Source organism: Megascapheus bottae, chromosome 21 (assembly GCF_031878675.1).
Source record: "Megascapheus bottae isolate mThoBot1 chromosome 21, mThoBot2.hap1, whole genome shotgun sequence".
In the NCBI taxonomy this organism is placed as follows: Eukaryota; Metazoa; Chordata; class Mammalia; order Rodentia; family Geomyidae; genus Megascapheus; species Megascapheus bottae.
This window is the reverse complement of record NC_143529.1, coordinates 17,001,281-17,488,867: the sequence shown is the minus strand read 5'-3', so window position 1 is coordinate 17,488,867 and position 487,587 is coordinate 17,001,281. Positions and strand designations below refer to the sequence as shown.

The window sequence follows — 487,587 nt, the reverse complement described above, 5'->3', positions numbered from 1 at the left end:
ACAGGCCAACGATACACGACCCTATCAACATCGCTGAGGACCACGCTGCTGGGAACCTGAACAACCGTGGCCACCCTCCTGAACTGGATGTCAAGGATCCTCAAGAGCTAATTTTGTGGCTCAGTCATCTTTTATCAAAATCCAACTGAGGACTGGAATTGTTATGCTTAATCAACGAGTTGATTCATCGCAAGAACAATTGAATATTCTGGAGCAGGCAATGAGCACCTCTTGTGTAGCTGCCTATTGCAGAGTTTGAACTTGTACATAACATGGAATGCTTAGGTTGATATCTTGACGGCCTCTCTACGTACACAAATAATTGGACACATATTGATATTCCAACCTTGGGTGATTGGTCATGTTTATTTGAGACTGTTTTGGGATTTGGTCAAAGGCGGGCAGGATTGATTGGCTTGGGTTTGTTTTTTATGTGTTATAATTGTAATATGTCTATATCGCTTGTGTAAAATAATGCAAAGTCAACGTAGACAGTGAATGCTGATTACGACAGGTGTTTGCTGCCATGGAAACAGGTGCCTTCCCTCAGGTCTAGCTTGCTTAAATGGACGGCTGGTAGTCAGAGACGGGTAAGTCCCAGCTGTTAGCCTATCAACCTAAGACAGGAGCCAAGTAAAGAATACTTGGTGATCCCATGACAGGTAAGAAGACTAACAAGCTTGGAGACACCTAAGACAGGCACAGTCAATCTGATATGATGGTAGCTCCTCATATCCTAGGTCTTCAACTTTTTTTCCTTTCTTTCTTTTCTTTTCTTTTCTAAAATAAAAAAGGGGGAGATGTTGGAGACCATTGCTTTCAGCCTCCTGAGGAAGTAAGATTATAAGATGGCACCTGGCAGCTCGCTAATGAGTCAGTACTTGCTGACCAGGAAGTTTCTTTGCATTTGTTTATTTGTTTCTTCCGTGCTTGTGGATAGAGTGGATCGCTAGATTTCTTCCAGGTTTGTTGCTGCTTTGCAGATGACCTTTACTGTGACTGGCTGCTTAAGGATATAAATAGTGTGGGGTTTCTGGGGAACGAGGAAGAAGGAAGAAAAGATGGAAAAGGGAGAGGAAAGAGGCAGAGAAGAGAGGAGAGAGAAATAAACGACCTCTGAGTCTGTGATTATTCCCGCCTCCGAAGTGACATGTCATTGCCGCGGGCAGCGACATGTACCTGGCAAGCAGAAGTTCTCCAAAAGAGCTAAGAGTGATCCCACAAGCTCAGAATCCTCCATTTCCATGTTAGAACCAAAAGAAAGCCTTCCCAGTTACCAAGAAATAGCAGACTCGCTTAATTTTCAAATGGGCATGTCAGAGAAACATAGCACATTTAGAGATTGCTTTCTTACATGCATACGTGAACGTAAGAATCAGATTTGAAGAGAAAATAATTTAAAGGCAATTATGTACAAATGATTGCAGTTTTATAGTGCATTCAAGTCTATCAAGAGAAGAAATCACAATAAATTATGTAACCAAAATTAATTTGCTGTGTCTTCCCAGATGAGCCCTAAGGCTGAGCATTTGAAATCCATCAACTCATCATCCACAACCCCCATAATGTATGAATGAGAAAACTCAATAATTTTCATCTGAGGATTATAAATCACTGCAAATTTAATTTACTAAAATACAAGACATAAACAAGAGTTACAATCATCTTTCTTTTTATGGCAAAAGGATTAGCTTAATGTCTTACTGTAGAATCAACAAAAAATAACAATAAAACAGATTTTAACTACTTTAACTCCTGACACTCCATTGAACAGAAGTTGCTCAATGTACTTTACCAAGCCCTGTTCATCTTTTTGAAAAATTGTATTTGTGTCTGTCAGTATATAAGCAAATAGAGATACACATAAATCTAATAGTGGCACAGTTAGCAAGCACGTGCTATCAAGATAAAAATGCAAATGGTTGTGAACAAATGAATATGGAAGCTCAATTTCAAAAATAGCAATTAGAAGGAAAGGGTGAGCCAGTGAAACAGAGGGACATACCTTTTTGCTTTTGACAGCGTTAGCAAATATTGTGTGTCCTGAATGAGAAGAGGAAAACATCTGCATTCAGAGTTCTCCAAGCTACAAAGATGGAAATGCATTTCAAGTTGCCCTTTCAGAGTTGTTAGAAACATATTTGCAAATGAGTCAGTTATGTAATTTGCCTGAAGTCATTCATAAGGGAAATGAAATACAGCCCAACTAATCCTGTCCTGTCTTCAGAATCCACAGTGGCTTTGCAAGGTCACTGCAAGTCCTAGTCCAAGACTCAGCAGCTACCTATTTCTTACACAGGAAGGACTTACCACTGTGGGACATTTACTCCTGGGACTTCTGTGGCATTTTCTCTAAGAATCATCCCTCCAATTGCTGAAGCTTAGTTTATTTCTACTTGGCCCTTAAATATGAGAATTACTTCATTACCTTTAGGATATTCTTCTATGTATGTGAGTGTGTGCTGGTCCTGGGGAATGAACTCAGAGCCTGGCACTGTCCCTGAGTTTTTATGTTCAAGTCTTGCTCCCTACTACTTGAACCATACTTCTGCTGCTGGCTTTTTGGTGGTTAAATGGAGATGAGTGTCACAGATTTTCCTACTTGAGCTTGATTTGAACTATGTCTTTCAGATCTGAGCCTCCTGAATAGCTAGAATTACAGACATGAGTCATCATTTCTTAACACCCATTTAACACTATGATCATCTATGCTATAGAAAGCTTCAAATTTCCATTTTAGATCATGAGCCTTGTTGAAGAAATGAGAAGTAATTTTAGATGTTATGACACCACAGCAATGCATAATTTGGATGCTGGACATTTTTGGTTTAAAGAAGCAGAAGGAGCCATACCAAACTCATTTTATGAAGCTAATATTACACTCATCCCCAAACCAGGGAAAGACCCAACAAAAAAATAAAACTCCTCAATAAAATACTAGCCAACAGAATCCAGAAACAAATTAAAAAATTATACACTATGATCAAGTAGGCTTCATCCCACAGATGCAAGGCTGGTTTAACATTTGCAAATCAATTAATGTAAAACATCATATCAATAGAGCTAAGGAGAAGAATCATATGAAAATATCTCTGGACGTGGAGAAGGCATTTGACAAAATACAACATCCATTCATGTTGAAGCACTAGAAAAAATAGGAATAAGAGGTACATTCCTTAAAATAATTAAAGCCATATACAACAAACCTACAGCCAGTATTATACTAAATGGTGAAAGACTGGAACCAATTACCTTAAAATCAGGAACTAGACAGGGATGCCCACTCTCTTCACTTCTCTTCAATATAGTGCTGGAAACCTTAGGCAGAGCAATAAGGCAAGAGAAGGACATCAAAGGGATCCACATAGGGAAAGAAGAAATTAAACTATCCCTATTCGCAGATGACATGATCCTCTACCTGAGTGACCCAATATGCTCCACTCCCAAACTCCTAGAATTAATAAACCACTTCAGCAAAGTGGCAGGATGCAAAATTAAAACGCAAAAGCCAGTAGTTTTCTTGTACACCAACAATACACAAACAGAAGGCGAAATCAAGAAAATGATCCCATTTGCAATAGCCTCCAAAAGAATAAAATACTTAGGAATTAACTTAACCAAAGATGTAAAGGAATTATTTAATGAAAACTATAAAAGCCTAAAAAAAGAAATTAAAGAGGACAGCCAGAAATGGAAAGACATCCCATGCTCATGGGTAGGGAGAACCAGCATAGTGAAAATGGCCATATTGCCAAAGTTGATATACAAATTCAGGGAAATTCCCATCAAAATCCCAAAGACATTCTTTACTGAAATAGAAGGTGTAACCTGCAAAGGTTCATATGGAACAAGAAAAGACCTAGAATAGCCCAAACAATTCTAGGGAAAAAGAGCAATGCAGGTGGTATTACAATACCAGACTTCAAACTCTACTATAGAGCCATAATAACAAAAACAGTATGGTACTGGCACAAAAATAGACCAGAAGATCAATGGAACAGAATAGAAGATCCAGAAATAAAACCACATACCTATAGTCAACTTGTATTTGGCAAAGGAGCCAAAGATATACAGTGGAACAAACACAGCCTATTCAATTGTTGGTGCTGGCAAAACTGGGCAGCCACATGCAGAAGTTAACCGAAAGAATGCTATTCCTAAATGACCAGGTGTTTCAACTCTAAACAAAATAAATGAAATAAAAAAATCTTGTGTATAATGACTAAATATTGTATTAATAAGAAAACAATTAATAATACCTTTCCAACTTCAGATATAACAATATTGGGGCTATAATTCAAATTCAGAGCTTACATTAAAGATGATGCAAGAGGAGTTTTATATAAAATAATGGTGCCAATGTGAGGAAGAATTGTTGCTACCTTAAAACTAAACCTCGGTTACCTGAACAGGAAATTCATGTGACCACCAACATTTCATTCATTATCATTTAGGCTTATTCTTCAGGATAATACTGGAACACAGAGAATATATAAATTGAAATCCAGGAAATGAAGAACTCAAAAGTTTGATTCAACTGAAAACTTAGCAAATAGAGCAGAACAAGTTGAAAATAGGAAATCAGATTTAAGACAAAAGTAGAGGAATTAGCTCAAGTACTCAAAAGCATTAAAAACACTATGAAAATGTGAATGAAATTAGAAGCCATCAAGCTCCATGGAAAATCAATGTGTAAATCATGGACATAGAAGAGACATAAACTAAAGACATTGATTTAATATTCACTACAAAAATGTCACAAAAATTACCCTTAGAAAACCCTTTTCCAAACTTCATAAGCAGGAGGCTTAAAAACAGGCAATTTTAGGGGAAAAACATCTTTAAACACACTATTGATAAAACACTATATATGCACAATAATGGATAGTGAAAGCTACAAAGGAGAAGAGAGAAGTAAGAGCCGATGGCAAGATCAGAAGTGGATCTGGGGTTTAAGTGCTAGCCTTGAGCAACAAAGCTCTATAGCACACAGGCCCTGAGTTCAAGCTCCACAACCAGTGTGCGCGCGCACGTGCACACACACACACACACACACACACACATACTAGCAGATTTCTCATCACAAACTCTAAAAACAAGGAAGCTCTAGAAGTACATATATAATTCAAACCCTGAAATAATGATTGCTACCCTATATATACATAACTAATGAAGTTCTCCATAATTTATAGCAAAACGGAATTTTTCCAAAATAAAGAAAAACCTGAAGGAATTAATGATTACTAAACTGTCTCAGCACTGCAAAAGATACTTAAAGGAATCAAACTCATAGGATCAGCTAAAAAAAAGATAGAAAAATTCAGGAAAAAATAAATCCTACTAGTCTAATAGACTAGTAAAGCAGGAACAGGAAAGAAGCAAGGATAATAAAAACAACAAAAATCAAAGCAAAATGAAAACCATTTGGATTAAAAAGAAAGGCCAAACAAGAAACTCACCTTGCAAGAGATTCATCAAATCAGAAAAGATAAATACAAGCTTGGAAATAAAGGATGGTAAAAGATCTTTCAAAGCAAATAGACTTCAAAAGCAGCCTGGAATCATTTTACTGAAATCTGATAAAAGATTTTAACCTAAAATAAGTCAGAAAAGATGGAAGAAGTTCACTGCCCATTAGTAAAAGAAATGATCTACCAGAGCAAATTTCAGTTGATAATGTATATGCACCAAATAGTGCTGTGTCCAGATTCTTTAAGCCATTGCTTCTGGGCTTATTAAGCACTTCTAGACGCCATCACAATAGAGGTATATTTCAATAATCTGCTCTCACCAATAAAAGGTCATTCAAACAAACAAATGAACAAAAACCCAAGGAAAAAGTCTTCAAAAGCAAATGATACCGAAGACTTAACTGTCTTAACAGACATCTATAGTCCACAGAAGCACAATACACATTCTTCTCAGCACACCATGGAACTTTCTACAAGGTAGAATGTATTCTAGGACATAAATAAAGTCTTAGAAAATACAAAAAGTTGAAACAATCTTTTATATTGTATCATATAATGAAATGAAACTAGACCTCAACAGCAAAAAACACTACAGAAAAATATTCAAGCATACGGAAACAGATCATTGATATAAAAGAATCATTGAAGACATGAAGGTAGAAATCAATGAATTCTTGCAATCTAACGAAAATTAAAACACAACCTACCAGAACTTTTGGAATGCCTCTAAGACACTGTAGAAAGAAAGGAAAATTTATAGATCTGTGTACTTATGTGAGAAATACAGAAAATTCACAAAAATGAAAGAGCACTTCTCCCTTCTCCATGTGTGATTTACAATGGAAGCAGCAGGAAGGACTTGTTTCCGTTAGGTAAAGGTGGTAGGAGATGGAAAGAGGATTACTTTGGATAGTGATGCTGTGCTGTCTGTGGGTCATTTTTTCCTTTTATGGGAGTGATGGAGGTATTACTTCTCACTCTTTACTAAATTCTTTTAGAGCATTGACATTCTTCCTATGCCACTGAGAGACCCTGAATTTTTCCAACAAGCTGGAAAACTCTAATTACCACAAGAAAGCTGACTGTTCTATGTTTTGAGCATGAGGTGTGCTATATTCCTAGTGTTCCAGTAACCCAGTGGAAGGAGTTGTTTGGCTAAGTCACACACAGAGGCAACTGATTTCCCAGGGCGGGGGAGGGGAGGGTGGTGGGAGAAGGGGAGAGCTGCAGAGAGATGTTTCAGTGATTGTTGAACAGGCCTGACTGAGAGAGAACCCTCAGCAGAAGAAAGTGGGCTATGCCCATAGGTTGTTGGTATGCCCATGCTTACCCAATGCCTAATCCCCAATCAATAAAACTTTCTGAATGACTCAGGTTTTTATCCCTGGAGAGAGTGCAAACCCATTATCTGTCAGAATAAAAGGAAAGAATGGGAAAAAAAAATAAAGGAAAGTGAGTCCACAGAGAATATAGGAGACAATGCAGGTGTTCACATCCATAGTAAAGATTTTATTTAATCAGATTTAGAGTTTGATTATTCCATGAGGAGGAAATTTCAATTTCTAAATTGTGACTTTTTGTAGGTATTTTATAACCAGGCGAATTTTATTATCTGAGATTTATTTAAAAGTCATGTGTCTGCTCAAGTCTTTAGCTTAAGGCAGAGAGAATTTCTTCCACTGAATGGTGTTTAAAGGTCTGGGACAAAAATAAATTTGTGTTCATGAGTCATGCTTATTCCCTATACTAGTTCCACAGGAAAAGACAAAATATTCATACAGCGGTGTCCATAATGAGTGCTTTCTTCCTTTTTCTATAAATGACTAGAAACCCTGTGCCTTAGTTTTTCTGAAGCTAATGAAAAATCAGCATTTTTTTCAATTCTCATACTCAAAATCAAACAATATCTAAAGTGAATTATCATTTTCATATTCGTTATTGTGAACTGTAGGTCTTTGTTTTTGTTCTAGTGTCATGCCATTCTTGAAATAGGCTGAGATCTGAGGATGGAGGTTCAAAAGCCAAGCCAGGCATGAAAGTCCATGAGACTCTCCAGTTAACCACCAGAAAACCAGAAGCAGAACTGTGGCTCAAGTAGCCTTGAGCTGAAGAGCTCAGGGACAGTCCCCAGACCCAGAGTTCAAGTCTCATGACCGACAAAAAAAAAAAAAAAACAAAAGAAAAAAGGAAAAAATGAAAGCCAGAAGCAAGGATGATTTGAGCTATTTAGCAATTGGTATACTATCATACTATTTTTATAAGTACATAAGAACTTTTTTTTCCAGTCCTGGGCTTGAGCTCAGTCTGAGCACTGTCCTTGGACTTTCTCAAGGCTAGCACTCTACCACTTGAGCCTCAGCACCACTTCTGGCTTTTTTCTATGTATGTGGTACCAAGGAATTGAACCTGGGTCTTTGTGCATGCTAGGCAAGCACTCTACGACTAGGCCAAACTCCCGGCCCCCATACATAAGAAAATTTTATTCACTAAACTCTATTACTTGTCAAGTGTGATGTAGTACCAATAGTTCACTAAATTTTTCTAATAATTTCCAAATAAGCTGATGAGTTTTAGATAGTATTAATTTTTGTTTTACAAGTTATCACTTCTTAAGTCATACCCATATGAGCTTGATTTGATAGGAAACAATATAAAAGTTATTTAGTTAATTGCCATTAGATGTTTGCCACTTGTTTTTTTAAAATGGATTTCTGTTTATACATATTTTTTTGTAATTTCATAGTCCTGTTTTATCATTTGCTGAATTAACAACAAATATATGAATATTTTTCTAGACTTTGTAATCCTGACAAGTTAATACAGTAACTAATGGATTAAGGGTGACATTTTATGCAATAATAAGTTGATACCTTTATTATTTCTTCTCATAAAATTATTTATTAGAATATTTAATTAGGTCAAACCTATTACTTAGGTAAAATTCTATCCTATTCTGGTCTATCCAAATTCTAGCCGTGCTATGAAATTAAAACAACAACCTCTTATCCCCCCCAAAAATCCAAAGAAACTTGTGTTATAGAAGTTTAGAGGTTTTAGTGGTTCCTTGTCTTTTGGGGGTGCTGATAATTGAAGTACTATTAACATATTGTAGAACAATTTTTGGTATAGACAATCACTAATTAAGAATAAAATTAATTCAGTGCCAGTAAAGGTTAATATCTGGATGGGGTTTAAGAATATAATGAATCTTGGGCCGGGAGTTTGGCCTAGTGGTAGAGTGCTTGCCTAGCATGCACGAAGACCTGGGTTCGATTCCTCGGTACCACATAAGTAGCAAAAAGCCAGAAGTGGTGCTGTGGCTCAAGTGGTAGAGCCCTAGCCTTGAGAAAAAACCAGGGACAGTGCTCAGGACCTGAGCCCAAGCCCCGGACTGGCAAAAAAAAATCAAAAAGAGAATATAGTGAATCTCAATAGGGACCATGAAAAGGTTCTACCTTCTGCATTTATTACTCCCAAATTGTCCCATGGGTCTCTTCTGTTGTTGGTCCCAGGACCTTCTCATGTCTCCTCCTTGCCTATCTCCTGTCTCTTCCACACCAGTAAGCTCCAGCTGTGTGGGTAACATAGTTTCCATCAGATGCAAGCATATGAGGAAGATTCCAGGAGCAATAGAAAAGTTATGAATTTATGAGCACCACCTGTGTACCTGTCAGGCCGTGACCAAAAGACCTGTCTCCCCTCTTCAGTCTTTTGACTGGGAAAATTGGAGGTGGCCAAGACAGGGAAAGACATATATAGGCAGAGTAAATACAATAGCATAAACGTGACCAAAGTGGATGAGAGGGACAAAAGGCACAAGTGGGTCACCTGAGTGCAGTGAACAAATGGAAATTGATTTTTAGGCCAAAATGAAATTCAAAGAACAAAAGTGGGAGAAGCTATGTTGTCTGTGTTGTATTTGAATTTGAAAGACAAGGGAGACAAAGATGGGCCTTTCATGAAGTATTCTGCTGATACTTTTTTCAGTATAAATATCGGTTAAGTATGTAATGCTTTCGAACTTTAGGCTGTGGGCCTATATAGATTTGACAGTGTTCTAGCCCTGGGTCACTGAATTATCTGGGTTACTGTTCTCAAAGTGGCACTTCCAAAATGAGAAGAGGAATATGTTATTTCCTGTAAGCTGCATGGAATGCTAGCCTGTCGTTCTACATTATATCTGTCCCTTCTCAAGGCAAGTGAAATTGTCCTTGCCTTGTGACTTAATAAAAATCAACCAAGAATCTTATTTTGGTCGATGTTACTGGACAAATTAATATATTAATCCATTGTCATTTTTTAAAAAGTGTTGAAGGACAATGTAAACACTTTCTGCTTCTCAGTACCCAGGAGACTGGGTACAAATATTTCTGCTTCTCAGTACCCAGGAGACTGAGGCAGGAGAATCTCTAGTTAACTGTCAATTAGGAGACAGAGTAAGAAGATCTCAAAAGGTCAAGGGCTAGGGATATAGGTCAATGGTAGAGCAGTTAGCCAGAATGTGTGAGGCTGTAGGCTCTATCTCTGGTATTGTAAAACAAAAAATAATTCAAAAATAATTCTATCTATCTATCTATCTATCTATCTATCTATCTATCTATCTATCTATCTATCTGCCTGCCTAACAATCCCCACATCTATGTATCTATATATCTATGTATCTATGTATCTATCCATCCATCTATACATGCATCCAACCATCCAACCATCCGTCAGTGTATCTATATGATCAGTTCTCTAAAGATATACTGTAATGGTTTGGGGTTGTACCAAATTGTACAATTCTGATTGTACCAAATCCGAGTTAGTAACAAAAGAAGACAGAATGGGAAGCAATGAGGCCACTGATAAGTAGGCTAGTTTAGGATATTTGAGGAGTAGAAAACAACTGATGCAATGTTATAACTTCTTGCCCCTTGGTATCTAAATGGCCCATCAGAGGTGGTGATATTATCTCACGGGATCTTAGAGGAATACAATGGAGTGCATTTTCTTAAGGCACATTGGCCAGGATTGGATAAACTGAGTACAACCCTTCCTTTACCCCTCCCTGTGCATTTCTCTCCCCTCCCCTCCACTCCACTCCCTTCCTCCCTCCCTTCTTTCTTCTTTTCCCTCTTTGCATCCTCTCCCTTTCCTCCTTTCTTGCCTGCACTGGAGTTTGAATTTAGGCACTCTACCACTTGAGCCATGTCCTAATTCTTTTCACATTAGTCAATTTTTGAAAAGAGTCTTGGTTTTTGCCCGGGCCTGCATGGATTGTGATCCTCCTAATTAGTCTAGTGTAGGGGGGTGATAGCTGTGACCACTGCCCAGGGCTTTCTTATTGGTTAATACCGGGGTCTCACAAGCTTTTTACTGTGGGCTATCTTCAGATTGTCCTAATGTCTCCCAAGAAGCTAGGATTACAAACAGGAGCCACCTCACCCAGTTACTTCTTATATCCTAATGTGAAAATATGTAGGGAAATGTTATCATTTAGTCTCGGATGGGACCTGAGAATGTGCATTTCTAGTAAGAGAGTCTGCGAGTCAGGTGGACACTTGTTTCTATGCCTTACACAATTCAATTCTTGCCTCCTGGCGGTAACAACCTGAATTCACTTTGGTGGAAGCCTAGCTCCTCCATTAGCTCATGTCACTTCATGTGTGGGAGGAGGAGATGACAGGTAGAAAATCTAAACAATTTTAAAGAAAATCTTTCCTTTTTCCCAAGAATAGCCACTCTAATGACTACATGTCCTGATAACAACTCAAAACTTTAACCGCCCATAGGCAGCTGCTCCTCGGGCTTATCCACTCTCCTGCAGGTTTCATTTTGCTTTTGCCTTGCTTTACATTAATAAATCTGCTCCAAGTACCTGTTCTCTGTCCTTGAATTCTCTCTCCAAGAAGACAATTCAGATGTAGTGACAGATGTGGTCGAATCTTCGCTGCATCTCCTCTATCCACCCCCTGGGATAGAGTCAGTGATGTGACACAAGCTTGGTCTACCAGTATCATTGATCCAAAAAGTTTTGTGTTGTTTGCCTAGTGCTATCCTTCATTGGAAAGTCTGGAGTTTTTGTGCCAATCGTGGTGTTTGAGGCAGATATGCCCATGCCATTCAGCATCCTGCCAATTTGGTTGTGATAAAAGAAAATTCCATTGGGGATTTTCTGCAGCTCAGTAGAAGAGTGGTTGCCTAGCACACACAGGCCCTGAATTAGATTCCCTGCACTCTGAAACCAACAAAAAAATTCCCTTTATCAGTTAGATGCATATAATATGATCTACTCTAGTGTGTGATACATAGGAATTGAGGAGATTATATAGCCTTCTTTCCACAAGCTGTCTTTGACTGAACCATATTTGTGTGTGTACATAACTCACACATAAACACAATTATACACACATACTTTCTTCCTTGCAAAAAAGTAAAGAAAGACCAAGTAGAAACAAACTCTAAAAGTAACAGATAGGTGACAAGCAATTTTATTTTGCAAAACAATCACTATACAGCAACAAATACATTTGCAAATTTGATTGAAAAACATGAGCTAACTACAACCAGTCATTGAATAAATGCCTTCCTATGGTAACAGGCTCTAGAATTATCAGAAGAAAGAACCTCCCCTCCCCCACAGATTTGTAGTGGTGTATTGGAACCTTGGAATCCCAGCATACAGAGTATACTTTGTTTGTTGATTTTTCTTTTCTTGTTGCTAAAGTTGAAGTGGACTTCTATGACTGACGCTATTTTCAGTTAGAAAATAATCTTTTTCTTGCCAAGGGATTTGATCTCAACTTACATTCCCAGACTAAAATTTCTAGGTGTAAAAACAAAAATAAAAACAAAAACAAAAACAGTATTGTTCTTTCAGCACATCTATCTTTGAAGGAATGTCTGGAATTTGCCTTCGCAAACCATAAATCTGTCTTTGCTACTTCTACCGTGAATAGTTTATTTCCTTTCCTGTAACATGAAAAACAGGAGAAAAATGCATAATTGCAGCTCTGTCAACAATCCACTCTGTTATTTTCTTTAACAGTACTGACATGAATGTTCCACTTTGGTGGATGATGCAAATCTTGCTCTGCTATTTATGAGTGTGTATGAAGAAGGCCAACTAGGATCACTAGATTCTTCTATTGACTGAAACTCCTGTGTCACATCTAGCTGGCATCACACAGACATTTGTCTTGCTTATGGGTGGGACTTAGGCCCAGCACACTGCTGGAATTCAGCAGGTGAATCCAGAGAGAGTTAGTTCCTAAATGAACGTGGCCTTTGAAACTCGTCAGGAACTCGGATCTTCCCTGCATTGTTTTAAGGTATCCAATTTCCAGTTGCAGGGGACCCAGAGAGACTGAGTTCACTAGAAAAGTTGGCCTTTTAACTCTTCCCAGCTCTGGATTAATTACGTATTCTTAAACAGGTTCTCAAAGGCCAAAGCCAGAGAGAAACTGGCATTAGTAGATCCAGAGGTGGAACTATGGAAATTCCACACCTGGATCAGCGTATGTGTCCCCACAAAAGTGGTGTCCAAAAGCTTAATTTGAGTCGTTACCTTAAGAGAAGGCCCAGATGGGCTGTGTCCCAGACCCCCATAAGAAGACATCTGTAGCTGTGTATTCCATACTTTTTGATAATTTTATAAACAACTGCATTCTCATCCAAAACAAGTGCACAGAATTCTTTTTATAATTTTGTTAGTGGAAATGAATGTTCGTTTTAATACCAAAGCTTTCATGCTTTACATAATTTGTCTTTGGGGCTCTGTGTTTGTAAGAAATTGAAATTTAATATCTAAAGTGTGTTTACTTAGTCTTGATTATAACAAAAATTAAAATAGGTTTTAAAAAATCTTCCACAGATTAAATTGGTTCTAATCAGCTATTTCTGCCTTTCCTCCCTAAGAATTTAAACTACTGTCTAAGACTGTCAAAACCTATGAGAATACCTTAAGTCTGCACACAGAATTCCTTATTCTACTTCCTAGTGCATTTCAAAAGAAAGTGATGGATATACTGCCAAACCAATCAAACACAATCTCATAGCAGTTACTAAGTAGGTAACAGATACGTCTACAACCCTCTCCGCAGTTTGTTTTTGTTATTTTTTTCAGAAATGACTGACACATAGGCCTGTGCAAATTTCCTTGCTAAGAAAGAGGGGTGTGATTTGTTCTTTTTATTTCCCTTGGGGCAGATCACATTGGTTGAGATAATCTGGGTATTCATCAAGAGTGGCACCCGTGTCTCTTTTTATTCCATGGCTTTTTGTCTTACATACTCCTGTCTTTCCTTGCTATTCCAGGTCACATTCATCACCTTACTTTTTAAATCAGGAGTTAATTGGGCTCACGAATATCAGAAACCTAGCAGACTCTTTGTCTTTCACTTTGTCCAGCCTACAATCCCTGAGCAAGAAAAAGAACAAATGAGGGACTAAAAAGTGTCCATTTACTCTGTGTAACTCTGCCCTGTTCAGGCCATTGGCTATGTCATTGCTTATTTACAACTAGAAGAGGAAAGATGTGTAGTGGAATTAGGTGATTGACTTGTGATTTCTAGATAGTATGGATGTAAAGTCAGAACTAATAAGTAATGCAAAGTCACGCCATGTTTCTCTGCAAAGTGTAGTGTTAGAGTTCTGGAAAAAGCTGGTTTAGATATCTGTGTCTCAAATATTTTAGAGCAACAGCTTCTCTACATGTCCCCTTCCCCCTCCCTGTCTTCTATTCCATGGATCTTTACTTGGGTTAAAGAAGCCAATCATTTATTAGAGAATTTCATAAACTGATTTTTTGGAAGTATTAGAAAATGCATCTCAAATTACCATTCTTAGTTTCAACTTTAGCAAATGAAAAAAAAACCAGAGAAAGACAATAAATCTTAAGATTTACTTAGGACTAAAACCCAAACTAATCTGTGATGACAAATAAGATTAAATTCATGATCTTAAACCAACAATCTGTAAACCCTTTATAACTGGACTGGCTCCACAAACTTCCATATTGGTGAAAGCAAAGGAAAAATAATATTTTTCTCGCATCACAGGAAAGACTTGTATCTGGCACTAAAACAGTTATAGCGCTGAGTTGTTACAGAAAGTAACTTCATGCTAAAACATTTTTGTCTTTTTTAACATATTTTTTTTAAAATAGGGAGAGAACCCTGCTAACATCTACTTTCACATACCTAAAATTGCAACACCGAAGGGTGCAGAAGACACAGATACTGTGAATAAAGAAGTGTAATATTCAAGTATATGAGGAAGTATCACAAATGGCCACAGAGAAATATATATATATTTATATCTATAATACTGTATCAAACAAATGGAAAAAAGGGTATGGACACAAATCTAGCCAATCAACTGACATTCTAATCAGACATAAGTCCATCCTAATGAAAGTGCATCACTCCTAACAGATGCACTTATGTACTTCCTCAACCACAGCTCAAATGGTTTGTAACTATTTTCTTTTTAGTTAGTTAAATAATTTATTGGATTGACATACTCTGATACAATTATCCAGGTCCCAAATGTTAATAACTTAGTTGTATCTTTCTTCCCATTTATACAAAATAACACTTTAAAAAACTTATTTCTTACATGCTCTTCCCTTCCTGCAATCAGACTGTGTGATTTAATTAAAACTGTAATAAGTTACAATGGGCAGTTTTCATCTTTTCACCCAGAAACAGAATTGTGAAATGAGCAGCTTGGATTTTAACAAGGCCTTTCAGAATGTAGTAGATAGCCTTCAGGCACATGAAAAGGTAAAAATGCAATTAAAAAAATAATAATAATACTCCATGCAAAACAGAGCAGAGCTAAAATAACTGTCCAATTGTACCCAATGGAAAGCCAGTGTGTTCTTGTTGCAAATGGAAATCAGGTCAATTTCTGCATAATACTATTCATTTTTTAAATATAAAATTGTAACAATTACTACAGTTGGGGGGGGATGAGATTATCTTATGGTTTGTAAAGAATGACTATAATACCTGCTCAGAGCCCACTCTTGCCAGGAGCTCATGCCTAAATACTATTATTATTCCAGTGCTAAAGGAGAAGTATTCATAAGCCCTGCTTAGCAAGTGCAGCCGTGACGTCCTCAGCCAAAGTGGCGAGCTGAGGAGATTCGAGCAGGTTGATGCTTCCCGATGAAGAGACATTGCTGAGTCGTCGGGGTGATGCCACACTGGACCTCCCTGGGGAGTGTGTGATGATTTCCGCCCCATGATCCACGCGGGCCTTTGCATGCTCTCGGAAGTTCAACTTCTGGCTGTCAATCTGTGTAAGACGAGAATTAGGGCTTGTTAATGCCAGCACCTGAACTAGGCCCTAACTCTCTCCCTGAATATGCAATCTGGGGCTTGTTCTGCTTGACAGTCCTTTCAGAACTGTATTTAAAATGGTTCAACACCTTTGTGTCTTACCTTGACATTACCACCTCCAGGTACATGGTGAGCATTGTCAAGTGAACCGACTTTTGCTTGGGCCTTTTCTTTGAAATCCAGCTTTACACTCTCAATTTTCACACGTCCACCACCTATGAGAGGAGAAAGGCTTTTTAATTGCTTGGTTGTGTTTTAATGACTCCCACACACTTACTAGCTCTATCCCTCTGACAAAAATCTTCCAGAATCTGCAGTCCATACTATTTCCCACAACCTTCCTATTGCATTGTATGGATTGCTTCGTGATACTAATTCCATTCTTTTGGCCCATGTCTACCTTAGAAATAAGAGATTTCTTTTTTCTAATTGGGATAACAAGTTCTAAAAATAACACAATGTAGTATCCCTTTTCATTCTTTCTAAAATATCAAACATTTAGTTTCTTTCTTTCTAATGGAGCATATTAAAGTGGAACTAAAAATTCATCTTTATTTTTCTTTACAGCAACTAGTCATTTATCCATGGAAATTCTAGACTGGAATGGCACACCAACAGGAAGCATGTAGTAGACTTTTTGGAGCTGTAGATTATGAATCCTTGGATTGAATATATTTGGGGAAAAATTTACATCTGTACTCAGAATGTACAAACTTTTAAAAATCATTATTCCTAGAGCAATATGGCGTAACAAATATTTAGTTAGCATTTAATTTACTTTTTGGGGGGGGTCAGTGGTGGGACTTGAGCTCTGGGTCTGGGTGCTGTCCCTGAGCTCTTCGGCTCAAGGTAACCCCTCTGCCCCTTGAGCCACAGTGCCACTTCTGGTTTTCTGATGGTTAATTGGAGATAAAGAGTCTCAGGGAGATTTTAGTGCCTGGGCTGGCTTTGAACTTTCATCCTCAGATCTCAGCCTCCTGAGTAGCTAGGATTACAGCCATGAGCCACTGTGCCCAGCAGCATTTACTTTTTATTATGTATTATAAGAAATGTTTGGGTAGTTTAAAATACATGAGAGGATGTTTCTAAGTTACATGCAAATACCAGATCATATTATCTATGAGATGTGGGCATCCTTGGATCATCCTTATATTTGGTTCATGCTGTGACTTGGCAAGAAGGGGGGGACACACTCCTCCATATCTGTACGCCAAAGAGACTTGCTTCAATGTCATCAGGAATCTGCTTTCGGTATACATGTTCTTCTGAAGGTTGCTAGGTCTACTAGCACTGCACTTCACTGGAGAATTTGATAATCCAAGAATCCCTTTGAGGGAAATCCATGAAACAAGATCTTTCAGTTTTGAAATTTTTGTGCTTATGTAGCTATGTGGCTCCCAACAGAGAAATTTGTAGCTAAGTCTTCACAGGACCCTTAAACCTTGTGATGTTTACTTCATGTAACAGCTACATACTTATGCTAATACCTAATTTCTTTATGGGGGGATTGATATTAGAAGATGTGAATTGGCTTTCATTTTGGAGAACAGCTATTTATTCTTGTGAAGAACTCACGTTTAGGGAAGACATGCAGTTAACCCTTCCCTCAATGATACCTTCCCTTATCGAGTGTTCTTCTTATGTTTTATTTGGCCTGTAGTTCTCATTACGTTGATTGTAATGAGATTTGCATGACTCAGGATGATTTATAAATGTGTAATCAACTCAGAGGCAAGATGATGTTGAGGTTTCTAGTAGATGCCTAGCTGTAATCTTATTTTCTTCTTTTTTGGCAGCCTCTGATAGAAGAAAACCTCACCTTTCTTTTCTAACTTTGTATTGTTTCAAGATAATTTTGCTGAGGGTCCACTGAACTATCTTTTGAGAAGACAAAACAAGGAATGTAATATTGACCTCGCAAATATTCAAAAAGGAAGTAGATTATTGTTGCTGATTTCCCATAAGAAATTCTTACATAATTGTTGGAGAAGCCCATTTGAATTCAGAGATCTTTGGTTTTGAGGAGCTCTGGCACCCTACAGGAACAATAATTGTGAAGGACTGTAATCTTTATCTAGTTTCAAATTGAAGTGTTGAATTTCAATTTGTGCTTCCAAGTATTGAAATTTTAATTTTAATTTTTTTCATTTCTCCTTTTGTACTGTACATTCTAAATAACTCTCTGAGGAGCTTGCTTTTATTAAGGATCACCATGCTGACATTTCTTTTTGACATTAGCCATGTGATTCAGTTTAATAGATAAAAGAACTAGAATTAGAAATAGACTGGAGTTTCTGACAATAGCCTTTTATGTCAGCAAATAATACACAGGAGATTTCTAGGTCTATTTGAAATTTTGATTTGTATTCAAACCTCTGGTGAGTATGAATAACTAGCCTAATTGCCTAGAAACTGTAGCTTTTTCTTTTCTGTTCTTCAAGAAAATAGGCAGCATGTCCATTCTTGCATCATGTGGCTGACAGAACAGAACAAATTCAATTTGCTATCTGTAGACTTCATTTTTAGATAGGAGAATCATGAAGCTATGTAGCCTGTGGCAAGTCCCTGTTGGCCTAAGAATTACAGAGAAGCTGGTTCTGTGATAACAGTTCTGAACCTAGTAATAGATCCTTCACTTTTGTAACTTACAACTCCTTAGTTTGCTTCATAAACTGTGACAAAATGAAACCAGACTTCCAAACATTTCCAATATACTTGCCTATTTGAAGGTATAAAGTACTTACCTTTGTTTTCAACCAGTAAATGTTTAATAATTTTCCTCTGGTTTTAGTTTTAATTTACTGAAATAATTTTATACTTTATTTCTGACAACACTTGAGACACTTTAATAGAAATAATATATTAGTTGATTTATTGGTTAAGATACCAAGAATAGATGGTTAAAACCAAATGGTTTTGCCATTGTATATTTCAAAGAAATATATAAATTGTATGAAAATACTTGCAACATATAATTACATATATAAAATTATATAGTTAGCTATGTAATCTATTACATATTTATGAGAATGAAATTATAGAGATATAGATGTATACATACAAATGACTCTATAGTTATATAGAGAGATGTAGTGAGATATACTTATCTTAGCTAGATATGAAAAAATGAATTGCGGGAGTATTCCTCTCTGCTGAGGATTTTCAGTGCTTACTGACAAACTGATATTGATAAACTGAATGAAGAATCTGAGAAATTTATAAGATGAAGTACTGAACTGTGTAAAATGCAATTCTTCATTCATTGATGTCTTTGTTTTTGCTTGTTTGTTTCCAAAATCTTGGGGCTTGACCTCAGGACCTGGATGCTACCTCTGAGCTTTGTTGCTGAAGGCTAGTGTTCTACTTGAACCATAGCCCTGCTTTCAGCTTTTCTTGTAGTTAATTGGAGATGAGTCCTATGGACTTTTATGCCCAGGCTTATTTCAAACAACAATCCTCAGATCTCAGTCTCCTGAGCAGCTAGGATTACAGGTGTGAGCCACTGAAGCCAAGCTAGCAGTTCTAATTTTAAATAATGTATAAAAGTAATTTCATGAAAATATTTTAAAATAGTGCTTTCAGTAAATGTTAAGATATGGATGCATGACCAAACAAACATATGTTACAGGAAAAAACTCCACTAAGTATGATGAGGAATAGAAACACTTGCATTTTGGATACTTTTTAATTATTAACCTGTCCTATAGAAATTGCATTTTCTTGTCTGAAATGAAGATATTTTGACATTTGTTTCCATTTATGAAAAGGCGAAATATCAAGACTTTGAAACATCTATCCAGTTAAGATAACAAAACAACAAAATCTTGTCAATTTCCTGAATCCAATGAAATATTGCCATCAAAAAAGTATTCATTAAATATTGCTACAAAAAAGTATTGATTTACCTGGCCTGTGACGGATATTCTTCAGAGAACCACATTTGGATGTCACATGGCTTAAATCTATCTTCTTGGTAACAATTTGTACCTGTGCAAACCATATAAAAACATTTAAAATGTTTTAGACAAGGAAAGCTCTCGGATCACACCAAAATCTAGAAACACATTCACACGTATGACACACAATAATATACTCAGAAGACAAAGTGAAGCGCTAATTGTACATGTGTGTACGCACATACACACACATACAAAGATACACACACACACAAACACACACATACACACACACACACACACACACACACACACATGTATGAAAGCCTAATTGCCCAAATGCTCTTCCTATTGTTCCAGAAAGAACCAAGGCAAATGAAAAATCCTGGAATAGAAGATTTTATTAGTAGAAAGCAAGTCATGCCACAAGAGCAGAAGAATATTTATATTAATAAGGCAGGCTTCTACTCAGAGAACCAAGGCACATCATGTTAAATCTTTCTATAAGCAAAGAGCCAAGCGAAGGAGTGGATTATCCTTTATAAAGTGATTTTTTTTTACATAGAAATGACCAACACTGCTCTTACTACAAGAAGATCAACATTGCTTTCAGAGAGAAAACAGTTCTAAATATGCTTTCCCAAAAAATTAAGTTGTCCCATCTTGGCTAAATGGAATTTTTTTTCTTGCATACCAACATAAAGTGATAGCACTTCACTTCATTTTTACATTTTCTCCCAATAATTGAAGCAGTACTTTCACAACGTGGTCCACCTCCCTTCTGTATTTGGTGGATGTGCAAACTTCTCAGACCCAGCTGAGAGGCCCCAGCTGACGTCTCTGTGTATTTAAACAAGCAAGTTTTTATTAGAAGAAAGTTGAAAACTATTGTTTCCAAGGTTGGAAGTGCCCTATTGACTTCAAGACACTTTTTAATCCCAACTTGGCCTCTGCACTGTGTGTGTGTTGATCAGGAGCATCTGTGGCACAGGTTAGCACGATCCACCCTCTGATACCTGTGAGGGCATCACCTGGGCGGGGGCTGCCTCTGTGGGTGCTCTTATAAGTGAGGGCACCTGGAGAGTAGCATCCACGTGAGTGAGGCTTAGCCCAGAATCCCTGAAGGAGCGCTCTTAAACACTGTGATGGCTTTCTAGCCACAAAGACATTTTTATGCTCAGTGAAGCTGCTTGATCTTCTGACAGCCCCTTGCTTATCTCTTTCTCCTCAGGGATTAATTTCCACCTGAGGAGCAAATAGCCAAGACACGTTGAACTATGGGTGGCTCTGTAAGTTAAAGGGTAAGAAGACATGTAAGTTACTTGAAGCACAGAGCATCAGAAGGTGAACTTTCGATGAAATGGTCTGTGGAAATAAGCCACATGTTTCATCTTCACCTTTAAAGAATCATTTTATGAAGAGGCATGCTTTCTTCAGCATGAGTGTATTTACTACTTTAGCTTTTCCTGCAGCCCGCTGGAGACAGGAGATATATGGATTCACCATTCACATCCTTGTAGAGGATATTATTTCCACTACATAGAAGACACAGGAACAAGCCAATCATGACTAAATGTAAACCAGGACTTTAAACATTTTATTTTAAATTATAGATGAACTATGCTTTGCTCGTTTTGTATTATTCTAAATGACAGCCCCACTTTCATGAATAATGAACCACTGAAGACTGGCATTACACACTTTGTACATTTTCAAATATAGGATCCTTTTCCTCCAGGGTAATTTACAGGGAGCTAGAAAAGTAAGTCCAGTGAACTACAGGAAGGAAATAGCAAAAAGGCCAGCAAACAAAGTTGGCAAGAAAAATAGGTTCACTATCCTTTGGAAAGGACTGATGCATTCTAACAAGGTTTCCTTTCCCACATGAAAGTGAGAACTTGGCTGATAACCTCAGAGGAAGGATGGGAAGCCCATCACCTAAACACCAAGAGACACGGGAACAGCAGTGAGAGGCAGGAGTGTGTTGAGAGGAGGCAGAAGAGGAGGCAAGGCGCTGGCTATGCAGGTGGCTCCAACACAATCAGGACAGAAGCTGTCTACTTACATTGCCGCCCCCAGCAGAATGTTTGATGTTATCCTTGGAACCACATCTTGACTGAACTTTACTAAAATCGATCTTCTTGTTTAAAATCCTAACCTAAAAGGAATTGGAGGTCACTTCACTGTGCATTTTTATTTCAAGATAGTGGGTATAGGAACCAGAATTGGTAGCGCCAAAGAGGCCTCCTTCCTCATTGCATATTCATTTATGAAATAGGATTAATGCTAGAACTGAAACACATTTATATTAGGTAAATATAAGTCTCTATTTCCCTGTCAAGGGCCAGATGCTCAAGACATTAAGTATCCCAGGTAAATGCTAGGAGGAATAGAAAAATAAAATGGGGACCGTCTGTGATATAGATGCTGGCAACACTGAGACTGGGTCTACTTTGGGAACACTTAATAGAATGGTTTGGTTTAGTGTGTGGTTCACTCCTTCTAGCCACACAGCATCATCTACCATGGTGACCAACTTGACTGCTCTGTTAGTCCATATTGCACAAGTGAGGCTCACTCGGAAGGTGAAGGATGGTTAGCTGGTTTATACCAGATCATGCAGATACAGTCCAGGTCTTGGTTGAGTCTAGCTGATTTAAAGTTTGGTTCAATTTCTGTTTTAAAGACAACAGCAAACTCAGATTTGGAAAAATACAGTTCTCTGGGGTAATGTACTGCACAAAGTCATAACTCTTCCGTGATTTCTTTTATGTGTCTTATGAAGTTGGTATGTACTGGAGGAAAAATAATGTAAGCATAGAAAAAGACTCAATTTTGCTGCTATTATTTGTTTTGCTTTACAGTAGCGATTCCTCCTCTACTTCATAGCTAAAAGAAATCACAATGTCATTGCTTTAGGGGACAACTTGTCCTTTTATGTAAAAAAAAAAGTTTAAATAAATTTACCCTAGCCTTCCCGAGAATGTTAACACATCTCTTGGTATTTGTCTGAAAGATTTTAAGATTTACAAGGACATTGAATTTTAAGTATTTTTAACTAACTAAAGCTTAAATCACAGTGCCTTTCTAACATGGACAAGACAGCTTGTCCCCAACAGAGAAATATCATTGACAGCTCTCTGCAGAAGCCCAAGGGGATGGCCTCTTGTCAAAATTAGAATTCAGAGACATAATGACTAGGCCACGCTCTAGGACAGAGCAAAAATTCCAACTTAAAATGATTTAGGTACATTACAATAAGCATTATTGTGCAGTAAGAATTTAATATAAGTTGTGGAAGCAGGTAAATTTTTAAATATACTTTTTATTGTAATTAATAGAAGGGCTCCATTATATTCACAAGATAGGTGCATTACTTCACAAACATTGATACCCTTTCTCATGTTTTGGTCCCCATTTCCCTCCCCCCATCCCCTGCAGGTAAGTTTTTAAACCACATAGAAAAAATAAAATTTCATGAATTATTTTCAGAAAGAAAATAATTCTGATTTATTATGTCCGGTAACAATAAGATTACTTTTTGTAGTATATAATTATTTTTGCCAATGAATGGAATTTATGTGAGACATTTTATTAATCCTTAGGGAACAAAAGTATTTGGCTTATGAACTTAGGAATTTCAATGTAGACATCATTACAGTACCTACTAGGTGACTTACTACCAAGTGATCAAAAGTCAAACTTTAAGCCTAATTCATTTATTGAAACAAATGGAAATTTAAGTTTTGTAAGTCTGTTTGATCTTAATAGTTAATCAATTGTCTCATAATTTTTATGTTTTCTAAAACAAATGCCTCAACTCCAAAGGGTCATGCCTCTACTATTGCTTAGAGATGATCTAGAATTTTAAACATACTAAAAGCTAAATTCAGTGGATTTGTCCTTGATTTTCTGAGGAGTTGTTCACCTTCCAGTGAAACTATTAGCTGGCCTTTTTGACATTGACTTTCTCAACCTTTGTTTTAACCTTGATGTGTGTATTCCTTATACTCTCATTGCATAATAGTTTCATACTATCTTCTTTATATTGCAATAAGGCAAAGTATGATAAAAATAAATGTCAATAGTTCTCTAGACTTCCATTCTGCATTTTCTTAGAGGCTGAGTGGAGAGAAACAAAACCACTTCGATAGAGGATACGGATACCTGTCAAACATTATACTCAAGCTGAACCACTTACTCTTGAACACCTGCTAATCAGTCCTGGTGACTCAAGTTTGTGTCTTAACAAAATTACACACTGCTTCATGTCCAAGGTCTTTACAGCCATTTATACATAGTATCTTAAAAAGATTTAATTAAATCAGTACCAGCTGTCCTCAAAATCATTACTCAACATTGAAGACTCAATGATTGCCTAAGAAAGACAGAACTATTTTCCAATTTGTCCCTTTAAAATGAAAGGTTTGAACTTTAACTAGAGCTTATGACTAGGGCTAACTTGCTTGAGAAGGAATTTTAAGTCCAAAGATAAATTCTGCATTCCTAAAAGGTAAGTTAAAGAAAACATTTAAAAAATTCTACATTTTTAGACCATAGACTGTAGAAAAAAGGGTTAAAACTTCATGTTTGCTTAATTGATTTTTGGTATTCATAGTATGTAGTGTATAGGGAAAATTTGAATATTCATCATTCAAGTTTATCTTTAAGGCATACTTTATTTCAATTTATTTAACCAATATGCCAACAAAATTAGTAATAAAGTGAGGTGACTTGGAAAAGTATGATAATTTTTTCTTTTGTGTACTTCACAGAGTGAAAAAATATTATTTCAATCAACCAGATCATCTTTGTAAAGTTCTTCCTAACTCAAAATTCCTCCAAATTCACATCAAAACTTGTGAGCGAGGTAAACAGAATTCAGCAAATGATTTTTGACACTTCTCTTTGGTTACTTTTGCTATAACTTTAAATTTTGTTTATATCACAATCCTTCATTTAAGAGTCTTGTTTATATAACTTTAGAGAATTCTAGCAAGAAAAAGATTCTGGTCTCATGGGTTTTATTCAAAACTTACATAAACAGAGAATTTTTTTTTCACATAGAGTCACGTAATGTGATGATTAGTATAAAGATACGTTAATATAATCAAAAAATTCAAATTTCAATTTCTTACAAAGTCTGGTCTATTCTTCCTCCACAGTAGAGAAGAATATTGTGGTAACATTTTGCATATTTCTTGTGTGATTCTTGTGGGATTATATTGTGATAATTTAGTTCAAGTTTATATTCTTTCTCCATAGGTTTACATGTTTCTTAACAGAAAGTAGCAATTTTTTTCTTCCCTAAAATTGAGTCACTCTAGGATAAGATATTAAAACAAAAAAATACAGGCTATGTAAGTAAGAACAAATATCCCTTACTAGTAAGAAATATGAAATATGTATTGAAATAGGAAAGGGAAGGGGGAAAAAAAGATGATTGGGAGGAGGTCATGGGAGGGAAATGAAGACAAAAACATGAGAAGGATTTCAATGTGTGAGAAGTAATGCACCTACTATCTGGTGAATGTGACTGTAACCCTTCCATACATTATCCTAACAATAAAATTAAAATAAAAAAGAAATATGAAATATGTAAAAATACATGCCTAAAGTAAACATTTTTGTAAAACAATAATAGGCCAGAAGCATTTCAGTCAACTTGAATTTCTTGTGCAGTGGGATTGATATTTTTAAAAACTGACACTCACTAAGGCTGCTATTTTCTTGAAAGGCTCACATGTCAGTTCAAGGTGGACAGTTGCACAAGGTTGTCTTAGAAAGTGAAAACATAGTGGACTTTCCCTCAGCCAGAAGACTTTAGGTCTTTGATTACAAAAATGCTTTTTTCTCACTCAAAAGTACTCATATTCCTCAATGCTTAATCTAATGAAAATGATTTATCTATCCTCTGTGATATTACAATCCATCATATACCAAAACAAAAGCACAACCACATTAAAAACTCCTGAAGACTAACGTCCTTTGTCAGGGATGGTATTCTTCAAATATCCCTCAGTTACATTCTGGTTAAAATCTATTTGGATGTACAACCACTATTCTTCATTCAGAATTAATTAATCCTGTCTCTACTGAGCAATAATCTCTTCAAAATTACTTATAAACTATAAATGTATTTCAATTTTTATGTAAGCTTATGCCCCAAAGAACAATTCTGTAAATACGTTAGAGGGACCCATTTTTTCATGGGCACTGTATAACACAGGCCCAAAAAAGTAGTTTTCTGCTGAAAAACCTTGGAGTAGATACTGCTGAAAATTCTGGAAAGAATGAGTGGGTGGAAGAGGCATTACTAAGGCTTATTACTAGACTCAATGTGAAATACTTTTAAGTAGTGTTTCCATGGGAACTGCAGGAGCTATTACAAATGAAACAGCCATTGCAGTTCGAGAAAATGAACATATAAAGGCTTTCCAAATTCATGCCTGTACTCACTTGATAGACTTTGCTTCTACTTAAACTTCTAGAAAATTCTAAGGAATAGTGTCCATTTTGGTAAAAAAGAGAATAGCTCTTAACCAATTTGTTCAGTTACTAGAAGAAAACCTGAGCTGTGTCTCCATGCTCTTCTTTGGCTTATGAATGAGTAGCAATCATAAAGACTCCACAAGTCTCAACTTGATCAGCTCAACATAGTAATTTTCTCAGTTTTTAATTACTATTTACAAACCATAACTCCTCAATTTTTCATTAATCTACCAAAGACATTTGAATTATAGTTGCAGCATTTCTTATTTCAATAAAGACTGGGTGCCTGATCTTAAGGGTCTCTTATATGGAGATAATGATGACTTTGATACAAAAATATATAAATAAAAATTAAAAGAAATCTTTTCAACATAGAATAAAACATTTCAGTGAATAGGCTTTTTTTTTTTTAAAGTTGGGTTGACTGGGAGTATTTTTTTTTGCCAGTCCTGTGCTTGAAATCAGGGCCTGAGCACTGTCCTTAGACTTTCTCAAGGCCAAAGTTCTACCACTTGAGCCTCAGTACCACTTCTGGCTTTTTCTATGTATGTGGTACTGAGGAATTTAACCTGGGTCTTCATGGATGCTAGGCAAGTACTCTACCACTAGACCAAACTCCCGGACCAACTGGCAGTATTTTTAATTTTATGAGCATTTTATTACTTCCTCTAATTTAGCAACTATTTTCAAAATTAAAATGAAGGGAAAACTGTGTGTGAGCTGTGAGAAAAGGAAAAAACAGAAGATGGAAAACAAAATTAATGAACCCCTGAGATCATACTTCATTGTTCCTTGCCTGTTTTGTCATGAAGTATTCAGTGGTCTTAATAAGTAAATATAAACAAATACATGAGTGAAAAAATGATCTCATTCAGACTTTCTTTCTTTGTGTTCTGTATGTGCTTTCAACTTAATACACTTAGTAAAACAAAAGTTTTCCAACTTATCTTTCTTTCTTTCGTTTTTTTTTGCCAGTTCTGGGGCTGGGGGGCCTAGCATTGTCCTTGAACACTTTTTGCTCAAGGCTAGTGCTCTAAGAAAGATTTTTTTTCTACTCAAAGTGATTTATTAAGAATGAATCTATTAAAAAGTAAGGTGAGGACACCAAGTATATGGAATGAACCATCAAGGCACTCAACTTTAATTCTGAGGAAGACATACAGATATTACTTGAAAGAAATTTTGCTAAGGAGTTAAAAGAATGAATCTTACTATCTACAATGAATCCACTATTACATATATTCTGTACACTAGAAGGAATTTATGTTTTGGCTAAAAAGATTAACTTTATTGTTTTCTGTAAAACTTGTCATATCTTCAACAAGCTTATTTTTTCCATCAGGCAATGATCTGCTTCAGTGAACTGAACCACTGAGCTGAGCTTCTCTCGCAATAGAAAATTAAACATTAACACAAGAGATAGGGATAGAAATTTTAAATCCAGAGACCAAAAAATGTTCAAATTAGGGGAAAATAATAAAGTTTCCTAACTTAAGAAGTTATTTAGCTCCCCATTACACAATGTGGCTTCTGCGTAAAGTTCATTGTGTATTCTAGGAAAATCAATACATAATTGAGAGCAACATGCCAGTGTCTTTTAAAGATGCTCAGTCCTATTTTAAATATCATCACTGGGTGATGGTGGCTTACGCTACTCAGGAGGCTGAGAACTCACAATCAATACTGGAAGTCAGCTAAGGTGGGAAAGTCTATGAGACTCTTACCTTCAGTTAGCCACAAAAAGCCAGAAGTGAAGTTGTGGATCAAGTACTAGGGACACAACTCTGAGTGAGAAAAGCTAAGGAACAATATCCAGGCCTTGACTTCAAGTACCAAGACCAGCACACATAAAAATTATGTATATATATATATATATATACATATATATGCATGTATGTATCTTTAACTTCTCATGCTGGTAATTTCCATTAGTTCTTAATGTACTTTTTCAACCATTCAAAAAAGTAGGAACTATAAAAGTGTAGTTCAGTCCTTTAGTAGTTCAACATGTACAGAACTAAAACCCTCCTCACACCCTGCATTTGGGAAGATCATACACCGTAAGGAGGCTTTCAAGGAGCTTGTGGAAAAGTGTAAAGATGTATATTTATTTCTACAAAGGTAGTTCAGTTGCAATGAGTATCCATTTTCCAATTCATTTCCCATATTATTCAAATGCCTTTGAATAATACAAAATAGGGGGTAAATATCTTTCATCTATTTCTTATCTTACAAAGGAAATACTTCTTGTTTATATAAAAGTCATTTTATAACTTCACCGCTGTAGATGTTTCCCAAATTATTGACACAAAGATAATGCTAATGCAACTTAACATTTGCTAGATGGAAAGAAGAGATTTTCTTTACATGCTCGTTATTCTATTTTTTTTTTTTTTTGCCAGTCCTGGGCTTGAGCTCAGGGCCTGAGCACTGTCCTTGGACTTTCTCAAGGCTAGAGCTCTACCACTTGAGCCTCAGCACCACTTCTGGCTTTTTTCTATGTATGTGGTACCGAGGAATCGAACCTGGGTCTTTGTGCATGCTAGGCAAGCACTTTAACCACTAGGCCAAACTCCCGGCCCTACATGCTCTTTATTCTTGCTTAAGTAATATGAGGGCAGTTCTAGTACAGATGAAAAGGAAAAGATTTTTACATCAGCTTCAGAACTGGCAAATATAGTGGAAATCAAGTAAAATTAGACATAAAAATGCAACCAGAACTGGTAAAAAGAAAACAGCTATCTTCAAATTTGGGGAGAATTGATTTAATCTTGGAGATTGCTGCAAAGCTTAGGCTAACATCACTCTTCTTCACTTAAGGACTCCTTTAAACAAAACAATGTATTTAAAACATTTTTATGTTAATTTTATTGTCTTTTCAGAACACTATCTTAGAAATTACTTAGATTTCTGTGCAATTCTTTTTTTTTTTTGCCAGTCCTGGGCTTGAGCTCAGGGTCTGAGCACAGTCCTTGGACTTTCTCAAGGCTAGAGCTCTACCCCTTGAGCCTCAGCACCACTTCTGGCTTTTTTCTATGTATGTGGTACCAAGGAATCGAACCCGGGTCTTCATGCGTGCTAGGCAAGCACTTTAACCACTAGGCCAAACTCCCGGCCCCATGATTTCTGTGCAATTCTAAGAAGACACGTCAATCTTTTCTAGGACAATTGAAAAAGGAAACAACCTATATGCACTTAAAGAAATACTAGAATAAAAGAACTGATTTTAAATCATGGTTATTTAGAAAGTAGTTATTTCATTTTATGATCTCGCTCATAAAAAGCTACAAAAAACTTTCCATTCAATATTAAACAGATTCCATTCAAATTGGTTCTCTATATTATTTGTCTAAATATAAAAACAATACATGTGGATAGTTCTTAAAGACCCAGAACATTTTCCTTTTTTAATGTGCAAAACTGATTAATGTAAGAATAATATCAATTTTATGTAACTTTAGGGTTAAATATGTTAGAATTTTTTCTTTTTATATTATCTTTATGACAATATACTTTACTATGACCACATTATTATAGAATGCTTTGAAAAAGGTATATTGATCTCATCCTTGTTTCCACATTAACCGATTTTTCTTAATTCTTTGGACTTTCATGAACAAGAAAATAGAGAGTAAGAAGATCTGTTGTTTAAAAGGAAATATGTCAAATTTGGGTTAGTAGAAATGCTTTAAAGTATGGCGAGGTCTTTCTTCTAAACCTGCCTGAAAATACATTTTCCTTGGCATGAAAGTAGGTGTATCAAGCCGGGAGTTTGGCCTAGTGGTAGAGTGCCTGACTAGCATGCATGAAGACCCAGGTTCGATTTCTTGGTACCACATACATAGATAAAAAGCTGGAAATGGTTCTATGGCTCAAGTGGTAGAGCTCTAGCCTTGAGAAAGTCCAAGGACAGTGGTCAGGCCCTGAGTTGAAGCCCCAGGACTGATCAAAAGAAAAAAAAGAAGAAGAAAGTAGGGGTATCAAAAGTCAGGGACAGAAATGTAAGAGAAAGAAAAAATAACAGAAAAAAATCCCAAAGTCCAAAAATCCAAAAATACTGGGTGGGAATTACAAGTTCATTCAGAAACAAATGCAGTCATTGCCTTTGCTCTCTCCAGGATAGGTGTTGTTATATTTTTAATCTTTCTTGAAGAAGAGTTGATGGATGCCATAGCTAGATCAATATCAAAAGATGATATTAAATACTTATATTTTTCTTTACAGGCTTTGTCCAAACATAATACAGAATAAGATTCAGTTAAGTGCAGAACTCATAGCCCCCTGCTTAGGAAAGATATTAATGTTTACTCTAGAGCTCTAGTTTGAAGTAAACTTTGCTAACAACTCTGCAATACATCTACTCTTAAATAAAATTTCCAAAGCTATAACTTCATTCAGAAGAATTATTTTGTGCTACTTGTTTACCATCAGTATAAATACTTGTCCTTTTGCAATATTCAGGTAGTGAGAGAAATAACTTGCTGAACCATGCTTTCATTTGGTTGTAAATAAGAAAATGACAGAAGATATTATAGGAAATCCTTGAGGAAACAGGAAGAAGATAAAGTTGGAATCATAAAAGGCAGTGACAGGAGTTCCCCGTCTAGATCTAAATGGAAAACAAGATTGCTCTCTCTTCAGCTGAAGTACACAAAGCCAGAGAGATTCCATTCAGAAATCAACTAAAATATTCTCTGTATGGTTTAACCAAATGTTTCCTAATAACAACCAAAGGAAAGAACATAAAATTTTACAAGATAACTTCCTCAGGTTTACCCAGACTCCACACAAAACTATGACCAGTAACTCTGGAACACCGGAATCCCCCTTGTATTTAAAGAACTGTTGGCTTATCACCCATGGAAGACTATATAATAATGAAGGAGGTTTTATTTTTGGCAGTCAAGAGAGGACTTCAGGATTCTTACCTGTCCCCCTTTGGGCTGGTATTTGATGTTGTCCGTCGATCCAATTTTGGACTTGACATTCTTCAGGTCTGGCAGTGGTTGGTTAATAAGCCGCAGCTGCTTGGGAGTTGCAGGAGACTTGGGAGGAGTGCGAATGATGGCTACTTTCTTCTCACCGGGCACCAAGATGGCAGATTTGGGGGTTCCGGGTGTCCTAGGGTAGCTGGGGGTTCCAGGAGTGCCTGGAGTGCGTGAAGAATAACTTGGTGGGGTGCCAGGAGTGATAGCGGTGGATCCAGGGGTTGTGGGGGTTGAGGTGCCACTTTTTCCTGCTCTGCGAATTGGCTCTGACCCTATGTTAACAAGCAAGTGGGACAAAAAGCAAACCACAGTATTGAAAAGTTCCCCAGAACCAAGGTATTTGTAAAGAAGTCCAAACCACCACAATGCTGGGAAAAAAAAAAGGTGAGAGCCTCCTATCTTTAGGTTGAGAAGTTGATCCCTTTCTTTTGACCATGTTTTTATTAACACAAAGATAAGGCTTGATTTTTTCTCTTTCTTGATTTGGTCTCCATAGTTCTCATCATGAATATCTCAAGACTCAAATTCTATCTGAATGACTGTGAAGGTACAGAGATTGCCCTTAGCCGAATCCACAGGCTATGCTTAATGTAGTATGTGGATCACTGTTCACAGACGATTCCTGAACAGCAGGCGATCACTCATTCCTCTCTGTAAGTACATTCATTGAGAGAAAGATATGGTGTACACCCAGCACGGAACTGTGTGTTCAGGTCACATGATTTTTATCTTATATAGAAACATTCTGATTGAACCTTGTTACTCCCCTGGGGTTACAGGAGTAGCTGTGTGACCTACAGGTGCATTAATTGAAAGTGATCAGGCAATGTTTTACTGTATCAATTATTCCTTTTGTAAAGAAACTTAGCTGAGGGATTCTGACTGACAAAGGTCGATCATTATAAAAATGATCTATTTCAAGAATGTAATCACAGCAATCCTTGTGGGTGACTGTGGGTTTTTTTCACCATTAGTAGACTAGTTTGGAATCAAATAAATAAAGTTCTCAAACCAGTAACTACATGGGATTTTTGGAATAAATATCTTTCTTCAACTCTAGCTCAGCCTCCGTTTTTTTACAATAAGAGTTTCTTCAAAACATTTTTTGAATATTTTCAATGCTACTTCAAATGTTTTTTTCTGAAGTAACAGTGATATAATGTAGAACATGTAGATCTTAAAGTTGTTTCAGCAATACTAAATAAATTGAAATAAAAATGCATAATGGATAGGACAGATCTTATTATTCTTACTTAAGAAATGAGAATATCAGGATACATTCATTTATCAGATAGTACCAAATCTAAAGCAGATATAATTATTAGCTTGTGAGAATTCTGATTTTTAAAAGAACTCAAATGTCATTTATTACAGATATTATGGCATGAATCTTATGTTTTACTGCTGAATATATATCTATATCTTTAATTACAAATAAAACCAATGGATCATGTAAAATTTTGTGAAGGACAAAGACATAAATTAATGCTAAAAATCACTGAAGTAGAAGGGATCTGAAACATCACTGGGTATGGCTGATAATTAGATGTAATCATAGAAAGTTCTTCCAGAATGGGGACATGTAGTTCTTATAGTCACTGCGGGATATCTTTTAAGAAATAAACTGAAGAGAGCTTTTAGACCATTGTGATCTGCAGACAGCACAAATCTACTCATTGGTCTAAGTTCTATTGTCCAAAGAAACATTCTTTTCACTTCCTCTTTCAGAGAACATTTTCCATCTATTAAGAGAAAGTTGTTTTGTGTCCTTTTAATATTTTTTTTTCTTTTGCCAGTCCTGGCTTGAACTCAGGGCCTGAGCACTGTCTGTGAGCTTTCTCAAGGCTAGAGCTCTACCACTTGAGCCACAGCACCACTACTGGCTTTTTTCTATGTATGTGCTACCGAGGAATGGAACCCGGGTTTTCGTGCATGCTAGGCAAGCACTCTACCACTCTACCAAAATCCTGACCCCCCCTTTTAATATTTTAATTGAAGGACATACATAGATTGTTTAGCTCAAAAATATGAAATAGGATATAAGACTATTAAAGTGAAAATCTGTGTGCATTCTACTTTTCTCTCACTCTTTCATAACCATGACATTTTAAAGCCAGTTTTTAACATAATCCTATCACAACATCCTTTTAACAAATCTCTCCAGAAATTTTATTTCTTTATCAGCTTTGAGTAGATGAGATATTCTACAGGAAAAGGATTTTCTCTCTATGTTTCAGTACTGGACCCAGAACATAGCAGGAAATCAAGATTTGTGTTTTAATGTATTGAATTGGATTCACATGCTGAAGTGCACGTAGCTGTCTTTATTATATGGAGGCAGGGCTATAGTAATATTCTGGGAGTAGATAAAAAATGTTTACTTCAGCGTATGTATTCTTTTTATGAAGTAAATTTGCTTTTATACTGGTAAAACATGATTTTAAGCATCATACAAAAGGAAATATTTTATATTAGGTCTTGAAAAATGAGGATAAATCACAAGTATTAAGACCTTCCCACTGTTCAGTACATGTGGACATTTTCGTTATAATAAATTATGCTCTACTAATCAAAATAACAAAGTTAAATGTTTTCTATTTGTCCTAAAAGTTAAGAACACATTTAAAGACATTAATATAATTTTGAAAATTTTCTCTACTTCTCACTAAATGAATAAATGAATGAACAAATGATTTCACTTGAACTCAGGGCTTTGGCACCTGTCCCTTAGCTATTTTTTCCGGGGATGGTATTCTACTGCTTTTGAGCCACACCAACACTTTTAGCTTTTAGTTTCTGTTTTTGGTTAACTGGAGATAAGAGTTTCATGCACTTTCCTGCTCAGACTGTTGGGAACCTCAATCTGATCATCAGATCTCAGCCTCCTAAGCAGCAAGGATTGCAGGTAAAAGCCACACGACCTGGCGAATTATTTTCTTACTTGTCAATTTCTGGATGGAAATGACTTTCTTGGACTAAAGGAGCTTTTTTGAATAGTTTTGTTTCCTTAAAATCTTTTAAACAGTTGCATAAAATGCCAGAACATTCCAGTGTGCAGTTAAGGAAATAATAGGACAATGGTAGTTATGTAATCCTAAAATAGGTCCAATGTCCCAAAGTCCTTAGATGATCATAGGGTCAGTTATCCTTTTTTTTTTTTAAACCAAATGACACAATATAATATGCTTGTGAACTCCAGTAAGGTAAAGAAGTTAGGAAACAAAAAAATTGGCTCAGAAAAATTAAAAACTAAGTTATATACAGATACATTTTAAAAGACAGAACATACTAGCTGAAGAACTGCCTTAATGTTGAAAATACCATTTGGTTTCCATAGCAATATACAGAAAGGAAGATTTAAAATGTTCCTTTGGGATAATTTGGATTATTTGCCTTATCCTATTATCATTGGGGTTATAGTTGATGCTCAATTACAACCTTAGCTATTTGGAGTTCATGTCTCTTCTTTCTGAGACTGCTAACTCTTAAATACTTTCCCTACTAGTGCAGTTTTATATTTTAGTCATGGTAAAAAGAATTTTGTAATATCAAAACATTCTCAGCACAAGCTTCAAAGATGGCTGTTTTTCAATGAAATTAATTGGTGTTGAGAAAATTATATATATATATATGTGTATATATATGTATATTATACATATATATGTATATTACACACACACACACACACACACACACACACACACACACACACACGGTCAAAACACTATTTAAATGCCAGACAAAATAATCCAATTTGAAGTAGGACAATTATTATTAAATATTTTTAAAAGTAATCGTAGAAACAACTAACACATGCTAGTGACTGCAATTTCCATCATTTTATGATTGTGTCTAAATGACACAGCTATAATTCTGCAAGTGATATTCTAGAGCATTTTTCCAATACTATTTTTTCCAAGTGACTATGGCGAAGTCATTAGGAAGGTGGGTTGTGAAGTTATCAGTGGGCTGAAAACCAAATCCAATCATTTCCCAGCTCTACAGCATCAAGCATGTTCTACCTTACTCCATGAGTCCTGGCACACATGAAAAATATTATGACAATTTGCTGGAATTGTTCCTTCAATAAATATAAGCCTTTGTTCATCTAAACATACATTGATTATATTTTAAAAAGACTAAAAGAAACTATATTTGAAGCCCAGTAATGGAAATTTTTCTTTTATTTGGATATTATAATATGAATTAATTTTTATCAAATACCTAACCATCATCACTGTTCATTCAACTGAGTAAAAGAATAATTAATAAATATAGACTTAGTACCTGTATAAATGTTCAAACTCCTATTGTTATTTTCTATATTAATTATTGCTTTAGATTTCTTTCTTGCCCTAAATTTCAAGGAAGAGAGAAAAAAATCCTCACAAAAATGACTATGTGAACCTTGTTCAGTAGATAATAAAGCAATTTGTTCCCATTTGCTCCCTCAATTGTGTTGGCTCAAGGAGCTATTGTCTGGATTTTCTGATTCTTAGGATAAAGATAATCAGTTCTTAGGGCTTATCTTATTGGAACACTGTAAAATACAGTAACTTCTGTAATGCGCTGTCTTCCAGTTCAGGTTATAAAGAATGACTCAAAAGAAAACCAAAACCAAACTGAAATAAACCTACTGGTGGTCCGTCTTGCTGAAGAGGCAATAGAACTGTTGAGGGAGAAGGAGTGCTCTTCTCTGTCTCCTGATACTCCCCGGCGAGGAGGGAGGATGGAGGAAGGCCTTGGGAGAGAAGAGCGTTTTTCTGGACTCTTGGTGACTCCATCCTGACAGAAGAGAATAAAAAGATAAGCAGTTCTTGTATATCACTGTTTTCATGATACAAGGGGATTATTCTCTTCTGCTTAATTTTCCTCCTGTAATAATACAAATATTTCTTTTAATTTGTATCACAAAATGCCATGTACTCACAAGCATTGCTACTCTGTAGCACAGAATTAATATTTTCTTAGATGTTTTATAAAAACAGAATACTATCCTGCAGCAAGTTCTGATAATTAGATATGAAACTCAAGCACTAAAGGACATTATGGATAAAATGAATTCACTCAAATTGTGAATTTTATGGGAAAACCTTCATTAGTCTGATAATTTATTAACCAGAAAGGACTAGCTGTAGGGAATTTCATGTATATTATTTACAGTGATCATGACAAAGTAGTGTGTACCTTTGTGCCACAACTTTAATTGTATCACATCTGTTCACCACAAAATATTGAGCACACTGTCTTGGCTTTCATACATTTCCTGATTTGTGTTGTAACAGCTTTTCCCAAGTTATATTCCTTTCTGAACTTTCATGGACCTTCTATTTTACCTTATTCCTTGATTCTGAGTTTGAAAAACAACTTGTGGTGCCCACTGAGGTGGGCCGTATTAAAAAACTGTCTGCACAAGTAGCATTTTTTCATTGTGCTAGGTAGGCTGAACTGTATCTTGGAGACTTTGTGCTTCCCTGTAAAGCAGGAATATTTGGCAAGGTAGAAATCTAGCCATAAAAGAAACAAATAAAAGGACAAAATAAACCAAACTTTGACGTAAAATATTTTTTTTAAAAAAGGACAACATAAAAGAAATTAAATTCATTCTTATAAGAACACATGATGAATGACAAGCAAAGATTGGTGAAATAAATGGGAATAAAGATTTTCATTGGATACCTCTTTATAGCTAGAAGTAACTTAGCAATACTTACATAAAATGTAGTTAAACATAAAAATAAACCCTAAGAGTAGATCCATAAAATCATGTGTTTCCTTTTTTTCTAAATACTGTGAATATTGTACTTTATATACAGAAGAGGCACTATGAATGACTCCTGGATTAAATGGTGGGTGGATGGATGAGTGGAAGGACAGAACCAAGAACGATATTGCTTAGACATGAGGGAATCGGCCTTGTGAAATTCTGGGACCAAAACAACATGTAAACTTTCCTGAAATGTAAGATTGTGCCTACCTAGAAAAACAGAAGATATAACTGAAAGTCAGAACACTATCATTATCCCCGTGAAAGAGCAGCAAGAGAGATTTATTTTTTGTAGGAGGAAGAAGGCTGGGGTTGAAATGAAAGCCCTAAGCCAGAGCTAGTTCTGAAGAAGAAAAACCCCAACAATAACAACAAAAACTATACACACACTTCTTTGGTACAGGTTTCTCTGGTTGTACAGAGGCTTAGGAAACAATCCGAAGTGGATAACCCCTGTCTTTGGAAACAAACTATTCAGGAAAGAACACAGCTTCAAGATGTCCTTGGCTCTAAAATAGACTTGGATTCTATGGAGGAGCAAGTTATGAACAAGTAGTGAAATAATTCCCACTCTGCATGTATGTCAATTACATTGTGCAAGTTACATGCATATTAGTAATATATACTTTTTCAGTGAATACTTTTAACAGTGAACATGATAGTTATTCTTTGGAGAGACTGGAGAAATATGTTACCCAAGTGGTTTCTTAATCTATTATTTTTTTTGGCATACCTCTGGAAGTGATAAACTGTTTGCTAGTAGTATTCATGTGAATGAAATCATTTCATTATCACAGATGCAGAAAGAATACGCCAAAGAATGAAGACCATTCTTCAAGCATGTATTGCCAATAACACTGTAAAAAGTCTTAAGGTAGAATGACTATTACAATAGAAATGAGGAAATCTTTATTTATGCTGGTTTAAGGATGGCACTAAGAGGCTACACTCTATACTACTTTATGACGTTATATATAGAATTTGCTCAATGAGAATACAAATTAAATATTCTTTTTGTTGTTGTTGTTGCTATTGTTGGTTATAGGGCTTGAACTCTGAGTCTGGGTGTCGTCCCTGAGCTCTTCAGCTCAAGGCTATCACTTTCCATTTTCTGGTGGTTAATTGGAAAGGAGAGTCTAATGGACTCTCATGTCCTGGTTGGCTTTGAACCTCGATCCTCAGATCTCAGCCTCCTGAGTAGCTAGGTTTACAAGCATGAGACACTAGCACCCAGGTCAAATAAAATATTCTTTATAAGTTTGTAATGAATGCATAAGTCCTACAATAGTAGCACATATGGAAATTATCATGACAATTTGCTGGAATTGTTCCTCTAATAAATATAACCTTGATTCACCTAATCCTATGTTTTTCAGGTTTTAAATGTTTGGACAAGCTATACTTGAAGTCTAGTATTGGATAATTTTATTTAAAAAATTTAGGAAATTTATTTTCAGACAATATAGACTTAGAAAACTTAAAGACTAATGAGTTCATTTTTTGAACAAAACATAAATAGGAACCAAGTCAACATACAGAACTAATTTTATGCGCAAATGACAGTCTGTAAAATGGGTTATAAATCCTCAAAAGGAAAGTCAGCACTGTGAAGAGCTTACCTATAAAAATCACAAGTCTTAATTTACAGGTGTGGATAACCCCTGAGGAGGTGTTTGCAAATGTAACTGGGTTAGACTTTTGAAGAAAGTCATACTGGCATGCCACATGTCTCCTGGGGTAGTGGGTTAAAAATACAGAAAAGATTGACAAATCCAAGGAGATTATTATCTTCAAATACTTAATTGGAGTTAGCTGTTACAAATATAGCAGATGAAACTGAGATTTTTCATCTCAAATTTTAACCTCCACAGTCGCCACTTCAACAGAGACATAAGCATGCACAGATTGCACAACTCCTTCCTTCCTTTTCAGATCCAGTAACTTGAGTGGGAAGTGTAATTGGGTCAGGACAAGTCATTCTTTTATGATTGATCCTACTCACAAAAGAGTGACTTTTAAAAATGTAATCTGGGAAATGAATTAATTGGATTGCTTTTGATCAAGAAAGACAACTACTAAAGCAAGGCAAACCACCACCTCCATGAGAAACCTAAGTGAGATAAAGGATTATAAGTAGTTCTGGTTCATTATAATGAGCAAATGAGCTCAATGCAAGATAATGTATGTTAGCATGTTTTTGGTTCTAGCACTGGAAAAAGAAAAAAACAAAAGAGCATTAAAAAGTATTAGAGAACTGTGCTGACTCTCAGAGAGAAACCATGCATGATTGACCTGAGGCTTTAGGAATTTTAAGAGAAATGGAATATTTGGAAGGAAAAGAAGATGGGATGTAAGAAGAAATAAGGGCGATGGCCAAACTTCTTCAGAAAGATAAGATGGATATTCACAAGAAAAGATTAGCTTTATGGCAAATAATATATACTCTGTGTTGCAAATGTAATATTAGATGTTAATTTTATTGAGTTTAATTGAAGACCACGAAACCTGAAAACTTCCTGAAGGTTTTTCTACACAATGTTCATTTAAATATATTTTCTTAAAGAAGAATAATTTCTCTAAACAGAGGACTCATTTTCCATATCTGCTTTTGAAAGTATCTGCATTTCAAATAACAAAAATAATGACTGACAATTATTATTGAATTGATTGCTATTTCCTAGGCATTTAACAGTGTGCTGGTTTATAAAATTTAATTTTCACAATTAAATGATATAGGAATTTTTATTATTCTTATTTTATAAAATTAAGACATAGGGAGCAAAAGATCATATATGAAATAAATATTAAAGATTTAGGAATAACAGCTTACTAGTTCTCCATAAGAAAGAAGAATATTACAAAGAGATATAAATATTGAAATCACATTCTGATTGAGAGAAAGCCTAATATTTACCAAAACCATAAACAGATTTTTAAATTTTATGCAAACATTCTTATAAAATCTCCCCAAATCAAGATGAAAGCCCTCAGTTTTAGATATCAGTTTGGATATTATTTAAAATGATACTGCTTTTAATTTTACAACAAGTAAAAATAGAGGTATAAATTGTGACCAGTGTTTAGAAATCTAAACAAAGTATGGCTTAAAAAATCACATGAATGTGGGCACACAAAATATTATAAGTTACAAACTAGAATTACCCAAATTATTTGCTATAATTTTAGGTTTTCATTAGAAGTTTTTAAATTTCTTCATTCCAATGATAAAAAAAAATATATGCTTCATAGTTGGGAGCCGAATGTAAGTGGTAAAATTCTTTCTTAGAAAGTATAGGCCCTGAATTCAAACTCCAGTACCATCAGTATATAAATGAAAATAAATACTATGTATAAACAAATAATAAATATGGATAACAAATGAATAATATGAATAATTTGAACAGCAAAATTAAAAAAGGAAAAGTAGAAAAATTATAAACACAAGAAAGACATATTTAATAAAACTCCACAAAAGGGATACTATGTCCATAATTTGGCAGATAAAGAGCTATGTAACTTTGGTAGCATGTAGAAAAAACTTTAAACTATATACAAACTTCTTAAAATAATAGTTTAATTAGTAGAAAACAACCCTAAGAAAATGCACTCATGAACTCAGCAAGAGATATCTCTCAGTGGCAATGTTGTAAAACTAGCAACAAAGTATTCTGAATGTCAAACAACATAAAATTCATTAGTTACATCATTGTGAATATGTTGAATGTGTTATATATTGTCAACAAAATGATTATAAGAATGCATTGATGAATTTTTACTGTCTAAAACAAGGCACAGCATTTTCATACCTTTTATTAAACCTCTAAATGTGTAAGAAAGAGTTCACATTAAGTATGGTAGTTACTTATCTCTAGATACAGGAATTATAATGGCTTGCATCCTTTTGTTCATATCATTATTTAATTTAGTCTTACTTTTAATAAAAACAATGAAACTATAAATTATATTTGCACTGATTAAAATAGTTAACTTGGATCCTATGAAAAGTAAAGGAAATTGATCTTCCTTGTTTTTGCTGTATCACTGGACTGCTTTATCTCTTTCTGTCTTACCAAATAAGGAGGCATTATGGCTTAGCTCTCACCAGTTATCTATCACCCATCATTCCAGATGTTAATACTGCCTGAGTGAGTGAACAGTTCAAAATGACATTTAACAGCATATATCGAATGTCAAAAGAAAATCTCAAGTTAATACAACTAGCATGGAAAGGAACTTGAAATGAAGAGCAAGGAAAAACTGAATTACTCACAGAGACTGTGTCCTTTGCCTGTTTAAATGCACTGGGAGTCTGAGTTGATTCACCACCTGGTGCTGTTGAAAAGAAAACACACAAAAGTCCCCAAACTTAGTAACTGAGTGGTGCTAAAACACACACATGCATGTTAGTACCTTTTGTTTTGGATACCACTATTTGAATAGACTAGTGAAAAGCAAAATGTTGTTGCTTTTGAGTTCCAAATACAGTAACTGGAGAAACCATAATAATAACAACAAAGGCTCCAACTCTTTGTGTGCCAGCTAGTACATCCTAGTGTCTACCAAAGCATGTATGCACACACCAAATTGTTTTCTGTGGGATAACAACATACCTGGGGATCTCTACTAGCTGCAGGTAGAGTCTTTAGAACAGAAGTCACAGAATAGCAATGTTGATGCTGTAGAATTTATACAAGCAGAAGCTGACTGATTTCTAGGATTGGCACGGTGTACTTAGAATTTAAAATCTTGCTCTGGAAAGCCACTGGCATCCCTACAGACGTCTCTGTATTTTATATCCCAAACTGTCATGATCAGTCAACTGTTCCTCTGCCTCTGTACCTCTTTCACAGTATAAATGACATTTGCTATGAAAATGTACAAGAAAGGAAAGAAATAGCTTGTCCAGGACAGAAAACATGACAGGAATCATAAGTTCAGTAAATACAGAATATGTTCTATTCATGCACTTCTTGTATGAAATCATTGCCACATCTGTTACTGTTGTTTCTCTTAGGCCATCTTTTTCCACCCCTGGTTTTGGCGTTGAATTCAACATCTCCAGCATATTCTGTGTCAATGACTTACCTGACTTAAGTACCTCACAATTTAAGGCAATTCTTTGTCTTGTAGAAAACCATAGTATTTGAAAGTTATTCTCAGAAAATAAGATACTCAAGGTTGGGCTTTTAATTTTCTCCTTAAAAATTATTTTTTGTGTTAAGAGTGAAAGTTTCAAGGGAGATAAAAAAATACATATCCTCATAACTCTCCAAATTAGTTCCATAAAGGTTTCTTATTTCCCTATGCAGCTCTCACATCAAAATCCTGTCTATAATACGTTTTTTGTTCTATAATGTTTTGTCAGTAACACTGCTTACAGATTCTAAAACCAAAATTTTAAAGACATCAGGAAACAAATGACCTCTGACTGCTTCCAAACCTACCTCAAATTCCTGTAGCATAGGCACGCAGTTTGCTTTAAACCAGTTGTACCCCATTTGCTATTTTTTTCTGTGAGTCTTTTAACATGGCAGCAATAAGGGAAAGTTCTAGTTAGTCCAAAGATCCTAAATTTCCTTTAAACATATTAACAAAAGCAACTGACTTCAGGTTGCTAAGGTGTGTAAACCAATGACATACACGTGACTAAGAATTTCATCCTGATGACATCTTCCATCTTTTCTGGCAGAATATGGAATTTCTTAATGCCCAAACAGGTTCTATATGCCCAAGTACTTGTCTAACTAGCATTTGTTGTGTTAATTCCTAGCTCCTTCTTTAGAGGCATTCCTTTCATACTGAATCTCTCTTTTTTTTTTTTTTTTTGGTATATACACCCTCCTTGCTCCATCCTGCTGTTGATAATTGTTCCTAAAGGAAAACATGTGGTGATGTGATTATGAAGACCACGAATACCAAGTAATGAAAATACTGGCTATGTGTGATAGTATGTGTCTGTAATCCCAATATTCTTAGAAGGCTGAAGTAGGAGGATGGTGAGTTCAGGCCCAGACTAAGCTATGTAGCAAGACCCTGCTCAGTCTCTGCTCAGTCCTGCCCACCCCTCCTCGTATGTCAAGTATTTTTTTTTGAGACAAAACATAGTGATCATAAAACTATCAGTTACTCTAATTTTCTTTTTCTTACGAAGACTCATGCTATACAATATTTAGAACTATCCAAGGGTTTATTTTTTTAAAAAGGCATTTATAATGTACAATGTAAAGGAAAAATATTCCTTCCTGATATAGCAGCATGGCTATTTTGTAGACTACAATCATATCAATGAAATGCTAAGTAAAATATATTCTAAATGAAGATTATGCTAACATAACTATATATATATATATATATAAAATAAATACTCTACTGAAATTGAGGAAAAAATTGCATCATCAGTAGGTTTTAATTGCAATTTCTAATGCTCTGTAAGATTTTTAAGCTTAGGGCCAGGAGTTGGCCTAGAGGTAGAGTGTTGCCTAGCACGCACAAAGACCTGGGTTCGATTCCTTGGTACTACATACACAGAAAAAGCTGGAAATAGTGCTATGGCTCAAGTGGTAGAGTGCTAGCCTTGAGAAAGGCCAAGGACAGAACCCAAGTCCTAAATTCAAAATCCAGGACTAGCAAAAAAAAGATTTTTAAGCTTAGTAAACAGTACACATGGAGAGAACAAAAAATAAGTAGATAGTACAATGGAAATACACCTTCTTATTTCTTTTTTCATTTTTTTTTTTTTGAGGCAGAGTCTTGCTTTGTAGTTCAGGCTGGCCTTCAACTCCTCCTACTTTCACCTTCAGAGCGGACTGGGATTACAAAAAAATCTGTTTATTTCTAACTCACCTCCCACTGAAAGCAACAGCAGTTTTATAAAGTAATATTGGAAAACTATACAGTTTCGATCCACAGATTTAAAAAAAACTGATAAAATATGAACTGAGATGTAGAGAGATCGACAGGTTTGCTAATTTTGGATAAAAAAAAATCTGATGCGATTGCCAGGCAATTTCACTTCCTTTTTTGTTTTTCTCATCTACAACAAAATCATTTTATGGCAAAACCACAATTGTATCCCAGCTTGCTTTTCATTTTCAATGCATTCCTGGTGGTTTTCAGTAACTTGTAACATCAGTAACAGATTTGGCAGTAACAATGTAGAAAATAGGACAAATTATATACATGTTTTTCTTTTTTTTTTAAGCATGAGGGAGATAAAGAAGCAAAATAATGAGAATGCATACCACGGTTAAATTCATCGCCATCGTCTAACCAAACACACAGAATGAAAATAGGAATCCCCAGAATGTGACATTAGAGGACAATGCCAAGATACAATCACGCACTGTTATGTCTGAGCATGAAAAAGAAACAGATGGTCATGATCTCTTCTGCAGGGAGGGGAGAAAAAGAAAAGAATAATGATACAAGACAATTGCAAAACTGTTCATGACTGATACGATTCTTGGAGGAAAAACAAAATGAAGAAGCAGCTACAATAATGAGATTAAAAACAACAACAACAGCACATCTATGTTTGCCAGCCACATTGCAGAATTTGAGCAAATCACCTGTGGTTTTCCGCTTAACACAGGAGAGATGAGTTGGTCTAGTATATTTGATAGCAGGTTTTAAAATGAATTTCCTGGAGGGAGAGTGGGCCTGAACTTCTGTTTTTTTAGCAAGTTCAGCCTTCTTATAAACTGCTATGAATAAGAAAACACAGAAAGCATACCATCAGGGAAAAAAAAGAGGAAACATTTGGAATAATCCAGAACAAAAATTTCATCAAATAAGCAGTTACCAAAATTAGGTAAATTTTTTTCTTACAAAAGAGTAATTATAAATTAGTTCAAAAAAAGACCCGACACATTTTTAAAAGAAGCGATTGTTACATGAACCTTTTTTCCTTCTCACTTCATCCCTGGAGACTGTGCTAGGCTCCTTTTTAGCTATTTTTCTTTCAGGAGTGGAAATTCTGCCTCTCCCGGTTTTAAAAGGCTTTTCTTTTCTATGTTTCTCGAGAGATGGTCTCCGAACTTCCTTGTCAGCTTTCTCCTCTTTAGGAATAGTGTCTAACTGCTCTGTCATGATGCTTCTGTCATCATCTGCGGATCAAAGCAAATCATGACAACAAGAACAGCAAGAACATTAGTCACACATGGCCAGAATCCTTCTTATAGTCAACCCAACTCAAAAAAGAAAAAGAAAAACGACAACAAAAGGAGGGAAAGGGAATGTGTGTAGTTGAAAAACAAATCCCATTAGGTTATTGGGCTTGATTAAAAGGAAAGGGGGGGAGCGCACACCTTGCGTGTCCACCCAGAGGCTGTCAGCATCCAGGATGGAGTCGTCGATGGTGGTCTCGTCTTTGTAATCGTCGTAGGTCTCCGTCTTGTACTCGGAGTAGGCGACGACGATGTCTCCTGTCTCTGGGGAAGCCGGGGCCTCCGGGGAGCCGTCTCTGGGTTCTGCCTGGGCTTCGGCTGCCATGTCCCCGGGGAAGTCCTGGTCTTCCTGCGGAGACGGCCTCCTCTCCAGCTCGGGCTGCTCGAGCGCTGCGAAGCGCACACTGTGCGAGCCCGACTCGCCCTCCTCCGTGGTGGTCTGCACGACCGTGATGAAGTCGTCCTCGATGGTCACCACAGACTCGATGCCCCCTCGGTGCTCGCCTGGACAGGCCTCCACCGTCTCCTCGTGGCGGCCCGGGAGGCCCGGGAGGCCCAGGTCCGCCAGCTGCAGGGTGTCGGAGCGGAAGAGGAGTTTCTCGTACTCTCCCCGGGCCTCGACCTCGGCCTCCTCGCTGGCTTCGGCTTCCACTGGGGTCTGCGTCACATCGGAGGGGGTGACGGATATATCGGGGGTCTCCTGGCTCTCTTCCTTTGGCAACGCCATGGGCTCCATCTGGACCTCGGCTGTGTCATCCGCCGCTAAGTCCGCCTCTGAAACGGCTGGCGGGCAAGGGATTTCCACCGACAGCTTCACTGCAACTTCATCCTGAATTAGAGATGATTCCGGGGATGTTTCCTTCTTGCCCTCGTCAGGTTTCAAAGACTCCATGGTGAGGCTCTCGTGTTCGCCGCTGGATTCGTAAGATTCCTCTTTGTCCACAGCCTCCTGATGCACCAGATCAGGCTTGGCTACCTTCTCCTTGACTTCACTCTCACTAACCTTGGCACCTTCTTTCACGTGGCCGGCCTCCAAGCCCATGAATGCATCTACTGCCTGGGGTGCTTTGGCAGAGGGGGTCAGCTCCTGCCCAGCTTCCAGTTGAAGCTCTGTGGCCTTCCCAGCCTCTGCACTCAGCCCTGCAGCCATCTGTCCAAAATCACTGATTTTAACGTCTAACTGATCCTGGTCAGCTTGCTTTGCAGCCAAAGCCAATTCCTGGTCAGCCTTTCTGGCTGGCTCTACCTCAGCTACCTCTGGCACAGAGCCGAGATCTTTTCCTGCTTTCTCAGGTGATGCATGTGTTGCCACCGGTGGTTCTTTGGGGATGGGAACTTGCTCATAGGCCATTCCCAATCCAAGTATCTCTGCCTTGTCACCACCCTCTTCTGTTTCCTTGATGTGTTCTTCACTCTTTTCAATGACAGTATCCAGCTTGTCATTAGTTTTTCTGTCCTGGTCAAACTCCTTACCCAGTCCTGACATATCAGCAGAGGTAGATGGAGCTGCTTCTTTCTCAGCACTCAACTCATCTTTGACTCTTCCAGCAGCTGCCAGCTTTACTTCAATCAAGGAAAGGTCTGTGGCCAAATCTCTTCGAACTTTATCATCAGTCCCTTCATAAAAGGAACCACTCTCTCCTGATAAATTGTCACTGTCTTGAACAGGTGATGGCAGAGGGACAGTGTATTTGTTGAACACACAGTATCCCAGGTCTTCCGGCTGACTGTCTGTTTTCACAATGACATGGTTTTCATCCATTACAGGTGGTAAGCCAGGACTGCTTTCCTCAACTAAAGTCTCTGATGCGACTGATTTCCTCCTGGCAACCTCAGCATCTGCACTCACAGAAGCCAACCTGGATCGTGTGCCTGCCAGATCGAGCATTTCAGGTAGGTCAGGGGCCATGACAGTTCCATTTTTGTAGTAATCTTTGGCTACAAACGGTGACTCACTGGGTGTCTCAGCTTGAGTATTTCTCTGATCAGTAGAAGCTTTCTCCTCCTCGATCTTTTCCTCCTCCTCCTCCTCTTTGCTTTCTATTGGGAAGCAAGGCGCTTTCTCCACTGCAGGTGTAGTAGCAGGGAGGTAGTCATCTCCTTCGTCCATACTTCCACTAGTGTTGGTTAGAATATCAGAAGCTAAAGGAGAAAGATCATGGCCCCTGCCAAAATTAAATCCAAGGGCGATGGAATCCAGGCAAGACATGGGCAAATTGATTGACATGCTTCTTTGTTCTATGGCAGACCTACCACCAAGTCCTAAGCTTCTGCTGAGTGTCAGGTCATCCTTATTCTTGCTGTGGAGATCCCTTTTCTCCCCATATACTTTCGGATCGATGGTGAACATTCTCTCTTGAGGAGAACTGGGTTCTTCAGGTAACTCAGAGGGATAACTCTGTGCAAGAGTGCTGTACCCTGCTTCGTGGGCTGGAGTGCTGGACTGGGATTCTTTGCCCTCTTGATTCATGGGAGATACGCTAGCAGTGGACTCTTGGGCACTTTCTCTTGTATCGCTTAGTTCATAGTAATCACTCCCTAGCTGAATGCTCTTTGTGGCTTCTTCTTTCAAGGCAGATGTTTCAAAGTACTTCGACATTCCTGACTTATCTTCATAAAATGGCATGCCAACCTCAGCTGATGTTGCAGCCCCAACCTCTTCCACTTTATCTCTGACAGAAACTTTCTCCTCAGAAAATTCCTGGGCTGCACTCTTTTCACTTAAAGTAGCCGGCTCAGTTGTGTCTTTTTCCAAGGTCTTAGAGGCCATGACTGAATCTGTAAATGGTGACTCCAAACCTGCAGTGAAGGAGTCCTGTTTAAATATGTCTGTGTCCTGTGCTTGGCTTGCCTGTCCTTCTGTTGAGAAGGAAAGCTCTATGGAGCTCTGAGTGACACCTGTTTCTTCATCTCTCTGCTTTGGGGGCTCCTTCTCTTTTTGTGTAACTTCTTTATCAGAAAAGATTACTTGTTCTTCAGGTTTGGGCTGTGGTTCCTCTCCACTGGGGATGGAAGTTTCTTTTTTCTCTTGATCTTTGCCTTCCTTTTCTTCTCCTAAACTTTTCTCCACAACATATCCTTCCATAACTAGACCATAAGCATCCTTGGGTAAGATAATCGCTTCTGTGGCTGGAATTTCTGTTACTTTCTCAGTCTTATCCTTCTGCTGCTCCTCTACTTTAGCACTATCTTTGGCAGTAGCTGGGTCAATGGTTTCCTGCTGAGACTTTTTGTCTTCTGGTTGTAAGAGGACAGGGGCAAAGGGTGAAGATCCTGTTGCAATTTCATTCTTCATGACATCTAAAGGGAGAGTGAAGCCACCTTGAAAAGGACTGGGCATGGGAGAATCAAACTGCTTCCCTTCCCATCTTGGGATATCCTCGAGTACGTCTTTCTCTCTCATGGGTGTCAGGGGACCAGGAGAAACTGGAGCGGCTAAACCCCACTCATCTTTCTTTGTTTCAACTGGAATTTCAATGAACCAGTCTTTCTGCTCTTTGGGAGCTGGAGGCTCTGCAGAGAAGCCAATGCCAGGTATTACTACACTTGTTTCTGTCTTCTGTTTCATGTCTTCCAGGCGGTCATCAAGAGCATGCCCAAACAGAGCCAGAGGAGCTCTTTCTCCTTCTGTACCTTGGATTTCCTTTTCATCAGGGGAGGTTTCAGTTGTCTCTGGCTGAGGAACTAAGGCAGCATGTTTAAGGTCTTCACCAGGCTTATATATGATCTCGGATTCTTTTTCCTTCGTATCTAAGGGCTCTGCCGATGAGGGAGTCGTTGATTCCCGCTGGTCATGAAACTCCATCTTCGAGGCTGTAAGTAAATCTGAAGTAATCGGGTTGATTTTTAAACAAATAGTAAGAAAGGGCTTTCAGGCAGTAAGCTTAAAAATCATACTTAGAGATGGTAAATGAAGAGAGGAAGTTTAAAGGAAAAAGCATGGACCATGCAAACATGCTTGCCATTTAGAAACCAATATGCAAATGATAGTACTGATGTATATGTATGCTATTACTAGAATGGAATGTTAGAAATTAATGGAATGTTAGAAATTACTTTCAGAAAAATTTTCTTTGGGCCACTTATTTATCCTTCTTTTGGCTTTCTTTGTTAAGTTTCCCCTAAACCTTATGTGATGTGCATTAGAGTAAAAAAGCAAATGTATGTGCTTTCCATAGAAAATGATAAATTAATACATACTGAATGATAGCTGATGTTACAGTACAAAAGGATTGGCAGCTCCTGAATTTGTTTAAAGGTTTTCTCATTGAAAATAAATTGGTGGACCATGGGCAGAAGGTCAGGTAATTCATAATGATAAAATATTAATACATTTTGATAAGTTGCTTAACAAATATCCATATCAATTCTAGAAGAATTGAAAAGTAATATTGATATGAATTTTTTTTAAGTCATCTGAGATTTAATTCTAGGAATATAAGTAAGCACTATTAATTTCTATGATATGACCTAACATATCACTGACCACCTTTTACCTCTTCAAAACTCTTAATATCTGATAATCATTACTGATTTTGCAAGGTGTAGCTGTAAGTTATAGGGCTAACAAAAATCTTTAAAAGAATTTACCATTAAAGTACTTTTCTTCTTATGGTCCTGGCCTGGTTATGTATCCCTAGGACATAATCAGTGATTGAAGCATTGATCAATATTGGCTTTACAGATGATTCTCAAGAGAGAATTTTTATCTGTATGTCAATCCAAAAGGCTGCAGAGTCCTACTTGTATTTTAAGAGCTAAATGTAATTATCTGGAAAGGATTTGAGGAAAAAAAATAATAAAAAATAATAAAATACGATCATCTCCCAAAAGAGCAAGTGTATGGATCATTGTCGCCTTATGCTCTTATGTGTCCTGTTGCAACAGTAGAAAAGAGAGTCTTAATGAATTTGTAATTAAGGTTAGATGAGTGAAAAACTCAAGAGGTACAGGGGTGACCATGGGGATTAGCTGCCATGGAGAGAAAATGACATGAGAAGCATCAACAAGATTTCTGAAGGGAATGAAACCAGGATTTGCTGAAGCAAAAATATAAAAATAAAAATAAGCAAACACAGCATGTCGCAGTTGCAAACAAAAGCATTTCTATCATTTAAGCTTCTATGTGCCAAACTCCAACTCTAGGATTTGAAAGAAAAGCATATGAAATTGCTGTCCCCAAAATAAAAACAAAAATATACAATGTATTAGCAATGTGACTGGCAAACATTTGAGATGAGGAGGGAGGGGAAACCAAAAGCTCACACAGCAACATCAGCCTACTGCAAAAAGCGTATTGTATCATGGCAAAGGACAACCAGGGATCAGCTGCAGGAGGGGACAACCAAACTGCCACACAGCATCTGCGCAAGCCACACTCTGCTTATGAATTGTAAAATGGTGGTCTTGTGATCATGAGAGGACCCAGCGATGAAGCAGCATTGGAAAGGCACCAGGTTGGTAAGCCACTGGAGTGATAGCTTGCAACAATACATGCAAATCCTGAGAAAGACACACCTTCCTTGGCAGAGGAAGGGGGTTTTACTTCTGGAGACACCTCTTTGACCTCTTTTACACCTTTCTCATCGAGGTCCCCTGTCCAGGCACTCTCTTCCGGAACTATTTGGGCCACTGTACTAGACTCCGCTTGGCCCCCACTGAGGGCCTGGGATGGATCTGAGGACTTAGTGGCCCCACACTTTTCCCCAGGAATAGCAGCAGGTATCTTTTCCTCAGCCATCGCACCCTCTAGCGTTTCTTCTTCTTAGGGATGAAAAAGATGTTGACATCATGACCACAGAACAACACACACAAGGACAGAAATAGTCTTCAAGGAACACTTTCAGCTCCACTGGAATGAGCCCATCAGGACCTTAGGTATGTTTTGTGTTAACACTAGATGAGTAAATTGATAGTGGAATGCAATGTACATTATGTACTATAGCTTGAAAATTTATGATGTATAATACACAAATAGTGACCTTTATAAAGTCTCATGCCAAATGCTATTTAGTTTAAAATCTGAGAGCTGAAAGGGTTTTACTGATTACCCTTAGTGGAAATGGCAGTAAGCTATAAGCATGTAAAGAGTTTTCTAGAAACAGGAGATAGAGTTGGATGGATAATGGTTGGGATAAGGAACATGAATTAATGCACTGAAGTGAAAGCCTTTAAATTTGTTAGACATGCTGTTTTCTCCAATGCAGGAAGCCCCTACCTAAGAATTCCTGAATCCTTCATTTAAAAGCTGGAAAGAACTCTAGATGTAAATAAAGGCCTTCCTACAAAATAATTCCCAGCCAAATGCCTTAACAGCTTAACCACAAGTCCATTAGCACTACTCATACTTATTTAGTACTTGCCAAAGAAGAACTACCTGCATCCATTTATGTTATTTTCATGGAATTATATGATGCCCAAGAAAGGAAACTAAAATGTAAAACTTATTATTTACACGCTTGTTATTTGCAAAAGTCTGACTCCAGAGCACAATTATTGTAAGAAGAGTTAATCAGCAATATAGTTCATGTTTAAGTTCTTTTTACACTTGTATTAGCAATAAAACCTTGTTGTTTAATTGAAGACAAAAATCTCCAAGAAAAGATAATTGAGTGGCAAACTGCCAAGATGGCCTCACCCCATGAATATCACATGGGAAAGAAGCAGCATTATTGAACCACTGATTTTTTTCCCTTTATACTTTAAGTGACAGTAAACACAAATGAATCCCAGTTTATCCCTTAATAAATTAAGGAGAAATACGTACAATATTCTATAGCTCTGCAGATGGAAGAAGATTTTTATGAAATTTCTGAGAAACAATTATACCTTATCTAACTGGCCCTGAAGGGAAACCTATCAGATGGAAAGAAAAGAAATTTTCTTTTATAAGAAATATTAACATCTCAAAGGGAGAGAGTAGAGTGGAGATAATTATTTCATGTTTGTTTTTTCATATTTAGCACTCAGGGACTCCCACTTTTATGACTTAATTTTGTAAGTAGCATGTTTTTAAAGGAAAATATTCCAAGTTTAATGGATTATTAAGAGAATGTGTGTAATGCATAGGTCTTGATGGCAGTTAAAAGAATTTTAATATGGCCAACATCACTCATGCCACTTCATTGAATAAAGTCTAATTGAGTACATTTATAACTTCAAATTCATGTCATCTTTTAACTTCCCATTTTTAGAACATGTGTACTTTCAGTGTTTATGATATGTGTACTACCACTACACATATTTCTTAATTAAAAATTTCCATATATTTGGTTATTGTAAGTTCCCAGTGTGAAAAGAACACGGGTGCATTCAGTGAAGGTATGTTTTGTTATCTGTGCACCTGCACCAGGGGAACTCTTTGTTTTCAACGGGATCCTGAGGAAGCATCTTCTCAGGAATATAATTAGCTATGAGCTTATCCCTTATTGTTGTAAAACTATCTGCACTTAACATTAAATACAGTCTCCTAAGAAAATAAACCCTTCTGCTACTAAATGAGTTATCTGGTTCATTTGAAAATAACCTCTTTACCTAACAAAAATATTTTTAGCTGGACTTCTTTTTGCTTCACAAAACTACTAGTTAGAATGAGGCACTCTCATTCTATCCTGACCATAGCCAATTACATACTAGTTCTTGAAGGTCATGAGACTGGAAGGAAAAAGACTTTGAATCATTTTAGCCCAGGTCTGTAAGCAAGCTTCATTTACCTGGCAAAGCCTCCACTGTTTCTACAGATGATTAAGTGAAATACAGAAATTCATTCCTAACATTTATTTCTGCTCTAAATATCTCATCCAGTCTTTCTCTTTTGAGGAGTGAGCACATCAACATAACACTATAAAAAGCAAATCTCTTTTGTGTCCATGGAGAAACAAGAGCTCAGTAAGGATCTGTGGTCACATTTCTTTCTTTCTTTCTTTCTTTCTTTCTTTCTTTCTTTCTTTCTTTCTTTCTTTCTTTCTTCTTTCTTTCTTTTGTAAATAGAAGTCAGAGTCAGACTTTCATTGAATTTTAATGTTTGTTCCTGTCTCTGTCTCTCTATCTCTTAGTGCATTTTCTTTTTCTTTCCTTTTGCCAGTCCTGGGGCTTGAGCTCAGGGCCTGGACACTCTCCTTGGACTTTTTCAAGGCTAGTGCTCTACCACTTGAGCCACAGCACCATTTCTGTCTTTTTTTCTGTGTATGTGGTACCGAGGAATCAAAACCAGGGCCTTGTGCATGCTAGGCAATCACTTTATCACTAGGCCATGCTCCCGAGCCCTCTCAGTGCGCTTTCTTGGAAGCCAGGATACAAGGAGAGGAAGTGCTTACATGCTTGAAAGTAAGATTTCTGTTTATATTTGGAGGCAGCTGGTTGGGATATGTCTACAAAGGGACTTTACCTACAGGCGGACAAAACAGCCTCTAGCCCCGCCCACCCCCACATGAAGACACATTGAACAGGATGGGTGTGGCCAACGCTGCAGGCTGGGGAGGAGGAGCAAAAGGGCGCCATGCTTCGTTCGGTTCACCTTTCTCTTGGCCTAAGTGGGCCTCTGCACTCTGCGCTGTGGCACTGGGGAGCACAGTACAGGCAGTCCATTCTGAGCTGAACAAAGGGTGCTCATAGTACTCCTCATCAGAATTGTAAGGCGCATCATCAGGCACAGACACGGAGATGGAGGGGGCTAGGAGCCTACGCCTCTCCCCGCTGGTGGCAGGTAGAGGACCCACTTGATCCTCAGCCCCTTCATCTACAAACAGACACACAGGAAGAAACTGCAGGGAAAACTGGACGAGGCAGACACAAGATCAGACTGACGAGACAAACACCTGCATGAGGACACAAAGGCCTGAGAAGCTACGCAGCAGGATGGAGAATTAGCAAGACTCTGAAGATGGCAGATGGGAGACAGCGAATGCCTGCATGCTTCATTCAGTAGCCACTGAATTTAAACTCTCCTTTCACCATTTTGGTATCGATCTAAGTGAATGGAAAAAAGTGACACCCCCGTGATCATACAAATTATCTGTAAATTCTTCTCCAACATGTCAGAATAACTCAAGGAAACACTGGGATAGAAACAAGGCATTGCAAAACAAATAGATCCTTCGGAGAGACATTCCTTCAAGAAGGTTAGTTCTTATTCATATAACAATACACTTACAAATGTAAAAAGAAATTATGAGCACATTATGCCTGACTACAGAAAACAATTAAAATTATCCCTGCTTGAAATGCAACTTTAATTAAGTAGGATGCCCAAGTACTTAGCATTTTGGTTAATCCAATGTTTCTTAATGATATTAGTGAGGAAAATGATTTCAATTCTGTCAAAAGATAAAAGTATAAAACATTATTTCTCTTTCCTGCCTTGATATGGAGGAAGCAGTCAGGACAGCTCTTTTATTGGATGGTAAGGATAATATAACATACCAGGGGCATCATTTTAAACACTGTTCCACACCCAAGTGTTCTAAAGACTGAAGCCTGAAAGTTCATTTTCTTGAGGGAATTCCTACCATTATAAACTTAGTTTTCTTATGTTTTATACTGAAAGAAAGCTTAGTACAGATACAATTAGTTTGCAATGTTTAAAGTGGGCTTCAGGTTCATCTAGATTTCATTCTGGACAGCTTCATTTGTGCCACTGGCTCTCTGCTGTTTTTGTTTCCATTTTCTTATTGCATATTTTTCTTTTTACTGAAATACTAACATAACAGCTCCCATTCCTATCTTTTAACTGTGCCTTGGTTCAAAAATTTGCATTAATTAAATACATTTTCTTAAATTCACAACTGTAAATCAGCCTCCTTATTTGGATTTGGACTTTTGTATGCTGCAATGAAATTCAGGGGCCCTGAGAATTAACACTATTTGGCTCAAGTGAAGTGTAGATGTTACATCTCAGGTTGACATGGTAGGGTATCAAATTTTCTAATCAGTACTTACATATATCTAGAAATAATTTAAAAAATAAGGCTCTTATCAAACAATATAGATCAAACTCTAGTATCTATCTGTAAAATTTCCCTTGTATGTCTATCAGAATTTACGCGGGCAGAATTATAGAAGTCATTTGCAAATGCATTGTATTTTTAGGAAAGTAACTTATTTTCAGCCAAGTTCTGACAACTGGAAATAAGTCTAAAATCACAAGGATGCTAAAATAACACTCTTGAAAGATTATGTTTAAACTTTTGAGCATATCATTTACTGATTGTCCCAAGAAAATTGCTACTGGATAGGTGCGCAGAACTTTCTCAACTTTGATACTTACTATATCACAGGCTAGTAGAGCCTAAAATAGTTTTTGGTATTCTTAGTTTAACTCAGCACAAGTTTTCAGCTGAGGAGTAATTGGCCAAGATCTGGCCTACAACACCTACTACATTATTTAGTTTCAGTTTGTCACATAGCCCTGTCATTTATATTTTCTTCAGAAATACTTTTGTTATGTTCAGTTAATTTCATGGACAATCATAGGTGAAAGTGAAAATCTTATCTTTTATTTTCATTACTTTTCCTTCCTCCCTCCCTCCCTCCCTCCCTCCCTCCCTCCCTCCCTCCCTCCCTCCCTCCCTCCCTCCCTTCCTTCCTTCCTTCCTTCCTTCCTTCCTTCCTTCCTTCCTTCCTTCCTTCCTTCTTGTCTCTTTCCTTCCTTCTGTCTCTAGTTCTCTCTTTTCTATTCTTTTGGTTGAACTTAGGACCTGGGTGCTTGAGCTATTTCACTCAAGGCAAACTTTCTACCACTTGAGACACAGCTCCACTTCTGGCTTTTATTATTATTGTTATTTGGAAGGGAGTGTGGTGTTCATTGCCTTCCTGAATTGGTTTTGAGCTGTGATCCTCAGAACTCAGCCTCCTGAGTAACTAGAATTACAGTCATGAGCACCTGTGCCTGGCCTGTCTCCCTGCTTTTCAGCATTTATTTTCTGTGATGTTAGAGACAACACTCACTGAATGCTTTAATCTTCTGAAAACTTATTTTGTCTTCTTTCTTGCCATTTGTTGTTGGTAAAGTGCCAAAATGTAAAAATAGCTCAGAGTCTTGCTTCAGATTTACAACCTCTCAAAAGAACACTATTTTCTATTCTGCAAATGTTCGCTCTAAGCAGAGGATATCGGAAGCATCAATAGAAACTGTAAAAACTCCAGTGGAAAAGTGGCTTCTGTATATAGCTCTAAGCCAACCTAACTTCAAAAAGAGTGAGTGATTTGTTCCAGTCTGAATTTCTCTTGGTTCTGTGTGCTACACCCCCCCCCCAAATATCTGTCAGGGCTTGGGAATACAGGCCATGTTGATACAAGCTCCACAGACAAGCCATGGAAGCTGTGCTTAGGAGATGATGAAGTGTAAATAGTGCACTTGGTCCCAATGACAGTGACAGGAAACATTAGATTCTGATTTGTCACAGAGTTGCTCATCATGAGTGCTTTTAGATCACACTCAATCTGGGTGAGGCAAATAGTAATATCACATAAGTGATAAAGCAGAAAAGAACTTTAGTGTAGTAGACACACACACACACACACACACACAAAGTACTTCACTTTGAAGACAATTTACTTCAACTGGACAATAGACAGATGAAGGGAAGTTGGAGTTGTAAGATTTCAATTGCAATTTTGATTTTGAATCCAGACAAAAAACCATTATCACTCAGGGGGAAAAAACAAGGTGTCAATGAATACAAGAATGTGAAAATGCCTGTGTGAGGTTGTACTACATACAGGTTGGCTTCTGTGTCTTCAGAATACTTAGACAAGTGTTCAAGATCTGCTTTTTCCCTTTATTGGACACCAAGTTGGAGCATAGACATTTATTATGCAAAAACTGAATTGATTTCATATGTTTTGTTGTTGGGATGTATTACTAAGCTCACTAATCCCTTCTCCTTTTGGCACGCTTTTGAATGATAACTTCTCAGTTTTCTGCCTGTTTGTGCTGCCACCAAATAACATGGACCAAATGTGCTTTTACATTAGCATATGTCCAGGACACAGGAAAATACCAGCTCACAATTCCAGAGCAAACTTAACAGGGCAGAAAGACCCCTGATCTGTTTTCAGAGAACTACATTGCATTTGCACAGACTTCATAATTCTAACATCACAACCCAAATAACAACAACTCAGTTTATGCCAAAAAAAAAAAGAAAACCAAGGCTGAGTGCCAATGGTTCATGCCTATAATCCTAGCTAGTAAGTAGGCTGATATCTGAGGATTATAGTTCAAAGCCTTCCCAGCCAGGCAGTAAAATCTGTGAGACTCGTATCTCCAATTAAGTCACCAAAAAGGCAGAAGTGAAGCTGTGACCCAAGTGGTGGTGTACCAGCCTTGGATGAAAATGCAAAAAGATAGTGCCCAGGATCCCAAAATAACTCTGCCATGAAGAGAGGGGAAAGGAAGGGCAACTGTCAACATCACAGGCCTTCTTGGGGTAAAAGGATTCTCAGGCACTTGAGTGTAGTTAAATAGAAGCTCATAAACACTGTCAGTGACCCAAGAGAAGCACAACTCTCCAGTAGAACTTCCAAGTAGATCTGAAGTCAACTTTTAGGTATTTCATTTGTTGTAAAACCCCAGCAGGCTGCTGCTTACTGTCTTTCCTCATTTCTACAGTTTTCTCACTACCCACTAGACATCGAACCTCATCTAGAGCCTGGTGTTTTCTGTCCATCCAAGTTTCCTTGTGCATCTTGTTTCTTCCACTCTCTAAAGCACCCTTCTTCCATCTCTTCATGACCCCTACTTCCTCATGTTTCTAGGCTAACCATTACCTCCCCATCAGATAAGGCAAAATTCCCTTCTCTCTTCTATATTAGGGCTCCTCGTTCATTTCCTTCCTGGTGCTAATCCACTCTTAAATTATCTGTAAATTTTTGGATTTGATTTCTGTCTTCCACTAAATAATGTGTTCCTTAAAAACAGGGATTGTTTCTGTGTTGCTCATGAGCATACACTCCAAATTTGAAGAACTGCAATGTTGTAGGGTTTCAATAATTAAGTTCCAAAATAAAGCTCTCAAATCTATAAGTTAAAAAAATTAAATCCCACTTAAGGTACTAATAATCAGTGGATGTTATGCATTAATTATACTTCCCAAACTTCATTTCCCTCTTTAGAATAATTTTATTTTTATCTCAGATATTAAATTTGGAGGAAAAGGACATTGATTAAAGAGAGAATAGCCATGTTAAAAATGTTTAGGTGTACAAAATTGTGACAAAAATAATCAAGATAAGCGGGAGGAGGGTGGGAGGGAAATGGGGACCATGTCATGAGAAAGGATATCAATGTTTGTGAAGTTATGCACCTTCTATATGGTGAATATAATGTAACCCTTCTATTAATCACAATAAAAATTATTTAAAAAATGAAAAAATAAAGTATTTGAAGTTGGCAGTATAAAGTTCAATAATTTAGAGTTTGATATTAAGGAAATCAAACAATCTTTCAAATGAACCTCATTATGAATCATAAAAGGAAAAATCTATAACTACAAGTGTTACTCAGTGTTGACACAGTAAAATGATCTCTAAAGTTGCAGCAAAAGGAAAAAAATAAGAGGCAAAAGGTTTAAAAATCTGATTTTAGTATGTGGACACTGAAAACAAACCATTATTGTTTCTCTGGCTTAGATCAGTCAGCTTTTGTGCATAATTAAGAGACTTACAGGCAAAGGAGAGCCAATGCTCCACTGCTACTTCAACGTAATTTATTGCCTTTGATCTGAGACTCTGAATGGATGCTTTTCAAAGGCATACCTCTGTTTTATCAATGAAAGCTGAAGAGCTGAGATGGCATTCCACAGAAAGCCAGTGCAGAAATGTATTCATGGGCAGTAACAGCTCTCCACAAGAAAGAAACCATGGTCTCAGCTTTTACTTCATTGCTTTCACTCTGAGGTTTATTTATTAACTTCTTGATTTCCTAATATTTGTGGAGAGTAAGCCATTACCTAGCCCCTGGGAAAGATCTTGGTCATATAATTGTAAGCAAAACAGAGAAAAATTGTGATATTACTATTGACTTCATAGGTAAATATAATTCTTGCTATTATTTTTGATTAGTTCACAAAATAGGTATTTTCTTTCTCCAAACACTGTATATAAGATATTGATTCTCTGTAGTTAGTCTAGTTCTTTAAACACAAAGGTATCTTCCTTTCTTTATCCAGTATATTTTCCATATTCTTTTACTTCTGATTTTATATAAAGAATTACAAATTTATTTAAGGATTTTGTTTCCTCTTGACTATTTGAAACAGAACTCCAATGCTGTTGATGGTTATTTTTTACCCCTTCTGAAAAGACAAACCCTGCAAAATCAGGCCTTACCTTCCTCCACTGGAATGGTCTGTTCTGAGGCTGGTGATGGGGGTGGAGAAGGGGGCAGATTTGCTGTCTCTTCAGCTGCTAAGGATTTAGAAAAAGGAGAAAAGACATATGACAATTAATTGTATTTGTAAGTAATTCTGCCATTCAAAAAAACCCTCTGTGCAATTCAATAAAGGATTCAATTATAATATGTGACTTATCATTAGGCTTTGTTCCTGATTCACATATTTTTGACAACTTAAAGAGTAAGTATTCAATCTTCTTCAAAAGAACATTTTTGTCTTCCCCCCCAAAATGGATTAGACACAAATAGTAATATTGTATCATGAATCAGGTTAATTGTAGTCTGGGTGTTCAATTCATAATTTCATTTGGCCTTCATATATCATGAAAAATATGTACATAGTTTGGATAAGTTAGACCAAAAGAAGATATTTGACTGGAATGTTCAACTACTTTTTCTGGAAACAAACATTAAAAAAACGTCAGATATACTAGCTATATATAAAAATACTACCCCATTAATAAAACATTTCTTTCCACCTAGTTTAATGTTATCACTCGTCTCCTTTAAGTATTCTAAGAAAAATGAATTTGTCCTAGCTGGAAAAGCTCAGAGACAGATGCATGGGCTGGGTGCTGAGTTAGTTATCTTTTGGTCTTGCAGGAAGCTTCTAAAAGATGTAATACCCACAGTTTAGGGACATTTTTCTCGTCAGGTACCTTCCTTATGACACCTTCTATGAAGGTAAGGAATTTCAAAAGGAGGTATATCTTTAGGCCATGGCTAAATCTCTTGTAAAGATTATATGAATTTCAGTTGTACAAAGTAGTGACTGGAGGAAGCCTTGGAAGAAAGATGACTTTTTAGTTCCTTGACCCTGTGAGAGTCTTCATAACATAACTATCATATGATCCAGTAATTCCATTCTTGGGTATTTATTCAAAAGATTGCAAACTAGAATACCATAAAGCCATCTGAATAATCATAGTCATTGCAGCATTATTCAACATAGCCAAGGTATGGAATCAGCTTAGATGCCCTAGAGTGGATGAATAGATCAAGAAAATAAAATGTGATACAGATACACAATGGAATTTTACTAATCCACTGGAAATAATACTACATATTTTGCACAGGAATGTAAGGACCTGGGAAAAATTCATGTTAAGTAAGTAAAGTCCAGAGAGACAAAGGATGCATCTTTTCTTGCACATTTGCAAGTTAAAGTTAACTTATACATATATAAGTAAACACTATAGAGTGGTATGCAAATGTACACAAGTAGATTAACTGAAATATGGTAGATTCAGGGTAAAACTGAGGAAGGCTTACTCACAGTCCAACAAAATAAATGCCAGGAAACAGGAAATTAAAAAAAGGCAGTATCAAGGGAGGGTACGGTAGATGAATGAACAAGGGAAGCGGGGAGAATGCATCATAAAATTTGATGCATACCCTGCAAAATTAAGAACATTAAGGGAAGAGGTAGGGTTGGGAAGGATCGGAAGAATGATGAAAGGTGTTGATGATCAAGATATATTGTTTATTAATAAAGTGCTTAGTTGAATAGTAACCCCTTTGTACAATGACTTACAGAGAATAACATTTTAAAATATTTGAAATGCTAAAAATGAGTTTATCTCAAAGAATGGAAGAAAATAATAAATTGAAAGTTATGTTAGGTTAGATAACTTTTCTTCCCCTTTACGAGAAAAATAATTGTTGCTATTCAAAACAGTTTAAAGAATGATTACGCTAGCTGAGAAGCCTGTGGTTCATATTTGTAATCCTAGTTACTCAGGAGGCTGAGATCTGAGGATTATTATTCAGTCAGCCAAGTTAGGAATATCTATGGGACACTTATCTCCAATTAACTAGCAAAAAGCTGGAAGTAGAATAACGGCTCAAGTGGTAGAGCACAAGCTCTGAGTCAAAAAGCTAAGGGCCCAAGTTCAAACCCCAGTACCAGCACGAAAAACGGACACAACTCCTCAAAAAACAAAACAGAAAAAAATGAGTACACTGAAAATTATTTTGGGGGGAAACAAAAGATCTTTTTAACTTACTTTTTAATAAATACTTGAACACTAACTAAGAAATCAAATATTAAGGATACATAAGATTTTAAGATAGGAAAATGGATGTGGACTGCTTTTAGGAATTCAGAGTACCTTCACATACCTTGGATATGTGAACCCAACTAACTTATTAACAGTAGATGCTGCTGCATATACATGCATATATTCTATCAATCACTCTATTGGTTGATCAGTCTAACTATCTGACAAGGATGAGTGTTCTACTTGGCTATCTGGCACTGGAAAGAATGTCATTTATGATCAGAGGAGATAGACAGGCTACCTCTGTATCCACAGGACAAGTGGTCAGTATTTCTTGATGATTCTAGAAAGACTCTCACTATAGATTTTGTGTCGCCACTTTAGAAAGACTAGAATCAAGACTATAGTATAGATAGTTATTTACTCAACGTCATAAAGGGAATCACTTATCGTAATTGAAGTTTTGGTTCATTTTTCTTATATATAGAGGGCAGGGTTGTAAAGAAATCCTTTAAAGGTATACAAAATTAAAAGTTAAAGACCATCAGGAATATCTCACTGTAGGCTTATCACTCTGAAAACTATCAAGATACCCCAAATAAACCTGTTGAGTAAGGGAAAACAGGTGCCTTTGTTTCCCATTGGAGGTGATGGGTGAATGTGAACTGTAAGGATGACAGATAAAGATGGAAGCTCTACTTGGAACATGAAAACTTGACCTGTGAGAAGCAGAGCAGCCACTGATCTGAGGCTCTTGTCATTTACCTAATGGCAGAGCTGTGGGCTGGTCTTTGTGCTGCGCTTCTTTCTCTTGTTCACCTTTCAGGACTGCTACAGCTTCAGCAGTGACTACTTGAACTATCCTTGCAGATACCTCCTCTGAAAAGAAATAATGACAAATGGAAACAAAGAGAAATGAAAACCAGGTCACAAAGAGGAAAAGTCACCAGATAGTACTAGGAACTAGAATTTCAGTTTTGCTGTCTTCTCTTCACAAAGTGTAATGCAATTTCTTTCAATTGTATACAAAAAAAACCACAAGCATATATTTAGAGATGTATCACAGAGGATTAATGAAAGGACTTGGAATTCTAAAGACTATGCAAAATTGGACATGCAGCTAATGGAAAATAATTACTGAATTTAAAATTAACTTTCTTTTTTTTAATTTTTTTATTTTTTATTGTAATTAATAAAAGGGTTACATGATATTTGCCAGATAGAAGGTGCATTAATTCACATACATTGATACCCTTTCACATGTCTTGGTACCCATTACCCTCCCCCACTCCCCCATCTTGGTTTTCCCCCCTTCCCTATCAAATTTCAAATAACCAAATACGAATATATCCAATATATCAGATAACAAAGTGAGATACTGTAACAATATGATATAACCAAGGGACAGCAAAAGAGATGAGAGATAACATAGTACATTAAGGACAACAATCATTCATTATATGGCTTTTGTTTCAACATCCTGGAGGTCCTTTCAATTAACTTCATTCTATATGGCCTTATGTATCAAGGTTTTGCTCTATTGCAAATCTCTGCTAGTAGAGCCCAAGGTTTCTACTGATTATGACAAATGAGGGAAACCATTGAGCCTAAGTTCCTTTGAGTCTGGCTTATTTCACTTAATATGATTTTTTCTAAGTGTTTCCATTTCCTAACAAATGGGTTGATGTCGTTTTTTCTGACAGCAGCATAGAATTCCATTGTGTACAAATACCACAACTTGTTGATCCACTCATCAACTGAGGGACATCTAGGTTGGTTCCATATCTTTGCTATGGCGAATAATGCTGCAATGAACATTGTTGTGCTAGTGGATTTGAAGAAGAAACAAAAATGGCCTATAGACGCATGAAGAAATTCTCAACATCTCTGGTCATAAAAGAAATGCAAATCAAAACAACTCTAAGATTCCACCTCACTCCAGTTAGAATGGCCAAGATCAGGAAAACTAATAACAACAGATGCTGGAGGGGATGTGGCCAAGAGGGATCACTACTACACTCTTGGTGGGAGTGCAAACTCCTTCAACCACTATGGAAAGCAGTATGGCAGTGCCTCAAAAGGCTAAACATAGAGCTCCCCTATGACCCAGCAATTCCACTACTTGGCATTTACCCGACCATCCAAAATTAACTTTCTTAAAACTATTTTACACAAACTCAATTCTCTGTACCAAATACACATTCAACTAGACAAGAAAGAATTTATTTTTGGTTTCTGTATACTTCATGGTCTGTTTGTCTGTCTGTCTGTCTTTCTTTCTTTCTTTCTTTCTTTTTTTTGTGGGTCATGGGGCTTGAACTTGGCCTGAACACTGTCCCAAGCTCTTCAGCTCAAGGATACCACCCTATCCTTGCGCCAAGCCCCACTTTCCATTTTTTAAGGGTTAATTGGAGATAAGAGTTTCTCTCGGGTCCTTTTGTGCCCTACCGGGCTTTGAACTTTGATCCTCAGATCTCAGCCTCCCCAGTAGCTAGGATTATAGGCATGAGTCACAGTGCCCAGGGAGTTACTTCATGGTTTTCTTTTTCTTTTCTTTTTTATTGTCAGGGTAATGTATAGAGCAGTTATAGTTATAGTCTCCAGATAGTAGGTGCATTACTTCTCATACATTGATACCCCTTCTCATGTTTTTGTCCCCATTTCCCTCCCCCAGTCATGGTTTGCTTACTATTCAAATAACCTTGATCAAATAATCTTACTATTCAAGTAATCTTTTTTGTTCCTTTTCAGAAATATCTTTATTTAAAATATAAAGTGCCTCAAAATGTATATGTGTTTAAATGGACAGCGATAACAAGAAAAATTCTGTAAAACTGGAATAACATTTTTAGGAAATTCAGGGAAATGACATATCACATTCTTTCTAATGAAATGCTACTTTTCTAGGTATTTCATGTTTTCAAGATTGTTATGGAAACATATATATTCAACTTGTAAACATTAATGTGATAAAATTAATGTTTAAAATGTGCAAAAATTGATGTGATATCATGGAGGCTCACACCTGTAATCCTAGCTACTCAGGAGGCTGAGATCTGAGGGTCATAGTTCTAAGACAGCCAGGGCACTAAAATGACTGCGAGGCTCTTATCTCCAATTAACCACCAGAAAATTGAAAGTGACACTATGGCTCAAGGGGAGGGTGGTAGCCTTGAGCTGAAGAGATCAGGGACAATGCCTAGGCCCAGAGTTCAAGTTCCATGACCGATGAAAATTAATGTGATAACTTCTGTTCATCATATTTGCACAAATCAGAATTGGTAAATCTTTGTAATTTTATTTGCTAAGTAAAACCCCCAAATTGCTCATTTATTCTATTAATGTTAAAGAGTTTGATGTATTTTAGAAGAGTAGTACTTAAATGGGAGTTTTGGATTCTTGTATACTTAATAATGGTTTTTCTAGTGTATAAGTTATTTTATGTCCATCAGTTATTATTTTAATATTGGGAAGATAGTTAATCAAACAGTTCAGATGTCAATTCACTTTTATGAAAAGACTATAACTGGCAATTCTCCATTATTCTGTCTTTTCTGTTTGTGTTTTTACATAATATACAATTTTGATACCAATAAGGACTATTTTAAACGTTGAGGGATAATTAAAGCAAACAAGTAGTCTTAATCTAGAAAGGATTTAGTTCTACAAGGTTAGACCAGTGTAGGCTACTGTAGAAATGGGCATGCCACGTAGTCTAAATAGAAACAAGTAGGAGGAAAATAAAATTCCTCATTGAGACAGCAGTGACATGTCCAAACTAAACAAAATGTACCATGAGTGGTATTTGGTGTCAGAAAAACAGTTTTATTTATTTTAGATGGGGAATTGAAGAAATTTTGTTTGTATTAGTTTTTCTTTGAGAGAAAAATAAATTTGAACTGTGTTTAAGTTTTACAGTTGAATCAAAGCTAATTTTGTTTATGAACATATTTTAGAAAAATTGATTCTAAGGTAGATACTCTAAGAACTCATTTAAAGAGAGTTGTTGCCAGGTGTGTGCCTATAATTCTAGCTACTTAAGAAGGCTGAAATCTAAGGATCCCAGTTAAAAGTTAATGTAGGCAGAAATATCTGAGAGACTTTAATCTCTAGCTAACCAGCCAAATGCAGTGCCAGCCTTGAGTGAAAAAGACAATTGAAGCATGGGGCCATAAGCCAGGGCCAGTACCAACTCTCCTCTACCAAGAAAAATGTCTTTCATCCAATCTTGAAAGCAAGTTGTCTTTGCTGACATTAGTTTTATGCATTTTCTAGCTAGAAATATTGACAAAATAATGGATAAAAGCAACCTATTTCCCCTTAAAAACATAGACGCATGGTATCCTTAATATGTGGCTATTAAATCCAAACAGTACAAGAGCAAGGACTCAATATTTGCATACTCAATGCTATGGACATGGTATTAGAAATATAAACACAATTACATATACATAAAAATTTATGACTCTATAGACATAATAATTTATTACAGGTTAATATGTATCTATGACATACAAACCCTCAGCCCAATTTTAATTATGTTCTAAAATCTAAGTGCCAGTGATTGTATGTAGAGATTCCCTTCTTGAATACTTGTTTGTTAAACATGTCATTTGAAATATGATGTAAAAATCAATGTTAATAAATTCTTTAAATAAAAATATGCTGTAACTCTTTTAACTAAGAGTAGGTTAGAGTGTCAGAAAATCTGGGATCAAATTCTGCCTCCAACTCTAAGAAGCTATTATGATGAAAGGATATTCATTCCTCTAAACTTTAGATATCACAATGGTAAAGTGGGAATATAAATTTTATTCATCTTTATTCATCTTTACATAAAATAATATATTAAGTGTTGATATATTTATGTGTCTGAATCAATGCAGCTAAGATACATTGAGATGATTCTGTAACTTTTCCCAATAAATATGTGACTATTGCCTAGCAGGCAATGAATTTGCTCCTACCATGTATTATTCAGTCAAGTGTTTATCATGTCTTTTTTTTTTTTCGGTGGGAACTGAAAATCTAGGGTTTTGCACTTGTTCTCTATCACTGAGTCATATACCAAACCAATTGTCAATTTTTTAAAGACAGGCTCAGTTTCAACTATATATTTTGTATATATATTTGTATATATTGTACAAGTATATATTTTCAGTTTGCTTATCTTGTCCTATTGAAATATCAATATATTACTTGGTTGGTTCACACCAAATTAAATGAAGTTGAAACTCTTCCTATAGCCCTGAAAATTATAACAGGCTTGAGTGATATATGACATTGTTGGATAGACTTGGAAATTTGTTTTTAAATGTGCACCCTTTGGGTTTTCATCAGGACCAGCTGTAATTACTTAAACATGCAAAGGTTCACCAATTAGGCTGTGAACACAAACTCCATGCAAGTTGGCATATGCCTCAGAACATATTTTAGTTGAGTTTCTTTCAGGTAGTTAAAAGTGAAATAAGATACATTTACAGTAAATTTAAGCAGATGCATCTAAAAATAAGTTAATGTTTTTGCTTTTAAGACTCATGGGCATAATAATCCTATGTTAAAAGAAATGACAAATAAGAGTACCGTACAATTGTCGAAAAAGAAACAAAACAATTTAAAACAGAATGCTCCTGTCAAGAAAAGGCTCTTCTCAGTAGAGCGCAGAACGGTTACCTGGGCAACCAATTCTAATTGCTGCTGCTGATGGAAACTAGTCAACAAGGCATGCACTATGTGGTTGGAAGTGCTTTGTTAAACAATTATCCTAGATATATTCATAAAAATAGGAACAAAAAAGTTCCTTGCTTCTATTCCTTTCTTAATTTGGAGAGTAAATGCCTACTTTAAAATTATTTCCGGCAAAGAATTGGAGATGAAATAAAAAGAGCAGACTGCTGGGGCTTTGGGGAAGGGGTTTGCTTGTTTCCTTGGTTATCTTTGTATTAACAAATGAGGCCAGTCTTGGAATATTGCACCCTTGTCAGACTCCTTATGGTCTTATAGAGTCACACCTGTTCACATTGCAGCTACAGATCTTTGTCTACCAGACTTTCTTTCAGAATAGTTCTTCAAAAAGTTTAGCCATTATTTGGCAAGTAAAATAAGGGCCCAGTCAGCTTATGGAGAAAAATGCACAGCCCCTCTTCCAATTTTCTATAGAATAATTGGAGATAAAAGTCTCAAGGTCTTTCGTGCCTGGGCTGGCTTTGATCCTCAGATCTCAGCCTCCTGAGTAGCTAAGGCCACACTATGCCCGGCCTGATTTTTAAAGTTTAATCTGAATTTGCATACTTTGAAGGAATTGGACACCACAAGTGAAGAAAATTTCTCATGAAAAAGTTACCATTTCTCAAGCATAAAAGCCCAGAAATATACAAGATAGATGATATTATGGAAAAATGCAAGATCATTCTAGATTACCCAAAAAGGCAATTTACATGAACTTTTGAAATGTAAAGTCTCTTCATTCCAGCAACAGTACTCACCAGTTACTTCTATAAAGTCAAACCTTTCCTTTAGAAGATATTATTTGTTACAATGGTATAAACAAAACAAAACAATAAAAATTATCTTAGCTAACATGTCCTTGCTCCTTCTGTCTTCTTTCCATTCCCAATATAATCAAGGTTTTTGTGGAACTTAAGAACTATGAGATGGAAAAATTACCTATATCATGAGTATGTCATGGAGTGAGCCCATGGAGAAACCAGCACAGCTTCTGCATAATTAGAGTTTGATGATACCTTCAGTCCCAGGACTTAGTTGAGTAACACATGGCAGCAGCATCATCATCATTATTAGAAGGCTTTCTTAGCAAGCATTTTATGCAACATGAATGTTTTAAATAGGCAACTGTCCATCAGAAAATGCATACTTTGGTTTGACCACTGAAACTCTGTAAATATTGTCCATGATGATTTTCCTTGTACCAGCATCCTAAAGGATTTTCTGGTCTTTAATTTAGTGATAGCATAGTAATTCTTTATAGTTTTCAAGTTATAAATGTATACAGATAACATAGACATTAATATTATTAGAATGATTAATTAGATATATTTACATATATGAGACAGAACTAAGAAAAGAAAAAGAAAAAATGAGAAAAGATATATTTGAGCCACCCTTCTATCATTAATAATGTAGTTGAAATAAAAGCTCAGATCCATATAAGGTAACTAACTGGGCACCTTCATTACAAAAATTCCAAAGTAATATTAATAGTTAACTGTAATCCCTCTATACATTACCCCAACAATTAAAAAAAATCATACTAGTGTGAGAAAGGAATAAAATACCCCCCAAAACCCATATAATTCTGGTGATCCTGTTGCTGTGTATTGGTATATTCTCGTATATTTGCACACGGATATCTTCTTAGTGGAAGGTGACAGTACAAGAATATTTTGTAGCATTATTACAAGTGGAATGCAATCTTCAAAAGACAGAGGATTGTAATATTTTTGCCAAGTCAGAAAATCTTAACTATTAAAAAATTAAGAGTTAAAATGTTCTGTAAGTATCTATGAGAAGCAAAACAAGAAGACCTTGAAAGATCTTTTGTGGGCAATGTAAAATTGATATTTTTGTACTTGGATTCTATTGAGATAGGAATAGCAAAGACACAGGACACCAGTGGCTCATGCATAGAATGTTAGCTACATAAGCGGCTGAGATTTGAGGATTGTAGTTCTGTCAGCCCAGGCAGGAAGATCCATTCGACTCTCATCTCTAGTAAACAACTGAGAAAAGGCTGGAAGTGGCTCTGCAGCTCAAATGGTAGAATGCTAGCCAGAAGCAAAAAAAAAAAGAAAAAAAACCCAGCACCCAGGCACTGAGTTTAAACCACAGGATCAGCACACACAAAAAAGTAAAGTCTCTGATAGATTTTAGAACATTTTTCATGTAAAAATATTCTAGATAAAGATGACATTCTGGGGTCTGCACTGAGTAATACCATCTCATAGAAAATGCTATTAACAGAATTTCTCTTGAACTACAAAATAGAATCGATCAATTATGTAAGAAAAACAAAAAACAGATAATAGAGCGACTACTTAAAAAGTTATCTTTATAGATTTACAAATAACATATAAATCCAACTTTGAAGCCTGTGAGAGATGTGTTGAAATGAAATTTTACACAGGAGTTTGCTCCAATGCTTCATACTTATTTCTATAACCATGACTGCATGTTTCCTCTTTGGAAGAACCCAGAAGAAAGACACACTCAGATGCATTTTGATGGTGTGGTAAAACTGAACATGCAAGAGCAGGATGCTCTTTTGAAAAAGCATGCTGTAGGGAAGGTGACTGTGTTTGCCAATGGAGTTGAGGGTGGGATATGAGGCATATGAACATGTGATTACTGACAACTTGAAGAAAATAAAGAAATGCTGTTGAAGAAGCAGATGGAAGAATGCTCAAGGCATGTTTTATTTACTTCATATTTTTTTTCAGGGCTGGTCCCAGATGTTACTGTAGTCACACACTATATTCTGCTTACTGACACAGACAATGCTTCAGTTCCTTTGTCATAAGAAGTACAATCCTTATGGCCATAAGGATATAGAAATCTTTCGAAGGCTCCAATATTGTCATAGAAAAATGTCAATAGTAATATATGAAAAAGCATATTGTTCTCTTAATCTATACTTATACTTGTTTTTCAAAGTCAAATTATAGTTTTAATATTTCCTGTGATCAGTCTTAAATTTCCTTTAGCAAAATGAAGTACTTCAACATTTTCACCAGAGAGTTTCCAAAGTAATTCAGCATGTTTTGTAACTGAAATATTCCAACTGTCCTGGTGAGGAAAGATACTATAAGTTTATGTGGATTTTCTACCTTTACTTCTATTAGAAAACACAAGAGAGCATTGGAACTTGTCACTATTCAAGCCCTATAAGATCTCAGCATTATTGTTAGAAGTGAAGACATGCTTAATGATAGTTCTAAATTTACAAAAACAAAACATGAGAATCCTTTGGGAGAATGTTTGTCTTTTCATTAACAAAATTGAATTAAAATGTAAGATGCCACTTACCTAGATTCACTGTTTTTGAGAGAAGGTCTCTTTATGTAGCTCCAATTGGCCTCAAACTCCTGATCTCCTGCCTCTGCCTTCCCACTTCCCAACTATCGCTACTTTATCTAGCATGGTTCACTTAGAAACAATGAAATCCAACTAGATTTCTATGCTTATGTTACCAAATCAGCCAAGTGCTTGAGCAGTGCTTTTAAAGGGTTTGTATATGATGTGAAAGCTAATTTGATACACAGAGCATTTCAAGTGACCACTACTTTATCCATTAAATAACTTCCTTTCCTATAGCATCATTTATGTAGTGGTAACTATATATGATTCAAACTTAATATTTGTTTCCTTTCATATTGCAACAGGAACTTCAAAGAATAAGGTGAGAAACAGCCTGCAGAAAATATGCTTTGTCATGTCATTAGTAAAAGTTTTAAATTTTATTTATAGTTATATTTCTTGTTTTAGTTTCTTTTTTCTTAGAAAAAAGATTACTTTTGCATAGCATGGTAGTACATGTCTATAATCCTATCTAATCAGGAGGATGACTTCAGACTAAGAGTTCTAGGTCAATCTGGGCAGCAAGAAGACTGTTTAGTGTAAAATTACTCTTTCTATGTCAGTATGCATGTGTTGTACTTCAGAAAATTTCAAAGGATACCAAAAAATGAGGGTACTCATTTTATTCAGGCTGATATTCAAATATAATGTACATAACATCTCCACCACACAATGTTTCTATAGTCATTTAAAGTATAATTAAATCCATCACATGCACTATCCAATTATCCCTAAGGTTCAGATTATCCATTTGTGGGAAATGAGATTTACTGAATTGTTGTCTGGAGCAGGAAAGCAGAGCAATCCTTACCTTCTAGCTCAGAGACCTAAAAGAGCATGCTATTCAGAGATCCATTTTTAAGTATTTGTTTAGCATTTCCAATCCAGGCAAATGTACAGTAGACTCAATTTCACAGTAATAATAATGAAAAATTATTCAATGTCCATGTGTTTCTTAATTTCATGTTATTCAGAAGGGTCATTTTGACTTTTCATATTCTTTCCAACTCAGTAATTTTCATCATCAAGAATATGTGTCCTGTTAGATATCTAATTGCTATCTTCAGTCAGTGAGTGATATGCTCCCATTTGTTCCTTTCAGACCATCTGAAGTCTTTGACCATCCTGTACTATAGAATTCCAGAGCTCCTACTTAATTCATTTCTGTTCCCTCAGATAGCTCTGCCTTGTAGAGTGAATCTAGCCTTTTTTCATCATTTCTCAATTTACCTCTTCATTTCTAACATTTCTTTCCAGCCTAGAAAAATGTTGATCACATCAAGACCTAATCTTGTAGCATCATTTTGTCCACATGCTTTTGACAATCAGCATTGGTTTTAAGTTTTTCTCTATAGGTAATTCAAAAACTATTTATTAGCACCAATTACAGAAAATAATGCATTATATACCAAAAGACAGAAAAAGATGAATACATCCCAGCTTCTAATAACTCAAAACATTGACTATCTTGGAGTCAACATGAAGGGAACACAGTAAAATGTTTCCTGGATCAATGCTGTCAGCAAGATAGAAACTCACTACTTGCTCCTGGTCAGAAAAAAAGAAGAGTCATAGATAGCAGCTGTGTATCTGTGATGGAAGACTTCTCACAACATTTCCTTTCCAAAATGTTTCTCCATCACTTGTTGCACAAAGCTGTGAAAGAAACCCACAGATAGGTTGGACAAAATGTATTTTTTTTTTGCAAAAGAGATATTTAGTTCAATCAGAGAGTCAGATCATGCTGGAGAAGCTCAGGCAGAAATGAAAGGTGTTTATCTGCCTCGACCTGTGTTTCCTGGATAGAGAAACTTGAATCTAATAATTGTACAAATGTCTTTAATTTGATTCAGTTTCAGTGAGCAATGCCTGCTGATCAGTGTAACCCTTTCTATTATTGTTCCCATCTATACAACACCACTAATTTCCTCACTTTGATATTATATTTAATATTAAATACTTGAATAATACAAAAAAAGAAAAACTTGAGTCTAATTTCATAATTTCGTGCCTACTATACATAATTTTTCCTGTAATCTTGACTCTTTCTTTCCCAATTTACCTTATACAGTTCCGAGTATCCCTGAAATTGCATTTTGTATGTATTTTTGTGTTCTAATAATCACTTAGCATTTGCGTATATGTTTATAAGTTGCCTGACTACCTTGAACCATATGCTTTCCTTTCTTTGCTCAGCAACTTGGCCGGACTTGAATTGTATTTTTTTTTTTTGTCAGTCCTGGGCTTGAGCTCAGGGCCTGAGCATTGCCCTTGGACTTTCTCAAGGCTAGAGCTGTACCACTTGAGCCTCAGCACCACTTCCGGCTTTTTTTTCTATGTATGTGGTACCAAGGAATCGAACCCGGGTCTTCCTGCATGCTAGGCAAGCACTTTAATCACTAGGCCAAACTCCCGGCCCTTGAATTGTATTTTTTATGAGTGTCGTTGGACAGTGATTCATTCTGTGAGGAGAGCTGCACCATGAGCCAGCAGCATGTGGTTCAGTACCTTTCCCCAAGAACTCATACCTGCTCAAAGAGGCTGAAACTACCAGCTCTGCAAGGCAGCGCCAGTTGTTCTGCTTCTGGTATGAATTTCCAGACTCCCCTGACAGCCAAGTGCACATGCTTAATGGACTATAGTAAGGAGCAATGAAGTGTGAGGCATGAGAGAAAGAGAAAAAGGCTCCGCATGCTGAAATGGAAACAGTGCCTGTCAGTGGTTTAAGATATTTCTTATTCACATAAGACCCTCATCATAGCAAAAAAAAAAGCCATAATCAAATCCAAGTCCAGATATCAAGATGATGCTTGACACACAGTGGAAAAATTTTTTTCCAGACATAAACTAGCAATATAGCAAAGTGTGTGTTCCCCATATATGTATCTATACATGCAAATACATGTATTGGGATACATACCTTTCAAAAAATGCTTTGGTACCGGAAGATTATACATAATTCACAGGGTATTTGAGCAATTTATTTCTTCAAAGTTACAACTGTAATTTTTCTCTTCTCCTTTTCTATTTTATAAGGAAAAATATATAGAAATATGACAAGGGATGGATAAAGGCCCTGCACAGTCATCACCAAAACAAAGGCTGAGCCAGACTAGAAATGAATCCTGGAAGATTTCTTTCCATTACTGATTATTTTTACCTGTTTACAACAAATGAAAAAGATTTAATGAATTTATGGGAAGTTTTCCTTTAAATATTTTAGTTTTTTTAAGACTAACATATCAAAAGAAAACAAACCATGATGACAAAAAATAACAACAATTAGAAAGAAAAAAAACCATGATAAGGGAGTAGAAAATACAGTCTGCAGGAAGGTTCAGTAAGACATATGATGGTTAGTGAAAAATATTTACAACCCATACGGAGTAATATTTACAAACAGGCCTGAATTCTTAGCACAATTCTGTTGCTTTTATAAAAACTCAACTGCAACAAAACAATTTTTCAAAGTGTCAATGGCCAGAGTCTATTGAATGTTTTCTTAAAGCTCTTGTAATGTGATCATATTATTTAGCACAAAGCCAGATAAAAAAGGAGACAAAAGCAGTTTCTTTAAGAACATACATAGGAGTAAATGTATATACAAATTAGCCTTAGCTTGACAATACATAGAGTTTGATGGAGCCTTATTCTTTATAACTTGAAGAGTCTGCAGGCAAATACTAGTCCAAAGAATAAAATCATACTTCAATGAGTTGAGTCATTTGCCTTAATAGAATCAAATCCTGAAACACCAAGTTTTCCTCCTATGTTGATTCTGAACAAATGGCTTACAGCAATGCCATCCAATATTGACTCTGATTAAAGAGCAAAATTTGATTTCTATGGGATAAACTACCATGTAATGACATATTTAAGCCCAACAACTATTCTATGTCTAACCTTCCCTCTAATTCATCAAACATTGAGAAGCCCCAGCTAACAACAACTGCAAGACACAGGTTTACACCTTCACACAAACGAGACATACCATTCTTTTCAATTATGTCCATGTAAGCTCTCCCTTATTTTGACACTTTCTGTTCATTACCATGACCAACCACATATTAAGACAAAAGCTAACACCCCACAATCCTCTTCATCTGGCAGACACCACAGGAGACAAAGCAAACGTGACGAGTACAAACCTCATGAAACTGCCATTCTTTAAAAAAAAAAAAAATCGTTCTTTGTCTTTTTCATTGGGGTTAGCCCAAATGCCTAACCTTCAGAAGGAAAGCACTGAAAAGATCCCCATTTTCTGTCCTCATCCATCGGTGCTTCCAGGCCCAGACGCTTCGCAGTGAGGCTGTGTGGTGTTCTGCAAATCCACCCTTGAATGCTAAATAATGCTGCTCTGCACCCGCCTCTCTCTGCGGAGCTCTGGGAAATGGCAGCCAGAACGATGAGTGGTTGGCATGGCAACAAGAAGGAGAAAATCTGCAACCTCTTGCATTGTTAGGCCAGCTTGTTTATTTGCCTGAGGGGGTAGTTCTGATGGCTTTAGTCATTTTGCAGGAGAAATTGCTCTATACTGTTCTGCTCTGCATAAATTAATATAGTATGGTACACAATAGGTCAGATTTAAATAAGACATGAATCTCAAGTCTAGACATGGAGAGTAGGGGAGGAATAGACCAGTAAGGAAGGGTAGATTTGAGTTTTCTAAGACTGCAGAAGGGGATCAGATAGAAGCTTACAGCATTCTCTACTTTTAGTTTATGAGATATGATAAACTTTTTCCCCATCATTGACGTTTCAAGGGTTCAATTATTGTTGCAACCAGAGTATCTTTACAGATCTGAGTCTATCCATCATAGGGCAGCTTAAATTGTGTGACTGTGAAAGTTCAGGTCAAAACTGAAGAAGATCTATCTCCTATAAGCTGTGAACAGTTGTTAGCTTTCTCCTTCTTGAGAAGAAAAGCGGGCTTGGAAAACAAATGCTGGATACCAGTGGCTCATAACTCAAATCCTAGGTATTTTGGAGGCTGAGAATCAAGGTTCAAAGTCAGCTCAGGCAGGAAAATCCATATTATATATGAATTATATCCCATTAACCACTGAAAAGCATGGAGCTGTGGCACAAGTGGTACAGCACAGTGATGGTACACCCAATCCGGGGGATTTCTGTGAGTGAGGTAAAGCCATGATTTTTGTATTTATTCGCAGAGGTAGCTGACATTGGCTTTTTCATGGTCATAGCGCTTTAGCCCATTTCTTACTAGTATTCAAGGTATTGCTCCTAAGGACTGTCATAATCATCAAAGCCCAACATTAAACATCTGGATACAGACATACTTGTGAACATCTTAGAAGGACCTCCTTTCTTTTTCTACTCAAGCTGCACACTGAGAATTGAGTGATGATGTTATGTAAAGGTCCAAGGCCCATAAACGTTAAGAGTTCTGCATCAGAATTGTCCTCTCTGTCTGCAGTGGGCTACTGCAAGTGACTGTATGCTCTTCCAAATCTGGCAGAGGGAGCAATGGAAGGAACACTGGAATACAAACAAGAGACCAGGCTCCTGGTGCTTGTCATGTGGCCACACCTGTAAAGAGGACTGTAAAAAGGCATTGTAGGGGACCTTCCCAGCTTTCTGTCATGTTGTCCATGGCTCTTATAGATACAGCAGATTCCATGACTGTTTTCTAATAAAAAGTAAGTTCTATTATTGACAAGATTCATTCTGACAACTGTAACCCCCTACCCCCCATCTCTCAGTTAAAAAAAAATCTTGAAAATATTGACAACCAACAGCATGATTCTAAAGCTGGGTGAATCATCAACTATAAGAAAAATCTCACAGTATTGCTTAGGGATAGTTCAGAAGGAAGAAGATGTGCTGGATTCCGAAGCACTGTGCTCATAATTCAGCAATCTTATTTCCTTTCTTGCAATTCTGGGCATAACTATGCTGCCATTTTGGGTCTTCAACTTCTTACTTGTAAATGAAGACATTAAGAACAGGAATGTCATGGAACCAAATAGAAAGCAATAGAAGATAGATTGTGCTTTGCAAATTGAAGAGCCCTGTGGAGGTGAGCTAAGTAATTAAATTTCCAATCTATAGATTTCGATGTAGAGTTGTCCTTCTATAGCCTTAGTGTGATGAGTGTAGGATTAGATCATTGCAATACCCAAATCTGTACCTCTTCAAGTCCAATATGTAAAAGGACATGGAATTTACATATAGCGTATTGGCATCTTCTTATATACTTTCACCCTTCTTTGTTTTTAATGCTATAGAAATGTTATACTGTATTGGTTAGCTAATAATAGTAAGAAAAAAAATCCTGTGTATGAATGCTCAGTGCAGATGCAATCTGTGTGTGTGTGTGTGTGTGTGTGTGTGTGTGTGTGTGTGTGTGTATGTGTTTGAACTTAGGGCCAGTGTACACTATCTCTGAGTAATTTTCCCTTGTAGGCTGCTGCTCTACCTCTTTTGTTTTTTTGGTCAGGGGACTTGAACTCTGGGCCTGGGCATTGTCCCTGAGCTCTTCAGCTCAAGGCCACTGCCCTAACCCTTGAGCCACAGTGCCACTTTCCATTTTCTGGTAGTTAATTAGAGATCAGAGTCTCACGGACTTTTAGTGCCCAGGCTATCTTTGAACATTGATCCTTAGATCTCAGCCTCCTGAGTAGATAGGATTACAGGTGTGAGCCACCACACCCGGCTAAAATTCTTTTTTTTTTTCTTTTGGCAGTCCTGGGGCTTAAACTCAGGGCCCTAGCACCATTCTTAGAGTTCAAGTCTAGAGCTCTATCACTTGATCCACAGCACCACTTCCAGCTTTTTCTATGTAAGTAGTACCAAGGAATCGAACCAGGGTCTTTGTGCGTGCTAGGCAAAGCACTGTGCCAGTGGGCCAAACTCCCAATTAGTGATCTAGCTCTTGTGCCACAGCGCTACTTCTAACTTTTTTTTTGTAGTTAACTGTAGATTAGAGTCTCATGGGCTTTCCTATACATTTTGGCTTTGAACGCAGATCTCAGTCTCCTCAGTAGCTCACCTATCTCTTTTCAACTACTTTTGATTCATGATTGCTTTTATCTATGGATGTGGAATCCAAATACATGGAAACCCAATTGCATTTCCATAGTAATTCTTCTCACTATCTTTGAGGGACCAGTTAGAATAGAAAATCTTTTTCTTTCTATAGGCTGAGAGTGAATGACAGTAAAATGATGGTGCTTTTCAGAGCAAGGAGGTAAAAATCCATTATTCTGTTTCCAGAGTCTGGTTTTTCTTTTTTCCTAACTGGAAATAGTATTTCCAAAATGATTTCAAAATCAGACACTGCAGGAGAGGAGTCTTCTGAATTCTACACCAAATGAAATGAACACCATTTTCATTGGGAAATCACATACCCATTAACCACAGAAACTAATTTCAATTCCATGTTCTCCAATATAATTTTCAAAATTACTTTTAATTTTTATCCCATTGGTGGTACTATAATTGGAACTGAGGTCTTTTGCTTTCTCAGTGTGGCTGTAGCTTTGCTTCTGGCTGGTTGTTTTGGAGATAAAGTCTTGCAGACGTTATTGTCCAGGATGGCCTTGAACCATGATTCTCTAGATCACAGCCTTTTGAGTCACACCTGGCTTAAAAACTGCATATTTCATTTTTGATTTTTCTACAAAGATTTTCTGGTTAAAAATTTGTATTTCACAAGTCAGCCCTTCTTGTGCTTTACAAGCAATCATAGTATTCTCATGTAAACTTTTGGCAATATTGGAAAATAAATTTACTTACCACCTGATAGACAGACATTTGAGCCACAAATGAAATCTCTGCTTTTAATTCAGTTGTATGTGTGAGTGTGTTTGTGCATGTACACACACAGGCACACATGCACGGGCACAGACACCTGTGCACGCACAACACATGTGCTTGGTGCCAGTACTTGGGCTTGAAATTCACTTTCATTTTTTCCCTCAAGACTGCTGTTACCACTTGAGCCACTTCTTGTTGGTTCATTGGAAATAGGAGTGTCATAGCCTTTGATGCCTGGGCTGGTTTGAATCTTGATCCCTAGACCTCAGCCTCCTAAAGAACTAGGATTGCAGGTGTTAACTATGAATGCCTGGCTTTAGTTTGCTTTTTTTTTTTTTTTGCCCGTTCTGAGGCTTGAACTCAGGGGGCTTGAGCACTGTTCTTGGACCTTGGACACTTTTTACTCAAGGGTAGTGCTCTGCCACTTAAGCCTCAGCACCATTTCTGGCTTTTTCTATGTACGTAGTACATAGAATCGAACCCGGATCTCCTTGCATGCTAGGCAAGCACTCTACCCTTAGGCTATGCTCCAGGGCCCTTTAGTTTGCTTTTTGTGTTCTCAGCCTTGGATTGTGATCCTTCTACTTCTACTTCCCAAATTGTTGAGATTACAGGTATGAACCACCACTCCTGGCTTGACATGAATGGTAATATGAGCTTGGATTTGCTTCCAGGCAGAAAACTTAAAGATAATGCGCATCACTGTCATGTAGAGTTGGGACTTAAGGGACAAAGTGGAAAAGAGAAGAAAGGACTATGACAAGCTATTACTCATACATTTCATGTTTTGGAAAATGATGCAAAAATGAAGCTCGTTCCTAATATAATGAGAGCTTTCCTACATGCTTAGATGTTCAGTAGTTTAATCTTTCTTCTTTCTTGCTTTTGTGACACGACTTCTAAAATGGACACTTCTGTGACAAGAGAAACATTTTAAGAAGCCGAAAATTACAATGAGAAACAAATCATAGTTTCCTTTCTTTGGACTAGCTATAAATTGCATAGAAAAAAGACAAAAATCTAGACAAGTTTTAAAGCAATATGATTTGAAGTATTATTTTCTGTTAGTATTCGCTGATTCTGCAACCATGCTGTGAATACATAAGATCAAATATACATGGATGATTCACTTGCATTCTAAACATTATTGTGGTTGGATTGGAGGCATGGGTAAAGTGGTAGAGCATTAGCCCTGAGATCAAATTCCAGCACTGCTTCCCTCTAGCCCCCCAATATTTCTATAGTCCATAAATGAAGACAAACACTGAAAATGCTGGGTGAGAGAGAATAAGGTAAGACTCTTTCTTTGATGTAGTCTCAGTCTCATGAAGGAAAGAAAGAAGGGAGAAATACTTGTAAGCCATTGATCATATAATCTTATTTATAGAGACATATATGAAGAAATAAATGAGTTATTTCTTAAAATGAACAGATGAAGGAAAATAAAGAAAAAACTTTTGGATTTAATCAGTAATACCTTGGATACCACAACATATAACAGGATAAGCCACTGGAAAGAAAAAACTTCCTGTTGGGAGAGCTTTGAAGATTTTTAAAGGAGAAAAAGCAATGCAAAGACATGCTGTACAGAATGTACAAAGAATGGTACAGAATGACCTGCTGCTACATTGCTCCTCCATTCTTCAATATGATGCCAGCTCAGACCCAGTGGTCTCCATCACAAAAGAATGGCATTTTTATGGACATATTTGAGATTTCAGAGTATTTCCTCTCCTGGGGATAATTTTTATTACATGTACTTTTTTTGGTCAGATGTGGGACTTGAACTGTGGGCATGTATGCTGAGTTCTTCCGCTCAAGGATAGCACTCTATCAATTGAGCCAGAGCACCACCTCCAATGTTTATTACATAATTTAAGAATTTGTTTTCTATAAACCATTAATAAGTCATTGTCTTATCAATTTCTGAAGAAAAATTGATTTGACTGTGTATGAATTTATCACTAGAATATTCTTCATAAGTATGAGGAAACAAAACTTTGCATTTTATTTTTCCTATAGTTTCTGCACATATGCATATTTTGTGACTTCAATGCTGGGCCTGTTATTTTTAGAATGAAGTTCGTTTAAAAATCACATCATAGTTTCAATCTGAAAATATTACTATGGCAACCCACAGGTGATTATTTACCAGCTCTGTCGCCAAGAACATACCTATGAAAGCTCAGCAATTTATCTTTCAGACATAATAGAAGATTCATCTGATATATATTGAACTGACGAGAGTAATTTTTGGATGTTTCTGAAACCATCACTTCAAAGAAATACCCATTAGTCTCTTCTTTTAATTTATATTATTTCCTCAGAGAAGTTGGCAAGGACATACCGACCTAGCAAATTGATTCTTTTCTGAGGCTGTTAAATACACCATTAAGTCCACTAAACAAATAAAACAGTACGTGATTCTTGTTCCCTGCTTGGCCAAGCATACCCTGTAATATGATTGTTTTTTCTTGAGTGTATGGTAAACCTCCAAAGGGAGTGGTGGTCAACTGGTGAGAATGGAAAAGACAAATCTAGACTTTTGACATTTTCTCAATCATTTAATTTTGCATTTTTTATGCATTTAATTATCAAGGCAGAACACTGGCTGAGTAGTGCAGGTACGAAATCAGATGCTATAGGATCCTACCCTTTATGCGATCATATTCTCTTATTCTTCCACATCTTAATCTTTTTGAAGTATAATAAGCATATCTGATGCCCATTATCATCAAATTATGCTACAGAAAAATAGTTCCTGATCAAGGGTTTTGTTAGGACCGGGCATGATGGTACCTGCCTATGATCCCAGCTAGACTCATACATATTTCCTGAGTCTAGTTTCAGCAAAAGTTAGTGAGACTCTATTTCAAAAAAAAAATTTGAAAAAGCTATATAATGAGTGATTGTTGTCCTTAATGTACTATGTTATCTCTCATCTCTTTTGTTGTCCCTTGGTTATCTCATATGGTTACAGTATTTCACCTTGTTATTTGATATATGGGATATATGCGTATTTGGTTATTTGAAATCGGGTAAGGAAGGGGGGGAAACAAGATGAGGGGTGGGAGTGGGGAGAGGGAAATGAGGACCAAGACATGAGAAATGGTATCAGTGCTTGTGAAGTAATGCACCTTTTATCTGGTGAATATAATATAACCCTTCTATTGATCACAATAAAAAGTATATGAAAAAAATTGAGCATGGTGCTAGGTATACGTAATTACAGCTATACTGGTGACAGATCTAGAAATGACTGCAGTACAAGACCAGTGTAAGGTAAAAAGTAAAAGACATGACCTGAGGAATAAAGCATAAAGATGTGAGAGTTTGGCTCCAATGGTTCACTGCTTAGGTGTGAAGCACTGGGTTCAAATCCCAGTACCACACTGTTCATTCTCATTGCCCCATACCATTGCACCAATACTGGTGGTGGATAATTAATAACTACTAATTTAGGGCCACTCATTGTATACATTTTACACCTCATTGAAGCCATGGGAAATATTTTATTTCATTCTCCCCACAATTTCCTATTTACAGAATTATGTGCCTATGATCACTGTACAGCTAGCTTCTCTATTCCTTGAATTGGACTGGACCCTGTGTCCTCTTTGCATTTTCCAACTTGCACTGCTATAAGGCAGGAACTTGCTTGTTACCGAAGCAGCTGCTGAAGACTCCACTTTGAGAAGATATGCCATGCATTGGGAGTCATCTTGAGTTAATAGTTCATGCAGTGATTGACAGAGCTTTGGTATCATTGTGTTTTCTGTTAGTGATATCACATACTTTGCTGTGTGGATTTGGTGCCCAAACACACATCTGTGTACAATTTGGGAATATTGGTTCTAAGTAGAAACATACCCTCTTCAACTTTGTCTTTCTGTAGTTCCCACTGGACACACAGCACACTGGATCCAAAGTAACTGCCCACACAGATCATGTGTAAAGCAGTACCTGAGGCTAGGCATGGAGACTGAGAACCATGCTTGCTTACACACTCTGGCACTGAAATGAACTTAACACCTTATACACAGAAATTGCTCAATAGTAACTTGTTGAAGGGGTGGATTTTGGAATTTTTAATTTTTCCTGGGACATTTGAAATGTTTCTTATCATTCCCTATTCAAATTAAAGTGTGCGTGTTAGTGGGTGCATGCACGTGTGTGTGTGTGTGTGTGTGTGTGTGTGTGTGTGTGTGTGTGTAGTGCTGGTGCTGCAGATGGAATCAAGAACCATGTGCATGCTAAGTATATGCTCTATATCTCCCACCTCAAACATTCACGTTTGTAACAGCAGAGAGTTGATAAGGGATGAAGCCTAATGGATGGGTATAGAAAATGAGTCTTCCAAGAAGTAAGGTATGGATTTGAAGGGAAGCCTTTCTTACTACGTATAGTTTGTTTACTCTTAATGAGGATTTATTGTTCACAAGTTACTGAGGAAAGTGAAATGGAAGTGAGGAATAGATGGTTAAAGCTGATGTTTCCCCATGCCATTAAAGCTACTTCAAATTCTGTCATCATGATATTATCAGTGGCAAAGTAAAGAGAAACTAGTGGGAATCCTACTCAGAAAAAGAGTGCTTCAGAGTAAATTACATTATTTTCCTACAATGTATATTATTTCTAAAAAGCTATCTAAGAAAGTATGAAATGGTTCTTACATACATGTGTGTGTTTCTTTTTCATTTCTATTTTTTTTCTGATTCTCTTGAAGGCTAAGGAGATGGATTTTTATAGTTCATTCTGCCCCTCAGAATCAAATATTCTTCCAATGAATCCATTGGATTTCAGTCTAATTTCATTCAGGAATGAAAGTAAAAAAGATACGAAGGAAATAAGTAAAGAATAGAAGGAAGAAATGAAGGGAGGGGGAAAGATAGGATGAAGAAAAGGGGGATGAAGAAAGGAAGGAATGTTTCTTGATCTTTTCCCATTAAAAATTAAACTGGCTGAAAGTGCACAGGAAAATGGGCTTGTGAATACAGCTAATTGGCATGACAGGTGCCATGATTTTTTTTGTCCCTTTGATGGCTCTTTCTTCTGTCTGACTAGAATTTCAGCCCTAGCACTAGAGAGAAAGGATTATAAGTATGAATTACTTCATTTTCACACCAAAAACTAACTACAAAGAAGGAAACAAGTACTGGAGTGAGAAAGCCCTTCATTACCTGCGGTTTCTCTGTCTGCTGAGGTGAGCTCTCCATTGATCCCGTTCTCTTTGGTATCTGAATAGGTGCCCTGTGACCTGGGTCCTCCAAAGGCTCCCTCCTCATCCTCTCGGTATGGGAATCCATTGGCACTTCGGACAAGTCCTTCCCCTGCCACACCTTGGTCCTTAATCTCTGGTGGATGTGGGTGTGCTGATGCAGATGCCTCCGTTAGTTGGGTTGAGGTCCAATGAGGTGCTTTCGGTTCATCTTTCCGTTCATCTGCCATTCTTCAAAGTCCTGTGACTTCTCCTACATTGGGAGAGGAAAAAGTAATCAGCATCACTTTGGGGCATGTTCTCATCTGATATTGGGTACCAGGATAGAAAAAATTTGAAGCTGACTCAGTGGTTTGCACAGAGAAACAAGTTCAATAACCTCCTAAAAAATCAAGGACCAGCCATAATGTTGACTCTGGTTTTGACAGTTCAGTTCAGGAATGCTTATTTTTTAAAAAAAACATATTACCATCAATTCATCTGTTCTTTAAAAAATAAACACTGATGTCTGACATATTTTCATAGTTAGTTTTGTACAGTCTTCAATGCTGACAGTGAGGTAGAGTCATGGAATGCCTCCACCTCAAAGAAACACACAGCACAAGAAAACTGGAAAAAAAGGTTGGGAGAGCAATAGAAAAAGTGAAATATTGGATTATTAAATATAAATTCCAACTGTAAAATAAATAAATAAATCCCAACTGTTCTCCTAGCAACACAACTTGCACCAAAATATTTCAGCAAAATGTATGATTATATGTATGTATGATTATATATTATATTATTATATATGTATTATTTCGGTTTCAAACATGTTCAATTCAGGCTATATACCCATATACATATAGGCATATATATATATATATACTTTCCTGAATGCTGTCAATTAAAATATAATTTTGATTTTCAACAAACTTTTTAACCTTATTTATAGATGTAGGGAATAGCACTTTTGTTAATACACATTTTATAGAGTAAGGGGATAGAAATATAACATACAGCACATGTTCTACACCATTGCTGCAATCAAGTAAGACCTGAAATAGATAAATGGTTGACATATATATATGAAGAAGCAGTAAATCACAGTACAAGATAAATTGTCAGAGGAGGATTCTACTAATGTTAAGTGAATGGCAGGCATCAAGTATCATCTAACCTTCTCTTATATGTAGATGCTACTACATGTCAACTTGTAACTGACTAGAAACAATTCACCACTCAGGAATGAAGGCATGGTGCCAGTGATACAACCTCATTCATGGCCTATTGGTCTCATAGTAGAAGTGATAACAAAGGCAATACAATGATTGTTGGCAACTAAGAATAGATTCTTAAAAAAATAACCAACTAAAGCAAAGACTTCCAAACACACAAACAAAAAAAATTGTGTTACTAAGTTTGCTTTTAACTACCACATTATGTGTAAAGATATCACCTGTAAATTAACCTGTCATGTTATGGAAGCAAGTTTCCCACCATTTCCTGAGAATCACCTGTATCTTACTGAAGTTCAATGTTTCCCACAGCTCTCTCTGCATTCTATTCTTGCCAAGAAGAGTTAGATATGTTTATTCACTTAAACTAATTCAATTACAAATGTAAGCTACTACCAAATCATTTATCAAACAGGTCCTATTTATCTTCCCCCAGAACATACTTAAACTGTATGTAAACAGTTTAATTTTTACAACATTGATTGAAGAGCTTATGTATAAACTAGTGAAAATTCCTAATCACCAACCACATACAAAGAACTATAGAAGCCCAAGAGTTTTCATATCTGCAAAATGAGGACAATAATATCTGTAAGAGTCAGCCTAAAAGATGCTTTTGTTACGTGCTGTGAATTAATTGCAAGTCCCTCAACTTTGTAATTGAACACTTTGCTCTATGTCATTCTATTCTGTGCAATCCCTTTGCAATCACCATGGGTTCTAGAAAAAAGAAAATCATTGTTGAATGTCTTGTGTGGAATGCAAACTGCATCTCAAACAGGCAAAGTCTTCTTACTTAAAAGTCCCAGACTCATTGAGCCTAAGTTCTTTTGGGTCTGCTTACTTCACTTAATATGACCTTTTCTAAGTCTTTCCATTTCCTAACAAATGGGGCAATGTCATTCTTTCTGACAGCAGCATAGAATTCCATTGTGTACAAATACCACATCTTGTTGATCCACTCATCAATTGAGGGACATCTAGGTTGGTTCCATATCTTTGCTATGGTAAATAGTGCTACAATGAACATTGTTGTGCTGGTGGATTTAGTATGTCTTTGTTTCTGGATGATTGGGTAAATGCCAAGTAGTGGAATTGCTGGGTCATAGGGGAGCTCTATGTTTAGTCTTTTGAGGAACTGCCATACTGCTTTCCATAGTGGTTGAAGGAGTTTGCACTCCTACCAACAGTGTAGTAGTGATCCCTCCTGGCCACATCCCCTCTAGCATTTGTTGTTATTAGTTTTCTTGATCCTGGCCATTCTAACTGGAGTGAGGTGGAAGCTTAGAGTTGTTTTGTTTTGCATTTCTTTTATGACCAGAGATGTTGAGCATTTCTTCATGTGTCTATAGGCCATTTTTGTTTCTTCTTCAGAGAAGACTCTCTTTAAGTCTTTGGCCCATCTTTTAATAGGATGGTTGTTACTTTGGAGATTAGTTTTGGATTGATTCAATTTTTTGAGCTGTTGATATATTTTAGATATGAGGCCTTTGTCTGTTGTATGGTTGGTGAAGATCTCCCACTCTGTAGGCTTCCTGATTAGTTTACTAGCTATGTCCTTTGCCATATAAAAGCTCTGCAGTTTAATGCAGTCCCACTTATCCAGCCTTTCTCTGATTTGTTGTGATTCTTGGTCCTTAGTAAGAAAGTTTCTACCTGTGCCAAAGAGGTCTAGTGTATCTTCTATTCCTTCTTGTAAAGTTTTCAGTGTCGGCGGTAGACCAAGATAGGGATGAATGTGGAGTAGCTGCACAGAAATAGTCCCAGATGATACTTATCACTGTGAAGCATTTAATACTGTCAAAACTGTCCAAGTGATAAACATGACGGCTTAGAAAGAAATAAAGGAAAAATACACTGTGTGCCAGATAGGCAGATCACCATTTTTATAATGCAATTGGTGTAGACAGTTCTAGAATGTCCTCTGTGACATGTTTTGCTCTATGGTCATATAATGTGCCAGTGCAATACAAACACTGGGCTTAAAATTTTGTGTTGATACATATCAAAGAGGGGATCAAAGAATAAAACAGCCATAAAATACTATTCAGCAGATGAATATTGTTTCTCCCTTCCACATAGGTTCAATTATGCCTTTTACCATTGTTATGTTTATCAATGATCCACAGGGGACATTTATATTGGTATCTAAAACTATGAAAACTTTATGGAGAATACATGTTTGCTTTTAAATGTTGGCGAGTTATAAGCATAAATATTTGCTGATAAACTGCTTACAGCCTAATATACCTTCTTTTTTGTCTACACAAAACTGAGGACATGAAACATGGTGACATGAAGAAAAACTAAATGCAGGTATTGGTTTCATGTTTTCTCTGTCCATCCTCTTCTTCCTAGTCTCAAGGATAACTGTAATGTAAATTAATTTTGATTTCATAAGCTGACTCACTCTGTATTACACACCGTGGCTAATTCACAATTAGTACAGAGAAAAACTGCTTTTGTTCAGATGTGAAAGCAGGTGAGACATACATGTAGCCTGTGTTGATAAAAGTCTTCACACAGTGAGACACTGATAGAGGAAATGGAGGTTGTTATGAAAATGGAACAGAGCCAAAGTAACTGTGAGACTGGATCTCTTTTGAGAAGCACAGATTTACAGATTGCTTTAAGGAGACTGCAGTTGAACTGTCAATTAATTTTCAGGCTCTCTAGCACTTAACTCAACAAAAAGCTTTTGAATAGGAGCTTTATATCAGAAAGCCTGTGATACAATAGAAAACAGTGGCGATTTTGACTTGTACTCTGTCCCTAAATAATTGTTTGTAGAAGGAAAAAGCAGATGATGTTAGACCATGCTAAGATAATACCACACATGTGGTAACGAAGGGGGAAGCAATGCTCTAAGAGTACAAACCTAAATCCTATCTTATTAGAAAAGAAAAATGAATAGATAAGACATATTTGTATCACATGTATCTTAAAATATATTCAGCTACTACATCTATGGAGAGTCAAAACTAGTGAATTCTATTAAATTCTTTTCTATATGGAGAAAGGTTGACTATAGAACTAAAGTATGAGTTATATAAAACAGAGAAAAGTCTTTTTGATTTAGGGCAGGCTTTGTGCTCTGCTATTCTGCGCTTATGGATGGCTATAACTGGGACTCACAGGAATTGTGAGCTAAGTTGGAAGAAGTTAACCCATTTACTACATCACTTGCATTGGATCAGAACAGAAACATTCAGACTATCATTTGGAATTCCCTCACAACTCAGGTCTGTTCCAATAGGGTCAGCCTTCACATGGATTCTGATAGATCTCTTTGAACAGACATATCTTTGTTCCCTGGAGTGAAATCTAGAAACAAGGTCAATTTTTATGGCTTGCTATTTGTATTCTTTCAAACTTCTGGACAGATAGGATGTGACATAAATTCATTAAATCCTTCAGGCCTGAAAAGTATATAATTAGTCTAGGCTTTATGAGATGTTGAAACTCTGATCTGGAAAGAAAAATATTCAAGTAAACCAATTCTCACCATAGTTAATTTCTCTACAAACTCAAATATTCTTATTTTATATGAGAAATTCTCCATGTAAGCACAGGCACAGATAAGGAGTTATTATATGGTGAGTCCATGGACAAAAAAAACCCCACTATTCAACATAAAGCCAGATTCACATCAAAATCTATTTTCTCAAGACAAAAAATGATTTGCAACATAAGATAATTTCCAAATGAAACACATTGCTAGTAAAGTTCAAGAAATATTTAGGGAAGCACATTCATTTTTAACAGAGTACATTTTTAAAGTGAGCACACAATTTATTAAACCAAACCTATATTTAAATTTCATCACAGAACCTTTATATTGTTTTATAGTCTGTAGGAAGTGGAAGGAGAATTGCACTGGGAAAGTTGGGAAGGGACTGGAAAGCTAATTCTTTGAAAGGAGGCAGGGGGGTGAATATGGCCAGTGGGATTACAGATGCTCATGATGGCACAGCTGGCAGTCAGGACACTGGTAAGAACCACCACAGGAGCTTTAGCAGAAAAGCTCTGTTTGGGCTTTTGTTTGCCATCCTGTAACTTTTAGACATCTATTGTGCAAATCCAAAATTGTACCCAATGGCTTTTATAGAAGCAGCAACAACTAAAACAGAATAGCAGAGGAAGGAGATTAGCAGAATAACTCCTGGTCTTCTTGTCACTCTTCATTTCTATAACCAAAAAGAAAAACTAAAAAAAATTCCTTTCAATTCATAGATAAAAACTTAGATAACAGAAGTAACTAGAAACTAAGAAATAATTCATCATCAGTGGAAGAACATATGAACTATTCTTCCTTTATTTATATATTATTATTAGTCCTGGAGGCTTGAACTCAGGACCTAGAGCTGACTCTTTTCCTCATGGGTAGCACTCTACCACTTGAGCCACAAATCTGCTTTCATATATTGGAGACTCAAGATTCATGAACTATGACCCACAGATCTCAGTCTCCTGAGTAAGAGTTACAGAAAGGAGCCACTGGCACCAATCTCTTCCTTGATTTTAAAGGATATCTAAAGGGATCTCAGAGGAGGGACTAAAATGTGTAGAGGACTGGGTAAGGATGCTCAAAGAAGGTGATGAGGATGCTGGAAGAGTAGAGATAGCAGGCTGGGAATGGGTTTTCTGTGTGTTTTCCATGTACAAACATTTTATAAATAGATTTATCATAAGAAAATATGTCAGTAAGTGATTTCCTTATAGAGCTTCAATAAAAATTTCCCTGTCCTTATCCTCTAGTAAAATACCTTAGTAGTGTATATTTGAATAATCTGTGTATGTATACAGATATCATTAGATTTTAACTCCTCTTGTTTTTAAAGGTTGTATTTTAAATTCATTGGTTCCCAAAACAAGACTCATTGCAAATACAAAAATATACCAAAATGAAACATAAAAGCACAAAACAAAAAGGCTTTTACTCAGCTTCCTGACATAACTTACGAGTACCACAGCAGTCTATCAGTCTTAGCAAAAGGTCTTTTAAAAACCTGCAGTTTTCCATACTTCAAAAAATTGCTTAAAGACTCATATTTTGGTATGCTCACATGGTGATCACAATTTGCCTTTGCTCCATCAGTTCTATTTATTCAGAAGGTAGTCAAGACCAAAGGAACAAAAGGTGCATGGTATCCTTAGTATGTGGCTATTAGATCCAAATAGTACAAGAGTGACGACTCAGTATTTGCGTACTCAATGCTATGGAAATGTATTGGAAATATAAACACAACTACATAGATATAGAAATCTATGACTCTAGGGCCAGGAGTCTGGCCTAGTGGTTAAAGTGCTTGCCTAGCATGCATGAAGACCCGGGTTCGATTCCTCGGTACCACATGTAGAAAAAAGCTGGAAGTGGTGCTGAGGCTCATGTGGTAGAGCTCTAGCCTTGAGAAAGTCCAAGGACAGTGCTCAGGCCCTGAGCTCAAGCCCAGGACTGGAAAAAAAAAAGAAAAAAAAATCTATGACTCTATAAACATAATGTTTTATTACATAGATTAATATGTATCTATGACATACAAACCCTCAGCCTAATTTTAATTATGTTCTAAAATCTAAGTGCTAGTGATTGTATATAGAGATTCCCTTCTTAAATACTTGTTTGTTAAATACATCATTTGAAACATGATGTAAAAATCATTGTTAATAAATCCTTTAATAAAAATATAAAAAAAACTTTAAGCACAAAAAAAATGATTGCCTTTCCCATTTTTCCTTATGAAGGATTGATTACGCTGAGTCTTTCCTAGAGCTTGGATCACAATGACTTTAATGACTCAAGCTTGGGCATCCCCTCATGAAAGTGTCTGCTTTGCTGAATTCAAAAATTTCTGTTACAGAGGCTACAACCGTCTTGGAATCAAGCTTCCTTCTGTAGTAATTACTGAACACACGGTATGACTGGAACCCTTGATAGTTATTAAAAATACTGCAGGTAGGTGAAAAAATATGATCACAAGGAGTGATCAAGTTTAAGTAAATCAGTACTCTTCTTATGAGAAATGATGTGATAGACAGACACCGGAAGAATCAGCCCTCCAGGTTCAACCTTCTGGCTTTGCTCATGGCTTCTCATTCGTCTCACATAGACTGGAGCATCGATTACTTTTCCTCAAAGGTTCAATGTTTTTGACATCACTCTGTGATGTGAGGAAAATGCGATTAATGTGTCACCAATTCTCAAAGGAAAAGGGGTTTTAACTTTGAAGAATGGTATAGCAATTGTACCACACATGGACTGCAATACAGTATGTTCACAAAACCCCAAACATTCCATTGGTCACAGGACACTAAAACTCCAGGATAAAATTAGTTAGCAGATGAGTTGATTTTTTTTTACTAGAACACTGAGCTGATAGAATGGCTTTTGTACACCACAGAGAGAACATTCCATTCCTACAAAATATTCGATACAAAGCTACCCTCTAATAAAAATGGCCATGGTTACTACCTTCTGAATAAATAGAACTGATGGAGCATATCAAAATATAAATCTTTAAGCAATTTTTTAAATATGGAAAGCTGTAGGCTTTTCTTCAATATTCTACTTTTGCTGTTTATTTTTTGCTAAAAGGATCTGTCATTCGATTCAAAATATGTTCTCGCAAAAATATGTTCTTACTTGATCATCCCCATTATTGTTTTTAATATTGAATTGTAGATACATATGAAAGTATAAATAAATACCCTTAACAGACGTCAGTCTAGCAAATGAAATAGCATCACTAGATGACACATTTGTCTCCCATTGTCAATTTGTAAACAATTATTTTTCAAAGGAGAGCTTAAATAAATGCCTTTCTTGTGTACTATAAAAATTAGCTTTTGATTAACACATATATTATTTTTAACATAGAATTAATTGAAATTTTGATTCTTTATCTTATCTTCAGGGTGTAATTGATAGCTATTTTGTACTGAAACTGGGGCTTGAATGCAGGACATCAAGCATTCATTTGTCTTTTTCAAACAAAGATGGCGTTATATCACTTGAGCCATATTGCCACTTCAGGCTTTTTTCTTTAGACAATAGTCTCACAGACTTTTTAAAAAATCTGGGCTGGCTTCAAATTAGGATCCTTACATCTAAGACTCCCAAGTAACTAGGATTACAGGCATGAGCAAACACAGATAGTTCATCTATTTTGCCACAACCATATAATTTAAATGCATAAATGTATTCATTTATGCACAATTTTCCCCTTAGTATAATAGTGCTTTGTAGAAGCTTGCCAAAGCTACACATATATAGATAGATATATACATGTATATGTATAGATATTTGTTCAAATATTTGTGTAGACATATAGAGAGATTTGTATATTTGCTATCTATGTATAGATAGATATATATGTGGATATATGTATGTATCCATTGTAATATACATAGTTAAATATGTCACTTACTCCGCCTTGGTCTCTGGCCCTTAATTTGATAACAATCAAGGCTACAAAAGGTAGGGCCTGGGCTCCTTATTGACTATGAAGAGAATGAACATTCTCCCCAACCACGCACCCAACTAGAACTTAGAGTGAATGAGAAGCAAAGTTATGGCATATTTCTAGATCTTTTGATAGCAGGTAGCTAATTCTATCTAGCATACTTAGAGGTATACTTAGAAAGTATAATGTGGTTTGTTTTAAGGATGAGACAGAAGAAATAGGATGAAATGAAACACATTAAAGTCACTGTCCCCAGTTTATTTCCTGCACAGAAATTCCTGACAGTAACTACAACAGCGGTGGGTGGTGGAGTGGGTGAAGTGAGACAAAAAACTGAAGAAAAGAGTATTTCCTGTTCTTCTGCCAACCTTCCCGTCCGCATGTCCTTCTGCTTTTCTGATATGGCACTGGTCTCCTGCAAGCAGGTCCTGATTAACTATTGCTGGTGGCCAAAGTGAATTCTGTAATGTATCTTTTCCTGTCTCATCCAAAATAGTTCCATTAGACATTCCCTCGTGATCCTTACAGTGCCAGCTTATCTTCCTTCCCTTACTTTCTGACAAGAACCATACTCTTCTTTCTTGGGAAAAATGTTGCTTTGAAAGTACATTTTTAGGCCTAGTATGGTGGTGCATAGTTGCAATCCCAGCTATGCAAAAGGCAGAGGCACGAGAATCATAAATATCAAGGCCAGGCAAGGCAATGTTAGCAAAACCCTCTCTCAAAATCAAACTGCAAAAGAAAAGGCTTGGGGGCATGCCTGAAGTGGAAGGACACTTGCCTAACTTGTAGGAAAGAGGCCTAGGCTCAATCACCATCACTTAAAAACAAGTTTATGTCTTCTGGTGAGAAGATTCATGCTTTATGGGTATTGTACTGAGGTCAGACTACATCCAATAAGAAAAAATTCTTTCTTCACTTTAGGTGTGGCTGTTTTGTTGTTTATAGTGATATTGTTTGGAGTTTTTGTTTGGTTTCCTTTCATACAACCAGTGGAAGAATGAGGAGCAAAAGAAGAAATCAGTAATATCCTTGCAGGGAAAAGGGCTACTTGTGTCCTTGGGGAACAGACAATACCACACGCTAATGGCTGAAGAGTCTTACATTATATTCGATCCCATTTTAAAGTTGATTTCACTTACCCCAGAAGTCTGGTATTAACGTGTCCCAAGCTCATGGTCACATTTGCACTGAACCTTGTGGAATATGGAATGTGGCCTTTGAACTCTCTGCATTGGAATGGTTTAAGGTATGCATGCATCACACATACATTATCATCTATCTCTGCAGTCTATTTCTGAAGGGACTTCATTTCTGTAGTAGAATATACCCTTCAAAAGATGGAATGTTAACTTTGCAGCAGAGGTATTTCCTCAAAGAAGATTTTCTAAATTCACCTAGGATAGTCATTTTGCTCTTCATTTTTTTCCCTTTGTTGCTTACAATTCCTTTTACTCCTTTTCTTTTTTTTTTTTCCTTTGTGGTGCCAGTCCTGTGGTTTGAATCACGGGGTTTGAACCTGAGCTTTGTTGCTCAAGGTTACCACTTTACCACTTGAACAACACCTCCACTTCCAGCTTTTTGGTATTTAATTGGAAATAAAAATCTCATGACTGTCCCTTCCCTTGGCTGGTTTCAAACCATGATCCTCAGATCTTAGCCTTTGGAGTAGCTAAGATTCCAAGTGGGAGCCACCAGTACCTGAAAACTTTTTCATTGAAAAAAGTGCTAATTTCTGTCCCAACTGGCAAAAGAGAGTGAACAAGACCATCTCGGGACTTACAGAGGTTCTCAAAATTACCAACATAAAGCAGGGTCTGGGAAAGCCTCTGTACAGTAACTGAGTTTTCCTGATCATCATAAACTATAAGTGAGTATGTGGGTACTCATGGGTAATTATACTAATTATCAATGAGAGAGACTAACAAGACTTTTGACAGCCTGTAAGGGAGCTAGCTGTTACTGAGGCTCTGTTTTCCAGATCATTTCTCCTTTTTCACACCCAAAGGTGTATGATCCTGGCAAGCACATATGTACCAGGTGTTCTATTTCAGTGGCCATGGCTTACCAGGTGAAATGGCTCAGGTCATCCATTCATGATGTTCAAGTGCTGTGTTTGCCCAGCACAAAAAGGCAAGCAGTTTGGCAAGCTATGCTTGTTTATATATGTGGGTTCAAAAGGAGACAGCAAGTTTTTTCACCAGCCTTGAGTAAACAAGCCAATGAGAAGGAGGGCCTTGGAGAGACTTGGAGAGGGTAGCCTGAGCTCACCTAGTTCATGTGTCCATCTCCGTCTCTATTTCCTCCTGTGTTATGAGTTTTATTCATTTGGATACTCCGTGAATGTGTTTCTCAGGGGCTCATAAAACTGAATCTTGATTGTGAGGTATTAAGAGAGGTGGAAAATTATATTTAGAGGTGAAGTCTGTAATGCATGATGAAAATTAGATAAGATCATCAACACATAATAACTAAGGGGGAATAACTGATGGCTTAATGAAAAGTAGACCAAATGATACACACACACACACACACACACACACACACACACACAGAGTCTTTTCCATGTGATGCTCTGCACTGCCTCAGGATACTGACCATAATCCAGAATAACCCTCTTTTCTTTATAAAATTAGCTAGTTTCAAGTTTTGTTGCTACAGTAACAAAATGTTGTAATACAAAATACCTCTGAAACTATATAACAATGCTGTTATGCTTATGCAAAGATTTTGATTTGTATAAATCTCAACTATTTCCTCAAATTGACTGAGAAAGGATTACAGCTCTTAGGCCCGCTCCTCAAATCTGAATGTAAGTATCTAGCATGGTGTGATCATCAAAATCTGTGCACTAAGCTTCCCCTTTTACATTATTTTTCATGGCTAGTAAAAGAGTTAATTGCAAAATAAACATTGCCTGGACCACCACTATTTTATTCAAAGCATTAAAGAAGGAGCTTGTCAGTACCAAATGTTTTCTTTTCCTATTTCCATTTGGCAAAACTGTTAAAAAGACAAGACTTAATAAAAGCAAGAGCCACAGCCTTTTGAGGCAGGTGGCGCCCACCTCCGCCTACAGAGTTGCAGCCCAAACAATCTGCTCAGAATTGCTGAGGAATCAGTAAAATGTGCCTCTGACTCAGCCCGTTAAGTAGGAGGGCTGTTATTGTTATTTTAATTCCTGCCAGAGTATGTGGGCAATGCTCCTCCTTTCTGTGCCCAGTTAACCATGAGAGATCCCTCTTTATAACCTTACTCTGAAACAGGCCATGATCAAGAAGTGCCAGAATGGTGTGGGGGCCTGGGTAGAGCTGGTGGTTGTACAGAGTGAGATAGGATGGCCTAAAGTCTGTCTCTGATCTTTGAATTGGCCAGTAAGATTTCTCTGTAGAGTGCTTGAGTTACATGTACAAGTCATGCTCATGGAATGCAATGGATGGAAGCTTAATGGTATGAGGGAGTAATCAGTGGGAGTCAATGTATTTATTTTCAGAGAGGAGAGTAAAAGTACCAAATTTTCATTCTATTTTTCTTAGCTGTTAGGGAATCATGGTCTTACTGTTCATCTTTGTCTTTCCAAAGTATTCTAAACAGTATTAATCTGATCAAGCACTATTCCTAGGAGTACTGTAAAATGAAAACAAAAAAAATGCATAGGCTATTGCGTAAAAATTTGCTTTAAGCAATAAATTTCATGCATCTGTGTATGATAACATAGAAATCCGTTCTGAAGATAGAGATCTTTAAAAGAGTTTCTCCTATCCATCTACCTATTTATCCCTCATTTGTGTATGTGGATTTTTTTGTATTATAAATTAAAGTGGGAAATTATAAGTCAGCAACATAAAGAGTCATGATTTGTTTTGACAACAAAATCAGAACCATGAAGGTGTTTGAACATTGCAGAAGTGCAGGCCTTTGTTGAGGGCAAATAAAAGTATAACTGAAAGGGCAAAGGCTATCCCTGAAATGCACCATGTTCATGTGTGTAAAGATTCTACCTGCATTGTTATACATTAACCCCTGCATACGCAGACATCCCTTCAACAGGACAGGCTTCTTGGGGATAGGTGGTGGGTCTACATGTTGGTGACACAGCTGGGAGCTTGATGCAGTCTCTGCCTTCATTGGGAGAATAGGCTGTTGACGTGAGTTCAGGGAAGCAGACAATGCGCTGTGGTGTGAGGTTTATTCTATCACAGGCAATGACTAGTGGATTTTGAGCCCCAGAGTTGTATGAGTTGATTAACACGTGGTCAATGTGAGATAGTGGGTTTTACAGAAACGCTGAGACATGGGATTCTAGCCTGGTACTGAGCTATTATGAGGGTAAAAGTGGTTAAATAATATTATGAGAGGTGGTAGAGAGTGGAGTCAGACCAACTTTTAGTGCTATTAACCCCTGCACTCTAATAGTGCATTTCTGTGTGAGAAAGATGCTCATTCTGTATGAATTAGTAAGAAAAACTTCAAAGACATAGGTCAACCTTTACATTTAGAATTACATCTGTTACATTGGAAGCTTCCACTTCTAACTTTGACACAATATCTAATTGGTAACATTAGCAAATGATGCCCAAGGATTTTATTTACTGAGCATTTTCATTCATCTCATTCTATTTAGTCTACTGGGCATATAAAAGAGATACCAAAGGTGACCATAACATTAAGGTTCCAAGCAGAGTGAAAATATCTACTTAATAGTCACACTGGTAGTATTTGGATACATTTTCACATTCCCGAATAGTCTCACTTTTCTCATCTAGGGTTGATATTGTGTTTTCCTTGCTTCTTCTTTTTTTTTTTAAACATCAGTCCTCAAGCACACATAAAAAGATCCCAATTAACATTGTTAGACTAAATGAAACCTATTTATAAAACTGTATGTGTCAAAAATTCTAGGATTGTGTTTAAAAAAACTTGAAAAAAAATCTTTTTAAACTTCTGTGCTTTCTAAGAGAATAAAAAAATTAACATGGAATCTCCAAAATATTTTAAGTATTTATACATCAAAGGTAGCATTTACACTAGATTTGGCAATAGTCACACTTTTATCTATAGGGAAATAATACACATTTCAATTATAATGTTATGGCAAAACAGTGAAAATCATGAGTCCCATTAGATAAGTAATAGCTTTACAAGTAAATTAAATAAATATGTTCCTGTTTGGGTTAAAAAGTAAAACATAAGAAAGATTGGCATAATATCATAAGTAAAGAACTGTGTAGTCCTTCAATACAAATCTGAAATGAACTTTACAAATTATGCTTAAACCCTTTTAGCATTAATTTTTAAAGTGCTAAAAGCCATGTAGAAAGAACAATAAACACAAAAGATTAATCTTTGTCAAACAGTAATCCAACTAGGTAATTCAGTGTCAATGTGCATAATTACATACACAATGGTGAGTGAAGGCATAATGCTAAAGAACCTATGGCATGATTCCATTTGTATATAGTTTGTGTGGCATGACTGGGGCTTGAACTTGAAGCCTCATACTTGAACTTAGCTGCTTTGCTCAAGGCTGGTTCACCTGAATAGCTAGCATTACAGGCATAAACCACCAGTACCCAGCTTGTGCATACACTTAAAATTTGAATGATCTTATAGCATTTTTTTCTGATATGTCACAAAATATGGGAAAAATGTCATATTGGGCACTATGACACTGATGAAGGAAGGAAGGAAGGAAGGAAGGAAGGAAGGAAGGAAGGAAGGAAGGAAGGAAGGAAGGAAGCAAGGAAGGATAGAAAAAAGGGACGGAAGGAAAGAGATTTTCTTTCTCCGATGGTTTATTACTTTATAAAAGACTTTCATAGGGGAACTGTTTAATCTATATGGCAGATACTTAGGTTCTTCCATGTTCTTCAATCTTTTGCTCTGAAAAATTTATAAATTTTTTTGTTTGAAAACAAAATAGTAGAGAAATAATAGAAAGCAATAAAGCTGTGGTGGCCAAATTAACATCACATATCTATTGAAAGTAATTAAAATATATGCCTCCAAATTTCTTAAAATAGAATCCATCTATTTTTTATAATTCCTTGATTTTATTTTGTTTTTATCCTATGCTTTTTGAATTTAAAAAGGATGTAAATTAATGGAGAAAGTATCTTCCGCTTGTAAATTGAAGTGTCCTTAATTTATTCATCCAAAGTATTTCTAATGAGTGTAAATATAAATGTTTGCTGTGGATTTACTACCATTTCAATAAATACTCCTTAGTTTTCTTCTATAAAACCAGGCATAACCTGTTTAAACTATAGGAGAATCTGAATGCTACACATTTCCATAATATGTGGTCACAATAACTTTTGGAGCTGGTTTTATTTCAGTACACTAGCCCTAAATGCATGAATACACTTGGTGAACTCCATTTTACCCAATTCTGTCTCACAGCGTCAGACCTTGAGCTTATAAAATGTGTATGATCGTCTATGTACTTCATAGGTCAGGTGTAAGGAATACTTGAATTGACGTACAGAATGTAAATCATGTAAGAAGATGCCTAGCCAATATAGGTGCTGAGGAAATATTATCAATGAGGCAAGCAAAGCACTAGTTACAAGCTTAGTTGATCATTTCAGAAAGAGATCTTTTCATTCTGTCAAAGTCATCACCTGCTTAAAAAATGAACTGATATTTACTTAAAGATAAAAACACAGAGTTGGCAAGAAAGATTTTTTTTTATAATTTCAGGTAACTCATAGAAGAGATAGTAGGGTCTTACCTATTCAGAGAAGTAGTAAGTCAGTAAAGTTTGTTATTTTGTCTTCTCAAATTGGTGAAAGTGTATTCTGGCTACTTTCTGTAAAAAAACAAAAATTAAAAAACAATTTAGCCCTCATCTATATAACACAGAATTCACTGATCACTACATCAAATAACTCAAAAGGAAATCCAATATATGGCTTTTTCTTTTAATATTGAGTAACCACGAGAGAACAAAATGGATTTTATAACAGTCCTTTATCTAACACACTGAGCATTTATTACCTGATACAGATTAGTTTGGATCTTTGGAAAAAACAGGGAAGCATTAAAAAATTGTTATTGTAAAGCTGATGTACACAATTACATGAGTGAGATGAGTACATTTGTTTTTGAACAGTGTCACCTCTCCCCTTGTTTCCTCCCAGTTTTTCTCTCCTCACTTCTCTCCCCAGGTTATGTTGTTAATTTTCAACAGTGTCTAGTGAGTGTCATGCTACCTTTGTTCACACCTTGTCCCATTTCTGTGCTCCCTCTTACACTCCCAAAATAAAAACTTACACATAAAACAAAAAGAGCAACACAAGAGAAACAAAAACAGACAAATAACCAATAAGCAAAATAACACAAAACTTCATTTCCATTTCTTGTAGTTCACTTTAACAAACATCATTTTATATAATCGTATGCCCAAAGCTTTTGTGATCCTTTCCTAAGAATATCCTCCTTTTATCTCATTGTGTGAATGTTGAGAGTCCTGTATAATTTGTCATGTTCAAGTGTATTTTTTTTGTCTTTTACCATCCAGTGTGGGAAAACACTTTTAACAGGTTTTCTTATCTCCCCGCCCCCATCTATTTTTTTTTTTTTTTTTTTTTGCCAGTCCTGGGCTTGAGCTCAGGGCCTAAGCAATGTCCTTGGGCTTTCTCAAGGCTAGAGTTCTACCACTTGAGCCATAGCACCACTTTCTGGCTTTTTCTATGTGGTACAGAAGAACTGAATCTTGGAACCTGGGTCTTTGTGAATGCTAAGTAAGCACTCTACCACTAGGCCAAATACCCAGCCCCGTTATATCTTAACTTTACTCCAAAGATGCTTCAAAGGGGTTATATCCAAGAGAGAATACATTAATCTCCACCTAATAAATAGCAAGTGATTGTGTTCTTTCTCAAGGTGATTCATTCTTTAAAGTAAATTGTTAATTATCTCCAGTAAGCATTAAAGGAGTAGGCCTCCAGCCCAGTCTGCATTGATTCTATCCAGCATAGGATGGAGAGAAAGTTTTTCAGCTAGGCAAATTTCTCCCCTAGAGTACTAAACTTCTTTTGCTATCCATAGTCCTAACAGTTGTTCTGTATTAATTTTGTTTAAAAATGCCACAGAATATTGCTTACAAAAGTGGTACTAAGAAACAAAATGACTAGGATTCTATAGGCTGTGTTCTACTACATGACCCATTTGAGGGTCATGAGCCTTATCAAAAGGACACACAACAAGAGACCCACACAGCAGTAGGAATTTCAAACTGGAGGTCCAATTTGAAGTCCAATTCTTACACCTTGTAACACATGTAATATAAATGTGTTTTCTCCATGTGCTTTTCTTAGGGGCTGTGATTTCATATCTGGTAGAGTGAGCCCTCTTTTATCCTTAAGGAAGATTTGAATTTTCAGGTGGAATACCTTGAGACTCATACTTTGATTGCTCCTTCTTTAAAGCCTAGTCAGAAAAACCAATTTGGAAGAACAAGCTGCAGAGAGCCCTGCTCTTCTTTGACCCTTTTTGGAGCAATGTGTATGAGCATAGTAATAGACAAAAGTTTTATTGAAAAACAACAAGTACTGACCAGGTCAGGTCTTGTATTAAGTGATTTTATATGTGTTAGCTTAATGTGTCTATAAACATTCACTCACACCTTGTCGTGGCTAACAAGTCTCATAATAAAATAAGGAGAGCTTAGCATGTATTAAATAAACAAAGAAATTTCTGCAAACAAGCACACAGAATAATTCTATATTCCCTGTAGCAATTCCCTATGTGTTCTATCAAGAAAGGTATAACTGCCTAAATCTTTGCACACAGCTCTTTTATGCTTCTTTCAATCCAACTCAACAATTCTCAAATATATAAAATATATAACACATTATACAGATTTCACACACAATAGTTTAAGGCCATTTGTAGGTTTTTTGAAGGAGGTAGTATGCTTTAAATTCAGAGACTCACACTTGATAAGACAGTGCTCTACAATAGGAGCACTCCCAAGATGTTTTGGCTACTTTTAACAGATAAGGCATGTATTTTTCCATAAGATCATCTTCAATTGATAATCTTCCATATGCCTCTTGTGTGGCTTGGGTAAGCTGGGCTTGAGCTCGGGGCCTGTACCCTGTCCTTGGACTTTCTCAAGGCAAGAGCTCTACCTCTGGAGCCTCAGCACCACTTCTGGCTTTTTTCTATGTATGTGGTACCGAGGAATCAAACCCAGGCCTTCATGTATGCTAGGCAAGCACTCAACCACTAGGCCAAACTCCCGGCCCTGTCTGTGCTACTTTTAAGCCAAAATCCTTTTAATCTCCCCTTACAGAGTCATAGAAGTTACAGATACAGATCATCAGTTAGAGTGTTTTATTTTATTTTTGTGCTGGTCATGGGGCTTAGACTCAGGACCTGGGTGTAGATTTTTTTGAGCATTTTTTGTGAGCATTTTTGCTCAGGGCTTGTACTCTAGCGCTTGCTGAATCAGCGCCACGTCCAGCTTTTTTTGGTGATCATTTGGAGATAAGAAACTCATGGATTGTCCTACCCAGTCTGACGCTGAAATGTAATTCTTAGATCTTAGCATCTTGAGTAGCTAGGAGTACAGGCATAAGCTACCAGTGCTCCACCAGTCCTAGAATTTTTAAACCTTATATGTTGATTTGGGAAAAAATAAGAAGGGAGACTAGCTTGGGACCTTGTTCATATAGCAAAGCCTTTGGCTTTTAATAAATGAACATTGAATAAAACATTATACTTTATTTTCTTTTTGATTTTCATATTTTTCTTTGATGCTTTAGGTGCTTGACTGGTTGTGTTTAGTCTTTATGATTTTCAGCCAAGTGTGCATGCATACATAGGCTACAGGCAAGCACGTTATACATTATTTAAGTGCATGTGTCTTTTACTCCAGTAAAAATAAGGAGGCAATAAAGCGTATTATATAGCAGAGATTAGCAGTGTAGTCTATGAGCTCACTGTGCCTCACAGCTGCTCACTGTCCTAGATGCAATGCAGAATGAACACAGGCGACACTCTTAAAATCTAGTTCTACTATGTGCCCATGCTTTGAGCATGTCACACACATCTATTTATTTATTCTTCACTTTCCCCTTTGGCTCCTGCCATCACTTTCCTGTTGATAAAACCGGCCAAGATAGTCAATAGCAGAAGTACACAGCTAGAAGGTTGACAAGTTTGTTAAGTATTCACTACTTGTGTGTGTGTGTGTGCGTGTGCATGCATGTGTGTGTATGTTTGAGTATGCACACACACACGTGTTTGTGTGAGTGTGTGTGTGTATATGAGAGAGAGAGAAAGAGAGAGGGGGGAGGGAGGAAGGGAGAGAAAGAGAGAGTACTACAGCTTCAACTCAGGGTCTTGTACTCTTACTTAGCTTTTTTCATTTTATGTTAGGGCCATGCTGCCACGTCTGGCATTCTAGCTGGGTAATTTGAGATATTTTTTTGGATTTGCCTGCCAAGGCTGGCTTTTGATATTGATCCTTAACTCTCAGCCCCCTGAGTAGCCAAGATTACAGGTGTGAGCTTCTGAATCCCACTATTCTTAATGGCACTGCAGATTGGTTTTAGGTCTTCAGTACTGGTTAAAGAAAGTTTGTTGATTCTATATCCTGGGGGTCCTTTCATTTAACATCATACTATATGGCCTTATATATCTAGATTTTGTTCTATTGTAAATCTCTGCTAGGAGAGCCCAAGGTTCCTACTGGGAACCTTGAGCCTATGTTCCCTTGAGTCTGGCTTACTTCACTTAATATGATTTTTTCTAAGTCTTTCCATTTCCTTACAAATGGGTTGATGTCATTCTTTCTGAGAGCAGCATAGAATTCCATTGTGTATAAATACCACATCTTGTTGATCCACTCATCAACTGAGGGGTATCTGGGTTGGTTCCATAAAAGCCATATAAAGAGTGATTGTTGTCCTTGATGTACTATGTTATCTCTCATCTCTTTTGCTGTCTCTTGGTTATCTCATATTGTTACAGTATTTTACCTTGTTATCTGATATATTGTGTTTATGCTTATTTGGTTATTTGAAATAGGATAGGGAAGGGGGGGAAACAAGATGAATGGAGGGGGCTGGGAGGGGGAAGGAAATGGGGACCAAGACATGAGAAAGGGTATCAATGTTTGTGAAGTAATGCACCTTCTATCTGGTGAATATAACGTAACCCTTGTAATGATTACAATAAAAATATATGGAAAAAAAGAAATTTGTTGATAGGGTTAACACTGATTAAGACGCATTATATTCATAAACTGCCTTATTAAATGGCAACTCCTTTGTACAACTATTTAAAGATAATTTAAAAAAAATGAGTTTTAACCTGGGCAGGTGGTTCATGCCTGTAATCCTAGCTAACAGGAGGCTGAGATCTGAGGATAGTGATGTGAAGCTAGTCGGGACAGGAAAGTCTGTAAGACTCTTATCTCCAACAAATGACAGAAAAAGCTGAAAGAGGTTCTGTGAGTTAAGTACCAGAGTGCTAGCTTTGAGCAAAAGTAGCTCAGAGATCACCCCGGTCTAGAGTTCAAGCCTCAGAACAAGAAAAAGAAAGAGAGAGAGAGAGAGAGAGAGAGAGAGAGAGAGAGAGAGAGAGAGAGAGAGAGAGAGAGAGAGAGAGAGAGAGAGAGAGAAGGGGGGGAGAGAGAGAAAAAAAAATTAAAGAAGACAGTTTGAAGCAAATAGGCTTGTGGCTTTCTTTTGAGAAAGATTATTTCTCTAGAAGAAATATTTATTATTTTGAATATTCCACATCTTGAACAAATCAAAATTTACTGAGCTGCGTTCTGCCCCTAATTTTCTCTTGGATTTCTAACAGGTTCATTTATACCACTTTCTGGAAGCTCAGAGGGCTGAGGATGAATGTGCCAAGAATCATGACAAAGTTAACCGGTTGACATTTACATTTAAGAGCTAGCCTATACTACAGGCTTCACAGACTTAGGAGAATAAATCATTTAGGGAAGGAAGCTAACTAAGCTGGCTTTTATCTACTTATTACTCAGATAATGGATATGCCCACAGGACACTGAGGCTATGTATACACTAGGCAGTGATCATATTTATGTGCAAGTTATGTGTCACCTACAGCATGGAAATTAAGTTGATAAATTGGTACAGAATCTTGTGAAAGAGTTAGGCTGAAGCGTAGTTTTCTCAAAGTAGATAAGAGTTCATTCTTTATTAAACACTAAAGGCATCAAGAGAAGATCCTCTATGGTTGTTTTTGAAGCACATTCTTTGGGTTATTTAATTTCATGTTTTGATAGATTTTCTCTAGCAAACAAAACACTGAAAGGCTGGGATCCTGAAGGGTATCTTTGAAGGCTCAGCATAACCTGAACAACTGGCCCTAGGTGACTCAGTCTGCAGTAAAATTGTTCCCCCCCACCACCAACAACCTGCTCTCTGGGCTTCTGAGAAATTCATGGAATTTAGGATCACAAGACTTTTCTACATGCTACGAAGCCATTTCTATAACTTAATATGTGCAGAATCAGTTGTGATCTACTTCTTTCCAAGTATAAGTAAGTCAAGGTGAACCACAGTCCCTGCTAATAATAAATGATCTTTCTTTGGGTTACTGTTAAAAATTCCTTTTAAAAGAATATTACGGGCTGGCGGGGGGCTAGTGGTAGAGTGTTTGCCTAGCATGCATGAAGATCCAGGTTCGATTCCTGAGTATCACATACATAGAAAAAAAGCCGGAAATGGTGCTGAGGCTCAAGTGGTAGACCTCTAGCCTTGAGCAAGTCCAGGAACAGTGCTCAGGCCCTGAGTTCAAACCCAGGACTAGCAAAAAAAGAATATTACATGTCTTGCAATGGACATATATTTCACCTATAAACAGGGAAGGACAGGAAATGTTAACAAAATTCCTATTCAAAAATATACAGTCTTCAGCTAAGCAGAGAATATGGTAGATAATACGAATTGTGCCCTTTCATTTCCAAATCTGATATTGCAGGCTACGGATGCAGAGGACTAGCAAGCTGAGTTAAGCTGATTTAGTACAAGTGATCTACTTTTGTCCAAACTGTCTCAACATAATTCAAGAGAGTAAAAATAGCACACAAGGAGGTAAAGGATAAAGGATTGGAGTAGTCAGCAAAGTCCATCTTAAACCTCTGAAGCTTTCCAGGACACACAGGCTGAAAGCTTGTTCACACAAATCCTGATGAGTGGAGAGACTCTCCCATGTGGTGACCAAACCTTTGGGTACCAATCTTATTCTTGTCAAATAAAGGCCTTCAGCATCACTGATGGTGAGGATGACATTTGGAGGGCTGAACACTGGTTCTTATATGCTTTAATGAACTTCCTATCATAATCCAGGAGGCTGTACATGATTTTGCTTAAATGCAAGTAGTTGAGAAACAAGGAGGATAAATGGATATCCTGTGTAAAAGCAAACATGAGGCTGAAGAAGATGTAATGAGACTAATAAACTATTAGCTACCTTTAATTTCATCCTTCCTGACAAGAAACAATGCTCAGTGCTATGTGTTAAAATGTACTCTTTAAGCGAGATGGCTCATGCCTTTTACTCTAGTTACTCAGGAGGATGGCTCACAGAGAGTAACATAGTTGAAGGGTAGCACAGAGGGAAAGGAGTTCATGAGACACTATCCCAGAAACAGAAAGCTTGACTGGAGGCTTTTTGATGGAGTGCTAGCCAAGCAAGAAGGCTACTTAAGTGAGCTTGAGGAAGAGTTCAAACTCCAGTTCCCACCGTCCTCCCAAGCCCCCCAAATCAACAAAAGAACCCCAAAAAACTTTGCTCTGCTAAATTGTTAATGTCTATTGATGCTGACTGAGAATATATACATTATTTTATAAAGGAAAATATGAGTAGACACTGTGATTTAAAGAACCTTGTATAGCAGAGGGGCATATGTGCCAGTGTTTTTACTTATTCATGTATTAACTGAAGTTTTCTGCCCAGAATCAGAATACATATGAAAAAAATACACTTTCTTGCTCAACAGGAAGCCATCTGTTCATTTGTTTCTAATTTTTACACAAACATCAAAATTTTACATCTTTATCTATTTTTAGGGTGATAAAAATGTATATATGATATATGTGTATAGTTTATATATACACAGTATGTATGCACACACACGGTCTGTCTTTTAGCAGATGTTGTATCCACTATTTTGTGGCCCATTCACCATAAGCTTCCCCTCTTCAACCCCCTCCACACACATACATAGGGTATTATGGCAACTCACTTTATGTGGGAAGCTTTCTGTCAGTCCTGAGTTATCCTTGTGTTTAAACCATTGTATGATCTGTCGATTGTCACCCTGTCCTTATTTCTGTGAAACTCTGCCTCTCTATAAGCAAAGTAAAAGTGAACATGCTCAAGTGAAAAAGTAAGACCCTCTCATGCCTTCAACAGATTTTACATGAAAAATTAGCTTCAGCAGGGTACTGAATTCTGCATATGGAGAATGTGTCTGCTTTTTTTTTCCTCAGTGGCAGTCAGTTTCCTTCAAAAGGTGTTAAGGGTCTCCTGTATATATACACGTGTGCTCACATGCAGGTGTGCACGCAAACACACACACACACAATGATTAGCCAAGCTAGTAAGCATCAATGCATCAATATTACCTTACAGTTTTTTTCCTGTGATCAAAGGACAAAATGCACTTCCAGTATTTTTCAAGAATATATTATTACTGTATTTGATGGAAAGCAGCCTTCCATGAGAGATGAAAAAATGGATAAGGTACCTAATATGGAGGATGAGATCATAAGCTCTCAGAGGCAATACTGTAATTAAACTTCTCAAATCACAAGTGAGTTCAGCCCTGGAACCTGGTCCTAGGGAGAGGAAGTTCTCACTGGTAATCTCAGGAAGTACTTGAACTCCAAAGGCTAATCTTATTTTCTCATCCATAGAACAAACTCATTTTCAGAAGAGTGAAAGTATATTTATAATAGGTACTTATGCTGGTCTTAGTGCAACAGATTAATTAAAATACAGGAGAAAATCCTGACAGGTTTACTTCCATTTTGTGCTTGTCATTGCTCTAAGTCATTGTTTCCGTGATCAACATGCAATCACCTTTGAGTCCAGGAAAGACGAAACTGGTCAATAATACCTTATTGTTTGTTTTGGTTTTGTTAGTCATGGGACTTGAACATTGGTCTGGGTGCTGTCCCTGAGCTCTTTCACTCAAGGCTAACACTGTACCACTTAAACCACAGTTTTACTCCCTGTTTTCTGGTGATGAACTCAGGGCCTGAGTGCTCTCCGAACATTTTTGCTCAAGGCTAGTAGTGATCTACGACTTTCCTGCCCAGGCTGGATTTGAACTGTGATCCTTGGCTCTCAGCTTCCAGAGTACCTAGGATTATAGGCACCTGCTACTAGTTGTTTTGAACTTGTTGACCCACTGCTGTACTTACAGCACTATTACCATTTCTATCAACAGTGTGAAGGAGTTCCTTGTTCTCCATATCGTCCACAGCACTTACTATTTTTTTGTACTTTTGATGACAGACTTGCTAACAGAATTATAACATATTGAGTATAGTAGAATAAATTAGTGCAAGGAAATGGGAACCTGTAGTATAAGGCAAAGACAGGGAGAAGAAACACAAAGACTGGAGAAGAAATACAAAGAAACTGGGAATAGTCACCAGGTTATTGTAAGACACTACACTAGAGTCCCACCAAATGGTCTCACTCACATCTTCAAAAGACCGCTTTCAAAATGATGACATCCAGAATTTTAGGCTGAGACTCACAGGTATTTTTTTATATTGCTATGATACCTTGCCTTTTCAACTTTATCCCTGACTTTTTATTGCTTCAAACTCTTCTACCTTCTTAGACTAGACTTTTTAAAATATTAATTGCTCTTTTATTTTCTTTCCAATTTCTTTACCTTCCTTCTGTAAAGTTCTCTTCTTTCTTATTTTCATCTATGCCTCTCTTGAGATTTTCCAGCCTCTCATTCACCTGAAGCACATTCCTCTATGAAAACTTCCCAGCAACTATAGGAATTTATTTTTATTTCATCAAATTATATTATATTTTTCATAAGGGCCTTAAGATCAAAAGATCAATCCCTACCTGTGTTTTGCTTTTTTAGTTTAATCCTAGAAGTCATTAGTGTCTGTCAAATACATAACATATAATTATATGTCTGTATATAAAATATTTGAATTGTATTTATTTTGAATTAAAAAGGCATACAGCTAGGTGCTGGCAGTTCATACCTGTACCCTTAGCTATGCTAAGATCCCTTATCTCCAAAAAAAGCCAGAAGTTGAGCTGTGCATCAAGTGGTAAAGTACTAGCCTTGAACACAAAAATTTCAAAGATAGCACCCAGACCCTGAGTTCAAGCCTTAGGAGTGGCATACACACATACGAACACATGCAAAATGGATTCATGTGCAGGATAAAAATATTACATCTTATGAAGGCATAATGCACTTCAAAGAATGCTACCACATTATTAAATTCTCTGATGAGATATATACCTCTGACAGACAAAAACCCTTAGCTTAATTTTAATTATGTTCTAAAATCTAAGTGCCAGTGATTGCATATAGAAATTCCCTTCTTGAATACGTGTTTGTTAAACATGACATTTGAAATATGATGTAAAAATCAATATTAATAAATCCTTTAATAAAATAATGTTTAGCTTTTTACAGACTGAATGGTGTTACTCCTCCATCTCCCCTTCATATACTGGAGTCCTAATTTTCAATGTAATTATATTGGAGATAAGGTTTTGCAAGGGGCAATTTAGGCTCAATGCAGTCCCAGGAGTAGTGTTCTTATCTCCTAGAACTGATATAAGAAGACGGGACCAAAGTTCTATGTTTCCCTCAATGAGCACAAGGAAGCCAAGACTTTCCATTAACTGAACATTAGGGATTTTTCTAAGCTCTATTTTTTGATTAGTTCTGGATGTTAGCTATCACCCCAAGTCCAATTTTGGCAATAACCCTGCTAAGATAGTTTAGAGAAAATCCCCATCCTTGATTTTTTATCACACTGGATAGCTAATCAAGTTTCTCCTGGCTCACCTTTTATGAACTGAATCTGATTAAGAATTTTCTATCTTTTGTCTCCTCAAAATGATTTTCTATTTACTGCCCTTCATTCCATTCCTTGGCTATGAAATTGGGATATACAGTGAAAAGGTGCTGATCTAGAAGCCAGGAAATGGAGGCCTCATCAGAAATCAATCATTACTACTCTATAAGGATGGGTCCCCTACTTTATTCCATATGTAGTACACACTCTCCCACTTCTGGTAGCAAATACTGGCTCCATAAGTAAAAGAGCAACTGACGTGTGTTATGTAAAAAATGGAAAATGTACATCCGGGTAAATTTTGTGCTTATTTCAAGCCCTGTGTTATAAACACTGAAAGTCTTTACCCTTCACTTAATGCTTCCCTGAATAGTAGCAGGATTAGTGATGTTCTAGTGAATGTGAATGATGTTTAGTTTACTTTCTTACCCAAATTGTCTAGAAAAAAAGAAATTCGGTGATTGAAATAAAAAGAACTCAGGATTCTGACATGTTATGTGTAGAAATCTTGGCCAAACATTAGTAGCTGTGTATTATTTTATGACATAGATCTTTAAATTTGAGGATCTTCAGAATTATCAACGAGACAAAGATCATCCATAAGGCCTTCCTTAGAGATCTCAAATTAAGGTAAATTATGTTTAGGAAAATGTTTGGCGAATGGTGGGAGAGGAAGAAATGTCAATAGCAGTTTCAAACAGTGTTGCTTTACCATTTATTTATGTGCCCTGACTTGAGAAGAACCCCTGAAGCCATGCTAACTTGTGGTTTCTTAGCATCAACACATAGCCTTAGTTTTGCTGAGTATCCTGGTAGCTTTTGTGAATTCTAAGACATAGGGTGTCTCTGAGAAGGACTGGCCAGAGAAAGAAAGCATTTCATTCACTAACAGCCCAGCTTTCACCTGCTGGGAGTCATCTTGAGCTGTAACAACACTCAGATATCACAGAACAGGCATTTGGCTCAACCCTGAGCACCAGGCAATTTTTTGAAAATCCAGCTGTGGCCTAAAAAAACAGAATTCAGCTAGCTGATGTTCATTGTATTCTGACATTCCTGCCAGGTGATTTGGGAAGGCTGGTGCTTATAAAAGGGGACCATACTTCAATTCTAGAGAGCAGACAGCTGTCTAATGGGAAAGGGGTGGGGGAATGAATTTTGAACAGATACTCTTTAATATTGATGGGCTGGGAGTTTAGCATAGTGTAGAATGCTTGCCTTGTATACACGAAGACCTGGGTTCGAGTCCTGGGTGCCACATAAATAGAAAAAAAGCCAGAAATGGTGCTATGGCTCAAGCGGTAGAGCTCTAGCCTTGAGAAAGCCCAAGGACAGTATACAGGCCCTCAGTTGAAGGTCCAGAACTGGCAAAAAAATATTGAAGAACTAAAAGCTCTAGAAGCAGAGGGGCAACATGGGTCTTGAGGGGAAGTTTACAGCTAATAGTGGTTTCCAGTCCTCCATCTTTTGCTGTCTGATGTTCAAATGAAATATGTGATAACATAATTAGCACAGTGGAAAGTAAGATGATATCCTCTCCCCAAACCCAGCTTCTGTAATATGAACTTGACAACCTTTCTTTGCTTTTCAAAATTATTTTCTTAACAGTGGCATTGATATTTTACTACTTAACAAACTGCTCTTAATAATTGATTTTAAGAAAGTGAGGATCTTAAGTGAGAAAATCACTTATTGAATGAAAAAAAAATCTCAGTATACATCTAGCCCTGAAATACACCTGAATCTACTATATTAGCACCCTTAAATATGCTGGGAATTCTAGCAGCATTCCCATGGGTACAATACCACAATTCTCATATCATCAGCTTAGAAAATATTAAGGTCCTGTGTTTACTTCTAGATTCATAGGCACATTCAAAAAATACACTGGGACATGATAAATCATACAGTTCACACACAGTGAGAGGAAAGGAAGATATTATTAAGAGAGGATCACAAGGCACAATAGCTATGTGAATCTAATCACATAAAACAGCATTTATTTAAATGAATTTAAGGAAATGGAAACAAGAGGTTTCCTTTCTTTTGCAGGCTGTGTATTCCTCCACAGACATAGTGCAGAAAGGGTGAATAAAACAGCAGGGATACTCACCAGACATGTTGAAAATAAGCTATACAATTGGTGGGTAGGGACAAGAGGGAAAAACTGGAAGGGAGGAAGGGAAGGGGTGGCATTGTTCAAAAAGAAAGGTACTGTGCATCTGACTTCTGTCACTATAATCCCTATCAACATCACCTTTACAATAATAAGAAAAACACTTAAAAGCATATTAAGGTCAAGCCTGGTGACTGTTGATAATTCCTGTAATTCTAGCTACTAAGAAGGCTGAGATCTGAGGACCACAGTTCCAAGTCATCCTGGATGGGAAAGCTCACCAGACTAGTATCTCCAGCTACCTGCTGGAAATAGAGTTACAGTGCAAGTGGTAGAGTGCTAGCTAGCCTGCATGGAAAAGGAAGAGCATCCAGGCTATGAGTTCAAGTCCTAGTACTTGCATATAAGTAAATAAACACATAAATACATAAATAAATAAAATGCACAAGGATGTGCCATTAGAATGAGTAGCACCAAAATACAGACATAGATACATTCATACATCCATACACACAGAAATATTAAGGTGCATAGGAAGTATCATTAGAATTTCACCCCAAAGAGTGTGGAAACTGATTTGGCATGAAGACAGTGGAAAGGAAGAACAAAATAAGTCTGTCTCCTTATAAATAGGCGACAAAGTAGGAGGCAGATGTCTGCGGCAGAGTTCTTTTAAAATGTCCCCCCTTTTTATTATTCTGTCGGTGCCTCTGCAGTTCCCTCCATTTGTGCTCTTTTCAGAAGGGTGTTCTATTATTATGCTTTGTTTAATTGGCTCCCATTTAAGTAAATAAAAATGCCACTGAAATAAAGGGAGATTGGAATGGAGCTAGGAGGGCACAGAAATCAACAAAGGAGGTGGAGCACAGAGGCACACAGAGGCAGAGGTTGTCAGGGTATGGTCACAATTCAGGGCCCAGGCAGCACAATTCATGGAAAGCTTTACTTTAAAGCTCCTTGTGGCCACTTCACATCAACAATCTAGCCACATGGTCTGATTTATACAAAAACGTATGGAAGTAAGATCCAGGTCTGAGCTAAGGAGCAACAGCCAGTGTGCCAATGAAACTGTAAATACTCCAGCTGTTCAATGTTGTACAGTAAGGGCTGCTGTCTTCTCCCCACTACCTTAAAACCACATCAGTTACTTTTGGCATTTGCAAAGACAAACAATTGCTTCACAGGTCCATTTCAACCTTACACTTTTGGAATGGGTTTTAGATGTTATTCTGAATAATGACTACTTGATGCGTATCATTAAAAAGCTATGGCTCAAATACCACAACTTGTTGATCCACTCATCAACTGAGGGACATCTAGGTTGGTTCCATATCTTTGCTATGGTGAATAGTGCTGCAATGAACATTGTTGTGCTAGTGGGTTTAGTATGTCCTTGTTTCTGGATGGTTGGGTAAATGCCAAGTAGTGGAATTGCTGGGTCATAGGGGAGTTCTATGTTTAGCCTTTTGAGGCACTGCCACACTGCTTTCCATAGTGGTTGGACGAGTTTGCACTCCCACCAACAGTGCAGTAGTGATCCCTCCTGGCCACATCCCCTCCAGCATCTGTTATTATTCGTTTTCCTGATCCTGGCCATTCTAACTGGAGTGAGGTGGAAGCTTAGAGTTGTTTTGTTTTGCATTTCTTTTATGACCAGAGATGTTGAGCATTTCTTCATGTGTCTATAGGCCATTTTTGTTTCTTCTTCAGAGAAGACTCTCTTTAAGTCTTTGGCCCATTTTTTAATGGGCTGGTTGTTACTTTGGAGGTTAGTTTTGGAGTGATTCAATTTTTTGAGTTGTTGATATATTTTAGATATGAGGCCTTTGTCCGTTGTTTGGTTGGTGAAGATCTTCTCCCACTCTGTAGGCTTCCTGATTAGTTTACTAGCTATGTCCTTTGCCATACAAAAGCTCTGCTGTTTAGTGCAGTCCCACTTATCCAGCCTTTCTCTGATTTGTTGTGATTCTTGGTCCTTATTAAGAAGGTTTGGACCTGTGCCAAGGAGTGTACACAATGGAATTCTATGCTGCTGTCAGAAAGAATGACATCGCCCCATTTGTTAGGAAATGGAAAGACTCAGAAAAAATCATATTAAGTGAAGTAAGCCAGACTCAAAGGAACTTAGGCTCAATGGTTTCCCTCATTTGTCATAATCAGTAGAAACCTTGGGCTCTACTAGCAGAGATCTGCAATAGAGCAAAATCTTGGTACATAAGGCCATATAATGTGAAGCTAATTGAAAGGACCTCCAGGATATTGAAACAAAAGCCATATAATGAATGATTGTTGTCCTTAATGTACTATGTTGTCTCTCATCTCCTTTGCTGTCCCTTGGTTATCTCATATTGGTATAGTATCTCACTTTGTTATCTGATATATTGAATTTATTTGTATTTGGATATTTGAAATTTGATAGGGAAGGGGGGAAAACCAAGACGGGTGGGGGGGGGAGGGAAATGGGTACCAAGACATGTGAAAGGGTATCAATGTATGTGAATTAATGCACCTTCTATCTGGCAAATATCATGTAACACTTTTACTAATTACAATAAAAAAAATTAAAAAAAAAAAGCTATGGCTCATATAATGATGAGGGGTGGGGGTGGGGGAAAGGAAATGGGGACCAAGACATAAGAAAGGTTATCAATGTTTGTGAAGTAATGCACCTTGTATCTGGTGAATATAATTACAATTCTATTAATTACAATAAAAATATACAGAAAAAAGAAAAAATATATAAAGAAAATAACTATATTATAATAAAAAAAACTACGTTCAAAGTGTTTCTATGGCATAACTCCAAATGATGGGCCCTGATCACCTCTCTCATCTGTCCTCTCATCTGTCTGGGATCTCCAAGCACTGTGAGGATCAATAATGATGTGCTCGATTTCACCTTTAGCTAGGGCAAAAGATTATGCAGGTTCTCTTTTTCTTTCTTTTTTATTTCCTTTTCCTGTTTCCCCCTCCTCTAACTTCTCTGCTCTTCTTTTTGTTCCTTTTCTTCTTTGTGCTAGTCCTCTTCCTTTTCTATCTTCTTGTTCCTCCCCTCCTTCCCTTCTCCATAACTACTCTCTTCTTCTTCCAGAAAGTGCAGACTGAAACTCGAGTGACCTTTTGCCTTAGCTTCCTGACTGCTAGGGGTACAAGTGAGATCCATCAGGATAGGTAACAGTTAGCTGTAATTGATGGGGAAAGAGAAAGGAAATTTAAAATGGAGGATAAGATCCCAAGAAAACATTATAATTGAACTTCCTGATTATAGGTGACCTCAGCTCAGTAGACTGGACCTAGGAAAATAAATTTCTTATAGGCAATCTCAGTAAGAACTCAAGCCTCAAAGGCAAGTGCTCTTATTTTTACTCCAGAGGTAATCTATTGAAAAGGTCTTTGAAACTGGTACTTAGACTGGCCAAAATTAACTGAACTGATGAATATAATCTTTAGGACAGGGGACTAAAATTATCCCCCAAGGCACAGTATAGTAAGGACCTGTCCTTGCAAGACGTATCGCCTCCAATATGATGAAGCTGTACCCTCCTTGAGCAGAAGTCATCTCTTCGGAACCCAACTGTTTCCCTCGAGTGATCTCAGCACTAGTCACAACTTCTCTGGAACCCAGAAGATAATGACCAGCCAAGTCACATGTGTAACCTTTGTTTTCTGCCCCTAATTCTTACTTTACTGAAACCCAACACTTATATACATACCCTGAAGATTGCTGACAATGCACTAAAGGGCCATTTTGCTGTGGCCATGTGAATTCTCCTTTGTCCATCTTGCTTCTTTACTAATAAGCTTTACCCTGAGTTTCATTTTCCATCATTTTCATTTCCTGTCATTTTCACTATGTTTCACCTCTTGTGTGGATTCTTCTCTTGCTAAATGTGAGGGTTGAAGTAAAGAGCTGCACTGACTTTCTGGTAATCCTGCTGTTATGTTTATGGAGTGCTGTGGGAACTACAGGAGACTCTTGACCTAAAAGAAAGGTAAGCTAACCAATAGATAAAACTCAAGAATTCACTGAAAGTCATTACAGAATTAAGAGAAAGCCACAGGATAGTGCAAGAGCTCACTAGATCCTGCCGTAATTCACCAATAACACTAAAATGTAGAATGCAGGTTTCTACTAACTGCCTTGTAAGAAAATACCTACAACTTTACTGCTAGCCCCAAAGATAAGGTTTATTCACTACCAAAAGGAAGTTAACAACTTTATTTGATTTTAAATGAGCTTTCCTTAAAAATCTCTTCTGGTATGACTTTGGTATGCTCTTAGTGAGACCAGTTTTACCATTAAAATAAAAAAAGGTATTTACCATCAAATCCTATTGGCAATTTATGGCAGTAGGTAAATGTTCAATAATTCTCACATTCATAGTTTAGTTGGTAGGGTTGCTTGATAAAGAAAACAATAGTTTTCAACAGGTATTACAAGAAACATTATCTATGCAATATATGGTCATCAACAAACTCAAAGTCAGTCACAGCAGACCTACAAAACTTCTGGTTCGCAAGTTTTTCTTTTTCTTTTATTTTTGTTTTGAGAATTTCATCTTTGCATTGCATAATAAGTGGAGAATTGAAGGCAAACTAAGTGAAAAAGATAAGAAAATTACATAAATTTTAAAAATATATCAATAGGCCAGACTCAGAAGTTGAAATCAGAATGATTAGCTGAGGAAAGAGAGTTAAGCTTCCTTCCTACATCTACTTCTGGATGTTAAGTTGCAAGAAGAAAAGATGCTAGATGAATCTACCTTCTTTGAGACGGTAAGATGCTGTGAATTTAACCTTTATGGAGTAGAGATACAAAGAAAAGAAGGCAAATCTGGCAAAAGAAAGCTCGATGATTTTGGAGTGGGCCTGCCTTCTCTTGCCAACCCAGCACTAGTATTTAGTAATTGTTAGACAACCTTACCCCCAGACATACCTACTCAGCACAGACTGTACAAAAGCTTCCATTTTATAGGAGCTTCCATTTTGAGTCTTCAACTTTCTTGTTTTTTTTTTCTCCCTGGAAACCAAAGTATCTCCTCTTCTCCATTGTTTTCCCCTTGTTTCTCTTATAGTAAAATAAGTCCTTGCTAAGGGACCTCCACTGAACAAAAGTCTCTTTTTCATGAGACACCTTGAAATCATTTTCATGTGTGGATCCCAAGGACCAATTATTCTGTGTGGAAAGAGAGGATGTGAGGGAACCCACTTATCTTTCATCTGGTAACAATTTCCCTTGCAATAATGTGAAACAAAATCTCTTTCCTCCAAAAGAAATAATCCATGAAAACAACAAAAAGTACTCTTGTGAAGAAAAAAAATAAAAGTGAAGTTAAACATCTAATCTGATAACCTCATGACTGAGATGCAGATAAGTCTAAAATTATAACTGGAGGGGCTGGGAGTTTGGCCTAGTGGTTAAAGTGCTTGCCTAGCATGCATGGAGACCCAGGTTCGATTACTCGGTACCACATACATAGAAAAAAGCCAGAAGTGGTTCTGAGGCTCAAGTGGTAGAGCTCTAGCCTTGAGAAAGTCCAAGGACAGTGCTCAGGCCCTGAGCTCAAGCCCAGGACTGGCAAAAAAAATTAAAATTATAACTGGAGTAATAACTAGAAAATGTGTATTTTTGTCACTTTGCAAGTATCAGATTAAAACTACAAAATAGAAAGGATTGATAGAATTCTTTTGTTGATACTGGTGGTGCTTGAACTCAGGGCCTGGGTGTTGTCCCTGAGCTCTTTTGCTCAAGGCTAGTGCTCTATAACATTTGAGCCACAGAACCACTCCCAGTTTTTGAGTGGTTAACTGTAGATAAGTCCCACAGTGACTTTTCTGTCCCAGCCAGCTTTGAACCTCTATCCTCAGATTTCAGCCTTCTGAGTCACTAGGATAACAGGTGTGAGCCACTGGCACCCAGTAGGATTTTTTTTAATGAATAATTTCATTATTAGTACACAATAAAAGTCTTGCACAAAAATAAAATGCAATTCATGCCAAGAGCTCACATACATCATCAGCATCTTTTTTAGCTTTACTAAGCCATCTATTCTATAATATCTTTTAAGAATATTTTATTATTTTGAAGTAGTTGTACAAAGGCGTTTCCATTTACTGAAGCAGTTGATGTATACAGTATATCTTGATCCATGTCTCCCCTTTCAACATTCTCATGTATCCCTCCTAACCCACCCCTTCCCTTAGTTATCTCAATCTTAGGTTTTGTATTGAATCTTAGGTTTGTATTTTAGATATTTAATAAAACAGTTTATGTATAGTGCATCTCATGAGCATAGTGTATAGTGTATGGTCATCATTTCAACATCTCATCCCCCTTAGCCTCACCCCTTCCCTTATACTTCTCTATTCTGTATGGAAGAGGTAAAAGGCAAGGAAAAATTCATTGCATGGACCATAGAATTGACCATTATCTTTCTCAGGCAAAAATCTTATAAAAGCTGGTGTTTGAATAATACCCAACAGCCCCTTTTCCTAGCTCCTCTGTCAGGTTATATACAGTCTTTTTTTCCCCCTATACTATACATGCTGGTAGGTTATTGGGTTGCTTGACACAGTGTAATGTTTGGTTTCTATTTATATACTCTGCTTCTTAAATTGTAATAACTTGAAGCAATTTTCTCATATTCACACCATTCCTGCTTATATAGTATTACTTCTGAAATCTTTAGAAAAGTGCCAGACTGTGTTACTGAGCAAGAAACTCATGTCATGCCTTGCTGAGGAATCTGTAGTTTTGTGGATGACCATAGTTTTCAGTGAATACTGATTTCAAGCTAATAAACAAACTCGCTTGCTTTCTTTTCCTAGATTTTTTTTTGATTTTTTCAAATTGTTATTATAAAAGTGATGTATACGGGTTGTAGATGCATAAGTTAGGTAAAGATATATTTCTTTTTTCCATATATTTTTATTGTAATTAATAGAAGTGTTACATTATAATGCACCAGACAGAAGGTATATTACTTCACAAACATGGATACTCTTTCTCATGTCTTGGTCCCCATTTCCTTCCCCCTACCCCCGCCCCTCCTCTTGTTTTCTCCCCTTCCCTATCCTATTTCAAATAACCAAATGTGCATATATACAATATATTAGATAACAAGGTAAAATACTGTAACAATATGAGATAACCAAGAAACAGCAAAAGAGATGAGAGATATCATAGTACATTAAGGACAACAATCACTCATTATATGGCTTTTGTTTCTATATCCTGGAGGTCCTTTCGTTTAGCGTCATACTATATGGCCTTATGTATCTAGGTTTTGTTCTATTGTAAATTAAAGAATATATTCCTTTTGGACAATGTCCCCCTTTCCCTTACTCTCTCCAGAATTTCCCTTCCATCCCACCCACAAGTTGTACCATTCATTTTCAACAGAGTGTCCAGTGAGTACCACTGGTGCATTTGTTCACTTTTTGTCCTTCCATTTCTGGATCCTCTTGAAATGTGGAACTGGTATAGCAGTTCTAAAATTACGTTGTAAGATAAAGAGGAAACAAAGGCTTTGGAATCAGCCTGGTCTCTATTCAGCACATTATTTAAATTCTCTGTCCATAATTTCTTCATCTATAAAATTTTGCAGAGTGATTTCAAAAGACTACGAATGGATTAGACAAGCTTTCTGTACAGGATCCATTTATTTTATCTCTATATACTATCTATTTACCAATCTAGTGTTTATTACTTTGTACGAGTTTCACATATCTCTGTGAGTTGGGTAAAACTGGTTTGTCAAAGGTTGAACAGGAAGGAGGCTGCTCTTTACTACTGTTGCATAGGCCTTGCCAAATATGAGTAGGTACCAAACACTGCTTAAAAAATTGGTCTCCCGAACTCCCTTGCACAGACTCAGATTCCGGAAGTCTGGAATGGATCCAGGCATCTATAGTCCTAACAAATATTCAATATGATTCCTAAGAGAAATTTAGAGATTACAAGGTGAGAAAGGATGCCATACAATATAGAATTAATTCTATTAATATAATCTTGACTCTTTTTTTGAGAAAGAGTACCGAGGCCTGAATTTAAGATCTCATACTTGCTAAGTGGGCAACCATACCACTTGAGCCTTGAGCCATGACCTCAACCCTGCCTTTTTGTGGGGATGAGGAGAAGCTGGTTACTTCACCCATAGGCTCTCAGACTTTTGCATAGGTTCACCTCGATTCTCTTACTTATGTCTCCCAGTAGTTAGCATTATAGATGTGAACCAACATGTTTAACTTATTGGCTGAGATGGGGTTCTCTTTGAAATGGAGTTCTTGATAAGTTTTCCTCATGCTGATTTGAACCAGGAACCTTCTCATCTCCACTTTCCAAGTATTCATGGTTACAGGTGTTTGCAACCACATCCAGAAATTATTTTTATGTATTGACTTTTGGAATTTGAACTCAGAGCCTCATGCTTACCAGGCAACCTTTCTACCATATGGCCTATACCCAGCTCTTTGGTTTAGTTTGTTTTGAGTCTCATACCTTGGTCCAGGTGGCCTCTACAGGAATGTCATTCTCAACTGTATCTCAAGTCCACTGCCTGGGTGGCTCAGATTACAGATGTGAGCCAGCACATCAGGCTTAATCGTGATTATTCTGTCACTCTATCCCCTTAAGAAAAAAGAAGAAGCAATTGTTCTCAAGATGTTAACTTAGTTATCGTTGTTAATGTGAATGCTTACTGTCACCACTTTTAAAGAAGTTTAAACTTCTTTATATGATAGAAAAATAAGCGTAAGTAGTTTTTCTTCACCTGTTCTTTTCCTTCTCTCTGAACATACCATTTTTTAATTTTTATGTAAGTGATAGACACTTCATGGAATTTAACAAAGCTTTGAATTCATACTCCTGCAAACCTGACCTTTATTCTGTATAAAAGCCACATGGGTCCCATTCATTTCTTTCCTGGGAACAGTATGCCTCGAGTTAAAAGTACTTAGGCTAAAGAACCAGGCACTGACGGTTTGCAATTTAAAGAAAAGTGTCTCTGTACTACTTAGATTTTGCAGATCGAAAACATGATATTGTGCAATGGAAAAATGTGACCTTTATGTATCTATTTATTACTTCTCAAGTAGCTTTGATTGCTTTTTCTGTAGGAGGGTTGGAAAGAAGTTCTCCACAAAAGTGAATTCAGAATTCTAATAAGGGCCCTTTTTTCTGTGAAAAATACCACAAGTTTCTACTTTGGATAACAAGGGATTCACTAATGATAGGGTATCAATGTATGGGAATTAATGCACCATCTATCTGGCAAATATATGTAACCCTTCTATTAATTACAATAAAAATATATGAAAAAAAAGAAAAAGAAAACTTGACTTGCAACAGGTTATACTATACGTTTTGGTATAAGAGGTGTATACTACTTAACAAATTGGCCTTTATTATTGTAACAAATCATATAAGCACTAGAAGAAATATTTAAGGGGATGTGCATTTTCTTTTTGCTTGCATGACTTCTAGAAATAAAAGATTTCAGTGGTCCATGTTTCTTAGAAAGAAACTTTAAAAACTCCTTTCCTTCCCCTGGAAGACCCTGTCTTATCTAGGCTGCTTTATTGTTTTTCCCTTACCTTTGCTCACTGCTTACATGGGCCTGGGGTCATTCCTTCTAACCAACTCTACTTCTATAACCACGGGGCTTCTTTACAGTCTTTTCTTTTTCTGCCTAACGTGCTCGTTTCCACTCTCTTTAATTCATTATCATTTATTCATAGGATGAAACTCAGTTACCCTCCCAGACAAGGGCATTTTATGAATCTCTCCTTTGTAATATTTTTCATGGTCCAAAGTCTACATTTCTTTGTGTGATTAAGAGCTTATTCTCCACTAGAGTAGAGTTCATGAAGACAGGGATCATGGTTATTTCAAAATGCTTAATCAGACTGTCAAGACTGGATAGATCCCAAGTATTTATTAACCAAATCTAAAGCTAATATAAGAACAATCTAGATATCCAAAAATTTCTGCTCTGGTCTCAGTTTCATGTGTTTAAAAATGAAAATCAGGTGGGCATCCACGGTTCATGCCTATAATCCTGCTATCCCAGCTACTCAGGAGGCTGAGATCTGAGGATCTCAGTTACAGGTCAGTCCTGACAGCAGGATCCTGGAGACTGTTATATTCAATTAACTGCAAAAAGACAAGTAGAGTTGTGGCTCAAGTGTTAGAGCACTAGCCTTGAGCAAAACTAAAAAAGCTCAGAGAAGCTCAGTTGAAGCTCAAGGACTGACACCAAAACAAAAAAATTAGTAAGGCCTTAATGGTGATTCACACCTATAAATCTTGTCCACTCAGGAGGGTGAGAGATATAGGATCACAGTTCAGATCCAACCTGGGCAAAAGCATCCCCCACCAAAAAAATTTCCAAAATAACCAAAAAGCCAAGTTTGAGGTATGGCTCAGGTGGTAAAGCATCAGCCTAGTAAATATGAGGCCTTGAATAAGTTTAAACTCCAGTACCACCCCTAATAATAATAGTAATGATAGTGATAATAAATAAATCAATGACCGAGTGCCTAATTCTATTTGATAATTTTAATATTGAAATAATAACTTACTTAACAGTTATTTTATTTAAGAGGTCAATGCTATTGATCAAAGCCATTTAGGACTAAGCAATGGGGAAATATACTTACATTAGAACAAAATGTTCAGAATAAAATTTTGCATATTTCTCTCATTATATATCAGAAAATGAACTATACCCTAATTAGACTCTGCTCAAAATGCATACAACTCCTTTCCTAAGATAGGCACCAGTGGGTCACAGCTGTAATCCTATCTACTTAGGAGGCGAGATCTGAGGATCATGGTTCAAAGCCAGCCTGAGCAGAAAGATCCATAAGACTGTTATCTCCAATCAACCAGAAAAAATCCCAAAGTAGATATGTGACTCAAGTGGGAGAGTTCTAGCCTTGAGCAAAAAAGTTAAGTGATAATGCTCAGGCCCTGTGTTCAAGCCCGTATCTTAGCACAAAATAATAACAAAAATCATCCTTCCTGATTTCAAGAAGCTGATAGAATTATGTCTGGGACAGTTATTAACTACAGCTCAAAGTGGTAGAGTTTGCAGGAAAAAGTATAAAGCAATGGCTGCTCTGAATAACAAGAAAGATTATATTCAACTTTGGTTCCTTGAAAGAAGATGGTATTTAAAATAAGCATTGGTCATTTACATAGGATTTTAGTAATGGGATGAAGGATAGAAGAAATTAAAGAACAACAAAAGTAAAAATTTGAAGCAATGAGGAGACAATGAAAACCAAAGTTTGTTAATGTACAACATGGAATTGTGGGAGACCAAGTTAAAAAATGAAGACCAGAGCCACAAGACAGAGGGGTTGGAATCTTATGTGAGGAAATTCATATGTATTTCTGGAGTAAGAAGATGGTTTTGGAGATTTTAAGCTTTAAGATTTCTTGGAGATTTTAAGCTAAGACAATCAGATTCTGCCTTCTAAAGATTAATTTTGAATTGAAATAAATAACTACATCAAATATATGTGTAACAAGAATTTTGGGAGAGATCAATTGTCTTTGGATGGAATATTGGTGAAGTAGTAAATGAAGACAGGCCAATCAGGCAATCATGAAGACAACTCTATATTATAGAATCTAATAAGCAGAGATTTTTAAGGTGAAGTAGATAATCATTGATGATATCTTTTTTTACATATGTATACTCCAAGTCTGTATTTCAGAATTTTGATGTTTCATAATTTCTCTAAGATCTCTGAGTAAGCAGGATCAAGACTGAAATCTGTTTATGTGGCCATAAACAGAGGCAATCAGTATGCAGAGTAGTAAGAAAACATTCTGTTATTTTAAAATGAGATTATATAGACAATATCTCAAAACAAACAAACATAAAACAAAAACAACAACTCTTATGACTCTTACCTTAGTTACCCTGGCCCAGATGTGAGAGGCTTAGTGGCTAACTTGTAGAGTTGAGAAACAGTGGGACTGCAAGGATATGGGTGCCTCATGGAGATGTACCCCTGAAGAAAATAGTTCTATCTCTTTTTCACTTCCTGGCTTCCACTACACCAGAATTTTCTGTCTTGCCAAAAGCTCAAAACATTGGTACCAATCAACCATGAAATGAAACAATCATACATAAGAAGCCTCTTTTATTTCCCTATTAAGTTGTCAATTTCAGTATTTGTTAGCGGGTGGATAAATGAAAAAAATTTATCTACTGAACACTAAGAAAATGTGATAGATTAAAAACATACAAAAACAAATCAGTCAGTGGAATGAATATGTTACAGAAATTTGAATAGGAATGGAAAAAAGAAAATGGTGGCTAGAACTTCACTTCACTGGGGAAAACATTTAGCTTTTTAATTTTTTAAAATTTTTTGCCAGTCCTGGGGCTTGAACTCAGGGCCTAGGTACTGTCGTTGGGCTTTCTCAAGGCTAGCACTCTACCACTTAAGCCCCAGAACCACTTCCAGCTTTTTCTATGTATATGGTATCAAGGAATCAAACCTGAGTCTGTGCATGCTAAGCAAGCACTCTACCACTAGGCCAAACTCTGGGCCACATTCAGCTTTTAATTAGGGCCATTAAAAATGAGGATTCAGGGATAAAAGGAAGCCTGGCCAAGACTTAGTAACATTACAACTGATATAAATATTGAAGACCTTCAAGAAGAGACTAACATATTATTTTTCAAAACCTGCCATTGCCTGATCCTAGGCTCCAAAGTTTAATTATGTCTTTAATCATCACATCTGGACTAGTGGTTTCTCTTTGTATTTCAATATGTCTTTCAAGAAACTGAAAGAAAAGTATGTTAAATATTCAGAATATTCCTTGAATTTTGAAAATGTTTAAAGCTAAGCCATATCTAATTATTTCTCAGCTCCTTATTCTAGTTAAGAGTAAATGCCACCTGCTTTGAAATGTACCTTGAGCATGTATATCCTAATATAAGATGTGTTGTTAAGTAGATAGATTTTGTGGTTTCTGTCTTACATGGTACTAATGATAATCATTAAAAATACAACAACATGAAGGCACTGTTGAATTTAGGTTTCTGCTGGTGATAAATAGGAACATGACATCAAATGATGATATATTTAATATCATTAGTTCTCTTAGTTTACTTCAGATGCTTCAGGGGTAATCAAACATTTATCACATAGAATTCAAGTTAGAATTTGACATTTTGCTGTTATTGTTCCTTTAAATGACAGCTAAATTATGCAGTTACTCTGTTTCAGGAGAAAAACAGACTCATAGGTGCAAAACCAAATGACTCATCTACATGATCTCAGCTATAAAATGTCATTATTTTTTCATTGAGAATGATGTCACCAAATGAAAAGACTTGTACAGATTCTTCTGAAGTTCTTCTATGTGTCTAGCTTAGTAGACATGCATGCTAAATAATTAGCTTCTGACTATGTGAATCTCTAGCATGAAATAATTAAATGTTGACCACAATTTATTCATTCTTTCTTCACATTTTAACACCAAGGAGAACAGTCTACTTTTTCAAAACTCCTGAAAATCAAATATGTGTACTCTTACATGAAAGTTCTGTATTTTTTTCACATTTTACTCATGGATATAGATAGAGAACCATATAGTAATTTCTTGAAAGATAAATAAAAAAGATAAAAAAAACTATTACTAACAGTTTACTCTGATGGGTATCAGTCAAATGGATGTTCTTTTAAAAGCATGACATATGAGTTTGAATAAAGAATGTTATTTTAGAAATCTGGCCATTTTTCTCTTTTACTAGACCTTCTCATCATATGAAGAAACACACTAACCAACTGACCATTTCTAAGACAATTGTCTACTGGAATACATATCCATCCTCTGGGCATCCCAAGTTTCCATTCCTTCTCAAAAGGTGAAGGTTTTGTTTTTTTAACTTGATTTCCAGTGACTGTCAGAGCATATCAACAGCTAACAACACAACATAAATTGGATACCATGCAGGTGTATATTGAATTACAAGTTTTTCAAGAGATGCAGAACTTTTTGAAGAGCATAGTATTGAGGTAATGCTGGAGAAGTATTGAAAAATGGACAAATTATAGACCCATGACTGATGTGATTGGATCAGTAGCAGTGGAAGGGAAAGAAAACCACACACTTCACTTTAATGGACAATTATCTATAAACCACAATGGTTATAGAAAATGTAGAATAAATTGATTAAAGTCCTAATTTTTTTTTACAAAAACTGTCATTTTTTGTGTGTGCTAGTACTGGGGCTTGAACTCGAGGTCCTGGGCACTGTCCCTTCGATTTTTCACTGAAGGCTGGTGTTCTCTTACTGGAGCCACAGCTCCATTTTTGACTTTTTGGTCAGCAATTCAAGATGAGTCTCATGTACTTTCTTGTAGGCTAGCTTTCTGAGATGCTTGAACTACATCAATGTCATCAGTACCCAGTATCAAAAGTAATCTTGTTTTTAGTAAGTTTTGGGGCTTGAACTCAGGGCCTGGGTGCTGTCCCTGAGCCTTTGTGTGCTCAAGGCTAGTGCTCTATTTCTTGGGCCACAATACCAAAAAGTCAATACCATTTCCAGTTTTTGAGTGATTAATTGGACATAAGAGTCTCGTGGGGACTTTTCTGCCCAGGCTGGCTTTGAACTTCAATCCTCAGATCTCAGCCTCCTGAGAAGCTAGTATTACAGGTGTGAGCCAGCAAGTGCCCAGTGAAAACAATCATTTTTAAAGATCATGTTCAAAAAGTCAAATATGAAGAAACAGGTTTCTAATAAATTTTGTGGGAAAATTATTTTCACCAAATGAAAATACACTCAGTTCTTTTCTTACCATAGGATGAGCATATATTTGTGGTTATAATGCCAGCCTTTCTATGCATATTTACTATAAGCCTACTATCATAATTTTTTTTTCAAATTTAAGATTGTTTTCAAAGCTTTTTACTATTTTTTTAGTAAAATTTGGTTTGAGTTTGAAGATTCTCTCTAAACATTCTCTTTTGTGATAAAAACATATTGATTGAAAATGATGTTCTTATACATGTTTTCTGCATTATATATAATTTTGAGTAAGTCTTTTTTTCTGTATATACTATAAGAAAGGCTCACAGAACTATGATATAAAGTTTCAATAATATATGTTGATGGGGAAGACTAACCAGTAAGTAGAAATTAGAAGAAACTGTTTTTTTTTTTTAATCCCCCAAACTGTTTCTAGACTAGTCCAGTTCTCTCTATCCAAATACTTTCCTCTCATAGCTTATTCACATTTGGGCATACACACACTGAAAAATCTGTGTCTAAAAAGCCTCACCTCTTTGTGCATAATATACCATAATGGTCTAATTTTATTGAACAACCCTTGAAGTTGTTTTTTTTTTTTTTTTAGCATTTTTTATGGGAAGGCCTTAACAGTGGGAGTTTATTTCAGTCTACAGGAGCATTCTGTTTTGGGATTTGCCAACAGTAACATTTTGTCTTTCCTGTCTGCTTATACAACATGCCTGACAAACTATAATTACCAGCATTTTCTTTTACAGCAGGATAATTATTTGTTATTTTTTACTTAAGCAATAAAAGAAACTAACAGCATTCTTCCCATGAACAAGAAGCTTATCTGTATGACCAGGCTTTCAGCCACCCAAGTCCATGACATGGGAAGATATCAGTCCTTCATAAAGCAGATTATCATTACAGGTTACCTCCCCGCCACTGAAGAGATCATTTAATAGAGCTTCCAAAGGAAAGAAAGATGGTCACATTCAAAAGGATTTGAAATCCAACTACAAACACAAAGAAAAATATCACCAGAAGATATACTGGTGAAAGGCCAAAGACCAGGATTAAAATCCTTCACTACAATTTATGATTGTGCGGATTGTGTACAGAATGCTTCATGTGACAGTCAGTTTGGTTATCTCCACAGCCAAACTACTAAATCAATTCCTCTGGATTAGTGTAGATTAGCCCAAGGGTCTTGTGCTTGATGCACAGCATCCCTGTTTGCAAGGGTACTGACACAGATATCTGAGTGTCTCTATCTCTACCTAGAGCTACCGTTCCATAAATGCAAACATTCTTAAAACTACCCATCTGTTCATCTCTACTGGCCCTTTGTATAATCTATAGCTCCTCCAGTTCCCCATCTTCTTTTGAGATCGAATCTCCCTAATAGCCCAGACTGACCTCACACTCCCAATAATCCTGCCTCAGCCTTCCAAGTGCTGGGGACCCCAGATGAAAAGCACCATACTCAGATTAAAGCCTTCTTGTTAGTCCCTCTCCTTTCTGCTAGAGAGACCCAGTGACCCTCACAGGGAAATCAGTGCAAACCAGTGTATTCCAGAGACAAAAACGAAATCCTTCAGGAGACCACAAGACCTCCTAAAGCTCAGCAAGGTAGAGCCCTCAGCTACATGAACACCACAAAAATCACATAATCCCATTTTCCACTCAAAGCAGGATATCTGTTGCTTTACCCTGACCCCCAAACACCTGTTTAAAAACAGCTGTTTTTGTTTGTTTTGGTTTGTTTGACCACAAGAGCATATATAGCTCTTAGGTGCTTAGATCAACTTTGAAATCACTACCTGCAATTATGGTGTTTTCCTCTGATAAAAAGACAGAGATTGGTCCTCTAAAGGTTTCTCTTAGGTGCATTATAAGACATGTTCTAACTGTAACCCCTCTGTTCATCACCCCAACAAGAAAGTAAAAAAAATTAAAAATGACATATTCTGTCAAATATGGGCAAACCTTAACTGCACAAAAACGTGGCTAAAACAGGGTTTTTGGTTCTAAGGAATTAAAGACTGAGAGCCACCCCTTTTTAACTATGCCATTTATGGAACAGGAGCTGCATTTCCCACTTCCCTCCTCACTCTCTCCCTCACCTCAAAATTCAGAAAGCTTGTATATTCGATGCCATTTCCCTTTCTATATCACATAAAATTGAATGGAATATCTTTGGGAGAAATCATTCATGCACTTCTGTCAATTCATTTTAAAGCCCACTTATTTTCTGTCCTGAAGATCCTCCATCTAGTGTTCCAGGGACTATGAAGACACACACTGAACATGGGATATGGTTGGTGCCATTGTTTTCTTAAGCATCTTTCATAGGTAGGAAACATAAAGCAATAGCTATGCATAATTATTTGAGGATTCTACATTATATTTTAGTTTTATATGGACTTTAATTTTCCCATAAATCACCTGGCTCACTTCTATGTGAGTAGCAAATCTTAGTTAACCATTATGCACCCTATGATTGAAACAAGTTTAGCTCTAAGTGGGAGCTAAATGAAAGAATGGCTACATACAGCCCAGGATACTTTGCTTAAGAGTACAGTCTCTTGGGGCTGGGAGTTTGGCCTAGTGGTAGAGCGCTTGCTTAGCATGCACGAAGACCCAGGTTCAATTCCTTGGTACCACAAACTTAGAAAAAGCCAGAAGTGGTACTGAGGCTCAAGTGGTAGAGTTCTAGCCTTGAGAAAAATCCAAGGACAGTCCTCAGGCCCTGAGCTTAAGCCCAGGACTAGCAAAAAAAAAAAAAAAAGAGTACAGTCTCTCTTTTTGATATTTACAGGTCATCAGTTTCTATTGAAATTGACTTCTAAGTCATTGATTTACGATACTGGTGAAGTGTGCCTGTGAATCATTAGCATACTTCCAGTGGCAGCCAGGTCACCAGGTATGACTTGTGAGCCCACTCCAATTTCCAGATAAACAGGGTAAGCTAGGAAGTTATTTCAGGATATAATAGAGGATTCTGGTGGGAATCCTTATTTTAGAGAAATGGCCCAAGGCCACTTAGTCCATAGTTTGTGTGTTGTGGTTACACCTGCCCTACTGGACAGTTTGTCCAGTTTGAGTCCTTCTAGTTTCTTACAAGAATTTTAGGTCTTCTTGATTTCTTTCACTTGTCAGAAGGGATGGCTCCTGGGGTAACAATGTTCAACAAGTAATGTACCCACTATCTGGTGAATGTAACTGTAACCCCTCTGTATACCATTCCAACAATAAAATAAAATTAAAAATAGATTAGCAATGTGCATATATACTTTTATGTATTCGTGGTTTTTATTATTATATGTATATATTTGTATATTACATTATGCATTATTTATTATATATGTATTATACCATTATTTATATGTCTATTATTATATTTATGTATTTACTAGTAACAGAAGTTTTTATATTTACATATTTACTAGTAACAGAAGTTTAGCATTTATTTCTGGGCCCAGGTTCCTTATAGTTCTTTACTTTCTTTAAAATGATCTTATTTATATTAGCTCTTTTAAGTGCTGGGATTCGAGTTCAATAAATTTACAAGACACTCTTTTTGACATCTGTAAGACCAACAGTGGCTCTCAGCCTGGCCTAAGAAAACCTGCGAAGTCAGTACTGACAATTAGCATTTGCTTTATCATCAAAGGGGAAGCTAATTGCATCATTCATCCTCAATGAATTAAACCTCAGACAGATGAATAGATGGATAGCTAGCTAGCTACCTAGCTAGATACCTAAATAGACAGATATATAGATGGATAGATAGATAGATAGATAGATAGATAGATAGATAGATAGATAGATAGATAGATAGATAGATAGATAGATAGATGAGAGGAAATGGGAAGAGGAAGAGAGAGAGAGAGCAAGTATGCTGGGAACTGAACTCAAAAATGCTTCCTGAGCAGCCTGAAATCTGAGGGCTGTTGTTTGAAGCCAGTCCAGGTAGGAAAGTCTATAAGATTCTTATCTACTATTAACCACCAGAAAACCAAAAGTGGTACTGTGATTCAAAACAGTAGAGCACTAGCTCTGAGCATAAAAACTTTATGGTTAGCACCCAGGTCCCAAGTTCAAGTCCTGAAACTGACAAGAATAAAAGAGTTTTGCACTCTATGATTTGAGCCATGTACCTAAGATTACAGGGCATGAACTACCATATCCAATTTGAAAACTAATTAACCTCAATCTTTTTTTCTATTTCTTCTTTTAAGTAAAGAATTTATTAACATTGAATTTTACATCATATTTCAAATGTCATGTTTAACAAACAAGTATTCAAGAAAGGAATCTCTATATACAATCACTGGCACTTAGGTTTTAGAACGTAACTAAAATTAAGCTGTAACCTTAACCTTTTATTGACAAACTCTACTTTCTTATTTTTAACTGACAGTTGATTTATTTCATTTGGAGGAAATATGTTAATAGGAATAGCAAAGAGTTGAGTCTTTTTGAGATAAAAAGTGAGAGGTAACACATGTTAATTTCTTATTAAATAAATTTGAAAAGGAGAACAACATTGTGTGATTTTTCAACAGAATGTCTGGGAAGCCAGGACCATTGCCTAGTGGTAGAGTGTTTGTCTAGCATGCATGAAGCCCTGGGTTTGATTCCTCAGTAACACATACACAGAGAAAGCTGGAAGTGATGATGTGGCTCATATAGTTGAGTGCTAGCCTTGTGGAAAGTCCAAAGACAATGCTCAGTCCCTGAGTCCAAGCCCCAAGAGTGGCAGAAAAAATAATGTCTGAGGAAAAATAATTTATGTAAATGAGCTTTTGAAATTCTGAAAGGATCGTATAGACAATTACATAGACAATTTTTCTTTTTTTCCATTCAGTACTGGGGTTTAACTCAGGGATTTGTGTTTGGTAGACTGGTGTGAGATTGTCAATCCTTGTTTTTTCATCTATTTGGCTTTCCATAGTTGCTGAGATCAAAGGCTGGCCCACTTGGTCCCATTTCCCTTTCTGGAGATGAATTAACTCAGACTTTTGGGCCTAGATTTTGCATGTAATTTACAAAGTTGTAAAGTTTTCATTTTGTTTTTGCCAGTATGAGTGTTTGATGTTGGGTCTTCCCATGCAATCTGCTTAGTTGGCTTGTATTCTTATCATTTGAATCACGCTTCCAGTCTAGCTTTTTGCTGACCATTTTGAAGATGAAGTTTCTTGGACTTTTCTGTCCTGGCTGGCCTCCAAACAAGCTCCTTTGGATCTTAGTCACCTGAGTAGCTAGGATTACATGCTAGGGCTTTCTATATAGATATAGATGATATAGCTGTAGGTAGGTATATATGTGTGTATGTGAGTATTTCTTCACAAGAAGTGTAGATTTGGACTTTGTTTTACTGCATGTCTTACAAGGCAAAAAATAATTATACATTCTGCAACCCTCAGTAGTTGAAGAAATCATTGTGGACAGACCTGGCATAAATCAGCACTGTCTCATTTACACACTGGGTATAGTCATTAGCAGCACCAGGGGAAAACATTAAAGGAATAAAATCTCCCAGGGGCATAACTTTATATTCACACTCACATTCACATTCTCATTTCAGACATAACTCAGACCAGTTCTCATTAGAAACAACCAAGAATTTATCTTTACACATTAAAAAGCAAATAGCATTTTCTCATTAGGTACATATTCTTATGTCCAAAGTATAAAAAACACAGCTAGAATTAAGCAGAATAGAATGTAAAAAGCAGAAAGTACAAAAAGGAATTGAAGATGCTTCATGAAAATCTTCCAAAAAGTAAAAATTCCTAACTATTATGACTGACTAAAGCCTGAAAAAAAAAGGAAAACACTGGAACATTGACTATCACTAGTGTTGGTTAATAAATAAAAATCAGTAGAATGCCAGCCATCTTGTTGCCCATTTCTGCAAGTATACTCAACAACCAATACATCATTTTTGCCTCATGAGTCTAACAGGAAATACTATTAGAAGAGTGTGGCCAAAGACACACTGCTGTCATTAGAAGGTAATTTTTAACTGAGTTCATCTATTAACTCTCTAAAATATGCCTCAACCACTAAACAAAAAGAAGAAACAAAACCAAACAACCCCACAAAACAAACAAACAAAAACCTAAACAAGAAGATATACACACAAAGTTTTAGTTAAGACCACCAAGCCCCATTCCAGACAGATTCAGACAAGGCACCTTGCACTATGGAGACACTCAGTATAGACCAGCAGGATAGACCATCCTCACTGTGAAGCCTGCAGAATCTTGTCCACTCCCTCCATGCTCACTTATGTGTCCTTGATCTAGCAGGCTAAGCAGGTCTACCACTTCTCTGGCTGAGACTGACAGAGAATTCTCATAAGAGATCATATCTATCTAGAGCAGAAAATCATCCCTCAATAACCTAACCTGTGTTTGAGACAGTGCTAAGTTGAAGTGTGGGCAGTGATTTTGATATCGTGACAGGGAATATGTTCTGACTAGAATATGTTCTGGTTGATAGATGACTCCAGAAGAAATCCTGTCAAGCCAGCTGGGAAACCCAGAGAGCAGCTGGCCATCCCCAGGCTGAGAGCGCTTTGGAGAGGCTCAGATGATCTGCATTGCAGATAAACCTCCCAGGGACAGTTGAACTCTTTCCCCCACTCAGCTCCCTTCCAAGCACCACAATGGCCTCAGGTGGTGTAATTTAGCGTGTATATCATTTCCAGGCCTTCCTGGTGACCTTGTATAATACGCAGGTCCAGCTTTTCTTCTTGCTGCTTTCCACTTATTAATGCCTTTAAAATTTTTTGTTTTCTTTCTTTTTACTTATTTATTGTTTTTGGTGGTGGTGCTAGTAAGGTGGAGTAGAGTGGATAGAAAATAGGGAAACATAGTAAACAAAATTGTGCAGTCACAATATAGTGCCTTTAAAGCGGCCTTTATTAGTCTAAACTTTCTTAAATAATTAGCCTTGTCTTCATCACATTTTATCATGTACATTGTATAGTAAAACAATATAAGCAAAACACTGAACCCCCGTCTTCTTTGCTAAGGAAGAGTAGAAAAATACAAAGTTGGAAACTCATGGTAAAATCATTACCAATGATATAGTTAATGCCTTTATAAATTGAGTTTGTTAATTCTTCTGTGAGTAATATTGTTATTCCTGTTTCATACATTGAGGGTTTGACAAATGCCTAAAATCTTTTTGCTTATCCTTAAATACTTTGTACAAAGGGGCCTCAATTCAGAAGCCAGTTTGTGAGTACAGTGCATCTTGATCACTATCACCCCTTCTATTCTTCTCCTATCTCTTTCAAACCCAATTCCAAATATTCCTCAGCTGCATTATAAGGAAGACCCAAATATCAAACTTCAAAATCTGTACTTATGCCAGGGGCACTGGCTCACTCCTGTAAATCTAGCTACTCAGGAGGCTGAGATCTGAAGATTTTGATTCAAAGCCCGCCTGGGCACTAAGTCTGAGACTAAAGTCTGTGAGACTCATCTCCAATTAATCACCAGAAGTGACACTGTGGCTCAAGGAGTAGGGCTGTAGCCTTGTGCTGAAGAGCTCAAGGACAGTGCCAGGCCCAGAATTCAAGTTCCATTACTGACAAAAAAAAAACCCCAAAATCTGTACTTATTCACTACAGAACACCTAACATTTGTTAAATGCCTGTTGGAGCCAGATGTCAGTCATAGATTTCAGAAATCCTTATTTTGTTGGGCTATAAGCAACTATAATAAAGGACTTTTTAAATACAGGCAATTAAAACTTTTCTAAAATACGTTGTTTTCTATGAGTATGTTCTCAATGACAATTTCAGAATACTGTAAATACATGTCTAGCACATGATCAGAGAAATGTAAGCATTAACTTCAAAGATAAAAGCATATATATGATTTGGGTGGACCAGAAAATGGATGGAATTTTGAAAATTGGGACTTGGGTTGAGATGCTAGTAAAGCATGCTTTAAGGGAAGAGAAGAGGATATGGAATGAGTAAGTTAGCAATGTTTGCTGAGCACCTGTTTGGTACCAGTCTATGAACTGGCTGCTGGAAATCTATTGGGTATAAGATGGATATTCACGAAGATTCCAGTTTCACAAGGGAGATGTGCTCATCTAATAAACACAAGAGAAGTGTGGGAGCTGTGGGAAGTGAATATAATGAAAACCTAGTTTACACCAGAGGATGAGAAGAGGCTTATTGTAAAACATGATACCAGGACAGTCACAGGACTTCAATGAGGGGACAGGAGTTTGGGAGGAGAGAAGGTAAGAAAAGGCATGAAAGCCTTTTATTATGGTGTAGATTCTGTACTTCCTAAAGAATGCCTGGGGAAGAATCAAAATAGCTCAAGCATGGAAATATCATGACTCAATTGTAATTTGAAAAGATTAATGCAGCCACTACTAAGTGTCTCATGGTTTCTGCAAGAGAATGGATGCAGAAAGCTGTTGCAGTTCTCAGGGTGAAAGATGAGTGGAGCACGAACAAATTCAGTCCTTACTGGAAAATAAAAGTGCATGAGATTGAGGCATGTCTAGGAAGTACAGGTAGTAAGTAGTACCTAGTAAATGAATTGGTAGAGTTTAGGAGACAATTGCAATTGTTTATTTTGTTTTGTTTCAGATGGAGGATCTCAAAATAATCCTAGGCCAATCTGGAACTTGCTGTGTAGCTCAGGCTAGCCTGGAACTTCGTGATATTTTTATGCTGGAATGACAGGCATGGGCCCTTAGGCCTGGCTGACTGGCTGGGCAAATTTTAATATAAAAAGTTGTTTTATGCAAGTAATAATGATATTTGAAAGACTTTGAAAGTAAATATAAAGTTAGAAAGTTATTAAATGATGAGTCGGTTTAAAAAGGAAATATCCCTAACTAGCATTGTCTTCAGCAAAACTGAAATTTTCTATAAGATTCTCAGGTTTGAATTGGCTATTGAAATTCCAGCCAGTAAGTCTGAGTTCCCACACCCAAAGAGGAATGGGGAATGATGGACACACTTGCTTTTAAGTTGATGGTATAAATTTCCCAAACAAGATCGGCTCATACCAGTATGAGCCAAGAGAAGCTGAAATTCCAAATTCTATTCTGGACAGATGTGTGCAGTTGAATTCCAGACAAGCAATGGTCCTGAATGTATGTTAGCAGTAAAAGTAATCTGTATCACACTGATTATGGGCACAGATACTATGTATGGACTCGAAAGAAGAAACTGTAAATTGTGGCAGTCCTTTGTCCTAACAGAAAATTGAAACACATCTCGATGAACTTGCTTTGAATTAGCACATTTTGCCTAAGTCTCCAATACATTAAAAAATTCATTTGCAGATCAAGTCTCTATGGAAGGCTAAGCACATCTACCCTATGGATAAAATATGCTGTCCTACTACTGCAAAGAGTCTCAGTCATTCCAATATTGGAGCATAGCTGTTTATGTTCTCTTTTTCTTTCATTTTAATGGTGGCCATAAAATGCCAAACAAACACATTCACATTCCTCTGGAGAAACATGTGAAGTTAAATTTACACCACTGGATTTATGAACATTTAACTAGGCTGGTAACTTACCTATTTAACCCTTCAACTTTAGGATATATCAAGCAACCACAGACAGAAAAGGAGAATGACACATTAGGATGTTGACAGTGCACAAATCTTCAGCAAATATCCACACTAATTTGTTTCATGCTTTGTTTGCTGTGTTCTCTGTTTATTGTAAGGATAAAGAATACAATGGTACTTCATTTAAATAATTTAAGGAAACCCCTCCTTTTGTCATCTACAAATGGTTTCCCTGGATATTAAAGTCAAAAGCTGCTGGGACTCCTAATTTCCTCTTTTCTTTTAATATTTCTTTCATTTTTGTAATCAAGCCAACCTCATTCATCATCATCATCATCATCATCATCATCATTATTTTTGTATGCTTGTACTGGGGCTTGAACACAGGCCTTTGTGCTATCTGTTAGCTGTTTTGCTCAAGGTTGGTTCTCTACCGCTTGAGCCATGGCTCCCCTTTTAGATTTTGGTAATTAACTGGAAATTAGAGTGTCACAGAGTGCTCTGCCTGGGCTGGCTTCAAACAGTGATCCTCAGGTCTCAGCCTCAGTAGCTAATTACAGGATGAACCACTAGTTCCTGGTCTCTTCATTGCTTTTAAGAAATTAAAAAAAAATAGATGAAGAAACTTCTGAGTCAAAATACAGAGCCCAGAGTGATACTGAAACCCTAGCTATTCAGGAGGCTTAGGAAGGAATATGATGATCTGAGATCAGCACAGGAAAAGTGTGAGATCTTTATGAGAAGTAAACTGAAGTAAAAGTAAATAAATAATAACTTAGTAGGTATGATTCAGATAGTAAAACATTTGCCTAGGAAGTAGGAGGCCTTCAATTCCTTCCTCAATTCCACAAAAAAATGTGGGAGGGGGCCAGATAGGACAATAAATAAAATAAATAATAAGAATACCTTTAGAAAGTAACATGAAGAAATACAGATGATTCATGAAATAAAATGGAACTTGTAGTATAAGGATCTCTCTTAGATTTGGAAAAATGTTACATAAGCTAACAACAAACATTCTAGCAGGGGGTGGTGGTACACACTGAGGCAGAACAGTACTCTGGGCTACAAAGAGCATTTAAGTTGAGCCTAGAAAACAGCAAGATACTGACTCAAAAACAATGGGTTGGATGGTATGGTTTAAATGGTAGAGCATCTCCCTTACAAGTTCAAAGCCCTGACTTTAAACCTCAGTACCACCGAAACAAAACAACAAATGTGTATCTTTCCTAAATTAATCATCGGCCAGGCGTGGTAGTTCACATTTGTGATCATAGCTACTTGTGAAGCTGAATTCAGAGGAGCAAAGTTCACTGCCATCAAATGTTCACAAGACACTTTTCTCACCAGCTACTTGGCATAGGCACATGCACCTGTTATCTAAAGTATAGGAGTGACGGAGATGGGAAGTCATGGTTCCAAGCCAGCCTGAACAAAATGTTCAAGACATTCTTTCTCTTTTAATGGAAAAAGTTTGGCATGTGGTGTGCAACCATTTGTGAAGTTACAGTAGGAAACATAAAAGGCTCGCATTTCAGATGCTAGCCAGGACAAAAGTGATACTATGTTGGATTTACCACAGTAAAATTATCAGAGTAAAAATTACCAGAGTAATTTAGTAATCTAGAATTTAGAATCTAGAATTTAGAATTTAGTAATCTAGAATTACTAGAGTAAAAGGACCAAAGTAAAATAGGACTGGAGGCACACCTAGCAATCTTGAAATCCTGAGTTCAAACCCCAGTACCACCAGTAAATCAAAATCATGGAAAAGGATAAAAAAGTAAATGCTATGGACATGGTATTGGAAGTATAAACACAACTACATAGACATAAAAATTTGTGACTGTATAGACATAATGTTTTAATACATAGATTAATATGTATGACAAACAAACCCTCGGCCTAATTTCAATTATGTACTAAAATCTAAGTGCCAGTGATTGTATATAGAGATTCCCTTCTTGAATAATTGTTTGTTAAATATGTCATTTGAAATATGATGTAAAAAGCAATGTTAATTCTTTAATTAAAAAAGTAAGAGTTCTTGGAAACAAATATATAATTTGAATTGATTGATAGTGTAATTGAGTTAAAAATAGGACTGACATGCTAACAGAAAATTTGAGATCTTATTGTTTGGTAATGAAGCCAAGACAGGCTCAGATTTGATTCCTATCCTCATGTATAGGAATCCCCTAGACCTAGAACACAATCAGGAGTCGTGAGAAAAATCAAAGAAGACAGTTTTTCTGATGACATATATTTTATCTGATACATTGTTTTGAAAATGATGTGTCACAAAACTACTAAAACCTATAAGAAAAAAATCAGAGATTTTCACAGAACAATGAGAACCTGACTGATACCAGACTTCTTTTTCAACAGAGGGGATGCTAAACTAAATTGAGACAAAACTCTGGACCCAATCAAATTATCAAGGAAGCAGAAGGACTCTATGAAGACATTTTGAAACTGTAAGGACTCAAATTTACCGGTGAGCTGTCACATATGAATAAATGCATTAACAAGAAATTCCAGTAAGTCAAAAGGAAAATACAAGAAATGATGCCATAAAATACAAAACATTGCAAAGGAAATGAATATAGCCTAGAACAAGGATAGGCAAAATATGACCTATGGGCCAAATACAGCTGTCATGTAGTTATATAAATGAAGTTTTATTGAAACACACATGACAATTTATGCGCGTTATGGCTTCTTTTGTATACAATGATAGAGTGGCTGGTATCAGACTGCATGATTATCAAAGCTGGGAATATTTGCTGTCTGCCCCTTTCAAGGTAAAGAGTGTAATGCACAGTCTAGAAGAAAAGAGTTGGCTTGAAAAGACATTAAGTTCACTGAATCTTGACCATCAGGATATTCCTACTTGAATAACAGATGGTGGTTGGGGTGTCACTGGATTAAATTTACTTCTCAGTGGTTCTGATAACCACATTTAATTCAACAGAGAAATATTTTCTGTCTCAGCACAAAGAATAAACAATTACTTAACATAATACAGTATAAGTAATAATATAACATGCAAGTAACATAAGGAATGAATGAATACAAGGTAGAAAAACAGTCTTAGTATACATAATATCCAACTTTTTTATTACAGAAGCCAAAAGATATCATCCAAAACTAGGAAAAAGAACTGCATTACTAAGAAGTAAAATGATAATTAGAATAGCAATTACTACAATTGTTTTACTATGATATGAAAGTGGAAATGGGGGAAAATTAGAAAAATTTCATTTTATTTTGGTCCTTTTGTTTGTTTTTTAAAAAAAAATAAATTTTCTTTGTGCACCAGGACGAGGTGTGACTTTAATTACTTGACTACTCATTCATAAATCTGTATTTGGAGATTGTGTGGTAGATGATTTTCAAGGCAAAACAGAAATAGCATTGGACAAATCAAAGTACCTGTGCTTTTAGACCTTGGATTCTTAAGGAAAGAGATAAAAAAACAAATGACCTTGATATTATTACTATCTTAAGTCAGATAATTCTTTATTGTAAGGAGCTTTCCCTTGCATGATACACAGCTGAATTCCTAGAAATCCTACCCTCTGCCCATTAGATATCAATCCTGCTACTCTGACCATCAAAAGTGTATCTAGACATTACTAAATAGCCTCTGTCAAATGGGCTCATAGATTCCGTTGAGATGCTCAGCTTTGGAGTCAGACAGACCAGGATTAGAAAGCCCAACCAATTGGCAATGTGTCTTTGGGAAATGTAAGGAATCTAGTTTCTTCTTCAGTAAGATGGCAATCAAAAACTATTAGCAAACTTTGTTTCCTTGGCTTTTGTTGCTGTTGTTCTTGTTTGACTATATACTAAGACAATTTATACAGCTGACCCCTAAAATGCTCAGGGAAGTGAGTATAAGGAAAGGACACTGGGCTTTGAACACATGGTTGAAGGGTGTGGTCCAGTTGGCCTTTCCTCATAATAATGATATGTGTCTCTCTTGGGACACTTCAACTTTAACCCTAACTCAGTGACATCCGAAGTTAGCACATTTGTTACTTATACTCTCTTGCCATAGCTACATCAATTTTTAACTATATTTGTGGATCATGGGGCTTGATCTCGGCCTGGGCACTGTCCCTGAGCTCTTCAGCTCAAGGCTATCACCCTACCCTTGAGCCAAGTCCCACTTCCCATTTTCTAGAGGTAAAATGGAGGTAAGTCTCAGGTCCTTTTGTTTCTGGGCTGGCTTTGAACCTTGATCCTCAGATCTTAGCCTCCTAAGTAGCTAGGATTACAGGTGTAAGCCACTGTGCCTGGCCTATTCTCCATCCTTCTTAAGCTTATTTCTTTCCTTCATTTTGTAGGATATGCATGGAATTAAAACCCATAATATACAGATAGTTTTTTAAATTTTCCTAATAAGAGTCTAACCCCATTGCCTGTTTTTAGAAATTTTCCTTCCATTTTCTGATGTTTTAATCATTTCTTTGCTAACTTAGATTCTTTAAAATTTTTACTACTTATGGAAAAATCTAGTAAAGCTTTGATATGAACCATGGATTATTATTACTCTGTCATTCAAATAATTTTTAGAATCAATAAATTTCCATTTTCTGTGATATATTTAGCTTTATCTTTTAACAAAAAATGCCCCCAAACATCTCAATAATAACCAGATTGTTTTTACTGGGTTTTAATGGATTCATACCACATGAATGCAGAACTCCGAAATGCTGAAATCTTCAGGGGAAAGCCAGGGCAAGCCATTTAGTACTTTCAGCAGATTCTTTATTTTAGCAATAGAATATTACTAAAATATTCCAGATTCAGGACAATATACCCTTTTATCTGCTGTGACTGCAAAAACAGTAGAAAATACAATGTTCACAGTCAGAGCAAGCACAAATCCCCAGATACAACTTTACTACACAATGACTTGAGTAAGTCATTTGCATTATTCTTCAAATTTGGTTTTGGGATCTGGAATAAATATAACAGTAAGATGTGCCCTTCTCAGTTCATAGGTTATGAGTTATTTTTATCTATTTAAATATTAACTTTCTTATAAGTGATAAGAACAGCAGTCTAATGTCGCTTAGTATCACAACTTCTTCTTTTTTTTTTCTTTTTTGCCAGTCCTGGTCTTGAGCTCAGGGCCTGAGCACTGTCCTTGGACTTTCTCAAGGCTAGAGCTCTACCACTTGAGCCTCAGCACTATTTCTGGCTTTTTTCTATGTATATGGTACCAAGGAATCGAACCCGGGTCTTCGTTCATGCTAGGCAAGCACTTTAACCACTAGGCCCACAACTTCTTTTTAAGTGATTATTTTTCTAAGTGATCTTAAAAACATGTTCTCATTATTAGATCTCATATTTCCTCAAGTACAAATGCTATCCTGGAAAGTCAATCATTTCAGGATTTCTTCCCCCACTATTTGAAATGCAGACATATACCTGAGGTTTTATTTTTAGAATTGTAGAATAGCACAAAATATATCTGCAGCTATGCTTAAAATGTGCTATCCTGAGGTTCTTAGAAACTGAATGGGAAAAACCATTAATGCCTACATGTGGTATCTTATTCTGTGTATGGAACTGTGAACTTGGGAAATTCTATAAAATAAGGAAAAATTTAAAAAACTATATCCAACCATTGTTCACCTAGTAATAAAACTAAGATTTTTCTACCATGAAGCATCATCCTTTAAGTTTCTACACAATGTGAAGAAATATATATATATATATACATATATATATTTGCCAGTCCTGGGCTTGAGCTCAGGGCCTGAGCACTGTCCTTGGACTTTTTCAAGGCTAGAGCTCTACCACTTGAGCCTCAGCACTATTTCCGGCTTTTTTCTACGTATGTGGTACCAAGGTATCGAACCCGGGTCTTCATGCATGCTAGGCAAGCACTCTACCACTAGGCCAAACTCCCAGTCCGAAGAAATATATTTTATCTGTTAAACCATGTTGCTTTAACAATTGCCAGATGTGGATCAATATATATCCAGTTTCTTTAAATGCTCATTATCCAGAGTCATTAACACTAGGAAGAAGTTCTTATTTATTTATTTTTTGCCAGTCATGGGGGTTGACTTGGGGCCTGAGCACTGTACTTGGGTTTTTTTTTTTCCCTCTCAAGGCTAGCCCTCTGCCACTTGAGCCACAACGTCACTTCTAGCTTTCCTCTGTGTGTGGTACTGAGGAATTGAGCTTGGGTCTTCGTGCATGGTAGGCAAGCATTCTACCACGAGGCCAACCTCCTCCCAACCCATAGGAAGGAATTTAAAATAAGGTGAAAATAAGGTAAAAAGGATTAATTCAGTCAGTTAAAATTTTTTCTCTCTCCTTTTTTTTCATTTTGAGAAAAAAAGACAATTTGTTAGGAAAACATGCCTTTTTGGGAATCTTACAAGTTGTAGCTTGACTAAGCAAAGAAGAGCATTGTCCATACAGAAAGATTAGCCACACACACACACACACACACACACACACACACACACACACACACACACTCCACATTGCCTTGTCATATGAATCAAGTACCTTTTTGTAGATAGCATGAGTGGAAAGGTAGCCATAAACTTAGGGTCTCTTTTAAATAACTTGCCTAAGTACCTTAGCGAAATGTTGTGAATCAATTTAAGTTGACTTCTGTCCATAAAAATGATTATTTCAAGGTTTAACCCATGCAGTGTTTTAAGCATGTGTTCAGTCACAAAAGGACAGTTACAATTCTAGAGATGTGGCCGTGGTATGGTCTAGAGATAAAACTAGCCTTTCAAGCAAGGGTTATATGCTAATATGGTGGAGATAGCATGGATGTTTAATATACATTTAAGCTGTTTTTCTTTTATGGGTATGTATGCCATATTTTTTAAGTCATAAATATTTTACAGGGCATGAAGAAATTCAAATACATCTGTGATCCTAAGTTCCTGCAGCTAAAAGGGAAGAGAGTTTCAGTTTGGCACTTGAAGCAGATAGATAACATACTTCCTGGTAGTATACTAAGCCTTCTTTAGGAACCTTCTGCCCTTCTGAACACTGAACTGTTTACAAACCTATGCATGTATCTCTGTACATTTCTAAAGAATCCTGCAAAGAAAGTCAGATTGCTGTCATCAATTGAAAACAGCCCACCAAAGAGAATGGTTTTTCGAGAATAATAGCATCCCTTACATTAAACTATATCCTTAAATAGCTCTAAACAGTTACTGAAGAACTGGATGAAAGAAAATAAGATGTGGAACCCCAGAAACATGATATAAAGGGGTGTGATGGATGACAAGGGCTAAGGAGATGAAGAGCGTGCCAGCTCAGTAATGTGCAAAGCATCCAGGTAGACATGTGGGCTGAAAGTCCCAAGAAATCAGTGCAGATAATAAACAGTGTTGTATTTCAGAAAGTAGAATAGGGTTATATAAAATCACATTCCCCAACCTGTCACACGAAAAAACACTATATGGTGTGATAAAGTGTGGAGTACAAGCAGAAAGAATTAAATGCCAGTGGTTCATTAAGTTGGCTTAATGGGATCCTTTATAAAACTGGCTGTAATTGTACAAGCTTAGTAGAGACCAACTCTCTCTCCTACCATCAGAGAGGTTTAAGATTGTCATCTTCCTACAAAAAGAAAAGAACTCACATTGGACTTGCTCATAAGAATCATTTCCATTATTTCTATTTGGGGGGGGTTGGAGTGATCTGGACTTTTGCTTTCTAATGTCTCACTAATCAAAGCAAGACCCAACAACATAAAAATTACCTGGAAACGTGTGAAAAACTAGAACTTCGGATCCTCTTTCCAAACTTTTGATTGTGGTGTGGCATCTCAACCAAGTCTCTGCTGTTCCTTTTCTGCTTTAAAGTCTGGAAAGTAACTCTGTTAGCATTATTTTCCCCCTCTTATAACCTCTCCTTGCACAGCAGCCTTGAAGAGTCATCTACCAATGTTCCTCATCAATCCACTCATTTCTCTCCTCTAGGAGGTGAGTTCCATGGAGATAGGAGTGAGTGTGGATATTGGTGCTCAATGTGTGGTCACTGAAGGAATGAGTGAATTATTCTCTGGTCTAAGATAAAGTAGTCTAAATAGCTTTCTTATGTGCAAGACTTTGTCTTGCTCTTTTCTATAGGTACATTTTGCTTGCCAATCTCAATTCCTCGTCTGTATTCTTTATCATCTTTCCATTAGGACTTGGTTCTAGAAATATCTTTCTCTTCTGCTTACATATGCAGCATCTATCTGACCCATTTATCCTTTGAGATTCCGGATATTCATAGACAGAGTCAATGGAGTCACTGCTTCCTTGCCTTCGATTATTTATCTCTTTCCTTTGAGTCCTGGGCTTGTTAAAGCTTGTTTTCAGATAGTTTCCATACCTTTGCTTAGTTGTTTGCTGCATAAGATCTTTTTCTGTTTCCACAATGTGAAGGATTTGGATTCTGGTATTTAACTAATCCCCAAATGTATGCAACCATAGGGAGTTTTGTCTCTTCATTTGTAAAGTGAGTGTAAGTTTTAGTAATAAAAATGTCTGCCCCAGGCTGGGACATAGCAAGTTCTAATTTAATCTCATATTCTCCTTTGGAAGAAAAGTTGAAGTTCATTCTGGCTATTATTACTATTAATATTTAAGTAGTATACTAAAAGAGTTTCAGTTTAAAATGTCAGTGTATGAGTACCATGTATCTTGACCAATGTCATTCCCTCCCTGAGGCTCATTTGGAAACCAGCAAATATTACATAGCTATGAATTTGACAGAACAAAACATAATGATTTTGTTGTTCTGAGAACATTCAGAGAATAAAAATTGAACTTTTGGGTTGTATATAAATGGTTCCATTACAGTATTAGGATAACAGTAAAACAATTTTTAAAAATGTCCAGTGCCTGTATGTGAGAATATAATGTAGATGAAAAAATATTCTAAGAGTTTCTTAAGTTACTGTAGAACAAGCAGTTACTGGAAACAGAAGCAAAATTGAAATACGTTTTCCTTTGTTCTGATTACTAAAATTTAAATGTGAAGGATAAAAAGAAGGCTAAATTGTTCAAAACGTATTAGTCATAATCTCTATATTATAGAATTCTATCTGTTGACTTCCTTCCTTGTAGTCTTCCAAATTTCATCTTTCAAATTTTATAAAGCATGAACTTAATGCTATTATTGAAATAATAGACACTGTAATATTTTCATTATTCTCAATTTTTCTGGAGAAATTGAGTATTAACTTTGTTTTTTATTACATGGTCTGCATTTGTTTTTCTAAAGATATTGTCTTCTTCCCACTTTGTAAATTCCTGTCTCATTCTTTATCTATAGTTCCCACAAGTTTTTCACTCTGAGCTCATTTTCTTTCTTCATAATTCTATCCACACATCATTCTCACTAAACTTACTTTTTACATATATACATTCTTCAGTCTACTAGACCAGTCCACTCTCCTGTCTAGCCATCATATCATGTTCATATGTTATTTTTCACTCTAATTTAGTATTCAGTGGCAGTCTACTATATACAGGCCTGTGTACTTGAGACTCTAGATAGAATACAAATAAAAGACTGCTCCCCTCAAGTACCTCTCCACTACTTTTCTCCCAATTTGTTCTCTAGTCAGTTCTCTCAAATTCTGTGTCTGCATTTCAGTCCTCCGATCAGTCAAATAGTTGCTGTGTTCTCCATGTGAATTTAGGCCCTTCTCTCCTTCCCTCCCTCTCTTCCTTCCTTCCATCCTTCCTTTTTTTAGTGAAGTTTGAACTCAGTCTGGATACTGTCCTTCAACTTTCATTCGAGGCTAGCATTTTAACATTGAGCTATACCTCCATCTCTGTTTTATTGCTGGTTAGTTGGAGATAAGAGTCTCCCAAACTTTCCTGCCTGCACTGGATTCAGATTTCAGCCTACTGAGTAGCTAGTGTTACAGGCATGAGCCAATAGTTCCTGGCTTTCTTCATATCCATAAGTATTCCCTTGTTTGAGACTTTGTTTCTTGAATAATTCTATGCAGCCTCTGAAGTAATGCTTTCTTGCAACATGATCTTCCTTTACCTCTTAAACATAGAAAATAAATGATCATCCAAAACACAGTTCTAGGAAGTAAAACATCCAAAACCACAATTTAATGATAATTATCTCCTATTAAAAACTAATCAATAGTTTCCTATTGGACGCCAACCAAAACCAAACAAAATCTCTCAGCTTGGCAGTTATTAAGCTGTATTAACAATGCATTAAGTTGGACTGGGTAAAATAATTATTTTGAAAATCAAAGGAAGTGTCTATTAGCTATGTCATACAGGACATCATAATAGTATTCACATATTGTCACTTTTTTCTTCTCTGCCTTATACTCTAGTATAGAGGAGATCTGTCCATACTTTCCAAGCCATCATACTAGCATGAAAAAAGCCCATAATATTTATTTTTGCCAGTCCTGGAGCTTGAACTCAGGGCCTGGGCACTGTCCTTTGACACTATACTCAAGGCTAGCACTCTGCCGCGGGAGCCACAACACCACTTCTGGCTTTTTCTGTGTATGTGATACCCAGGAATCGAACTCAGGGCTTTGTGCATGCTAGGCAAGCACTCTAGCACTAAGCCACACTCTCAGCTACCCCCCCCCAAAGCATAAGATTATCAAGCAAATAGAAATAAAAATTCATGGTTGATTAATAAAATAAATGACAAGATCATTTTCTAAAAGTATTATGATCCTAAATGTTCCTTTAAAGTTCTTCCTGATTCTACCTTTCTCTCTATTTATTGATCTATCTGTCTGTCTGTCTATCATCTATCATCTATCTATTTTTAATAATTTTGCTGGTCATTAATGGCTAGTATGACATCATTTATAGTTCTAAACTTGAAAAAGAGAGAGACACCTATACTGCAACAGAAGCTTGGCTGAAGACATAAGCAATAAACAATGTGGAGTCTGGATGTAGAATCCAGAAGCATCCATAGCACAGCTCATACTGCAGTGAAAGTAAAAGGGGAGCTTTTAAAAATTTTTTTCCTCTTAGCTTAAATCCAAAAGGGTCCTTTCTCCCATGACCCAGAGAAATTTCCACACATCGTTCTTCTGTTTTTTTTTTTACCCAACATTAATTTTTTACTTACCAATTACTAACTAGAGGTTATATAAGCAATGTTTTAGTGAAGCACAACAGAGAAAAAAGTACCTAATATCTATTTCACCATGTACCAACTCATGAAAAGCAAAAGCAAAAAATAATGGCTGGAAATACTGATTAATTCATACATTAAACAAGTGATTAAATATTTCCGGAACTACTGTGGCCCAGGCATTATTAGATTTGTTAAAGACACAAGTGGACAAACCATCATAAAGCAATTCACTAGTATCAAGAATATATTTGTTAGAAATGCCATGATGTCGACACCTGGCTATCAATCAAATTTTGTTTGGACACTCTAGTATGCTATTTTACTAAGGTTTTGTTCAGTGCACACAATGTTGGTGCATTCCTCAATGAATTTCAATGGTCCTGGAGATGCAGGCAACAAGAACTTCTTGGTTAGGTCATGTGCCACTTCTCTAATAACCAGACAAATCACAACAAAGTTTATTCCTACTGACAGTGTTATAGAACATTTTTTCTTTGTCTTTTAAAAAATATTTTAATTATAATTAATAGAAGGGTTACATTATATTTGCCAGAAAGAAAGTGCATTACTTCACAAACATTGATGCACCTTCTTATGTTTTTGTCCCCATTTCCTTCTCTCTACTCCCTCCCCTCATCTTGTTTCCCCCCTTCCCTTTCTTATTTCAAACAAACAAATAAATGTATTTACAATATACCAGATAACAAGGTAAGATATTGTAACAATATGAGAATAACCAAGGGATAACAAAAGAGATGAGGAATAACATAGTGCATTAAGAACAACAGTCACACATTATATGGCTCTTGTTTCCATATCCTGGGGTTCCTTTAATTTATCCTTATCCTATATGACTTTATGTATCTAGGTTTTTCCCTATTGTAGTCATCTGCTGGGAGAGTCCAAGGTCTATACTAATTATGACAAATGAGGGAAACCATTGAGCCTATGTAGAACATTTTTGCACTAAAATAATTTTATCCATTTCCAGATCTTGTAAATCCATCAAAGTTCAAAATTAACATGATGGCTTGACGAATAAGTCTCAATATGAGGAAACAGGCCATGAAATGTATGTTGTATGGATTTGGACGAGCACAGGCACTATTTTGAAATATTTTCACTTATTCTGGGTGAAACCTTTAAAAAAATAGTGTCTAGAATTTTTTTTTTTTTACAATATCCAGGAATCATAGTAATTGTTTAGAGATTTCCTATCTAAAACAGGGGACAATGCAATGTAATTTCCTTTCATCTGTCCCTAAGGTTTGAATGTGTTCAATATCTGATATAATGCAGTTTCCTTTAAGAAAGGAGATCTAACAGTTTAACAATTTAACAATTGATTCTCCCATTCAGAACTTCTGTGGGATGCTACCTGTGCTCTGGAAAGCTGCAGACAGTGTCAGCTGTCCCTTCCCTCTCCTGCCCAGTAATACCCACAGAAGCAAAATTCTTCAGAAATGCATGTGTAGTGAATACATTAAAGTCCTTATGATTACACATTGCAGAGAAAATTATCCAAGGACAATGCATTAGTCTTCTTCAGTCACCATCAATACTTCACAGTAATCACCCAGAAACTTAGGGTAATAGTTGACCATTGAGCATTTTAAAAACTATCCATCTTAAATTTTTTCCTAACCCCCCCCACTCAAACCCATTACTCCTCCTGAATTACCAGCAATACTTCACAGTAATCACCCAGACACTTTTAGGGTAATAGTTGACCACTGAGCATTTTAAAAACTATCCATCTTAATTTTTTTCCTAACCCCCCCCCAATTCAAACCCATTATTCCTCCTGAATTACCAGCAATACTTCACAGTAATCACCCAGACACTTTTAGGGTAATAGTTGACCACTGAGCATTTTAAAAACTATTCATCTCAAAAAAATTTTTTCAACAAAAGAACCCCAGTTAAACCCACCAAAATATTCTGGACTGTGTCTTGCGGGGAAATCTTATGTGATTTCCAAAGGAAGATTGAGGATATAGTATTGATCTTCTTGGTAAAGCAGAAAATGTCTTCCATTTTAGTAAAAGGCAAATTGAAATAGTGAATTTATGAACATGAACTTACGTTAAAGTAAAAGATATTGTCAAAGAGTTGGAGAAAAGGCAACACCCGTATTTCCCTCTGAATCAATATACACCCTGATACTGAATTTGAAAAGTAACATTTTTCATGTAAAGCATCAGGGCCAGGATCAATGAATTCAAGTGTTCTAATGCAAGATGAAGGATTGCTGGTTTATGTGGTCAACTCTTAACTCAGCAGATATAAAACTGTCTCGTTTAAGAACTAATAACTTTAATCTTTCCATATAGCTATTATTGAAGATGAAAACATCATTTAAGAAGTTATTGTATATTATTTGTAAAACCCAACAATACTGAGTCATTCCTGGGCTTTGGTCTCTACTATTCATTTCACATTAGGAAAGATTAAGCCATTACATGCAGTCTTTTATTTTTCTAATTCACTCACCAGCAGAAAGCCTTCAGATAAAGCCATAATTTAAAATATCTAAAAGTCAAATGACTAAATTTTCATTAAGATATAAAAATGGAGGCCTTAAAAATCATATTACAATGGCAAAATCCAAATGATAAAAATGAGTCAGACATTTTGATATTTCTAACTGGCTTACAACACAGACAAAAAAATAATTCCATACATTTTTCTAATCAAAACATCCTCGGCTTACAATGTTAACTACATAGGAAATTTAAACCATCAAAATAGGTTATATGATAAAAGGCCAAATATAATCAGAGGAATAAAAACATCCCAATTCTCCCTTATTTTCCATTATTTAAAAATCCAGACAAAAAATTTCGTACCTTTTAATTTTCTGAGTGAGTAGTTCCCAATTAATGCTTCCTCCGTTAGAGACCAAAAGCTGAAGAACCTACCGGAACAAAAGAAAAAAATCCCACATATACAGATTTGTTAACTAAATATAAGAAAATAACTCACCATTCATTATCTTTACATCCAGAAAATAAATCTAATCCTTGAGATCGGAAATACAACACATTGCAGCCAACGAACCTTTCAATGCAATGGCGAATTTTAAAGCATTTTACTCCAAGATCACATAAAGCAGATCCTTTGAAAAATGGATTAAACATAAAGCCAAATAGAATAAAACTGTGAAATCCTCCCCATACCATTCATTACCCGTGCATACGCAGCAATATTCCCAGTGTAAGAATTGCTGCAGAAGCCTTCTCCAGACCCAGGCAGACGCAGTGTGCAAGTCACCAGTTCCTCCCTCCCTCCCTCTCTCTCTCTCTCTCTCTCTCTCTTCTCTCTCTCTCTCTCTCTCTCTCTCTCTCTCTCTCTCTCTCTCTCTCTCTCTCTCTCTCCCTCCCTCCCTCCCTCCCTCCCTCCCTCCCTCCCTCTCTCCCTCTCTCTTTCTGTGTGTGTGTGTGTGTGTGTGTGTGTCTTGGGAAGGAGAAAGGGAAGCTGCAAATTAGAAAAGGTCCCCGCAGTGGCTAAAAGGAAAATAAGGCAAGTAGGAGAGGAAGAGAGAGCTCACTAGCTTCAGAATTTTGCGGAATGATGGCTCCGCCATCACTCACTGACAATGGGCTGCCGCCCTGGCTTACAATTTAGTTCTTCGCCATCAGGGGAGTCTGGTACCAAATGCCTGACAGGCATTTTAATTGCCTCTATCCAAGGAGTCTGTAAGCCTATGAATGTCATCATCTGGTCTCCTTTGTGTTAATGCTACACACACACACACACACACACACACACACACACACACACACACACACACACACACACACACACAGAGGTTTTCAGGCACACAGGATTATAAAACAACTTAAGCTAAATAAACTGAACATGACTGAATGATAGTTTATGAGGTTTTTTAAAATTATCTTCATGGAAGACATCCGAGATTCTTTGATGTTTTGTAATTGCCAGCTAAATACAATATTAAGAAACCGTTGCAAATTGTCCATTTGGGTTCCCAAATAAATGTATGCATAAAGATATGTATATTCTTATGCACATTTTCCTGCAGGAAATTCAATTCCTTTGTAACTAGGATAATTACACACTTGACAACATTTTCCTTACAAGGAAGAAAGCTAAAACTGAAAAAAGGAAAAGGAAAAAATAAGATGAAGAAACCAAGGGTTGATATGTGATTTCTGAGAAAAATCTAGTTTATTCTGGTTCCAGAATCAACCAATCAACTAACCAACCAAACAAACAAACAAACAAAGGTGGCTTGAGTACTAGGAGTTCAATTTCCCCAGAACCAATACAGAGAACTGAATTTCTCATAATCCACCTCTTCTGCGTGTTAATTACTGAATTTAACAGTTGAAAATCCCTATTGTACAGTGCCCCATAATGAGGGAGGTTAAGTATAGAATAATTCCCTGCATTTCTTGGAGAGAAGTGAAGTAGAAAAGGTTAATAAATTAATTTTTATGGTTTTGTGAGCATCCTGCACAAGTGAATGGAGTAAAATTCGACGTGTACCAAAAAGGGCCAGATGCGAAGAGGGAGCTTGCTGACAGGAAGCATTACCATGGTTACCAGAAACAGAAAGGAGAAGAAAAAAAAAAGCAAATCAGGATGATCATAGAGGAGAATGAGACTACAGTGGAGGAAATTTCGAGACAAAAGATATGCTTCAATTTTTTTCCTTCTTGAGAGAACTGGCTCCAACAATTTTGTAGCATATTTTGAATCCACTGAATCTGCTTTTTCCTGCCATTGGCTCGTCCATGTATTTTCTTTGATCATTAGCTAATATTTTGCTTTCATGAATATTCAAATTTTGGTTCCTTTGTATGAGATTGATCTACCACGCCTTCTCTCGGTCCATAGGTTGAATTCATGATGGTGACTCACACTCAATACAGTGTGTAGGTGAGAAAAAACAAACCCAAGGGAATTTGACTAAGCTTGTAAGAAAGACACATCAACCTGGACACTGAAATCTGTCTACTGTTCAACTTCTTTCAGAAAGACCAGCTCTTTCCCTTCTCTCATTCTACTTAAAGATAAAATTGATTCCAGTAACATATTTTGGCTTTGATAGTGTAAACCTCTCATTTGCTAAAGTAATAACCTTCTTTTGAAAAACACAGCACAATCGTTCTGATAACTCTATTGGTTTAATATCTGTGCTGGGCTTTATTTGTGGTCTGAAAAATCTGGGATAATTATGTCAATGGTTTCTCTTTTGTTTCCAGATTGAAAATAAGTTGAAACAAGCCAGATTGTCCTTTTATGGATTTATCATTTTGAATCTGACCTTAATATTAATATACTGTTACCAATCCTCACTGGCATCAATCTTTCTACAAGCATGAAAGTGGACAATCAAATTGAATGATCCTTCCCAGGTTCCTCCTACCTACAGAGACTATGACCCTTCCTCAGATGATCTGAAAAAATAAGAAAGCTGGAAATTGAGAAACCAGGTATAACTAGGGGGGATATAAACATATCTTTTTTTAAAAAAATCAAGCAAAAGCAACCACTGGGGGGCACAATATTTATTAAAATGATTGAACTCAGTTAAAATTGTAACAAAGATTTTGACCTTGTTGTTTTTATTTTCAAAGATTTCCTTTTAGGGATAGGAGTCTGGTACACCATAACCCTAACATGAACAAGGCCCTACTTTATTACTAATCTTCATTACTAATTCTCCAAAAATATTTTTTCTTCCAATATTCCATTCTTATGAGTCCTTAATTTTCAGTTAATTCATCTGCAGGACAGGTTAAGCTCCCAAACTCCATTCTTAGGCTATAAAAGGAATAAATTACATTAATATATATATATATATATCATTGCCATAGACAATGAGTACAACAGACTTCAATAATATCCATTAAGACATTATCTTTGCTAAATGTTTATTATTTTCTTTTTTCAATGATTTAGGGCAATATGGTATTTTTTTTGTTTAACCAGTGAATGTTTTATTTTAATACACTGTCATCAATTAACATAGGAACACAAAATAAGTGATACATACAACTGTCATTTCTGTAAATATGAATCACTTTCTATCAAGATGCTATCAAGCACACATAGCGGTCATGCTCAGTTAAAACAGCACCACTTGTGAAAGCATTTAATACTTTCTCGAAGTCATTTAATACGTGAGTACACCTGGGTCAGGGAATGGGTTGATAGGTTCTTTTTTGGTCTGAAACACATACTATATGCAAAATATTCTAAATCAAAAGATAATAATCGAGAGATTTACATGGATTTTCAGATTTTTCATATTTGCCTATCAGCAAGAATGGCATTTTCCTTACCCTTCCTTCCTATTTTAGCCCTTGTCTTAGCTTCATCGTTGAGTTCAGTTGGGCAATATATGTAGTTCAGAAACTCAGAAGTTCTAAGAGTGGAAAAGAAAAGGAATATCACATTTCCTCCTCAAGGAACTTCAGTGGAGGAAAGACAAAAGTAAACAGAAATGATCTCTTTTTCTATGACTCTGTGATAGCTGCTTCTTCACAGAGCTGGTCTCTAAGTATCAAACATAACTATAATCCCTGATTTCCTTATTGGCTTTTGGGGATGACCTTAGTTTCATTCCCTAAACATACTAGTCTGTGCCTTTGTGCCCAGGTCTTTAAACACTCTTGGAATTAATGATGGAAGGCTATCTCTATTCTCTTCTGGGAGATTTTTCTATCTCATCACTCCAACCAGAGATTCTCCAATAAACATAATGAAAATGACAGAGATGCTTTTCCAATGAACTGCTTCTTTTTTCCAAGTATTTTTCACTGCTTACAAGTTTTCCACGTTTATGTTCATTTCATCTTACTTCCCCCAGCCTATTGGTTCTAAAGGGCAACAATCTGTGGCACATTCCAGATTACTGAAATGCAACAACTCCAATAGCCATTCATTTTTTTTTCTTTTTTTTTTAAGCAACCAGACTCTAAGATTAAGTTGAGGAGCTAAAAATCTTCAAGAAGTGCTTCTTTTTTTTTTTTATTGCCAGTCCTGGTCCTTGAACTCAGGGCCTGAGCACTGTCCTAGGGATTTCTCAAAGCTAGAACTCTAGCTCTTGAGCCACAGCACCATTTCTGGCTTTTTTTCTATGCATATGGTACCAAGGAATCGAACTTGGGTCTTCATGCATGCTAGGCAAGCACTCTACCACTAGACTAAACTCCTAGCCCTGAAAGAAGTGTTTCTTTCATTACTAGGTATCTAGATTTTTTAGATGGGAAAATAGATTGGCATGATATCATCAATGAAAGTCACATGCTATAAAAATGTGGAATTAAGTGGTGAGGAATAGCACTCAGAAATTTAAAGATAGCCAGGTACTGCTGAGCTCATGCCTGCAATTCTAGGTATTAGGAAGTGGAGATATGAGAGCTGAGATTTGAACACAGCCCTACCAAGGAATGTCTTGAGACTCTTGTCTCCTATTAACCAGTAAACAGCTGGAAGTGGAGCGGTGGAACCAAGTGATAGAGCACAGCCTGGAGAGGAAAAAGTCACAAGAGAGGAAAACTATAAGGAGTTCAAGTCACAACCAGCACATACACACACACATATGCCCATATGTGCATGTGTGCACACACAGACACTTGGAGAGGCACACAAGTTCAAAGATAATCACTCAGCACAAAAATAAAATTTATATAAACATCTCACATTATTTTAATAAACTGTAAAAATAATTAATTACATATCATCAACAAAGCTCAGTTACTAATTATCAAAGAGGGAATGCTGTTGAGAAATTCCCATAAAGGATTTTGATCCCAGACAATAGATGAATTGCTGAGAGATAAAATTCCTTCCTCTGATGTAGGATCCTGGATCACTCACTTTCTGTCCCAAATTTCTTTCTGATGACTGGAAATGAAGTGCATTGATTAGCCCGTGTGCCGTCGATGTTTTGTTTACTCTTCTTAGCTGCTGTGTGCTACGGCTAGACTATCAGTGTCTGAAAATAGAGTGACATTGTCCAGGCTCTGAGTTCTATAAACATTTTCCTAGAGTTTGAATTTATTCTTAACCATTTATTTGTTCACACAATAGAGCAGAAACTATTTTATCCCCAAATATTCAGTATCTTCCGTGCACTTAAATGAAGACTAAGTCAGAAATAAAGCGTGATTATTTAATTTTAAAAAAAGAACAAATTGGCATATGGATCAGTCCATGGAGGGCCTTCTTAATTTCTACCCAGAATGGCTCGGGCCCATGGGCCTCCTGTTTTTGCCATTCCACCTTCCAGGCAATCACTGAATCATTGTGCTTTCTCTGTAGTTAGGATAACAGCTGCATGATGGCATCTAGACATTTAGCTAATGAGGTCTTGTAAACATTTATGTCCAGGCCAGCCTTGAACTATGGCTTACCGATTTCTGCCTCATGTGGCTAGGATTAGAAGCTCGAGCCACTAATGCTCAATTTCCACTGTAATTTTGTGGAGCCTTGGTCTGGAGTGAGAAGCATGAATTTACTCTAAGCAAAAGGGTAAAGAGTTGGGCAGGGTTTGCCTTCCAATTGTTGAAGAATCTGGCTTTAATCCTTCTGGGTTATCACAAGAAGAATTTGCCTTTCCAATTTCATTATAAGTTTTAGGATGGGTGATTTTCTTTAAATACCCCTTGAATTTTTATTCAAGTGGAACTATAAATACACTTCAAATTATTTTTGGATTATGCACCATTTTGAACCTCAGAACTAGATACGTTTCACTGGGCAATTTTGTACATATAATTTTAAAAATATTTATTTCAACAGTGTTTTTAGTTCACTTTTCAGGGTGAAACAAATGGGACAATAGAAACAGAAGAGATACTTTCTGCCTGTTAGCTTTCATTAAGAAAACTCAACAGATTTGTGAACAAGCTTGCTGAAAAGCCATTTCTTTCTGTCATTACCATCTAGTGGAAGAAACAGCTATAACTAAGTTCTGTTTACATAATTTTAGCAAAGTAAGCTGAAGCTCATTTCTTTTTTTAAACTCCTTTTTTGAGGCAATACTATGTGAAATGCAATAATGAAAAATAATTATTACTTCATTTCATCAAGTCATAATCTCATTTTACTTTAAGAACTATGCTGGAAATAAAAATGCTCCTCAGGGGTTGAAAAAGAGAACTATGAGAACAACTGGATCTCTCTCCTGTTACTGGTGAGAGTGCAAATTAGCATAACTATTTTGGAAAATTATCCAATAAAACTAAATGTGTGTTTATCCTAGGGCTCAGCAACTTCGCCTTTAGGTAGATACTCAACAGAAATAAGTATATAGGTCCACCTAAACACATTTGCAAACATGTTCTTAGTAGCTTTATTCATAAGAGCATGAAACTACCCAAATCCTAATTCACAAGAGAATAGATTATGGTATATTCACATAATAGGTTACTACATACAGGAGGAGAAAAGAAAAAGGTCTTTCAACTACATCTGTGAATCTCACAGACATAATCATGAGTGAAAGATGCCAGCCACAAAGAAAGGATGTCCTGTGTAATTACACTTACCTGAAGTTCAAAAATAGACAAAAATGATACTCAGAAGTCAGAGTATAATTGCTTGCTTCTGTGGGGAGCTGGATGAGGGCAGGAGCTGGCTGGGAAGACATAGAATGCTATGTAGTCTGAAGTAGTGGTGCCTTTGTGAGGATGAGGGAGAAAGATGTGTTTTATTCTTTGAGCTGTGTCAATAAACTAATACTAAATATAATTGTGTCATTTGTTTGGAAACCCTGTTCTAAAAAGTTTTAGAATACATAGAATATCATGAAAACAATGTCTGGTACTTTACAAACATGACCATATAACCATGTTTAGTTATGCAGTCATGTGACTAAACCTGCATAAATAAAGATGGTGTGATGGTTACATGTATGTTAAGACATTTTATAATGCTTTTTACATTTTATAATGTTTTCTATATTGGTTTTGTGTGTGTGTGTGTGTGTGTGTATGTATGTGTGTGCACATGGATGTGTTCATGCACACTGGAATTTGGACTCAGAAGAGCTTTGCACTTGGAAGGCAAGAATTTAACCATTTGAACAGGCCGCCAGCCCTTTTTATTCTGGTTATTTCTGAGATAGCGTCATGTTCTTTTTTTTTGCCTTGCCCTTCATCTTATTTATGTATCCAGTTATAGCTGGGACATGTACCACCACACCCACCTTTTTCTCTTGAGGTGGGACCTGATGGACTTTTTCCTGGGCTGACACAGAACCACAGTCTTCCCAATCTCTATCTCTAGAGTTGCTAGGATTATAGGTGTGAGCCACTGGCACCTTGCTACACCAACATGTCATAAATAAATGGTGACTGTGACGTAAAATAACAACAACAATAAAAGTAAAATGAATGTATTAGGAACACATCAGTAAATGACAGTATTTGTCTTGCAATAACCATTACTGGACTTCACTATTGTGACTAAAGAATGAATAAATATGTCTCTTTTAATAGGTTTTTTTTTTAACAAAAGAAAGAAAATCCTTGTCTTGTGATGATAACTACCATACTTAATAGTTTATTTTGGGCATTGTCTTTCTCACTTTAACCTAAAACTTTTTGATCCATCTTAAAGGTCTGCCTCTGTCATAAAGGCTTCCAAAATTCCCATAGCACATAATACCACAGAAGTCTTTCCTATCTTAGAATCAGCAGACAAAAATAAGTAACTGAGTAGAAATTTCAATTCACTATTCTACTCTAATCTGAAATTGGGCTGGCTTTCAGTTAAGGACCAATTGAAAAAAGCATAAGAGGGCTAGAGGTATGGCTCAGTGGTAAAGTGTCTACCTAGAGAGTTCAAAGTCCTTAGCCAAATCAAATGCCAAGAGAAATGCAAAAGAAAAGTAAAGTATAGAATATGGTTACAATCCAAATGACTAAATACCTATGATGTATACTGTTTTACTGAGCAACCAAAAAGTTATATTCCCATATTTTACAAGGAAACTGCCATAATTAGGTTTAGTAATAATATGCTTAAAGATACATAGCTGGTAATTTGTGTAGCAGAAATTCAATCCTTGGGCCTCTAGTTATTCAGTCTAACAGAAGAAAAAGAGATAAATTAAACAGAAAACTAAACAATTTCCCATTTACAAGGCATCAGAGGAGGAAGAGAAATTAAACATAGAATGAAAAAAATTCCATTTTAAGGCAGACTACATATTATATAAGAAGGCTGTGAAAAGAAGATAAGACTAGAAATACAGATTTTGCTTTCCTAATAATTTCAGATTCCTTTACTTCATGTTTGATAATTGTACATATCTAAGCAGAAGCATTTCTACAGTTGAAAAAGACATTATAATTTATTTTCAATCTTTTTGGTATATTTTTTGCTTTTTATTGCAAGAGGTTATCATTATATAATCTAGGCTGTCCTTGAATACCCATTCTTTCTTCCTAGTCTTCTGGATGCTAGGAATCTAGATGTGAACAACCACATCTGGCTTCATATGCTATTCTTTACAGAAAATATAAAGTCATTTGCCTGAAGTATGTGTTTGGCTGTTGCTTTGTTTGTGCCTGAACTATGGCTTGAACTTGGGGTCTGGGTACTGTGCCTCAGTTAATCACTCAAGATTGGTACTCATCACTTGAACCTCATTTCTACTTCTGTTTTGTTTTGCTTTGCTTAGTTTTGACTTCTTTATTAGAGATAGGACTCTCACCATCTTTCCTGCCTGATCCGGTTTCAAAACTATGATTCTCGCATCTCAGCCTCCTTAGTAGCAAGGATAATAGGTATGAGCCACCATGATCCAGCCTTTATTTGCTTTTAAAGGAGTTCCTTGTTTTAAATGTGGACTTTTCACATGTGTTTTAAATACATTGTTGAAATTAAATTGTTTATCACTGCTTTTATTATAGCAAGTTAGAAATGATGAAAACCCATAGTGAATCTTAAATATTACACCCAAAAATATTACATCAATATATTATGCAATGCATGTCTTACACAAGTTAAAATATTGTGGTGAAATTTTGAGTGTGAGCATTTTAATCTAAATATACCCACTCCCTCCCTCTATCAAGTATTTCCTCACATACTACTTTCTTAATGGAGCTTGTCTATTTAATATTGCCATCTGTAATTTCCACCCTAGCATTCTTCATTCTATTTTACAACAAAATTCATCACTTTCTAACATACTATCCAATTTTCTTATTTGTTACATTTATTATTTTATTGTGTATCTCTCCCTAATTATCTAGACTTCACAAATTATTATTATTAGTAGTAGTAGTCTTGGGGCTTAGACTCTGAGCCTGGGCACTGTCCCTGAATTCTTCAGGTCAAGACTAAGATTCTACCACTTTGAGCCACAGCAATACTTCTGGATTTCTGGTGATTAATTGGAGATAAGAGTCTTATGGATTTTCATGTCCAGGCTGGCTTCAAATCATGTTCCTCAGATTTCAGTCTCCTAAGAATCTAGTATTATAAGAGTGAGTCCCTGGTGCGGGGGCTCACAAATTATTCAAAGTTCACAAAGGCAGAACTCTGCCTGCTTTCTTCCAGAATATATCCAATTGCACAAAACTTTCATCCAGTACATAACTGACCCAAGAAATATTCAATAACATTAAATATTCAACAAATATTCCATATTCCAATAAATACTCAACTAACATTCCTCATAAATAAAGAAGTAGCTGAAATTAAAATGTGGAAATTCATAAAAATAGCATTAATTTCCTTTTCAAAATCTTTAACTCCAAGTCCAAAGATTTCAAAAATCATGACATAAAATTTATATTTCTTTTTTCATTTTCATTTTTTTTGTGGGTTATGGGGCTTGAACTCTATGCCTGGGCACTCGCTCTGAGCAAGTTCAAGGTTACCACTTACTCTTGACCCAAGCCCCACTTTGTGTTTTCTAGAGGTTAATTAGAGATAGGAGTCCTAGGTCCTTTTCTACCAGGGCTCGCTTTGAACCTTGATCCGCAGATTTCGGCCTCCTGAGTAGCTAGGACAAAATGTGTATTTCTTTTGTTAAGTCTTAGAGACCTTAAATACATAAATTTAAAATCTTTTCATTTTAGACATCTTTTACCATTTTTAATAGAGCATATTTTGAATTCTCTGCTTTGCACTTAAAATAACAACAGCAACTTTACAGCCTAATGCCAGTGGCTCAGATCAGTTATTACAGCCATTTTCTAAGGCTGAGATCCAGAAGATCATGGTAGGTGCACCTGGGTAGAAAAGTTGTATGATTTTCCTCCCTTTTTCTCCCCCTTCTTCAACAAATATCTGGGCACTGTGGTATGCCTTTGTTATCTTAGATACAAGGCAAGGTGAAATGGGGCTTCATTTCAATGGAAAAAAATTCCTGTACATGGAAGAACATGTTAGTCAACACTTGTCATCCCAGCTACAGTGGGAAGCAAAAAAACAGGAGGGTCCAGGGTAAGATGCAAGATTATGTAAAAAAAATATAATAACCAGCAGGAAAAAAAGAAACAGGGCTGGAGGCATGGCTTAGTAGAGCATCTAACAAGCCAGCTCCATGCAGAGAGGGCCTTTTGAGGTTCAAACTCCAATACCACTACAACTTTACCTATTTACTTCTTTTATCTGCCTGTGAACCTTTACTTATTATCAGCAAATTAATCTCCATCTTTTCAAGAACCTAAAAGTTTATATCAACTAATTTATTTTTCGGCTGGCGATACAACCTTTATATAGGCGAGCCATATTTACAATGTTAATGGCCAATCCACAAAATGACAATTAAGGAAACTAATGTGGAATTTTGCTTTTTTATTGAATAAGTCTTATTTAGTAGTCAGTCAATCACAATCATCCTCATGGGTCACAAGTTTCTTCCTGTATTTACAAAATGAACATTTTTATCAGTGTGTCCGTAAGTAAGGCTGTTATTATTTAATGGAAACCTGGTTGATGGCACAAACAGAAATGCTACAAAATTACTGAATGAAATGCTTCTGTACAGTTAATTATGCTAATACAATTTTTAAAAGGCACACTGGCATTTTCCTTAAAAGGAAATATAGAGGCCCAATATTTATATAATATTAGTGTATATATTGTTGTTCTCCTCAACAATACCATTGTTCTAGAAAGTCACTGTTTAAATTCATGCTCTGCACCATTTCCCATAATTTTATGACATTTTCATTTTGCTTTCAATAGCAAACATATAACCAGAGAAATAAGGAGCTTAAATTTTTAGGCCATTTTGACTTTTATTTCATGGACTATAAAAATAAGTCATTGTAAGGATCTGGGGTAATGGATCTTTTTGGGACAAAAATTTCCACCTTCCCTAGACCAGTTACATTTTCCTTAAATTGTTTTATTATTGTGCGCCCATGATATTCAGTTCAAAAGCAAGTGAAACAAAAGAGAAATAAAAGAAAAATAAATGTGAATGTGAAGATGATTTAAAAGAAAAAGAAGCTCAATGTGTACTTTCTGGGTAATACCCAGAAAAAATTTTTTTAAAAAGGATTGATGGAGCATTCAAAAGAAGATTGCCAGAAAGGAACTAGAAGAGTTTCATTGACAATACAGCAAACCAGTCTGTCAGGTGAAGCAGGCTGAGCCCCTTGGAAGTTCTTTTTCACAGGCTGGCATTACTGAATGCCCAGCTAGGTGTGAATGAGAGAAGTTTAAAACAAGAGCATTGTTCTCAAGAAATCTTCAGTTTCATTTGCTCTTCCTTATATACCTCGAAGAGCATTTATCTTCACCAACCATCTGCAACCAGCATTATTCCAGAATTTCCTAGACACAGCAAGTTCCTGACAGGAAGTATTTTAATGTGGACTGCTGGCCCTCTCACTCTGGACTCACAGGTATTGACTGTATGCAAATGAGCTCATTCAGTCGCAACAGCAGCATAAATTAAGCATATTCCATCACAAGGATTATATAAGGAAGCCAGAGTGTCACCATGAATATGTCTAAGGCCTGGAGATGCGGTCAGAAGTGGTGAGAAAGGGCAAAAAGTAGTGTCACCATTGAGTAACTGGCTGCATCTTCTTTAGTTCAAATATTTGGTTGTTAATACAAAAACATTCACTTAGAATGACTGTCTTTTTAGATGTCTGTGTATCATTCAAGAGATTCTAAGATATTTTGAGCGAGTTCTTATTTGGGAAACCAAGTCAGAATTGTGGCCTTTCAACTGAGTGCATAGCTCACTAAGAAACAGAATCATACAGCAAAAAGATACATTTTGTACTACCAAAATCTGTCACATTTTTCTCAGGAACGTAAAATAGTTAATAAAAAGCTAGAGAGGCCTTGCCTTAGATGGCAAAGCCATAACTTGTCTAATGTGAAGAAAAGTAAGAGGATTTTGGAACTGGTACTGTGGATCATGCCTGTAATCCCAGCTATTTGGGACCCAGAGTCAGGAGGGGAATGGTTCAAAGCCAGACTGGGCACATACACACACAAAAATTAAGGATACTCTAACACAAAGAACAAGATGGACACGTGTTCAGGTGTAATCCAGCTATTTGGGAAGTATGGCAAGAAGACTCTTAGTTCAAGATCAGCCCGGGCAAAAATGTAACCCCTATTTGAAAACAAAACACACCAAAAAATGAGCTACAGGCATAACTCAAGTAGTAGAGAACTTGCTTAGCAAGCACAAGATGTTGAATTCAAACCTCAATAATTCAAATAACAAAAAGAAAAGAAAAACAACTTCAGATTATGATGCACATATGACTGATATTTTTAAAAACTCCTAAGTCCTGACTGGGAAGAGCTGACTAAAGAAAAATCAAATATAATTCATTTCATAATGTGACTTAGATATTTTCCATTGGGTTTGCAATTTCTTTAATATGTATTATCCAGCCAGCTTAGAACACCATTCCTAAAAGTCTCTAAAAGAGACTAAATGGTGAGCTAATTCATGGGACTTGATCCCAAGTGAACTAGCCAGGTGGGGAAACCTAAATGCAATGGCTAAACTTTGTGTTAATCACAGTGTGTTAATCACACCAAATGGCATGGAAGAAGTCAAGTGGGGCAGGAGGAAGCTAGGAATCTGGTGCAGCTGTAAGAAGCTTTGAACTAGGGGTTCATGGAACCATACTGGGCAAAACAGGCATCTATAGAATGGCCTGTCCACAGCCATACAACTAGCAAGCTGCAATGAGGGCAGACAGGAGAGGGAAATGGAAGATAACACAGAACATTAAAATAATAAATAAATATGAAACACTTCAGACACTAGTGGCTTGTGCCTATAAATCCTAGCAACACAGGTGTCTGATATCTGAGGATCACAGCTCAAAGCTAGCCTGAGCTGAAAAGTCGGTGAGATTCTTTCCTTCAGTTAACCAGAAAAAAGTCCTAAGTAGTAATTTGTCACCAGTGGTAGAGTGGCAGCCTTGAGTAAAAAAGCCAAGTCAGATCTTGAGGTCTCAAGTTCAAGTCTCAGTACTGGCACAAAAATACATTATAATAATAATAATGAGAAAGAGGGGCTGTTGTGACCAAAGAAGCATATACAAAAGAAGATGGGGGTTATGAGCAGCTCTTTTTCATTTGTCCTTCAATATAAGGACAGCAATAGGTTATTTGATGAGATGCTGTCATTACTTCCCAGGAGAGAATGGGAAATTGGAAAGCGTGGCTGTGGGTCACATCTTTTCATCCTTGACACTTCAGAGCCAGGCTACAATATAGGCTCTGGCTCTTGTTCCATCCTGAGGACTTAATCCAAGACTGGAGAGATAGCCCACCCCACACCAAGCACATTATTTATTTTTTCTATCAGCCCAGATGATTCTAGCACCCCTAGTTCATAGAAAACAGTCTGAAGACTAAACTAACTGAGATACATGGTTTCCTCATTAAAAGCAAAGACATTTTTCTCTCAAGACAAACCAACAAGAGGTTCCAAAATAATGTGTTCAGTTCTAAGAAAGTGTGTGAATAGAAACTTGCACAAGGATCAAGCATAATGAGAGACATCAATGTCTTATGTACTTTAAAATTATATTAAAATTAGAAATTTATTTTAAAAGACATGATGTTTTATTTTCTACACTTTTTCCCTTTCTATTATCTCTTTGTTAGTCACTGCAATCAGTAATAGCAGACAAAATAGTTCTAGTCAAGGACATTGTAAGATTACTTGACTTTCATTTCACAATGAATACTGAAACTAACATAGAGGATTCTAAAATTTTATGACACATCTTTTAAAAAGAATCTATAAATATTGGCCAGTTGCTATGGCCTCATACCAGTAATCTAAGCTACTCAAGAGGCTGAGATCTAGGAATTGCAGCTATAAGCCAGAACTTGAAAATATGACTAGATTTGGGGATTTATTCCCAAGATAAGTGGGGAAGTGAGATACTGGTATCTTAGACCATGAAGAAAAATATTTTGGCTAGGCCACAAAAAAACTGTTTAATGCAAAATGAGTTTGAACTATATAGCACATAGTTCTGCTGTGAGAGTTCTTTCTGGTAGCACTCAGTCTGAAATACTCAGTTAATAAATGCTAAGAGAAGAGAAAAAAAACTTGAGAAAGTAAAAAAAAATTAGAACTTTTATTGTGATTCATTTTTATTGAAAAATTATAGATAATCAGCATTACTTGAAGTTCAGAACTACATTGACAGGTCCACATGCCCCAAGTGCTAATTTACCATCCTTCAGTGCAATCACAAACCTCAATACAAAACCCCACTTAAGTCTTTCCATCCTCCTAGAATTTTCCTAGAAGAATATCAAGTTTCCATGACCTTGGCCACAATTAAAATTATAACTCAATGACCTTGGAGCAGCTCATACAAAGAATGTTTGTGCATGTGTATGTATATATACATATATGTATAAATGTACGTATACATGTATTTAGAGTTAAAGTCTCTTTCTATTGCTCAGGATGTCCTCAAATTCTGGGTTCAAGCAAATGCTTTTACCTTAGGCTTCAGATAAGCTGCAACTACTGGTGGTGGGATTAGAAACATCCTAGTTTCTGGCTTCTACTAGGATGATGACAATTTTAAAAATGAAGTAAATAAACCAAATAGCTGAACTGAAAGAAAAGTGAAGATAGTTCCTTAGAGTGCATACATTTAAAAATAATGACCTCAATCCTTGTTTAGTAGATGAATTCTACTGAAGGTTGATGTATAAGTAGTGACATGGAAAGCAAACAACCAGCGAAAACCTGGCATAAGATCACTGCAGGGAAGATCATTAGGATTATGATAAACACTTGGGAAATCCTTTGTGTCTTTATGTATGAAGCATTCATTATTTTGTAGTTTAGTTACAGGCCCAGGGATTCAGAATTGTATGGTTATATTTGTCCATCTATCCAAAGGCTAATCGTAAATTCTTTCTCACACTTTCAATCTTTACTAAAACTAGGAAGTAAGTAATAAATTAGTAAACACATACATAGTACACATATACATATATACTATTATCAGTTATTTATTTAAATCCTGTGGTCTTGTTTACCTGTTATCAAAATGAATCTACAAACTGAACCTCAAACAATCTTTTGGACTTTCTTTCTTTTCTCTGCACAATGTCAGTAGTCACCCCAATAGTGGCAGCATGTAAGGTATGTAGACTGAAATAGTAGAAAATAGCATAAAAACAGCAGGGATTACTCTTCGAGGCAATCTGGCTGGGTATTGTGAGCAGCAGGCTGAAGCCAACAAGGGTCACCTTGAGGAATGATCTAATCCCTCGTGTATGTGGTGTCTGCCAGGTATGACTCCTGCCTAATTCTAGGAGCCAGTTGTGTGTACTGCTTCAAATCTGGGAGCAAGGACAACAGCTTGAAACGGACCACAGTGGCGGGGGGGGGGGGGCTGGTTCTGTGAACACACACACACACACACACACACACACACACACACACCAGCTATCTCTACGAACTTGAGATTTTTAATTTCTTATTCCTGTTCATGGAAATGGTCTCTTGAAAGGAGTTTACACACACGTCATTAACACCCCAACATTTTGAGACTCTTACCTTTAGATTGCTAACACCCTCAATAACCTCACTTAGGGATAAGGATAAATTGAGCAGTATGATAGGGACAGCCCCAAAAATAAGTAATTTTTTTAAAAAGAGGAAAAAAAGAATAATGATAAATAAATAATAATAGAAGCAATGACTCATAAAGATATTGGGATTTTTTTCATGTATATAATAATCATCTCAAATATTTATGGATGAGACACACAGGGTGTAAGTTTCATCATTTCTACTACTAAGTCCCTATAATAGTATCTTTTAAATATATACATATATATTTAATTTCACTTAAAATAATGTTCATGTTCCTCCAAGTTTCCTCAAATGAGAGGGTTTTTTTTCCTTTATATGGATGAATTGTATTACATTATATGCATGTGCCACATTTTTCTTATAATTCCTTCTCCTTCTGTCTTTTCCTCATCATACTTTTCTTCCTCCTTCTCTTTTCCCTCCTTCTATTCCTCATTTTTCTTGTTCCCTCCTCTTCCTCCTTCATTTGCAATGGTAGGCAAGCTATCTAAGCTATCAACCCAGCTACTTTATAATGAATGTTTTAACTCACATTTGTGCCAACACAAATAGTACATTCCCTCAAATACGGCTTCCTAGATTCTTAAAAATTCTCCAAGCTAAAATTAATGTTAATTAAGTTTAAAAATAAGCCATTTGAAACCAAGTCTTAGTTAAACACACAACAGGACTTTAAGAAAGAGAGAGAAAAGAGATTTATAGGGAATGATGGCAGTGACACACACTGCAAACTGTTACAGAAACTAGCTGTCTTCTTAACCCAAACTCTGATATTATTAAAACATAAACTCATTTAAATCTTGGCTAAGTCTGTCCCCAAACCTTAGTGTTTAAATACTGAAGCTAACAGAATGAATGCTGGAAGATATTCTCAGCAAAAGTTCCAAAACTCCAGGAAAACAGTTTTGTTCATAAAGAATTGGAACTTGGGAAGCAAAGTAAAATTGGCCCTTTTCACAATAACATCTTATTTTATTATAGATACTTTTGTTTATAAAATTTCCTGTCCATACTCACAGGGGCTATTTCATATAAATGAAATAATTTTTCTAAGATAAAGAAATAAAACAATGTCTTCAGGCATTACTGTTTTTTTCTGTGCTGTCTTTAAAGGATATGAAATAGAAGTGGTTACATGACATGTATAAAAATAGTTCATGAAAACAGAAAATTTACACTAAAACACGTTTTCTCAATAGGGTGATATTTTTGATCAGATAACCATGAGTAATTCACCGTTAATTAATAACAGATAAGTCTTTAACTTTTGCAGGTTTCAATATTCTGAAAATTTTAAATGATGGACAATACTTTTTTCTAGCTAGCCTTATAATTTTATACCCAATTACATCTTTTCTCTCTATGCTAATAGTGAATTAATGGTATTGTGCCATGGAATCTTGTGTATTAAACAGAAGTGCTATAATCTATGATTTGAACATTGTTCAAATTATCTTTCCTCAGAAGATCAAAAGATCCACAAAAATATTTGAGTATTAAAATACCACATAGTATTTGCATATCAAATATCACATGTATCCCATAAATGAGACTTATTTATGCTCTTATTTCAATTAAAATGAAATTAAAAATAGCAAGAAAGAAGACTTAATTGAGTATAATGAGAGAAAGAAGATGAGATGTGATCACGGTAGTGGCCATAATATGTTCAGAAAAATCTACTTACATAGACCTCTTGGATCGGAGGTAAAAATACCACTTAGTGTCATCTTGCAAGAAGTGAGATTTAGATAAACTTTTAGAAGTTTTAATTACTTAATTATATTAAATCAAAGTACATGATGAGAACTGTGACAAGTAGGAAGTATTTCCAGAAATATTTAATCCATGACAAAACTAGTTCTATTCTTGGGTCTTCCAAATATTGCAACTCTTACAGCTTTTAGTTAACTGCAGTATCTAATCCTGATTATTTATTAGTCATCTGAAAAAACAAGACTTTTGCAGCATTTCCTGAAGGTCTAACTATATCAGGATGATTCTGGCTTCGGAATTAAGAAACACTATTTAGGAGGCTGTTTCATATTTGTAATCAATTCTGAAGTGCTGTTTTAAAGTCAGAGGAAATATCAAGTATAAAAATTAAATAAGCCAATTACTTTTGTGAAAGTATGCGATAAATTTCTGATTTCTTTAAGGCTTTTTAACTTCAAGTAGCCCTAAGAATACATTTCTATCACAGTACTCATGATCATATACAACTAAGTTTACATTGTAAATCTATGTATACTTTATTTTTGTAATCATAAACTTATGGAATTTAAGCACATTTTCCCTTGAGATATATATTTTGGATAAGCTCGATATTTTGAATATAGTAAGATAATCTCAGAGAAGATATCAAGTTGCTTCTGAGTGCATTTTATGAAGTATCTTCTTCCAACAGTAATCACATTATAAATGTCCATAATATAAACTGCAAGATTGACTGATCCACTATGAATTGAGCTTCCACTGATCACTAACGGAATTAACAAGATTGTTTGCTTCCTACTTCTAAACTAGTAAATATGACTTTTAAATTTTCTTGGATAATCAACTGACAAACTATATTGGCGCTTTGTATTATAATGAATTGCTAATTATCCCATCTTTTAAAGAAGCACAAAGCCAGAAGTTGTTATTACAAGGGGTCCAGGTAGCCTTTCCTACATAATGCCAATAGACAAAATACATCATTCTGATGAGCTTGGCATTGTTCATTTCAAACTGTGAAGTGCAAGTCTGTTATTTCCAGAGGGTTAGAAAGAGAAGATAAACAAACTAGAATTGCTTTTAAAGAGTTTAACAAGGCAGAAAACTGGAACGGATGCCACATACCAATACCCATGACCACAAAGTCATTGCTAAATTTTCTTATACAATAGCTCTCAGCTGGGCCTATTCAGCATGATCCTGTTAGAGCTTAAAAGAGCACCCAACTTGTGGCTGTTGCCATTAAAGTAGCAGACAGAATATACAGTAGCTACAGAGAAGAAAACAATATGCTTCAAGAAGTTTTTGGACGGATTGAAGTCTATATCAAGTTTTCTAAAGATCAGAAAAATTGATAATGACTTTTTTCAGGCATCTGTTGTGGTGTTTTATTTAGGAAGGAACTGTTCATTTCTAATCATGCCTCCAATTTTCAGGAATAATAACATAGTTGTAGAAAGGAATTTACTGAATACTTGATTGATTAATGAACAGGTGTAATTTGATAGGGTTGAAGCTAACAGAGGCAGAGAAGATAACTGGATAATCTTTGTCTGTAGCTAAGGCTGAGATCCACGAAGTTCTGTCCTAGTGAACAGACCTTGAGGTTTTCATTGTCAAGGAGAGGTTTGGCAGACGCTATCAACTGTTTATTTTGACTGCCCTATTTCCCTTGCCCAGTGGTTAGTTGAGCAGTAGAGAAAGCATCTTGCTCTGGCTAATAAAATACAAATAAAAATCTCCTGGGGCAAGCCTTACTTCCTAAGTCTGTTTTGCTTTGCTTTCAGGAGAAAAAGGCTATATCATGCTATTTTCTTGTCTAGAATAACAATAAGATATCTGAAAGTATGCATGCTGTCTTGCAATTATTAGGTAAAGAATGCTTGTTAAGGGAATGCTCTAAAAGAAGCAAAAAGATATAAGGATACTACATCTCCAATTGTACCACTGAGCAACAACAGTTTTAATATAGTTCTGATATGTTGTGCTTGTGTCATTTCAGTGATACCTGTGAAAGCTTTTCCATGTTCGTTAAGATGATTAACAAAATTATGTGTAAATGAAGACCGTGTTTTGCTATTTGTTCAGTAAAGAAAAGAAAAACAGACAATAGAATATCTGGTGAACAGCAGGACAGGAAAAAAAATGCAAAGCCTTTTAGCCAGGCATTCACGGCCCATGCCTGGAATCTAGCTGAGATTTGAGGATGGTGGTTCAGTGCCAGCCAGGGCAAGATAGTACTATCTTGGAGATTTTTATCTCCAACTAACTACCAAAGCTTTGGTAAGAAAATGGGGAGTTCTAAAAACCTCATATTTTTATCTGAGTACAATGGCTTGCTCTACCTTTGGCTTTTTTTTAAATCACAATAACATGTTTTTGGTTAACCTGCTGAGAAACTATTTTCCTAAATGCTTAGATCTTAAAATCTAATCCAATTTAATGTTGAATAAGTGTAGTAGATGAACTGACATAATCAGAATACTTCTGTCTTGCATTCAATGGATAGCAATAGTTTCTTATTTTTCAAAGGCACAGTATAAGAAATACTATTTAACAACAAATTATTTTTGATAAAAAAGGTCAACTATATTTTGCACCAAAATCTATTAGAAAATTGTAGCCTTTGAATCCATTCATAAGTATTTTCCATGTAATATCACATCTCATTTAACAATAATGACCACTACCTTATATGCCACATTCCCTGTGCCAAATATTGACATGGAATTCTCTTTAAATACTTGATAAATTCTTGCAGCTTCTATAAGATTACCCATTCAGTTTTCCCCATTTGACAGAAGAAGGGAAGCAAAGAAAAGGTGAAGGAAACACAACAAATGAGTGGGTAAATCATGAGGACTATGAAACTGCAACTTGTAAAGAACTTAGGAAGTGAGGGGCAGAGGTATGCTAGGAGTTGAATATTTGATGATTTTTCTTTCTAGGGTGGCAGGTGCCTCTGGGTAGCTTCCTAGGGTGGGGAAGACTGATCTCAGGCTCAGGAGTCATAGCTCTGCAGGATGCTGCTTCCAGGGACAAATCTCTGCTTTCATGGACCCTTTGTGCCTTACAACATGAATGTTTTGAAAGAGGAGATGCTAGTTCATAGCTATTTATTAAAACATAATTACATATGTATATATGTGTACATTAAGTATTATCTTGCATTATATAGTTCAGTGTTATTAACAGTTCAAATTTATTTAAGTTGGACATGCAACAAAAAACAAAATGTTGGTTGGGAGTTTGGCCTAGTGGTAGAGTACTTGCCTAGCATGCACAAAGACCTAGGTTTGATTCCTCGGTACTACATACCAAGTTGGAAGTGGTGTTATGGCTCAAGTGGTAGAGCTTTAGCCTTGAGAAAGACCAAGGACAGTGCTCAGACCCTGAGTTCAAGCTCCAGGACTGGCAACCCCTCCCAATCTCCATTCCCAAAATGTTGCGGTAATTTGCTAAAAATAAACAATAAGGTAAGTTTTAGGGTGATGTTTTTAAATCAGGTTTTACTCCTATGGGAGAAAAAGAAGCCAAGGGTATTGGCAGTAAACAAATTCTCAAGTTAATACATAACCATGTGACTTAACTCACAATTTTGCAATATGATCAAGATGAATTGTTGCCAAGACATTTTTCTTGCCAGGTTGATTAATATTTATTCAAAGGTCTACACTATGCAAATAAAATAAGCTGCACTTAAAAATACTAATTATTTCTCTCTTGAAATGTCCTAGGACCTGTGGTCTGATATAGAGGACAGCTAGTGCAATGAGGTAGATTTACAAAAGTAGACAACTTTCCAAAGGAAGATTTCATTTTCAAAAGGATACTATGAGGCAAAAACCTATTAAAACCTAAGACACAGACAGATGGTAAAGTGTAAATTAAGATTCTTCACATTATAGGAAACTCACAACTACCTTCGGTAATTGGTAGAACATAAATAGCTTAATTTAAATGTGTAAAAGAATTCAGTGACTGCCAGATCCTCCCCCACCCATCCAAAAAAGAAAACTTTTATCATTATCCCTTAGCTAAAATTCTTTTAAAAATGAACTATAGTGTTTTTCTTTCAAGAAAGGCAAAAATAGCTTGCATTCCATTTTATCTGCTTCCTTTTCTACTGTTCACATTCTGATAGCTGAATGAACAGTTAAAAAGCTCATGAGAGAATTCCATTTTAACAAAGTCAAGGGCAATCTGTTTGCTGTTATGATTTATATCTCGGATGCCCCTCAGGATGGTCATGTGATAAAAACTTGCGTCTCTACCCACCCAGTCTGTGGTATCACTGGGAAGTATGAAATCTTCATGGAGTCCAGTGTAATATGAAAAAGCTTGGTCACTGAGGCAGAGACAGGAGGATTTTGGTTTGAGACCAGACCCAAAAAAGCATGAGACATTATATAAACAAACAAACAAACTAAAGCAAAAAAGAGTTGTGGATAGGCTCAAGTGGTAGAGCGCTTTGCTTGAAAGCTTGAGACTCTGAGTTCAAAGCCCAGTGCCACCAAAAGCAGGCCTCTCTCACTGATCTGCTTGCAAAATGCTATTTATTGTTTTTTTCATCTGCCTGAGATTCAGTACATTTTACCAAGTAACATTATTGCTGTCTTATCAATGAATGTGAGCTTAATTCCTTTCTGCTGTGGAATATAGAATTTTCAATAAGCACTAATCTATACTGACATAAACAATATATGATTTTTGGTGTCAAGGGCAGACATACTGAATATGCTGGTCTCTACTCTTAAGTATTAAGCAGTGTCCAGCTTGCCTAAGTGAAATGCCTTAGCCAGGATCTGAGTGAGTCATAGCAATCTGATAAACCACCTTAGAGCATCAACTGATAATGTTTTGATCTTAAACTCAGATTATCTCTGGCCATGTCTCATACATAAAACCACTTGGCCAATTTTGGTTGAGAGACTTTGACATTTTGGATTTCTGTCTGTGAATACTGTCCCTATTGAGTATTTGCAAGTGGTTAATGTAGCTAAGATTTATTTAAATAAATGACTTACATGTTGAAAATAATGTTTGGAGAAGAAAGGGAAAAGGTTATGGATTCATGACCTTTGTGGGAAACCACATTAAAATTCAAAGAATTATTGGTCACTTCCTAGTATGACTGACATTTTTGTTATTTTATTTTATTAGTTCAGATGCCAGAAAGTGCCTCCAATCTTGGTGAAATGAACTTAATGTCTGCTATTTGCTTCTGGTAAGTTGAACTGAATTCATAAACCAGTGGGTCAGAGCAAAAAGAAACATAACTCACTGTTTTTTTCCGTATGACATTGTATATAAGTATAACAGTAATGAATTGGTATTAGAGAAATATGGTACACACTAAAAAGGGTGAACACCATTGTCTGGTACAATTTGGATTCAAATACTTACCAAACTTACATATTGCCTCCCTCTGCCTCTGCAATTAACAAAAATACACTGTGAAACAGAGATGTTGAAAAAATTAATTTTTCCTGAATCTATTATTGATTTAAGTTTGTTCAATAAGAAGGAAGCTAAATAATTCATAATTAGACAGAGTAGAGTACTTAAGTATGTCATTTGTTATGGAAAAATCATCAGTAGAAAAAGAGTCATTTTCCAGCTTAATCAACTTTAATTTCTAGGTTATAATTACACAAATGAGTTTTCAACAAAATAGGAAAATAACATACACATCTTCTGTGTTATCCTGACATATAAAGCAGAAAAATATGATTTTAAGAACTGATGGTATTCTAGATTAACAAGTTAATTTTTTACTTTAATCTCATGTTCAACTGGCCTAATGATTTTCAAAAGATTAGGAGTTTTATATTAAAACATATGGATCGGTTCTGTTTTTACAGAATAGCCTTCAAGACAAAAGCAAACAATTTATTGACTTAATAATTTTTGAACTTACTGAATTGAATATTTTACAGTAGATGTGAATATACTCTGTAACAAATTGTGTCTTACTGCTATATCCACATTTGTTCCTTGTCAATTCAGCCACTCATTTGACTTAATTTTATGACATGGATCAAAAAAGCTGGACTGGTCATTTACTATAGCTAGTATTTCGTGAGGACAACAATGAATAATCTCTTTTCTTCTAACTTAGGTTTATGTCCTTGATGTAACTGATATTCACAGTAATCTTGGTAATGGCTTCAAGAATACATCAAAGAATTTAAGAATATATTTGCTCATGATGCCAGTCTACTGTCTTTTGGGGGGGGGAAACCTGCACAAAACACACTCTTCAGAGTACCTCCACATGGAATGAAAAAACAAGCAGACAAAGAGAGACCAAATACAATGAAGACACTAGATTGGATTCCACAATAAAGAAAAAAAAAAGCAAACTGAGAAGATAAAATCTTCCAAACTGGATAGGCATAAAAGTATGATCCTCAGCCAACTTAATGTTTACATGTTTTTTAATGAGCTTACTAAAATAAACACATTAAAAGAATTTCTTTGGAGGGAAATGGGGACCAAGACATGTGAATGGGTATCAATGTATGGGAATTAATGCACCTTCTATCTGGCAAATATAATATAACCCTTCTATTAATTACAATAAAAAATATATGACAAAAAAAGAAAAAGAAGCTATATTCAAGATAAAATCTATTCCTATTGCTGGACATGGGAGGCTCACACTTGTAAGCTTAGATACTGGGGAGTCTGATTATTGTACAATCGCTGTTCGAAACAAGCCACATCAGAAAACTTCATGAAACCCTATCTCAACAAAGGAACTGCTCATAGTGGCACACTCCTGCATTCCCAGCTACTGGGAAGCTTAAAATAAGCACATTGTGCACAAGCATGCCTCGGTAGAAAGTGTGACCCTATCTCAAAAATATAAGAGAAAAGTTAGGGCTGAAGGCATAGTTCCATGGTGAGAGTACCTGCTTTACAGATGTGAGGTTCTAAGTTCAAAATCCAGTACCATGAATATAAAACTAAAAGTCTGAAGTAGCTTTACATTTGAACAGTTCAATATTTGACATATAAAACTATGCTTATGGAATGGAATTATTTTCAGTGAATTTATTAATAATACTCACTACCTCTAGATTGCTTCATTTTTCTTGGACAGATACAATTCCAGAACTACTAATCCCCTGAGTTAGTACTCAGACTTAGTACTCTCATATATTAAAATCAAAACTACCTATGGCTCAGCTGAAGATTTCAATTATGTAATCTATAGCTAAGAAAACTTGAATCCATGCCATATAATCAGTCCTTACAATTTATAGCTACAGTAGAAGCATTTAATGAACAGGTCTTGACTGACAGGTCTTATGTCTTCTTGAAATTAACTTACCTACATTTAGTTTTCTTATGTCTATAGGATCATAATTTCATTCTCCATGGACCTGAATCCTTGATCAGCTTATACTAAATCTTCACTTCACAAGGAAAATCCATATTATCAGCTGCCTAATTTTCTTAAGGTAACTTTCAACTAAAAGAACATAGTGATGATAAGGTATTTAACAAGACTACCTTACTAGGTTGAGAGATAACATACAAATCTTACACCCTTTATTTGCATAACTTTCACTGCATATCATAAAAACTAAGATATACATAAAAGCAACAAGTCTAGTTTATGACAAGCAGGTTATTAATAAATATTTAGGAGAATAATTTCAAAACAGAGCTGTTTAAATCTGAGACAAAGGTGAAACAAAAATATCCACAATGCTAATTTTTGTTTGGCAGCTTGTTTTCATTTTTATTTTGTTTTTTTTTTCATTTATTTATTGATTGATTTATTGGTCTGGTACTGGGGCTCTAATTCTGGGCCTGTCAGTCTCTCAACTTGTTCTGCTCAGGGACAGGGCTCTACTGTTGGAATCATACCTCCATGTCTGGTTCTTTGTTAGGTCACTGGAGAGAAAAGTAGCTCACATTATGGGTGTGAGCTCCCAACATTAATTTGCCATAATTTTTGTATCTATAATTTATCTCATTCCAGGACAGTTTTGAAGAAGGTAATTTTCTGAAGTGTTGAAGAGAAATTTCACTCTAGCTTTATGAATGTATCATCAAATATTTGTACAGTTAAAAATTATAATAAATGGAGCCAAGAGATATGCAACCACTATTATTTGTCATCATTTTTACTCTGGCTTTGCAATTTATTAATTCAGTCTAACAAGATAACAATATGTTGACCACAGTGGTTTTTTATTTGGGTCACAGCTTTCTGGGTAATGTGATTCAAATCCATTGATCAGCTTTCTTCTGCAGATATTCTGTAGATTACAGAAGACTTAACTGCAATAAGTGTACATACTGAAAAAGACATCACAAAGGACAAACTGATGCTGAGAGGACATAGGCATTTCTGAAGCATACTGCCACCTGCTCATGAAGCTTTGTGAAAACCAAATGCCTGTCTATGGTACTGTGCAAAATGTAGAATTCTAAGTGAACTGGAATGGAAATGGTAAGGTCAATAAGTGACATTTTCAAGGACAAGGAGGTGCATCATCAAGGATGAGAAATTTTGGGAAAAAAATACAATACATAGAAACCAAACTTCCATGTTACAGCTTAGAAAAGCCTTGAACAGCACTGAGTCAATAAAACAGTGATGAACTGCAGATGGTTATGGTTCCTTTCATATGAATGGCAAGAATAGGGAAATCTATGCTAAAGGAAAGAACATTAATGATTTCTTAGGACTTGGTAGAAAGGGGAAGATAGGGTGTGGGAGAGGCTGAGGCAGTGGTAGTTAAGTGGTACATTAACTTAGAAAAACTGATGCTGTTAACAGTTGTATAGGTCTGTAAATATATTTTGCAAAACACTGAATTGTATATTGTAAATGAATATTAGATATCTACATTATACTCAAATAAGGCTGTCTAAATAACTTAAATTTATCAAGCATCGATAATCCTTACTACTTAGGATGCTAAGATTTGAGGATCGTGGATTCAATACCAGCCAGGAGAAGAAAATCCTTGAACTTATTATCTCTAATTAATCACCAAAAAGTTGGAAGTGGAGGTGTTGCTCAGTTGTACAGTGCTAGCCTGGAGGAAAAAAAACCTCAGGAGCAGTGCTCAGATCCTGAGTTCAAATCCCAGATCCAGCATTGGGAGGGGGAACACCAAAAAAAATGAAAAAAGATAATTTAAGCATCCATTTTTTCAAATTATAATAAGGTACCATTGAGGTAGATAGACAGCACGTGCTTTACTGAGGGTAGAGCAATACTCCATGATTACCACAGTGCCTGGTAAGTCAAAAACTTCCCTCAAGACATGCCTTCAGAGGCTGGGAGTATGGGCTGTGGTAGAGTGCATGCTTAGCATGCATGAAGACCTGGGTTCAATTTCTCAATACCACATAACATAGAAAAAGCTGGAAGTGGTGCTGTGACTCAAGTGGAGGAGCTCTCGTCTTGAGAAAGCCCAAGGACAGTGTTCAGGCCCTGAGTTCAAGCTCCAGGACTGGAAAAAAAAAAGACATGCCGTCAGTGATTTTCAACAAAATCATCCAATGTCTCATCCAATAAGTCACACCAAAAGAAAGCTAATAAAGATGCTGATAAAATTCCTGAGACCAGATGAGCTGGTTCATCTGGCAAGCAGAGCTCCTTACCTAGCATGAAGGGGAGGAGAGAGGGGGGTGACCATCCTACTGTGACCTCCTGGTCCACTGGCCTTTCAAGATTATCTGGTCTCTAGGAGGAACATAAGCATAGCCATCCTGACAGGCCTGGACATGTGCAGATTTATGGCTGTAACAAACTCCACCTGCCAATCCACCTGTTCACCAAATTTGTGTCCAACAGTACAAGGTCCACACCCAACCGCAGCCTGATTAAAAAACCTCACCCAAATAAAGCGTCAGGGTTCTGGATCCTTGCTTGAACTTGCTGCTTCCTGGCAATATATTTTGCTTTTATTTCAAATAAATATTTTCTATCATTTTTATTAGGATTTATCTTTTGCATGAATTCTGCTCTCACCAAGAGAAAAGAGCCAAGGTAAGCTGAGCTAACTTTGGAGTGACATCAAGTAACCTTGTGATTTCATATACTCATTTTCATGTCCCTGCTACATCTATAATCCCAGTTAGGCAGAAGAAGTCATCAAAAGTAGGATATCTTCCGTTAGAGAGGAATATTTCGGCTCACAGTAACTCCTTATCTAAAAAATTATTTACATCAAAAAGAGCTGAGAATGGTGGGCTGTGGCTCAGGTAATTGTGTGCTTGCCTAGCTGCAAGGCTCTGTGTAAAAAATACACAAGAAAAACCTAAACTGAAAATGTCCTTAAACTAGTGGCATTTCAGAGCACAAGTGAACTAAATTATAGACGCTAATTACTTCATTACTCCAGGAATTCATTTCACTCATGAACCATGCTGCCTGTGGATTCTGTAGCAACTGAAGTATTCTTGCTATGTAACTCCCTATTGTATAAGAATAAAATTGAGATCCAGCTGGGGTTCAAACAAAACCAAACAAAATGACAACAAAATCAAGAACCCTGAATACTTCAAAGTAAGGAGTTAGTTACAGTAAATCCTCTTAGAACAATTGCCCTTGTACATTGTACCCTTGTACAGAGATTCCCTCCTTCTCTTCACACAAGTGACCCTAAGAGTTTAAAACTACCCCATAAACCTCCAGACAAAAGATTGAATCAAAGAATATGTAATAGTTCAGAACTAGAGTCAGAGGACCCTGGGCTGGAGTTTCGATTCCTCTGTTTATTTACAGTGGCCTTGGACAAAATCACCAACGTCTCCTGGCTTCTGACTCATTATCTGTAAAATAAAGATCCCAAACACTAGCAGATTTTTAAGTGCTAAAAGAGATTATGCCATGAAACTGATTAGCCAGTGCCTGCTGCAGACCTAAGATATACTAGCTGTTATTAACTGCAAGCTAATCAAAGGTCTCCCATCGATTACATGCAAAGTTCAGAAATAATCACAACAGCCATTTTTTTAAATCTGTGGAAGTTTCACAGATTTGGTAGGCTATTTTATAGTTGCATAGTCCCTTGGGGCAGTGAGGATACAAGTAGCCCTTTGGAGCCCAAGTCTCTAGGGTTCCCCTAGATCTTCTGCCAAGACTCATCTCCATTCTCCTCTCTCTGGGAAAGACCTTCCCTTGGTTTATCAACTGTCTTTCTCACCTGGACCTGCTACCTTCCCTAGTCATCTCAGTTATCTGTGGAATGGTCTTGAGCTGTGGGCACTGCCGGCTCTTCCCATCCCTGATCGGTGGCACTGCATGGATTCCATCCCCTACCCCAACACAGTCCACTGTTTAGGGGGTCTTTCCCTTCAACAAACATACCTTTGTCTAATCTGAACAGGAAGTCAGCCCTGACAATCAAGCCTTTGTTTTATAAAGCTGTAACTTATTAATAAATTAGTTCCTCGTGCCTTAGAAATTTTTCTGATAGCCAAACAAGACTGAAACGTTCCAAAATGTACACTGTAGCTCCATCTGCATGGTTGGATCATAATTTCTTTCTGCTTTTGTATACTATAGTCTGCTTTTTGAAGTTTCCCTAGTTAAAAAAGCAAAACTAAGAAACAAACAGTAAGCTTTAAAACCTTAGCTTTATGGGAGAAGTAGGAAAAATTAAGGAGACTCGGTTTTGAAACTGTACACAGGAGCCTTGAGCATGGAATAAGTACAGCCACTGGTATGGAAACACAAAAATCTAAATGGGAAAGGGAAGATGTTGGTGGGCAGGAAGGGAGAGTCAAAACACAGCTATTTTATGTTCACCAGAGAGCAGGCTAAAATATTCTACAATAGATTAAATGCATTACTCAATTCATTTTGATAAATTCATCAAACTTGTTCACTAGCTCAATCAGTAAAATCAGATGGCTAAAGCAAAGAGCTTGCAGACATAGTCTATACTGACTTCTGTATAGATTAGGATGTATTTTATGATCCCAAATTTCAGGAGAACAGTTAAAATTAAAGAAAAATAACTTAGAGGAAGAATTCTAAGGCTAAGACCATGTAAACATGGTCAGTTTCAGATTTAAGAAATGGAGTGGAGACATTGGCTGGCTATAGACTTCAGTCTTTCTCCCTCTGAATGAAAGTCCAATCAACTGTGAGCTATAAATTAATGGTATTAATGTTTAATTTTAAAAAAGGTTAGGTAAATGGGCACCGGTGATTCATGCCTGCAATTCTTACTACTACTCAGGAGGCTGAGGGCTGGGAATTGTGATTCCAAACCAGACCAAGCGGAAAAGTCCACGTGACTCTTACCTTCAGTTAACCAGCAAAATGCTGGATTGGAAGCATAGCTTAAGTATAAGAATGTTAGCTGTGAGGAAAAAGCTGAGGGCAAAGTCTGGAGTTCAAACTCTGATATTGGCACCAAAAATGAATGAATGAATTAAAAGTAGGTAATATTACCATCACCCTCTTAGAGCTATTATAAGTGAAATAATACATAGCAAGGGCTTCCCACTCAGCATGACTAGTAAGTCATGGTAGTGAAGAAGGAAATGATGCAAATTATGAGCTTACACAAAACAAATCAGCTCCAGATCATGTGAGAGCTGAGCACGCCAAGGATTCCTGCTTTCTAACTCTTAAGAGGATGGAAGCAATTAACATTGATACTTTATAAAACAGTATTTAAGGATGACTGCTTTCAAGAAGATCCTTGCTTTAGATGGGACTGGGTACATATGAGCATCCTAATTTGATCAGTGCCTCAAACTTGGATTGTTAAACTAACTTTAATTTAGCATTAAAAACAGATGAGTTGAACTGGGCCCGGAGTTCAAACCCAAACACCAGCACAAAAATTAATAAGCAAATGCACAAACAAAAACAGAGTAATTGTCTGCAAAATGCCTTGCTAATGACTCAAATTTTATCATTCCAATTTCAGAATTGAATTAATATAACTTTAATTAAAATAATTTAGATGACAAATAATAATTAAACAAGTATAAAATATTAAATTTTCTCAAATCCATATATATTACAAATACACATTTTATTTTTTTTTAAACTTACTGATGAAAGTCCTTTGCAGGCTCACTAAAGTGTTAGCATTTTTACACACTGTGGCACTTCACATGTAATAGTTACTCAGTGGAATCAGAAATGCTGTCTTAAATCAAATGTTCTCAAAAGCCACGTTACTAAATAATGAATAAAAACATTTTGACAGAGGAAGAGTGGATGTGTAAGTCCTGTAGTATAGACACAATATATGCATAGCATCAACCTACTGGGTACAAGCAGATCTTAAGCCAGGCGCAGAGGTTCACGCCTGTAATCCTAGCTATTCAGGAGGTTGAGATCTGAGGATCAAGTTCAAAGCCAGCCCTGGCACAAAAGGACCTGAGATTCTTATCTGCAATAAACCTCTAGAAAATGGGAATGAGGGCTTGGCTCAAGGGTAGGGTGGTAGCCTTGAGCTGAAGAGCTCGGGGACAGCGCCCAGGGTGAGATCAGGCCCCATGATCCACAAAAAAATCCAAAGATCTTAAATGTAAAGAAGTGCATTATCTTTTTATTCCTTATGAATCTATTTCTCTTTTCTATTTTTCTTATGGAAAAGAATTTATTATTAGAATTTATTATTTGCCATCTTACCTAACATTCTCAAAACAAACAAATAGACAAACACATTTGCTATTATCTGGAGTTGATTAGAAATGAAACATGCCAAAGGAGCTTTGAATAATCTAGAAATGATTTTTTATAGTATCAACAGAAATACTAGACTCAGTGATTATCCAGTCAGCAATTCATCCAGTCAATACCTTCATGTACAGTCTATAGAAGATCTAAAAACATGTTAAATAAATTAAACTGAGAAACAATAAAAATTAAGAAGCTAAGAGGAATCAAACAACATAGGCAACATATATTTAGAAACCTTCCAAACACTGATTATAATCTAATTCCATTTGCTATAGTTGGTGTGACTTGTAGCAAAGTAATTCTTCAAAATCTTAGAGGCTTCAAGTATTAAAAAAAATATTAGGCTGGGAGTTTGGCCTAGTGGTAGAGTGCTTGCACAAAGGCCCTGGTTTGATTCCTCCATACCACATACATAGAAAAAGCTGGAACTGGTGCTGAGGCTCAAGTGGTAGAGCTCTAGCCTTGAGAAAACCCAAGGACTGTGCTCAGACCCTGAGCTCAAGCCAGGACTGGCAAAAAACAAACAAACAAAAAACCAATATTGGTGGATTATTACAAAGAAAAAATGATAATACAGTGTGTTTCACATTTCTAGCATGCCTCCTCAAACTTCACAAATACAAATTAGTAAGATATAGCATTTAATTCAAGCTGAGAAAAATAACCTCAGACATTACGCTCTCAGATTTCACAATTTGCAAGATGTTTAAATCCTGTATAGACTGTCCTGTAGTCATATAATTGAATATTGAGCTTTCACTACAACTCTAATAATCTGTATTGATTTCTCTGATTAGTAAACCTATCAGTCTAATTATAATGGGACAAAGGCTACCAACTCTCTTCTACCCATTCTTCTCTTTTTTCAAGTAAAGGAATCCTGCAGTGTTCATTTGGTATTTCTTTATTCTTAGGACTACCACATTCATCTCTACAGCAAAATATTAACAAAAATCTGTTTTTGATGCATGGAGATGAGAACAAAAGATATTGGTTTCCCAGTAGGAAATACTACTAAAGGGTGTAAAGAATAAGACCATAGTCTTCTGCTTCTCCTTGGGAATAAGATAGTCAGTTCTGAAGCAGGCATTTGGAAAGAAAATAACAGTTCCATACTGAAGGTGGTAGGGCAAAACCATAAAGGAAAAAGAGGAGGATTTGCATCCAGAGATAAAGTTTTGTTTTCTTAAGATTTATAAATGTTTACATCCTAAACAGAAAATGTACAGTTGTCTTACCCAAATAAAACAAGAGTATTCAAAAAAAGAATTTAACTCTATGAAATAAAAAAGGAAACTAACTAACCCAAACCAAAAAGCTGAGAAGGTTCTCAGCCTCCCATCCCCATACCTTGATTTGTTCAGATATAGAACGTGATTTCCCTCCACCTTAAGAATTATCACAGGCTCACAAAGTGAAATACTCTCTGCTGTTTATATTATTAGCCTGCCATCTCTTCTGCATTTTTATGAGGTCACTTTCTCTACTCTCCATTTCCTCATTTAAACCACAGCAGCACCAAGCTAGCTCCTCTATCCCAAAGTACAAAACTTGTGAAAAGCATCCTGTATTCCAAATCCATTCCTAGTTGAATACACTTTCATAAAATACTAAGATGTTGAAAAGATGAGAATCATGGTATGACCTAAGAATATGCAAAAAAATACACACAAAAAAACCCTACACAGAGGAAAAAGAATAAATGTAATGGGAAGAGAAGAAATACAAAAATAGATTTGACTAAAAGCCAGCAACCACAAGAAACGAAAATATTACAGGAAATGGAATTAATTGGTTACTATCATGAGAGGTTTTTTTTCCCCTCCAGATTTTCTTAGGAAAGGGAGAGAGAGAAATTATAAAAGCAGTGTAGAAACTGTAAGTTTCACCAAGTTATCCAAATATTCTTGAATTATACAATTTCATGTAAATATGTGTTTTCTGGAGGAAAAATTGAGATTTTTATTTAGTGGAATTTCCCATTTGTCTTCTAGGAATTCTTCTGGTGAACTAATAAAGCTTCAGTTATAATCACGGGAACTTTTGTAAAGTAAGGTCTATATAGTTATACTATGATATCCTTTTCCAAAGGCATAACCATGTTTTTACTTAGTTCTTTTCATTTTGTTTCTTTTCTTTTTTTTTTTTTTTCAGTACTGGAGATGAAACCAGGGTATTGTGCTTGCTAGAAATGTGCTCTTTGGCTTGAGCCAGGTCCTCAGCCCTTTTGTTTGTGCTTTGTTTTGGGGTTGTTTCTTACTTAGCTCTGGCACTCTTCACCTCATCCTTTCTTCTTTTATCCTCTCAAGTATGTGGAATTAAAGGTGAATGCCACCACACCTTGCTGGGACATTTATTTATTTATTTTTTGTCTCAAGCCTAAGGGCATCCCAACTATAGGTTCACAAAGGAAACAATGTGCTTAGGCAGAACCTTTAACAGATCTGAGGCAGTCAGTGACAACAGATAAGCCTTTCATGAAGGAGTAGTTAGTTCTCTGTACACCAGAGTTTTCTATGTGGAAGTTATTCCTTTCAGTTATTTCCTCCTTATGACTAACTCATATCGTCGCATTATTTTGGTATAAAATGTAACAATTGCTTTTGAGGGCACAGTAAAATCAGAGGATGCCATTTCCAAATATGGATATGGAAAAGTGCTTTCTGTATTTTCAAAAATAGACATAGAAATAATTTTTGCGGAGTGGGGGTGTGGCTCAGTGGTAGAGCACTTGCCTAACATACTCAAGGTCCTGGATTTGATCCCAGCTCTATAAATAAACTATCCAATAATTGTCATTCATGCACTGAAGTATAAAAACTAGTCATTTTTAGTAGAAGTTACTTATAAAAAGTTTAGAAGATTGTCTATAGAAAGGGAAGATGCAAGCCCATAAAGAATGTTCAAATAGACTTCATTTCATTTCCAATATCAAAACTGAATAGGATAAAACATATATTAGAAACCATATGGAGACAGTGGCCTGTAATTCTAGTTGCTAGGGAGGCCTAATCTGAGAATTCTACTTTGAAACCAGCCTGGGCAGAAAAGTCAGTAAACTCTTATCTCCAACTAACCAACAAAAAGCTGAAGTGGTGGTGTGGCTCACATGATAGAGCACCAGCCTTGAGCAAAAAAGCCAAGGGAGAGCACTAGAACCTGAGTTCAAGTCCCAGTAAAAGCAACATCCACAGAAAGAATATATGCTTCATCTCTACTTAATATATATATATAAAGGATAAAAAAGACTATATTTCAATGTTTAAAATCATTTATTCAAGATGCATAGTTATGTAGCGGAAGAGACAAAACTGAACCCAGATATCCAGATTCCAATGCACATGATTATCACTAACTAGCACTGAGTAACAAATCTGTCCTCAGTAGTATATAACAACACAAATATCAGTAGAAAACAAGGAATATGGAACCCTTTTATACGTTTGTTTTCACTCACAGAAACCTTTTCAATTAGTGCATGCCTTGAGACATTTCACAATGTTCTGGCAAAAGACAGACCGAAGGATGGAAAACAAGATAACTAACTGATGGAGAGAATGACAATAGTTTTGTTCCCACTATTTTTCAAAACTCTAATAAAGCTGATGAATTGATACTTCATTCAAGTGCATTCTATATTATTACCTGATAATATGTTGGAAATTACTTGCATTATATCATTTGATTAGTATCTCATTTTAAGACTATTAATATAGAACTTTTCATACAGCTAAGAAGCAGCATTCAAACTGAAACAGATGATTCTATTATCTGTATTTGCATTTAGTGAATTATGTTTCTTAATTCTTGACAATTCTCCTCTGGCCCTACCTTATCTTTCTGATTCTCTCATGAAATTTACATCTTAAACATGTTATTTTATGCTTATAGGAAAAATTGAACAGAAACAACATTAAGATTGATTATACAGAGCAGTAAATAAGCTAACCAGGACTTTCAAAATGTAAGCTATTTAGTATCCTCTAGCATCTAAAATGCCATCTCAAGGTTTCCATGCCAACCTTTCCAGAGTACAAAAATAATCGGTGCAACATTTACACACTCCAGAATGCGTAGCTTTTGATGCATTAACCTGTTTCCTCTTTTTTTATAGGCTCAAATGAATTTTGCACATTAGAAATGGAAGGAACACCTACCAGTAAGCAATGAGGCAATTCATGTAACTATTGTTTCTGCAAATGTGGGACTATCCTTTTAATGGATTACAACTCTGTAGTTAGTCTAAGCTTTTCAAAATAGAGTTTTTATACATTATGCTTAAAATATAAACAGCAGGAAGCACTGAACACAGTATAAGTACAAGACAAATCTGGAAATCTAAGGCACTTCAGTTTTTGAATTAGACTACCTGGCAAGTGGAAAATAAATACAAAGTTCAAGGGGAGCTGAACAGATCTGCTGATTCCCTTCAAGGAATTTGAAGAGAAGATTCACTGTTGAATATCACAGGGATATCCAGTAGGGAAAAAGGAGTTCCCAGCATTAATTGGGTCTAACATCTAAACTGCAGTTCAAAAGGGTAACTGAAAAGCAGTGAATCAGGAGAGTAATGGAAAGGGTGCAGAAAGTACTGGAATGAAATAGAAACCCAACAACAGCACTAACAAGGATAATGATGACAGGACACTTAGCCAGTGATGGTAAGGCACACATGGCAGGTGCTTCAGAAGAAAATGTTCATTGGGAGTAATAATAAAGCAGAGAATCAAGTACAATGAGATGAGATTTAGGATGCTTTGGTGCCGCAAACTAGGGCTCTTATAGAGGAGCCTCCTCTGCATGACTGATGTGTAAACATTCATTCGTAGATGAAAAAAAACAAAGAAGATGAAGAGATTAAAGGGAGAAGAGAAACAAGAGAGCAAGAGAAAGGACTAAAGAACTATTTGCTGGTATTAACTAACTTAAAGTGAATATAAACATAAGAATTTATACATGCTTACATGTGTGTATATAAAGGATATATATTTATATATTAGATATTATACACACTACATATTATACATAGTACATACATACATAGATGTATATACATATACACATACATATACCTATGTATATTATTGTTACCATAAAGGTGATATATAGACAGGTCACAGTTACATAAGTCAGGTAATAAGTACTTTTCTTTTTAAACACTGTTATCTCTTCCCTTGTTTTCTACCAGTTTTTCCCTGACCTACTTCCCCTATAAGTTGTGTAGTTCATTTTCAAGCCCAGACTGGAAAGTCCATGAGACTCTTATCTCCAATTAAGCACCAGAAAACCAGAAGGGGCTCTGTGGCTCAATGTGGTAGAACACTAGCCTTGAGCTGAAGAGATCAGGGACAGCACCAAGGCCCAGAGTTCAAGACCCACAACGGACCTATGGTGGAGGTGGGAGATGTCTGTATGAAAAAAATGGGTGGAAATGCAAATTTTGTCTCTTCCCACAACCCTGCCTGAGCCTTATTAATTAAATGTCCTTTCTCTGACTTTCACCATTACAAGATATTGAGGGATTCTGAGTCTTGAGCCTACAACTCCCATGAACATATTCTCTGTTGAAGTTGATCATGAATGTGATTCTGATATTGTTTTTGAAGGGCTTTGGATCTGGCTGACAAGAGTTTCAACATTCCAAAATTTCTTCGATGTTTTCCGTAGCAAGTTAGAAGAAGATAGCAATCTTTCCAGCTGAAGAACCTTTTTCTTTTGTTTTGTTTAAAAATTTTGAAAAGAAGATTAAAGGGTTTAAAGAAAGAAGTATAAATTCAGATTAAATGAGAGAGCAAAAGGTTGCAATCCAATCAAACATCCTTTATTCTTGGATAATAAATTGTGTTTTTCCTAGCAATGACTAAGTAGGGGGCCTAATGAGGTGCTGCCATATAATAGTCTCTTAAAACTTCAATTGATGCCTTTAAAAACTCATTTAAAAATGAAGACAACTAGCTTTGCCAATGCTGGATTGTGTGTTGTTTTCTTAATTTTATTGTAAAAGTGTTGAGTGGAGGGGTATAGTCACGTAACTCATATAACGTTCTTTTTGAAAAGTGTCTCCACCTCTGTCATTTCTCCCAGTTTTTCCCCTCCAGGCCTTGTCTCCCCACTCCCACCCACCCCATCCCCCACCCCCCGCCAAGTTGTGTAATTCAACAGAGTCTACAGAGTATCACTGCTGAATTGGTTCACCCTTTCCCCAGCATTTCTGTGTTTCTCCTTCCCTTCCCTGAATCAGATAAACTTAAATATAAAGTCAAGGGCATATAACTCAAAAAGGGCACCAAAACAGAAAAAGCCAAAGAAGAAAGAAAAGGGGGAAAAAACCCTCACACAATACAATTTAAAAAAACCATTTTTTTCCATTGTCGGAGTTCATTTTAATGAGCATCATTTTATATGACTATATGCACATAGCTGTTGAGCCTGTGTTATCCTCTCCTAAGAATATCATCCTTTGCTCTCACTGTGTGAATGTTTAGAATTCTAGTTAATTAATCATGTCCAAGACATCGATATTCTATCTCACTTCAGTTGGAATGGCTATTATCAAGAAAGTTAATAATAATAGATGCTGGTGGGGATGTGCCCAAACGGGACACTACAACAAAGTTGGTGGGAATGTACACTTGTTCAACAACTCTAGAAAGCAGTATAGAGGTTCCTCAAAAGACTAAACATAGAGCTTCCCTATGACCAAGGAATCCTACTCCTGGCATTTACCCATATGACTACAAACCACATACTAAAACCATCAGCACAACCATGCTTGCTGCAACATTTTTTTTTAACCATAGCTAAGATATGGAAAACCCAGATGCCCTTAAGTAGATGAATGGCTCAAGAAAATGTGATACATATTCACAGTGGGATCCTATACTTCCATCAGAAAGAATGACATGGCCCCACTTGTAAGGAAATGGAAAGACTAGAAAACTATTATATATGAGAAGTATGCCAGATCCAAAGAAACATAGGCTGCATGCTTTCCCTCATTTGTAATAATTACAATGTACCTATAAATTGACAAGCAAATCCAGTGGTTAGTAAGAAACACATAATTATACTTGGACATGATTAATTATACTGCATTATGTTTTAGCATTTCAGGTAACTGTTCTAAGAAGTGCATGCAGGCAGTTAAGAGGTGGTTTCTACGTGGAGCAGAGTGAGCACACTTGTCTCAGCACATGTAGTGCTCTAGAAAGCATCTGCTTAATGAAATAAGAAATTCACTCAGTCATTTTACACAGCCTGGAAATAACATTAACCAGCTCTTGACTGGACTTGAAAGGAAAGTTGGCCTAACAATTTATTTTCAAAAAAAGATGCCGTGAACTTTTGTTGACCTCACTGTCATTGACCAATTTGGATAGACAAACCAATGGCACTAAATAGTATTGATTGACATTTATCCTAACATGCAACTCAGCACAGAAGTTTACTCTAAAGTTATTGCATATGTTGAGGGAGGTTAAAAGTAAATCCAATAAAACACAATGAAATTTAAAATTACCAGGCTGCCATTGCATAAAAGTTTGAGCAAAGGGGAATGAAGTTGAAAATTATTACAAGAAACAGATCCACTTGGACAAGTCAATTGTCTCATGAGGGAAAATAATTTGCCTTGCTAAAAAGTTATCTTCAGCAGTGACCTAAAGTTTTTGTTTTTTAATATGTACCTTGATGGGAGGGGAGAGGGAAATGGGGACTTAAACATGAGAAGGGGTATCAATGTGCGAGAAGGAATGCACCCACTATCTGACAAATGCAACTGTAACCCCTCTATACATTAACCCAACAATGAAATAATACTTATTTAGAATGATTGATCTTGTGATAGTCTTGCACAGACAACTAAAACTTATGAATGCAAGAAGAGTTCCTGGCTTCATTATTAGTCAATATTGAATACTTTCTCTATGTTCTTCTTTGGAATTCTAATATACACACATATTTTAAATAATTCCAACTACACTTTAAGGAGTAACTCTAAGTAAATGGTATGGAAGAAAGGATGCTATTATTAGAGTGTATGGATTTTAGCTGTGGATATGTGGATATATTAAGAAATGAATCATGGCTGTCTTATAGGGAAGCCTGTCTTTAGCAATCTTCTGATCTATTCATCATCAGCAGATGCTCCCTCTGGGTGTAACCTGAGTGATTACTCCCAGAAAGCTCATAATTGCAGCAATTAGGGTCTCATGACCTTCAGCATGTTCCTCCTTTAAAAATAAATTTAAAAAAATAAAAAGGAGGGCAGATGGCCAAGCATTTAGCATGTGAATGAATATTGTGATCTCTTAGTAGAAGAGTTTCGGCTACATGCACTGGGAAAATGGAAATGTCTATTCACAAACACTGCCCAAAGAGCCGATTAAGTTCTTTTTAAGTTAATCCCTCTGCTCACCATACCGAAGCCTCCTTTCTTCTTAAAGCCCTGACTGAGTTGTGCTATACCCAACAATTTACCTAGCACTCTGGAAAAGCAGTAGTAGCAACTTACTTCTACCTTTCAACTTAAAGCATGTTTTTCTTTGTTTAACAGTACACTAAAAATATTCAGAGAAACAATAACAGATGATAATCGATTAGGAAAAAAAAAACATTTGGCCCTTAAAAACAAAGCTGTAAACAGCAATTTACAAAGCTGCTTTTAAATGATGCTGATATCCCAGGCCTGGAATCCTACATTCTTAGGAGGCTGAGATCTGAGGATTGAGGTTTCAAGCCAGCCCAGACAGAAACATTCTCATGAGACTTATGTCCAATTAACCACTCAAAAATTGAAAACGGAACTAGGGTTCATAGTGGTAGAGCAATAGACTTGAGGGAAAAAAATCTCAGGGACAGCACCCAGGTCCTGAGTTCAAGGCTCAAAACCAAGAACAAATAAAAGTTTCTTTTGTTGGCCCACAAATTAACCAAAAGTATGATAAAAGCTAGGCACCCTGTCCCTTATTTTCCATCTGTGACATTTGAGTTATTCTCTCTTAGTCACTTTGTAATCACCTCCAGAAAGACAGGATTTGTCACCTCACAGATAAGGATCATGGGACAAAAGGCAAATTTCCTTTCAGACAGGCAAAGCCATATTCTTATCATCATGTCACAAAAAGCTAACTCTGTTCCCTAAGATTGGCTGAAAGCAATAGACCACTAGCGGCTAGACAATAGGGACAGACTTGTTCCCCACTTCCCTCAAGTGATTAAGTGGTTATGACCTTCAGAATAAAGGCCAATCAGGCTTCCACACTTGTGACTGAGGACTGTTCTAAGGAAGCATGTCTATCTCACCAGTAACTCCAGTCCCTTATCTATTTAAAGCTAACCTTAAAATATGATCTTCCAGAGGCTGCCTTGTAATCAATCGGCTTTTTCTGTCATTCAACATGTCTCTTCAGTTGGTATATGGGGCCAGACCTGATGTATGAAAGTCATGGAGGTTGGATCTTGGGTCAAAAAACCTGGATTTTTTTTCAACATAGACAGAGTTCTTTGGGGATTTCTTTGTCCTTTTCAACTTTATGCAAAAATCTTGATACAGTTAAAATTTTGATACTGTACAAAGTAACCAAAAAAGATGTTTGTGCTAGGCTCTTTTGTTATCTGGGAATTAGACTATGAGATACAATAAAGCCACATATTAAGAGGTCTTTATTAGAAAGCCAGTTAACTGCAAGTGGACACATATCTCCAGAAAACTTGTAACCTCAAATACACTTCACTCTGTTAGAAAACTGAGCTGTGAGGAAGAAAGAGCAGAAAAACAATCTCAACAAACCTGAGCAGCTCTAATGGAGACCTGTGGAGGGATGCCATGGTGACCAGAGGAAAATCAGGAGATATGGTACAAAATGGTGGCCGAGATGGTTGAGGCCTAAATAGAGTTATGGTCAGGAAGCAAGATGTGGACGGAGGCAGTGGGGGAGTGGCATGGAGGGAGCAGCTAGGGACACTTTCAAATTCATGGCATAGTACTGGCAAATCTAGTAACCTGCTGTCCAAGTCCCTGCCCCTGCTTCTAGAAATTAAGGCACACTCATCCTCTGGAGATGGGAACATTTTTTTCTTCCACCAGAAAGACAAGATGGTGTTGGTTAGACCCAATTCTCTAAAATCCACCACATTCCAAGATGGTGCCAATCAGACTCAGTATTCTTATTTCATTTTGAATTAAATCATGGCCCCAACTTTGTATCTTTGTACTTTTATCTGAGGTATTTCCTGCTGCTGTCACTTTACAACCACCTTGGCTGCAGCAAAGGAAAGTATCTTGTGTGGTAGGTAAACTCCCCCTCACCCTGAGGCAGTCTGTGGAAAGCAGTTTGGAAATTTCTCAGAAAATACTCCATCATCCAGAAATATCACTCTTGGGTACTGATCATAAAGATTACAAATCAGCCATTTGCACAACCATCTTTACTGCTGCATTATTCACCATAGCCAAGGTACAGAAACAGCCCACATGACCCACAATAGAAAAATAGATCAAGAAAGTGTGGTATATATACACAATGGAATTTTACTCATGGATTAGAAAGAATGATATAATGTTATTCGCAAAGAAATAGATGGATCTGGAAAAAACAATGCAAGTGAAGTCAGGCTGAGATAGACAAAAGAGTACATGTTTTCTCAAATATGTTGAAGGCAGATCTAATTTATAAATATACAAGTGAACAAATATGCATTTATTTTGTGCCACTCCTGGGGGTGGCACTTGAACTTAGGGCATGGATGCTGATTTTGAGTTTCTTTCACTCAAGGATAATGCTCTACCACTTGAGCCACAGCTCTATTTCTGACTTTTTCTGAGTAGTTTATTGGAGATAAGAGTCTCACAGATTTTCCTGCCTGGGCTGGCTTTGAACCACAATCCTCAGATCTCGGCCTCTGGCGTAGGCCGAGTAGGACAGCAAGTGTGACCCGTCATTGCCCAGCTTACTATTAAACATTAATGACAAAATTTCAGAAGACACATGCACTAGTGAACAAATCTTAAGATACTTGATTTATTTCAGATTTGTAAAATAATCTTAATAGCTTTTGAAACACTTTGAGTGAAGACGAGTCTTTCTTTACTTGTGCAACATCTCAACAGTAAGTCAGATTGATGGAAAAAAGAATCACTCTTTTTCCATTTGTTAGAGTTCTCAGCCTCCTTTTCAAGAAAACCATAATAATGATTTCATTTCTTCTAGAACCAATCCTACTACTATCTAGGAAAAAAAATGGTGATGTTGGGACCCAAAACCCATAAGCTTCATAAACTGGGTGTGTATCACTGAGCTTTACCTTCAACTCCTAAATAATCTCTTCAAATTTCTTATACTGCATATACATGTATGAAATATCACAGTGAAGCCTTTCTGAATAATTAACATACATTAGAAAACCAATGAAAGACAGAAACTTATAAAAGATCATCTCTAGGATGAGCAAGCAGAGCAAATGAGGAGGGCAAAAGAAGGCAAATGTGGTCAAAGAAGAGAGTAAATATGCACATGGGTGAGAATGGAAGGATGAAACTTATTGGTTGAAGAAGGGAGGAGGGCTCGGTGTGGTGGCTCACGCTTGTAATCCTAGCTAGTCAGGAGGCTGAGATCTGAGGATCAGGGTTCAAAGCCAGTCTGGGCACAAAAGAACCTGAGACTCTTATCCCCAATTAATCTCTAGAAAACAGGAAGTGGGGCTTGGCTCAAGTAGCCAAGAGCTTAAGAGCTCAGGGACATCGCAAAGGCCCAGAGTTCAAGCCCCATAATCCACAAAAAACAAAGAAAGAAAGAAAGAAAGAAAGAAAGAAAGAAAGAAAGAAAGAAAGAAAGAAAGAAAGAAAGAAAGAAAGAAAGAAAGAAAGAAAGAAAGAAAAAGAAAGAAAGAAAAAGAAAGGAAGGAAGGAAGGAAGGAAGGAAGGAAGGAAGGAAGGAAGAAAGAAAGAAGAGAAGAGGGAGGATACAGGAGAGAAACAAAGGAATTGAATCTGTTCAAGGTACACTGTATGCATCTACAGCCATGACAAAAATGAAATGCTTTTGTGTAACTGATAAAAAAGGAAAACCACAATATTATTAACATTGCCCTCTATCATTATAATGAGGACAAGCATTTAGTTTATTAACCTCAGTGGTTGAAGAGTGTAAAACAGAACAATGTTCAAAAGCCAGAGTGACAGAGCCAGTGAAAATAATATTATTTAGAAATTCTATTTAAAAAGAAAGTCAGGATGTTTTGATGACTTTTAATGATATAGCTATTCCTTTCTTTGTATTAGTTTCCTATTTTATATTAAATTATAAAGAATGGGAAATCATTGTTTGCTAGTCAAATTGAGTAAATAATTAAATCCTAAATTGAATATTGGCATTGAAATTGTGAATTCAGACTGCACAAGGTACCAGTGAAATATAAATTGGTAAAATATTCTGGACATACTTAGAACTTGATATTTTTCATCTTAAAAAAATTCATTTTCTCAAACTACATAATTCTTCAAAATGATGGCAAGTGGTGAATCTAACATTTTAGTAGAAGGATATTCAGGGCATCACTATTTATAATAGTAAAAGCTAGAAACTGTCAACTTTCTGACAACTGGTAAGTGGTGAAATAAATTATAAATTTATATAAGGAGAATTAGTCATTTGAAAACTCATATTTTCAACTGGAAGTTATAAGATACAAAACATAGCTTCACTTTATAAAAACAAAACATGAATAGAGAATAAAACAGCCACATGTAGGTTAAAAATAAATCATATATTTACATATATATATATGCATGTCTAAAAGAAAATTTAGGCCAAGTGAACTTTCCTATTTTCTATTTTTCACTCTAATTCCATTCTTTTAACAACTTTAGAAAATTTTAAGTTTTCTTTAGTCTGTGTTCATTAATATTCTGGTTCATAGAATATAAAATGTAACCCATTATTAACCACAAACAAGGAAAAAATTACTCCTAATTGAATTATAGAACCATCTAATTTTATATAATTCATTGTTAAAAAGGTTCACTTTAAAATCAGTGAAATGTTGAATGGCATTTCTGATATTCTATTTTATATATTGTTTAGTATAGTTTGCTTTTATATAGAAACAATAGCCATTTTACTCCTTTATTGTTAGAAAAAAAAGCTTTTTCCATGTGGGACTCCCTTGAAAAAGTTGGCTCTAGTTGAGAACATAATGCTAATTATCTATTTATCAATATAAATTTGATTTTTGTGATAGATGAATGTATTTTTAAAGTCTTGTGATAACTAGCTACTTTTATAAAACGTGGCTTACATAACTAATTTCAAATTCTTTTTCTTGTTATTTGTGTGTGTGTGTGTGTGTGTGTGTGTGTGTGTGTGTGTGTGTGTGTGTGTGATTGGACTGAACTCAGGGCCTCATGTTGCCATGTAAGTACTCCATCACTTAAGCCATGGGTACAACCCAGTTTTTGGGTTGATCATTTTCAAAGCAGGACCTCACTTACTGCTTGGGCCAGCCTAGGCTGACGTGCTCTTACTGAAAAGTAGGTAAGAGTGAAATTTTGAGCCACTGTGTCTGGCTCAAATTTATTTTAACAGTCTTTTCACTCTCAGGTGAGAAAACTTGGTTTAAATATGTTTTAATGTCTGTATGATATATTTGACCATATATATATATGTATACATATGTATATGTATATACTTACATCATCTTGATATTTCACATTTCAAGCAAACACATTCAGTGTTCAGAGTTCACAAAAGCCATTTTTCTATGTGGAAAATATACAGGCTACTGGGTTAAGATAAAAACTTCATATATTAATGTTATGTTTTTGAAATTTATAAATATCTTCTTTCTTTTTCATTTCCATTCTTTTTTTTTAAAGTGGTTCAGAGCCTGACAAGATTTTAGATTGCTATGTTGATAATGCCCATCAGAAAACAAAAAGAAAGGGAAGAGAACTGGAGAAGGAAGTCATGGCTTACTTCCAATTACAATAAAAGTTAAAAATTCAAAACTTAGCCCTGTGCACAGAAAACATTCCTGATTCAAATACATATACACTGTATAGCTCTCATTCTACCTCTCATTTCTGTCTGACAAATAGATGGGATTGGGGATGGTAGAGGAAAAGTATAGAAAAAGGTACAGAAAAAGTCTAAAAGCTCTTAAAAGAAACTTCACAGTAAATGCACATGAGTTTAAATAGAATATACGACACAGTGAACAAAAAGAAAACCAGGCTTAGATAGTTCCAATAAACTAAATTCAACTATGTCACATATAACAACATAGTTTATAATTACGCTTGTCTAGAAACTTTACTTGTTTTCCTTTATTAATTGGTCAGTTAGAAATAGGCATAATTCCAGCCTGTTCTGTCTTAACTCCACATAGATTAAAAGATAGGAAAGCATAGTTTGTAGTTGCAAAGAGAAATAATATTAACATTTCATCTAAATGTGTGTGTGTGTGTGTGTGTGTGAATGCATAATGATGGTAAGAAGAACAGATGGGAATTGTGATAAGATTAAGTTCCTATTTACCGTGTGGTTGCTGTATGATAAGTAATGCAGCTTAAAGAGCTCAGTATGAACTCTGAAGGGAAAATTGCTGGGTCATATAAGCATGATGGAAAAATCAATGTTTTTCTCTATGTCTATCATGAATGGAAAGCCTATATAAATGTTTAGCAACACCTGGTAGTTAGCTTTCTTATAAGCAACAAAGTCCTCATTCATTCCAGGGCTTCATTTTTAATTTTAATTTTTAAGTCTGAATGAATGTTCTTGAAAGGAAACTAGAAGAGGTAAATGAAAGCCCAAGCCCATCAATATGAGGACTCTCTAAGGCTCTGTTATTTATCCAAAGCACAGTTAAGCTAGCTTCAGACCCTCTGAACAGAACAAAAGAACAGTCTGCTAATTCAGTGAAATTTGTAGTGCATAGTGTGTTTTCAACTCTACCTTCCTTAGGAAACACATTCTCTCTGGGCACCAAATTGTAGAGTCAGAAATGTTTTCCTACAAACCCACGAAGCATACCATTCTTTGAAGTATTAGTCTTCCAACAAGTCCTTTTTTCAATATCCTTGCTAATGGATTTAAATCGAATCTTTTTGTTTAACCAAACTCAGCTAGTAAAAGGAAAGAAGTCAAACATTCATTCAATGGAAAAACAAAACCTACAGTATACCAACTATTCAAATAAACACTATTCAGGGAATCCTGTGTGCTACTGAGCCAACTCAGAAAGGCATCCAGTTTCTATCCAATGTCAGCTTTTTACCAGACTTTTCCAGAATATTCTGACTTAGACTTAGCAAACTGACTATTCAAAACACCTTTACTTTTTTTTCACAGTTCACTCATGATTAATAAAAATACAGAACTGACCTTAATTCCAGCCAGGAGTTTCAAGGTATGTTGGATCAAATCAATAATATCTGAAAGAAAAAGAGAAAAATTCTAGGTAAAATTAAACCAATTGGACAATTCATCTTTTCTTTTTACTAAGTGGAAGAAGGTAAGGTCAGATATGAATTTCTCCTCATGCCATAAACTGCAGTAGCTAAAACACATTCATTTACAACACAACAACACATTATTTTCCAAATTACTCTCTAGATTTATTTGAAAATATATACTAATTGCCAAAACTAGATACTATTTTAACTTTCGACTATTTTTACACATTTTAAAAACATATGACTGTTATATTATAAAACACCTAATCAAAAAGTATTTAGCACATTGTATTCCTAATATACCACCATTTCGTTTAGAGAGGGATGTTTAATTAGAAACAATAACATGAATTAATTTGGATCTTGCCATAGACTGAATGTTCGTATGCCTAGTTCCTTGCCTAATTCATATGCTAAGTTCTAATTCCCAATGTGATGTACTGAACACAGGACTTTGGATGGTAATTAGTATAACTCAGAAATGCAGAAATTGGAACTAAAGGTTAAAACACACAAAGTCTCCTTTATCCTTTCTGTCATATGAGGACAGCAAAAATGGAAGCAGCGCACCATGAGCAGACAGAATTGATGACCTTGGCCTCCCCGGCATCCAGAGCAAGAAGTAAATTTCTATTTTTTTTTTAAATAAGAAAACTATCTATGGTATGTTTGTTTTAACATCCCAGGCAGACTAAGACAGATTCTTACTGTGAATAAATGCCCACAAAATGTGTAGATTTATAGTCCAGGACCCTCAATAAGTCTAAAGGCAGCAAACAATCAGGATAATTCCCCTGGCAATTGATGAATATTCCTTTTGGTTTCTTAGGTCTCAGCTTTGTCATTAAAATATTCGGAGAAGTAAATATATGGAAAGGCACACTGACAGAGGAAAATAATAGAGAAGGCCAGTCAAGGACAAAAGCAAAACAAAAAATCTCTGTGCCAAAAGTCAGTGTGTCCTTTGGGCAGAGAGCAAAGAAACAACAGGATGACAGTGATTTTCTTGACTTGCTTTAGGTCACATGAATGACAAAATTTCCAACTAAAGAGAAGTTATTGTGTAGAAATTCATGTCAGAAATGTTTTACTATTAGACCCTTTGGATAAACTCTTAAGTTTATCTAAAACTGAATTATTCAACAAAAGAATAAAATAAAGTGGGATAGTGATGACTTATGCCTAATAATCCTAGCTGCTTAGGAAGCTAATATCTGAGGTTCCTGGGGGAAGAAAGTGAGATTCTTATCTCCAAAAAGGAAAAAGAAGAAAAAAGGCTAGAAGTGGTGCTACAGATGAAGTGGTAGAGCTCTAGCCTTGAGCAAAATGCTCAAAGGCAGTGCTCAGGTCCTGAGTTCAAGCCTCCTGACCAGCACAATTTTTTTTTAATTTAAAAATAAAATACAAGAAAGCAAAGAAAGCTAGTAAACAACAATTGTATATGAGATACTTGATTTTTAATCTTTTTAGGCGTGTGCTTGAGAAAAGTCAGCTTTTTCAAATAAGAATGAACTAGCAGGTTGATATATCTTGTAAGAGTTTTTTTATCCATATATTTTTATTGTAATTAATAGAAGGGTTACATAATATTCACCAGTGTTACATTATATTCAATTACTTCACATGCATTGATACCCTCTCTCATGTCTTGGTCCCCATTTCCCTCCCCCGACCCCTGCCCCTCATCTTGTTTTCCCCAATTCCCTATCTGATTTCAAATATCCAAATACGCATATATACAATATATCAGATAACAAGGTGAAATACTGTAACAATATGAGATAACCAAGAGACAGCAAAAGAGATGAGAGACAACATAGTACATTAAGGACAACAATCACTCGTTATATGGCTTTTATTTCTATATCCTGGAGGTCCTTTCATTTAGTGTTATACTATCTGGTCTTTGAGAGTTTTTAAAAAGAAAAGAAGAAAATTTGGGGCATTAATGGAGGGACTTGAAAGATAATACATTTTGTACAATTACTGATGTTATTTTATTTTGACACAAATATTATTCTACCTTTGAATAAAGTAAATATTTCCTCAGACACATGTTTTTCCAGGATACCAAAGTAAATTCACATAGGAATGAGGAAATATTTTCAACACATAAACAACAACAAAATATAACAGCATCCATTAGGCACCATACCAACTAAACTGAAGTAGTTTACAGCTTCAAAATTAGAGAGTTCTACCTGTCTTTCAGTGACATTATAGCTTTTCAAAGAAGGTTTTTTTTTAAATGATATTTGAATATAAATGGGTGTAAATGTCCTGAGTAGCTAGGACTACAGGCATGAGCCACCAGTGCCCAGCCTGAAGTTCTTAATATAGCAGAGTTGTGAACCACTCAGATGGCTGAGATCTGAGGGTCATAGTTCAAAGCCAGTCAAGAAAGTCCCTGAAACTCTTATCTCCAATAAACTACTCAGAAATAAAATAACAGAAGTGGTGCTTCAACTCAAGGGGTAGAACACTAGCTCTGAACACAAAGAGGCTCAGGGACAGTGCCCAGGCCCTGAGTTCAAGGGCCAAAACCAGCCAAAAGATCAAGTCAGTAAATAAAGAAAAGAAAAAAATTAAAAAAAAAAAAACCAAGAAACACAAATGGCCATAAAAGAAAACGAGGAACTACGTTTTTTTTAATATGGTTCTAAAATGAGGGAACATATTAGGAGATTGGAAAGGGCAGTTCTAAGTGTGAGGAACTGGCTCTAAGTGTGGCTGGGTGTATATATCCTATATGCACAATCATATATGTGAGATTTAGCTAAAAGGACATGTGAATACAAGATGATAGAAGATGTGGAACAAGAGATGAGCATCATACACAGTACACCTTAATCTACTGATTATGTCATTATCCTCCAAGGAAAAGGAGATACTTAAAGAGACTTTGTTTAGATCCAAATATTTACTAGATTAAAAGAAATGACAAATGATGTGAGTGCACTTAATACAGAAATTGAAATACTTAAAAATCCTAAAAATGGTAGATTTTATGTTTCATATTCTTTATGACAGAAAAAAAATTGTGATCATGTTATCCAAAAACCTTACCTAGTGTTCTACAAGCTAAACCTGCTCAATAGTATTCTAATACATTGAAAGACGCATTCTCAGGGTGAGGATACTACATTAACTGGAATAGTTTAAAGGAGTTAGTGCAACTGTTTCATAGAAACAAATGCCTGTTTTTGAGCAGTCCCAAGCCACACCTTTTTTTCATATATTTTTATTGTAATTTATAGAAGGGTTACATTATATTCACCAGATAGAAGGTGCATTACTTCACATACATTGATACCCTTTCTCAAGTCTTGATCCCCATTTCCCTCCCCCATCCCTGCCCCTCATCTTATTTTCTCCCCTTGCCTATCCGATTTCAAATAACCAAATAAGCATATATCCAATATAACAGATAACAAGGTAAAATACTGTAACAATATGAGATAACCAAGGGACAGCAAAAGAGATGAGAGATAACAGTACATCAAGGACAACAATCACTCATTATATGGCTTTTGTTTCTATATCCTGGACATCCTTTCATTTAGCGTCATGCTATATAGCCTTATGTATCTAGGTTTTGCTCTATTGTAAACCTCTGCTAGGAGAGCCCAAGGTTTCTACTGATTATGACAAATGAGGGAAACCATTGAGCCTATGTTCCTTTGAGTCTGGCTTACTTCACTTAATATGATTTTTTCTAAGTCTTTCCATTTCCTTACAAATGGGGCAATGTTGTTCTTTCTGACAGCAGAATAGAATTCCATTGTGTATAAATACCACATCTTGTTGATCCACTCATCAGCTGAGGGGCATCTGGGTTGATTCCATATCTTTTCTATGGTAAACAGTGCCAAGCTGCACCTTTACACAAGAGTACAACCACCTCTCAATAAGAAAGAGCTTTTACCATATTGGATAAACATATCAGCACTTTTAATATTCTTCTTGATTGGATTTTTATGTCTTTAACATTAACTACCAAATGTACATTTTTATAGCAGAAGGGTAAAGTTACATGTGGAAGTTTTCAAAAAGTCATACACATACAATCTACTTCCTTAAAATGTTCCCTGACACTACACCTGACACCTTCCCTTACCATCACCACCACTGCCACCACCACCACCATCACCATTAGTTCCATCTCCAAAACCAATGTTGCTTATTTTCTTGATCAATAAGCATGAGTCAAATACAAATTTTATTTAAAACATAAGTGATATTTTAGCTCTATAAACCTTTGATTTGAACTTGTAAGCTTAGCAAGGTGTCAGCACTCAGCATATAAATAAATGCTTTTGGTGCTTAGGGTTGTATTTTTCGGATATTTATCAAATTCAACATAACAGGAATTTCTACTTGGGTAGAAAGACTAAAAGGATTCTACCCTTGTCCCACTTAATTTACACTGAAAGGAAAATCTCTTCCATAATTACTTTAGGGAAAACTGGATATTCACATGCAAAATACTGAAACTGGACCCTTATGTTCTATTGTTAACAATAATCAACTAAAATGGATTAAAGATTTAAATGTAAGATGAAACCATAGAGCTAGGGGGAAAATCAAAACAAAACATAAGACAAATTAATATGGCCTTCGCAGTGATCTTCTAGAAATGACCCCAGGAATTCAAGCTACACAACAAGCACCCACAAGTGCAGCTACAGCAAACTTCCCAGCCAAATGCACAACTAACAAAACAAAACAAAACAAAAAACCCTACAAAATGGAAGAACATATTTGCAAACCAGGTGCCAGGTAAGTAGATAATATCAACTATCTGATTCAAAATAAGCAGAGAACTTAACTTACATTTTTCCAAAGCAATCATAAATATGGCCAATAGTTATGTATAGAGGCGCTTGCTCTACTAACCAGGGATATGCAAACCAAAACCAGAATGAAATTATCACCTCTAACCTGTTAAGATGAAGGTTATTAAAAGGTTAAAGGAAATGGAAAAACTTGGAAAAATCATAGTAAGTGAAGTAAGCCAGACCCATAGAAACATAGGTTTCACTCATTTGTAACAATTAGTCTATGTCAAAGATTTTCCTAGCAGAGGATCACAATAACACAAAAGCTATTTACATATGACCATATAGGATGAGGCTAAGTGAAAATGCACTGCAGGATATAGAAACACGAGGTTTATCTTTGTGATTATTGTTCTTAATGTACTATGTAAAGTTATTTCTTTTCTCTTTTTTCCCACTTATAGTTTATCTCATGTTGTTACTGAATCAGACTTTTTTACCTGGCATATTGTATATATGTTAATCTCTTGAGATAGGGAAGGGAAGGGAAAAAACAAGATGATTGGGAGGAGGTGGGGGATGGGGAAATGGAAGAAAAACATGGGAGGGAGTATCAATATTCAAGAAGTAATGTACCAGCTACATGGTGAATGTAACTGTAACCTCTCTATCTATCATCCTGACAATCAAATACAATAAAATAAATAAATAAATGGTTAAAGGACACATGCTAGCAAATACATAATGGGACCTATGTACTGTTGATGGGAATGTAAACTGGTAGGGATAATAAGGAAAACAGTATGGTGGTAACTCAAAAATTAAATTAGGTGGCTCATATGACCCCAAAGTCATGCCTCTGAGTATATACCCAAAGAAAGTGAAATCAGTGCCTCAAAGATGTATGTGTCATCATCCGTCAGTGCTATATTATAGACAAACATAAGATGTATGTCCGCAACAGATAAATGGGTAGACAACTAATAAGATTCAAGTAACAAAATGAAATAGTGTTCCACTTTTAAAAAGAACCTGTTACCATTTGTGGCAATGTGGAGAAACCAGAGACATTATGCTAAGTAAAATAAGGCAGACAAAAGTGATGTAAATACTGCCTGGTGTCACTGTAAAGCAAAGCCAAAAAGCTGAAACTCATAGTGAGATGCAAGAAAGCCTACGATCCCCTTACCAGAAATGAACATGGCTAGCAACGTCACAGATAAGATCAGAACTGCCCACAGACATGTCTTTTCTACCCTTGAAAGAAAGATCTGAGGTTATCAAATGGCTCCCCATGTAAGTTTTACCTAAAAGGAGCTAATACAGGACACTGGTGTGCAATTCCAGGAACCTTACAAGCTTGTGCCAAGTCCAAGTAACTAAAAAGTTCACCCAGCCAGCAGAACCCATCAACCCCCAACACACATGCACATGCACACAGGGCAGACCTCAGCACAATATACACTATTCAATCTATAGTCAAGACTGCTCTAGAGTCTGTGCACAAGCAGTCACGTTCAACTTGTGCATGAGCAGATACACTGCTCACTGGCACTTAAAGCTGCATCTGTCATGAAATCTCTGTGTCAAGAGTTCCAGCCAAAGAACTGCCTACCCCTAATCCCAGCCAGAGGAAAGCTCAGGGATCCAGAGCCTTGGTTCAAACTTTCTACAACCTTGAGGCTTAATCTCGTTCTTACTTTTCATTCTTTTTCTATCATTTTCCTTATGCTTCATGTCTTGCTTGAATTCTTCTCGTGCAAGACACAAGAAGTCTAGCTACATATTTTTTATAACATTTCATGAAGTCTAGAGTTTCCACTAACAAAAGAAATAGAGGTTACAGGAGTGGGAAGGTTGCAGAAATGAGGAGACACTGGTAACAGCACATCGCTATTACACTGGATGTATAAACATAGAGATCTACTGTGTGAATACTTAATAATTCAAGAAGGTATCCTAGAAATTTGTTAAGTGCTTCCATAATAAATGAATACATAAAGCAAGCAAGTAAATAAGTGTAACATGTGAAGGTGAGGAGGTCACATATGAGGGCCTGTTCATTTGCTTCACTGAATATATATGTATAAATTACATTATAGATACATATATCACACACATATATGTTATACATCTTAAATAAGTATAAATTTCTATTTAAAAATATGTAGTGAAAATGATTTGATTATTTCTGACCTGGTAAACTCAAGCTTTCTCGTGGCTTTTTATTTGTCCATTGCTTTTTTAAAATCACCTATGCATTATTATTCTCTTTAAATTTACAAGATAGATGAAGCATGCAAAATATTGTTCTAAGGAACAAAGCTTTTCCTTACTAAATATTTTTATAATCAGGACAGAAAATCATTGAAAAGCTCCCCCTGGAGATCTTTTGCTATGACCTCATTGCTTAGTATTGCACGTTTCGCGCAGTCTCAGGATGTACCCTATTGGAGCAGTCATGATTGGCTAATAACAACTCATAGTGCTAGGAAGGGAAGCCAGGAAGTCACATTAATTGAACACAAAAATCAGAGCTCAATCAGAAATGAGGAAGCATAAGTGGGTTTGGAGTAGGCAACCAATAGTGTCTACCCTTCTGCAATGTGAGCAAAAAGAGTTCATTTAGCTCTCCTTATCTCCTTTTTTTTTAAAATCATAAGGTGGGCACTTCCATTTGCAGTGCCATGAACAGCTGCTTTCTAAATAATGACTTGCCATTAAAAATATCCAATCCAGTTATTGAGCCAAATGGGCACCAACTAGGGAAGATTTCTGCTGCTCCATGGCTCAGTCCTCGTGGTGAACATCTGCCATTCCACGTGTAAGTAAGACTTTTCATGTAGTATCTTACTAAACATTGGCCCAAGCATAAGGCAAATAAAATCTTTTTAATAAGATTCATCATCTGCTGACTGATAGCTTAATGTATCAGCACACTAAAAGTACCACTTCTCCAGTGTCTCCTTTCCTTTATCCAGAACATTGAGCTTCTGACAGAATAATGAGGGGAAGATACTCATCAGACCACTGACCTATTCATGATTTTATGTGACCTGTGAAAGAATGAGATCTTCCTTAATATTTAAATAAGATAAACATATGTAATGATAGCACATTACATCAACACAGAATCTAAAGTGGGTGTGTTCCATGTCAGAGAATTAGGTTGTCAATCTAGCCAACCCACGTTAGTATACATTGAGTCATATTTTGCCTTGACAAGCAGGTAGAGCGTAAAGTACTGGCAGAGCATGTAAGCTCAGATTGCTCTTAATTAATGCCATATCCTGTCTGCCCAGACAGTACACTGCCCTGGGCCAGTGACCCAGCAAACCCCATTTTTGTATCCCAAGCACTTAAATGTGGTATACGGCACAAAAAACAGAGATCTATAAATGTGGAATGAGTCACTACCCGGAAAAAGAGGCTGAGTCATGGCCATTCCAACTAATTACTGTATTTTTTGTATAAAATAACATTGTACGTAGGAAGCTAGCCACTAGGTATTGCTCTTAAAGGAATGTTCTGTACTCTGATGTGTTTGTTGTAGCTGCCAAAACAAAGTCTGAAAATGGAAATGAAAGCTAGAGAAGACTAGTTACATCCTGAGAAATTGGACCTAATTCACCAAGCTATTGTTATAACATTGAAAAATAAAATATGAGAATGAAAATACAGACTAGGAAATGCAGCCACCAGAAATAATAGTATCATTTAAACAGCTGTACTTACGTAAAATCTTTATTACTACTTCTAATACCACAAATGAGAAGTGCTTCATATGCCTTGTGCATTGTACAAAGCATGTCACATGCTTTTTAAATAGTTCCTCAGAAGATCAAGTAGGTATTATCATCAATCTAATTATAGTCATCACCATCATCATCATTATTATTATTATTGTTTCAGGAGCGCAGTACGGTTCTAAAGACTAAATATCTTGTACCCAAAGAAAGATACAGGTTTCTAACTATACAATAACCAAAGATAAAGTGAAAAATAAAAACATACATAGATGGGTAAAAAAATGGTTGTGTGTGTGTGGGCGCATGCGTGTGTGTGTGTGTGTGTGTGCGTGTGTGTGTGTTATCATCTTTTGTTTTTTAGCTTAGAATATTGATACATTTTCCTATCTGGGCTATTCAGCAAAAAGATACGGCACATTCAAATTCAAGGCTAAATAAAAAAAGGCAAACTTCTTTAGAGAAGTTATTTTTTAAATGATGTACTTTTTAAATAAAAAAAAACATATCCTGTCATTCTTTCTTTAAGAATTTTCAATGGGGCAAACATTTTAGAAAATGTCAAGAAACTTTCTGTTGCCATTAGCTCAAATATCAGTGGAATGTACTAAGTTATTTCTCTTCTCTTTTTTGTCCTTTGGTTAATCTCATATTGTTACTGTATCTGACTTTGTTACCTGATATATTGTATATACATTCGTTTATTTGAAATAGGAAAGGGAAGGGGGGAAACAAAATGACTGGGAGGGTGTGGGGGGGGAAATGGGGACAAAAAACATGGGAAGGGGTATCAATGTGTGAGAAGTAATGCACCTACTACCTGGCAAATGTAACTATAACCCCTCTATACATTACCCTGACAATAAAAAATAAAATAAAATTTAAAAAAAGAAAAAAATATGAGTGGCAAAGATGTTAGGTATTATCTTTGAAGGTCTTTCTCTCTTTTACAATCCATTTTATCATTGCTGGATATGACATGAAAGAAGTTGAGATCTTACAATGAAAGAAGCACTGAGAAGTGTATGCTGTTTGAGTTAGAATGCATCTGAATGAATCTGAGTATGTATTTGACTAAAATCATCAGGGTCAATAGCTGATTGTGTGTGTGTGTGTGTGTGTGTGTGTGTGTGTGTGTGTTTATGTGTGTGTGCATGTGTGTGTGCACACTCACATGCCAGTACTGTGATTGAACTTACATCTTGCTTGGTCTTTCTTGGCTTTTTTGCTCTGCACTTTACCACTTGAGGCACACCTCCACTTCTAGCTTTTTGCTGGTTAATTAAAGATAAGAGTCTTTTGTATTTGTCTGTGTGGGCTGGTTTCTCACCACAATCCTCAGGCTCCTGAGAACCTAGAATTATAGGCATAAACCACTGCCAACCAGCTAGCAAAATGATTTTGTAGAAGCAAAGGACAAGCTTTTCTTTTTCAGTGGGGCTAATTCTGTAAATGAAGATACATTTACTGACCTAGATTTAATTGGCTTTGACTCATCATCAGGCATGATGATGAAAGGTAATCATTACTAAGGCGCTATCTTCCAATATTCACAACGAAATGTCAAATGTCATGAAAGAAGGAAAACAATTCTCAAAGGAAGACATTCCATATTTTGTCCCCTGAAATGTTCTCAAATAATGTGTGCCCCATGAAATGTTCTCAGACTTTTGATTCTGTAACTACAGAAAAATGATCCCTGCAATCCATCTGTAATGAACACATTAACTCCTTCTTCGGACTTAACACAAAATTATTTGTAACACACCACTGACTAAGTTCCTATGATACATAAACCTTCAACAAGTTCACAGAGGAGAAACAAACTCTGACAGCAAACCACTGATCCCCATGAAGATGGCTGAATTAGGCTGGACAGCAGGACACCCTGTCACTTTCAGGGAGGACTTGACACTTGATGACCTAGTGCCCTAGCAGTGTAACCACAGATGCTCATTAGCTGTGAAAGAAAGCCAACAGGTGTCTCCCTTTCTGTTCTGAGTGGCCCAGTTACCAGCTTCTGTTGCATGTTTTTCACAACTGCAGTCATGCTGTTGTGTTTCCACTGCCAGGCTCCCACAGTTCCCACTGAACCTCTGGGAATGGAGACATCGAACTGAAACTTAGTAAGATTTTTCAACATAAGATGAAAAGAAACTTAAAAAACTGTTGAGGAGGCTTATGTTCTATCAAATTTCAAATCAAGAAGGCCAGATTGTTCTTTTGTGTTTTTTTAAAAAAGGATGAGTTGGATACACAAGTATTTGCTGACCTGCAGCAAGCAAATTCATTGAGAAAGATAAGATTCGGTGTAATGGTGCAGTAAATAAAGTGCATATTACTTCCTGGCAGTGAACTCTCAACCATGAACTGCAGGCAGCATCAGCAAACACTGGGGAGAGGAGAGTCAATATACTGTTCACTGTTAATAAATGGCTTCCATAAGAACTAAAAATCTCTCACCCCAATGTAAATGAATTTTTCTTTATATTATCCTTACGAGAAATAAAGGAGGAAGGGTTGTTACCCTTAGTATAACCCTTGATGTGCAACAACACAGCATCAGGAGATGACAGGAGTGTTGTAAAGTTGTTTAACCTGTCAGAAACACAATGTTGTCTTGCCCTCTGTTTCCTGAAGCAGTGATGATGGGGAGAGATGGGAGATGGTAGAAAATGGAGTATAATCAATCTTCTGGAAGGGCTCAAAGGCCACAAAGATAATCTCTCCCAGCTGTCACCCACCTCCAAGCTCCATGCAATCTAGTTAATCTTCTCCATGATGAAAGGATAGACGAAAGCAAATGGCATGAGTTTTCTTCAAACAAAACATGCTAATAGAACTTGGACAGTTTTTGAATGATTACCACAACGCTGGTATTGCTGCAAGCTAAAGTGAACAGTGAATTATGATATGTTTGCCTCCAATTTCAGAGTGCACTTTTCTTATATATAAACAGAAACCAGTGCGGGGGAAATTGTACCAATAGGAAAAAAATGAAAGGTTTTAAAGCAATGTACTATTGAATCCAAATACTAGCACTACCAATAAAATGAAATATTTTGAAAAGTACACTTTCGAATGTTTGGATTTTTCTCTTCTTTGAGGTTTATCCAAGTTTTAGTTAATATAATGAACATTTATTATATATAAGTATTTGGTTATTTGAAATTTGATAGGAAAGGGGGGAAAACCAAGACGGGTGGGTGGTGTGGGGGGGAGAGTAATGGGTACCAAGACATGTGAAAGGGTATCAATGTATGTGAATTAATGCACCTTCTATCTGGCAAATATCATGTAACCCTTTTACTAATTACAATAAAAAAAATAATAATAAACTCATATAAGTTTTATTCCTGATGATGTTTCAAAAGTCTGACGGTCAAAATATGCTCTACAAACAGAATTTCATATCATGTTTATAGCTATTAGCATTATAATTTTGTTAATATAATTGTTTCCTAATTTATAGAACAGTTGCGGCAATAAGAAGATAAAAGAAGTCTGCTTCAGAAAGTAATATTGTGTTAAAAACAGGTTAAGATTAAACTCAGTGGTTATTTAATTAAACCACCATTGTGTAATACATTGGTATTCAAATTTTATTATTTCAAACATTCTGAATCATAGAAACAAATAAAAATTCAAGGTAATTGTTACAAATGGGAAGATAACAGTTATCTAGGGCTCAATAATTTATTTATGAGTTTGTTTTTGAGACAGGATCTCTCTCTGTAACTTGTGCTGACCTGCTACTCACTATATAGTTCAAGCTGTCCTCAAATTTGTGATCTTTCTGTGTCTACCACTGATGGGCGGGGAGTACACAGATCCACCAACAGTGAGCTACAAGTTCTTATTCTGTACCATGCTTGTAAATTTGCTTGATTCTTGGGGCTGACGATAATGCGAATCTGAACACATACTGCCACATGGGGAAGGACTGGCATAGGTTTTAGTAAGATTCACTCTAATAGGTTATCAAATGCTAACACTGAAAGGGGTGCTGCTGACATTGAATGTCTGATGAGTGACTTTAAAATATTGGCTTAATATTAACTGTAACCATTCTGTATCTTTCATCAGCACCATTGACTTGCTGACACAGTCACATAGGCACACTGTCACAGATATCTACCAAACACATGCTAGACATATATGCTTCCTGAGATACAGGTACCTGCCTGTAATCCCAGTACATGGGGTGAGAGGGTTGAGCATTCGAGCTATACAGAATGTCCCTGTCTCAAAAAAGTTTCACAAACATATTTGTATGCATGAGAATACTTTATTTTTTAAGAAGTTCAACAGGCTTCTTACATCTTTAATTCACAATAACTGCAGCATTAGAAAATCTATATTGATGAGACATTCAGCCAAGGTATTCTATATATTTCTGTTATGATCCAATAAATGCTAACACTGTAAAGACAGATCTAGAACTAAGATATACCAGAGGATAAGGGTTAAGTATTGAAGGACATGATCAATGTATGTGTTGAAATGTCACAGTGAATCCCATTCACATTAACATGCTAATAACCATAATATGTAATATCCATATATTTTATAATATTATATATAAGAGCCATAATACTTTAAAATTACAAAAACATTCAAATTCTATGTTCTGAATAGAAAAGTATTCTACAACCATCATTCTTTGTATTTTAGAAATCTACATAGTCTGGCTTCATATTTATGATCGAGAGATTTCTAGGTAATTTAGCAACTTAACACCATTTCTTTCATCCTCAGTATCTGGACTTTGCTTTGCTACAGAAAATCATTTTAAATGAATATGGGAATGACCACACATATTTCCAATCACCTTCAGCCACATGACTTAAAACCCAGCTGTGGCGTGTCTGTGCAAGGATGGTGTTGAAAGTATAGGATTCTCAGTTATTGGGTCCCTTCCTTGTTGCAGCCAACATCTAATGACAAGTCTATGCAAGGAATAAAGGTTGAGCAACACTAAAGCATTTTGTTAGGGAGGCTGTCATTACATGGAATAGCAACTCAACTTCTTACTCTGTTCATTCCTGTTTACTTCTCCCTTCCATGAGCCCTGGTTGCAACAAACATCCTGTAAGCAAAAGTTCATCTCACAGAAATCCAGTATGTGGCACAGATCAGAAACCCTGGTATGAAAATCTTTACAAGCAACAATGTAAACCAAAGATAATAGTACTATACTTTCACCATGAAGAAAAAGCCCCATGGTACACTCAGTGTTTAAAGTCAACCTGAGTGGAGAGGGAGCAGCAAAATAATAGAATGGAAGAGGCAGGAAGAGAGGGGGAGTGCAGAGAAGGAGATACAGGATTAGAAAAGAGGGAAGGAAAAAATAAGTATGTGACAATATAGAGATTAAGCTAATGACAACATTGGTAAAAAACCTATTCCTTCCAATTCTACAGCACTAAAATTTCTGGAATTTTCTTTGTTCCTTCTTTTCCTTTCTTCCTTCTCTCCCTCCCTTCCTCCCTCCCTCCTTCCTTTTTTCCCTTCCCTCCTCTTTCCTTCCTTCCTCCCTTCCTTCCTCCTTCCCTCTTCCTTTCTTTTTCTTTCTTTCTTTCTTTTCCTTTTTTTCTAGCTTACTTGCTTGCTTTCTCTCTCCCTCCCTCTTTCTTTCTTTCTTTCTTTCTTTCTTTCTTTCTTTCTTTCTTTTCTTTTTTGCTTGCTTGCTTTCTCTCTCCCTTTCCCTCTCCCTCTCTCTCTCTCTCTCTTTCTCTCTCTCTCTCTCTCTCTCTCTCTCTCTCTCTCTCTCTCTCTCTCTCTCTCTCTCTCTCTCTCTCTCTCTCCTCGTGCTTTCTTGCTTTCTCTTTCTCTCTTTCTTACTTTCTTTCATTTTTCTTTCTTTCTTGTGGTCCCAGTAATGGGCCTGGGTACTGTCTCTGAGCTCATTTATGCAAACTTCTACCACTTGAACCACAGTTCTACTTCTGACTTACTGAGGCTTAATTGGAGATAAGAGTCTCACAGACTTTCCTGTCCAGGCTGGATTCAAACGGTGATCCTCAGACCACAGCCTTCTGTGTGGCTAGGATTACAAACATGAACCACCAGTGCCAAGCTGGAATTTTCTAGATTGCTTTATCTATTAAAAATTTATCTAGACTTTATTTTATTTAAGTTCATTTGAGTCAAACTTTATTTTGTGTACAGATGAAACACGGATCCCAATTTTAATTTCACTTAACAAACATATAAAAATGACTCCTATTTGGACAAATGGCATTTTATACTCCAAACATAAAGTATGTAATAAAGAAAAGATGGCTGAGGTCATCTCAAATGAAAAAAAATGAAAGTGATTCTAATAGCATACAGCAATACTGCCTTGAAATCATACTGAAATGTTTGTTCAATTATACAAACTTTGGCTGGAATTGAGCATTAATCAAAATTAAATGTGTATGTATTAAAAATGACAACTGAATATTCTTCTGTGCATAAACTAGAATGTAGTTTCACAAGAAAAGAAAGTTCCAATGAATGAAGCCAATGCACTACAGTACTTTAAGTGCTCTCCTAAGTGCATGGTATTATATTTTAAAGTTCCTTTGCTATGCTCCTAAAGACTTCCCTATTTGGCAGAACATTTATAAGACTTTCTCTTTTGAAAACAGTGATTATCTAATGATTTCAACTCTTATTCACGACTCTAGATAATTTGCATAATAAGCTTATTGGTAACTTCAAAATATACATTGGTAAGCAAGGAATAGTGAGGATAATTGTGATGAATGACCAATGTAGTTTTAACTATCAATCCTTAAATAAATTTATGTGACTTATTCCAGTAAAACATAACAAACAACTGTTATAATAAAATATAACTATGGGTTCAGCTGTGCAGAAATCATATTTTCATCCAAACAACACAATTTCATTTTGATATAAAATGTGAAAAAGTTGAAAGATGAAACTATTATACCTATTATGCTGACACATGTAATTTGCCAAAATTTCTGACAATTTTCACTAGTAAATGAAAACTTTATTCAGAATTTCTTTTTATGATAAAATGCTAAATATTAAAAATATTGGTTCATATTATCCAAGGTTGTACTATTATCTATTTCAACCTAGACATAAGTTGTCATTTTATATATTGAATTGTTGAAATTTTCTATACTTTGTTAGTTTTAAGTTCTTATTTTTGATGTAATATACTCTTGATTACAAAACTCTGAAGTTAGCATTGCTATTTTAAGAGGCAGAAGCTAAGAAAATAAATCTATTACCTCAATTTGAACCTCAGATTTTAAGGTTTTTATTAAGCACCTCATCTTTAACAATTCACAAAAATGTAATTTTATTAGTGTAGTTATTCTCCATTAAGTAAATAAATGCAGTTGCATGAATTGATAATTATAAAGCTCCATGAATTCTCATATAAATTAAAGAAATATTAACATTTTCAGTAACTTCCAATGACAACTCCAACCAACAGAATGTCTCTTTTTGTTTTAATATAGAGAATTACAAAATTGGATGTATGTCTTCTACACAACTATTTCAAGAAAAATTGGGCTAATATATTGTCTCATTATAGAAAATATTCCAGTGGAAAAAAAGAATCACATGCCTTTATAATTTGATGTGAAACAGCATGCATTAACACATGGGAAACTAATATATTATATTCACTTCTCAAAACAGGTTAATAATTGTTTCTCAATCAATAAAGCTGCTTGAAGAAAGGTAAGTCAATAAAGACTTTTCAACTGGGAAAGTTCCATACTTATTTGAAAGGTTGTCTTAAATCGTGGAAAAGTCTATACAGTCTATTGGATTTCATTCCATATACAGTGAGAATGTGCAAACAAAAGAAAGGCAACTCCTTGAAACTAAATACAAAAATGTCTAGGAAATATATTGAAGTGTTCATATTTATATAATTAAATCTGTAGGAAAAATGGAAGCTATACCAACAGTGGAGCAAGTGTAGAAACTTCTATTGAATTGAGGATATGTCTGATAAACACTAGCAAAAGTAAATTATTAACATGAGCTTGCCTTACATACTCTGGAAAGTGGACACTGCACTGAGAGAGCTGTGGAGTTGTGACATGCTGGGTGTCAATGACATAACTCTGTTATCTCCTACTGCAAAGGTCCCCTGTTCTTCTTGAGTCATGTTCCCAAAAACTTGATTCCATTATCCAGAAACATTTTGAAAATTTGGCAGTCCTTAATGTGTGCTTTTGATTAGGCAAATAAGACAATCAAAATTGTATACATGTGTTACGCCAGGCATTCTATAAAGGCATCAATGTATTAGGACACATGATTCTTTTAGGAAATGTCTGAGGTTAACAATATTTGTTTGTTTGCCCTCCCCACCCCGCCCCTGCACGGACCCTCCATTTGAAAGCTAAACCTGTAAGGTACAGAAAATATCCTGCTAAAGGTCACCTGCAAGGGGCAGGATCAGGGTTTGAATCTGGACTGCTTGATTTCAGATATTGATTTCAGATGCTGGGTTTCTAACCATTACAATTCATTTCTTCCTCTACAGGCAACTAGCAATGCTGACCTGATTCCTCCAATTAGTTGATTAGTTTCTCCTCTATTTTTCTCACGTGAATGAGAAACAGGAATTACAAAACTTTAACCTAAATCATACTTTGCTAATGCAACAGAAAAAGACTATCCTTAAAAAAATGTACTAAATCCAGTAGTATTTTTAAACTACTTTCAGCAATTTTTTTCTTAGCTTATTATCAGAATATTCAAAGTAAGGCCTGGTGCTGATGGCTCAAGCCTGTAATACTACAGGAATTAATGTCCAAAGCCGAAAGCAGAAAAGTCCTTCTGAGTCTCTTACCACTCAAAAATGGAAATAATAGCTGGGTACCCATGGCTCACACCTGTAATCACAGCTACTCAGTAGGATGAGATCTGAGGGCTATAGTTAAAAGCCAGTGCAGGCACGAAAGTCCTTGAGACTCCTATCTCCAATGAACTACCAGAAGCTCAAGTGGTAGAACATTAGACTTGAGTTGAAGAATTCAGGCCAAGAGTTCAAGCCCCACAAAGAATATTCAAAGTGAAGCAAGGAAGGTCAAAACGGAAGTGAGAAGTAGTGAGAGAAAGACATGTGGGAGGGACAAAAAGAAAAAAAAAGCAGAGAGAGGGACAGACAAGTATCTATTTAAAATCTATCTTGCTTGGTTAAAACATAACTCTTTTTATCTCCCCACTCCCACACTTCAAATTTCAGGCACAGATTAAGACTCATCTGATCTTGTTGTAAGAGAAGTAGAGCAAAAGCTAATGTTTTATTCTTTACTGGGTTATTGGTTTTAATTTTTAAAAAAGAGAGCTAGCCTTCTATGTGATAGTATAGTGTCAAAGAGATAGTTGTCTTTAAAAAAACGTTTGAAATATTTTGTTTAAAAAAATGTTCTTTTGAGATAGTTTGACTTGCAGAAAGATGCAAAAGCAACATGGCCTATTGCAAATTCTTGTCCTAGTATTCCCACCTGAAAACGGACCACTTTCATTGCTTTATGAAAAGCACAGGAAGTAACACTGCATACCCTGGCCTGCAGGTGTCTTTCCTGCCAGACTCCAAAGGAGGCTCTGTGAAGAAGCATTCAGATCCTGTTGGAGAACAGCTGGCAGCCTGCCCTCTACAATATGGTCTTCATCATGGCTGCCAACAAGATCTGGCCTCCATTATGAAGAAAAATAACTCAGACAATTTTTGTGGTGAAGGTTTCGAATGCTTACCCAAATTAAGATAATAAAACAGAATTGCCTGAATACATGAAAAATTTAAAATATATATTTTAATATTTTAAATGAAGAAAAGGCATTTAGTTTAGAATACGTAAAAGATCTATCTTTAATTTCCTTTTTCAAGGTTTTAAAGTATTCATCAAAAAGGTCCTTTACATTCTCAGTTAAGGTAATTCCTAGGTACTTTATTTTCTTTGAGGCTATTGTGAAAGGAGTTGGTTTCCTGATTGTTGCCTCATTCCTCTCACTGTTGGAGTAGAGGAAGGAAGTTGATTTTTGAGGGTTAATTTTATACCCTGCTATCCTTCCAAAGTTTTGAATCAGCTCAAGGAGCTTGGGAGTAGAGTCTATAGGATTCATTAAATACAGGATCATGTCATCTGCAAAGAGGGATCCCCTATTTGGATCCCCTTTATGCTTGCTTCTTGCCTTATTGCACTGGCTAGGAATTCTAATACTATGTTAAAGAGGAATGGAGACAGTGGGCATCCTTGTCTCGTTCCTGTGACAATGACAATCTTGCCAAGAGCTATCTACAAATTCAACACAATACCCATCAATATCTCAATGTCATTCTTTAAAGAAAGAGAAGAGGCAATCAAAAATTTCATATGGAATAATAAAAGACCCCGTGTAGCAAAAACACTTCTTAGCAGAAAGAACATGGCAGGAGGAATTTCAATACCAAACTTTAGACTCTATTACAGAGCTATAATCCTCAAAACAGCTTGGTACTGGCACAAGAACAGGCCTGAAGATCAATGGAATAGAACTGAAGACCCAGATATTAAACCACAGACCTGTGGGTACCTAATCTTTGACAAGGGAGCCAAAAAAATAGAATGGAAGAAAGATAGCCTCTTCAACAAGTGGTGCTGGCAGAACTGGTTAAGCACATGCAGAAAACTAAAGTTGGATCCTTCTTTGTCACCTTGCACTAGAATTAACTCCAAATGGATCAAAGACCTGGAGGTAAAAGCCGACACTCTGAAAACATTACAAGAAGGAATAGGAGATACACTAGACCTCCTTGGCACAGGTCAAAACTTTCTTAATAAGGACCAAGAATCACAACAAATCAAAGAAAGGCTAGATAAGTGGGACTGCATTAAACTGCAGAGCTTTTGTATGGCAAAGGATATAGCTAGTAAACTAATCAGGAAGCCTACAGAGTGGGAGAAGATCTTCACCAACCACACAACAGACAAAGGCCTCATATCTAAAATACATCAACAGCTCAAAAAATTGAATCACTCCAAAACTAATCTCCAAAGAAACAACCATCCCATTAAAAGATGGGCCAAAGACTTAAAGAGAGTCTTCTCTGAAGAAGAAACAAAAATGGCCTATAGACACATGAAGAAATGCTCAACATCTCTAGTCATAAAAGAAATGCAAATCAAAACAACTCTAAGATTCCACCTCACTCCAGTTAGAATGGCTAGGATCAAGAAAACTAATAACAACAGATGCTGGAGGGGATGTAGCCAGGAGGGATCACTACTACACTGTTGGTGGGAGTGCAAACTCGTTCAACCACTATGGAAAGCACTATGGCAGTTCCTCAAAAGACTAAACATAGAGCTCCCCTATGACCCAGAAATTCCACTACTTGGCATGTACCCAATCATCCAGAAACAAAGACATACTAAATCCACCAGCACAACAATGTTCATTGCAGCACTATTTACCATAGCAAAGATATGGAAGCAACCTAGATGTCCCTCATTGGTGAATGGATCAACAAGATGTGGTATTTGTACACAATGGAATTCTGTGCTGCTGTCAGAAAGAATGACATTGCCCCATTTGTTAGGAAATGGAAAGACTTAGAAAAGATCATTTAAGTGAAATAAGCCAGACTCAAAGGAACTTAGGCTCAATGGTTTCCCTCATTTGTCATAATCAGTAGAAACCTTGGGCTCTCCTAGCAGAGATTTGCAATAGAGCAAATGCTTGATACAAAAGGCCAAGGACATTTACCCAACCATCCAGAAACAAGGACATACTAAATCCACTAGCACAACAATGTTCATTGCAGCACTATTCACCATAGCAAAGATATGGAACCAACCTAGATGTCCCTCAGTTGATGAGTGGACCAATAAGTTGTGGTATTTGTACACAATGGAATTCTATGCTGCTGTCAGAAAGAATGACATCGACCCATTTGTTAGGAAATGGAAAGACTTAGAAAAAATCATATTAAGTGAAGTAAGCCAGACTCAAAGGAACTTAGGTTCAATGGTTTCCCTCATTCGTCATAATCAGTAGAAACCTTGGGCTCTACTAGCAGAGATCTGCAATAGAGCAAAATCTTGATACATAAGGCCATACAATGTGAAGCTAATTGAAAGGACCTCCAGGATATTGAAACCAAAGCCATACAACAAATGATTGTTGTCCTTAATGTACTATGTTGTCTCTCATCTCCTTTGCTGTCCCTTGGTTATCTCATATTGGTATAGTATCTCACTTTGTTATCTGATATATTGAATTTATTTGTAATTTACTAATTACAATAAAAAATAAATAAATAAAATTAATTAAAAAAAAGGCCAAGGATCTCTAGGATATAGAAACATAAGCCATATAATGAATGATTGTTGTTCTTAATGTACTATGTCATCTCTCATGTCTTTTGCTGTCCCTTGGTTATCTCATATTGTTACAGTATCTCACTTTATTACCTGATATATGGGATATATTTGTATTTGATTATTTGAAATTGGATAGGGAACGGGGAAAGCAAGATGAGAGGTGGGGATAGGGGGAGGGAAATGGGGACCAAGACATGTGAAAGGGTATCAATGTATGGGAATTAATGCACCATCTATCTGGCAAATATCATGTAACCCTTCTATTAATTACAATAAAAAATATATGGAAAAAAAAGATCTTCTATCAAGCAAGATGACACGCATGATTTGTATTTAGGTGACAGGTTAAGGAAAGTGCTGACTTAACTAAAGCCTGAATGTAGAACCCGTAGTTGAGAAAAAAAAATGAAAAGCTTTTTATCATAGGGACATTGTGTATTTTTTAAGAAATAAAACTTCCAGTGTTGCTTTTGTCACACTAAGTTTGGTGGAAAAGCTCTGAAGCTGTTTTTATTACACTGGGCGTGGTGCCCAGCTTTAATCACCATTAGGGAAATAGGTCTCTGACCAGGATGATATATGTCCATGTCATGAGAGCTAGTGGTGAACAGCAGTGTTTCACAAATTACAGCTTAAATTATAACCATAGTAGAGTGAAAGGAAAACACAAATGCAAATTGGAAGGACTGCGGTAGATTTAGGAACTTTACATCTTGTGGTGTGTGTGTGTGTGTGTGTGTGTGTGTGTGTGTGTGTGTGTGTGTGTGTATCTTTTTTGTCAACCTCTGTTTGCTGAGATGCTTAAATATTAAGGTAAAAAAATGCAATATCAAGTCAGAAGTCAAAGGGTCCTAGTTTGGAAACAAATTTGGTTACATATTTGTCTTATTTTCAAAACAAGTCTTGTCACTTATACATGGATCCATAACTGGATTCTTGAAGGTCTTATATTAAAATTCCTTTGTAAAGTACAAATCTTGTCAATATAACCTTTTTTTACTTTTTCTTTTTCTTTTGTGTGTTATGGGACTTGAACCTGGGGCCTGGGCACTGTCAATGAGCTCTTTTGCTCAAGGCTAGCTTTCTACTGCTTTGTATCAAAGCACCACTTCCAGATTGCTGGTGGTTAATTGGAAATAAGAGCCTTAAGGACTTTCCTGCCCAGGCTGGCTTTGAGCATTGTCCTCAGATCTCAGTCTCCTGAGTAGCTAGTATTGCAGGCATGAATCATCAGTACCCATCTAATAAGCACTTTTTAAGAACTAGTTAGAAGGGGCTTTACTGACTTGCACTTTGTCTACAAGTAAAGAACAAAGTAGAGCATTGCCTCTTTTATGTAAATTTCATGACAAAAATGCTTTAGCATAAAACACTTGTGCTTAAGAATACATGAATATAAATCAATTCTTGATCTTCAGGATCAAGATAATAAAAAAGAACTAAAATTAACTCCTCATAGGTAGAAGAAAATGCCTTCAACTCAATCAAGAATAATAATATAGTAAAAAAAAAACCTATAACTTTCAGAAAGTATTCACTTGAAATTATGTTTGAAATTACCTCTGATAGAAAGGAGAGGATGAATAATGACCAAGCTGGATTTAGTGATGTGATTGTCTGATGTTTTTTTTCTTTTGCTTATCCTGGGGCTTGAATTCAGGGCCTGAGCACTATCCTTGGATTTTCTCAAGGCTAGCGCTCTACCGCTTGAGCCACAGCACCACTTCTGGCCTTTTCTATGTATATGCCACTAAGGAATCGAACCCAGACCTTCATGCTTGCTGGGCAAGCACTGTACCACTAGGTCAAACTCCCATCCCTTTGTCTGAATGTTTAAACAAAAATTGTCCAACTTAAAATTGGATTGGAAGAGTGGCTGCTAAGCAAATCTGAGGTTCCTTCAAATCTCCATTTTCTATAGCAGAATATTATCTATGCTTTCCTTACCATGACTTACAGATTTCAATTTTGTACGTATGTGTGTATATGAACATTAATGCAGACACACAAAAATAAGCTTTAAGTCACATTTCCCTAGTATCTACCTCAGTGAGAATATAGTAAAACAGTACTTTTTTTGTATGCCTGAAAAACCACCTATGTAAAATTTCAGGTAATATCTCTTTATCCTAGTATTTTATGATTTAGTGATGTTGCCATGTTATTTAAATAATCATCATTATAAAAACAAATAACATCTCTTTTCCTCATTACAATACTGATTTTGAAACTGAAAAAACAAAGGACATAACAAAATTATTCATCACAGTCCAACAGTAAGACTCTCTTCCTATTCATTATATATTATCCCTAGGATAATAAAAGTTGATAAATAATCATTAGAGGATTGGCCTTGTCACTATCATATGTCATAAGAATTTCATAAAGCATTCATGAATTTTGTTTTCTGCCTAGAATACCAACTCCTGCTAATTAGACCCATGCAGTGTCTCCGGTCTCTGGTACCAGATGTCATGAGCTTCTAGCTCTTAGCCTTCCATGTAGCTAAAGTAGTAGGAATGAGCAGGCCGTGTTTGCCTCCGTCCTAAAGCCTTTATTAAATACAAACTCACAAACAGATCTCACAAGTACTTCAAACAGGGTTACACATGCTTGACAAATGAATTACATTAAGTCACACCTACCACCCTAAATGTGTGAACATCATCTAAACACACTCAACAGAAAGCTTTAGACCACCTTTGATCATTTGCAGAGTAATGAATGATTATTAGACACTGTCACCCTGACAATCACTGTAAATAAAGCATGTGGGGTACGTAGAAACATAGTTCCAGTCCTGGGCTTGGGCTCAGGGCCTGAGCACTATCACTGGGTTTTCTCAAGGCTACAGCTCTACCACTTGAACCACAGCATCATTTCTGGCTTTTTCTATGTATGTGATAACGAGGAATCGAACCCGGGTCTTCGTGCATGTTAGGCAAGCACTCTACCACTAGGCCAAACTGCTGTGTGACTTTTTTAGGGCAGAGAAATCAGACCAAACACATCACAGTACTGGATGAGAAATGCCATACTAAGTAGGTCACAGATTACATTCTGTGATGCCTTTGGAAGGCTCTGATATGATATTATCCTAAGAGTCCTGTCCTGCTCCTGGTATGCAGATGGCAATCCTAGCTGGCTAGCAAGCAAAAGAATGCAAAAACAGTAAACATATACATAAAAATTACTTGACATCCTTTTTGTTGTGTTCTATAATTGCTAACCTATACTTCTATAGAACAAGACTAAATTAGCGGATCTCTACTTTCTAACTCAGTGCAAGGAATATAACTCTTTCATACAAACTGACAATTGACTGCTGTTGGATATAATACAATGACAAAGAAATTTCAATGTACGCAATCTTTTTCCTTTTGTGCTGCCCTAATCCTTCATTTCTGTGTTACAAGAACACTTTCTGTTTCTTACTCCCTCAAGATTTTAGGGGGCACAGAATCATTAGGAATTAACGTGTCACGTTCCCTTCAGCACAGAGGCAATGTTGATACCTTTGTCAATATCCTAGTGGATATTGCTACAAATCTGTTGTAACCAAAATGTCCTATAAGTTTCCACTTTCCTTGAGATTCATGACAAGTGGGGTCTAGAACAGTCACAGTAGAATGCCAACATCACCCAGGACCCTTTAGAACTCCTGTGGAAATTGAGCTCTAAAGTCCCAGGCACCCTGAGCTTCAATAGCTTTCAGACTCATTTTGTAGCTGGCTTTCTATACCTCCACAGCCCTAAGCAACTCATTTGCTCCTTAATAAGTTTGACTGCCAACTTAAATCCTTGACTGACAGCTCACACATTTGTCCTGAGGGCCACCAGTATCCCAGACAATCTTCGAATGAAAATTAAACCTAACAGCTACATAATATGCATATTCTTTTTCATATCACAATGAGCATATTAATATCATGGGGTAAGTTGAAGTGGGGCATAGAGGACAAAGTACCTGGTTTCAAAACCCCTTGAATTATCAAATTTACCTTTCTTCTTTTCTCATCTTGGTAGTAAAAACTAATCAGCATCTCATTTTCATGATCTCCTGTTGGACTTTTTTTGTGTTGCCTTGTTTCTTTGAAGCAGAGTCTATATATTTAAGGCTGGCCTTAAAATAATCCTCCTGCCTCGGCCTCCCAAAGGCTTGGATTTCAGGCATGTTTCATCATATCTGGCTGTGTTAGAACAGTGCTAATAAAACAGGGAGGCTTATATATTTTCCATTTTATCATTAAAATGTCTCCATGTTTTGTCATTTTCAAGAGCATATAAACTATCTGCTCTCAAAAGATGAAGAACATCTTCAAAGTAATAACAAAACAAATAAATGAACACTAGTTGTTTTGTTGCATATTTTGACTGCCCTCATGTCCTCATTCCTTCACTAACTGTGGTGGTGGCATCCAAATTTCTTCTTGCTCTTAGAACTCTTAATGACTTGGAGATACAAAGTCCTTTACATAGTTTACCTATGACTTAGAATAACATATTCAAACCCCACTTAATGTCCTTTTACCTCTCATTTTTAGTTATTAATTCAATAACTAAAAAGGGCTTATTGTATAGCAGACAGCATATTAAATACTAAGGATATAATAATGACTTCATATGGTCCAAATCCCTATCCTTAAATGGCTTACAGCCTAATAAAAATATAAACATTAATGAAATGATCTCTTCTAAAAATTAGAAGAGATTTCAGAGGAAAGGGAATACAGCAGAATTTGGGCAAAAACAAACTACAGATATTCAGAAAAGGAGAATAGATGAGACAACTAGCAGAAAATGATGTAAATCTAAGGAAATAGAAAAATTGTGTATGTGAGATTGAATGGGGCAAAGCAGAGTCGTACAGGTCAGGAAGGAGCAGACCCCAGGAACATTGTAAGTCAAGGAGAGAAAACTCTTTGCACCAGAAAACAAATACGAAGCCAGGAGGAGCCTTAAAACATGTGAATATTGATGTGGTTGTATTTTTTTCAGAAGTGATTTCTTCCATATGGTAGACAAGTTGGAGGTAAGTAGAAACCATTAGCTAGTAGGCCATATGATTTTCAGATAGCTATGTTTGTGATTATTGGACATTACCAGTGGAAAAAGGTGATGTGAAGTAAGATTTGGCCCTGAAGATGTTGCTCCCTTTCAGCATTCACTTTTGGAATCCAGATGTCTTCTTGTGGAAAAAAGACGGAACAGACACATTTGGAAGCTGCACTAATCTCAGTGTTGAAAGCCCAGAACCTGCAAGCCACAGCAGAATACCCAGGGAAGTCTGTAATAGATGGGGGGGTGAGGCTCAAAAGCTGGAAATGAAAAAGAGCCTCTTCCTGATGTGGGTATAGTATATTTCAGTATCATTTAGAGACAATACCTGTACTAAAGGGAGACACTCAGAAATACATATGGGAATGAGTATTAAAAAGACTCTTTTAAAATTTTTCTTAACTTCTTCTCTAATTAGGAAAGAAGGCTGCAGGGGAAAAAATGTATGTGTAACTATAGTAGAAGACATATCAATTGTATTGTTGGGTAGACAAGTATCAAAAGAACACTTGACATATGTGTAATTTTTTTCCACGCTTTTTAACTGGTGCCAAGGTGTACTGCTCATCTACACAACAAGCTATTTCCAGTGATCCTCTCCTCTGCACAGCATTTGCCTTGCCCAAAACAGTTTGGATGTTCATTTCTTTCAATTAACAGTGTTTAAATTCAAGAGTGATCCACTGATTTTTGAACACTGAAGATTTTCTATATTAAGAAATGTGGCTAGCAAAAGTCTGAAAGCAAACATATGTGTTTGATTTCAAAAACCATCATAAAACGGGTAGGTGGGCTGTGGAGAAAGGAGAGCCACAGAAGAACAGACATCAGTGGTTTTTGACTGTTTATTCTGAGCCAGAAACATGCATATTTGCTATTTTGCAGCCACTACTTGCCAGTAAGATAAGAATTACATTTTCTATTTTGCATGGAAAGAAATGGAGTTGCAATGAATCCAAATAACTAAGTTAAGTAATACTGCTTAGGAGGGGGTAATCTTGAGATTCCTGTATCTAAATGGTCAATTAATTTTTCAGTGTTAATCTGCAAGCATGAGCCACATTTTGTTTAGGCAAATCTTAACCCGATTAGGAACCAATGCACAAGAAAGTGCCTGAGAAAGAGAATATGAGAGACAGACAGACAGACAGAGGAGACCAAGTGAAAGAGACTGAAACAGAGACACCCAGAGGCTAACTGGCTGGCTGCAAGAGGAGCTTGTAATGGAGAGTGCATGCCACAGCTTTTTCTTTCCTTAAGAAGATGGAAGCCAAAGAGGATAAAGCCAATTAAAAACTTAAAAAAAATACTGAGCACATCTTACATTGAGTATGGTGAAAAACATTACATTTTCCTTACATGGGAAATGCTTCATAGAAATGCAAATGATGGCTCTAGCATGTATTTATAGCCATATGGGAAGTGGAGAACCAGAAATCATGGTTCAAGGAAAGCCCAGGAATAAAACTTCCTGAGACCCCATGTCAACCAACTTTTGAGCAAGGTGGTATGTGTCTGTTATCCCAAGAATGGAGAAAATTCATTGGCTGGGTGCAGTGGTTTGCGTCCATCATCCCCAGCAATGCAGAAAAGTTCAAGAAAGAAGACTGCAGCCCTAGCAGGCCCAGGAATAAAGCAAGACCATACCTCAAAAATAGGCAATGCAGACAGGGGCTGGAGGCCTGTCTGCAGCAGTTAGAGGGCATGCCTAGCAAGCCCAAGGCCCTAAACTAAAACCTCAGTGCTAGAAAAAGAAAAGTTGGAGATAAGTAAAGATACTTAAGTTTAAGAATACAGCTAAAGATAAAACACAACATTTACTCATCTTGGAATAGAATAAAACAACCTAAAGTGATTGGTTTAAGGGAAGCATTTTCACAAATGGGTAAATATCACATGAAAGCCAGGTACTAAGAAGAGGGAAAAGAGAAAAAGTTGAAAAACTGGCTCAATAATGACTTCCCTACTATAAGAATTCAAATAAGAGCAAAGAAACCCAGGTCTTCACCTGTAGGGTTTATGCATGCAGAATTGAACATGATGACTTGCAAGATTAGCTCTAATCTTATTTCAAGGATTCTTTGAACAATTTAGCCTATGGCTCAGCCTTGGCTCCTTTGTATGGTTCTGAGGGTTCCATCTTGGATGGCATCCTAAGAAGAGCAAATTCAGAGAAACAGGAAAGGCCATCACACGTTGGTGCCCCAGACGCTGGAGCACTCAGAATGGCTCCAAGTCTCACCCATGCTACCTGGCTACTTTGAGCCTCTGCCTCTTGCTCCTTCCTCTAGTAAGTGAAGGTAACAGGGACTCAAATCAAAGACAACCATTCAGTTTAATTGGAAACCATCTGTAAAACACTTTGACTAAAACAAGTATCATTATCTTTTGGTAGAGTTGATGAAAATAAAGGGAATCTAAAACCTAGGAGACAAGATTGGAAGATACAAACTAGATTAACTGAACCTAAAGCTTTGTGCACTTAAGGACTGGTCTGAAAAAAAATTCCTGTGAGACTTCTCAGTTTTCTTAATATCTTAATCTGCTCTGACAAATATGTCAAAATTAAATAATCAGAGAAATCTGATTGCAATGATAAAAACAATTTATTCTGAGCCAGTAAGATAAAAGTTCATTGTTTCAAAAAATGAAATATTGAATGCAACTATAATCAACACATTGCTACAGCCAATTGTTAATGATCTTATTTAACAATTTTGTGTACTTTATATGGGTCAGCCAATGTCCCAAATGTTTTACATTAAATATAAGCTGCATGACAACCTAAAAGGTAGATAGTATCATTATTCACATGTTCCAAATGGAGAAATTGAGACACAAGGAAAGCTAAAAAAATTATGCAAGGTTTTATGACTAAGAACTGGCAGTAAACAAGGATTGAGTCCTGGCAATCTGTCTCCATGGTCTTTCTATCTAGAAATAAGGGAGTAAAGAAGTGAATATATACATTCCTGCCCAGGATGGCTTTGAACCATGATCCTCAGATTTTAGCCTTCTGACTACCTAAGACTACAGGCATGAGCCATTGGTGCCCTGAGAAAAGGTGTATTTTAGGTGGTGCTCACTAACATGTTGTTGATAAGGAGAATTTTTTTTTAGTGGTACAAACACTGGAAGTAATTAATCAGAAGTGTGACAAATTGAGAATGAAATATACCAAGTGTCTTCTGACAGTAGTACATAGGTCAAAACTGAACAGACCCCCCCCCCCCACCACCACACATGAGATAATTGAAACTAATACAAGGAACAGAAAGTCTGAACTAGCAACAGCTGATACAAAATGGAAAAGAAGAAACATCAAGTATAGAAGTGGCACAGCTTGAGCAAATGAAATTACAGATGAGGAAATCTTTATCTGCCACTTAATCTAGAGTAAGTTTCATACCTACAAATGCAAACAGATAGTGTGACTAGGCTGGCTGTCACCAGTGGCCAAGCAGACATTAATGGCTAATAAAAACCAAACAGTACTCTATTAAAAATTGAGGGAAAAAAACCTATCATTTTGCACTAAAGAACCATTTCTTCAGGAGTTAGTCTGTCATAGGAACCAGCCCATTCAGTTTGATGATATGTGAAATCATTCATGCAATGATAGTTTGGGTCCTTCAGAGGGAAATATTCTTTGTTGAGAATAAGTGCTGGCTGACATTTCTTCTTCTTTTGACTCTTTGTCCAGTGGTATTCATTAGGCTGGGATGTAAAGAAGGCCTCATCTTGACCTTGGAGACACTCTCCTCTTGGAAAGCAAAGTACAGCCCGTTGAGATAACCAGTTTTTGAAAGCATACCTCTGGCTGCCATTACAAAAGAAAAGAAAAATCTCTTCAGAGATTTCTTTTTCTAAGACCTCATGTCTTAGACTTCAGGGCATCTGCCAAACTATCATTTACACTCATGTGGACGTACTAAATTACAGTGTTCCAAACAAATATAAGGAAAGAGAAAATTAAATAACCAAATATTATCAGAATAGAAAAATATGACTGATCTTTGTAAAAGCTTAAAATGTAAAGGAAAGAATTTAAAAACCAGATCTACTTTTTAGAATTTTCTTATTTGTATACACTCATGCAATTAACTCTCTCTTAGAGAAGAGATTAGAGACTTATTTTCATGTGTATGGCTGTCCTGCCATGATTATTAATATACTTAAATACACAAATTATGTTTTCCTGTCCGAATACAAAGAAAACATTTATAGAAAATGATATACTATTTACCCAAGTTATGTACCCACATAACTTCTATTTTGAATATTCATGGACTGACTCAGTTTATTTTTTACTTTTTTAAAACAAAATTATTTTGGAATATATAATTTTATTCTTTCTTAAAGAAAATAATCTGATCTGAGGATGTAGTTCAGTGATTGCCTAACATGTGAAAAGCCAATTCAATCTTAGTATTACAAAAAGAGGATGGAGTTCCTAGAACATAAAATAATTTATAAATCAATTAACATTTCTAGACATTAGTTTTAACTACATTTTTTAAAGAAAACGCTACAAAATGATTTCCCATTTTGGGAAATAGACTTTTCATATATGTGGTTAAATAGACTATTATATAGACTATTTTCATATATGTGATTAAATTTTATAATTTCTATCAGATACTCATAATAAACCTATATTTTGATCTAAGTAGATAAAAATTTCTTTTGTCTCATGGTATTTTTTGCCAATCTTGGGGTTTGAACTCAGGGCCTGAGCACTGTCCTTGGGTTTTTTTCAAGGCCTAGAGCTCTACCACTAGAGCTGTAGCACCACTTCCAGCTTTTTTCTGTGTCTGTGATACCAAGGAATCAAACCCAGGTCTTTGTACATGCTAGACAAGCACTCTACCACTAGGCCAAACTCCCAGCCTTGTCTCATGCTTTTTAACCTTTACAGAAGTAAACACATTTTTAGTCTGAGAATTTATCCTTATAATAAACACAGTAGTTCTGACTGAATGTAGATCAGTTAATCTGGGTTTGAATGAACCCAGTACTATTGATATCAACTCACCATGAATAAATTAGAAAGTCCATAATATTATCTGTTTTCCATTCAGTTCTTTTAGGAAAACATTATTTTCTTCAAGCTTCCCCACCAAATCACAAATACTATCTAATAATACCACAAAAAGACTTGTATATAATGACTCAAATTTAAATTGTTTAAATAAGTATTAAATAATTACCATGAAGGAATATTTCACCACATAAAAAATAGTTATGCAATAATTGATTGAGTACCTAAAGAAATTTATCTTATTTTAAACCAAAGTACCTTTACCATTTCTACCTTAAAAAGAAATGACTAAACTTAAGACCTATCAAGAAGGAACAAGTTAGTCCCAACACCAAAAGGCAATAAACATTTAGTAAACATTCATAGAGTGGGAATTGCATAGGATGTAGACCTATATTTCTGACTTCATGCTGTAGACAGAGAATAAAGCCTATTTTCCCTGGTCATTCATTAATCATTCTTGAACTCAGAAAGTTCAGCATTCATCATGCTGAGATGTCCCAGAATAAGGGAAATGTTATAAATAAGGGAATAAGGAAACTCTTACAAATTGCCCTAGATCTGGAGACTGGAAGTTAGCCTAAAAGCAAGCAATCTTCACATCAGCAATTCTATTTCCTGAACATATGGTCTCTAATTTGGCTCAAGCAAATAATAGTATTTTACCAACTTCCAGACCTTTAATAAAGAAGACACCTATAAAGGTAGAGAAAGAAATGGGACTAGACAATTGCCATATTATTATTTCAATTATTTTTGTAACTGTTAAAATGCCATACTCTGGCTGTATTCTCAGATATGGGCAATTTCTCCTGATATATGAATTTTAAATGATTTTTCAATGTATTATGATTTTTTATCTCCTTAGAGTATATTCAAATTACTAAATAACTAGAACATTTCACTTTAAATTTTAAAAAGTCCAAATGGAAGAAATAGGTTAAATATTGCTTTTTCTCCAGAGAGAGACCAGAAAAAGAAGAAAAAACATTCTCAGGCATCCAGTGGCAGGCAAAATCAGACTTTACATACATGGGGACCAGAAAGCACTAAAGGATATTTCTGTAAAAGGACACTTAATGTGAGACAATAAAAAATAGTTTTATGATTTGAGATGAAATAAAACAAATTGAAACAGCATGCCTTGTGAAAGTTCTTTAAGATTTGTGAAAATTACTGAGAGTAGGTTGTGAGAAAGGAAACTTTCAACTATAGATTATCAGTGTAAGAATTCAGTATAAAAAGCTTTTCTTTCCTTACCTCTTCCTTCATTTTCCCCTTTCAACCTTTGTCAAATAACCCTGAAATTTGTACTAAGGATGCAGAGACCAATGGTACAGCCTTGTCTGGGTCTGCTCACGAGTGTGTTGGGACCTATGAAAGGACAGGCCAATATGCCTGTAATTCCTTATTTAAGGAGTTGGACTCCTAACAGCCACTCTGTATTATAGAAAATTCTTCATGGCTTTCTAGTAATATTTCTGGAGTATTCCACCGATTGCTTATTGTTCATTATTTTTAGTTTTCAGCAAAACATGTTTATATCTCCAAAGTTTCTATATTTTTTATTTGCCCTCTGAAGCAAATCTTGCCACAAGTGAAGATGGAAATTTGTTATATACTAGTGCAAAAATGGAAAAAGAGAGTGAAAAGAAGAAAAGAAATTCGAGCTACTAGGCTCATCTTTGCTTCTTGACTCTTAAGGTAACCTGAGCCACTAAATTTACTGTACTGAAATATTTTTGTAGGTCATATCATTGGCTCCATTATGAAACCTGTGCCACACCCAGACACCTAGAGGAACCAGTTTCCTCATTCTCAAACTACCTATGTTGTTTTCCTGGGTAGACACAGCTTAACCTACACTGTGGCTGAAAAGAGTCAGCGATTAGTAATCACAATTTCATTATGATATCCAATTTCTTTCATCTGTTTTACATACTTCTTAGGAAAGTTGTAATTTTTATAACTTGTTATGGAAAAATTATGTATGCACATATATCGGGAGATGGAAATATCACACTTGTCCTCACAAGTGAAATACGGAGTAATCATTTCTAAAAAGAATGTATGTGCAAGAGTCTAAACTTTTTGGTCTGCTTATTTGTGCCTTCATGAATTTGTTTTATGATGGAAGGTAAAATCTTATTTCCTTATTAGAAATTATGGTGACTAGGCAAGGACAGTAGGGACAGAGATTAAGATCTGGATGGCATTCTTCAGGGGCCTAAGAACACTAAGAACAGAGGCTTCTTTGTCTATATGGAATGAGTCTAAAGCTCACAAAACATCATCCAGAGTCTTTTTTTTTTTTTTTTTTGCCAGTCTTGGGCTTGGGCTCAGGGCCTGAGCACTCTCCTTGGACTTTCTCAAGGCCAGAGCTCTACCACCTGAGCCTCAGCACCACTTCCAGCTTTTTTCCATGTATATGGTACCGAAGAATCGAACCTGGGTCTTCGTGCATGCTAGGCAAGCACTCAACCACTAGGCCAAACTCCCGGCCCTCATCCAGAGTCTTAATGGGCATGAGAATGAGGGAGGACCTAGAAATTCCAAATTGTTAACCCTCAGGAAATTAAACAGCAGACTAGCAGGCAATGGCGATCAGAGAAGATTTTTAAGTCTCCAGGATCAGGACTGTCCTGGAGACAAGATCCACATTGCAATGCTGGCGTCTTTCCTGTATCATTAACTTTAATCCAGGCTTCCTCTTAAATGTTAAGAGGTAGGTCTTCAGGGCATACCTCATGATCTCAGGTTTTGACAGGAAAATGTTATGGAGAAAAAATAATAGTGATAGTAATTAGCATTGATGGAATTGAGCAGGTACTGAGCACTGATCTAAGACTTTACATGTCTTTTATTCACTTTCTTCACGTTCTCATTGCATGAAGAAAATCACGATCATGACTCTCCTTGTTTTACAGCTGAGGAGTGAAGCAAGTTTACCAGGATTCCAGGTAGCACAGAGTCCAGTCACAATTTAAACACAAGAACCTTGCCAACAGCTCTCACACTCTAACAGTTATATCAGTGGACAGGGCATGAAAACCCCTGGGGTATGAAAAAGAAACTAAAAAGCCTCATGGAGGTAAAATGGATTTCACAAATATTAATAGCAATTGGTTATCAGTCAGAAACAGCACCTTTAATTGTTATAAGCACTTTACATATATATCTTCTCAATCATCCTCTCAGATGGGTATATGTATTAGATTTGCACAGTATGTAGATATGGAGAACCAGAATTTACCTGAAGCTACTCGAGAACTTACCAGTATCTTACTCAGCATCTGCCACTGCTGCATGTGGGAGTGTAGAAACCATGACACGCAATCCACACTTTATGAAAGTTTTGATATGCAACTTATGTGACTCAAGTCTGGACACACTGAAGTATAGCCATACGCATTATTATGATAAAAAACAAACAAGACATATGCCGGAAGAAATTTGTTATATGAAATGGAACTTTCAGCATCCCCAAATTCTCACTTGTCTTGTTATTCAAATACAGTGGCCTGGCCCCTTAGCTAGTCCAGATCACTTAAGTCATAATCTCTGGACCATATTCTGGTGATGCTCACCTAACTCCTTCTTTTGCTGATTCCTTGTTGTTGTGCTCTGATACTCATCTTTTTCTCCCTCTTCCTTTTGCTCTTTCAGTTTCAATCAACAGATATTACATCTGGAATGTATCCTATCATATAATTGAGGGGTAACTATACAGACTTTCAACTGTTTGAAGAGGTAATTTCCCTGAAGGCCTCCGTATTGCTTTCTTTGGATAATTTATATTCTTCCATGGCTCCAAATAGTGGGTTGAAGATTTTGCTAACAGGTGGTTTCTCACTGGGGAACCTTCTGTTCTGGGAGTCCAGCCAAGCCTTTTATTATGATTCAACTTTATAAAATAGGTTTCCTGGCATTTTAACAGCAGGGACTTGGGTGAGAAAAAAATGCATACCTATTTATTTGCATTATTATCCCAATTGTTAGGACATGTTAATAGTCTACATTGCTTATACAACACAATTCTTTTAATTTAATAAAGAAAAATTTACCAGTCCCAACAAAATCAAGCAAAACTACACCACAGAAAGGATTCCTTTTTTGTAGCAATTCATTTGAATGGTTGAAATGGGTACAGGTACACAATGGCACATGTTTTATATCTCCTTTTAGACCATCTCAACAAAATAAGGAAGGTCAAATGTAACAAACTCAGTTCTCCATAGCAATTTAAAAAAATCATCAGCATCATACCACACAGGTATCCTGCAGTTTTTAAAAACCTTTCATAAGAAACATTGTTTCATTCTATGAAGTATGTAGAATGGATGCCCCTATCCTCTTTTAAAGGATAAAGATTTCTTGATAATGGCCATTCTAACTGGAGTGAATGGAAGCTCAAAGTTGTTTTGATTTGCATTTCTTTTATGTCCAGGGATGTTGAGCATTTCTTCATGTGTCTGGAGGCCATTTTATTTCCTCCTCAAAGAAGTCTGTCTTTAAGTCTTTAGCCCACCATTTTTTTTTGCCAGTCCTGGGCCTTAAACTCAGGGCCTGAGCACTGTTCTTGGCTTTCTCAAGGCTAGAGCTCTACCACTTGTGCCGCAGCACCACTTCTGGCTTTTTTTTCTACGTATGTGGTTCCAAGGAATTGAACCCAGGTCTTTGTGTGCTAGAGAAGCACTCTACCACTAGGCCAAACTCTCAGCCCTTTAGCTCACCTTTTAATGGGATGGTTGTTTCTTTGAGGATTTGGAGAGATTCAATTTTTTGAGCTGCAGGTATATTTTAAGATACAGGCCCTTCCTTGTCTGTTGTAGAGCTAGTGAAGATCTTCTCCCACTCTGTGGACTTTCTATATAACCTGCTAGCTATGTCCTTTGCCATACAGAAGCTCTGAAACTTAATGCAGTCTCAACTGTCTTTAATTTATTGTGTTTCTGGACCTTTATTAAGGAAGTTTCAACCTGTGTAAATGAGTCCTAGTGTATCTCCTATTCTTTCCTGTAAAGTTTTACCTCAAGGTCTTTGATCCATTTGGAATTAATTCTGGTGCAGGGTGACATATAAGGATCCAGCTTTAGTTTTCTACAGGTACTTAACCAACAACAACAGATGTTGGTGGGGTTGTGGTTAGGAGGGATTGCTACTACACTGTTGGTGGGAGTGTCAACTCATTCAACCACTCTGGAAAGCAGTATGGTGGTTCCTCAAAAGACAAACAAGGAGCTCCCCTATGACCTGCAATTCCACTCCTTGGCATCTACCCAAATGTCCAGAGACAAAGGAATACTAAAGTTACTAGCACAACGGTGTTCATCACAGCATTATTTACTACAGCTGAGACAGGGAACCAACCCAGATGCCCCTCAGTAGATGAACAGATCAAGAAGATGTGGTACTTATACAGATTGGAATTCTATGCTGCTATCAGAAATAATGACATCACCTCATTTGTAAAGAAATGGAAAGACTTGGACAAAATCATATTAAGTGAAATAAGCCAGACCCAAAGGAGGATAGGCTCCATGGTTTCCCTCATTTGTAATAATTAGTACACATCTAGGAGTCTCCTAGCAGAGGACACAATACCTCAAAACATATGGTCATAAAGGATGAGACTAAATGAAATGAACAGTAGTTTATGGAAACAAGAGGTTTATCTTTGTGATTGTTGTTCTTAATGTACTATGTGAAGTTATTTCTTTTCTCTTTTTTTCCACTTACAGTTAATCTTATGTGGTTACTGTATCTGACTTTGTTACCTGGTATATTATATATACACTTATTTGTTTATTTGAAATAGGGAAGTAAAGGGGAAAAAACAAGATAGTTGGGAGGAATGGAGAAAGGGAAAGTAGGACACAAATATGAGAAGGGATATCAAGTGTTGAGAAGTAATGTACTCACTACCTGACGAATGTAACTGTAACCCCTCTATACATTATCCGGACAATAATATACAATAAAAAAGAAAGAAAAAAAGGACAAGGAATTTGGTACTATGTTAGTATCATATTCAGCTCATAGAATTCAAGAGTTGAAGTTGAAAGCTTTGTTATTTTGTTTTGATTTTGGATAAGTTGGGCTTGAACGCCAGGGTCTGGGGTTCCTCAGTTTTTTTGCTCCAAACCATTGCTCTACCATCACAGTATCAGCTCCACTTCTGGCTTTTTGATGAATAACTGGAGAAAAACGTCCCATGAGCTTTGTCTACCCAACCTTGCCTTGAACCAGGATTCTTAGGTCTCAGCTTCTCGAGTAGTTAGGGTTATCAGTAGGAGCCCCAGTCACCTGAATAAAAGTTTTATATTTTTATCACAAATTCAGTACTCTTTCTACTATATTATGAGGGCCAATGAATGTCTATGTAAGTTTGTACATATATGCATATGTACATGTGTATAATCTGTAGTCCTCCTGATTTTGAAAAATTATATAATCCTTACAAAAAATTGCTAATTGGATACATTTACACTGTCATTTTTGTGACCAACTCACTGCTGCCTAGATGTGATACACAGTTCAATGGGCACCTCTGAGTAATGTAGTAAATTTTCAAGATCCATTCATATAAACACACTATTAAAATGGCAATGTATAAACTAAATACTTGTGATTATAATCAGTGGGACCAGTCCTCATTAGATAAGCCCATTAAATTTTTTGATCCTGTGTTTGTACAGGTGGTGTGTTCGGGGAGGTGTTATCATTTTGCAAAGATACCATTTTTATGCCAATAAGCAATTTCATTTAAAAACCAATGACAAGCATTGAAAGTTTTTCTTTGCCCCAATTCCCAGTTCTTGAATATGACAAAACAGAGTTTAGTGGTTAACAGCATAATGAGCACACAGATAAGGCAGTGGTTCTTTTTCTATTTTTAAAATGACCAATACAGCTGACCTATGAATATGAGAAAGTGGTTCTTTGCTTCTAGGAATTATAACAGTGAACAGCAGTGATCACATTTCCTCCTTGAGGGATCAAGGGCAAGTAAAATAAACAACAGACAGCAGCACCACCAACATTTGGAGTAGCGGCCCTTTATTCTATCATTGGCTGTTCTTTCCCATTTGTCTCCACACAAGGTCTAAATGTCTTATGTTCTTCAAAGCCTTTCTAAGGTTTTGTCACAAATATGGAGTTTGCAGTGTCTGTGTATCTGTGCTTTTCCCCAGTGTTCAGGCAGATTCAATGGGATATACACTGGCTTCAGGGCCAAAGGCTAAATAAAGCTAAAAGCTGTAACTTTTCACATTTCACCACAAATGAAGTACATTACTTTCTATTAACGGCTCCCCTTTCTGGCCCTGTTTTCTTGTAAGGAACATGAAGATTTATAACAGGGATTTTTTTTCAATTCCACCCCCTCCCACCTTCCCACCCTCACTCCCCCCACCTCCATCACCAAACATTCTTTATTATTATCAGAAAAGCAGTATTCCTGGTTGGAGATTAGACTACTTAAGCAAGCCATAGAATATTTTGTAAATATTTTCAAATACCACCTGATATATTATTATTGTGTGTGCGTGTGTGTTTGTGTGTGTGTGTGTGTGTGTGTGTGTGTGTGTGTGTGTGTGTCTTGGCACTGGAACATGAACTCAGGACAGCAAACTCTTGCTTAGCTTTTTTGTTCATGGATGGCATTCTACCACATGAGCCACATTTCCAATTCCGTTTTTGTGTTTGCTTGTGTTTTTGTTATGTTTTTGCTTATTAATTAAAGGAGAAAAGAGGTTCATGGACTTTTCTGCCCTAGATGGCTTTGAATCACAATTCTCTGATCTCACCCTCTCATATAGCAAAGATTACAGGTGTGAGCCACCAGTGCCTGGCCCTTGACTATTAAAAGAATTATTCATGGAAATGAGTAACTTGCCAGGGACCTTAAATGATAGTCATCTTTTTAAATTTATTTTTTGTGTCTCTCCTAGATGACAGGTACAGATGTTTTGAGCTAGGGGAAAATGATTTGCCAATAAAACTACAGATATATAGATGATAGATAGATAGATAGATAGATAGATAGATAGATAGATAGATAGATAGATATCACTCTCATAGTGGTAGGGGAAGTGTAAACGTTAGTACTCCACTGGTGATATGGGACCACCAGGTTTTAGAGATAGGTAAATGATTAACCGGTGATACTTATTATCCTGAGTCATCATAACCATGAGGTCATTCAAGTGAAAGATTTCAAAGTTAATTTTTCTAAATATCAGTAAACCTAAAAGTATATTGACATGCTAAGGTCACCAAGTTCTCTATATATTAAAAATACCAAAGAGCAATTTTTTTTACTACTTCACCCTGTATAAAAGCACTTCTAGCTAAGAACTTTTGGAGTACACCAGGTAATTTTCCTAAGGTACATGTATATTTTAAGTATTAGGGATCATTACAAGGAATGGTAAATACAGAACAACTAAGCAAAGCTGCCTTTTACTTTGGTTATCTTAGCAGCAAATTGTCCTTGACAAAACTGAGGACAGACTAGCATAAATTTCAGAGATAAGCACAATTATTAAGCAATTATATTCTAATATGACTCTAAAATGTGATTGCAATAAAGGCTAAGTATCAGCTGTAAGTTAGAAGAATTCCAAATAAGTAAAATGTTATCTAAATATCCTAATTATTCCTTTGAATCATAAGATGATAGAAATTTGTTAACACAATTGCATAAAAATACATCAATCAAAAATACATGGATACCCTGAAGGTAACCCCACATGAAAGAGAATAGAGAGGTTTCAAAGGATAAAGTGAGTCTAGTTGTTAAGATTATGAAATAGATGTGGTATTTATACATAATGGAATTCTATGCTGCAATCAGAAAGAATGACATTGTCTCATTTGTAAGGAAATGAAAAGACTTGGAAAAATATCACATTAAGTCAAGTAAGCCAGATCCCACGAAACATAGGCTCCATGGTTTCCCTCGTTTGTAACAAGTAGTTTACATCTAGGATTCTCCTAGCAGAGGATCACAATAGTTCAAAAACTATGCACATATGGCCACATAGGATGGGCTAAGCATGATGAGCTCCAAGATACGGAAACAAGAGGTTTATCTTTGTGATTGTTGTTCTAAACATACATAATGTGAAGTTATCTCTTTGCTCCTTTTTTCCCTTTATGGTTTATCTCATGTTGTTACTGACTTTGGTACCTGGTATATTGTATATACATTTATTTGTTTATTTGAAATACAGAAGGGAAAAATAAGATGAGTGGGAGGGGCTGGGAGGAAAAGGAAAACATGGGAAGGGATACCAATGTTCAAGAAATAATGTACAGGGGCCAAGAGTTTGGCCTAGTGGTTAAAGTGCTTGCCTAGCATGCATGAAGACCCGGGTTCAATTCCTCGGTACCACATACATAGAAAAAAGCCGGAAGTGGTGCTGAGGCTCAAGTGGTAGAGCTCTAACCTTGAGAAAGTCCAAGGACAGTGCTCAGGCCCTGAGCTCAAGCCCAGGACTGGCAAAAAAAAAAAAAGAAGTAATGTACATAAGGACATACTTTATCTGTATAATTCCTCTAAATAAACAAAATTGATGAATATTTGGCATCATTTTTTATCTTCACTGTTTGCTTTCATCAGATTTTTGTGTATTTAATCTAATTTGTTTTTGAGCTGGAAAAATTACAACCCTGCTTTATACAAATCTTACTTAGACCAACTCAATTTGGAAAATATCAATCAGTTTCCATCAATGCTGTTGATACACATTTCATATGGATTTTATAAATTTGTATCTTGGGATATTTTTTCTATTGTAAATTCTAAATGTTAATCATTACTCCTCTTTCAAATAGCACTGTCAAAACCCAGGCTGAGTTAAAATAAAGAGGTTGGAAATGTAGCTCAGCACATGCATGAGGCCCTGAGTTCAGTTCAGAAAAAATAAATAAAAATAATTTTAAAATAGTAAAAAAAAGAAGTAATGTACACACTACCTGATAAATGTAACTGCAACCCCTTTATACATTACCCCCACAATAAAATAAAAATAAATAAATAAATGATAAAAAAGATTATGAAATAAAATTCTAACTTTGCTTCTTCCTATCTGTGTGACCATGGATAAATTACTGAATATATCCTTCACTTCCACTTGTTTTTCTGGAAAAGAAGGTTAATAATAGTACCCACTTTAAAGTTTTTGAAAGCAATGTTTATCAGCTGAATTGTGTCTTTCTTCTCTATTACAGAAGGATCAGGAAGACTAAGTGTAAGCAAGACACTGAATATTCTAGTGAGAAATAAATTCCTGTTGTTTAATATTCAGTCTATTATGTTTTTAATCACATCCTCAGCAGACTAAGACACGATAAAGATTATACACACAGAAATACACAGGTAAGAATACACTGTATATGATCAGCCTGCTACTATCAAGGTTGCTACTACCACATCTTCACACACTCCAAGCCTGTTAGGTGTTCTTGCATGCTATATATTGTAAAGGCTTTCGTTTTGCTATGCATGAAAATGAATATAGTTAGCATTTAGTAAACATTCATAGTTGTGTACATATGGCCTTTAGATGAGCACTAGCCTGTCTCATATCCTGAAAACAAGTATAAAGTTATTTTTCTCCCCTGATTTTATGATTGAGAATTTTTGCTCACTGCTGGAATGAACCCACTGCATTACATCTTACCTTGATTTATTTATTTTTAATGGCAGTAGAAATGTGACCACACCTTGTCTTTTTGGTACCATCATCACATCTGTTTTAAGATAATGACACTCCATCAAAGTAAAGATAAGTAACTTATTGATAAGCACAGAAATTCTAAGCAAAAATAGAAAAATGACTTACTCATACAGATGCAGCAATTCCACTACTTGGCATTTACCCAATTGTCCAGAAACAAGGACATACTAAATCCAGTAGCATAACCATGTTCATTGAAGCACTATTTACCATAGCAAAGATATGGAACCAACCCAGATATCCCTCAGTTGATGAGTGGATCTACAAGATATGGTATTTATACACAATGGAATTCTATTCTGTTGTCAGAAAGAATGACATCGCTCCATTTATAAGGAAATGGAAAGACTTAGAAAAAAAATCATATTAAGTGAAATAAGCCAGACTCAAAGGAACATAGGCTCAATGGTTTCCCTCATTTGTCATAATCAGTAGAAACCTTGGGCTCTCCTAGCAGAGATTTACAATAGGACAAAACCTAGATTCATAAGGCCATATAGTATGATGCTAAATGAAAGGACCTTCAGGATATAGAAACAAAAGCCATATAATGAGAGCTTGTTGTCCTTGATGTACTATGTTATTTCTCATCTCTTTTGCTGTCCCTTGGTTATCTCATATTGTCACAGTATTTCACCTTGTTATCTGATATATTTTATATATGCTTATTTGGTTATTTGAAATAGGATAGGGAAGGGGGGAAAATAAGATGAGCAATGGGGTGGGGGTCGGGAAATGGAGACTAAGACATGAGAAAGGCTCTGAATGTTGGTGAAGTAATGCACCTTCTACCTCATGAATATAATGTAATCTTTCTATTAATTATGGAAGAAAAACAATGAATTTTGGTCACTGCTTTCTATGTGTCAACTTGTAAGGATGCTACTATTAAGGTTTGTACAATAGAAGCATGTAGACTTCTTACAAAAAAAAACAAACAACTTCCATTGTATGGTAAGCTTGTAAAAATCGGGTATGGCCATGTGCTTGTGACCCATGCCTGTAATCCTAGCAACTCAAAGAGGCTGAGATATGGAGATCAAGATATGAAGCCAGCCCATACTCTTATTTTGAATTGACAAGCAAAAAGCTGAAAGTTCAGTTGTGGCTCTAGTTGTAGACTGCCAACCTTGAGACAAAAGCATAGGGACAGCAGCACCTAGTATCTTTATGTAAATAAATACTAAATTGATTGATGTTTTGATTTTTCGAAAAATAACCAATAATAATATGTTTTTGTAGATTATCCTAATGCTCTTCAAACTTAAAACTACTCTGCTATATTATTGTGCATTAAAATTATACATTGAAATATTAAAGTCTTTTGATATTAAGTGATTATATCTTACACTTTATCTCTTGGTAGGGGACTTGCTTTTTAATACATAAACTCAAACATAAGTGTTGCAATGAATTTGCTAAGCAAAGTACCAAATTATTATTACCATAGTCAACATGTCATTAATTTCTTAAACAAAAGCATAAATACAAGATGGATGATGGGTGAATACACATTATTAAAGCAGAGAAATATCTGGGGAGTTCAAGTTATTCTCCAAAAGAAAAACAGCATCTCTACAATTATATTGTCATGCTGAGACGTAATAACAGTGTGAAACACAAAGACCATAAGGCACACTTCCACTCTGTCTGAATCATGCTTTTATATAAGCCACAGAATTTACATCTTGGCTATCCTACACTCCAAATATAAATGAGCAGAGAAAAATAAGAAACAAAGAAAACAACTACAAGATAGGAATATAAGAACCATGAGAAAAAAATAAGATTGGCTTTTCTTGATTTCTACTAGAAGAAGGAAAAGAACTGGATAGATAAAATTGTTAGTTACATGCATGAAAGATATATAGTGTTAGTAGAGATGATTGTGACTCTGTGTGTCCCTTTTGATGATGAAACAAAAGCAATGTAAGATTAAGGCAACGGTGTTCAGCTAAGTCACTAAAAACATTCCAGTCTTCCTTCTTACATAGAGGGCAGTATTGAAGTAGGTGTATAGGTTAAAATCTAAGGGATGAGATACATGTGAAAAGTGAAACTGAATACTATACTACCCACTATTTGGTTATAAAGAAGTCAGAAAAATGAATACATCCTTTAATGTGGTTTTATTCTCCTCGAATTGACACAATGTCATCCTAAAGACACACTTTTTCAGAAATATGCTAGCAGTAGCAGAAAGATGATGGATATGTCTGAGGCCATCACAAGAGTTACTAAAGTGCCAAGAATTTTTAACACATATCAGAAAATAAAAAATGCATAGGGAAAGCTTTGGATTAAAGGGGAAAAAAACCTGCTCTGTCCTCAAAGGAAGAGATGAGTTCCAGATAGAATGTGATCCTAGAGAGAAGGACCGGCCTGGGGACCTCTTTGAAGAAACTGGTGAAACCAAATAGCACCTAGAAATAGGACTTCAGTATTTGCATATAGGTCAACCCTCTTCCTCCTCATCTTTCTGCTTCTAGAGATCGCAGGTCCATTCCCAGAGGAGAAAAGTATCTACTGTCACTTCATACTGTTAACCTTAAAGAAATGATCCAGTTTACTCCCAAGGCTTGACTTGCATCTAGAGTTATTTTGATTTCAAGGTGCTCGGGTTTGCCTCCCCAAATACGTCAGCAATAAACTGAGTGCTGGCTAAGATTCTGTTCACAGGCATGACAATGTTTTTCTATGTAAAATTAGAATGGGAAGGCTGCAGAGGAGAATGTGAAGCTGCAGCCCACCTCTCACCCATTCTAAAGTTCAGTGTGGACCACAGCTAGAGTAACTGGTGATTAACATCAGCTGCTTTCTGAGATCAGAGATCAAGTTGCATGAAACAAACTGCCATCAAAAGTCTTTACTGAGTCCTCTAATTGGAGCTTACTACTGAAAAAAAAAAAAAAGTGCAGCAGCCCAAGCCATTTTTAGCTATGTCTGTATGTCTGTACACACTAAACAAACTATAGCAAACTTGCTGAATACCTTTATTAAAAACCTTAGCCCTGTCAGGGTCTAATTACAAAATGTGATTTTATTTTCCTTGTTAATCATGGGGCCTGATCTCAAGGCATTCAAGTGATTCCTATAAGATTCTAATTTTTAAAACTTACTCTTTTCCTTTTCGGTGGGTTTTGAACTCAGGGCTTTGTTAGGCTGGTGTTCTACCACAATGTACCAATCAGGAAGATAATTATTTCTCAAATTTTATAAGAAATAAAAACAAACAGAGCACTGGGATTTTTCAATAAACTGAAAGTTCCTAATCAAATATACTTCAGAGCACCACTTACTAGATGCTTGAATACAGAGGACACTGAAGTTGTGAAATGTATGATCCTTCCCTTATTACAGTCATCTCAAAGATTTCAGATATTCAAGTATTAAGTAATGAAGCAAGAATAAATGTTACCGCTTGCATTGTAGGAAGGTATGAGGAATTCTATTTGCTTCTACAGAGAAAAGCAGAAGTGAAGTGTCCGTAGTATGTAATATGTATGTCAAATCCACTTGCTACTGAGATCAAGTGATAGTTGGGTGCTGTCTAAGAAATAGAATGAGGTATTTCCACTTACTCTTGGCTTATGACAATTTGTAACTGGTAATATGCATTGTTTTTTATCAGTTGCTTTTGTTTCATTTTGTTGGGTTTTGGTACTGATTATACAATTCTGTTTCATACTCTGCCCCTGTTGCTTTAATTATTTTTCAATTAATTTTTATTTTTCATTTACTTTTTATTTCATTTTTGGTGCCAGTCTTGAGACTTGAACTCAAGGCCTGAGCACTGTCCCTGAGTTTCCTTTACTCAAGACTTAGTATGACACGACTTGATCCACAGCTACCACTCTGGCTTTTGTTTAGTGATTAATTAGAAATAAGGGTTTCATAGAACTTCCTCCACAGACTAGCTTGGAACCACAGTTCTGACAACATCCTGAGTTCACAACCTTGACCTCCAGGACTGTGGGAGAAACAGTATGTGTTGTCTGAAGGCATCATATTTATGTTAACTTGTTACAGAAGCCACAGATACCAACACAGCCAGTGAAGACTATGTAGTCCCAGCAGGTAGTCCAGGAATGCTATTCTATGAATCCTTTGGAAGGAATGAAAACAGATATTACTAAGACTTCTAGTTTGAAAAAATGCAAAAAGGATGGCTGCCAGCTTTTTACTTAACAGAAAGGGAAACCATTAAAATGACCTTCCATAAGCTTGTCAGTTATTTATCTTCCAGACTCAAGTGATAATATGGAAGCAACTTTACACTTTATATAGTTATGAATATTCTCTGGACTTCAGCCATGAACCTGGTTGTTTCAGACATTTTTCAGGCACAATGCTTTCTTGAAGTAACTAAGTTTTGCTGCTGCAGCACATGGAGGTTTCTTCTACACTTCTGTTATAGCAGAGGACCAGCATCTGCTGCTGTAATTTTAAGTCAGTGCTTCCTAAACAGATGAGACATGTCTCTGAATCACCAGGAGAGCTTATTGAACAAAGTAGATGTGGCATAGAACTTGAGAACTCAAATTTCTAACAATTTTCCAGGTGAGGATGAACTTGTTCATACAGAAAACATACATTTAGTACATTAAGGAAAGAATGTCCTCTGTTACCTCTAGAGTATTTCAGAGCTGTGTGAAAAATCCCCTCCACCCAGTAAGGTACCAAGATGGTTGAAAGGATGGGCATATTGCTTCAAGGTATATTGCTTAGACTTAGTATCCTTATGTCAGTGTAACATATTCTAATGGTTCTGGCAAAGCCTAAAGTTGGTATTCTGAGTTCAGAGACCCATGATGCATAATTTAAAAAGATATGGCTAGCAAGAATTCAGTGGATTCAGATGGAATATTTGGTAGTTAGATGACAGTGATCTTTTTTCTATAATCCAACATTAATGCACATGAGTCTTGGAAAACTTAAGAGCCTCTATTTGAATGGGCAAATTAAATCTCAACAGAAGGCTAAGGTCTTCAACAACTATAGCATTTACTGTACTTAAACACAACAGTAGGAAGATGAGTTATTTGATCTGAGAAAATTAAGACATACTTACTTAAAATTGAGTGGAGAGATAAGACAGCTGGAGCCTTCTCCCCACCCCTCACCCGCCCGCCCATTTTAACAATGTGATTTCAAAAGCTTGGCTGGTTCATGTCTAGATAATTCTAGGTTCCGTTTTTACAAAAAAAAAATGCTTTCTACCATTTCAAATTTAAAGGTTACTTTGTTTTTATTACTGAATACATAATATTTTCAAACCAATGTAATATAGTAGCAGCTCTATTTTCTTTTTCAAATTAAGACTGGTGGAGGGATGAATACATTCAAAATACATATAAACCTTCCTTTTTAGATAAATGGAGAAAATATACAATGTAACATTAAGGGTAGTTCAAAGAGGGCAGTATTGAAGGCATACAACTATAGACTAGGTTCTAAAGAAGGACCTACACAATTCTAAAAAAAAAAACAACAGATTTTGTAGGAAAACAGCATTCAGGTATAAACTAAGCTTTTCTTTATTTTCCAAATTTGAGGCTTATTTTAGTTAAAATAGAACAATGGTAAAATAGAACAAAGGTACTGTATGAAAATTGACATTTCTTAAGCAATTAATTTTTTCTAAGAACAAATCTGACAGACCTTTGGCTATGGGATTAAATCGAACAACTTAAAACAATTACTTCCCAAATAAGAAAAAATCACATAGCCATTGTTGGTATCTTGAGTAAATGTGGTTCTTTTTTTAATAGCACTCTCCATTGGGCAGGCAAAACAGGTACTGAGGTTTTGACTGCCAAAAAAAACATGTGGCTTTTTGTTCACTGAAGTTATAGGATCTTTTATGGCTTGTAGACAAAAGGAAAGAACTGCTGTGTTTCTCCATTGTGTTTAAGCCCACATATCATTAAAACATGCTGGGTAATACTTCAATGAAAATTGCTATTATGAGTAATTTTCTTGGAAGATGTGGGTGGTTGAATGGTTTGCCAATGCTTATGATTGTTACTCTCAGGTTTGGTCCTGTTGGTAGAACATGAATTTCCTGATCATATTTAATAAGCTATCACAGTTAAGATGTTATATAAAAATGGCAGCTTACTCCCTCAATGCACATTATCTACGGGCCCAGTGTTTTTGTACATTGAATAATTTTTGCTTTTGGCTTTTCCACAGGTAACAAAAACAACAACTTTTCTCTTGTCTCTACTTTCATATTTGGTCATATGTTTTAAGCGTATTGCAACTTCTTGACTGAGAAACCCTACACCACACCCAAATACTGAAGTCATTACTCCTGTCAGTCTATTTTGAACAACTATTAGGATGTAGCTTTCGATTTCATGTGATCTTCACTTGCATCACTGCCTAGGCAGAAAATGATTAATTTGTGCAACTCATGGAGTCAATATTTTAAACCTAGATGTGAACATAAAACTCTCTTTTCACAGTATGAAGCCAATAACTTTTGTGTTCCAATTGTCCATTCAAAATGTTAGACTGTGCCTTATTAGTGACTTTAACAATTGCCTTTTGTTTTTGTTTTTTTTTTTTGTTTTTTTTAGGTGTTTCTTTATTTGATGCTGGGGATCAAACCTAGTAGGTTGCACTTGCTAGGTGAGCACTTTGACACAGACCTACATCCCAGCACCAAAACTGCCATTTTTTGTGTGTGATGCTATGAAGATACATGTGATTGTGAATCACAGTTAGAAATATTCTCATAGACTCAAAACTCACTTCTATGTTATCTAGAGGCTATTATATTCTACTTCTAACTTTTTTCAAAATTAGAGTTCCTGTGAAATTATCAGATGAGGTAAAAATGAGGTAGCATGCAGATAGAAAGAAAAAGGAGAAACTTTGTCAGTGATTATGATATACTATCCATCATTCATGCATCTTGACACATGCTTTTATGGATGCAGGCAAATATTGCCTTTTGAAACTGTGTGTTCTTATAAGGTTTTTTAGATTTTGAAACATAGATTTAAAAAGTTCTCATGAACCCCGAATTTTAAATATAACAATTCTTTCTTAAAGAATATTTAGTTGGGTGTCAGTGGTTCACATCTGTAGTTACTCAGGAGGCTGAGACCTGAGGATCACGGTTCAAAGCCAACCCAAGCAGAAGAGAGTGAGGGTCTTATCTCCAATTAATCACTCAAAAACCAGCAGTTGAGCTATGGTTCAAAGTGAGTAAAAATGCTCAGGGACTCAGGGACAGTGCCTAAGCACGGAGTTCAAGCTTCATGACAAAAAAAAAAAAAAAGTCTCCATGAAAACTGAATTTACAAAAATTAGTCTTTATAATTGAATTGTAGGTTAAGTAATTTATAGTAACTGTAATCCTTACTCTAACACTTGTATTATACTTTCCTCTTCATTTTCCCTCTAAAAACTACTAGAGTGGCACTGTGGCTCAAGGGGTAGGATGGTAGCCTTGAGCTGAAGAGCTCACGACAATGCCCAGGCCCAGAGTTCAAGCCCCAGGATCTACACACACACAAAAAATGTTTGGGCCGGGAGTTTTGCCTAGTGGTAGAGTGCTTGCCTAGCATGCACAAAGACTGAGGTTTGATTCCTCAGTACCACATACATAGGCAAAGCCAGAAGTGGTGCTGTGGCTCAAGTGGTAGAACTCTAGCCTTGAGAAAGCCCAAGGGCAGTGCTCAGGTCTTGAGCTCATGTCCCAGGACTGGCAAAAAAATAAAACTATTGGAAAATTATTTCATTATTTGGTAACCAAAAATTTACTTACAAGAAGTATCAAAATAGTGTAATCTCTAATTGATCTGTAATTTTAGATTAATAGCTCAACTTTCTATAAATGATAGTGACTACCTGGATTTAGTTGGAGTATATATTTATATTTGAGCTAAAAGTCATGTATTATGTGTAATACTTATTGTACAAGGCTTTTTAATTACAAGAGACATTAATATTGCAAAACATTCACCTTTGCACTATTTATATATAAGTTACTAATATTTTGTTTATTTGTGCAAAGAGACAGGTAATGTTGAATAAGATAAATTTTCACTCCCAAGAAAGACAAAGTTGGAGGTGCTAGTTACTACATTGATTTGAAACAAATCACTAAATGGATAACTTTGCTGGTGTTAATCGTTAACGTATGTGTTAGTCACTTGTTATAGTGTTTAAGCACACTTAATATTCTGTTTGACATTATGGAATGCTAGTTAATTATGATATAGCAGATCTTTTTATAATAATTCATTTCCAGGGTTCAACACATTCTTTTTGTGTATAATATTTATAGTATTTATTTAACTTCAGTGCTGTGGCTGACAATGTACTATCACTTTCACATAAATTATCCCAGTAACCTTTGGAGAAAGGAACAATACCAATAGCAAAGGCAGTGGCCCAGGGTTGGATTCAATTATCTGCCTCTATGGGAGTGGACTGTGAAGAGACTGGAAGCACCTATCAAGAAAAATACTTGACTGACAATAGCATCCTGAATGGAGAATGCAATTCAATAGACAAGCACTATTTGAAGCCAATAATTTACTAGCAAAACTAAACAGCACTGTGAACCACCAGTGCTGTTCAGAACAAAAAGTAATTATTTCAGTTCCTGGTATATGCCAGACACTCTGCTAGAAGCTAGATTTACAAAAATGAATATGGTAGTTCCTTCCTGTAAAAAGCATAAATATTCAGTAAGATACAAATATAAATGCTGGTTTAGAAAGATATAAAGCAGTTAGCCAAGGCAGGGAGAGGGAGGCGGGTGGGAGCACATAATAGGAAGAATAAAGCAAGCAATGTGTGGAGATTACAGTAGCTTGCTATTTCTGAGGCCAAAAATAAAGGCAAGAGAGTGGCCGAAAATAAGGTTGAAAAGATAGCATGCTTCCAGATCTGCATGGTTATATTTAACAGGCTATATTAATAAGACACTGGAGGAAGTATTTTAAATGGAGAAGAGATCTACTTAGACACGCAGTTTAAAAAGATCACTCTGGCTCATGTAAAGACTGAATTTAGTGGGAAAAGAATAAAGGCAGGAAGTCAACTGCATTTTGGATGTAAAGTGCAGAAAAAAGTCACTAAGAGCAGAAATGAAAAGGAGACACTAATGAAAAGAAAATTCATACTTAGCAAGTATATTCAAAGTCTAGAATGGCTGGTGACTTCTGATTACGATGGATTTTGAACACGCTGAGTTTCAAGTGGCTACAGAATGAGCAAGACCACCTGGCAGGTAGTCTGGTATGACTCTGACTTCCAGGAAAGAAACTCAAGGTAGAAACACTGATTAGGAAGTAGTGAAAAATACAGATGACTGTTAAAGCTCTCACAATACAACTTATCACCCACTAAGACTATATATACAAGAGTCACAGATTCTATAGAGTACATAAGTAGGAAACAATTGGATAATACTAACATCCATTGCTGATCAAATTATTAAACATCTATGTATAAATCAAATGTTTTATTAGTTATTAACTAAGATATGGTCAATAGCATATTGACTACTATAGTTCACATAAAATTTGTGGTCCCACAAAAAGCAAAATATCAGTTAATGTTTCATAGCGATGTGTCAGAGTTCTCCAGACTACACATTTGAGGCTAAAGTTCTTTTACTCCCTCAATTTAGTGCTTTGTGTTAAACACACACACACACACACACACACACACAGTTATAAATCAATATATTTTATAGTTCTTCATTAACATCCAAGTCATCATTTCAGAATCATGATGTCTAATTTCCATTAACAATTAGGATTTAATATCAATATTCAAATGACCATATGCCTTTCTGACTTCTGTATAAAACGTTTAGTCCTCTTAAAAGCACTTCAATTAAAAAAATGTAACAGAAACTAAATTATTTGTGAAATTCCACAGGTTTCAAAGCTTTTGTCATTTTCCCCTTATGATTAATGCAGAAACTCCAAAGCAAGCTCAAGCATAATCTTCCGGTTTTGTTCCCATGTGGTACTGTACTAAAAGCTCTCTGTTTTGATTCCTAAAACCACATGGATTGAAATGCAACTCATGCTACCAGGCATGGAGTTTGGTTTATAGTCCTGCTGTGACACAAATGCAGTGTCTAAGTTCCCTGCACTGTTATCTTGCGATTTGGATGCCAACCCTGAAGAATGGAAGGTCTGTTCCTTGATTAATTCAACTGCCCAGCACCATAGACAATCCATGGGTTGTCTCTACTTACTTGCTTGTAAATCATTTCCCTCCCAGGCTTTCACTTCATCATTGGTGACTTGTACATAGTAGGAAATCGCTCTGTTTCCTTTTCTTACTCTTATTGCACCAGGCATTGTTCAAAAGAAAATGGCTCTCATTATTCCCCTTTGATAATTTACATTTTAATTCTAGTTCCAGAACAGCTGGCCTTGGCTTTGAAAAGCATTACAATAAATCCTTTGGGCACACATCCTTTCCCTTCTTTTCCAAAGCATCTTTTCCTCCTAGGCTTTACTAAGAAGACATTCTCAAAAGATTAAAAAAGACATTTGTGGATCATTTGCACACAACAAAAAATTTAAAGGATTTATAAGGAATGATTACTTCATAATATGACTGATGTATGACTTTAGTATGTACTACATAAGGCAACAAAACACAGTATGATGTACATTAGTAAGTAAAACATTTTATTATATTTTGTTACAAATACTTTGTTCTGAAAGAATTTTGTAGAGGAGTAAATATAACATGTAACATATGTAGAATTCTATCTGTCTTTTCCTTAGTCTCAACCTCATTTTCTCAACATCCCTGATTATCTGTATTATTATTTATAGTTACGTGTTAAAATCATCATATTTTAATATGTGACAATAAAAATCTCAGTTTGACACATAAGCATTGCTAGGTCATTCCTTTTATTTAAAGGTTACCACATATATGTTTCTTCCCTTAAATATTAGTAAGGATGTGCAAGCATGATTTAAGTGTTCATTTGTCTCCTGTTCAGTGACTAAAAAGACATGAGGTAGCTGTCTTTCTCAACAAGATAGCAAGTTCCTGGAGGGTAAAGGAGCAATATAGCTAATAAGATTCATCACAGCATGGTATTTGAATTATAAGTGGTTTCTAATAAACATACTGAATATAAAGTCGATGCTCACAATGAACAGATTCATTTCCTCAGCACAGCATCTCATAGTTCTAACTTACCTGTATGGTAATTAGCTTTCCCTAAGAAAACTCATATCCATCCAGCACTCCAGTCTTCCAAGTATTGTATGTTTTGCAGAGAAAACAGATAGCTAAGCTTATGAACTGATTTGCATAAGCTGAATTAATATTAATATGAATGACTTTCCAATTACCCATAGAACAAGAGGCAGGCTCAGAGATAATTAAAATCGTCTCTTGCTTTGTGGTTTAGGAAACCTCTCCCAGAGAATCAGTTGGTTTTCTCAAGGTCTTAACAAGACAGTGCAGTGGCAATCATTTCTGTGTCTTGAAATAGGAAGTGTTCAGTCCTACACATTTCAACATCTTTAACAGTAGCTGGAGACAGGCATGACTCACGCCTGTAATCCTAGCTACTCAGGAGGCTGAGATCTGAGGATTAAGGTTCAAAGCCAGCCCCGGGCAAAAAAGGACTGAGACTCTTATCTCCAATTAACCTCTAGAAAATGGAAAGTGGGGCTTGGCTCAAGGACAGGGTGGTAGCCTTGAGCTGAAGAGCCTAGGGACAGCACTCAGACTGAGTTCAAGCCCTATGGACTCCCTGCCCACACCCCGCTACACACACACACACACACACACACACACACACACACACACACAAAAGAGTAGCTAGATACCAGTGGCTAATGCTTATAATCCTAGCTACTCAGGAAGCTGAGATCTGAGGATGGTAATTCAAAAGCCAGCTGGGGCAGGAAAGTCTATGAGACTCTTTTCTACAATTAATCACAGGAAAAAAAATGAAGCTGTGACTCAAACTGTAGAGTGCTAGCCTTGAGCAAAAGAAGTTCAGATATAAAAAGCCAGGCCCAGAGTTCAAACCCCAGAACTGGCACAAAAAATAAAGTAAAACAAAATAAAAAGGAGTTATCATTTTTAAGTAACAAATTTTGTTACATAATTTTGGATCCTAAACAAACTGCACCGAAATAATTTATTTAAAATATTTTTGACTACTCTTGACTATTTTCTTGACAATAGAGATATCATGGTCATAAAAAAATTAAGTGTCCTTGCAGGTACAGGAACAAGTAAATAAAAATTATGTGATAATTTAGTGATATATTTCCTACTTCAAAAATCACATCCTTGAATGTTGAAAATATATTCTATGAGGAAATGATTCTATGAAATACACATGGTCCATATGTTTAGATCTGGAGTGATAAATATAAACAAAATAAAACAGTTTTTAATTGTTCATGACAAAAAGTTATTGTGTGGACTAAAATTATAAAATAAATAAAGGTCAGTATTCTATTCCAAGTAAATTTGGCATACTGCCTATATTTCTAATCATGTTTTATACTCAACATGAACTACTAGGAAAAGTTAACATTGACTTAAAATTTCATGAACATTATTTTCAAGGGATGACAACTATTTAGATTCCAAATGTTCACAAATGGCTAGTTATCCCTACTTTACCAGCAACTTATCTATGGTATACTCATCAACTTTGCCATATTCCTTCCAGGTATCATGTTGGGCTGGGAAATAAATTTGTTCATTACTTTCTCACTTCCTGAAAGATATGTCTAGTGTGACCTCTAAATTCTGGCTCTGATTCCGAAACAAAATAAAACAAAAATCTTGAGAGATCCTTTGGCAATTGTCCTTGTTTTAAAAATATTAGAACAAGGGCAAAGAGGTCATGGTTTAGTTTATACAAAAAATTTTAAAGACTTCTTTTATGAGTCAATTCTAGAACAATTTGCCCTGAGTAAATAATTCTCCTCCCTCTCTCTCTCTGTCTCTCTCTCTCTATCTCTCTGTCTCTCCGTCTGTCTCTCTGTCTCTGTCTCTCTCTCTCCCCACACCCAAGTTAAAATGTATAGATGTTAATAAATGTGAATTGAAAAAAAATCATATGTGGTTGTAGAATAGTGATATAGGTGGCTATGTAGTTTTATAAATGACAAAACAAAGCAACAATGGGTTTCTAGATATGAGTGCAAAGTAAAACTGAAATTTACACCAGGGATTGCCAACAAGGTCATCTCTTTGTTTTCCATTTCATCCTTTTGGACCTCAAAAACAGGCTAAAGACAAGAATTTTTATAGACCTTTGACAATGAGTTTTATAACATTTTTGCTCAAATTTCCTATGTTTAGCCTTTAAATTTTATTAGCCAAGGTAATAACAGAATAATAATCAGTAAATTATTTATTTTTTTCCAAATTTAATTTTTTAAATGAACAGCTAAAATTGAAGTGTGTGTCATATAGCACAAGATACCCTGAAACTCATAAATGTTGAAGGATGATTAAGTCTGGCTAATTAGCATAAAACCTCCAATAGTTATCATCTTTGGCAATGAGAATATTTAACAAAAACTTTGCCAGCATCCTTCAAAAATATTATACAGCCTCACTAACTACAGCCACCAGGTTGTGCAATCGATATTAGAAATAGTCTTTCCCAGTAATGACCAACATTTCCCCCTACCCTTATAGCAACCACCTCTGCTTCTGATAGCTACAATTCTCGGTTCCCACAAGACCAGTTTTTTTAATATTCTACATGAGGAAATTAACTGAGAAGTAAACAGATGTTTAAGGTTAAACAGTTATACTCTAACTAACATCTCTATTTATAAATTGCTTCCAAAAAATGGTATCTACAAAAATAGACATTATTTTTGCCATGAGAAATTCAAATTCAATTTTCTTTAAAAATAATGTTTTTTCTATTATGACCAGCTTAACAATTTTTACCTTATTCCTAATTTTTGAACAATTTTTAATATTTTTCTACAATATCACAAATTCAATCTAATGCCTGTCCTGCTATCTTACACTTGAGCGTGGACAATGATTTTGTAAATCTGATTCTGATGGTACCTCCTGCCACAATTCAACATTTTGTTTATGTTCCAATTATTTATTTAAAACACAACCTGAAGTTAGCATTATACTTAATGGCGAAAAGCTTAAGCCATTTCCTCTAAAATCAGGAATGAGACAAGGATACCCACTCTCTCCACTCCTCTTTAATAGAGTATTATAATTCCTAGCCAGAGCATAAGGCAAAAAGCAAGCACAAAGGAGATTCAAATAGGGAAAGAGGATGTAAATCTTTCCATCTTTGCAGATGACATGATTCTGTATTTAATAGTCTCCATTCCCAAGTTGCTTGAGCTGATTCAAAACTTTGGCAAAATAGCAGGGTATAAAATTAATCCTCAAAAGTCCATCTTCCTGTGTGCCAACGAGAGGAGTGAGACAGAAATTAGGAAAGAAACTCATTTTGCAATACCCTTAAAGAAAATAAAGTACTTAGGAATTAACTGAGAATGTAAAGGACCTTTATGATGAAAACTAAAAACCTGAAAAAGAAAATTAAAGCAGAACTGAGGAAGTGTAAAAACCTCCCATGCTCCTGGATTGGAAGAATTAACATCGTGAAAATGGCAATCTTGCCAAGGGCTATCTACAAATTCAATGCAATACCCATCAATATCTCAATGTCATTCTTTAAAGAAACAGATGAGGCAATCCAAAATTTCATATGGAATAATAAAAGACTCCATAGAGAAAAAATAATTCTTAGCAGAAAGAACAACGCTGGAGGAATATCAATACCAAACTTTAGATTCTATAGTAACCAAAACAGCTTGGTACTGGCACATGAACAGGCCTGAAGACCAATGGAATAGAACTGAAGACCCAGACCTATGGTCACCTAATCTTTGATAAGGGAGCAAAAAAAACCCCAAAAAACAAAAAGAATGGAAGAAAGCCTCTTCAACAAATGGTGCTGGCAGAACTGGTTAAGCACCTGTAGAAAACTAAAGTTGGATCCTTCTATCTCACCCTGCACCAGGATTAACTCCAAATGGATCAAAGACCTTGAGGTAAAAGAAGATAAACTGAAAACTTTACAGGAAGGAATTGGAGATACACTAAGACTCCTTGGCACAGGTGGAAACTTTCTTAATAAAGACCCAGAAACACAACAAATTAAAGAAAGTTTGGACAGATGGACTGCATCAAACTGCAGAGTTTCTGTATGACAAAGGACAAGGCTAGCAAGTTAAATAGAAAGCCCACAGAGTGGGAAAAGACCTTCACTAGCCATACAACAGATCAAGGCCTCATATCTAAAATATATCTACAGCTAAAAAAATTGAATCTATCTATAACAAATCCTCAAAGAAACAACCATCCCATTATAAGATGGGCTAAAGACTTAAAGAGAGACTTCTCTGAAGAAGAAATAAGGATGGCCTATAGATACATGAAGAAATAAATACTTGATATCTCAGGCTATAAAAGAAATGCAAATCAAAACAACTTTGAGACTCCACCTCACTCTAGTTAGAATGATCATTCTCAAGAAATCTAATAACAACAGATGCTGGCAGGGATGTGGTCACTGTTGGTGGGAGTGTAAACTCGTTCAAGCACTATGGAAAGCAGTATAGTGTTTCCTTAAAAGACTAAACATAGAGTTCCCCTATGACCCAGCAATTCCACTACTTGTCGTTTACCCAAATGTCCAGAAACAAGGACATGCTAAAGCCACTAGCACAATGATGTTCACTGCAGCACTATGTACCCCATAGCAAAGATATGGAACCAACCCAGATGCCCCTCAGTAGATGATTGGATCAATAAGATGTGGTACTTATACACAATGGAAGTCTGTGCAGCCATCAGAAGAATGACATTGCCCCATTTGTAAGGATATGGAAAGACTTGGAAAAAAATCATATTAAGTGAAGTAAGCCAGACCCAAAGGCACTTAGGCTCAATGGTTTCCTTCATCTGCAATAATTAGCACACATCTAGGACTCTCCTAGCATAGGATTACAATAGCACAAAACCTAGGTACATAAGGTCATATAGAATGAGGCTAAATGAAAGGATCTTTAGGTTATGGAAACAAGAGATTTATCTTGAGTGATTGTTGTTCTTAATGTACTATGTTATTTGTCTTCTCTTTTGTTGCCCTTTGGTTAATCTCATATTGTTACTGTATCTGACTTTGTTACCTGGTATATTGTATATATGTTTATTTGTTTATTTGAAAAAGGAAAGGGAAGGGGAAAATAAGATGACTGGCAAGGGTGGGGAGTGTGAAATGGGGACAAAAACCTGAGAAGGGATATCAATGTGTGAGAAGTAATGCACCTACTACCTGGCAAATGTAACTGGAACCCCTCTATACATTACCCCGAAAATAAAAACTAAAATTAAATTTAATTTAATTTAAAAAATACAACCTGTTACTTAATTCCAATTCCAAACAAAATGCTTGCAGAAAGACAACTAAAAGATGGGCACCAGTGGCTCTTGCTAGCTACTACCAAGGCTTAGTTCTGAGGATCAAAGCCAGCCTAGGCACTGAAGTCTGTGAGATTCTTATCTCCAATTAACCACCAGAAAATGGGAAGTGGTGCTGTGGCTCAAGGGGTAGGGTTGTAGCCTTGAGCTGAAGAGCTCAAGGAGAACACCCAGGCCCAGAGTTCGATTCACATGACCCAGCCATAAGAAAAACCATAAAAGAAAAAAAAACCCTAAGTAATGATTAGACATTAGTTTTTCATCTTTTTGCTTTATTTTCCAAGGTTAATTCCCTGTTATAAGTTATATAAATTATAAGCTTAATAAGAGTCCATATGATTCAATGAGTACATCTTTATATGACTTCTAATTTTTTTTGGCTTCCCCAAATCTGTCTTTCTTCACCCTATCTCCATCAGCAGCATCAAACATCACCTTTTGGTACTGATAGTCTTCTAACTGCATATGAAAATGTCTGCAACCATACTTCCAAATTCCTATTTAGACTTCTATTCTAAATATGTTGGTCTATGTCACACCATAAAAATTCTAAACTGGTCATTGTATTTCCCTTCAAATGTGTCTTGCTACTTGTAATATAGCATATTCTATTCTACTGTCCATGTTCAAAAACTGAGTAGCTAGGATATGGACATGACCATCTCCTATTTTGTTTCATGTATCACAAGTGAACAACTATGGGAGAGTAATATGCTATATTTTTAAGAGTGTATGATGTAAACACAACTGTATAAGACAGGGAAGTCAATTAACTTTGTTCTTATTTCTTCTTAAAGCCATTTCATCAATCTCTTGACACAACATTCTATTCTGTATGTGATTTTTTTCAATGAGAGCTAATTATAAAGCTCATAATGAATCCTGTAAACACTACTCCAACTTTAATATACATTCTAATCATTTGATTAGAGCTCAGGGCCTGAGCATTGTCCTTGGACTTTCTCAAGGCTAGAGCTCTACCACTTGAGCCTCAGCACCACTTCTGGCTTTTTTCTATGTATGTGGTACAGAGGAATCGAACCTGGGTCTTGGTACATGCTAGGCAAGCACACTACCACTAGGCCAAACTCCCGGCCACTATTTTTCATACTTTTAATACTGTCCATGAGTATCTTCAGCTTTGGGAGGCAAACAAAACGAAACAAAAAAAATTTACATCACAAACGAAATAATTAGAAAAGCCAAAACAAAATGGAAAACAAGGAAAGAAGCTGTTAACTACTGCTTACTGGCAACACTTCAGTGTAAAGTAATAATGCTAATTTATCCCAATTATGTGACATTTTGACAATGTCATATAGATAACATCACAGGAAGGAATTAAAAGAGTAACAGCTTATTTCTTCTTAAAGATATGCTGAGAAAAAGGAGACAGCCTTGAACTCTGCCAAAAGTACAAGCATCAAATGCCATGCAAACTGTGCAGAACTTAATTCAAAAGAGTATTACAGTAATCAGCAGATAACTACAATATACAAAGTCATGTATCTGATATATGTATGAAGTGATTATTAATCTCACAGATGATCTAAGATCACAGTGAAACTGGACCTGCTCACTTGTCAAATATTCACATTTTGCCTAGAAGCAAAATGTGTTTCTTTCGTTTTTTTAAGGGTGGAATTTCTTCTTTTTCATATATTTTTATTGTATTTAATAGAAGGGTTACATTATGTTTACCAGATAGAAGGTGCATTACTTCACATACATTGATAACCTTCTCATGTCTTGGTCCCCATTTCCCTTCCACCCACCCCCACCCCTCGTCTTGTTTTCCCCCTTCCCTATCCAATTTCAGATAACCAAATACGCATTAATCATATTAAGTGAAGTAAGCCAGACTCAAAGGAATTTAGGCTCAGTGGTTTCCCTCATTTGTCATAATCAGTAGAAACCTTGGGCTCTCCTAGCAGAGATTTACAATAGAGCAAAACCTAGATACATAAGGCCATAGAGTATGATGCTAAATGAAAGGACCTCTTGGATATAAAAACAAAAGTCATATAATGAGTGATTGTTGTCCTTAATGTACTATGTTATCTCTCATCTCTTTTGCTGTCCCTTGGTTATCTCATATTGTTACAGTATTTCACTAAGTGTTTCGTTCTTAATTTATATATTTCAGAACCATATGGACTGCTGAGTGGAAACTGACTGTTTATAACTGTAGTAAATAGCCAATAAACATATTCATGTTAAAAATGGACCTGTTGAGTTTTTGGTTTGGTTTGGTTTGGTTTGTCAGTCATGGAGCTTGAACTCTGGGCCTGGGTGCTGTCCCTGAACTGTTCAGCTCAAGGCGACTACCCAACCCCTGAGCCACAGCTCCACTTCCATTTTTCTAGTGGTTAATTGGAGATAAGAGTCTCGTGGATTTTAGTGCCCAGGCTGGCTTTGATCCTCATATCTCAGCCTCCCTGAGTAGCTAGGATTAGAGGCATGAGCCAAGGCACCTAGCTTGGAACTATTTTCAATGAAAACTTTTTTCACATATGGCTTTGCACCTTTGTGTTTAGATTACTTTTAAAAACTTGTATGGGGGCTGGGAGTTTGGCCTAGTGGTAGAGTGCTTGCCTAGCATTCATGAAGACCTGGGTTCGATTCCTTGGTACCACATACAGAGCAAAAAGCCAGAAATGGTGCTGAGACTCAAGTGGTAGAGTGCTAGCCTTGAGAAACTCCAAGGACAGTGCTCAGGCCCTGAGCCCAAGCCCAGGACTGAAAAAAAAAAAAAAAACTTGGATGAAAAAGGCTATTAGTAACTAAAACTAATTATCTATATCCAACAATTTTACCTATCCAAGAGGCACAGAAAGTAACACAGTGTAAATTACATGCATTCCCAGTATTACATTAGATTGGGTCTACTCATTTCTTCCATTGATTTCTGATTTTTTAAATTATATCTGTCTTGTGACTTAACATAACAGTAAGTAAGATACAGATCCACCTATAGGGATTTAGAAGATATAATTAATCTTTGAAAGCTTTTATGAGATTCTTAAAAAAAACTGTTTTCATAACCTTCAAAGTTAGAGGATGTTGCAAGTCAAATAAAAACCAAACTCCTTATCATGATCAAGACGACCCAGATGGTCTAGAACTGTCTTCTGCTCTGACCTCCTGTTTGCTATCCACTATCAGGTTCATTTGACTCCAATAACATTTATTGGTCTTTTTCTTTTTTTCATATATTTTTATTGTAATTAATAGAAGGGTTACATGATATTTGCCAGATAGAAGGTGCATTAATTCACATACATTGATACCCTTCCATCTGTCTTGGTCCCCATTTCCCTCCCCCCTACCCCCACCCCTCATCTTGTTTTCCCCCGTTTCCTATCCAATTTCAAATAACCAAATACAAATATATCCAATATATCAGGTAACAAAGTGAGATACAGTAACAATATGAGATAACCAAGGGACAGCAAAAGAGATGAGAGATAACATAGTACCTTAAGGACAACAATCATTCATTATATGGCTTATGTTTTTATATCCTAGAGATCCTTTCATTTAGCTTCCTACTATATGGCCTTTTGTATCAGGTTTTGCTCTATTGAAAATCTCTGCTAGGAGAGCCCATAATCTACTGATTATGATAAATGAGGGAAACCATTGAGCCTAAGTTCCTTTGAGTCTGGCTTACTTCACTTAATAGGATTTTTTCTAAGTCTTTCCATTTCCTAACAAATGGGGCAATGTCATTCTTTCTGACAGCAGCATAGAATTCCATTGTGTACAAATACCACATCTTGTTGATCCACTCATCAACTGAGGGACATCTAGGTTGGTTCCATATCTTTGCTATGGTAAATAGTGCTGCAAAGAACATTGTTGTGCTGGTGGATTTAGTATGTCCTTGTTTCTGGATGATTAGGTACATACCAAGTAGTGGAATTGCTGGGTCATAGGGGAGCTCTATGTTTAGTCTTTTGAGGAACTGCCATACTGCTTTCCATAGTGGTTGAACGAGTTTTCACTCCCACCAACAGTATAGTAGTGATCCCTCCTGGCCACATCTCCTCCAGTATCTGTTGTTATTAGTTTTCTTGATCCTGGCCATTCTAACTGGAGTGAGGTGGAATCTTAAAGTTGTTTTGATTTGGTCTTTTTCTATGCTTCTCAGCTATGCCATGCCGAATCCTAATGGAGGTATTTTCTCTGACTTGGAAGCAGGGATAATCTTGCTTCCCACTGAATCCATGCTCTCTCATAAGTTTCTATAGTCTGTTCCTTAGAGCATCCTATTTGTTCCCCCTGCGCAAACCATGAGTTTATTGTTTTACTAGTTCGCTTGTTTTTTGCTGCTACAATGTTGGCATCATTTGTCTCATTATCATTTATTAAATAAATATATGATGGATACAAGAAACAGAGCATAATATGTGATATCTAAGTGGAAACAATGTATCTTCCCAACTGAGAGCATCACTTATTAAAAGATAATCAGTATTTAATTATTTATAGGCCCTTTTAATTTCTGACTATCACATCCAAGAGGAAGAGCACAAAACCACTATGCTTACAGGATCTACACTCAGAGGAATTGATTCTTGATGTGCAATTAACTTGGTTTTCTCCTGTGTCTGTGGCTTAAATAAAGATCCTCAGGGCAAAATGATATGTACAGTCCATTCTTTCACCAATGTGTATGGTAAAAGCATAAGGAAATTTCATCTTATTTATTCACAGATAAAAGTCACTCCAACTCTAGGAAATGATTAAATAATGTTCAGTAGAGAATTAGAATATACTATGTGGCATTCTCTAACAGGACAGTATTAATAACCCTTCGCTTCTTACATAAAGTGATATCATTTCAATTTTCAGTGCCTAAGAATATGTTCCATTTTAAATATTTAAGCGTAGTCTTTGCTTAATTTCTTTCCTCTAAGATGTTCGTCATGCCTTTCAAATATTTGTCAACTTAAGACTCCAATGCCTAAGCAGCGTGGGTGCAGGTGTAGCTGAATGGAACACAGTAACCATGGCAACACCTAGTGCTAATTTAATTTGCTGTCTCCTTGGCAAAAGCAGATACACAAGAGGAAGGGAGCACCCACTGTGGGGCCAAGAAACAGGAAGGCACGCAGCAGTAGTGGGGAACAGGCCTTAAGCCCTTCCAGCTCACTTCCTTTAACTAAAAATGTCAAAGCTGGGAAAACACAAAAGCAAAGCTATTTTGAGGAAAGACTGATGATGCTGTAGATCAAAAAAAGAAAAAAAAAGGGCTCAAAGGGCAGGCTATTTCTGTTGGATTCCCTTGTAACCCTTGTAATAAACCAAGTTTAACCACAGACTCAGTCAATGTGGAGGATTCCCTCTGGATAAGTCAAATTCAGAGAAAAAATTCCCGTGAGTCTGAACACTCACTCTAGAGTTTAAGTTTCTCTTGAGATCCAAACCACAGGGACGGCCCTGAAGCAGAAGTACTGTCAGTTGTTTCCTGGATCAGACTTAGCCTCAGTGCTCAGTGCTGAAGCAGGCATGTAGCTTGTTGGAGCGGCTCTGTTTTACAACTGTGTGAAAATCATAGCTGAGTCACAAAATTGGACAGGTAAGAATGCTTCCTAACTCCGCCCTTAGCTTAGAGAACAAGCGTACAGCCGGGATTAGGAAGGAAGGTCAGAATGAGATGGGTTCCATGGGTACTCCTAACTGAATGCTGAGGTTAAGGCTCAATTATTCCATCTCTGACCTGGTTCCACCACTGATTGATTACCTGAGGAAAGTCACTTACCTGCTCCTCCTTTCAGCTTAATTATATCATAAGCTTATGACATTTGCTTCTGATTACTAAAAACATCATAAATGAATATATAATTAGCAATCCTTGATAACTGATACCCTTTCTGAAGCAGGGAAGAAACACAGAAGTAAATTATCCATTTGAAAAGTTAATTGTTTTAAAAGACTACATTTAATGACATTTTATATTTCCAGACACGTAAGTAGAGAATCCTTTTAAGCCACCCATTTATACCGAGACAAAGAGCTGCACTATTATTTGAAAAACAAATTTACAGACCAATGGCTCACACCTGTGATACCAGCCACTCAGAAGGATAAGAATTTAGGATCAAGGTTTGAAGCCAGCCCAGGCAGGAATACCTACGATCCTATTACCTCCAATTAACCTATACAAAGCCAGAAGTAGAACTGTGGCTCAAAGGATGCAGCATGAGCCTGCAGGTCCCTGGCCCCCTAAACTCAAACCCCAGCATTTGTGCATGCACACATGCACACACACACACAAAAGAAAAGAATGAGCAAAGGAAAGAAAGAAGAAAACAGAAAAAAGAAAAGAAAAGACAAGCTTAAACATGATCACAATTATCTATAATCCAAGCACTGAGGCAGCTAAGACAGGAGGAAGGAGAATTTGAGGCCAACTTGGGCTATGCAGTGAGCTTCAGGTCAACCTTAGCTACAGAGTTAGACCCTGTATCAAACAATTAAACATCTCAAAATAGCTTATTAACATACAGAATTTATAATTGCATTCTTATATATTATTCATTATATAATTCACCCAAGTGCATATTCATCAATATGTATATACAAATGCATACACACAGATATGTTCATTTGTCTCCCCTGGTATGTTTTAGTTGGAAACAAATTGTTTATAACTTTCCCAATGTCCAGAACATGATCTTATTTATAGACTGAAAGAGGTCCTTGTGCTTTTTGTTGTCTAAATTTCCATATGATTTCACTAAAATGTACAGGAAAAAAATTAGATAGTCAAAGTATTACAGCTAAAAGGAAAGTGTATCTCTTTACTATGAAAGACCAAAGTTCAAAGTTCAAAGGCTAGATTCAAATATTTTAAAATAAAATGCCATCTAATTGCATTCATATTGTTTTGAGCATTTTAATTCACTACAGAACTGCTTCCAACAAGCATCCTGAATAAATTTTACAATTTATTTCCAGCCAAAAAATTTCCAGCAATAGCTGGAAGCAATAACAAACAACACAAAAGTACAAAACAATGTGTAGAGGTAGAAAAGCAAAACAGATTTCTTTCCTCTCTCCCATGTAGACAGAAGCTCATCTACAGCCTACATAGCCAAACATCAGCAGTTGAGAACCTACATTCACTCCTCATCTCTAACACACCTCAGCACTCAAATTTTCCATAGACACTTACCCTTGATTTTCTTCCTTTGGGCACCCCATCTTATTTGTAGTTCTTCAATTGCTGTTTGGCGTCTAGATTCAATTCCAAAATTCAAATAATTTTTTGAGAGTATAAAAAATGCCTCTCATAATGAATAATGAGTATACAGAATTAATGACCCTGGAAGTGAAAGATAAAAGCTAACTTTGTGCATAAGAGCACTATAACCAAACTGCTTTGAGAACAGTAAGCCTAACATTCACTTATTTGCTAAGCAGAATGGTGTATATCATATTAACATATTTGAGATAAATACCTAAGATGAAAAGAACTTAAGAGCTTCGTTAATTCATATGTATCAGACACAAACATGTTTGCAGTTTTACTAGAATTTATTTTCATTTTTGTGCATTTACAAGTCAGTGATTTACCTCAATGAATACTTTTGAATTAAGGCATGTACTACTGATATGGAGGTGTTTTCTTCTTTAGTAGCTCAGGTTCTTTCTCTCCAGAGAAAATTGAGCATTGGGAAGAATTTAATAGTCATAATTACTCTAAAACCCCTAAATTAGTTCCTATTGTGGCATAGGAACATTGCTGATCATTCAGAGATATACTTAATGTCATCTATACATTTAAGCAAATGTGATCTTAATTTCTAATGCCAACAATGCAACTCTTTTTGTCAAAAGCACAGTCCTCCAGTCTATTATAAAACTAGTGAAATTCAACACAAAGCATGTTATAAGAAAATACTGCTTAAGCTGGGCCCAATGGCTCATACTTGTAATCCTAACTACTCAGGAGGTTGCAATATGCAAGATCATGTTTTAAAACCAGCCCCCAAGCAGAACCATCCCTGAGTCTCCATCTCCAGTTAACCAGCAAAAAAGGTGAGCTAAAGGCCTAGTTCAAGTAAGTGGTAGAGTGCTGCCAGTGAGTTCAAGACCCTGAGTTCAAGCCCATGTATTGGGGTGGGGAGGAAGCAAACCCTGAAAATATGGAGGAAAAATAATTATCAACAAGTACTTCTCTAATATTTAGAAAACTTTCAAATTGGCTTAAATCAAAAGGTGTAAAAGAAATGAAATTATTCCTTCAGACTTAGGAGATTCGATGTCAAGTTTCACTTCTGGCTGCATATTTCTAACCAAGTTCAAGATCCCTGAAAATAAATACACGAAGAGAGAGAGAGAGAGAGAAAAATCTCCCTTTTGCCTCACCAGAGCAACACTAGTAGCAGTTGTTGTGGGAAGAAAGGCTTCCACCCTGAAATGGGTGTGCTGCTGGTGTCTGGTTTCCACCAAGAGGATGCCTGCTCCTTCTGAGAAGCAGGAGCACCTAACAGCATGAGGTCATACTGTGCCAGTTTCACTGGGTCAGGCTCTTTCAGCACATTCTCTCTTTCTCCTCCCAGAGAAGGTCCTGTCAACAAACCATCCTGAGACTGATCGCATCCAATTCAAAATTCCTGGGAGTACTGGCTCTGCTCCTGCGATTGTAGACATAACTAGAAACATGAGGCAGTACAGACTCAGCCAGGAAGTAGGCTATCTGAGGAAAAGAGAGAATAATTATGACAGAAGACAAATGAAGAAAATTAAAATTGATTTTATAAAAGTACTACTGTAGGGCCGGGAGTTTGTCGTAGTGGTAGAGTGCTTGCCTAGCATGCACAAAAACCCAGGTTTGATTCCTCAGTACCACATACGTAGAAAAAAAGCCAGAAGTGGTGCTGAGGCTCAAGTGGTAGAGCTCTAGCCTTGAGAAAGTACAAGGACAGTGCTCAAGCCGAGCTTAAGCCCAAGACTGGCAAATAAATAAATAAATAAATACATTTTAAAAAATGAAAGTACTGCTTTTTAAGACAAAGGGAAAAAACTTTCGTTTCCATTTCATGGAGTTCACCTTGATTAATATTATTTTATATGATCACATGCACATAGGCATTGAGCCTTTGTGGTCCTTCTCCTCAGAGTATATCCTTCTTTGGTCTTACTGTATGGGAAGTACTGTTTGTTTGTTTGTTTGTTTGTTTGTTTTCAAAAAGAAGGTCATTGCTTAAATTGCTTAGATACACTTATGTATGTGAAGCAATTTCCTACTTACACATTTTTAAATGAAAGAAATCTCTGGAAATTACTTTGGATAACAAACTGTGAAATATGTAAAATTAAATAAAATCTACTGCATATAGATAAATACAAAAAAACCTTCTACCTTTTCTTGAAGTGGGGTCCTTTTGCGTGCATTGGGGGAGGTGATTGAAATGTCTATGGTTTACAAATTCCTGAGCTTTTCTATTAGAAAAGCATACTGTAGAGAAAGATGAGGAGAACTATGAAAAATGTGAGACTGTTCAACATACATTGTACTCATAAACTGACATGCCGAATAGAAACTCCTTTGTACAACTCTCTGAGGGCAATAATAATCTTAAATTTTTTTCCAGTCCTGGGCCTTGAACTCAGGGCCTAAGCACTGTCCTTGAGCTTTCTCAAAGCTAGCGCTCTACCAATGGAGCCACAGCACCATTTCCAGCTTTTTTCTATACATGTGGTATCGAGGAATGGAGCCCGGATCTTTGTGCATGCTAGGCAAGCACTCTTATCACTAGGCCAAACTCCAGTCTAAATAATCTTACTTTTTTTTTTTTTGCCAGTCCTGGGCTTGAGCTCAGGGCCCCTAATCTTACATTTTTTTTATACACATTTACTACTCAGTTATTTTTCAAAAGGTGTTTTTTGTTTGTTTGTTTGTTTGTTTTTGTCACAGCAAGGTTTGGTCCTAAGCAGGCTGTAATCTTCATTAGGCATACAATCAAAAGTGTTCTAAAGGGTTTTTATTTATTCAATCTATTTTGACTGCCAAAAAACTCGTAATTGTCTAGAGTAAAATGACAGGGTGACAGTGCTATGCTTTTAAACAGGTACCTGCAGCTCACTGAAAGGGACATTTTGCATAATAGGGCTCACATAAAAAAGGCTTTGTTCTCCATTGCCTCACCGTGGTGGTAAGCCTTAACTGCAGTCATTTCTCCTAACTGGTGATTTAAAATACACACACACACACACACACACACACACACACACACACACAGTTTTATTTTATTTTATTTTTTTTAGCATTTAAGTTAGTTCCATTCTAAAACTTTCTAATCCCTTTCAGTCACACTCAAAACTGTATAACACCAAAGATAGGTCTTTCACATTACAGATTTCATTCACAATCCACACCCTCAAAGATCAGTTTTATAAGATCTGTCTTATAAGTATTCACTTTGCTTTCTGACATGTCTGTAGCATATTTTAATGTATGTGGACATATGGGCCCAAGCATTTAAACAAAAAGGCTTCCCAGTGACTCTGTTTTAAAAGGCCTGTGTCCGGGAAGCATTGTGATAAGGGCTTACAACAGATGGTGTACAGCAATTGTCACACGCAAGGTTAATGTTTTAACCAGGGCTTTTAATTTTTCTGACAAAATCCTGCAGCCTGGATGCCAGGAGGGATAACATGCATTTCCCCGTTTTTAAGGATGGTGTTTTCTGACTCCATCGCTTTTACTAACCCTCCCCTATCCCCACCCTACACCCAAACACACACCTCCCTGTTCCCGGCCCCTCCATACTCCTTCTGGATATTTCCATCCTTAAACAAAAGGCGAGGTTGGGGAAGGAAGGCATTCAGCCCTGCAGCCCCCCAAAAAAGCCTTTAGGAAAGAAGAAAAGAGATGCAGGTCAAGGCAGCTCATCAACCCCATTCTTCATGAAGAAATTAAAACAACAACAAAAAACAAAAAACAAAAAAACCAAGACGGTGTAGTGCAGGTCTGGCTGGATGAGTCCTTTCTCCCGACCCCGCCCTCCAACCCCATCAGATACTGATTTTTCATGTTCCAAAAATTATAAATACGTATCAGCAGCCCCCCCCTTTCCAGCTGTCAGAGGGAGATGATCTAAAACCCCCTCGATGCTTCTTCATCTCTCCACCGTCCATCTCTCTTCTCCCCTTCTCTTTGTGTCATTCCCTCCTTTCTACAGTCCGGGTCGTAGGAGCTCTCACCACTCGTCTTCCAGGCTGACGCTAAGTTTCCAGTCGTGTTCGAGGGGTACCTGACCCGGTCGCTACCCGCCTCCCCACCCCGGCCTCAGGTATGGACCGGCGCCGGGTCCCAGGGACGCCGGCAGCGGTCGGGCCGGCTGCAGCTGCCGCCGGGCGGGGGACTGGACAGCGCCAAGTCCCGGGGCTCCCCGGAGCCCGGCCCCCTCCCCACGCCCACTCCTTTCTGCTGTGGGGCTCTCCTTCCCCGACACCCAGGCGCTCGCTGCGGCACCGGGCGCGGGCCCGGGCTCTTACCTGGGCACAGACTCCGGGTGCACCGCGGCTGCCGCTGTCACTGCCCACGGACTGGCAGAGCGGACGCGCTCCCTCCGCGCGGGGAAGAAGGGGACTCGGGACGGGGGAGAGGGGAGAAAAGGACGAGGAAGAGAACGAGGCGGAAGGGAAGAAGAGAGTGCAGGAGAAGGAGGAGGAGGATGCTGCAGCCGCTGGTGCCGAGAGCCCGCGCAGTCCGAGCGCCCGCGCAGTCTGAGCGCCGCGCCCCCGCTGCCGCCTCCCTGCAGGGCCGCACAGCCCCGCCCCTCCACCGCTTGGCCGCTCGCCCCGCCCCTTTGAGGCCCCGCCCCTCCGAGGCCCCGCCTTTCCCTAGTTGCCCAATCCGGCGCACCCCTTACAGTCCCGCTCCTTGAAGCCCCGCCTCCACAACGCTCGGCCTACAAAAGCCCCGCCCCGGGCAGGATCCACCAGAGTCCCAGAATCCCGCGCCGCCGCAGTACCGGGCAGCTTATACGGCGGATGCTCCGCCTCCTGCGGCAGCCTGCAGTCCTGCCTGCCGGACCTCAGCCAGGTGGGGTGTCTAGCAGAGCCCCGCCCAGCCAAGTCTCCCAGATCTTCGTGAGTCTGCGGGGACTGAGGACCTGATCCCGCCCGACCTTCGCTAGAACATGGCCCTCATCCCGCCAACTCTGTGATACCAGCGCTCTGAGCCTCCGGGACGAGCAGACCATCCGTCGTCCTTGGGAAATGCGGACATCTGCCCAGACGCCCCTCCTTCCCTTCCTGGTATCACTGACGCAGGGGCTCCCCGGAATCTGCAGTGGAGAAGGCCCGCTGGCCTGGTCTCCTCCAACCTAAAGATGGGTGCCTGCAGAAACGTCACAGAAAGACTGATAGACCGGCTCTTGTCGGTACAAAATGATCCTTAACTGAGGGAGGGTAGAGAATATTCCAGACCCGATCGGTCACTATTAACCGGATTCATTTGTGCACTTGCTTGTAGGATTCAACCGAGATTTATTGAATCCTATTGTGTGGCAGACCCTGTTCTAGGCACTGTGGACATGTGAATTACTAAACACTCCCCCCCCCCCAAAAAAAAAATAAAAGGTCACTGTCTTCAGGGACATTACATTCTAGACAGATGAACCACCCAAGGATAACTGGCATAATCTAATCCAACTCCAAGTGTGTTAATGTGTCCAAGGAAAGCTAAAACTGCCAGTACCACACGTCTCACATTTAAAAAGTCGGGGAGAAAGAAAGGTCTTTTAAGAATATGAAAAGCAATCCAAATACAGGGGATTAGAAAGCACCTAAAATGTTATAATATTTTTAATCACCTCAAGTATTTTTGAAAGGACAATTACTAAGAGCACACAGAATTCTTTATTATGAAGTGCTCCTAATCAGAGCGTGGTAAGAGATGTAAAATGCAATTTGGCTTTAGCTTTGTCTCTTAAGCACAAAAATCACAGAATTCGGAGCATCAGAGTTGATTGGGTCTAATCAGTTTTCAGATGGAAAAGCCTCAACGGTGGCTGAAAAGGTTAGAAGCCATCACACAGCCAAATGGGAACTCTGGTATCCCAAGTCACACCCCACTCTCTGTACACTGCCTCCCTCCACCCAACTTCAACTCACACTGGTGACTGCACACAGAAAGGCTGACATGTCAGGGCATACCCAAGGAGATTGGAGGTGATAGGCCCCTCAGAAGGTGACCTGATTGTAAAGAAAGGATTAGATGGAAGGAAAGGACTAAGCACCTATCTGTGGTCATTGACAAGCAGTTAGTATTCAAGATGGATACATATATGCAGTGCTTGGCATTGAAAGAAAGTCTTCCTTCCTGTTTAGTTCAACTATTGGGTGCCTGTCTGTTCCTGTGAGTACTGTACTATTTTACACAAGAGGTGTATTCCTAAAGGAATGGACTCATGTTACCTTCCCTGGATTCCTGTCTCTGCTTTGCATCAGCCCTGAGCAAGTAGACCCATGCCACTTCGTGCAGGGAAAATAGGCTTGCCTAATTCTCACTGTGTCTACAAGCCAAATGTTTCCTCCACCTCAGCAATTGCTGAGTCAACCAACAGAAATGTCCTTTCCCTTTGGGGAACCTTATCCTAATAATGTAGGAGATTGCCCATTTTAACCATATCAGTGTCTTAGCCAGTCCTTCTGTCAGAATGATAACACCATTAGCTTGGTAGAGGAATTTGATATGAGAAAGCAATTACATAGGATTAGAACAACTGAAAACCAAACAAAGGAAGATGGATCTACAGAACCTTAGTCACTAATAGGAAAGTACTAACTCTCTAGACCTATTGGGGGTTTTTATTTGGAGTAGCCTGAGTTCAAGTAACAGAGCTCTAGCCTTGAGAAAGTCCAAGGGCAGCACTCAGGCCCTTGAGCTCAAGCTCCCAGACTGGTTAAAAAAAAAAAAAGCAAAACAAACAAACAAACAAAAAACAGGAGCTTGAGTTGTCTTAAGAGAACTGAACCCTAGATGGATACCTAGTGCAAAATGAAACAAAAGAGGAAGAAGACTGACAGATTTCTTCAGAAACCAGGATAAAAAGAGAAATACTGTAGGTACTCTTTTTCTTTCTTATTTGAAAAGTCCTGCCATTTGGGATTGACTGAGAAAGAGGTCAGTTGACAAAGCAGTCTGGGAAATACACTTGGCAGAAGGCAGTGGCTTGGCGTGTTCAACCACTTTAGGTGGAGACTGCATATGTTCAGGCTTCCAGTTTAATGAGGGACTTTTCATTTTGTTCCTGAAGAGAACTTTTTCTTATTCAGGGAAGCTTACCTTCTTTGGAGGAGGAATCCTTCTCAGAGTATGATTTCCCAATCAGTAACGGACTAAATGTATATCACCTGTTCTCACATAGAAAGATTGGTCCACAAGACATGAGAAAAGGTATCAATGTATGTGAATTAATGCACCTTCTAACTGGAAAACATAATGTAACCCCTCTATCAATCACAATAAAAATATATGAAAAAAAAGAGAAAGATTGGTCCAGGTAGTCTTATGTTCCAGACATTTCCAATCTACACTTTTTTTCCCATTAAGTATGTCCTGTGGGCAGTAACAAATAAGGTGGATCTAGGTACAAAGTTAACAATAACTTTCTTTCCAGGTAGAATAATATTATTATTCTAGAATTATATTTCCAGGTAGAATATATCTCAAGGTAGAACTATTATTATTCACCAAGAGATGGCTTTTTTTTCTTCTCTAAGTGTGATTAAATTGAATTTCTATCATTCACTACTGAGAAAGCTTTGTTTTAACAAAGCTAAATCTCAAAAAGTAAACTGCAGGTTGAAAGGAAATGTCGGTACTGATTTTAAAAATTGCCTTTCTTGTCTCCAGGTTAAATTCTCAGTTTGTGTTTCTTGGCCAAGAAGGCTTCATACATGACTAGACATAGCATTTCCTTGGGGAGAGACATCATAGTTTTTCAGAAAATTATTAAGATAAATGTATTTCTACTGCTAGTGGGCAGGAAATATTATATCCCAGACTCAGGATTAGATAGGCTTCTAGCAAGATGCATATATATATATATATATATATATATATATATATATTCTTTCTAGAGAACAGCAGCCTGGGACTTTCACCTTTTATCCTCTCTTACCTAGCTTGTGACATTACTATTTGGAACCTCTGTTTTTTAATGACAAATGAGTCTAATAGCAAATACCATCTGCAGTCACTTCTGTTTCTCTAAACATGTTTACGAGATTTTCCAGCTCAGTTAGGCATTTTCCCATACTACTGATGCACATAGTTAAATGACCAGAAGTTTCATACATGTGTATAAATAATGCTAACTGTGCAGATGCTATAGAAGAGATGTGCATGTGAGAGGTATTTTACTTTATGTACAATGAGGATTTTTTATTTGAGGTTTATTTATTTATTTATTTATTTATTTATTTATTTATTTATTTATTTATTTTTGCCAGTCCTGGGCCCTGAACTCAGAACCTGAGCACTGTCATTGGACTTCCTCAAGCCTAGAGCTCTACCACTTGTGCCACAGGACCACTTCCAGCTTCTTCTATGTATGTGATACTGAAGAATCGAATCTGGGTTACCCTGCATGCTAGGCAAGCACTGTACCACTAGACTGAATTCCTGGCCCTTGAGTTTTAATTTTAACTGGATTTTTTTTGGTCTTTCTTGGTTTTGGTAGTAGGGATAGAACCCAGGATGCTTCATGTGCTAGGCAAGCACTTCGCCACTGAGCTACATCCCAGCCCTTGAGTTTTATATATAACCCTTTCTTGTATGGATGATCTGAGATGACATCTACTAAAATTTCACTCATGGCTCACAAGGTTTGACCACTAAAAGGACTTTTCAAAATGAAATTTTTAAAAGGCACAACTAATTCCAGTCATTTATTATTATTTCAATTTTTAAATTAGATATTTATATTTACAAATACTCAGTTTATACCTGCACCCCTGCCTCATATAGGCAACTGCAGTTTGGGTTTGATACTGTTTCTGCATTATTTCATTTTGCCACAGTGTTCCTGGGTAATAATTCATACAACGATTTTATACTTGCTTGTTGTTGTTTTTGCACATTGTTTTTGAGACATTCTTTTGGTAATTTATGTGCAAGTTGTTCTTTGTTGTCATGAAGTCTTATTTTGTTGCATGAGAATAATAGCTTTTGTATGTCTATCATCTTTTTTAAGATATTGGATTATATTTTTGTTTATTAGTAACAGGGCTATATGACCATCATTGATCAGTTTTTCTGGATATGTTTCAGCCTTGAAAATTCTGGATCAAATGATGGATTTATGCTAAAGACTGTAAGAAATTACCACAGAATATGCTTTCAGTAACCATTACCCTGATCACAACCACATTCTCTGTAAGAGAAAACATGCTGGACTCAGTACAATGTAAATGAATCGGCAAACTTGTGGAGGAGGATTGGTGTTCAGGAAAAGCAATGGCATGATTTTCTTGTCTTTTCTCTTGTGATCAGATGGCAGGCAGTATCACCAGGTACCAAAATATTGTCAGGGGAGAAAAAAAAACATGCTTTTCACAGACTGCAGCAAGAAAGTACAGAGTTCTGGACAGTGTTCCTAGGAGGAAAGTAAGAAGAAAACATGTAAAAGAGCAGAACCATGAAGACAGTCCAATCTACTGAGTACCGTCTATGCTACATCTCCACGATATTCCTAGGCCATGTTTGAATGAGGAGCAGATGCAAAACGTAGTAGTTAAAGATTAAGAAATAAAAAATCAGCAATGCCCAGTAGCTCACACCTGTAATCCTAGCTACTCAGGAGACTGAGATCTGAGCATCACAGTTCAAAGTCAACACAGACATTAACCTCTATGAGACTCTTATCTCCAGTTAACCACTAGAAATACTGAAGTGGCACCTGTGCTCAAGGGGTAGGGGATAGCCTTGAGCTGAAGAACTTAGAGACAATGCCCAGGCCCAGAGGTAGGGCTATAATCTTGAGCTGAAGAGCTCAGGGACAGTGCCCAGGACCAGAGTTCAAGCCCCATGACCAGAAAAAACAAAAAACAAAAAACAAAACCACCACCACCAACAAAAAAAACTCAACAAAGATCTGATTTGCCATTCACAGTATAGATTTTGCAGTTTGAATCTAATCCAATTAAATGGCTAAGCCAACTTGTTTATTACTGGTATAATATATCACAATTTAGTCTTTGAACATAACTTTATACTGTCTAGAGGAAAACCTAAAATAATTTAGCACAACAATATGGAATCTCTTTTAGATTGCATAAGACTCTTACCTTTTTCAAAAATGATTCAGCATACAAGGGACCAGCAAATGTGGTCACTCTCATGAAAGAAAACAGTCAAAAGAAAATAATTCTTGGATGACACATCTGTAGCATTAGCAGGAAGAATTTAAAACCAACCTTGGAAGCTATATTCAGTGAACTAAAATAAATATAAAATTTAAAAATAAGATTAGTAAGAATAACCAGTTATCTTGATAAGTATTTCAATACTCCCATGTTTTTATTGACTATTTTCAGCTCACATATTGTCCTATGAAGTTTTTGTATTTTGTTGTTAATTAAATCTGTCTGTTTGTCTGTCTATCTATTGATAGAAACCTTATTACATACTTAGGATAGAACATATATTATGAAAATATTCACTCCAATACTTGTATTCATTTTCTGTTCCAATCCTGCAGCTTAAATTCAGGGCCTGAGCATTGCTCCTGAGCTTTTATGCTCAAGGCTACTGCTCTACCACTTGAGCCAAGCTTTCACTTACAGCTATTTAGTGGTTAATGGAGATAAGTCTTACAGACTTTCCTGCCCTCTCTTGGCTTTGAATCTCAATCCTCAGGTCTTGGCCTTTGGAGTAGCTAGTTATATAAATAAGACAGAAGCGCCTGGCCTGCCTAGAAATTTTTGAGGGGATGATGACCTGGTATTTTTAATGTAAACTGTTAAATTCAAATTACCATGTTAGATGTATCACACAAATTTTGTTTTAATTTATCTTTAAATTCAGTTTTAACTTAATTTATGATTAAAATTGTGAAAAATTAAATACATTATGCTGTTTGTTATAGTAAATATCTTATTTTTACTACTTTCTCATTTGTTTACAGTATGGTTAGGGGTGCTATTTTAAATGATATTTTTTAGCTTGGATGTTCACCACAGATGTTTGCAAAAACACATTTGCTTATTATGTTTTAAGAGCTTTTGATTAGTCTTTACCAATACTGTCTAGGGGAAATGCACTGAGAATGGATATGCCAAAAAAGTCCAAATTTTTCCATTTCATTTGTTTTAGTTACTTGTAGATATGTTAAACATGTTCAGAATATCTATCTATTCTTGATGAATAGATTATTTTATAGATGTAAGATATTTCTCTTCTTTTTTCAGGCTTATGTCTCAAAGCCTGATTTGTCACTTATGAATTTCACTGTATAGACTTTTTGTCTAATAGTCATGTGATATATCTGTTCTATTTTTTTTGCAGTTATTTGGGCTTGAATTCAGGGATTCAATTCTCTGGCTCATTTTTTTCTCAGATCTGGTTCTTTAGCACTTGAGCCATGATTCTGGTTCAGTATTTTGCTGGTTAATTAGTAATAGCATCAAATTAGAGCTGGCTTTGAAGTATGATCCTCCAAGGTTCAGCCTTTTGAGTAGCTAGGATTATGGGCATGAAGACCATAGCTGACATATACATAGTTTTAAACATTTTTCCACAGTCTTCTCATGTCCACTTTGACAATCTTGTTCAGTTTTGTCTGTTTCCAGTTACTGTAATTAAAATTGCCTTAATCTTTGCATCTATCGCTTTACTATTTATTTTGTATTTGTCAAAACTGCTTTATTTCCTTCCCTCTTTCCTTTCAGTTGATGTCTTAGTCTTTTGCTCTTCTCAATAAAACTGTCACAGATGGTAGCTTTAAACAAGAAGAAGTTTATTTTGGCTCACAGATCTGAAGATCTAAGATTGGATGGATACACCTAGAGATGACAGAATCCTAGAACCATATGAAGTGTCCCATGCTAAGAAACAGGTAATGCACCAGTGTATGTATCCTCCTCCTCCTCCTCCTCCTCCTCCTCCTCCTCCTCCTCCTCCTCCTCCTCCTCCTCCTCCTCCACCTCCTCCTCCTCCTCTACCTCCTCTTCATCTTCATCTTCATCATCATCTTCTTCTTCTTGCTGTATTCAATCGTGGTAGTCTCTCTTGGTAACTTTATCCTAAAGTTGAGTTCCTAAGGCCCCACTTCTAAAAGTCAAAGTCAATTTAAATTTTGTCATAGGGCTTGAAATCTGTGCCTGGGCACTATCCCTGAGCACTGGCCAGCAGCAAGAAACAAAATCACCAGCCTTATTTCTTTTCCCTGAACGGCAAGGAGTCATGAATCCAATTTCCAGAGTCCTATCTATAAGAGCACGGGGCATGCATACAATTTGTTTTTCTAGTTACTGCAGTACCCGGTGGCAGAACAAATTCCAAATGAATACTGTGTGCCAGTATACCCCATCCAAATTAATTAAATTACAATGTGTAAGCAAGTTGTTCTCCAAACATGAGTCATTATGATTCCATTCTTCTCCAAATCATGTACCACTCAGGACTTCAAAAGATGTCATTTAGTAATGAAACATTGCTACAGAGAATGAATAAACATTTTTTGCAAAAGGGCACTTTTACCTGTTTTAAATGAGTGATGGCTTCTCATTGAGCCTGGGCTGCACATCTGACTTTGCAGATGTGCCAATGTGCTAGCCAACATAAAGTAAGAGGAGTTGTTCTTGTGATTGACAAAGCTTTAAAGCCTGAGTGGAATGAATCTTAAAGTGGAGAATATCATAGAGTTTGGCTGCCAAGAGACATAGGGGTTGCCCAGTCTGAATGTTGTTAGATATTTGGAAGCCAGCTACATAAAGGGTAATCGCAGCTGGAAAATGAAGGGGCTGCTCAATGGGCTGGAAAAAGAGCCAGAAATTGGAGTACAATTATACTGGAAAAGCCAGAAGGCCAAACTGCTCTTGACACACACAGGCAAGCCAGTTTTCTCCAGGGCCAATGGGAATAATTCAGTGGTTTTGTACTTTTCCATCAACAAACAACAGTACTTTTGTGTTGCATGTAACCAGCCTCAAGTAATAGTGCTCAATCATAGTCATGAAGTTTGAACCCACCTCCAGTTCTGCAGAGAAAGATGAAAGCAACAGAACTGGACTTTACCAGATGCCTACTCAGGTTTTCTTCTTGCTTACCACCAATATTGGCAGTACTTGAAAGTAAAATAAAAGATAACCTCAAATACAATTTTCCTAACACATAGTAGAGTCTTTGTGCTTTCTTTCTCACTTCCCAGAATTTCACCCTTGCAAAACCTCTCTACTCACACACACAATCCCCACTGCAAAATACCAAGACAGATAAGTGATGACCTCATACTCTAAATAGTCAACATAATTAAGAAAAGCATTTCCGGACTGAATGTAATTTTGCAAAAAATCATAATGCTTGACAAGGTCATAAGATAAAATAATGTACTAGCTGGAGGCCAAGTAATTTTGCAGTGATTTCGTGAATGAGCCTTTGTTTTTTAAAATGACAGGGTTGTGAAATGCAGATAAGTGTAGCTTGACATAAAGAAGGTCACAGAAAGCCTCCTAATTACATACACAGTTCCCACCAGACTATTTCCATTTTATTGTGAAAAGCAGGGAAAACAATTGGATAATGGGGACTATACTATGTCCTAAAATGTATTGTACACTTATCTTTCATATTAAAACAGTAAGTTATACTATAACCTTGATATGTGTAATAGAACACACAATATTTGCATATCATCTATTCTTTATTTTTGTTTTTTTTGTTGTTGGTGGTGGTGACAGTAGTGAGGCTTGAACTCTGGGCCTGGGCGTTGTCTCTGAGCTCTTCAGCTCAAGTCTACTGCCCTGACATGAGCCACAGAGCCTAGATTCAAAAATAATATTCTTGATATTGTTATAACCTGAACTAATTATGTCGGTGAATAATACCTTGTAAACTGACAATCTCATTGCAGTATACTTAAGGTGAAACTGTTCTCTCCCATGATGAAGGAAGAATTTGAAATGAATCTCCCTAAATAATATAACCAAAGAGAAGAAGCACTACAGATAATAATTTCTGTTGATAGATTCTATGATACAAAACCATTGCCAGAATTTTTCTTGACAAGCCAATCCATTTGTCATATTAATGAAACAAATTAAACTTTGTATTTACTACTTAAGAAAAAAAATGTTCAAAGAAAAAAGAGACCTCATGAAGTTATGTTTCTAGTCTTGAAAAGAATACTTTCACTTGTGAAGATCTTTAAGATAGAAAGGCTTGACCCCTGGTGGTTTGACCTGGTGGCTCACGCCTGTAATCCTAGCTACTCAGGAGGCTGAGATCTGAGGATCATGGTTCAAAGCCAGCCAGAACAGGAAAATCCATGAGACTGTTATCTCCAATTAACCACCAGAAAACTGGAAGTGGTGCTGTGGCTCAATGTGGTAAAGTGGTAGTCTTGAGCAAAAAGAGCTAGTGCCCAGGCCCTGAGTTCAAGCCCCTAACAGACCAAAAAAGTGGGGGGGGGATTTAGACTTTTTAAAAATTTTTTGCCAGTCCTGGGCTTGAGCTCAGGGCCTGAGCACTGTCCTTGGGCTTTCTTAACGCCATAGCTCTACCACTTGAACTACAACACCACTTCCAGCTTTTTTTCTGTGTATATCGTGCTGAGGAATCAAACCCGGGTCTTTGTGCATGATAGGCAAGCACTCTACCACTAGGCCAAACTCCTGGCCCAGGGACTCGAACATTTTATAAAGCAAATGAATACTGAGTTCAATAATGACTACCATGTCTGTGCCTAACAATGAAAGTGAGCAAGCTCCACTAGTGCTCTCACTATGAGGATGCAAATTATAGGAATACTTGGAACCAAGTGTAATTTGCAATTGTCAAAGTATGTCCTGGCAACCCAGGCACTAAAAAGTCCATGAGACTCTTATCTCCATTTAACCACTAGAAAAGCAGAAGTGGTACTGTGGCTCTAGGGGTATGCAATAACCTTGAACTAAAGAGCTCGGGGACAGTGCCTAGGCCCAGAATTCCAGTCCCATGACAGACAAAAAAACAAAAGAAGTATGACCTGGGTAACATTCTCTATGAGTAGGTTTCCTTTTCTTTAAACGAATTGACCTCTCAATTGAAATTTCTTAGGTATCAATTTAATTCTACTTATGGCTTTAAATTTTTAGATACATGATTCTTTTCTGAGAAGTACATTGTGCTCTCATGGACTGTCCTTGTATATCAGCTGGTACAAATTCTTCTAACATTTGCCAAACAATATAGTCAAATTGAACAGAAAGAATTTCCTTGCTTTTTTTGAGACACATAACTGTTAGTTTACTGTAGAAAGTTGGTATCATCAAAATATTCACAGTTAACCTATATCAAATAAGGTTTCAACAATATTTTACAGGGTTATTGAACTGGTAGGAGCCTAAAGTTTTATGTTAGTATTTGCTCCTATAAAACAGATGAATCACCAGGTACTGGTGTATCAAGCCTGTAATCCTAGCTACTCAGGATACTGAGATTTATGAGAGTCATGGTTCAAAGTCAGTCCAGGCAGGAAAATCCATGAGACTCTTCTCTCCAATTAACCACCAAAAAAAAAAAAATCAGAAGTGGAACTGTAGCTCAGGTGGTAGAACACTAGCCTTGAGCAAAAAGCTCAGGGATGGTGCCTGGCACTGAGTTCAATCCCCAGAACTAACAGGAAGAAAAAAAATATGGAAATCATGATTCAAGAAGGACAAAAGTCACATGGTTCCTGCCAAATGTGGCTGTTAGATTAAAATATAAACATATACAGAAACATATGCAGAATCATATATATGATCAGTTTGACTAAGGTACAGTATATATAGGTACAGTATAACATGTTGAGACTCTTTTGAGCAGTTAACATGCCTTTAAAAAATGAAGATTAGGAAGTTAAACCATGTCTTGACTGAGGGGAGGTTGGTGATCTTAGAGGGGAATGGAGTGTGAGTACAGTCAAATACTTATGTACATGTCAACTTACTGAGTCTGGTTTGAAAGAGAGGAAGGAGAAGCAAAGAAAATGATGGCTGACTGATTAAAATACATTGTATACACAAATGGACATGTTAAACAAAACCTCCTTCTACAACTGTTAAGTAAACTTGCTTTCTTAAAAAAGAATAAAAATATATAAACAATATCAAATGGATCCTATATCAAACAACCTCCAGATTCCCAATTGTACTTCACTATTTCTTTAAATATCATTGCCAAGGTACTTCCACTTCAGCATTCACCATGAGTAGGGGATAGTTAGAATTAATAGTCTATTCAATGGAATAGATTATTGACAAGCAATGAAATGACTATGTACAATTGATTTATGTCAATAAAAGAGTAAACATCAAAATTTAAAAAGTAATTCATGTATACAAGGTCCTAGGTGCTATGTGAGATATAGGCACCAAATTCACGTTAAGTTTGTAGAAAACAGGTTTTGTTGTAATGTGTTCTTTTTTTGTTCCTTCTCATGGAAACAGAAACCATAATCCTATTGGTTGATCCTGCTTTATAAATAAAGCATCGTCAGTCACCTCGTGGCCACACCCTAATAGCACACAGGGCATATTAAATAACGGCTAGTAATTACTGGGTAAGTCTGGCCGTAAAAATCAACAAGTAAATAATTTAGGACTTAAAGTAATTTTTTATGAGCAAGTTAGCATAAAAGATGTATTTCTGCCTGCTAATGACATGATGTAGACTAGCTAGATAATTATCCTCATGTGTATTATAGTAAAAATATACCTCTGTGTACCAGTACTGGAGCTTGAACTCAGCCTAGTAGTTACTAGCTTAGCTTTTTTCTCAAGACTAGTATGTATTCTACCACTTGAGCCACACCTCCACTTTTGGCTTTTAGTGGTTAATTAGAGATAAGAGTTTCATTACCTCTTCTTCCTGCTCCGGCTAACCTTAATCTGAAGATCTGTTTCCTCAATATCTTGAATTATGTTCATGAGCCACCAGTACCAAGCTTACAAATACCGTTACTTTTCTCTGGAAGTCCTTTATGCAGATATTGCTCCAACCTTGGCATTCCTAAGCCTATTGCTATTTTACTCAACATTTCTTTGTTATCAGGAATTCAAAAAGCAAATGTTCTAGCATGGCTTGGTTGCCCATATGCCATGTGAGAGTGGGATTGTCTTTCTCTCTCTCCCAAATCCTTTTTATTGCTTATGACTGTTTCTTCTAGTTAGGTCATCCACAATTTTGTCTGATGTCTCCTTGACAACCACACAGTCTTAATATCTCTTAAGGTCCTTTTTACTCCCACGGATCACATTTCTCATTTTTATTCTTAATTAATATTTCAAATATCCTCACCTAGTCTTTATCTTTGCTTATATATCTGCCACGTAATTGTCCCTAGTCTTACATATCTTCTGTATTTTGTTCTGGTGATTGAGTTATCTAAGCCATACAAGTTCCAATCAAACTGAAATTCAATAAGCAGGAGCATAGCAATACACCTGCGGTGAAGTTTGCATTACCCGTGTTGTGATTATGAAATTGAAACAGCAGATTAAACATTCAGGTTTCATACACTTCCTTCACCCTGGAAATGAGCTATTGTGCATAGCCAAAAACTAGAAAGCAAAGGGTTTAAGATAATAGACTTTGCAATCATGTAGAATCCCTAAATTTAAGACCTAGGCTGTCTTCTGCTTACTAGCTGTGTGATGTTGGACAAGATATATAATTTCTTTTAAAGCATCCTCCTCTTAGAGTGGTTGGGAGGATTGATTAAAATGAAACCTTCATCAAGTGACTAAGAGGTTTTAGAAGACTAAGTCCTCTGAGTTATGTGGGAAAGCTTATGACCTCTGTTTGAGCAGATTTATCCTACATCTACTCACAATGTATTACACAATCCCATTTTAGAGAATATTACAGAAAAGCCAACGTATTCTTTGATCTGTCTCCTCTCCATTTATTAGTGCAATAAATTAATTTTTTCTTGACATTTTTGTACCTTTAGAAATTAGCTTTATGAGGACTAGTTGCAGTATTTCAGTATCACTCATCTAAAAGAAAACGAAGGGGCAGGGAGTTTGGCCTAGTGATAGAGTGCTTACCTAGCATTCACGAAGACCTAGATTAAATTCCTCGGTACCACATACATAGAAAAAAGCCGGAAGTGGTGCTGATGCTCAAGTGGTAGAGCTCTAGCCTTGAGAAAATCCAAGGAGAGGGCTCAGGCTTTGAGCTCAAGCTCAGGACTGGCAAAAAAAAAAAAAAAAAAAAAGAGAGAGAGAGAGAGAAAATGAAAAACTACCCGTAATACCCATCAACATGTTTATCTTTGTATGTAGTTTTCCTTGTGTTCAATATTTTGCAATTTTTACTCAGATGTAAAACAAAGATATCATGCATTGCCATTCAAGCTGCTCATAAAATAATTTCACAAACTTCTATGCATTTCGTGATAGTTTTCTCTAGCTATAATTTTTTATTCCAGGCATGACTATTAAATTTTCCATGACAACATTATTGTGCTGTTTGAGGGTAGATACATCAAAGCATTGAGGAATATATATAATTTACCAGTTCATAGTCCCAATCAAGTCCTTGATTTTTCTGCCCACTGACTTCCCACAATTTTTCATGATACCTCCATCTATCTTATTTCTCTTCAACTCAAACACAGTTGATATACTGATTTCACATTTAATGTTAGACACATGCATAATTATCTCTAGAAACAAACTGATCTGTGTTGTTGAAGTTTTGCCCTCTAAAAATAGGATTTTTTGTGGGACCCTTTTTTTCTCGCTAGCAACCCAGAAACAGAGGACATGTGCTTTATGCTCAGGATTTCAAAACACTTAAGTACTGTATTTTTGCATTTATTGTTCTCTAGACACTGAATAATAATGCCTGTTACGATTATTTTAAAGGAATTTTTTTCAGGATTAATTATTTCATGTTGTTGTTGTAAGCCTGGAATGTTCTGAAATACTTAACGTGGGCTATTATACACAACCTCTCTTACTCGAGCCATATGTGAACTCTCTACATTGCTTATTTTAATGGAAGTTACATCAGATTATGGCATGATTTTGGAATTCTAACAGCTCAAATCCCTGCAAAATTAGGATTTTTTTTTTTTTTTTTTTGCCAATCCTGGGCTTGAGCTCAGGGCCTGAGCACTTCCTTGGACTTTCTCAAGGCTAGAGTTCTACCACTTGAGCCTCAGCACCACTTCCGGCTTTTTTCTATGTATGAGGTACCAAGAAATCAAACCCGGGTCTTCATGCATGCTAGGCAAGCACTTTAACCACTAGGCCAAACTCCCGGCCCCTAAAGTTAGGAATTTTATCAGGTATATTTTCTACCATGAAGATATCTTTATTTTATATAAATATTTTTCTATCTAAAATTAATTATAAATGACTAAAAGCCCTAAAATGGATATACCTTTTGATTTGAACAGAATGGAGAATGAATTTTTGATAGGAATGCACATTAGGAATTCTTATTCCCTTATCAAAGGGAATTCCTTGATAAGGGAGAAACTTCACAGACTGTAGATGTGGATTGTTTGATTAAATGAAAGTGTGCATGACACTATACCAAGATCATATATGTCAGTGGCATAATTTCACAACCATTTGGTAAATGTTAGGTACTCTCTATACTTTTTATACAATCTCATTAAATTTGAATTAAAATATATACATGTATTAAGCTCACTGTGTGTATGAATGCATTTTGTGTGCTTTTTCAAATGTATCCATGTTCAAGCCTCATTATCAGAATACACAAAGAAAACTTATCCATAAGAGGGATGACAGTGCACAGCTCACAGAAGCTTATGTGTCAGTCTATCATATACCACCAAATCATTCTGTGGGCCTTATACAGCCTGTGTGTTGAACATTCCTCACCCTATGTGAGATCCAGTACAATTAATTATTCTGTTTGACCTGACTGTGGGACCCTTGTATTTTCATCCAACATCATTAGATGCCTTAGTTGTTTTTTTTTCTTTTGTAGCCAGTCAAAGGCTTGACTCAGGGCCTGGGCACTGTCCCTGAGCTTCTTTTGCTCAAGCTTACCACTCTACCATTTGAGCTACAGCATCACTTCTGGCCTTTTCTGTTTATATGGTGTTGGGGAATCCAACCCAGGGCTTTATGCATGCTATGAAAGCACTCTACCACTGAGCATTCCCAGCCCCGATGGCTTAGTTTTTGAAGTACAACTTTAATGATATGTGAATTTTTGCCATTTTTGTATATACTGCTACTTCTTATGCATCCACCATTCCACCAGATTGTTTATTCAATTCCCATTCATTTTTCTTACAAATCTAAGTGATGGAGGAATTTTGAGCTATTTAGGTCTACACCACACTTGCAAACTACATATGTTCTTCTTTCTTCCATGCCCTTCTTCCTTTCCATCTGTAATTTTAACCATCCTCATCAGAAGACCTGCCAGTTGTTCCTATATGCTTCATTTATTCCAGATTTGGTGATTCAATAATGCCTGGTGGCATACAACATACAAAATTATACAAAAATTATAGTGAAGTTTATGTTTCAGGATTTGGTCCGAAATTGGCCAGCTACCTTGGTCTTAGGCCTTCAGCAAGGCAAAAATCATCCTGGTGGAAAGACGCAGTAGAGAAAAGCTTCTTACCTCATGGCAGCACAAGCAGACAAATGCATGTGTCTGGAAAAGATTGTCCTAAAAGAGCAAAGTAAAGAACTCAGAGAATAGAATCTCCATATTTAGATTTCCAAATATAACAACTTAATAACTTTTGAATTCTTACTAAGTGCCAACTCTTTGCAGGGTACTTACTAGACAGCACATTACTTTACAATTATATATAGGCAGTACTGGGTTTGAAATCAAGGCCTCGTGCTCATGGGACTTGCTTGCTTGACTATCATGCTATCATTTGAGAAACCCTTCTTCCATCTCATTAATATTTAATTAAACAAATAAGTTGTAAATCATTAAGCATTTACTTGTGATTTTTAACTACTTTACATATCTAATTTGAATTATAAGCCCCAAATGCTAATTTTTTATATCAGTGAATTTCCCCAAGAGCAGATGGATGCATAATACTGAGAAGTTTCATCTTGGAATAATCATTCTTGATTCCTCTCCCTCTCTCTCTTTCTCTCTCGCTCTCCATCTCTCTCTCTCTCTATCTCTCTCCATCTCTCTTTCTCACACACACACATAAACAGTAAGCAATTGATGACATTTTACTCATTTAATTTTACAGTAACTTAAAGAGTTTGTTTCTTTACAAGTGTTGGCAAAGACACTGAGCCGCTCTTTGAAGTCACTCTCCTGTCTAAATAGACTAATATCAGTTTTCCTTTTCTGATCTTTCTTAATTTCCTTGGAATAAATGAGTAAGAAGTGATGATGTAGTTTGATCATTTATAACATGACTAGAAGAGTACCTAGGGGAGAGTCATACTTCCATGCACCCGTGCCTAAGGACAAATGCATTATTTCAGAGAACTGCGGAAGTTTGGTCTTTGGCAGACATAACCAGACTACCAATGTGGCTATGTACTACAATTCAAGAGTGATCAGGAATTAAATAGTTCCTTCCACTTCTTCAGCTTGAAAACAATATCCCTACCCATTTGCCCAGTCACTAAGAAATCCCAAGTCATTATGTTTAAGTTAGTTTTTAGGGCTTAACAGACAATATAGAAAAAGAAAACTTTGTTGAAAAGAGCATCATATTTGAAGGCAGCTATTGTGATTTGAAGCAGAGGTACTTCTGACCTCCTACTGTAAAATGGAGAAAAGCAGATTTTCTTAAAGAATTCTTCTATAGTGGGCATGGTAGCACATACCTTTACTTCTATACCCAGTAGGCTGAGGCAGGAGAATAGTGAGTTCAAGGCCAGCTGAGCTACCTGGAAGGCCCTGACTTAAAGAAACTGTTCTATGAAAATTGAATGTGATTATGTAAGTGGCTGCGCAAAATGATGCACAGAGAAATATCAGTTTACTTTTTCTCACAGCAGATGATGGCTCAGAATCGGGAGATTAGAGAACCAACTCTCGGGTAAGAATTCAGGTAGGATGATAAAACAGGTAAGCCAGACCCATTAGGATGACTTCATTGTTTTGTAGGAAGCTGGTCCTCAATAAAAGGATTGAAAGTTTGATAAAGTATGTGATAAAATGGAACTCTATTAAATGATCTACTAATTCCAGTCTGCCCTTCAGATTCCAGGATGGCATGGTTCCCAGACAAGTTATTCATTCTGTTCCTAAAACCTTCAGGGAAAGAGTTTTCTGCCTTAGTAAAGCATCCTGGGGTTGCCAGTCACAACAACGTAGAAAGCCTTCCAAATACTTCGTTCCTGCTGCAGTAGGCCTGGCTGTGTCCTCACTGAAGATGGAAAATTACAGCTTGGATTTGCTTAAAAGAAATACATTATCTATGCAGAAAAAACTGATGATGCTGATGGTGGACTTGGGAAAAATACTTCTTGTTTTTACATGGAAAATTTATTGTCAAATACAATAATTTTTAACCTGTTAAAATAAGGCATAAGAATCAAATAAATATAAATAAATACATTTCAAAATATTATTATAGTCAATGATGAAAGAAAGAAGATTCTCTTTTGGGTTCCTAATATTTTTATTTAGCAAATGTTTAAATTGATGTAGTCATCCTTGAAAACTTTTCTATTTTTAGTTTTTAAGATTTTAATATTCACATGGTTGTATAAGAGGGTTACAATGTATCATTTTGATTTATTGTGTCTATTACTTGTGTGTGTATGTGTGTGTGTATGTGTGTGTGTGTATGCTGCTACTGGGACTTGAACTCAGGGCCTGACAGCTTTCCCTTTGTTGTTTCACTCAAGGCTGGCCATCTATCACTTGAGCCACAGCTCTACATTATTTTGTGGTTGATTGGAGCTCAAAGGTTCATGCTGCCAGGGCTGTCTTCAAAGGGTGAACCTCAGATTTTAACCTCCTACATAACTAGGATGCTGGTGACCAGCTTGACTAGTGCTTTTTATTATTATTTTTAAATCAGTTACCACTTCCATTATAATCCTCCATTTCCTCTACTTCCTTTCCTCTTCCCAGAATCTTTCTCATATTTTCCACTTCCTTTATTACATATGTACATTGAGTTTTTAGGACTATATTCATATGCTTTTTCATTCATCATCCATGTTCTTCTCATTAACCCCGCTGCCTCATTCAGATTATGATTCAACTTCCTGATATTCATTTTGTTATACTGGTAGTTAACTTTGAAAATTTTTAATTAGGCTTAATAATTGGAGAATTTATAAAACATGGGGCCACAGAAATGAGGTCTACAAGGAAAGGGGAAAAGACCAGAAAATCTTGTAAAACTGAATTCAGTTGAAGACTAAAATTAGAAAATCTAGGTGTCAGAATTGAAATGTGTTAAATAGGGAAACAGATTCTGAATAAACTAAAAAATGTGTCTAAGGAAAAAAGTTTTATTTTGACTGTTTCTAAAACCAGTAACATGGATATTAACAATAGTTTGCATATATTTTCAAATAAATACATTCAATGTATTCAATATATGCATTGATTTCTTCTAAAGATCTCTAAAATGATAAGAATAATGATTTGTAATGGATTTTTTATTGCTATTAAAGCAGATTAAAATGCATAGGAAGTAAACATATGGGGTGGTATGCAAGTGGTTCCAAATGTATTAATTGAAATATAGTACATTCAAGGAAGAACTCGAATAGTGTTATTCCTTAGAAAGGAAAGTCAAGCCCAACAAAATAAGCACAAAATAATGGATATTTGCAAGAGGTGGAATGGGGCCAAGGTGAGAGGAGTGGCAAATGGCGAGAAAAGGGTAGAATGCAATCAAGAAGTCAATATACATACTACACAATTAAGAAAAGTAAAGTTTGAACAAGTCTAGATTCTCACCAACCATGTAGTGGTGTCATAACCAGATAACATTGCCAAATGATAATATTTTGGCCAGATCCCATCCAGCATCTGTTATTGTTAGTTTTTTTTTTCATAATGACCATTCTAACTGGTTGAGATGGAATCTCAAAGTTGTCTTGATTTGCATTTTTTATGGTCAGAGATGTTGAATATCTCTTCATGTGTCTATTGGCCATTCTTACTTCTTCTTTGGAGAAGCCTCGCTCTAAGACTTTAACCCATTTACTAATTGGTTGTTGTTTCTCTGAGAATTTGTTTATGATCACAGATCAGGCCACACTAAAGCTACCAGCACAACCACGTTCATTGCAGAATTATTTACCATAGCCAAGACATGGAATCAACCTAGACCTCTCTAACTGGATTAATGGATCAAGAAAATGTGATATATACAATAAAATTCTATGCTTCCATCAGAAAACAATGGCATTACCTTATTCTTAAGGAAACAGAGACTAAGAAAAACATGATATTAAATGAAGGAAGCCCAACCCAAAGAAACATAAGTTACCTGAATATGCCTATAAATCTATGAGTAAACGAAATGAATAGTAAAGGAAAAAAATTACATGATAAATTCAATAAGGCTTTAAACATTCACACAGTGAGACCAAAGGAGGATATTCTTAGGAGACCCCAGAACCCCACAGCTATGTACATACCATCATATGAAACGATGGCTTATCTAAATGAAGTCCAATAAATGGAAAGAAGTTTTTTATTGTACTGTTTGTTTTTTTTACTTTAGTTTGTTCCCTTTTGTAGCTGTTTTTTTTAATCTCTCTATCCTTTGCCTTGTACACAATTTTATCTGATTTGGGGAAGGGAGAGGGAAGCACAGAAATGGTGGACAAAGGGTGACATTCACTAGAAACTATGTTAGAAATGAACTATATAACTAGGGGGAAGGAGCTTGGAGGGGACAAGTGGAGAAAGGAGTGAATGGGTGGCACTGTTCATAAAGAAATGTACTCAATCACTGACTTACATAACTGTAATCCCTCTATACATCACTCTGCAATAAAACTTAAATTTAAAAAAAAAATAAGGAGAGGAGTTGGTCAGGAGGTATGGGTAAGAATATTGAAAGGGATGATATGATCAAGATAGGTTGCATTCATAAACCACTTTGTTAAAATATAAAATACATCATACATCTAAGCAAGCAAAAAATTCTTCCTTTAGTGGCAAGTAAATAGTTGGACAACTAGAGTAATATTATTTGAGTGACACTTAGTTCCCCAAGGAATGCTTCTGAAATGACAAAAAATAGTTAATTAAATGGAATGCCTAAAATATATCAGACATCATTAATGCCTTACTAGTACTAGCCTATCTGTTTTTCACAACTCTATGATGTACATACAGTTGCATTTCTATCTTATATCTATAGAAACTGAGATGGGAGACAATAAAGATATTGACCACATTGTAATGACCCAGGAGGGATAGATCCAGAAATGGAAACTATGTTGTCAAATGCCAGAGGCCTATCTGCTTATCCACTGGGTAGCAGCATGACCCATCTCAATTGAGCCCAGGGCACAAATTTCTGACATGATGTAGAACAAATAAGCAGAGTTCATATTTAATGTCACATTCTGCTATGTAAAGCAAGAGAATAATATGCTGGTACTTTTCCTTTTCAACTTTCTTACATTTGCCAAAAGAATCGTGAATATGTAGTAGGTAACATACATAGTTACATTTTTTGATTAACTAAAGTTAATCCTCTTTAATCCCAGCAAAGTGGTCTTGGCTATTTCAAAATGTAAAACTTTATACAATATAAAAACAACCACAGGAACAAAAACCATGGTGCAATATTGGCTAGTTTCTGAGGACTTCAACTTTACTTTTATTGGCCATCTTGTTCAAAGAATGTGAACCAGGTGACAAAGAAGTCTCACAGACAGCACACAGCACCATATTTTAGTAATTTGAAATTCTTTGAGATAATCCAGTCTAATCCTGACATTTCAACGTGGAAGAATCCAAGACTAATGTATTAATATCAAACAGTATACAGGAATGATTAAAACACAGACGGTCTGAGCCATAAATAGAGCCACTGGAGGCAGAATGGATCTACTTTGCAGCTCCCATTTCCTCCTGTCTGGTACAATGAATACTTTATTAACTCCAAGAAACAAAAAAATGAAGGATAAAAAAAGCTTTGGGATAGAATTTCATTAGAATCGAAGTGTCAGAAAGTCTTAAAATCATGGGGAGATTTATCCTCCCTCCAGCATGGCAGGGGATCATCTTTGCTAGTGTGGATATGGTGGCCTGACATGACTAGTGACTGCCTGGGGCATTTTGATATTTCTTAGAATACCTTGGCCAGGATGGGTTGCCATGGGAACAGTAGAGTCAGCAGTTGCAGTCAGTTAGTAGAAGATTTCATCTATTTGTGTACCTTCCAAAACACAATTGGTACATATTCTCAGGATGGCAGTGCTGTCTCTAAAGCATTTGACATGGACCACTTACTGTGTCAAGGGGTCAGCTTTTAAATGTTCCTCTTGCAATCAATGATGCTAAAGCAATCTGCAAAATAAAATACTGTAAAGAGTTGCCAAGTCGACAGTCATCATCTCACCATGGAGTTTGAGGCAGTCACGGTTGTGTTTAAAAGCCAGCAAAGCATCTCTGACCGCACTAATCCCTCCCCCCTGCCTCTGTGCCTTTCATTCTAGAAAATTTGCCTATAGAAATATCTCTGATTCTGTGCCACTAATGGAGAATAGAGAAGAAAGCACAAAAATAAGGAAGGGAGCTAAGCAAGGAAGGAAGGAGAGAGAAAGAAGGACAAAGTGCAGAATGACTTGTAAAATCAAAAGCAAAGAGCAAGCAAAAAGCAAAAACCAAGGGCAGTCAAAGAGGAAACCAGTGTGAACTCTTGGGCATGATTGATGATAATCTTTTGGGAAAAAATATTCCAAATGGATTTGCAAATGTCCATAATCCATAACCCAGAATTTGGTCCTCAGAGCAATTCAGGACATCCTTGTACATATCCATCAGAGCACATATGCAAAAGCATTCTGGGTGTCCATAGGAATAATAGCAAAAGTATTGGAGAATTTCCTCTATTTGTATCAGTATGGAGGATGCATGCAAACTAATGGTAAGGAGAAACGTGAGTTATAAAGGGATGAATGCACTAAAATGTAAAATATTCAAAATTAAACAGTACATAGCTCAAAGAAGCAGACAAAAAATGACATAAAGAAGAGTAGGGAAATATGGTAATGTGTTTATTTATGTTTGAAGAATTGGGAGAAATATTTTGTTTGGGGAGAATAAAATGGACACAGGGAATTTTTTATTTGTTACAATTTTCTTTTTTGTGTTTATTTATTTATTTAAATGCACAGAGGGGTTACCGTTATATTAGCCAAATAGAAGGTACATTACTTCTCAAACATTACTTCTCATGATTTTGTCCCCATTTCCCTCCCCCCATACCCTCCCCTCATCTTTCCCCCATCTCCTTTTCTATTTCAAATAAACAAAAACATATTTGTTACAATTTTCTAAAAAATTAAACTATATCTATCTCTGTAGATGGTCTTTAGATAACTGCCAGAACAATACAAATCTAATCATAGAAATTGAAAGAATAGACAGAAATTCACATGAAATCGGATAGCATTTAGGCATTTTTAAATCTTTCTCTGAGAATGTTATAGATAATTAGATACTGTTCTTAAGAGATATAATAATAGCATGTACATAGAATTCTGTAATTTATCTAGAGTATTCACAAGATTCTAAGGAGGACTTGATTATGTCTGAGCAGCACTTAAATAATGAAAGATCAGATGGGCAAGGAAACAGCTGGAAAATGAGCAAATTGACAATATGGTCTGATTGCAAATCTTTTAAAGTCTTGTGCTATTTCTTGTCCTTAGGGTTTTTCATATGTTCCTCCTCTACCTGCGGTAGCATATCACATCAAACCTTAACTCTAGTCTTTGTAGATCAGTGAATCTGAATTCATTTGGAAATGGGTTCTAATTATTATTACTCTAAAAAAAATTGTCATGTCCAGGTCACCAACTCTAACAAATCAGATGACTTGCTCATTTGTGAAACCTAAGAATCATAAAAGGTTTGAGGAAGATGGTTTTATTGCTCATTTTACATTTGTGATATTGAGGACTCCATGCCTAACACAAAGTATTTATTTTGAGTTTAAAGAAGCTCAGTTACACTACCTACATTACATTTTTTTCTTCCAGCATTATCTTTTAAGCCATTCCCATTATAAGTTTCTCATTTCTGAACTCAAAGCTCAGATGTGTATTTCATGCTTGAGAATACCACAAGATCTTCGAAGGTGGGGGCAGGATGAGGCAATACCACCGCATGACAATGGGAACTTTTGCTAGGAGGCTCTTTCATCTTTATCCCAAAACCAAGATGCTAGCTAGTCATGGGGGGAAAAAAAATCCTTTACAGAATAGCCCTCTGATTCAGTGGCTGTGACTTAGCTGTGCTTGACAGCCAGATCTGCTCTTGAAACATCAGAAACAATTTCCTGGAAGCTGTTGTCAAGTCTGTTTACAAAGCCAAGCAGAAAAGGTTTCATCAGGAACTCCACTGTATTCTTGCCTTGGTATCTGTAGACATACTTTGCAAATTACATGGAGGAGGAGATGTGAAGTGTTTATCAGAGGCCCTCAACGGAAGGAAGGAATAATGTGTTTATTTCCTTCTACTCTTTCTCCTACTACAATTTTTTTTGAAGAGTGCGTGCGTGCGCGCACACACACACACACACACACACACACACACACACACACACACACACACACACACACACTTGGGAGGAAAGAAAAAGCCAGAGATTGTCATTGCAGGGAAGTCCTGGCTAAGTGTCAGATTAAGGCCTGCAGGAAGAGATTATAAGAACCAGAAAGACTGGATCTGCTCTCCACAGCTGAGGTGGAGAGCAAAAACAACAAAAACAAAGCAAAATGGTTTGATAGTGAGAGAGTTAGAGACTTTAGGAGAGAGGTATAAGAAACGTGAGCCACACCCCTCCAGCCCTCCCTCTTTACAGTGGGTACTTGACATTTTCCCTTTCATGGACTGGTGAGTCTTTAGTTATGGAACTTGTGAGTATTTCTGGGCTGGAATTTGCAGACCAGTTGAGTTTGTCTGTTGGGGGAGGAGGGAGGAATTGAGGGAGAGTTAGGCGAATAATAGAGTGGCATTTTTAAGTGAAAAAGACACAGCCTAACTCCTATGTTCCTTTGAAGAATGACGGCCATTTCTGAATGTTTCATCTAGGTCTAGGGCAGAACAGAAAAATTAGTTTGAATTAAATTAGTTTGAATTAGGAGCCAGATCAACAATTTTTCCTGAAGAAATTTCTCAGTAATGTAGGAGTTGGTCTCATGGATGATGCTAATTAGGATGCAATAACTATTGAATGCTTCACAATTGGTACTTTAGCATTCTGTGAAATCTACCTACAGTTATCCACAACTGGTCTCTTGGACAAGAAGATGAGAAGCAGGCACAAGTAGAAGAATATGGGTACCACCCCTCTAGCGCCCCTTTACCTTTCCCAAGCTGTACCTCTGTCAATCTCTTATAACAGACATCTTTATATCCTGTTATAAGAGAAGGAAATAGCCAAAGAATAAATAAGAAAGAAGAAAGATTGGATAGATGGACTATAATAACTTTATTAACTATATTAATTTTGTTAATACCAAGAAAAGAAGGCTCCTAACTTGTTTTATTTGTGATAAAACTCAATTTCATACACTGTGAATGGTTGAATGTAATTTCTTGGTCACAAATATTTATTTACTTTTGTTTAAATACAGGCAATTTGTCCAAACTTAAAGAGAAGAGGGCAAAAGCCTTTACTTGGTCTTGACTTTCTAGTGATTGTTATAATTGTAACAAATACACACTAACACCTGATTACTTGTACAGTCTGATATACATTGAGTAGCTCTCTTTCATCCTTGATTAGATATTCTCAAACTTTGCTACTCAGTGGAGTACCCACTAACTATGTGTGGCTATGGAGAACTTGAAATGTGTCTATTTGAGTTCAAGTGTACTATCTGTATCAAATACACCCTTGATACAGCAGACAGACCAAAATGAATATAAAATATCCCATTCATCAGTTTTATTGTGAGAATATGTTAAAAAGATATCTTAGATGCACTGAATTAAACAAAAATATAGTAAATCACTTTTACCTAAAAAAATGAGGCTATAAGAAAATTTTAAATTGTATATGTGACTTCGAACATATATCTACTGCATAATAGCACCAACTTAGAAATGTGTGACCATTAGGATGGAGAAGAGAAGGATACAGTGGATCATATCTGCCACAATCAAATGGATTGTGATTTAAGGACAGCCCCAGAAAAACTCCTCAACAGATAAAGCTAAGCACAATACCTTGTGCATGTCATCCTAGATGGGGTGGAAAACATAAGTAGGAGATTCATGGCCTGGGGAAAACGTGATGATCTATCTCAAAAATTCCCAGAGCAAAAGGTCTAAAGGCTTAGCTTAAGTGGTAGGGGACTTGCCTTACAACAGTGGAGCCCTGAGTTCTCACTGCATGTAAAAACAGGTATCCTTTTCGACCTTTATAGTCTTCTGATTCAGCTCTTCTCTCTGCTATCTCATACCCACTCTGTCAGTATTCAAAGCAATGATCAATCACATATTTAAGAGCCAAAAAGTTTAGTCAGGTTAGTCAGAGAAGTCAGTCAGGTTAATCTGAATCGTTGTGGCTTCTGGTGTGAAATGATTTCTTTTGACAGAATCAAACCACAGAGCTTCTCCTGTCCCTATAATCATATTCTATGACAGTATGCTGGGAAGAAGAGAGCTTTGTCTTCTCTTCTGCTAGAATCGTCATATAAAGCACTGTGTAACTCATCCTCAGATACATCGATTACAAGATGCTTGTAGTCTTCAGAGATCCGTGCTGAACTGTGATACATAACCTCTCTTATTTAATCCATGTGAGATCATGGGGGCAGCTGCTGAAAGCATCCAATTTTAGGATTTCTAATATAGATATTAGGTATAAATGGAAATATAAACATAACAACATATACATAAAACCCTATGACTCTATAGACATAATGTTTTATTTCATAACTTAGTATGTTTCTATGACATACAAACCCTTAGCCTAATTTTGATTAAGTTCTAAACACTAAGTCCCAGTGATTGTAAATAGAGATTCCCTCCTTGAACACTTGTTTGTCATTTAAAATATGATGCAAAAATCAATGTTAATAAATTCTTTAATAAAAAAACTAACAAGCAAACAAAAAAGGTGAATACTAGTAAAAAGCTGGTGAAGAATTTAAACCAACCAAAGGAATTGGTAGAACCAAAGGGAGAAGACAATAATTCTAAAATATATGCCACCAAATGCAGTCTAGAAATCTGTCAGTGAAAAGTTAGCAGGGATTTTAATGATAATCTTTATTGTTATCCAAATGACTCCCTACTTCTAAAAATGCAAAATTGTGAGTCTCATAAATCTCATTTTCCAATAAGAAACTTAAAATGGCAAATGATTCCGAAAAATAAGTGAGAAATGTGTTGCACAGCACACAGAAATCAGATTACAGATTGAACTGGCCTAAGAGAACATGAGGAGCTATGGGACCTGCTGTAGTAGAGTTCAAAGATTTTCACCCTGCTTCAGTATTCTATTTGTAAGAGCCACAAGCATATTGATTCATTACTGGGATTAGTCAGGTGTGGAATGGGTTAAGGATTGCTATCACATCTCATTAAGTTGCAATTCTGCTGCATTATCCAATGGCCTGGGGAAGCATGCTGGATATACCACTGTTCTGCAGGAGTATAGTCTTCATATCATGTCATAAATTATCAGCTTCTACTCACTTAACTCCAATGCTGGGATACAGTCTTCAAGGTCAAAGCTACAGTTTTCAAGTTAAAAAGAGGAACAAGGGATCCCTCTAGCAGAGAGCCTTCTCAAGTGTAGTCCTCACTGAGATCAATATAGGCATTCCATTTCAACTGGAAGCTCAGGGAAAAAAAGTCCCTTTGTTCTCTGATAAACCTAGCTCCATATCCTCTTATTACTGGAATATTGAGACAGGAATCATGGGAAGGTGCAGAACTGTTATGGCTCTGATTCATCTTCTCAGACTACTTCACTGTCATCGGATGAACCATTCTCTTACAGTAGTTAAACCTATCTGCTTGAGAGATGTTGAAAGTCCTGTGAATTACAAAACTCCATGTTGCTCAAAATCCCATTTGGGTATAGGTGAATAAAATTGTTTTTGCTTTTGTTTTTGTTTTTGTTTTACACATTGAACACAATATGACTACTTAAAGGAAAAGAGCAGATTGTTCTCTATATGCATATTAGAGTAACGATCTCAAATGCATTTTAGTACCAATATATTTATAAATAAATGATTATTTGGGCTTTGTTTTTATTGTTGTTTCCTGTATAAATGACTAAGTACTTGTTCAACAATTTTATCACCTCCAGATTTAGTGGAGATAATACAGAACAAATCATTTAAGATTGAACAAGTTTCATATTTTTCCCCAACATAGTGATGTGGTGCTAGCATTTTACGATTTCCTTATCCTTCACTTCCTCTTAGTTGAGTTACATCTGCTAGTGAACAACTGGAGTTCGGGGTGTGCTTGCATGCCTTCTTGTGATCTGGGGTAGCATCCATGAGGGAGTCATATACTCAGGTTTCATGGAGTCTTTTCAGCATTTAAATAATTATATCAGAGGAATCAGTGAGGTAGAAACCACTCAACCAGAAGCCAACAAAGACTCATTTTGGCATGTAAACTATTTAAGACGTTAGCTCTCTGAAACTCAGATTGTTCGTTAGAGAGGGAGAGAGAGGGAAAGAGATGAAACAAATGACTCTTTTACTAGCAGTTTTGTCTTTTTGTTGTATTTAAAATTTCTTAAAATCATATTAGTAAAACACCCATGGATATGCCTGGCATATTGTACAAGCTTATTTCATGTTAAATATGACCTCCATCAAAAGAAATAATAAAAGGTAACTGTCAGATATGGTTCAGATGTAGAAGATAACAAGTGTTCTCCAAACTTGACCTTGGCAGAATACTGTAGAGCCCCCAAGTGAGCCACTTGCTCCTTAGCTCATTCAAATATAGCTCAAATACACTTTCAACATATTTCTGCCCTGAACTCTTGTAGCTCCTTGCCACAGGAAAAACACTCACGTCATTCCCAGAGTCTTATGACAAGGCACAAAACGTGATGTAAGCGGTGTGGAATGTGGGTGCTTAGGAATTCCACTATCTTGAGATGGAGAAGACTTTGGAATCCCTACAATGTCTGATTAAACTATCTTCTTGATCTGGAAATCTTAGAGTGACCACCTCATATGACTTATTGGGTCATATTTTAGGGGATTTGTTGGGACCACAGAGGACCTTTTCTCACATCCATCTTCCTAAATGGGTGGGGGTTATCAAAAATGTGAGGCACAGCAGGAGACAGAAGTATATGACTACAGTGGTACATCCCATAATACAATGATTGTGCTGTCAAACATGGCCTTGGGATGTAGTATTTTAGCTCATCTACAATGTAAGATAAGAGTCTGGAATTATCTAACTTGGATATATTTTGCAATCAGCTAAGGACTAACCAGTGGTTACATGTTAAAATCCATCAGTATCTAAAAAAATACACACAAAAAAGTTTCAGGTACTATAACAGTATTTCTTAAGTGAATTGTTCTTATTTTGATTGTGTTTGATAATATTTCTCAAAAGTTGCCCATGTTATTAAGATTTAAGTAATGCTAAAGACATTTTCTTTTCCTGAAATATCGCTGCAGAGGGTTTCTCATGGTTTTTGGTCAGGGTATGTGCACTGCCTGTCATTTTCAGTAGGCACGGACTGGTAGAGCTCTGCTAACCCAATGCCTTCATTTTAACTCATGCTTTAAACTAATATCCTTCTTACCAAGAGGTTGAAAGCCTGCCCATCCCCTTATTCTGCTATGTCTGTTCTCCCAGCTATTCTGTGAACAATGGTAATTAACATCTATGCAGATGATTTTTCTCTTCACAGAATTTTCAGATTATTAATTAGTGTTAAAACATTCCTAAGAGATAAGTAATTATAATTATCCCATGGTTCACATAGAAGGAAACTGAGATATGAGTGGCTGCCTCCTATCTAAACTCAGACATAAAAAGGCAAGTTGCTGTCAGAGCAATGTCACTACTCTCTGCCCAACACCACCAATCTACCTGTATGCCAACTTCTTATCCCATCACACTCTGGGGTCTTGGAAAGCCTATACTTTGGTCTTGTTATGGACAATCTCAAGCAAAATCTGGCAAAAAATTAGGAAACTTTCTAAGAAACCCACTATAAAGGATAGGTTTTCTCCATGGAGCACTCTAGGAGAAATAAGTCTCATTGAGAAAACATCTAAAATAACTTGAATAAGCTATTAGTAAACAATATATATTCATCTTCAAACCAAACAGGACCATGATACAAATATTTTAAATACCATATCTAAATGTCATTTGGTTTCAACTTATGATTTAATGGCTTTGTGTTTGATACATTTAGGCATTATACCACTAATAACAATGAGTATTTCTTTAGACTTTATTTTAAAGTTAGCATTTATTGACAAGACCTAAAGGTTACTACTTGTATATGCATTGCTTTATATAGTCATGTTCAGTCAGTGTGACATTCGATTAACAACAGAACCCTATATAATGGTGATGTAAGATTATTTCCATTTGTAGTGATATCATAGTCATCTTAGATTGCATGTGAGTACACTAAATAATGACCAAAAATCATGAAATGCTCAAACATCTTTAACAATAATTCCATCACTCTGTTTGTTCACTGATCAAGACTTTCTTGGTGGCTGGGGGGAGGTACAGTATTCCTAGGTTTTAAAGTAAGGGTCTTCGTGCTGTCCTTAAAATAATGTTTTTGCTCAAGGATGGTACTCTACCAATTGAGTCATAGCACTACTTGCAGCTCTTTGGTGGTTAATTGGAGATAAGAGTCTCATGGGCTTTCCTGCCTCCACTCTGTTCAAACTACTATCCTCAGATCTTAGGCTTCTGAGTAGCTAGGATTACAGGCTTAAGCCACCAGCACTGGGCTTCAAAATCTGTTTCTTAAATTCCTTTTGTTGCTGTTTTTCTTAGTCATAAGTTTGCCATGTATAATAAGCATTTTTACTTAAGAAGCCAAAATTAAATTAGATAATGATCTTGGGATAAAAGGATCATTCTTTTCAAACAAAAGTCAAAGTTTCTGAGAAAGATGTGAGGCAATGATTGACTTGTACAGTTGCTGTAAGGAGCACATTCTCCTGACTCCACAGCCCCTCTCCTCTGACCTGAGGCAGAAGTGAGGGCTCTGTGATGCCGTTCACTAGATTTCTCTGCATACTCTTGGGGCTAATCTGTGTTAGCCTTGGTTTCCTTAGGATAGAAATGGCTTTGGATTCTGTGCATTCTATTTAACTATGCACTCCAAGTTACAAGGAAGCGATGTTTCCATTTTAGATGTGAATTTTATCTCCAGATAAAATACTGAATTGTGCAATTCTGAAACCAACACTTAGTATGTCATGCAGCAAATGAGTTGGTGACATACCACTATATATTACCCTGTCCCCAAATGAAATGTAGGAATGTCCTAAGACGTAAAAATGCGACCCATTTTGGGAAGCCATCACTGAAGCAAACTTATCAGTTATATTTAAAGGCATGAATGCTCTTAAATTTAGTCCATCTGAAATGACAATTGAAACTGCAACTATCTCTTCCTCCTCAGTGCTATGGTTTAAGGCAGTTCTGTCTTCACTTTATTCTGCTTGTTGAAATGAATGAATCAAGCCAGTACTTGTGCACAGAGATAATGTTCTAGATTGCAATCACATCATTTGCTCCTTTATGTAAATCCTTCAGTTACTAGGGCTCTAAAAGAGATTCAAGATCTCAAAACATGCTGTATAATAAACTCACCTAGTACTAAATACATTACAATTTTCTAACCTTGTGGTTCATTTAGGACTTCTGGACTAGCATAATTTTACTTAGCTGAAAAAAATACTTGTCACATTTACGTACCTGGTAGGACAGAATGCTTCTAGGAGCATCTTTCCCTCCCAGAGTGAGTGAATCCTATTCCTCAAGACATCCCATCACAACTTTTCTAGGGACAGTTTTTCCATTCTCTGACAAACTACAGTTAGTTGCTCTTGTGCTGTGGTCTCTAAAATATCTCCCTCATGCCACATCCTGAATTCACATTAAATTCAGAAACTTTTATTTTTAATTTAATTTAATTGTAAAGGTGATGTAAAGAGTGATTAAAATTACATAAATAAGGTAGTGAGTACATTTCTTGTCACACACTGTTACCCCCTCCCTCATTCTCTTCCCACTTTCCCCCTACCCCGAAAGTTGTAAAGTTCATTTCCAACATAGTGTCTTCTGAGGATCACAGTTGCATTGGTTCACCTTTATCCTTTGTCTCAGTATTTGGTTATTCTCTTCATTTACAAGGCACAGAGTCAATCAGTACTCAATAATAATTTGCTATTTTAATTTCTTTTTTCTATGTAGTCCTTTCTCTGTAAATAATATCAAAATAAATCTTCTCAAAGTTCTGTGTTATTAGATGTGTTGAGTCTCAACTGGCTAGTACAAGAAAGCTGTGAAAATTATACTTATTCATTTTGAAAGAATATTGTATAGGTTAATCAGTAGATTCACAGCATTCTGAAAATGTAGGGCACATTAATATTTCAGTGTTAAACTCTATGACCTAAGACCATCTTTGAAGCTTTCCAAATGCCAGGAGGAAAGTTTGAAAACCTGTTGCCATAGAGTATGCTACGTGTGAAATTTTCTAGTAAGTAATTTTGCTTCTAGAATTTACATAATGTGTTACAAATCTGAATCTATAGATCAAGGGGACAGCAGTTCTGTGTAGTCACATAAATGTTAAGTGTATATGTATTTGTCATGTGTGTACAAGTATATATGATATATATGCAAAAACTACGTGCATACATATCAAAATAGTTTTACACCTATGTATATACATACACATGTAGATAGACAAATGTATATATTATGAGAGGCACAGAGAGAGAAAGAGAGAGAGAGAGAGAGAGAGAGAGAGAGAGAGAGAGAGAGAGAGAGAGAGAGAGTTACTTAAAGAGTTTAGGACACACACTTTTAATTTTAAGCACTGAAATTCTGAGTCTTGTCCATTCAAGCTGCAGTATATGTAACCATGGTTCCATGATCAGCTGCACCAATCAATTCTTCATTGATTTTGTTTTGTTGTTTTTATTGTTTTGTTTTGTCTTCTAGTGCTAGCGTGTGAACTGAGGGCCCTTTACTTTAAAGTCAGGTGCTTTTCCATTTAAGCCATGTCCCCAGCCTTTCTTCATTGTTTTTTGCACTCTTCATTTATTCACTGTGAAGTATTAGTAACATAGACATGGGTATACATGACCTAGATTTTCACAAAGCTTAATCAATTGTAAAATTATATTTGATATGATGCATTGTTCTCTAATACTATTGACTGATTGATCGCTTATAAAACTATAAAGATTAAAATGTAATGAAAAGCTTTTGTTTTGAAAGTATAAAAATAATATATTCATATGAACGTGAAGTAGACTTATGAAACAGGCATCAGTTGGTCAGTATTTGGATATTATGCCAAACTCTTTTCTTTTGTCCTGAAGTCCTTACTTTGAATTCTATTTCATTGCTAAATGAACATCTAAAATTAATTATATTTTCTTGTCAGTTTTGAAGTAGAACATGAATTTAAAGATACCTGTGAAACCAGTAAGGCATATTTCTCTTAAATCTTTTAGAACTTATCAACATTTTAGTTCTAACTAAACATTTAGTTTAGTTGATAAACTTGCATATAAAGTATTTCCATAGGTTCATATTTAATGGAGTCTTTTCCTAATACTCAGTTAAGGCTTCATAGAAGCAATCTTCTTTTGCATATGTATTTCTATCAATAATTAATTCAAATATATGCCACTGAGATTCAGTGGCATGAATTACCAGCCAATGAGTACCAGGTAAATAATCAACTCAACAGATGGGAGAAAAATTAAACAGGGATTCTAGGGAGATACCTGTCACTTTATCGGCATCAGTAAGTATGTTCTAACAAAAGAGAAGCTCCTGGCAAATGAGTAATTTCTTCTCTCTTTGAAAGGACATGAAAGGACCTGTGGGATAATAATTGAGGACAACCATTTGCCATCAAGTAGGTGGTTAGCACTGTTCATATAAACAAGGACTGGATGGATCCTCTACACTTAAAATCCCTATTCTCTGAAATGCTGCCCAGGGTTTCTGATTTACTAAATACATTTGTTAACTACTGGCTATTGCTAGATGGGTTCATAATTTGTGTTTTCAATATTATCAGCTACTTTTAATATTGCAGGTGATAGTTACTAGGCAAGTCAATTCAATATTAGTATCAATAGCCTTAAAGCATAACCTAGGATCCCCCCACACACTCTTTTGTAGCCTTTTGAGTCTGAGAAAATGTGCAAGGATCTGCAACATCAAATGAGAGGAATTGAACATAGGGACATTAAATGTGAGAATGCAAGTGTGTGTGTGTGTGTGTGTGTGTGTGTGTGTGTGTGTGTGTACGCACATGTATATAGATGAATGAGAGAGATAAAATCCATAGACACTTGTGGACGCATTCCCATTCTCAGCTTGCTTTCTCCTGTTCTGAATAGAATGTAATTCAGCCTTTCTACATTTTTTAACTTTTCCAGTGTGGCAAAACAATACTTATAATATCCTCAATCCTCAATACTCATAATATCCTTCTATCTCCCAGATGACAGTGCTTCATTGCTAATTTATTCATATTGTACTTGCTGTTGTTGTGTGGTTTTTATTTCAAAGGGTAATCAGTAATGTTCAACATCTTCTTAATGTACAACAGGGTAAAGGGATTAAAAAAAATGATACGCCTTCCCCTGGTTTCCAAAGAAACAAAAGGAATAATGTTAGAGGTGTGAGGGTACGCATGCTGCATTGTTTTATATCTTCCTTGAGGCAGAAGAATCAGAAATCTTTTCTACCAAATACTTGCCTTGCTTCACTACATGCCTTCTTTGCTGGGCAGGCCCATAGATTCATATTTTATTCTGTAAGAGCTTCTTCATAGCAGACAGAGGTAAATGATTGTTACCTACAAAAACAACATCAAAAATGATTGTGGTAGGTACAGTGATTTGCATGCAGATAGAATGTTTTCAACATGATGTTATAAAACAAGCTAGAGAAATTACAAAAAAAATGTACTTTTAAATATGGCTCCTTGGTCAGCTTCAAGAAAGAAATACCTCAGCCATTTAAGTGCAAGAAAGTTGGTTCAGCTATATTTTGTGTTCAATGTGAAGCTCATGGGGATGAATTTCTGATGACCTTGTCCACGGTATTGTCGCCTGAGTCCCAATTGTTGGTTGAATTCCAGTGTCATGAGTCAGTGAGCTCTTGTAGTTGGCAGGTATTAGTGGTGAGGATTTCTTACAATGCTCCAATCAGATAAGGAACAATCTAACCAGCCTACTGACTTCAGGTCACCCTGTGAGGGAACAGAAAAAGCCAGCGGTGTCTAGAATTAACACCATTTTACTATAATTACCATATAAAATTATGCAAAGCTCTTTTATTATTCTAGGAATGAATAAGCCAAAAAAACATACAGTTTCAATTAGATATCTGGTATCATCTTTAAAAACATGAGAATTTTTTTCTTTTTTTATATTTTTATTGTAATTAATAGAAGGGTTACATTATATTCACCAGATAGAAGGTACATTACTTCACAAATATTGATACCCTTTCTCATGTCAAAAAACATGAGATTTTGAATGACAGACTTAGCTTTTCCTTTCTTATAGGCATTCAAAATCTAGGGGTTATATGAAGCTTTAATACATTTGTAAAAGAATTAGTGACTGAGCCATGGAAAGCACTCACTGAGGAAGAGCATGTCTGGGCAATATTGTCTTGCTTTTTTAAGTTCCTTTTGGAACTTCTGCCCTGGTGCAAATCATCATTGGTCGTGTGGGATGAATGCTAGGGTTCATGTTAGAGGAGCCACGTTTGGCTCTTGCTGTTCAAAACAAAAGTAAGACCTGGTTGTGGACAACACACATGACTATAGTAACAGATACAGAGTTAGTTAGATACAGCTGTAAATAATTTAATGTATGCATTCCTTTAACACACCCATAATGTAGATGTTCATCTGCATGGGAGATGTTCATCCTGATGGGCAACAGGAAAGAATAACTTAGCTCACTCCACACTATTTAAGTTGGGATGTAGATTCAGGATGCCTGATTCCCAGATCAATACCCTTTGCTTTACATGACACAAAGCATGCTGTGTACATCAAAGTTCTTATTGGAAATGTATCTCAGTAGCAGAATTCATGGTTGGTATGTATGAAGCTTAGGTTTAATCCCCACCAATGCGCACGCGTGCACACACACACACACACACACACACACACACACACACAGTACAAAGTAAATACCTTTTTCTTCCTCAATATAACTTCTAATTGTATCTGAAGATTTCAAAACTTTAATTCAAAGATTCAATTTTCTAGACACATATGGAGAAATAGGAGAATAAAGGAATGTTAGCAGATGCTGTTGAATAAAGGAAAGTCTGAGAAAATCTATGATGTGTGTGTGTGTGTGTGTGTGTGTGTGTGTGTGTGTGTGTGTGTGTGTTGAGCCGTGGGTCTTTCTGTGTGCTTTCTTCCCATCAGGAATTCCATTCTGATTTCTTTTCTTTTTCTGCCAGTCCTGTGCTTGAACTCAAGGCCTGAGCACTGTCCTTGGATTTTCTCAAAGCTAGAGCTCTACCACTTGAGTCACAGCACCACTACCTGCTTTTTTTCTATGTATGTGGAACTGAGGAATCGAACCCCAGTCTTTGTGCATGCTAGGCAAGCACTGTACCACTAGGCCAAACTCCCTACCCCTTCTATTCTGATTTCTTTCTGGACTTGATAGCTGGAAATCTAGCTGCCATTTTTTAACCAACAAGAACCCTTGAGACAGTAGCTACTTCTAAGGCTGGGAAACCAGAAAGGTAAGATGATGGGAGTCTCCCATCCATGGTTGCCTTAGCTCAGCATTATTTTAATGCACAGAAATTAATTTTTGCTTTATTGAAGCTAATTAATAAGCTCTTACCAGAAGCTGACATTAGTCATTAGAAGTTTAGTCACTAATAGAATTATTTTAAAGAACATAAACTTTTTTTTCTGTGTACTCAGTGTAAGGAGGGAGGAGAGAACTCATAAAACATAATTATATATGATTTTGCTACTCAAATGCTTATGCTCTTATGGTAGAGAGAAAATAAACACACAAAGCAGCATTGAATTGCTTAATAGTGTTTTGGAGATTCAGTAGAATCTACACAATTTAGAGATGAGAGTGATTCATCAGGAAGCCTACAGATGGAAGTCTTAGGCTTAGTGTTCAGGGATCAGAAAAGCAAGAAGACAAGCCTGTAGTATTAGAGAAGGTAAGAGGTGATAGCTCAGGGGCAGGAATGTTTTCATGGGGATATGAAGGTGTTGTCACAAATAATATATGAAAAGTCTTTTGGCATTGTCCTTGGCTTAGGATATTTCAACATTCTAATAATTTATATCTCAGATTTTAACCTCTTCTGTTCTCTGCATATTGCTTTTGAAGTTTTTTTTCTGTAAAAATCACTTAAAATTTCTCTTGTTTCTGATGGCTACAGGAAATAGTCTGAGTTCATCATTTTGTTTTTGTAGGTTGGTGTCTGTTTTGTGCTTCAAATCTTTCCTCACCCCATTCTCTTCTTATATTTAAAAAAATTATTATATCAAAGTATGCAATGCTGATTTTAAAAAGTACACCTTTGAACTTGCTATGAAATCTCTCTGGATGCCATTGTTCCCCTATCTGCCGATATACATGTCTTGCAATTGTGAGCTCCCTTCAACTCAGTAAATCAAAGCTACCTTTCTATGTGTTACTGTACTTTGTGACATGCATGTTTAATAACAAATATGTTAAATTTTACAGTTAGATTGCTTTAATCAATTTATGTAATTGAAGAAATGGGAAACTATTCACAAGATAAATATGGGAGTAGAATGAAAAGAAGAGTCAAATGCTAGAAATGTTGAATGAACATTCAAATATTGGATGAAAATATTGTTCTAAGCATCTCACAGCAAGAGAAAAACTTGAAATTCAGATTCTCTATCACATCCATTTTTTAAAGTCAAATGCTTTAAATTTCCATTTCTTCCAGGGGTGAATTCACAGATAAGGGGTTGCATAATATAATAATCCAATTTTTTAAATTTTTATTTATTTATTTATTTATTTTGTCAGTTGTGAAGCTTGAACTTGGGGCCTAGTCATTGTCACTGCACTGTTTGTTTTTTTGCTCAAGGTTAGTACCTTATTATTTCTGACATAGAAGACAATTTCACAATGTAAATATCACAGAAGATAAAGTTAGTACCTAATAAGAAAATGACTTCCATTCTGCTTTTATAAAAATGACGTATGTCTTGATTCCTATAGAGTTATAGTCTCTGAAATTTATGTAATATATACAGTATTATACTTCTGCATTACAACAGAATTTATTACCTTCTTAAAAAAGTAAATCATATATTCATATTTTTTCACTAAAATCTCATGCTAATCAAAATCTCAGGTTCCTTTGTAGGAACATTCTTTTACTAGATATTAAATAAGAAGTCAGTTATTTCTTTTGCTTATTTTTTATAGCCAATATGATAAAATATATGCAGTGCAACTACATAATAGGTTGGTCCTTTATTTATAAAATATTTATTGAATAAGCATTCATCATGTCAGTGTACTGAGTTATTCACTTGGGAAACATAAGCAACAATTCATGAACACAGAGAATTATAACTCAAGGTTGAAGTTGGAAGGGAACAGATTAATAAGAGAGAAGCAATAATAAAACTGTGTTAAGTTGTATGAAATTACTAACAAAGACCAGCTTCCTGGCCTGCTAGGAAAAGAAGTTATTCTTCACCTGAAATGTCATTGTTGAATCAATCACAGTCACTGTGACATCACACTTTTTGAGAAGAATGAAACACTAGAAATCATGATAATAAACATAAAATTTTAAATAGGATTAGCAACATGATTTTCATATTATAAAAGATTGTTTTATTGTATTTTATTCTCTTTTTATCTGTAAAGAATCTATTTAATTACTATTATTTGGGATGCAATTATTCATAGTATTACCCATTGCTTTGCTTTTTCTTTCTTTTAAAAAAAATTTTTTTTGAGACTGGGACTCATACTCCACATCTGGTGCTTTTGTTCATACACTAACACTCTACCAACTGAATAATACCTCTCACTCCAAGGGTTGGTATCTTTCATTTTCTGTCATTTTTCCCCTACACATTGTTTTTCATATGCTTTCAACCACATTAGCATAATTGTTACCAATATATTTTTAATTTTATTTTGTACATCTAAATATTTAAGATGTAAACTTTTATAGAAACTTAAAACATAGGAAAGAATACCAGAATACTTTTGCATTTCTTTTTTTAGGTAAAAATAAGAATCGTTTTTCGCCAGGCACAGTGGCTCATGTCTGTAATCCTAGCTACTCAGGAGGCTGAGATCTGATGATGGTCAAGATTCAAAGCCAGCCAGGTACAAAATGACCTGAGATGCTTATTTACAATTAACCTCTAGAAAATGGGAAGTGGGGCTTGGCTCAAGGGTAGGGCAGTATCCTTGAGCTGAAGAGCTTAAGGTTAGTTCAAGCCCCATGACACCTCCCACCACACACACACACACACACACACACACACACACACACACACACACACACAAAGAATCATATTTCATTTAATTGACTTTAGCATTTCAAGACTTTAAATATCAAATTTTTGATTATCCAGGGCTATTGGTAGATACTTTTAAATAATTTAAAATAAAGTAGTCAAAGGAACTACCTTGATAAAATATTATTTGATTATCCTAATTGTCAGTCTTAACTGCCCCATATTTCTCAATGTTGGAACAAAATTTAGTTTTGCCTACCTGTAAATTTTTTCTTGTGAGTTGATTCTAAAATACTATTGGCAGTTACTTTTACAGAAGATGCTTGAATGTTAAAATTCCTCCTGCAATGGATATTTACTGCATTTATAGCTATTACATGCTTCATATGTAGCCCTATCTGCTTATAGACAATGTTCATGCTTCAAAGGTGTCATGTGGGGATATAAGACATGCTTTCAGGTGCTTGTTTCAGCAAAAACCATTGTACATAGATAGGCACAGTTTCCCCCAGCAAAATAGGCTCTATGGCCAAGTGCTGGTGGTTTATGTCTGTAATCCGAGCTAGTCAGGAGGCTGAGATTTGAGGATCATGGTAGTTCAAAGCCAGACAGGAAAGTCTTATTAAACTCTTATCTCCAATTACCACCAAAAAACTGGAAGTGGTGATGTGGCTCTAAGTGGTAGAGCACTATCCTTGAGCAAAACAGCTCAGGGATAGTGCCCACGCTCTGATTTTGATCCATACGAGCAACCAAACCAAACCAAAGCAAAGCAAAACCGAAGGCTCTGTGAATGAGAATTCTAAATGATTTGATTGATCTTGGTGACACTGGAAATGGCTGTGTGTGCTGAAAGGATTTGGCCCTGTTCAGAGAAATTTCTTAGAATCTTATGTCACTTCCTGTGAACCCATGGCCAAAAGCCACAGAAGACTTGCCCTGCTTTGGTAAAACAGATAAAGAATCCATCTTACTTTGAAAGAGACTGCTCTGCTTTTCAAACTTTTTTTTTGCCAATAGTTATTGTAATAAGTCTCAACAATGGTGCAAACCTTCATTTCCTCCATGGTCTCTCCTTTTCCAAGGGTGATTACAGATAGATATCTTTGAAAATATTAGTATATATCCACATTCCAATATACATTGAGTTCAGTTTATCCCATTTACACGTCAAGCTTTTACTTCAAGCTACTTCATTCTTTGTCATTGCTGCAGAATATTTCATTATATAACATAGCACTATTTATTCAATGCTATACTTATTATCGGTTGTATTCATTGATTCACATTCCATTACATTAACAAACCATGCTATCATAAGTACTTCTATAAGGCAAATAGATTCAATATCCCTATAGAGTTCTCTATAATAGAATTACTATGAAAAGAGTCACATACTTGTCCCTGGTAGTTTTCATAACAAGCTATGTAAGATGATCTCATTTTATTTTCAGTTCTTTACTAAAGGGACAAGACAGGGGTGCCATGCAGAAGCAGACTGCAGGGAGGAAGGACAGCTGAACAATTGCAATGTACTGGAAAAGAACAGTGCCCCACTGTTAGGGTTGGTACAATTCTATTTGATTAAGCTTGGCATAAAATTGGTACTTAGAATTGGCAGTCTTACAAAAGAAGGCAAAGAATGAGGTAAATCTGACTTTAAATCATAGTGGACTAAAAAATCTCTCAAGAAAAGATATTCAGGCAAATGTAAGATGTGATTTGCCTTTAGGCAAAAATGCTACTTATAAACATCCTTTCCATTTGTGATGTTTTAATTATATTCCAGAATAATACTTTGTTCCTTATTAGGGTGACTGTTAGTTAGAAATTGAAAAACAATTTTCTTAAGGAATTTATTCCATCTGTATTGTTCATTCTATTGGCTGTCTGTCTATAATAAACACCTTCGTTTTCACACATCATGGACTTCTTTTTTCAATTTATTTTTGATATAATTTAAAAAGATTTCCTGAAACCAAGAAATGAATTACTTTTTCTTTTGCCAAGAACAGACTGCATTGCAGTAGGTTCTGGAGAAACCTATTAAAAGTGCTTTAGTCAGAAGAAATGTTTTTCCAAATTAAGATAATGCAGTGGGAGAACTATAAAACAATATTTAAATTTCTTATTCCTAGTGTACTAAGGTATATCTGAATGGAAATAAGATAGTTTGTCTAGGTTAGTAATTTAATTATGAATCTCTTCCAGACCATCAAATTTATTGAAGATGTTATTTATTCAATGTTCCTTCAACTTAAAAAGAAACAAAATAAAAAAACTCTAGACATTTAAAACTATTTGTAAATTTGAGTAGCAAGCTTATTACCTCCTTCTACCTTTCAAAAGAAAAAGGCAAAACTTAAAAGCTCCTTTCAGAACATTTAAACCATAATTTAACTTAAAATTCATTGCATATAACTTATGAAGAAACTATGGCAATTTTGAATATGGTGAAAGAGATTGAGGGGAAAGACGATGCTCAAAAGTGCATGTGCTATAGCAGCATGTAGAGTATATGGCCTGCGTTTCATGGTATCTTCAGATGGTTGTAAAGAAGCACAGTTCACCTGGATTCAGTATTTGGGTTAATGAAAGTGATCTAGGAATAGTAACATGCCCCTTTCAGACACTTTTTACAATAGACTGGGAAGAGGATCTGAGTGATTTGGAGATAGCTCTATTCACTTTGAAAAAAAAGGGGGGCCTGACCTTGAACCTATCACCTAATGTCTTTGCATCTCACTTTACTCATCTCTAAATAATGAGGTTGGACCAGATAATTACCACTGAAAGCTTTTCCAGCATGCAGAAAGAGAACTGGCATTTGATAAGGACCTCTTGCTGTTGTCTGTATACATCATTCAGTTTGAAATGCACTAGCCCTGGGCATCATTATAATATCTAAGTTATGCTTTTCTTTGATGTTCTTCTTTAAAAAATTGTTTCTACTGCAATCCCTTTGTTCAACTACTTATGAGTAATTTATAAAAAAAAAACTATAAAAAATTGTCTCTCTCTAAAGGAGGTATGGTGCTTGGGACAAAAGCTTAACGTTCTCCTGAGTTTTGAAGCCAGACAAACTTGGTTTGGAAAGTTGGCTCTCACATCTACTTGTGTCTCTGGATGGCTGCCTTTCTCTTAATCACAAGTTTCTTATTCATCAGTATTGCATATTAATATGTCCCTCACACATTTGCTATGTTAATTAATGTATATCATGCCTCTAGGACTTAACTGAATTTAATAGCTGTTATCTAATTATGGCTACTATTCTTATCATTTTTATAATCCCAAATTTTCCCCCTTACCTCTTGGTAGCTAATAGGTTAGTCCAGCTCAAGATGACATAGGGATCAATGTTTCTATTGACTTTTGTGTTTCCCAAAGGAAACTCCTACAGGCCATTTTCCTCCTCACAGCCATGTCTGGACTGTGACTGAGCTCTGGATTGCCCCCTGCTTCTGACCTCATTAGAATACAGGGAATAGCAGTATTTAGTCAGCTTTCCACTATTATAAAATATAAGTGAAGATGGTCAGTTTATGAAGAGAGAAGATTATTTGGGTTAGAGCATTAGAGGTTTTCGGTTCACAACTGGTTCATTGGCTCTAGTGTTTTTAGGCCTAGGATGTGGGGGCCACGTGGCAATGGTAGGCTCTGAGTGTTGCAGCAAAGCTGCTCACCTGATGACCAGAGTCAACAAGAGAGGAGATGGGGCCAGGGTTCACTGCTCCTGGGACAGACCTCCAAGGACCTTCCTCTAGGCAGACCTTTACAGGTCCAACTCGAAGCTTGCTTGTTTTCCTATCCTTGCTTCCTTCTTGGTTTCCTTCCTTGCTTTCTTCTTTCCCTCCCTTTGTTCCCTCCCTCCTTTTTCCCCTCCTTTCTCGCTCTCTCTTTCTCTGTTCTCTCCCTGTCTCTCTCTCTGACTCTCTGCTTATTTCCTTCTTTCTTTGTCTCTATCTTTCTTTCCTTCATGTGTGTGCAAGTGCTGAGGGTTGAACTCAAGGTCTGGGCACTGTCCCTTAGCATGTTCACTTAGTTCTGGTGGTCTATCACTTGAAACACACTTCTACGTCTTTTCCTGTCCTGCTTGATTGCACCACAATCCTCAGATCTCAGGGTCCCCCCACCCCACCCCAGAAGATAATATTACAGGCCTGAACTACCAATGCCCTGCTAATGAGGCTTGTTTTTCTTAAGATCAAATGTTTGTCTTTGAACATGCTCTAGACCAACTTTCCCTGTGGCTGGTGTGGAAGTGCAAAAACCTCAGCTCCAGAATGATTGCTGAGCTGTCTTAAAGGTCGACAAACAGCAGTCACTAGAGACTGTCTTCTAGTGGCTGAAAAGGAAGTTAAATGTCAGTGCTCACCACACATAGCTGTTTGGAGGAGAAAGTAGCTCTACTTGATTTCTCCCCCATCACTTGGCAGCCATTGCTAGACCTGGAAGTTTTGTAGGGGGAGTTACACAGTTAGTGATGCCCTGATAACAAATTTTACCTCAACTATTTGACCCCCAAAGCAGGCTTGTTCCTAACATTTCCACCTCATAATCAAGGCAACAAGCAGAGACCCTTGTAGCATATGTCTGAATTATTGAATGTTATACATCCGAATTTTAAATTAGAATTGTTTAGCTGACTGAAATTTTTGTGTTTTGTTTTATTTTTGCCAGTCCCGGAGCTTGAACTCAGGGCCTGGGTACTGTCCTTGGACACTTTTGCTCAAGGCTACTGCTCTTCCATTTGAGCCATAGCACCCTTTTTCTGTGTATATGGTACCAAGGAATCAAACTCAGGGCTTTATGCATGCTAGGCAAGCACTCTACCTCTAGGCTATGCTCCTGGCCTACCTGACTGGAATTTTTAAGGTAATTAAACAATTTTAATTATATGTATGCTATTGTAATAAATATATAATTAATTCTAGTATCAATACCTTTCTAGTTGCTAGTGAGAAAAACAGTATTCAACATCAAAATATGGCAAATACAAGTTCATAAGATCCTACATTCTGAGCTATAAAGGGAAAAAAATAAAGCATTCTTAGGGAAAAAAGTAATTGTATACTGAGCAAAACCTAGTCTATTGAAATAATATTTCTACAACTTCCTTGACCAGCCTGTTACTAAGGGCTTTCACAACTTCAAACTCCACACTGTATAGTAATGTCTGTTTCCTTAAACCTTCATGGTATTTGTCGTCAACTGATTTTTCTCTTGTGACTAGAAAGCCAAAGATGTGGAGAAAGTTTATTTTTAGCATAATTTGCAGTGTTTGTCACAAGAGAGGAAGTATTGGTTATAGGTTATACAAGTCAAGTACCAGAAGAGTCCTTGTGCTCTTTAATACCCCTGCTCAATGTGTGGAGCCTCTAAGTGGAAGCACTTGTGTTACAGTTCCAGCACAACACTAAACAGGTGTTTTTGATGATCTTACTGAGCTAGTTGTTGCAAAGTGCTCAGTAGAACTAGGACACACTAGTGATATCCACATTATCTCAAGCAAACACTTAATTTGGAAAACTAGTAAGTAAGTGGTCAGGGCTTTGGGTCTATAAAATGGCCAATAAGATGGAAGTGTAAGGGCTCCTTTATATGACATGATTTTGAATAGCTTTGTTTCTGGCAAATTGATTTCAGTGTTTTCACAATGAATATACGTCCTTATGGAAATGTGATCTTTTTTTTTTTTTTGCAAGTCCTGTTGCTTTAGTTCCGGGCCTAATCACTGTCCTTGGGCTTTTTCAAGGCTAAAGCTCTACCACTTGAGCCACAGCACCATTTCTGGCATTTTCTATATATGTGGTGCCAAGGAATTGAACCCGGATCTTTGTGCATGGTAGGGAAGCACTCTACCCCTATGCCAAACTCCTGGCCCAATGTGATATTTTTCTTCTCTCACAATTTTCTATCCAATCCAAAGAACAGATTCAATACCTAGTTTTCTCTACAAAGAGCTCCACTTTGAGCTTGCTTATGTTCTCCAAGCCAATAATATCTTAAAGCTTCAAGCATCTTTTAATGTAAAGCAAGGGAAGTATGTGTCCTGCAGGGGTTGCTTCATGGGCTGAATACACTCATGTTCAGAAAGTGTTCAGTTAACTGTATCTAAATGTGTATCTAGAAAGGATCAAAAACTGAGAAACACCTTTGTCAGAAATATTTACAATTCAGTAAGACTTGGATATTTTTTTGCTACCATCATGTTTTGGCTTTGTCAGATGCCTCTATAGTAATTTCAGTATGATGAGCTGGTTTAGCACCATAACCAAACAGCTGTGTATGTAGTTTTCAGTAAGAGGCAAATGAAGCTGAGGCTGGTGCTTCAGTCAGACTCTACCTGAGATCTGGGTTGGGTTGGATTAAGCTTAAAAATCCTCTCAGGAGCTACTAAAGATTAGCTTTAGGGAGCTTGGGCTATATATTTGAAGTGTATTCTATGGAAAAACAGAAAGAAAAAAAAACCTTTATTTTCTTCAGCTGCTGTTTTCTCCAGTTTTGCGTTTACTTTTCTGGGTCCAGTTATTAGTGAGTTCTATAGTTCCTATTAAAACTTTTAACCTGAGGTATTCTTTTATTTATGCATTCCATTACTTTATTTTTTAACCTTTTCTGAATATTTCTAAGTAGTTATTGAGGGAGTTGTATTAAACAAAGCGGTTTATTAATACAGTGCATTTTGATCAATGTCATATTAAAAAGTGTTGATAGGGCTAGGAGTTTGGCCTAGTGGTAGAGTGCTTGCCTAGATTGCACGTAGACCCAGGTTTGATTCCTCAATACCATATACACAGAAAAAAAGCCGGAAGTGGTGCTGAGGCTCAAGTGGCAGAGCTCTAGCCTTGAGAAAGTCCAAGGACAGTGCTCAGATCCTGAGCTCAAGCCCAAGACTTGCAAAAAAAAAAAATGTGTTGATAGGGATTTTGGAAAAAAAATGTAAAATCAGACCAACATCTTTGGGTAAAGAGAATCTAAGACACTTAAAATTAGCTATGCCTACTTAAATTTTTGAGTTCCAGAATCCAAAAAGGAAGAGCTCCCATTGAATGAAACAAATTTCACACTCATCATGTGAGAAAATGGATGTGCAAATTCACCTGAACATACAAACAAGTGATTTCCTCAGTGAATGTATGCAGGCTTACTGAATAACCGCCCTTGCACATCCCCTCACCACCCACAGCTTCTGCTTTTTAGGGGACATTGCTTTTGGAATAACTCCAATGCTTCTTTTGTTTGCTGTGAGTAATAAGCCTTTCTCCATTATTTTATTTTGGGGTTGTGCTTACTGGCTTTGTACTCACTATGCAAAAAACAAATTGTGTTCAGGCCCACTACCACATTTTAAGCATTATTTTTATACAAAATGTCAAATTCAGCAGTAGTCTTGCATGCTCCTTTCTTTTGGATGACCTTTCCCTTTGGAAGAAGTATGATTATGAGAAAACATGTATTTAGTTCCCTGTTTTACTTCTAACTCCCAGAAAGTTGCCAGAACAGTATTTGTTACATACATTCCTCATTAAAATGCTCACTTAGAAGTTGAAAATTGCCTCTCAGTGCAAAAAAATAAACTCAATAATCTATTATCCAAATTAAACACATTTGGAAACATTTAATCAACAGATTGAAATTTTTCATTTGCATCTACCAAATAAAGTAATCCTCATAAATAAGAATGCTTTTATTCTATGTAGAACAATTAATTTACCACCTCAATTCAGTGTATTAAAAATAAAGCCAGTCATAGGCCATATGTATTTATTCATAGATCACATGTATTTATTTTCTGTGCCTGGAATTTGATCTGTTAAATTACCTACATGAATTCTGGCTATATTAGATACAACAACAAATACAAAGGGCATAATAGCTTTGTGTTTGTACTCTGATTCTGCATGGATGTACTGTGCATGATCTGATGGATAATTGTGTCAGATAATGTTACAGGTTGGCTCTGATCTTCTAATGCTTACATTTCCATAATTTCCTCTTCTGGCTCCTTCCTCAAATACTTTCTGCTGCTTGGTTTTGAGGGTTTCAGTGGCTAGACTGGGGGTTCCTCTTCATCGCATGGTTCTAGGTACAATTTCTGTAGCCACAACCCTCATGTGGGAATATTAAATTTGAGTTCCCTCAACTCAGGTGTGGAGAACTCTTAGGTCTACTCATGGCTCAGAGTTCTGAAGGAACAAGTTGACTAACTTCTACCCAAAACCACACCCTTTCTCCTGTGACTCACTTGTGGAGGGTTTCCTTCAAAACTTACTTGTATAGCTGTGTGTTGATGGCTCACACCTGTAATCCTAGCTGCTTCTGGCCAGTAAAGTCAGTGAGACTCTTATCTCCAATTAATCACTCAAAAACCAGAAGTGGCACTGTAGCTCAAAATGGTAAAGCACTAGCCTTGAGCAAAAGAGCTCAGAGACGGCACACAGCCTCTGAGTTCAAGCCCAGTGACAGACCAATGACAACAACAAAATAATTACTTGCATATAGATCTTGCATATAGATTGCTAGATCTGCTTCTGGTGAATCAAAATTAGCATAGAATTAGCTCTCATAAAACAGGACAAAAATGTTGTGTCTCAATTTTGCTTGTTTCCCAGTTGAGTGCAATAAAAGCGAGAGTTAGACATGTTAACAATCACATGAATAGATAAAACTCATGAGTAATATTTTCAAATTGAATATGAAATAGATTGCTTTTAATTCCATTCCAAGGAAATCATATTAGTGATTAAGTGAAGTAGATAGGCCAGCAATTCTGCAATGGGAGAAACTTTCTTTCAAACACTTTTAAAGAAAAAAAAGACTGGGTTTTATTAAAAATTTTTAATAACTAGTCAAATGCTCTAAAAGTGCAACCCTGAATTGCATTTAGCAAGAGTTGAACCTTATAAGCTATCAGAGAACCATCAAGAGACTGTTAGTAATTCAGAATAGACATTGTTGATATTTCTGTGGTTTCCTTTCCCAAACTTAGCCAAAACCCGAGGTAGTTCCAGGTTTGCATTTTCTTTCTACCTCAGAAGATCTCATTAAGTTCCATTGTATGTGATTTACTTTTTTGGTAAGTGGATTCTTATTAACATATTTTGGACATGGATATTTATATGGTTCACAAAGGTCTCACACTTTTTGTTGCACTTTGGCTTGGTTGCCAGGCTCAAAAAGGATTACTATTTTTAGCACTTCATGCAACCTTCCAACCCTTTGTTATGTAAATACAAGCAACTGTACTCATAGTTTCTTATATCTGTTCTAGAACCCTAATGCCCACATATGGAATGGTTCAATTTGGCTATATTTTATAGCCATTACTATGTAATTATAAGGCTGACTCTAAAAATCCTGAGCGGAGCTGGCTCAGTGGCACATGCCTATAATCTTAGATACTTAGTAGGCTGAGATCTGAGGATTGAAGTCCAAAGCCAGCCTGGGCTTTAAAGCCTATGAGACTCTTAGCTGCATGTAACCATCAGGAAACTGGAAATGGTCCTGTGGCTAAAGGTGGTAGAGCACTAGTCTTGAGCAATAATTGCTCAGGAACAGTGCTCAGGCCTTGAGTTAAAGCCCAACAACCAATTAACTAACTAATGAACTAAATAAATAAATCATGAGCAGAGTGTAGGGATTCTTTTGGCCTCCACTTGGTCTGTTTGGTAACATTCTTCTGAAGGTAGTATTCCCAGAGGAGCAATTAGGGCGCCTTTTACCTTTCCCAAGAACAATACTGAACAATGGCTTTCTGTTTATCTTTGATGACAATAAATTGCAGTGGATTCTCTGAATAGTTTTCATCTGATATATGTTCAGTTTGTGATAGATGAAGCTGAAATACTCAATTCTACAGCTCAACTTTGAAGCTATTTCTATAATGTCCATTATTAAATGTCTGAACGTATTCAGAGGATAGTAGCAAAATTTTTATTAAAGTATTTATTTATTTTGGGCCATGGGACTTGAACTCTAGCCTTGGGTGCTGTCCCTGAACTTTTCAGCTCAAGGCTACCACCCTACCCCTTGAGCCACAGCCCTACTTCCCATTTGATAGCGATTAATTGGAGATAAGAGTCTCATGGTCTTTAGTGCATGGCTGGCTTTAAACCATGATCCTCAGATCTCAGCCTCCTGAGTAGCTAGGATTACAGGTGTAAGCCACCATCCTGGCACTAAATTTTTATTTTAAATAAAATAAATAAGGCAAAACTCAAATAGTGTGGTTCCTTAGAAAGGCAAAGTCGAAGTTTTGCAAAATAAACACCAAGAAGTGGGCATTTGAAATAGGTGTTGTAGGGTCAAGGGGAAAAGGATAGACAAATGAAGAGGAGACAGGAAAAGAATGCAGTCAAGAATACAATGTGTATCCTCTACAACTAAGACGAATGAGGAAAGGGCTGGAAAGGGGAGGGATGGGTGAAAATGTTGAAGGAGGTAACACCAATCACGACCTATTGTACTTAAAAGCTGTTTTCTTAAATGTCAACTCCTTTGCACAACTTCTTAGGAATGATTTGTTAATACCTTTCTTCACTCTATTGTCTTGCAAAGGCTCACTGAGTGAGGCACATAGTTCATCCTTGCTTTAATAGGAACATGAGGATCTATCTGTTCCTGGAAGGGAAGCTTTATGTTTGCCATTTTCCATTTCCCATCTCCCTGTATCCTTTTTCTTCTTTCATATATTTTTATTATAATTAATGGAGGGGTTATAGTTGTATTCACCAGATAGAGGGTGCATTACTTCACACACATTGATACCCCTTCTCATGTTTTTGTCTCCATTTCCACCTTCTCCCCTTCCCCTCATCTTGTTTTTCCCCTTCCCTTTCCTATTTCAAATAAACAAATTAACATATATACAATATACCAGATAACAAAGTAAAATACTGTAACAATATGAGAATAACCAAGGAACAACAAAAGAGATAAGAAATAACATAGTATATTAAGAACAACAATCACACATTATATAGCTCTTGTTTCCGTATCTTGGAAGTCCTTTCACTTAGCCTCATCCTATATGGCTTTATGTATCTAGGTTTTTGAGCTATTGTAATCCTCTGCTAGGAGAGTCCAAGGCTTGTACTAATTATTACAAATGAGGGAAACCATTGAGCCTATGTTCCTTTGGGTCTGGCTTACTTCACTCAATCTGATTTTTTCCAAGTCTTTCCATTTCCTTACAAATGGGGCAATGCCATTCTTTCTGATGGCAGCATAGAATTCCATTGTGTATAAATACCACATCTTGTTGATCCACTCATCAACTGATGGACATCTGGGTTGGTTCCATATCTTTGCTATGGTAAATAGTGCTGCAAAGAACATTGTTGGGCTAGTGAGTTTAGTATGCCCTTGTTTCTGGACGATTAGGTAAATGCCAAGTAGTGAAATTGTTGGATTATAGGGGATTTCTATGTTTAGCCTTAAAGATGACTTTTAAACAACTGTCAAAGCACTCTTAAGCAAACAAGCAACGATGGAACATGCTTCTGAGCCATGGTAATTAAAACAGCCTGGTAATGGAACAAAAACAGACATATAGACTAATGGAATAGAATAAAAGATGAAGAAATCAGCATGAGTAGATATTATTTACCATCTGATCCTTGACAAAAGCTCCAAAAATATGTGCTGGAAAAAAAAAGACAGCCTCTTCCAAAGTGGTACTGGAAAAACTAGATATCCATGACAAGGCTGAAACTAGATGTCTGTCTCTTGTCTGTACAATATTCTCAACAGGTTGCATAAGATGCAGATGGAAAAGTGGAACAGTAGATACAGCAGTATGCAGGTGACTGGAAAAAAGGAGCATGAGAACTAATCTAAATGAAATAATAGATCATGATTTCTATTTTAAGCATCTGTAATTCAGATGAGCTTTCCCATATAGATTCTAGAAATTTCTGACGGAAGGGACATCTCCATGGAGTTAGGTTTGACTAAAAGTTTTGCTGAGTCTTCAAAATTGACATATGCAGAACCTATGATACAGGCCTTTATAAAGGAGGTAGCAAAAAACGTCAAGGTGCTTTTCCTTTGTTTCAAACAAGAGAAATTGATTGTAAAGAGCCAGCTTGAAAAGTTTCAATATGCTACCTTTTCCTTCCCTCCCACTACGTCTGACTCATGCTTGAGAAATTCACAAGGCCAGTCCTGCACTGACTTCTGTGGATGACAGAAAACAGGGTGTCTTAACTTCAGAATCATCCTACGCTCTCGAGTAGAGCAAGACAAAGCTATGTTCTGCTCCTCCTAGGCTTGGCATGAGTCATGCCAAAGGAAAGCCAGTGTGAGCCTGTGTTGGTTTTTGACCTGAAGGTTATATCATTTAAACTTTGTGGTGTAACAATCCAGGCCCAAACCAAGTAACTGAAAAGAGAAAATACTTGTGTTTTTCAAATTTCAGTTGTGTGATTATTCTGTGATGTACTGGCAGTTTGTCAGTCTGAATGGAAAGGCTGGTCTGCTGATGTCTGGAAATTTGTGAGTGACAGAGTGGCAAGTGTCTCATTTCTTTTTTTTTTTTTTTTGCCAGTCCTGGACTTGAGCTCAGGGCCTGAGCACTGTCCTTGGACTTTCTCAAGGCTAGAGCTCTACCACTTGAGCCTCAGCACCACTTCCAGCTTTTTTCTATGTATGTGGTACGGAGGAATCAAACCCAGGTCTTCCTGTGTGCTAGGCAAGCACTCTACCAATAGGCCAAACTCCCAGCCCCAGGTGTCTCATTTTTTATCTGATAAACAAGGTCTTGTTAACAGAAAAAAGGAACATTTGCAGGATATGTTTTCCTATGTCCCTTGATTGCTTTTTAAGATTTTTACATGTACAAATCTTGTGTGTGAGTGGCATATTTTATTTCTTGGCTCTTTATACCTTTGTTAATATTGCTACCAACAGTGTTAATTACAGTAAAGTTAGCTGTATTTTTAGTCTTTTTTTCCTTGGAATAATCACTAATTAGATATTTCATAAATAATTATGAGAAATACAGCAGTTAATTTTTATTTTATTGGATCTTATGCAGACTTGTACGGTTTGTATAGTTACTTTTTTTTTACCTGTTTAAGTCAGTTGTAGAGCTTGAACTTGTGGCCTGGACATTGTCCCTGAGCTCTTTTGCTCAAGGATAGTGCTCTACCCCTTTGAGTCACAACACTACTTCTGGTTTTCTGGTAGTTAATTAGAGATGGGAGTCTCATGGATTTACCTGCCCAGGCTGGCTTTGATCAGCCTCCTGAGTAGGTAGGGTTTACAGACATGACCCACTAGCACTCAGCTTATTTCTACTTTTTACTCATGAATACTTTTGTCTGATCTCACAGAGGTAAAGTTTCTACTACGTTGTCTTCATTTCTACTGGTATTTCAAAATTTCTTTTATTATAGTATTCAGCAACTTGACGTGATTTGATATAATATCAAAATGTAAATCCACCTAGTGAAAGACTTATTCTTAGATCACAAATCATTTAGCAAATGATAATGATTAATCTCAAACTTTTAACTTAAGAGTTTGTTAGTTTTCAATGTATTGTATTGGCACATGAACACTTTTGTAGCTACAATCTTTACTTCAGCTTAATATATTTCTTTCATTCATTGAACCTGAATCTTAAAGACAGAAAAAATCATTGCCAAAGACTTTTCTAGAAGCCACATAAAATAATTCCAACATTAGGCCGTGAGTTTGGCCTAGTGGTTAAAGTGCTTGCCTAGCATGCATGAAGACCCGGGTTCAATTCCTCGGTACCACATACATAGAAAAAAGCCGGAAGTGGTGGTGAGGCTCAAGTGGTAGAGCTCTAGCCTTGAGAAAGTCCAAGGACAGTGCTCAGGCCCTGAGCTCAAGCCCAGGACTGGCAAAAAAAAATAAAATAAAATAAAATAATTCCAACATTAGTTCATCACTACATAAGGGTCATTGTCCTAATTTGAAGCAGGGATGAATTTAAGCAGGAAGAATTTAAAACAGCCGAGGTATGTCAAATGGATGATAGGCTGTAGAAAACCTTCAAAATTATTTGGTCTGACCTTGCTGAAGCAACTATAAGCAGGACCTGAACTTCAATACATCTAGAAACCTTTTTATAACAACATAAATTGATAGTAAGTGAATAATTAGAATGATGGCATGCATTTTGAGGGACTACCAAGGGGAAAATTTTGAGGAAAAACCATTACAGCAGAGCAGACACACAGGTGGGGCTTGTCTGCCATCATTGCGATGACTCAGAGGTCATTCCATGTGAGGGCGCATGTTGAGAAAATGTTAACACACTGGCAAAACTCCCATAAATATGGTGATGATTAGAGGAGATGTGATGAGCTGTCTCTGTGCTGTTGATAGCAATCTCCCCTCTCATGATTGATGTGGATACAAGATTACTGTGAGCCAGCTTTATCCACAGGCCAAAATCCCCTCCCCCAAGCAGAGTCTCAGGTGAGGATTAAGGAAATGACAGTACACGGAAAAGACCTCAAAAGCTGATAATGTAAGCACTAAAGGGGCTCCAAATCCAAGATATGGATTCAAACAGCAATCAAAGCAAAAAAAATCACAGTGCTGGTGACACACACACATTGGATAGAAAATGGCATTACATCCTACAGATGGAGATATTAAAAATAATAGAGTTCATGTAGAGTGTTGATCTTTCAAGAGGATTATTTTCTTTTGGTCGAAGCCAAAGAAAACAGTGCTACAAATATTGTTTGTAGCAAGGCATTAATATATTGGTGGGAAAAAAACCAATACGTAGCACCACTACAGCCTCCCAAACACAACAAAACCAAGACATTGGAAGGCCAGATACATCTAAAGATCAATGTGCCTCAGTGGATGTTAGAACTTAGATTGTATCTTGATCTTTTAAGAATGTTTATCCTTTCTGTAAGGATAAAAATAATGATTTTTATTTGAAAAATTTGGATACATATCTAATCTGTGGTCTGAGTTGGAACCCAGCTATAGGGTCTTAGACATCTACTTAGATTCTAGAGAGGGAGGGTCTTGTGCTGGTGCTACCAGGCTGCCACAGTCACAGCCAGGGACCTGGATCTGGAAAGCCTTTATTTTCCAAAGGGTAAACTAATAAAAGCAATAGTACCTGCTGCTGCCTGGAACACTCCTGCCATCTACAGGTCATGTCAGCAAAATACAATTTTTGGCTTTGTTAATTTTTTTAGCCCTACTGCACTGTGCCCAAGCTCTTTTGCTCAAAGCTATCACTCTAGCTCTTTGAGCCACAGCTCCACATCTGGTGGTTATGTATGAATCTCATGGACTTTCCTACCTGAGCTGGCTTTACACTGTGATTCTCAGATCTCAGCCTCTGGAGTAACTGGGATTGCAGGTGTGAGCCTCCAGCGATTGGAACTGTCATAACATTTTGAATTCAGGCTCTCACACTCGGTAGGTAGGCACTCTGCCTACTTGAGGCATACATAGCCCTTTTTGCTTTATACTTTTCAATAGGAAATTGCATTTTTCTTTAGGTCACAGTGACCCAGATGGTTCGGTTTACCTGTATACCTGGGAGGACAAATGTAAACCACACTGCAGAGAATTAATTGAGATGAAAGTGCTCGCACTCATGTTTTTTTCGGTGTTGGGTTTGGTTCTCTATCCTGCTGATTAATCTGTCCTAAGTGGCTTGGATTAATATAGCTGTGAACCACAGTACTTGGCTCCAAACCTCCTTCTTCAAGCACCAGAATGAGTAAGTTCTCTTGCCAGGTAGCTTCCTTATAGGCCACGCTTCGTGTGATTAGCATGAACAATGCGAAGACTGATGTAAGTGCCCCTTCCTTGGATGGGGCAGGTTTTAGTCCAGATAATCATCACCCTGTGTCTTTTTTTTTTTTGCCAGTCCTGGGCTTGCGCTTAGGGCCTGAGCACTGTCCTTGGACTTTCTCAAGGCTAGAGCTCTACCACTTGAGCCTCAGCACCACTTCCAGCTTTTTCTATATATGTGGTACCAAGGAATCGAACCCGGGTCTTCGTGCATGCTAGGCAAGCACTTTAACCACTAGGCCAAGTTCCTGGCCCCACCCTGTGTCTTTAAGCCTTTAGGAGCTAGGATGGGCTATTCACATGGTAGTCGTCACAGGAGAGAAGTAATATATTTGTCTTGCATTTTTAAAGGAATATAAAACTATTTATTGACCACTGTTCACCATTATTTACAATAAAGTAAACAATATACAGTTGGGTAACATTCTGATTACTACAAAGTTGTTTTTCTGGCTTTTGTGGAACCAGTAACCCAATACTGAAAAAAATTGAGCCTACATGTTAGGAATGAGTTAGGGTAAAGTAAAAGCATGCAGGTCAACAATTACAAAATTTTGTCCACTCATTTGGCCAGCAGGTCCTAAATAGTTGAAATCTCTAACCAGTTGATTTTACATTTCCATGAGCAGAGTCTTAGATAGCTCATGATCTATGAGCTTTTAGTATACGGATTCTAATATTTTGTAAAGGAATGCTCATTACACAAATTTTTAATGAAAGGAAATCAAAATTTATCTTAGTTGTCTCATCTGGGTGAGGGAAGCTGTTGATAAGACACTTTTCCTTTCAAGACATTTTGCAAACCTATTGCATTTGCTATCTATGGCAGAGGCTAGAGGACCTAAAGTTGAGGCTAGCCTGGCTACCTACCAAGTTCAAGGCCAGCCTGAGCTGCCTAGTGACCCTGTCTTAAACAACAACAAAATAAAACAAGGGCCAGGGATGTAACACAGTGATACATCATTTGCCTACGTATGCAAGGCTCTGGGTCTGATGCACAACACCTCTATACAAGCAAAAACTCCGAAACAAAACTACCCATGTAAGTATTTTGTTTACACACACACAAACACACAAAAAAATTCAGGATGGTCCTTCAGCATATCAGTTAAAGACAAGTTGTTCTGATTAAGTAATTGCCAGAAAAAGTTGCCTTATTAAAAAAAAAATCTGTTCCTGAATACAGAGGAAATATACCATGGTATTAAATATTCTTTTCTGATAAAGGAAGCAACTACAGAAAGCCTTAATTATATTTGTTCAAAGTAACCAGTGCTATTGAGGGAAAAAAAAAACAAACTCAACAACTCCCAATGCTACTTTCAAAACCAACATATCAAACTTGATTTTCATTAGAATGCAGTTGTTTCACACCATGAATTCAAAAACCAAGACTCAGATTTTATATATATGTGTAAATATATATAAAAAACAATGCAAACAATTATTGAGCTTCATCTTCTGGACAAGAATGCCAAGTTAGTCTCTCTTCATAAAAAGCAATTACAATCTGAGGACACTTCATATTTGCCTCTTTTGCCAGCACCAAGTCAGCTTCATCTGAATCTTTCCATTTCATGAGAAACATTAATTCTCCACTGCTGTCTGTGGCACCAATTATTTGTTCAGGATCTAGACCTCTAGCAAAGTCCCTTGGTTTGTCAGCAGTATCTCTTTTTTTCTTTGATTTGCTGTCATCAGATTCACTGTCTGATAAAGATTTTCTTTTTGTACCATCCTTTTCTTTACCAGCTTTTTGAGAATGAAGAAATGCTTCAATTAATTGTGGACAATCTAAATTTTCTTCAGGTTCCCAAGTATTATCAGCATCTGTAAATCCCTTCCACACCAGGAAATATTCCACCTTCCCATCCACTACACACCGGTCCAGTATGTTTCCCACAACAAATTCTTCAGGCTCTGCTTCTTCAACTTTTTTACTCTCTCCGTTTTGTTTCTTTCTCATTTTTTGCAATGTAGCTTTGTTAGAAGCCATTTTTAATTGTAGACTTGATGAGCTATTACTCAGATGCTCCCGGTTGCGATCGTGCAGCAGCAGCGTCGTGTCTTGCATTTTGTAGACTAGTTTCTCCCTTTTTAAATTTATAATCTTCAAAGAGTTGAATGAGAGGGCTTCAATTTAATATATTTGTAGTATATCTTGATCAATGTCACCCTTTCATCATTCTCATCTCAGCAACTCTTCTAGTTCTATTTTCATGCCCATTCATTGAGGATTTTTCCTGTACTTGCCCAATAGTCCTCTTAACATTTGTTTTTTCCCCTCTTGTTAGTCTGCACCCTGATTCAAGATATGCGTCAGCTTGTGATAATTACTTTGAAGAAATGTCTGTTAATTGTTCAAAGGTACTACACCATGGGGCTTTCTTCTGTTTATTCCACACATTAGTCAGTTTAATATCAGATTGTATGTATATTATATATATGTATACATATTCTACTATGTACATATGAGAGAAAACATGCACTGTTTGTCTTTATTGAGCCTTACTCAGTATGCTTTTTGTCCCAGGTTCATCCTAGTTCCCTGCAACTTATATGTGTGTATATATATATATATATATATATATATATATATATATATATATATATATATGTAGTCAGTTCTGGTGCATGAACTCAGGGCCTGAGCACTGTCCTTGGGCTTTCTCAAGGCTAGAGCTCTATAACTTGAACCACAGCACCACTTCTGGCTTTTTCTATGTATGTACTACCAGAATCTCCATACTGACTTCCACAGTGGTTGTAAATTGCATCCCTACCTACAGTATGTTAGGGTCCTTTTTCCTAAATACTCCCCAGAATGTGTTGTTCTTGATGATGACCATTAATGCTTGAGTGAGGTGTGTGTGTGTGTGTGTGTGTGTGTGTGTGTGTGTGTGTGTGTGTGTGTGTGTGTGAATGCTGGGGCTCCAATACAAAGTCTCACAGTCTTGCATGGTTTTTTGGCTCACCACTGGCTTTCTACCACTGGCTTTTTGGTGGTTAACTAGAGATGAGCGCCTTTTGAATTAGTCTGTCTAGGCTAATTTCAGACAGCTCCTTTAATTTCTGCCCCTGAGTAGTTAGGCTTATAGGATGAATCACTGTAGCTAGCAAGGCGATTTAGTTTTCTATGCTCCCTGTTTACTCTGGTTGTTAGCCTCTTGTCAGAGAGCTGTCTTTTCAGCTTAGTGATTACAGCTTTGTGCAGCAGCTTCTTGATTGAAAAATATGAAATCTCCCCATAATGATGAGAAATATGAAATCTCTCCATAATGTAATAGTAACCAATAGTAACCACACAACACAAACATCTTACTTAAGAAATCCAAAGTCTTAAAAGAATGGCCTTTAGAATAGTGCAAGTAGCTGCAGTTTATACAATGGGCTGAAAAACAGCCAACAGGATGTGCAGTTTGAGTTGGTTCGAGTCAGTGAAACTGTATACCTTATGAACCTGAATAAGAGGAGGAAAATCCAGGAATAAAACAATAAAATATGGCCAGAAACAAGACATGCAGTCAACTGCCTGTTTAACCAAGTGGAAATTCAATAAGCCCCTAGCTGAGTCTTACCTAATGTGATTATAATCAATCATTACCCTGTAACTATGCTTCTGCTTCTGTAACCTGCTTCAGCCACCCATAAATATCCCCCTCTCCCCAGCCTAGGTGCGCAAGTCTCCTAGGAGACCTTGTTGCCCCGAGTACTCGTGTTCCTGAATAAACCTCTTGCTGATTGCATCCGACTGAGTGGTCTCGCTGTTCCTTGGGAAGGGGGCTCCGTCTGGAAGACATCCCGCTGAATCGGGAGTCTAACATTTGGAGGCCCCAGCGAGATAGGAGACCCCCACCCAGGGACCACCGACCCACCTCCGGGAGGTAAGCTGGCCAGCAAATTTCTGTTGTCTTTTGTATGTCTTGTCTTATGTTAAGAGTATTTCTGGAATCTGTGACTCGGCCGCCGTGTCAATCTGTATTTCTGGAATCTGTGGTTCGGCCGTCTGTATCTGGCGGACCCGTGGAGGAGCTGACGAGCTCGTACTCCCGACCGCAACCCCTGGGAGACGTCCCTGGGGCATCTGGGGTCAGATTTCTGACCCGTCTGGTTTCCCCTTTTGGGGCTTCGCCTCAGTCTGAGGACTCTTCAGTCCAGCTGATAAGGGAAACGTCTGGGTTTCTTCCGAACACCAGTTTACTTTCGGTTTTGGAAAGAAGCTGTATTGTGAGGTTTTTTTTGTCTGTTGTGTATTTTTGTTCCTTGTGTTAATTGTGACAGGACTGAAACTGACTATTAATATGGGACAGTCTGTGACTGCTGCCATGTATGCCATCAAAGTTTGGGGTACTTAAAGGTCTCTGCTTCTGTCTTGTTTTGTGAGGTGTTTTTTTTGTTGTCTGGTTTTGTTTTCAAAATTGGTACCAGTCTTAAATATGGATCCTTGCAATCTTTGTGTGTGTATTCTGGGCAGTTGTAAGTTGCCTTGTAAAAAAGTTTTGTTTTAAATCTGGTTCTCACCTGCAAGAATAAAATTGGCAAAGCTCTCTTGACACAAACTTCCGGAAAATAAACGGCCGATATTAATTTTGCGCGCTTTAAGATCTTTGAATATGAGTGTGTGTGAATGAGTAAGTGAACATGTTCAAGGTTAAATTGTCAGCATGCTGTATAAAACAATGGATATATTTATACTTAAAACAAAAAAAGCAATTGGGTAAATCTAAGTCTAAACTTCAAGAAAAATTATTAGATTAAAATGTTTTACAATGTCTCAAAGGGTAATTGCATTGTTTTAAAGAGAAACTGGTAAAAAGTAAAGTAGAAAAAGTATTTTCTAAATGAAATTTACATTAATAATTTGATATTAAAATGCACAGAGCTGTTTACATTGTAAACATTGTATCCTGTTTAATCCAGAGGTATTAGGGAATTTGGAATCTATTCCCTTAAGTTGAAATCTGGAGATAAATATTAGGATTAAAATGTAAAATTTATTTATTAATGTCAGAGACTTTACCTATCTTTCAAAACTGTCTAGGTAATCAAATGCTAAGAGAAAGGATGGGAAAACTTGGGATAGTCCTGTGTGACCATCTTTGGGGGTGAGAGGTGAACTGGCAAAGGTACAGCTCTGGGTAAATAAGCTGAAATAAAGGCTGTTCACTTAACCTGGTCAGGTGGACTGAGATCCACATCTTCGCTCTTTTTCTTTGCAGACTGACATTGAAAATCTGATGGTAAAATCTGGGTAATATGATTAGTATTTTAAAAGGAATAAATATTTAGAAATTTATCTCTGTATAATTTGGGTTCATGCTACTGCATTGCAATTGGATGCATTCTAGAAAAAGAAGGAAACTAAGTCCAGATTTAGACTTTTGGTGCACTGATGATGTTTACAGTTCTTGCATTGAGGAAAAACTTATTTGAGTTTAAACTGTTGCTGGAATTTTGAAACCTGGAAACAAAGGGAGTTCCTTGGGCCCTTAAAGATTTTTCAAATGCACATAAAGGCTAAAGTGTTAATTGTTTAAGCAAATATCAGTAAAAATTTTTAAAGAACATTGGAAATGGGTTTCTGAACAACGTTTGAAATTGAAATTATCCTAAATGTTTGTTTAAACAAGAAAAATCAGGACTACCAAAATGGTTGCTTAATTGCTATTTCAGCTTATTCTTGCAAGTTACTCTATAGCAATCTGCAGCAGGTCCATGGAGAAGGACAGCAGATCCTCATTCAGATGTAAATTTGGCCCTCACCAAGTTCCAGGTAAGGTCATGCTTAGAGACTATTTCTGAGTTGACCACCTTGTTGCTTCTAATTGGAGTAAAGTGGCCTTTGTAGGACTCACTGATCTGAAAGCCGCAGTTTTGAGCCAGCCCGGGCAAAGCAAAGTCCCTGTGAGACTGTGGTGTCTAATCTGTCAGAGTGCTATTGAGAGTTGCTTTGGAGCTCCAAGTGGCAGAGTGCTAGCTCTGAGCTGAAAAGCTGGGGGACAGCACTCAAGCACCAGGCCCAGGACTCAGTGGCAGAGTGCAAGCCTTGAGCTGCAGAGCTGAGGAGAGGCACTCAGGCCCTGTGTTTGGGACTTAAAAGTGGCAGGGTGCTAGCCTTGAGCTGGAGAGCTGAGAGACAGCACCCAGACCCTGAGTTCAAGTCCAGCAACCAACAAAGTGAAATGCCAATGGGACATTTATTCCTGTGTGGAGAGACACTACTGGGACAATGAAGCATCCAAATGCAGCAAGCCACAGCTTGGATGGCAGAGGTGGTGTCAGATCCTAGAGTCATTTGTGCTTGGCCATTCAAAATTAATCAAGAGCCGGGAGGTCATAGAATAGTTTGTAAGCATGCCTTACTAATGCCCATGCCTTTCATACCTGGGCAGGAACTTGTCAATCATCTGTAATAGAGGATTGTTTAAAATCCTAACTGAGTGAAGTTTGATTTGACACCAGCCACAAATTCAGGGTGGATGTGACGCTTGCGTCCCTATTATCTGTTTAGATCTGGCAACTGAAGCATAGAGTGCAGGGATTAAGTTCCCCAGAAAATCAGGAAAATGCCTTTGCAAATGGGTGCTAAGTAAGCTACACTGTTGTAGCCAAAGAAAAAGTTTGTGCAGTTGTTAAATACTTTACATGACCTCCAATTTGGAGTAGAATTGTCTTGGTAAAATAGGCTAAGTTTTCAGGGTCCCTGGCTAGGTATAGAGACAACGCCCCTGAGTCAGCCTGAAGAAGTTATAGAAAATGGATCGTCGCCCATCAGTCCTCTTTAGATAAAGGGACCAAAAAGTTGTTTCTTAAAAATTAAGACAGCATAAGTTAGAGGCATGGAAAAAAATAGTAGTAACAAATTACCAAATGTGCAAGAGTGGAGACTGCACTTGTGGGGAATGGCTACAGTTCCGAGTCTTCTGTGCCTGTCTAGAGAGTGCTAAGCCTTGTTCAATCTGGTTACTAAAAGTTGCCACCCTGGTATTACTTTGGATTCTCAATCCTATACTGTCTTAAAAACCAACGGGTGCCAGCCTGCAAAAATGAGTGTGCTCGGGTAAAGCAACTAAGAAAAGCATTGGGAGAATTCACCAGAGTCAGGCCTTAGGTTAAGCTTCTTTAGAATTTTGCAGGCGACCCAGCAGGAGGTGTGACATTCCATTGGAGCTGCTGTGCTGCCGGATTCAACCACCACCTTACAATTGTTTAACTAAACTCTTGGTGATGGGACCCGACCTGATTTGACAGACCACCCCCTTCAGGATTGACCTCAGAGGGAAAAGACATTAAAAATAAGGCAGAAATTGTAGCCCTGTTGGCTGCAATATTTTTACCAAAAAGACTGAGCATTACATTGCCTGGGCCACCAAAAAGGGGAGTCAATGGAAGCACGAGGCAATCGTCTGGCAGACCGAGCGGCTCGGGAAGCTGCACTTCAGAGAACACCAAGAGTGCCGGCCCTCCCAATAATAGAGAAGCCTCACCGTAGTCTTCCCCCACTTCCATACACTCCAGAGGATAAGTGTCTTAAGAAAATGGGGGCGGCCTATGACTCCAAACAAGGACAATGGACTTTTGATGGAAAAACAGTTTGGCCCAAAAAGTGGACTTTTAAAATGAAAATTCTCATAGAGTGGCAGGAAAACTTTGGCCACTTCTTGGGAAAGGAGGAGGCTTTGCAACAAGTGGCTGCCCAGTGCCCAGCGTGTGCTAGGGTGAATGCAGGACAGACTAAAATTGGACTTGGAACCAGAGTGAGAGGACACCGCCTAGGTGTTCATTGGGAAATTGACTTTACAGAAATTAAACCTGGACAATATGGCTACCACCGACAACTCTGCCGATCAGACACCAGAATGGAAATAAGACTTTCTTGATTGTAAAAGTCTCTAACATCCTTGTCTGAAGTACTTAGAAAAGGATGGTGGTTTGTGTGTTGCTTTAAAGGAGGAATGTTGTTTTTATGCAGACCAGACAGGAACTGTACGGGAAACTATGAGTAAACTTAGGAAAAGACTAGCAGAAAGAGAAAAGGAATTCCATTCCCAACAAGGTTGGTTTGAAAGCTGGTTTAATCAATCCCCCTGGTTTGCAACTTTGTTATCCACTATAGCAGGAACTGTAGTACAAGCCTTAGTGCTCACTCAACAGTATCGGCAACTTAAAGAAAGAGAGACCACACTCATTGAATGAAGGATTTCATTCGACCCATAAGAAAATGGGGGATGAAAAATATGAAATCTCCCCATAATGATGAGAAATATGAAATCTCTCCATAATGTAATAGTAACCAATAGTAACCACACAACACAAACATCTTACTTAAGAAATCCAAAGTCTTAAAAGAATGGCCTTTAGAATAGTGCAAGTAGCTGCAGTTTATACAATGGGCTGAAAAACAGCCAACAGGATGTGCAGTTTGAGTTGGTTCGAGTCAGTGAAACTGTATACCTTATGAACCTGAATAAGAGGAGGAAAATCCAGGAATAAAACAATAAAATATGGCCAGAAACAAGACATGCAGTCAACTGCCTGTTTAACCAAGTGGAAATTCAATAAGCCCCTAGCTGAGTCTTACCTAATGTGATTATAATCAATCATTACCCTGTAACTATGCTTCTGCTTCTGTAACCTGCTTCAGCCACCCATAAATATCCCCCTCTCCCCAGCCTAGGTGCGCAAGTCTCCTAGGAGACCTTGTTGCCCCGAGTACTCGTGTTCCTGAATAAACCTCTTGCTGATTGCATCCGACTGAGTGGTCTCGCTGTTCCTTGGGAAGGGGGCTCCGTCTGGAAGACATCCCGCTGAATCGGGAGTCTAACATGATATAATCTGATTTGTCAATTCTCTCTTCTAGGTGCTGAGCCGTTGGAGTTCTATTCAAGAAGTTCCTACCTCTACCAATAAATTCTAGCATTTGTCTTACTCTGAAAAAAAATCAGGTAACTATATATGTATGCATGTATAGAATGCATGTTTATATTTATTTATCCTCTAGCTAACTAGCTATTATTATCTATCTAAAAAAAACAAAGATCCCATTCCTTCCTTAACCTGTCCCATACCAGACTCATTATTTTAAAAAGCCAAACTATTTCTAAATCTTGTTGCTGTACCAATAGTTCTGAAGAACATTCCTCAACACTTTCTTATCTATTAATATAAATAGTATTTGAATAGCTTCTTCATCTTTCCTCTTGTGGGTTTTTCTTTTCTTCTTCTTCTTTTTTTTTTTGTGAGTCATGGGGCTTGAGCTCTGCCTGGGTGCTATCCCTGAGCTCTTCAGCTCAAGGTTACCACCCTACCCTTGAGCTATGCCCCACTTCCCCTTTTCTAGAGGTTAATTGGAGATAAGAGTCTTGGATCCTTTTGTGCCCAGGCTGGCTTTGAACCTTGATCCTCAGATCTCAGCCTCCTGAGTAGCTAGGATTATAGGCGTGAGCCACCACGCCCGCTTATATTTCCTCTTTTATCAGCATTCTCAGCCAGCCTGGTAATATGTTGTCTTCACCATCCTCATCCTCACCCTAGTTTTTTCTAACATGTTTGTAAAAGTTGAATTTTTTCTCCGACTTTATTTCAACAGTTATGATCAAGGTTTTATGATCATTTTTGCCTAATAAACACCACGAACTCTTTTGTAGCAATGCTGTTCATTGCAAAGTCAGGTCATGCCACAATGCACAGTCACTTTTCTATCCACGCAGTGCCACCACCCATAGAAAACTGCTCCTACAACCAAGTGCACAGGGATTATCTTATTTTTACACTGAGATCGTTTTCAAAGGTACTTTTCAAGATTTTTTGGAATGGATTTTACTGATGTCTCCAATCTTCTCTCATTTTATGCTAATCTGAGGCTCCAAATCTATTTACCACCATTTTTATGAAATTTCAGATGGGACTAGGGATTAAACAAATGATTATTAGGTGGTAGTATAAGCTACATAGTGCTTAAGTGGAAAATGAAATAAAGAGATTTTGGAGAGAAGGTAATGCCTATCATCATAGAAATTGAAGTCCCTCCTTTCTTTCCAAATCTGGAACCCAGTGTAGAATAAATTCATTTTCTAAAATTGTACAACCACAAAGTCTTTGTATAGAATAGCAGTAGCACAAAAATTCTACTTCGGTAATTCTTTGCTTCCAACTGATGATAATTGATTTTAAGGGTAGGTAATGACTAAGTTTTGCTTACAGGTTAAAATTTGGTGACCATGACAACCATTAGATTAGTGAGTCAATAGATTTAGCAAGGCATTCTGTTTTTGGTTGTCCAGACTTTTGCCTTGTCCTCTCACACTCATCTAAGCAGAGCAGGGAGAAGCCAGACTCTCTTTACTTAAGTAAAGAGTAAGTTTGTAGCTAACATGGCTTTTGCTTTCTAGTCAAATATTTCTTTAAGAAAAACACACTTCTCTTTTTAAATTCTCTTTTGGTGAATCATTTAACAATATCTTACTTAAAGAAATAATTGATTAGTTGCATTTAAGGCAAAGCTAATGGTAACTCCTATTCTGTCATTTTTCTTTTTCAAAATGTTAAGTGGAAGTTTACCAAAGGCTGCAAACTAATTTTTGTTTCATTTATCAATGTGTTAAAATGAAACTGTCTTAAAAATGAAAACATTTGTCAGTAGATGGTGCTATAAGTCTATTTAATGAGCATTTTTCCCACCAGTTAATATTTACTTTTCCCTTATAGAAAGAATTGTCTTTTTAACAGTTACATAACTTATCCTTAAGAAATTTACAAAAGTATTTAAAATTTCAGTTATAGTTGACAACATAAGCAGATTTTAGTTGAACAATAAAAGTAAATTGCAAGTAGTATTGGAAGGTCCAGTGCACTTTGTGTCCAGATGGGATGAGAAATGATGGTAGAAGTTTGGAGAATATAAATATAATTTAGTGCCTACAGTTATGTTAACAGGATGAGGTATGTGTTTCTGTCAACCTAATCAGTAAGTTCCTAATTCTAAATGCTACAGTCAGTATTTTTTTTAAGTACAAGGATGATACTCAAAAACACTATTATTGTTGAACTGATTTTCCGGTGAGTGATTTCCTGTTTAACATTTCTTCTTCCAAGTAAGAAATGAATGTACAGTCCAATGAAAATATTCATTTCCAATTCTCTTGATCTCTTGCCTGTTCAAACATTCAGTTTTCATCCAATAGAGGTATCAGATTGTAGAACCAGATGGCAGTGTGGCCTAGCATTTTGATGGAGGAGCAAGTAGTCTGTTGGCTGGGCTAATTATAAGGGTTGTGTATATGGAAAAGATGGGCGTAGTGGCTCACGCCTGTAATCATAGCTACTCAGAAGGCTGAGATCTGAGGATTAAGGTTCGAAGCCAGCCCTGGTCAAGTTCGAGCCCCATGACCCACACACCCAAAAGATGGGAGCGAATTTTTCACTGGGAGGAAAAGAGAGTAGGATAGAAGAGGACAACACTCACTTCATTAACTTAGAAACTTCAGTGATTCTATGGAGTACTATTTTATACAAAACACATTTTCATGTGGAAACAAATGTTTCACCCTGATATATCTACTAGTTATCTATTTTAATGTTTATTCATTTTAATATTATAATATTTTTGTTTTGTTTTGATTTTGTTTTTTGCCAGTCCTGGGGTTGAGCTCAGGGCCTGAGCACTGTCCTTGGACTTTCTCAAGGCTAGAGCTGTACCACTGGAGCCTCAGCACCATTTCTAGCTTTTTCTATGTATGTGGTACAGAGGAATCAAACCCAGGTCTTCATGCATGCTAAGCAAGCACTCTACCAATAGGCCAAACTCTCGGCCCCCATTTTAATATTTTTAAGTAGCTGTATAAAGGCAGTACAATTTAGCAGTTTATGAATACAATGCATCTTGATCAGTATCACTCTCTTCAACATTCTTCCCCCATTTTGACTTACCCTTTCCTTACTTTCTTAATTTTGTGGTATCTACAATGAAATTTTGACTGCATTTTTCTCTCCACTTTCCCCTTTATTCATCTACCTGTCTCCCTTTGGCCCAAAGTTACCTATTAAAAGTAGATTTGGCTTATTTTTATGTTTATTTATTTGAAAAATCTGTTGACATCTGCCTATAGACTGCCAAAAGGACATACACAAATATTTCCTTTTTGTCCTTTAGTTTACAAATGCACCAATAAAGTAACCCTTACTTAAAAAGCATGTGTGCTACATCACTGTACTCCTGCTTACATTTGTTCTCATTCTTATGAACCTTGTGAAAACCAGTTCCAGCACTTTAACATGACCTGTGCTGGCAGAATTTCATGAATGCTTCTTACAAATAAAGTTTTGGCATGAAGTACAGATCTGATCCACAGTGAACTGTCACTGCATTCTAGGACTCTACCGAAACACAGCACGATAACATAATCACATTCTACTTCTATGCAAAATATTATATGCCGGAGCCAGCTGGCAGTGAATCGGGGTTCCTAATTTAGGGGGTGAGGACTTAGAAAAGAAGAAGACAATAAACAGATGGGGTCGGGAGGTCTACACTCAAGTCAGCAGCTCAAGACTGAAGCCTAAGGCTGTGGCTTAAGACTGTAGCCATGTTTATTTTTTAGCTCCAATCTTATATACTATTCTTAAAACCAGGAAACTGTCAGGGTTAACATTGGTACAAACCATACAAAATGGTATTCAAGTCTCAGATAAGTCATCATGATGACAGCTTATCTCTTTGTGTACTTAGTTCTAATCAGTAGTGCAGGTCCAAGGTCAGTCTGACCCCACACGCGGCCCCCAACAAATATATACATGTATTCTTTATAAAAAAAATTGTAGCTAGTCAATAGAAACCAACAACCATATACATCAGGCATTTATACATTTTGCTTTTTAAACATTAGTAGTCTGTGTAGATGATGACATACTAAGTGGGTCTAGAAATACCACATGGTTTTAAATCAGCATTATCTCCATAAATTGGGGAGATGACAAAAATGAAATTTCATCTGCCATTCCTAAAGAGGAATGCTCCCCTTTTTCTGCATTAGTTTGTGCCATCTTTAATTTGTATTGTTAACTATCATTCCATTTCAGTAATGCTGAGGAACAGTAAATTTACTTCAGTTTCTACAATTCTCTAATACCAACTCACATAAAATTTGGAAAATGATAAAACACTTTCCTGCCATCAAACTTTAGATTTATCTTTAAATCTGAACAGGTTTTGAAAAAATAAACTCCAATGAAAGGCTGCAGAAATTTAGTTTTAATACAAAATTATGTGGCTGAAATAATATCAGTAGATATAAATATTAACCCTTCATATATATAAATGTATGTTCAACTAGATTTCTTTTTTCTTTTTTAATTTTTTTTATTGTAGTGTATAGAGTGGTTCACTGGATTTCTTAAGAAAACTGAAAGCCCACTATCAAAACCATGCATTGGAGGAAGACCTTAATTAAGAAGGCAAGTTACCTGGTCAAGAATGTAGTAAGTTTGGATTAGATGGTCTATGGTTTTATGTATTTGTTATAGTTCATAGACAACACTTTTCCTTCATTCTTTTCAACAGAATTTAGAATTTATACTAAACCACTACAGACTGTAATAAAAGTTACATAGTTTTTTTTTTCTTTAACAGTTTTTATACTAATCCATGAGATGGTGCTAAATTCCTACAAAACATTTAAATTTCCCATTTCACAAAGCTTGGCATTATGTAGTCAAACTACCTGCTAGGTTACATCTATTACTTGATTAATTAACTAATCAACAACAGGTGCTAAATTCCATTATTTAGTACGCATCACACCTTTGAAAAGGAACAGTAAAAGAAAAGATACATTCATGGCAAATACGTTAGCTTCTGGTGAGAGCGTTGATCTACCATTGCAACCTTAGAGTAGCCATAAGCAATGCATGTGTCAATGGCTGTGCTTTTGAATGAAAACAAGTTGACTGAACCATGCACTGTAATTCCAGTGAGTCTTGATATAAGTCACATATGAAAGTGAGCTGCCATGTTGTCAACAACTATGTTTCCTGACCCCTAACTGGTATGTACATGAGATGGAAAGTCTCCAGGGTATATCTACCATGTTTGCCTTTGTTATCCTCTTTCCTTGGTGTGGGTAAAGATGAGACTATGATGAGGTAATGGTGGTGTGGTGATGTTGTGATGATGGTGATGGTTGTTGTGATATTTTGCAAATAAATAAACATAAACATCTTTCAAGCTGCTGTTGGCGATGCAGCAATAGAAAAGGTGCACTTTCACTTGTGACTATCACTTGTCTTTTTGTACTCTGGTGATTTTTGACTGAATGATTCATATTATGTATGAATAATTATTCTCTCACTCTCTCCAAATATTATATATATGTATGTGTGTTTATATATATACATTTTTTCCTGGCAATTAGCTAGAAGTCACTGAAGGGGCCATCAAGAATGTGAGGTGCTTTTAGTCTTCCTATTCCCCAGGAGATCCTAGTACTTCTGTCACTCGAGGCTATCAAGGCTCTGCTGCCTTCCCTAACCATTGCCCCAGTTTGCCTGTCTACCTGCCTTCTTTCCTCCCTTTTCTCCTTCCTTTCCTCCTTCCCTTTCTTTTCCCCTCCTTCTATCCCTCATCCCTTTCTCTCCTTTCCTTTGTAATTCTTCCTCTTCTCCCCCCACTTCCCTTTTCCTTCTTCTTCCCTTCTTCTCTTCTCCTCCCTCTTCTTTTTTTTCCCTCCCCTTCTTCTCCCCTCCTCCTTTTCCTCTTGTATTCTGTTCTTCCCTACTGTCTATTCCTCTATTACTTAAGTTTTTATCCTGTCCTGGCCAGGTTGCTTAGAATAGTCTTTCCATCCTATGATAGAGCTTATAGTCTAATCTTTTTTTTTTTTAATCTATTTTTTTTTATTTATTTTTTTTAATTTTTTTTATCAATTTTTTTTTTTTTGCCAGTCCTGGGCTTGAGCTCAGGGCCTGAGCACTGCCCTTGGACTTTCTCAAGGCTAGAGCTCTACCACTTGAGCCTCAGCACCACTTCCAGCTTTTTTCTATGTATGTGGTACCAAGGAATCGAACCCGGGTCTTCGTGCATGCTAGCCAGGCACTTTAACCACTAGGCCAAACTCCTGGCCTTATAGTCTAATCTTAATACTAATTAATGAGAAATGATTTTTGTTGTGTCCCATAGAATGATAGAGTTTGATACAAACGTTACTGTATTGTGGCTATACACAAGTCTATAAGCTACGTATTAGTATTTACTGGTTTTAAGTTAATACACAATAGAATAATTCTTTCTTCATTCTCTGTTCCTTTCTTGTCATATGTTCTGAACCTAAATTCTTTTTTTTTTCTTTTTTTTTTTTTTGCCAGTCCTGGGCTTGAGCTCAGGGCCTGAGCACTGTCCTTGGACTTTCTCAAGGCTAGAGCTCTACCACTTGAGCCTCAGCACCACTTCCGGCTTTTTTGTATGTATGTGGTACCGAGGAATCGAACCCGGGTCTTCATGCATGCTAAGCAAGCACTTTAACCACTAGGCCAAACTCCCGGTCCGAAATTCTTTTTTTATTATTAAATAACTTTTATTGTGATTAATAGAAGTGTTACATTATATTCACCAGATAGAAAGTGCATAACTTCACAAACATTGATACCCTTTCTCATGGCATGGTCCCCATTTCCCTCCCACCCTGCCCTCTGCTTATCTTGATTTCCCCTCTTCCCTATCCAATTTCAAATAACCAATTAAGCACATATAAAATATATCAGATAACAAGGTGAAATATTGTAACAATATGAAATAACCAAGGGATGGCAAAAGAGATGAACGATAACATAGTACATTAAGAACAACAGTCACTCATTATATGGCTTTTGTTTCCTTATCCTGGAGGTCCTGACATTTAGTGTCATACTATTTGGCCTAATGTCTCTAGATTTTGTTCTATTGTAAATCTCTGCTAGGAGAGCCCAAGGTTCCTACTGATTATGACAAATGAGGGAAACCATTGAGCCTATGTTCCTTTGAGTCTGGCTTACTTCACTTAATATGATTTTTTCCAAGTCTTTCCATTTCCTTACAAATGAGGCAATGCCATTCTTTCTGAGAGCAGCATAGAATTCCATTGTGTATAAATACCACATCTTGTTGATCCACTCATCAACTGATGGACATCTAGGTTGGTTCCATATCTTTGCTATGGTAAATAGTGCTGCAGTAAACATCATTGTGCTAGTGGATTTAACATGCCCTTGTTTCTGGACGATTGGGTAAATGCCAAGTAGTGGAATTGCTGGGTCATAGGGGAGCTCTATGTTTAGTCTTTTGAGGAACTGCCATACTGCTTTCCATAGTGGTTGAATGAGTTTGCACTCCCACCAACAGTGTAGTAGTGATCCCTCTTGACCACATCCCCTCCAGCATCTGTTGTTATTAGATTTCTTGATCCTGGCCATTCTAACTGGAGTGAGGTGGAATCTTAGAGTTGTTTTGATTTGCATTTCTTTTATGACCAGAGATGTTAAGCATTTCTTCATGTGTCTATAGGCCATTTTTGTTTCTTCTTCAGAGAAGACTCTCTTTAAGTCTTTGGCCCATTTTTTAATGGGATGGTTGTTACTTTGGAGATTAGTTTTGGAGTCATTCAATGTTTTGAGCTGTTGATGTATTTTAGATATGAGGCCTTTGTTCGTTGTATGTGAACCCAAATTCTTTATTGCTGTTTTGTCATATTTTTTGAACCAAAGTTTTAGGTTACCTTGATTCTTATATATTTATATTTCTTAGATGTTTTCCTTTCTTCTTATCCATTCTGAGTTTTCTTAGACAAAACCTAGAGCTAATTCTTAATTGTTTGATTTGATAATATATTTAGTAGAATTAAAAAGGTTTTTGAATGATTGATTTGGCTATTTCTTATTCTATTGCATTGTTTTCCAAAATAAACTCTTGTGAGTTTTAAAGTAATTATTGTCAGTTCCAGAGTAATTAAACTAATTAAAATTTCTAAGCAATTTTATTCTTAGAATTTATTTTCATAATAATGTGACAATGTTTAACTCACAGTGAGCACTATTGTAACTTAAGAACTTTTAATCTTGAATGTGAATACTTCAGTGCATTATTGCCGAGGAAAAGTATCCTAATAACTTCCCCTCAAATTATGTGCACTTGTGTTAATATATATGTATATAACTTAATTTCTGATCATTATAATAGAAAGATCACAGGGTTGTAGAAGTGTTTGTATGTGAACTATTTGGATCACAAAATCAAAGACCTCTTTTTGAATAGATGAAGAGATTCCCATGAATAAATTGCTCATCACATTGAAATTGTGTAATTACTTCTGACCTCTAGGATTACTTCATAGCCCTCAGCCTCTACAAACCAGTCTGACTTCCCTATTCCCTGCACTGTCCTATAGCAACTCAGTGATTACTCACATAGGCAGCAAAGAAAAAAACATGGAATGGAACCAGATGACACATGGAGAGAAACACCCACTTTCAACTGGATTACTCTAGGATGAAAGACAATTGTAAATACTTCACTCTCTACTTCATACCCTGGTACAGGTTTCTACCTCTGTAGGAGCATACATTCTGAGCCATATGTAGTCATGTCCTCCCTCCCTCCCTCCCTCCCTCCCTCGATTCCTTCCTTCCTTCCTTCCTTCCTTCCTTCCTTCCTTCCTTCCTTCCTTCCTTCCTTCCTTCCTTCCTTTCTTCCTTCACCAAAGTTTGAACTCAAGGCCTTCTTGCTCATCGCTAGTACTCTACCATTCCTCCAATCTTGCATTTGTGCTGGTTAATTGTAAATGGAGTCTTTTGCTGTGCTGACTTTGAACCATGATCTCAGTTTCATGCAAGCGTCTTATGCAAGGATAGGGTTGTAGGCAGGAGCAATCTATGTCAAGCTCAGTAGAACTATTTTTATGAGACCATAGCAGAGATCCCAACATGCAGAAGTGTTCTGCTATTCTGATTTACTGTTACTTGCTTTATGGTTTGGTGACCTTGTATTTTGGGCCATGATATTAGACAGTGAAATCTTTGAGATTAAACAGTATTATACAGTTGGGAACTTCACTGATTCCCAAGATATATTTGTTGAATTAGAAGGACAATCACAAACAGAGAGCTAAAAATAGGAATTAGACTGAGATATTTTTTTAATGTGGACAAATAAACATATTGATTGTAAATCTTTTGTCCAACCTATGTATTGGCATTTCAACAGCTGCTTATTTACATTTAAAAAACCCCAAATTTAGCTCTGTAGTTTGAGTACATGGATTTCTTATATTTATACAAAACAATTTTCAGAATTACCTGGAGGATTTATAGCCATTGGATTTCTTCATTTGTTAAAATATGCAACTGAACCAAAATATCATCTCTGCATTAAAATTGTATTGTCTTTTGCTTGGCATGGTGGCTCACACCTGTAATCCTAGGTACACAGGAAGCTGAGATTTGAGGATCAAGGTTCAAAGCCAGCCTGGGCACAAAAGTACTTGAGACTCTTATCTCCAATTAACCTCTAGAAAATGAAAAGTGGGGCTTGGCTCAAGGGTAGGGTGGTAACCTTGAACTGAAGAACTCAGGGACAGTGCCCAGAATGAATTCAAGTCCCATGACCCACAAAAAATATTGTGTTGTCTTTTGAAAAATGTCTGAAACCACAGTAGGCAGTACTGTTTTATTCACTTGTTTACCTAGCTTTCCTAAACCCTATTTTCTTTAGAATTATTTTCTTTTTTGAAAAATTGAGTTCCATGTAGGTTTTAATATTTTGCTAAAATTATATTAATATTTGTTCTTCCCAGGAGTTTATTCTGGCTAATGAATTATTAATTACACCTTTCTAGGGAGAATTTAAATATTATATATAGATGTATATATGATATCAAACAACAATGAACTTGGAAGTTGGAAAAACAAAAAGTAAGTACAAGAATATTTTTATTGTGTGTTGGAAAACATTCAGCCAATCCCATATAAATAATTATACTGTGCATGAAAAAACATGAGAAGCATTTAAAGTACTAAATGGCATACGTTATTCAAGATGAACTCCTGATGTCATTAGCTAATGGGAGATAGATTCTTTAGAACAAGTACTTTAAAGTTTAAGAACATTACATTTATACTCACATGTACTTTTGGCAGTCATGAAAAAGTTGAAGAACTCTAGTTTCTGTTTTAACCTTTTTTAAAGCTAAAGTTATGAGCTGATATATGAGGAAAAAAATCTATCTTTTTATAATCAAAAGGCTTCTGACAGATGGTTCTATGGGACTGATAGTCTGGCTGACAAGTGAGCCACTTGAAATACACTCAGAACAACTGTCGCTGGGCTTATCAGAGGCCTCAGAACCACCTCGTGTCACAGACAGACAGAGCCTGCTGCCATCATACACTAACCACATTGCCATGCTTCCCTTTGCTTCAGTTGCCATGCATTATTCATAAGAGATTTAGATTTCTAAGGTGCGAGCACACGGTAAGATCCCAGGAGAGTCATTTTTTTCAGAGAAAAAGAGGATATAATTCTCTTCTCAGGAAGTTATTCAAATAAATGAACCCAGTTTAACAGAATGAGTTACGTTCCCAAAAATTACTCATTTCTTTAGAATTGTGTTCAGGTAATGACGCAAATCCTCTAAACAGCTAAAATTACAAAGGAAAGATGCTGTTGATTTTTTTAAATTTGGGGACTTATGTTGTTCAATCAAGCAGTTTTATTGTATGAGAAAGAATATAAGTTGTAGATTCTTAATGTACAAATTAAGGATTCATATCAGAGAAAAATTGTAAGTTTACTTGAGAACCCATCTCAAAGACTAAAAACACTAATCTTAGCAGATTGAGTAGAATTACATCATAGTAATTTGTGCTATAAACATCTAACTATATGGGAAAAATTTTTAAGTGACTGAAATATTGAAGGATGACACAGATAAGATGCATTGTTTTGGTAAGTATTTGATTATCTTCATCATTGATGAACTGTAATTTATGAGAAATTACTCTCAGTGGTCCGTTTACTAGAAGATTCTATAAAATACAGGGCAGTACTTATCAACTATTATATAAACTGATGTCTGCTAAGGCTTGCAAAATTGTAGACTGTTAGAAACAACACCTCTTAAAATAAATCAATATAGGCTGTGTGAAATTCACTTGCATCTTTATGAACATCCTAAAGGAGCTGACCACTTTAATTTTAATTTAAAGTTCGGAAATTGACTTGAGATTCAGAAACAATGAAATATGAATTTAGAGAAATGCTATATCCTCATTTCATCATTGGGTTGCTTTTTTAAAATAATTTTTCTATTCTTGTATTTGCATCAAAATTGAGACTATAAATGTGAAATATATAGAGAATTGTATTCTACATTGGAATCCCCCCAATTTTTTTCTTATATGTTCCCACATTTATAAAATGCCAGCACCACTGACTTCAGATAGGTAGTAACTGGGATCATATTAATCTCTGAATCTCTAGTCCCTGTGTTGTCTGTTGACAACCACTGGATTGTGGAAGATTGGATTAGTATTATAGATATTACCAGCAGCAGCTGTCACTTACCCTTCCAGAAAACCACTCACCAATGGCAGCCAGGAAACACAGACAGACAGGAAGGGAAGGAGGTTGAGGAGAGATAAAATAGGATAGAGGAGACAGGAAAGAAGAGAGAGGAGAGGGAAAGGAGCAAAGGAGAAAAAGAAGAAGGGATGAAAGGGAAGGACCGGGACAAGACAAATCCTTTAAAGACCCTTTATGTTTAAACCATAACAGTTTCTAATAAGGTTGAATATTCTTTTATCATCCAGCAGTATCATATAGAGGCAAACCACCGCAAGAGATGGCTCAAGTGGAAGAAATATTGTGTAGTAAGTGCGAGGCATGGAGCTCAAACCACACCAGCCCAAAAAGAGAAAATAGAAAAGCTTATCTGTTTATTGAAGAAGTGTAACATATAATCACTGTGTTTGAACACTGAATATAATAAACATATTGGAGATGAATATGTGAAAATATATCAGTAGAAAAACGTGGGAAGTCATGATAAAGATGACAAATACATAAAATCTATGGTTGGGAGATTTGGTGTTCAGAATCAAAAGATTCTAGAGTCCATCTACTAGAGTAGATGGAATAATTTTCCATAGCACATGAATGGTTGGATCTCTGACTTATTTTTTCTAGAACAGACATAAAACCCTTACCACTGATTCGAATACCATATATACTTTTAATTTTAAGAGGTGGCATCAAATAAGAGTTTTGTTTTGTGAACAAACTCTTGTGGCTTGTTCATTACAAAGTAAGCATATTAAATGTGAATAGGGGTAGCAACATTTCAGAGTATCTCTCATATTTAAATAAAATCAGCACTTCATAATTGTATCTTAGTACAATCCATTTGATATATGGTTGTGAGATATATAGTTATATTTTAATCGGTCCATATCAGGACTAATCTTTAAGTGGATTCTGTGCAGACTTTGCTATCAAGTTCTGATTGGCTGGTGCTAACTCTAAGAATAACTTGATAGTATCTGTGTCGCTTCTCAAAGCAGCAGCCTTCAGCCACCTGTTGTACATGGGAAATGCAGTGACTCCTAAGAGATAGGTATTCTAGGGGGGTATATATGCAACAGAGTTCAGAAATGCATTAGCATAGATTAAATGCATTAGCAAAAGATTAAAACCGGAAGTATGTAATGTATACAATTATGATTCAAATAAACCCCAAAGACAAAAATAATTCTTACATTCTTTAATCTACTCAACAAAGTCATTCACAAAAATGAGATATAAAAATGGCCTATAGGAGCTCTCTGAGCTTTGGCACCCATGGAAGTATGAATGGGTTACTCTCTTCTCTCGGGGCCTGGATTAAAGAAACAGATTCCTATTAAACTTAATGGTAAATTAGGGATGGCTTATCTTGATCTCTTTTGCTCTTATGTAAAATTGTATCAGTAGCACTGACCTCAGGCTGTCCTAACGTGCATCAGAAATTCCATACCACATGAAGAGCATTCTGAGAGTTGTAGGGCAGTATTCAGATATTATTGCCAGCCTGCAACATTAAGTTGGCCTCATATCTTATTGCTATGAAATGAACATGAAACAATATTTCTCCTATTTATTATTCTATATTACTCTCGTATATATTATTCCCACTTTGTGTTCTCAAACGACTTCTTCTTAAGGCTAGCAAATACCTTTTGATTTAATTTTTTTCTATCTACATTTTTACAACAGGCTCAGCCAACCTGATGGGGATGAATCAGTCTCTCAGTTCAACTGCTAATTTTAGGACTTTCTTTAATATCAGTTCAGTTAATATTGTATTCCACATGTTTAGTGAAACTCCAGACTATATCAAAGGATTAGTCAGACTTTTGTTGTGGGATATTCTCTTTGTTATATTCATTTCTATTTTCTTCCAACTGCAAAGTGAACAAAACATAAAAGACCTCATCTGAAGGCCTTTCATCTTCACCCTTCCCCTTGATTTTTACTTAAAATGAAAAAAATTAATTCACTAAGTTTTATATCCCTAACCTTTAGCTTATTCTAATAACTAAAGTTTTAGATTTACTTCAAGCTCAAAAAATAATAATTTAAATATTAAATAAGATAAAAAGTTAAATATTAAAATAGAATACTCGGCTCTCCATAAAGTGAACATATTTTTACTTGTGACACAGATTTAAAAATTCATTTCATCCTTCTTAGGAAAATACATATCTGTTCATTGTGCTCAATATTGTATGCTTCTCTGGGCCCTTTAACTCTCTGTAGGATGTATAGAAATGGTACCAAAATGTACAGACAACTCAATGGGATGTTGGATTAGACTCATTGAGTCTATAGACCAAGCTGAAAAGCAGGGTTGACTTTTCTTAGCTGTGAGCTTGAAATTTTTCTATATTTATTTAGCTATTGTTTGATTGATTAATCAGATCCATAAGTTTCCTCATATGGATTTATACAAATATTCTTGGATTTTGCCTAAATATTTCATTTTCAGAAGAGCTAATATAAATAGTAGTATGATTTTAATATTAAATTCTACTTGCCATTGTTTGGTGTGTAGTAACAGATTACTATACTACAGGTTAATGTATTTTTACAGTTGTGTTTTAACTTCTTTTGAATTCCAAGGGTTATTTTTTGTCCAATTGTCTATGTAGACATATTTTATGAAAACTAATAGAATGCTTTTCCTTACAAATCATATATTGTTTATTTATTTGGCCTTATCTTGGACATCTAACTCAAATATCTAACACGATATTGAAAAACAGCAAAGAAAGAACATATCCTTCACTTGATATTAATAGGAAAACAAAATTTTATTTCACTTTAGCTTATTATACTATTATATCAAGTGAGATTTAAAAAAAAACACTTCAATTTTGGGGAGGACTGCTGCTGGGGTTTGAACTCAGGACCTCACCTTCTCATTTGACTCACTCTCAGTCCTGGGGCTTGAACTCAGGGCCTGGGCTCTATCCACAGTGCTATTTCTGGCCTTTTCTGAGTTGTTTATTGGATATAAGTTTCTCACAGACTTTCTTGCCCAAGGTAGCTTTGAATTGAGATCCTTAGATCTCAGCCTCCCATGTAGCTAGGATTACAGGCATGAGCCACCAGTGCCTGGCTTTCATTTGGCTTTTTTTTGCTTTCATCTGGTATTCTACCATTTAAGCCACTGTTCTACTATCAGATATTAAAGGTTTTAGAGTTTGACAATTGAGTTAGGGTTTTTAAAATAAATTTAGAACTTTTAGTAACTCTTGGGGTTACCACTTTAGTTTGAAAGAACACAAGTAGCAAGTGGGTGTTATGGTGGCTTAAATGTGAGTGAATATGACATGATCCCTTCATACAGAATGAGCACAGAATTAAAATGCTCTTTAAACACATGTCTCTATACAACTATCTTCCGTGGCATTTAAGAAAACCAATCTTAATATTTTCTCAGATTTTCTCCTTTTGAGTAAAAGCTGAACAAAACTTATATCAATTTTTTTGCTGCTGTTACAAACTGTCAACAACAACAAAAAACTTTGTGAGCTATAACAGCCCCCAAACAACTCAAGTTTTTAACTTGTACTCACTAAGGTTAGAAGTCAGACCTGCCTCACTCTCATCTGACATAAAGATGTCAAGAAGGATGGATTTCCTTCTGTGAGGTTAGATGGGAGACTGTCTCCTTGCCCTTTCCATTTCTTACAGGTTGTCCAAATCCTTGACTTGTGCCCCTCGTTTCCACCTTCAGAGATTGTTTCTCTGACAATTCTTCAAACTTTCTATCTCCCTCTCTGACCAAAGCCAGGAAAAGGCCTCTAAATTTAGAATAAGGGCATTATATTGGACACACTTAACTAGTTCAGGATCATCTCTGTGTTAAGGTTTTGAATTTTACGCAGAGTTTCTTTTTCGTCCTTATGTAGAGCAAGAGTTACGCAACCTGTGACTTGGTATCCATTTTTTGGAGGAGGGGATTATGCTAACTCCCATAATTGCTCTCGAATACAGATTGCGCATTGAAAAAGTTTTCCATGAAAAAAAAAAAAGGTTTCCAGGGCTAGGAGTTTGGCCTAGTGGTAGAGTGCTTGCCTAGCATGCATGAAAACCCGGGTTCAATTCCTCGGTACCACATACGTAGCAAAAAGCCGAAGTGGTGCTGTGGCTCAAGTGGTAGAGCCCTAGCCTTGAGAAAATCCAGGGACAGTGCTCAGGCCCTGAGCCCAAGCCTAGGACTGGCAAAAAAAAAAAAAAGGTTTCCATTAAATTCTAACATAGCATTACCAACTGGAGAATTAAAAGTGCTCATTTCCTAGTACAAAAAGGTCACAATGGACAGTATCTATATTTAATGTCATTTCATTTGTTTATTTGGTTTTATTCATTCATTCATTCATGGATACTTTTGATAGTCACCCATTTATTCCTCTATGTTATGTGTCAAGTGTAGTAACTCATGATGTCTTTGCATTTTCTCTCATTTGGCTTGTTAAATAATATTATTAAATAATAATATTAAACTTCTTTTACTTTTAAACATAACCATCCTCTTTGTGATTACAGAATTAAATGAATAATTATGTGTCTATTTTCTTAAGTACTTTAAGGTTTTCATAGGACATTTCTCTGTAGTAATTTGAATTTTCTTCATCTAAGACATATGTTGTGTTATAAAAGAGAAAATTCAGTTTATAACAATATTTTCCTCCTCTTTGTCTACCTCCTTTATTTTATATAATTTTAGAACTGTATATTGTTAAAAATGGGAAGAGGCTGACTGGTATGTTGTTGGAAAGATGTCATTCTGAATGATCAATGGATTATTTTATGAAATCATAATAGAGAAGACAATCACAGAATTGATACCTGAACAAATAAAAGCCCTGTATACTACTCTGAGCATAGCACCCTAACTATGGTGATCAAATAGACATCCATAGTTAATTTCTCCTGAGGAAGAAACAACTTTTCTCAATCTCTTCTGCAATTTCATGCCTTTTGGATTTAAATAAGCTTCATGATTACCAGTAGTGGAAATGAATCATTTTCTGATAAATGAAAACTTACATTTATTTTTGTAGTTTCTGCTTTGGGATTGGGAGAAAACACAATAACAATTTTCCTTATTTACTCATTTCGTATCCGTGAACAAATGATCTGACCGCATGCATTATGTAGAGATCAGTGACTGAAGGATTTGTCTGAAGGCCTAAGGTTGACACTGATTTGTTCTGTCTATTGCTCTTCCTTCTATTGTTGAATCATATTGCATATTTTTATTTAGGGTTTAAGTAGTAACTGACTTAAACCACAAGGAAAATTTGTCACTGAAAAGTCAAGAAATAACCTGGATTCAGAGTTCATGGACCAGTGGCTCAAAGATCACACTGAGGTGCTGTTGTTGGCAGTTAGTCATCTCATTTCACATGGTTGGACAAGCCAACAGTAATTGTGCCAGGGTGCTATTTGATCTAAGTGCTATTTGATTTCTGGCTGAGTCTGAAATTGGATTGCCCTTAGGCTAATCAAATCACTCAAAACATGAGCAGAAGAGTCAACCTCTCTTAAAGTGCTCCAGCTATAAGTGTGCTGGGGGGGGGGTGTTCATAGGGAGAGTAGATATATGAATGCGATCTAGTGCTCTGCCAGGAAGAAGAAAAAGAGAATGGACTTGAATAGGCAGCCACCAATTGAACATATTTGAAAACCAGAATGTTTGCCTACAAACTGAGAGTTTTTAGAGTAACTTGAACAAATTACAAGGAAATATTTCTAAATGACTACAAGGAAACAGCTGGCTAGAGATGCAAACCAAAGTGAGGCATGCCAAGTGATGCAGGCAGGCTGTGAAGAGTTTGCCCTGGTCTGGTTGTTTCCCCTAGTGAATTTCTGATCCATGCTGCATGCTGGCTATCTTCCAAAATATGAATTTCTCTCATTTCCATGACAAAATTTATATTCTAACCCAACTCCTATGTGTTTTTATCTTTCTAAATGAAAAATTACTTTTTACTTAAAGGTGTTCACAAACTGCAATATTAATACACAACAAAAAGTATGCAGTTAATTTTATGTAATCTTGAATTTGAAAGACATGCTCACATTTAGTAGATAAAAATCTCAGGGGGTAGAAGGGAGGGTAATGGGGACCCAGACATGTGAAAGGGTATCAATATATGTGAATTAATGCACCTTCTATCTGGCAAATATCATGTAAGCCTTTTATTAATTACAATTAAAAAATAAAAATTAAAAAAATCTCATAACATGTATAAGTGCAAATATCTCATCTCTTATGTGACATTTACATTTTTCTAGATCTATATATTAGCACTTCAATTCAATGTGCATGTGTGTTTATTTGGAAGAGATTCAGTTCAAATTTGTTTTTGCTTTTTCTTCCTTCCTTTCACCTTTTTTTCTTCCTTCCTTCTTTCCTTCCTTCCTTCCTTTCTGTTTTGATGCCAGGAGATCCTGGAGCTTAAACTCAGGGCCTGGGTCCAATCCTAAGCTTGAGTCTGGTCCTCTACCACTTGAATCACAGCTCCATTTCTGGCCCTTTGGTAGTTATTTAGATTTATGCAGCTCACAGACGGTGCAGCCTCAATTAGCTTTGAACCAGTCTCCTCAGAGCTCAGCCTCCAGAGTAGCTAGGATTACAAGGGTGAGCCAACGGTGCCCAGCCACAGCTCAGATTTATTCTTCCCTCATTGCAGCTTCAAAAAAGAACTCCTGTTTCTAATATTCATATTCTGACTATTTAAAATGCCTTATTTTCTTATTCAGAAATGAGCTATAAAAATTTGCCCTGTTTCAGTACTTTATATCTAATATAAAAGATCAATGAGCAAAAATCTCATAAAATGTTTGACATCAATAAATACAAAAATATAAAAGAATAAAAAAATTTAAAAGTTGAACATTATTTATAATTTGTCTTTCTGTACTGGGTATGCTATACCAGTATACCACAGAGGAGCTGAAATTAGGATAGCAGATATCCATATGTGTATACATGTAGTTTATTATGCACAAGAACTCAGTTTAGTAATATTACTAAACCAACATAGTACATATATTAATGCTTTAAGTTTATTTTCTTTAAGTATGTTTTGTCTTATTATATGATTTTTGCAACTGACATTACCTGATCACTAATTTTTTAAACCAATTCTGCATCAAAGTTATGAAAGCCAGTTGAAAATAAATTCTGTTTTGAAGGTGAAAAGCTACTCCCCGCAAAGAAGAGAATTTTCCATATCCTTCAGCATGGTCTGTAAAACAAGTTCTTAAAGGTGAACATTTTCCTATGTTTTTAGGTTAGTGCTAACGCTTTTTCCTCTCCCGCATGCAAATGCAACATTTCGTTGAGAAAGAACAACATGATTTTAAATAAAATGCCATCCTTTATAATGATAAGGTCTGCTGAAAAAGAGAAGAAGAAACAGTCAGCAGATAATAATTCCTCAAATTCATTCCACCAAGGCCTGACTAAACCCAGTGTGAGGTGGCGTGCTCTACTGTTTCTTGCCAGCTTCATTAGCTCCCCGGGGGATGAACAATTATTGTTGGGAAAAGTGAACACTGTTTCAGGGGAAAAAATTAAACGGAACGTTGTGTGAAATCTATTGAATCCTCTGTCAGAGTGGTAGGTTTCATGAAAATGATCAGAAATCAAAGAACTTTAGCTTTAAAGAAAAATCCATTCTTTTAGAAAGCCATTTCCCTCCAGTACTATGCTTCCTTTATTCTCCTAAAAATGCTGTAAACAAAGACTCGGTTCTTTCTAAAAATATTTTAATATTTTTAAGCAGTTATTCAAAGACCTTGCTGATCAGTAAAGCAGTTTATGAATACATTATGCCTTGATCAATGTGACCCTTTTCAAAATCTTCACCCACCCTTTTTTTAATTTCCTTTTAGGATATGTACTGAAATTTTTCATTGCTTAACACAGCAGTTCGTGAATACAATGTAGCTCAATTTATGTCATCCCCTTCAACATTTTTGTCCCTTCGACTTCCCTTATTTTTCTTAATTTTGTGGTATAAACAGTAAATTAGTAACTGCATTCTTTTTTTTTTTTTTGGCTTTTCTTTTCTTTTTTTTTTTTTTGGTCCTGGGAATCTAACACAGGACATTGCACTTGCTAGGCAAGCGCCTTGCCATTGAGCTACATACCAGCCCTCCTGAATGTATTCTTTCCCCCTTCTGCCCTTTGTCTACCCTTCTCCCCTGAAAACTGCATCTTGTGAGTCCACATTTCCTGGTGCTTATTTTGTTAGGCTTTGACTTAGTCTTATATCATTCGAGTTCTCTATAGAGTCTATTATACTTCAGTTAACTCATTTGTAGCATGACTTTCAAGGATAGAGATAGTTTATCTGTATCTACTTTTACAGATATGTAGAGTACATATATGTGTGTGTGTGTGTGTGTGTGTGTGTGTGTGTGTGTGTGTGTGTATGTAGCTAGATATAGATGGATGGATAGAGAGAATGATGGATTGATACATAAAATACAGATGAGGGCCTGGAATTTGTCCTAGTGGTAGAGTGCTTGCCTAGCATGCACGAAGACTGGGGTTCAATTCCTTGGTACCACATACATAGAAAAAAGCTGGAAGTGGTGCTAAGGCTCAAGTGGTAGAGCTCTAGTCTTGAGAAAGTCCAAGGACAATGCTCAGACCCTGAGCTCAGGCCCAGGAGTGGCAAAAAAAAAAAAAAAAAAAAGAAGAATACAGATGGTCCCAGAGTTAAAATTGTTCCTATCTATCTATCTGTCTCAATTACTCTATGGTTTGATACAATAGGCCTAATGATCCTACATCTTGACCATGATTTGTATTGTTAGATTAATGTAAGGACTCCTGAGCTAACCCTGCCTCTCAGCATCCTGTTCCCACCCACCATGGTAAGTGATGTCGATGCTGACTTGTCTCTGTATCTTGACTCTGGGGCATTGTGGGACCTCTCTGAAATCAGAACCTTGACTGGTGACATGGAGAACTTTAAAACATATTATTCCCTGGCTACAAATGGAAGGAATGTGAAATTCTGAAGTTTCTTCTTATCAAATCTCTTTATAGCGGTGGGAGATAGATGCCTGGGCATTGTTCATATAACTTGTGGTAAGAATAAAGCTTCTGAAAGTTAAAGCTTCCTAAGATTAACTTGTCATGGAAAACAGCACTTACCGTTCTGGCATTCATTGCCTCATTTTATTTAAAGTGCACCTTGTACTTTAAATAAATATATTTACTTAGTTTGCTCATGTAGGGTTTCTGTGCCATACCTTATTCTCTATGGAAATGAATCCATATCCTATGAAAAGAAAAAAGTACAAGGGAAGAATAACTTAATTGCAGAATAAGTTATATCTTCAGTTGGGAAATATGATTTTTGCAGTTTCAGCATATCAGTATCTATTCTGAGAGTTATGAATTTATTACAGAGCTATGATACTTTGATAAAAGAAAGTAAATATATTGTGTTTGTAATCACATGTTATCATGCATTATTCAGTCATTTTACATAAATATTATGAGAAACAAAATTATTCATAGTAAATAGATATTAAAATCATTTTAGATTATAGTTTCAGACTTTATAGGTAATTGACCCATATTCTGTAAGAATTAGTCATGGAATATTTTTTTTGTCTACTGAGCTGTATCTTGTGTTCTTTTTATATGTCATTTATATATATGATATGTATCATGTATTAAATTTATTATTTAGGGCTTGTATTTTGAAATTTTACATGGATATCACAAGAAATGCAGTTTTTAGTATTGGATAACATTTCACAGTATCCCACTAATTAGTTGTAAGGTCATCATCTCTGTCAACATCACAGATGAAAAGGTATGGAAAGCTTCTAGTAATGGAACTTTTGAATTTAATTTTTAGTTCACTATTTTCCACCTGCAAATAATAGCCATATTATCATGAATATCAGATAAGAAACAAATTCTTTGGCCAAAAATAAAAGAGTACCTTTCTCCTACTAGTAACATGATATACTGAATTAAATTTATTAAATTAAATTTAAATAATTTATTACATTATTAAGTAATGTATAAATGTCTTGCTTTATGTAAAAACAATAGAAAAACCTCCAAGGCATTACCCAGTGAGATGTATTGGAGTTCTAATTAGGCCAATTATTTATGTTGAATTTTGAAATAAATAAGTAAGTGTCTCTGTAAAAGTAAATAAAGTTCTATTATTATTTCTAATGATTTTGAAGGATCCATCAATTTCTCCCTTCAAACTCAAGGGACATTGATTGCAAAAAAAGGCAAAACAGATATTATGACTAGGGATAGGTAGATGTGTGTGCAAAATCCACATTGTAATGAAATCAGTAATTGTGATGATAGGTAGGTAGTCAGATGCAATACCATCTTTAGGACCCAACACATTCCTCGGAACACATTCCTGAGAGCACACCACCTTGAGCCACACTGCAGGACTATCCAGCCCTGTTACCTTCTAGACTTTCAATTTGATGCCTGGGCATAGGAATATATGCCTGCTATCCTGTCATTGTTCCAACCTAAAAGTTCAAGGCCCTGTATCAGGGCCTTGTAAACTATGGCAGTGTGTGTGGGGGGTAATATAGTTGGGGGCCTTGTAGTAAAATGCTCTTTGTAAGATTTTATTTTGATCTTACTTTTGTGGAATATTTCTAGAGCAGGAGTAAAAATAAAACCCCTGGGTTTCCCTAATTTCAGGCCCACAGTGATAAATTCTTAGACACTGACCCTACCCTATTCTGCTTTTTGGGACATGGAAGATTGTCACACCGTGTCTATTCAATAACAAAAAGGAAAGAAAGAAATGTGGTTTCTATTGTGATGATGCACATTATAGTGGGCCGAAATCACAGCACATTAACATTTAGTTTTATGATGCTTCTAATCGTGTCCTTTTTAACAGTGATTGCATGTGTTCACCCAATTTACGTGAGCAATATTGAATTTGATTGGATGAAATAAACCTTATTTGTGACAATTGATATTTAAGGAACAAAAAAATATTAGAATGAAACCTGGGAAAGCTTGAGATTTTCATCCTTTACATTATACTTAAAGAGCTATTTCAAAAAAAATCTCAAATATATACTTTGAAATTACTTGTTTTTTGAAATGTGTATAAACTTAAGGAAAAGAAATACATCATTTACTCTACAGGCTCTGACTAACTGAAAATTAAATCCTTTCATAAGCCAATGTTTTCAGCCCAAAATTTCATGCCACCATAGGAGTTAAAGAACAAAAACACAGATATGTGAATTGCTTTTGAAAGTACCCCAAAGGGGTTTTTGTGCATGCTAGGCAAGTACTCTACCATTAGGCCAAACTCCCCTCCCCATGCTTATTAGTTTGAATCTTCTGAGTTTGAATGATTTTCCTTAGGCTCTATTCAAACACAACCACGTTAAATTCTTGTTAAATTCTTACAAAATTTTCATTTTGGAGTTAATAAAATGCTTGTTGAATAATTATAAAATTTTAACAACTAAGAAAAAGTCATGAGATGAAAGAAGCAATGAGAAAAGAATTTAAGTTTGGTTTCTAGTTGTCAGAGTTCATGTTGACACGTTTTATTATGTATGATCCTATGCACTTAGCGATTGGGTTATTAAGATCCCTTGTCAAGAATATCATAGACTTATTGTAGTTATTGTTATGTCCTGTATGGAGCTATTTCTTTTTTGTTTTTAGTTGTCTGTATCCTTTATCTTGCATATAAGCTTATTTGATCTGTAGAAGAAAAAGAGAATCACAGAAACAGGACAAAGGATGAATTAATGCAACAATGATTCACATTTGACACTATGTTGGAAATGAATTGTACAACTGGGGGGAGGGGGGAAGGGTAACTGGTTGAAAATGAGGGATGGGATAAGAGTGTTTAAAAACAAATATTACTTATGTAACTGTAACCTGCACATCACCTTTTCAATAAAGATTAAAACAACACTAATAGAAATAATTTTAGTTTTCTGCAAATAATCTCCCATCTCAGTATCAATATTCAGGATTCCAGTTATTCTTAGTATCCGCCCTTCTCTACTTCTGATAAGCACACATATCTAGGGATGTTTGGGTCTACACCTGCACTTTGTAAGAAAATATATTCAAGGGAGCAGGAAACAGCATTTTGCAGAATGAAATTTTACCTTGAATATGATTTTTCTGACATATTAATTAAGGGTTTTTGAACCTAGCATGCTCCTTTCAGTACATACTTTCTGATAGAAGTTTCCTTACATTCTTAATGAGGCAGAAGGATGATACCAATTGTCGGGGTTTTTAGACCTTCTTGCCTCCTGACCCGCAAGAGGGGCAGAGAGAACACACGGACTAAGACCAGACCATGAGACCGGGGGCCCACTGGCAGCCTTCATCCAGCCCTCCCTCTCCGGAGGGAAGACATAGACGCGACAGGGAAGATCCATCACAGCAGAAGACTCGTTTATTGGGAGAATAAAATGGGTAGGTATAGGATGCAGGAGCCTATCAACATAGAGGGGGGCATGGCAGGGGGAGGTAGGTGCTGTCTGAGAAGGCGATGGGGCCAATCCCAGGGTTAGAGGTGGCCTTACTTTACATCACAAACCACAGCCAAGCCTCCCAACCAGGTGACAGGCAGGTTGGATCTCAAGATCAGGAAATGCACCCATTTTCCTGATGTGACGTGCCCCACAACCAATGATCGCATAAAGGTGTAAAATGCTTTCTTTCAGAACTAGCAATGACAGAACAGCAGAGCTTCAACATATTTTCACTTTACAGAACAGGCTAATTATGTAACACTTTTTAAATTACTAAAATTTAACAAAATTAGAGACTGTAATAATATTGGGAAGACATAGAATGCCAAATAAGTACTAATCCATTTTTGTTAAAAAGTCTGTGACCACAGAAAGCTACCTGGATTTTGTAACTAATCTCACTCAGTGTGCAAGAACCTTTCTTGACTATGAGGGGAAAATCTGCCTTCCAGGTTTCCTTGTTTCTATTCAGTGTGGCCCAGATTCGGGTATTTGATGAACCAGAGAAACTCAGCATCAGAGAATTTTGTCAAAAGGGCTTTTCCTTCTCACCATTTCTTCCTCTGACTCTTAGCAAGTGTCAAATATACTAAGGTCTTTCCTAGCCAAGTGCAACATTCCTGAGCACTAACAGCCCATTTGGTGTTTCCTTTGCCATCTTTTCAAATTGCTCATAGGTCAGAAAAACAGTTTCCTTACTTTTTTATGTTAGATAGTTTTAGTGTAGAATTGCTTCTCTGCAAGGCTCCAAAAGATTCCAGAATGTTGGAACTATTTTGTGGCTTCATCATGGAATAAGTTACTTACATGTCTGTGTTTGAAAAAAAATTCAAGGAACTAACAAATGATGCTTATTGCTTATAAACATTGCATTCAGGTTTACATCTGTGATCCCAGCTACTCAGGAGGTAGAGACTGAGAAGATTGCAGCTCTCTGTTTAAGGGTGAGTGACACCTGCCCTTGTATCTTAATACTATTGCTTGAATAGTGCCAAGTATTGACATTTTGAGTATCTTTGAGATTTCTGTGGAAAAAATTAAAACATACATTCAAGGTTCAATAATAGAGAATCTAACATAACAAAGATAGAAACTAGATAAGGAAAAAAGTCATGGAAAAGAGCAAAAATTACATTTTACTCCTCAGTTCCAATCTCAGTCTTCTACTTTCAGTCAGCTGTGCTTTTTGAATAAATGCACATAGTAATACTGTAATTAAATCATTTTTATTAAAACATTAGTTGGTAAAAAGAATATAAAAATTTCAGTTTTCCTCTTTTTAATGCTATCAACTTTAGCAACCCAGGGTTTGTAAAATACTTTTTTGCATGTAATATTTGATGCTGTTTTGAACTTTCAATTTCATTTTCTTTCATATCATATACTATGAATTAGCACAGAGAATTTTAAAGTCATGAATATTTCCTTATCCAGTGCTTATCGCTGAAAAGCAACGAGCATGCCACTTATTAAACTACATGTATAGGAAGCCATTTCATCTCAGCATTCTTTATCTTCTCATTCTTGTTGTAAGTCTTTTCATCAAAAATCCTGATTCATTTGCATTAATATGAGTCAGAAATACAAATGTTACACAGAGATGAGCCCAGTAGTCAGAATAAATCATCTATGATGACAGCAACTCTTTCAACAATGTACAGCCAAACCCAAAGCACTATTTTGATTGCTTTTTGTAGATCCTTTCAGGATTTTTACACAGAAAATGATCTTGAGAAATAAAATGCCACAAAACCAGATCCGATGAATATACTGATTGAGGGTAAGTGAACTTGAACTTAACGTAGGTCTGGAGGCTTTGAGGCACACCGTGAAGATGAAAATGATTTCCATTTGGTGCTCAGGACAGGAATAATCAATACTATGCATGGCTTTAAGTGGTAATATTCTGCCTCGATATCAATACGTTTATTACAATGAAGACATAAAATATTTATTACACAAATCTGAAAATAATTTTAAAAAACACTGTGGCTTGTTTAATAGGATACAATACATGGTGGTCTGGAGAAACAAATTTCAATCATGGGGGGTTCTTTGGTAAATGGAGCCTTTTCAGTTTGAAAATAACTGTTCATCCTCAGATGAACATTGAGCTAAATAAAATGTAAGTTTTACATTCAGCTTTCCCTGTAAGCAAAAATGGAGTGCATCTAATTTTAACCTTCCTACCCTAGCAGCATGCACAAAGATCATTCAAGAAAAGCCTTGGGACCATAGTAAGTTACAGATTCCTACAATGACAACAATTTGCAATAAACTCTACTTGACTCTCAGATGACTAGATAAAAGCTCAATTGTTTCAATAATGTGATTTCTCCCTAAATTACCGGATAAAGTATTTCTACTAACAGTACCTTTCCTCTGACTGTGACTCTTTTTTATCTTTCTTGCCTTCCATCTCCTTTCTTTCTTAGGTCCATCCTTGTTTTGCTGCTTCTGCTTCTTCTTCTTCTTCTTCTTCTTCTTCTTCTTCTTCTTCTTCTTCTTCTTCTTCTTCTTCTTCTTCTTCTTCTTCTTCTTCTTCTTCTTCTTCTTCTTCTTCTTCTTCTTCTTCTTCTTCTTCTTCTCCTTATTCCTCTTCCTCGTCCCCTTCCTCTCCTCCTCCTCCTCCTCCTCCTCCTCCTCCTCCTCCTCCTCCTCCTCCTCCTTCTTCTTCTTCTTCTTCTTCTTCTTCTTCTTCCTCTTCTTCTTCTTCTTCTTCTTCTTCTTCCTCTTCCTCTTCTTCTCCTTATTCCTCTTCCTCGTCCCCTTCCTCTTCTCCTCCTCCTTCTCCCCCTCCTCTTCCTCCTCCTCCTCCTTTTTTTCTTCTTCTCCTCCCCCTCCTCCTTTTCTTCTTCTTCTCCATCTCTTCCTCCTCCTCCTTTCTCTTCCTCTTCCTCTTTCTCTTCTTCTTCCTCTTCTCCTCCTCCTCCTCCTCTTCCTCCTCCTCCTCCTCCTCCTCTCCTTTCTTCTCCTTCTTCTCTTCTCCTTCTTCCTCTTCCTCTTCTTCTTCTTCTTCTTCTTCTTCTTCTTCTTCTTCTTCTTCTTCTTCTTCTTCTTCTTCTTCTTCTTTTCTTCCTTCTCTCATCATCATTCTCCACATTTTATGTACAGAACTTCATGCATGCTGGGCAAGTGCACTGAAACTAAGCTGAAACCCTATAATTTTTATTGTTTTTAAACCAGAGCCTTGAACATGCTAGGCAAGGTTGCTAATACTCAACTTCAAAAGGCTTTTTTAAAAAATAGCTGCAGGCTACTCATGTTAAACAAATTAACTAAGTGAGAAATGGCATCATGAATGTAAAACAGTCTCATTATTTAGCCTGCTCTTTGCCACTGAGTTAATAAGAGGCACAAGGATACCAGAGAATCTAATAATCAAGAGTTTGGTGCTAAATTTACATGACATCAATTGAACAATAGGTGACCCTTAAAAACTTTCTTTATATCTCCTGGCAAAGAATAACTCATGCTAACATGATCATTACATCATTTTATTAGACATAATTTATTTATGTATAAATTTTGTTCATATAAATATATATTTTGTTCATGTAAATAAGTTATGCTAACATCTATTCACTAGCCAGTTTCCCCACATCCTTTCGTAAAGTAATGGGAAATTGTTGAAAATCACTACAGAATTGTGGGACTGGATGTCTAATACTTTTATACTTCCAATCGTAATTTGTTCTATCTTGAAATAAAAGAATTATAGTGCAATGCAACTATTTTTCCTAAATAACTTTTAGCTAATATACATTTGTTATTGCAATTCCCAAGTTAAACAAAGCAATAACTTACAATGACATATGAAATATGACAAAGTGACATTTCAAGCAAACCTAAATACCAGATTGTTCTATGTATGAATACTTTCCCTAGCCTTCAGTATTTTCATTTTGAACATTGTTATCTGATGAATCTATGTCAACTATGTCAACTTCAGAATTATAAGTTTAAAGTTTTAACATGATTATCCTATTATGAAATTTATTTACTTGTGGACTAATATACCATTTGGACTATATAAGCATATTCCTTATAGACAAGCTTTAGTTTCTATATTTCATTACATGTATGGAAGACTTTTTATAAATTAATTCATCTTATAATTATATAATTAATGCTGCCAATATAAATAACCTTCAAATTATAAATGCCAACATTGTGTGTGTGTGTGTGTGTGTGTGTGTGTGTGTGTGTGTGTGTGTGTTTGTATGTGTGTGTATGCTGGTTCTGGGACTTGAATTTGAGGTCTATGGCTCTTGCTCAGTATTTTTCCTCAAAGCTGGCCTAAGCTTAATCCACACCCTCACTTCTAGCCCTTTTTGCTGCTGCTTTGGAGACAAGAGTCTCTGAAATTTGTGTCTGAGCTGGCTTGGAGCCCAGAGCCTCAGATCTAAACCTCTTGAGTAGCTAGGATTACAGACATGAGCCACTGGCACCTGGCAATACACAATTCAGTGTATATTTAATACTGAGTAATATCACAATATAAATTACTTTCACAAAGCATGAGGTGAGGATGGTTAAGGAGGAAGGTTCAATTTTTTTAGGTAAAATGGCTGAATAGGTAAGAGAAATCCAAATATTTGATTTGGATGTTTGAGTAGGTGAGGTGTTTGAGCAGATAAGAGAAACCCAATCTATTAATATAGAATTTTAGAAGAAGAACTGTATTTGGAATATGAATTTAAGGCTTAAATTCAGTGGAAGCAGTTGAAACTTATGTGTGGTAGGATCTGGTGTAGAAAAAAGGCCAGTTCACTAAGAATATTGACAAATTCTAAAATAAAGATCTAAATACTTTTAAAGACTGATGGACTTAGAAACTATTTCTTGAGGCAAGTAGCAGATTACATTTTAGGTGAATAAAATGGAGCAGGAAAACATTACCTTTATTGATTATTAGTTTTCATTGCCAGCAATGATGTTATTACTCAGTAAAATTTTGAAAGCTATGTAGACAAAGAATATCCTTATTCCCACATTCAGTTCTTACTTTAAAATAAGGAATTGTGTCCTAAAAAGAAAAGTCTTAAAGTCAAGTGTAAATGATAGCATAAAATCTAAAGGCTCCCGAAGAGCCAAGGTTGTGCTTTTTTCTCTGCGAAAGCAAATCCTTATGACATTTTCAAATGTCATTCTTGTCTTTTGTCTGACATACAGAGAGGCATAGGTGAAAGGTTAGGCTTAACAGTAATATTATTGGCTGATGTAATTTTTCAAGTCCAAATAAAGAAACCATAGCTTCAAGGAAGAAAAATAATAAAAATAATGACAAGGTTATAGGTATGATGTCAGATAATTGAACATAAATGTGGTTTCACAAACTGTGTACAAAATATGTACCAACTATATACAAAATATGTACCTCATGTAATGCTTTCAAAAACTGTTCCATGAACAGCCCCCAAAAAATGATTAACCTATGTAGAGCCTGATATACAGTAATAATCTAGTTGGCTATTTTTCTTCTATCTGCTAATTCCTTTTTATCACTGGGGAAAAAAATCTCTTTGTTGTGATATCAATCTTGTTCTGATAATCAGAAAAAGAAAGGAAAACATTCCAACCTATGGGTCCATGCCAGCTTACCCCATCCCCCAAACTGCTGACCACCATCCAAAGTAGGGTTTGGACTCCTGTCCTAACTCAAGGCCCCCCCCCCCTCCCTTAAGCCATCATCCTGGGACTACTTGCCCAAGGGAGTGTCTCACCTGTTTCAGACATGTCAACTGCAATCTAACAAATTACCTAAGGGGAGGAGAAATAAGTGGAGGACCTGATCACAAAGTCTCAGAACAAATCCACCATCTTGTCCAATCACAATCTGTCACATTCTCTGAAGGAAGGAGGAGAAAGAAGGGATGGGCAATACAAAACAGCTGGGCCCTGACCGCACAGTGGACAGCCAGTTTCTGGGTCTCATTGTTCATTCCTCTGAATAATCTTTACTTCCTCTTTGTTAAATAAACGTTTACCCTACTATAACTGTGCTCATTGTTCCCAGCTTTATTTCTACACTGTCGCAAAACAAGAACTCAACATGCGTGTGCACCAAAACAAAGCTTATTGGTTCTTACAAATATCCATATTACTTATTTCTTTATTTCCTTAATCTTAGTGCACAGGGAGGACTACAGTGCAATGCTGAAGAACCTCTTTTTTCTTTTTTACTTTAATTCACGCGTATCAGGATTTTGAGTATTCCATCATTAACTAAAATTTACCTACGTCTTTGCTTACCAAAGTGCGATTTCTAAGCTTAATTCAATTACATATGAAAGCACTAAAATAACTGCAAGAGCTATCATTTTATCTTAGAAATTTACAAAATTGTATTTAAAATTACAAAGGAGCATCTTTTTTTGAACACCAATATTTCCTTCTTATGATTACATCAATGAAATATACTAGACTGCAACGCGAGGCTATAAAGGATTCAAGGCTAAGGGCAAAACTTGGTTCTTAACAATGTGCCTGGTGTGACTTGTATCTTGTAGAGTGTCACCAAACAGTAGATGCTGTCTGTGCAGGCACAATGATAAGGTCATCAGGTATGTCAGATTGACAGTCTTCGACTATATTAGTGTGTTCAGGTTACCATGACAAAACAACATGTACTAGGTGGCTTGCACATTTTCTCACAGTTTGGCATGTGGAAAGTCTAAGATCAAGTAACAGCTCAATTCATTTCTGGTGAAATCTTCCTGGCTTGCACATGTCTGTCTTTTCTGTGTGTATAGTATGGGGAATGTGGCAGGAGAGGGGCAGATATTATGTGAAAATGCTCCTCATGGTAGCTGTTTTCCACCTGACAGTTCACAGGAAATGATGGACTGATGAAAATTTCCCTATGATGATAATTATCATGTTTTATTCACATTATGCTTACTACTTGCATTACTTACAGTATAACCAGAATGGTTCTCTTTCTCTTCTAACAGAGAGCTTTACAATAACTTTTGTCTCATATTTGGACCAACCAAGATGAATGAAACTTGCCTATATTTTTAATCTATATCACAAGGAATATGGTTACTATAGTTCCAGAAAGACACTCTAAAGACCCTCTAAAATGCAACTCGTCACTTATCACATGTCTGGCAGATCATTTCCAGGATGAATAATATCTGCAAGACCAAAAGCTCTTAACAACCTGGGGTCATCTTCTATACAATACTTAAGTGCAATTTTTATATTGACTAACACTGCCTAAGCTCTCAAAGTCTGATGCAACCTCCAATAATATAATGCTCACAGAATTCTCTACTTCTTTTGCAAAATAAAAAAAAAGAAATGGGTACATATCCATCCCAAGTTCAATGCACCATTCACAAGAAGAGTGGCATTTTGGTTGTAAGTGTATTGCCTTTGATATCATACATTATAGCTATTGTATAACATAACTTGTATTGTAAATGCTTGGGAATATACCTTGCCTCTCATCTAGTAATCATAATCTTGGCTTAGCCTGCCCATGTTCCACTGTGGCACTCAAGAGAACTCCCTTTCATATGTTTATGGGGAACTAAATTAGTCTTTGCTGATGCAGCACTATAATTACATGCAAGATGTAGGCAAAAGTAGGTTAAAGAATTTTCCTCATTTGACTATGTTATTTCTCTTCTCTTTTGCTGCCTTTTGCTTAATTTCATATTGTTACAGTATCTGACTTTATTACCTGGCATATTGCACATACCTTTATTTGTTTATTTGAAATAGGAAAGGGAAGGGGAAAAACAAGATGATTGGGAGGGGTAGGGAGAGGAAAATGGGGACAAAAACATGAGAAGGAGTATTAATGTGTGAGAAGTAATACACCTACTATCTGGCGAATATAACTATAATCCCTCTATATTACAATAAAAAATTAATTAATTAATTAAGAAAAAGAATTTTCCTCATTTTGTGGCTCATGCCTGTAATCCTAGCTACTCAGGAGACTGAGATCCGAGGACCACAGATTCAAGCTTGCCTGGGCAGGAAAGTCCATGAGATGGTTTTGTTTTGTTTTGTTTTTTTTTCAATGAACAACAAAAAACAGGAAATAGAGCTGTAGTAGAGTGCTTGCCTTGAGTAAGAAAGCTCAGGTCTAGAATCCATGCCCAGAATTTAAGTCCCATGACCAGAAAAAAAAAAAAAAAGAAGAAGAAGAAAAAGAAGAAAGGAATATTCAGTTGCATTGAGTGGTGAACTTGAATATCCCGTGATTACGACATGCAGAAACTCCTTTGTCACTGTCTTTGATTTCATTGTCTAGATTGTAATTCACATCTGTCATGTCTGTGATTCTGATTTTTAATTTTGCATTTGTGCAATGTGAATGATATGCTTCACATTGGAGTTGGGAAAGGCCTATCTTTGTCTGCTATTGAATCCTCAGCCCCAACATTTATAGTAGTGTTTTAATGTTGAGTGCCTTGAACATTCAATGAATGCCACTTCCGGAACATTTCTCCTTGAGAGGAAATGGACTTGGAAGTTGGCCATGGTAAATTGTTGCTCTATTTCTTTTTTTCAAGCTTGTTGAAGGTTTTTCTTTCCTCCCAAACTACAAATACTACTTTTGTACTGGTTGAAAATTTTTAATTTGTCCATCAACTCTTATATCTCAAAATACTTTTGTTATTACCAGGTATCTTAAATAATTTGAATTCTCTTCTTTCCTTCAGCTTTTTTTCTCCAAGGTTATCTCTAGTGTTGAACAAATACATCCTGATCAAATCCTTTCTGACTCATAATCCTAGATGAGCTGCATGGCTATAGCCCCTTATTCAAAATAAGATTTTGTTCCTGTTTTCAGGTCATTGTTCAGTAAGCTACTGAAACGGAAACACTTCTTGGTAAATGCTCTCCTCTGTGTGACTTTAGAAATACTTCTCTAATAATTGAGATAGATGAGGAACTGAGATTTTACTTTGAAAAACTTGGTACTTCCTGAAGTATCACTCATTGTAATTTTTACCAGTGGTGATTTTCTTCATTGCTTTTTATTTCAAACCAGCTTCTTTATTGCTGGATGTTATAAATTAGTTTCTTTCTCCAAACTGTGTATCTCCCAGCTGTCCATACCTATGCAAATATCAGTGCAGAAATGTAAGATATAAGCCTTGTTGCTAATAGTTACCATGGTGGAGCCTGCCAATATTTTGTGGTCTGGCAGAGGGATGGCACAGGAAAGAGATGATACACTAATAGTCTCAGATAAAACTGTGCATGCACTGCAATGCATGATCGATGTGCATCACATCTTGATAAAAAATGGAAACTGCTTTGGTACTCTCTCAAAATATAAGAAAATGGCAACCGCAAGAATAAAAAAATCCAGAAATACTAGACTGTGAATGCAAACATGCTATCATTTAAATACTGGATAATTTAGTTACTCTAATTGATTTCCATTAAGGGATAAGAGAATTCAAATTCTTGGCAAGTGAAGTAATGGAGAAAAAATATTTGCTTTTCTAAAATCAGAACTTGCTGATTCTCACTGTGTATGTGTGTGTTTGGGGATAATATTGTTCTTTTGAATTAGTGACAGCTTGCTTCTTGTTTACTTATCTCATGAAAAAAAATTGGTCAAGGAAAGTAAAACTGAAGTACAAGTTTCCACAAGGAGACTAAAACAGAAATTTGTATAGTACTTACAAATATGCATTCAATGAAATCACAGTTGTAATTCTGGCCTTCCTTTAACCTTTTCCTTTCTGGCCCTCAGTCTCAACAATTCCAGATGTCCTATCTATAATTTCATAGGTTCTTTCTTCTATCTGATTGAATAATTCTATTAAATCTTTCTGGTGAATATCCACACGCCAGCAACCCAACTCTTCACGGACTCTAATACCTTTAAATCCCCACATGGTTTCATTCAGTTTGTGTTATATAAAATATTGTTCTCGTGACGTGTTATGTTGGAAAATATCTCATCTCATCAATAAGCTGGAACTCAGTTTGAGTAGCCATAAAGTCATCTGATACAAAATCCTTTTTGTATATATGTATGTCTACCAACCATTGCATCCAGTATTGGTAGGCTTTGAAATACAGTGATTTATTTGGGCATATTTTGGTCATATTTTGGGACTGATATGATAAATTTCATCATACTCTTTTGATTCTCCAATCATATTTCTCCACATCTGTCCCCTCTTCTTCAAATCTAAGCATTTTAAAAAAAAGTTTTACATGTACCATTGATTTTTTTCTGAAGACTCTCATGCCACATAAAATTTTTCTTTTCTTTTTTATTGTATTTTATTATCAGAGAGACATATAAAGGGGCTACAGTTATATTCATCAAATAGTAATGGGTACATTTTTTTAAAATAAAGATACCCACCACTCTTTTCCTCTCTCTGTTAAATTCTGTAGGCTATACATTTGCAAAACAAGCAAACGAACAAACAAAGCCCTGGTTGGCTTTGTACCACTATCCTCCGATCTTAGCTTCCTGAGTATCTAGGATTACAGGCATAAGTCACATAATCTACACACAATCAGGAAAGATGGGATCAAGGAGGAGCTTTGGTAGGCTATGAACCATCAATCAGCATATGTTTCACCTTCCTCATAGCAGACGGGGCTTCATCCTACAAGATGATTTCAAGATTCTTTTTCTGTTTTTTAGTAGTTAAATAATAATTGATATGAGACTAAGAAATGTTGAGATCTGAGATCTCATAAATTCTCCTGGCTTATATTTATGGTGGCGTCAACTCCACAACAATGTTGGCATAGAAAGAGCTGTGGTCCATGCCACAGCTTCACTCTGGTTCTCTCATCGTACATATGTATAAAAGAATTAATGTGCTTATGGATATGCCTATCTTATAGGGCTAGAATCTACAACTGTGTAAAAAACGTGCAATGTTGTTGGTTGTTTTTTTCTTTTTTTGAGGTTAGCTTATCTTGCTCAACATGATGCTTCCAAGTTCTGTCCACATTTCTGCAAATGACATAGTATTGTTTTTCTGTATGACTGAGTGACAGTTCATAGCATATATTTACCATGTTTTCCTTATCTATTGTTATGCAATATTAGGCAATAGACTGCTTCTTTTGTCTGGTTCTTCAAACATGGAAGGCATTCGCTTCTCTTTTAGCTGGAATAAAATTGCAATAATAAAGAAAATGTCTTATTGGAGTTATGTTCAGATCAGAATTTGAATTCTATGGTTGCCCCTGCAACAATAAAAATTATATTTAAATTAATGAATTAAAAATGAACTTACCTATATTTATGCACTTCAGAAATAGCTCTTTGGACAAATCAAAGGTAATCAATGACATATTTACATGGATAATGCCTCAGACTATGTTTAACATGTGATTGCTTCATTATAATTTGAGTGAATTCAAACTTTTTCATTATATAGATAAACAATACTTACGATAGATGATTCCAATAGCTTTGAGTGGCAGAAAGAAAACTAGGACTTAAAACATTTTTTAAATTCATAGTACAAGAGTTGAGGATAGGATATTTTAAACACCAGAATACCCCTGTCTGCATATGGATACAATGTAGCTCCATTAGACCCACAATGACTTTCACTCTCCCTCTTAACACTAGTCAACTAGTCTCATGGCTCCATCTCATAAATGCACATAAATATTCTGATCATATTTACTCTTGTTTACCTTTGTTCTCACATGTACGAGTGCCTAGAACCTAGACAGGATCTTTCCTGGTTCAAAAGGGTATTGTTGTAGTATTTTATACATGAATATACAGTGCTTCAATCATATTCACTCTCAGGCTTACTGTATGTAGAAATGTTAACCTGAAGAATAATCACCTTTGAGAAGATGATGAGATTATAAGGATAACGTTCTCATGATTACAGGAAGTATCATTTGACAGAGAAAGCAGAGGGCTGCTTGGTATCTTCCATCACTTCAGAATGCACTTAGAATGTTCCATCTAAGAACTAGAGAGTGACCCTGCACACTCATTGAATCCACCGGTACTCTGATCTTGGGTCTTTGAGACTCTCTTACTTAGAATGTTTTTAATTGTCCTGTTCTTATGTAATGCCTTTATTTTGCTTATATTGAAGGATCATTTTAAGTTATACTGTTACAAGCTAAAGAGTAAATATCATTTATTTGTCCAATATTTTGAGTGTTGACTTGCACTTTCAAAGCTTAAAACTATGAAAATGGATCCCAATGCTAGTGGCTCATGAATATAATACTAGCTACATAGAAAGGTGAGATCACAGAACCATGGTTCAAAGACAGCCTGCACAGAAAAGTCCATGAGACTCTTATCTTCAATCAACCACTGGAAAGCCAGAAGTGGAACTGGGGTATAAGTAGCAGAGCACTAGCCTTGAACAAAAAACATTCAGGGTTGTTTATCAGGCCCCAACTTCAAGCACCAGAACTCACACAGGAAAATGAATATATATATATATATATATATATATATATATGGGGGGTTATAATCAAAACTATGAAAGTGAAACGTAAGACCAAGCATACCAATTTATTTTTATATTTAATTTTATTACCATACATGCATTACTTTAAAGTTAATGCTCATGAATTTGTTCTAATGCATTTTATTTATTCTTTTACAATCTCCTCTAAATCCATATTTGTTTTACTTCATATCTTTATTGGCTCTGGAAATCTTAATCTGAAATCTGTCGGACTTTTGCCCTTTAATAGATATACTACCTTCCCAGTCTAAATACTTATCTCTGAATGTACCTTTAAAATTGACAAAGAAAATTAAAAAAGCATCTAGTGATGTTTTAAAATTTCCAGGATAGAAAAAATTTCAGTCTTCCCAATGTTTTTACCTTAAATGTCTTTGGCAGTCAAGGCAATATTAGTCTACAATAGTGGATGATTATAAGGAAGAAAAATTCAAAATCTAAAAGAAAACTTGATGATCACTTCAGCTTATTTAAGTGTCTAGTAAGTGATTAAGACAGGACAACATGTATACTACTTATACATTTTAATATAACTTATCTTTTATGTATTATATTATCTGGTAACAACACAATTTTAGGTTTTAAGGTTGGATCCACCCAATACTGTTGCAGTTTGGGCAAATATTGACCATTCTCAAGAATCTCTTCCTATGGTAAATTCACAAGGTTAGTGTTCAGATGAGATGGTACAATGACTATGAGAATTGAAGCTCAGTACCTGTGCTCCGTAGGTAATGCTTCCTCATTGAGAACATTCTAAGTGACACATCATACTGGTTTAAAATGCTCAAAGGAGAAGGGGGAAAGGTGAATGAAACATGCCTCTTCTTTGAAAGGATTCATATTAAGCAGAATAAATTAAGACTATTCATAACCATAGAGCAAACAAGATAAGCTCCAGGAGAGACGAGTGTGAAATTGCTATGGAGACAAGGGAGGGAAGACCGATGAGAAGTTAAAATATTTCTAGGAATGATGATTTCTGAGAAAATTGGAGCTGTAAAATCTGCCAGACAGAAACATTTTAGGAGAATGAAGTAAGGAAAAATCTCCAGAATCCAGGTAAAGCAGGTGTGAATTTGCAAAGAGCTGGAATCAGACTAAGCTGAAGAGTAGTAAGCACTTGAAAGTGTTACTTTTTGGAGACAGACAGGAAGATCAAACTCTATGGATTCTTCATTTTCATGGCTTTGTCAATGGAGACAGAGCCTCCTCCCTGTGTCCAGCTGAAGCTGAAAGGAATTGCCCTGAATGGAGTCTGAGTCCTCCCATCAGACAGCTGTGTCTTTTTGAAACTCAAATGGAGATGTGATGTACAGTACAGTGTGGACACAAACTAGATCAATAGTCACCAAAACGCTGGTCAAGGTTCATCGCAATGAATGAATAGCAAAATCATGTAGTTAAGAACCTGGTATAACAAATTAGCATAGCTACTTGTTCACATTGAGCTGAAATGACTTTAAACTTGTATAATTGGATGCTGTTCACATGGTATCTCTTTATTTTCTGTTTTAATCTAGTTTTTAATGAATGCATTAGGAAGAATAATCAAAGTCAGATTTTCTCAGGAAAAACAACTCCAGGGGTATGTAGCAAGTCAAAGATGAAACAGCATATTTTATGAAAATGATAATCAAAAGACAAAAAGATAGATTTACTTTTATTAGACTAAAATAGACCTCAAGCAAAAAATAATCACAACTTCATCTCTTTTGTTGTCCCTTGGTTATCTCATATTGTTACAGTATCTTACCTTGTTATCTGGAATATTATATATATGTTTATTTGTTTATTTGAAATAGGATAGGGAAGGGGAGAAACAAGATGAGGGGCCGGGGTGAGGGGAGGGAAATGGGGACCAAGACTTGAGAAAGGGTATCAATGTATGTGAAGTAATACACCTACTATCTGCAACTATAATGTAACCCTTCTATTAATTACAATAAAAAAGAATATTAAAAAATAAATACTGATAATGTAGTGACCAAAGAATCAATTGAAAAGGAAATTTAATATTCTATTTTATTAATAAGTAAAATAATCTGCAAAATGGCTAAGGAGGAATATATAGGTCTTGAACAAGACTGTAGGATGTGCCTGCACACAATGCCCACTCACCAGCAGGTGAATTCAGTTTTTGCAAATTGCATATCAGTATATCACGTTAGCAACAGAAAAGGAATTAACAAATTTAAGAAGCATCTTTTCTTTTCACAATGGAATGAAACCAGAAATCTTAATCTGAATGCAAACTGAAAACTATGTGTAGATTAAAATGTTTTATTAAAAGCCATTGAAGCAAAAAGGCATCAAAACATTGACATAGAAATCACAAGCCAAACATGGTTTTAGCATAAAAATATTAAGAGTTTTTAGTAATAAATGTTAATTAGCATTACATTAACAATGTAATGGTAACTGGAAACTAGAAAAAAATAAACAACTAATCTCAAGTTTTCAAAGAAAAAAGAGAGGAAAGATTAGAACAGAACTAAGTAAAATAGAGATTTGAAATAATAAAAAGTTAAGAAAACCAAATTGGCTTTTTGAAAGGAATGATAAAATTAACAAGCCTTTGCTATATTGAGAAGACAAAGGGATTAAAATAATTAAAATCAGAAATAAAACAGGAGATGTTACAGTTGATGCCACAGAATTAAAAAATATATAAAATATCGTTTTTATATGTCAGTTAATTGTATAAGCTACAAGAACTGGACTTACAAAAACCTACAACCTACTATGAATAAGTTATGAAGAAATGAGAAATCTGAACAGATCTATTACATTATGAAGACTTAATCAGCAATTTGAAAAATGTCCTAGCAAATAAAGTACAGGACCAAATGTTTTCTCTGAAGAATTCTAAAAGGCACCAAATGAATTCACTTAGTTTTTCTCAAACTTCTTCAAGAAATAAAGTAAAAGGAGCAGCCTCAAATTCATTTTACACTACAATGGCCCTATATCAAACCAAAGATATCACATAGCAATAAGTCATTGAAAAACTGATTAGTACAGATAGAAAGATTCTCAACAAAATGCAATTCGACAATGTAATGATCACATAACAGTACCAAGTAGGTTTTATTGTTGAGATACACACATGAGAAACACATACAAACCTATGAGTATGATAAACAATATTAATAGAACAAGTATAAAATTGTATTTCAACCTCAACTGGCACTGAAAAAGCACTTAAAATACTTTCAATAAACTTTCATGAGGACAAGCATTCAATAAACCCATAGTAGAAGGAAATCATTCATTATAATAAATTTCAATAACATTATATTGACATACATATATAGCTTACATGTCATATGATATTATACTCAAGGAAGAAAAGCTAAACGCTGGCCAGGAGTTTGGCCTAGTGGTAGAGTGCTTGCCTAGCATGCACAAAGATCTGGTTCAATTAATTAGTATCATATACATAGAAAAAGCCAGAAGTGGTGCTATGGCTCAAGTGGTAGAGATTTAGCCTTGAGAAAGCCCAAGGACTGTGTTCTGGCCCTGAGTTCAAGGCCCGGGACCAGGGAAAAAAAGAAAAGCTAAAAGCTTTTCCTTTATGGTAAAGATCAAGCCAAGGTTGCTTAACAATCACTTTTATTTAATAAAGGAGTTGCAATCCTAGAAGGAAGGGGAAAGACATTTTTTTAATAAAAGAAGAATTCTAAGAGAAGCAAAATTATTCCTACTCCACAGAAGATGTAATCCCTATGCACATCCCTCTAGATTGCACAAAAATGTTACAGAATTGACAAGTAAATTCTGCAAAGCTGTGGGGTGCAAAAACCAGTGTTCAAAAATATTTGCATTTCTAAATGCTAGCAAAAACATAATCTGAAAAGGAATTTAGTAAAATCAACTCATATGCAGCACCAATTTAAAACAATATTTCTTAAGCGTAAACTTAACCAAGGAAAGAAAAACCTTCTATACTGAAAAGTACAAATCATTGCTGACATTTAATAAGACATCCTCATATAGAATGACATGCCTATCCATGAATTAAGAGATTTAATATGGCTGAAATGTTCTCACTCAAAACAACTTATAGATTTGATGCAATCCCTACCAAATGAATGACATTTGAAGCAAAAGTAGGAAAAATTATGAAGTTCATACGATACTCTTAAGGTTCAAAATAGCCAAAAACAATATGAGAAAATAAAGAAAACCAGAGCTCTCATGCTTGATGATTTCAAAATGCATTACAAGACTACAGAAATCAATCCAGTATGGCAGTATCATAAAGATAGCACCATAAAGAAGAGGTAAAAAAGAATCCAGGGACATACACTGAAATGATCAACAGAAAAAGCATCAAGACTTCACAGTGGAGGAAGCATGTTCTTTTCAATAGTGTTGGGAAATTGGGCATCCACTTGTAGAGAAATGACTACACCATATACAAATTTTTACACCCGGACTATGTGTGCAGAATGTTAGCCTAACCTGGATTAAAGACCTCATGAAGAACCTGAAAGCTATGAAACATCAAAAGAAAACAGCAAAATGATTTGTGATATTGACTAAGCATTAAAGGAACAAGAGACAAAAAGTAGCCCGTCAAACTTGAAACCTCCAACAAAGCAAAAGAAACCATTTGTGAAATTCTGTCTACTGGATCAGAGAAGCTATTGTAAAGAAAAACCAAAAGCAAAAACGCCTATTGGCAAAAGATTTGAAAAGACATTTCTCCAAAGAAGATACATAGGTGACCAGCAAACACATGCACACTCAAGTTCTTAGAGAACTTCCAATGAGAACCACAAACAGGAATCAGTTCACACCCATTTAGAAAAGCAAAGAACAAGTGTTGGCTAAAGAGTGGAAAAATTACAGTATTTGTATACTCTTGGGCCAATGGAACAATGATGAAATCTATAGCAAATACCATAGCAGGATCCTTGAAAATTTAAAAACAAAACTACTTAATGATCCAGAAATTCCCCTATTAGGTAAATTTCCAAAGCATTAAGAAGAATATCTCCAAGAGATACTTTCAAATCGTGCTCATTGTTGGTTTCTTTGTAAGAGCTGAGATATAGAAGTAATGTAAAAATCTGTGAATGAATTGAAAGAAGATTGTGTATCCATACAATGGTGGTAGTCTTGAGCTAAAGAGCTCAGGGACAGCGCCCAGGCCCAGAGTTCAAGCCCCACGACAAAAAAAAAAAAATACTTAAGTACTAGAACATAGCATGATAGCATGATATGTGGATTGTAGCAGAGAGAGATGGAGCATAGCGAGTTACTGAGCTTCTATCATGAAAGATGAGAAAGTTCTAGAAAGCTATTCCAGAAAGCTATTTTAAAGAGCAGTTCTAGAGAGATGTTAAACAATATGCACGTTGCTAACAATTACTGCTTTACCATGAAAGATGTTAAGAGGTCAATTTTGTGGGTTCTTTGGTCATAATTTAAAAAAATCACCACCCAGAACACCCTAGTTTTAAGAGAAGGACCACGACTATCATATTCTGGTGATTGCTTTAGATCGATGTAATTTATTTCTCTAATACCAATAAGTATAAGCTTTTCTAAGTACTAAAATCCATTAGAGCATGTCATTATCTTTTTAACCTTCAATTTGACAATATGCCAAGTTTTAACAGCTTAGGAAATTGTATCTAATGACTTAATTTTTTTAAGTCCTTACAGTGCTCACTGGCACTTCTATGTTTCCCACTTACTTCTTTTGAATTTTAAATATTCAGTGTGCCCAGGAAACAATGAGAAGTACCCAGGCAATACCCTGCTGTTCTCTGGCCTGCTTCATGGATTATAAATTATTCCATTCTCCCCCCAATTCCCAGTAGGAGAGATTAAATAAATAGTCTCTCATTAGTTATTGAAGGGGGTTAGATAATCCATTCTTTTGTAAGAAGAGCATATAGAATCTTGTTTTTTTAAAAAAAATTCACTTGAATTGTGTGATTTTGCTCTGTTTTTACATTATTCTTCCCAAGCAACCTCCTTTGGGAATTGCCAGAAAGAATTCAAACAAGGGTCTTGTTCTAACAATTGCATCCCAGGACTCTTTCCTTACTGCTATTTCTTTCCTCCCTTCTCTCCCTACCCCATTCCTACCTAGATGCCAATACCCAAGCATTTTTGCACTTATGATAATCTCTTTTGTTGCTAGGTGTTTCCAGTACCTTTCACAGGCTTTTGGCAGGAGTCCTCTTGTTTCTCTGCCATCCTGTGTTAAATTGCAGTGGAAAAGTAACCTTAAACAAGCAACTTCTTAATAACAGCTTTTAGAGTACTTGTAATTTTGAAACAATTTTAGATTCACAAAAGTGTTCAAAAATCGATGTTAAATTTCTGCATACTTTCTGGTCTAGCTGGCCCCTAAAATTAATATCTTATAAAACCTTAAGATGTACCAAAATTTTATATTGCATTAATTGAAACTACAGAAATACAGGCTGGAGCATAGCCTAGTTGGTAGAGTGCTTGCCTAGCATGCACAAAGTCTTGGATTCAATTCCCTGGTACCACATACTCAGAAAAAGCCGGAAGTGGTGCTATAGCTCCAGTGGCAGAGCACTGGCCTTGAGCAAAATTGTCCAAAGACAGTGGCCAGGCCCTGAGTTCAAGCTCAGTACTGGCAAACAAACAAACAAACAAACAAAAATAGCTACAGAAATATCGCTGGTTGTAAACTTAATCACCTAGATAATTTGTTCACAATTTACCAGTTTTCCCACTCATTTTATTTTTAGTGTTTTTAATCTCAAAATTTCACCTGTTTTTTTAGGTGTTTGTGAAAGGTAGGAAGAATATAGGTGAAATCTTTGGGCCTCTCTACTATCTTTTACCTATTACATTTGTTTTTACACATTAAAATTACTGTTTTAAGAATGGAGCAGGTGGGGCTGGGAGTTTGGCCTACTGCTAGAGTGCTTGCCTAGCATGCATGAAGACCAGGGTTCGATTCCTCCGTCCCACATACATAGAAAAAAGCTGGAAGTGGTGCTGAGGCTCAAGTGGTAGAGCTCTTTTTAAATTACACTTTTATTATCTGCAAGTAGTTGTACAAAGGAGTTACCATTCAACAAATCAATTTATGAACACAATGCTTCTTGATCAGACTCACCACTTAGGCACCCGATTCTTGCTTAGGTTCCCTTTGAAGTTCCTAGGCTGTGAAAGGCGCCTTGATGTGGCGGTCAGAAGGATAGCATGACACTCACTCAACAGCCTGTCATAGATGACAGCCAACACTAATGGAGCTCATCTCCTGCAAAGCCACTAGACTGTCAGCCTTTGATCATGTCGGCCTCAACCAGACTATGGCAGTAATCACGAGATTATTATTAATCAAGGTACATTTCTGATCAAATAAGAGCACGATAAAAATACAAAGCATTTGATTGGAGGAAACTCAGTTTGGATGAGATTGTAAACTTCACACCCCCCCTTTATCAATAGGTCCCTTTTAGAATATTAATCAATATCAAACTGTATCCAGTCCAAACTACTCCAACACATGTACTACTTGGAAATATGAGTGTTTTCCATCCTCTGAGAATTAACTTTTGTCTTCTTAGCCCACTTACCTCTAGGGCTTTTCCAAGACCCAGAGAGGGATGGAGGGAGAGGGAGAGGGAGAAAAGGGAGGAGAGGGAGAAGAAGAGGGAAAAGAGGGAGAGGGAGAGGGAAAGGGAGGGGGAGGGAGAGAGAAACTCACAGTCACAGAGACAGAGACAGAGACACAAAGAGAGACATAGAGGGACTGAAATAGTCTTTAGTGCCATTGTGATATTGCAAGGCTGTAACACCCTGTCTCCATAGTTACATTCTGAACAGATTAATTAAAAAAAAATCTTACACAGGAAGTGATATTACTGATACTTTTTGAAAGTGCATAATGAAATAACTGAATATGTTCATTATGACATGGAGGGAAACAAAGGAAAAAGTAATGCCAGGTAACACAGAAAAACCAAACTAGACTTTTGTAATTTTGTATCTACCAACCAATGACAGAATTAAAGAAAAAGGCAAAAATATAACGCCTGCCTTATATTATTATAATGAATAGAATCACAATGTGTTTTGTGACTCTATGAATTAAACAATGGATAATATTTCTAGAATTATTTTCTTTAAATATTGTCTAACCAATAACTTTTATTCAAATTCATGTCTTCTCACTAGTGACTAGTATAAAAATTGATCTTATTTTTAAGCTTCTGAGGCAGTGACTTTCCTTTTTCTATACTGAATATTAACAAAAATCACTCAAAGATACTTTTCACATGGTTTCAGATCAATCCGACAGATGACCTATAATGTGGTTTATATACTTGCAATTTTACAAAGCACATTTTCACTGGGAGTGGAAATGCAAGTCTGTAAACCCAGGACTTGTGAGGCTGAGGCAGAAGGATTGCTAATACTAGCCCAGGCTGGGCTACACAGTGAAACTCTGTATAACAAAAACAAAAGGATACAATAATAATAAAAAGGACTCCTAAATAACACTAAATAATTCCATGTGTATAGTCTTTTAGCTGTGTATAGTTTATAATCTTTTATGTAATGAAGCCTGGAATATTAGAATAAAAACATTTTTTCTTAGGAAATGAAGGGTAAGTAATAAATTAGTCAAGTTCATTCACACGTGGAGGATGATATTGTCATGAAGTCTGTGAGAGGTGCCTTTGGAAGTAACAATAGGAAGTCTTCCATAATCTCTTAGCTTAAAATAGGAAGAATAATAAACTATGGCAGCTTTAACCATATTACACACCATAGAAAAACCAGGGGGGGGGCTTTCCTTTTTTTTGTTGTTGTTGGTTATGGGGCTTGAAATCTGGGCCTGGATGCTGTCCCTGAGCTCTTCAGCTCAAGGCTACCACCTTACCCCTTGAGCCACAGAGCCACTTGCAGTTTTCTGTTGGTTAATTGCAGGTAAGAGACACAGACTTTAGTGTCAAGGTTGGCTTTGAACCTTGATCCTCAGATCTGAGCCTCCTGAATAGCTAGCATTACAGGTATTTTTGTGTTATAGACCAGATATATAGTAAGAGATAATTGTCTGAAAGGACTTTGTCCATAAACAATAAAGTGGCATCAGGAGAAATGTTTTCCCGGAACAATTTGAATAGTTTCACCCAGAACAAGTAAGGCTGATGCAATGTAGCTGAATAAAGAGATCTAGAGAAATAAGAGACTTGGAGATTTACTGGTAAAACAAATGAACCAGGGCTCCAAGAAATAAGCTTATTCTGCCACTGAGCTCTGTTACCGTATTGCGGTCTTCCTCAGCAAGTTGTAGAATGGCTGGAGCAGCGACAGATCTGGTGTCCTGACATGGAATGGTCCAAAGATGTCATGTTTGTCAGCCCTCCTTGGGGCTCCTGTCTTGGGTATGAAACAAAACCTCCCACAAGAGCCCAGGAAATTTTACTTACACATCTTGCTTTTCATAGACCAACTCCAGAGTGCAGAGAGTGCTGAGCAACTGCCAACTCTATCATATAAGACCGCAAACATATAAAGCCACTGTGTCACATGATGAGTTTTTCACAGTACTAGGCTTATTGTTTAGTGTAGCATAATATATATTTTTATACATGCCTTCTTGGGCTCATGTTAGTAATGTTAGCATTGATGGGCAGCTTCATTTAAGGTAATTTTTCAAACCTTTCCATTTCCTTGTGAATCGTCCAATATAACTTATTTTTTTTGATGCGTGAGTCGATTCATGTTGTGTATGTATACAACATTTGCTTGATCTATTCATCCACTGAGGGGCATCTAGGCTGACTCCATATCTTGGCTATGGTAAATAATGCTGCAATGAACATGGCTGTGTTGGTAGCTTCAGTGTAGTCTGTGCTTTATTGGATAAACGCCCAGTGGTGGAATTACTGTGTCATAGGAAAGCTATGTTTGGTGTTTTGAGGAACTTCCATACTGCTTTCCAGAATGGTTGAATAAGCTTACATTCCTATCAAAAGTGTAATTGAGTTCCCTTTTGGATACATCCCTACCAGTATTTGTTATTATTAGATTTCTTGATATGGGCCATTCTGTTTGGGGTGAGGTAGAACCTCAATGGAAAATTATATTGAGAAGTTAGCTAGACCCAGAGAAACACAGGCTACATGGTTTCCGACGTTCGTGGTAGCTAGGTGGTGCCTGTAAATCTACCAATGAACACACTGAGTGGTAAGCAAGGCCTTACAAATGCATGAACTGAAGTACAATGGACTCTATGGAGAGAGTGAATAGTGTAATTCTATAAAAAGACTAAGTCATAACCAAAACAAATAAGGTTCAGGAGAGGGGAGGGTGGGGCCATGGGCAGAGGAGTAAAAGAATGAAGGGGAGCATGGGAATAATGCAAACTGGGATTCTTTGTGGATAGCACAAAATTGGAAACTATGAGGGAATAGTTTCGTTGAAGGCGAGTGAAGAAGTGGTGACCCAGACCCAGATCACAGTGTATTGAACATAGAAACTAGTTGGTTAAATTGTGAAAAATTCAAAACCTAATCTACAACTAAGGTAAGTAAGGGTAGGGGTGATTTGGCAGAGGTGGGTGAAAATGTCGAAGGGGTGAGATCAAGATGCATTGTGTTCATAAACTGCTTCAGCGAATGGCAACTCCTCTGTGCAACTAATAAAAAAAACCCAAATCCATTAAAGTAAGTTAAATTCTAAGCGGACATACAAAAGAATTTATGGGAAGACTGTCTAGCATTGCTAACACTAAACTGCATCGCAACTACCATTGCAACAATTACCCCATCCCTCATTGCTTTAGGGATATATTGTTTCTTATTTTCACAAACACTTGTTAAATAAGACTGTTCACATTTTATCCACTTGTTGTATAAGTAATGATATAGAACAAAAAAGAAATATTTTCTACTCTTTGTGATGTATTATTCAACCTATGCCCTGTGTCTGAAATTCTCTGTGTAGGAAGAAGTCGTTGTCAAAAGGGTAAAATGATGAATCACTGCAGGAAGGCTTAACTCTATCAAAATGTCACCATCAAATTAAGGTTTAATTAGAAGCTTTAAAAAAAATCACTTGATGTTGAATTCCAGAAAACTTGTTCTGGAAAACTTTACTTATTTATTTATTTTTGCCAGTCCTGTGCTTGAACCCAGGGCCTGAGCACTGTCCTTGGACTTTCTCAAGGTTAGAGTTTTACCACTTAAGCCACAGCACCACTTCCAGCTCTTTTCTATGTATGTGGTACCGAGGAATCAAACTCTGGTCTTCATGCATGCTAGGCAAGCACTCTACCACTAGGCCACACTTCTGGCCCCTAGAACTTTATTTTTTATATATACATATATATATATATAATGCTACTATTCAATATTTTATAGTCTTTCTAATGCTCCTATTACAAAATTGAGCTTCACCTACTTCCCTGGTTTTTGAAAATAGTACATTGAACATAGTACATTAGAAATATTTGAAATTTCATCTCCAGAGATTTACCATCTTATTCATGTTTGATGGACTTCTCCTGGCCCAATTGTTTGGTAAAATTCTCCAAATATTCCCTGGGCAATACTGGGCCCTGATAGTATGGTAGCCTGACCATCCATGATTCTCTCTTCCCACTTTCCATTTTCCTCATACACTGCAAAGCCAGAAAATGGAAAACCTCACTAACACTAAAAATATTATCAAACTGAAGATTCCTCAAATAGCAGATGGTGGGCACTACATAAGTATGCCTCAAGCTTACACTAATAATAATGCTTTAGAAAAATCTAAGAATAGACTCAATGCTTTTACTCATTTGTAATAATTAGTACAAACTATGGACTAGCAGAGGATTACAATAGCTCAAAACCTAGATACATAAGGCCATATAGGATGAGGCTAAATGAAAGGACCTCCAGGATATGGAAACAAGAGCCATATAATGTGTGATTCTTGTTCTTAACGTACTATGTTATTTCTCATCTCTTTTGTTGTTCCTTGGTTATCTCATATTGTTATAGTATCTTACCTTGTTATCTGGTATATTGAATATACGATTATTTGTTTATTTGAAATAGGAAAAGGAAGGGAGGAAAACAAGATGAGGGGTGGGGGTGGAGGGAGGGAAATGAAGACAAAAACATGAGATGGGGTAACAATGTGTGTGAAGTAATGCACCTTCTATCTGATTAATATAACTGTAACCCTTCTATTAATTAAAAAAAGAAAAATCTAAGAACTTAAAAGCTTCTGGATGGGCTGGGAGTTTGGCCTAGTTGTAGAGTGCTTGCCTAGTATGTATGAAGACCTGGGTTTAATTCCTTGGTATTATATACATAGAAAAAAAAAGGAAGTGGTGCTGTGGCTCAAATTATACCTTTGAGAAAACCCAATGACAGTGTTCAGGCCCTGAGCTCAATCCCAGGACTGAAAACAACAACAAGCTTCTGGAAATGCAAAGAAATGCAATGGTTAGTGATATTCTGTTTGCACTAAAATAATGCTTTTAAAATATAGTCCATGGGTATTTTTCCACATCATTTGGCATGTATGTAATGCAATACTTGACATACTCTTCAAATATTTCTTTGATTGGCTTTTAACACAGCCTTTTTCCTTCCTATCTTCCTCCTCTTCCTTTATACTTTGGCCTCTTTGGCTTGCTTCTATTCATGTTCCTGACTGTATACTTTTGAGAAGCTGAAGAAGTATTCCAATATTTCTTCTCTTTTACAGTTTGTCATCCCTCTACTCATATAAAAAATTATAAGTAGATTTTGTTACTAATATAATTTTTAATTGAAAAAAAGAGATAATTAAAATAAATTGAATTAATTGAGAGGTATACACTGACAATGTAAATAGTGACTATCTTTGAATGGATATTTGGTCATCTCAGTCACTTATTTATGCTCTGCTTTATGTTGTCAATTTTTATAGAAGAAATTTAAAATGAAAACATAGGCATTAAAATGAGATAATTTGTCTCCAGATCCACAAATAGATACACACAGACATAATTCCACACACACTATTAATTCAAACATTTTAAAAGTCCCTGCATGAAAGATATTTTAAATAGGGTGTAAAAGCAAGCATTTGACATAAAATTCTAATCACACTATGTCAAGTGTTTTTTATTTTGTTTCGATTTTATTTGTTCTACTTATGTTTTCATTTTATTTGAAATAATTTTATTAATTTTAACAAAGAATGGAAAACCCATTAAAAATGGTGACTCACGGCATAGAAACATATCAGAGCGGCAAAGGGATGTTATTTTCAGACACGGAAAAAATATATATGAATCATGGAGCTTAGTCACTCATCTGACTTGGTTTGCTTGAGGATTTTTAAAACCAGAAGACAAACAGTTGTCAGGAAATAGATATTTTTATTTAAACATTCATGGGTCCATCAAGGAAGCACTGTTAGATCCAGATGCAGAGGTGATGTGCGTCTGTGATGGTGAATCACCATCAAGCTGCTCACGTCATTCTATGAAGAATGTAGCTGTAGTCTCCTAGGCACAGCTCGAGACTTTCTAAGAGTCAGAATCACAACTAATCAAAGAATGGATTGCATCAAACTTAAAAGTTTCTGCATGGACAGAATTAACAAGCTAAAGAGAAGGCTCATAGAATGGGAGGAGACTTTTACCAGCTACACATCAGACAAGGACCTAAGATCAAAAATATACTGAGAGCTAAAAATGTAATCTCCCTAAAAATAAACCCTCCAAGAAACAACAGCCTCATTAATAAATGGGCTAGTGACTTAAAAAGAGACGTCTCAGAAGAAGTAAATGTTCAACATTCCTGGCCATAAAGGAAATGCAAATCAAAATAACATTGGAATTCTACCTCACCCCAGTTAGAGTGGTCAATGTCAAGAAAACTAATAATCACAAATGCTGGGGAAGATGCGGCAAAAAGAGAAACTCTATTACACTGTCTTTGGGAATGCAAGGTGTTTTTTTTTTCTTTTTTCATTCTGGAAAGCAGTATAGAGGATCCTCAAAAACTAAACAAAGAGCTAACATATCATCCAGCAATTTCAGTCCTGGACCTTTATTGACTAAAGTACAAACAAGGCCTCACTAAAGCCACCAGAAAAACTGTGTTTATTGCAGCATTGTTTTCCATAGCTAAGATATGGAATCAACCCAGATGCCTCCCACCCCCAGTAGATGAATAGATCAAAAAATGTAGTGTATACATACAGTGGAATTGTACACATCCACCAGAAAGTGATACTGTACCATCCGTAAGGAAATAGACAGACCTAGGAAAATTATATTAATCTAAATATGCCGAACTGAGAGAAATAAAGGTTGAATAGTTCCCTCATTTGTGGTAGCCTGAATGTGTCTATAAATCTATAACTAAATACAGTGGGTAGTAAGGAGGGGATTACAAATGAATTAACTGAAGTGTAATGGACTCTCTGGAGAGCCCAAATAGTGTAATTATATATATATAGAGAGAGAGAGACAGAGACAGAGACAGAGAGAAAGACTAAGTCAAAGCCCAACAAAACAAGGGTGAGGAAATGGGTACTTGCAATTGAGGAGGGTGGAGCCAAGGCCAGAGGGATAAAAAAGTGAAGAGAGAAGTGGGGAGAAAGCAGGCAAGAATTCATTGTATATACCACAGAATTGAGAAATAGAAGAGAAAGAAGGGGGTTAATGGGGGGTGAAGTTGTTCAAGTGGTGACATAGATCACAATGCATTGTATACAGAAATTGCTTTGCTAAATTGTGAAAAATTAAATCCATCACCTAAAATTAAGATAAGTAAGGGAATGAGTTGGGAGGGATGGTTGAAAATGTTGAAAGGGGTGAGATTGATTAAGATGCACTGTATTCATAGTGAATTTCAACTCCTTTGTACAACTACTGAAAGATAAATACATGCTTGAAAAAGAATGTGCTGTAACATAATGGATGCTATGATCTATCACAATTGAGGTCACTAATTCAGTGACATTGTATCTTAACAATACAATACTTGGTTCAGTTGTCATGCTTCACAGTACAGCCAACCTGAGACTCTGCATTGAGCTACTGTGATCCTCTGGTAGAACTGTCCAAGACATATGCTGGTTATTACAAATGAGACCATAAAGTCTCTTTCTTTGGTTCTGGCTTTCTTCACTTAGTACGATTTTTTTCCAAGTGTCTTCATTTCCTTACCAATGGGCGATGCATTGGTAACCCCTGTATATCACTTTGACAATTAAATTAAAAAGTAACTAAAGCCAGCCTGTGGCTGGCTCCTCTGTAGGACGTTCCATTTCTTCCTAAAAATTCTGGTGTTGTTTTCTTGCTAGCCTTTCTAAAATTTTCCACAGCTATGATCTGGCCAAGGCTCTCTGCCTTTTCAAATACCTTCCATTTAATTCTTCTTGCCATTTTTAATGTGATCTCTGGAAACCTACAAAACAGCACTGATAAATTGTCTTGCTCATTTATGAGTGTAGTTCCATTTCTTTTTATGTTAAATACAGAATTCTGTCTTGGTATTTATGCAGTATCTTTGGTGATACGACATAAAGTTACAGAATTCTGCCTTGGCGCAGGGCATGGTGACTCACGCCTGTAATCCTAGCTACTCAGGAGGCTAAGATCTGAGGATCAAGGTTCAAAGCCAGCCCAGGCACAAAAGGACCTGAGACTCTTATCTCCAATTAACCTTGAGAAAATAGGAAATGGGGCTTGGCTCAAGGGTAGGGCAGTAGCCTTGAGCTAAAGAGCAGAAGAACTTGAGCTTTGAGCAGAAGAACTCAGGGACAGTGCCCAGGCTGATATTAAGCCCCATGACTGACCAAAAAAAAAGTTCTGCCTTGGTATTTATGAGGTATCTTTGGTAATATGACATAATGTTCAGTTTGTATGGTTCATCCTATTTGAGATTTTAAAATTCTGGCAACCCCAGACACAAAAGAAAAAGAGCAAACTGGTAAGTAAATCTTTTAGGAAAGGATTTTCCATTCATTCTCTCTTTAAATATAAAATATTCTAGTTTCCTTACAGAATTTAACTCATATTAAGCTATTAAATAGCCTTAATAAAAATGAGAGGTTAAATGGGACATCACAATGACCTCCTCAACTTTTAGTTTTCCCTGAACTATTCTAGAACATCCTGTTCCTTATTTCCTATTATTTCCCACCAATAATTTTTACCTCACTAATGTACTGAACATCAAGATATGATTTTGAAATCAATGGCTGTAAGAGTAGAGGGGAAAATCAATTCAGCCAATATAAATGTTCTCTTAATGAAGAGCAAGAATGACGCCATTTTAAAAGCACAATTTAGGGTGAAGAAAGGCTCCCATTAAATTTTGACTTGCAAGAGCTCTGTCATATTTGTACAGCATTTCTTGACTATTTAAGGGCAAAAATCACACATTTTGATCTTAACAGTATACTCCTATATTTACTAATATTTTCATAACATTTTGTACTTCCAGCTTTAACCTTTGGGATTGGAACCAAGAATGATATGTCATCAAGAGCCAAGTCCTAAATAAAAATAAGCTAACCAAAGTCATGTTTGCACACCTGTCCCTGAATATATATATGTATATATATACATATATCTATATTCTATACATATATTTGTTTCAGGAGCAAAATAATCTTTTTATCAGCCCCATTGTTGAAGAATTCAATATAAGAACTTATAGGCTTATGAGCAGGTGGTTCATGTATGTTGCAATCTTTGCTAATCAGGAAGCAAAGATCTGAAGAGTATAGTCCAAAGCCAGCCCATTTAACCACCAGAAAAGGAGAGGTGGAGCTATGACTCAAGTGGTAGAGGGCTAGTCTTGTGTGCATAAAGCTAAGGAACAGGGACTGTACCTAGGCCCAGAGTTCAAGCCAACAGTGGGAAGAAAAGGAAGAACTTATACTACAATAGGAAAATAGGATGTCATTAATAACAGGAAAAAATGGCTTTAAAACTCTAAGATTGTTTCATCTGTAACACTAAGAACCTTTTACCTTGAAGCTTCTGTGTTTAACTGCCTTATCAAGATATGATCTATATCACACTCAAATACCTATCTACTCTGCCCTAGTCTACCTACCAACTTTACAGTCTTATCTACCAGTCTGATTTTCTGTTGCTATAGACTTGCTCAGTTTTGACACTTCATTATAGTAAAATAACACAATAGAATCCCTTGTGATTGACTATACACACACACAAATGTTTCCAAAATTCATTCAAATTATAGCATATATTTACTTTTTTCTTCCTACTGATAATATTCTGTTCTGTTAATATATTATTCTTATTTTATCCACTCATGATTTGATGAATATTTGGGTTGTTTCCAAATTTGACTATTAATAACAAGCATATTTAGAAACATGAATATTGGTTTGCAAGTTTTTGTGTAGACAGCTGTTCTAATTTATTTGGAACAAATTGACCTAACCAGTGGAAATATTAGATAGGGGAATATATTTTATACACACGGTTATCTCTTGAGGAAGTGGTGCATTGTTTTCTATGGTGACTGTAGCATTTTTACATTTCTACCAATCTTGTATGAACCTTCTCCAGCCTTGTTTCTTATCTGTTTTGCTAATCATAGATACTCTGGAGAATAAGTGTGATAACTTGTCGCAGTTTTGGTTTGTGTTGATCTAATCTAATGGCTAGTAATGCTGAATATCTTTTCTTGACTTTATTAACCATTTGTATACTTTGGAGAAATATATATTAAGTTACTGTTTTCCAAGTTAAAGTTCCATTATTTATCTTATTTTCTTGTTGTTATTCATTTGGAATAGTTACTCTGCTTTCTAAGCCCCACAGCTCCTGACACAGAGCTGATGCTACTTAACTATAGATAGAATCTACTTCCTCATAGACCTGTTTTGGTTAACCAATTGCCTGACTATATTCTATCCCATGAAATCTCTCCATTTGTGAACAAACATCTCCACAGTAATTTAAAGCTGAGATTTCAGTTTACTAAAGTTTTTCTTTTTTTTCTTGAAATGAGTGCATCCATTTTATATTGCCAAAAAATGAATGCAGTCTCCCCCCATTTCTATAGATATGAGAGAATTCAAAAACTGTTCACTGCTCAAAACACTTTATGATTTAACAACTTTGGTGTATTCTGTTAACTTTAAATGGGATTTGGTTTGTTTTAGACCTAAATTTTTTGCCATATATTTAAGTCTGTGTGTTATCACTATTCCCTTTAAATATAGGCAGGACACATTTTTTGGAGGAAATGGATTGTATAGAATCTGAAAAGGTTCTTTACACATCCAGATATACTTTTTGTTCCCTTTGCTATAGGAAATCAGCCTGTCTAAGAATGAACTGCCTGCCTGTAGTATATTCAACTTGTCGAGGTGTAATTGTTTCCAACAAAATGAAGCCACAGAGGGTTTCTTAAAGGTAAGATGGTAAAGAATAGAATGTGTTTTTTTTTTCTTTCATAGATGTAAGGTACAATAATTTCCATCATGTACAGTGATCTCCCATTACCTTCCAGAGCCTTTTTGTGGTACAAGCTCCTAAGCGGCATTCATTCTTCTACCCAGTGGGGCAAGGACCAGGAAAGACTTCAGGTTAGACTTGGATTTCATTTTATGTTAAACCAAACCTTTTCAGCATTCACCTTTTCAGTATTGTCTATCTCAGCCCCCACTTTCTTAACCAACTTATATGTGAATTATTTACTTACTACTTTATTCACAAACTCCCCCTCAGAAAATGTTTTCATAACAAATTGAAGATATTTCTCTCAATAGGCTAGCATTCTTCTAGGAAAAATTTAATTGACTTGCTAAATCTTTGCTCCAATTTTTTTCTGAGCAGGTATCTACTAATTAAAACACAAAAATTGAACATGCATTTTGTGTACAGATCGTATTAGTTTTGCTTTATTTAGTTAGTTTGTTTTTCTTTATTTCTTGATGATAAGCTGTATAGTTTAATCATCTGACTAAATCATCTCCCTGGATCATTGAGGATAAGAACTAAATACCTATCAAAAGAATATGTCAAGTATTATAGTACGTTTTTTAAAAACTGAATGAATCAAAAGATATTTCTTTTTGCTTTTTCTTTTTTTTGTCAGTCCTGGGGCTTGAACTCAGGCCTTGGGTTTTGTCCATAAACTTTTCTGCTCAATGCTAGTGCTCTACCACTTTGAATCTTAGCTCCCTTTGTAGTTTTCTGGTGATTAATTGAAGATAAGAGTTTCACAGGCTGGCGAACTGCAATCGTCAGATCTCAGCCTCCTGAGCAGCAAAATTACAGGTGTGACCCATCAGGTGTGCCCAGCCCAAAGTGATTTCTTAGTAAGTCCCTATAAAAATGTAAAATTAGGACCAGGACTGTGGCCCAGCAGTAGACTGCTTGCCCAGCATGCAGAAAGCCCTGGTTTTGATTCCTCCATACCACATATACAGAAAAAAACTAGAAGTGGTGCTGTGACTCAAGTGATAGAGTGCTAGTCTTGAGGAAAAAAAAAAAAAATGTGTCCAAGGACAGTGCTCAGGCCGTGAGTTTAAGCCCAAGGACTAGCCAAAAAAAAAAAAAAAACAAACAAAAAGTAAAGCCAGCATGAATGTTAGTGTTTGTTTATATGAGTCATATTGCGCTAGAAATTCCAGTTTCATAACTTTTCTAATGCAGTGGATGTTTTTTGTCCCAAGGCATGAGAAAGAAAGCACACTGCACAGCAGGGGGCCTCGGGTGAGCTCTTAACATCTCAAGCTTGTCACCTGACCTCTTGGAAAACTCAGTGGGCAACTGACCTGTCTGCAAGCATAGGACTCCAGTACAGTTTCTGCAGTACAGACTCTGAACTTGAGAAGGAAAAGAAAGTGTCTCCTACTTTTTCTTATCAGGTTAATTTCTTGATTGGAAATTTATTTCCGTTTTGAGTAGATGCTGGTTTTCTTTCCTGATTTTTTTGAGACAAGTATTATGTGAAATACTATTGATTACAGGAACAGAAAAGTTATTTCAAAATGACTGATTTGGTATAAACTTGAGCACCATATTCAACCTTTTATTCTGAGTAAGAAACAAAAAGTTCAGTTCCCTCAGTGTTTAAAGCTCTTTGATATAATAGGCCATACCTAGTCCAGTGCCAAAGCCTAATGTACTACCTGGTGTCTGGGTTTGGGAACATGTAAGGGATTAAGCTCATAAGAACTGTCTCAGAAGCTGGAGATAAAATAAATCCCTGTTTTAAGCAATGCTATGGCTTAATATAAGAAAAAAAAAACACCAAATGAGTTTAAAGTCCAAGAATATTTACTATCACATGTAATAGCAAGGTTAGAGAGAGACCAGACTTCATAGATGCTTAAAACAAAATCCAACTTCTCTGTAATTTCTGTATTTTTGCTTTCTTCCATTTGTGGAGGTTTTGTTAAATGCTTGGCCACTCGAATATGCCCAAGAGATTCCAAGGTAAGTAGTTCAACGATTCAGGTAATCTAGCAGGATAAAACAAAACCTTGCTACAATAACAAAACAGCAGGATTCTCTTGGCTCTGGATCGTTTAGATCATGTGGCCACTACTATTGAGTACCAGTCACAGAAGAACGCCATGAACTCTACGGCTTCACATATTTTGGCAGGCCTTTATGTTTGACTCAGTAATCACTTCTGAGCTGAGGAAGGTATTGGTTTTGACTATCAGAACACAAGAGGATGGCTGAACTCAACTGAAGCATAAGTTGTATTGTAGGAAGGTGGTGGATGCGAGAGATGTTGGTTCTGTTCATTTCACATTCATACCATGCTGCCAAGAAGTTCAGAGGAGGAGTGTTACAGGAAATACAAACATGAATTATCACATGAAAATTTAGGGTTCTTTAACATTTAACTGGTACTGTGCAAACAAACTTGTTTTAATGAATTATTCCATCTTTTATGTTAAAACAGTATGCTGAAATAATTTACTAATTAACAGGTGTAATCTTGTTCTTATACTGTAGAGAAGGGCTAGAAATCAGAGAACAAAGATACTGTTTTGAGATAAATTCTATTATTTATCGATGGCAACTAAATAGACAAAGGCAATCACAACAGGAAGGCTATTTTAGTATATTTTGTAAATGGATATAATTAATTATTAATCTCAATGGTGATTTGTGAAAAGAGAGGAAAACATAAACCTTTATTATGTTCCAGACATTAAGTAACTTCAAATTATCTTCATTTTACTGATGCGGGAATGTGGGGTTCTCAATTCTGTGATTTTCCTAATGCTTCCTAATGCAGGGTCTTTTGGCTATTTGCTTGTTTTAACCATGAATCACAAAGCAGACAGAGCAAGCAAGTTCAATTAGGAAAGGGAAAGACACCCACAATTATCAAATACTCAATGTTCAGGTGACTTTCTAGGGCAAATACTTTACAAGACTATTCTCTAATTATGTCATAGAAAAAAGAAGTCACAATTGATGGATTGAGTAATATGCTCAAAGTTGCATGTCTATGCATCTATGTACATATATGAGCTTTACAAAAGTGATTCTAACTACAAAGCCAAGTTTCATTTCAACACATCATGCAGCAATTGGGCCAAACATGTAGGGACCTTTTTGCAAAAATCCAAAAGCACTTAAGCACAATTAAAGAAAAAGACACAGGAGGGCTTATATGTATCTAGATTGATGAACATACAACGTTTTTCTCCTTTTCTATGAATTGAGTGTTTTAAGGGCAATTGACACACAGAGTTTCTAAGAAAATAATCTAGAAAATAATATACAACCTTCATTTTTGCCAAACATATATACTCAAAGTAGTAAATATAGTTTAAAATCTGCAGGCAAATCTATTCTCCCCTTTTCTCTGTCTACTTGAGTGCCATATAGTTGATTAGTGTTAAAAGCTGATATAAATGTTTAGGTGAGCATCATCAGTATGAAATACATGTATAAAACATGAATTATATATGTATTGAATTATATATGCAGGTATAAAATATGTATTGTATTAGGGTACTTGGTAAAGATGCATACTACTTGTAAAGTTGACCTGTTATTAAACTGTATTAGTTCTGAATCAAATACTTCAGCTTGCTTTCATTTAATTGGCAAACATGACCACTGGCTTGTGCAGGGAAAAGAACTTTATGGAACTAATATTACCTGTAACTCTTACTAAACAAGCTTTACTTCTCAAGTGATGTAAACAATCTATCAGCTCATCATTCTGGGTCTTTTATCAAGTTCTATCTTCTGCAACTTGGAGAATGCCTTCTATCACACAGCCTGACAGCTTCTCTCTCTATGGCAAGCTAAAAATAATTGAATGTGCAGAGGAAATATTCTAGAAACTTTTTGCTGGCCCTATCTTTTTTTTAAAAAACTATTTCAACTAAATTTTGAAAATCAGCATCTGGTGTGTCCTTTTTTTTCAAAAAAAAAAAAAGCTGTTGTTGAGATGCCTTTTTCTTTGCCTTTAATTTAGTTTACCAGTAACCGCATGCAATGTTCAAGGTTCCTGCTAGACTTGTTAATAAATAGTTTATGGATTGTTTAAATTCCTTATGTTTTGGATTTTCAAATTCTGTGCAAAGCTATTCTCATGCACCATTTGTCAAACATTTTCAAATGTGTGTATATATTGAGTTTCCATCACGAAGGGACTAGCTCTTCCTTTGAATTTCCTTGTAACTAAAATGCTGTGTGTCATTAGTCCCTATTGTAGTAAGCATTTATGTTTCAGAGCTAACAAGACCCTACAGATATGTCATGATGATTGATAAGGCAGGAAACTTCTGAGGTCCCTTTAAAAACAAATTACCCTCCATCTTGTCCAATTGTTTTCAGGATGGAGTAGAGATAAAACAAAACATGGATACCAGAAGTATTTTTTAGTGGCTTTCTGTGGGAGTATAAGCTGTAGGCCAAATAGGAGCAGGAAGTAATAGAGATAACAAGAAAGCCTAGCTTCTGATAGGCTTCCTTCCTGCCTATTGCTATTTTGCTTTCAACTTAGAGAACATGGCTACATTTGATCTCTATAAAAAAATCGTATATGTAACAAATCAGCAATGAGAAAGGCTATACAGCTTCCAAATGGGGATAGGTTCCCAAAGGTTCTTCTTTTTGACATTATCACCACGCTAGCTATTTCTTTTGACCTGAGATAGTATCTGTTCAGTGTATGCAAATGAACAGAGGTTACTTGTACAGAATCATATTTTCCACATACTTTAATATTAGTAAGTTCCAAAGCCTTTACATAGATATTTGCTAGTGATAGATATTTTCATTTAAGTATGAAATGATTTTAAGTGTTTTGTTCTTAATCAAGACACCTAATTCATCATAAATTTATTTCACAAAAGCTTGCCATTTTCATAATTAAGGCAAATGTCTAAGATGACTTGAAGTTTATGTCTGCCTAGAAAATAAAGCACTTTTACTTAAAAATTGATATTATTGATTATCTACTTCGGTTTCATCACATGGACTCCTGCCTGAAAATATATATTATGCCCCACTAAAAAAAATATGATCCCATAAGTTTCCTTTTCCTTTTCTAGTTCCAGGATTACTAACATGTGCTGACTCATGAACAGTCATAATTTAAAGAGTCAAGTTTGAAAACAATATCTATTTGCCCATTCAATAATAGGCTTATAGGATTTGTATTCTTGCACTTTCGTTTTCTTGATTGTGTGTGTGCCTCTGTCTTTAGTCCTGTATGATATGTGTGTACTTGCATTTACCATACCAGTTCGTCCTACTGATGTAAACTCCCTCAGAACTACGCTTAAAAAGTCCATGGCTCCTCAATCTGTGCTGTGAACATATAAACAATTCCTTCATCCAGCCACAAACTTTTAGACCTTAGAGGTGTCATGATACAAGGATGTTAATCCATGTGTCTCTACATTTGTCTTTTTTGATGTCATTTCACTTATTCATCCTGTATTATACAATATTCCCAGACAGTTTAAGCTAAGAGTAAGAAAGGGGCGACAAGATGTTTCCCGTGTGAATGTGCAGAGCAGCTTTCTAGAATTATTTGCAAAGCTAAAGTCAGTGATGTGTATATATGCATATCCAATCATTTAATCTAAGTTAGCACCTATGGGAAGAGCATCATGACATCATTTTGACAAATAAGGAAGCTGAGGCATGGGAACGCTTCCCTTGCCCACCATCTAAAGCTAGTGGGTGGACAGGACATGGACATTCTCGCCGTGCTGTCCACCACCTTTCCAATGCTGAGTGTAGGAAAGTTCAACTCTCTCTGCACAGTTTCTCGTTCTGTATCTGCTGAGCCCTTGAGCAGAGGACGCCACTTGTGCCTGAATCACACAGGACACATTTTATTCCTTCCCAGATGGAGAAAGGGGTAGGGCAGAGATCTGTAGAAATCCACGACTCTCCTCCAGGAGCCTGCCTTGGCGTCCATGGCGCCCCAGTCGTGGCGGCGCCGATACTCCCCGGCCTCAGCAGGTACTGCCGGCCCCGGTAGTTGGGCATCTCGTAGAGGACCCAGTGGCCCTCCAGCCCGTGGAAGGAGTGGAAGTCCCCGCGGTGGACACGGCCGTGGAGCGCGCAGCAGTCCTCGGTGGTCTCCGCCGTCCGGCCTCGGCAGTCCTCCCGCTCGTAGACGCGGGTCCTGCGGGTCCTGGCCTGGGGCGGCGGCCGCGGACAGCCGGGCCACGGAGCGCGGCCGTGCCCGGACCTCAGCCGGGCTGCGCCCCGGGGAAGGCAGGGCGCCCGGCGCCGTCCACGCAGCCGTGCGCCCCGCCGCTGCCCGCGCCCGGTCTGCACACAGGCCCCGCGCCCGGCGGATGTGGAGACCGTGTCCGGGCGCTCCCCTCGCTCGTCTTTCGGGGCGTCCGAGGCTCGGCCGGGACGCTGAAGCTCAGCCCGGACGTCGCGCTCACCAGGCGGATTCCTGGCGCGGGCGGGCGTCTCGGGAGCAGTGTCGCCCCGGGGTCAGGAGGACGCCCTGCCTTCCCCACGGAGGTCCCGAGGGGCGTCCCGGGCGGCGGGGAGAGCGCCCCGAGGGCTGCGGCTCTGCTCCGCGCCCCAGGAGGAAACGGACGCGGGGCTGCAGGGCGCGGGCAGCGGGCGAAGCCTCCCTCCAGCCCCTGCCAGCCCGCGTGTCCCCGCGAACCTCCGCCCGTCCCCGCGATTCCCCTCTGCGGGCCGCAGCGCCTCTCCCCTTCCTCCCGAAGGTCTGCAGGGAGGCCTCTCCAGGCCTCTCCAGGCGACCGCGTCTGCGGGCTGGACGGCAGCGTTGGCGTCCATCCCGGGGCCCAGAGTCTCTGCTCGGCCCGCGGCGCCGCTGGTCCCCAACAGAGGGGCCTGGACGTGGCCGAGTCCTTCAAATGAGCCCGGACTCGTCCCGCGGGGGGAGACCTCGGGGATGGCCACACGGGCCATGGAGGAGAGCGGGGAGCGGGGCGGGGACTCAGGTGGGGCGGCAGGAGCGGATGGAGTCGCTGAGGCCCATCCACTGCTGGTAGTCGGGGTAGTCGCCCCGCCGCAGGAAGTACTGGCGGCCCTGGTAGTCGGGGCGCTCATAGAGCATCCAGCAGCCGCTGTCCACGCGGATGGAGTTGCAGCGGCTCAAGTAGGGCTGCAGGTTGGAGTGGTCGCTGCTGCACCATTCCTCATAGAAGGTGATCTGTAAGGTAGGGCCAGGGGAGACCCAGAAGACGTCGAGAGCTGGCCTGTCCTCCACAGGGGTTTTGAGGTAGGCAGGAGTGTTTCTTGGTGGAAGACAACCTCTCCATCCCCGGGTGCCTGCTGCTGTCCCTCAACAGTGCAGAGACAAGAGGTTCGACCCAAGCAAGGCTTCTTTCCACATCTGCCTGAAATGGGGTCTGGGCAGACCAGAGCTATCGCAATGCAACAACAGTGAAATCTCAAACTCTTGTCTCAGATTCTATTTTGTCTACTTCCCCAGCCTGGAATGGAATGCTGCTTGCTCTCTAGTTTAGATTATGGTTCGTAGAGCTAGAAACCTTGCCTGTAAGGTGCAGACAACCTTGGCTTCTCCTCCATACATGACATGGTTTGCGTGTTGTTGGAAAACGGCAGAGATTCCTTGGAATACATTCAGGCCTCTCAAAGTAGAAGGAAGGGACAGATGCTACTAATTCTCTCCAAATTCAGCCATTTTTATTTATTTTATGAATATTTTTACTAAATTTGAAAATGGGACTTTGTTACCTCATATTACTATGAATACATAATACCATATTACTATGATATACAATAAAACTACCATCAGTGTGTCTGTTTCTAGGCACAGCTAGCGATTTCTAAATAAAGAGGAAAATCATTTTTTGTTAGCACATATGAAGTTGCACCTAGTAAGGTAAGGTTTTCATCATTATGTTTCCTTATATGTATATGTTAGACTTTAATTTCATATTCTTTCTATTACTCTTTCTTATCTCCTCTCCTTAACTTCACTCTTTGCTACTTCTCCTTTTCCCTTCCCTCTCATTCACCTAGAAGTTAGTGTTCTCTTTATCTTCATGATCTTATTTCTTTTGTTGTTGTTGCTGTTTTTCCTGAGCTTCCAAATGAGAGAAATGATTTAATAATTGTCTTTAGGAGACTGGCATGTTTGACTTAGAATGATGAGCTCTATCCCTATAGCCCAGCAATCCCACGCCTTGGCATTTACCCAAATGTCCAGAAACAAAGATATACTAAAGCCACTAGTACAACAATGTTCACTGCAGCATTATTTACCATAGCTAAGATATGGAACCAACCCAGAGGCCTCTCAGTAAATGAATGGATCAAGAAGATGTGGTACACAATGGAATTCTATGCTCCCATAAGAAAGAATGACAATTGTCCCATTTGGAAGGAAATGGAAAGACTTGGAAAAAATCATATTAAGTGAAGTAAGCCAGATACAAAGGCTCAATGGCTTCCCTTGTTTATAATAATTAGTACACATCTAGGACTCTCCTAGCAGAGGATTACAGTAGTTTAAAACCTACATACATAAGGTCATATAGGATGAGACTAAATGAAAGGATCTCTAGGATATGGAAACAAGAGATTTATCTTGTGTGATTGTTGTTCTTAATGTACTATTTCTCTTTTCTTTTATTGCTCTTATGGTTAATCTCATATTGTTACTGCATCTGCCTTTGTTACCTGGTATATTTTATGTAGGTTTATTTGTTTGTTTGAAATGGGGAAGGGAAGGGGGAAAAACAAGATCATTGGGAGGGGCGGGATTATAGGCATGAGCCACTGGCACCTGGCCATTCCTTTCTTGAGAAAGAGGGGCCTAATAATCTACCAGTCTAGCACAGTTGGTCCTGATAACATACCACAGAGATGAAAGAGAAATTTCACACAGAAGGTTCTGGAGAAGCAGGAATCAGAAAATCACTGACCTACCAGCAAAGAGATGTGCTCAAAAGGACTTGGACAAATTCAGTCTGACTTAGATGCTGATATTAAATTGAGCTCTATATTAAAGGTTATAAATCCCTTTTCCCCCTTACTATTTGAAAGTTAATGAATAAACCATTGATATGCTTACGTTTAAAAGTTACTGATAATACAGTCAGCCATGGTATCTTTAAACTTTGTACTATACTCTTTTAAACTATAAAGCTATGTTTGTACTGAGCAGATTTCTTCTGTGAGTAAAACTTTTTCTAGGACACTGAAAATAAATAGCATCACTCTATATATTGCTAGCAATTTTTCCCCAAGGGCTGGGGGGGAGGTCAGGCAAAGGCCTCATGCCTGCACAGCAAGCAGTGAACCACCAAGAGAGATCCCCAGCCCGATATGAGTTAGTAACCATGAAAAATGACTTCTTTGATGGATAAACGAAAGGAAGTTGTATAGGAAATATCAGACACAGATCTTAGCAGGAAGATAAGCTGTTTCTTTTCTTTTCTATCCAAATTTCTCTTTATTGTTTATTTGAGGACCCAGTGACTCACTGTCTCTCAGCTCTTTTCCTCCATGTTTTCTCTTATAGTATATTTCCTTGAATATAATCTATTTCTATCCTCTCTTCCACAAAAGATTTACTAAACAATTCACACTTTCCACCAAACAACCTTGGGAGCAAATCAATCTTTTAGAACATAACAGGAGATGAAGAGTTTAACTAAAGGATGAGTTGAAATAAAGGATGTATTGTTAAGTATATTTATTGTTGGCTAGAGAAAATAAAAACCTGGACCACAAGGACTTCCACATAATTTTTTCCTCAGGGGTTATAGCTTGTTTCCACAAAAGGATTTGATTTTTTCATATATTTTTATTGTAATTAATAGAAGGGTTACATTATATTCACCAGATAGAAGGTACATTACTTCACAAATTCTGATACCCCCTCTCATGTCAGGGTACCCATTTCCCCCCCATCTTGATTTCTCCCTTCCTTATCCTATTTCAAATAACCAATTAAGCATATATAAAACATATCAGATAACAAGGTAAAATATTGTAACAATATGAGATAACCAAGGGACAGCAAAAGAGATGAGAGATAACATAGTACGTTAAGGAAAACAAAGGATTTAATTTTTAAAATCTTTCTCTTTCTTTGACTGTTTTGTTATTTGAAACTTTTGATCAAATGGACACTATCTAGTCCCAAGACAAGACTCAAATAATGAATTTCCGGGTTTCTGTATTTCTTCCTGAAATATTTTAAGAGTTCTTGAGAATAAAATACTTAAAGCCAACTCGTTACATTTCTACTCCCTATTATGTACTATAAAGTGAAATCCTGAACTTGAATTTGTCTCATGAAGACTGTGATTACAGTTGCAATGCCCTGACATTCCCACATAAGATAGGTAACTAAACCCAAGATGTTGGTACATGAATCTTAATCATCCGGGACAGGGAAAGAACTTGTCCACCATATATCTCTTAAGTTAAAGCCTTGCTATCTACTTTTTTTAATTTAGTGTGACAGCTATTTATTTTTAAAGGAATTCATAGCATTCGTACTAATGGTAGCAAATAGTTTCAGGGAAACTCAGTTTAAAATTTGACAGCAGTTGTGAAATGCATGTACAGTACATCTGTCCTTCAGTTCAGCATTCTACAACAGACACTAAAGATGAAGTAAAATGTCCAATTTCAATACCACAAGAATAAAAAGGCAAGAAGAGGGGCCTGGACTTTGGCCTAGTGGTAGAGTGAAGATCCAGGTTTGATTCCTTGGCACCACATACATAGGAAAAGCCTGAAGTGGTGCTGTGGCTCAAGTGGTAGGGCTCCACCCTTGAAAAAGTACAAGGACAGTGCTCAGGCACCGAATTCAAGCTTCAGAACTGAAAGAAAAATGGCAAGAGGAAATATATGGATTTTATCTCTAGGACAAAAGACAAAGTTACAATCTTCAAATATGACCTTATTCTTTGGATCTGGGAAAATATAGACCTTAACTCAGAATTGGCTCAGTATGATGATAGGGTGAGAATATAAAGAAAGACATATTAATCAATTATGTTGAGTTTCTTCAAAATTCTTATTTTGACTACCACTATGGTTCCACTTAAATGCAAATATCTCCACACATTCTCCAATGCACATAAACACCAACAACAATGACCAAAGCAAATAAATCAACTATAGTTCAATTCTCCACAAATCTGGGAGAGAAAATTAACTACTGCTTTCATATTATCTATGACCAGACTAGAATGTACAGGTCCAGTACAAGCCTTCTGTATCTGAAAGGAAATGTACTCAGGAAATATAAAGAATGCTTAGAAAACAAGAATCAGGCATGGGGAAGCCTTATATAATTAACACTCCAAAAAGACAAAGTCCAATTGTTGTCAGGAAAATGCTGGAAAAGGCTGAGTATGACAGATCACTGGATAAACATGTAGGCATTATAAAGTTACAAAACTTGAAGAGCAGTCTTGCAGTCTTGCAGTCAACTTTGGGAAGAGATGAGGGTGATTTTGACCTGAAGTTAGAGTATGTCCTTGGAGATGTTGTGATGAAGAAAAAGAAGGATACCGGGTGGGGAAATTAAGGACTCTGCTGAAATGAATGATAATAACAAATAATTATTGGTGTGCCATCCCCTTCCACCCATTTCCACACACTACACAACAGAGCTCACAGAGGAAAATTGAAAAGTGAAAATCTTGAGCTGCCTCTGCATTCAGCTGTGTTCTGGACTCATTTCCTGGTTGAGATGGATGAATAGAAAATAAACATAAGCTGGGATCGATGGCTCATGCCTGTAATCCTAGCTACACACAAGTCTGAGTATCATGGTTCAAAGCCAGCCAGGGCACAAAAATCTGTAAGACTCTTATCTCAAATGATCATCAGAAAAACATAAGTGGCACTGTGGCTCAAAGTGGTAGAGCACTAGCCTTGAGCTAAAGAATTTAGGGACAGCACCTAGGCTCAAAAGGAATGATAATATTCTAAGAGAACATGTAATTAAAGTCAAACCACTTCAGTAGATAAAAATGCTTACGATGCATACACAACAAATAAAATACATAACTTAAATATTGACAAGTAAAGATCTGGAAATGTAAGTGAACTAAAGGAGAAAAAAAATGATAAACTTGGAGTGCAAATAAAGGAAACGTTTTGTGTTTCTATTTTCTTCACATAGGTTGGCCAATATTTTGGAGGTAACAAACAAGTGCCCTCAGATATATGCCACCGTATAATCCTACACTTAGATTTGTCCAGAAAGTTAAGAGAAGTATTCTACTTCAGCCCTATTGCTGGTGACTTCTGTCAAAGTTTTGAATCCTAACTTCCAAACATTTCTGAATTCTCAAAGACATAAAATGATGCAGGGCCTATTTCCTGGTAAAATTTGCCCAAGTATTGCATTTATTTTATGCACTTCAATAATAACTTACTTTTGTAAATAACTAACGTATCAAATTAATGGATTTGAATAAATGTTTTCATTTCTTTACTTTTCTTGGTAGTTATAGAGTTGCAAGATTAACCCTCCCTTACACCTCAAGTTAAGCACAAAAAGCACAATAAGGCTTCATGTTTTACAGTATAATGGGCCTATTGTAATAGGGTTATCACTTATAAGATCTTGGTCTAAGTTGTTTATGCATTATTATCTCAAATTTTGTGCATTCTATGAACAAAGTTTTTGCCATTGTTCAAGTCTGTGTGTTTTTGTTTATTTGTTTGTTTGTTTGTTTGTTTGTTTTTGTGGGTCACAGGGCTTGAACTTGGCCTGGGTGCAGTCCCTGAGCTCTCCAGCTCAAGGCTACCACCCTACCCTTAAGCCAAGCCCCACTTCGCATTTTTAGATGTTAATTGGAGATAAAAGTCTCAGGTCCTTTTGTTCCTGGGATGGCTTTGAACCTTGATCCTCAGATCTCAGCCTCTTGAGTAGCTAGGATTACAGGCATGAGCCACCGAGCCTGGCTTCAATTCTGCTATTTCTCATAATTACATTTTGCTTATCTCTCCTTTGGAATATTTAACTCTTTAAAGAGTTACAATATGTGTATTTCTAAAGAGCAGCCAGAACAAGACTAACCTCATCTTGTAGGAAACCTGAAAAATCTAAGATTAGAACTTTCAGAATAGTTTCATAACACTTAGTAGATATTTTTGAATCAAGTGTAAGAAATGAAAAGGGCTATAGATTTTCAAGTACAAATGATGTGTATTTAATAATTTTTGGGATGATTTTATAACAACGCCTTCATGCAAGAAAATGACTGGACAACTCAAATCCTTGTATCATCAGCCAGACAGTAGAAGAGACCAGAATAACTTTATGCATATTAGACTCAAAATGTGTCAGATGAGAATTCTCAATGGTGGAAGTTTAAAATGTTCTGTTAGCACCAATGGAAATAATCAATTGATGATGTGATCAGGAGTCTGACTTCCTATGTTGAAAAAAGATGATTTACAGGAATAAAACTGACAAAACAAATATTAAAAAGGAGACAAGCTATACACACATATTCAGCCAGCTCCTCAGCAGGTGGTTGCTTGCTGTGCTTTGTAGGTAGGAACATGTTTAATTGAGTGGAAATGTATTTCAACTATTTGCAGTAGGCTATATTTCCCTTTTCATTTCCACACTGGGTATATAACAATGAGGCTTTCATGGATAATTAAGGCAGCATGTTTAATTTCTTCCATATACTTTTAACAAAATGTTTATCTTTTCTTTAAATTTTAAGTCAGTGTAGTCCATGTATTATGTTTTATGCCACCCAGAAAGAAAGCATTTGAAACTTAATATTTTCCAGTGGAAAAGACTCTTAAAGACAAACTAATCCAGCCCCCAAACTTAACGAAAGGATATTTCAAAGCCCAGGATGGTGACATGACTTTCCAATGTTTTTCCTTTGTGTATGAGATTGCTGATCAACATTGATTCATTCTCTCTTCTGTTTGTTGGTAACATATTGCATTAGTGCAAGCATGATCCTGGCATTTTGGAGATTATTATTGAAGAAAGAAAAAAGAAAACACAAGCAAGGCCACTATACAGATATATTAATATTGTTAATATAATGACTTCTCCAACTTTTTTTTGGCAGTCAGTCTTGGGACTTGAACTCTAGGCCTGGGCACTGGCCCTGAGTTCTTCAGCTCAAAGCTAGTACAGTACCACTTGAGCCACAGCATCATTTCCAGTTTTCTGGTGGTTAATTGGAGATAAAAGTCTCTCATGGACTTTCTTGCCTGGGCTGGCTTTGAACCTTGATCCTCAGATCTCAGGCTCCTACCTTGCTGGGATTACAGGCCTGAGCTACCAGCAACTGGCTTCTCCAACTTTTTCTAAGTTAAGGTCTTCTTAGATTATTGTAAAAGGTTCTTCTTCTTTCCCTCACTCCTCAAACCAGTCAAATGAAATATATGACATATATTATATATATGTACATATACACATATACATGTAGTCACCTTAGAGTAATATAAGAAGCATAATTCTCAAAAAGTCATATTCTAAGTACCAGATATATAAACTATTTGTAGATCTTATGGCTGTTATAGATCACCAACCACTAAAGAGAAATTGAGCTAAGACCCAGGAGGAAGCACGTACCCAAATCTCTATGGGTCAAATAATACATTTGATAAACCAAGGAAATTAAATCTTTTTCTCTTCGGATCAAATCATAAATTCTGTTATACACACCTAACCCATTACTGAGGCAAACTGTTAGATTTCAAGTTGGCTACACTGATTAATTTTCTTAATTGAACTCTGGTTTCTTTTACCTCTGCCTTGAAAGTGGCTTAGGAAAGACTGTTCACAGAAGGTGAGGGAGATATTTTCATGCAGTTTCAGACTAAGTGATCTGCATCTTTCTCTTAGAAAATAAAAACATAAGTATGAAGCTAAATGAAAGGACCTCTAGGATATAGAAACAAAAGCCATATAATGAGTGATTGTTGTCCTTAAGGTACTATGTTATCTCTCATCTCTTTTGCTGTCCCTTGGTTATCTCATATTGTTACAGTATTTCGCTTTGTTATCTGATGTATTGGATATATGCATATTTGGTTAGTTGAAAGTGGATAGGAAAGGGAGGAAAACAAGATGAGGGTGGGGAGGGGGGGAAATGGGGACCAAGACATGAGAAAGGGTAGCAATGTATGTGAAGTAATGCACCTTCCATCTGGCGAATGTAATATAACCCTTCTATTAATTACAATAAAAATATATGGAAAAAAGAAAATAAAAACATATTTATTAAATAAATCTGTTTAAAAGCTGTATCTTTATAAACATTTTAAATTGAAAATTCTAATACAAACCTTGTATGCTATCCACTCAGAACTTTAAGCATATTCTATGCATAAATAAGCTCTGTTATTTACTGAATAGCAGGAAAAGGAATGAGTCTGTGAGAACAGGAAGGAAATGCATTACAATTAGTGCCAGTTTAGTGGTCACCTTTAAATGGCAACTGGAGTTGTCATCAGAGAAATAAAACCGTTGGAGTTCAACAACAACAACAACAAAATAGAAGTGAAGGTACTGGGTAACATCGGGACAGCCACACAGGGAAAATAATGATACTTACATACAATTTCCTATGTTATTACTTAGAAGTAGGAAAAACTAAAAGGCTTGCCTCTGAGATTGAGGGAATGCAAAGTGTTAGCAGCCTGTTATCAAACCATGTGGGAGACATAGAATCTGGTACTACTAGTTCTTTCCCTGTACTGAAAATGTTGATGGGCTCGGGTCCATTGTGTAAGATGCCCTATGTGGTAAGAATCATACTCATAGGATACTAATTGAATTTGAAATAAAGAAAATAAATACCAAAAGAAGAAGTTAGATGCCAAAAGTAGAGCAGGCGAAGGGGTGACATTGTCCAGAAAGGAATGTACTCATTACCTGGCTTATGTAACTGCTCTGTATATCACCTTTATAACAACAATAAAACATTTTTCAAAACTGAACATAAACCCACGCAGTCATCAGTTCCAAATTCTATTCAGCTTTGTAGCAATAGGACAATCCTACCTGAATTCTCCATAGGTCTGGCTCATTCCTTCATTTATTCAGTGACCAACGCAACTTATAGGAGTTTTAGCTACTCTGTTGTCTCTTCCAGAAACTTTTGTCAACTAAATATATTTTCTTTAAAAAATCCTGTGTTGTCATTTAACAAGGCAGTTTATAAATACAATGTATCTTGATCAGTTTTACTCCTATCAACTTTCTCACCCACTCCTGACCCACCCTTTCCTACTTTTCTAACAAAAGGTTTCATTTTGATATGTCCATATATGCATATAATATAATTAGATCAAAGCCCTCTTTCACACTTCCCAAACACATTAGCGAGGTTTCTTGTTTCATGTTTATACAGCACATAAAGAATTTTGACTATATTCACCTTTATTCCCTTTTTTCATCAATAATTCCCCATACCTGCCATTCTTCTTTTAGTACATGCTCATTGTTCAAAAGAAATTTTTTTCTCTGAAAATTAAGATCTAGTAAGTGAATCTAATACATAAGATGGATGAGAGAGTCAACCATTTCCCCATGCATGGGGGTTCCTGGGCCCTGCTCAACACTAATTCCCTGGGGATGTGAATGTTGGCTAGAAAGGTCTGTATTCATGTCTTGCATTCAGAAGCCGCCGTAGAAATTCATTGTCAAAGTATTCACCAGGGTGTACTTTCAATTCTGGTAGCAAATCCATCTCTATCTCATCACTGATGGATGAGAAAGAAGTTGAGGTCAAGAGTCAGAGGGTGAAGGGGAAAGGAACTCATTGCTGGATCCTATGTGTCTGATGCAGGAGAGCAGAAGGGATCTAAGACCACAATATTCATCTAAACATCAGCCTACTTATAAAACCCCCATCTTGCTGCCATGCCTTGAAGAGACTTTAAAATTCTGGTTGTAAGTGATAAGTTTTCTGAAATCCAGAGATTGCCATAAAAAGAAACATTTTATTGATTCTGTTTTCAGTTGCTCCATGGACAATTTCAAGAGCTCAGACCTAGAAATCACGTTGTCTCAAGGCCCTGGTTGCAGCTTCCTGTCCAGCCTGCTCTTAAACTCACTGACCTCACGTCAACAACAGCTGCCCCTGCCCGTGGTTCATTGATTTTCTGGAAGTGGGTTCTCTCTTGTTCTTTAAGCCTGTTGTTAGTCATCCTCTCCTCATTCTTACGTGAGTCAGCTATTCATTTAAGAAATAGTTTGCTTTTAATTTTCACATTGAAAATATCATTTTCCTCATCAGTAGGAAAAGAAACCTTCTTGAGAAAGGGAAGAATTTTATGCACTGAATGTTTTAGGATAGACTTAGCTTATTTCAAGAAAATACAGGTCAACAACAATGTGAAATCCCTCTTTGCTTTTAATAACCCAAAGCAATTACACTTATCCTTGCCTATGTCAATTGTTATTGCCATGCTGCCTCACAAAGAAAGGAGCCAGCATTTCCCCTAATAGATGTATATTCAGGAGCCTGCCCTGGTCACTTGCATTTGAGGAGCACAAATCAGAGCCTATTCATCAGAGTATTATCAATACAAAGTTATGGACTTGAGAAAATCACTGGTCTCTGTTCACTATGAAATGGTCCCAATGGCACATTCTTTTAAAGTAATTCATACAATATCAAAACTCTCAAAAGAGAACAAAACAAATCACAGTTTTAATAGTTTGAGGATAGGCTAGGCCCTTAGAAAATGTCTCTCATTCTCTCTTTTTTTTTAAGTACCAAAGATTGAACCCCAAATCTTATACTTTCTAGTCAAAAGATCTACCACTTGTCCAATGCCTCCAGACACTTTTTGCACTGGTTATTTTCAAGTTAGGGTGTAGGTTTATGCTTGGAAGGGACTGTTCTGCAATCTCCTATTTTCTTGGATTGTTAAAGGTCAAACAGCCATTAGTCCATTTAATTGGATTGTTGTTTCTTTTGGGCTGATTTAATTTTTGGAGCTTTAACTATGTTTTGGATATGAGTTCTTTGTCTGATGTATAGCTGGTGAAAATCCTTCATTTTTTTGAATTGTCTTTTTAGCTTGTTCACTATGTACTTTGTCATACAGAAACTTTTAAGTTGGATGCGATCTCATTTATCTAGTCTTTCTTTGAGTTCTGTGATTCTAGATAGTAAAAGCTTCTCTTAAAGAAACAGCAACCCAGTTAGTAAATGGGTTAATGAAAGAGAGACTTCACAGAAGAAAAAGCAAAAATGGCAAATGGACACATGAAGAAATGTTTAACATCTCTGGCCATAAAGGAAATGCAAGTAACAACATTGAAATTATACCTCACCCCAGTTAGAATGTCCAATATTAGGAGAACCAACAGTAACAAATATGAGTGAAGATGTGGCCAAAGGGGAGTTCTATTACACTATTGGTGGGGAATGTAAGCTTATTCAACCACTCTGGAAAGCAGAGGGTCCTCAAAACCTAAACGAAGAGCTATCCTATGACCCACCAATTCTACCCCTGGTCATTTATCCAATGAAGTACAAACAAGGCCACACCAAAGCTTACCAGAACAATTATATATATATATATATATATATATATATATATATATATATATATATACAGAATGGAGTTCTACTCATCCATCAAAAAGAATGGATTTTGTAGCATTTGTAAGGAGATAGAAAGACTTGAAAAAAGTTGTATTTAGCAAAGTACATAAATTGCACAGTTTTCTTCATTTGTGGTAGCTAGACTGTGCCTGTGAATATACAAGTCAACACACTAGGTGATAAGCAAGCGGTCATAAATGAATTAACTGAAATGTAATAAATTCTTGAAGAGCACAAATAATGTGTAATCTCTGAAAAAGACTAAGTCAAACCCAACAAAGTAAGTACCAGGGAATGAATGGATACTTGTAAGAAGAAAAGGTAAGACCAAGTGAAGATGAATGAAGGGAGGAAAGAGGAGGAGATGAAAGCAAGAATTCATTGTGTACATCACAGAATTGAGAAATATAAGGGAATGAATGGGTGGGTCAAAGGGGAGTGAAGAGGTTGACACAGATTAAGGTGCATTGTACACATAAACTGATTTGTTAAATTGTGAAGATTTCAATACATAACCTAAAATTAAGATAAGCAAAAGCAGGGGAGAGATGGGAGAGAAGGTAGAAAGTGGTGTTATTGACCAGGACACTTTGTATTCATGAATTGCTTTGGTGAATGGCAGCTCCTTTGTACAACGACCCAGTCTTATAAGATGCCCTCAGAGACTGATACTTCTCTCCTTGCTAACACTAAATTGGTATCACACACAGTCATTATTTGCATAGCTAGACAAGTTCTTCCACACTTACCAAACAAACAAGTTCCTTAAATACCTAGGTATAATAGCTGGCACATAGGAGATTTGTTAAAACAAGCGTCTGCAACAGTATGGTAACTACCATTTTAATCAATTCAAAGCTTCTTTTAGTTTGAAATTGTAGCTGTGTGCAGGAAAGATAGAGACAACCCTACATTTCTTTTTCCAACTTGAGATGGAATTTCAAGATTTGTAAATGGTTTACCAAGTGCTGCAAGACTCCCAAGGAAGGTTTTTTGTCTGTGTCGTCTGTTTCATGTCATCTGTTCATAGGAAGTGACAGATTTCTAAATTTGGCTGTATTGCATCAGTTAGTACATGCGGGCTACTTGATACGCTATAGTGAAACAGGACTTCCAAAAAAACTCAGAAATAGAACAACTTTGAAAGAGGATTATTGGCACATGAATGCTCTACAGTAAAGTTCACCTAAATATAACAAAAACTATTTTTAACCTGCTTGGAAACTGAGCATGCACTCTTTAAAACATCAAGAATAAAATTTATATCTTGTATTTTTATTTTTTCATTTTAAAAATTGTCTTAAGTATTTATGCAAAGGAATTTACATCAGGCATATCAATTTATAAGTCCAAAAGAGCTGGAGTCTATGAAGTTTTTATCTTCAATGGACTACTCAGACAAGGCTGGAAGTCTCACTGTGGCTCAAAATGGTAAGTGCTAGCTTTGAGCATAAGAAGCTAAGGAACAAACACTAGGAAATGGATACTTAAATGGACTAAGGTAGGGGCCGGGAGTTTGGCCTAGTGGTAGAGTGCTTTCCTAGCATGCACGAAGACCCGGGTTCGATTCCTCGGTACCACATACTTAGAAAAAGCCAGAAGTGGTGCTGAGGCTCAAGTGGTAGAGCTCTAGCCTTGAGAAAAATCCAAGGACAGTGCTCAGGCCCCGAGCTTAAGCCCAGGACTGGCAAAAAAAAAAAAAAAAGAAAAAAAAAAAGAAAAAAGGACTAAGGTGGTGTGTCAATGGGAGGACGTAGACAAATGAAAAGAAGGGGCAAGAGTGTAGCAAAAAAAAAATCCACATATATCCTACTAAATTCAAGAAGAGTAAAGAAAGGGGTATGTTGGGAGGGATGGGGAGGAAGCTGAAAGGAGTGACATTGATCAAGATGCATTGTATTTATAAACTCTTTCATACAGCTACTACAAGATAATAAAAATATTTAAAAAGAGTGTTTATAAACTCCTTCATACAACTACTTCAAGATACTAAAAAGAATATCATTAATATATGGACATTTATTTGCATGTGTCAAAAATGTAAAATAGGAGTATGACAAGTGACATCTTTGGGAGAATACTTAAGGAAAATACATCTTGTGTCATAAATTTTATGCAATGTGTTTTGGAAAAAAATTCTTCAAGGAAGCCTCAATTATTAAATAAGAAATAAATGTTTATGCAAATAAATAAATAAATGATCAATAAAAAAAAGAAAAAAGAAGCTAAGGAACAGCTCCTAAGCTCTGAGTTCAAACCTCAAGACCAGCAATAAAATAAGATACATTTTGAACTTCTTGACATTTTGATAATGGTTTTGCTTTACGAAAAAGCTATGATATAGTACAAAAAGTTCCTTTATTCAACATATTGTCATTATTATTTTCTTAGGTTGGTATCACATACTTATAATTTAGAAAGTAATTTGCTGCATTATTAAATAATACTCTTGTTTTATTTAGACTTGTTTAGTTTAGACTTTTCTTATTTAGATTCCAGGATTCCATTTAACATATTCTCTTCATTGAAATTATTTTATGGACTTGGGTCAATTATGTTCTTTGATCACAGTCTGCACTCTACACCGAGAGTTTCCCAGTTTCCTAAGCCTATTTGAAACTTGCATCTACTAAGGAGAACATCTGTTTGTTTGTTTTTTTCAGGTATCCATTAGTCAGCATCCTGAAGAATAACTTTACTTCCCAAACTAATCCTCTGTGTCCTCACCAATTCAGTTCTCACTTCTGGTCTAAAGTTTAGCAGTCATTTGTCTGTCATTTCAGTTATTCCTACTTTTTCTAAACAGTCATCTAAATTGAATAGTACTTTATGTTTCCTTAATGGCAAGCAATTTAAGATCTCATGGCATGCTGATATTTCCTCTGTATATTTTCTGTGATGAAATGTGTCTAGATCTTTTTCCCCTTATTTTAAATCAGTTGTTTTATTTTCTTATTTATCCATCTTAAGAGGGTCTATTTGCATTTTTTGGATCTGAATTTTCTCTTAATTTATGTATTGAATTGTTATTTTCTGACTGAATCCTTTCATAGAATGTTAGTTCTTGATTCTAATAAATTTGAGTTCTTAAATTATTTTCTTCTGTGGATCATGTGTTCATATTATGTCTAGAACTACAGCACTAAACACAAAGCCACATAGGTTTTATCCTCTGTCTTCTTTTAGAAGCTCTACAGTGTGGAAGTTTACATTTAGTTTATGATGATAACTTTTGAATTTTAAATTTCAGGATTTTGTCAAATAGTCTGCCATTTTTTTCACTGAATTGTCTCTGCTTAACCAACAATTCATGGCAGAGTTATTTTCAGACACTGTTGTACTGCACGTGCTTGCACTCTCCCCAGTTCATTTGTTCTAAAAATGTCTGTAAATTTTGATTGGGTATGATAGAGGTCCTTAGTCTTTGCTCTTTTCAGTATTGTGATGGATCTTGTATTCCCACAGCGTTTTGACTGGCAATGTGATCGAATTGGAAACAGTTGGTATTTTTATAGCACTGAGAGGAATCTTTTAATCCATGATTTTGGAGAATCTCTCCCCTTATTTTTGCATTTTCTAATTATCTTCATTCTTATAGCTTTCTGTATATAAACATTTACATATTTTGGTATATTTATGCACAAGTGCTTCTTTTCTTAGTCTTATCATAATGTTTGATAGCATTTAAATATGAAGGGTTTTTTGCAAGTATATAGGAAAACTACTGATTTATATATGAACTTTAAATCTGCATTATACTTGCTCATTTCAGAAGATTTTGGTTCTTTAGATATTTTTCTATGTAGCTAATAAAAGGTTACTACTATTAAAGCTACTTTTTTTTCTTTTAGTTAGTAAAGCTTCACTTTTTTATGTTTTCTTGTAATAATTAAGACTTAAAGTCAGTTGCTGAGGAATCACTGTCTTGTTATGATTTTGGGGGAAAATGTCTCCCAGTAATAGAGTATCTACAGTATAGTATTTATTATATAGTTATGCTTTTTTTTTAACCTGTCCTGGAGTTTGAACTCAGGGTCTGAGCACTATCCTTGGGCTTTCTCAAGGTTAGAGCTCTACCACTTGAGCCACTGCATCATTTCTGACTTTTTCTATGTATGTGATACCAAGGACTCAAATCCGTGTCTTCATGCATGCTAGGCCATACTCCCAGCCCCTTTGGTTATGCTTTTATTAAGTGAAGAATTATTTTGTTTCCTCCTTTTTTGTTGAAAGCATATGTTCTTTATGGTTGTTAGATGCTGTCAAAATTATTATCTATACCTGTAACTATTTGTGATCCATCTTTCCTTTTGCTATTGTTATGGTTAAATGCTGATTTTGAAAGATTGAACCATCCTTGCACATTTGATGGATAATTAAGGAGTTGAAATATTTGTTTTGATTTTGGAGGTTATGTACTAATATTCTGTTAAACACGTTGGTATCTATAGTATGAGAATTATTATTCTGCTTTTTGGTAAGCTCTGTGTTTATTTGACTTAGGTAATATTGATGTCAGAAATAAGAACTGGTCTCATTGCCTCTACTTTCAGGCAGTTTGGGAAGAATTGGTACTATTTGTTCCATAAATGTTTGGTAAAATTTCCCAGTTTGATCATGTGAGATTTACCCCCTCTTTTTTAGTTGCTACTAAAAATTATTAATTACAGGTCTTGGAGACACAGCTCAGGTGGTAGAGCACCTGTCAATAAGCAAAAGTATCAAGATACTGAGTCAGGGCTGTGGTCTTGAAAAAATATTGATTTACTCTCTCCATTTCTATGTTTGTGGGATTGGGAGGTTGATACTCTTACTGATCTATGTTATCACATTTAGGAACATAGAGTTTTTATAAAACCATCAAAAGCCATGAATGCAAAAGAGGTAATTTCCTTTCCATTGCTAACATTAGTAACTTGTTTATTTCTTCTTCCTGTATTGGCTAATCAGTCAAATTCATTAATCCTTTTGAAGGATTATCTTTGGGTTTATTGTTTTTCTTTATTGCAATTGGGCCTATGATTTATTTTTGCATTAATTTAATGGATTAAAGAATGAAGCTAGACTAACAACTACCATGAGGCTACAACAAAACTTCTTTTTTTTTATGTGTAAACATAAAAACATAATTTTACCTAAGAGTCCCACAACATGATATATGGCCTCATTTCCCCAGGTACACAAAAGCCTAATAAATAGTTATCCTACATTTCTGTCTTTTGGCACCATTTCCACATCTAGGCAAAATGTACCTCTTCTTTTATACCTGGTTCCCTTCAAACTGCGTTATTACATTTCCAACCACACACATAACAGCAATAATGGAGTTATACAGTCCTTGTCTTGAGGATAAATTGCTTCAATTATTTTATTCTGCAAAACAATGAGTCAGTCTGGCAATGTTGGGGCATTCTTGAAAAGCAACATTATTTCTATTCTTTAGATATTTTTACTTATCATAGACATGTTCTCACAGTAAATTTTTGAAATATTGTTCAAACTACAAGGATATTCTTTACAATTATCTACCGATTTCTGTATTTCATTTATGAGATTCAAGTAGTATAATGAGAGAAAATGTTTCTCCTACAAACTAGATTCTTTTTTGTGTGTTCATGTGACATTCTGCTCAATACCTGAAACTTGGTGTGGAGATTCTTAACAAAAATGTCTTCTCCAATGTTGTTAAGCCTCCAAAGGGCCACAATGAATGTGCTCGATGTCTTTCAGAGAGAAAAAATGAATCGATTTCATAAGGTCAATGAGGAATATAAACTTTACAAGTTCTTCACTTGAACTGTCTTTTCATCTAGGAAAACATAAATATCAATTCCCCTAATTTTCTTCTCCTTTTTAAAGTTTGTGATTTTATTTTTTAAATCTCTGCTGAAAAGGTAATGAGCAGGTTATACTATCTGTTTTTAAATGCTGTTAACCCTTCCCTAATTGTAGAGTTTATTTCCAACAAAGTGTCAAGTGTGTATCAATGTTGAATTAATTCATCTTTTGTCCTGCTGTTTCTGTGATTATCTTTCCCTTTCACAGACTGTATAAACATATACAAAACACAAGGAAATTTTTAAAAGACAATTTTTATTTTTGTATATGTGTGGTACTGAGGATTAAACCCAAGGCTTCCTACTTTCTAGGCAAACAGTCAAAAGTATGAGTTATGCTTCTCTTTGCCCGGGGTAGGCTAGAGCTCACAATTTGCCTACATCCATCTCTCAACTGACTGGGATTACAGACATACACCACCATTCCAGTTTCTATTTCTTCTTTAAAAACATAAAACATCATATAGCAAAAGATCAAGTTAATCACCAAAAAGGAACTAGAGTTTCCACAATAATTTATTTTACCACAGACATGCAACTAACTTTATACTGAGGCTTATAGGAGGAATGATTCAAAGCAACTACGTGTAGGGTGGGGGGAGAGAAGGGGTAAAAATACTGCATCAAACCCAGGTCCCCAACATGCAGTAACTGTAGATAGGTCACCATGAATATTAGCCTAAGAATTAAGCAAAATAGCCTAACAAGGAATGACAATGTGTTTAACATTTTATCACTGGATAATGTCCAAGTGAAAAGCTCTTATTTGAGGGTTCTTGAGAAAAAAATAGTATTTAGAAATTTAAACATTAGCAATCATTGTACATCCTTTACATTAAAAAAATTGCTGCAAATTCTGACTAGGATTTGGTTTGAGACTGAGATATTGCTATAGAGGTGGAGGTCCAGTAATTCTACACGTTCAATGTGTCTTCCTATTGAAGGCAACATTAGCCACACTAGAGAAGTGTGAATGGTGGTCTTAGGAGTCAGATGGCTAATATGATGAGAAGCTGTGAACGGTAACATATGTATTCACCCATATTTAGACATTGATATGCTCTCCAGAAAACTGTGAGCTAATTAAGCACTGAAACATGATATGTGACATACTTGAGCTGCACATACTAATGCTTTCCAAGTGTTTTTTAATCATGAATTTCTTTTACCCCTGCATAGATTGTATCACTTGCTACAAGAGTGCCAAATACTTTAATCAGGTGGATTATGAAAATAGGTCATATTGAACACAGCTGTAAACATGTCCTAGAAAAATGTTAGTGCATTGTTGGTGGCGAATGAAGTTTCTATATTCACGAGGTAGAAGGTGCATTACTTCCCAGACATTGATACCCTTTCTCATGTCTTGGTCCCCATTTCCTTCCCCCCACCCCCGCCCCTCCTCTTGTTTTCCCCCCTTCCCTATTCTATTTCAAATAACCAAATAAGCATATATACAATATATCAGATAACATGGTGAAATACTGTCTTTATCTCATTTAATTCTGGTCTTATCTAAAAATGTTGTATAGTACATTAGCTAAATGCTAATTTCTTTTGCGTTCCATTACTTATTTTTTGTTTTGTTAAAGAAAACAAATCTATTGTTTTTTGTGATTCTTATTATAAATTATATATATTACTTTTCCCTGTGAGTTTAAAAATCTCTCAAATTGAATTCCATTTAATTTCAATAGAATGCCTCTTAGAATAATTTTCTTTTCTCAGTAATCAATCTAATATTTTCTGCCCTTTTTCTGAATTTCTTCTTTAGTTTTTAACATTTCTTCAGGTTATCACTGATGAATATTGATTCAGCTAGTATGACATCTTGAAATGAGAAATTCTTTAATGTTTGAGTGTTTAGACACTCTTTAGGATCTGGTCAATAGTACTAATATTCTGTTCTTCCCCAAATTCTCATTATTTGAGGTACACATGTGGCCACTTGCATATCGTTTACATAGTTCCACCCCCAAGAGAGAGCTCTATAAATGCAAATGTAAAATTCTTCCCCTCTTACTACATGCTTTATCAAGAATGTTTTCTGTCCTAACAACGTTGTGGGAGCAATTTAGAAAGATAATTTTGAAATGTGACCCATATTTTTGTTAATTTTGTAGTTTTCAATTAGTACAAAATCTGTGGTGTGAAGATTAACTATGAACTTATTCCTTCAGTTACATTTAGCCACTGTATTCCTGTGACAATGTGTATTTCCTTTCACTGCTAAGCTTTGCTATTCAACTTCTCTCACTTAATTGCCTGCCAATTTAGGTACCAATGTTTCTTTCAGTATTTAATTGCTACTTGGAATATAAACAAAGTTTCTGTAGTTAATTATGCTGACATATTGTGAACATTCTGTGCACTTATTAATATTTTTGAACCTACATTTCTCCCTGCCTTGTGACTCTTTAGATCTTCCATTTCTATATTCAAGCAGTAGCCATAACCATTCTGTGGGAAACTCACTTTTATTGCTTTGTTCATTTATATTAGATTACCAAGCATTTATTTCACCTATTTGGAGTATTCAAATTATGATGAATCTAATTTTCTCACTAATTTATCCTTAGTAACATACATACACAGTTTATAACTTATATTTTATTATTATTACTAGTTAATTTTGGTTCATTAATGAACCACACATCATATTACAGTAGTCTACTGTATACAGCATCTGATCGTACTCCTACAACTACAATACTGTCACTTCTGAAAACAATGCTGACATGTGTATGTGTGTTTTTGACCTCAAGCCATTATTGTTTTGTGGGTTCTGTTAAGCAAGTCAAAAATGTTTCAATCTATTATTATTAATATATTCATGGAAGGTATTTACTTTTTTCCAAAACCACAAATATTCCATATTACATGGAATATTTATTTTTATGACATTTGCTGATTTGCCTCTAAACCTAGTTTGCAACAGATATTTGGCCTCCTGAGTTTGAGTCCCTATCTCACACTTTACATAATCACAGGATCATCTCAAACTCATTGAACAGCCCCAGTTCATCTGAAACTAGTATACCAATTCCTCATCTCGAAGTGCTGAGATTACAGGAGGTCACCACTATGTTTGGCTCACCAAATTTATGTTTCTCATATTTGCTTGACTTTGCGCTCCTTATCATGTCATTTTATGATCTATTTTTTACCACTACAATCTAAAACTTCTCGAGCAGAGAAATCATATTTTAAGAGTATCTAGCAATGAGACTGAATACAATAGAATATTTCTGGTTTTGTTACATACTAATTGCAGTAATCAGCAAAAATAACTGCCTCTCTCTGTGCTTTATGTTGATAATGACATCTTCTTTATGGTATTTTTGTCATTATTAAATAAAATCAACAATAATGTTGGTATATGCAATTAGTGGGTGTCACCATAGACATGGAATAAATACTAGTTTCATTTCTTTCTAGAGAATGGTGAAAATTCCCTTAATAAAAAGAATAATGTCATAGTAACTATATACTGCAGCTATTTTCATTTCTTCCTGAGGACAGTGTGAAGTAGGCACTCTCATAGTTCATTTTGGAAATAAATCAAAACTCTGTCAGGCAGAGCCTCTGAACTCAGAGTCAGTGATAGGATCTTGGACTCTGTCCTGGAGATTTTCCAGCAGGAAGATAGAATACACACAGACTAGGGCTGGGAATTTGGCCTAGTGGTAGAGTGCTATGCCTAACATGCCTGAAGACCTGGGTTCAATTCCTCAGTACCACATACACAGAAGAAGCCTGAAGTGTGCTGTGGCTCAAGTGGTAGAGTGCTAGCCTTGATAAAGCCCAAGGATAGTGCTCAGGCCCTGATTTCAACCCCCAGAACTGGCAAAAATAGACACACAGACTACATGCTACCCATCTTCATTCTCTCCTCTACTGCAGCTTTCCATGTGTAAATCTATGGGCCCAAATGCTGCCAGATCTCCACAGCAATTCCCACTGTACCGAATGTTAAGGAGCCTCCCTGAGAAGTTGCTAAATAGTCTCATTTTCCCATGTCGTTGCCTTCATTCTCTTCTAGTTACAAAACAACAACAAAAACCCTCTTGTTTGCTAAAAGGCTTACCAGGGAACTTGAAATGGTGTTGCATTAACATAAATTTGAGAGGAATGCAAAATTTTAGAGCTTCCACTTTAAAGTCTTTTTTATAGCCAGCTTGATAAATGAAATCTGTATTTGGGCATTGTTCTAGTATCTCTCAGTAAGAACAAATAATTACATTAATCTTCAAGCAAACAGCTTGAAATGGTGAAAACCAATTATTTCATCATTTCACAGTAACATTTTACATAAAATCCTTTTACTTCTTATTGCTTTCCTTCTATGGAAATTTGCATAATATTACCTAATTTTCCATGAGATATTTTATGAGAGCCAATTATTATTTTAACCCAAAGGTAAAATATTATTATGTGCAAACTTAAAAATGTATATGTAAATACATGAGGTCAGAACTGAAGTCAGTATCGAGAGAGACAGTAGCAATACATTTATTTCATTTTGTTCTTTTAAGCTCAAATGAAACACTGGTAATGCATGAAACAAATAGATTCCCACAGCAGAAAAGAAGAGAAGCCAAGAAGGAACCTCAGAATTCAAAAGAAGTGTCTCAGCCATGAGCTCCTTGGATGTTCTTTGTGATTTGTGTGTTCTCATCCAAATATTGGAGAACTTGGGGACACGGACATGGCAATAAAGGCAGATAAAATCACACATAGTCTGCTGGGAATAGTCAAAGAAACATAGAAAAAGGCTAGCAAGACAGAAAACTTGTAGGTCATTACTGTAGCTAAACAACAGATAGAAAGACAGACAGACCAACAGACAGACAGACAGACAGACAGATAGACACACACACACACACACACACACACACACACACACACACACACACAGAGGGGGAGAGAGAGAGAGAGAGAGAGAGACAGAGACAAAGACAGAGACAGAGACAGAGAGACAGACAGAGAGACAGACAGAGAGAGAGAGAGAGACAGGGAGACAGATTTTTCACCTTGCCAGAACATAATGAGATCAAGTCTCTACCAAGGTGGAGTCAACGGAGGTTGAGTTAGAGAGCCAAGACCTTTATCCTTACTGACTTTTCCATGATTTCCGTGGCTTCCACACTACGCCATCTCTGCAGCTCTGCTGTCAGATGAGACCTTGGTGGGATGTCATGCCTTTCAGTTTGCTAACAAGGTCAGAGTTCAGAGGAGCAAATAGGTGGCATACCCTTTTCCTCTCAACTAGAGGGGCACACTGAAAAAGTGGTGGGAAGCTGAAATTCCAAACTGCATCCTGAGAGAAGGCTGCCTCTCGCTCCAGGCATCAAGGAAAGCCAAGAGGAGAAGCTGGAGGTTCATATCTACCTGTCAACTAGGAGAAGAAATCCCATATTCCCTCAACAAAGGAGATCTGAGGAAGCCTTACATATTATAATAAAGAGATGGACATCTTGATCATTATGTCAAAATTGTCTGAATATCTAGGGTTTCTTTTAAAAATTACTATCACACAAAAACACAGGAAAATCAGCAAAGTGGATTCCATCAAAAGTAAAGGGAAAATAAAAGCCAGGTGTTGGTGGCTCATGCAGGTAATCCTAGCTACTCAGGAGGCTGAGATTTGACGGTTGCGGTTCAAAGGCAGCCTGGGCACAAAAGTCTGTGAAGCTCTAAACTTCAATTAACCACCAGAAAAATGGAAGTGAAGCTGTGGCTCAAAGTGGTAGAGCACTAGCCTTCAGCTGAAGAGTTCAAGGATAGCAACTAGGCCAGAGTTCAAGACCATGACCAACAAAAAAAAAGGGGTGGGGGAGTAAAATGCTGCAAACTGAAAAAATACTCTTCTATAGGACTTAATGTCTATCAAAATCCAACATTACATCTCAATCCTGTTACAAAATGGAAAGCAATAAGAAAGAATTCACTGAAAAAGACACAGAGATGGCAAGTTAGCTGTGAACAGGTTTCCTCAGTAGCCATTAGGGAAATACTGATGCAGATCATAGCAAGATGTCCTTAATCACCTGCTAAAAAAGTTAAAATTTAAAAAATGGCTGGGATACCCAGTGCTGAAAGAATGCAGCCACTGGATCTCAAATACATTGCTGGCTGAAGGGAAAAATGATAGAACATCCTACAAAATAATTTGGCAATTTCTTTACAAACTAAACACACAGGGATGCTATTAAATACTTATCAAGAAGTTGTCATCAATATCCCAATGTCATTCTTTAAAGAAATAGAGGAGGCAATCCAAAATTACATATGGAATAATAAAAGACCCCGTATAGCAAAAAACTTCTTAGCAGTAAGAACAGCGCAGGAGGAATTTCAATACCAAACTTTAGACTCTATTACAGAGCTACAATTATCAAAACAGCTTGGTACTGGCACAAGAACAGGCCTGAAGACCAATGGAATAGAACTGAGGACCCAGATATTAAACCACAGACCTATGGCCACCTAATCTTTGACAAGGGAGCCAAAAAAATAGAATGGAAGAAAGACAGCCTCTTCAACAAGTTGTGCTGGCAGAACTGGATAAGCACCTGCAGAAAACTAAAGTTGGATCCTTCTTTGTCACCTTGCACTAGAATTAACTCCAAATGGATCAAAGACCTGGAGGTAAAAGCTGACACACTGAAAACTTTACAAGAAGGAATAGGAGATACACTAGGCCTCCTTGGCACAGGTAGAAACTTTCTTAATAAGGACCAACAATCACAACAAATCAGAGAAAGGCTGGATAAGTGGGACTGCATTAAACTGCAGAGCTTTTGTATGGCAAAGGACATAGCTAGTAAACTAATCAGGAAGCCTACAGAGTGGGAGAAGATCTTCACCAACCAAACAACGGACAAAGGCCTCATATCTAAAATATATCAACAACTCAAAAAATTGAATCACTCCAAAACTAACCTCCAAAGTAACAACCATCCCATTAAAAAATGGGCCAAAGACTTAAAGAGAGTCTTCTCTGAAGAAGAAACAAAAATGGCCTATAGACACATGAAGAAATGCTCCACATCTCTGGTCATAAAAGAAATGCAAATCAAAACAACTGTAAGATTCCACCTCACTCCAGTTAGAATGGCCAGGATCAGGAAAACGAATGACAACAGATGCTGGAGGGGATGTGGCCAGGAGGGATCACTACTACACTGTTGGTGGGAGTGCAAACTCGTTCAACCACTATGGAAAGCAGTGTGGCAGTGCCTCAAAAGGCTAAACATAGAACTCCCCTATGACCCAGCAATTCCACTACTTGGCATTTATCCAACCATCCAGAAACAAGGACATACTAAACCCACTAGCACAACAATGTTCATTGCAGCACTATTCACCATAGCAAAGATATGGAACCAACCTAGATGTCCCTCAGTTGATGAGTGGATCAACAAGTTGTGGTATTTGTACACAATGGAATTCTACGCTGCTGTCAGAAAGAATGACATCGCCCCATTTGTTAGGAAATGGAAAGACTTAGAAAAAATCATATTAAGTGAAGTAAGCCAGAACTTAGGCTCAATGGTTTCCCTCATTCGTCATAATCAGTAGAAACCTTGGGCTCTACTAGCAGAGATTTGCAATAGAGCAAAATCTTGATACATAAGGCCATATAATCTGAAGCGAATTGAAAGGACCTCCAGGATATTGAAACAAAAGCTATATAATGAATGATTGTTGTCCTTAATGTACTATATTGTCTCTCATCTCCTTTGCTGTCCCTTGGTTATCTCATATTGATATAGTATCTCACTTTGTTATCTGATATATTGAATTTATTTGTATTTGGATATTTGAAATTTGATAGGGAAGGGGGGAAAACCAAGACGGGTGGGGGGTGTGGGGGGGGAGGGAAATGGGGACCAAGACATGTGAAAGGGTATCAATGTATGGGAATTAATGCACCATCTTTCTAGCAAATATGTAACCCTTCTATTAATTACAATAAAAATATATGAAAAAAAGAAGTTGTACTCCTTGGCATTCCTTCCCCCAAATTGAATAGGTCCAAAAAAAACCCCAACAAAACAAAACCAACAGAATTGTATGCCAGTCATTCCACCTACAGTTGTGATCCTAAACTCCATGGATCTGTCCAGGGTTATGTTCAGACAAGAAACCTTTTTGGAACTGGTTGGTTTAGAAATAGTCTTACTTCCTGCCCAGATACGAACCTGTCATAGCTGGGATGGCAAGCATGGACACAAACCCAATTTCTTTCATTTAAAGGGAATCTGGAAGACTCTCTGCCCAAACTGGCCTAGCAATAGCGTCCTCTTAATCACACCTTCTGAAATAGTGAGGATTATAACATGAACCACTGGTGTCTGGTTTAAAATGATTATATAATAGAGAATTAAACTTCACTGATTCTCTTACTATCCATCTATTTGCAAGATTAGAACAAGAGGAAACAATAAAAATTAGAGACTAACTGGAGGTCTCATGGGGTAGGGATTAGTTAATTTTCTTATATATTTGAGTTAATCTATGGGTGTATAGTGTACCGTCTTTTTGAGAAATATTGATAGTAAGCAGCTTGCATATTCTTTTTATATACTCCACTTTGTATGGTCCAATGTGTAATAAAATTTAGCTGTATTCTATATTCTTTGAGGAGTTACAACGGATTCTATTCTGGTTTTGAATATGAGGTATAAAATATTAGTTATTATAACTATTTCAAATTTTACTGATTTACTATAATTTAAATCCAGTTTTCTATAGTATGAATGCTATTGATAGCAATGATAATAATCTGATAACACCTTTACCATACAAAACTGATACAGAATTTCTAAATAGTGGCATTACTACACAGATCTTACATGGAAATTAGCTTCTTTTTCAGTTAAGACTGAGAATTTTTTTTCACATTTTGGGACCTTAGAAGCAGGAAGGCTATATCTAATTTGGGAAGATAATCTTTATCGAAAATACAAATGAAAGTGCTTCAATCCTAAAGTCCTGTCTAAAATGTTATCTGATTAAAATGGACTAAATGGAATCAGTTGTTCGAGTTAAATAAATCAACTTAACAATGGGCAATTTTGTTCACTTTTCTTCTCTCCGTAAACAGGCAAAAGACCAAAGTAGTTTGGTGGAATCTTCCTCATCCTCTTTCAGATAACATATATTATGAAGATTTTGATGAATGAGGAAAAGAAAAACCTGTACACCTTCTGCACTCTTGCAAAAGCTGCAATGGTGGCTCTGCAACTTTGAAGAAAGTCATAGAAATGCAACTTGGAAATCATTCTAGCAAGCCAGGTGTCCGTGACTCTAGCCTGTAATCCTACCTAATCTGGAGGCTGAGATTTGAGGATTGTAGTTTGAAGTCAGCCCAGGCAAAAAAATCCATGAGACTTTTATCTCCAATTAATTACCAAAAAACAACAACAAAGCTGAAAGTGGGGCTGTGGCTCAAATGATAGACCACTAACCTTGAGTTAAAACACTAAAGGACAGCACCCAGGTCTTGAGTTCAAGCTTCAGTACCACACAAAAACAAAATCAATCAATCAATCATACAAGATAAATGAAATTAAAATCCTTGGAGAATATCTGCGAGGAACCTCACCTCATACCAAGTGAACTGAGGAGGAAACATAGCACCTTCAGAGACGTATGTCCCATAATCTACTACAGAAGAATGCCTCCTCTCTCCATCTTAAAGTGGGAACCTATGTTTATTAGTGACACAGCTACACATAGGCTTACCATCCAGGTTCAAAGCTTTGTCGACACTAACTGCATTTCTAGTAGGATTCAAATTATCTTTGGCAATTCTGGAACACAGAATTGCTCAAAATAGCTTTAGCTAGGACTGCTGAAGAAACAAAGAAAAAAAAGGATCTTCAAATCCTGAAAAATCTTAGTTCCTCTCTCTTTTATTAATTGGAAAATGTGAGACTTTGACACATCACACCAGAAAGATATCTTTGTCCGTGTTGTAAAATGTATCTGATTCAGTATTCCTCCAGAAGTGGATTATTTTCTGTAGCGTTCAGTGTATACAATTGAATCTCAGTTGTACATACATATTATCACCCTGCTGACATATCATTTATGGATATTATTGATCTATTATATTTCCTTAAAAATAACATAAATAATATGTACCCCAAATATCAAAACCTCCAAAGGAAAGATAGGAAAGCCTAGAGCTTTATAACTGGCAAATCAGTGTTCAATTTATAATTACACAGTATAAGCCAACTTTCCTTAGAATAGACCCTTTCAGGGTAGTTCAACACATGTACTACATAGCTGTCATAACATTGTCACTGAGTCTACATTCATACACTTGAACAAAGGAAAAAACAAGACAGCTACATATAATTCTAGGATATATACAGTAATGAGTAATCTCAGATTTTCATAACTTTTGTTTTCAGGTTCATTGAGTTGACACAGAGAATCAGTTATTTAAGAAGTGAATTCTATTTTTGCTTTGCAAGAATTAGGCTTCAGACAAAAAAGAATTGGGCTTCAGTGTGGGGACTATTTAATATATATAGTCATTATGGCATATTGGATAGTTATATTTTTATGTACTGATATACAGATTTAGCATACATTGTACAATGAAGAAACATGCTATAAAACTATGTATATACAGGGAAAGGACAATTTAAAATTTAATTTTAAAATTAATTAAAATATAACTGACTAAAATTGTAATAGTGCTAGAATACAATAGTAATGACAGTAATACAATACAATAGTAATTAAATGGTGTTACATGGTCATTTTAAAACATGGGGCATATTTCAAAGGAAAGATGAAATATGTTTTATAGTTAAGGCCCAAGTCTTTTCTTATATGGCATTAAAAATTAAAAAGGTAGAATTTGCTTATTATCTAAGATTTCTCATAAATGTTCCTTTACATTTTTACTATGCTGATTGGTTACACAATTAGAAACTAGGTGTGTGTGTGTGTGTGTGTGTGTGTATGTGTGTGTGTTTCAAGATGAACTGGGGTTTTACAAATCCCTATTGTTTACTATGGTTGCAATTTTTTGCATTTTATTTATTCATTCATTTATTTATTTTTAGCATCTTTATTTTTTATTTTATTTTATTTTTCGGGTGATGTACAGAGGGGTTACAGTTCATCAGATAGTGAGTATATTACTTCTTGAACATTGTTACCTCTTCTCATGTTTTTCTTCCACTTTCTCTCCCTCCACACACTTCTACTCATCTTGTTTTTCCCTTCCCTTCCCTTCCCTTTTTCTTTTTTATTGTTGGAGTAATGTATAGAGGAGTTTCAGTTACATTTTCCAGGTGAATTACTTCTCCTACATTGATACCTCTTCTCGTGGTTTTTGTCCTCATTTCCCTCCTTTGCCCCCTCCCAATCATCTTGTTTTCCCCTTTCCCTTTCCTATTTAAAATAAACAAATAAATGTATATGCAATAAACCATGTAACAATATGAGATAAGCCAAAAGCCCACGAAAGAAAATAACATAGTACATTAAAAACAACCATCATTCAAGATAAACCTCTTGTTTCCATGTCCTGGAGATCCTTTCATTTAGTCTCATCCTATATGACCTTATGTATCTAGGTTTTGTGCTATTGTAATCCTCTCTAGGAGAGTCCTAGAAGTGTACTAATTATTACAAATGAGGGAACGCATTGAGCTTATGTTCCTTTGGGTCTAGCTTACTTCTCTTTATGGCTGCAATTTTTAAATTAGAGTTTGTACTGGAACTGATGTTACTTTGAATTTTAAGCAGGTGCACAAAAGGTTTTAGTTCAACAAATAAGATTATAGGTACAAAATGTCTTGACCTATGTCACCCCTTCCATCTTGCTCCCTCATCTTTCCCATCAATGCCTCTGTAGTTCCATTTTCACATATGTACATCAAATAGAATGGCCTCTCTTTATTCTTTCCTGAAAGAATATGTTCTACCTAATAGATATCCTTACTTTGTGGATATAATATTTGTAGTAGTTACAAGTTATTAATTCAAATTAATTATGGAGAGAATGATTTGGGTAGAGTGTGAGGGCAGAACTACACAAAGCCTAACATAATAAAATAGAACCAAGTCAAAGAAAGTACTTAACACTTTGACTCAAATTTTCAGCCAAACTAGCTATCTGCTAGTTTGGATGAGCCAGAGAAAAGGGTCTACCAAATTATTTAAGAAATGTGTGGTAAATACTTCTCAAAACACAGCCAAGTGAAAATTTTCATATGAGACGAACAACATTTAGAAAAAAATCATTTGAGAATATAATTCATGACAATAGTCTTTCAGTCTCTCCGCTTGGGGTCAATAATAAATTCAAAGGCTACATGAGTATTAATTTTATTCAGAATCTGATGAATTCTGATGTGATCTTTTTCCATTTAAAATTCACAGATGTGCTACTGGAAATGATCCAATCACTTTTTTGGACTAATTGCCATGGACCATGATCTTGAATCTTTGTTGCCTGAGTAGATATGCAGAGTCTTCCAAGGCTCTACACTAGGAAAATTGTCTGGCATGGAAACAACCACATATTCTCCCGGCTTATGGCTTACAGACTGTAATTAAAGAAATATTGGATAGTCTTGAGTTTTATGTTTCAAATTTTTCCAATCAATGAATATCTCTGCATGGATTGTTGTTGATAGGAATGTACTACTTGCTGTCTTTGGTTTGTTTTCTCATATGTAGGTGGTTATGGGAGGGGTAAAGAAATAGGATTAAAGACAGAGACATTGAAATGGGAATAGGATTTGAAGTTTTGCCTCAGCTTTCTTTTTTGGCTAAGAGATGAGTCATTATACAGCACAAGCTTCTAGCAAAACCGTGAAGAAAGAGATAACTGAAAGCTCTGGGAATAATACAATCGATTGTATCTCACTTTCCTTAACTCAAAACCCTCCATTCCAACTTTTCTTTGTTCACTCAGAAAGATGTCACCACTTCCCACTACAAAACCTTTTTGTTGTCAATGACATTAGTACCTCCAAGACATAAAGTCCTAAGACTAACTTTAGATTTCATTTCCAAAGAGATGGCAACATGTTTTTGACAGCATCTCAATAAACAAAACAGTTGTTTTATAAATAAAGAAATATCTCCCATATTTTCTCCCAGAGATTTTTGTTCTGCCACTTTCTGAAAAGGTCACAAATGGTTTAGAAAGAAAAATGTAGTTTGAAAGAAAGCATTTGAGACTAAAAGAGAGAGAATTCATTCGAAGAAGACCAAGTACCCCTGAAAGCCTTGAGTTTGGATCTGAGATTTTCAACATCTAATGCAAAGAAAAGGTACATTTTCTGCTATGATATTTTTCACTTATTAACTACAGGAAGCATATGCCTTTATAGTTAAAGATAGTTTTATTCTTTCAAAGGAAGATTTGGTAAAAATCCACCATTACAAATTTACAAGTAATGTTTGTGAGGTCCTTACAAGTCAAAGAAACTGGGATGGCAGTTAGCATAGATATGATTCTTGATGAAAATATATAACATCAGCTGTGCCATATTCACAATTAAATATGCTAATAACTAACAACTGTATGGCTCAAGCATCCATTTCATCACAGTGGAACACAATCTTTTACAATGTTGTGAATACTTTTGAGGCATGACGTGCAATACATAAAGAACTACATCCATGTGTATAATTGCACACTTGATATAGTGCCACATGTAATATTGTGTCAGTTAAAAACAGAATCCAATATTTTTCATTCATTTATGCCATGTATGTTTAGTGTGTTGGAAGATGTAGATAGGTGGAAAAACAAACAGGGGATAGAGTAATAGCATCACAAAAATTAGGTAGTAAAATGCAGATTATTGTTACAGGGAAAATATTCACATGGTCTTCCAGAAAGCAACTGAAAATTCATAAGAAGAAATTAGAGATGAAGCATGTTTAGGACCTGGGAGAAACAGAGTCCCAAAATGTTCATACCTTCATTTCTAGAACCAGTGTATATGTTATCTTACAAAAGAAACTTTCTAGGTTTGATGAGATTATAGATCTTGAGATGGGGACTTAGGTTAATAAATTCAATGTCATTGAAGCAAATCAGAGTCAGAGGCAGGTGGATCAGAGAAAGGTAGAAGGAAGGAAGGCTGGAGTGGCTATTGATTAGATTGAAAATGGTGGAGGGTCAAAGGGAAAAACCGCAGCTAGCTTCTAGGAGACTGAAAAGGTCAAGATGGACTAAGGACTGTCTCTGATAGCCTCTAGGAAAAAGACAAATCCTTGCCAATAGCTTGATATTAGCATGGGAAGGACTTATTTCAGATTCCTGACTTTCAGGATTTTAAAATAAGAAACTTACCTTGTTTTAATCCACTGTAACTGAAGTAATTTGTTTATAGCTGCAATAAACAATAAAACAGCAGATTCATTAATCCAATACAATATATGGATTGGAACAGGACATATGCTAGAAATTGAGAAAAAAACAACTCCTTCCTAGGGAAAACTTATAGAAAAAAAGCAATTTGACAATTTAGCTCATTACCCATTCACCCACCCCAAATGACCAATTATCTTTATGGACAGGCTCATATCTGCTGGCATGTCTGTGCATAGTAACCAATCAACAGGTCTCATCCACAGAACATGCTTCTATAAAATACACCAATCCATTTGTCATTCTGAAAGTCTCACATTTCCTTTCAGTCCGTTGCAATATAATAGAATTCTCCTGTGTGTGGCAAACTTCCTGACCAATAAAATTCTTCCTCACTCTCTAGGCAATGCAGTCCTCCTTTTCTTTGTGCTTCATTTCATGAGGGGAATTTTCATATCTTGGACACCAAGACTGCTTTAAAATTCTTTTGATTGGTAGCCTTATAGGAAGATACTAGAAATATAACACCTATCAAGCAGTTTCTGGGATGCTCTGTGCACAAGTTCATTTGTACTTCAAAACTACTGGTAGTGGAGTTAGCTTCCACCAAGTTCTACCTTCTCTAATTTCTTTGTGTCCTTGTTTGTTTTTTTTTTTACTTATTTTATTATCCTATGGTTTATAGTTAGGAATTTGTGTGCAATATTTCTTTAAGGTAATAGTTGCTATTTATTTCTAGTAAAATTTCTGTCTTGTCAACATAGCATGATAACTAATTTAATCTATGTCTTAATAGAAAACATTAGGTTTTTGCTTGGGGGATATGGGATTTGCCATTTGTTTTGGATTTTGTTATTGCTAAATATATAGTCAAAGTCTTGTTTCATGTAGTTTTATTTTGTCATGGATCACCTACTTTGTTAACTTTACTACAGGTAAAAAGAGAAATTTCCCAACTGCAGTCTGAAGGCACACTGAAATAAACTAACAAAGACATACTGGTATCATGTGGAAATGTGATGACCCTCGAAAGCCCATGTGCTACATGTGTGGTCCTCAACTTGGTGATACTAAGTGGTAGTAGAACCTGTAAAATGCGGGAATTAGCTTCAACAAGTGGTGCTGGCAGAACTGGGTAAGCACCTGTAGAAAACTAAAGTTGGATCCTTCTATGTCACCCTGCACCAGGATTAATTTCAAATTGATTGAAGACCTGGCGGTTAAAGCAGAAACCTTGAAATTTTACAAGAAGAAATAAGAAATATACTAGATCTCCTTGGCACAGATAGAAACTTTCTTAATAAAGACCCAGAAACACTACAAATTAAGGAAAGTTTGGACAAATGGGACTGTATTAAACTGCAGAGCTTCTGTATGGCAAAAGTTATAGCTAGCAAGTTAAATAGAAAACCCATAGAGTGGGAGAAGATCTTCACTAACCATACAACAGACAAAGGCCTCATATGTAAAATATATCTACAGCTAAAAACATTGAATCTCGGGCCAGGAGTTTGGCCTACTGGTAGAGTGCTTGTCTAGCATGCAAGAAGGCCCGGGTTTGATTCCTTGGTACCACATACACAGAAAAAAGCTGGAAATGGTGCTATAGCTCAAGTGGTAGAGCTCTAGCCTTGAGAAAGTCCAAGGACAGTGCTCAGACCCTGAGCTCAAGCCCAGGCTGGCAAAAAAAACCCAAAAAAACAAAACAACAACAACAACAAAAAAAAACATTGAATCTCTCCAAAACAAATCGGGTAATGGGTACCAAGACATGTGAAAGGGTATCAATGTATGTGAATTAATGCACCTTCTATCTGGAAAATATCATGTAACCCTTTTATTAATTACAATAAAAAAAAGTTAAAAAAAAAAAGAAATAACCTTCCCATTAAAAGATGGGCCAAAGACTTAAAGAGAGACTTCTTTGAAGAAGAATGGCCTATGGACACATGAAGAAATGCTCAGCATCTCAGACCATAAAGGAAATACAATTGAAAACAACTTTGAGATTCCACCTCACTCCAGTTAGAATGGCCATGATCAAGAAATCTAATAACAACAGATGCTGGAGGGGATGTGGCCAGGAGGGATCACTACTACACTGTTGGTGGGAGTGCAAACTCATTCAACCACTATGGAAAGCAGTATGGCGATTCCTCAAAAGACTAAACATGGCCAGACATTCTCCACCGAGAGTTGCTGAGGTTTCCTGCTTCAACAGTGCTTGAATGGAACCCAGCACTCTACCGCCCCCCCCAATCCCGGGGCCTCCCACTGGAAGCCAACAACCTCCCATCACCTCTCCACCGAGTCCTCGGACCTCCTCCGGGCCTCCACTGCCACTTCTGCACCGCGCAGCTATGGTGTCTCTCCTAGCCGCCGCTATGGCAACCGCATCCCCCTCCCAGGTGCGCCAGAACTACCGCCATCAACCGCCAGACCAACCTGGAGCTCTATGCCCCCTGCTCTACCTGTCATGTCTTACTACTTTGACCGAGATGATGTGGCTTTGAAGAACTTTGCCAAATATTTCCTTCACCAGTCTCATGAGGAAAGAGAACATGGGAGAAACTGATGAAGCTGCAGAATCAGCGCGGTGGCCGCATCTTCCTGCAGGATATCAAGAAACCAGACCGTGATGACTGGGAAAACGGGCTGAATGCAATGGAGTGTGCAGTGCCCTTGGAAAAAAGTGTGAATCAGTCACTACTGGAACTGCACAAACTGGCCACTGAAAAGAATGACCCCCATTTGTGTGACTTCATTGAGACTCATTACCTGAATGAGCAGGTGAAATCCATCAAAGAATTGGGTGACCACGTCATCAACTTGTGCAAGATGGGAGTCCCTGAACCCGGCATGGCAGAGTATCTCTTTGACAAGCACACTCTGGGAGACAGTGATGAGCGCTAAGCCTTTGGCTGATCCCCCAAAGCCACAGTGACTTCTTGTCACCGAGGCAGTTGCATGCATGTTGGGGTTACCATTATCTTTTCTATAAGTTGTACCAGAACATCCTAAGTTCTTTTCATGTGTACCATGCTTCAAATAAAGAAATTTGGTACCTAAACAAAAAAGACTAACCATAGAGCTCCCATATGACCCAGCAATCCCACTCCTTGGCATTTAACAAGGACATACTAAAACCACTAGCTCAATAATGTATTGCAGCACTATTTACCATAGTGAAGATATGGAACCAATCCAGATGCCCCTCAGTAGATGGTTGCATCAAGATATGGTACAAATACACAATGGAATTGTACGCTGCTATCAGAAAGAACAACATTGCCCATTTGTAAGGAAATAGAAAGACTTGGAAAAAATCATATTAAGTGAAGAAAGCCAGACCCAAAGAACATAGGCTCAATGGTTTCCCTCATTTGTAATAATTAGTACACTCCTAGAAGTCTCCTAGCAGAGGATTGCAATAGCGCAAAATCTAGATACATAAGGTCATATAAGATGAAACTAAATGTACAGAAACAAGAGCTTTATCTTGAGTGATCATTGTTCTAAATGTACCATTATTTCGCTTCTTCTTTGTTCCCCTTTCCTTACTCTCATATTGTTATTCTATCTGACTTTGTTATATTGTATGTTGTATATACATTTATTTATTTACTTGAAATAGGAAAGGGGAGAAACAAGATGATTGGGAGAGAATGGGATGAGGGAAATGGGGTATCAACATGTGAGAAATAATGTACCCACTATCTGGCAAATGTAGCTGTAACCCCTCTGTACATTACCTCAATAATTAAAAAATAAAATGAATAAAAATGTGGGGCTTACAGGAAGTTATGTCACTGGGAGCATGTCCTTGAATGGGGCTACTGAAACCTGACCTCTTCTGTCTTTTTCTTTGCTTCCTACCTGACATGAAGTGAACATGTTTTCTCTTCCATGTGCTCCCATAGTGATTTTATAGCTTCTCCTCATTTACAAAAGCAATGGTCAAACTGACCATGAACCGACCCTGCATCAAAATAAATCTTGATGAGCTCAGATATTTTCTCATAGTGATGGAAATCTGACTACACAAAGATATTAATTGGAGAAAAGGTATCTAAATGTACTATGTAAATCCAAGAAACCATTTATGGTAGAAACTGATAGTCCAATATAATTTAGAAATGTACATGTACTTTCTTTTTTTCTGTAGAGAGGAACACCAAGGAGGAATGTAGATAATTTTAGGGAGAAAAGAACAAATCATTTAAGTGGGATTTAATGGGCTTAGATACCATACAATCGCATGGGTTAAAACTATTAGGTCTTTGTAACAGATAGTGAACTGCAAATGATTGTCTATGGGACTCAAATAGAAAACAATGTGGTAACAAACATCTGTCTGGGTATATTAACAATTACAGTCTTATCTCCTAGAGTATTAGTTTAGTCTCTAGTCAATGAAATTTTAGCGCAAGCACTATTGTGGGTTAAATAGCCAATGTATGTAGAAGTCTCCGGTGTTGAGGAGCTGGTCCCTAGTTGATAGGTGATGGAATACTTAGGGAGACGAAGTCCTTGAGGCTTGTCCTTACAGAGGATATAGGAGCCTGGTTTCTTCCTTTGTGTTGGCTTGCTCACCACCATGAGGTAAACAGTATCCTTTGCCACATACTCAAACTTAACTTACTTTTCTTCTGCCTCACCCAAGATCCCCAAAGCAATGAAACCAACCAACCAACAATTATTCTTTTGGTGAATTCTGTCAAGTAGCTAATGGAACTTTGAAATAATTCTTTTCCAGAGGCAAGGTGAAATCAGACTGACCTTGGCTCTCAAGTTTTTCAACATCAAATCATCAGTGTCTGAGATACTATTTTCTTAATTCTAACAGTATCACATATAGAGACATAAAACTTACTTATCTTTAAGTGTATGCCAGTCCTGAAGCTTATTAATTCTAAGTTCATTAGATGGCTGACATTGCTGTGGTAAGTTGTTAGCCAAACTTTGTCTTGATCACAAATCATGACAGAACTTCCTGTCCAGTTTGTGAAGGCTTCTTTGCTTAGTATGTATCCCAAAAGCCAGTGGTAGCTATTGATTGCAAAACCACCCTCTAGGGTTGGGAGTTTGGCCTAGTGGTAGAGTACTTGCCTAGCATGCACAAAAACCTGGGTTTGATTCCTCAATACCACATACATAGCAAAAAGCTGGAAGTGGTGCTGAGGTTCAAGTGGTAGAGCTCTAACCTTGAGAAAGTCCAAGGATAGTGCTCAAACCCTGAGCTCAAGCCCAGGACTGGCAAAAGAAACCACTCTCTCTAGCCTTGGTTTGTTTTGGGAACCCAGGGCACTGTTCATTACTATTTCTTATTAATAACCACAATAAGAATACTTTCTAATTTGATTGGTTTTCCTATCTTAAATTCTACACATCTTCTTGGAAGTACTTATGAGCATGAGTAGACAAATTTCCACTGTAATTCTATTGAGCTTTTCTAGCTATACAGCAAGACAATATTTGTCTTAGACCAATACCAACAATTATGTACAACTATGTATAACCCGTTATGCAGGTACTCTACCACCAAGCCACAGCCTGTGTTTCTTTTGATTATTTTTTAGATAAGGCCTTGATTCCAGTCTTCGATGGTCCTTGGACTGTGAAACGCCTATTTTATAGTTCCATTTGTTATATAGCTGAGATGACAATCATGGGCCATCATGCCTGGATTCTTCTGATGACATTTCTACCTAGGCTGGCCTTGAACCACAATCCTACAATTTCAGCCTCCCAAATGACAAGTCCCATATCATTATGGCTTTCTGTAGGTTTTATGTCATAAAACTAAGTAAACCAATACATTTAAGCCATTATGAAAATGAAAAGATATAACACTTAACATTCAATATTAACTTCTTCAATTGGTCTCTTAAAGTTTCAGTACAAAATTTTGAGTCATGATAACTGTAAAATACTGTGTTTATATTAAAGATGCTAGCTTTATGCTTTCAAATGATTAAAATGATGTAAATTAACACTAAAAGATGTGAGAAGTATGTTGGAAGTCAAATTGTCAATGGCTACACTGGACATGACACTTTTATCCAACCACCAACAGACTCTGTGCAGCCAGCACACAGTCAGCTAGACTTCCAACAAACATAAAAGGAGGTTTTCATATTTCCCTTAGTTGTTATCAGCATGGTGCTGATGTGCACATGTGCTGTGTGTGTACACAAATAAATTTGTTTTAATAGACAGTTGCATTTGTTATACTCTCACTGTGTGGTGTCCTTGGTTCTGAATAAGAGGAATTAGGCATTCTGACTTTAGAAGCTATTTTGAACTTCAGATATCTCCAGTTCTTCATGAAATAGCATAGTAATATTAAAATATGGTTTTTGTTGGTGCAATAAATAGCATTAGATGTTTGTGAATTTACTAGAAATTTTGGGCAAGCACTTCCACTCTTATATGACTAACAAAAGAATTTGCCAAGGAGTTTAGACAATCAATTTTTAATAAGTACTCTAGACTCAATTTCTTTTGATCAAATCTCATCTTTTAAAAACATATTTTTTTTTTCTCTAAGAACTGGGGTTTTAACTGAGCTCCTGGCAAACAATATATATGTCTGTTAGAATTTCAGATGTGGGTCAGAGTGTAAAAATGTACATGTGGCATGAGGGAATTGCTTCCTCTGCCTTCTACTAAGATGATTGTGTGACTTAAACTCATTCTACCACCTGATTTATTTACAAGTTAAAAAAATAAAGTCTCACAATGGTCCAATAAGGATGCTATATTGTTTTGCATATTACTTTTTAGTTACTTTAATCTTTGGCAGTACACTGAAGTATCACTTATTATTTGTGGTGTTCGTCCTATTTTATTGGAAGATATTATTACAATAAATGCTTTTTACAGGATTAGATTTTATTGAGGTAGGATTATAGGTGTGTTTTGTTATCCACTATGTAACAATTATTTGTGAGATGCATTTTTAACACATACATTTAAAGATTGAAAAATAAATATCATGGCTTCAGAACCATTTTAACATAACGGGATGTATTTTAATTTAATGATTAAAACAGAAATTGATCTTTGAAGCCATTTGTCATCTTTTGTAAGAAGTTTAATGATCCTTAGATTTTAATCTTGAGTATCTCCCCATCAATATTTACCTATACATATGGAGACCAAAAACAGTTTCCTTAATTTTTGTTGCTACAGCTAAACAGTGAAAATATTTTATATTACATTATTAATTGACAAATAATTATAAATGCTGATGAGATGCAAAGTGGGTTTTATTATGGCATTTTTGAACATGTCTATATTTATCTTCCTTAGAGATCATGATTATTTTAATGGGTATTCTCTAGCACTTATAAAAGTTTTAAATAAGTACTACCTTTCTGCTAACAAACAAGGTATACAGTGATGTCCAAGATGGACTTTACTTACTGAAGACAGAAGCTAAAATTTAAAAAGCAGTAAGGAAGGAAACACATAGAGCATCAGTTCGATTTTTGTCTATTTTCTTAATAATTGGTATTGTATAAACATCAGAGGTCTCACTTAGAAATATCAGTGGCAAAGCCATTAAAATCTATATTTTGTAAGTATTTTATTTTTTTGTTTTGTTTTTAACCTTTTCTTTTTTATTTTCAGTTCTTTCTAATTAAGCATAAGGTATTACTTTGGCTCTGGAAAGACTCACACTGGTAGTTTGTTGTTTTATTGCCTGCCATGCAATTTGAGAGCAATTATTTTGTAATACTTGAAATTTGGTGCTGGAATTGCTATGACCAGAAAAGGACTTTCTAGCTAGGTGCTAGTGGCTAATTCATAGATTTCTACCTACCGGGGAGGCTGACAATGGTAGGCTTGTGACTCAGCCTGGCCTGAGGCAGTGGTATACACCTGTCAACCCAAGGTTCCTCAAATTCCTGGTTCCAGATCAATATGCACAGAAAAATCTATAAGCATTCCATTCCTGGGAGGGAATTTTGATGTGTTGCCATGAGCCTGTCATCCTTGCAATTGAGGGAAGCCAGAAATAGTTTGATGTCTATCCAGGCAAATGTCTGGGCAGAAAGCAAGGGTTTATCTGAGAACTAACTAGGCTGAAAGCCTAGTTCAACAGTAGAGTAGCCTACGTAATAGCTGAGAGACCCTGAATTCAAACCCCAGTGCCCCGACTATACCAAAAGAAAGAGAAAAAAGAAAAGAAACATGTTGTTAAAAATGGAGTTAAATTATATAGACACCTCCACCTAATCAGATTGCTAGGAGGAAATCAAACAACTGATTATTTGTGGTATGCATGCCTTTCACCTCTGCCTGCTCTAATTGCTAGGCAGGTTGTAGGGAACAAAAAATGTCTGATTATTAGAGATATTAATGCCCACAATCATGGGGCATGTATAATCCCAGACCCAATTTCAAGTCTCATGATTATCTTAAATAGCTATTAGATTCAAGCTACAAAAGGAGTGTGTTCCTTTGATGTTTCAAAGTGTGTGTGACATTCTGCAGTAACAGCAAAATAAATTACCTACAAATCCAGTCTATTTCAACAAGACACCGAATAAGATTAGTTCTCATAGACAGAACCTATTTATATTCCAAAGATAATGATCATTTTGAAAGAAATTCAGATAACCTCTTAATAGTTTGTCTATCAGAAAACATGCTCCAGAAACCTACTAAAGCGCAATTTAAAAATCTTGAGTTTCTATGACTCAACAGAAATAAATTATATTTCTACTGTTATCCATAGCAAATGGTAATAAAGTAATTCCTGGGACATGCTTTTTTGTAGAAAAGAAGTCCAATCTAACATTACTGTCAAGCTTTTGCTGCGCAGAAACTTTTAAATTGTATGTGGGACAATTTGTCAATTCTTACTCTTGTTTTGTGGGCAATTGGTATCCTATTCAGAAAGTAATTTCCTATGCCTATTGCTTCCAGAGTTTTCCCTATATTTAACTGCAGTAGATTTAAAATTTCGTGTTTTACTTCAAATCACCCGAAGGTTCTTTTTGTACAAGATAAGAAAAATTTTGTTTCGGAGTTAGCATGCATTTGTAATATGAGGAGTGTTACTGTCATAGACTCACACATGCTTGCAGTACATTTTGGCTGAAGTAATTCCTTCAGTGTAGTCCTACTGAGGTAACTGTTAAGTGAAATATACCAGGCACAGAAATACATATGGCTGCACACATATGTGGAATGTAAGACATTATCCATAGAAACCAAGAGCAGATTGGCTATTAGGATTGATGGAAAAGGGTAATCAATGAAGAGGTTGAATTAGAGTAAATGTCCGACTAAACTGTTTTGTAGTAAGATGACTATAGCTTAAAACTATATACTGTAAATCTCAAAAAAAACTAGAAAAAAGCTTTGAATATATTTGCCAGAAGTAAATGATACATATTTGAGAAGATAGGCATGTTCGAATTGATTATACATTGTACACTATTATCACTAAAACATCACTTTGTGCCATAAACAGGTAAAAAAAATAATGTGGTCGCAGTTATCTGTTTATTTTAAAAATTAAGAAACAAAGGAAAAAGTACTAATCCATTGAAATATTGCTGTGAATGCTATGTTAAGATTTTTCCCTCACATCATAATGCCAAATGGATGTGTTGAAATTAAAGAACATGACCAAGACATGTGAAAGGGTATCAATGTATGGGAATTAATGAACCATCTATCTGGCAAATATCATGTAACCCTTCTATTGATTACAATAAAAATATATGAAAAAAGAATAAACCACAGATATAAAAACCAAAAAAATAAAGAATATGTTATTATTAACAGTTAAGTTAAACAATGTTTTTTGATGAGTTTAATGCCACATGCAGTTACCCCTGAGAAAAGACCCACAATGCTTGTTATTTCTGATAGACTATTCATTATCTCATACTTTACAAATAGGGAATATAAATTAAAAGAGAAGAAAATGATTACAAAAAGAAACTAGTGTACATTATGCTTTTTTAAACATAGTAAGTATAGTATCTAATAGAGCAAAGGAAAAGAAACAATTAGACAAAACATATTCTTAAAATATATTCTCTTTTAGCTTATGCTATAACACAGTAAAAGCAGTTGTGTAAGAAACCAGAATGTTTAATTTAGTAAAGAATGCTTTGTTCTGTGTGTTAAGCTGTATCTAAGCCATATTTTTTATTTTATTTTATTGTCAGGGTGATATACAGAGGAGTTACAGTTGTGTATGTAAGGTAGTAAGTGCTTTTCTTGTTGAACATTGCCAAGTCTGGTACAGAAAAGATTTCATATTTTTTAAACAGACTCAATGGACACAAGTTAGGAACCATTGATAAAGTTTTTCTTATAGTAACATTCTCACAGATTATACTTATTAACCTTAGGTGGTATACCTGATATTGGCATATATTAATTTTAACATCAAACATTAGTATCCTCTTTTGGTCTCCAAGTGTCTACATTTGCAAATATCAACTATCTGAGATTGATTACATTATAATATTTATTTGGCTACTCAAAAATGTCCTAACATTCTTTTTTTAAAGTATGCTTTTGTTATCTTTAACTAGTTGTTAAAAGCAGTTACCATTAAATAGTTTATATAGACACAATGACACCTCTTTCATTATCTACCCTTTCCTGCCCAGCCCAACTACTTCCCTCAATTATGAATATTCTGAGTGTTTCACTTTATAACAGTCTTCCTTTTACAGTAAAATTGTTCAATGCTCCCACATATACTTTACATCTCTTGGAATATTTTGTGCCCTAAAGGTACAGATTAAATGAAAGCAATTTCTTTGATAATTCTATGCATTTTACTCATTGGGACACACTGCTAATGTTGACTAACAACCTGCGTATCTCTCTAATAAAGCTTTCCATGGCCAGCATAGGCTGCAGGTTTTCTTTTCTTATCTGAACTCTTGGTGTTCTTGGTTGGCCATTCATCATGGGCTGCTCTCCCTTGACAGCTGCCTAGAAAGTAAAACAAGCTGGAGAGTGAACTCCTATTTCTTTTGTACTTGTATTTCACAAAAATGTAACAAGACAACATCAACAAATAACTAACAGTTAGAGTCCTTCTTTTTCGCCACGGAATTTCCCTTTCACAAGATGGAACTTCTGTTTTAAAAATGAACGATGAGTCCTTCATACTTGGAAAGAGCTGTTCTTTAAAAGACAATTGGAGGTGTGGCTCAGTAGTGTGCTAGCCAAGGAGCAAAAAATGTCAGATACTGAATTCAAGTCCTAGTCTTGGACCTAAAAATAAAAAACAGAGATAAGTTACATGATCTGGGTATGGTGGCCCAGGCTTGTAATTACAGAAATTAAGAAGATGCAGGGGCATAGAAAGCACCAAAAGAAAACCTATTTAATTAAAAATAAAAATTGAATTGAGGGGCCGGGAGTTTGGCCTAGTGGTTAAAGTGCTTGCCTAGCATGCATGGAGACCCGGGTTCGATTCCTTGGTACCACATACATAGAAAAGTCAGAAGTGGTGCTGAGGCTCAAGTGGTAGAGCTCTAGTCTTGAGAAAGTCCAAGGACAGTGCTCAGGCCCTGAGCTCAAGCCCAGGACTGGCAAAAAAAAAAAATTGAATTGAATTGGAAATTAACATCGATCTCATTCTTTGAATAGATAACTATCTGAAGAAGCAATTAGTTAAAAAGAGGGAAACCAGAAACCAGTGGCTCACACTTGTCATCCTAGCTATCCAGGAAGCTGAGATCTGAGGTTCACAGTTTGAAGCCAGCCCTTGTGGTAAAGTTCATGAGACATCTCCAATAAGCTACCCAGGAAATCCAGGACTGGGGCTGTAGCTCAAGTGGGAGGAGCAAAGACAAAGCACAAGGACAGTGCACAGGCCTAGAGCTCAAGATCTTGGACTGACCAGAAAAAAAGAACAATGGTATCAATGATATATTTTTATTCTACAACTAAAATGTGATAGATTGCCAACAGTTTTCAGGAAATGTTCTGTTCCTACCATCCTGAGTTGTTTTTTGTTTGTTCATTTTTTTGTTGTTTTTTTTCCAATTGGCTTTAACATTCAATTACAAAGTAAAATGTGATTTCAGATTTTAGCTGGAAGGGTTCTTAGCTCTTGCATTATTTCCCTTTGTGTTACTGTAACAAAGTACCAGAGTCTTGGTTTTGAAGAAAAAGAGATGTATTTAGATGATTGCTATAAGTTCAGGAGCTGAGAATAGTACCCTCTTAGCAATTAATCAAACTAAAACAACTGTAGAGTTAGTTGCTAAACTATTCAGACACCTTTAGAGGACAGGTCCTGCATTAACACACCTGCAAATTATCCTTTCCTGGGAAGTTGAACATTCCCAGAGGCATCCCTCTCCATTACTTTTCTGATGTAGGCTAACCTTCCTGTGGTCTCAGGAAGGTTCTAGCAAAAGCATTTAGGAAGACAAAGAAGGCCCCTACAAGTTAAAATCTTGGAAACCATCTTTGAATTACTAGGTTTTCATGGTAGAAATCAACTTCCAAATATACATGGCTCTACATCCTGCTTTTTCTTCTATAAGGGCAAACCAGCCATAAAAGACACTTCTACATTGCTACAAATTTTACTAAGCATCCTTCCTTACCATAAGTCATTCCTGCAAGGTACTATGCCAGGATGATTCATTCCAATTTTTCTTCAGGATGCCAAAAGCTACTGATTGAGTGAAGACTCTCCGGGGTTATTTGTTGCTCAATCATTTCCTGAGTTGAAAACAGCCCTTATTTCGTCGTTGGCAGAGGATTTAATCCATGCATTTTTTTTTTCAGACACTTCCCTCAGTTTTGGCCTTTGAATGAGTAATTCAACTCAGACCAGTAATTTTCCCTTTAAAAACATCACCACTAGGTTAGAATAATTGAAATACAAACAAGTAAGATCATCAGCACAAAAATTAATACACAATATTGTTATTTAGAAACCAGGAAAATTTTATGCTTTGAATTTTGGGATGCCTGATCACTATGCTTACACATTTTGTGAAATATAAATATAAATTTACATTTATATTCTTTCAAGTGAGACTGTATATTTCCAGAGATGAAAGAATGGACAGTTTTTTAAGTAATCAGTTCATTATTATCCTTTAATAAATTCAGCTGGTCATCTGGCTTCAGGGCTACAAATATTCTATCAACTTTATGCAAAATTAATCAGATATTTTCTACTCCAAAAGCATATTTTCATGTAATTCTAAATTTGAAATACTTTCATATTTATCCAAAAATGTCCATGGATTAAAGATAAGATAAAGGAAGGAAACTTATTTACTTGCATATTCTTTCCAGATCTTCAGTAGAATACACAAGTGTTCTCTAAATCTGACACTTGTAAACCCACTAAGGTCACACAACTAGAAATAACACAAAAACAGCAAACAATTTTCTCCTTTGGATTAGGAGATTTTTTATTTAAATGTAAAATTTTGAAGGCAGATCCCTTAAAAAAATTAAACTTCTAAAACTAATGAAAGAACAAAGAAGAGTCATACCTAATAACAAACTAAGTCTACAATAATAATTTTCCTTCAGTGAACTCCAGAAGATATTTTTTGTGAATTCTCCCAAATAATTTAGTGGTAAGACTGATTTTACCATATTATTTAAATACAAGAAAAAAAGTCAGTGCAATTCTCAGCATAACTATGTTAGGACAAATCTTCCTGATGTCAGCATTTATAGGGAACATTATATCCCAAAGAAGCCATCCTGTTTTCTCCCTGAACTTAGAGGTGAGTGTCCTAATGAAATATTATTATATAGAAACTTGGGTAACAAATTATGTTCAATTAGAGTGTTATTTTTATTGTTTATTGTTATTATAAAGGTGATGTACAGAGGGGTTATAGTTACCTAAGTAAGGTAATGAGTACATTTCCTTTTGGACAATGTAACCCCTTCCCTAGTTCTTTCACAGTTTTTCCCTCCTGTTTCCATCCACAAGTTATATAATTCATTTGTAAAATAGTTTTTAGTGAATACTACTGATGTAGATGACTATTTTACAAGGAAAAAAATACCTCTTAAATAGGAAATAGCAAGGTTTATCTTCTGTGCCTGAAACAATTATCTAAGGTGACCCTGTATTTTCATTGTTTACCTTCTTCCAGTATTAAACTACTATTTTGCTTGTTGATGACCGAAAAGAGGATGTTTAGGCATGAGAATCACGGGGCTCCTTTTAGCTACTTCATGTTTCTCATTGTATATGTTGAATGTTGGCAATTGTGGCCTCCCATACAAGTGGTGATCAGGAGAGAACTTTAAGGATGACTATACTTTATAAAATTTTATTTTATTGCCAGGAAAGGATGACTCTTGAAGTTACTCCATGAGTCCAAACAAAAAGGTATATTTGCTTTCTCTGAGGGAATTTTAAAATAGATGAGCAAGAAGAGTGCTAATTACAACTTATAAATAAGGCACAGCAACCAAGAAGGTAACTTTCCCCAATAACTCCTCTTTCTTCTCTTCCTCCTCTTGGTCTTCTTTCTCCTCCTCCTCCTTCTTACTGATTTTATCATCAGTCCCACTCCTACTTTCTTACTATTGAAAATGGGATTGACTTAGTGACTAGACACTAAATTCAACATGTAGATAAATGGCTTTGAGTGCTATAAACATTGGTAGTCACTTGCATTTCTCCCCAAACATCTTAACATGCACATCTCACAAAAGTGCAAATGCCTTTCTCATAGCAGCCTTTGAAGTTCCCCTTTTAAACACTCTCACTCTAAAGGGTTCTTCATGTCCTTGAGTAGAAATGACCACAGTGCTGAGGAGCAAGTGTTCTACAAGGTCCTTAAGTGTGAGAAATCTCAGTGGTAGAATCCGTGTTTTGTCTCAAAGATACATCATTAGACTGAACCCTGGTTGCCAGATAGTCTGTATATTCATGTGCTTCTTGTGATAATGTGTCCTTTCTTATCTCACCTCTGCAAGTTTTTTGATTGAAACCTTTAAGCGTATAATCTTTAAGATGAAGATTGCCTTATCAATGTCCATACCAATCTGAGACTCCAGTCTTTCTCTGGAAGATTATTTCTGGCAGAATCCTTATCATTTCCTCATCTGGCCAAATCATTGTCGGCTGAGATTAACTTTGGTATAGTTCTTCAGTTTAGCGGCATTTTTCTTTTCTAAGTGCTAGGAGCAGAGAATCCATTAGACTCACAAACACATTGTACACACTAAAGTTTCAAAGGGTTTGAGGCAGGAAACATGTTCATAACGTGGTATCTCTGATTGTCTGAAAATCAGTCTCTTTTGTCTTTCTCTGTTCTCAGAACTTCTGCACTCAGGTTGTGTGACAACCCAAGATGAAAAATGACATCATCGCAACCATAGAACAAGGAGGGGAAAGTGGGCAAGGAGGGTGTAGCTTTTTTAACCTATAATAGTTCTCCCCGGAAATCCCTGACATCAAATTTTATACTTACAGAATTGGGAAGAGCACACCTATCTGCCTGTATGGCTGAAAATGGATTGTTTTAACTGAGCACATTATATCGGGAAAGTGCAGGTAACAAATAATATAAAGGTTAGCAGCTTTTCCTCCCATAAATTCCTCCCCCAAACTATTAGAAATCAAATGTTCAGTTTATATTTCAATACTGGTTGCTGTACAGCTCTTCATAAATTTCTACCAATTTAATTTTCCACCCACTGTACATAAAAGCAAACATTTTTATGTACTATGAGATAGACTGAATTTGTCACTCTTTTAAACCTTCATGAAGAAGATACATGCATCCTTTTCTAAATATGCTGTAATGATTCACTATTTTTAGCCTTCTACATAAAGCTTACCAAACCAGAAATATTTCAGAAATAATAGCATCCACTGATTTAATATGCTGTTGTCACAGATTACTTTCAAGAGGCCCAATAAAATATGATGCTTCCCTGTATTGTTGTAAGAGTAAATCCCATCAAGTCTTTGGTCACTACCTGACCTCTCTGAAGCATAAACTTTTCTTTACTGTATCCTTTCTTTTGAATATTCTATCTTCCTGATTTCTCTGGCATCACATTTTCATCTTTTTCTCTTTTAGCTTTCCATCATTTGCAGCTGATTGAACTGAGAGATACCTGGAAGGCGTATTTGCAAGTGTGCCTTTGAGGGTATGCATGCTGCTACGTTTTAACAGGGATTCACAGACCTGGGAATCAAAGACAAAGGAGAGAATGAGAATAGTACTGTCACTATTACTGCACTAATCTACCCATCAGGTATTTTATTCTCATCTCTGTGCTACTGCACTCCACTCCCTGTGCTACTGCACTCCACTGTATAAGAAGTGATTGTTGAAATCAATTTCTTTTGGAGGTGAAGAAGACAGACGCAGAAAATACATCAACATGTCTTCTTTGAGGCAACTGAAAACTAGCAGTTTTCTGTAAGAGTAGTACTGTAACTGGAATCATCTTCCTTGTCTACTCTTCTCTTACAGGAGCTGGTTCTTTGTCTGCTCTTCACGTTGTATGGATGGAGTAACAATGTCCCATGCTGGGTAGTATGCATGCTGCAGAAAAGTACCCAGGGCGTTTAAGTCAAGGTGAGGGTTTGAGACATTTGTGGAGTTTGCAGGGCGGGATGTCCAACCCTGCCCAGTCCAATTTTTTTGGTAGGTCGTGGAGCTTGAACTCAGGGCCTGGGCACAGTCCCAAAGCTCTTCAGCACAAGGTGTCTTGGTCATTGTCATGCCTGTCAATATTGCCCCTTCCCTTGCTCTTCTCAATTTTGTAGGCTATATATGGAGTTCTTAACTACATTCTCCCCTTATTCCTACTCTTTTCAAGGCTATTTTGTGTAATTCCTACATTTACTTGGAAACTTCTCAATGAGCATTAGAGATTTGAAATAAAACGATATTAATGGGCTCTGTCATGTCCTCTGTACCGGTTTTCAAAATAATATCTGAAGCTAAAGCTGAAAAAATGACTATTTTATTTTATTTGCAAAAACAACCCATGTTGATTTTTTTGCATATTTGGGTAAGTCTTTCCTATGCAAGGTTCAGACTGAAGAATGATAAGATTTCCCTAATTATTTTGCTAACCAATGTGATTTCCCTTTGCAAATGGCTTGTGCAACACACACTTTTGATTTTTTTTTGAAATCCATGGGAAGTTGCCTTAACTCTCAGTAGAATTAAATTTCTGCTGTGCTGTATTTCTTCTTCCACAATAGTTATTTTCAGAGTGAGCAGATGGTCTGCAGGTGAGCTTGCCTTGGCTTTTTCTTTTGGCTCTCACCCACAAATCTCAGGCTCAATTCTACATTGTCTCAATGATGAAACTTCTCATAGGAACTCTCAGATGAAACAAATTAAAAGGTATATGAAAGTGATAAATTTTAATGGGGACCAAGACATGAGAAACTGTATCAATGTATGTGAAGTAATGCACCCTCTATCTGATGAATATAATGTAACCCTTCTATTAATTATAATAAAAATATATAGGAAAAATAGAAATCATGTGCAGAAAAAAGAAAGTGATACATTCTGCAATGTAGCAACTTTATCAAAGGATTTTTTTAACCTGATATCCCACCAATATTCAGAGCCATTTTAAAGCATTTGAAAAGAACATGGGACAGTGATATTCTTATTAGTTCGTATCTCCCATCATTCCTCATTGTAGCTTAGAATCCTCCCCTGGATTAGAGACAGAAAAGGGCTATTACATTACAGAGAATTATAATTTCCAGTAAACCTGCATTTTAATGTAGTAATGTAATAAAATAGGATGAACAAAACAGAGTAGAATTATATTAGCCTTAGACTGAGAAATAGATTCTTCTAATTAATAGAAAAATATTCCTTTATATCCAAAGGAACATTCAAGGAAATTGCTGACTACTAGTTTTAGGAGTGATGTGGTAGAAACTTTACATGTATTATGTATCAACTCACATCTTAGATTTCCATAATGACAAGCTCACCAGTTTTATTTTAGGAATAGTTCTTCGCTTAGCTTTTAGTGTCAATGCTATTATCCTTTATTTCTCTAAGATATTTATATCACCTAGTTCATTCTTCTTTTCTAATTTTTTCCCAAATGTTTTCCTGAATTCTGGTCAATCATATGCAAGTATTTGAATTCTGACTTCCATTTTTTATAGGCATTGCACCATTTTCTCAGACACAATGTTTATCCAAATAGTAAAATACAGTTTTGCTCTGTTTGGTGAAATTGTCTTTGTCTCATATTTTCCTTGTCTGTAAGCTTCCTTCTTTCCATTTTTGAAGTAAGAACTTTACATGGCATTTTACATTGTCTTTTTCTCCCCATAAACTTAGTTTTGTTATGGAAATTGTTGGAAGGCACTAGGTTAGTGCTGAAATTTGCAAAACTATTCTTACCTGTGTGCTTATTTGTAATATTTAAAATACATGACTGTAGGCAGGCATACACACACTGCTTGTTTTCTCACATTGTCTGGCTTTGCGTGTGCTTCAGTATTTATCTGGACTTCCTCTTTCCTCTTGCTCTGAGTCCAGTGTTGACCAGTTCTAATTTCTACATTTTTTAATTAAACCCCAGCAGTTTCTGCTTGCTAAAAGATCATGTCATGAGAGGAAGACATGAGTGATCCATTGAAGAAGTCCATATGATATAAATATTCTTGTCACTTTAAACCAAGAACAAGCTCCTTGCTGCTCATTCTGTTGGAGTGGGTCACTTTGTGTGTTTTCACATTGACAAAGCCAATGGATAAGTCTGTTGCGTATTTTTCTGTTCTGCTGTCCTCAAGTTATCAGATGCTCTACTACTTTCCTATACATGCAAAGACAGGTTATGCTTATTGCACATATTTCTGTGTTCTCTTTGTTCAGTTTATTGCTTTTTGTGGGGGAAGTTGTTGGTTTTTATCTAATAATGATTTCTTTATGTCCTTGTCTTTGGAATTTCTATTGGCTATGGGTGGATTCTTCTTTTGTTTACTATGGCCTAATGTCAGTAATAACTCTTTGATGGAAAAAATTCAGATAAGCACAATTTGCCAGTTATTTTTCTTCTGAGGATCTGTTCATCTCACTGGGATCTCCAGTGATCTGAAATATTATTGTCTTCCTTCCTTCTGTTCTCCTTCCTTCCCTCCCTCTTGCCTTCTTTTCTTTCTTTCTTTCTGTCTGTCTTTCTCTCCCTCCCATCTTTCACTTTTTCTTTCTTCCTTTTATTTCATTTTTCTCTTCTTTCTTTCTTTCCTTCCTTTCTTCTCTTTTTATTTCTCTTTCCCTCCCTCCCTCCCTTCCTCCCTCCCTCCCTTCCTTCCTTCCTTCCATCTCTCTCTATATATTTCTTTCTCTTTCTCTTTTTTTTCTCTTTCTCTCTCCTTCCTTCCTTCCTCCCTCCCTTGCTCTTCCCTCCCTCCCTATCATCTTTCCCTCTCTCTTTCTTTCTTTTCTTTCTTTCTTTCATAGTAGCATGTAGTTATTAAATAGAGTATAAAGTTCTTCCACTTTATATATACAGGTGGAAATACAATGTAGTTGTGTTCACTTCGAGTTATACATACAAAGCCTTCATAGGAGCTGAATCACCTGATCTCCATTTTGGAGACTGCCATAACTGTGGTATGAACTGTTGTCTTTACAAGTAAATAATGACATTTATTTCCATTGAATCCCAATTTACCAATGGGAAAAGATTTCTGGTCAGTAAGAAAGAATCTCTTGGAACTATGTGTACCATTCAGAGACTTGCATGGTTAAGGCAGTTTTTCACTTAAGAATTGTCACTGGGAGCAATGTATTCCATCTTATTTTGGCTGTTCCAAAATGAACACTGAGATGAAAGACAGAGACAAAAACGTGTGTGCGTGTGTGTGTGCGTGCGTGCGTGCGTGTGTGTGTGTGTGTGTGTGTGTGTGTGTGTGTGTGTGCATGCACACATGTGTAACTGAACCAAATCAAAGGAAAGGAGACAGGACTGCCAATAAATAAGAAGCATGCCAAGTTTTAACTAAAATAATTAAGATGAATGAGACTGTTGACATCATTACTGGGAAACAAGTCTTCTATTATCATCCACGAGAATATAGGATAGAAACTGCAACCCCATATCCTTGAATGGCAGAATTCATTTTCATCATACACAGGAAAGGAGAAATAAACACAGACGATTTGATACTGAACTGTTGCCCTTTCCTCAGCTCTTCTCCTATCACAGCTCCTCACATTCCACTGTGTGATTTATGACATCAGGGGAACTCAGATCTCTCACTTAGAGCAACTGATTCCTTTTTGACAAGCAATTGTGTTTTCAAAGCCCACTATTTGAAGTATCAAATTAAATATTAAGAGGAAGGAACTATCCCTTAGAAAAAAACAAAGTGGTAAACTAAATCCACTTCCATCATAGATGTTTTAGTAGTCCAATTTAAAGCCTAGATTTTCTTTTTTTTCAATATTTACAGGAATTTTATTTTATTTTATTTATTTTTTATGTTTTTTATTGTAATTAATAGAAGGGTTACATGATATTTGCCAGATAGAAGGTGCATTAATTCACATACATTGATACCCTTTCTCATGTCTTGGTCCCCATTACCCTCCCCTCCACCTCCCCACCCCGTCTTGGTTTTCCCCCCTTCCCTATCCAATTTCAAATAACCAAATACAATAAATCCAATATATCAGATAACAAAGTGAGATACTGTAACAATATGAGATACCCAAGGGACAGGAAAGGAGATGAGAGATAACATAGTACATTAAGGACAACAATCATTCATTATATGGCTTTTGTTTCAATATCCCGAAGGTCTTTTCAACTAGCTTCATACTATATGGTCTATGTATCAAGGTTTTGCTCTATTGCAGATCTCTGCTAGGAGAGCCCAAGGTTTCTACTGATTATGACAAATGAGGGAAACCATTGAGCCTAAGTTCCTTTGAGTCTGGCTTACTTCACTTAATATGATTTTTTCTAAGACTTTCCATTTCCTAACAAATGGGGCGATGTCGTTTTTTTCTGACAGCAGCATAGAATTCCATTGTGTATAAATACCACATCTTGTTGATCCACTCATCAACTGAGGGACATCTATTCATCATAGCAAAAATAAAGCCTAGATTTTCTTATACTAAAATCTTAGTCTAAGGTAACCACTCATTCTTTCTGGATCAACATTTTACAATAAATGCAATAGAGGATTTTGATTAGCTGGTTTTTGTCTCATAAAGGTACGTGCATGATCATCCTTACTACTAAAAACTGACAATAATAATAGTGCATATGATAATGCATTCAATAATTCATAATTCAGACAAGATTGGGTGCATTAAGGGTGGTATGGCCATAGACAATAATTTATAATTCAATTATGAAGTAGAAGTGCAACATGTTAATGAGCAAGCAAGCCCCTCTTGTTTGTTAAATATTTATATAGAATTGTCTTTAGACATTCTTATAATCTATTTTGTGTATGCCTGCTTCAACATTTTTCTTTCAAGATCACAAATCTAAAATAATAGTTCCCGAAAAAAATGGGCTTTCATTCAAAACACAATGGAGGGGACCAGGAGTTTAGCCTAGTAATAGAGTGCTTGCCTAGCATGCACGAAGACCCGGGTTAGATTCCTTGGTACCACATACATAGAAAAAATCTGGAAGTGGTGCTATGGCTCAAGTGATAGAGTTCTAGCCTTGAGAATGTCCAAGGAGAGTTTTCAGGCCCTGAGCTCAAGCACAGGACTGGCAAAAAAAAAAAACACATTGGAGGCACACATTTTCATTTTCTGGTTTTCTTATACTTTTAAATACAAAGGACAAAAAAAAGAGAAATTGCAAGCATCTTGTTTTTGCAATAAACCTTGTGGAGAAAAACAAACAAAAAAAACAACAAAAAAACAGAGCTCTCAACTATTGATTTGGATTATTGTGTACACAAGAGGACATATCATTAATATGCTTCATTTTTGTTGACAATTGGAAGGGTGATATACAGAGGGGTTATAGTTATATAAGTCGAGTAAGAGTACATTTCTTTTTGAAAAATGCCACCCCTTCCCTCACCTTCTCCCAGATTTTTCTCTCACAGTGGTATACTTCATTTTTACCACAGTGTCTAATGAGTATCACTGCTGCATTTGTTCACTCTATGTTCCACCATTACTGTGCTTCCTCCTCATCCTTCTCCAAACAGACAAACCTTCATACAAGACAAAAGGTACAGAAAATAAAAAGTGACAAAGGAGAAGAAAACAAACAAGAGGAAAAAAAAGAAAAATATCAGAAAATCCTCTTGATTCCATTTCTTGGAGTTCATTTCAATGAATAGCATTTTAATTATCAGGACTCCAAACATTCACATAGCAAAACCAAAGGAGGCTTTTCTAAGGAGAGAATCACAAGGGCTCTCTATGCATATGATAATATGAAATGATATTTATCAAAATAAACTAAGAAATGATAGCAGGTTTTTTATTATAATAATTGTGTTCTCTATTTGTTTGACTTTTTTTTTCTCTTTTGTTACTGTTGTTTTATTTCTGTAACCATTGTCTTACATGTAAGTTTAGTTGATTTGGGGAAGATAAAGAGAAGCACAGTAATAATGGGACAAGGGGTGAGGTAATTCAGCAATGATATTCATACTCATTAGTCATTATTTTGGAAATAAACAATACAATGTGGCGAAAAATGAGTGGGGAGACGAAAACTGGGAGAAGATGAAGGAAGGAGTGACACTGTTCAAAAAGAAATTTGCTTATTATCTGACTTATGTAGCTGTAACCTCTCTGTACACTACCTTCACAATAAAATTTAAATATATATAATTTAATATGGTAATGTACATATAGCCACTCAGAGTTTATGGTCCTCTCCTAGGAACATCTTCCTTTTGTCTCACTGTAATAATGTGTAGTGTTCTGGATAATTTATCAGGTCCAAGTGTAATTTTTTTTGTATTTTACCATCCAGTAGGTTTAGATTGATAACACATTCTAGTCACAAGTGAGGAACACCATGAAACCTGTGTTTTTTGGATTTGACTTACTTGGCTTAATATATTTTTTCCAAGTCTTTCCTTTTCCTTGTGAATGGTACAATAAAATTCTTACTGATAGAAGAGTAGAATTCCATTGTGCACATGTATTTTTTTGATCTATTTGTACATCAAGAGGCATCAGGGTTGCTTCCATATCTTTTCTGTGATAAACAATGCTGTAATGAACATATTTGTGCTGGTACCTTTAGTGTAGCCTTCTTTGTCGTCTATTGAATAAAGGCTCAGGAGTGGAATTGCTAGGTCATAGGGAAGCTCTTTTGAGGAAGCTCTATTCTGCTTTCCAGAGTGGTTGAACAAGTTTTTTGTATTTCTTCCAACAATATAGGAGAGTTCCCTTTGGGCCAGATTCTCGTCAGCATCTCTTATTGTTTGTTTTCTTGATACTTGAGGTGGAATCTCAAAATTGTTTTGATTTTCATTTCTTTTTTGTAAGCTTGGCTTTGCAGTGTTCTAGCATGTTGACTTACGCATTCCTTAAAATGCCACACTGGCTAAACACTAACTCAGATATTCCCTTACTAAAAGAACTTCATCATATTAAGTGATGTAAGCCAGACCCAAAGTAACGTAGGCTCAATTGTTTCCCTCATTTGTAATAATTAGTAAATATCTAGATCTTACTTAGCAGAGAATTGCAATAGTGTACATAAGATCATATAGGATGAATGAGACAAAAGTATCTCTAGGATATGGAAACAAGAGCTTTATCTTGAGTATCTGTTGTTCTTAATGTACTATGTTATTCTCTTCTCCTTTATTGCCCTTTGGTTAATCTCATATTGGTACTTTATCTGACTTTGTTACCTGGTATATTGCATATATGTTTATTTGAGTATTTGAAATAGGAAAGGGAAGGGATAAAACAAGATGGTTGGGAGGGGGGAGGGAAATGGGGATAAAAACATGAGAAGGTGTATCAATGTGTGAGAAGTAATGTGCTTACTATCTGGCGAATGTAACTGTAACCCCTACACTGAATCGATAATAAAAAATAAAATGAAAAAAGAAAAAAAATAAATACAAAGGACAATTTATCAAGATAATAATTATAAATACAACTGCACCCAACATCAGGACATTTAAATAAATAAAGCAAGTTTATTTTTCAACATTCATTTTTCTCCCCCTCATTGTAAAGTAAAACAGGAGAAGCCAGGCAAGGTGGCTCACATCTGCAATCCTAGCTAATCAGAAGGCTGAGATCTGAAAATCGAGGTTCAAAGTTAGCCCAGGCACTAAAGAATGTGAGACTCTTATCTCCAGTTAAGCATTAGGAAATGGGAAGCAGGGCTGTGGCTCAGGAGTAGGGCTGTAGCCTGGAGCTGAAGAGCTCAGGGAGAGTGCCCAGGCCCAGAGTTCAAGCCCCATGACCACAAAAAGAAAGAAGAAGAAAGAAAGAAAGAAAGAAAGAAAGAAAGAAAGAAAGAAAGAAAGAAAGAAAGAAAGAAAGAAAGAAAGAGAAAGAGAGAAGAAAGAGAGAAAGAGAGAAAGATAGAGAGAAAGATAGAAAGATAGAGAGAAAGATAGAGAGAAAGATAGAGAGAGAGTAAAAAAACAGGAGAATATTGGGGTTGGAATATACTTTTCAAATAATTGTACTCCCTCATTGTTGTGCAGTTTGGGGTGTTTGAGTTACCTAAGGTTGATGCTGATAATTACTAGCAGACCTTCCAACTTATCTGTGTCAAAATCTGTTATAAAATGTTCTCTGTCACAGTGTTCTCACAATAATTATAATGTTTCTTTTCTCATATATTTTGATGAGAAAAGTCTCCCTTTTTCTTTTTTAATGAGTTTTTTAATATCTTTTTATTGTAATTAATAGAAGGGTTACATTATATTCGCCAGATAGAAGGTGCATTACTTCACATACATTGATACCCTTTCTCATGTCTTGGTCTCCATTTTCCTCCCCTCATCTGGGCCCCTCATCTTGTTCTCCTCCCTTCCCTATCTGACTTCAAATAACCAAATACACATATATACAATATATCAAATAGCCAGGAGAAATACTGTAACAATATGAGATAGCCAAGGGACAGCAAAAGGGATGAGAGATAACATAGCACATTAAGGACAACAGTCACTCATTATACGGCTTTTGTTTCTATATCCTGGAGGTCCTTTCATTTAGCATCATTCAATATGGCCTTATGAATCTACATTTTGTTCTATTGTAAATCTCTGCTAGGAGAGTCCAAGGTTTCTACTGATTAGGACAAATGAGGGAAACCATTGAGCCTATGTTCCTTTGAGTCTGGCTTACTTCACTTAATATGATTTTTTCTAAGTCTTTCCATTTCCTTACTAATGGGGTGATGTCATTCTTTCTGACAGCAGCATAGAATTCCATTATGTATAAATAGCACCTCTTGTTGATCCACTCATCCACTGAAGGGCATCTGGGTTGGTTCCATATCTTTGCAACTACAGAGCTTCTGTATGGCAAAGCACATAGCTAGCAAATTAACTAGAAAGCCTACAGCGTGGGAGAAGATCTTCACTAACCATACAACAGACAAAAGCCTCATATCTAAAATATATCAATAGCTCAAAAAATTGAATCACTCCAAAACTGATCTCCAAAGAAACAACCATCCCATTAAAAGATTGGCCAAAGATTTAAAGAGAGTCTTCTCTGAAGAAGAAATAAAAATGGCCTATAGACACATGAAGAAATGCTGGACATCTCTGGTCATAAAAGAAATGCAAATCAAAACAACTCTAAGATTCCACCTCACTCCAGTTAGAATGGCCAGGATCAAGAAATCTAATAACAACAGATGCTGGAGGGGATGTGGCCAGGAGGGATCACTACTACACTGTTGGTGGGAGTGCAAACTCCTTCAACCACTATGGAAAGCAGTATGGCAGTTCCTCAAAAGACTAAACATAGAGCTCCCCTATGACCCAGCAATTCCACTACTTGGCATTTACCCAATCGTCCAGAAACAAGGACATACTAAATCCACTTGCACAACGATGTTCATTGCAGCACTATTTACCATAGCAAGGCCTCCCTTTTTCTTATTCTTTTCGAGATCTAAGTAAACTATTACGTGAAGTCTTTCTGTTTATTCCCTGCTCTGCAATACTAGATATGACATTTAGAGAAATTTGTTATATTCATCTATATAAAGAGATCTGTAAGATTTTTAAATAAAAAGATTTACAGAAAGCACAGTCAGATACTTAATGCCAAGCCCCTTGCATTGACAGTGTATCTTAAATTTCTTACTTCTATCTCTAGTATAAAGATGCTGCCCCTAAGCTTAACTGTATTGGCAGCTCAGAAAAAAAAGTATGACCTTGGTATCACATATACATAAAAAGCCAGAAGTGGTGCTCTGGCTCAAGTAGTAGAGTAATAGCATTGAGAAAGCCCAAGGACAGTGTCCAGGTCCAGAATTCAAGGACCAGCAAAAGAGTGTGGGGGGGGGGAGACAGAAACCGAGACAGAGAGACAAAGTGAGGAAGGAAGGAAGGAAGGAAGGAAGGAAGGAAGGAAGGAAGGAAGGAAGGAAGGAAGGAAGGAAGGAAGGAATTGGTAGGCCCAAAGCTCAAGCCCCACAACCAAAAAAAATGTATGAAATTTGAATTCACTTCTATTGAAACTTTCAATATTTTTACTTGCATTTTCATTTTACTTTGCCTTTTGCAGTTCTTGTCTTAGATAATTTTGTTAAACACAAGTGATTGGTATTTTTTTGCTTTTTGTTTAATTCTTGATTGAATTATTAGTGATGCAGTGAAATTTGTAAAAGTTAAAAATTGCTAGTGGCCTACTACTAATGTGTCTTCTTAACTTTGCTTCTTCTCGATTTTTAAAAACAATATTTTTATCTATCTATGCTTGAAGTACGAGGGAACATGTTAAGCAAGTGCTCTACTTGCCTCCATCCCTGTTTGCTCATTTTCTAGAGAATTGAATGCAGTCATAAAGTTTGAGTTTATTACAGCGCAACATTTTTTAAAAATAATCAGTAGCTGTAAAAAGTTGAAATAGCTTTCTATTAATTAAATTTTTGGTTATTCTTCACTGCTTTCCCATCAGAGTTCTTAACTGGTTATGTTTCTTCCATCAAAAACTGCAGGGCATGTTTGAAAAAAATAATCTATGCTTTGGGTACAATGCATTTATCTGACATCAAACTCACTGCTTTACAATTTAACTTTGTTGTCTCTCAAAATATTGACCCAAATGACATTTTACATGTCTTTTACATATTACAAAGTCTCTATTTTATATTTTTCACAAGTGAATGAGAAAATGTATCTTATAGTATGATTCCTACTGTTCATCCTGATGCTACAAACCTCTAGAACAGATGCAAATCTATTTGTATTTGTGAGTATCTGAACAGTTTATATAGGGGTAGTTTCTGTGTAGGGCTGTGAATTGAGGTCGACTTTCTACTGTAGCTTATTACTATACATTGTATTGATAACATTTGCTTTTTCTTATTAAGAGCTTTAGCATTTTCCTGTGATGCACACTGGCATTGCCTCTGAGGACATCTCAGTGACTAAACCATGCGTGATACCTTAAAGACCCTCATGTCTTCTCAGTATGCTTTGTGACATTGCAGTCATGAATATATTTGCCAGAGAATGTGCTATTTGATTCTTGAGTGGAGTAAATAGTTTTGCTGCGAATCAAATAATGTACTAAAACAAGATTCACTACTTACTCCTTTTGTGAAGAAGCTGAAATACTTATGTGATGTTTCTGGTGCAGTGGTTCATTTTATTGGCCAAATTACTATTTAAATTTTTCCCAACCCTTATTCACATCATTTTATATTGTTCTTCTTTAAATTCCCCACAACTCAATCAAAAGAATTAATCATTAAAGAAGACTTTGGGAGCCAAGAAAGATGTGTGCCCTGGCATAACAGGTAGTATGAAACAAAATGTCCTTGATCTTCCTATTCCACTGATGTTGAAAACCTCAACACAGGAAGGAATGTAGTCACTAAAACGCCTTGCATATTATAAGCTTGATGTTACATGCAGAAAGAAAATATCTTGTGACTAGCGAAAGGGCAAAAACTTCTGAGCACATCTTCAAGTATCAGGAAGATGAATTAAGAATAATTTGAAGGCACCATTCACGCCTGAGTTTGAAACAGTAACAGCTCCTTCACAGCACATCCCTCCCAGCAGCCTTTGCTCTGGTGCTCTGCATCCTGAGCCCAAGCCTGTGTACAGGGCTGTCTAGGAAGGATTTTTTCATTCCTGTTCTCTTCTGAATAGCATCATGAGCCCAATATCCTTAGACTTATGCATGTCAACAATTCTCAGCTTGATATTTAATTGAAAATATGAATATTTTTGTTTGCAAATGCTATGTCAAACTAAAACATATGCTATTTAAACAGTAACACTGCTCTCCATACTGTGGTTTGTAAATCGAATTTGAAAGGAATTGATGTTCATCCAATATCTTAATTTATACTCTCCAAGTTTTTCTTATAACAAAAGATTTACTTTTAGCCACTTCCCGATAAAATTATGTTTTCTTTTTTTATATTAATTACCCAAGGAAGGACACACAAATGGAGAGAGAAGGGCTAGCAAATGCAATCAGTATGTTCAATGTACGTTATGTAGAGACTAAACTACATAGCAAGGATGGGGATGGGAGGGGAAATACGGAGGAAAGAATAGAATGGGGTGATAAAGATTAGGATGCATTGTACTCATGATGTCATTTATGGAATTGTAACTTCTTTGTGCAACTTCTTAATAAAATTTTAAAAATTAAAAGCAATCAAAAATGATTTTTTTAACCTAAAAGTGCTCCAATTGACAGAGGGCAATGACAAGTCTCCATCTCACTTTGTTATGGGAGGTGGCACTAAGGCAACACTAAGGAGAAGCCATAAAATCCACCACCACCACTGAACCCAGTATGATACTAGTAATGTTCCCTTGGAATTTAGGAACAGAGGTAGAACAACTTATTTTTAAGTATACATGGTACATATTCCCTACTAAACCAAATACGATAAACACCTATGCAATATATAGCTCCTAGGCCTGGATATTTATATTCAGATTGATTTTGAAAGAATTTCATTACTTAAATCATCAAAAGGTTTGTTATTTAGAATTCAGAGCACTAAAATTTGGTTAGATTGCCACACTGTACTAGAGTACTTAATTTTACATCTCGAGAAATAATAGAGTACCCCCTACTTTTTTTCACTGCCATTTCCCTTCTATTAGTAATTCATATCATGTTCTAATTAAATACTTTAAACAATCTTATTTCACATTATGCCACTTACCATTTAAAGTATAACGTAAAATATAAAACTAAATCAAAGACATCACACAGTCAGAGTCCTATTGTAAGCTCCAAAATCTTCCTGGGAGTTTATGGTAAAATACTTCTGCTTTTTTCTTTTAATGTCTGCAACTGAGTGTCTATTTTGGATAATGTCTGTCTGAGGTAACAGAACTGCTTTTTGTATGAACCTCTATTATATAAAATACTACCTTGACTTTTTACATTGCCTTTATCTGTATGGCCATTTTCATGATATTAATTCTGTTAATTGGTGACCATGGAAGGTCTTTCCATTTGCTGATATCTTCTTCAATTTCTTTCTTCAAACCATTTTTTTCAGTTTTTGTTGAAGTCCTTCACTTTCTAGGTTAGGTTTATTATTAGGTACTTTTTTGGAGATAATTGCAAACAGAATTGTTTTCCTGCTTTCTCTCTATCTGTTCATTTTTCATATATAGACAGCTACTAATATGTGTGGTTTGATTTTATATCCTAATACTTTTTCAATGCCATTTGTCAGCTGTAAGAGCATGTGGTTGGAGACTGAAAAGTCCTTTAGATATTGGTTCAGATTGTCTGCAAATAGGGAGAGATAGTTTTAATTCTTTCTTCTCTATCTAAATCCCATTAAGGTCTTTATTTTACTTTATTGCTCTAACTAGAAATTTCAATACTCTCTTGAAAAGGAGTGGAGAGAATATTTGAAAATGGATATGGGTAAGTTGAGGAAGTGGGGGGAATGATTAAGGGAATGATAGTGACCCAGATGCAGTAGACTCACAAACTAACATAATTAATTAATTGAATTAAATACCTATTTATGGATAATTTTTAAAAATTAAATCAGATTTAATAAAAAATTAAACATGGTCGGGAGTTTGGCCTACTGGTAGAGTGCTTGCCTAGCATGCATGAAGACCCTGGTTCAATTCCTCAGTACCACACACATAGAAAAAAGGCAAAAGTGGTGCTGTGTCTCAAGTGGTAGAGTACTAGCCTCGAGAAAGCCCAAGGATTGTGCTCTGTCCCTGAGCTCAAGACCCAAGACTGGCAAAAATAAATAAATAAAAATAAAAGAAATTTAAAAATTTAAATTAAACAAAAAGACATAAAATAATAAAAGTATTGCCTCCTAACCTTCTCCAACCTAAAAGTTTTCCAGTTTCTCTTCTATACTAATAACCTGTCATTTCCTCAGAGACAGCTAACACCTTACCAACATAAATCAGAATGTAAGTTCATATAGTGAGAGAAAACTGGTCTACAAGCTTACTATAAGAAAATATCGATCTTTATTAATCTTCTTCAGCTTATTATTTTTCATAGACTTTCTTGTGGAAATTGTATGGAGTGGAACTTCTGGGTCAAACCGAGTTGGAAGAAGAGAAAGTGAATGTCTATAACTGGCTTTAAGAGAAAGCGTGTAAAAAAGGAGAGTGACCTGAGAAGGAGCATAGTGGACTTTTATAGCAGTGGATGCATTTTGTATAGTATTATTGTGATAAGGAAATGTTCCTGTATCAATGTCAATTACAATTGAAAATAAAGCCATTCAGTAATATCAAAAGAGAGAGAGAGAGAGAGAGAGAGAGAGAGAGAGAGAGAGAGAGAGAGAGAGAGAGAGAGAGAGAGAGAAGAGAGAGAGAGAGTGTAGCATTTGGTAAGGCTGAAGGGTGAGTGTGTGTGTGTGTGTGTGTGTGTGTGTGTGTGTGTGTGTGTGTGTGTGTGTCCTGGGGCTTGGACTCAGCTTGGGCACTGTCCTTGGGCTTTCTCAAGGATAGAGCTCTACCATTGAGCCACAGCACCATTTGCAATTTTTTTCTATGTATGTGGTACCAAGGAATTGAACCCAGGTGTTCATGCATGCTGGGCAAGCACTCTACCATTAGACCAAACTCCCTGCCTGAAGGATATCTTTGACAAACTGAACCATCTTAGGGTGTGTGCTTTCCCTAAGTATCTGAACATAGCAAGTATTGTACAGATGCCTTACATCCAACATTTTCTGGCTTAGAATTACAGAGCAATCAGATGTTTTATACTGATTGAAAGGAATAAAGGGTAGGATGAAGAGGGGAAATAAGAGGCAGAATGCAGTCAAGAATTCACTGCATATACTACAAAAGGTAAGTAAGGAAAGAGGTAAGTTGGAAGAGGTAGATGAGAATGCGGAAAATAATGACATTGATCAAGATGCATTGTATTAATAAACTGCTTTGCTAAATGGAAACTCCTTTGTACAACTATTTAAGCTACTAAAACAACAAACATAACTTTAAAGAAAGGCATGCACTAAGAAAAACAGCACATTGCACAGCCTATAAGTTGGTGGGATATGTTAGTAATGTCCCTTTAGCAGACAAAGATCAACAATTTTTCTCACTGGTTGTGCAACAAAGAAAATACATAGGCACAAATACATATGCACAAAGAAAATACATACAGAATAGATGATTCTTTTAAGTTAGTATTTTTGAAGGAAGATTGAATACTGGATCAGCAAAGCTCCATGAATAAGTACCTTAGTTCACTCCTTCTTAAAGTTGGTTGGACAGCAAAAATAATTGCTAAATGATCCCCAGGCCCTCATGGCATTAAAGAAGCCTTTCAATTTTTTAATAGGTGGTTGGTTATAAGTACCCTCCTATAGATTATAATAGCTCAAAACCTAGATACATAAGGCCATATAGAATGAGGCTAAATGAAAGGACCTCCAGAATATGGAAACAAGAACCATCTAATGTGTGATTGTTGTTCTTAATGTAATATGCTATTTCTCATCTCTTTTGTTGTCCCTTGGTTGTTCTCATTTGTTACAGCATCTTACCTTGTTATCTGGTATATTGTATATATGTTTATTGGGGGTTTTTTAAATAGGAAAGGGAAGGTACAAAACAAGATGAGGGGAGGGGTGAGCAGAGGGAAATGAGAGAAACATGAGAAGTGATGAATGTGTCAGAAGTAATGCACCTCCTCTCTGGCTAATACAACTGTAATCCCTGTATTAATTACAATAAAAATATATATAAAAGTTCCCTCCTATGATTCTACACTCCTTTCTCCCTACCTCCCTATTCCTCTTCTTTATCTTCATCCTGTTGTCTCTTCTCTTTTCCTGTCTCCCTCAACGTATGAATTTGAAGACTTGAGTATGTAAAAACGTATCACGTTCATTGAAAGCTGAACTTCAATTCATCTTTCAGATGCAGTATAGTCTTTTATAGAAGTTTCAAATACTTCGGTCTGAAAAGTGACTCATAGGAGATTCTGAGAAGTAGGAGGAGGGGACCCGCTTGAGTAAATTTAATATAGTTTTGCTTGTACTTATTAAATTTCCATTCCTGCCATTTATGACCCCTCTCCTTTGTTCGTGTGTGTCTTAAGCATTACAAGACCATGTAATTGCAAGCTATATCATTGCACTGGCACATTCCCCAGTCATCACTATCACAGATGGAGGAATGGGAACCCAGCTCTGTCCAGCATGTGTTTGCTTGCATGCAGCAGACACAAGTTCCAGTCTTCAGATTGTATGAGATTTTTATTCTAGAGGAGAACCCTTTTTAACTCCTTGAACTCATTAGCAGGATGTGCTTGATGTAAAAAAGAGTAGTATGTCAAACCATGGTGAATGGATGGGATACCTGAATTGTGAAGGAAGGAGAGAGAGGAGTGGATTGAGACAAGATGGGTGCATGTAAAACATCATTTATTTTAGACTATGATGCTGCCATTATTGGATCACAGTTTGGATCACAGTATGTTAGTATAGTCTGAGCCTAGAAATAAAATAGAAATGCATGAAATTGTTGGGTCTAATACATTAGGCAATAGTAGAGCCTAAATAATGTATCATCAGAGGGTATTACATTAAAAATGCATATTAACAGAACATATAAAATGTCTGAATGTACTGAAAAAGGTACTATTTGAAGCTAGCTAGCTCAATCTAGAAAGATACACCTTAATGTTAGGCATGCTGAGCATAGGGTTAACTCCCAGGATTTGTGTACTGAGAAGAGGCCAGCCAGTGTCACTCTGTTATTTTGGCAGTCCATGCCCATGACCATTATCCATCTGAAGTTAATTTCATTTTTATAAAAGGTAGACATGGAAACACTTTGATTTGGGAACTTTTAAGTTTCAAGCTTCTCCACAAGATTTATTGCAGAAGTCTTAGGAAACTAATACAGTTTCAAATTAATGTGCAAAATACAGTTTATTTGTCCTTCATCTCTGTGATCCCCTACAATTATTCCCTTTTATTATTTTAAATATGTCTTTGAGTTTATTGCTTTATTTTTCACTTTAAAAGGAAACACTTTTATCTGTCTTCTTTATTTGATAAATGATTACATATTATATACAATTTCTTCTCTTTGATTAATATCATATCCTTGAGCTTATTTTATGATTTTCTATGAACATGTCTTTGAACATATTTTTTGTAATTGCATAATTCTTTATTCTTTATAGTTACCATATTTTAGCCAGTCAATTATGAATGGTCTTTTTGTATTGTGCTATTACAAACCATCTTGCATAAGGACTTGTGTATATATTATTATTGATTATTTTCCCTCAAATTATATGCAAAATAGAGTGTGAGATATAGACTTGCTGTTTCACTTTGCAGTGAATATATAATTTTTGTAGGGAGCTAAATTTCCTTTCATAAGATAGTATGACACAGATTATTTTTCTACTGGATTTCCAATAGAATATGTGATCACATTTTTTATCACTTTTCAATCTGACTACAAAAGTGTTCTCTATATGCAGTTTTAATCTATAAGCACAACTTAAAGCAATAATAAGTACCTTCTTGCATTATACTTTACAATTTTGATTTCTGGAGAATGCATTTATCTATAATTAAAACATTGCATTTCCACCAAATATTTGTCAGTGCAGGTAGCATCCACTAATTTGATCTAGCTATCAAATTCTTTGTGATTGTGCTTTGCAGCTGAACTCTTCCTTTAGTACAAGTTTATGGACATCCATTGAATCTGTTAAACAATAAGAATCCTTTGCTGCTAATGGAAGAGTTGAATGATAACATCCTTGATTAATCAAAATGTTTTGATTCTCTTAAATGCTTTGTTAAATAATTGAAATGGTTTGATTTCTTAAACGGTTTGATCCTGAAAAGTAGCTTTATAAGATAGATTCTTCATTCTTAAAATTTAATAATGTGGAGCCAGGAGTTTGGCCTAGTGGTGGTAGAGTGCTTGCCTAGCATGCACAAAGACCCAGGTTTGATTCCTCAGTACCACATACATAGAAAAAAGCCAGAAGTGGTGCTGAAGCTCAAGTGGTAGAGCTCTAGTTTTGAGAAAGTCCAAGGACAGTACTCAGGCCCTGAGCTCAAACAGAGGACTGGCAAAAAATAATTTAATAATGTGTGTTGCATTAAAGCGTGTACTTTGTGACTCCCATACTGATGCTATCATGAAAAAATCCTGAGCTCCTTTCTAGTGTTTAGCATAAAACAAATAAGTAACATGCTTCTTCAATGATAATTCAGTTCATAAGTTATTATTAAAACACAATAACACAGATACTATCCAAATATATTCAAGTGTAGTTTGTGAAGCAATGCCTTCTTGGTTTACTAAACTTCAGAGCCATTGAGGGTGTAGTTTATTGGAGTCTCAGTTGTCTCCTCCACATCACTATCTCCTAAACACATGTTGCTCATCAGCATGGCATATTCTCGTGTCTATGTCTCCCCCATCCTCTCCCTTAGCACACCACATAGGAGTATGCAAGTTCCTGTGGAACTCCAGAATGACCATTGAATGGGTTCAATTATCTGTTAAACTGAAATTTGGGATACTACTACCCAAACAAGATCTCTTCAGGATATACTTTGAAATAAAGTTTTGTTTGTTTTTGGTCAGTTGTGAGGTTTGAACTCAGAATCGGGTTGCTATCCCAGAGTTCTTTATATCTCAAAGCTAGTGCTCTACCACTTCTTGTTTTCTGGTGGCTAATTGGAGGTAAGAGTCTCACAGACTTTCCTACCCCAACTAGCATCGAACACTGATCCTCAGATCTCAGCCTCCTGAGTAGCTGTGATTACAGGCTTGAGCCACCAGCATCCAGTGGCTTTTCCTGCCTTATATCACTTTTACTGAGTAGAAAAAAACACTCCCATAAACGTATGTACATGCTAATCTAGGAAACTTGTGAACATATGATTTTTACATGGCAAAAGGGATTTCAAGATCTAAGCACCTTGACATTGGAGATAATCCTGGATTATCTGGGTGGGTCTAATGCAATCCCAATGGTCTTTGTAAGAAGGAGGAAGGAAGGAAGGCTAAAGAAGAGGGGATAAAGGAGGCAGAAATGCAATGTGAGGAAAACCATGGGCTAAAAAATACCTTCAGCCACCAGAAACAGGAGATCAGAAAACCAATTTACCTCTCTATACTCCTGAAAGAATAAAGCCCACAGGGACTCCTTATTTTAAAACTGTCTTCCAGATCCTAAAGTAATCAATTTCTACCAATATATGCCTGTCCTCTCATTTACTATTTTGACAGACTTTGTTGCTTTCACATAAATATGTTACTATTTGAAGTCCAGTTGCAATATCTGAAGTAAAATTGTGCTTATTTTAACTCTATGCCATACAACTTTATCTAGTTGAAAGTTTCAGTTGTACAAAAATGGAGCACAAAAACTTTTATAACTCACAGCTATATGTCTTAGCCAGATTGCTTAACTTATGCAATCTTAATTATCTTGTCTGCGATATAAGAATATATCAAGATATACTTTATCTTTGGTCGCAACAAGTTATAAGGCACATTCTGTAAAAGGGTAATTCTTTTCATGACTGTTGTCCTATTAACCAGTTAATTCAAGACTGTACACCATACTAAATTAAGAGCATAGGAAGTTTCTCTTAGTGTGCTCTTACTAAAGTGAGAACATAGAAAGTCTCTCTTAGTGTGCAGTAAAGACAGAAAAAGTGGCTGCTTGGCCTTGAGACAAGTTTCCTTGTCTTCCTCAAGTCTTTCTTTTTTCATTAGTGATGCAGAGATAATGGAAAACATGAAAACACAAGCATTTCTGCCTATTGTAGGTACTCAATAAAAATGATGACATTTTATTTGTTTCGCCATATTTAAACCAACTTACTTACAAATTATGGAAGAATCTATAGTTTTCAATGAAAATTAGATACATTAGCTACCCCAATTAAACAAAATAAAGAAAAAATCATATTAGAAGGTTTTAGTTTTCTGATTTTTAATTATTCATTGCATATAGGTAGATGAAACATTCCTGGCATATAGGTAGATGAATTTTATAGAATGTACTCTCCATTTAAATTTCATTTGTAATTGTTTTACACATTATGGATGCAATCAAAGAAAGTATCTTTGGGGCCTTGTAATATTCATTTCCAATATTTAACCTATGATATCACTAATTTTTCCAAACAGTCATCTAAAAATATAAGCTGATGGAGAGACCACTACTAAAAGGAGAATTAAACAGCTACATTAAAACCTGATCTGATCTGAAAAAAAAAGTTTTGACAACTCATTAAAAATTTGGACTTAGACACAAAAACCTCATGAATACATCCTTCACTCCATTGCTGGGACTATGCCTCTGTGGTGTTAATACCATGGGAAATAAGCTGGCAATTGACTGACCAATGAGCTATTGGCTTTTTTTGGAGTAGTTGGTAATATTTTAGCAGATATCATGAGAGAAGGATTATGGGATTGATTTCTGAACTAAAACTCTGCATAGTGAGGAGGTTAGCCAAAAAAAAAAAGAATAAGGAAAGGAAGAGAGCACACAGAATAAAAACAGTATCTTTTTGATAGTTATTCAAAGCTCTTCTATACTGCAGGAAACGGCATGTTCCATCTTAAAACAATGTGTTCTGGCAAACCACTTGGAAAAAAGAAATCCTAATTCTCTGGAAGAAGTTCAATTAAATCTTATTAGAAATTTCTAGCCTTAGGTATAAGAAGAACTTCATTATTTCCAACTGGCAGCTCTCTATTTTGTCAAGAACAACACTTGTACCTTTATAACATAATATAGTTGGAGGAACTTTTTCGATGTTGCTCTCTTTAGAAAGCTGCTCAATTTTATGGAATATAAGCAAAAGAAGAGGGTGATTTTTCTGTAAGAATTTCTTTCCAGGGCTGGGAATTTGGCCTAGTAGTGGAGGCTTGCCTATCATGCAGGAAGACCCAGGTTTGATTCCTCAGTACCACATACTTAAAAAAAGCCAGAAGTGGTGCTGTGGCTCAAGTGGTAGAGTACTAGCCTTGAGAAAGCCCCAAGGATTGTGTTCAGGCCTTGAGTTCAGTTCCCAGGACTCACAAAAAAAAAAAAAAAAAAAAAGGATTTCTTTTGTTTGTTTGTTTTGTCGTTGTTGTTTTGATCGATCATGGGGCTTGAACTCTCAGCCTGAGCGATGTCCCTGACCTCTTCAGCTCAAGGCTACCTCCCTACCCCTTGAACCACAGTCCCACTTTCCATTTTCTAGTGGTTAACTGGAGATAAGAGTCTCTCAGTATTTAGTGCCTGGCTGGCTTTGAACCTCGATCCTCAGATCTCTGCCTCCTGAGTTGCTAGGATTACAGGCATGAGCTACTGTGCTCAGCTTAAAAAAAACAAAAAGCTGAGGCTGGGAGTTTGGCCTAGTGGTAGAGTGCTTGCCTAGCATGTATGAAGACCTGGGTTCGATTCCTAGGTACCACATACATAGAAAAAAGCCAGAAATGGTGCTGAGGCTCAAGTGGTAGAGCTCTAGCCTTGAGAAAGTCCAAAAACAGTGCTCAGGCTCTGAGCTCAATCCCAGGACTGGCAAAAAATAAAATAAAATAAGAAGAATTTTTTTCCAACTCTTTCCAGGATATTTTCCTCCCCAAGGATTTAAGTAGTGTCCTATTTGAAACTATTAGGGGTAGCTTTAAAAGTGAAAATATAGTGTGGAAAAGAAAGAAAATTGGGGCTAAGAAGATCAGAGCTGAAATGAGTAAAAATATGTACAGGTCAAGGAGAGTTAAAATATTCGATAAAGGGTTTAAATTTAAAATACTACAAAGAAAAGAAACATAATGGGCTTTCTGGCCTTATTTTCAGCCAAAAGTAGCAGATATATTAATGTTCAGAAATAGACATTTTTTCTTAGACTGAGTTCTATGCAGAAATTTAATGCAAGGCCTTTGTTTACAAAGGAAGAATGTTGAACTATATATAGAAAGAGGAAGGTTAAGACTTTAAATAAATCTCCTCTTAGTGATATAGAGGAGGAACACAGAAATATTTAAACAGAAAGTGGTACATCTCTGTATTTTGATCTTACTGTCAAGAGCATGAAAAGTTTAGGTTTGTACAGTCAATCTAGCACTATCATTTTCCAGCTGTTCACTTCATTATATTTCTTGTTATTAAATTGATTCTCAAATGCTATTCTTCAATTGTGGGGAAAGAAGACAGTCTCACTAAGGACAAATGGAGAAACAGAATATAGAAGTTCACACGTGAACCACTCAGGTGAAGCAAGGCAATGTTCAAATTTTTGGTCTAACAACTCACTTATCTCGGTGCAAATATTCAATCCTTTTACTGGAAGTGTTACAGCCTTTGAAAGGAAATTTTTCTTACACTAAGATTTGTCATATAAAAGTTTTACAAGATCTGTTCATCCAATTAAAAAAAAAACTCATAGGGAGAAAGGATGGAAGGGGTAGCATGGTCTAAAAAGAAACACATTCATTATCTGACTTATGTAACTGTAACCTCCTGGGCTTCATCTTTATAATACCTGAATCTTTACAAGTAATAGTAACTGAATATTTACCAGAAAACTCATAGAAGAATTGGTTTTGATACTGAAAAATTGCTATGCCTTTTTCCCTCCATTTCTTCTACTCTGTGAAAGCATAGTTATAGAACCAAAAAAGATTCTTTTGTCAGTTGTGGGGCTTGTGCTCGGGGACTGGACACTCTCACAGAGCTTTGCTTACCACTTTGGGTCACAGCCTTATTTCCGGTATTCTGGAGATGAGTCTTGGACTCTCCCTGGACTGAGTACGAACCGTGGTCTTCAGTTCTCACTTAGCTTCCTGAGTACTGCGGGGCCTGTGGTTGTTTTTAAGACCAAGAAAGGTATTTTATTTTGCTGTGGTTTTTCCTCTCAAGTACTAAAAATTGGAGTGTCTGTGGTAAACACTTAATGAATACTCACTGAACTAAGTGATGTATCACTTCTGATAAGAACAAAGTGACAGAGGCTTTGTGTGACAGGCAATCACTAATGGTGCCACTGAATAAGGAAAACAGATGACTAAAGACAACCTGCTGGAGTCAAGATGTCTCTTCTGCACTATGCTGTGTGAAGGACTTGATAGTGATCTCACCAGAGGCTCTTCACCAAAATAAATGTCTCCTATAGGCTAATTGAGAACCACAATGCTTCTATATTTTAAAAATCTTACTGAAGGTGTTTGTCATTTCTCAGAACTATGATGAACACAAAAATAAAGCTGATAGGATGGTTGTGGTCTATTTTTTTCTATATTTTGTAAGTTTCCTTTATTCCCTCCCAACCTTCTCATTATATTATAGCCTAAGCACTTTATGGAAAAAAGAACAATAAATCCTGTTGAAATTGTTTTTAGGAGTGGGGGTGTGAGATGTGGGAGAATGATGGAGGGGGGTTGGTGAAGGTAGATTGTATACGTGTGTAGAAGTATCCTAATGAACCCTGCCTTGTATAATTAATATATGTCAATAAAATGCTTTAAGCAATTTGGGAAAGATGAAAAGTTGTTTAAAACTAGTTAAATATATGAACATTTAGAAAGAAATTTTAGACTTGATGTGATGATAGTACACACACACACACACACACACACACACACACTCCCTGCTACTCAGGAAAATGGGGAAAGTGTCACAGTTCCAGGTGACTTTGGCAGAAAGAACAAATTTCTATCAGAAAAATAACTAAAGTGAAAAAAGGGTAGAGGATAGTGGTGGAGCACTGGCCTAGCAAGGGCAGCATGCCGAGTTCAAACCTCACTTTTGACAAGAAAAAAAAAAGGATAGAATAAAGGAAGGAGAAAAGGAAGGAGGTGAAGGAGAGAGAAAAAGAGAGGAGAGAAGAGGAAGGCAGAAAGGCAGGAAGGATATTGGTAACATGAATATTGTAGGGAGCATATAGAAGCCTGGTTTGGGTATGTTAAATGTCTACTAGACACTGAATGGAAATATTAAATATGTATTTGGAGTTGAAGGGAGAAGTCTAATTTGGAGATAAATGTTTGAGGACTATTGACATACAAATAGTGTTTAAATCCATGATAATAATGAGATCCTTCAAATGTGGAAGATGAACAGAAAAAGACCAGTGGTGAAGACTGATTCACTGTTGAGAAATCAAGATCAGAAGACATTCTGGGGGATGGAGGAGAGAAGAAACCAGAGGAAAGTGAGAAGAAATGGTGTCTAAAAACCAAGTGAAGGAATTTACTTCATGGAAGAGTGGTCAATTGTACTAAATGCTGCTAACTTGTATGTCTCTAAAGATTTTAACTCTTTTTAAACTTTATTTGAATTAGTAAAATGCTTTATTACAATGATGTTGAAAACCAGTACCAAGGACACAGCCAATGTAGGAGACCTGGACAGGGTGTCCCCAGGAATTTTGTGTATAGTGAAGGCCTCATGCCACTGAGAGCTTCCACCTCCTGTGCGTATGAATGAAGCAAGAATGACAGCCATCATTGGCACGAGAACTTCACTGTGTGGAGTTCCTTCTCTTCTCAAAGAATATGCAATCATTTATGGAGCTACAGTAAAGAGACTTTCTTCTAAGCTCAATATTATGGTCTCGTTGGAAAAAGTGAGAAGGTTTTCAAAAAAAAAAAATGCGGTATCGCTTAGAAAGTCCATGTATTTAGGGCCGGGAGTTTGGCCTAGTGCTTGTCTAGCATGCGTGAAGACTGGGGTTCGATTCCTTGGAACCACATACATAGAAAAAAGCCAGAAGTGGCGCTGAGGCTCAAGTGGTAGAGCTCTAGCTTTGAGAAAGTCCAAGGACAGTGCTCAGGCCCTGAGCTCAAGCCCAGGACTAGCAAAAGAAAAAAGAAAAAAGAAAGTCCATGTGTCTCAACATAGGTAATTATTTTCAGTAAAATGTAGATAGAGATCACTAAGCTATTGTGAGGCTATCATTGTGAAAATTAATAATGACATATTTCCTTATTCAGTTTCCTAACATTCATCATCAAATGAATTATTAGTTTTCAATAAATAGTTAATTTGATTCATGACTTCTCGATTGCTTAATAAATTCAAATTTTTCTATGAAACTTTTATACTTTCCACTTTGCAGACCTTGAACTTTGATCTATTCCCACAAAGAGAATTTCTGCTATAGAGATTTCACTCAAATAAATACAATTCTTTTTAACTTCCAACTTAATGTTCAAATATATTTAAAGTAATTATTAAAGTATTTTAAATGAAGAAAAATGGATGAAATTTTTTTTCATTATAGAGAAGACAAAAAATAACCCAGTCTTAACTATAAAGGAAGTGAGGGATGATAGGTAGGAAAAAAAGGGCTAAGCTTTAAAAAAAAAAAGCAAAAGAAAAAATAGAAACTTATTTGCAAAAGAAACTTACTTGATTCATAGTTTCCCTACCTGAAATTATGCTTTTGAACTCCCTTCTATCACTCACAGGTACTTTCTTCACAAAATAATTTTATTTGTTCTTATGTTTTAATGTGTTTATGAGTTACAATGTGATATTAGTCTTTTATTTAGATATGTATTAGATATTATTGGATAATAATATAATCAGAATAATTAGCATATCCTCCACATTAAAGGTCTGTCATTTCTCTATGGAAAATGCATTCAGAATTCTTCCTTCTAAGTATTTTGAGGCATATAATGCATGAACCATATTTACATGCATATTAGAGCTTACTCTTCTAATGAAATGTAATAATATACCCAATATTGAACTCATTTTCTCCAACTACTTTCCCCAGCCTCAAATAACCCCAATTCTAACTCTGAATTTCTATAAGAACAACTTTTACAGCTTCCCTACAGGAGTACCATCTTTCTTTTTACCAGTATTGGGGCTTGAACTCAGGGCCTGAGTACTGTCCTTGGGCTTTCTTAAGGCTAGAGTTCGACCATTTGAGCCACAGCACCACATCTGGCGTTTCCTATGTATGTGGTACCAAAGAAGTGAACCGGGGTCGTCGTACATGGTAGGCAGAGTGCATGCAGAGTAATGTGTTGAGGGAAATTAGTCAGTCACAGAAAGACAAATACCACAGTTGTTCTTAAATACATTTAGAACCCTCAGAGCATGAAACCTAGTCATATATGTATTTTCTATTATTTCTATTGGAAGGAACTGAGAAAAATGAGAGGAAAATGTTTCATTTCTCTATAGCTCAATGACATTTACTGTTCAAGTAACTTGTATTTTTGCCATACATTTTCAGAAAGCAGCTCTGGCTTTGATATTAGCATACTTATAAATATTACCTCAAAAAATTACAGGAAACAAATTATGTACCATTCTTCAAGTTTCAAAGCTATGCATTATGTTTTATAATGCTTAATAAGTACAGTAAAAGTATGTACACTCATGTCAGAAGTGACTTTACAGGCTGGGATGTAGCTCAGTGGCAAAGCACTTGCCTAGCAAGTGCAATGTCCTGGGTTTGATACCCAGTGCCAAAAAAAGAAGTGACTTTACCAATTTCAAATGTATAATAATGAGTCTAGTAAAACTGATTAGTGGACAATATACATAGCATAGTTCTTTCGGAAGTAGACTCGCATAAATCCCTTCCAGCCACATATAGAACATTGTACATAAATAGAACAATTACAGTGTCCCAGGAGGTCCCTTCTTTCTTTCTATCCCTTTCTTTCTTCCCTTAGGTGACAATGCAACCCTGATTTTAAAACCATGGATTAATTTTGGCAACTCTGTCATATATATACATATATATGTATATATATAATTGAACAGTGTTATTTTATATCTGCTTCCAGGCAGATGACTTAGTTTGTATCTTGTGACTAATTGAACATTCACTCTCAATGATGTATAAGGTGTATAATCACATAGCATTTTGTTGTAAGGACATAATACAAGTTACTTACTCAATGCTTATCATTGGGATATGTTCCAAAACTTTGAGACTGATGAAATAATGCATAGGTATTCTACTAAATTTTTGAAAATAGGTATTACATATTCATTTCTCTTGCATAGGCTAGATGTGGCACTGATAAAGCATAGGCCTAGCAAAAATGAAGCTAGTGAATTGTAAATACTGCCAAACAAAAATTAATATCCAAGAGAAGTATAAAGGGGAGATCGCCATATATCTTCAATAATACTTGATCATTTCCATTTCTCTTTTATATATTTATTTGCTGATACACAATATTCATATATATATTTGTGGGACATAATCATAGGATGACATGTGTATACACTGTATAATGGTGAGAGCAAAGTACTGAACATTTCACCTTCTCAAACATTTCTCATTTCTACCATGAGGATCTATTTGGCTATAGATTATTGTGGGTCTATAGTTACCATAGTGGTTTAGAAACTTAGACCTAATTACATCTAGCTAATTGATTTTTTGAACCATCTTCTATCTTTGTTCAATTCAATCTCCCTCCTCCTCTCCTTCCCACTCTTAAGTGGATACTATTACATTCTCTTTCTATGCAATTGATTTAGAAAAAATATATCATATTAAAGAAATACATGCATTCCATGTTTATTAGAGCTTTATTTACTATAGCTGAATTTGGGATTAAATACGGCCTCTACTGATGGCTGAATGAATAGCAAAACTGTAACATATTATACAATAGAGTATTATTTGACTATAAAAAAAGAATAAAACCTGCCATTTGAAGCAAAATAGGTGGACATCAGGTAACATGTTAAGTGAAATAAGGCAGGTACAGAAAGATAAGACTACATAATTTTACTTATTTGTACAGAACTTGGTAGGGAAGGATGTGTATTCTAGAGCTCTGAAGATTTAATTCACATGCCAGGCAAGCATTTGATCCCAATACCCTCTTCAAGTAAGCAAGTGGTAGAGGAAAATGACATTGGAATTGAACAAGGTGGATTGCTATGTGAAAGACAGAATTACTATTGTCTCTTTAAGAGCTTATTACTTGCTAATTGTATGACATACTCTGTGTTACCTTCTTGAATCAATTTATGTTGATTCATTTTCTCATAAATAGATGTTTATTTTGTGCTTTATTTGTGGTGATTTTAGAAGCTTGTCCATAAAAAGCTTCCATCAAGAGTCTTATCTTCTATCCTTTAAACATATAGAGCTGACCTAGAGCCAGATCTTTCTAAGTACCACCTACTGAACTACTGATACACCGTGAGCCCATGGATACCACCTTCCCATATAACTCAGGGTCTTGCTGAGCTGCTTTATTGCCAGAGTTCTTTTATTTTCTGTGGTAGATTCTCTATGTCTGTAGGATATTTGCAGTTCTCGGAATTTGTTTTGATAAGACAACTTTCAATATACAAATATGAAAATAGAATTTAGGATGTCTGGGATTGGTAACACTGATTGAGATTTATTACACTCATACATTGTTATATTGATTTGAAACTCATCTGTACAACTACTTATAGATAGCAAAACATTTTAAAATAAAATAATTCTCATTAAAAACTAAAAGTTTTTTAATTTTAGGAGAAAAACAATCTGGGCACCAGGGGCTGAGGTCCTAGCTGCTTGCAGGGCAGGCAAGATTGTTAGACTAGGGGTTGAGAGCTAGCCCAGAAGGAGAAGCCATTCCAGAGACACATTCCCAAAGAAGAGTTTCCAAGAAGCTTAACATCAGTGGATCCATACCAGACAGAGACCTGATTTGAAAATTACTGAGTGTGATCAGAACTGGAGGCATAGGTCAGTGATAAGGAGTGACACCTAACAAAATGGAGGGTCTGAGTTTACAACCCCAATAGTGTCTCTGTTGCCTGATTTCTGGAAAACTACTGAAACTTTGGGATGCTTGTTGCCCTGTCTTTATAAAATGACAAGTTTACAACATGATGAAGACCAGAGTCTTTCTGACCCAATAAAACCTTATAAGCACTGAGGTCAGAACACAGGAACTTAAACAGATCAGCTGCCATTTTCTACGCTCAGGTAAATTGTTTAGCAATTCATGAGTAGCTGGTCTCAGTCAAAACGTTTTAGGAGTGTGCATACTGAGCTTATCTTTGCATGTTACGAAGACAGTGGTCAGAGGAAATTAACAAGTGTTAATGGTTTTAGCGATCATTTATGGATGATTCTGTGGGACCTGGAAGAGTAAGTTCATGGTGCATCACCTGGGAGAAGAACAAAACTCATTTGTTAAATAACCTTGCCATTTGGTGACACATTTCTTGCTCATACACTCAGCAACAATGGTTGCTATAATCACAGCTGTTCGACTCATCTTTAATTTCATTTAATTAGATGGAAAAGTGTTATTTGATATTCTTTAAAAAAATAAAATCAGTGACCAATTAGTAAGAAAGAATAGCTCGTGACTCGCACACCACACTATCCTTGTGACTGAAATTATGAAGTAAGGGCACTGTGTCAGAAGTTCCATTTATGGTATCTTCCTGGCTGATAGGAAATTTTATTTAACTAATCAATGGTTTCCCTGAACCTATTAGTCTGGCTTTCTAAGGTGCAAGTAAAATGGAAAAGAAGTCCTCCATAAGTTCAGTTGCACACTTCCATTTTCCATTGTTTTCTAGGGTATGAACTTCCTTATCAAGTTTCAGAATCCTCCTCTGAATGTTGGAAAGTTTGAAATCGGCTGGGTTATTTCATACCAGCATCATAGAAACTGTGTATCTCACGAGACTGCAAGTCTAAGTGGCAGAGAAAATAAAGCTGAGTAAGTCCTGATTCCCAGTATTTGGCAAGGCGAGAGAAATGCCAAACCACTCGGCAGCAAAATAGCACCCCATGTCAGAGTATGACTCAGAGGTGAGCCCCAATGAGATGAGACAGTGATGAAGCTGTGTACACTAGCTACCGGTTCCTTCGCTTGTGCCTTGTATGTAGCACTGCTCATGCCACCGTAAGAGAACAGTGGTTTCTTTGTCTCTTGATGCTACAGCAAGTTCATCATGGCACTCTGTACATTTTTTTCATCTAGGCTGTCTGTGTGCATTATAAACTAATGCCAATATAACACTTGATACCTTATCAACTTTTCATCTTGATCCAAACTGTCATCTACTAAATGCATCAAAAACATGATTATAGGGGCCTGGAGTTTGGCCTGGTGGTGGAATACTTGCCTAGCATGCACAAAGACCCAGGTTCGATTCCTCAGCACCACATACGTAGAAAAAGCCAGAAGTGGTACTGTGGCCTTCAGAAAGTCCGAAAACAATGCTCAGGCCCTGAGCTCAAGCTCAGGACTGGCAAAAAAAAAACATAAAGAATATATTAGACTTTGGGGATATATTACACTTTATCTGTACACTTAACAGATCCATGAGATACAGTTTAGTTCTAGCTAAAGTAGAAAGATCTCTGAGTTTCAATATTATTCGGATAGTTCAAATACAACTCAGTAGTTTGGCTTCTGTGACAAATCAATTTGTCCTTGCACATATTGTATTGTCCAGAAGATCATTACTAAATAAATACTCTCATTGATTTCCCAAGGTCAATGATATGTTCTTTTCATGTTTTTATGGTGTGTGTGTGTGTGTGTGTGTGTGTGTGTGTGTGTGTGTGTGTGTAACAGGATAACATGTATATGTGTGGGACTATGATGATATATGTGTGTGTGTGTGCTAAAAATGTGATTAATAACAAAAGCTGAAGGCTTGACATTTGCAGTGTCTCACCCCTGTAATTCTAGCTACTTAGGAGGCTGAGATCTGAGGATCATGGTTCAAAGCCAGCCTGGGCACTGAAGTTCATAAGACTCTTATCTCCAATTAACCACTAGAAAAGAGGAAGTGGCACTGTTGTTCAAGGGGTAGGGCAGTAGCCTTGAGCTGAAGAGCTAAGGGACAAAGAGTTCAAGCCCCACAACCCACACACAAATAAAGAGAACTGAAGGCTTAAATAATGTGATGTCACCATTATTTCAGACATGTAAATACGTTCGTAAGGGCCAACTTATTCCAGAGTATTATTCTGGTCTACAGTGAATGAATTTACTGAAAACAGGTATTCATAGTAAGTAAATGCTTATGCTACTTCACACTTTGTCATCAATTATCCATCCACACTCCCTCTAATATCTTCATTATATATATGTATATAGCATATAACTATAACATGTATAGCAGAGTCACAACTCATGAGAAAGACATCCAACTTTTATAGTAGAACTTTATCTACACACACACACACACACACACACACACACACACACAACCATTTGATCTATGAATATGGAAATAGAAGCAATGAGTCTGTGGGTTACAGTGGGCCTGGAAGAAGCATAGCAAAGATATGGAACCAGCCCAGATGTCCCTCAGTTGATGAGTGGATCAACAAGATGTGGTATTTGTACACAATGGAATTCTATGCTGCTGTCAGAAAGAATGACATTGCCCCATTTGTAAGGAAATGGAAAGACTTAGAAAAAAATCATAGTAAGTGAAGTAAGGCAGACCCAAAGGAACATAGACTCAATGGTTTCCCTCATTTGTCATAATCAGTAGAAACCTTGGGCTCTCCTAGCAGAGATTTGCAATAGAGCAAAACCTAGTTACATAAGGCCATATAGTATGACGCTAAATGAAAGGACCTTTAGGATATAGAAACAAAAGCCATATAATGAGTGATTGTTGTCCTTAATGTACTATGTTATCTCTCATCTCTTTTGCTGTCCCTTGGGTATCTCATATTGTTACAGTATCTCACTTTGTTATCTGATATATTGGATATGTTTGTATTTGGTTATTTGAAATTGGATAGGGAAGGGGGGAAGACAAGATGAGGGGTGGGGGTAGGGGGGAGGGAAATGGGGACCAAGACATGAGAAAGGGTATCAATGTATGTGAATTAATGCACCTTCTATCTGGCAAATATCATGTAACCCTTCTATTAATTACAATAAAAATATATGAAAAAAAGCAGAGGGAAGAGCCAGGAACAATCAAGAAGCTGGATCTTTTCCTTTTCAAGGCACCTAAAAGAACATTTCCAGTAGACTTTGGGGGACCTCAGGCCTGTCTGTATCTAACCCAACTCTCACAACATCTCTTTATTGAGGAGATGGTATCTGCCATTGTCATTTGACCCACATATGAAAGCTGTCTAATGTACTGGACACATGAGTTACTCAGAAGGAACACTGAGGCCAAAAGAATGGAATGATTAACATGAGAAATGAGAAGTCTTATCATGAAAGTAATATGGCATACAAGTCCAGTCAGAGAACAGGAACTTCAGATATGAGCCATTTGATTTCACAAAAAATAAAATGCTGTTTAGATGGAAAAATAAGCCCCATCAGCATGTCCCTGTATGCATTACAGACGGAGAGCTCATGATGCATGTGACAAAGGGTTAGATGAGAAACAGTATATTGATGAGCATGTACTAAGTCCATTCTTGTAAGTTGAAATGCACTTAGAGTTTGAGAAGTCTTCCAATAAGAAAGTTTTTGAATCACCACAGGTGAAAAATTACTTTCCAAGGAACTATGGTTTGGGGGAACAGTTTTAGAAATGCTTTTGTAGTTAGGAGCATAATGCATAAGGCCGTGCTTGAAGTAGGTGAAGATCTCCACAGAACTCAAAAATGTCAGTTATATCACTGCCCATTTCCCTGGTTTGCAGCCATTTAGACATACCGCTAATAAATTTGGTGCTCAAAGATCTAAATGCTTTAATACTGCTGCTTTCAAGAAGTCCAGTGACATAATTCTCATTTCAGCTTAATGGTACTTCCAAGATGAAAAGTAGCTTCACAGTTTTCTGTCATCATTCTACTAATTCTAAATCTCTTTTCCAGTGAAGCTCTTTATATCAATGGGAAATAAATATCTATTCTACTTCTTTGTCCTTTTACAAATACATTCAAAAAGTATCTGTTGATTCTTTTGTGCCATGGAGGAAAGACCCTGATAAAATGATCCAGTTTTTATCAATGTACCCCAATGAGTTGTTGAGGCACATCACCATGAAACCCAGGATTCGAGCAGAGAGAAAATCACTGAAGGTTTTTTTTTATGATAGCAAGATGGACCCGTCTATAGACAAGCTTATTTCATGGAATAATAATACTTACTTCCATTGGCAGGACATGGAGCAGATTCAATCATAGATAAAGATGTGTGTCCTTGAGCTCATCTAAGGAATGAGCCTTTGGAAACAAAAGCAATGAAACTGAATTTACAGGAATGAAAATGAAGAACAAACTACGAAAGTTGAAGAAGCTTAGTGGATAGAAACTCCCTGAGAACAAGTCATCTTTGAAGGAGAAGAATATTGAAGTAAAGATTTCACGCTGCTGTTTAAATCAAACTTACTGCTCATCACCATCATCTGATGAACAATATGAAAGGGTATAAACAAAACTTCACGCTTTTGCTGTTTGAAAAAATTCTTGAACTTTAGCTGCATTAGAGTTTCTGACCTATCATACACATTCAAAACAGTAACTTTTTAAGGGATTTCAGTTTTAATTCAATTTGGTAGCCACAAATTTACTTCATTTTTCAGGGATATTACATTTTTCTTTAAAAATAACATCAATATTACTGTTCATCATGAAAATACTGAAAAGTATCCAAGAATTGAAAAAGTAGCATATCCATGTATTACAAAGGTATGTGTTAAAATATGAAAACAAGATATTTTTTCTTGTTTTTAATGTACTGCGTGAAGTTCTTTCTTCTTTCATTTTTCCCCACTTTGGTTTATCCTCTGTTGTCATTGTATTTGATTTGAACACCCTGTGTCTCATATATATGTTTATCTGAATTGGGGAAGGGAAGAGGAAGGACAAAATGGTGAGACAAAGGACAAAGCAATACTCACAAGACAGTATGTTGGAAATGAACTTTACAGCTTGGGGGAGGGGTGAAATGGGAGAAAAATGAGGGAGGGGGTAATAATGTTCAAGAAGAAATGTACTCATTACTTTGTGTATGCCACTGTAACCATCTGTGCATCACCTTGACAATAGAATAAAATTTTAAAAATTAACTAATTAAAACAAAAACATGGTCACTTAGATGTGTTAGCTCTTTACAGAATCCTACTTGAAAACATGTTCTTTCTAACTAATAGTCTGCTCATCTGAATATATCAGTGTTATTCCCTGTTATAAATTTGGAGTTAAGGAATTAAAAAATCTATGCAAAGGCATCAATTAAAATCTACTCGTGCATTTCTCTGGCCAGGCTTTCCTGAGTGGCGATGGGCTCCCGGCTTGGGGTTGAGATGTCCTACATCCCCGGCCAGCCGGTCACCGCCGTGGTGTCCTACTGGGCAAAGTTGAGGTTCCACGCCTGGCACTTGAAGCATGAGGAGTTGAAATTCACAAGCTGCGCCAAGGTGAGAACTTAATCCCTGGCTTCAGCATCAGAGGTGGGATTGACCAGGATCCCTCCCAGAATCCCTTCTCAGAAGATAAGACAAGGGCATTTATGTCACACGGGTATCTGAAGGAGGTCCTGCAGAAATTGCTGGGCTGCAGATTGGAGACAAGATCATGCAGGTTAATGGCTGGGACATGACCATGGTGACACATGACCAGGCCCGGAAGCGGCTCACCAAGCTCTCTGAAGAAGTGGTGCGCCTGCTGGTGACAAGGCAGTCGCTGTAGAAGGCCGTGCAGCAGTCCATGTTGTCCTAGCAGCCGGCCTTGATATATCCCTGTCTGCTTGTTTGTACAGTGACCACTACCATTGCTCTGTCTTCTTCCTGGCTTCTGTATGCTGGGCCTCAGCTCAGAAGGGTGCCAGCTGAACCCCAGGCTGAGGGCACCCTTTCTTCCCCTTTTACCCCAAGTCTGAGCCCAGGGAGCAGCAGTTTCCCTTGGACACTGAGGATTGGAAATCAGGGCCTGAAGCTGAGTGGTTGTGCATCTGCAATGACTAGATACAGCCACAGCAGTACCAGGTGAACAGGAAACACCTGAGAGTTGACAAAGCTGGGAAATGCCAAGTGGGGCCACTTTTCTGCTTGTCCTGGCTGCGGGGCTTGGTCCTGCCATGTTAATTCCACAGTGTGTGCGATGCATGCTTCCCTGGTACACTACTTCCCACACGCACAACCCGGGCTAGACTCACACAGTACCAGAGCTAGTAGGAAGATTGAACTGAATGAGGTGTGTGGGCTTCTGGACACCTCCTCGCCTCTCACGGGTGCTGGCCTTCCGAGGGTTTGTCTGCTTACAGGACTTAGATGAGTTCCAGAGCTGATATTGCTGGGCAGCTCTCAGGATTGCCTTTGTTTTTTCTCTTCACCTGTGGATTTAACTTTTGTATTTTTTAAATCCTAACTTTGATACAAAGTGTTTTGATCTATTTGGAAAATGCCAATTCCACTTTTGAATTTAGCTTACTAATTCACATCTGCGAGCCACTCCTCTTTGCATATGAACAAGCCTTAATTTGGTTAATGTGCAAACGGGACAGTATGTTGCTATCCTCCACGTGACATCTTGTACTCAATAAATGATGATACTCACAAAAAAAAATCTACTCATGCACGGGGTACGTGCTCATGTGGGATGTGCTTTCCAGGTAATCAATAATTAAATTGAACACTGAGATATCTTTCATCTCCTCTAAGTTAATATTTGTTCATTTATAGTTGGTGGCTTTTCACAGCTATACAAAGCACAGTGTTTGAAAAGTCAAGTGTATGTAGAATCCTAGAAGTTATACTTTTTGAAGATGGAGGGTTTTGGCCTCCTCTTCAATGTGTATGATATACAAGCCACTTTCATTCTAATCTAAAGTATGTTTCTGACAGGAAGATAGCATCTTCTCTCTCATAAAAGAAGTGATACCCTTTGTATGGGAATTAATGTACCACATATCTGGCAAATATTATGTAACCCTTCTATTAATTATAATTAAAAATATATGAAAAAATAAAATAAAATAAAAATTCCTGGCCAATGTGAAAAAAAAGAAGTGAACAGACCATCTGCACCTGAGATTTTGTTATATTCGTCCTAATGATAGTCTGTGTGCCTCCCACTCATGAGGCTTATCATCTGAAAGTTAATAAATTTCCTCTCTGAAATTCACTTTCAAGGTTCTGAAGAATACTTTTAGTTCTCACCATGTTTTGTTACAATTTTAAATAATCATAAAACAGTTTCCTCACTGATAGCCGAGTCAGGAAGGAAGAGTTTTCAAAAACTTAAAAAGAGGTAGATTTAGTAGTTGTGTCTTATTTCTCAATTATCACAGTGGTGTCTAGGAAGTGACTCTGTTTTCAGGATGCCTTCTAAACCAGACCATCTAGGGCAATAACTTTTTGTTGAAGAAATCTCACTTTTTGCTATCTGAAAAGAATGACATGATGTAGTAAAGTTTCTTTGGTGACTTTTCTTAAACCCAGGAGGATTTGTTCCCCCTGACACCCAAAAAAAATCTTTCTTGATAGTCCAACTTCTCTTTTAGTTTTTAATCATCCTCATTGTCCTTTTAGAGACACACTGAGAAATGCAGATGTTTTGTGAAGCCACATTTCAGGCAGTTAAATGACAGACAAGTAAAACTTCATGATGAAGAGAGAAGGAACTTAAAAACAAATCTGTTGCTCATTCATCTTTATTGCTTCATTATTCATAACAGCCAAGATATAGAAACAGCTCAGCTATCCAACATAATGAGTGGATCCCTCAAAATGTGGTAACTACACACAAAGGAATTTTACACAACCATTAGAAATAATAAAATTATACCCTTTGCAGGGAAATGGATGGAATTAGAACAACTCATGTCAAGTGAGGTAAGTGCAAAGAGGAAAACGGCACATGTTTTCTCTGATATACGAAAATTCTATCTAAAATGCACTGGCATATGATAAATTATACAGGATTCTAGATACTCACACACAGTGAGACAAAAAAGAGAATACTCTTAAGGGAGAAAGAAAAAGGTATAATGCCTATGTGCTTCTTCATACTTATATAAAATTATATATATATATGTATATATCAAAAGCATCTCCAGTATATACAAACAAGGTAAGTCTCTTTTTGTTGATGATGAGCTTGTCTTCTTTTCACTGTGTATGGTTTATACATGCATGCATCTTTGGGAGGGAGATAGGGGGACAGAAAACCCAAAGGAAATAAGGGTAAAAGGGGCAGCAGTGGAGCTCACTGAACACTGATGGGTGTCCACTCATGGGTGGAGATATGAGGGAGGAACTGGGAGAAAGTGGCAGAATGGAAGGCACTGTACAGAAGGAAATATACTCATTACCTGACACATGTAAGTATAACTGCTCTGTACATCACCTTTATGAAAACAACAACGTAAATTTTTAAAAGGTGTTGTTTCATTGTAGAGACTCCCTATGTTAGCCTCGGGGTATGGTGAGAAGCTTGCCTTTTTAAAATCATTGCTTTATTGATCATGGTGTATGACAATAATTGCCTCGTCAGCTTTATGCGTTTTAATTACTTACCTTTCTCCCCTATTTTGGAGTCTGTTTCCCCTATTTTTGAGTCTAAAAGTGAGTGGCTCACCAAGGTAAAACGTTAACTAATTTTAAATATAAAAAAGATGTCTGTTACAAAAAGTGTGTTGTTTGTGAATGTAAATCAAATTATAATCTTATAACCTCAAGTCAGCTTAAGCTTGATAACAAAATACATAAGACTAGGCTCACAAAATAACAGAAATATCTTTTCTCGTAGTTCAATAAATTTTAATCCCAGAATTGGAGTGTTAGCAAGTTGGGCTCTGATCAGGGGAACTCTTCTGACTTGTGTTTGCCTCCTCTCTGTTTTCCCTCGGATGAAGAAGAGATAGAAATCGCTTTTAAGTCTTTCCTTATATAATCATCAATAGCATCACAATGGCCCCACCCACATGATCTCTTCTAAACTTAGTTGTTTCCAAAGGAACAATATTAAATACTGCACATACGATATTTTTTTTTAGTCTTCAGGCTTGAACTCTGGGCATAGGCTCTGTCAGTGAACTTCTTTTGCTCAAGTTTAGTGGTGTACCACTTGAGCCACAGCATCGCTTCCAGCTTTTTCTGGAGATAAGAATTCTGTGGACTTTTCTGTCTGGGCTCTCTTTCAACATGTGATCCTCAGCTCTCAGCCTCCTGAGTAGCTAGGATTACTGGCGTAAGGCATCAGCACATAAAGACTGTGCCTCAAATCTTTTGTTTGTTTGTGCCTTCACCGCCACCCTCCCACCAACTAACTCGTGAAGTATAGTGAGCATATGGAATATTAACTCTCCTTAAATCTCTTCGGACTCCTTGTTCATGCTAGGCAGGAGAACACCCAATGCCTGGCTGCTGGATTCAACACCCATTGTTAAAGATGCAGGAAATTTCAATCTTTCAATGCTAGTAGCTCCCAGGGACCACAGAGGCCTTGCCAGATCTTGAACATTTCAGGAAGAAAGAAGTTGACTCACAGCCAGAGCTGACAGAACTGCAGAATTCTGGCCAACTTAGAGTTGGGGGGAGAAAAGCTTGCTCTTTTTGGTCAAAGAATTAGGAAAGAGAAAGCTTCACACAGAGAAATATTGAACATTATCCCCTCACTATAGCAAAACACTATAAATAATACTCTGAATGCACTTGTACCCTACTCAGTAAAGGCTGGTAACCCAGGACAGTAAACTAGGAAGGCCGGACAGAAGGTTGTGCTTCTATTGTAATCATCCAGTATAATCTACTGTAAGTATAGCTCAAGGGGTACAGTACTACCTGTGCTAGAAAGCCAACTGAGAGCTTAAGTTCAAGTCCATATACCAACCTACACACACACACACACACACACACACACACACACACACACACACACACGTTTACATGCGTTTATTGTGAGCAGAAGGCATTCTCTGTAAATTCTTCTTCCTCTTTCTTCCATTCCTTCCTTTTCCTGTGTATCATTATCCTAGATCAGAGCTCCTCTTTCTGAGTCACAAAATGCTTATCACAAAATTTGTGTGATCATTTTGTTCCTTTCTTTCCATCTTTGCTACAGGTTCAAAGATTAGAAACTCAAGCCTTCCTCCTCATTTACTCTCTCTTCCCCATGTATAAGCCAAATGTTTTCAGCTCCCCGAAAGAAGGAAAATCTTGGCTACTGCTCAGCTGTCATCAATGCCATTCTGTACTTCTTTGGGGGATTTTCTTGCTGCTTGGCTCTGGGATGCTTAATGTTCCCTCAATCAGAGCAATGTAGGAGAAAAACTACAGAAAATGCCCCACACATCTGAGCAACGAACCTCTCTAAATAAGTCAGTACCTGGAGAAAAATGAAACGAAGTAGAAAAACTGAATAAGGAGGAAATATTTTCATACAGTAAAGCAAGTATTTTTTTAAAAAAATCCTGGATGATTGAGACATGGTAAAGAAACTATTTACTACATCAGTAGCTGCCATATATTGCTATTATTTTTCCTCTTCTCCTTCTTCTTCTCCTTCTTCTCCTTCTTCTCCTTCTTCTCCTTCTTCTCCTTCTTCTTCTTCTTCTCCTTCTTCTCCTTCTTCTCCTTCTTCTCCTTCTCCTTCTCCTTCTCCTTCTTCTTCTTCTTCTTCTTCTTCTTCTTCTTCTTCTTCTTCTTCTTCTTCTTCTTCTTCTTCTTCTTCTTCTTCCTCTTCTTCTTCTTCTTCTTCTTGTTATTATTTCCATCCCCTTTTAAGATCCACTCTTTTCCCTGAGGGTGACATTACACATCATGCTTGGTAATAAAAGCCATCCATTTTGAATTTTCACCCAGCTAATTATGGCATTGGGATAACATTTGCATGTAATTAAGCAAAAAATATTTCCTTAACTACTTCACAATTACATATTGAAATCACAAGCAGATTGAGAATCACTAAAAAGGAAATTATTTTGACTCATTTTAAAAATCAGGAACCACTTGTCTTGCATTATTGAATGATTTTTTAAAATCTAACATTTTTTTAAAAATTGTATTATTAAAAACACTAAGAAGAAAATAAAGTTTCCCAGTGGGATATGGGAACAGTTTGAGCTGACTGCTTTTTAGATGTTCTTTACCTCTACTTCTCAACAGCTCTGAACATTAACTATATATAGTAATTAGCTTTTGGTGCTTTTGGCTGCCAGGTCCTGTTGAATGAATTGGGGAAGTGCTCAGTTTTTTATATCATTTGGAAAGTGCTGTGGTCCCACTGCTTTCTGCTCTACGTAAATCACTGTATCTCCTTTCCACTGAACTCACTGCTTTGCCTAGAGAACAGCATCTTCAACAAGCCTCCAAAAAACAGGCGTGCATCAGGTCTGTGGTCACTGCACATTCCGAGGCACCTGTGGCTTCCCGAATGGCTCTGCAAAATACGCATAGAATACACTGAGAGAATCTTAGAAGTACAGTATTTGAAGCTACTTTATTACATGATATTTGCCAGATAGAAGGTGCATTAATTCACATACATTGATACCCTTTCACATGCCTTGGTCCCCATTACCCTCCCCCCTAACCCTTGTTTTCCCCCTTCCCTATCCAATTTCAAATAACCAAATACAAATATATCGGATATATCAGATAACAAACTGAGATACTGTAACAATATGAGATAACCAAGAGACAGCAAAGGAGATGAGAGATAACACAGTACATTAATGACAACAATCATTCATTATATGGCTTTTGTTTCTATATGCTAGAGGTCCTTTAGCGTCATACTATATGGCCTTATTTATCAAGGTTTTGCTCTATTGCAAATCTCTGCTAGGAGAGCCCAAGGGTTTTTTTTTTTTAAATAATTCTGCAGTTGATCCAGACATCTTAGCTGCATACTGTCAACCTCCACTTTTCTTTATCGAGCAGTCATACCTAATGAATTCACATTATGCTATTTCTTTCTATCTTCCCAGTTTTATGTCTTTTACCTGATTCTTTGGATGCAAGCAATATTTATCACAATACCTATGAATTGTATGGGGAAAAAAAACCAAGATTTTTACTAAGAATATGGTAGAAATAGAAAAAAACCTTAAAAGGCAAACAATAAAATAGAACCAATTTATATCTTCATGGATCAGAAAATGTATAGTATACATATTATCTCGGTCCTTAGAATTCCTGAAGACAGAATTTTGTTTCCAGTTGGTCTGCTGCTGAACCCTCATTTGGGACTACTGTGCTAAGAGTAGAAAGTCAGCAAATATTTGGTTAATATATGTGATGATATACATGTCGGTGGAAAAAGATCAGTCAGGATACCAGAACGAGAGAAATGGAGGAATAAGGTGTGGGCACAAAATAAGAAAGCAATCCAACTAAGCGATTACAGATTCATCCTGAGTGCATTTAATATCTCAGTATCACAAGGTATCTTCTGAAAGTGTATGATCTGACGTGCAGAATAATTTAAGAACCTTGGAGTAAAGATACAAAAATGTACTCATGGACTTCCTTCTAGTTCTTCCTTATTGGTTCCAAGTTAAAATTCTTAAATTCTGAGAGGCTATTGGGAAGGCCATACTCTAGCTTGTATGCAGGTACAGAGCCAGTTCTTCACCAGGAGAGCAGCAGTGACAACTTGGCTCCAAACCTTAGACCAAATTCAAATCATTCCTCAGACATTACTAGCCAAGAAGCTTGGCAGCATGAGCAAACAAGATGATGGGAATTATGTCTGTTCCTCTTGGTAACCCAAATCACGGAGCATACCAGGTTCATGTGGCTTAGAATTTTAACCTCTGTATTTTAACTATAAAGTTCTCTTCTTCCACATAATATTCTTTCGAGTTCTAGATATCTAAACTTAAGAGTAATACATGCAAAAATTAAAGGAGTGGAATTGAAATCATGTTAAATATACCAAGCATTAAATATACTTATGTATATATACTCTATTCAAAGCAGTGATTTTTGAGTTCCCTTTTGTCTTCTGTGTTGCTTTTTTTATAGTATTATCTCTCAGTTTCACCAATTAGAATGTATTTTCAGGCACATAATTAAAATTTAATGTGAAAAAAATAATGTTCATTTACCTTTATGTGCATAAGATAATACCAAGTTTTCTCTTTAAATGCTATCAAGAAAAAGAAAACTGTTAGGGAAAGAACAGAAATAAACATACCATCCACATTAAATCTGTTATTTATTCACTGAAATCATGTGTAGATAATTGGCAATTTAAAATAAACACAAAACATTTTTTGACTCATTAAACTGTGAGGGATCCTGAAGAATCAGTTTACAGCTAATTTACGGTCCTTCAATTTCTGATGACAGTATTTTCATCCCAGTAGGATGGAATCAAAAAATGAATCATAATGTACCTGGGGACAACTGTGGAAAGCTTTTGTGCCACCTTGAGAAGAGTTGGGAATCACAGTTGTTATTACTCTTATCCTGGGATATTGCTAACATAAAAATCAGCTACAAGACTTTAAGAAAAGTGATTAACACCCAAATTGAAATAATGGCTTCAGGGATCCTTTTCTAAAGAGCCATGTTTTGTTAGGTAAATGGTTTCTACTTATGTATATAACTTCCTGTCAGGCTGACAGCCCTCAGTGGTCTACAGCCTTTATGTGGCATAAGACTTCAAGACAGCTACATACTAGCCACTCTCCAGAGCTGCCACTTCTCTGACATTAATGTCACTTCTCCAACATTAATCTATTCTCATTTCAAAAATGCAGCAACCCCATAGTTTTTCATTGCTTTTTTTTACTGTTGTTTGTTGTGTTGTGTTTTGTACTCCTCAGCCCGTAAAGAGAGTCCTGTGTTTTCCAGTTTAGTTCCCTTTTCCTCTGAAGATTCCATGAAAGGTGATTGAGAGGACACTCAATCAGAGAGGACAGAAAAACAAACGAGTAATAAAGGCAGTAGTTGTGTGAAGCATTTAAGGAACTAAGTAGAATGTCTAGCATAAAAACCTACAGTTTTATTTCTTCTAACAAGATTTATCACTTCAATTCTGCAGGTTGTCTATAACTGCTTCTAGTGGTTTGCCCTCCCTCCAAACACAATGCAAACATAAACTAAATGAAAGTAACTATCTTAAAATCCGAATGCCAATTAGTCTTCTCCTAATTGGTTACTGTGACAGATGACCTGATCAGTATTATAAGGTAAATGAACTACAAAATATTTACTGTTCTAAAAACATTTTGGGGGAAAGAGTTTTTTGAATTCTTTTTTTTCTTTTTTTCATATATTTTTATTGTAATTAAAAGAAGGTTTACACTATGTTTGCCAGCTAGGAGGTGCATTAATTCACATACATTGATACCTTTTCTCATGTCTTGGTCCCCATTTCCCTCCCCCTCACCCTCACCCTTCATCTTGTTTCCCCCCCTTCCCTATCCAATTTCAAATAACCAAATACAAATATATCCAATATATCACATAACTGAACAATATGAGATAACCAAGGGACAGCAAAAGAGATGAGAGATAACATTGTACATTAAGGACAACAATCACTCATTATATGGCTTTTGTTTCTATATTCTAGAGGTCCTTTCATTTAGCATCACACTGTATGGCCTTATGTATCTAGGTTTTGCTCTATTGCAAATCTCTGCTAGGAGAGCCCAAGGTTTCTACTGGTTATGACAAATGAGGGAAACCATTGAGCCTATGTTCCTTTGAGTCTGGCTTACTTCACTTAATATGATTTTTTCTAAGTCTTTCCATTTCCTAACAAATGGGGCAATGTCATTCTTTCTGACAGCAGCATAGAATTCCATTGTGTACAAATACCACATCTTGTTGATCCATTCAGCAACTGAATTAGAATGGCCAGGATCAAGAAAACTAATAACAACAGATGCTGGAGGGGATGTGGCCAGGAGGGATCACTACTGCACTGTTGGTGGAAGTGCAAACTATTCAACCACTATGGAAAGCAGTATGGCAGCTCCTCAAAAGGCTAAACATAGAGCTCCCCTATGACCCAGCAATTCCACTACTTGGCATTTACCCAATCATCCAGAAACAAGGACATACTAAATCCACCAGCACAACAATGTTCTTTGCAGCACTATTTACCATAGCAAAGATATGGAACAACCTAGATGTCCCTCAGTTTTTTGAATTCTTACCAAATTAAAAATATGCAGGTGGGAGTTTAACAAGGAATATTTTATGCAAGACTATTACACTTGAGGAGAGACACACTACAACACCACTGAAATAAAATACAGGAGAGTTGAAATGCAAAAATTGTAAGTAGAAAAGTACTGAAGGATGTAGAGAAGCATGCTATCAAGGAAATTAGACCATTAGAACATCAATTTTTGTTTTGTGAGCTGGCCTTCTACCACTTGAGCCATGCCTCCAATACCTACACCATTACTTTTTGCTAATTAGTTACCAGATTAACAGGAAATAGAAGACATGCCAAAATTTCAGTGATGATATTTCAAAATAATGGCTCTCAGGCCATTCAGCAAAACTGTCCTCAGTTGTAGAACTAAAAACAAGCTGGAAAAAGATTGACATCTTAAAGGAACAGAGAAAGAAGGAAGGGTGACATTGTCCATAAAGAGATGTCCTCTTTACCTGACTTATGTAACTGTAACCATGCTGTACATCACTCCAACAACAATAAGAAACTGTTTTAAAGGAGCAGAAAAATAACTTTTAATTGTGGATTTTCTAAAAGAAGCAGTATTATATTTTTCAAGAGCTGAAAGGATTGTTGGCTCCAGATTTAAAATCCAGAGAATATAGGCATTAGGAATGAAAAAGAAATAGATATCTTCATGAAATGACAAAACAGAATTTGTCAGCAGCCGACCTGACTCTAAGAATAGCAAAGAATTTCTCTAGACAGTAAGGACATAATAAAACAGAGACTTAAAACTTGAAAGGAAGCATGAGCAACACAATGGAGAAGCGTTTCACCAGCTAGCTTTCTCATGAATTTTAACAATAATGTTTAATGGTTATTGAAACTTGATGGTTTCTGTTAATCACTGAGTTTACTGATTTTTACGGTTACCTCAGTTGTACTATTGAGTCCTTCAAATGAGTTTTTTAATGTGTTTTCCAATTCTGTTACTTCTATTTCATTTTTCTTTGCACCTTCTGTCCTATTATTGAGATTGTTGTTTTTGCTTGTTCCTCAATAATATGTAAATGATCACTGAAACATTTTTTCACCATATTACTTTTAAGTTTTAACATTTTTATTATTCCATCTTGATATAAGCTGGATTTTTATTTATTTTGTTTTGTCTTGCATGTAAACCGAGATTTTATTTGCTCCTGGCATGACAAGTTTTGAGTATATCTTGGACATTTTGTATACTGTATTATGGGATCTGAGTCCCAGGTAGATTTTGGTTCTGGTTGATACTGCACCAATCAATAGGCAACCACAACATCTTCAGATATCCTCCAACTAGATGGAACAATGCCTTTACTGCCAGTAGCTGATAGATTGAACTCTCATGCACAGCTTTTACAGGCACTCTTCTTTAAGAAAGTAAAAAGAGAAAGATGCCTCGCTGCCTGGTTAGAATGGCAAACACATTTAGTTCCTAACTTTCAGAAAAGAAGAAAGGAAAAGAAAGAATAGAACATTTACATGAAGAAGCAGCATAAGAGTCTTGTCTCTTGGACTTAGCTTCATAGATAATAGTGATTGAAAAGTGGAACTCACAACTGGATAGGAAGAGTATGGATTCAGCTAATGCTCAGCCTTATAGGTGAATTTCTTTATTGTCTGGGCAAGACACCTCAGATACACATTCCTCACCATACATAGCCATTGTAGGTGCCTGACAACCATTAGATGAGGCCTGCAAATCCTGCCCAGGGTGAAAGGATCATAATCAGCCAGGAAGATTCCCTCCACTCAGGACACAGGGTTTTCCTTACCTATAGTGTCCCAGCACCATTCTGCTCAAGTAAAACATCTGCAGAGGCTTCCTCCTTTCAGACCAGGGACTGTCGGCTTATACTGTTCGGGTCCTTTTTATTCCTTTAATGCCTTATGTTTTGAAGTTGAAAACTTCTTCTGTGCACATGCTAGAATAAAGAAAAATGAGATAAAAAATAAATCAATAGCAAAGTCCTTAGGCCCCTGAAGTTTCTTGTCTGTCTGTCTATCTATCTATCTACCAATTTATCTGTCTATCATACAGCCTCTATCCATCCTTTTAGAGTCTTGTGAAATTTGTCTTATTTCTCCTCTTTAGGATCATAAATATCACAGACAGGACTAAA

The 487,587-nt window shown here is 36.5% G+C and overlaps 1 protein-coding gene and 4 pseudogenes across 22 annotated transcripts; 2 read left to right on the top strand and 3 right to left on the bottom strand.

The window, feature by feature from the left end:
• Positions 1-11,928: 11,928 nt before the first annotated feature.
• Map2 (microtubule associated protein 2) lies at positions 11,929-266,735 on the bottom strand. 22 transcript variants are annotated; one of them, XM_090354728.1, is made up of 18 exons: positions 266,580-266,734; positions 196,759-196,808; positions 149,762-149,829; positions 99,000-99,077; positions 83,552-83,842; positions 62,265-62,378; positions 59,436-59,513; positions 50,625-50,870; positions 45,249-48,932; positions 44,841-45,047; positions 44,511-44,645; positions 41,213-41,274; positions 35,813-35,960; positions 31,116-31,447; positions 21,761-21,853; positions 19,705-19,786; positions 15,902-16,014; positions 11,929-15,755 (listed from the first exon to the last, which is right to left on the bottom strand). In XM_090354728.1, exons 5-18 carry the CDS (start codon positions 83,817-83,819, stop codon positions 15,540-15,542), a joined length of 5,778 nt encoding a protein of 1,925 aa, XP_090210854.1. In that variant the 5' UTR covers positions 83,820-83,842; positions 99,000-99,077; positions 149,762-149,829; positions 196,759-196,808; positions 266,580-266,734; the 3' UTR covers positions 11,929-15,539. The 22 variants fall into 22 exon arrangements, with proteins under 22 accessions (XP_090210854.1, XP_090210846.1, XP_090210832.1 ...); XM_090354720.1 differs by lacking the exon at positions 50,625-50,870 and having other exon boundaries at positions 31,116-31,336; positions 266,580-266,735; XM_090354706.1 differs by lacking the exon at positions 50,625-50,870.
• Positions 266,736-323,368: 56,633 nt separating this feature from the next.
• Positions 323,369-323,984, bottom strand: LOC150048710 (chromobox protein homolog 3 pseudogene; annotated as a pseudogene).
• A 67,885-nt stretch (positions 323,985-391,869) lies between these two features.
• Positions 391,870-403,178, bottom strand: LOC150048709 (gamma-crystallin E-like; annotated as a pseudogene).
• Positions 403,179-427,149: 23,971 nt separating this feature from the next.
• LOC150048708 (ferritin heavy chain pseudogene) lies at positions 427,150-427,916 on the top strand (annotated as a pseudogene).
• Positions 427,917-475,620: 47,704 nt separating this feature from the next.
• Positions 475,621-476,029, top strand: LOC150048707 (tax1-binding protein 3 pseudogene; annotated as a pseudogene).
• The last annotated feature ends 11,558 nt before the right edge of the window (positions 476,030-487,587 follow it).

What these genes read in the sequence shown, in the direction of transcription:
- Map2 (XM_090354728.1), bottom strand. Translation starts at nt 83,819, where the DNA reads ATGGCAGATGAACGGAAAGATGAACCGAAAGCACCTCATTGGACCTCA. An exon ending in CCCTTCCTCTGCCAAGGAAG is followed by an intron (nt 48,933 to 50,624) that starts GTGTGTCTTTCT and finishes CGATTACTTCAG; the next exon opens with ATTTACTTACAGCCTCGAAG. An exon ending in CTGGAGGTGGTAATGTCAAG is followed by an intron (nt 15,756 to 15,901) that starts GTAAGACACAAA and finishes CGTCTTACACAG; the next exon opens with ATTGACAGCCAGAAGTTGAA.